Source organism: Pan paniscus, chromosome 4 (genome assembly GCF_029289425.2).
Source record: "Pan paniscus chromosome 4, NHGRI_mPanPan1-v2.0_pri, whole genome shotgun sequence".
NCBI classification, from domain to species: Eukaryota; Metazoa; Chordata; class Mammalia; order Primates; family Hominidae; genus Pan; species Pan paniscus.
This window is the reverse complement of record NC_073253.2, coordinates 14,817,368-15,394,083: the sequence shown is the minus strand read 5'-3', so window position 1 is coordinate 15,394,083 and position 576,716 is coordinate 14,817,368. Positions and strand designations below refer to the sequence as shown.

At 42.2% G+C, this 576,716-nt stretch overlaps 5 protein-coding genes, 2 long non-coding RNA genes, 1 other non-coding gene and 4 pseudogenes across 9 annotated transcripts; 8 read left to right on the top strand and 4 right to left on the bottom strand.

Annotated features, from left to right (window-relative positions):
• The first annotated feature begins 49,575 nt into the window (after window positions 1–49,575).
• LOC112439952 (U8 small nucleolar RNA) lies at window positions 49,576–49,710 on the top strand. The gene has a single exon (XR_003028170.1). It is a non-coding gene; the product is annotated as a U8 small nucleolar RNA (small nucleolar RNA).
• Window positions 49,711–199,265: 149,555 nt separating this feature from the next.
• Window positions 199,266–209,681, bottom strand: LOC100972283 (selenide, water dikinase 2-like; annotated as a pseudogene).
• Window positions 209,682–266,993: 57,312 nt separating this feature from the next.
• Window positions 266,994–271,823, bottom strand: LOC129397729 (uncharacterized). The gene is made up of 3 exons (XR_008625322.2): window positions 271,367–271,823; window positions 270,746–270,880; window positions 266,994–268,042 (listed from the first exon to the last, which is right to left on the bottom strand). It is a non-coding gene; the product is annotated as an uncharacterized LOC129397729 (long non-coding RNA).
• A 7,871-nt stretch (window positions 271,824–279,694) lies between these two features.
• LOC117980219 (cytochrome b-c1 complex subunit 7-like) lies at window positions 279,695–286,619 on the top strand (annotated as a pseudogene).
• A 2,261-nt stretch (window positions 286,620–288,880) lies between these two features.
• On the top strand, window positions 288,881–363,508 carry LOC117980218 (histone-binding protein RBBP4-like; annotated as a pseudogene).
• ANKH (ANKH inorganic pyrophosphate transport regulator) lies at window positions 288,885–449,568 on the top strand. Its single transcript, XM_003821942.5, has 12 exons — window positions 288,885–289,017; window positions 390,049–390,265; window positions 400,686–400,804; window positions 403,342–403,425; window positions 408,054–408,224; window positions 409,998–410,132; window positions 413,335–413,427; window positions 417,376–417,471; window positions 442,476–442,605; window positions 445,638–445,761; window positions 446,332–446,431; window positions 448,008–449,568. Exons 1-12 carry the CDS (start codon window positions 288,922–288,924, stop codon window positions 448,119–448,121), a joined length of 1,479 nt encoding a protein of 492 aa, XP_003821990.1. The 5' UTR covers window positions 288,885–288,921; the 3' UTR covers window positions 448,122–449,568.
• On the bottom strand, window positions 442,783–494,703 carry OTULIN (OTU deubiquitinase with linear linkage specificity). 2 transcript variants are annotated; one of them, XR_004671417.3, is made up of 8 exons: window positions 494,412–494,702; window positions 485,667–485,743; window positions 480,614–480,708; window positions 477,780–477,923; window positions 471,711–471,836; window positions 469,049–469,318; window positions 465,966–466,508; window positions 442,783–446,583 (listed from the first exon to the last, which is right to left on the bottom strand). XR_004671417.3 is itself a non-coding variant. In XM_034959752.3 (8 exons), the coding sequence occupies exons 1-7, from the start codon at window positions 494,561–494,563 to the stop codon at window positions 466,314–466,316; spliced, it is 1,059 nt and encodes a 352-aa protein (XP_034815643.2). In that variant the 5' UTR covers window positions 494,564–494,703; the 3' UTR covers window positions 442,783–446,583; window positions 466,268–466,313. The 2 variants fall into 2 exon arrangements, 1 of the variants encoding a protein (XP_034815643.2); XM_034959752.3 differs by having other exon boundaries at window positions 466,268–466,508; window positions 494,412–494,703.
• Window positions 494,704–494,902: 199 nt separating this feature from the next.
• Window positions 494,903–546,423, top strand: LOC129397728 (uncharacterized). The gene is made up of 2 exons (XR_008625320.2): window positions 494,903–495,490; window positions 529,721–546,423. It is a non-coding gene; the product is annotated as an uncharacterized LOC129397728 (long non-coding RNA).
• Window positions 506,029–506,430, top strand: LOC129397727 (elongation factor 1-alpha 1-like). Its single transcript, XM_055112174.1, has one exon. It carries the CDS (start codon window positions 506,029–506,031, stop codon window positions 506,428–506,430), a length of 402 nt encoding a protein of 133 aa, XP_054968149.1.
• LOC100974473 (elongation factor 1-alpha 1-like) lies at window positions 506,491–507,724 on the top strand. The gene has a single exon (XM_055112173.2). It carries the CDS (start codon window positions 506,491–506,493, stop codon window positions 507,415–507,417), a length of 927 nt encoding a protein of 308 aa, XP_054968148.1. The 3' UTR covers window positions 507,418–507,724.
• Window positions 514,893–529,713, top strand: LOC129397726 (T-complex protein 1 subunit zeta-like; annotated as a pseudogene).
• Window positions 546,424–547,280: 857 nt separating the features above from the next.
• Window positions 547,281–576,268, bottom strand: OTULINL (OTU deubiquitinase with linear linkage specificity like). Its single transcript, XM_008975441.6, has 8 exons — window positions 576,110–576,268; window positions 556,906–557,065; window positions 556,786–556,817; window positions 556,588–556,679; window positions 555,698–555,847; window positions 550,619–550,747; window positions 549,059–549,328; window positions 547,281–548,233 (listed from the first exon to the last, which is right to left on the bottom strand). Exons 1-8 carry the CDS (start codon window positions 576,171–576,173, stop codon window positions 548,060–548,062), a joined length of 1,071 nt encoding a protein of 356 aa, XP_008973689.1. The 5' UTR covers window positions 576,174–576,268; the 3' UTR covers window positions 547,281–548,059.
• Window positions 576,269–576,716: the final 448 nt, after the last annotated feature.

The following is a 576,716-nucleotide window of genomic DNA, read 5'->3' as shown; positions in this document are numbered from 1 at the left end:
AGATCAAGTTTGGTGCTCAGCAGCATCCCTCATCCCATTGCCACTTCCCCATTCCCTTTTTCCTCCCACCACCAAATTCAAAGAAACCAATTTGTTAGGTGGAATTACCAAAATATTACCCAAGGCCCATTAACATGCCTGGAAAAGTTAAATGTGAGCTACATCCCAGAAATTCCTGAGGAATGACAAGGATTTCTTTATATTTTGCTTTGGTGTTGACAACTGAAAGAAAATGCACACAAGACAGTCCTTACAATAATTCAACCTAAAGCTAGCAAGGGCTAGACAGTGCCATTTCATCTTAAAGGACAGAAACAAAAAGTCTTTTATGTAGGATTACTTCTCCAAAATCAACATTTTTGAAATGGTGCCCATTCTCATCGCCTCCTTCTCTGAAGCATAAACATTTTAACCACCTCTTTGAATCTCAACAGTAAGGCCACAGGGTCTGGGTACAAATGCTGTGTTCCAGTGTTAAATGTTAGATCAGATATCGGCTGTAATCCCTGGGGTCTTTTAGTGCAGTATAGCTGTCTGAGAAGGAAACAATTTTTTTCCAACATAGCAAATTCTGTAACTCTGAAACTCTGAGTTCTGGATCGAATTTGTTTTGATATTGCATACCTCAGCTTCTCCAGAGAAAGTTCCCTCTCAGTCGTGAAATGATGGCTTCAATTAGACTTGGCTACTCCAGTCAAAGCCTGCGATTGTGTTTCAATGGGCTGTCGATGTTTTATTCTGCCACCTTTGACAGAAATTGTTTTCTGTCTGTGGCTCAGCTCCAGCTTTGCTCCATGGAAGCCATCCATAAGGGAAAAATGTGCCCCCTTCACAATAGAACCATTGATGCCTTCTGAAAGGAATGGTGCCTGCATCCTACTTCTACCTGCAGAGTCTCCTCTCTTTAAACACAAAAGTAAATCCACGTGGCAATGCAGAGTGCTAGGATAAACCCGGTGACACAGAAATTCAAGGAAAAGGCAGACACAGGCTGACTTCTTGTAATGGTGCTTGAAATATTAGAAAAGTCCTAAAATAGGGGACAAGCTGAACCTAAAAAATGTAAGCAATGGGATCCTTTCCCTGCTATTCTTCCAGAAACAGAAAAGCCACTAACTTTGGGAACTATTTTAGATAAAAATATGTTTCAATTACAGGAAAGATTTTCCTACTCATTTCAAAAATCATCTGTCTAATTTCCTTCAAGTCTTTGCTCCAACATTATATTTTCAGTGAGGTCTACACTTACAATTGAGACCATTCGATTTAAAATTATAAAACCAATTCCTCCGCCTTGCCGTGTTCTCTCTTTTGCTATACTATTTCTCACCTTCAAATACTCTATATGATTTACTTATTTAATAGTATTTGTCCAAAGTTGACACTGACATTATTGAATGAATGTATAAATGAATTAGGGAATCAAGAAGTTAACAATGTAGCAGCCACTAATGGAGATCCCATAGATAGAAGGAAAATGTCATATTACATAATTCTGAATCAAGGATGTAAGTTCAAATGCCTTCAGGGGCTAGGGAAGTACAATAAGTAAGTGAGGTAGGCCAGGTATAAAACAATGGAAGGTAGTGGGATTTGGGGGAATTGGAGAATACCTACCCCTACTTAAGGCATAAAATTCCATTTTTAAAACTCTTGCCAACAAAGCACACCTGCAAAGTGTATGGGCTGCCGCACTGTGATCTCTATTATTCTGTGTATTTTCCAGCATACACACGTTTCTCTCTCTGATTTTGATTATTTCCAAACTTCCTAGCCCAGAAATTCAAAATGCCATAAAATCAGACTTGACTCTATAATAAAATTGATACTCAATTTTAAAGTTATCTCATTTCTTGTTCTTTTTTTTTTTTTAAGGGATCAATTCAACAAGAAGAGCTAACTGTCCTAAATATATATGCACCCAATACAGGAGCACCCAGATTCTGGTTCTAATTAAGAAGAGTTATGATTAAATATTATTCAAGAGATTTAAAATCTATTTCATGTGTAAGAAGCGTCACCTTACAATATCTGCAATACTGACAGTAGAGCTATATATTAAGACCCAGACTAGTCTGACTTACTTTTCCATTTGTTTCTAATTTTCTTTGTGATCTGGGACCCTTAATTTAACCTGACTAAATCCCAGTTTACTCATTTGTATAGGAAATACTGCAACCTTCTAATTTTGTGATCCTATCTGACTTTCACTTATCTTCCTTGCCCTTAAAATATACAACCTAACATTGTTTAGTTTATGTTGCTGAAGAATGCTATATGAAGCACTTTGCATTAAGTAGTTTTATCATTCAGCTATTTATGTGTAAGAAAAACACCCATGATTCAACAAGTTGGCAGGGGTGGGGTGGTCTCTGCTCCACATATCACATACTGGCTACCCAGGGTGATGGCAACGGTGAACACATCAAATAGCAATCCAACCAACCCAGCACTTTGCAAGCCTCTACCCACCTCACATCTAGTAACATCGCTCTGCCAGGGAATGCTTGAAAATGCACCACTCAGATATCCTGCAGCAAGATTAATCAACTGAAGACACCAATTGTTGCTGTTTTGAATTTACCTTGTATTCATGCCAATGCTGCACTTCCCTTAGGCTGTTCCCAGCCAATGACTGAAACTGGGGATGGAGGCTACTAATGCAGGTCTATTCCTGCAAGATGCAGGACTCAACTGGGCGACTTTGGCTTGAGGATTCCCCATGAATCTGACCCAAACTTTCCTCCAACTGCACTGCAGATTATCTTATCCCCAGTCTTCCTCCTTCCCCACTTCTGCACCTATTAATTCTTCACCTGGGTCTGAAAACTCTTTCCACCTTCTCATCCCCATCCCTTTAACCTTCATGAGCAAGTCACCTGGACAACCCCAAAACCAAGAGGTGGGAAATTATCCTCCCCCACCCTGAAGCCATGGCAGATATGCTGATGTGTAGTTGTAATGTTTCTACAGGATAGAGCAATGGAAACCAATTATTCAATTTACCACAGTAACAAAACATAAAATAATTTAGGAAGGTGCTATGTGGAAAAAAAGTTATGAAGTGCAGTAGGTAGAATCCTAAAATAACCCCAAGATTCCCACCGCCTCATGTACACATCTGTATAATTACCTCCCCTTGAGTTTTGCCAGGACTTTTGAATATGATGGGATTTTATTTCCATGATTAGGTTGCTAATCAGTTGATTCTGAGTTAATCAAAAGGGAGATTATCCTGAACAGGGCTGACTTAATTAGGTGAGTCTTGAAAATAAAAATTCAAGGAGCTTATCCTGCTGGCTTTGAAGGAGTACGCTGCCACCTGGGAAGGGGCCACGTGGCAATGACTTAAGGACAGCCCCTAACAACTGACAGTGGTCACACTCAACATGCAGCTAGAAACCAGGGACTTCAGTCCTACAACCTAAAGGAACTGAATTCTGCCAACAACACACAAACTCAACAGAGGAGCCTGCACTTCACATGACACTGCAGTGCCAGCCAGCACCTTAATTTCAGCCAGTTCAGATGCTAAGCAGAGGACGCAACTAACCTGTACCCAGACTCCAGACCCATGAAAACCAAGATAATAAATGGGTGTTGCTTTAAGCTGCTAAGCTTGAACTAATATGTAATGCAGAAATGGGAAATTAATACAAAACAGGATGAACTCAATGGGAATGGCATGGCAATACTTTGGATTTACCAAAATTAAAGAAGCTCTTTAAATTAGTAAATGCTTAGTATCTGAAATACATTGACACAAAAAAAATACAGTGCTTTTTATTTTACACCCTGGATTTTCTGCCTGCTCTAAGCCGTCTTATTCGCTGTGACTGTTTTTCCCTGGCTGGTTCTCTTTCCCAACTTTAGTAGTGTCCCCCATACATGGCCTTCTCAAATTTACAGTCTCTCCATTGTCTCCTTCATTCTCAGTTGACATCACCACCTAATTACAGCCATGAAGAACAATAAATTGCTTTTGTGTTTATGCACTTTGATTTAGGTTTTCTGTTTCTTGGAATAAAAGATTACTAGTGAACAAATCTCTTTCCAGCTATCATCTTTCATCTATTTCCCTTATCAGCCAAATGTCTTTAAAACTTTGGTCTATTTTCCTACCCATCATACATTCTTAACTCATGGGAACCTGGTGCCCTACCCACCATGCTGAAGGAACTGCTGATGCCATATTCTCTGATGACCTCTGTTGTTAGTGTAATACTTACTTCTCAAAGCTTATTTTACCTGGTGTTTCAGCAGCATTTAGCATTATCGACCACTCTCTCCTCTGGAAATATGCTCCCTGGGCTTTTATTTTTCCTTGCTTTCCTCCTAGATATCTGATAATTTCCTCTTAGTAAACTTTTTGGTCTCCCTCTCTCTCTCTTTCTCTCTCCCCTTTCCTGAAACAATAATATTATGGGTTGATATGGGGTGGGGTGGTGTCAGTAAGGAGCTGGGCCATAAACCAGGAAGGCATTTTTGACTCCACCTCTTCCTTGTTTTTTTAAAACTAATCATCTATCAAGTTGATGAAATCCGCTTCCAAAATATCTCCTGCACTTGTCCACTTCTCTTTATCTCAAATGCCAGCACTGCCATCCTGACCATCACGATCCAGGTGCATCTTCCCACATAGGTCCCTGTTGTGGTCTCACTGCCTCTGTTCTCACTTCATACTAATCCATGAACTTCTCCACAGATAGACTATTCTTTCTGAAATGAAAAGCTGGTTCCACCACTCCACTGCTTGAAACACTTCAGTGCTTCCTGAAGGCTCTCAAAAGAACCTTAATGCCACTGCCAGGGTCCCAGTGAGCCGACTTCCACCCTCACCCCTCACCTTTCAAGTTTCACTCCTCCCCTCACCCTTTCCACATCTGAAGCACCAGCCATCCTCAGGCTTGCAAAATGTGTCGTTCCCTCTCCTCCTTTTATTTCCTCTGGGAGAAACCACTTTCAACCTTCGCTGTCCACCACCTCCTTCCTCCAGGAATTCTTCCTGATCTCTATGTGCTGAGCAGATGCCCCACCTGTGTGCCCCTTAACATCTGAACAGCACTGTCCTAGCACTGTTCTGGCTGATTAATTGCTTGCCTGTTTGTCCTCCATGAAACCAGGCACCATGAGTGTGCTCCCCACCATCACATCCTCAGCACCCAGCACAGAGCCTGGCACCTAATAGGTGCTCAAGAAATCGTTGCTCATGAAACACTGAATGAATATGTGCTCTGTGAACTGGGCACACCCTTTGTTACTGGTTTTGCTCCTTCTGAAGTCCAAGATCTGCATCTCAGAGAGCATGCACTCCTTGTAGTGTGGTGAGGGATCATCTGTAGGCACTGGTAAGTACCACCAAGATCCTAAGGATGCCAAGACAGAGCCCCATCAGCAGAGGCTAGGCAGGCTCCAGATACCAGCTCCCCTTTCCCTGGTCCCCCTGCCTCAGGCCAGAGGCATCTGTCTCTCCACCCAGCCTCTGTTGTATACAAACTAACTTTAAGTCTGGCTCCATTAAAACTGCCTTTAGTTCAAGGGCTCTTAACTTGAGGTCTGTAGGCAATATGGTTAGACTTTGTGTCCTCAGCCAAATCTCATCTTGAATTGTAATCCCCATAATCCCCATGTGTCAAGGGAGAGACCAGGTGGAGGTAATTGAATCATAGGGGTGGTTTCCTCCATGCTGTTCTCGTGATAGTGAGTTCTCAGGAAATCTGACCATTTTATAATGGGCTCTTCCCCTTTTGCTCGGCACTTCTCCTTCCTGCCACCTTGTGAAGAAGGTGCCTTGCATTCCCTCCACCTTCCCCCATGATTATAAGTTTCCTGAGGCCTCCTCAGCCATGCTGAACTGTGAGTCAACTAAACTTCTTTCCTTTATAAATTACCCAGTCTCTGGCAGTTCTTTATAGTAGAATGAAAACGTACTAATATACTAAATCCATAGAATTCAGAGATTCTGGCTGGGCGCAGTGGCTCATGCCTGTAATCCCAGCACTTTGGGAGGCCGAGGCGGGTGGATCCCCTGAGGTCAGGAGTTCAAGACCAGCCTGGCCAATATGGTGAAACCCCGTCTCTACTAAAAATACAAAAAGTAGCCAGGCATGGTGGCGCATGTCTGTAATCCCAGCTACTCAGGAGGCTGAGGCAGGAGAATCGTTTGAACCCGGGAGGCGCAGGTTGCAGTGAACAGAGATCGCACCATTGCACTCCAGCCTGGGGGACAAGAGCAAGACTTGGTCTCAAAAAAAAAAAAAAAAAAAAGAATTAAGAGATTCTGTGAACTTAAATGAGGAAAAAATGTAGATCTTTATTTTCTTTAAATTCTAACTGAAAATTAACATTTCCTACAATATGAATGCAGACAACCAACCACAGTAATTAGAATTTGTGGCCTTGTTACCAAAAACTTCACATATATTTTCATATCACATTGCAGACGCAGACATCTCATAATATCATTTGCACTCATCACCACTTAATAATAACAAAGTCATTAGACCCACCACAAGATCTTGTCATCTGAGGCACTGAGGAACAAGCATACATATTATCCTATGAGACATTTGTCATTCCTTATGAGTTTGATGACTGTATTTCAAGAAAATCGCAATTTTGTAAACAATGTATTTCTTGCTTTTATAAACATTATTCTAAGTAGTCCATGAGCTTTACCAGACCACCAAAGGAGTCCATGGCATAAAAATGGTTAAATACCCCTGCTTAATTGTTGTACATGGGGAGAGATAGGGGTCTAGCTCCATTCTTCTGCATATGATTATCCAGTTTTCCCAGCACCATTTAGTGAAGCGACTGTTCTTTCCCTAGTGTATGTTCTTGGCACCTTTGTCAAAAATGAGTTGTCTGTAAACTGTGTGGATTTATCTCTGGGTTCTCAGTACTGTTCTATTGGTCGGTGTGTATGTGGTTATGCTTATCCCCTGCAGCTTTGGATGTGTAGTATATGTTGAAGTTAGGTAGTGTGATGCCTCTGGCTTTGTTCTTGTGCTCAAGAAGAATTTGGCTCTTCAGGATCTTTTGTGGTTCCCTATGAATTTTAGGACCATTTTTTTCCATCTCTGTAGAGATCTCATGAAGATAGAGAGTTAATTGGTGGCTACCACAGGCTAGAAGGGATAGGGGGGAGGAAGAAGAGAGGTTGGTTAAAAGGTACAAAAACACAGTTAGACATTGGGTACACATGAACATAAAGATGGCAAATATAGGCACTGGAGACTACCAGAAGTGGGAGGAGAGGAGGGAGTCAAAGGTTGGAAAACTATTGGGTATTATGCTCACTACCTGAGTGGTGGGATCATTCGTACCCCAAATCTCAGCATCACACAATATACCCAGATAGCAAACCTTCACATATACTCCCTAAAGATAAAATAAGAGTTGAAATTATTTTGTAAAACAAAGAAAATATACAATTTTACAGAAGGAATAAGATATAGGATTCTATAGTATGGCAGAGCAATGATAGTCAATAATAATTTGTCATATATTGCAAAATTGCTAGAGGAGAAGAATTTGAATGTTCCCAACATGTTTGGGGTGATTGACATCCCAGTTTCCCCAGTTTGATCATCATACATTGTATGCTTGTATCAAGGTATCACATGTACTCCCCAAAATATGTACAACTGTTATATATCAATTTTAAAACTGCTTTATTTTCTAAAAAATAAAATAAAAATAGACAAAACACTCAATACACCTCTAAAATAACTCTTGCAAATGCAAGCTTTGCCTTTTTCTTTCATAACTATGGCCCCTACAATAGACTTTTAAGTGCCTATTTTGGAATTTTAAAACTATTAACTCTCCCTGTCTTTGCATTTTTTTCTATAGCAATCCTAACTCTTCCCTGTCGAATGGAGGTCTCTGGTTGAATTGGAAGAAGGTCAGATATAATGAAATATGAAAAAGAAAAGCATCATTTGGCATTGCAAAATATTATTTGCCTAAAGGTGCTCAATAAAGAAGGACAAGAAAGACCTCTGGCATTCAAGATATATTTTTTAAAACTCTGGTTTTTCCTGTGACCTCTTCCTGTCCCTTCCCAGTCTGAGATAAAAAAAAAAAACCATAGTGACATTTAGTAGGAACAGGGAAGATTCCAGTGATTTTGGTGATGACACATTCATCAGTGATCAGGAGAGGACATCCACAGGTGTACCCCCATCCACCTTCACAGAGGAACTCATCTACAAATGCTCCAACTTCTGTAGTCAGCACTGCCCTGCAAACTCTACTTCCAATGAGCGATGTCCCTTTCCTGCCTCAGTGTTCAGCCTGGCACTTCTCAAAGCTCAGTCATCTCACTGATGGCCATGACCACATAGAGCAATGAGTGACTCTCTGGCATCAGATTCAATATGCCCCCCATGCCCCTGCCCTACTAAAGAGGAAGAATCAGTAGTTAATTCTGGCTTTAGTGGGAAACACCTGAGGAACCAAAGTGCTATGTACTTCAAATCCATTTTACTTCTTAGTTTTCTTTCTTTGTAGTATTTCCCATTCAGACATCTGCCATCATTCTAGAAACTCATGAATTTATGATACCATTAGTGTTTTGAAAAGCAAGTACATCTCTTCCCAGATGTTATTTTGTATAAAGATTTTTTCTTCCTCTGTACTAGTTCAAATAAACCAAGTCATGAATCTAATTTGAATGAAGGCACAGACTTCCCTGTCTGTCTCATACCAGATGTTGTGGATAAATATTATGACAGTCTGAACACACGATGTGTCTTGATGCTGGTAGGGACGAGGAGGCAGTCTTCCACCCACGCAGGCAGCACAAAGTGTAGGGGTGTCACATTGCCTCACACTTTTCCCCAGACCCATTTGAAAGAAACACCACAGTTTAATTTGTAATCTATCACATGACTCTAGAATCAAAGGGTCTATGTGCCCTATGATTGTACATAACTGTCTCATTCAAAACCCTACAAAGTGTGTAGAGCACACCCTGAGAATTAATATTTTACCTAGGAAGCCCTACAATGTTATCCTGGTCTCTAAAATCATAGGTAGGGTAACTTGACCATCGGGATTCATCTTAGAAGTAGGAAAACCTTAACATAAGGACATAAATTGACAGAAATAGAATGGAGGGGTCACAAGGGAGATATTTTCCCTAAGAAGTTTCCTGCCACTCCTATATTACAAAATGTAGTCTGAAAGTTACTTGTAATGTTTGAAGTGAGCTAATCCATCCTGTGACATAAATATGGTGAGCCAGTATGTGTCAATTGCTCAGCACCCATGAATTCGTTCTGTCCTGTTCAGACTGGGCCTCAGCATCCTTCTCAACACCATGCTCCTAGAAGCTACTACTTTTATTCAGAGTTGGAAAGGGGGTAAAACTTACCTTGCTTTCTCTGCGTTAGGATTTTGCAAGTCAGAGGAAACCGAAAGTAGGAAACAGTCAAAAAAAGAAGCATTTTCCCCATCTCTAGCTATCAAAGTCCTGATAGTCCACAGAGCACTTCGATATTTAACCTTTCTTTGAAATTATTCTTAATGTTCCCAACTTAAGAGCTCAGTCCCAGAATCTTTAATATTCAATAGTATTGAGCTCATACCACTCAATAGTCTGTATACAGCATACTGATTTGTAGAAAACTGTGTGTGCATTTCTATTATCTCTTTTACTGGTTTTATTCTCTAAGCCCATTTTTGTTAAAGTATTTGTTATGTGCCAGACTCTAGGGATACAAAAATTCAATGACAGAATCCCCACCCTCAAGTTGCTCACAGACATAACCAACTAGTAAAAATAAATTGGCTTAAGTGCAATAATGTGTGGCTTAAATAACCCATACCTTTATACTACATTAAAGTAGTTAGCTATAAATCGTAGCTGTGTTATAGTAACTACCTATAATAAAATCATAGAAGGAGATAAAAATTTAAAATCAGAAAGAGAGAAAATGGAGCAATCAAGACACAGAGGATGAGGAGGAAGAATTAAATGAAAAACGTATAACTCCACGGTAAAAGCACCCAGGTTAGGAGGAGCATAAAAACAGACTTGAACAGCAAGTTAATGTTTGGAGAGTATATTCTGTGCACAATGGGGTGCCACAGAAGTTTTGGAGTGCAGAATTAGTAGGATCATTTTATTTCCAAGACAATTTTGGGAGCATATGGTAGCAAATTCTGACCTACTAATTTCCCATCTATCTGCCACAGTGATTTGTGCTTAGTAGATATTCAATAAACACATAATGAAGTCACCTTAGTGTTAGATGAATGCAAAGGTTAGTGAGCAGCAATAGAAAGTAAGAATGTGAGTTCCAGGAACAAAAAAGCCCACTTCATAGTTTTAGTTCAGGTCAATCCTTTTGGGAATACTGTAAGACAAAAAGGTAGACATGTAAATCAGTTATTACAAACTTCTCAAATGCTGAGATTTGGAAAGCCTTCAGACAATTCTACTGTCTGCCAGTTTGTCTTTCAGACTACCTGTCCTCAAGAATAGCAACGTCTACCAGTTATGACATTTTTGAGTAAAGATGAAAGTTACATAAAGCCCATGAATACAAATTCATTCTTGATAAAAGTAGACTTGCAGCAAACCTCACGGAAAAGCAAGTGTCATAAAGTCATAAATATGCATCAAACCTCACGGAAAAGCAAAGTGTCATAAAGTCATAAATGTGCCAATATTAGAGTTTCACATAGAGAATAATGCAAGCAGTAAAATTCATCAGCATCATTAAAATTCATCTGCTTATGTGCCACTCTTAAGGATGACCTCATTTGTGACCTCAAGATAGAGAACCCTGGCCATCAAACTCTGAAAACACCCATGTTGAAGTAGTTAGGTTTGAGAAATGTAAGATCTCATGCAAGATTACAGTTGGAGAGCAAAGACATGAATGCACTCAAATTATTTATCAATATACTTTACAACCAAATACAGACACCAAAATAAGTGATCATTCTCTTGGTGTTTTATCATCCTTAACCCAATCGTAAGTATCATTTCCTGTTTAATCATATCTGGGTTTTTATCAATTTGGGGGATTCCCCTCTCTGATATTTCCAGATTTCTGCTAGCAAATTTGCCTGGCTTCATTGCAAAAAATGTGGATATTAAAGCATTATTTTCTCTTCAGTTTGCTCATGCAATGATAAAGCTTTTCTAGTTCCATAACTCTGTACTATCAGCATGGTTTTCTGTGTCCCATTATAGTCCCAGAGAAAACTTAGATATTTGAGATGGAAAAATAATTGAATGATGTCAGTCAGCCTAAAAAGCATTGTTGAGTAGGTTTTTCTTAAGTTCTCCCATACCATACACACAGCTTGAGTTCCTCTTAGGATGGCTACATTCCACAGCCCAGAGCATATGATGTAGGTGCTCTTACGCTAGCTTCAGCTCCCCACTCCCAGGATCACAGCCCTAAGCTTTCACCTTCAGATGGCTTTGTTCCAGAAGACAAATCTCTTCAGCTGCCTCCTCCCAGGAATACAACACAAGAGCCACAGCTCACTTCCCTTCACCTCCCCTTCTCATATGATATGTTGTCATGTGGTATGGTGAAATCTCAACTCTCCTTCTAACTTGGACTTTATTCATCTCTCCAATTTATCTAACCTCACTTTATCCTTTTACCACCTGCTTTTTGCCTCTATGTTGACCTTGTGGACTGTAGCAATATCACCCCTTGCCCTCAAGTTTCTGGATGGTTTGGCCAAGGCAAGGTATTAGCAGGAAATCAAGATTAGGAAGCCAGAGATATCGGTGCATTTATCTCTCCAACTCCCTCCCAAGTGATGACTTCTAAGAGTGTGCTCTTCTACCTAAAACCACTGCTCTCCTTCCAGGTGGAGCTCTCCTATGGATAAAGATCTGACCAATCTAATAACCTGCTCTTTTCCTTGCCTCTTCCTACCTGGGGAGGTGAAACTTCCCCTTCCTGCTAAACCTGGGGTGCTCTATTATCCCTTATTCATTTACTTTCACCTTTTCTGCTTCTTGCAAATACCCTTCTCATTGACCCCTCCTGAATCGCCTCTTTTGAGTGCATTGCCTGTTTCCTGCTGGGACACTGACAGAAGAACCAATATATGGGGGAAGCGTTCCCACACTCAAGCACATTTGTGCATTTTTCTCAAGTAGGAGCTCTACTCAACAGAGAAGCACACAATGGCCTCGTGAACAGAAGTTCAGCCTGGAGCATAAGACATGGTGTGCTTCCTCCTGACTAGGACCTTACTGGTTTAATTATACAATCTCAGAAATCATTTGTTTCAATTATAGCAAATGAAGGCATGTTCTATTTCAGCACTTGAATTTTAAACAAACCAAGAGTACACTATAATCTCTCTGTTTCTGATCCAACTTTAATTGGATTCCAGAATGGATATGCAAGCAGAACCATGATTCAAGAATATGTGAACAGTTCTTTGCTACAGATATTTGCTATAAATGTATATATAATTAAACCACCTGTACTTAATCTTATATATTTTTAAATATTTTCCTTCTAGTTTATAATCAGACATTTGAAGGCATTATGACAAAAAACGTTTTACTCTATTGCCTTTTTCTTACTGAAAGTTTGATTCAATTATTCAGTTACAATTTGAAACTCCTTGTGCACAAGATATGCTTCAAGTCTATTATTTTCAAACTTTTTGATAGGGGCTAACATCACAACCTAGACACACAAAATATATACACGCAAACATATACATAATTACCTGAAACCAAAGTTTCATTAAACAGTAACTTTACACCACACATCTTAATATTTTGTATTCTAGTCTGTTTAGGAAACTATGCTGGATACCACCCATTATAACGACTGGATGGCCCTCTAATGGTTTTGACATTTGTTTGAAACACATAGCCATAAGTCAAATGATAGATGAACAAAAAGATGAAAAAGACATCCAGTAAAGGCAAAAAAAGAGATCACAAGACTCTGGAGTTAGCCAAGTTAGAATTAGATCAAGTTAAAGTTTAATTAACCTTTTTAAAATGTATTTGAGGCAAATTCTATCAATGTTTTATACAGTAACATCTAATTATAAATAATTTTGTGGGGACTAGAATAGTATCCTTTAAAAAAATTTTAATTGACATCTAATAATTGTACATATGTATGGGGTACATAATGATGTGTTGACACATACAATGCCTAATGATCAGATCAGGGTAATTAATTGGCATACCCATCATCTCAAACATTTATAATTTCTTTTTTGGGAACATTCAATATCCTTCTGCTAGCCATTTGAAACTGTATAATATATTATAATGATAGTCATCCTACAGTGCTATAGAAGACTAGAATTTATTCCTCATATCTAGCTGTAATTTTGTATCCTTTAACAAATCTCTCCCTATCCTCTTCACTTCTTTCTACCTTTCTCAGCCTCTAGTATCCTCTATACTGCTTTTTACTTTGATGAGATCAACTTTTTTTTAGCTTCCACATACAATTGAGAACATGCTGTGTCTAATTTTCTGTTCTTGACTTATTTCACTTAACATAATGTCCTCCAGTTCTATTCATGTTGCCATGAATGACAAGATTTCATCTTTTTATGGCTGAATAGTATTTCACTGGGTACAAATGCCACATTTTCTTTCTCCATTCATCTGTTGTTTGACACTAAGTTAATTTCACATCTTGACTATTGTGAATGGTGCTGCAATAAACATGGGAGTGCAGATGTCTCTTCAATATATTATTTCCCTTCCTTTGGATAAATGCCCAGTAGTGGGACTGCTGGATCATATAATAGTTATAATAGTTTTACTTGCAGTTTTTTGAGGAACTTCCACACTGTTCTCCATAGTGGCTGTACTAGTTTACGTTCCCACAAACAGCACGTAAGAGTTTCCTTTTCTCCTCATCTTCACCAATATTTGTTATTTTTTGTTATCTTTTGATAATAGCCATCCTAACTGGGGTGAAACGATACCTCATTATGGTTTTTATTTGCATTTCCTTGATGATTAGTGATGTTGGGCATTTTTTCATATGTTTGTTGGACATTGTATGACTTCTTTTGAGAAATGTCTGTTTGGATAATTTGTCCATTTTATAACTGGATTGTTTGGTTTTTACTGTTGAGATGTTTGAGTTCCTTGTATATTCTGGATATTAATTCCCTGTCAGATGAATAGTTGGCAACTATTTTCTCCCATTCTATAGGTTATAGTTTTACTCTGTCAACTGTTTTTTTGTTGCACAGAAGCTTTTCACTTTGATATGATCCCATTTGTTCATTTTTCCTTTAGTTGCCTGGGCTTTTGAGGTGTTACTCAGAAAATCTTTTCCTAGACCAATGTCCTGAAGCATTTCCCCTATGTTTTCTTCCAGTAGTTTTACAGTTTGGGGATCTTACATTTATGTCGTTAATCCATTTTGAGTTGATTTTTGTGTAGGAGGAGAGGTGGGGGTCTAGCTTCATTCTTCTACATTTGAACACCCAGTTTTCCTAGCATCATTTATTGAAAAGGTGGTCCTTTCCCCAGTGAATGTTCTTGGAAACTTTGTCCAAATCAGTTGGCTGTAGATAAGTGGACTAATTTGAGTGTTCTTTTTTCTGTCCCATTTGTCTATGTGTTTGTTTTGTTGTCAGTACCACGTTATTTCAGTTACTACAGCTTTGTAGGATATTTTCAAGTCAGGTAGTATGATGTCTCCAGCTTTGTTCTTTTTGTTCAAGATTGCTTTGGCTGTTTGTGGTCTTTTGTAGTTTCATACAAAATTTTAATATTTGTTTCATATTTCTGTGAAGAATGGCATTGGTATTTTGGTAGGGATTGCACTGAATCTGTAGACTGCTTTGGATTGTATGGTGATTTGAACCACATTAATTCTACCAACCCATGAGCATACTTGAGCATAGGATGCCTTTCTGTTTGCATCCTCTTCAACTTCTTTCATCACTGTTTTGTAGTTTTCCTTGTATAGGTCTGTCTTTCATCTACTTGGTTAAATTTATTCCTAGATGTTTGTGTAGCTATAGAATAATACTCTCTTTTTTTAATTAAATTTTTTTGAGACGGGATCTCACTATGTTGCCCAAGCTGGTCTCAAACTCCTGAGCTCAAGCCTGCCTCGATCTCCCAAAGTTCCAGAATGACAGGCATGAGCCACCACACCTGGCTGATACTCTCTTCATTCACAAAAAAAACATTGTTATTATTACCTTTATTTCAACCCATGTAACAAAACATTTCAAGATGGATGTTATAATCTTGCCCACAGACTATTTTTCCTCTTTGAAAAAGAAGTATCAGCACATTCAGCCAAACTTCTAAGTATCTAAATGAAGTGAAAGCTTTTCCATTTATAGAATGGCTTCTTCTGGTCAATTAGTCTATTATTTGTGGCAAGCCATGATTCCCTACCTGTGATGTGGAGGGACAATGCTCACTCTCAAAGAGCCCCACATTACTCACTTTTCCCTAATATACAAATTCCATATCCAAAATGCTCCAAAATCTGAAACTTTTCTGAAACTTTTCAAGCACAGACATAAGACAGTGACATCTTTGCTTTCTAATTGTTCATTGCACGCAAATTTTGTTTCATGTATAAAATTATCAAAAATTATCGTCAGGCTATGTGTATAAGGTATATATGAAATGTAAGTAAATTTAATGTTTAGTCTTCGGCCCTATCTTCAAGATGTCTCATTATGTATATGCAAATATCCAAAATCTTAAAAAAATCAAAATCCAAAATACTTCTGGTCCCAAGCTTTTCAGATAACAGATAATCAACCTGTAATGCATTCTTGAGAGATAGACAAACGAATAAAATTTTTAGTGAAAATTAAATTGACTTTTATAAGTTGTAAGCATATGAAATTGTGTGATAGCCATTGGGGTGTTTTACCATTATCCCAGCTCTCCCCTTCCAGGCATATGTAGAACCGCACCAACTCCACATGAAGTAGGTGGCCTTGTGACAAGAATTCTGAGCAGAAGGGGCCAGATGCAGTGGCTGATGCCTGTAATCTCAGCACTTTGAGAAGCCAATGCAGGAGGACTGCTTGAGCCTAGGAGTTTGAGACCATCCTGGGCAACATAATAAGACCCTATCTCTACAAAAAAAAACAAATTTAATTAGCCAGGCATGGTGGCACATGTCTGTATTCCCAGCTATTCTGGAGGCTGAGGTGGGAGGATTGTTTGAGACTGGGAATTTGAGGCTGCAGTGAGCTGTGATCACTCCACTGCACTCCAGACTGCACAACAGAGCAAGACCCTGTCTGAAAAGAAAAGAAAAGAAAAAGAAGAGAAAAGAATTCTCAGCAGAAGAATCAGTGCATACGTCACCATTTTCTTCTTTCGTTCTGTTATGATGGCCTGCAAGTCCACCCAGGATTACAGAGTAAGATAATACTATGTGGGGGCAGAACCCTAAGACAGCATTCAATGTGGCTGTTTTAAGCCTCTGAAATATGGGATTTGCTTTTTATCTCAGCATAATCTGATTCACACAGTTATCTATAGAAATTGTCTGGAAACATTCTATGTGAAAACATCTCTTGTCTCTCAAGCTTCTCAAAATGATTTTTCCTTTTTTTTTAAATGTTCAAAGCTATAAGAATTTGATCAAGAGGCTTTAAAAAGAAGTGATTTTACCTAGCCTATCCCAAAACATACAGAAATTATCTTGAAGAGAACATATTTTATATTACAATTTGATTTCCATTGAGAACCTTCCATTTAGGTTTTATAAAGAAAGACTTTCTAACTCTTAACCCATTGAACTGATTACCTTTTAGCCCAACATTGAGGAAGAAAGAATAAACCATTCTGGTTCTCTTGGACAGAGTACACATTTCTGGGCCTCATCCACTGACCAACCAGAAGGCACCAGGCAGAGCTCACGCATTGTTTTTCTGATCAGGAAAGCTGGGATTCCTTGGTTTGCTTAGCATTCTATCAGATTAAGTGTGTACCATGCCATATCACGTTCAAAGAGGTCTTTTTTATGCAATCTTTAAATGATCCCACTCCAAACCAAATATCATCTTGCAAGCAAAGTTTATGGAGCCAAAACAACTGCAAATTACCACCACATTAAAAGTTTCATTTAAATACATGATCTCATCTTAAAGCTAGGAAGTGTAATTAGCATTTTCCTTTTCTTAGCAGTGAAGAAACCACCCTCCAGATTCCAAAGAACATAAAACCTCCAATGGCTATGAAAAAAAAAAAGTTGTCTATGCTAGACAACTCTTTCCATCAGTTCAAAGACATACTGTGAATGGCCATAAAAATGTAATCAATCCCATAAGCCACTCATCAAAATTTGTCTCAGTACCTTATATGTATACTATTGAGAAATCTGTCATTATAAACTCATAATCAAAGAACTAGGTGGTGCTTGGGCTCTGGGTAAACAGAAGACTTTATATACTCTTCCTCTTCAGGACAGAAAACTATAGATGGCATGGAAGCTCACATGTTGTCTAAACTCATGGTAGTTGTCACCCACATTAAATTTACTTACTAAGGGTCATAATTTTGCTCTACTTGTAACATTGAAGGTTAAGGTCTTTCACGTTGGAGATAAAAGACAATGAGTGATATATGTTAATGTTTTTACAAAAAGAAAACAGATTATCGTGATTACATAACATGCCACATGCCATCGGTCTTTACAAAGGCTTGTCCAACCTCCATGGGAACACTTCAAGCTACACACACGCATCGCTTGTGATTACAAGGAGCTCACTCCGAATTGGCAAACCTGATTGAATCTGAGGATACAGACAATCGTCTCAAGTGCTTTTCCGAAAGTCTTGGCTCCCACAAAACCCCAAGTACAATTGGCCAACCACTTTCACCCTTAACTTTCAAGCTCATGTGTATTTTAAGGGAAATTCAATCCGTATGTTTCTGAATCATGGATACTGAAGCCATTAAGATTTTTGTTTGGTAAGAGCTTTCTAAATCCCAAGATGACTTATGAGACTTTTTATAGCCTGTTTACTCTGAAGCAAAGAAGTCACGTCTTGTTGAAAGTAAACAAGATTTAAAAGTATGAAACTTTGAGGCTTAGAGAAAACTAAAGTTCAAGAAAGTTTATGCTCATCCAACCTGTGCAAAACTCCTTAGTTGATTTCTCTGATTTACTCTATCCAAAGCAGAAATAATGACAACTTGGGCCAATAAATAGTTATTTTTATGAACATTGTCTACAGTATGTTAGAACCACATAGCTCTTTTACTTGAGTCACCAGTCATTCAATGGAATTGCATACTTGTTCCTTTTTTAATAAAAATATTTTCAAAAGTGAGTGTAGCTGATTTTGAGTTATGATGTGCAACTTGATTTCAGTTTGTGTGTGTGTAAACTCTGAAGTGCTCCTGGCAAAATTCTTATTAATTCTTGTGCTGTTAATTTGGAATTTATGATTTGGAATAACGTTTACCTATAATTCAACTATGAAAACAGGCTTGGAAACAAACTGACATAATAAGCAAAAGTTGGGTGGAGACATTTTATAATTTCATTGTATCACCTATTTATAATAACAAACTAGTTTAAAGTGTTTAATTAGTGCCCTTTCAACAAACAATATATACTTATTATAAATAACTATCTTTATTGAAGAAAGTTATGAAAATTCCTTAGTTGTCAAATATTAATATGCCTAGTAGTTGTATGTATTTGGTAGTAACAAAATGTAATTTATTTAATCTGTTACTTTGGTTGGCTATTTCTTTCTTATTTCCCTGAATCAGTGATATGTATTTTCTGGTATCAGAAATTTCTTAATTCAAAACAGATTATCAGAGTCAAAGAGACACCACTTTGTGAGCCAGCCACATTAATTCCAACATATTCTAGCTTAGAACCCCTTAACAAATGCATAAGAAGCCATTTCAATCACAATAGTTCTCCAAATGGGTAGAGTTTTGAAAATATTTTCACACACAAACTTTATTAATTTATGCGTTTTGAAATAAGTTAAAAAAATTGCAACAATAAATATGTTTTAGGCATCTATTACGTGAAAGGCACCATCCTAGATACTACAGAATTATCAACATAAATAAAAACCACAGTTTTATAGCAGGAGAAGCTGATCAACAGGCAACAAAGCCAAACACAGGCTGAAGGGTAAATGCTTTATGACACACACTGAAATGTGCTGAGCAGAACTGGGAAGACAATGGAGAAAGCTTCCAAACATGTGAATTGGGCCCTGAAGAAAGAATCTACCTGTGTGGCAAGTGGAAGAAAAGGGGATGCTGGGAGCCATTACCAGCCAAGGAAGGAATAAGCAACATAAACAAAGGCAGAAGAGCGGTACACTGACCAGGTTTGGAGTGTCCCAAGTAATTGACATGACCCAAGCACCGGTGGTGAAAAAAGATTATCCTACAGCTAAACATGGAATGGATTAAATATAGTGGTATGCTGTAGGAAAATCCAGTGATAAATATGGGCTAGAGAAATACAAAATTACCCAATTGTCTATTTTTAACAGCTTTATTGAGGTATAATTGATATACCAAAAACTATACATATTTAAGGTATACAATTTGATGAGTTTGGACACAAGCATACACCCCTGACTCTATCATCACCATCAAGGTAATAAACTTGTCCATCACTTCCAGAGTTTCTTCATACCCCTTTGTTTTTTGTTGTTTTAGGTTTTTTTATGGTAAGAACACTTAGCATTATATCTACTCTCTTAAATTTTTAAGGGCACAATACAGTATTATTAATACTGTACTTTAGGAACTCTCTTGTACAGCAGATCTCTAGAACGTATTCATTGTGCATAACTGAAACTTTACACCCATTGAAGAGCTTCACATTCCCCCCTCCACTCAGCCCCTGACAACCACCATTCTAATCTCTGCTTCTTTACTTGTCCTCTGTTACTATCTTATTTTACTTAGTATAATGTCCTCCAGGTTCATTCATGCTGTGACAAATATTAGGATTTCCTTCTTTTTTAAGGCTGAATAATACTCCATCTTGTATGTGTACCATCTTTTCTTCATTCATTCGTCTGCCTATGGACATTTTGTGTTGTCTCCCTATACTGGCTCTTTTGAGCCAATGAACATAGGAATGCAGATACGTCTTTCAGGTCCTGATTTCAATTCTTTTGGATATATACCCAGAAGTGGGATTGCTGGATCATATGGTGGCTCTACTTTTACGTTTCCGAGGAGCCACCATACTGTTTTCCATTTTCCATTTTACTGCATCATTTTACATTCCCACCAAAGCATGCAAGAGTTCCAATTTCCCTACATCGTCTCCAACGGTTGTTATCTTTTGTTTTTTGATATTCTCAAACCTTTTCTATGGAGGTGCAGGCTCCGCTCCTCTCCCTCCCTCCTGAAGGAGAAGTCTCAGGGTTGTGTCTTCTTTTGATCTTGCAGAGGTGTGCTGGCTGCAGCACCTGCTCCTCTTCTCTAGGGCAGTGCACTGAAAGTGTAAGAAGTTGGATGCACACTCCACTCCTCTTCCTCCCTCCCTCCTGGGGGAAAGTCTCTGGGTTGTGTGCTTTCTCCTCATCTTGCAGAGCCCTCTTGACTGCAAGAAGCTGCCCTCACTCTTTTCTTTGTTCTTAACTCTCCCCAGGCATTCAAACCACACCAGTTCCCTCAGTGCTCTGGGTGAGGCAGGAGGGAAGCTAGTCCTTCAGACAGTGCCCTGATGGTCCAGGGACATGCGGTGCCTGCTCCACTCTCTCCTTCCCCTGAGGGAGAAGTCTCAGGCTGAGGCAAGCTTTCTTGGAACTGAGCTGTGCTGGCCTGGAGGAAGGTCTGACCTGGGGAAGGTGAAAATTTCCCTTCTTACTCATTTCCACATGGCTTTTCTCAGTTTTGTGCTCATCTGGGGTACTGTAACTTCTTGTCTGGCATTTTGAACTTCTCCTAAAGATATTTTGCTCTGCCTATCTTTGTTAAATCAGTGTTTCTGTGGGGACATGAGGGCTGGGACTATGTATTCCACCATCCTGCTGATGTCATTCTCACTCCCAATCTTCTACTTTTAAGGGATAAGACCAAAGAAAGGATTAAGTGTTCTAATGAGAGATAAACCCACTAGGTAGGTAGAAAAATGAGATTATTCTTCTTCCTTCAGTCAAGTGAAATTTAAAAAGGAAAAAAAAGGAGAGAGAAACAGAAAAGTGGGGGAAAGAGGATGGAGCAAGGGGAAAAAAGATTTTCTTATGAAGAATTTCGACCATGTATATAACGTGTTGTTTAATTTTATATGAAACATCCTTGACGTGGACATTGAGAGAATAAAATATCAAATTAATGTGTCATTGATCTCAAAAAAAGGGAAAATAGATTCTTTTGTCAACTTTAAATCTCTGGCAGAAATAAACTTTTGAATAATATTAAGGTTTGGTCCCTCCACGGATTTAAAGAAAACACATTTCTCCACTTAACATTTCAGAGACAACCTAACTGAAATATACAAGGAGGGGTGGACTCCAACAATGGGTGTGGTCCCATTTTAATCTGTTAAAACAACAAAGGCTTTAGCATCATCTGATCTATTATCTCTGCAATAACACTGAGGTCCCACAGATAACTGAAATATTCCATAAATATTAAATGTTCCACACAAAAATTTTCCATATTCCCAGGCAACAAATCAGTGGTCATACACAAAGAAAGTACTATAGATTTCTATAATATTAACACATTTATTTAGAATATTTTACTAATTCCTTAAATTTTTTGAAAAGTAACACCTGGGTGAATAGACTTTGTCTCTTGTACCTGCTTCTTCCCACTCACCCTCTGTTATAAAAAATAGTCAAAAGGTAGGAAGGGTGGGGAGACCAAAGGAGTCAAAATTAATCCCATAGTGAATTATCTTTAAGCTATTCAAGAAAATGTGAAAATAGTGTCCTTCCATCAAAAGACATATCTAGCACAAATGCTTGATTTTTTGTCACTTTTCACCATAGTATTATGTAGACGACACAGAGAACAAGTATTAAGCTCAATGAATTTTCATGGAAGAAACATACCCATAAAACCAGCACCTAAGAAAGAGAATGTTCTGGTTTTGCTTCCTAGTTACTACACTCTTGAGGTAACCCTATGCTGACAACAATTGGTCTATTTGGTACTTTATATAAATGGAATTACATCATACATACTTTTTGTGTCTGGCTTCTTTTAGTGAGGATCATATTTGTGAATTCATCGATATTGCATGATATAGTTGTAGATCATTCATTCTCATTGTTCCAAAGTATTCCATTGTGTGACTATACTACAATTTATTCATTCTACTGTAGATGGGCATTTGGGTAGTTTCCGGCTATTTTGAATAGTGTTGCTATAAATATTCTTGAACATTCCTGATATACATATATACACACACATATTAAATATTTATATATATTTATATATAATAATAAATAATATGTTAAAACTTTTTATATAATAAATAATATATACGTTTATATATATGTATATCAGGGAATGTTCAAGAATACATATATATATTTATCAGGGAATGTTCAAAAATATTTATAGCAGCACTATTAGTATGTACACACGTTTGTGTATACATACACACACACACACACAAAGGAGTCAAAATTAATCTCATACTGAATTATCTTTGAAGCTATTCAAGAAAATGTGAAAAAGTGCCTTCCATCCAGGACTATGTATATATTGCATATTATATATATATATATACACGTTTGTTGGGCATATATCTAGGAGTGGAATTACTACTCATAGCGTATGCATATGTGTGGATTTAATAGATACTGCCAAACAGCTCACCAGGGTGTTTTATCAGTGCACATCCTATCAGCTGCGTATGGCATTCTGATTGCACCACAGATTAGCCAATGCTTGGCATTTTTATTCTTTTCTCATTTTAACTATTTCAGTAACTGTGTTGTAGCATCCCATTGTGATTTTATTTTGCATTTCCTCAATGACTAATGAGGCTGAGCACCTTTGCATATGCTTATTGGCCATCCAGATATCCTCTTTCGTGGTATGTCTGTTTGAGTCTCTTACCCATTTTTCTACTGGTTGTTTCTGGTTTCTTTATTATTTGTTGCTTTTTAAATATATATTCTGGATATAGAACATTTTGGATATATGTCCTGCAAATATCTCGTCCCACACATGGGTTGAATATTTACCTTTTTGATATGGTTTGGATCTGTGTCCCCACCCAAATCGCATGTTCAATGTTGGAGGTGAAGCCTGGTGGTAGGCGATTGGATCTTGGGGTGGTTTCTCACAAATGGTTTCACACCATCCCCTTTGGTACTGTCATCTTGATAGTGAGTGAGTTCGGGTTGTTTAAAAGTCTGTAGCGCCTCTCCCACCCTCTCTGCTCCTGCTCCCACCATGTAGGATGCCTGCTCCCCCTTTGCCTTCCTGCATGAGTAAAAGCTTCCTGAGGCCTCCCCAGATGCAGATGCTGCTATGCTTCCTGTACAGCCTGCAGAAGCATGAGCCAATTAAACCTCTTTTCCTATTAATTACCCATTCTCAGGTATTTCTTTATAGCAATACAAGAATGAACTAATACACTTTCCAATGATGAACTTTGTAAACGTAAGTTTCTGATTTCAATATGGTCCAATTTATAGATTTTTCTTTGATAGTGGGTACATTTTCGATTTTTTTCAAAGAAATTTCTACCTCTCCCAAGGTCATGAAAATATTCTGATATGTTTTTCCTTTAAGGATTCTATCATTTTAACTTTCACACTTAGATCTACAATTCTTTCAGAATTTACTTTTTGAGTAGTGTGAGACAGGGTCCAGATATGTTTCTTTCTCACATGGACATCCAAGTGACTCACTCTTTCCTTGCTACACTGCAGTGTTATCTTTGCCATAAGTCAGATGAATGTATACATCAGGGTCTGCTTGTGAACTCCATTTTCTTCCATTGGTCAATATTTCTTTTCTTGCATGAATACCACGGCCTTAATTATCATAGTTTAGCTTCAGTGCTCCTGTTTTGCTTTTGTTCTTCAAGACTGAGTTGTGTGTTCTTGGTTCTTTGCATAAATTTTGTAATCAGACTGTCAATTTCCACAAAACAATCCTGCTTGGCGTTAAAATAAGATTGCACGGATTTAAGAATCAATTTGAAGATAATGATGTCTTAATAATATTGAGTCTTTGGGGTCATGACATTGACACACCCTTCCATTTATAACATCTTCTTTAATTTTTCTTAGTAATGTTTTGGAGTTTTCAGTGAAGAGACCTTGCACATATTTTGTCAGATTTACTCCATTCGCTTATTTTTGACACTGTTTTAAATTGCACAATATATTTTAAATTTGATTTTGTATTTTTGGTGGCTTATGTATAGAAATATAATTGATTTTTGTACCCACATTGTATTTACCTATGAGTCCTTATAGTTTGTCTATACACTCTTTAGGATTTTCTATATAACATATCATGTATGTAGAAATAATGGGAGCTTTGCTTTCTTGTTTTCAATTCTGGAATTAGAATAAATAAGAATTAAAGATAACAGAAAAAAGGTAAAAATTATTACAGAAAACCCCAAACACATTCAAAAATAGCTTGTCTTTATGTTCTTCATAACATTATCACCCTAGAGTAACAAACAGCACACTGCTTCCTGAAAGCGAAGTGTTTTCCTTGGCTAGTCCACCTGTGTTGTAATTTGGATGTCACCTCATATTGTCCTATCTTTCTGCCTGCTCATAGGACTGACACAGCAGATTTTGTCTGAGAAACTCTTGGTGTTAGTAAATCAGCTTGAATTAATGAAAGCAACCAACAGACCGAGATGTAAGTACAGGCAGAGCAGTGAGGACCTGCACAGTGAGATGTCAGGCACTCCAAGAGGAGCTCCAAGAGGTGCATGGAGGAGGAGAATAAACTTCTTTGAAACCCACATTTCCTGCATCTGTCCCTTTGTCTGTGCCCTGTGCCCTTCGTCCTTGAGGGGAATATCCTTCCCTACGGCAAACATCAATCCTAAGGAAGTAGGAAACCCAGAAATGAATAGTTTGAGCAGGCCGGGTGCGGTGGCTCACGCCTGTAATTCCAGCACTTTGGGAGGCCGAGGCGGGCGGATCACCTGAGGTCAGGAGTTCGAGACCAGCCTCAACACGGAGAAACCCCATCTCTACTAAAAATACAAAATTAGCCAGGTGTGGTGGTGCACGCCTGTAATCCCAGCTACTCGGGAGGCTGAGGCAGGAGAATTGCTTGAACCTGGGAGGCGGAGGTTGCGGTGAGCCAAGATCACGCCATTGCACTCCAGCCTGGGCAATAAGAACGAAACTCCGTCTCAAAAAAAAAAAAAAATAGTTCGAGCAAGGTAATATATCTTTCTTAACAAGTAGACTGTTCTTGTCTTTTGAAAAAGATCTTTCTTTGAATATGCAGTAGCCATTTCTATTTTATTTTGTTTTACTTCCTTTTAAGAGATGAATGTGACCTACAGCAAAAGCCCAAGGACATAGGTAATTTGATTTCTGTGTATTCCTGTGGTAATAAAACAAGAGTCAGAAGGAATAAAGAAAATTATTTCTTTTGTATTTTCTTTGTAGTGCACACCAGAGTGTCAGAAGGTGGCCTTTGAGAATGGAAGCAAACAGTTGAGGCCTGTTTCCACTCATCACAGCACCATAATGATGTCTACATTGTGCACAGAAAAGTCCCACGTTGACACCCTAGTACATTTAGACCCACTGGGAGGCAGGAATACAGAGGCAGAAGCACAGAAAAAGGGTCAGAGACACTAGGAGAGAGACAGAGCAGGACCAGAAAAGGCAGAACAAATGCTTCTTAGGTTGGGATCCCCTCAAACAGTCTCTGAGAAAAGAATTTCTAAGCCTGTCATTTACTTGGAGAGTAATTCCAGAAAGTACAGAGGGTTGAGGGAGTGAGGCAGGAAAGAGTAAAGCCAATGAGAGGTAGAGTAATAAGTGCGGGACAACAATGACGCTCAATCCTGCCAGAGACCTTCTGAGAGACTGTGTGTGTGCACTGTCTAACCCAGTAGCCACTCACTACATATGGCTATTTAAATTTCCATTTAAATTAACTAAAATTTAAATTTCAGTTCCTCATTCACACTAGCCACATTTCAAGTGCTCAATAGCCTCATGTGGCTAGTGGCTACCATTTTGGACAGGGTAGGTGGTGGAACATTTCCACTATTACATAAAGTTCTGTTGGACAGTGCTGGTGCAGATCCTGGCCCAGAATTGTCTCATCTGATGGGGAAGGAAACTAAGATAGCTATCCACCAACTCCTATCCTTTACTGGATAAGAGTCATCCATGAAGAATTAACTACCTTGTCTTTTGGCTTGCTCCCCCTGTCAGAGACCACCCTCAGGCAAAGAGATGCACAGAGCCGTGACAGTGTGCAGGTTTTGCTGGCAGATGACTCTGGAATGGCTTTAGGCATATGTATGGATCACCAGGCATCTGCTACAGTTGCATACAAAATAGAAGGGAGGGAGAAATCATGACACAAAGAAGATTAGAAAATAAAGCCTATTGGACAAAGAAGAAGTGAGGAGAGAAAGAAAGAAAGTAAGCAACCATCTCAGAAAATAATCATATGCAAAGTATAACACACTGCCTAGTCAAAACAACAAGGACTATCTCAAGACCAGAAAAAGAAAAATGATTGGCAAATATCTGCATTACACATTTTTGCTGCTGGGAAACCCAATCTTGCACCCACACACCCCAGCCTGTTCCTCTCTCAAATGGAAAGTTGACCTCACTTAGACCTAGCCCCTGGCCATGGTTTACTACTTTTTTTTTTAACAGTATTACAAATTGGATAGGGAGCCCAGGGCAGACCTTATTGCATGGAAGAGAAGGCAGCAGATGAAGTAGAATGATGTCAAAAGTTCTAGAAAAACTACACAGTCCTCCCAACTCCTCTTCCTCCCTGGGGCCTGCCTCATAGCCTAGGAAAAGATTAAACTCTCGCCAAACTTCCTGTCAGACTTTTTGATCGCTGAAATAATTTTAACAGGAGACAACGCCTTCTCTTCCATGGTTCTGTCATTAGAGATGAAGCTAGGAATCTAAATAATCTTGGAGAGAAAACAATATTTAAATGTTTTCCTGGTTGTGTATAATTGTCTCAAAAATTTTTCTGATTGTGAAGAGGCTTTTCAAAGCCATGCATGAGTGTTTTTTGGAATTGGTCCAAATGATTTGAAATATCAAGTTTCAATGTTCTTATCACATATTCCTTTAAAAAATACAGTTGAGTCTCAGCCACAGTGGCCAAGAAGTGCACCCAGGAGGAACATCTGAGACTGGGAGACTGGGATGTCAGGAAGACTGGCACACTTTCAGCAGACCTTCAGAGGAAAGGCATTCAGAGTGGACAGAGTGAGGACACATGCGGGCTGAAGGGGAAAAAAGCTGGATGCCCTGCACAGGTCTGCTGATCACTGGGACTCATTCCTAGCCCCCAGCGACTCCTGGGGAAGGGGTGGGTTGAACAGGTAAGGAGCAGCCCACTCCCACCATGGACCTCCAGACTCCAGGCAGCAGAAAACCCCATGACCCCCACGGACACTTGAGCTGGCAGGGAGAGCTGCTTAGAGAGGGGGTAGGAGCAGGACTCCAGCCTGTGTGGAGCCTGTGGAGTTTGGTGTGGGAGCAGCTGCAGTGGAGCTGGCCAGGGACACCAATCCCCTAAGGCTCGTCATGGTCCTCTAGGCGACTTTGGCCACAGAGGAACTGTCAGACCTGGACAGAGCAGGGTGGTCTTGTCTTTGAGATGGGGCAAGTCCACCCTGAGTTCTCTCCTGTCTGTTGGCCTCTGCTGGGGCCCCAGCTTGGCCACACCTGATGGCAGTGCAGCCTCACATGTTCAACCAGGGTGCTTCCAGGAACCCTCATCATAGCTCCTTTGTCGGCAGACCTTGCCTGACTATCAGAGAGCTCCAGTAGAGCGACCCCTGCTGATGCACACCAGCCCACACAGTCTCTTTTCATCACAGCTTCCCCTGTGCCACTTTTCTGGCATTCACTTGCCCACAGCCTTTCCCCTATCCCCAACTGCTTTGCTGGTGTGTGCACATGGGTGAGCCTCACACTCCCTCTCCTCCCAGTGCTGTGTGTGCAGACCCTGCTGCTGCTGCCAATATGAGCGCAACCCACCACCCCCACCCCCAGCTAACATGTGGGCACTCAACCACACCACCATTGCTGGTGCAAATATACAAACAAACACCAGCAATCTTGCCCCACCCATACTGATACCACAACTGTTGTGAATGCACCAATAAACACCAGTGGCTCCACACCCCCATGCCAAGACCACTGCTGGTGCAAACACACACAGACACTGGCAATCCCACCCCCCCTGCACCACCACTGCTGACAGTACGAACACATGCAGGCAACCCCACTTCTGCCCCACTGCTAGTGGAAGCACATGCAGGAATGCTGCAGCCCTGCTTCTGCCAGCTAGCACGCATGCACCCCACCACTGCCATGGCTACTGGCATGTGTAAGTGAGCATGGATCATGCTGCCACCACCCCAAGGAAGTGCTTTGGCCAACATCACCCTTCAAAGTGTGGTGGCCAGTGGACTGGGCACACTTTGGTCCCTCTGGAACAGCAGGTTCCTAACTTTGAGGGGCCAGAGAACAAAGCTGGAGACCCAGTACCAGCCTCCCAGAGTAAGAACATGCAGACAGGGAGCACTGAGCTGAGCCTCAGCCACCTAAAATCTTCCAGAAACAAACCCAGTCAACTGAACCCATCTTATACCACAATCAAACTGCCAAAGAATTCAAAGAAGATAAAAGGAAAGAAACTCATCCACAGGACAGCAGCTTCAAAGATTGAAGGAACATCATCCCACACAGATGAGAAAGAACCAGCACAAGGACTCTGGCAATTCAAAGACCCAGAGTGTCTTTTTATGTCCAAATGACAATAGTATCCCAGCAATGGTTCTTAACCAAGCTGAAATGGCTGAAATGACAGAAATTGAATTCAGAATATGGATAGGAATGAAGATCATTGACATCTGGTAGAAAGTTGAAACCCAATCCAAGGAATCTAAGGAATAAAATAAAGTTACATAGGAGATAAAAGACAAAATGGCCATTTAAAGAAGGAGCCAAACTCATCTGATAGAGCTAAGAAACTCACTTCAAGAATTTCAAATGTCAACTGCAAGTATTAACAGCAAAATTAACCAAGCTAAAGGAAGACTCACAGAGCTCAAAGACTAGTTCTCTAAAATACCACAGTCGAGCAAAACTAAGAAAAAATAATAAAGAAGAATGAACAAAATCTCCAAGAAATATGGGATTATGTAAAGAGACTAAATCTATGACTCATTGGCATCCCTGAAAGGGAGAGAAAAAGCAAGCAACTTAGAAAACATATTTGAGAATATCATCCATGAAATTTTTTTCAAGCTCACTATATAAGAAACATTCAAACCCGTGAAATGCAGAGAACCCTGCAAGATACTACACAAGATGACCATTCCTAAGAAACATAGTCATTAGATTCTCCAAGGTAAAAATGAAAGAAAAACTGTTAAAAGCAGCCAGAGAAAAGGGGCAGGTCACCTACAAAGGGAACTGCATTAGGCTAACATTGAACCCTTCAGTAGAAATCCTATAAGCCAGAAGAGATCCGGGCCTATATTCAGCATTCTGAAAGAAAAGAAATTCCAACAAAGAATTTCATATCCAGAAAAACTAAGCTTCATAAGTAAAGGAGAAGCAAGATCCTTTTCAGACAAGTAAATGCTAAGGGAACTCATTACCATCAGACTTGCCTTATGAGAGGTCCTTAAAAGAGTGCTAAATATGGAAAAGAAAGACCATTATCAGGGACCACAAAAACACACTTAAGTATGTAGATCACTGACACTATAAAGCAAAAACACAATCAAGTCTGCATAGTAATCAACTTACAATATAAGGACAGAACAAAATTCACACATATCAATATTAACCTTGAATGTAAATGGGCTAAATGCCCCAACTAAAAGGCACAGGGTGGCAAGTTGGATGTAGAAGCAAGAGGAAGACACAACTGTATGCTGTCTTCAAGAGACCCATCTCACATGCAATGACAGCCATAGGGCCAAAGTAAAGCGATGGAGAAAAATCTATCAAGAAAATGGAAAACAGAAAAAGGAAAAGGTTGCTGTTCTAATTTCACACAAAAAAACCTTAAGCCACTAATGATCAAAAAAGACAAGGGCATTACATAATGGTAAAGGGTTTGATTCAACAAGAGGATCTAACTATCCTAAATATATATGCACCCAAAACAAGGGCACCCAGATGCATAAACGAAGTTCTTAGAGACCTATGAAGAGACTGAGATAGCCACACAATAATAGTAGGGACTTCAATACCTCAGTGACTATAAGACAGATCATCATGGCAGAAAACAAATATTTTTGGACCTGAACTTGACCCTTGACCCAATGGGCCTAAAAGACATCTACAGAACTCTCCACCCAAAAGAAATATCATATATATTCTTCTCATATGCACATGGCACATACTCTAAAATCAACCATACAATCAGCCATAAAACAATCCTCAGCAAATTTTAAAAACCTGAAATTATACCAAACATTCTCAGATCACAGGCAAGAAAAATAGAAATCAATACTAAGAAGATCACTCAAAACCATAAAATTACATGGAAATTTTAAAACTTGCTCCTAAATAACTTTTGGATAAGCAATGAAATTAAGGCAGAAATTAAGAAATTCCTTGAAACTAATGAAAACAAAGATACAACATATCAGAATATCTGGGACACAGCTAAGGCAGTGTTAAGAGGGAAGTTTATAGCACTAACATTCACATCAAAAAGTTAGAAAGATTTCAAATTAACAACCTAACATCACACCTAGAGGAGCTAGAGAAACAAGAGCAAAGTAACCCCAAATGTAGCAGAAGATTAAAAATAACCAAAATCAGAACTGCACTAAAGGAAATTGAGATACAAAAAAAAAAAAAATACAAATCAACAATTCCAGGAGTGGATTCCTTAAAATGATAAATAAGACAGATAGACTGCTAGCTAGACTAAAAATATAGAAAAAAAAGACAGAGAAGATCCAAATAAACACAACTAGAAATGACAAAGGGGACATTACCACTGTCCCTTCAGAAATACAAAAAACCCTTAGAGACTGCTATGAACACCTCTACGTACACAAATTAGAAGAAAGGGATAAATTCCTAGGCACATGCAACCCCTCAAGATTGAACCAGAAAGAAATTGAATCCCTGAACAGACCAATAACAAGTTCTGAAATTGAGTCAATAATAAAAAGCCTACCAACCAGAAAAAAACCATGACCAGAAGAATTCATAGCTGAATTCTACTAAATGTATAAAGAAGAGCTGGTACCATTTCTACTGAAACTATTCCAAAAAATTGAAGAGGAGGGGCTCCTATGTAAATTATTCTATGAGGCCAGCATCATCCTGATACCAAAACCTGGTAGAGACACAGCAAAAAAAGAAAACTTCAAGTTAATATCTTTGATGAACATAGATGCGCAAATCTGCGATAAAATGCTAGCAAACTGAATTCAGCAGCACATCAAAAAGCTAATCCACAACAATTATGTAGACTTTATCCTTGGAATACAAGATTGGTTCAGTATACACAAATCAATAAATCTGATTTGACACATAAACAGAACTAAAAACAAAAACCACATGATTATCTCAATAGATGCAGAAAACACTTTTGATAAAATTCAACTTCCCTTCATGTTAAAAACTCTCAACAAACTAGGCACTGATGGAACATACCTCAAAATAATAAGAACCATCTATGACAAATTCACAGCCAACATCATACTGAATGGGCAAAAGCTGGGAGAATTTCCCTTGAGAGCTGGAACAAGACAAGGATGCCCACTGTCACTACTCTTATTCAACATAGCACTGAAAATGCTGGCCAGATCAATCGGGCAAGAGGAAGAAATAAAAGGCAACCAAATAGGAAGAGAAGAAGTCAAACTATCTCTACTTGCAGATGATACTATTCTATACCTAGAATACCCCGTAGTTTCTCTGGGCCCAAAAGCTCCTAGATCTGATAAACAGGTTCACCAAAGTTTCGGAATACAAAATCAATGTACAAAAATCAGTTGCATTTCTATACACCAATAATGTCCAAGCTGAGCGCCAAATCAAGAATGCAATCTTATTCATAATAGGCACAAAAAGAATAAGATATCTAGGAATACGGCTTACCAGGCAGGTGAAAGATCTCTACAACACTGTTCAAAAAAAATCAGAGATGACACAAACAAATGTAAAAACATTCCATGCTCATGGATAGGAAGAATCAATATTGTTAAAATGGCCATACTGCCCAAAGCAATGTACAGATTCAAATTACCTATCAAATTACCGATAATGTTCTTCACAAAATTAGAAAAAACTATTTTAAAATTCATATGGAACCAAAAAAAGAGCCTGAATAGCAAAGGCAGTCCTAAGTAAAAAGAATAAACCTGGAGGCATCACATTACCCAACTTTGAGCTATACTGCAAGGCAACAATAACCAAAACAGCATGGTACTGGTACAAAAACAAACACATAGACCAATGGAAAAGAAAATAAAGCCCAGAAATAATGCCACACACCTAGAACTATCTGAACTTCAACAATGTTGACAAAAACAAGCAATAGGGAAAGGACTACCTATCAATAAATGATGATTGGATAACAGGATAACCATATGAAGAAGACTGAAACTAGACTCCTTTATTACACCATATACAAAAATCAACTAAAGATGGACTAAGGAGTTAAATGTAAAACCCAAAACTATAAAAAAAAAACCTAGAATATAACTTAGGAAATATCATTCTGGACATAGGCCCTGGCAAAGATTTCATGATGAAGATGCCAAAAGCAATTGTAACAAAAACAAATATTGATAAGTGGTACCTAATTAAAGAGCTTCTGCAGAGCAAAAGAAACTATCAATAAAGTAAACAGACAACCTAAGGAATGGGAGAAAATATTTGCAAACTATGCTTCTGACCAAGCTCTAATATCCAGAATCTATAAGGAACTTAAAACAAATTTACAAGAAACAAACAAACAGTCTGATTTTTAAAAATGGGCAAAGGACATGAACACACTTTTCGAAAGAAGACATACATTCAGTCAACAAGCATATGAAAAAATGTTCAACATCACTAATCACTAGAGAAATTCAAATTAAAACCACAATGAGATAGCATCTCATACCAGTCAGAATGACTATTATTAAGAAGTCAAAAAATAACGGATCCTGGCAAGGTTGTCAAGAAAAGAGAAGGTTTATACGCTCCTGAGCAAAACGTAAATTAGTTCAGCCACTGTGGAAAGCAATGTGGCAATTTCTCAAACAACTCAAAATTACCAAGCAGCCCCATTTTGGGGTATATGCCCAAAGAAACATAAATTATTCTACCATAAAGACACATACACATGTATGCTCATCACAGCACTATTCACAACAGCAAAGACATATTCACTCATCACAGCACTATTCACAATAGCAAAGAACTAACCTAGATACCCATCAACAGAAGACTGAATAAAGAAAATACGGTACATATATACCATGGAATACTACACAGCCATAGAAGAAACAAGAATGTATCCTTTGCAGCAACATAGATGGAGCTAGAGGCCATTATCCTCATGCAGGAACAGAAAACCAAATTCTGCATGCTCTTGCTTATAAGTGGGAGCTAAACATTGAATACCATGGATGTAAAGAAGGGAACAATAGACACCAGGGCCTACTTGATGGTGGGGGGTGGGAGGAGAGGAAGGATCAAAAAGCTACCTATCAGGTACTATGCTTATTACCTGAGAGATGAAATAATCTATACACCAAACTCCCAAGACATGCAATTTACATATGTAACAAACCTGCACATGTACACTTGAACCTAAAATAAAAGTTAGAAAATAAATACGTGCAGAATACAAAAAAAATTCTGAGAGATTTATCTTAACAAAAGTAAGGGAATTATTATCCATTCTGGGTAAGCAGAAGGGGATATGGTATAGAAAGTAGGTTGTACGGCCAAAAATTATAAATGAAAGACTGCCTGCCAGATAAAACCTTAGGCATGTGGTCAAGGTTAGCTTCACCAATTATAATTCAAGTCAATGTCAGTTACTGCCATTTGCACACAATGACAAGGGCACGTCACCTCTGTAGTATTATTCTCAAAAATGTATAACCCGCATCTAAGCATGAGAACGGCATCAGACACACCCAAGTTGAGGGACATTCTACAAAATCCCTGAACTCACAGGGCCATGAAAAACAAGGAAAAACCCAGAAACTACCCAAGGTCAGAGGAGGCTAAGGAGGGATGACAACTAAATGCAATGGGGTATCCGGGATGGTATCCTGGAATAGAAAAGAGACATGCGTCGAAAAACTGGTGAAATCCAAATAAAATAGTTTGGTTACAGTAATATCTTAGTCCATTTTCAGTTGCTTATTACAGAATACCTTAAACTGCATTACTTGTAAGGAAAAAGAATTTATTTCTTACTACAGAGGCTGAGAAGTCTAAGGTGGAGAGGCCATATCTGATGTGGGCCTTCTTACTGGTGGGGACTCTCTGCAGGGTCCCAAGGTGTCACAGGACATGACATGGTGAGGGGGACGTGCATGTTAGCTCAGGTCTCTCTTCCTCTTCTTGCAAAACTACCAGTCCCATGCTGGTAGTAACCCATAAGCCCACTAATTCATTCATTCATACATGGATTAATCCATTCATGAGGGCAGAGTCCTCATGACTCAATCACTTCTTAAAGGTCCCACCTCTCAATACTACCATATTGAGGATTAAGTTTCAACGTGAGTTTTAGAGGAGATAAACATTCAAATCATAGCAAGTAAATAGACCAATGTCAATTTCCTAGATGTGATCACTAGACCACAATTATGTCACATGTTAATAGGAGAAACTGGGTAAATAGTACATGAGAAAGTTCTGCCACTGTTCTGTAGATATAAAATTATTCCAAAATTTAAAGCTTAAAAAAAAAAGCTGCATTACCAAAGACCAGCTGCATAATGTTGCTTCTGGCTAGCCCTGCAGTAAGAGGAGAGTGAGAGAAACAAAGTGAACATTATGATACTTAAATAGTAGAGACACAGAGTTGGGTAAGTGGGTGTCTAACAAAGAAATGTAAGAATGGAAGAAAAAGTCCTTGAGGTTTGTTTATCTTAAACGTCTTCAACTATTAAAAACTTCAATTGAAGATAAAAGTTTCATTTGCCAGAAAAAGAAGAAGAAGTTAATATATCAAAATATGTTTAACTTGACAAATTGTAATATAAATAGTTGCATTCAGAAGAGTGATGGGGAAATTAACTGTGCTCTATGTGCCTGAGCCAAACAGAATGGTCTAAAATCCAGTGGTAACAGATGGCGTGCAGAAATTAAGTCCAGCCCAAAGCTTTTCAGATAAGTCAGTTACAATTAAAGGAAACAAAAATGTTGAAATGTATATGTTTTTAATGTGTAAGTAGTGCATACTGGCCTACTGACAAAACAACAAATTGCAGTTTTATTTAGCCTCAATTTCTTTGTAATTATTTAAACTGACTCCCATTAAACACACACACACACACACACACACATACAAACGCCATATTTTTATGACAAATAACTGAATAGTTAACAGTCCCAAGACTCAACAACTTCAATAAGGGTTCTATAAATGGAAAAAATGTTCCAAACCCACTAACAATATAACTGGAAATATGGAAAAGTTTACCAAGTTTACAAAAAGAAATCTCTGAATCACATGAACTAAACAAATAAAGAACCCAAACTGCTGACTTAGCACAGTGGGGTTAGGAGGGCAAAGACTAAGACATGGCAGGAAAAGCAATTAACAAAAGATGGGGGGGGAAACATGCAACCAAGACTCAAAGTGAAAAATAAACTGAAAATAAATGGAAAATAAAACTTCTACAAGTACCAATGTGATGACATCAGATGAAACGCTTGCTAACCCTAAAATTTATTCCATCTGACCTAATTAGTGTTAAAAATTTGCCACCTCATCTTCTCTTTTCATTCCTTTCTATCCATGTCCTGACTCAATATTTTATTGTTTATAACCTTATGGTGTATGCGTATGTAACAGGGTGCTGAATATGACTTTTCCTGGCCTCAGCAGAGACTCCTAGGCACATTTTTAGGCACTATCCATTCCAAGTTCTTGATTAGTGCCTCTCAAATTTTAAAGTGTATAAGAATCACCTGGGGATTTGGTACAATGCAATGTTTGTGTATCTAACAAGCTCCCAGGTAAAGCCATTGCCCTTGGTCCAAAGACTACACTTTGAATAGCAAGAGTCTAAAGCAGCCATGAGTCCTAGCCAAGAAACTGTGAAACAGCTTTGCAGTTGTGGCCCTTTTATTTCCCTCTAGCTTGCATAACAGAAGACAGAATTCCTTGGGTTTTTGAAAAGTCCAGTCATAAGGACCTTCTCCGCAGACAGTGTTCTGATTTGCTGTTTTCCCTTTCCTGGAAGCCAGTCGAAGAAGGTTTTAATAGAACTCCATGGAAAGGCTGGCTGTATACCTTAGAATTTAGAAGACAAGAGGATGACTTCCTGATTCCCACCTATCTAAACGTGAAAAGAGTAAGGTGGGACTGGGCAGGTAATGACCTGAACTTCCAGAGTTTGCAGGGACAAGGATGCATGCAACGAGAGAAAAAAGTCAACATTTTGAAGATACCACACCACATGGAAACACGACCACATTACAACTTTACCAGGAAAATAACTACTTCCTTACCTTTCCTTCTAGTCTCTCTTCTCTCAGGGCTCCAAACAGCAGCTAGTGAGGAAGGAACAGGGTGGAACAGTTTATCTCATAGCGGGAGAAACAGTCCATGATGAGGACAACATTTCTGCCCACTACACGCACTACATGAATCTGATTTGGAGGCTGGTTGGAGCCAGAGTGGAAGAGAAGCCCCAAGTTAACTGTGAAACAGCTGTGCGAGTGTGGCATAAGGTGTCCCATGATTTTTCAATGGGGTGGACTTTTAATTTGCTTGCAGAGTTCAGATCTGCTGAGATGCTAAAGACTTTACCTAGGGTTGGAAAAACACTATTCCATAGATTAAGTTTAATGAGGAGCGATGAGGAAAAAAAATGTTGTTTGTTCTTTACATCTCGGAAGTCTGGTTGGTTCCATATCTGAGATGCTCACTTATACTCTTTACAAGGACATCAATAGATCATACATATATATATGCACATATATATGTACACACATATATATATTATATATATGCATGTAATATAGAGATCATTGCACATGTCATGATGAAAAAGTAGAAAGGTTTAACAAGAACAAAAACATTTATATTACATCAAAAGAAATAATTATTTGGCAAATATCTGAATGCTAATCTGCCTTATAAAGACTTAGACGTTGAGAGCCAAGAGAGACCCTAAGAATAATTTTGTCAAACTTTTATGCTTCATGAAGGGGAAAACTAAGAAGTTTATCAGGTTATGTGACTTATCTGATGACACAGTTGCTCACTGGTGGCAGACCTAGGCCTGGAAGTCGGGTTCCTAATGAAGTTTTCCAATAAGCCATGAGGATAGGCAAATAATTTCAAAGAATCAATGTACCTAAAATAGTTAACAGATTTGCAGTTATTTATTTTTTTTTAAAAAGCCATTTCAGTGGGAAATTTTGTTTGGTAAATAGAGTGGAAAAAAGTTCCATGATATAAACTTTATAAATTTAACATAAATTTGCTTAAAATAGTGTTAAGCCAAAACAATCTTGAAAAAGAACAGGCTGGAGGTCTCAAACTTCCTGATTTTAAAGCCTATTACAAAACTACAGTAATCAAAACAGTGTAGTTCTGGCATAAAGACAGACATATGGGCCAATGGAGAATATAGAAGCCAGAAATAAACCCTCACATATATGGTTAATTGATTTTGACAAGGGTGCCAAGACTATTCAATAATGAAAGGACAGTCTTTTCAATACATGGTGCTGGGAAAACTTAATATCAACATACAAAAGAGTAAAGTTGAACCCTCACTTTACACCATATACAAAAATTAACTCAAAATGTATTAAAGACACAGTAAGAGCTTAAACTATAAAGCTCTTTAAAAAAAATATAGAGGTAAAACTTTGTGACACTGGATTTGGCAATGATTTCTTGGACATGACACCAAAAGCACAGGCAACAAAGGCAAAAGTAGAAAAAATTCAATACATAAAACTGAAAAACTTTTGTGCATCAAAGAAAACAATCAACAGAGTGCAAATGCAACCCAGGGAATGAAAGAAAATATTTGCAAATTACATATCTGATAAGGAGTTAATATCTAGAACATAGAGGTAACTCCTACAACACACACACACACACACACACACACACACAAATACAAAAATGGGCAAAGAATTTGAATAGAAATTTCTTCAGATAAGATATACAAATGGCCAATAAACACATGAAAACACATCACTGATCATTAGGGAAATGGAAATCAAAGCCACAGTGACATGCCACCTGATATGATTCAGCTGTGACCCCACCCAAGTCTCATCTTGAATTGTAACTCCCACAATTCCCATGTGTCATGAGAGGAACCCAATGGGAGGTGATTGAATTATGGGGGCAGGTCTTTCCTGTCCTGTTCTTGTGATAGTGAATCAGTCTCAAGAGATCTGAAAATGGGAGTTTCCCTGCACAAGTTCTCTCTTTACCTGCTGCCATCCATGTAAGATGTGACTTGCTCCTCCTTGCCTTCTGCCATGATTGTGAGGCCTCCCCAGCCACGTGGAACTGTTAGTCCATTATAACTCTTTTTCTTTCAGTCTTGGTTGTGTCTTTATCAGCAGTGTGAAAGCAGACTAATATACTGCCTCATGACCATTGGGATGCCACAATCAAAAAAATAATAACAAGTGTCAGCCAGGATGTGGAGAAATTGGGACCTTTGTGCATTGTTTGTGGGAATGTAAAATGGTGCCACTGCTAAGAAAAACAGTATAACAGTTCCTCAAAATATTAAAAAAATAGAACTGCCTTGTGATCTACAATTCTGCATTTGAATACATATCTGAAAGAATTGAAAGCGGGCTCTCAAAGAGACACCTGCACACCCATATTAATGGCAGCATTATCTATAATAGCCAAAAGATGCAAGCAACCCAAGTGTCCATTCACAGATAAATAAATAAACAAAATGTGGAAAAATATATATATATATACACACACACACAATGGATTATTACCAATTCTTTAAAAGGAAGAAAATTCTGACACATGCTGCAATGTGGATAAACTTTGAGGACATTAAAGTGAAATAAGCTAGTTCCAGAAACAAAAACACTCTTTGATTCCAACTTCTATGACCTACCTAGAGTAGTCAAATTTTAGAGACAGAAAGTAGAGTAATAGTTGACAGGAGAGAATGGGGAGTTGTTTAATGGATATAGAGTTTCTATTTTGCAAGATGAAAATGGAGTCCTGAGATCGGTTGCCCAATAGCAATAATGCATTTCACACCACTGAACCGTACATTTTAAAATGTTTAAGATGGTGAATTTACATTATGTGTATTTACCACAACTAAATTTTTTTTAAGTTAAAGAGACAGAAGAGTATTAAAGTGATTCAAAAAACATCATCAAGGGCTTCTTCAGCCGTCTCTTCTTTCCAAAGCCAGTATATCCACAGTTTAAGGCAGGAACGGCAAACAGATTCCAATTCATGGACAGTCCCTGATCTCTGGTCACTGGCACATCCTACTGAGGATTCTCAGGGGCACGGAATGCAGCGAATCACTGCACATCTGCCCTGGCATTGGGAGGAGGGGGTGGTGGCCTGCATGCCAATTTTTTGCCATGCATGGTTTATGGTTTACAGTAACCACTTTCGCCACAGTGGTGTCCTTATAACCACTGTAAATACTAGGGCTGAGTTTACTGAAAAATTCCCACTATAGGAACAATGAGAATTATGCCAATACCATCAATCCTCACTTCTCTGCTTTAAAGAGGCAGTTGGGGAGGGCCCTAGTTGAGCAATGGAATAACATTTAGACCCACAATTTTGCTTTGTTGTGACCAGCATGGCCAAACCTTCCAAGAAACTACAAATACAAAACCCTCAAATCATTGTTTTGGTTGTGATGAATATGGTCAACCTTCGGAGTGTAAACAAGTGAGGAGCCTTTTACTGAGTCTCGCCTTCATCTCAGAAGTTACCTGGAATAGTTAGACCTGAAACAACCCTGACACCTGGAGAGGCCAACTCTCAGACCTGTAACTTCTGCTAGCCGAAATGCCAATGTTAGCACAGAAACAAAAAGACTGTTGGAGACTTTTATGTTTTGCTCTTGTGAAAACTTGAAATTAAAGTAATTGTATCAAAATTTTTGCAAGATATGACTGTGTAAATTAGTTTTCTATGAGCGTTTATGATCAGTGTAAATGATAATCACTTGTGCATTTATGTGTATGCACGCATGTCTCTTAGGCCAAGGGAATCCCACATCATTGAGAGTCACACAAGCAACATAAAAACCAGCGGCTTTTGGGATGAGCTTTTGAAAGGCATCTGGGTCAAAAGACTTGAATTATTCATCCCAGAGTCCAAAAGCTCAGAAAAATTAATGGTTAGTAATTACCAAGGGACCAAAAATTAGGCATACCTATTTGTCCTGTTACACTACAGCTAAGGAAATAAAGCTTTGATCAGAGGTTTGTATTCAAGGATGGTCATTGCAGCATTATTCACAACTTGAAACAATTTAAACATCAACCAAAATATAACTCCTAATAATGTATGAGAGGATAAGATACCTCGTTAATATTTTTCAAGAAGATATTGAAGAACCAAGAAAAATACTCATAATGAGGAGTGAGAAAACAGTATCCATAGAGAAAAGATGATATTGATGTTTAGACTAAGAAAACATGGAGAGATAAGAGCCAAATGGGGCCAAATATAGAGAAAGACAGTCAGAGGAAAGGCAGACACGAAGAAAACTGAAAGGAAATACATCAAATTACTAATAGCAGTTATCTCTGTTGATAACTTTTTGTCATATTTTTAAATATTTCACATCTTGCACCAAGCAGCTGTAACTTATATAATTAGAATATATATGTATGTGTGTGTGTGTATATATATATATGTTTAAGCAATGTAAAAGGACAGGTAGTAGAATTTGCAGGTAAAATAGTTACATCCAAGGAAAGGCAGCCATAGCAACAATTACTTGTCTCATTCAACTCAATTCAAGCTCCTAAACAATGAGAACTTACCTATATTCAGGAAAATACAAAGAAGAATAAGACATTGTCCCTAGCCATGTCCCCCACCAAAAAATTCCTGAGTTGGTTACAACTCAACATATCAATAACAAATTTTAAAGGCATCTTTATATTTTACCATTCTCCTCCAACCATAAAAATCTGAAAAGCAAAATGGATAGCAAGCCAACAATTTTGGCTAGGGGGAAAATTGCTTTGCTACAGTTTTGTGGGCATGGGGGTCGCATGGGGTGGGGTAGAGGGATAAGGAGGAGAGATGGGAGTTCTAGTAAAAATCAAGCACCATAACTTCTTGGACCAAATTATGAATTATGGAGTCTAAACACTGGATCTAACATAGATATCAAATTGTCAGCTTTAATACTGAGAAAAGACAACATGAGCATGTCCAGTTACTTCCCCCAAATTCATGACATACCTATAGTAAGGGTAAACGTATCAGGCCAGGAACGTTACTCTAACTTAGGTGCCTTCACATGAAAACAAAGTAAAGACAAAAGCAGTTTCCACCTCCACCTCAACATATGATTACCAATTCCTGATGAAATTTTAAATTCTAAAAATGGCAGCTGTGGTCAGGGGAGCAGAAAATGTTATATAAGATACTAGACTTAAGTAAGAGTTTTTTCAAACTCTGCTTCAGCTATTTAGAAACTCTACAACTATTAAGTGAAAGTCCAGCCTCCTAACCACTGAGAACTTTGCACATCGATGTAAAGAAAAAAAACACTGTTTGTCTCAGAGTCCCCACCCTACTTGCCTCACAGAGTCATTTTGAGGCTCCAAAAATTGCATGCACAAAAATGCTTTAAAAACACAACTGTGCTACGCAAATTGCATTTTCCCAAACCTGCTGAGCACATCATTTGAAAGAATATCATGACATTTCAGCTCCCTTATTCAGACAAAGTGAGTAAGCCACTAATTTGCTCGAAAATCTCTGTGCATGAAACTCCTCACATTACAGAATCTGCCTTTACAAAGACATTTCCTTCTGCAATAGAAGCCAGGAAACTTCCGAGCAAATTGGATGGTCCACATCCAGGCGACCTGCAAACCAAGACATAAAGAAACATGGGCGAGTCTGAGTCCCCCTCCACAGCCTGGACATGTCTTATGGGGAGTGCTACTGTAGCTTAAGTGATAAATCATCAACTAGAGAAATATAAACACTGGTTACACAAACAAATTCAATTTAAGAGTTTTTTAATGAACCTTTAACAAGTTACATGTGGGCTGTAAATGCCCTGGAGGCTGCCCCAAAGTGTTTGCTTTCAGGGAAAGAAAAACAAAAATGCATCAGTTCCCCTCATCTTATGATTCATCTCATCAGCAAAATGCAATAGAAACAAGTGATGTTTGAATCAAAACGCTATTTCCAAAGGAGGAGGAGGAATGCATCTGCCATTGATAAAGAAACGGACAACCTGAGAAAATGTAATTCTCTAGGTTAGGGCAGAAAGGAACAAAAGAACACTGATATATTTGTTATGAAGAGTGATGATTTACGAGAAATTCAGACCTTTTCATTTACCACACACGGTGGCATAATCAAAGTGACCCTTTTCCTTTCCTGACAGTTTGAACTTTAAAATTATAGTGTTTTCCTCCTCAAACTTTTTCTTTATTGGCTAAGATTTAAAACACACACACACACACACACAAAGCATTTGACTTGGGAGGAAAAAGATAACAATTTCAATTTGTATAATGAAAGGCTAGATAACAAAAGGGGTGCAACCTATGATTTTTCCACCGTGACCCAGACCTACCCACAATATTTCCATTTCCTGAGAATGGGAAGCACAGAGCCAAAATAGATAGGTCACAGGAGCAGTAAAACCAGCTTTACCAAAACATGTACCAGATGGAGCCTATTTCTATCACCTCAAGGTACTTTACACTGTCAAGATGAGACACAGGGATTCATTTATTTATGTCAATGTCTTTACACAGGACATACCAAGATTTGTCTTCACATACCAAGATTCTGACCTCAGAGAATGTAGCTAAGGGCCAGGTCCACCCAGCTGGCACCACACGGCCAGCAAATGGCCCGTGAATAAATCACAGTGGGTGGCCAGGATGGACACACTGGATGTTTCAGTGGACACAACCAGCCTTCAAGAAGCATGTGGACCTAGAGAAAGCTCTGCCACCTACATGCCAGCGCATGTTCATGCTGAGAACTGCAGGTAGCTCTGTTATTTGTTGGCTTGACTTCGCTTTCGGGAAAGCCTTAAATACGTGTATGAGGAAAGTCCTCCCTCCCCAAAATAGAAAACCTCTAAGAAGACACTTAGAACAAAGTCTCCCAGACTAGGTACGTCGAACAAAACCTTCCATCCATCCCATTGGCTGTTTTCTCTACACCCTGGTTTGAGTCTCCCCCAGGAAATGCTCCACTGTTAGTCAACATGGATATGTTGTCATTGGAAGATCAGGGTGAAAATATACCTGGTATAGGCAAGCATTACGGTACGGCAGAGGCCCTTCCTGGGGCAAAACTACTTGAGTCTTTGTTGCCCCAGTGTTCCCCTCTATCAAATGCTTTCATAATATTATCTGTATCGTTGTGTTATTAAGAAGATTGGATTTCATTCACAGAAGTTAAGCAGTTACAACAGTGCCTAGCACAAAGTGAACAAGACATCAGAGTTATATATTATGGTGCAGACACTAATTCATGCATCAGAAAGAAATTTTCAGCATATTTTATATGCTAGAGAATGCTTTTGATACAAAGACACAATAATTTCTGACATTTGTTAAGCACCTACTATGTGTCAGGTAGTGGGCTAAATGTTTTACATTTGTCTTATTTCATGTCACAGGGAAAAAAGAAATGGCTTATATTGACTGACTACTATCAATGTGCCAGAGAGGTCTTCCTATCTCATCTTAGAGGTGAGAGAACAAGTCAACCCGCTGGTAAATGGGCCAATCAGAAATGAAATCAGGTATAGAGTACCACCATATTTATGTTCTTTCCACTATGTTGCTCCATATACTCATTATATATGTATGAAGAATTGTTTTTCTACAGTATCAAACCAGAAGCAGGTCAATGATTTCCTGGACACACACACACACACACACACACACACACACACACGCCTAATATGAAATCTGTTGTTTTTTTTTTTGAAGGAGAAAACCTGCCTATGCACCTAAGGCAGAAGGGTCTGACTGTCATGTGTATCTGCTAAGAGGCTTTCTTTGGGTATTTTTAATACACCTACACAGTATTTTTAAGGGCAAAGCACCTAGGTTGCCATTGTTTGGTCAGTTCCAGAATCTTAGCATCTCAGGACAGGCCACTCTTAACATTTATATTACCCACAGACCTGTCCCAGAAATTTGGATTTAGTCCTTTGGGATTCTGAGAAAATCGATGGGGAAAGTTTCCAATTATGTTTGGGATTTTTTTCCATTGTTTTCAGATACAACCTAAATATCTCATAGGTTTCCAGAACAGTTTATGTAATTTTCTGGTGCGTTGTTTGTCTTTGTTTTTGGCACCACCCGAGCTTGAGAGATGAGTTGAAGTTTAAAACCATGGAAGCAAGCAACCTCATCTCCAGTCAACTCGATCTTTCTCATCTGGGAACCAGCATCCCCTCGGCCACCAGGCCTGGGATGGAAGTGAAATCATTACCGCTGTCTTTGATGATCAGGAAAAGGAACTTCATTAGCTACTTTCTGTCCTCATACATCTTTGGGGCACAGGGTTCAGAATTTATTGCAGCTGTAGCACAGAAGTTAGGGAGTATGAAAGGAAGCTAGGAAATATGATTTCATTTCCCTATCCATTTCTCATTGAAAGGATGATGGATTTCCCATTCACTCCCGAACAATTGCTCCTGCCTACCAGGCTGTACTCAACCAGGAAATGGTGCCTTTTCTAGGAATCCTCCATTCTCCTTGCCCTTTAGGGCCTTCCCGCTCTGTCTCCACCAAAACAAAGGTCACAGATTTCTGCAGAAATAAATGGTAAAGGTACCTGGCCAGCCTGGTAGCTCGCCAGAATATACCTTCCAACCCTAGTTGCACCTTAGCATCACCTGGAGAGCTTTGTAAAACTAGAAATGTCCAACCCATCTCGACAGATTCTGATTTCATGGGTCTGGGGAGATTCCTGGGGACGTATAGATTTTAAAGTTCCCCCAAGGGGTCCTAACACACAGCCAGTGGAAAGCCACTGCCTGATTTGAAGGTCACTGTTTCGCAGGATGAGTGCCTTGGTCAGTTTCTCTTCTTTACCTGAAGGTTAAACTCCATTTGGGGTTCTCTGCTGCTGCTCAGAAGTCACCCTGGGCTTTGCTTCTCTGCAGAGCCCCTTTGAGTAGGAGGTTGCTGGGATTGGGTATTTATTTCTTGTGATGGTTAATATTGAGTGTCAACCCGATTGGATTGAAGAATGCAAAGTATTGTTTCTGGGTGTGTCTGTGAAGGTGTTTGTTGCCTAAGGAGATTAACATTTGAGTCAGTGAACTGGGAAAGGAAGACCCACCCTCAGTCTAGGTGGGCACCATCTAATCAACCATGCCAAAGCAGCTGGAATAAAAGCAGGCAGAAAAACATGGAAAGACTAGACTGATTTTGTCTTCTGGCCTACATCTTTCTCCCATGCTGGCTGCTTCCTGCCCTCAAACATCGGACTCCAAGTTCTTCAGCTTTGGGGCTCGGACTGGCTTCCTTGCTCCTCAGCTTGCAGATGGCCTGTTGTGGGACCTCAGCTTGTGATCGTGCAAGTCAGTACTCCTTAAAAAACTCCCCTTTATATATACATCTATCCTATTAGTTCTGTCTCTTTAGAGAACCCTGACTAAAACATTTCTCGAAACCAACTTGGCCCATAGCTGTTTGCCACTTAGACCCCCAAATATGGAACCTATGCAGAGGAGGTAAGGGGCTAACGGGCCACTTGCCTCAGGCTCCAGAGAGCTGGAGGGTCTCAAATGCAGACTCCTGGCCTTAATCAATAAATGAGTGGGTGCATGCAGCCAGGAAGATATGCTAGCAGCTTTGAGAGAATATTTTTATCTGACAACTTTAAACATGACTCCCATTCATAAATTGTACCACCTAGAATGTACAATGAATTCACATTTTATCATAGAATTAATTTGTGAATGACACAATTATAAAACATTGTTGGAAGCATCAATGAGTTAAATTGCAGGCATTTTAAACTCATCGCAAATTTTGCAAATCTGCTTTAGCTTCTTTCCCTTTTAGTATCTTGGAGAGGTGACAGCACTACCATATCTAGCCTAGCTCACAGACTTTACCCATCTGCGGTATCACAGGCCTCCACTGTCCATGAGGGGACAGGAAACTAAGCCAGCAATTCCTCCACCTCTCACCCCTTCTATTAGAGAATGTGTGTGGTAAGAGACACCTAAGGCCAATATTTAAGGAGGTGCTCACTGGAAAATACAAATCTTGCACTTGTGCAAGACTGAGGGCCTCCTTAATAAATATTGCACCCTGGATGTTCAGGTACTGAGCCAGCACACTCATGCTCACCTATGCATACACATTCACACTTGCATGCACACACACACACACACACACACAGAGGTCCAGCCATCTCAAGATTAGTGTGAGGATGAAAATCCTGATATAAAGCACCTCATTGAAATGACTCTTACTCAAAAGCATGTTTTGCATTTAAAAGATATATTTGATCACCAATTTTCTAGCATAATAATGAAAAAAATTTAAACCTTTTTATTGGATAGTAGTAATCCTGAACTGGTTATAAGGTACATGGAGAACAAGTAAAAGAGGAAAAAATGTTGTTCCAGGGTTGTTGGTAGGCAGTGCCTGTCCTTGTAGATCTATAAGCAGGGAAGAGCCACAGGGACTCTTGGCAGCTAAGCTGCTGAGACTGTTAATTACTACTTTTGTCTTTATTAAGGGGAGTTTTCACAAAAGTGAAAATATATGATATTCTTTGAATGGTGGAGATGAGAAAACAGATCCAATCTAATCCGACCATGCTGGAAGCTATGTTTGTAAAGATAGGCCTGTGATTAATCCTGAGGCAGTTTTGGTGAAAAATATGAACTCCGAGAGAGTATCATTCTGTCCTTTCTTTAAAATGAAATATTGTTTACTTCAGTTTGCCTTTATCATTTCAGCTCATTACCAGTTCCAGTCACTTTTCCATTTTGAAAAGCCTCCTGCATCATTCTCTGCACATATGCTGCAGATATAGACACCCAAGCACACCCCTAAGGAGACAGCCCACTTGGACTCAAGGACATTCCCTGTGGCAGCTCTCTGAAGACAGAATTATTTCTTTGGCAGAGAAAAGCGTGCTGTTCCTTAAGAGGACATTAGAGGAGAACAACTTGTCTCCCTACTGAACCCTTTGCACAAATATCTTCTAGAAGGACTTGTTCCTCACCCATTGGCCCTTGATTCTGTCTCACTATTGAATGAGGCTTTTCCACCAGCTTTAAGGATGGATGTGTGCTCTGGAGAGAGCAAGAAACATGTGAGAGCCGGTCTGCTTTCTGTGGGTCAGCCAACGTCTCCACCAGTCCTATGACTGTCATTTCGCTGAGGATTGATATGCCTGAAGTCACTACAAAAACAAATGATGCTCTAAAGCTCATTCCGCCCTTGCACAAAGAAGCCAAAAAATAGGGCTCTAATTTATTTTAGAATTGGCATAATGAGACAAAAGAGTCCACTGTGGGAAATTTTTGCTTATGCAGTGAAATTTTTACTCTCTGGCTCTTTAACAATTAATTTTTTTTTTAATTTTTGACTTTTATGAATGAACAACCAATGGGATTACGGTTGGGAGGTAGTAGAGTTTTTAAACAGCTAATGAAGTCCACTACCAATAATGGCAGACTCCCCAAGCTCAGACCTCTGCTCTGCCAGTTGACTGCCTATATTTTCTGGGATGAGCTGTTTAGCCTCTCTGCTACACAAATTCTTCACCTGTAAAATGCAGACAATAAAAAGTCCTGCCTCAACTACTGTGGTAATGATTAAGTGTGTTAATATGGATGCCAAGTGGTTAGCACAGTCCCTAGCTTAAAGCAAGGGCTCAAAATCAAGCTTTAGTTATAAATAATATTGTTAAGATTTCTTAAATAATGTGTCAGAATCCAAGATCCCTTAAAGAAATCTTCTAAAGTATATTTAATTATTTGTCAGAGTGCAAGATCCTTTAAAGAAGTCTGTTTACCCGATCTTTTTTGAAACCATCAGCCTATCTGAGAAGGCCAACAGTCGCCCATTATGGAGAATTAACACAAAATTTATCAGCAGGAGTTATTTTTCATGCATATTATAACTTCCAATTACGCTAAAAGCTTGTCTATTTTAACTCACTTTGATGTTAACTGTGAAGTTTCATGTTTCCCTGTCAACTAATCAGCATTGTTACAATCAGGACGATGTGGGTCTATCCCTCAGGGCTTGGTGACAAAAGTCACTATTTTTAAAGGGAGTGTTGCCCTCAGAAAGAAGAATAAAAACAAATTCTTAATAAACAATGATGCTATTTTCATGTAAATATCTGTAAGGAAAATGGGCATCAAAGCTAAAGGGGAGATGACATGCAATGAATTTGTTCTGCATAATTAAGGTATTGGGTAAGCACAAGGAAGGTGAAGTCTCTGGATCTGAGCATTTTATTCTTGGCTCAATATTCCTTTCATGTGATGCTCTTGGATAAGCAACTTCTGTCTCTCTTTCCCCCTCAGGAAAGCCATAAATATAATCAACATTAACTTAAACTTCACCTTGTTCCTGAAGTAATATGAGACCTTGGTTGAGGAGGATACAAGGCATCGTGAAGGTGAACAAACCAAAAAGCATTTAAAATTGCTTCCTTTTGCACATAGAAATTTTTCTCTTCTCTGGCCAACCCCTCCCAATTTGAGAAAAAGCTAAATTAACTTTTTTAACTTACAAGAATGAAAAAGTACTACAATGGGATGAGGGTATTACTTGGAGAGGTACAGTATGGGAATACATTATTTGATACCCAATAGCGAACACATTAGCCGTTCCCATTTGCAAGAATCTGAAATCTATGATTCGAGATCCTGGTTCTAGCATCTCTGACTTTCCCTGCCCCTACATGGTTATTCTTACATTACTAACCTCACAATTAAGTACTGAATGTGTTGACATCACATTTCTGTACAGAATGTTATTTCATCATAAGGTGGGATCATCCTTACCTGTTTCTCCTTTTGGAGGGCAGATCAGAACATGATGATTGGAGAAGAATGAAACATGATTAGTAACTCTGTGTAATCAGGCCTTGCAGCACCCCGATTGAGCCTTTCTGATTCTTCCTGATAATCTCTATTTTTAAGAAAGAAAAAAAAAGAAGAATATTTCCCTTTGAGTTGTAGGTAGGAAGGTAGACGAGAAGTCTGAGAAGTATCAATTCATTGTCCTGATAATTACCATTGACCTCTAGCTTCCGTCAAAACCACTTCAGAACTCAGAGACATTTTCAGGATTCAGGGAGAATCCAAGCTGAATTGAGTTTGTTTCTGTATCACTGACCAGCAATGATGCTGAAATGATTGATACAGTCTATTCCGCAGATAAAGACCTTGTTATGCTACTAAAGGTGACTGCTACCTTCAGGCAAAGGGCTTGGTGACAGAGTCAGGCAGATCTGGGTGATAAGCTTCACCCTACCAAGTACTGGTTGTGTGAAACCATGGATGATTGCTCTGTCTCACTGAGCTGAAAAATATCTAGCTCCCAGGACATAGTTAAGCTTCACACCACTGGAACAGTCATGGCTGTCAATGGACATTCAATCAACTTAACTTTTCTTCCTACTAGAATCAGTCCCATGGAGGCCCCTCTAGTGTCATGTATCAACATACCCCAATTCTGTGGGTTTAAGTTTCAATGACAGGGAACTCATCCAGGGTTTCTTTGAACTGTTCTTCTTAGACTATTAGTTCTACATGCTTGGTAAACTACAGCTCTTTTTCAGCTCTTTACACAATAACTACATTAATATCATGGCACTTTCTATTTTTTCACATGGCTGCTTCAAAAAAGATATAAAAACTATTGGTGTCAAATTTACTTAAATTATTAGGTTTGTCAATCGAGAAAAAGGATGAGACAAGTCTCAATCATTTTAGGAGCTTTCTTTGCCCAAGTTAAGGACACGTGCCTGGGAGACAGGTCTATATGTTTCTCCGAAGATGATTTCGAGGGCTCCAAATTTAAAGGCGAAAGGGTGAAATATTGAGAAGTGCACAATTTTCATGTAAGAGGAGGGTAGGAAAAAAATAGTCATTCATGCTTTGTCTGGCTCAGTGGATCTGCATTTTTTATATGAGATAACATAGACAAATGGGGCAGAGGAAAAATGCAGGGAATCTGCAATTTTTTTTTTTTTTTTTTGAGACGGAGTCTCGCACTGTTGCCAGGGCTGGAGTACAACGGCACGATCTTAGCTCACTGCAACCTCCGCCTCCCAGGTTCAAGTGATTCTCCTGCTTCAGCCTCCCAAGTGGCTGGGAGGTGCCCACCACCACACCCAGCTAATTTTTTTGTATATTTAGTGGAGACAGGGTTTCACTATCTTGCCCAGGCTGGTCTCCAACTCCTGACCTTGTGATCCGCCCACCTCGGCCTCCCAAAGTGATGGGATTACAGGCGTGAGCCACCAGGCCCAGCTGGAATCTGCATTTTTACATAAGATGATATAGACCAAACGGGGCAGGGGAACAATCAGCTATGTATTTGTGTCTGATGAGCAGGGGGGTGACTGCACCTGTAAAGATAATCTATCAATTTACATTGACATGGTGAAATCTTAACAGAAACACCTTAGGGTAAAGATCTGGCAGCTCACTAGGAATTTCCTTGTGGGCAAAATACGGGGGAGGCATGTAGCTCTTCATCTTGTAGCTATCTCATTTAGGAACCAAAAGGGGGAGGCAGGTTTGCATGACCCAGTTTTAACTTTTCACTTTGACTTAATGAGTTTGGGGTCCCAAGATTTAATTTCCTTTCACAGGTTCTCTTTCGCCCTGATGGTTCCCAATGAGTCAACAGGTAGAAAAGTCCTTTGTAAATTCAGGATATGCCATCATCAATATTGTTATAATGATATTAATTCCCTTAATAAAGTAAATTTCATAAATTGAGACATCACATTAACATCATAATTCAATGCTCTTAGCAAGAGCTTCTGTCATAAAAATTTTTTAGCTTTCAAGATACCTTTTCCAGCCAGAGTATCTCATGAACATGATCTTTGGCAAACAAAAGAGCTGGGTGCTCTGGGTGATTAAGAAACCACATATTGACTGGGTGCAGTGATTCACACCTGTAATCCCAGCACTTTGGGAGGCCAAGGCAGGAGGATAGTTTGAGGCCAGGAGTTAGAGATCAGCCTGGGCAATATAAGGAGACGCTGTCTCTACAAAAAATAAAAAATTAGCTGGGCATGGTGGCACATATCTGTAGTCCCAGCTACTCAGGAGGCTGAGGTGGGAGGGTCACTTGAGCCAAGGAGGATGAGGCTGCAGCCAACTATGATTGTGTCACTGCACTCCAGCCTGGGCAACAGAGCAAGATCCTATCTCAAAAAACAAAAAAAGAAGAAGAAAACAGAAGACGACCTGTGGAGTTGCTCTGTGTGCTAAAAATCTAAAATATCGAACTTCCTGAAAAAAGAAAGAGATGAGAACCTATCAGGCAGTAGTGAGGACTCACGGCTCAGCCATTTGAAGGAAGCAGCAATCAGGTCAGAATCATTCAAATCTGCAACACTACTGAACTCATCTCAGTTGAGAGATTTAGTACTAAGTTTCCAATCAGATGAAAACAATTCTCTTTCATTCAATATTTACACCATCTTATATTTTACATTCTTTGAACCATAAAAGAGTATGTCTTCTTGCTTAATCTGTTGTTTTGAAATCTTTCTTCCTGGCAGCATAGCTACCATTAGCTATTGTTTAGTGTTGGAATCCTTACATCCTGGAGGACACTGGAACTACTTTAAAGGCAAAATGGGATGCCCTGGCCACTTCCTATCCTAACGACCTGAGATGCTGCAGTTTGCTAACATATTGAAAGAAACAGATGTTAGAAGCTGTGGTAACTTAATGCAACCAGTCGGGAAATAACTGCCTTAATGCATTTCTAAATTATTCCAGTCTTTTCCTAATTTTAAAGTTTTATAAACAATTGGAAAAGATAGAGGCTGTTATAAAAACTTTAGCTCTAGTCATTACTTTCCAGGGTGATAAAGTGTGTTCCACTTTGGGGGAAAAAACTTAATCAGTGATCAAATGCAAATCTTAAGAATGGAGTCTGTAAATATATAACAATAGTGTATCATGAAGTCAGAGGCAAAATACTGACTCTGGTGTTTATAGGCAGAACAATTAGGCTTCACAATAATTCATCCCAGTTCACAGCTAATCCGTGGAGCTTTCAAAAATCAGAAACAAAAGATAATCCATAATTGTAGGTCGGGTGCAGTAGCTCACTCCTGTAATCCCAGCACTTCGGGAGGCCTAGGTGGGCAGATCACTTGAGGTCATGAGTTTGAGACACACCTGACCAATATGGCAGAAACCCCATCTCTACTAAAAACACAAAAATTAGCCGGGCGTGGTGGCTTGCACCTGTGTTACCAGCTACTCAGGAGACTGAGGCAGGAGAATCGCTTGAACCCAGGATGTGGAGGTTGCAGTGAGCCGATATTGGCCACTGCACTCCAGCCTGAATGACAGAGCAAGACTCCATGTTAAAAAATAATAATAATCATCATCCATAATTGTGAAATAGCAGAACATACACTAACCACTAAGGCATACTAAGGCAGCCTATGACAATTTAGGTTCATAGGTTCCAGTCCAAGTATGAGCTTTTCTATGCACACCACTGCATCTTTACACAGTAGGAAGCCATTTTGCCGGTTGACCTGATAAATGAGCCAGGGATTAATTCTGCGGGTTTGCCAAGTGGAAGACAAACATTTGCACTTCATTCAGCCCTGAATAATCCAAAGATTATACTGTTCTAAAGAGATAATCCATTAAACACAGTTGCTCAAGTGGCTGTCCATTTGGGGAAGAATTTATCAGGAGGCTGTCAGAGAAAAAGGCCACAAATGATGTGTCACCAGACATCAAGCTCACCTTGCAGAAATGAAAAGAGTCCTGCCAAAGAGCCCACACTGGAGACAAGGACAAGCAGATTTATGGAATAAGGGACACATTTGCAAGAGGATCCCAGAGCAGCCTCCTAACCTCTTCTCAAGCTTTGGGTCTGGCTTCAGCAACACAGAACTCTCCTACACATTCACAATGATCTATAGCCTCAATTTGAAGCTCATCCAAAGAAAATTGCATAGTCATCAAGTTTTGTTTCTATTAGACTCCTGTGGAATTTACTGAGTCTCCACTGGACTTGAGACAAAGATGACTTTGGTTTGCTTTGTCACAGGGTCATCAAAATCATACATTTCAGTCATCTATTTCAGTCATCAGATCCTTGCAGAGTATAAAAGTCCAGCCTACATAATGGCTAGAACCTACACAATGGTTCTAAATGAGAAACATTTTCTTCTTTGATTTTTAAGGTTGATGGATGGATCATGGTAACATCCAAAAATCCATAATTCTATGGATACATATAGGAGGCAAGAATATTCATTGTTAATCGTATTTAGAATGTGTACCACAAATAGGTAGCATAATGTAGAATGCAGTTTGTATTTCTTACATAGTACATGTAGTGGGTCATGGATAACAAAGAAAAATGCCAAGTGAAGTCCTTGCATTAACACATAACAACAGAGACAGCTGGAGGAAAATTACAAACTCAGTGGTGGCACTGACAAGAAAATACTTCAAGTTCCATGGGAATATTGTTATATAAACTGGTTGAGCTCTAGGCGAGGGATATAACAAGGACAACTCATATTGTCTTTCCCCCAATCCACCTTCTAGGTCTTTGTTTCAAATCTTTTGGATGTCCAACACAGTATCCAATCTGCCAGCCTTCTGCCGTTGAAGCTTGCTTTGTCAATGGTTCAACTACACTCTCATGTCCGCCTTCCCAGTAGAACAATGTTCTGAAACAGTGCCATCTTGTGGTCACTCCCAGACAGAGCATGAGCTCTGGGCATCTTCAGAAACCAACCACCCAAGAAGAGAAACTTGGAGATGAAGTTTTCACAAATAGGAGTGTCAGAAATTGGGGAGATGATACACTCTCAAATGTGAAGTAAATTGTCCAAGGTGACTCATCTAGCAAGCAGCATTTATTTAAAATAGAATTTACTTTAAAAATTATAGCAGTACTTCCAAAGTGCTGAGTGTGTGCAAAGCCAAGTCACCATTCTGGGAAAGACAAAATAGAATTAAGGAAAACATAAAACATGTCTCAAGAAGACGACTGCACCTGGTGGACACTCAGAAGACAATTGCTGATCTGTGAGATGAGTTCTGCATGTGGCATTCCAGAAAAGAGACACAGTCTTAGGGATCGTGTTCTCCAACTTTTTATTTACAAAACTTTCAAACCTTCAAAAAAGCAGAATGAATAGTCTCATGAAGCACCTGTATTCTCTTTCCTTAGATTCACCAACTGTTAATATTTTGCTGTGTTTTCTATATCTCTCTAGTTTGATCTCCTTTTTTTTCTTCTGAATGGTTTGATAGCAACTTATAATCATTATAAGACCTCACCTTGAAATACTTATTGTCTCCAAAAATCTTTCACAACTTTTTTTTCCTAACCTAAAACCCATTCAAAGTTCACACATTGCACTAGGTATTATGGTTTTTATGTCTCTTCAGTCTCTTTAAATCTAGGACAGCCTTCTCCACCATCATTTTTGTTTTTCATCACATTCATGTGTCTGGAAAAACCCAGACAGGTGTCTCTCTCATCTCCCACATCCTGGATTTGTTCCTAAAGTTTGACTTCAAAAGACAATGTCAGCTGACACCCATATTTCCATTCATTTTCACTAAATATGAAACTATTTTTTCTGTAGGTTTTCAGGAAATGCACTGGAGTCCCTCTGCGAGGATCCAAGAGATATTTCTTTAAACAACTTCCTGTCTAGGTAAAATCTTCAGGGAGTGACACAGAGCTCCTGGGATCTTCTGGGGGAAGGTCCCAGCTGCTCACAGCTGGAAGTTACTATGCATGCTCCACTCTCTTCTGACCTACATCTACACGAACAGAAACTAAAAGCTTATTATCTCATTTTCAATCTTATGTTCACAGATATTTTGGTCAAAATTTTTCTTTAAGTAAAAGAACAATAAGATGACCCAAGATTTCAAATCTTCTGAAATCTATCAGACTCCAAAAATGAGCCCAGCCTGGTTTTATATCCTTTCCTACCTTCTCAGAAATGATTATTTGCACCTGACTGTGAGAGCTCTTTGCTGCAAAGCATGGTCATATTTTCCGTTATTTTTAAACTGTGCATCTTCCACCAGCCAGGTATACAATCCATCCAAATTGAGCTCTTTCAGGTTCTGTTTGTGCTGGTATGCATAAGTGTTTAAGGTATTACATGAAATGAGAATCTGATAGATTTTTTTCAGTTATTTTACTAGCACATTAATCTGGAATATAGAACTTATCAATGTAAAGAGATCCCAGATGCTGTTGCATTCCCAACACCCTATCTGCCCAATCCTCCTTGGACTGTCCAGCCAATATCTGATGCCCACAAGTAAAAGGCTGTGCTGGCCCCAGAGGCATCCTGATTAACCAGGGATAGTAGCACCTGCTTGTCCAGCGGGTGACCAAGGCCAAGAATTGGTCTCTTCTAGCTTCAGTGCTCAGTCAGTTCCTTTGTAATGTTTGATGACTAGATAATTACAACCTGGCCATTCCCAGTTGCCTCTTTTCCATGGAGCTAAATTTTACATTGGCACTAAACCATTTCCTGACACCAAGAGTAAGAGTACCTACAAACTCATCAGAAAAGCAAACAAGCGAAAATGATGAGCTATGATTCTGGAGTCAGATATACCTGAAATTCAAGTTCTGCCCATTTCTAGATGAGTAATCTTGGAAGAGTTATATATCTCTCTGTGTTGGTATTCTCATCTGTAAAATGAGGATATTATGTACCATTCAGGATGCTTATAAAGCTTAGTGAGATGATGCATATAAAATGTGTTACTTTGCAGGTTTCTTCAAATATCACAACATGCTTGATATGCTGACTTTAACACATAACAGCCATTTACAATGTGATTCATCAGACTCCACGAATGTCATTGATTAGTGAGTTACTGTGAGTGAAAACCAATAGTAGGATTATATAAGACTCTTTGAGAATTTGAAGATAGTGGTGAAGAAATTCTCCATGGATGATAAAAATTGTTACTTTGTAATTTTTTAAGTCCATTAGAAAGTGCATTGCAGACATTGTTCAGGAGCATTTAGCAGGGACCTTTGTCAAAGAAAGGGAAATTTTAGTAAACTGGTCCCACCTCACAGGATAAAGGACTATTTGGTCAGCAGCTGAAGAATTTCCTGACTGTGCTTAGCTGAACATCTGGCCTCAGCTGATAGAAGCAGGTAGAGCTATATCCTGGTCAAATTGATAGAGATGAGTGTTCTCTCTCTCTCTCTCTCTCTCTCTCTCTCTCTCTCTCTCTCAACTCTTTCACAAAAAGTGAATTTGGCTCAATCAGCAGGCCTGGGTGTGTGAACTTGCTCTAGGCAAGGGAAGGAAAATATGGGGTGAACTGCAACACCCACAGCTCCTGACACTTGGCAAACATCACGTGGCCGTAGCACACTCCTCCCCGAGGTCCACACCAGCCTTCCTGCCTCCTCAGCTCGTCATTTCACACTGTCACTAGCAACTGACTGGAGCAGATACACAAGTTGACGTTCAGTTTTCCTCTCTCAGGTCACTTTGCATCTGGGTGTTAGTTCTTTGGAATTGGAACCCTTTCAGCAGTTTAACCTTGTGTTGTGATGCTTGCATGTTTTTCATCATATCAAAGCAGATTAGTTCTGTTACTATTAGCTTCACCTTCATTTTATTCCTTTGAGAAGAATGAGAATGAAAAACAATCATATAACCAAAGCTTACACATACAAGGTTACTATGTGCCAGAGACTGTCAAAATGCCTTCTATATCAAGGCATTTAATCCTCATAACAATGTTATCATGAAGGTACCATTATTATCCATATCATACATATAAGGAAAAGCCCAGAGAAACCAAGTTGTTTGTCCCACATCACATCGCTAGGATGTGGCAAAGCTAGTGGCAGAATCCAGTTGGTGGAGCCTGTGTAATTAAACACTACCCTACGCTGTCTCTGAGATTCATTCACTCGCTCTGCAAGCACATATCATTTAAGACAGTATACATAGGGCTGTTACAGGTACATAAATTCTACTTCCACAACTTTATGGGTTTGATTTATAATGCTTGCCACAGCACTTTATTACAAGATGGTACATAAGCATATTTCACACAACCCCATATTTTAATATTATGAGAATTTCTCTACTATCCCTTGTCCTTTTGGTTTTAATGACCTGCATTCAGCTGTAATAGAATTTTCATTCTTCATCTATTTCCAAAACTACTAGACTGATGCCTCTTTTATTTTGTTGCTGCACATTTACCTAAATTACTACATATGGAGAATGTTTTATGGGGTTTTTTTCAATGAAAACTAAGAAAGCTGTTTCCCAAAATATAAAAACATTTATTTCAAATATCCTTAAAAATATCCAAATGTTACAACATTTGGCCTTATTGAAGAGAGGAGCCATTGATGTGTTTGTCATATTATTTAGAAATGATGAACATCAACACATTGGCAATAAATGAAGAGGAGAAGAAAAAAGAAAATTATGCTTGTCTTTTTAAAACAGAAAAAGGTGAGTTAAGATGTTGGGATGACATAATTGCTCACATATGTCTTAGAGCAGAAGCTCCAGACATTAAAATAAACAAAGTTTGTTTATGTCACTGATGACAGAATCAAATAATGAAAATGGAATATTTATTTAAAACTATTCCACATTTAAGGTCATTTGAAAATAAGGTATAGAACATGTGCGTGCAAGGGTTGTACCTCACTTTTTAAAAAAGAAAATGTAGAGAACATTCTTTCACATGCAGCTGGTGGGATAGAAATTAATCCAAATTAGCAGTAAATTCAGAGCAGCAGCTTCTGTAACTACCATGAGAGAAGCACAGCTCGCAGATTTTATTTTCTAATTGGTTTCTTAAAATACAGCTTTATCAATCCCTCTATATTATATATACACAAATGTAAACCCAAAAGCGCACTTGTCAAAGGACTCATTTCAGCTAAATGTTGATTTGTTGGATATTCTAAACATTTAAACTGATTGGCCAGTTTTTTTTAATAGTCAGTTCCATGTGTATGCCTTACATGCCTACCACTGTGATGATTTATGCTATTATAAGTTAACAAGCTATGCAATCATTCTCTAAAAGCAACACAGTCACCAAAATGTTTTCCAGAAACTGAAAATTCAATCTACTAGCTGTTTAATAAGAGTTCAGCTCTGCAGGGGAATTCAAAACCCACACCCACAAGTCATGTGACCTTGAGAAAGTTACTTAACCTTCCTGAGAGTCTCAGGGAACTGCTCTATGTAGTAGGGATAATAACAGAACCTGGTCTATATCTCTGTTTTGGTACCAGTACCATGCTGTTTTGGTTACTGTAGCCTTGTAGTATAGTTTGAAGTCAGGTAGCGTGATGCCTCCAGCTTTATTCTTTTGGCTTAGGATTGTCTTGGCAATGTGGGCTCCTTTTTGGTTCCATATGAACTTTAAAGTAGTTTTTTCCAATTCTGTGAAGAAAGTCATTGGTAGTTTGATGGGGATGGCATTGAATCTATAAATTACCTTGGGCAGTATGGCCATTTTCATGATATTGATTCTTCCTATCCATGAGCATGGAATGTTCCTCCATTTGTTTGTGTCCTCTTTTATTTCGTTGAGCAGTGTTTTGTAGTTCTCCTTGAAGAGGTCCTTCACATCCCTTGTAAGTTGGATTCCTAGGTATTTTATTCTCTTCGTAGCAATTGTGAATTGGAATTCACTCATGATTTGGCTCTCTGTCTGTTATTGGTGTGTAAGAATGCTTGTGATTTTTGCACATTGATTTTGTATCCTGAGACTTTGCTGAAGTGGCTTATCAGCTTAAGGAGATTTTGGCTGAGAAGATGGGGTTTTCTAAATATACAATCATGTCATCTGCAAAAAGGGACAATTCGATTTCCTCTTTTCCTAATTGAATACCCTTTATTTATTTCTCTTGCCTGATTGCCCTGGGCAGAACTTCCAACACTATGTTGAATAGGAGTGGTGAGAGAGGGCACCCCTGTCTTGTGCCAGTTTTCAAAGGGAATGCTTCCAGTTTTTGCCCATTCAGTATGATATTGGCTGTGGGTTTGTCATAAATAGCTCTTATTATTTTGAGATTCTTTCCATCAATAACTAGTTTACTTAGAGTTTTTACCATGAAGGTTGTTGAATTTTGTCGAAGGCCTTTTCTGCATCTATTGAGATAATCATGTGGTTCTTGTCTTTGGTTCTGTTTATGTGATGGATTACGTTTATTGATTTGCATATGTTGAACCAGCCTTGCATCCCAGGGATGAAGCCAACTTGATCATGGTGGATAAGCTTTTTGATGTGCTGCTGGATTCAGTTTGCCAGTATTTTATTGAGGATTTTCGCATCAATGTTCATCAGGGATATTGGTCTAAAATTCTCTTTTTTTGTTGTGTCTCTGCCAGGCTTTGGTATCAGGATGATGCTGGCCTCATAAAATGAGTTAGGGAGGATTCCCTCTTTTTCTATTGATTGGAATAGTTTCAGAAGGAACGGTACCAGCTCTTCTTTGTACCTGTGGTAGAATTCGGCTGCGAATCCGTCTGGTTCTGGACTTTTTTTGGTTGGTAGGCTATTGATTATTGCCTCAATTTCAGAGCCTGTTATTGGTCTATTCAGCGGTTCAACTTCTTCCTGGTTTAGTCTCAGGAAGGTGTATGTGTCCAGGAATTTATCCATTTCTTCTAGCTTTTCTAGTTTATTTGTGTAGAGGTGTTTATAGTATTCTCTGATGGTAGTTTGTATTTCTGTGGGATCGGTGGTGATATCCCCTTTATCATTTTTTATTGCGTCTATTGGAACCTTCTCTCTTTTCTTCTTTATTAGTCTTGCTAGCAGTCTATCAATTTTGTTGATCCTTTCAAAAAACCAGCTCCTGGATTCATTAATTTTTTGAAGGGTTTTTTGTGTCTCTATCTCCTTCAGTTCTGCTCTGATCTTAGTAATTTCTTGCCTTCTGCTAGCTTTTGAATTTGTTTGCTCTTGCTCCTCTAGTTCTTTTAATTGTGATGTTAGGGTGTCGATTTTAGATCTTTCCTGCTTTCTCTTGTGGGCATTTAGTTCTCTAAATTTCCCTCTACACACTGCTTTAAATGTGTCCCAGAGATTCTGGTACGTTGTGTCTTTGTTCTCATTGGTTTCAAATAACATCTTTATTTCTGCCTTCATTTTGTTATGTACCCAGTAGTCATTCAGGAGCAGGTTGTTCAGTTTCCATGTAGTTGTGCGGTTTTGAGTGAGTTTCTTAATCCTGAGTTCTAATTTGATTGCACTGTGGTCTGAGAGAGAGTTTGTTGTGATTTCTGTTCTTTTACATTTGCTAAGGAGTTCTTTACATCCAACTATGTGTTCTATTTTGGAATAAGTGTGATGTGGTGCTGAGAAGAATGTATAGTCTGTTGACTTAAAGTGGAGAGTTCTGTAGATGTCTATTAGGTCTGCTTGGAACAGAACAGAGGCCTCAGAAATAACACCATACATCTACAACCATCTGACCTTTGACAAACCTGACAAAAACAAGAAATGGGGAAAGGATTCCCTATTTAATAAATGGTGCTGGGAAAACTGGCTAGCCATATGTAGAAAACTGAAACTGGATCCCTTCCTTACACCTTATAGAAAAATTAATTCAAGATGGATTAAAGACTTAAATGTTAGACCTAAAACCATAAAAACCCTAGAATAAAACCTAGGCAATACCATTCAGGACATAGGCATGGGCAAGGACTTCATGACTAAAACACCAAAAGCAATGGCAACAAAAGCCAAAATAGACAAATGGGATCTAATTAAACTAAAGAGCTTCTGCACAGCAAAAGAAACTACCATCAGAGTGAACAGGCAACCTACAGAATGGGAGAAAATTTTTGCAATCTACTCATCTGACAAAGGGCTAATATCCAGAATCTACAAAGAACTTAAACAAATTTACAAGTAAAAATCAAACAACCCCATCAAAAAGTGGGCAAAGGATATGAACAGACACTTTTCAAAAGAAGACATTTATGCAGCCAACAGACACATGAAAAAATGCTCATCATCAATAGTCATCAGAGAAATGCAAATCAAAACCACAATGAGATATCATCTCACACCAGTTAGAATGGTGATCATTAAAAAGTCAGGATACAACAGGTGCTGGAGAGGATGTGGAGAAACAGGAACACTTTTACACTGTTGGTGGGTCTGTAAACTAGTTCAACCATTGTGGAAGACAGTGTGGTGATTCCTCAAGGATCTAGAACTAGAAATACCATTTGACCCAGCGATTCCATTACTAGGTATATACCCAAAGGATTATAAATCATGCTACTATCAAGACACATGCACATGTATTTATTGCAGCACTATTCACAATAGCAAAGACTTGGAACCAACCCAAATGTCCATCAATGATAGACTGGATTAAGAAAATGTGGCACATATATACCATGGAATACTATGCAGCCATAAAAAAAGATGAGTTCATGTCCTTTGCAGTGACATGGATGAAGCTGGAAAGAAACCATCATTCTGAGCAAACTATCGCAAGGACAGAAAACCAAACACTGCATGTTCTCACTAATAGGTGGGAATTGAACAATGAGAACACTTGGACACAGGGTGGGAAACATCACACACAAGGGCCTGTCATGGAGTGGGGGGAGGGGGGAGGGATAGCATTAGGAGAAATACCTAATGTAAATGACGAGTTAATGGGTGCAGCAAACCAACACGGCACATGTGTACATATGTAACAAACCTGCACGTTGTGCACATGTACCCTAGAACTTAAAGTATAATAATAATAATTTAAAAAACAGAACCTGCTTCATAGTATCAAGGTGAGGATAAAATAAGGTCATTCAAGTAAAGCACTTAGTACAGTGCCTGGCACATGAACAGCATTCAATATTGCTGGACATAACCAGCATCAACATCATAATCTTCATCATCACCATCATTATCATCATCACCAGCATCATCACATCACCATCAGCATCATCATCATCATCATCAACAGCATCATCATTACCATCATCAGAATCATCAGCAGCAGCAGCATGATAGTCATCATTAACATTATTGTCATTTTTATCATTATTACTGAATCATCATCAACATCATCCAAAGATAATATATACTCCTTTGCTGTAACCCCTGCTCTTGAGATATTTACACCATAATAGACAAAACAGATAAGCCAATAAACAGTTGTAATTCATCACGATAGATCCTGTGATGTGATAGATATAATGAATAAGAGGAACAGAGTCAGAGGGGTCTATCCCAGCCTTGGAGAACAAGATCTGACTTCCAGGAGGAGAGGATGACCAAGGTTGGTTGGAAAAATTCTTATCTAGCAGCTACGTGAAGATTTTCAATGCAAGGGGAGAAACGTTATATATATCAGGACTGATAGTGTGTGATATCTTTAGAGGTTGTACTGGCATGGTGTTCAGAGTAAGAAGTGAAGAAGACTGAGTTTCCAGCCCTTAGAAATGAAGACACTTAGGGAACATACAGAGACAGCAAGAAGAACTTACAAAACAAAGCAGGAATGCTCATTCAGCAGTACGTGAATGAAAATTGGAACAATACAGGGAAGACCAGCATGCAGGTGAGAGATGACAGCATGCTGGCAGTCCTTACAGCCCTCGCTCACTCTCGGTGACTCCTCTTCCTGGGCTCCCACTTTGGTGGCACTTGAGGAGCCCTTCAGCCCACCGCTGCACTGTGGGAGCCCCTTTCTGGGCTGGCCAAGGCCAGAGCCAGCTCCCGCAGCTTGCAGGGAGGTGTGGAGAGAGAGGCGCGAGCGGGAACTGGGGCTGCGGGGGGCGCTTGCGGGCCAGCTGGAGTTCCGGGTGGGCATGGGCTTGGCGGGACCCGCACTCGGAGCAGCCGGCCGGCCCTGCCGGCCCCAGGCAATGAGGGGCTTAGCACCCAGGCCAGCGGCTGCAGAGGGTGTACTGGGTCCCCCAGCAGTGCCAGCCCACCGGCACTGCGCTCGATTTCTCACCAGGCCTTAGCTGCCTCCCCACCGGGCAGGGCTCAGGACATGCAGCCCTCCATGCCTGAGCCTCCCACCGCCCCGCCCCCCCCCGCCCCCCCCGCCCCGTGGGCTCCTGTGCGGCCCGAGCCTCCCCGATGAGCACCGCCCCCTGCTCCAGGGCACCCAGTCCCATCGACTACCCAAGGGCTGAGGAGTGCGGGCACACGGCACGGGACTGGCAGGCAGCTCCACCTGCAGCCCTGGTGCGGGATCCACTGGGTGAAGCCAGCTGGGCTCCTGAGTCTGGTGGGCCTTGGAGAACGTTTATGTCTAGCTCAGGGATTGTAAATACACCAATCAGCACTCTGTCTCTAGCTCAAGGTTTGTAAACACACCAATCAGCACCCTGTGTCTAGCTCAGGGTTTGTGAGTGTACCAACGGACACTCTGTATCTAGCTACTCTGGTGGGGCCTTGGAGAACATTTACGTCTAGCTCAGGGTTTGTGAGTGCACCAATGGACACTCTGTATCTAGCTATTCTGGTGGGGACGTGGAGAACCTTTCTGTCTAGCTCAGGGATTGTAAATGCGCCAATTAGCGCCCTGTCAAAACAGACCACTGAGCTCTACCAATCAGCAGGACGTGGGTGGGGCCAGATAAGAGAATAAAAGCAGGCTGCCGGAGCCAACTTCACTCCTGAAGCCAGCGAGACCCCGAGCCCACCGGGAGGAATGAACAACTCCAGAGGCGCCACCTTAAGAGATGTAACACTCACCGCGAGGGTCCGCGGCTTCATTCTTGAAGTCTGTGAGACCAAGAACCCACCAATTCCGGACACACAGGGATGACATACACATTTGTGAAGTATATTTTTAATGTCTATCAACAGATGAATGGATAGAGTGTGGTATATGCATACAATGGGTTTTATTTGGCCTTAAAAAGGAATGAAATTCGATACCACATGCTACAACATGAATGAACCTTGAGGACATTATGCTAAGTGAAATAAGCCAGTCACAAAAGGACAAATACTGTATGATTCCACTTATATCTGGAACCTAGAATAAGTAAATTAATAGAAACGGAAAGTAGAATAGTGGTTTCCAGGGGGTGGGGGAAGGATGAGGAGTTATTGTTTAATGGGTACAGAGTTTCTGTTTGGGGTAATTAAAAAGGTCTGGAAATGGAAATAGAGATGATAGTTGTACAACATTGTGAATGTATGTAATCCCACTGAACTGTATACTTTAAAAGGGCTAAAATGGTATGTCATGTATATTTTATGACATGTATGTTTTACCACAATTTTTAAATTGAGCAGGAGAAGCCAAAGCAGTGGTTCTGCATATCAGAAGGGCACGCAGATCATGAATCCAGGGAGGGAGTACATCTGGCAGGGATTGGACAACAATGTTGGTTCTGCTGAGAAGTCAGGCAAGGAAGCCACTGGATGTAGACACTGTAGAGTCAGCTCAGTCATTGGGGAGAAGAGTCTCCAGGGGGCAGAGAGGCAGAGCCCAGATGGCAGTGGAGTGACGAAAAATTGAGAAATAAGCAGTAAACAGGAGAGATGGACAAAGGTTCACGATGTGTGTCTCTGTAAGGAGGTGGAGGAAAGAAAGCTGGAGGGAAGTGGGGATTTGAAAGCGTTTTCTTGGTAAAGGATAAGTTTAAATGCTGAAGGGAAAAGCCACGTTAGAGAGGAAGGTAGAAAAACCCGGAGTGAGAGGAGCAGGGTAGAACCCAATACACCTGAGGAGTTGGGGAGAATGAGGGCCTGAGCCCTAGGGACACGCTTTGTCCTGGGATGGAGACCCGAGTGACCACAGAGCAGTGCCAAGGGCCCTTTTGAAGCTGGACACCATGAATCTATAATGATAGCCAAGGTGAGAGGTGGTAACAGCAGAGGTAAATGCCATGGTTAAAAGTTAGTAGTGGCCAGGCACGGTGGCTCATGCCTGTAATCCCAGCACTTTGGGAGGCCAAGGCAGGCAGATCACTTGAGGTCAGGAGTTCAAGACCAGCCCAGCCAACATGGTGAAACTCCATCTCTACTAAAAATACAAAAATTAGCTAAGTGTGATGGCACATGCCTGTATTCCCAGCCACTCGGGAGGCTGAGGCACGAGAATCACTTGAACCTGGGAGGTGGAGATCATGCCACTGCAGTGAGCCAAGATCACGCCACTGCACTCCAGCCTGGTTGACAGAGTGAGACTCCATTTCAAAAAAACGAAAAAAGTTAGCAGTAAATACAGGTCTCAAGAACTTTAAACTTTCTCCAAAGAGAATAAAAATATTTTTAAAAGAAAGAAAAACAAATACCAAGGTGTAATTCTGTTACCCTTTTAAAGTACTTTCTCTGGATTGAAGGTAGCTACAAGCATTATCTTTGCTGAAGCAGCCAACTTGACATTCTTCTGTGTCTAGCATTATCCTGGATATTCCTCATTGCCAACAAGAGTTCAATTTGCAGAGACAGCTAAGAAATTTCAGTAAATTGATTCAGCAACCACCACTGTCCGATAATTTTTTTCTTTTTCAGTTGTCTTTACAATTAATAATATTTATTTCCAGTGTAACTGCTGAGTGGACAATGTTTATAAGAGTAATCTCTCTCTCTTTCTATGTCTTTCCTGCCCATGAAAATAGTTCATTCCTGGATTTTTTTATTTTTTTTGAGACGGAGTCTCGCTCTGTTGCCCAGGCTGGAGTACAGTGGCTCAATCACAGCTCACCACAACCTCCACCTCCCAGGTTCAAGCGATTCTCCTGCCTCAGCCTCCCAAGTAGCTGGGACTACAGGCATGCACCACCAAGCCTGGCTAATTTTTGTATTTTTAGTAGAGACGGGGTTTCACTATGTTGGCCAGTCTGGTCTCGAACTCCTGACCTCGTGATCGGCCCACCTCGGCCTCCCAAAGTCATTCCTGGATCTTGAGAACTGACTGACAAGTATCTACATTTACCACCCTCCAACCATATCAAGATTGTTTTCTCTCTAAGAAAGAATATACATATAAGCATATATATAGTCAGACACAGAGAGAGAAGAAAATAGATCTAAAAGGATATCGATATGCAAATATATAAAAGGATCTTTACATATATCCTTTTATATATAACCTTTTATGTGTACGTGTGTATATATACCATATATGTATATATGTGTGTATACATACACACACATAGAGTTTTTTATATATTAGGTCACTGGAACTTAGACTAAATTTTTAAAGGAAACTATATAAAATTTTTGAAACAGACATCAAAATAATAGCATACTTATGACGTAGATTCTAATCTAAGTGTTTTAACTTTCAAGTATCACCAGCCCATGTAGTTCTCCCATAGGCTCTTCACCTTATGTTAAATTATCATTTATGTAAGCGTGTGATAAGCACCTACCACCTCTCTCTCAAAAAAAAAAAAGTGGCTATTTCAGCTCATTCCCTCTGAATTGCTGTTCTAGATAGCACAGAAAATTGTAGAGTTGCATGACTGCTAATCAGATAGTTGTTTTTTGGTTTTGTTTGTTTGTTTGTTTGTTTGTTTTTCAGAGATTGCCAGTGGGGCTTTGGAAGAATAAGCTACACAAGTATGTGTTACATGAGGGTGAGGCCAGGCTGGTAGATTTCCTTCAAAATCTGAGCGCACACCAACGTGTTGCACATTTCTCAGCTTAGCAAAGAAGCGTGCCAAAGTTAATAGAATGGACCCTTTGTTGGATCTCAAAGGCTACAATGGTTGGCACTTTAAATATACCACGAAGCCATTGCATTTGAGACGGCACCCAGGAGAAGCAGTCTTCGACCGGGAACATGCCTCTTCCATAATTACTGCCCTAGAAATTCAAGTCATCCCCTATAGAGAATAATTTTAAAATTCCAACGTTATTCCTGACTTCAAGGAAACAGGGAGGTTGAAAGTGCTCGAGGCCAACAGTCATCAATGTTTAGTACAACTTAATAAAATCATGACCTGCTTTGATATAGCACTTGGCATATCCTTTCATTAAATCTCACACTCAGGGTTCTTCATTCTTCCTAGGGGTAGAAAATTTTTAGGTTAGACGGGAAAGCCAGCAACAACAGTCAAAATGGAAATACGATTAGTGAGGAAGTATTGGAATACTAATTGTATTATATCCATGTCGCGTAGAGTTTAAATATGTCACATATGCTATACACAAAGCCACCCACCTCCAAATCAGACTGTCTCTTTCAAGAGCTGAAAACCAAGTAAATACCACTCCTACTCATGACGCCCAAATTTCTTAATTCCGAAGTAATTGCAGTTTTTCACAGTGGTCCAGTGTTGCATCGATTTTGCAACCAGTGTAACTTGAAAATAAATTACTCAGAGGTTGTTATTTTATTCCTAACTGCAATGTAGGCTGTTCATTGGCCCCAGCTCCTTTGTTTCCTAGCCTCATTTCTGAGCAGCTAGGCTAATTTATTGCCCTTTTCATTACTGACAATCGTGTCTTTATGGATAAATTAGATTTATAGTTCTACTCAAAAGTTCCATGCCATACTTACACTGTTTGTCTCCTCCCCTCCACTTTATTTTTTTTTTTTTGAAACTGTAACATATTGTTTTGGTGAGTCCATGCAGCTTACCCTTTCTCACCAGCTAGGCTAATGATTGGCATGCTAAAACTCACCAAGAGGAGTTAAAATATCATGGTTTCCCCCAATAGCTTAAAAACAATTTTCCTGAGAGCCCATGACTGACACTGGTAAATGTCTAGGTCAGTATTGGCAGTGGAGGTATCTTACAAGCGGGTCTAAAACATAAAAGATAAGTTAAATTATATCATTAAACTTCTTTCATGTAGTTGAAATGTCCTTTGGGGGGACATCTGACTTAAAAGTAATAGGGATCCACTAGGCTCACAGAATCCCAGATGTTATTGGCCTCCCAGTGTCTGGAACACCTTGGGGAAAGACTGGGGCTCACCTTATGCCAGGATTAATGAAAAAAGAATGTCACAACAATTATATAGAGAAGATTATTTCTAGGCATGGTGGCTCACCCCTGTAACCCCAGCACTTTGGGAAACTGAGGCAGATGAATTGCTTGAGTCCAGGAATTTGAGACCAGCCTAGGCCACTTGGCAAAACCCCGTCTCTACAAAAAATACAAAAATTAGCTGGATGTGGTGGCATACATGTAGTCCCAGTTACTCAGGGTGCTGGGGTGGGAGGATTGCTTGAGCCCAGGAAGTCGAGGTTGCAGTAGCTGTGATCATGCAACTGTACTCCAGCCAGGGTGACAGAGTGAGAGAGAGAGAGTGAGAGAGAGAGAGAGAGAGAGAGAGAGAGAGAGAGAGAGTGAGAGAGTGGAGAGAGAGAGAGAGAGAGAGAGAGAGAGAGAGAGAGAGAGAGAGAGAGAGTTCATCCCAGCCCAATATTACAATATTTTCTCCTCCGGATTGTTTCTAATTCTATTCCTTCCTATAACCATTACAGTCCATATCCATGAGGAAAACAGCATGAAAGACTTTTGATATTTTTATTTTTGCAACCTTATCTTCTCTTTGCTTATGGTCTAAAATGCACCTGTTGAGTCCTGGCTTCAAACCATTCTGTATTTCCATGATTCAGCTTACATTTGTGTTTCGGAGATTTTGTATCTGAAACTCAACAAATTTCAGAGAGGGAAGAGAGAGACATTTTTAAATGATGTAGACATTTTTAAACTGCCCAAGAAACTCTCACTGTCTCTCTCTCTCTTTTTAATGTGCAAAAGCTTTTAAAAGTCTCAGTGCTCCAGGTGCACCTGAGACGAATCACATCACAATCAATCAGTGAGCTTGATATGCTAGCAGTATTAGTATTTTGTGAAGTCTCATGTGCAGGCAGGGTGGATAACTCCTGCTGGAAAGGAACTAGGAATTTCTTTGTCCTCCTTCATCCTCAGACACCCCCAACCATGAGTCACCCAAATCCTCCTGCCCCCAGACAGAGACAAGGGGACAAGCTCAATGATCACCCCAGAGAGCACAAAGGCTCCACCTCCACCCCAGGGTGTATGGAGTAGAGTTCCACTCTATGGAAAGGGGGCACTATATCAGTAGATATTGAGCTTTCGAAGTCTTCATTTATGCATCTTTTCTCTTGGGGCATGTGGAGTTAGGTTTTTCTTTGGGGGACAGGCTTGCCTTTGTACACCTCAGAAGTCCTTTTACAAAATTTGAGTTTAATGGCAGTAGTGGATACCATGCCTAAATTACCAGTTAATAGTTTTCAAAAAGGATAAACCTTGTGGGTGTGACTCTTTGAACAAAAGTTGGTGCAAAGGAAGAGAAGGAGATCCCTCCTGTTTCTAGCTAGACTCTGCAAGCATTTTGGTAACTAGGGTTCTGGTGCATCCCAGGAAGGCCCAAGGGCTTGCTCCCCAGCCTAGAGTTTGCAGAAGGGTGGCCCATGGCTGGGTATAACACTGTGGTCACTCTGGCTGCAGGAGTCCAGACAGCCAGGGAATTCAGAGAAAAAAATGGGATGGAATCCATGTGGTAGCAAAAAGGACCAGCTTCTGCACACTTCTCAGAACCCTCATGGGCTTTGTGAATGAAATGGGAGAAACTGGGGAGGCTGGGGATATTGTAATAGCCATGGGAGGAGAATCTGAAAGACACACTCAATGCTGTTTCCGCAGATTGATGTCTGGGAAGTAGAAATTACATCAGGAACCAACGTGTTTTGGACACAGACTTTTCCTATTTGGTCTAAGTGTTGAGGGAGAAGAAAAAAGACTTATTTTCCTCTTGGCTATCCAATTTTCCTGTTATTGCCATCACCTTCTTTCCTCTTTTCTCTATGCTTTTCCCTGGGTATCTAATTTTTTCTCATGGTTTCATCTATTGTGACAATATCCAAATATATACTTTTGGCTCAGAATCTGTCTTCTGAGCCTCAGTAACCTACCTGCATCTCTCAGGTCATGTCTCTGCTTGAAAGTCCCAGAGGTGGCCGGGTGTGATGGCTCACGCCTGTAATCCCAGCACTTTGGGAGGCCGAGGCACACAGATCACGAGGTCAGGAGATTGAGACCATCCTGGCCAACGTGGTGAAACCCCGTCTCTACTAAAAATACAAAAATTAGCTGGGCATGGTGGTGCATGCCTGTAGTCCCAGCTACTTGGGAGGCTGAGGCAGGAGAATTGCTTGAACCCGAGGTGGAGGTTGCAGTGAGCCAAGATGGCGTCATTGCACCCAGCCTGGCAACACAGCAAGACTCCGTCTCAAAAAAAAAAGAAAAAAAGAAAAAAGTCCCACAGGCATCTCTATCTCAATCTGCTTGGGTGCTGGGAGCATGGTTGTAGGACTCAGGAACAGCAAGAGGGTTACAACCCCTGCCTGCCTCATCCTGGTCTTACCCATTCACTGGATGGTAGAGGTGGAAACTTGCCATTTCGAGCTGCCGCTAAGCGGCATCCAAGATGTGGGGCGGGAACTTTAGTAGGGTGAGGTCGCGGGTAGAGGTGAGTGAAGACAGGGCAGGGCTGCTGAAGGGTAAGACTTGAGAATGGGATTTCCAGGATGGGAAGAAGGATGGGGACTCAGAGTGATGACAGGCTGAGCAGCAAGTTCAGAAGGTGTGGCATGAGGAGCACCTCGTGTGTCTGCAGGACAGGCTGAGGAGACACCCTTTAAACCAGGTCCTCTGTTTCTAGCTTGTCCCTCGCTGGCTCACTGTGGAAGAGAATAGGTTCACAAATTCCCCCTCATTTTTCTGATAATTTGCCCCCTAAATTAAGCCCAGTAGAAGTCTTCTTTCTTTTCTCTCAACACAGACCAAATAGGGAGAGTCTGTGTCCAAAACACATTTGTTTCTGATGAAATTTCTACTTCCCACACATTAATCTGGGGATTGAGATTTTCTAAGCTTTTGATATTTATTCACTTATTCAACAGAATAGTTGATCATGCATTTCTTATGTGCCAGGCACTATGCTGGGTGTCAAGGATATAAGGGTGAATATAATAGACACGAGCCATGCCTTCATGGTGCTTGCAGAATACTGTGAAGAGCCAAACAATGAAAATTCAAAGTAAAACACCCACACAAAATTATTACCATGGTCACAAACACTATGGTAAGGCACTAAGATGCCAGGATTGAAAATACTGGGGGAAATCTACGATATAGATATAGATATAGATATAGATATAGATATAGATATAGATATAGATATTATCCATCTATATCTATAATAGATAGATGGATAATATCTATATCTATATCTATATCTATATCTATATCTATGTGTGTATATATATAGTGATCATGAGGGGCTCCCAGAAATGTAAGCTGAGAATGTGAAGAGCTGATGAGAGGGGTGCAGGCAGAGAAAGGGCTTATGTGCCAAAAGTACTGAGCAAGGAAGATGCCGACGCTGGAGTAGATCACATAGAGCCATGCAAGTCACATTCTGTGACTTGGATTGTACTTAACCGCCACAGCAAGCCATTTGAGGATTTATGCAGGGACATGGAAAGATACAACTTACATGTTTAAACATGACTCTAGCTGATGAGTGCAGAATAGATAGGTGTCAGGAAAGAAGGTAGGGAGTCTGCGGAGAACGCATTGAAAGAGGTGGCGATACAGACAATAGAGATAGAGAAGACTAAGGGGAATCAAAGTACATTGTGGATGCAGAATCAATAGTATTTGTGGATGGATTAGTTCGTGGAGATTGCAGGAAGGAGAAATCAAAGTCGACTCTTGGATTTAGGCTACAGCAATGGGTGGATGGTGGAATCATTTCCCAAGATGGGAAAATAGGGGCACTCGAAATCAAATGTTAAGTCTCAAACATTAAGACTGCGATGCCTGTGGAACTTCTAGAAGTAGAGACGTGAGATAGACTTGCAGGTATATGTCTCTAAGGCTCGGGGGAAAGGTCCTGGCCAATGTTTACATATCTGGAAGGTGTCACAACAATGAGACAGAAAGTGACTGCTTGAGTTGCCTCACAGCATGGCGGTCTCAGAGTAGTTACCCTTCTTACCTGGTAGCTAGATTCCCCCAGATAATGGGCTCCAGAAGATTCAGGCAGACACTACAAGGTTTCTTACAACTTAGTCTCAGAAGTGACAACTTTTCCTTCCACATATTCCTCCAATTTCCCATTTTGCATAGTCCAGTCCTGTATACCATATGGTGCAAATTCACTTTCCTAAATGGAGGCAGGCTGGATAATGTGGTGGTAGTGATTGGGAGTGTGTCTGCAATAAACACACATCAAAAGCAGAAAAGGGATCCGTACCATCTCTTGCCACAGCCCATAGTGTTAGCTGTCACTATCTATTTACCCTGATCCAATAGGATGGAATTAATTAGTAAGAATTTTGCTGATTAAAACAAAATATTTTTTAACATCTTTAAAGCTAGATTTTACTATAAACCCCCTTAGATTTCACATTCAATTGGTCAAAGCACTCACTGAGATGTAGGATTAAAGGGAACGGAGGCTTGGTTACCCCTCTCAATGGAGGAATGACCTGTCCCTGCAGGAAGAGAAGGAATTAATGGCACCATGTTAGGGACAAGTTACCATGCAGGGCCTTGCCTTATTCCACTACATTTGCCTTGCAAACTTGAGTTTCTCTACAGTAAAATCTACACTTTGATTGAGTTTTTCACTCTGCAGACCACATAACAGTCTGAAATCTTTGAGACTCTAGATTGAAGCTGGGATTGTTTTCTTACTGGATCTATATTTAAACCTCATTCCGAAATATGAAATTTATATTTGAAAACATCTTAATAAACTAAAAACCAAAAGAAAGGACATAACTGCAGAGACCTCCTTTTTGGAAGGGCTGCAGAAAAGGGAACACTGAAATCATGAGTCAATGAATAAAAAAGGGAAAAGCCATTTTTCAAAACATATATGTTACCACCAAACAGAAATCTAACACGGACTCAGTTCCCAGTGTGCGTTACAGAATAATCACTAAAAGTGGTTTCACAGATATAACAGCCTCTAGCCACATTCTTTATCCCTCTCTTTTACCCAATATCTGGTTTCTGGAACTGACATTCTTTCTTTCTCTCTTCATAGGCTTGTTCTTCTCCAAACCACATCTTCACAAACAAGAACCAAAGCCATCCAGTATTTTAGCTCTTTTGAAAGTTTTAAAAAAATCTTTAATTAAATTCCAGCTCAAGATATCCTATGAGTCTGTCTAGACAGCACTGAATTTTGATTGAAATAGTTGTGCACATAATTACATCAGGAGCGTGTTAAGGTTATTGAGACTGTAGTATTTAATTATGTAAACTTTTTATAATTAACATTTTTTATAGTGAACTTCTGGCCCTGGTCCTAATAATGCCTTGGGAAATGGGTCACACCAATTTCTACACTGAGCTTTATTCCAAGGAATTTTTTAATGGTAAATTGCCTGAAGTTAAGTCATTTTTTTCTTTTCCTATAGTATCAAAGTGTGAAATGCAATGAAGTTAAATATTGGTGGAGAGATTGTGTTTCAGAGACCAGGAGAGAACACACAGTATGGACACTGAAGACCAATCTGAGGTGACTACCTCTGGATACCTTCTGCGGTTCTCCTCCAAGGGTGGCAACTTGGAGTTAGGAACAAATAGTAGATGAAACACCCTGAGAAAGAGCCAAATGCTACAAGACACATTTAGGGAGCTTTCAAGACATGTCACCATTTTTTTAAAACAAAGAGAAATTTTTTTAATTCAAAGAGGAACAATAAAACAACTTTGACAAACAACTTTGACATTCTTTCAGTTTGGGAGAGAAAAGATTTTAAGATCACCACAACGATTGAAATGTCAAAGTTTCGTGAGCGTCTGTATTGCTCAAAATTAGACATACTATGGATGTTTATTGAGTCTTCTAGCATTCTGTAGAAGATTGATAACACATGTCTGAAAAGCTTCCATGCTAAATTGTCATGGCCATACTCTTTGGCAGAAATCACAAATTAGATATCCACAAGCCAAATCCAGCCCTCAGATGTGTTTTGTTTGACCCACACTATGTTAAAAAATAATTGAGAGATTTCTTCCAAAATTATTCATTCATGTATTCAGCAAATATGTACTGAGGCAATTTACACATGCCAAGCTCAGTACCAAATGCTAGAAAGATACCATGAAAGAGACATGTGATCCCTGCTCTTATGAGACTTATACTCAAAAAGGGAAGACAGTGTGAAACAAAGGCAGTTAGATAAGCATGGTAAATATGATAAAGGCACCATTGTACGTGTACAACAACTGGTATATACTGACCATTTACTATGCACTAGAAATTGTATTATGTACTTTACTGCATTGTGATGACAAGAGAAGTAAGTACTGTTATTATCATTCCCATCTTTCAGATGAATATTCTGAACATACTGGATGGTTTTGGTATTGGTAATTTTTCCAATATCATAAAGCATTTACCCTTTTGAATTGAATATTTTGATTGGTCTATTCTGGATTATATTCCCAAATCATTTATTTTAGGAAGGGAACATGGGTAGTTTCATAGCATCAGCAATTATTCATATTCTATTGGGGATCCTAAACTATTTTCTAATGTTTTTCGTATTTTAACCCATGAATATTCATGGTGTGATGAATGAATACAGATTTGGAAGCTAGTTAGACCTTGATTAGGCTCTTGAAGCTGCTGCTTTCTAGCTTTATGGTTGTAGTGGGTAGAATTTTGGCCCACATGACTTCAGCCTCTATTGTTACACCCATACTTATGTTGTGCCACGTGGCAAAAAGGATTTTGCAGATGTTATTAAAGTCCCAAGCCAGTTGACCTTAAGGTTACCCAGAGGTTATCCAGGTAGGCTTTCTCTAATCAGATAAGGTTCCTTAAAAGAAGAGAACTTTCTCTGGCCAAAGAGAGTAGAGATGCTGCAGAAGGGGAAGCCAGAGAGATTAGAAGAATAACTCTGCCCTGTGCTGGCTTATTAGGTGCCTAATATATGTCACACGGTGTCGTAGGCATTCAGTAAACGGTGGGTTTTGTTGTGAAATATTAATGAGGAAACACTTTTATGTTGTAAAATTACTTACAAATATACTATCAGAATATGTCTTATAGTTATGATTCTCCGTTCACTGTCCACCACATAGATAGAACCATTCAGTCTTAACTCTTCATTCTCTATGCAACTGCTGGACACACATGTTCTCTCCCCATCCTAAGCCCACTTTATTTATTTATTCATTTATTTTGCTTGTAGAAAACTTTATTGCTTATTCTGCCTCTGAATTTATTCATTTGTGCATCTCTAATATGATGCATTATAACGTGGTAAACAGTGTTACAGAACAACATTATTATCACCAGAAAAGCACCATGTGGTTACTAGCCATGGAACGTTACATTTTGCATTATGACTTAGCAGTAAACAACTTCTAATCCTTTGGGAAAATGTAGAACATAAATCAAGCATCAATTAACTTTCCCTTCCCAGCCAAAAAAAAAAAAAAAGGTGCGTGTGGAAATAGACAATTAAAATATAATAGATTTGTTAAAACAAAACATCTGCCAAGCCAGAAAATGGTCTCTGCTTTAAATTATTTATGATAAAACTTTACCAATAGATCAATCACTGAAAAGTCGGCTATAAAATAAATTTTTGAAACTGAACTTTATGCTCTGGGCAACTTTTTTTTTTAACACAGGTCTCCCTCTGTCACCCAGGCTGTAGTACAACAGCACAATCACAGCTCACTACAACCTCAACCTCCTGGGCTCAAGAGACACTTCCACCTCAACCCCCGCCGCCCCAAGTAGCTGAGACTACAGGTGCACACCACCTTGCTTGGCTAATCTTTTAATTTTTTTTGGTAGATACAGGTTCTCACTATGTTGCTCAGGCTGGTTTTGAACTCCTGGACTCAAGGGATCCTCCCACTACCGCCTCCCAAAGTGCTAGTATTACACACGTGTCAGCCACCACACCAGGGCCACTTTTATTTAAAGTAAAATACCTATTTTGAGCTGACCTGTTTCGTACATTCAAAATACATAAAAGGTTTTGTTTTCTTATTCAATGCACATTAGCAAGGCACCATTAGTAGGAAAATGCAGTATGCTTCATAGTTCCATCATCTACCCTTGCTTCCATCTGTCCTTTTACTCTTATTGATCAATAGCATGAGTATATATTGAGCTATGCTCTAGGCAAGGCTCTGTTCCCATTTTTCTACCTCCAAGAGCTTCCAAGCCATTAGGGAGATAAGAAAGACCCAAATAACAGTGGCACAAGGAATATAAGATAGATGTTGTATTGGTCACCTCTCATTACTGAATAAAGAATTATCCTGCATCAAGTAAGACTTAGAAGCAAACTCTAGACTGAGCAGCAGAGGTGGAAGGCTAACCAGACTGGGAGGCCTTATCATTCATTCTTAGAGTGACTTCAAGCAGGTAGCTTGGAATTTTCCACGTAAAACCAGAGTGGTCACATGATGCCCAAGACCTTACAGCCAGTCCACCTGCCTCTCACCAACTAAGGGGTCAGAAAAAAGAAAGTAAGGAGAACTGAGAGACTTGGGAGGAGCCAACACAGACTCTTTCTCTCTCCAACTGCAGGGTAGAAAACTGAGAGGTTTGCAAATGGAAAGGAAAAACATAATGCAGAAATTTCACCAAGAAACCTCCGCAATGACACAGGAATTAAAACCTGGGGCTTTCTTGACTTTCAAATCAATGGCCACATGAATTCAGAGCAAAAGTTGTGTAATCAAGTCTGATCTTGACATCTAAAGAAATCCCCCAACCCTTGATCTAGCTAGAGCTATGCTTACCAGAAGTGATAATGCTGTATTCTTCTAATGTGTGACTCTGTTTCTCTGCATGCTTTCAATGAGTGGAAACCATGTATCTACATAGAAGTCCAATTCAAATCTCACCCTGTAAATGGAAGGTCAGTAACTTCCTTACTCCTTTCCTAAAACTATGAGCCACCTCTGACATCTCTATTCTGTGACACAAGATTCCAAAACATATCAATGTTAGATTACATATAAACATTATTTTAAACTGCAAATAAAATAATTTTAAAGGAGACTTTTAGACTCCCTATTAATCTCAATCCCTCTGAAATTATCCACCAATCTTGAAAATTGGGGCAATTTAAAAGGAAAGACTACAAATATGCTAGAGACTTCCAATAAGACTTGAGGACTTCAAATAAACGAAGCAGAAGCACAGAAGACCATCACATCATGTTTATAAACCACCGGGGTTCAGAATGTGAGCTCAGAAGTCAGATAGTGTGGGTCTGCCCTCCACCACTTCCCAGCCACGTGTCCAGGACAAGTGACTCTACCTTCCTCTGCTTTATCTGCTCATCTGTAATGAGGATAATAATAGTACTTGCCTGTATTCGTTCTCTATTGCTGTGTAACAAGCTACCCAAAGCTTCCCAGCTAACGAAAACAAATATTCATGATCTCACATAGTTCCTAAGAATCAGGAATCCCAGAGTGGCTCAGCTGGTTGGCTCTGCCTCAGGGTCCCACATGAGGTTGCAACTGAGCTGCCAACAGGGGCTGCTGTCATCCCTGTTTCTCCTGGTGCTGGGGAATCAGCCTCCAAGATGGCTCCTGCAGTTGTTAGCAGACTTCATGGCTATGGGCTGGAGATTTCAGTTCTTCACAAAGTGGGCCTTTCCACAGGACTGCTGCCTAAGTGTCCCCAGGACATGGCAGATAGTTTGTCCCAAGTGAGTGGGGAGGGAGGGAGAGAGAGAGAGAGAGAGAGAGAGAATGAACAATCAAGATGGAAGCCATAGTCTTTTTATGACCTAGGATCCAAAGGCACACATCATTTTAGCTTTTTTCTACTCACTAGAAACAAGTCAAGTCCAGCTCACATTCTAGATGAGGGGAATGACACCCCACCTCTGGAAGGGAAGCATCTCAAGAATTTGTGGACTTATTTTCAAAATTAACACACTGCCTCACAGGATTATGGTGGGGCCAATGAATCAATACATGTAAAGCACCTAGAACTTGCAATGAGAACTTGATAAATGCTGGTACTTCTCACGATTTTGATTACTCATTGTATGTTCACTGTGTTCCAAGCACTGCAATCTGTCAAGAAGACACGGAGCCAGAAGACAATGAGTGGTGGTGAGACAGACAGGTGGGAGGGGCTCCCTGGCAAAACTCCAGCCAACCTGGGCACTGGGGTGGAGCCTTGGGAACTTCACCCCATTTGCACCCAGAAGGAGCCTGGCCCCTCCTCTTCCTGTGTGGAACCTGGGATTCAAGCTGTGAGGTAGGAAACACACCAGCAGAAACTCTGGCCTTGTGGAACATCCCTGTTCCCTGTTTTCTTTCCCTTTTGCCCAATAAATCCCATAATTCTCATCCTTCAATCATCCGCGAGCCTAAATTTTCATGGCCGTGGGACAAGCATCCTGTCTTTAGCTGAACTAAGGAAAAGTCCTGCAACAGTGGTTTGACTCAGGAGCCAGGGACCAAACTGAGTATGGGATAAAACATGGAAGGGAAGAATGAATAAGGGGAAGCAAAGCTACAGATCTAGCTTACGTCAGCCCTGAATGCTGCTCTCCTTCTGGACTTCTTTCTTCGTTTAAATTTGTTCAAGTTTCTTATGGTGGTGGTGGTTGTTATTTACATCCCCAAAGCATCCTCACTGATAAATTCCTAAACATCTAAACATTCTCTGCTATACTTTACATGCTTGTTTATTCTGTGATCTAAACAACCATGACTGGGTGGTAACTTTGGTTATGGAAAGGACTGGGAAAAAATCTATTTCATTTGTCCAAGGTTTTAAGGTATACATTCCAAGTGTCCAATGGTTCACTTTCTTCTTGTAGATTAAATATAAAGTACAAATTGAGGATTAGCGTGTGGCAGTATGTTATTTTCACTTTGTAATATTAGTTTCATCATTTAAAGAGTTAGACAGTATTAGTAGGAAAATACAATCTAGTAGCTCCTAGCTAAGTATGCTCCTTAAGCATATTTTCATTTATTTGAGAATATTTAGTTTGGAAAAGGAAAGGAAACAGAATTTTTTAATAAATTAAGGAGGATTCCTATGCGGAGTTTTAGTTAATTGTGGGAACTCACACACTGCTAATTCTTAGCCATTTGTCTTCAGGCAGACTCTTTAAATTTCTTATTGGAGTCAGGATATTTTCTTTGGTTTGACATTAGTGATAGCTAAAAATTAATTTTTCACCCACAGGAAATATTAATCTCTCATTTGAGAGTCAATAATATTATTTTTCTCGGATAAATCTTCAATGAGTCAGCCAGCTCTGAAACTCAAGATTCATAAATCATAAAATCATGAAGTTGAAGGCATCATAGAATCTTTAATCCCCGTCCTAATATGGATAAGAAAACTGAGCCCTGGAGCGGTGAAAAGAACTGCCTACAGTCTTAAAAGTTGAAAGCAGGCAGGTCCAAACCCAGGTCTTCTGACTCCCAAGGCCCTGATTTTTCAGCTGTATTATTGCCAGAATTAGAAATTAATTCCAATTTTTATTTGAATCTAATTGTGAATTAAATTTTAATCATTAATCACTAATCAGAATAAAAAAGAAGCATAAACTGCCATGTTCTTTCCCTGTATTTCCTATATTTGATCTCCCCATATGACCTAGGGCCATCTTGACTTATCCTACGTTTGTATCCCTCAGAAAGGATCTGTCACTTTTTACCTTCCTGAGTTGCAAGTTCAAAGTTAGAAAAGTTCTATATTCTCAAGTAAATGTCCTTAGCTTATAAGTCAGCCATTTAATTAACGACCAGGTCTGCCTAAAAATGATTTGTGTTTTATAACTTCACCCACTCTCCTCAGTGGGTTTCCTCCCCGCAAAAGAGGATCAGGGTTCCTCCTATGGTCGGCTGCAGCTCAAACACATCCGAAGACAACAGGGGATTTTGTAGCCTTATTCCTGTGCTCTTCACTTTGTTGATCTACCCAGGGAATGCCATAAATAGCACTTATTAATCTTGTTGAAAGAATTTTGGCGTTGCATGTATAATGTGTACTTCAGGGAAAATCAGCTTTCACCTCTGTGCGTCCTTCTCAGCATTTCATCACTGCATCTTAAAAACAAGGTTTTCTTTTACAAAGAAGGGCAATTTTCTTGTTTTACATCAGCTTATTGAGTTTCTCTCTGGAAACTGTTGCCCAAGTGTTTCTCATTTGTTGCTTCCCATTTCTCAGTTAATCATCCAGTCAACAGAGCCTCAAGTATATTTTTTCATATTTCAGGGCATCTTGGACTTTCTAGAATAGAGACTCGTGTCTATACCTTGGAGATACTTCTTTTTTTTTTTTCTTTTTTTTAAGGTGGAGTCTCGCTCGGTTGCCCAGGCTGGAGTGCAGTGGCATGATCTCTGCTCACTGCAACCTCCGATCTCGGGTTCAAGTGATTATCCTGCCTCAGCCTCCCGAGTGGCTGGGATTACGGGCGCATGCCATCGCGCCCAGCTAATTTTTTGTATTTTTAGTAGAGACGGGGTTTCACCATGTCAGTCAGGATGTTCTCAATATCCTGACCTCGTGATCCACCTGCCTCAGCCTCCCAAAGTGCTGGGATTACAGGTGTGAGTCATCACGCCCAGCCTACACCTTGGAGATAATTATTGTAATTACAGAATGTTGCACTTTTATGAAACCATCACCAAATGGTGTTTATGCAGGCACAAGGCTATGTCTCTGCCCTATAGCTATTTAAATGTTAAATTGACCAAGACCTATTTTAGAATGTCACTGTGGAGTTAATAGGAAGCATACACTACATAAGTTCTTCAAGGAAGGGGTGAGAGGACATTCACAGAAAACAAATGTTGACTTGGAGAATGTAATAAATAAGGTTATTGGTAAAATAAAAGAAATGCCATAGTCTTAGTCTGTTCTGTGCTGCTATAACAGAATATCTGAGACTGGGTAATTTATAAAGAAAATAGCATATTTCTTAGAGTTCCGGAGGCTGGAAAGTCTGAGGTCAAGGGGCTTATATCTGGTGAGGATCGTTTTGATGCATCATCCCATAACAGAAGGCAGAAGAGCAAGAGAACGTGCACAAGAGAGAGAGGGGAAGGGAGCCAAATTCATCCTTGTATGAGGAGCCCACTCCTACAATAACTAACCAACTCCCGCATAATGGTATTAATCCATTCATGAAGGCAGAAAATGTTTATGACTTAATCACCTCTTAAAGGCCCCACCTCTCAACGCTATTGCGTTGGGGATTAGGTTTCCAACACATGAACTTTGGCAGACACATTCATACCATAGCATTCCACCGCTGGCCTGCAAAGTTTGTGTTCTTCTCCCATGCAAAATACATTCATTCCACCCAATAACCCCAAAAGTCTTAACTTGTTCTAGCATCCACTCAAAAATCCCAAGTCCAGAGTCTCACCAAATCAGATATAGGTGAGACTCAAGGCAAAATTTATCCTAAGGCAAATTTGTCTTTAGCTGTGAGCCTGTGAAATCAAACAAGTTTTCTGCTTCCAAAAATACAATGATAGACCATGAATAGGATAGACATCCTCACTCCAAAATGGAGAAACAGGTAAGAAGAAAGGGATAACTGGTCCCAAGTAAGTTCAAAACCCCACGCGGAAAACAATAGGAAGTCTTAAAGCTGGAGAATATTCTCCTTTGACTTCATGTTCTACATCCTGGACACACTGGAGTAGGGAGTGGGGCCCCAAGACCTCAGGCAAGCCTCACCCCTATAGCTTTGCTGGGCTTAGTCTATCCAGCAGCTCTCACGTGTTAGAGTCTTATTCCTGCAGCTCTCCCAGGCTGGCATTGCACAGCAGTAGCTCTACATTTCTGGGATCTTGATAGCAGCCTGATTCCCACAGCTCCACTAGCCATTGCCCTAGTGTGAACTCTCTGCCTCTTCGGTGCCACTGGGCAATGCCCTAGTGTGGGCTGTCTGCAGTGGCTCCACCCCTGCAATAAATCTCTACCTAGGCACTCAGGCTATCCATGGCATCCTCTGAAATCTAGGTGGCGGCCACCATGGCCACACAACTTGCGCACTCTGCATGTCAACGGAGTCAGCACCACATGGATGCCTCCAAGGCTTACTGCTTGCGCCCTGCGGAACTGTGGCATGAACTGCACCTGGGCCCACCCAAGCATGGCTGAGATGGCTGAGCGGCACTGCACCACCATGAGGAGTGCAGAGTCCCAAGACTATCCTAGGCAGTGAACACTGAGGTCTTCTGAGTGCCTCTCTGAAAATCCTTGTCCTCAAAGTCCTAGATTGCCTAGAAGATCTCTGAAATGCCTTTGGAGTCATTTCCCATTGTCTTGATGAATAGAACTTGGCTTCCTTCTATCCATATTCATCTCTTTGGCAAAAAAAATCACTTGGCCACACCCTTAATATTCTCTCCCAAACAGGTTTTTTAAATTCTTTACCTGGCCAGGCTGAGTTTTCTAAATCTTTCCATTCAGGTTCCCTTTTAATTACATAAATTATGTCTTTAAATAATTTCTTTCTTCTCTTGTTTTACTTTAAGTGACCAAAAGAAGCCTTGTAGCACTTTGGATGCCTTTCTGCTTAGATACTTCTTCTGCCAGATATCCCAGTTCATCACTCTTAAATTCTGCCTTCCATAAAGCCACAGGGCATGGACACAATTCAGCCAAGTTCTTTGCCACCTCATAACAAGGATGGCCTTTAATCCAGTTTCTAATAAGATATTCCTCTTTTCCATCTGAAATCTTATCAGAATGGTCTTTACCACTTATACTACTACCAACTTTCTGATCATGATCAGTTAAGTAATTGTTCAGAAGTTTCAGATTTTCCCTATAGCTCTCTTCTTCTTCTGAGCCCTCACTAAAGTCATCCTTAATGTTCTGTTTATGGCAATCTAGGCTTTTTCTAGCCTGCTCTTCCAAATTCTTCCAGCCTCTATTCATTACCCAGTTCAAAAGCCACTTGGACATTTTCAGATATTTCTTCTAACAATGACTCCATTCCTGGTACCAATTTTCTGTCTTAGTTTGTTTGTGTGTTATAACAGAATACCTGAGGCTGGGTAATCTATAAAGAAAATAGATTTATTTCTTACAATTCTGAAACTAGGAAGTCCAAGGTCAAGGGGCCCACGTCTGGTGAGGGCTTTTTTACTGCATCATCCCATGGCAATAGGTGAAACAGCAAGAGAGCATGCACAAGAGAAAGAGGGGAGAAAGGGAATGAACTCATTCTTTCATCAGGAGCTCACTCCCAAGATAACAAACTCACTCCCACAATGACAACATTAATCCATTCATGAGGGCAGAGCCTTCATGACCGAATCACTTCTTAAATGCCCACCTCTCAACACTGTTGCATCACGGATTAAGTTTCCAACAATGAACATTGGAGGACACATTCAAACCATAGCAGCCATTCACTTGCAGAACCCTTATATATGGAGGCATCATTCAAAAATGAAGTTGTGAGAGTTCTTCTTTTCTTCAAGCACCATCTACTCCATTGTGCTCAAACATAAAAACTTGGGGGAAAATTGGAATATGCCACTCCTAAACAAGGGTAACAGGGATATCCCCATGCCACACATGGGCATGGCAATTCTTCTCCAGGGTTCTTAAGGTGACTCTTACCAAGAAACTACCTCACTCAACACCCACATGTCATGCAGCAAATGCAACTCTGGGAGACCCTGGTGCCTACCATAATTTTGTAACACTTTTATTGAGATGCAATATACCATGCAGTTTACTCATTTAAAGTGTGAAAGTCAGTTAGTATGGTTTTTAGTATATTCAGGGTTGTGCAACCATTACCTCAATTAATTTTGGAACATGTTTATCATCCCAAAAAGAAACTCCATAATCATTAGCAGTTACTCACATTTCACATCCCCAGTCACCAACCTGCTTTCTTTCTCCATCAGTTTGCCTATTCTGGACATTTCACATAAATAAAATCATATAATATGTTGTCTTTTATAAATGAGTTTTTCACTATCCATACTGTTTTCAAAGTTCCAGAGCAAGAAAGAATATCCTAGAAATTCTAGCAAAAGTCCTCAAATTCATACTTATTGGCATTGCTCCAGATTAATGCCTGACTCCAAACTAATTCCTGAATGAAATATACAAATGGACCTTGTCCAGGTTATATGTTTCTTCCCTGGAATTGAGAATGGAGATGGCTTGTCCAGAAACCCCTGTATTCCTAATGAAAATTGGGAAAATAGAAGCTGAGGAGTTATCCACTCATATCTTGAAATATTTATGGATTCACTGTTAGCATGCAAACTATGAATAATTATCCTAGCACAAAATATGACTGCATTGCATATATGCAAAATAAAATTACCATTATGAATACACTTGTTCACGTGTACGAAAAAAGCTATTAAATGAAAGCTATTTTATTCTCTTTTTTTAGAGGAGTAAAAATGTTAAGCTTAATCTATTCTGTCCATTTCTATATTTCTTAAAAAATTAGCAAGAAATGTCTAAAAATGATTTTAGAAACAAAAACCTCAACCAAGTTTGGGAAGCATTAGTATTCTATTCCAACATCATTTGAAAACCATTGATTCAACTAAATTATATTAATCAGTTACAACCATAGTAATTCTGAGTCATAAATTACCCCTCAACTCATTGATATATTAAACTGAGCATGTATCCTCACATTCATAGGCCTGAGGTCAACTGCATTTCAATAGAGCTAAACAGAATGGCTCTATTCAGGCTGATAATGAGTAGGATTACTTCAGGCTGTAGTTTAGGTTCAAGTCTGTTGTACAAGTGTTCATTCTGGAGCCCATGTGTTAGGGGCAGAAGTACCTGGGCATGTACTTCTCATGGAAAATCACTAGGTTGCCAGAGCCAAGCCAAAAACACACAAATATTTTAGACCTCTGCAAGCATCATGTCAGCTAACATTCCATTAGCTACAGGTCACACAGCCAAGTCCAACATCAGAGTAGCAAGGAAGTGTACTCCTCCTACAGTGAGATGGACAGGGCAGTGAATATTTGCTGAACTCCAACCGTCACATGCATGAAGCTTCAATACAGTTTTAGAACTTAGAGAGTTCGTGACAGTCATCTAATGAAGTTATATTTGCTCATTTTGCAAATAAGAAGATTGAGGCATAAAGAAATGTCTTTCCCAACATTATACTGTAAGTGAGTGTATAGCTGTGTCTAGATTAGAAATCTACTTTTTTCTCTCACAAAAGCAGCCTCCTGCACACGAAAAAGTCTTGGTCTCTAGTTTCTTAAAAGATGGCAAACAAGCTTCGACTGCTGACATTCCCCCAAAATCAACACTGATGAAACCAGAGAAGTGAGAGGAAGTTATGGATTCCATGAACTTTTGGGAAAACTGAAGGCTGTGTCAAATGTGTGTAAATTGAGGGGTTGGAGAGTTGAAGGTAGGCATGTCTACAGCTTGGTTTCTTCAACTGATTAATAAGCTAGACAGACCTCTGACAAAACTCCTTAAGGAGGAGAAAGAGAAGATGAAAATAAACAAAATACAAAATAAAAATGTAGTAATATTTCCAAGCATTATGAAAAACTGCACATAAATAAATGTTTAAATCTAGTTGAAATGAGTGAGTTCCTAGAAAAAAAATTCCTGCCCAAATGGTTTTACAGGATTTTTCAGGGAATAGTTAATTTATATTTTATGCAAATTGCTCAAGAAAATGGAAAAAAAAATAACAGTGAGCATAATCGTGAGTCTAAAGTCAGATAAGGATAATACAAGAAAAAAAATCATGGATCTATTTTTAGCGTGAATGTGTATGCAGACAATCCCAACTGAAGCATTAGGTAATATTAGCAAATCCAATGGTGTATAAAAGCACAAAATGAGGAGGTGGGCTTTGTCCCAGGAACATTAAGCATCAGAAGATCTAATGAAGTAATTACCACCTCAATAGATTACAGCAGAAAACCATAATATAATATCAATGCAGAAAAGTATTTTGGTGAATGTCAGCACACACTTCTCATTTAAAACGAGGAACTGGTGGAAGCTTCCTTAACTTGGTGTGGTAACATTGCTAGTGTTCAACCCTAACTGGCTTTGTTTTTCTTACAGACACACAACCAACTGCACATCTCAGTCCCTATGTAGCTAGGCAGCATCACATGACCAGTTCTGACCAATGGACTGCCAGGGGACAATTACTTGTCACATATGTGCAGAAGCAGTGAAACACTATGCATAATTTTTTGGTCTCTCATTCTTCCTTCTCCATGGAGGAATCCTCTATTGAGGCAGCATGACCCAAATTTTCAAGCCATCAGCACATGGAGGACAAGTGCCCTTGAAGGTTTCCCAGTTCCACAGAGGACTATGTTGCTGGGATAAGTCACTGCTATTAGGGCGTTGCATTGTTTTTGTTTTTTTGTTTTTATAACTGCAGCATAGCCTAGCCTATCTTGATAAACATACTTGATAAAAGTTGTATTCAAAACACCTAGAACAAAGTTATTCTTAATGGGAAAACTTGATTTCATCAATGCCTTTGAGAACAGAATTATTTTTTAAATGCCCAATGTCTCCACCACTATTTCATATAAGGTTTTGGTCATGACAACAAGAAAGAAAGAAAAGATCTAAACATTGGAATGAAAGATAAAACTATCACTCTTTGACAATAATAGGTTACCGGATAAAAGATGAACTTATAAAAGTCACTATCTTTTCTCTCCTGAAATTTCTTAAATCTTGCTTTTGAAATATCTATCAGAATATAGATACAACAAAAAGTTTAGTTCCACAGAATACTCAAGATTTTGGTAGAAAAAACTTTTAAATATTCATTAAACACATAATAATGACCTGAGTAAATGGACAGACATTTTGTGCTCCACAATAAGACAAGATTTTTTTTGTAAAGTCACTTCTTCCCAAATTAGCCCATAAAATCAGTTAAATTTCAATCAGAGTTGCAGGATATGTTTTTTAATGCAAGAAATTTATTCCACATTAAACATGGAAGATTGAAGGCCTATGAAAACATAAGTCAAATTCGGGGAAAAAAACTGTAAAGAAGTAGGACTTCCTCTAGAACACGTAAACACAGACTATACAACTGTAGTGCTTTTTTTAAACTGAGTTTTGGCACACGCACAGACAAATATATACAATAGAATAATAGAATAGAAGACTCAAAAACATACCTGATGATGAAAATGATGTCATTGAACAATGGGGGGAAATAAAAAGAGTAAATAGTTTTGGAGAAACTGTTTTGCCCGTAAAAAAAAAGCAAAACAATATTTATCTAAAACATACAAATGTAGATTCCAGAAAGATTAAAGATCTAAACAAAAAAAATACAAAATCAACAGAAGAAAATGTAGAATGTTTTTTACCTGTGTCACAAAATCATAACTCACTAGCTAAAAATGTCATTCATCACACCAATATTAAGAAATTATATTAACTGAAGGTTACCCTGAGCAAAGATAACAAAGAGGAGTGACATTGGAATGTATGTGTAATACCTGAAATCAACAAGGGACTAATGGAAAGATGAGTTCTAGCAAATCAATAACAAAACGCCAGGAGCCCCATTTGGGGGGCAAAAAGGCCTAAGTGTGAAGAGGCAAATGATAGATAAGGAAACTTAAAAGTTATTCAGTCCTGTTAGTTACAAAATAAATGCAAGTTGGAAGAGTATGAGATACTCTTTACATTAGTCTGGCAAAACTTAGAAATCTAGCTAATGCCCAGTGTGGGTGGGGTATGGAGATGCCAGATCTCTGGGCCATGTGAATATAGCCATTCTGGAGAGCAGAAATAAGTATATGGCTCCAGAGAATCAGAATCAACAGGGCCGTGTGTGTGTGTGTGTGTGTGTGTGTGTGTGTGTGTGTGTGTGTGTGTGTGTGTGTGTGTGTGTTTAAAGAGAGAGAGAGAGAGAGATTTATTTTAAGGAATTGGCTTAAATAAATATGAAGGCTGGGAGTCCAAAATCTGACTGGGGAGGCCAGCAGGCTAGAGACCCAGGAAAGAGGGAAAGAGTTGCTGTTCAAGTCCAATGGTCCAATGGCCATCTGATAGCAAAATTCCTTCTTGCTCAGGGCAGGTCAGTCTTTATTCTGTGAAGGCCTTGAATAGGTTAGATGAGACCCATCCCCATTACAAATGACAATCTGCTTTACTCAAAGACCACAGATTTAAATGTTCCTCTCATCCAAAAACATCTTCACAGAAACATCCAGAATAATGTTCGACCAAGCATCTGGGCACCATGGCCCAGCCAAGTGGACACATAATATAAATCATCACACCACCCTAAAACCCAGAAGTTTCACTGCTAAATATAGATCCTATAGAAATGCTTACAGAGCTATGCACAAGTAAACATGCATGAGGATGCTCATTGTAGGGGTCTCGGTGGTAGCAGTAGCCCCCAAAAAGCCTCTCTCCTTCCTGTCATTTTCTCCTTAGACCCATTCTGCATACTGAACCTATTGAAATTGATTTAAAACACAAACATGTCCACATCATTTTTCTAACACAAACCCTTTAACACCTCCACACGTGTTGCACTAAGAACAAAACCACAAGTTTTTCAGCATAGTACTCTCCACGCTTGATACCTTTAGCCCAATCTACCCCTTATGCCTTGTTCCCTGAAATTCCCCACCTAATCTTTCACAGGTGGCTGGTAAGAAACTGATTGAGTTCTCAAACAGTGTGCTGTCACGCCCTCCTGGCATTCTCACCACACGCTCCCTCTGCCTGAAATGCACACCCTTCTCTTTGTCTTCACTTGACAACTCATTTCTCCTCTCTTTTCCTGAATCTCCTGGAATCTGACAGCAAGCCTGCGGATTCCACCTACAAAATATATCCTGCATCCAGCCATTTCTCAGCTCCTTCTACTGCAGATGCTTTCATCCAAGCCAGTACATCTCTTACATGAAGATGCAGAGCTTCCCTGCTCCCCGCCACAATCTAAGTCCCATGCAGCAGCCAGACAGACCCATGTAGAGCTGTGTTGTCCAATGTAGTTGCCACTAGCCCCATGTGACTGTTTAAATTAAAATTGAAAAGCAGGTTCTTTGTCGCACTAGCCACATTTTGTAAACTCAATAGCCACATATGGCTATTGGCTACCATATTGGACAGCATAGATATAGAACTTTTCCATCAGTGCAGAAAATTCTATTAGAGAGAAGTGATTTAGAGCATGTCACATTCTCTGCTCATACCCCTTCTTGTGTTTTCATTTTACTTGGAATAAAATCAAACGTTCTTACTATGGCCTACAAGACCATTCATGACCCAAACTCTGCTTATTTCTCTGCCCGAATATCCCACAACTGCCCCTAATGCTCTTTACTCTGGCCACACTGGCCTTCTTGCTTGTCCTTGAACATGCTATGCACATCCCCGCCTCAAGCCTTCTGCCTGCTGGTGCTTTACCCAGACCTCTTTTCTGAGATCACGAGATCTCTGCTCCTTTCTCTTCAGTCAGGTGTTGGTTCAAATGTCGCCTTCTGAAACTCTTAATCTTTTGAAAGTTGTTGGAATCAAAATGGAGTCACTTGCATTAAATCCTGACAAGTAAAGCCTGGGAAGGTCATGAAGGGACGGCTGTCACGTACAAATGCCTGATAAAGAAACTATCACAAAAGTGTCTGCCAAAACCATAACTTTGCACAAAGATCACCACAACATTACACAGAAAAATACTTCTTTGAGGACATTTGCCCAGCAACTTCCTGTCCAGCCTTGTTATTGATCCTTATATCCAATGGTTAATTGTCTCAAAACAACTTATGTAACCCTCCTCATTTTTCCTTTACAACCCCTTCTCTTCCTGTACCTCCCTTTACCCACCCACATGTATTCTCATTGCAATGCCCACTTCCAAATAGACATCATTTTTTTAAGAGTTTCCCTCTCTGTTATTTAGATTTGACATAATTTGATGTCAATCTAAAGAACTTCCTGCTTCCTGGCACTATCCCATTAAAGTATGTTATTTTCATCAAAGCATTTATTGTTGTCTGAATTTACATGACTTGCTTATTTGTCTATTGAGCACCATCACTGCTAGAATAAGAGATCAACATGAGCATAAAGCATCTCTGTCTTGTTTACTTTTTCATCCCCAGAGCCTAGAATAGTGCCTAACATTCAGTAAATGCTCACTAAGTGTTTGTTGACAGGGAGTGAAGGAAGTATTACTCATCTTTCAGGAGCCAGTTCAGACATCTCCTCCAGCAACTCAAGGGAAAATTCATGTAGATCTGGAGAAGTAAAAAGTATGCCTTCCTCCGACAGAGTTTTGAAACTTCCCTATACTGGATACAAGGGCACCCTCCCTTCCCCACCTCCCCACAGAAATCATTATAATATATTTGTTATGGGCTTAATTGTGTTGCCCCAAAATTCATGTTGAAGTCTTTCACTACCTTAGAATGAAGCCATATTTGGAGATAAGGTCTTTTAAAAAGTGATTAAGGTTAAGTAAGGTCATATGAGTGGGCCCTAATCCAACCTGACTGGTGTCCTTATAAGAAAAGAAAAGGACACACAGAGAGACACCAGGGATGCACGAACACTCAGAGGAAAGACCATGTGAGGACGCCGCAGGGAGGGGGTCATCTGCAGGCCAAGGAAAAAGGTCTCAGAAGAAACCAGCCCTGCCAATACCTTGTTCCTGGACTTCCAGCCTCCAGAATTGTGAAAAAATAAGTTTCTGTTGTTTAAGCCAACCAATCTGTGGTATTTTATTATGATAGTCAAATACAGTATACATGGTGTTTGTATTGGCATGCCACTTTAAAAGACAGTACTACAACAGACAGTATGTTGGTATTCACTGTGTTTATCTCTATAATGTTGCATTTTTTCAAAGTATGTAGTACAAAATTTTTATTAACTCTATATGTGATGGTTAATATTAAGTGTCAACTTGATTGGATTGAAGGATGCAAAGTACTATTCCTGGTTGTGTCTGTGAGGGTGTTGCCAAAGGAGATTAACATTTGAGTCAGTGAACTGGGAGGCGCTGACCCACCCTAAATCTGCATGGGCACCATCTAATCAGCTGCCAGCGTGGCTAGGATAAAGCAGCCAAAGGAACGTGGAAAGATTAGACTGGTGTAGTCTTCTGGCCTACATCTTTCTCCCGTACTGAATGCTTCCTGCCCTTGAACATCAGACTCCAAGTTCTTCAGCTTTTGGACTCTTGACCTTTGACCACAGATTGAAGGCTGCACTGTTGGCTTCCCTACTTTGGAAGTTTCGGGACTCATACTGCCTTCTTTGCTCCTCAGCTTGCAGACAGCCTACTGTGGGACTTCACCTTGTGATCGTGTGAGTCAATACTCCTTAATAAACTCCCTTTTATGTATACGTCTATCCTATTGGTTCTGTCTCTCTAGAGAATCCTGACTAATACACTGTGGCTGTTACTTTTTTCTTATTATAAATCGCCCATCATATCAATTCAACAGCTGTAGCTTTGACAACCAGGAATGACCATGGGCTGTTCTTGAAAGGCAAGCTTTTACCGCTCAGGGTGAATACAGTCAAAAAGCCTTTCCTTAAAGATCTTTTTCATTGAGTTCAATGCTGAGCTCCACATATTCAGATAAAAAGGCCGGACTCCTGAATTCTTTTTCAAGCTCTATAGTATTGAATAACCATTAAAATCTAAACTTTGTTCTTCACCTGTTGCTATCGGTTGGTTTCAAGGAGTTTTTTCCCCCAAGATCAGGTACTGGTGGAAAATCAATGCTGAGGGATCCATGAATGCAGTAGTAACGTGTCATTCAATAATAGGTTTTGTATTGAGCAATGAAATCATCAAATAACAAACAGATACATTTTCTACCACTTGTCATTACAAAGAAATTCCCTGTCCTTACTCCTCTCAAAAGGAGTATGTTTGTATGTGTTTGTTTCACCAGCTTTCACTATAAATTCACCGGAGAGAATGCCATGTAATAGAACTCAGTACATGATGGGACTATACGATGTCAACATCCAACAGAAACTGTGCGAAGTTCAGTCAGTTTTCCAATTTCTTCCTATTCCTTTTGCCTGATTCACCATTTCCTGCTCACAACATGGTCCTGCATTCCATTTTCCAACCTTCTGCTTTCTTCATGGTTATCCAAACCTATTGGCCACAATGAGCTCTCAGCACTTCACCTCCTTGGGTCTCAGCCCCATGTTTTGGTATCACTGTCCACCTGCATACCTCTTTACTAGTTTCCTCTTCTCCATTTGTGGAGTCCCTGGTCTAGCAATGACAAACTCTTCGCCCCTTTGTTTAAGCCCCCGCTATCTGGCCCAACATTCTCACTCTTTATAGGTGTCCTTGCCTCTTACTTCAATGAGAAGCATCAATGCTGCCTGAATCACAGCATTGTCTACCTCCTCTGAGTTCTTCTCCTCTATCTGTCCTTATATACCGTCCTGCACTGTTTCGTCTCAATCTGAAATGTATGCATATTAAATCAGATCATATCTTCAGCATTCCAAGCAGTTTTGTACCTAACTAAAAACTAAAAATTATTACTGAAGTGGAAGGATTATGGGGTCAACTGAGATTGGCCTGGATCAGAGTGCTGGCCCCATGATATGGTTTGGCTGTGTGCCCACCCAAATCGCGTCTTGAGTTGTAGTTCTCATAATCCCCACGTACCGTGGGAGGGACCCAGTGGGAGGTTATTTAATCATGGGGGCAGTTACCCCCACACACTGCTGTTCGTGTGGTAGGGAGTGAGTTCTCATGAGATCTGCTGGTTTCATAAGGGAATTTTCCCCTTTTGCTCTGCACGTCTCTTTCCTGCTGCTATGCGAAGAAGGATGTGTTTGCTTCCCCTTCTCCCATGACTGTAAGTTTCCTGAGGCCCCCCAGCCCTGCGGAGCTGTGAATCAATAAAACCTCCTTCCTTTATAAATTACCCAGTCTTGGGTATGTCTTTATTAGCAGCATGAGAATGGACTAATACACCCAGCCACCTACCAGCTATGAGACAATGAAGATGCAGATTGACCTCTCTGAACAAGTATTTTATACACATATGTATGTATATAAAATACTAAGATACTTAGTATATGAAATACTTACATACACACATGTATGTATGTAAAATACTTATATACACATATGTATGTATATAAAATACATGGTATTAGCATATCAATATACTTTTTAAAAAATTGTTATGATTTCTCTAGAGTTTTCAGTTAACATTAACAACTAACCTAAGTCTACATTCAAATAACACTATACCACTTCATGGATAGTTCAGGTACCTTATAACTGAGTATTCTCAATTCCTCCCATCTGTCCCTTATAACATTGCTATCATTCATTTTATTTATTTATAAGACAGAGTCAATCAATACATTGTTGCTATTATTATTTTGAATAGTTGTCCATTAGATCAATTAAGAATAAGGAAAATATTATATTTTATCTTCACTTACTCCTTCTCTAATGCTTGTCCTTTTTTATGTCCAAGTTTCTGACCTACATAATTTTCCTTCCCTCCTAGGAACACCAAGCACTGGTGAGGATGTGGAGCAATTGCCACTGGGAATGCAAAATGGTACAGCCACCTTGGAAGACAGTTTGGCAGTTTCTTAGAAAACTAACATAGGCTCACTATACAATGCAATAATCACACTTTTTGGTATTTACCCAAGTAAGCTGAAAATGTATGTCCACATAAAACCTGTATACAAATATGTAGTGCAGCCTTATTCATAATTGCCAAAAACTGGAAGCAACCAACATATTCCTCAAAAAATAGATATGTATCAAATGGATAACAAATTAACTTTAATGTCTCATAAGGGAAATCTGTTAGCAGTAAATACATGAAAGATTAATTTCAAAGCAATATTTAAATCAATCATTAAAAATTGTTAGAATGTAATCAGAATTGTCTGCATCTAAAAAGACAGAAATCTTTGCTAGGGTCTCTGCAAGGAAATGTACAATTTCAAAAAGCAAAAAAAATTTGTAGGACCTTTAAGCCAATGTTAGCAATCCATTAAAAGGTGAAACTCAAGTAAGAGGAGAGATTTGATACAACTCTTAGATGTCAATATTTTCAGAAGTGCTTTAAGTCAAAAAGAGAGGACAAATATAAAAGGTGTCCTTACCAAGCTAAACCTGCAAATGGCATAATTTAATGTGCCCAGAAGACATATTGAAAACCTGATTGAGAAACTGAGCTTCTCTCTTCACAGCTGGCTGAACATGTAAATGTTCAATATTTAATCATTTTAATGGTGGCCTTCTGTGAAAACATGTCAATTTTCAGCATATTTGAATGGAAAATAACTGATGAGGAAATTTTAAAAAAATCAGTGAGTGTTTTAGTGGATATGGGGTCAACTGGAAAAAATGACTAGAAAATCAAGTGTGGAGCCAAATCAATGAAGACAAAACTGCTGGAGTGGTGGTTGTCATACCCCAGGCCATTAAGAACAAGGAATGCATCAGTATTCATTTCATCATTCACTGAGAATGAAGTGCTTGCCTCTTGATTTTCTCACTGTGTTTGATGGGGTGGTAAAAGCAGGCAATTTGGTAGAATAAGCAAGATGACAAAAAATGAGTGCTTCAAGACATTTTCCATGGAATGGGAAGGAGCTTTGAAAACTTACTCTGGACAACGACAACCAAAAAAATGGATTGGGAAATGTCCATTGATTAGTATGAGCTGAGGAAGTCAAAGCCAGGAACACATACAGAGGAGTTTGCAGGAAAGAACGATAGGAGGTGATTAATGACTCCAGTCTTGGAGGAGAAGGGATAAGAATGAGTGACAGGGGTGAAAAAAGGAGCCTTAAAACAATGAAGGTCATTGACATTGTTAGGAGCAGCAGTCATTTTCTTTCTTCCCTTCTTGCTCCCAGCCAAAAAGAGAACAAAAGGATGGAGAATTCCAGAAGATAGTATCCAAGGAATGGGACATTTCAGACATTTGCAATATTTGATACAGTGTGTAGCAGTTGTCATTCTTCACAGTTTCCAGGTGTGTCATTTCACCACCCAGGAGCCTCTTATGTGAAAGGGTTTGAGAAATCTTTGAGAAACCTTTAAGGGAGACTCTGAAACCCCCTCCTCATAGCCGACCACCAAGGACTGCAATCATTTACCAGGATGAACTGCTCTGCAAATCATCTCCTTCCTTTGTTGGTCTATTTTTATCCAATGGACTCATGAACAAAGCAGCTATGACAGTGTAGTGGACATTGCGTGGCCTTGATAATAATGAGTCTCCCCTCAAAAGCCAACTCGGCTACAACCACTGCAGATTTCTGATATTCCAGCAACAGTGATTGTATTAGTCAGTGTTCTCTAGAGGGACAGAACTAATGGAATGTATATACATATCTATAGAGAGAAGTTTATTAATTATTAACTCACACGATCACAAAGTCCCACAATAGGCCTTCTCCAGACTAAGGTGCAAGGAGAGCCACTTCAAGTTCCAAAACTGAAGAACTTGGAGTCCAATGTTCAAGGGCAGGAAGCATCCAGCACGGGAGAAAGATGTAGGCTGGGAGGCTAGGCCAGTCTCTCTTTTCACATTTTTCTGCCTGCTTTTATCCTACCCATGCTGGCAGCTGATTAGATTGTGCCCACCCAGATTAAGGGTGGTTCTGCCTTTCCCAGCCCACTGACTCAAATATTAATCTCCCTTGGCAACACGCTCCCAGACACACCCAGGATCAATACTTTGTATCCTTCAATACAATCAAGTTGACACTCAGTATTAACCATCACAAGTCTACGCCTTGTCAACTTGAACCCATACACATTTCCTAAGATCATACATAATCTTCAAATAAAGACAATAATAAGGTCATAATTATACCTAACATAATACAACTATCCTTTGTTCAACCAGAAACATACCAATCCCCAACCCAAATACTATTACCTAAAGTTAACAATACTTAAATGCTGATGTGAAGTCAATAAATCTTAGGTCACATGATAAAGGAGAAAGGAAATAAAATGAAGATATTTTCTTAGCATAAGTGTATACATGCACAAACATATTTTTAACAAAAGAAGAAGGAAGTACTCATGACAGTTACAGTCCTTATTTCTGCAGCTGGTCAAGTGTTCATAGCTGGTATTGATGATTACCTTCTTCTACTACCCATTCTGTGTTCACTTTGCCTTCAGCAAGCACCCCAGCAGGTCGTGGTTTTTTCCTGGTGGAGTGACCCAAACCTTATTCCTAAAGGCTCTGGGTCATTTGTAGTCCTGCCTGGGTTGGGCTGTTGTAGTTTCCCATTGACCTTAATCACAGGGCATGGTAATACTAAAAGATGCCCTAATGAATCTCCTGTATTCCATGCATAATCTTCCTTACCTCCATTGTGGAGTAATAGACTGATTTCATCTTGATAGTCCAGGTCAAGCACCCCAGCCAACACTGTAACTCCCTTAGCCTGTTGACTTAAAGATAGAGAAGCCCAAAGTGTACAAGTAGCAATCTTAACTTCCAGTTTAATGGAATTGTGTCTCCTGGTGGCAGTGTTCCTCCCTCCGGAACTAGGACCTCTAGGCCAGCAGAACGTAATGTCGAGGGAAAAGGAAGCAAAAATTTTGCTAGTGGATAACTAGGGGTGATGGTGAGTGGTGCCACTTCCACTTCCACCCCATGATTCCTGGACCTGTGAATCCTTGCTATGGGAGAAATGGTACCATATATTGGACGCTGATTCAGGGCATACATGGCCTTCTGGAGAACTTTGCCCCAGCCCTGCCAAGTATGGTCACCTAGTTGGCATTGTAATTGTGACTTCAAAAGGCCATTCCACTGTTCTATCAATCCAGCTGCTTCAGGATGATGGGGAACATGATAAGACCAGTGAATTCCATGAACATGAGCCCACTGCCACTCTTTTTTAGCCATAAAGTGAGTGCCTTTGTCAGAGGCAATGCTGTGTGGATTAACATGACAGTGGATAAGGCATTCCATGAGTCCACAGATGGTAGTCTTGGCAGAAGCATTGTGTGCAGGATAGGCAAACCCATATCCAGAGTAAGTGTCTAGTCCAGTGAGGACAAACCTCTGCATGTCCATGATGGAAGAGGTCCAATATAATCAACCTGCCACCAGGTAGCTGGCTGATCACCCCAAGGAATGGTGCCATATAGAATGCTTTGTTGATCTCTGCTGCTGGCAAATTGGGCACCCAGCAGCTGTCATAGCTAGGTCAGCCTTGGTGAGTGGAAATCCTGTTGCTGAGCCCATGCATAACCTCCATCCCTGCCACCATGGCCACTTTGTTCATGGGCCCATTGGGAAATGATGGGGGTGGCTGGGGAAAGAGGCTGGGTGGAATCCACAGATTGGGTCATCCTATCCACTTGATTATTAAAATCCTCCTCTGCTGAGGTCACCCGCTGGTGAGTATTCACATGGGATACAAATATCTTCACAGTTTTTTGACTACTCAGAGAGGTCCATCCACATACCTCTTCCCTAGATTTCTTTGTCACTAATTTTCCAATCATGCTTCTTCCAAGTCCCTGACATCCAGCCAAACCATTGGCTACAGCCCATGAATCAGTATATAATTGCACATCTGGCCATTTCTCTTTCCACGCAAAGTGCACAACGAAATGCATTGCTCAAAGTTCTGCCCACTAGGAAGATTTTCCTTCATCACTGTACTTCAGGGATGTCCTAGAATGGGGATGCAGTGCTGCAGCTGACCACTTTTGGATGGTGCCTGCATATCATGCAGAACCATCTGTGAACCAGGCCCTAGTCTTATCTTTCTCTGTCAACTGGTCATAGGGAACTCCCCATGAGGCCATGGGTGCAGGGTCAGGGAGAGAAGGCAGGGTGCCAGGAGTGGAGACCATGGGCATTTGAGCTACTTCCTCATGTAACTTACTTGTGCCTTCAGGACTTGCTCGAGCCCAATCACGTGTATATCACTTCCATTTGATGATGGAAAGCTGCTGTACATGACTCACTTTATTCCCAGATGGGTCAGAAAGCACCCAGTTCTTGATAGGCAGTTCAGATCGCATGGTGACTTGATGACTCATAATCAAACGTTCAGTTTCCACCAAAGCCCAGTAACAGGCCAAGAGCTGTTTCTCAAAAGGGGAGTAGTTATCTGCAGAAGATGGCAGGGCCTTGCTCCAAAATCCTAGAGGCCTCTGCTGTGATTCACCTATGGGGGACTGCCAAAGGCTCCAAGCAGCATCCCTATCTGCCACTGACACCTCAAGCACCATTGGATCTGCTGGGTCGTATGGCCCAAGTGGCAGAGCAGCTTGCACAGCAGCCTGAACCTGTTGCAGAGCCTTCTCCTGTTCCGGACTCCACTCAAAACTGGCAGCCTTTCGGGTCATTCAATAAATGGGCCAGAGTAACACACCCAGATAAGGAATGTCTTGTCTCCAAAATCCAAATGGGCTCACTGTTGGCCTCTTTCTTAGTTGTAGGAGGAGCCAAATGCATCTTATCCTTCACCTTAGAAGGAATATCTCAACAGGCCACACCACTGGACTCCTAGAAATTTTACTGAGGTAGAAGGTCCCTGAATTTTAGTCAGATTTATTTCCCATCCTCTGGCACACAAATGTCTAACCAATAAGTCCAGTGTGTTTGCTACTTCTTGCTTACATAATGGATCAAATCAACATAATGTCATCAATGTAATGGACCAATGTGATATCTTGCAAAAGTGAAAAGCAATCAAGGTCTCTTCAAATAAGATTATGACACAAAGCCAGAGAGTTGATATGCCCCTGAGGTAGGACAGTAAAGGCGTATTGCTGGCCTTGCCAGCTGAAGGCAAATTGCTTCTGGTGGACCTTACGGACAGGAATGGAGAAAAAGGCATTTGCCAAGTCAATGGCTGCATACCAGGTACTAGGAGATGTGTTAATTTGCTCAAGCAATGAAACCACATCTGGTATAGCAGCTGCAAATGGAGTTACAACTTGGTTAAGCTTACAGTAATCCACTGTCATTTTCCAAGATGCATCTGTCTTCAGCACAGGCTGGATGGGAGAGTTGAATGGGGATGTGGTGGGAATCACCACCCCTGCGTCTTTCAATTCCTTGATGGTGGCATTAATCTCCACAATCCCTCCAGGGATGCAATGTTGTTTTTGATTTACTATTTTTCTAAGCAGAAGCAGCTCTAGTGGCTTCCATTTGGCCTTTCCTACCATAATATCCCTCACCCTACCAGTCAGGGAGCCAATGTGGGAGTTCTGCCAGCTGCTAAGTATGTCTATGCCAATTATGCATTCTGGCACTGGGGAAATACCACAGGATGAGTCCAGGGACCCACTGGACTCCCTGTAAGTCATAACTGAGCTAAAACTCCATTAATTACCTGACCTCCATAAGCCCCTACTTTAACTGGAGGAACACAATGATGTTTTGGGTCCCCTGGAATCAACATCAGCTCAGAGCCAGTGTCCAGTAGTCCCCAAATGTCTGATCATTTCCCTTTCCCCAGGGCACAGTTACCCTGGTAAAAGGCCAGAAGTCTCCTTGGGGAAGGATGGGAGAAAGATCCACTGCATAAATTGTCGGTAATGTAGTGGGGTCCTTCCTCAAGGGGACCAGTCCTCCCCTTCATTAAAGGGGTTCTGGGTCTGTAAACTGGCTCAAGTCTGGAAATTGACTGAGGGTCCGTGATTCTCTGTTTTTATAATTCAAATTAGTCTTTTATCCATTTGAACTAGAAGTTTTCTGCTTATACAAAGTAAGTGGGAATGCAATAGGCTTCCTATCAATTTCACTTCTAGGAACACCGTGACTAATTAGCCAGTGCCAGAGCTCTGCACGAGTCAGACTATGCTGATTGCCACTTTGCCTCTGCTGTCCATTACGGTCGCTACACCCACCTTGCCTTTGATGGTTGAGTGCTACCACTTGGTCCCTGACACCTCGGGATCCAATTATTCCCACTGTATTTAAATTTTGTAATTGAGTGACTGCAGTTCCCGCTGTTGCATCTGACATACAGAGAAGAGCAATTACAAGCCTCTTCAGAGATGCAGGTGCTGCCCTCACGAATCTATTTTGCAAGGCATTGGTCAAGGGTATATCTTCTGGACCCTTCCAGCTGGGATGAGTAGGTCTAAAGTGACTAATCCACTTCACCATCCCAATCTCTCTAAGCATTTTGATCCCTTCCTCTACATTAAACCAAGGGAGATCAGGCATTTCCAGCTTGTTCACAGTGGGCCATCTTTTAGTCCATATGTCTGCTAACCAAGCAAATAAACCTTTAACTCCCTGAGCTGCAACATTAAATATAGAGTTCCTATTTAGTGGGCCCAAATCAATAAATTCAGCCTGATCCTACTCTATGTTCCTTTCACCATTATCCCACACCCTTAATATCCATTCCCATGCCTGTTCTCCAGATTTCTGTTTATATAAATTAGAAAACTCAAGCAGTTCTTTTCAAGTGTAGTACACCTCTTCATGGGTCACACTCTTACCCTCATCTCTAGGGGCCCACCTGGACTTTAGTCTAGTTACAGGTCTAGAAGCAAATGGGGTGTTGGGGGTGGCTCCTGAGGAAAATCAACATTATCTTGCCTGGCAGCTGCCTGAGGGGAGGCCATCACTGTTGCCTCAGGCAGCGCAGGGTTTATTTCCTCAGACAAAGGTGGAAAGGCTGGTGGCAGCATGGGTCGAGGAGGGGATGTTGCCAATACTGGGGATGGGGAAGCTGTTCCTTCTGGCAAAAAAGGTTCGTCAGAGTTTATAAACTCAGTGTCTCCAACTTCATCAGAGTCCTCCCTCACATCCCTATTCCAAGTTTCAGGGTCCCCTTCTTTTCCAATCAATGCCCTCACTTTAACAGTAGACACCTGGTGAGGCTGTGCATGCACCTTTCATTGCAGGTCAGCCACTCGCATGATAAGAGCTTGTGTCTGTTTTTCCACAATTTCAGCTCTTTCTCTACGGGAGATAAGACTCTCACTCAGGGCAACATTAGCAGATTTGAGGCTCAGTATCTTCTTCTGAAGCCAGGAGATAGAATTCCTGAGTTCATCATTTTCTTTCCTCACTTTGTCCACTGAACTTAGGAGCAACTAACCAGCTTTATTATATTCCTTTGTTCTCCACATATGATCAAAGTAGTATTATAGAGTCACTAAACTCATTGCTTCTGGTGAGTGATGAATCAGGAGTGTCAAATGCATTTGTTTTGCATAACTCTCTAAACGTTCACGCCAAGGACTATCAATGTTCTCCACACCATTAGAAGTAGAGTCCTTAGCATTTTTTGGGTCCAGTCATATTAAGCAGCCAACTCTAGAAACCCCAAAACCAATGAAAGAACTCTATCCTTAATATTCTGTTCCTCTAGAACCACTCCTGCCAGTCCGAGTTTCAAAACTGAAGAACTTAGAGTCTGATGTTCGAGGGCAGGAAGCATCCAGCATGGGAGAAAGATGTAGGCCCGGAGGCTAGGCCAGTCTCTCTTTTCACATTTTTTTGCCTGCTCATATTCTAGCCACGCTGGCAGCTGATTAGACAGTGCCCACCCAGATTAAGGGTGGGTCTGCCTTTCCCAGCCCACTGACTCAAATGTTAATCTCCCTTGGCAACACCCTCACAGACATACCCAGGATCAATACCTTGTATCCTTCAATACAATCAAGTTGACACTCAGTATTAACAATGACAGTGACCTACCCAGACCTGAAATAGAGACCACACAGCTCAAGGGAACAAGTTCTCCTGGCATGTTAAATAACAGTTTTTCTGAAGTGGAGGGAGAGCCATTAATTGAGAGAGCCAAGCTCTGTGCTCCAAAAACCTCATCCCATCTTCATATAAAGTCACATTTCCAATGGACTTCTCCTAGCCAATGACTGAGCATGGCAGGGATGTTTTAATGGCATGCATGCATTGTCCTGATAGAAGTTATAAACTTTAAGAGGTGATGTCAGCAAGATGGCCAACTAGAAGCCCCTAGCACTCATCCCCCCAACAAAGGCAACCAAAACAATAAATAAACAACTGCACTTTAACAAAAATAACTAAAAGACAGTGCCGGAATACATCAAATGAGTAACACAAACCTAGGTGACCACAGAAACTTAGGATAACAACATGAAGAACAGAATAGAGAACACCTGACCTCCACCACCTCATCCCCCAGCCAAGATCAGCTGAGAACCAGGGGGAACTTCTTCCTGCAGGGAAAAGGTAAGGTAGGCAAGAGGATCTCAGTGCCCCTGGCAACACCTTGGGCTCTTCCAGTCTCACCATTGGAGTCCCCTGCAGTTCTCACAGGCATTAGGCCCAGCTGAAAGAACTGCCTAGAGTCCACAAAGCTGTGGTCCCCCAGAGAAGGACGCCACATGTGACTCACCCCATGGCCTGTGAGGCTACTGCACTATACAATCTGAGAACTGGAACTATGGCTGCGGTGTGTCTTGTTCCAGGATGAATGCCCAGAACCACCGCCTACCCGGTGGCCCAACATCCTCAAGCCCAGCTACAACCAGCTGTTACACCCATCCCTGTGAGGCCAAGTGGTACTGGAGCCACTCCACTTACCCGTCCTAGGCCCCAGGCCCCAGTGGCACCTTGCCCCCTCAGGTCCGAGCTGGAGCTGCACACTCGCTTCTGGGGAAACAGTGCTTTGGCAGAACCACTCCATCTACCTCTCCAGTCATACCTGCATCCTGCACCTAGGGGCCTGAGCTAAAGCTGTGTGCTGCCTCCTGGGAAAATGATGCCTTGGCAGAACTATTCTATTGACCCCTCCCATTGGCTACTATAGCACCCTGCAACTGGAGACCAGAACTAAAACAGAGCACTTCCTTCTGGGGAAACAGTGCTGAAAAAGAGCTGCTCATCCACCTCTCCTAGTACTGCAGAACCCTGTCCCTGGGCACAAGCTAAAGCTGTACACTCGCTCCTGGAAATAGTGCTTCAGTGGAGGTACTCCATTTGCCCTTCTCCAGGCATTGCTGCACCCTGCGCCTAAGGGCCTGAACTTAAGCTGCACTCTGCCTGCCAAGAAAATAGTGCCCTGGCAGAGATGCTCCAAAAACCCTTGCCAGTCACTGCTGTAGTTTGCTTCCTTGGGCTGGGGCAGAAACAATGCCAGGCATCCAAGGGAAATGGTGCTATGGCTGCCCAGGTCAGTCCCACCCCTCTGGGTCTGAGCTGAAGCAGTACCCTGTCTCCTGGGGAAACACTGCCTTGGCTGCCCAAAGCAGTCATGTACCCTACTACCTAAGCTCAAGTGGTGCCTTGCCTCCCAGGAAAATGACGTCTGGTCTGCCCAGAACAGCCACGCCCCTAGGCCTGAGCTGAAAAGGCACATTACCCCCTGGGGAGGTGGTACCTTGACCAGGCTGAGCAACAACACATCCTGGGGCTTAGTTGATGTGGTACTCCATATCTCAGGGAAACAGAGCAGTGGCTGAGCTGGGACATTCCACCTTACAGACCAAACACTCTAGTACCCTCCTCCCCTAGAGCTAGACTAGCCCTCTAGGGTCTGAGCTGCTAAGACACCCCTCTGTCTGGGTAGTAAAATCATCGCCGTGCCTGCTCCTTGCCCCTCAGGATGCAAATAACAGCAGTGCTCAACCATCCTGGAGTACTTGCTGCCACTGCACCTGGTCTCACAGAATCTGGGATACTGCTGAGCCCCATCATTCCAGGGTCTAGTCACCACTGCAAGGTGCCTCACACCCTGGGACCTGAGATTCCACTGAGTCCTATTGGCTGAGGTTCCCAAATTGCAACCATACCTTCTTGCTGTTTCCAAACCTCCAGAGCACCCCTTCTTCCCCAGAGTCAGGTCAGTGTTGTGCCCTGCCCCCATGGGTAGAATCACAGATACAACCTGGACCCCTGGGCCTGAGCTGCTAGGGGGTGGCTCAGAGTCACAGATCATAACTCTTTGGGCAACCTACATCCAACCATACCAGAGAGCAAACCTGCACCCAAGATCCAGGTGCCACAAGGTTCATGAGACCCTGAGCCTAGGAACCCAGCCCCACAGCCTCCCCAAGCACCTGCACCTGGAACCCAGTACCATTACAGCTGCTTGTTGGACATGTCAGAGCTCACAGCCAGAGGAGTCCCCTGAGCTAAGCCTGCCTATTATGGAGAAATTGAAAATAGGAGGACCCCAAAAGCCCTTGCCACCAAAGACCCTAACAACCTACAATCCCTTCACTGCTGCCACAAATGTCTTCTCCTGGAATTCCCATAATATAAACTTTTGTTCACTTACTGGTGGCCCATAATTCTTGAAGGCTTTCTTCACTCATTTTCATTCTTATTTCCTGTTTTATGAGGCACCCACAGTTATTGCTGACATTGAAGGCAGTTGAAAAGCTGCATGAAGACTATACCACTGCATCTACCCAGAAAAGAGACACCACACCCTTCCCAACCGGCAAACTTAGACCTAAATGCAGGTAAAAGTATTTCTCTATGAAAGGATCTCCGAATTTGAAGACACATTGTTGGAAATTACCCAAAGGATAAAAATCAAGAAATAAGAATGAAAAAGAGTGAAGAAAGCCTACAAGACTTATGAGACACCATTAAGTGAACAAAAGTTCATATTACGGGAATTCCAGAAAGAGAAGAGATGGAGAATGGCATAGGAAACCTATTAATTGAAATAACAGCTGAAACTCCCCAAGTTTTAAGAGAGATATGGACATCCAGACCCAAGAAGCTTAAAGGTTCCCAAATGGATTCAACTCAAAAAGGTCCTCTCTGAGGCACATTAAAGTCAAATTGTCAAGAGACTAAGAGGGAACTGAAAACAGCAAGAGAAAAGTGTCGAGCCACATATAATAGAACCTCCAGTAGGCTAACAGAAACTTTATAGGCCAAGAGAGAATGTGATAATACATTCAAAAGTGCTGAAAGAAAAAAATTTCCAGCCAAGAATAGCTGTTCTTTAGAAATGAAGGAAAAATAGTCTTTCCCAGACAAGCAAAACCTGAGGAAATTCATCATCACTAGGCCAGCCTTACAAGAAATGCTCAAGGGAGTCCTATATCTAGAAATGAATGACAGTAATAACTATCAGAAAATGCACAAAAGTAGAATGCTCACTAGTAGAGCAGATACACAAAGGAGAAAGACAAAAAAATCAAACTTTATCACCAAAGAAAACCAACAAACTGCAATGATAAACAAAAGAGAGGAAGAAGAAAACACAGGATACACAAAGCAACTAACAAAACCACAGAAGTAAGTACACACATATCAATAATAATCTTGAATATAAGTGAATTCAATTCCCCACTTAAAAATCATAGACTGGCTGAATGGATTTAAAAAAAGCATAACCCAACATATAGTGCCTAAAAGAAACTCACTTCACCTGCAAGGACACACACAGACAGAGTGAAGGGATGGAAAAAGATATTCCACACTAACAAAAAACAAGAAGCAGCAGGAGTAGCTATACTTATATCAGATAAAATAAGACTTCATATCAAAAAACATAAACAAAGAGATGTCATTATATAATGATGCAGGAATCAATTCAGCAAGAGGATGTAACAATTGTAAATATATATATACCCAACACTGGAGAACTCAGATATGCAAACTAAATATTATTAGATGTAAAGAGAGAGATAAACTCCAATGCAATGATATCTGGGACTTCAACACCCCACTCTCAGGACTGGAAAGATCATCTAAACGGGAAATCAACAGAGAAATGCTGGATTTAAAGTGCACTTTAGATAAAATGGACCTAACAGACATATACAAAACTTTTCATCCAAAAAGTACAAAATGCACATTCTTTTCATCAGCACATGGAACATTCTCTAGGAGAGACCACATGTTAGGCCACAAAATAAGTCTCAATGAATTTAAAAATTCATTTAATATAAAATATAATATTCACTTGATATAAAAAAATTTATATCAAGTATATTTTCTGACCACAATGGAATAAAACTAGATGTTAATAATAAGAGGAACTTTGAAAACTGTACAAATGCATGAAAATTGCAAAACACGCTCAGGAATGACTAAAGAGTCAATAAAGGTATTAAGAAGGAAATTTAAAAATTTCTTGAAACAAAAGAAAATAATAACACAACATACCACAACCTATAGGATACATCAAAAGAAGTACTAAGAAGGAAGCATATAGCAATAAATGCCTAAATTCCCAAAAGTAAAAAAGATTTCAAGTATACAATATAATGATGCTTCCCAAGGAACTAGAAAGTCAATAAAAAAACAAATCCAAAATTAGTACAAAGCAAAAAACAATAAAGATCAGAGTAGAATTTTTTAAAATAGAGGCTGAAAAAAATACAAAAGACCAAGAAAATGCAAAATTGGCTTTTGGAAAAGATAAACAAAATTAACAAACTATTAGCTACACTAACCAAGAAAAGAGAAAAGACCCAAATAAACTCAGAAACAAAAGGGAGACGTTTCAACTGATACCACAGAAACACAAACCCAGGATCATTAGAAACTACTACAAAAAAACTACATGCCAAAAAATTGTAAAGCTAAGTGGAAATGGATAAATGCCTGGACACATACAACCTATCAAGATTAAACCAAGAAAAAATAGAAAGCCTGAATAGACCAATTCAGAATAATAAGACTGGATCAGTAATAAAATGTCTCTCAACAAAGAAAAGCCTAGGACCTGATGACTTCGCTTCTTAACTCTACCAAACATTTAAAGATAATATCAATTCTTCTCAAACTCTCCCAGAAAACTGAAGACAAGGGAATTCTTTCAAATTCATCCTATGAGGTCAGCATTACCCAGACAAGGACACAACAACAAAAATTAAAAAAAAAAAAAAACACAGGCCAATATCCCTGATAAACATAGATGTGAAAATCCTCAACAAAATACTAGCAAACTGAATCCAGCAGCACATTAAAAAGATCATTCACAACAACCAAGTGGAACTTATCCCAGAGAGGCAAAAATGTTTTAACACATGCAAATCAATAAATGGGATATATCACATCAACAGAATGAAGGACAAAAGTCATATAATTAGCTAAATCGACACAGGAAAAAGCATTTGATAAAATTCAGCATTCCTACATGATAAATATTCTCAACAAGAAACATACTGCAACACAATAAAGGCCATATATGACAAACCCACAGCTAACATCACACTGAATGAGGGAAAGCTAAAAGTTTTTTCTCTATGAATTAGAACAAGATAAGGATGTCCACTCTCATCATTACTATTCAACATAGTTCTAGAAGTCCTATCCAGAAAAATTAAGTCAGAAAAACAAATAAACGACATCAGATTGGAAAGAAGGAAGTCAAATTGTCCCTGTTTGCAGAAAATATGATCTTATATATAAAAAGACCTAAAAGCTCCACCAAAAAACTCTTAGAACTGATATACAAATTAAGTAAATTTACAGGATACCAATTAACATACAAAAAATCAGCAGCATTTCTATACATGAATAACAAACTGCAAAAAAAGAAATCAAGAAATCAATCTCTTTACAATAGCTACCAAAAATAAAATAAAAATACCTAGAAGTAAATTTAACCAAGGAAGTGAAAGGTCTCCACAAGGAAAACTGTAAAACACTGATGAAAGAAACTGAAGAGGATAGAAACAAATGGAAAGACATCCCATGATCATGGATTGGAAAAATCAATACCATGAAAATGACCATAGTAAGAAAAACAATCTACAGATTCAATGCAATTCCTGCCAAAATAACAATGACAGAAATAGGCGAAAAACAATACTAAAATTCATATGAACCACAAGACCCCAAATAGACAAAACAATCCTGAGCAAAAAGAACAAAGGTAAAGACTTCACAGTACCCAACTTCAAAATATACTACAAAGTTATAGTAACCAAACAGCATGGCACTGGTATAAAAACAGATACATAGGCCCATGGGACAGAATAGATAAACCAGAAACAGATCCATATATTTACGACCAACTGATTTTTGACACAGGTGCTGAGAACATTCATCGGGGAAAGGGCAGTCTTTTCACTAAACGGTGCTGGGAAAACTGGATATCCATATGCAGAAGAATGAAACCAGACCCCCACCTCTCACCATACGCAAAAATCACTCAAAATGGATTAAAGATTAAATGTAAGACCCAAAAATATGAAATTACTAGAAGAAAACATAGGGGAAACACTTCAGGACATTGGTCTGGGAGAAGATTTTATGAATAAGACTTTAAACGCCCAGCCAACAAAAACAAAAATAGACAAATGAGATTACGTCAAATTAAAAAGTTTCTGCACAGTGAAGGAAACAACAGAGTGAAGAGAATGGTAGAACAACCAGTGGAATGGTAGAATATATTTACAAACTAGTCATCCACCAAGGATGAAAATATTTGCAAACTGTTCATCCACAAATAATTCATTATGGATTTATATCCAGAATACACAAGGAACTCAAACAATTCAACAGGAAAAAATAATAAATGCAATTTTTAAATCGACAAATGAACAGGTAGACATCTCTCAAAGAAGACACACAAATGGCCAAAAAGTATACAAGAAAATGCTCAACATCACTAATCATCAAAGAGATATCACTTTGTCCTAGTTAGAATAGCTGTTATCAAAAGATAAAAAATAACAAATACTGGTAAGGATGTGGAGAAGTGGAAATTCTTTTTTTTTTTTTTTTTTTTTTTTTTTTGAGACGGAGTTTTGCTCTTTCGCCCAGGCTGGACTGCAGTGGCCCGATCTCAGCTCACTGCAAGCTCTGACTCCTGGGTTCACGCCATTCTCCTGCCTCAGCCTCCCGAGTAGCTGGGACTACAGGCGCCCGCCACCACGCCCGGCTAATTTTTTCTATTTTTAGTAGAGACGGGGTTTCACCGTGTTCGCTAGGATGGTCTCGATCTCCTGACCTCGTGATCCGCCCGCCTCGGCCTCCCAAAGTGCTGGGATTACAGGCGTGAGAGAAGTGGAAATTCTTATACACTTTTGGTGGGAATGTAAACTAGCACAGCCAATATGGAGAAGAATATGGAGGTTCCTCAAAAAACTACAAATAGAATTATCATGTGATCCAGCATTCCCACTACTGGGCATTTATCCAAAGGAAAGGAAATCAGTACATTAAAGAGACATCTGCACCCCCGTGTTTATTGCAGCACTGTTCACAATACCTAAGCCATAGAATCAATCTAAATGTCCATAAATGGATTAATGGATAAAGAAAATGTTGTGTATGTGATATACATATTCAATAGATATACATATTCAACGGAATACTATTTATCCATAAAAAAGAACAAAGTCCTATAATTTGTGACAGCATGGATGAACTTAAGTGAAATAAGCCAGGCACAGAAAAACAAATACCACATTTTCTCACACATATGTGAAAGCTAAAAAAGTAAATCTCACAAAAGTAGCAAGTAGGATGGTAGCTACTAATGCCTGGGAATAAGGGAGAGGATAGCCAGAGGTTAGTTAGTGAATACAAAATTACAGTTATGAAGGAAAAATAACTTCTAGTGTTTTGTAGCACTGTAGGGGAGGCTATAATTTACAACAATTTGTTGTATATTTTCAAATAGCTAAAAGAGCAGATTTTGAATATTCCCAACACTAAAAGAAATGATAAATGTTTGAGTTGAGGATATGCTAATTACCCTGATTTGATCATTACACATTGTATCCATATATCAAAATACCACAATGTACCCCATCCCCATAAATATATACAATTATTATGTCAATTAAAATAATAATTTTAAAGTTATATATTTTAATATAAAATTTTTTAACAAAGAGAAAATTTAATTTGAGATTTAGATAAGGAAGTAGATCAAGGGAACTAAGAATTGAGACTATTGGTTCAATTTAATCTGATTAAAATTATCATTGATAAAATGCAAGATCAAAAACATTCACTTCTGAAAAAGTCTTCTGAGAAATGCTTTCTTGAGGCAATAAAAGAGATAGAAATCATAAATCAGAAATGTTTTCATCTGCACATTGTTCAACCCTTGTGCCTCTCAGGGAGGTACTCACCAAAATGCCTACCAATAGCAACTGAAATCCTTACTTGTCACCACCTCTCTGACAAAATATGGGCCTCTCTCTCCAGGGATTACACTGATGAAATTTCTACAGAATGAAAAGGGAAATGCTAATTATATTCATGTATCTTTTTAAGTCTAAGTTATTGAAATATTGTGACATCAAGAGGCAGCAAAGAAATAGCCTACTTGGCAAATATATTAATAATGCATCATTACATTGCTCTTGAATTCAGCACAATTTTCTAACATTGATAAATTCAGTACAATATTTTATACATAAACCAACCACTCAATGAAACAGGAATTCAGGCAGGAAAATTTTTTGTCAATGTCTGTTTTTTCCTGATAGTATTTTTAAATATTTGTAAAATCAGAGAAATACAGATTTAATACAGAGAAATACACATTGAATGTGACAACCATGTGAATTTTTAAGATTAAACACAAGACTTCTAAAGAGTGTCCCACTTGCTGCTGTCAGCTTCAAGCCACTCCCCAGATTTTCCAGGGTTCAAGTTCATGTCTCTACTATTGGGTATACTTCACTGGAAACTGAGAAGCAGATGTTTTTGGAAAGTGTCTTGATTTTGCAAGCAAAGAGGAGCCACTTAAAATTCAAAGTAGAAGAATTATATCAGCCTATGAGGAGAATCCACTGGAGGAGAGACATCCTGGAGTTGCAATGATTTCAGTTTATAATTAAGATTCCTTGTATAATGGCATGTTCAGTGGTGATAAAAGAAGAAATTAAACTTTTACTCTATGAAATTTTTTTAATAATCTTATTTCTACTGTATGCCCACTAAGCTAATACCATAGCCTCTTACAAGCTGTTACCAAACTGCAGTCTACCCGTCAATCCTTTCCTACTACTCTGTCTTTAAAAGCTCTCTTCCCTCAATTCAATGTCATTACAAAAAAAGAAAAGCATCAGAGTTATGAAAAGTGAACCCAGGACTCAGTTATCCCAAACATTGTTTTCTTACCTTTGTCTATATATTGCAAAGCACAGTGTTGGCAAAGATTGAAGGACCTAGAAATCATTATTTTGAAATCACAAATTTGAGAAAGCATAATTGCTTCTAGAGAGCATATGATTTCAATTTTCCAAATGCATGCTGAAGCACTATGGAAGCTAATTTGCCCTAATGAGGTGTCAAAAACTAAACAAGGTGGTTGCTCACACTTTTCTTATGTTCGCTTTTTTAAAATTTCTCTTTTTGGAAGAAATCATGATAATTCTATCTTTGAAATTCACACATGTAACTTTCATCATATTTTTTCTGTCCTACAATAGTTTGCATTTCCCCTCCCCCTACATGTTGCAAAATGTACTATTGAAAACATTCAATACATAGATGGACAGATAGATGGATAGAGAGAGAGAGAGAGAGAGAGAATAGATAGATGGATATACAAGTAGATAGGCAATAGATTGATAGGTAGATAGATGGATAGGCAGGTAGACAATAGGTAGATGGATAGATAGACAAATAATAGATAGATAGGTAGATAGATACAGAGGCAGACATAGCTAGAGATATATAAAATGTTTTTGTACATGCATCTATACATACCAGGATTGGAGATAAAACGTGGATAAATTACTATGGTTATTTGACTTAGGGTAAAATAGAAATGTTTACATTTTCAATCCTTCTGTATTATCTAATACTGAACAATTCAAGTTATCTTGGAACTGTACTGTCTGAAAGATTAGCCACCAGCCACAAATGGTTGTGTAAATTTAAATTTTAATTAATTAAAATTATATAAAAATTAAAATTAAATTCCTGTCACACCAGCCACATTTCAAATGCTAAGCACTCCTGTGTATCTAGCAACTACTGAATATAACAGCATGCATATAGAACATCTTTATCCTCACAGTTCTTTTAGACAGCTGCTGTCACGGAATTTTTTTCTCAAACACATTTTTTTCTATCATTAAATGAAGGTTTAGTTGGACATTCAAGGGCTGAAACATTCTTTTCCCAAGAGGAAAATTGCTTTCCTCAAACTCATATAGAAACCCTAAAAAGGTCCTACAGATCAATTTTGAATCACCAGATTAAATTACAGAAAGCAAAGCTCAAACCTCTGCACTTAAAATTCAAGATTCTCTCCTGTAATCATTGAACCTCGGGGTTGAAATGGACCTTAGAGGTTATCTCATTCAATCATTCTTTTCATATTTACAATTGCCCCTTCAAAAACTCTACAAAATTGCAATCCAGCTCATGCTTGAAAATCATTAATAAAACTAAGCCATGCCTCCAGGCTAAACCCAAACTCAAAGAAAATGCACAAGTTGTTAAATCAACAACAACTGATTATAGATCATAGATCCTAGTTGTTCATGGCTTTGCTGCTTGTGATTTTATTAAATTGCCCCCATGCTGGGGGCAGTGAGACTCTTCCTTTTGTATGTTACTTAAAGGAAAATTAACAGTTTCTGCCCAAAATGCCGTTTGGCAGCCCTTCTTTAAAAAGCATAGCTGGAGGGGAGAAAAAACATAGCTTGCTTTTCATAAAGCACTTCTGTTTTGACAAAGTGCTTGATTACTCAACAAAAAGCTCCTATCACTTTGCTAATTCTCCCAGCACGTGGTCAAGACCCAGTCTAGATCTTCAACCCTGAACCTAGCCATTTTTTATGTTGAACTAGAGTATATCCAGTTTGGGCAGATGCTGCAGAAGTCTTCCTTTCTCCTGGGTTCATTGTTGTCATTTTTTCACAACCTGCCAGGTGGACTATGGCTATGAGGAATAAGGAGGGCTGAACTTGACTTGCGTATAATGCCCTCAAAAGCAAGAGAAGCAATAAAGCATTCACAGATGGAATATGAACAGGGTTTGAGATATTATTAAGGGGATGTATTAGTCAGGGTTCTCTAGAGGGACAGAACTAATAGGATATACACATATATCGATATAGATATGTATATATATGTATCCATAGATATATATGTAGATAGATATATCATATATATCTATACATATATATACATATATTTGTATGTATATGGAAGTTTAATAAGGGGCATTAACTCACATGATCACAAGGTCCCACAATAGGCTGTCTGCAAGCTGAGGAGCAAGGCAGCCAGTCCAACTCCCAAAGGTGAAGAACTTGGAGTCTGATGTTCGAGGGCAGGAAGCATCCAGCACGGGAGAAAGATGTAGGCTGGGAGGCTAGGCCAGTCTAGTCTTTTCACGTTTTTCTGCCTGCTTTATATTCTAGCCGTGCTGGCAGCTGATTAGACAGTGCCCACCCAAATTAAGGGTGGGTCTGCCTTTCCCAGCCCACTGACTCAAATGTTAATCTCCTTTGGCAACACCCTCACAGACACACCTAGGATGAATATTTTGCATCCTTCAATCCGATCAAGTTGACACTCAGTATTAACCCTCACAAGGGGGTAATACCATTTTGTACTTTTGTATCTATAAAGTCCTAGCCATTAAAAAGATACTATTTGGTCTTCCTAGTGGGAATTGTCATGGTTTAGTTACTTTATGCCAATAAATCTGCCTCCACCTTGGCATAGCAATCTATAACATTTCTGGTTAAGAGAAAAATGGAACTAAGCCTATTTTGCAGTTCCTAGATCATGAGTAGTATTTGAAAGCCTATAAATACATAGGCTTACATATAATTTCTTCCAAAAACAGCAGTGATTCATTCAAAACTATAATCTGTTCTGCACAAGGTTGCCAATGTTGACTCTTTCACGATGTACATCAGATCATGTCACTCCTCTGCACAAAGCCACCTCACTAGAATAAAATCCAAGGTCTTTTCCATGGTGTGGGAGGCCCCGCATGCTCTGGTCCCAGGCTGTGTCTCCAGTTATTCTCCTTGCCTCTTCGCCCCTTCCTCTCTGTGCCTGACTCCTTGCCGGACCCCTTGCTATTCCTCAAACGTGCCAAGCGCACTCCTGACTCAGGATTTTGTACTTGTTAATCCCTCTTTCTGGAATGCTTCCCACCACGTATTCACAGAGTACCCTCCCTTGCTTCTACCAGGGCTTAGATCAATTGTCATCTCTTCAGAGAAGCCTGCCATGGCCACTGTATCGAAAGTAACGCCTCTTTTTCCATCACTTTCTTACCCCTTACCCTGCTTTCCTATATGGCTTATCCCACTGACAACACCTTCACATGTTATTGGTTTTCTTGTTTTAATAAAAACCTGTAGGGTATAGATTTTTTTTTCTTCATTGCTATGTTCTAGTAAGCAGATCAGTGCCTAGCACATAATAGGTGTTCAATTAATATGTTTTGATAAATGCACAAATGAGTAAATGAACGAGCAACACCTGTCAAAGGCACTGTCCCTCTCTCTCCCTCCCTCTCTCTCTCTGATGAGTACTTATATTTGCACTTTATACCACTTATTGCCCTTTTAATTGACATTTTTATTTGCTACTAGATTATGGCTGTTTCATTCACTGCTGTGAGCCCCAATGCCTTTCAAAGTGTTCTTTAAATATGTACTGAGTAAAAATAAATGACTGAACTTCCTACTTTGATAATCCATAAAACCTGTCCTGATGTTAGATTTGCCTCTCATCCTCAGGTAATAAAGGGAAGCAAGAAAAATCTCATAGGTTCATTGGTATTGTCATGAGCTCTAGCTCAGAAGAGTGAGAGTGTGGGAATCAATGGCCAGATCGAGTCAGGGAAAGCGGTGCTCTACCAGACCGGATAGCCTTTAGTACCCAGGAAAGGTGGTCACAGTGCCTGACAGGCCTGGAGACCAATGGCCCTACTGAGCACCAGGCTAGTGGACAGGCTCTGAAGGAATCGTTCATGCCACACACCAATGTGGAAAATATGCTTAATCCATAGACTTCATTTAGGGAATATGTGACCCTGGGAACATGTTGGGAAATAAGGCTATATAGCATGCCCCTTGTGATAGCCACCATACTTCTGTTCCCATTCTAGGTTAAACTGCCTAGGACAGGTGTGAGTCTCTGACCCACGGCACCCAGATACCAAAGCGGAGGCCTTGTATAAAAGGAACCAGGATAATGGTAATTAATCAAGTCAACTGACTGGTTTCCTCAAGATATTTCATTAGAGGTTAAGGAGAGGATTGGCTAGTTGGTGACAAATGGAAACAGAGTAGACTCACAGAACAAAACAGAGACTCCACCAGAAAGAGAGATCATGCGGACCATGAGAAAGATAAGGAGACCAGCAGGGGACCGAGAGGGTTACAGTTCCTGATGTCCTGATGAGTTTCATGTTCTAACCTGAGCCCACTTGCATCCTCAAAACAAACAACCGTTAGTGAAGCAGTCTGTGAGTATCATTTTCAATTCCCTAAGACAGAGAAGACTGCTAAGGTGCAGACTCTGAACAACAACTCCTCCAAAATGAGCATTACCATCTGAAGTAGATGAGGGTTGTGAGGTAGAGATCCTCCCCACTGCAACACTGAAAGCAAACAGTCCATGCCTTGCCATGCAAAGCAAATAATAGCTGTTGCTTCGGATCCTTTGAGGTAAAGGGCAACTCAAAAGGAATAAGAAGCACAAGTAAGGGTAGAAGAGAGTTTCTCATAGCATCAGGCTGTTTACACTGTGAAGAAGACAGCTGGTTCCAAGTTGCCCAGAGGGAAGCACATAAGGAGACAGGGCTGGCCATTGTGTGGTTCCGCTGCAGGGAAAACTTTCTGCTCAGTTAGACATCCAAGGAGGCAAACCAGAGCCACAGGCTAAGGACAAGCACTGCTGATTATCGCAGTCTTTTGGATTCACAGATGTTCAGGGTTTTGGTTAACATTAATATTCTAACTGGCAAAAAGTTTGATCTGAGAAGTCACAATGGAAGAACCCCAAACTATGGAATGCTCTAGACATTTCCCGTAAATCAGCAAGTGTGTCAGTCTGCCCAAGAGGGTAGGAACAGTAAGTGTGTCAGTCTGCCCAAGAGTCATATGGCTTAGGAATATGTGAAGAGATAGGATGGAGAAGAATTCTACTCAGAAGTTATAAGTATTGTGCCAGGAAGACTGTTGAAGACTAGGGAGAGGATATGTTGCTAAGAAATTTACAGGAGCTTATTGAAGGAGGACAAAATATAACTTCAGACCAACTGAAATCCATTGCAATGAAGACAGCTTACTTAAGATGCACATTTAGTGACTGGAGGTTGAATCAAACCCTGGATGATGATGACTGATGTTGATTCCTTTGATGCCTGCAGAAGACAGAAAGCAAATACCGAAACGAAGGAATGCCAACCAGCCCTACCTTTTCCATTAAGAGACTATGGATAACAGATACTCTCTGGACATGACTTGAAATATAAAAATAGCAGAGAGTAACCAAAACGAGATTATTAGCAGCAATGGAGATAGTTGTTACTGGAGCTGACTGATCCCAAGAGACAGTAATTAAAAGCAAAGAATGCTACCTTGTGAAGATATTTGCACTCCCATTCATTGCAGCATTATTCACTACAGCCAGGTATGAAAACAGGCCAGTGTCCACTGATGGATGAATGGATAAAGAAACTGTGAGATATGTATATATATATACAGTCATGTGCTGCATAATGACTTTGCAGTCAATGAAGGACCACATATAAAATGGTGGTCCATAACATTATAATGGAGCTGAAAAATTCCTGTCACCTAGTGATGTTGTAGTTGTCATAACATTGTAGCACATGCATTACTCATATGTTTGTAGTGCTGCTGGTGTAGGAAACTTACTGAACTGCCAGTTGCATAAAAGTTGAGCACATACAAATATGAATAGTACATAATGCTTGATAATGGAAAACTGTTACTGGTTTATGTATTTACAGTGCTATCCCTTTTAGAGTGTACTTCTTCTGCTTACTTTTTTAAGTTAGTTGTAAAGCTGATTCAGCCAGGTCCTTCAGCAGATATTGTTCCAGAAGGAACAGTGTTATCATGAGATGACAGCTCTATAGGTGTTATTGCCCCAGAAACTTCTGGTGGGACAAAGATATGAAGGTGAAAGACAGTGATATTGATAATTCCGACCCTATATAGGAAACTAATATGCATGTTTGTATCTTTGTTTTTAACAAAAAAAGGTTAAAAAGTAAAAATTTTAAAAAGCTTATAGAATAAGGATATGAAAATAATATTTTTGTATAGCTTTACAGTATGTTTGTGTTTTAAGCTGTTACCGCAAGAATCAAATGTTTAAAAAATTTAAAAGTTTATAAGGTAAAAAAGTTAAAGTAAGCTAAAGTTAATTTATTATTGAATAAATAATTTTTTTTTCCAAGACGGAGTCTCACTCTGTTGCCCAAGCTGGAGTGCAATAGTACAATCTCAGCTCACTACAACCTCCACTTCCCAGGTTCAAGTGATTCTCCTGCCTTAGCCTCCTGAGTAGCTGGGATTACAGGTGCCCGCCACCATGCCCAGCTAATTTTTGTATTTTTAGTAGAGACGTTGTTTCACCATGTTGGCCAGGCTGGTCTCAAACTCCTGACCTCATGATCCGCCCACCTCAGCTTCCCAAATTGCTGAGATTACAGGTGTGAGCCACCGCGCCTGGCCCAATTTTTAAAAATAAATTTAGTGTGCCCTCCTTGTACAGTGTTTATACAGAGAATGTGAATGTCCAGGACCTTCACGTTCACTCACCGTTCACTCACTGACTCACCCAGAGCAACTTCCAGTCCTGCAAGCTTCACTCATGGTAAGTGCTCTATACAGGTCTACCATTTTTTATCTTTTATACTGTACTTTTACTATATCTTTTTCATATTTATATACACAATACTTTCCCTTGTGTTACAGTTGCCTACAATCAGTACAGTAACAAGCTGTGCAGGTTTGTAGCCTAGCGACAATAGGTTATACCATATAGCCTAGGTGTACAGTAGGCTATGCCATCTAGGATTGTGTAAGTACACACTATGATGTTTGCACAATGACAAAATCACCTAACAGTGATTTCTCAGAACATATCCCTGCTGTTAAACAATGCAACTGTATGTACAATGGAATATTATTCAGCCTTAAAAAAGGAAAGAGATCCTGCCGTTTGCCACAACATGGATGAAGGAGAACATTATTCTGAGTGAAATAAGCCAAACACAGAAATAAAAATACTGTATGATCTCACTTTTATGTGGAATCTAAGAAAAAGAAAAAGCATGAAAAAAAGTTGAACACACAGAAGCAGAAAATAAAATGGTTATCAGGGTGGTGGAGGGAGAGGAAATAGGAAGATGTAGGTCAAAGGATACAAAGTTGCAGGTATGTAGGATGAGCAAGTCTAGATATCATAGGTACAACATGAGGACTACAGTTAATAATATTGCATTGCATTGTATTGGAGATTTTTGTTAAAAGAGTAGATTATAGGTCCTCTTGCCACGCAAAAAAAATAGGTTACTATGTGAGATAGTGGATGTTAATTTGCTTGACTGTTGTAACCATTTTACTATGTATATGCCTATCAAAACATCATGTTGTGCATCTTAAATATATACAATTTGTAAAAAGCAAAGGAGAAATAATAGAAGGCTTCAGCCTAAAGTAAATCCCTACATATATACATGTATTCATGCATACATGGAGGCAGTCAGGTGAGACGGGAATCCCTGTGATGATTGAAGAGGTCCCACTCAAGCACATGAGGTTTGTGAGAATAAAATAGAAATAATGCCCACTAAGAGTCTGATGAATTTTTGTTTGCTGTTTTTGTAAAACTCAGTGGTTTAAAACAACAGTCAATTGGTATCACTCATACATCTCCCTACCAGCTGGGAGTCTGCTGATCCAAGCTGCGATTGGCTGGGTGGCTCTGCTCCACGCATCTCTCACCCTCCTTGGGCCAGCAGACTAAATAAAAGGACTTAAGAAATCTTTGAGAAACCTGTGGGAGAGGCTAACCTAACATTCTCCCATTAGTCCACTGTAGGGAGACTGCCATCATTTACCAGGATGAACCAATTTGCAAATGGTAACCATTTGCCTTCTGCAGTCAGTCAGTTCCTGTCTAATGGACTCATGAATGAAGCAGCTATGTTGGCACAGTGGACTCTACATGATCTTGATAATAAAGAGTCTCCTCTCAAAGACTAATGTGGCTACAACCACTGCAAGTTCCTGTATTCCAGCAATGGTGACCTACCCAGCCCTAGGATAAGACCCAAGGGGACAAGACACCTCAAGGGGACAAGTCTTTGTGGCAGGTTAAACAAATAGAGGTTTTCCTGCCATGGAGAGGAGAGCTATTTGGATTTTCCTTTCTTACCTTCTCTGCCATGGCATCATTATCTGAAGGCTTATGAGGCTTTGTATATCACATGGTATTCTATGCAACACTGGTTCTGGCCAAGGAATTTACCTGGAAGCTAAAGAAACAAAGCTATCAACTGATACTTATGAGATCTGCTGACTTTACTCCCAATCTTCCAGAAATAGTGTCATTAAGTGCAACAACAAAGCAACCATGACTAAGACATGTTTCAAGTAATTGCAGGCTGAGTTATTTGGACAAATTCCCCTAATAAAAAAATAATCTGGATGAAAGATAAAAACACCAAATACACCAATTATCAGGCCAAAATCTGGAAGAAAGTCTGAATCCAACATGTGCTGAATCCTGGAGTGTGAAAGCAACTCTTGTCCTGAGGACATCAGTCAATACCACCCACTTGGTTCTCAATTCTAAAGACTCAGGAGGAGTAAGAAGAGGAAAAGTCAAAGCCCATAGTTTTCCCAAGGTGAGGAGTCTTACAGGATACCCTCCCCACATTAAGCTGAAACTCCAAGAGGGTTATGTTCTCAGAGTAGTAATGAACCAAGATTAAACCTGCCCCTACTATGCCCCAGGAGACTGCAGAGAATTCTGCCTTGGCACTGAGCACAACAGGAGAAGAAAAATAAGGAGGAAAAAAAAAATCTTCTTGAGAAATGGTGACCTCATAACTAGTCTTTCTGTGGTTTTACCTGGACAAGCCAGAGAACCTCAGACTATGAACTTAGTTTGAGGAGAGGCCTCAACTAAGGTTGGTAGCTGCTTCAGACACCTGGTCTCAAAGCAAAAAGCTCTTTGGAGGAGGACATTTTGTTCCTAGCCCTTGGGGAATCCCCAAAATTATCTTTTCAAGGAAAATGACCATAATACAGTCAAAAATAACCAGGCACACAAGGAAACATAAATAAGAATTAGCAGAGAAAATAAATGGTAACAGATTCTCACAAACTTCAAGTATTGAAATGATCAAACATAGATTGAAAAATAACTATTAAATGAATCATAGGTTTGAAAATATCTTCAGGGATTACAAACAGAAATAAGTCACATAAAAGACTTAAAAAGGACCAAATAGAAGTTGTAGAAATGAAAAAAACAATAGCCAAAATAAAAACACATCGTTAAAAATAAATAGATTTATGTAGCATCAGACTGGACATAATAGAAGAAAGAGTTAATGAATTGGATGATAGAGCAAAATAAATTATGCAGAATGCAGCACAAAGAGACTTAAAAATAGATAATTCAGAAAAGAGAGTAAGAGATATGGGATATTTACTAAGAATGTCTAGTAACATTTTATTGGAATCCCAGATGGAAGAGAGAGAGAGAATCAACATGGACCTATTGGAAGAAACAACAGCTGAGAATCAGAACTGATGAAAGGCACCAACCCCAAAATATAAGTCCTAACAAAGTTCAAACAGAATTTTTTTAAAAAAATCCACATCTAGACACATTAGAGTGAAAGTAAAAAACCAAAGACAAACAGAAAATCTTAAAAGCACCAAAGATAAAAGTAAATAGGGATTATAAAACAATACCATCCTATAGACAAGGTAACTAACATGTAAGCTAAAAGCCCATTGGACTTAGGCTACAAGTGGAAATGGAGCTTTTCAGATTGCCTGGTTGCTAAGATTTTGACCCTAGTTGACCCTAGTTACTAAGGTTTTGGGAGCCAGGAACAGTAAGGATGGAACTTAGCTTGTTCCAACCATTCACTACTTTCAGGATATTTTCTGATAAAACTGTGCACAGTGGCAAAGGTTAACAATAAACCTCTACAACCCTACACAAACAGAACTACCAGGATGTAGTCCACTCAGGAATGATGATCAGGATCATCTGCGACACAAAGAACTCAGGGAAAGCAGGGCTAGTGCATACCAACAGTATTTTCTTAATATGGTAGTTGTTTTTAGTGTATTACTTAATTTCTTCCCTGCTATCTATAAGAGGTTTTCTGGAGTTGGATGTATTTCTCATGTTGTCAATTAGTTGGATAATATCAAGAAGTTACGTAGTATGATAGGCCAAATAGTAGTTCCCTAAAGATGTTCACATTCTAATCCTTAGAACCTGTGAATATGCTAGTTTACATGGTAAAAGGGACTTTGAAGATGTGATTAAGTTAAAAATCTTCAGGTGGGAGATTATCCTGGCTTACCCCAGAAGGCCCAATGTAATTACAAGGGTCCTCATAAGAGGAAGGTAGGAGGATCAGAGTCAGAGAAGAACCTGTAACAATGGACATAGAGATAGGAGTGATGGGGCCATAAGCCAAGGAATGCAGGCAGCCTCTAGCAGCTGGAAAAGGCTAGGAAATGGACTCTTGCCTGGAGCTTCCAGAAAGAACACAGCTCTGCTGACACCTTGACTTCAGCCTGTAAGACTCATTTCAGACTTCAGACCTCCAGAGCTGTAAAATAATACATTTGTGTTGCTTTAAACCTCTAAATATTTTTGTAATTTATTATAGCAGCAATAGTAAACTAATACACATAAGAATGGAATTGATTTAGAAGACAGATATACGTGGAGATAACCTGGAGATCTAGACTCTTAAGGAAAACAAAAAGCCTTTAAAATAATCCTGTAACAGCACCTCTACCTGAGGGCAGAACAAACTGGGGAAAGGGTGGTGTTATACAGCTAGATGTATGATAGAATGTGTTTGAATGAGGCATCCTTACAACTGAATAAATAGGAACAGGGGCCACTGTGCATGGCAATCAAGGGGTAGAATGCACTAGACTTATGATGCTTTGAAGACTCCCTGTAAATCACCCCACATATAATCCCCTATACAGGGAAACTATGCTAGGCCTTTTTTATTTTTGGCAGAATTTCCTCTAATTAGTGCATTGATATATGTGACTGACACAAAAAGTAACTCACTTAAACTTGAAGCTAAACATCTACCCGTGCTATAGCCTAGTGCAAGGAGAAAACAAAGAAAGAAAAGAAGGAAAGCAATGCAGTAAACTCACATAGACTCACATAGTTACTCTCTTTCCCATGAATATTGTGGAACTATATCCTAAGTAGTGTGAAAAGTAAATATTTGCTTTGGATCGTTTCATAGACTACACCATAGTAAACACAAAGTAAAAAGTATAATACTTTTATCACTCCATGACTATCTTAAAAATTGTTTATAAAATGAAATCAGAGGTTATAGTTGCCCTCAAACAGGATTTTCTTTCTTCCTAATCATTACCTAAAAATCCCCCTAGAGAACTACTGCATTAAATGGCATTGAAATGGGCTACAAGCTGTACAATGGGGAAAGGTGCCAATCTTCACTCCACCACTTCCAACAATGTCCTCAAAGCTACTGAAAATTACAGAATAAGAGAGTAGTGCTCAACAAGTGGATTTTTCCATTAGTTTGAGCGCATTTCATGAGCTGACAATGTCTAACTTACAGATTTCAGTAATTTGAACATACAGTACAGTACATGGTCTTCTAGGAAAATACCACCTCCTAGAAAAATAATTGAGTAACCAAATAAAATTCTTCTTTGAAATGTATTCAATGAGTTCTCAACTGATGTGTGAACAGAGACCTAGAAGCTAAGAGGTTGGCCTTCACCTTTAGTGTGCAGTTGGGAATTTATTTGGCTTCACTCAAATACAAAAAAACAGATTCAATTTAGGAAAATTTCAGTGAGGTCCAAACATACACGTACATAGAGAGACAGAGAGCAACAAAGTGGTGGAAAAGACCCAAAAAATGGAACGGGGTTTAAAAGAAATTCTTTGGTGGGAATTTTGGGGGATCTCTATCACTCCCCTTATAAATTCCAATAGGCAGCTCATGCCGGGGGCTTTAATGCATTCTCTCATTCATTTTTCACTACAATTCTTGTGGCAGTAGCTGCTTTGGCCCTCTTCATGTGATGCACACATCTGACCATACCCTTTTTCCTCTTGCCCGTCACCCCAAGGAAGGAAGGATTTCCAGTGTGATCACTCAGAGCCTAGGATATTCACGGGGACACATTTCACTAATGGCCCTGTGCCTTTTTCTCTTTCTTAGACTTCCACTGCTTCATACCATGAACATAACAGGCTAAACCAAAGTCCAAGGTCTCTTTCCTCACATGCACATGTAGATGTGTGTATGCAGATCCCAGAACGTAGATTCTGGGGCTGTTTAAGACGACACTCTTCAGCCTAAAGCATTGCACGTGCCAATTCAGCTTTTTACCAGAGCTCTTTGTTGAACTGTCAGGATTACATATACAGGGCGGATGTGGTGGCTCATACATGTAATCCCAGCACTTTGGGAGGCCGAGGCAGGTGGATCACTTGAGGTCAGGAGTTTAAGACCAGCCTGGCCAACATGGTGAAACCCTGTCTCTACTAAAAATACAAAAATTAGCTGGGCATGGTGGCGCACACTTGTAGTCCCAGCTACTTGGGAGGCTGAGGTGGGAGAATAGCTTGAACCAGTAGGCAAAGGTTGCAGTGAGCCAGAGTGAGACTCCGTTTAAAAAAAAAAAAAGGAATTACATTTATAGTCACTAATTATGAGGGGAGCCCAGTCTGCCATTGCTCCAGATGTCACAAACCTCTTAGGAACATGTAAGCATGAGAAGAACCCAAGCAGGGTAAAAAATCAGCATCCTTAGTCCATGGCTCCAAGACCGTTAACTGCACCAAAATTCTCCCTTTAAATCCTAACAAGTATTGATATTATCCCCATGATACAGATGGAGAAACTGATGATTAGGTAAAATGTTTGAGAGTCATAGCTTTTTCCTCATAGTATAGCTGAACTTCAAGTTCGGTTCAGTCTCACTCCAAAGTCTATGCTGTAACCACTAGAAGATTTAATCATAAGTCCCTAGTTTCTTTGACCCAAAGGGGGTGAAATATCACTCTTTGGAAAACCCAAGTAAATATCTTGCTTCTATGACTTATTCTATACCAATGTGTAAGAAATTGTAAATCACTTATATTATCCATGCTGAAAATCTTAACACAATTCATAAAATACAGTCAGATCAATTTCCCACTGTTCTCAACTCAATGCATCTTTTACAACTGTTTATTTACAATGTGCTTATTGCAGGCCCTTGTGGTAAGATCCCTTTTTGATTTAAGCAGGAAATAAAGCAGCTTCTGCTCATAAAGGGTAAAATGTGTTATGGATGGATTGCCAACTCAAAATGTTGGCAGGCAAAGGGAGAAAAAGAAAATTTTCCCAACTCTGACTTTTTGAAAATTCACGAAGAACTCAAATCTAACATGGAAATAGGACTGAAGACATTCAGACTCAACATAAAATAAAGAAGCATCCTAAGACAGAGAGGAGCAGCATCTTTTGTTCAGAACTTGAGGCCCCACTCATCTGTTATCATGGCACTGTGGAAGTCTTAACCTTTCCAAAGATCAGATTTTCCATCAGGAAAAATGTCGTCGAAATCTTCAGTCTTACCAACCACAAGATAAAGCAATTATGAGACTCAAGAAAATCATGCAGATGAAAAGGTTTTAAACAGTACCTGCTATGGTCTGCATGTGTCTCCCAAGGCTCGTGTGTAGGAAACTTTTTTTCTTTCTTCCTTTCTTTCTTTATTTATTTTAGAGATGGAATCCCACTGTTTCCCAGGCTGGTCTCAAACTCCTGGTTTCCAGCAATCATCTGGCCTCAGTCTCCCAAAGTGCTGGAATTACAGGCATGAGCCACCGTGGCCTGCCATGTGTTAGAAACTGAATCCCCAGTGCAATGGTGTTGAGAGGTGGGACCTTTAAGAAGAGATTCAGTCATGAGGGCTCTACTGTCATCAATGAATTAATGCCATTATTGAGAGAGTGGTTTTGTCATACAAGTGAGTTCTGCCCCATTGGTCTCTTGCACTTTCTTACCCTTCTACCTTCCACCATGAGATGATGCTTTAAGAAGGCCCTCACCAGATGCTAGCCCCTCGGCCTTGGACTTCCCAGGCTCCAGAACTGTAAGAAATAAATCTCTGTTCTTTATAAATTACCCAGTCTCGGGTATTCTGTTATAGCAACAACAAACAGACTAAGACAGTAGCCATAATGAAAGAACCAAGGGATTGTATCAGTATTGACTGGAGGCTCTGAGAGAATGAGAAGCTGGGGAGATTAGGCAAGTGAAGGCAAAGTCTCCACAGCCCCCGCCCTCCTGTCCTGCTCACATCCAAGCTCCACAGAAAGCGCCCCTCCAGCCCTGCTGACCTCACACTCCAGGCTCCTCCACTCCTGCAGATCCAAGAGGAGAAATGGGAGCCAATTTTTGCTCTTGAACTGCATTTACTTTTCTGGAGACCCTTACAGTCCGAGTTTATAGTTGCCCTCAAATGGAGATTTTATTTCTTTCTGGTCATTACCTGAGAATATTTCCCCTCAGAGAATCGCTATATCCAAGCCTGCCAAATTTAGACTTCTACCCTCCAGAACTGAGAGAGAATAATTTCTGTGGTTTTAAATCACCAAATTTGTGGTAATTTGCTACTGTAGTACTGGGAAGCTAGTTCAATATCATTTAAAACATTAAGAGTGGATGAAATCACCAAAGGAGTGAATACTAATAGAAAAGAGAAGAGGATTTAGGACCGAGCCCTGCAGCTGTAAAAAGCTGAGAAAAAGAGGAGGATTCAGGAAAGGGCGGTGCTGTGGGAGGAAGCCAGGAAGGATGGTATCCTGGAAGTATATGAGGAAAGAGGGTGAGCCAATGGGTCAGACACTGCTGGGAGTCAATAGAATGAAGAACAAGAAATGACCAGTGGATTTAGCAACATGGAGGTCACTGGAGACCTTGACAAGAAATGTTTCAGTGAAGCAAAACCTGATTTGGGTTGATTTAAAACAGAACTGGGGAGAGAAATTGGAGACTGCAAGTATATAGGCAAGTCTCCCAAGGTCTTGAGAAGAATGCAGAGATGGGATGACAACTCTGCAGGAAATAAGGTCAAGACAAGTTTTGTAAGATGAGAAGATCTCCAACACCATGCTTATATGCTGATGGAAATGATCAAGATGACACAAAATATGTATTACAAAAGTGAAGAGGAAAACTGCCAAAATGATGTACAAAAATTTTTAAATTTTTTACATCTATGTCTGCCAAGATAGTAATTGTATAGTGAATTTCCATTAAGTTAATTTTTTTTTTTTTTTTTGAGATGGAGTCTCGCTCTGTGGCCAGGCTGGAGTGCAGTGACGTGATCTCAGCTCACTGCAACCTCTGACTCCCAGGTTCAAGTGATTCTCCTGCCTCAGCCTCCCAAGTAACTGGAACTACAGGAACGCATCATCACACCCAGCTAGTTTTTGTGTTTTTAGTAGACACGGAGTTTCACCATGTTGGCCAGGATGGTCTCGATTTCCTGACCTCGTGATCTGCCCGCCTCAGCCTCCCAAAGTGCTGGGATTGCAGGCGTGAGCCACCGTGCCCGGCCAAAGTTATTTTTTCAGTGCCTTTTTTACAGATATTATAGCTGATGAAATATATAGAGAGGTATAGATATACAGATATTCTTTTAATGATAGTTAACTGAGTAATATATACAGATCCAGAATGGAGTATTATTTGGACAAGCGTTCTGTAAGCAAAAATATCTGCTATTTGATGATTTTATAAGTAACTCAATCCATTTACTATAAGATATCAAAAATGGTTAAATTCCTTGGCAACTGAATGGCCATTGTGGAGCACTATGCAATTCTGCTTTTGTGAAAGCAAAAAAAAAAAAAAAAGCCTTTTTGTTTAACAATTATTCTTGCACTATGTTCTGCTGTATTCTTAGTTGTTGCATCCTTAGCAAATGCTGGAAACTGAAAAGTACAGTAATTTTATGTTGTTATTAGATATGTCAAGAAGTTAATTAGAACAGTGCATTGAAATACGTGCATTCAGTAACATGTTTTCTGATATAGAAAAAACAGAAAAAAGAGTTAAAGACAAAGGAAGAGAAGTTTTTAACTTCATCAATGGCCTCCTGAGTCAACCAGCCAACAAATAATAGAAAGAATTCCTGATTTAACATTTTCACTTACAACTCAGGAATATATGACATTCACATTCTCTGGTTCTTAATTTATATTCTGAAAACTTGCATTCTTAATAATATGTTTCTGTTGCCTTTCCCATGAAGGACATCTCTATGCATCAAATTCTTGGACCACACCAAGTTTTCCCTCCATACTCAGATTTTTCCCCATTGTGTTTTGGTCTTCAGAATCTGTGGAAGAAGAATATTTTTTGTTGAAATCTTGGGTAATTTTTTTTATCAGCCCATTTCAAAATTTTAACCAGCATTTCCCTAAGTATGTATTTCTCTTTGGTTTAAGAATAAGAATGTTTAAGAAGCATAATCAACTCTTCATTCTTCTCTCTTATATGGGAGCTTTGGTTACATTTATTCTAATTTACAACTATAATTTTTATGTTGGATGTCTCTCTCTACACTTTTTCATGTCACTGTTTTCTCAGCTTTGTTCTTTTCCTTAAGAGTTTCTCAAGTTTATTTTCCACAATGCCATTTTATGTCCATTTGAATTTTAATCTAATATTAAAGGTTTAATTTATTAAAACTCCTTCTTCTCACTCATTTCCACTTTCAGATTCTCCTATTGTTTTTCAGTCTCAGCCTGTTTTGTTTTGTTTTGTTTCTTTTTCCTTACAGTTACTGTTTCTGTTACATTAAGATAAATTCTTCTACCATCCTTTTGGAAAAAGAATATTCTAACATCTTTTTTCTGATTCTTTTAATAACTGATTTTAAGGTACTTATTTCTTCTTCCTTGAGTTTCTATTAGTTTAAAGATACTATTTTCTCTATTTCTCTATCCATTACTTCATAATAAATTAGACTTCATTAAAATTTAAAACTTCTGCTCATCATTCTGCCATCTATAATGCATCCATATAATAGACTGTTATAGTCTTTAGTAATTATTATGTATATATAATTTGGAAAAATTATTCAGTAATTGTTAGCTGAGAAGAGGAAGTTACTAAAGAGAGAGAATAGTGTAATCCCATCTTTGCTTTAAGTATAAATATACAATTTAATTATTTGTTGAATAAATATTTGTTTGGCACCTACTAATTGCCAATGATTTGTTTGCCAAATGAGACAAACTCCCTGCCCTCATGATGAGTACATTCTACTGGGGGAGAATGCTAAAAGCAAATAAATAATGTAAGTGTTTTAAATCATTAAACATGGGATGATTCATCTGAAAGAAACAAATAGGGTGGTAGAATCCAGAATATAGTGACCAGCTCAAATAGGGTAAGCAAGATGACCTTGCTGTGACTTTACCTTGGGAAAGATAGCTCAGTTGAGCTTGGCAGGAGGACAAAAAAATGTCCATTCTGTGCCCAAGGGAAGTCTCTCCACACAGAGGGAAAAACAAGTGCAAAGGCCAAAAGGTAGGGAGGGATTTGTTGTGTTTGGAAAGTAAATTAATAAATGGAGCTGTCTACCTGGAGTGTATTTATAGGGAGGAGCAGGGACATGAGAAGCAGATTGACATGCAAACCACATCCAGACTATGGAGGACCTTGAAGGCATTGCTAAGAAATTTAGATTTTTTCTCAGAGCTAGGAAATGAAAGGTTTTTGGTGAACCAAAATTAAAATTCAGAGTTTACTCCATTTTTAAATTAATATTGTATTTATTAAAGTTGCAAGTCATAAACTTAGCTCTACTATAAGCTTTTAAGAAAATTTATTCTTCAATTTCAAATATTAACACATTTTAATAAGCAAGGAGGCTGATTGATATTTGACCCCATTTAAAAACTCAATTAATTTATTGCCTTGAAGCACTTTACCCTGCATGTATAAATTTTTGATTTTATTTCCAATTTTACAACTGTTTGAACTTTCCTAAGTATATGCTTAAGTAATTATAATAAATATATTACAAATATAATGATTCTTGTAGTCTCTCAAATGTCCCAGTAATGTGTATAAACTTAGTATGCTTTCAAAGAAATGCAAATTTAAATTAATTGTACTGATTTTCATATTTTTAAGCTGAAATCACAAGGTTAACTTATTGACACAATAATATGTAAGGTATTCTTATACTCTACAGGTAATTAGCATAACAAATGTACACAAATTATGTCAAAACTATTATGTTTTTATTTTCTTTATATCTATACTTAATTCTAAAATCTCCCTGGAGTTAAAGGGGCTTACACAAAGCGAAAAATTATAATGCCTCAAACAACTTTGAGCATGCTTTTCCAAGGGAATATTTAGAGTTTCTTGGCATGCTGAAACTGCTTAATAATCAGACTTCATCTCTGGGTGTGATACTAGCTGCAGCTACACACATCCAAGGGCAATTCTTCTTCCCACTCTGACTGCCAAGCCAAATCGCATTTTGTAGTCCTTTTTGTAGCTAAGATCAAAGTCACAGCATTGACTAATTTGCATGTCAGTTTAGTCTCTACCTCCCACCCAGGTGGCTTCTCCACTTGATTGAAGTTAACAAATCTAGTTACTGTTTCCATTCATCCTCAATTTTTATCGTATTCTTTCTATCTTTTAGAACCACAATTTTTAGATATTAAGGTAACATCAGATTCAATTTGGGGATGCCCTGATGGCTTTATCTGACAACAACAGTAAGAAGTCATTGAAGCAGGGGTGTGATATGAAAAATATTACATTTTCAAAATACTACTCTGGCAACTCTGGGGAAAATAAGAGTCAGAGTGGCTTCAGAGAGACCAGCCAGAGGCTCTTGCAGCACTTCAGGTGAGAGACTGCCTTGTGATTCCAGTGGAGGACTGCATGGACCTCTCCATCCTCAACCCAGGTATGGCCCTCCTCTTCAGGAAACCATGTCTCCTTCCACAAACTCCTCGCAAACCTGGAGAGGAAGACATACGGGAACAAGAGAGGGAGCAGATCCCATCCAGCCAACCAGACCAGTCCAGTGATACCATCTCAATCACATCACCCTCCTTCCTACCTGTATTAAGGCGAAGAGATATAGGAACCCAGCAAAGAAAGAAGCCAAGAAGGAGAGAAACCATCATGGAGGTAGAGAGACCTGAACTGGACTGGAAATAGGATCCCAGAATTGCAAATGGTACATTCTTAAATCTAAGAAGAGTTGGCCACCCTGGAAATGCTCACAGGTATTGCCCTTTTCCAAGCTCTCCAGTTGGTGATGGGAGGAAGGGAGAGAAATAAAAATATCTTTTGCACCTACATTGCATCTACATTTCTTTTATTATTTCACTCAAATCTATGAGAAGAAGGAGACTTATTATTAATCACGCTTTGTACAAAGACATTGAAGTATACAGATGTTAAGCAGTTAGCCCAAGATAACATCCAAATGTGTACACACACACACACACACACACACACACACAGGACAGAGCTACTACTAGAGTTTCTGAATCCATTCCTTCCTTCAGGAATGAAACTTCTCAAAGCCACACTAGCCACCCCATTTCTAGCTGATTTTTCACAAGATAAAAATAGTATTAAGTGCTCACTAGTGCTAGAGGCACCACATGTAGGGAAAATAAAGTTTGTGAGATTACTGTTTGGTTCATTGGTTTGTCCCCTGTGCCAAGCACTGGGTCTGGCAAGTGTTAATTGTTTGACAAATATTTAACCAGATGTTTGTTGCTAGGTATGTCCCACTGATATGGTTTGGCTCTGTCCCCACCCAGAATCTCATCTGGAATTGCAATCTCCATAATCCCCATAAAGCCCATAATTCCTACATGTCAAGGGAGAGACCCGGTGGAGGTAACTGAATCATGGAGGTGGTTTCCCCCATGCTCTTCTTGTGATAGTGAGTGAGTTCTAATGAGATCTGATGGTTTTATAAGGGGCTTTTCCCCCTTCAGTGGGCACTTTTTCTTCCTGCTGCCTTGTGAAGAAGGTTCCTTGCTTCCTTCCTGAGGCCTCCCCAGTCATGCTGAACTGTGAGTCAATTAAACCTCTTTCCTTTATAAATTACCCAATCTTGGGCAGTTCTTTAGAGCAGTGTGAAAATGAACTAATACACCCAACTTTTCTCAAAGAGAAGCATTTTGTGGGTACAGTACATTCAAAATAAGAATGGACTGTTGGGCTCAGTTCCTGCAGCATTGTGCTAGACTGGCAGCCCTAAAGCCCTCTGCTAGGACCCAAGGGGCCCCTCGGTGCTTCCCATGAGAACCCAGGATCCCCTCCCTCTGCCCTGACCCTACAGGTAGATGGCACTCTGGCTGCTTCTCAGGCCTCCCCCAAATCCTGACTCTGTTGTTCCTCCTCTGGTACCTTTAATTAGCACATTGGATTGGTCAGAAAAGCCCTCTTCCTTCCAGTGGAAATAAACAAAGTCCAACCAAATGAGAACAAGCAAAGGCTACTTATCTGAGCTTGCTATAGCAAGGGAGTAACCACCGTCACTTGGGCTTTGACAGAGACTCAAAGGCAGGCAGAGGAGTGGAAAGCTTGATGGAAAAAGAAGGAAAGGCTCAGACATGTCCTGACTGGAGGCTGTTGTCATGGAAAGCCATAGGTGGAATTAACTAGAAGTGGGACATCCTATGTGATTGGTTAGGGGGGCATTTTTGGCTTTCTCTGGTTGGTCCTAAGTTAGAAGTGAAGACAAAACTGGGGACACTGTCTGTTATTAAGCCCTGGATACTTAGGGCTGATTGTAACAGAAGTTGTTTGGCTTCCTGAGTTGTTTCTGGAGATAGGAATCTGACTTCCTACAAGTCTGACATAGCAGACTGACTTCCTAAGTTGTGGATAATGGGTTGGTATCCTGGGCTAGTTGTGGCACATTGTAGGTTATAGTTCTATTTTCATCTCTGCTCTGGCCATAGTCTGTATACTCAGTCTCTCCCTCCTGTACTGAATTCTGCTCTTAAGCCAAAATCAGAAGTGCCTTTTATCTTCATTTTTTAATGAGGCTTAGAGCAATACAGCTCCTGCATGTGACTTGCTTCCTACTATAACCTCTTTCTTCCTTAGAATCTGATCAGATAAGAAAGCTGAGCTGAGAAATAATTTAGGTATCATGAGCTCACAATTGTCCTACCCTTAGGACCCCTTACTCAAAAAAAGCTACCTTCTTTCTTCCCAGGATAAATGTTCTCATCAGCTGCTCTACCTGAGGCAGGAACACACTCACCAGATTGCCCTCGGAGGAGGGACTTGCCCTCATTTGAGGGAGCCCCATCAGCAGACAGCCCCCAGCTGCAAGCTTTCTCTGCCTCCACCTCAGCTACCAGAGCCACCTGACCCTGGGTCCCAAACCACACCCAGCTACTGAGCAAGGCAGGAGCAAGAAGATGCCACCATTTTGGCCCAGGGAAGACAACTCTAGCCAGATTTCTTGGGCCTACAGCATCATTTCACAGCTTCCTCTGCTCAGATCTCACCCTTCCATTCACGGCTGCAGATTTCTGATAAAATCTTGCACCTCGAACTCCATGTTAACCGCTGCTTCTGGAGAATCCAACCTGTGACTCTAACTCAGAGTCTGCTGCCACAGGCTCCAGGTGCTTAGCCCTGCAGGTGAGCCTCATCAACATACATATGAATACACCCTCAGTTCACAGCTTCACGCCTCACTATGTAACTGAAGTTTAAGAGTAAACACACACAGCAGTGTACCAGTGTAATTGTTGTTCTCTGGCTAACTGTGTGTGTAAACAAGACCTGACGGAGATGAGCAAGTGGCAGCTCATAGTCTGCCCCTTGGTCCTTGATATGCAAGAATCTAATTTAAACCCAGAGAGGAGTCTCTCCAGCTCTTCTCTGTAGAAGTGATGGGGCAGCTGGGCATTCTCATAGCTCCCCTGTGCCCCATAATCTTAGGTATGAGTGTAACATTGAACCCACAATGTCCTGGTCAATAATCAAAGAATAGAAAAATAGAAGAATAGAAAAGTCAATTGAAAGAGGAAGATGATTGAATTTAGCAAAGTATTGCTTTCAGTCATTCCTGATTTATAGTTTAACCCCCAGGCTCAGAGTCTCAGGCCGGCGTAGGAATGTAGCACAAATCCTCTGAGCTCTGGGCTGGTTTGGGAGCAAGCTGTCTGGGTTTCAGTCAGTGCAAACACAAAACCATTGGCAAGCACAGACTGTGGCTCCAGAAAGCTACTGGATTAAGGAGCAAACTTTTTCATTGGTGTTAAATTAAACATGATCCAAATCCTCACATGACTAATATTTTGTACTTTTTTTCTCATCAAAGGTGATTTATTGAGTAGAGGAAATGGACATTAGGAGTAAATAGCAAAGCCAATGAGCATGAGTATGTAGAGGGAGAAAAATGCACTAATTTGGCCTCCATTTGCTGGTGAATCACCCCCTACAGAATTATCACCAGCAATGAGAAAATACATCCATCAAGCCGACAGAGTACTGCAGAGTCTGCGAACAAAAGCCAAGGAACCAGCCACTGCCTTCTGTTTTCCCAATGGGAAAGTATTCTGAAATTCAGAGAGCAAAGACAAGAGTCCCCAGTTGTTCATATTACCCTCAAATGAAACCTCATTACTATAAGTCATTATGTTCCAGTAGCTTTATCTCTAATGTCTTTAAGCTGCAAGACTGTGAATATTTCATCCGACATGAACAAGCCCAGGATAACTTGTGGTTTGAGTCATTATAGAATAACAGACGGCAACCTGAATCACTTGAAAAACGTCGAATCAAATTAGATCAAGGTGGCAGACTGAGAACATAGACCTCTTCTTCTGTCCCAAGTGCCCAGAAATACAGGAAGATGGGAAAGAGTGTAGGTGTGTGTGTGTGTACAGGACAATAGTTGTTCACCAGCATTATAAAAGAATTATCAGTGGGCCAGAAATCTGGCTAATTCTCCAAAAATTGAAGGCAAATGAGGTTGGTTTGGTAGAGTAAACAGCAGCCCCAAACTCGCCCCAGGTGAAGGGAACTATGAAAAATAGGAGCAAAGTTGGGTTTTGTACTCTCAGCCTGGATGTCCAGTTCTATGGAACTAGGAAAGTCATCAGGGCTATGGAAACACATTTAGAGGATTTAGAGCAGCCAGTGGGGTCCATTCTGCCCTCACCATTCCCTCACTCCCTATCTCACATCAGAAGGAAAGATTTTTCCCTAGACTCTAGCAGTTAGTTTGAATGCTTGGGTTGGAAAGACTGGTTTGTGCCAATAGTAACTTCTGACAAATAGGAGAAACAGGAAACTCAAAAACAAAGCACTCATATGCTCCACCTGAAAGCACATCCTATCCCTTTCTCCAAAGTCAGTAGAATCAGGTTGCAGTCAACAGGAACACAATCACACAAGTGCAAACTGAGACTCAGTTTGAAAATGAGTACATGGGCAAGAAATAGAAAATATTTCAGGAAAACTAACACTTAGACACAAAAGACAACAAATGGAAAAACTGATGCACAATGAAATTAAGCTAATGCAGCAAACAAAAGGGGATTTTAAAGGAAATATGGTAATAACCTTAGTGTTATAGGAGAAGCTATCTCATCTACAAAATAAAAATGAGTTGTCTGACAAATAGCCAATTAGAGACCTTGGAATAAAGGAGCATAACTTTCAAAAATCCTCAAATAAGCCAAATATCAAAATAGGCACCACTGAAGAATAAGTTACTAAATTGGAGGACAGAGTTGGAAAATTCCCTGGGAACTCTATACATAAGGGCAAAAAAAGTATGAAATGAAAGTCTATAAATATCAAAACATGCTATAAAGTTCTAGCAGCTAACACGCATATACTGGGTCCTGGTATATCAACAACCACAGGTAAGTTGAAAAAAATAAAAAGCCCATACCCAAAATGTTATAAATCATTCTACTATAAAGACACATGCACACGTATGTTTATTGCAGCACTATTAACAACAGCAAAGACTTAGAGCCAACCCAAATGTCCATCAATGATAGGCTGGATAAAGAAAATGTGGCACATATACACCACGGAATACTATGCAGCCATAAAAAAGAATGAATTCATGTTCTTTGCATGGACATAAATGAAGCTGGAAACCATCATCCTCAGCAAGCTAGCACAGGAACAGAAAACCAAACACCACATGTTCTCACTCATAAGTGGGAGGTGAACAATGAGAACACATGGACACAGGGAGGGGAACATCACATACCAGGGCCTGTTGTGGGGTGGGGGGTGAGGGGAGGGAGAGCATTAGGACAAATATCTAATGCATGCAGGGCTTAAAACCTAGATGACAGGTTGATAGGTGCAGCAAACCACCATGGCGCATGTATACCTATGTAACATATCTGCACATTCAGCATATGTATCCCAGAACTTAAAGTAAAATAAATAAATAAATTAATTAATTAAAAAGCCCATGATCCAATATATTACATATGGACATATGTGATAAATCTGGAGATTTAACTGCTCTCCTTTTGAAAAACAGCTTCTGCTTCCTACTGGGCCTGAGGAAAGACTGAAGACCACACCTTGGGTGTCAGGTGACCCAGCATCCTGAGTTTCCCACCATGAGCCAGGTGTTGTCTGACCCTCCCAGTCACAAGACTGTGCTAAGAAGCAATCTACCAACATATGGGAACGGTATCATGATGGCTTTGTAACATGTCACCTGGGTTAGACTGAACCACATTTCCCTGAAATCCCTCTCTCGTATGTTTCTGGTTATGGTGAGCCAAAGCGAGATTCTTGGGATTCTTGGAAGGCTGAAAAGAAGACGTAGCTATTTGCAGTGCATGTACAGTTGTTGCTCATCCATTGACTCACCTCGTTAGCATAAAGCGGCATCTGGACCTGCAAATACTCTACCTTATCCTACATCCTTCCTTAGCTTTTCTGAGTTTGGGGCCAGGAATATGTGTTTATAACCTCCATGATAAAGGGTCATCAAGACCAGAGGTTTTCATTCATCCTCATAGGGTTCCAGCTCATGCTCGCAAGGTTGCAATCTACTCATGATCTCCCCTTCCTGACACTCCTGCTCAGTGGACTTGCAAATGCAACAGCCTTACAGAGGCTGCTCAACCAGCTCCTACATCACATAAGCCAATTCCCTCTAACAAATCTCATATATGTTAAACTCCTACTGGTTCTTCTCTGGATGGATCCTGATGGACACAGATATATAAGAGACCAAGCTCAAGCAAATCCAGAAGGTACAAATAAGCAACGTGAGCAGGAGTCTCAGGCTCCTTCAACACCAACTCCAGTTAAAATTGCCTCCTGTCCCTCAATCCACACCAATGACCTCCTAGGGTGTTCCTTATGACCAACTGACTAAGGAAGAAAAACTTCAGCATGATATGCTGGTACCACTAGAAAGTGGAAAGCTGCAGCACTGCCACCCAATGAGGGATGACACAGAAAGACAAGGTGAAAAAATATTCTCCACTGGGCAGAGGGGGTCCACTCCACATTCAGCAGTACACGTCCACTATGATGGAAGTGAGTGACAGATGGCCAGAGGTATAGATCAACACTGATTCATGGGCAGTTACTAATTGTTTGGCTGGATGGTCAGGGACTTCCATGTTTAGAAGACAGGTGACAAGGATATCTGGGGAAAGGTATGTATATGAACCTCTCAGACTGTGAGATATTGTGTCTCCTGTAAATGCCTATCAAAGGGCATTCACTACAGAGGAGATCCTTAATAATCAGGTGGATAAAAAGACATGCTCTGCAGAAGCCAGTCACCTGCTTCAGATTCACAGTCATTTGTCTTTCTGTCTTTTCTTTTTTTCTTTTCTTTTTTTCTTTTTTTGAGACAGAGTGTCACTCTGTCACCCAGGCTGGAGTGCAATGGCGCGATCTCATCTCATGGTAACCTCTGCCTCCTGGGTTCAAGCGATTCTCCTGCCTCAACCTCCCAAGTAGCTGGGATTACAGGCGCGTGCTACCATACCCAGCTACTTTTTGTATTTTTAGTGGAAACGGCATTTTACCATGTTGGCCAGGCTCGTCTTGAACTCCTGACCTCAAGTGATCCGCCCTCTTTGACCTCCCAAAGTGCTGGGATGACAGGCATGAGCCACCATGCCCGGCATGTCTTTCTGTCTTTTTTTCTACTGCTTCTTCCCCTTATAATAGTGCTTCTCAAACTGAGATGATTTTACGCCCAGGAGTGCACATTAGCTGCTCAAAGCCCCAACATAAACAGGGCTCACCTTCCTTGAGCATCAGTTATTTTTTTCAATGATGAGCAGTGGAAATGTTATCTTTACATTGGGGAGTAAAATGCAATACTCATCCTAATGTTTTTAACTCACATAAGACTGGAAATAACATTTTCAACTGGTGCTATGCCTTGCCCTCACTCCCCTCACCACCCCAACTGCAGCCCAGCACTGCTCTGCACCAGCAAGGCATCTGTACACAACCAACAATGGCCTTAGCCACCAAATTATTCTTAGTTCCAGTATTTGCAATAATGAGCAACACAACAGAATTACCTTCAACCCCCTCTAGAATACTGGATAACCTGTTAGATAATATTTTATTGAGAATTTGTTCCATATGTATGTAATGATCATTAGGTTCATAAAAGAAATTTAAAATTAAATCTTCATTATTTCTGATTATAAGTTTTTAAAAACTAAGAAGAAAAGAAGAGCTATTAAGCAAATAGTATTGCATAACATTAACTTTAGGCAAACTGATAATAAATATTAAGCTCATTCCTGATGGCAAAACACAGCTGGCATCCCTCGTTTCCTTATGTAGTCACTGAGTCTGCTATCAGAGAAGGTGCATAGTGAATGGAAGAAAAAGCGCTGTAATAGAGCAGGGTTTCTCAACAGCAGCCCCATTGACATTGGGGCTGCATGTTTGGAGGGAGTGGAGCAATATTCTGTACATTGTAGGGCATTTAGCAGCATCCCTGACCCCTACCCACTAAATGCCAGCAATACCGCCCCTGCCCAGTGGTGACAACCAAACATGTCCCCTGGGAGGCAAAATAGAGACAATAGAACACAGATAACAAGAGACATGGAAGCTAATGTCTTTTTAAAGCAGACACACATTCTGCTTTGACTCTTGTGGCTTCTAAAAGAAAATTAATTCTACTGTAGAACAACCGCCTGCGTCCTGCCAGCAAGAAAGTGCAACCCATCCTCACTGTGGCAAGGGTTGTTTTAAACTGAAACAAAGAAAAGGTGTGGGAAAATCTGCTGTTCCAGGAGCCTCTCACTTTTCTTGGATATGAATCTTAATTCCATTCCTCTGAAAGAAGTCTCTTGGAAGGGCTGCTTACATTTCTTTCCACATACCAGAGATTGTTTGTGGTAGATAAAGCCCAGCTCACACTATTCATTTCAGAATGCCGCCAACGGCAGCCTGGTCCCCAGACATTACTGAGCTGGGAGCCATTTTCTTTGCTTTCGCAGCAGTGGCCAGAAGTGCTGACATCCTGAGAGTCTTAGATGGCATCTGAAACTGCTCAATAAAGAAATCAGGGCTGACCTATGGACATGTTAACCGTGCACCTGAATGTCAAGAGCTGACCTAATTTCATAAGGAGCTGGTGACATCATATCAATAATGCATTCATTTGATTCCAGTGGAATGCATTGTGTTGAAAATATGTGTGTCCCCAAAGTCCCAAAGTAAAACTGCAATCCAATTGTAAGAACAGCTGCCAAAGAGCCTCTGCCTGCTCCCCTGAAATCACTTTCACCTACATGATCTGCATTTTTTTTCATTGCTCAAGAGTGCACCCAGCCCTGGGTTGGCGGGGGTCCCCAGGTTCCTTTACATTCTGTTTCTACTGTTAGATCTTACTTCAAACCTGAGGAACCCAGCTCTCCTCAGGGAAGGATAGGAATTTGCCTTGTGGGTATGGGAAGGAGGGACAAAGGGATGATTTATGACAGAGGAAGTGTGAGCGCCTCACTCCACTACAGACCTTCCTCTCTCTGCTTCTCCTTCACCTTTGCATTTCCCATGAAAATGTTCTGTGCCTAGTAATCTAGAAAATGCAACAAACAATACATACATTTGGATATTTTTTTAAGGAGATCCTTTTTTAAGAAAGCTACCGAGCTCGTTTCATTAAATTCATCTGAAGATTACTCTTTTTTTTTTTTTTTTTTTTTTTGAGATGGAGTCTCACTCTGTCACCCAGGCTGGAGTGCAATGGGGCGATCTCAGCTCACTGCAACCTCTGCCTCCTGGGTTCAAGAGATTCTCCCTCCTCAGCCTCCCAAGTAGCTGGGATTACAGGTGCATGCTACCACACCTGACTAATTGTTGTATTTTTAGCAGATACGGGGTTTCACCATGTTGTCCAGGCTGATCTCAAACTCTGACCTCAAGTGATCCACCCGCCTCGGCCTCACAAAGTGCTAGAATTACTGGCGTGAGCTACCCCGCCTGACCGCCTTTTTTTCATAAAACTCAAACCATGTCTACCTTTTGTTTTACCTGTCCTTTCCATACACAGTCAGATGCTAGGAAGCTGGGATTGCTGTTAATTTTTCTGTTTTACAAAAAGGGAAACTATTAAATAAAAGGCCTCAATGGCATAATTCTAACTACATCTCAGTTCTTCCAACTGTTGCCCCCAGGGTTCTCATCACTGCACTTACGCAACCTCACTACTGCTCTCAATGTTGTCCAACCACTGTGAGCCATGGCATGGGTTTTCCGAATGGCTCTATTTTCAAAATAAAGAACATACATGTGAAACAAGAATTCAAGGATTATTCTTTGACAAAGCCAACAAAAGTTCCTCAAAGCAAATCTTTACCAAAAGAAATACGTAACATTGAGTAGATAAAAACTCAAGGTACAAATTACTGCCTGCAATCCTCTAAGTTGAATAAATGCATGACTCTTCCGTTAAAATATGTGATTATATGCAGGAGAGTGGTAAAATCTAAATATATTTTTTCCATAAAAATCTTATAAAATCTATTTAAGGAAAATGGGTCTTCAGTGGAAGATTAAGACCTCAGGAAAAAAGCAGGTTGAAACTGTCCTAATTTATAGCCCATTTGAAGGGTCTGGTTTTTGTGAGGGAGTTTATTGGTACATTAGGAACGCTGCAGAGATGTAAAGTATGCATGCAATCAGCAGTGAACTGAATAGTAGAAAACTAGGCAAAGGCTTCGGATCTGGCTGAGGAGGGGGGACTCCTTCTGAGCAAAAATATTAGCCACTTGGGTCATCCTGAAGCCAGGCAAATAGTTGATAGAGACTGAACTGACATTAGATCTTCAACTTCAATAGAGAACTTCGAACTGACATTAGATCTTCAACTCAGTTTACAGGTACAATTATTCCACTGATGAAAAAAATGCTCAGATTATCACACTGTCTTTCAGAAAATGGGGGGAAAGCTGCTTTTATGCTTTTATTGTTATTACTGTTTTCTTCAGAGTTTGGGAACTCACAACAGAGCCTCAAATATTCAACACACTTGGAATCTCAAAAGTTAGATAGAGTAAGACATTAAAGGCAAGTCACTGACCTCGAAAATAAAAAAGTCACTGGGTGCCAGGCATGGTGGGTCACACCTGTAATCCCAACACTTTGGGAGGCCAAGGCAGGAGGATCACTTAAGCCCAGGAGTTCAAGACCCGCCTTGGCAACATGGTGAGACCCCTTCTCTACAAAAAAAATTAATTAATTAAAAATTTAAAAATAAGCAAAAAGAGAAAAGTCACTAGGTCACCACATTATTTGTCTGGAACTCAGGGTTGTCAAGGGATGAAAATGCTGGCACCAAATGGAGAAATTATTTTCCGATACAACCTTCATTCCTAAAGTCCAGACTCAAGCATGATGAGTAAGATGTTAAACTAAACACTGATAAAAATGTCTTTCCCAAGACCAAGTCAAACAAGGTTACAGGAGAGGCAAGGAAAACACCACATGACATTTTTGAAAACCTGTAGGAAATAGAAAATAGAAACTAAATGACTCAGCAATATAGTCTAGAGAACATGCGCAAAGCCCTTATGAGCAGACAAAGTGAAATGCCCATAAAAAAGAAGTGTGAGGCCGGGCGCGGTGCCTCACGATCCCAGCACTGTGATCCCAGCACTTCGGGAGGCCGAGGCAGGCAGACCACGAGGTCAGGAGATCAAGACCATCCTGGCTAACACAGTGAAACCCTATCTCTACTAAAAATACAAAAAAAATTAGCTGGGCGTAGTGGTACGCGCCTGTAGTCCCAGCTACTTGGGAGGCTGAGGCAAGAGAACCGGTTGAACTCAGTAGGTGGAGGTTGCAGTGAGCTGATATCATGCCACTGCACTCCAGCGTGGTGACAGAGTGAGACTCCATCTCAAAAAAAAAAAAAAATACAAAGAAAATAAGTGTGAAAATGTCATTTCCCTCTTGCCTCATGGAATGAACTAGATTCTGAGCATTTGAAGGCAAAGGGGCATATTTTAAACCCTGCTGGTAATTTCTTCTCAGCTCACTTGATCAAGACCCCAGACAACAATTCTATCTTAATAATGTTTTCTTATGAGAGGATGGCTGGGTCTTTCTTCTGTAGCTTCTGAGGGACAACCAGCACATGGTAAGGTCAAAGTCATGGTTTTCATGAAAATGACATGAATTCCCTCAGCAAAGTCTGAGTCCAACAGAGGAAGAGATCTAGAAACAGCTCAAGCATGAGCAGAACCAGCTGCCCTGGCAGACGTGGGTCTTTGTCCTCTGGCGACGACTGAGTGTAAAGAGCCCTTTGTAGGTGTAGAACAGGAAGGCCTAGATGAAAGGAAGAAAATTTGGAAAAACACAAACCCAGGCCCTGGGCCAGCTTTAGGGGTACAGAACCGGTACCGTCACAGAGGACTCCTTTTCAGAAGGACTGCACACTTGGGGTTTTATGCTCTGTGGTCACCATCTTAAAATTCTTAAAAACTTTATCTCTGCATTTGCACTTTGTAAGTCCAGTGGGTCAATGGAGCAAGCTTGAGGGCTTGGAGCCTCAGCTCCCCTGCAGTCCCACCTCCTGGCCTGCCCTGGCCGGATCTCAGTAGGCCACTCCTGCTGATCCCGGCTTCCTGCCCCCCAGTGGACCCCCACCAGACTCCCACCTCCCAGGTCCCAACCAGTGACTGCTGCTGCTCTCTGCCCACAGCAGGAGCATGGGCCCAGATGTGGGAGAGTGCCCTGCAGCATCTCAGAGGACCATGGCTGCAGCTGTCTTCACACCGGGTGGCAGCACAATAACACCTTAGGCAATCTCTCTTACTCTCTCTCTCTCTTTGTCTCTCCCACTTACCCTCATCAAGGTATGAGGCACCTGGCATTGAGGTTATTAACCCTTAGAAGTTGCCCATTGATAGGATTTGGCTGTGTCTCCACCCAAATCTCACCTTAAATTGTAATAATCCCCACATGTCAAGGGCAGGGCCAGGTGGAGATAATTCAGTCATGGGGGTGGTTTCCCCATACTGTTCTTGTGGTAGTGGATAAGTCTCACGAGATCTGATGGTTTTATAAATGGGAGTTCCCCTGCACACACTCTCTTGCCTGCTGCCATGTAAGATGTGCCTTTGCTTCTCCTCTGCCTTCCACCGTGATTGTGAGGCTTCCCCAGGCATGCGAGACTGCGAATCCATTAAACCTCTTTCCTTTATAAATTACCAAGTTTTGGATATGTCTTTATTAGCATCATGAGAACAGACTAATATACCCATTCATGGTGGACTGGGGCCAAGGGCTGTGGAAAAAAAGGAGATTGACTTACCTGCTCCTCCTACCAGTGCTGGGGCATGGCATCTGGTCCAGAAGCTGGCAAATGGTTAGACAGGGAATTTGCAAGTCACAGAAATGGACACCTGGGTGCCTGTGAAGGTCTAGCCTTGCCTGGCCAGTATCCCCATGCCCAAGGGAGCATGCCATTAAATACAAAATAAAAAACACCATGAATTGTGGACAAAGATACCACGAATTAAGAAAATGAAAGGTTTTATATATATATATATATTATGAAAGGTTATATTTTAGTATCTTTTTTTTTTTTTTGAAATGGAGTTTTGCTCTTGTTGCCTAGGCTGGAGTGCAATGGCATGATCTCGGCTCACTGCAACCTCCGCCTCCCAGGTTCAAGTAATTCTCCTGCCTCAGCCCCCCAAGTAGCTGGGATTACAGGCATGATATTTTAGTATCTTTAATGGCATTCATTTTTCTTGCTTTTTGAAAGCAAGGAGTCCTGCATTTTCATTTTGCACTGAGCCCTATGAATGATGTGGCCAGCCTTGTCTAGCACATTCAAAAGCCAAAGATGTCCCATAGGCAGTGAGCAGCATTCAAGAAATGTCTGGGAGATGAACTCTTCATTCACAAAGCTGGAAGAGACCCAATATTAGATACATTGCTCTTCTGGAGACTGAATCTTAAAACATAACAATGAAGACAAAATTATAACTGTGTATGCCATACAATGGACACGGGAACTCCTGCCAAACCCCAGATAGAATCCTGATAGTATTGTTTGAGCACTTAGATCAAGATATCCCTAAAGTGATTTTACTATAGACACAAGTCTCTGGAACCCAAAGATTCCCTTAGCTACTCAAGCTAATTGGAGGTGGGCTCCTGTAACATTCAACTGGAAGAGTCTTAAGTGGTGCAGAGTCACTAAGATCAGTGGTTGCTGGAAAGGATGATTTCCAATCTCATTCCTCAGCACACTAAAGTTTCCATAAGCTCCCAGAAAGAGGCTTGGTAGAAAAGATGCATGTTACATCATATCAGGCTGATAGACTGATACACCTCCCCAACCCCCAGCCCCCATTGATTCAAGACTATATTCGAAGAAAAAATTAAGTTACTTGAAAGTTTGTTCTGGCCGGGCACGCTGGCTCATGCCTGTAATCCCAGCACTTTGGGAGGTCAAGGCGGGCAGATCACTTGAGGTCAGGAGTTCGAGACCAGCCTGGGAACATGGCAAAACCCTGTCTCTACTAAAAAAAGTGCAAAAATTAGCTGGGCTTGGTGACGGGAGCCTGTAATCCCAGCTACTCAGGAGGCTGAGGCAGGAGAATCGCTTGAACCCGGGAGGTGGGGGTTGCAGTGAGCCGAGATCGTGCCACTGCACTCCAGCCTGGGAGACAAGAGTGAGACTTTGTCTCAAAAAAAAAAAAAAAAAGAGAGAGAGAGAGAAAATTTGTTCCAACATCCATGGAAAATAATAAAGATAGGCAAGACATCATGAGCCAACTTTGATGGGAAGATAATCCTGAACAATGGATCAGCTGGAAATTAAAAGGCAAAGAAGTTTCTAGAGTCAGGAAATGTAATCATATTCATGAAAAAGGGGAGATCTACTCCTATAAAAGGGTTAACTCTGGATTGCATATATGGTTCATAAGTTTTAGCAATAGTGGCAATTTTGGAAGGAACAGAAAAGAGTAAGTTGCTCAGTGCAGAGAACAAAAATCATGGCTGTTTTGCTCACAAGAGACAGAATAAGGGGTTTACAGTTTGGGTTATAGAGTTTGCTTTAGGATCTAGAATGTATATTGATATCGTTGCTGACAATAATTTCAAAGGCAAAAAATGATTCTTATTTTATTCTGGAGTCCCCTTTTACTTGTTAGCAAAACTCGCTATTGCAAACAATTCATTATGTGTCATGTTCTCCTTCGTTAATGGTTAAAGGATACTGAGCTAAATGCTTTACATACTTTACATACTTCATCGTGTTTAGTCCTCACATCTCTAGAAGATAAATTCGATTACTGTTTCCATTTTCCAGAAACTGAGACTTGGAGGGTTTACATATCTTGCCCAATAGCTCAGCGAAAACTAGCAAATCCAGGGCTCATCCAGGTATGTCTGGCTGCCCATGCTGTGAGCTTTTATATGTTACACAATTACACAGTTTTTCATGAGCCAGAGAGGCCTGGGATGTTCACAGCTTCTACAGGAAAATTTCAAGAGGGGGAGGGGAGAGTACACACTGCAGACTCTGCCTTTCTGTCACCAGTTTTGTTATTGTGGTGGTTGTTACTGTAGAGATGGAAGTCCTGCAATGTTGCCCAGGCTGGCCTCAAACTCCTGGGCTCAAGTGATCCACCGGCTTCAGCCTCCCAAGTAACTGGGACTACAGGTGTGTGCCACAGCACATGACATATACTGCCAGATTTTTATTCATATAGCCCTTTTGCTCTAATGATTAACAAAGAATAGTATTACCATCTTGACTTCTACTTCTCAAAAGACAATCTCCTTATAAGTTTAAAATAAAAATTTATTTGATCATACTCATAGCAAGATGAGAAAAAAATTACAGTTAAAAATTATTTTATTTCAAAAAATTATTTTGAAAGAATGACTTTAATAAAAATCCAAATTATATATAGTCAGTATAAAGTTTTGCCACATATATGTCAGGTACCTAGCACTTGATGCTAAGGGAAACCTGAACATTTTACAAACACCCAAAAACAGTGTAAACTGTGTTTAGCTGTCACTGGACATTGGGTTGGCTCTGACCCCATGTCAAAGATCTGCTAGGTACGCAAGCTTTCTGCCATTGATCAAAATGGTTTCTTTCATGGTCTCTCCCAATTATTGGAATATTTATCGTAACCAAAAGAAAGCACTAGTAATATTTTCACTTCTGTGAAAATGGAAAACCTCACTTATAAAAGTGTCACTAGGACCAGAAATAAGAAGGCAGACTTGACTTTGCCTGGACTCCTCTCTACCCTTCCCAGCATGGAATAAAAACATAGAGATGAACACTAGAGGGCAACATCGTTCCTCAAATATATACTCTAGAGCAAAACTAGGGATGTCTGAAATTCCTCAATATTTTTTCTTCCCTTAAAGAAGACTCCCTTTTGGAAGAATAGTTGTATTTTCCAGTGGCAGGAAATAATGCATCACATTCGGTATATTTCACCCTCAACCTAACAAATCCAAAACCAGGCTGGTTCTCTTCTGTCTTCTGGGCTTTCTAACTTTGGTGGTCTCAGCAGATGCCAAGACAGAAATCTGGAAGGCATTCCACCATCTCATCTCTCACTCCACTGTATTTGGGTGTTTGGTCACCGTCCATCCTCACTTGACTTCAGTCCTGTGATAACAGGAACCTGATTTATCTCACCTACCATTGTGTTCTCAAAGTCTGATGCCATAACTGTCACAGGGTGGAAGTTCACTAAATCCTGGTTAGATAAATGTCACTGAATACTGTACATTCTAGACTCTTTTCTTTCTCTAATTCTTCACTTCCCAACAGTCATCAAGCTTCTGAGTCTATTTCTTTGTTTTTTGGCTTTTTTTTTTTTCTGAGACGGAGTTGTTTCGCTCTGTCTCCCGGCTGGAGTGCAGTGGCTCAATCTCGGCTCACTGCAACCTCTGCCTCCTGGATTCAAGCGATTCTCATGCCTCAGCCTCCCGAGTAGCTGGGACTACAGGCACACACCACTACACCCAGCTAATTTTTTTTTGTATTTTTAGCAGAAATGGGGTTTTACCATGTTGGCCAGGATGGTCTCCATCTCCTGACCTCGTGATCTGCCCACCTTGGCCTTCCCAAAGTGCTGGGATTACAGGCGTGAGCCACCGTACCCGGCCCTGATTCTATTTCTAAATGTCTCTCTGATTTACCCCCTCTCTCGGTGGACAGTGATTCTTTCCTTGACCAAACTTTAGTCAGACTCCTGAACCTTCTCCTGGGCCCATCTGTACATTTCCTTTTAAAATCCAGTTTTAACAAGAACCCTACTAAGTCACTTTAGCAAGAATCCCCCACCTTCAATATATGATCAGGTTCCTCATCCCCCACCATTCCCCAAGTGGTGTCTGATCACCCTGGCCTGTCTTCAGCAAGAATCCTATATGGTCAGTTTTGCCAGAATTCCTCTCTTACTCCTGATGTTACCTCTCAGTACTTTTCCATCCACTGACCTGGACCCCAATCCTTTGCTCTAAATTGCCACTTGCCTGTGCCATATTTGGAATTGAGTCCTATCTCTCTCTGCCACTGCAAAATCCCATTGCCATGGTCCCTATACCTATGGTGACAGTCCAGACTGAAGTCTTCCATATTGTGCTTTAACAAGTACCAGCGAATAGCTTTTTCTTTAACACCATCTTCAATAATTTGTCCAAGCCTTCCTCATGATTCTCCTTAACTCTTGCAAGAACCTATTAGATAGACTCTGTGTCCTCACTTACCAGCTCCTGTCCCCGTCCTGCACACCAGTACCTCTTTCTGAGCACCTGCTTTCAATCTTTAAAGGATTCATCCCATCTGCAGCACAGTCTAACATCCTTTGCAAGGTCTGAGGCCCACCTCTCCCCTCCATCCTCCACTTCCCCAACTAGGCCAAAGTATTCCCAGTTTCCAAACTTCAGCAGGCCCTGTTCTGCCTCTGCCTATCCCATGGCCTCCACCTGGAACACTCCTGTCCACCTGTCCATGCCTGTCAGGAGGTACCTCTAGGACAGCCCTCATCCCACAGCCCTGGAACTCTGTTCATCTTCCTTCTCCACCTGTGCCTTGAGGGCAAGGATTCTGTCTGATTCCTCTTTGCATCCCAAGAGCCTCATCTGCTGCCTTCATGCTGGCAGGCCCTTGAAAAATATCTGTGGAACCATAGTTTGTGAGTACATCTTCCTTCAACTCTGCAACCTCCACCCCATTTTTGTTTATTACACTGCTTTTAGTGCTTTTTGAAGGAGTTGAATTTTTGTTTTCATAATGACCTTCAAGAAGTCTTTCTTTTCAAGAGTACATATCAAAAAGTTATTGTAACTGGGTTAAGAAATCTGAAATCCAAGAATTAACTGAATTTTCAGACAGTTAACCAAGACATGGAGTCTTCCAATTTCCTTGACTGGGGTGGGAGGTGGACCCAGTGAGTCCTCCTTGCCCAGAGTGCACTGCCCTGCAGACAGCACTGCCTGCTTGCCCCAGCAAAGTGAGGGCTGGCACCCTGGCTCTGCATCCAGATGCTTGCTGTGGACTGATGATACCTCCAGATATTCATATCTTGAAGACCTAACCCCTAGTTCCTCAGAATGCAATCCTATTTGGAGATATTACAGAGGTATTTCGTGAAAATGAGATAATTAGGGAGAACCCAAATCAGATATGACTGATGTCCTTACAAGAAGAAGACATTTTTGGTCTGGAACAGTGGCTCATGCCTGGAATTCCAGCACTTTGGGAGGCCAAGGCAAGCAGATCACTTGAGGTCAGGAGTTCAAAACCAGCCTGGCCAAAATGGTGAAACCCCATCTCTACCAAAGATACAAAAAATTAGCTGAGCCTGATGGCATGCACCTGTAGTCCCAGCTACTTGGGAGGCTAAGGCGGGATAATCCCTGGAACCCAGGGGGTGGAGGTTGCAGTGAGCCGAGATCGCACCACTGCACTTCAGCCTGGGTGACAGAGCAAGACTCTGTCTCAAAAAAAAGAAGAAGAAGAAATTTTTGGACACAGATCTGTATAAAGGGAAGACCATATGAAGGCAAAGGGAAGAGGTGTCCATCTCTTATGGGCCTCAGAAAAAAGCAACCCTGCTGACACCTTGATCTCAAACTTCTAACCTCTAGGATTATTATCTAAGTCACCCAGGCTGTGGTGCTTTGTCGTGGCAGCCCTAGCAAACCACTACAGTAACATTCATGTGTCTGTCCCGCCCTCTGGATGCGTTTCCCAATAGTGGGATCTTACTGTTTCATGATGGGCTGTTTCATCTACCAATAAGTGAATATCTTTCCAAGCCAAGTGCTTTTAATGGCCAGTAGCCATTATGAATGTAAAAAAAAAACTATGTAGTTTTTCTTTAAGGAGCCATGCTTTCTTTTCAGGACATTTTTTAACACCCATGGGAATGCAGCAGAATCATTTTGAAAGGTGCTCAGTGGGTGCCTCATGCCCATCAAACTATTTCTTCTCCACTTTCACTTTTGGGGTTAGGAAAGAAGGGAGGAAAAAAGGACCAGACCCTCAACCTTCAAACTCCTCCTGCATAATCCTCCTCTGCCCATTATCTTTCACCCCTCCCCAATCTGTGTCAATTATGGAGCATTAACAATTTCCCATCCTCATAAGAAACACAAAAATCTGAATCTTTCAAATGTCATAGGCCTTTTGAGAAGCGATTCTATTTTTAAATATTCTAGAAAGAAATGACACCATCCAAAAAGTAGCTTCAAATTCACTTTGCATTGGCTTGCAAATAAAGATGTGTAAGCTAAGATATGAGATACAGCATGGCTTCCCATGTTATTATTATTACACCTGAGATAGATACAGCACGGCTTCCTGTATCATTATCATTATTATTATTATTATATACAGCACAGCTTATTATGTTGATGCTGCTTTCCTGTGTACTCATTGTTTTGTTTGGGTTTGTTTCCTAAATTACAGTGCAAATGTCTTATAAACATCTTTTGTGCCTCATGTAGGGCTTTGTTTATGAGAAACACTCTATTGAAGTGGGTAAGAACTCAAGCTGAGGCGGATGCTGGATCTCCATTCAAATCTCAGCTCCGCTACCAACAAACCATGGCACCTGGGGCAGGTCTCTCACCCTCTTTGGATCTGTTTTCACATGTAGACATCTGTTGCATGTCCAACTAGCAATACCTCTTTGTTGGGCTGTTGGGAAGAATAAATGAAATATAAAGTATTTAGTGTGGCACCTGACACATAGTGGATTATATATATATATATATGTATATAAATATATTATATATAATATATAATATATATCATATATAGAGAGTGTATATATATATATAGAGAGAGAGAGAGAGAAGATTATATATATATAGCCACCGCCCCTATAACTCTTCTATAAGGGAACCTCCCATTCAGTATAAAAGCCTCATATCTTAGGTGTATAAAATATGCTGGCGCTGGCTTGGGTAATATTTTGTCCTACTATTCACTGGTTGATTGGTAAGAACATGACCTAAAAACCAAAGTTTATATAAAATAAGCTACAGTATAAATTTAAGAAAAAGAAAACAAGCTACAGTATGAGCACAGAAATTATTAACTTATTCTTTATTGTTGCAGCAACAACATGTCAATTAATACGTTTTAAAATTCCTTTTCTACTCAAAACAATGTCTTTTTATGGACAAGCAGTTTAGCTGCTGCTATTGAGTTTCATTTACCCCCTTGGCAAATGTCACAGTTTTAGAGAGTAAATACAAAGGGGCAGAGAGTTACAAAGGTTGATGTTTCTTGGGTCTGAGCCAAAGGAACTGAATCATCACAGATAAAGCTGGGCAAAAGTCAGCCTTCCATGAATACTGACAGGTCTATTCTTTTATGTGAAATGAACATGTCTACCATGGTTATATAAAGTCATCGATGTAATTTGCAACAGTTTTAAATAAAGGCACTCTCCTCACATAAAAGTTTATCTTAATATTTTAAGAATTGAAGTAATTTAAATACACCATAGTTATGTAAATCATGCATATTTTCCAGTGAATTTGAGCTTTCCTTGGGAAAACAATTATACCCCACACTTCTTTAGTTTAAGAAACCAAGACATCTTTGTTGATTCTTTTATTTTAATTTTCATCCCCTTTCCCAAGTCCACTATCATGGCTTTGAAGGATTCCATCTTTTTCCTCTGCCCTTCCTCAAACCACCTTTGATAACGATGCCGAAAGCCTCACTGTGACGCAGCATCCTTAGCCCACCAGCTGATATGCCTTGGCCTAAACATTCCACCCTTAACTCTGAGACCTCTACCGTGCATCTTCCACAGAAAACCAAAGACCACCTGGGCTTTGGACCAAGACAGCTTTCCCCTGGAATCACACTGAAACAGAATAACTCTTGACCATCTTTTTAAAGTGATTGTCAATGTTTCTTTCCTCTTAGAAAAGAATTTAAAGAATGATGTGTTAAGGCAGTATTTTCTTTTAAAGGTAAAGAAGCCCTTAAAGAGGACAGGCTGTGATTATTTGGAAGTGGCTCTGGGCTTCACTGTGTGCCTCCTCCCACCTTCCCACATCACTGCAGCAGGCCACTACAAGAATCCAGCAGGGCCAGAACACACCGCCTGCAGGGAACCACAGCGCTTCCTGGCACGCCAGACACTCAGCCTCTGGATGACGCAACCGAGCGGGACACATTAGTCATGCACAAACAAGAGCAGCCCTTGCCTGACTTTATTTGCTTGGATTCCAAATATCCCCACCTACACTCTGCCAAGTGCAGAATGGCCATGGCAGTCCTCTTTCCTCTCTTCACTTATATAGCAATCACTTACTAAACAACACTTTGCTGGGTACAGCAGGAGCATGAATGAAGTTGTATGCACGACTGTTAGTGACGCAATCTAATGGAGAAGAGGACAATTTTACCAGTGATAGGTATGCAGTGTAAAAGAACTTCTAACCCAGAGGGCACAGGAGAGGAGTTATTAACAAAGACTTTCTGAAAAAGGCAAAGCCTGAGCCGACCCTATACTTAAGATCTCAGAAATCTAGAGAGATCAAAATATGTTTGCATGCTTAGGACAATCCCTGTGTTTTAAGGAGATTACTTCCCAAGACAATGTGTTCAACAAATAACCCTCAATTCCCATTGGAAAATGGGCAGGAGAGCTGTGATTTCTTTATGGAATTAATTTTTGTCCATTTGCTCTCACTTCTTCTTCTTGTAGGGATGAAATCATAAATCCTGTTCACAAAATAGGTATTTCTTGACTTTTAAAACTCTGGTACGGAAAACATCCATTTCCTGCTCAGTTGAATAAGGTTTTTGCAGATGCTGGTTCTCACCCTTCTGCCAAAGCCATTATAGACGTGGGCTGTAGTGTTTGGACAGACTTTAAATAGGAGCATTGAATCCCAGTGGGTGTGTCCTGATGTGATAATTGCTTTTGGGACAGGTTATTGTGCGTGTCGCCCGGTCCGAGACATTTGGCTTAAAATACATTTTGCATATCGTGCAAATCACTTGGAAAAAAAATCTTTGGTGAGCTGCCTATAAAACTCTTAGCACAGACTAAGTCATATCCTCAAGTATTTCATTTTTCCATTGGACCTAACTTCCCTGGAGCCTTAAAAAAAATAATAGAGACTTTAATTAAAGGCCAATTTTATTACTCTTGTTCTAGGGGTGGAGAAACTGAGACACCAGCATAAAATGAATCATCCACAGTTGCAGAAAGGGTCTGAAACAGTATCTACTGGCAAATGATGTTCTGACGTCTATTCATTAGATATTATGACTTTTTAGATTCCCTTTCAGTAAGATATTTTCCATGTTTGTAATATCATGCAACAAATCTGTAGAAGGGGATGCAAAAAAGAAAATACACACAATTGAAATGGACTTCAGGATTGTCTTGCTGTGCACCTAATGTGCTTTAATTGTACAGTGTACTATACATTAAAACCATGTCTTTAATTTTTTTATCCTTCTGAGCACATATCTATGCTATCCTTCAAGATGGCACGTTGAAGGCATAAACTAAACCTATTTCTGCTCTCTGTAAAGCACATTCTAAGGTTATATTGATGTTACAAGACTACTTTCCAGCAAATGCATTGGCCTATTAACTTACTCTTAATTCATTGTCTTCAGCAGGGAATATACACCAAGAAATACACTGTCAATATTCAGCAGTCAAATGGGAATATTCTTTGGCTGTTGAGTGTTGAAAATATATTTCTTGGTAAATATTCTCTGCTAAAGACAAATTAAAAATAAGGTAATAGACCAATACAGTTGTGGGAGGGCAGCCCAGCGGTCACATGTAACACTTGATACTTCTAGTCCTTGCCATGATCTAGAATAGACGCATTCCCAGAGGCAGGAAAATGTTCTTCCCATGGAATTGTGGTCATCTCCCCAATGGGGAGGTCCCCCTCTTCATATTGACCTGTCATAGACTCACCATGTGGATGAACAAGCCTGAGCCAGATAACCAAACTACAGCTCCCCATCCTCTGGAGAGAACCATCAGCAATCCACACTAGAGCTTTCATTCTTTTCACAGTTATTTCTTGAGCACCTCCTAAGTGCTGGGCTCTGTGCTACAAACTAGGAATAAAGAAGTGAACACAGTAGATACAGCCTCGTGGAGCTTACAGTCTAGTGGGAGAGACACTGAACAAACACAGAGTGTTTGTTGAAAACATACAGAGTACTACTATGAAAACATTTAATGAGGGAATCCAAGCTAGACAGGGAAATGAGGACAAGAGCTATCCGTAAGAAGAAAACAGTTAAGCTAAGAACTGGTTCTCAAAGTTGCCTACACAATGAAATTGCCTGGAAAGCCTTTAAAAAAATGCTTTTGCCTGGCTGTTTCCTCCAGAGATTGTGATTGAACTGGCATGGGGTGAAGCCTGGGTATAGGGATACTTTTAAGCTCCCTAGGCAATGCTAATATGCAACAAGGTTTGGGAAGTCACGTGTCCAAGGATAAGTACCAGAGAATCTAGTAAAGATTGTCCAAGTGGTGGAAACAGCATATACAAAGGCCCTGCAGTGAGAAGGAGCTTGGGGCATTCTGGGAACAAGGTATCTGGAGTATAAGGAGGAAGCTGAGAGGGCCAGATGAAGCTGAAGATGAGTGTGGAGAAGTAGGCAGGAGTTACATCACACATGGCCCTGCTAAGTCAAGTTACAGAGTTTTCACATTTTAGTAAGATCTAGTAAGATTTAGATTAGGTGTAGTAAAATCACATTTTAGTAAGCAATGGGAAATCACCATATGGGTCCAGGCAAGAAAGTGACTTTATTAGACTCCTGTTTGCAGCAGGCATCTCTGACTACTGGGTAGAGAGTGCATTACAGGTGATATGACATCATGATATTCACCTGAGGCACACTCTGTATTCAAAGAGCTTGGGCTACAGAAGCAGCAGGATCAGGCCAGTCGTGGTGGCTCACACCTGTAATCCCAGCACTTTGGGAGGCTGAGGCAGGCAGATCACTTGAGGCCAGGAGTTCATGACCTGCCTGACCAACATTGAGAAACCCTGTCTCTTCTAAAAATACAAAAATTAGCCTGGCATGGTGACGTGTGCCTGTAGTCCCAGCTACTTGGGAGGCTGAGGCAGGAGAATCCTGTGAACCTGAAAGGCGGAGATTGCAGTGAACCAAGATCACGCCACTGCACTCCAGCCTGGGTGACAGAGAGACTCCATCTCGGAAAAAAAAAAAAAGATGAAGAAGATAGAGAAGGAGGAGAAGGAGAAGGAAGGAAGGAAGGAAGGCAGGCAGGCAGGCAGGAAGGAAGGAAAGAAGGAAGGAAGGAGAAAGAAATGAAGGAAGGAAGGAAGGGGGGAGGGGGGAAGGGAGGGAGGGGAAGAAAGAAGGAAGGAAAGAAAGAAAGAGAAAGAAGAAAACAAGAAAGAAAGAAGAAAGGAAAGGAAAGGAAAGGGAAGGGAAGGGAAGGGAAGGAAGGAAGGAAGGAAGGAAGGAAGGAAGGAAGGAAGGAAAGAAAGAAAGAAAGAAGGAAAGAAGGAAAGAAGGAAGGAAGGAAGGAAGGAAGGAAGGAAGGAAGGAAGGAAGGAAAGAAAGAAAGAAAGAAAGAAAGAAAGAAAGAAAGAAAGAAAGAAAGAAAGAAAGAAAGAAAGAAAGGATAGAGCAGGAATGGAGCTATGGTCACGCCAAGCGAAACAGAAAGGGGTCTGGCTCTCCTGGCTTTCCTGAGCAGTGGTAAGGCTCTGATTTTCTTTTAGATAAGCCACACTGAGACCAGCTCCCCCCACACATGTTACACTCACACCCTGACTTTCACCTCCAGATTTAAATTCCCCCTGAACTCACCCCATGCTCTCAGCCCCTCCAGCAGCAAACCCAGGCTTTGCTGAATGAGCACAGACAAGAGCACAAAGAAAGAAGGAAGAAATCCAAGGAAAGAGATTTCTCTGCTGAACCATGGTGGTCACTACCTGCAGTGCTCTGAGAATGGAAAATATAAGCCAGGTGCCTCCTGCAAGGGTGTAGCCTCAAGAGGAAACAGGGGTCATTCCCACATCTCCACCCCTGCACAGTCCAGAAGAGCCACGTGACCACTGTGTGAACCTTCTCTGGACTCTGCATGTGAGCAAGACTTGCCAATGGCAGCAACACTGTCTATTGATGAACAAGTTACTCCTTCATTCCATAAAAAGCTACAGATTAAGGTATGCAGTTACATTACTTTCCTCTCCACATCAATTTGCTATTGTACACTAAAACAAATCCTTCTTGTTCCATTTCTTTCCATACACAGAATGAGTGTTTTGAGACCTTAGGAGAGAGATAGACGACTCTGATCACTGTTTGATTTTTGCATTCAAATAAATTAAAAGAGAAATATACAAAATCTAAAAAAATTAAAATAGAAATATAATAATAGCCCCTCAATGGCTCCTATGAACCACACCCTATGCATGCATATCTCAACTAATACTCCCAACTCCTCCCCCATGAATAATGTATTATTATCTCCATTTTACAGAAGAAGAAACTGAGGTTCTAAGAAGATATTGTAATTTTACCGAGGACACAGAATTAATAACTGGTTAAGTCATGACTCGAACCCCGTTCTAGTTGGACCCTGGAGTGCGTATCCTTAATTAGTGTGCTCCATTGCTTCCCTTTCTGCAGGCACTTTCTCAGTTTGTGGAAGCTCCCGAGCTCCTCCTACTCCATAGCATCCTAGTGATGGTGCGTCTCATGGTACCAACCTGAAGAGTCAGTGAGCCAAGGAAGGTTTTTGTCTTCTAAATACTGAATGTGTAACCTAGGTAAGTAAAACTCTCTGGACCTCAGTTTCCTAACCTGTAAAATAGGCATAATTATGATAACAGATGCCAAACAGATTCTCGTGCCGATGGAGTAAGATGATTATGAAAAGCATTGTGTACGACATTGATCATGTATGTAGTGCTCAATAAACACAAGCGATCATTATAATGCAAGTAGTATTATCATTACAATTAGGTTCACACTTCTCCTTCATCTTTTTAATCCAGTTGTGCAGCACCTTTAATTTTCAGAGTGAACAGTGGCAATAAATTTAGGTCAAAGTCTATAAATAGAGCACAATCAGCTCTGCTTTGGCTGTGACTTGTTTGAGAGGTAGGGCGGGGCTGGTGAAGAGAGACAGCTTTGCCCATCACCACTAGATGGTGCTAATATATTATGACCCACCCACAAGGGTTTTCATACAAATTATACCCTTAAAACATGTGCATGAGGGCTGGCAGGCGCCAGAGCATTGTTTTCTAAATGTTGCCCATTATTCTACTTTTGGCACGAGAGCTCTGCAATTCTTCTTACATTGGGCCATGCACTATCCCAAGAAAAAGACAGGGATTGTATTCCAATTCCTTTATTTTAGATAGAAGATAACTTAGTCTTTTGATATCATTATAAAGGTGGCAAAGTCAATGTAAAAAAATCTGTTTTTTGTTAAATATAAAGTGTAATGAATTACTATTATACAAAAAGTGACAATGTAAGCAGAGATTAGTCAAAGAATCTTAAAAGTTTTAATGTTAGTTGTTTTCTCCAGTAAGAAAAATCTTAATGATCTTCTAAAATTAAAATGTCCTGGCAGTTTATAAACTAAGGATAACTGTGGTAAGTTGTCCCTGTCTAATTGCAAAAGTAAAATTGTTTAAGTTAATGTTAAAAGTAACTTTAAAAGTTTTAAAGTAAATTCCTGCCTTTTCTCAAGTTTCCCATATCAACAATACCCATCTTTATCCACAGATGGAAGCCCAGAACATAGCTTCAGGCTTGTTTCCATGAAAAGGTCATTCCAGGATTCTTGTTGCTTGCCACATAGCCTCTGTGATGAAGTACTGTTGTCGTTGCTTCCTGGGAACCACAGGTGGGAGGGCTTTTTGGCATTCTCTGTCACAGTCTAAGGACTCAGTTTCCCCAAATTGCATGCCTTGCTCTTCCAAATGGAAAAGTCCTGTCTTCACACTCATTATCAGAAGATTTCACATGAGGTGTTCAGATACCTCTCACTCACACATATTCCAAGTGATGAGACAAGGAACTATTTGCCAAAGGGAAAATATCGTGTGGTTTTCTGTTCTCATCGCCAAAAATAATTTCCAGAGGAGACTGTTTTTAATTTCTTGTTTTAATTTCCATTTGGGCATGATGAACAGTCTTCAAAAGCTATGTCATTGGAGATTCTAAACCCAAAGGGAGAAGGCTTGCCTGGGCAACCTTAATACGATTTGGATACCACCCGTATTTCATCTTCCAGCTCACTGCCCTTTTTACATGCATTTTCTCATGCTGGCTTCCACACCAACGCTGTGGGCAGACAAAGCCAGCAATTGCTATCGCTGTCTGTTGATGCATAGGATCTGAGATCTGATTCAGCTACGATGAAGAGTTAGCTGGTGGTACAGTTGGGACATAAACCGAAATCTTTGTACATGTCGCTTTGGTGTTCACCATTGCACGTCACAGGCTGCTTCCTTATCACTCCTCCTTAGTTGCTATTCATCGTCAGCTGTCTTCAGCTCTTCATGGGTATGTGTATTCTCTGTCCAACTATTAGGTTGGTGCGAAAGTAATTGCCATTTTGCCATTGAAATAAAAATAGACTAAAATAAAATTTGAGTCTAAAGACAATAACTATGTCTAATATACCTGCTGTTCCCACAAAGCCTTAAATACTCAATAAATATTTGTTGGTTAGGCTTTTATTGTGCAAAGAATGAGACTCATAAAGGTATTTTATTTGTATACCGTAAAATCTATATCAAACTGAATATTTAGATCCTTCTTTCATATAAAGGAAAAACATATCAGGACTGAAATTTTTTCAAATTTATTTTAAATGGAAAAATGTCAATTCAGGGCAGACTCATTTCCTATTCTATATCCATTGTGGGTTTAGATTATAATTTTGGATGACATCGAAAAGACTGGGGTGTTTTGCTGTTTTCCTTTGCTAAATGACATGATTTGGGTACAAGTAAAATTGTGTTTCTGTGGGTTCGCCTCCATATTTACTCGCTGCCTGAGTCCCATTTTCCAGTGTTTCATAGTCTGGAGGGGAAGTGTGGTCTAGTGGTCAGAAAAACAGTTTAGAAGGCTAGCATCGTGGTTTCTATTCCTGTCTCACTCCCTGACTCATTGTAAGATCTTCAGGGAGTTAGTTAAGCATTTTGAGCCTCAGTTTATCCATTTTTTTCCTACCTAGAGATGTTGCTCAGAAATAATCACATAATCAAACAGTGTAAAATAAAAAATGAGGTTGGCTATAAAAAGAAATAATGCTACATACATACAAAGCTTCATGTAATGAGTAGTAAGGGCTACAGGAGGAAAACAGGATCCTCTAATTAGTTTGCCAGCTGAAAGGAGGCATCAAAGGCCCTTCCAGTAAGCACTGATTCCACTGGTTATGGGCACTAACTGGGATAGTACCTGGAAAACAATGTGTAATGGGAAGCAAATCAAGGAACTGGGAATCTAGGGAAGAGGAGTGTTGGGAATTGGGGGTCTTTCTCCTGACCTCCAAGGGAAAATGTAAGTGAGCAGAAACACTCAAATTTCGCTTGGGGTTCACACTCTTAGGCATAGCAATAGACCTTCATAGAAGATTCCATTTGATCAGGCTACAAATTCAAGATCAACTTGAAATCTTGGCTTCTCTTCACCCATCACTCTTTCCATGTTATCCATCCTCTAGAAGAAAAGCTACAGTGGATGTTATTTCTTGTTGAGTTAAAAAGGGAAGCATATGCAAAACAAAAATTAAAGCCGCTCCAGGGGCTGGGCACGAATTACAGGTGGCTCACACCTGTAATCCCAGCACTTTGGGAGGCCAAGGCGGGTGGATCACTTGAGGTCAGGAGTTCCAGACCAGCCTGGCCAACATGGCAAAACCCCATCTCTACTAAAAATACAAAAATTAGCTGGGTGTGGTGGTGCATGCCTGTAATCCCAGCTACTAGGGAGGCTGAGGCAGGAGAATCACTTGAACCCAGAAGACGAAGGATGGGCAACAGAGTGAGACTCCATCTCAAAAAAAAAAAAAAAAAGCCACTCCAATTACTCACACATAGAGAATCATTTTTATCATCATTATTTTTAATTGATACATAATTATACATATTTATGGGGTGCAGTGTGATATTTCAATACATGTATACAATGTGTAATGATCAAATCAGGGTAATTAGCATAACCGTCACCTTAAACATTTATTATTTCTTTCTGTTGAGAACATTCAAAATCTGTTCTTCTTGCTATTTGAAAATGTACAATAAATAGCTATTTGAAAACGTACAATAAATTGTTGTTTATTATAGTCATCCCGTAATACTACAGGATACTAGAACTTATTCCTCCTGGAGGATCATTTTTATTTCATCACTTGGTCTATCAGCTGGTTGATTGACTGGCATTCTCAGCCACTGATAGCCACCCAGGAGAACAGAACAAAGGTGCTCTTCAAACCTCACTGTTGGCCATGTGATTCGTGTCATTGTGTTAGAGGTTGCTGTCACCTTCATGAGATAGAATCTGATGAATCAATAGTTCATTATAATTCTGACACTAAAACTAATAATAGTAATTATAAGAATAACAAATATTTACTAAGCATACATTAATTGCCAGGTACGATACTCAGCATATTCTAGGTATGATCTCATTTAACTCTTTCTCAAATCCGATCATGTAAGAATTGTTATCCCCATTTTGCAAGCAAGGAGGCTTCAGCTCAGAAATCAAGTAACTATGTGAGGCCAACAGTGAGGAATGAAACCCAAAGTTTTCTGACTTTGAGGCTATGGTCTTGACCACCGACCTGTGCTGCCTCCCTCCCCCTGGAACAGGTCAAAGAGGGACTTGCTCCAGGAGTTGTCAGGGGAGAAGCCATGAACTTGACATTCAATAAACCTTATATTTCAAGAAGTAGAGAAGCAGAGAGGACTGTTTCTATGGACTGTGGCATTGAGTTTCTTTTCCTGCTTAGAGGCAGCCAGTCAGCCAAGCTGGTCTCACTGCTTGAAGAGCAAATGAAAAGGTGGAGACAATTCTTACATGCATGCCTGCTTGTTACATGCAACAAAGCACTCCAGGACAAAACAAAGAAAATAATTCAGAATATCCAAGATTCTAAGAAAACAGACTGATGAAAAAGAGAGAAAGACAAGAAGACATTCAGAGCTAGTTCACCTGTACAACAGATGTAGCCCATCCTGCTACTGTGAATTGAGACCTGTAAAAATCAGCCGTGAGCACACACCCCACATGAAACAACCAGGGAATCAGCATGTTGAAACAGAGATCAAAGAACCCAAGAGGAAAAGGACACATCAGGACAGATGGCACCCTCCAGCTCTACAAGGACTTCACGTAGCCAGGAGCATGCAGCTATTAAATATCAAAAAAACAAAACAAAACAAAACAAAACAAAAACCCGAGAGCTGGAAGTGCTGGTCAGGAAATTAAAGAGCCAGGGGACGCAGGCATTTTTTTTTTTTCTCTATTTCCAATTTAGGATTCAGACTCTGAGACAGGACACAGAATGTAGAATGGAAGTTTTGATAGGATGATTGTTTAATTTATCACCCAAACCAGCACACTTTTGATAACAAAAGAGAAATGTATTAATTGTTAATTACTCCCAGAACAACAAGTAAAGTAAGACCATCCCAGGCAAACTAGAACATATGGTTACTCAAACCTTTGGGAAAATCTGTTAATACAAGAATAAAATTATAGAAGAAAAATCTAGATAAGGGTAAAAATATATATGTGTGTTCATGTATGCATAAACATAAATATGGGTGTATAACACATATATGTGTGTGTGATATAGATAGAGGAATAAAGGAAGTAGTGTAGTGGGGGTATGCTGGAGAATTTGGTTAAAGCACTGGACATTGATTATAAAATTGGCACATTAGCAAGTTATGGAAAATAAGGAGAGGCTCCAATTACCCCCAAATTCTGGAAATTTCCATCTGAAAATCAGGTCATCTGATAAGTGTCTAGATTTACTTGTTTGGCTTACAATTTCACTTCTCAGAAAATAAAGGAAGTGGCAAAGGAACTGCTACTTTGGGTGTATTTCTCCTTAATAATGAGGAACTTCCAGGAGATGTGAGATTTGACACATGCTCAGACTGACGCCAAGTTTCCAAGGAAAGAGAGATAGGATCACTCAGACTGAGATGGCTCAAGACAGAAGAGAAGCCCATGAGAATGAAAATCAGACAGCAAAGTCACAATCTATGCAAAGGCGAGGGCATAACACTAAACACACCTATAGAAATAGAGCCAGAGATGCTAAAACCAGGATAATGTAAGGCTGAAGCAAAGGTCTAAAGTTTCGAGATTTTCTTTGGAGCAAGATGGAAGACCTTCTGGGACATGTCCCCACCCCCGTCTTAGAGAATCCCTGTTATGTTGAATGAGCACAGTAAGTGGAAGAATTGAGGATGGCAGAGGATAATAGAGCACAATTTCTGCTTTGCTTCCATGTTCTCTCCAAATAGAGGCTTTGCGTTGGTAACTGGAAAAAGTGATAATCCTGAAGTGCTTTAAGCTAGACCAAACTATCAAGTTTAAACTGAGAAAAGAAAACGACAGACTGAATGTTGTCTGGAGGAAAGCAGCAAGGATGATAAAGGATTCCTCAACTGAGGCTATTTAAGCTGGAGAAGAAAAGCCTCTTCTCTTTGAGGGAGAAGATCCCTGCTTTCCAAAGTTGGGTGAGCCATTCTAAGGGAACAGAATTACTTTGTAGGCATCAGAGCACATAATTAAAAGGTCTGATTTTTCACTTTATAAACATTCATGCATTCTGAGGGTTAGCATTGCCCCAAAGAGACATCAGGGCAGGGTCTAGTCCCCTTCCTGGCATGGTGCAAACAGGCTGAAAAAACCATTTAGTGGAGATGATGGTTGCTTCAAATCCTCTTCTAGAAGAAGATAGACTGTGGGCATGGACTAAGGAAAAGTGAAGAGACTTTTGAAGACATCAAAGCATTTATTAAGTGGCTTAAAATTGTCCTTTCAGCCCTCAACTTCTATACTCTTGACTTTAAATGGTCAGTCCACCTCAGTGGCTCACTCTGCCTGGCACGGGCCCTATCTTTCTTGCTTTATGGGAAGTAGAAAAGGATAGTGGTGACACAGTGGACACTAGAGTCCATCTGCCTGATGGTGAGTCTCAGCCTTATACTCTCACTAGCTTTGTGACCTTGGAAAAGTTTCTTACCCTCTCCAAACTTCAGTATTCTCATCTCTATAAAGCACAGGAGATAATAGTAGTACCCACCTCCTAATGTTGCTATGAGAATTAAATGAGATAGTGTGTGTAAAATGTGTCAATGCTTATTATGTAATAAGTACTCAATCAATTTTAACTGTTAGTATTGGTTAAATCCAAAACCAAATTTGGAAAGGGTCTATAACTGATCAATTTTACTTTTTATGCTTTGTCTGTAAGTTGAAAATCATTCTAAAGTGCAATCAGTTTACATTCCAAGATGTGCATTTATGCTATTACTGGTTTTGATTGTAAGTTTCTAGAGAACTGAAACCTCAAGCAACTTCTAAGTTTCTTGTTGGCATGGCAACAATAAGTCCATGATGACAGAGAAACGTTCCGCTCTCAGGGTTGATTGCTAAGCTCCTGGACTAGCTATTACAGTCAATTTTTGTGTGATTGTGCTAAGGGGATACTAAAGAATGGAACAGTAACCATCAATTTCTCAACTTGTTAACATCACACGGATTTAGTGAATTACTTCAACTACATCTTATTAAACGGACTATATATAGAAAAAGCTAAAGAAAATTATTAACCTAGATCCTAGACATTTTGACCCTCTTCAAACCTCAGGTTCCTTTTAAAAGAGTCTCTGATACATTGAATGAATACAGTAAATAGAATTATATAATGTTGGCTGGGTGTAGTGGCTCACTCCTGTAATCCCAGCACTTTGGGGGTCTGAGGCAGAAGGATTACTTGAGACCAAGAGTTTGAGGCCAGCCTGGACAACACAGTGAGACTCTATCGCTATTAAAAAATGAAATAATTAGCTGGATGTGGTGACATGCACCTGTAGCCTCAGCTACTTGGAAGACTGAAGCTGGAGGATGGCTTGAGCCCAGGAGTTGAAGGCTGCAGTGAGCCATGATCATGCCACTGCACTCCAGCCTGGGCGACAGACAGAGACCCTGTCTCTAAAACAAAAACAAAAATAAATAAATTAATTAATTAAATTAAAAAATAAAGAATTACATAATGCTATACGGTAAGGAAAATGAAAGATAACCTTAAAAGCCATTTTAAGGGTATCAAATTGAGGAATGATGTCTCCTTGTTAAGATGTTTATGTGGAGACTTCCCAGAACTTTCCACATGCGTATATATCTGGCATTGCTGTGGTTATTCAAAGCTCATCTTTGCACATCTTATTATCTACAGGGGGACAAAAGGGAATGTGATGTTCCTATCAGATGGCTCACTACAGCGCCTGATTTTGGATAAAATGGGAATAGTTCAAAGAAAGAAGAGACCTGAAGGGAGATGCATCCATAATGGAGGCCACACAAGTTTAGTCCCATCTCAAGTATAAACAGAAAGACCTGGGGTAAAGAGATTTAAGTTCCAGGTATTGTTTACTAATGCAACAATAACTAAGAGTGCAAATATTCATGCAGCAAAAATATTTGAAATGTGTTGTAAAGGTGTTTGACCTGTCATAACTTCATCATTCTATGGGTCATTGACTCCCTTCTGATTTAGCTGCCGTGCTGGATTTGATATTTGTGTTTATTTCTATATCCCCTGCTGCTATTTTCATATACAATATTTCTTTTATTTATGTATTTTTTTATGATGGAGTCTCGCTCTGTCGCCCAGGCTGGAGTGCAGTGGCACAATCTTGGCTCACTGCAACCTCCGCCTCCCAGGTTCAGGTGATTCTCCTGCCTCAGCCTGCTGAGTAGCTGGATTACAGGCATGTGCCACCATGCCTGGCTAATTTTTTATTTTTAGTAGAGAGTTTCACCATGTTGGCCAGGCTGGTCTCGAACTCATGACCTTAGGTGATCTGCCCACCTCGGTCTCCCAAAGTGCTGGGATTACAAACATGAGCCACCACATCCGGACCCAATTTTTCTTTGATAGATGTATTATTCTTCATCAATATCATTCCAATGAGAGAATTATTTAGTGGTGTTATGGAGTTGACTCTCACCGGCTTGCATCAGCTAAGGAAGGGCAATTGTATACATCTCTGGCACCAACACATTCACTGACATCATGTTGATAGCTTGATGACAGCCATAAAGGGAGTGTTTATAACAAGAAACCAGCAAAGGCTACAAATCAGTGGTTAAATATTTACAAGCACACCAATGATTTTATGTCCTGTCCTAGTGGTCTCAGGCATGGTCACATGACTAATTTGGGCCAATGATACGAGAACAAGTGGCATATGTCATTTCTGGTTAGTTTTAAAAGCTAGTGTGTGTTTCACCGTGATATTCCTCCTGTCATTGCTACTGGCAATCCTCCAGTTAGTACCTGTCCCATCAGGATGGGTCCTATAGTGATAACGGGATGGTGGTAGAACTTGAGACCCTAGGTCAATCCATGTAAACATATAACATGAGTGGAAGCACGAGTAGTTTTGTTGTTTAAAACCACTGAGGTGGCCAGGTGTGGTGGCTCATGCCTGTAATCCCAGCACTTTGGGAGGCCAAGGCAGGTGGATCACCTGAGGCCAGGAATTCAAGACCAGCCTGGCCAACGTGGTGAAACCCCGTCTCTAATAAAAATATTTTTTAAATTGCCGGGCGTGGTGGCACATGCCTGTAATCCCAGCTATTCGGGAGGCTGAGGCAAGAAAATCGCTTGAACCTGGGAGGTAGAGGTTGCAGTGAGCTGAGATCATGCCACTGGACTCCAGCCTGGGCAACAGAGCAAGACTCTGCCTCAAAAAATAAAACAAAATAAAATAAAAAAATAAAACCACTGAGGTTTTAGTGTTTGTTACATAGCATCATTTTGCCTGTCCTTACTAATTATATCTACTCTATTTTCTTAAATAAGTTTTACTTCACCTTTCCAGATCTCATTTTTCTCATCTGCAAAATAACATTGTTGAGTGCTAATGCCCTGCCAATTTTAAAGTCTATGAAAACTTTATTTGAATTAACACTGGGAATATGGAGAGACAATTCTAACAGGAAAAAAACATCCATAGCAGTAATGAGTCCCCATATCTAAGCCCAGCATGACAATGGGGAAGTCATTTAATCTTGAATTCCAGTTTTGTTTCCTCTATGAAATGAGAAAATCAGACCAGATAACTTCTAAGCCTCCTCCAAGCTGTAAAATTATTTTATTTTATTTTGTTAAAGGACTTCAAGTGAAACAAACACAGTGAGAGGTGACAGCGTGCTGGCAGTCCTCACAGCCCTCGCTCGCTCTCGGCCCCTCCTCTGCCTGGGCTCCCACTTTGGTGGCACTTGAGGAGCCCTTCAGCCCACCGCTGCACTGTGGGAGCCCCTTTCTGGGCTGGCCAAGGCCAGAGCCAGCTCCCTCAGCTTGCAGGGAGGTGTGGAGGGAGAGGCGCGAGCGGGAACCGGGGCTGCGCGCGTCGCTTGCAGGCCAGCTGGAGTTCCGGGTGGGCGTGGGCTTGGAGGGCCCCGCACTCGGAGCAGCCGGCCGGCCCTGCCGGCCCCGGGCAATGAGGGGATTAGCACCCGGGCCAGCGGCTGCGGAGGGTGTACTGGGTCCCCCAGCAGTGCCAGCCCGCCAGCGCTGTGCTCGATTTCTCGCCAGGCCTTAGCTGCCTTCCCGCGGGGCAGGGCTCGGGACCTGCAACCCGCCATGCCTGAGCCTCCCACCCGCTCCGTGTGCTGCTGTGCGCCCGAGCCTCCCCGATGAGCGCCGCCCCCTGCTCCACGGCGCGCCCAGTCCCATCGACCACCCAAGGGCTGAGGAGTGCAGGCGCACGGCGCGGGACTGGCAGGCAGCTCCACCTGCAGCCCCGGTGTGGGATCCACTGGGTGAAGCCAGCTGGGCTCCTGAGTCTGGTGGGGACATGGAGAACCTTTATGTCTAGCTCAAGGTTTGTAAACACACCAATCAGCACCCTGTGTCTACCTCAGGGTTTGTGAATGCACCAATCGACACTCTGTATCTAGCTACTCTGGTGGGGCCTTGGAGAACCTTTGTGTCCACACTCTGTATCTAGCTAATCTGATGGGGACGTGGAGAACCTTTGTGTCTAGCTCAGGGATTGTAAACGCACCAATCAGCGCCCTGTCAAAACAGACCACTCGGCTCTAGCAATCAGCAGGATGTGAGTGGGGCCAGACACGAGAATGAAAGCAGGCTGCCCGAGCCAGCAGTGGCAGCCCGCTCGGGTCCCCTTCCACACTGTGGAAGCTTAGTTCTTTCGCTCTTTGCAATAAATCTTGCTACTGCTCACTCTTTGGGTCCACACTGCCTTTATGAGCTGTAACACTCACCGCAAGGGTCTGCAGCTTCACTCCTGAAGCCAGCGAGCCCACCGGGAGGAACAAACAACTCCAGACGCGCCGCCTTAAGAGCTGTAACACTCACCGCGAAGGTCCGCAGCTTCACTCCTGAGCCAGCGAGACCACGAACCCCACCAGAAGGAAGAAACTCCGAACACATCCAAACATCAGAAGGAACAAACTCCAGACACGCCGCCTTTAAGAACTGTAACACTCACCGCGAGGGTCCGCGGCTTCATTCTTGAAGTCGGTGAGACCAAGAGCCCACCAATTCCGGACACAACAGGACACGTGGATCCTTTAAATCAATGCTTCTGAAACTTTATTGTGGGGATTAATCACCTGGGGAGCTTCTTAAAATGCAGACTCGGATTTAGTAGGTCTGAGGTGAGGCTTGAAAAGTCCCAGGTGATGCTAATGCTGCCTGATGACGTCAAGCCTTCACTGAAGTGAATGTAGCTTCCTGTATTCAAGAAATACAACTCATGTATTGCCAGTGAGATGATGTTGCTAAATTTAAAGCAATCCTGCAGAACAAATAAGATGAAAATGGCCTTTATGAGGAGTTTAAACTTAAATGTTTAATTTCTAATTTCTCAAAAAAGCAATTAACGTATAATAACTTAGAAAATAGTTGCTCAGCTGGGCATGATGACTCACACCTGTCATCCCAGCATTTTGGAAGGCCAAAGCGGGCAGATAACTTGAGGCCAGGAGTTCAAGACCAGTCTGACCAACATGGTAAAACCCCATCTCTACTAAAAATACAAAAATTAGCTGGGCATGGTGGTGGGTGACCGTAAACCCACCTAGTCGGGAGGCTGAGGCAGGAGAGTCACTTGAACCCGGGAGGTGGAGGTTGCAGTAAGCCAAGCTCATGCCTGACATTTAGGACATTTAGGCCCCAAAAAGGACTGGCCTGCCTCTATACCCATCACTCAACAGCTGCCCCAAACCACTTAGGTGGACCTGAGACAAAAGTCAGAATGTCACCTAAAAAGTAAAAATGTACTAGTGGAAAAATAGACAAATGAAAATATTTACTCAACTTTAATTCATAATAACCCATGCAGATTGTATTTTATACTCACTATGAGTATCAAATTATTTCTATAACAAAAAGGATTTGAACAGAAAATACAATTGATCTCAATAAATGAGTCTCTGTCTTAGGCTTCTCCAGAGAAACAGAACCAGTAAAATAGATGATTCTATCTATGTAGAAAGATTTACCATAAGGAATTGGCTCACACAATTATAGAGACAAACAAGTCTGAAGACCCACAGTCTGCAAGTTGGATTCCCAGGAGGGCCCATGGGGTAGTTAGTTCCATTTTAAGAGCCAGCAAGCTCAAGACCCAGGAATAGCCAGTGCTTCCATTCAAGTCCAAAGGCAGGAAAAAGCCAGCGTCCTAGTTCAGAGGCAGTCAGGTAGGAGGAATTTTCTCTTCCTCAGGGGAGAGTTGGTCTTTTTGTTTAATTCAGGCCTTCTACTGTTTGGATGAGGCTCCCCCACATTAGGGAGGGCAACCTGCTTTACTAAGTCTACCAATTTAAAGGTCAGTCTCTTCTAGAAACATTCAGAATAACACTTAACCAAATATCTGGGCACCCCATGAGCCAAGCAAGTTGACACATAAAATTCACCATCATAGTCCCTTTTAAATTTACTATCTATGAAGTACTGGTATTTCTCATTAAAAAAAAATGTTAGTACAACTCAATAACAACCATAAAATTTTTAAATGGACAAAGGAATTTAGTAGATATTTCTCCAGACAAGATACACAAATAGTCAATAGGCACATGCAACAATTTTCACCGTCATCAGTTACAGGGAAATGTAAATCAAAACCACAATAAGATATCTTCACACCCATTAGAATGACTATTATCAAAAAATGGAAAATAAGAATTGGCAAAGGTGTGAAAACATTGGAACCCTTGTGCATTTTTGGTGGGGAAGTAAAATTATACAGCCACTGTGGAAAAGGATATGTCAGTTCCTCAAAAAGTTAAACATAGAATCACATGTGATCTAGCATTTCTACTCGTAGGTATACACCCAAAAGAATTGAAAGCATTTACTTGAACAGATTCTTGTACACCATTGTTCATAGCAGCATTATTCACAATAGCTGAAAGGTAGAAACAGTCCCATCCGTGTCCATCAACAGATGAATGGATACACAAAATGTGGTGTATACATACAATGAACTACTATTCAGCCTTAGACAAGCATGAGATTCTGATACATGCAGCAACATGGATGAACCCTAAAGATATCATGCTAAGTGAAAAAGACACAAAAGGACAAACACTATATGATTCCACATATATGAATGCAACAGTCTGAATGTTTGTGTTCCCCAAAATTTATATGTTGAAAACTAATCACCAATGGGATGATCAAAAGAGGCAGGACCTTTGGGAAGTGATTAGGTCACGAGAGTGAAGTGTTCTTCAATGGCACCGCTGCCCTTATGAAAAAGACCAAGTGCGCTTGTGTGCCCCTTCCACCATGTGAGGTTACAGCAAGAAGGCACCATCTACGAACCAGGAAACAAGATCTCACCAGACGCTGAATCTTGATTTTGAAACTCCAGCCTCCAGAACTGTGAGAATTACATTTCTGTTGTTTATAAGCTACCGGGTCTATGGTATTTTGTTGCAGCAGCCAGCATGGACTAGGACAATAAGGTGCCTAGAATAGGCAAATTCATAGAAACAGAAGGTAGAAGAGAAGTTACCAAAGGCTGGAGATATTATAGAAAACCAGAGGCTGACCATAGTTTTAAAAGGATTTGATTCAGGAATTATCGCAAGAGGGAAAAAGAAACCTCAGTATAGAACTGAGCTCAATTCTGACGACACCAAGGATACACAGGGGCCTGTGGATAGAAAATTAGTAGAAAATTAGTAAAATGAGTCAAGAGTAGGGAGGGATTCTTGCTAAACTGATCTAACAGAATTCTTGCTGAAGGCAGGCCAGATTGATCCAATATTATCTGGAGGATAATGGGGGATGAAGAATTTGATCAGCTATGAAGAGGGATCAGATATCAAGAGTGGAGAGTTCCTGATAAGCTGACTTAGCAGGATTCTTTTTAAAACCGGGCAAGGCCATCCTGACAAGGATGGAGGCCAAGGTCAAGGCCTGGTTGAGAAGATGGCTTAGAGGAGCCCAACTAAAGTTTAGTCAAGGAGAGAGTCATTGTCAGGGGCAGCTAGATGGGAGTTAGTGTTTAATGGGTACAGAGCTTCTGGCAGTTGGGATAATGAAAAAGCTCTGGAAATAGATAGCAGTGATGGCTGTAAAACATTGTGAATGTACTTAATTCCACTCAACTATACACTTAAAAATGGTCAAAATGGAAAATTTTGTGTATATTTTATCACAATAAAAAAACTTCAAAGAAAGTATTGAGGTTCATCCACACCATTCCTTCAATTTCCATTAATTTCCCATGCACAAAGTGGTAGTCAATAAATACTTGCTAAATAAATGAAGAATCATACTCCAGAATCAACAAACATCAATTTAGTACATCAATATCTGTGGTACAATCCCCAAAAACTGTACTTCATTAGCAACCCAAGGAAGACACAAAACGAGAATGAGAACATACAGCTCCCATCAAGCAAACAATATTTTTAAAAGACTCAAGTTACCTGCCTATAAAATGGAAATCCAAGTGTACCATGTAAACATAAAATAATTAATATGAAATAGGCAAAACACACAGAATATCTGAAAATAAATTTGTTATCTCACTTGGAACAAAACCCATGTCCTAAAAATGGCCCCATGAGATGAGATCCGGGTCTCTCTCAGATCTCTGTCTGCATCTCCTTTTTCTCCTCCTCTCCCTCCACTCCAGCCACACTGATGAAAGGGTCTTTGCCTCTGCCATTTTCCCCCCTGCCTAGAAGGCTTTCCCTCCAGTTATCTGCATGACTACTACTATCTCCCTTTCTCGAAACTTTGATCAAGTGCACCTTCTCAGTGATCCCTCATATTTATTTTTAAGTTTATTTTATTTATTTATTTTGAGATGGAGTCTCGCTCTGTCACCCAGGCTGGAGTGCAGTGGCATGATCTCGGCTGATTGCAGTCTCTGCCTCCCAGCATCAAGTGATTCTCCTGCCTCAGCTCCAAAATAGGTGGGATTACAGGCACACACCACCCCACCAGGCTAATTTCTTTTTTTTTTTTTTTTTTTTGCATTTTTAGTAGAGATGGGGTTTCACCAATGTTGGCCAGACTGGTCTCGAACTCCTGACCTCAAAAGATCCTCCTTGACCCGGCTTCCCAAAGTGCTGGGATTGCAGGCGTGAGCCATCACGCCTGGCCTGATCCCTCATATTTATATGTGCAACATCATCCCAACCACTGCATTCCCCATCTTGGTCTAGTGTCCACCACAGCAGAGCCTGGGTGAAGGCTTGCATGCAGGGGTTGATTTGAAAAGGAGATCACAGGGAGTAGGGGCAGGCCTGGACCAGTGAAAGAGGAAAGACGGGAAGGGCCATCACAGATGTGCAATCCAGCTGGCTGTCTGCACACAATGATCGATCCTTCCAGGCACCTTCTGAGGGACCCTATGAAATGTATCTCAGAGCTGTCCCTCCGGGAGAAGAAAGCAAGAAGCATTTACTTCCTGCCCTCCATTGTTCAAGGGGGCTCCTAGGTGACTGCCTGCACTTTGGGGTTGTGCGTATCTGAGTACAGAGCCAGTTCCCGTGAATGTGCCAGGCTCAGCACAGATAAGTCCCAGGGCAGGAAGCAAGAAGGACAAGGCCTAGGGCAAGGCACTGTCCAGATTGCCCTGGTGGATAGCTGGTCAAAGTCTACAAGGAACTGGTCTCAGTAGCAGTGGCTCGAGTCAAAGGGAGGACATCCCCGTCAAAGGGAGACTTCTGAAGGGGTAGGAAAAAGATGTCCCATCTCCCTTCCCTGCTCTATGTTTTCTATTGCTCTTACCAGCAACTGATATACCATGTTTTATATATATTTGTTCATTATCTGTCTCTTCCTGCTACTGCATAAGCTCAATGAGGGCAGGGATTATTACAGGTTTAGTTCACTTCTGTATCCTCAGTACCCAGCAGCTGTTTGGCACAAAGTGGGTGCTCAGTATATGATTGATGGATGGATGAAATGAATGAATGAATGCAAGTATTGATTTTGAAATACTATGGAAGATTGTATCTTAGTGAGATTTTATGAAAAGAAACTCATGGGTGATGTTTATTGTCACTTATTATCATCATAGAATAATTGTTATTATATTACCCTCAAAATTTATCCAGAAATAAATCTTCAGTTTTCCTATATGTAACCAAGCACCAGCTAAAATTATACGAAGAAAGACATTAGACAAAAGCAACGAAAATCCTTCACAAGAAAATGGAAACGAAATGTTTTTAACACTTTATCTAATTTCCTTTTTTGTTTGTTTGTTTGTTTGTTTTTGAGACGGGGTCTCACTCCACCGCCCAGGCTGGAGTGAGTGAGTGCAGTGGCGCAATCTTGGCTCACTGCAACCCCTGCCTCCTGGGTTCAAGTGATTCTCATGCTTTAGCCTGCCGAGTAGCTGGGACTACAGCCACGCACCACCATGCCCGGCTAATTTTTCTATTTTTAGTAGAGACAGGGTTTCTTCATGTTGGGTGGTCTCGAACTGCTGACCTCAGTTGATCCACCCACCTTGGCCTCTTAAAGTTTTGGGATTATAGGCGTGAGCCACCACATTTGGCCCATTTCTCTAACTTTCTAACCAACTTTACCTGACCACATACCATTTAGAGATGGCCAAGGTCAGTCACAAAAGCTATTCCCTTTACCCAAAACTTCCCATTGCTTCCACCAAACATAGCATTCAGCCTTAATTGGCTTAGCTTACATTTTAAAGAAAAAAAAAATTTTTTTTTGAGGCCCAGTTTCACTCTTGTCTGCCAGGCTGGAGCACAGTGGCACAATCTCGGCTCGCTGCAACCTCCACCTCCCGGGTTCAAGTGATTCTCCTGCCTCAGCCTCCCGAGTAGCTGGGATTACAAGTGCCCGCCACCACACCTGGCTAATTTTTGTATTTTTAGTAGAGACGGCATTTCCCCATGTTGGCCAGGCTTGTCTCGAACTCCTGACCTCAGGTGCTCCACCTGCACATTTAGAATGTATGTGTCTAATACCTGTTTCTATAACAATTTTTATTTTTACGTGTAAAGATAGTGATACACAGGAAATATATCTTATTTTCTCTCTTACTTATACAAATTAACATCTCTTGTTTCAGCTTTTTATCCCCAAACCAGGTCATATTTCTAATGTCCTTTCTCCATGTACAACACATTTAAAAAGTAACTAAAAATATGTTTAGTTCAATACTCCTATGAATATTCATCTAATTCAGTTGCTGACCTCTATATGTCTATGTAAATAAAGAAAATCCAAATTTGCCAGAGCCAAATTATTCTGATTCAAAAGATTTCTTTGTTAAGTAGCATAACCTACAGGTGTTTTAAATGACTGTTTATGGACTGATGACTCTTGGACAGACTTCTGGCTGATTGCACAGGCCTGCCTTAATCACCTTTTTAGCCTCATGGTAACGCAAGGCCATATTTCACATGCCCGAGTTTTCTAGACTCCACCTAGCACTGTGGTAGCTTTTACCATATTTGTCATAAGGTGAAATAAAGCTGCCCGGGCGCAGTGGCTCATGCCTGTAATCCCAGCACTTTGGGAGACCAAGGCGGGTGGATCACCTGAGGTCAGGAGTTTGAGACCAGCCTGGCCAACATGGTGAAACCCCGTCTCTACTAATAATACAAAAATTAGCCAGGCATGGTGGTGCATGCCTGTAGTCCCAGCTACTCAAGAGGCTGAGGCAGGAGAATCGCTGAACCTGGGAGGTGGAGGTTGCAGTGAGCTGAGATCGCGCCACTGCACTCCAGCCTAGGCGACAAGAGCAAAATTCTGTCTCAAAAAAAAATTAAAAAAAAAAAAATTCAGTTGAGCTTCATTATTCACAGATTTCATATTTTTCTAAGTAGGGAACTTCTCCCTAAAATGTATTTGCAACTCCAAAACCAGTCCTTGAGTCACCTTCATGATCATTTGCAGACATGCACAGACCAGCAAAATATTTGAGCAGCCCAATGCACATGTCCAGCTAAGGTCCAACCAGGTGCCACTGTGCCTTCTGGTTTCAGCTGTCCTACTGTATACAAGTCTCGTTTTCATGGCCGCTTTAGTGTCACATTTTTCTTATTTCTGAGCATTTTGTTGGTGATTTTGTTGTCTGAAATGCCACACAGGCACAGTGTTCACGTGCTGTCTAGTATTCCTAAGCACAAAAAGTCTGCAATGTGCCTTGAGAAAATGCATGTGTTAGATGAGCTTCGTTCAGACATGAGTTGTAGAGCAGTTGGCGCGAGGCCAATGTTAATGAATTAATACTGCATACTAAATAAACTGTCTTTCAACAGAAACCTATAAAACAATGTGATCTATTGATCAGTTAACTAAATGTGACCACAAGCTCGCAAATACCTAACCCTGTACATCTTCTGGAAGCAGTGGTTCAGTATTTGCTAATTTGGTGTTCATAGTGACTTTATAGAAAGCTAACTATTGCAAATAACGAGAATCAACTGTACAGGGTGCTCTATAAGCACTAAACAGGGATCTTTCTTGCCATAACGTATCTATCAATCCTTGGCCATATTCTCATAGCCCTCAGCCCTGTGTGTGAAAGGCTGCTGAGTGCAAATATCAGTAATGCCACCTGAAGTCTTTTATCTGACTTTCAACATGCAGGCAAGCTGGACATCCAAGAGCACCCTGACCCATGGAACTCTCCCCAACCAGGACAGTCTGGGGATGTGTCAGATGATGCCCAGCCTCCTGGAGCCTCAAATGGGATAATTCGGAGGCATGTTCCCCACTGCTTCCCAGAGCTCTCCAGAGAAATTGACTTCCTGTTGCTTGTGGTGGTAACTGGTTTGATAACACATCCTCTGGTGGCTTCGATCACTTCCTGTCTCACTTCTTCACTCACTTAACATGGGAACATATCCTAGATAAACTACTGGCACTCAAATCCTTGTCTCAAGGTCTGCTATATAGGAACCCAAACCAAGACACATGCTGATCCCAAAGCTGTCACACATACCTCAATTGAGGTGATGCCATTGCAAAGTCACAACCAACATGATGATACCCACCCCCAACCAAGTATAATAATACATGACTTAGAGGCACACTGACTGCCCATAACACAAGGTGGTCCCAGTCACAGAGTTTAGAACCCCACACTAGGGACCCATCTGTGGTTCAACCCTTTGGTGACTCCCTGGAGCTGCTAGAACATCTATGACAAGACAGCTCCTAACAGCCCAGAGTATGTGACATGTGCTCAAAATTCGCAGCAAATGAAACTGTAGTAGACTTGTAACCCCATTTTGCAAGTAACACAAAACCATTATGGTAGAAATGTACACCGTGGGTTTTTTAATTTTTAAAATTAAAACATCATGGTTGTACATGTTTGGGGGTACGTGTGATATTTTGAGGCATGTATACAATGTGTAATGATCAGATCAAGGTAATTGGGATTTTTAAGCAAGGAAATGGCAATACAAATTGTATTGACAAAGTGGATGGGTAGGAAGGAAGATAAACTCCTGTTCTCTAGTTAAATGAGAGAATAAAACATTTATTGAGCTATTTTAATTTAAATATATTCAAAATCAAAAACCAAATTCTAAATGGAGGGGGCAGGGAGACAGAAAGGGAGAGAAAGACAGGGACAGAGAGAAGAAAGTCCTACATGAACAGAACAAAGGCATTCACCCCCACCAAGAACCTGTCACCCTGAGACCCAAGCCCTATGGATAACACTATGGAGTAAAGGTCTGGTCAGAGCAGGGCTGGTGGGAACTGCGAGCTCAGCCTTCCCCAGGCTGTTGATGGCATACACGGTAGCAGGCAGATCCTGCGCAAGGGGGAAACCACAGGCAGGAAGCAGCCTCTGTCTTTATGCCTTTCTAAGATATTTATACACTCCACTGTGGCCAGCAAACATAACTGGTATAACTTGGATGAAATTTTAATTATACGGGATTTTAATGATTTAAGTTGCTGTGGGCGGAGAGGGGAGGATAATAAGGAGGGAGTGAAGGTTCACCCAAGTCCAGCTGTCTGTTTCCCCTCAGCCCCCTAGAAAAACCAGCATTCCAGAGGAAGGTCTCAAGGTTCACTGTTGAAGGTAGGAGACAGCCACATAATTCTAGCTACTGGCTATGGGCACTGGCTGTGTCAATATCCAGTCTCGCCACAACATGTCAACAAGTTTACAGATCTGGAGTTGATAATCTTGCTATAAAAAGGGTTATGGGGAACATTGGCATCTCCATACTGCGCACTTCCACCTGTCATTTCTCCTATTCTTCCTTGTCTCTCTTTCTGCTTTACTCCTCTGGACTGGCACTTGCACTGTCGACAAAAAAAAAAAAAAAAGCAAAACTCTCCAAAATATTTGAAGAGGTTTATTTTGAGCCAAATATAAGGGCCATGGCCTGTGACACAGCCTGAAAAGTTTCTGAGAACATGTGCCCAAGATGGTTTGGTTATAGGTTGATTTTATACATTTTATGGAGACAGAAGGCAAAGACATAAATCAATACATGGAAGGTGTAGATTGGTTGGGCCCAAAACAGAGGTACATCTCCAAGAGTAGAGGGGCTTCCTGCTCATAGAAAGATTCGAAGATGTCCTGATTGGTAATTTGTTGAAAGGGGTAAGCTTTTCCTGAAGAGGTAAAGTCAGCATAAAGAAATGTTTGAGTTAAGATAAAGGGGATGTGGAAGCCAAGGTTCTTGTTAGGTGCATGAAGCCTCTAAGTCATAGGATTCAGAGAGAATAGATGATAAATGTCTCTTTTGGACCTTAAACAGTGTCAGACTCTCTGAAAAAGGCCTAGTAAGGGAAGGAAATTCTCTATAGAACGCAAATTTCCCCCAGAAATTTCCTGGCTTTGCAGGGCCATTCCAAAACCTGTCAAAGAAATATATTTCAGGATGAAATAGTTTGATTTCCTTCTTGGCAACTATCTGTCTGGTGATGCTGTACCAGAGCCAGGTTGGAGTTGGGTATCTTATTGCTACAAATAGTCTGTTTAGTCAGTCTTAAGATCTGTTTTAATGTGAATCCTGGTCAGTTTTGCCTAAACTCCAAAGGGAGGCATTTTCAACACCCCCTGCTTCCTGTCATGGCCCAAACTAGTTTTTCGGGTTTCTTTGGGACCCCTTGGCCAAGAGAGGGGGTCCATTCAGTCAGTTGGGGAGGTTAGAATTTTATTTTTGGTTTACACCATCTCCTGTCATTGTCAAGAGCTGTGTCAGAGGGAGACCACTGTGTTCCATTCAGAATACGCCATCATTATCTTGCAAACACTAAGGAGAAGGCCACCCTTGATTGGTCTCAATGTGGAGCAGTGTGGAACCATAGAAGGGACCTCCATAACACTTTCACCCAACACCGACTTTGCTGACACACACCTTGCAAAGGCAGGAATGGGGTCATACTTGGGCCAGTGGGGTCATACTTGGGCCATGGAGCTCATGTAAACCAAAAGTAAAATTCTAAGCCCTCTAATGGACTGAATGGACACCCTCTTGGCCAAGGGGCTCCCAAAGAAACCTGAAAAACTGGTTGAGGCCATGACAGGAAGCAGGGGGTGTTGGACATGCCTCCCGTTGGAGTTTAGGCACAACTGACCACCATTCACATTGAAAGGGATCATAAGACTGATCAAACAGATTCTTTGTAGCAATAAGACATCCAATTCCAACCTGACTCCGGTATAGCATCACATGACAGATAGTCAGCCCTAAAGGAAATCAAACTATTTTATCCCAAAATATATTTAACAAGAACCTTGGCTTCCACATTCCCCTTATCTTTTTTTTTTTTTTTTTTTTTTTTTTTTTTTTTTTTTTGAGATGAAGTCTCACTCTTTTGCCCAAGCTGGAGTACAGTGGTGTGATCTCCACTCACTGCAACCTCCCCCTCCTGGGCTCAAATGTTTCTTCTGCTCAGCTTCCCCAGTAGCTGGGATTACAGGCGCCTGCCACCATGCCCAGCAATTTTTTTGTATTTTCCATACAGACGGGGTTTCACCATGTTGGCCAGGCTGGTCTCGAACTCCTGACCTCAAGGGATCCACCCCCTTATCTTAATCCAAGCATTTCTTTATGCTGATTTTACTTCTTCAGGCAAAGCTTACTTCTTTCAACCAACTGCCAGTCAGGAAATATTTGAATCATCCTGTGAGCAGGAAGCCTCCCTACCCTTGGAGATGTCCCACCTTTCTGGCCAAACAAATGTACACCTTCCATGTATTGATTTATGTCTTTGCCTGTAACTTCTGTCCCCCTAAAATGTATAAAAGCAACCTATAATAAAACCATTTTGAGCACATGTTCTCAGAGCCCCTTGAGGCTGTGTCACAGGCCATGGCCTTTAACTTTGGCAAAATAAACCTCTAAATTGAGACCTGTCTCAGATACTTTGGTTTACACTCAAAAGGCCCTTTTTAAACTATCACATAATTCTATTCAGCAGAACTACAACATCTGATTTTGCAGTCACATGCTTTGGGAGGATCTGCAGGATGGCTGAGTGGACCAGCAAGAAAGTTTGTGTTTTCATTCACTCAGTCATTTACTGAGAACTAGCTACTCGGCTAGATGCCTTGAGGGCTGCCTCAATGAGTATGATGGAAGTTTGATCCTCAAGCCCTTGACAATATGGCAGGAGGCAGGACACATGCACAAACAATGAAACAAAGCAAAGTGCCCTGACCAAGAACATGGGTAAGAGGCTCTCAACTGAGAGTTCAAGAAAGCCTCACAGATGGCATTTGAACTTGGCCTTCAAGGACAGATAGGCTTTCCGTAGGAAAAGACAAATGATTCCAGGTAAAATGAACAGAAGTAGGAAGGTACAAGGTGAGGGCATTCAGGCACGAGAAGTATTTCATTTTAGGTGAGTTATATGTATGCTAAAGGAGGTAAGGCTAAAAGAGTTAGGTTAGGGCTAGAATTTTATGTTAGAGGCAATGGGGAGGCAATGAATGTCAGAGCTTGGTTCAACCCTTCCTTCAAAGATTAGATTCCCACACCTAGAGAGGATCAGAATCTTTTCCAAGATCCCATAGCCTGTCAGAGCTGGTGCTGGGTTCCCCATCCAGGGACTCCACTGTGTGTGGCTATTTCACAATCAGAACTGAGCCTTAGGACAAATAATCTGGCAGCAGAATAAAGAATGGATGACAGAGGTGGAGGGACAACAGGCACGGGAGGTGCAAAGAGGCCAGGTTCCAGGAAAGGAACACTAGGCACCTGGAGCCAGCTCATGGCGTGGAAATGTGAAGGAAGGTAGGAGTCCAACAGCAATCGTGGAGGGAGAATTTATAGGCCAAGATGACTGTTTGGTTGTGTGGGCTGTGGCAGAGTGAGGAGGAAGAGTTGATTCCAAGGTTTCAAGTTTGAGTGACTACGAGGCCCTTTTATGGGCAAAGGAAACTGCCCACTCTTTCCTTAGCTCCTGGCAGGACACCTTCCTTTCTTCCACCCTGCTGCCAAGAGCACTCCCTCACAGGTGTCCTGGCCCCCAAGTCAACACTCTCTACGGAGCCCTTGCTCCCTGACATGTGACAATGTCAACACTGTTATTCCTTTTTGTTAAGTCTCCATCTTCTTGGATTTCTTAGTTCCATGAGCTTTTATTACTTACTCTAACTTTCCTTCAGCCCCGCAAAATGCAATTGTCTTCTAAGTTTATATTCTTTTCTCTTTTCATGTTAGCAACATATGACAGAAACCCAATTCAAACCAGCTCAAGTAAAAAAGAAAATGTATTGGTTCCTAAAATTGAAAAGTTTGTAAGGAGATATGTCTTTAGGTATAGCTGGATTCAGGGATCTAAACTGCATCTGTCTCTCTCTCTCTCTCTCTCTCTCTCTCTCTCTCTGCTATACTTTTGTTTCTGTTGGCTTCCCTCCTAGGCAGACTCTACTGCTCTACTGATAATACAACCTCCAGCAGTTCTATGGCCCTCCAGCTTAGTTGCTCTTGTAGAAGGAAAAGAAAGTTCCAATGTATTCAACAAAAGTGCCAGGATTTCATTTTATTAGAACCAAGTTGGTCCGATGCCATTCCTAAACCAATCCCAATGACCAAAGGGCTGGAATGTGCTGATTGGCCAGGCCTGAATGGCAGATGGCCAGGGTTGGGCTCATTCGAATCACATGAACTAACAGTTGGAAAGAGTGTGTCCACTAAGAGGAGACTCAAAAGTAAACCACGTAATTCTCTAACCACATGTTGGCTAGGAAAACAACATGTAGTTGTTGTTGTTTACATCTATTTACATCTGTTCACATCCTAAATATCTTATCTGTAGGCCTGGTTTCTCTGTGGATTTCTGGACCCCTTACTGGATACTTTCCGTTAAACATGTCATTTCTGTTTTAAACTCTATACATTCAAAGGTAAATGCTTCTCCTGCTATATTTCCTATTTGCACGGGAGGTGCAAATAGGAAATCCTAAGTCACCTGAAATCATGACTCTGGAGTCATTTGTATTCTTTCCTCATCCACAAAAGGCATGTACTTGTACATATAGATGAATACACAAATGCACATCCCAGTCCTCTAATTCCTTCTCCACTTCATCTCTCACAGCAGCCACTGATGTGGCAGAGTGTAAAGATGGCCATATCCTTCACTCTTTTCTATCCACTCATTTTCCACCGTGATTTTGCAATAGGTAGAGTTTATTTCCCCACCCAGTGAATCTGGGTTGGACTTGGAGTTTTCTTTGGCCAATCTAAGCCTGTCTTTGTGACTTGCTCTCCTGGCTTCACCATGACATCATGCTCAAGCTAACCTGTGAAGCAAAGACAAGCCATCCCCCTGAGCCCATCCTAGACTAGTCAGACACCAGGTGACCTGGCCACTGACCAAAGATGTTTATGCTTATACTGACCAGAGATGTTTATGTTAAGCACAGCCAAAAGCACAAAAACTGCCAACCTGAGCCCAGTCCAACTTGATGATCCACAGACCCATGAGCTAAATACATGGTTGCTATTTTTAAACCATTGCATTTAATATTTCCGTGTTAGATAGCTAATGTTAACTGATACACTTTCTTTCCTAAGCCATGCTTCCATTTCCATCTCACCTGGCTGATGAGTTAAGGTTGGAGTTGGCCTTGGAATAACTAGTAACAATTATTTCTAACACTTACATAATACTTATTCTGTGCCAGACAGCATTCTAAGCACCTACATATAATAACTCATTAGAAGTTTCACAGCAATAAAATGTATCACTGTCTAGGGTATGGGAACACTGGAGTGCACATGATAGAGAATCACTGGGAGACATTATAGATATAGTTTGGATGTTAGTCCCCTCCAAATCTCATGTTGGAACGTGATCCCCAACGTTGGAGGTGAGGCCTAGCGAGAGGTGTTTGGGTCATAGAGGAGGATCCTCCTGAATGACTTGGTGCTCTCCCAGCAGTAATGAGTTCACATGAGATCTGCTTGTTAAAAAGTCAGGGAACTGCCTGCTCTCTCTCTTGCTCCCTCTCACCATATGACATGCCTGCTCCCCTTTCATCTTCCACCATGATGAAAAGCTTCTTGAGGCCTCACCAGGAGCTGAGCAGATATGGTTGCCATGCTTGTACAGCCTGCAGAAATGTGAGCCGAATAAACCTCTTTTCTTTATAAATTACCCAGTAGCAGGTATTTTTTTATAGCAACACAAAACAGATTAATACAGTTATTAAGCCTCAAAACAGAAGCCAAGCATTCAGTGATATTTGGTCCCCTAAATATCACGAAGCATCAGGGACTTCCATGAGACCAGTTTCATCCATTATATACCATCTCTCTCCAGCATGGAGTCTCCAGCCCAAGAATAAAATTTTATTTTTAAACAGCCACACTAAACCATCCATCACTCTAAAAAGAATCCAAGGATTTCATACAAATCAATGGGAATTGCCCATGCATCTCTGAGAACTAAATTGCTCTTTATTGATTAAAAACCCATTCAAATAAAATATTTTGTATTAAAAGGGGATTGCATTACTTTATCCTCTTGCAATGTTTATCAAAGCTACTGTGTTTAACAGACAAATTTAATCAGAGCAATTATCTACTAAGTATTTAAAGATAGCAGTACCAAATAGTAAAGATTACCCCAACCACCCATCAATTAATCTGTCATTGTTCCAAAAAATAACCCATATCAAAAGTGAATCCTACGAACATTCTACAAGGGAAAGTTATCTATTGCAAAAGACCCCCAGGGTGGTGGTAGAGGGGATGTGAAAGAGAGAGAAGTGGTTTAAGAAAACACAGCATTTTAAAAATTAAATTAAGGATTATATTTAAGGACTATTTGAGAATCTTACACATTGTAAGACTAACCTCAATACCTTTTTTTTTCAGTTAGTCTAAAATTTCCAGTAACTATTTTGTTTATTGTTTTTACTCTATTTTTCCCAAGCATACAGGAGAAGGAAGAGCTGGTTCCCTTTATTAACAGGTGAAGTTGAAAGGGAGGTTTTATAGTCAGTCATAAAAATGAGCCCAGTTAAGAATTTTATTTTTGTTGAAAAAGCACCGCAAGATAGGTAAAGGTCCACCTTAGCAAGATTGTAAAACGGGGAAGTAGTAGAATAAGCCTGGGCCTGCTTCCCACAACAAAAGAGCTCATTGTGCTGGAGACCTTATCACCTAGGCACAGGTAGGCATTCTGTGCCCTGGAAAACATCGGTTTTATTCTTGAAGCCTGAAAAATAATGCTTCCCTAAACCTCAGACTATTTTCATTCCTGTCACTGCTAAATACACACAAATGTTCAATAAACATGTATGAGCACAAACAGCAATAAAGAAATAGGGCAAAGATGACCTTACTTTGATGGTATAAGATTAAACACTAGACATTAGACCATTTCAGGTCACAAAACCACCAAATATATGCCACACAATATACCATGTATTTAATCATTTGCTATCCTGTTAAGATGTTCCTTTTACATGGCTTGCAAACAAATTGGCATTGCATTTCCTAATATTAGTAACTGCAAAATGTAAGAGGTGGAAAAACTTTTGTAACGGGTGAAGTATTAAAAAATGACAAAAAGAAAAATCTCTTAGATCAGGTGAGAGAAAATGATGTTGGTAATGTTATGTTTCATTGACTGCCCAGAAAAATTGAAAAATGTCATAAATAGACAAGTTCCATTCTGTTTTACTACAGAAGATCTTCAAAGAAAAAACCCACACAATCCTGCTTGCCACTTGTTACGTCCGTCATATTGCTGGGTACTCTTGCTGTCTCAAAATGGAAGCCTGGGCTAGCCTTTTAGCCTTTTCTCAATCTCTCTTCAGCACAAACCTGAAATGAGTTTAGCTTTAAAGTGGTCGTAGAAATGTTTTTCTTATAGTGCAGTGAATCCGCACAGCTGGAGGAGTTCAATATGGCAGATCAAAGGCTTGCTCCGCTAGCTCCGCTGGAATTTCCTCTTCACAACAGTGTCACTCCAGAACCATTTCATAGTAGTTAAATGGATTGTTGTAATCTACAAAAATAACAGATGATGAACAGGTTAGTCTTGTGCAGCTGTTGAGAGGATAGTCAGAATTTCAAAATCCTAATATTCCCTACATCACCAACATTTTTCTACAGATCAAAAAGCTTGGCTGGGTGCAGTGGCTCATGCCTATAATCCCAGCACTTTGGGAGGTCAAGGTGGGTGGATCATTTGAGGTCACGAGTTCGAGACCAGCCTGACTAACATGGTGAAACCCCATCTCTACTAAAAAAATACAAAATTAGCCTGGCACGGTGATGCATGCCTGTAATCCCAGCTACCTGGGAGGCTGAGGCAGGAGAATCACTTGAAGTAGGGTGGCGAATGTTGCAGTGAACCAAGTTTGCGCCATTGCACTCCAGCCTGGACAAGAGGAAAACTCTGTCTCAAAAAAAAAAAAAAAAGTTCATAGCTCACTTTGAGTTTCCACCTACACATCTACAAAGATGTTGCTATCATTTTGCTCATGGAATGGTGGAGCTAGAGTTGGACAAAACCCCGAAGGCCATCATTCCTCATTTCATAAATGTGGAAATGAGAAAATGGGAGAAAAAAAACAAAGGACTTGTCCAAGATCACACAGCCAGCCAATGGCAGAGCAGGGATGAGAAACTGAGTCTCTGGACATTCAGCTAAGTAATCTTTCCATTCATGATAAATAAGTAACCTTGAAGCTTTTAAAATATATACAAGTTTGCTTATAGCAAAGCTGCTAATCATAGAGCTTAAAAAACACATATGCAGAAGGAGAATTTTGCTTTCTAAGTGTATCAGAACATTTTGCGGCACAGTTTTATTGATCTAGTTAAAAAGACCATCATTTAGACCGGGCACAGTGGCTCACACCTGTAATCCCAGCACTCTAGGAGGCCAAGGTGGGTGGATCACTTGAGGTCAGGAGTTCAAGACCAGCCTGGCCAACATGGTGAAACCCCATCTCTACTAAAAATACAAAAATTAGCCAGGCGCAGTGGCATGGGCCTGTAATCCCAGTTACTCAGGAGGCTGAGGCAGGAGATCGCTTGAACCCAGGAGGCAGAGGTTGCAGTGAGCCGAGATCGCGCCACTGCACTCCAGCCTGAGCAACAGAGCAAGGCTCCGTCTCAAAAAAAAAAAAAAAAAAAAGCATCATTTAAAGCCATGAGAACTTATAAAAATGTTAAGACCTCTTTCTACAAACTACAAAGGATATTCTGATAAAGGTAATCAGGGCTATGTAACGTTTAGCTTCTCTGGAAGCAATGATCAAGTTTTACAGCTGCTTTACAGAACACCAGGAATGACAGGTAAATGCTGCTTAATGAGTGCTAGACATTCATGAAGAATGACATTCTTTCAAGTCTTTCAATTGGCTTTCCCTTCTACTCTCATTACAAACTCTGGGACGGTCATCACCATCCTTGAGCTTCCTGTGACTTACCCGTGTTCCAGATGCCATTTCACAAGAGAAGTTAATACAGAGTGGAAATTTCTGTCTCTGGCATAACAGCTCTGACAAAGAAAGGCAAAATAAACTCAAGTGTCCTTTAATCAACACTTGCTCAGTACCTGCGCTATACCAGGTACTGAGTTAAATGCTACAGGTGATACAAAAAAGAATAAGCTTTGATGTTTGCCCTCGAAGACTTCACAGACTTCTAAGTCCTAGCAAAATAAATAAAATGCTAAGGGACCACAGAGAAAAGCTTTTAGTCCTGAGGAAGCAGGAAAGCCAAGAGGTCATAAGGATGGCTTCACAGAGGAGGTGTTCTGCTATTTATCGCTGTTTCATAGACCACCCCCAAATTTAGTAGCTTAGGATTATGACGACATTTAGTTTTCTCCTGAACCTACAATTTGGTTTTTTTAACTTTTCCAAATATTTATTATTTCTAGTTGACATTTTTAGATTTTTTTGTTGATGCATAATGCACATGTAGAAAAGTATGGAAGTTCCAAGTGTACAGCTCCCGGAATGATCACAAAGCAAGCTCACCTGAGCAACCACAACCCAGGTCAAAACTAGAACACTGAAGGGTCTCAAGAGACCTGCTATGCCTCCTACCAATCATTCTGTCCTCCCTCCTCTCTGGAGGTAATCACATTATTGACTTCTAAGACAATAATTGTTTTGCCTGTTTTTAAACTTTATGAAACTTTTTTATAAAACTAGTTTATTAAGTTTATTAAACTATATCAATAACTTCAAATTCACATATTGAAGTTTATTAGACTATATTAATAACTTCAAATTTATACATTTATATTTTATATTAACATTATGTTAATACAATAGGGCCCTTTCATGTCTGGCATTGTTCACTTAATACCATTTTTGAGATTTATTTATATGGTTGCAATAGTTGTAGGTTTTTTTTGCTGTACAGCATTTCAGTGTGGAACTATACTATGAGTTTTTAATCCATTCTGCTATTGACGGACATTTGGATACATTCTAGTTTGAGGATATTTATGTCTTTGGTGTGCAGATATACACAATTCTGTTGAATATGTACTAGGAAAGGAAACGCTGGGCTAGAAAATATGTATATGTTAATCTTTAGCAGATACTGCCAAACAGTCTTCAAAAGTGGTTGTATGAATTCAGACTCCCAACTCTACAGTCTAAAAACTGTGGCACGGGTGAGAGTTCCAGTTGTTTCACATCCTTATCAGCACTTAGTATTGTTGGCCCTAAAATTTTAGCCATTCTGGTGGACCTGTAGTAGTATCTCATTGTAAATTTCATTTGTATTTCCCTGACAATCAATGAGATTGAGCATTGTGAATCTGCGATTTGGTCAGAGCTCACTGGGGCTGGTTTGTCTCTGCTCCACTCAGCATCAGCTGGGGCTGCTCGAAGTCTTGGTCACTAGAATCATCTGAAGGCTCCTTCACCCATATTTCTGGAGATTGATGCTCATAACTTGGGACTGTTAGCTAGAACACCTATACACAGCATCTTCCTGTTACCTGGGCTCCCTCAGAACATGGCTGGATGTTAATTAAGTTTCGTGTAGGGGGAGAAAGCAGAAAAGAGAGGGGATGTCTAGGAGCAGTGGCTTATATTTGTAATTCCAGCACTTTGGGAGGCCAAGGCAGTAGGATCTATTGAGCCCAGGAGTTCGAGGCTGCAGAAAGCTATGACTGCACCACTGCATGTTGGCCTGGGTGACAGAGCCAGACGCTGTCTCTAAATAAAAAAATTAAATTAGACCAGGCACGATGCTCATGCCTATAATCCCAGCACTTTGGAAGGCTGAGGCTGGAGAATTGCTTGAGCTCAGGAATTCAAGACCAGCCTGGGCAATACAGTGAGACTCCAGCTCTACAAAAAATAAAAATAGAAATTAGTCAGGAATGGTGGCATGTGCCTATAGTTCTAGCTACTCTGGAGACTTAGGCAAGAGGATTGCTTGAGCCCAGAATTCAAGGTTACAGTAAGTTATGATCGTACCATGGCACCCCAGCCTGGGCAACAGAGTGAGATCTTGTCTCTAAAAACAGTTAATTAATTAATTTAAAAAGGAGGAAGAGAGAATATTAGTGGCAGCCACATTGGCTTTTATGACCTAGCCTCAGAAGTCACACAACATCAATTCTGCCACATGAGATTCACATGGTCACAAAATCCTGTCAACCACTGAGAGGAGAAATTATAAGGCTCTAGAAGAGATGGGAAATATCACTGTTGTATTTTGGGAAACTAAAATCTACCACAGGTGATAATTTTTTAGAACCTGAAGGATGAATTTTTTTCCAAGTGAAGAGTGGAATGTTTAGACAAAGAAGAAGAAAATAATCAAGTAGATGGAAATGTATAGCACATTACCTGACAATAAAAAAAAGTGAAATCATAGGGAAAATAATTAAAATACACTAATTCAGAATCATTTTTATTAATGTGAGAAGGATAAAAATAAAATAAAATTTCTATCCCATCACTGATCATTTATTATGTGCCAGGCACTGTGAAAAATATTCCTATTTAATTCTCACAACAATCCTAACTAGAAGATTTTTCTATCCCCATTTTATGGATGAAGGAACTGAGTTTCTGAAAATTTAAGAGATTTATGTAACTAGTAAGAGGATCCCATGCAAACTCTGTCTAGTTCCAAAGCTCATGGTCTTAACGACGGTGCTAGTCTGGAAACGGAAAATAAGAACTAAATCTAAGCAAAAAACCTAGAACTGTTGTATTAACTATGAGATTACCAGTGATGAGTGGATAAACCCCCAAATCTCAGTAGAGTAATATAACCAAGGTTTATTTTTGTTCATGTAAATTCTGAATGTTTCTGATCAACAAGACTCTCTTTCAAGCAATAATTTAGGGACCTATGCCTCTTCTTTCTTGTGGCCCCACTGTCTTCCGTATTTTCTCTCTGAGGTTGCCCTTGAAGGAGAAACACCTGGGAGATTTTTATGGCTCAGGCCTGGAAGTGACATCACTCACTTCCACTCACATTCTATTGGCTGAACTCAGTCACATGGCCATACCTAACAGCAAAGGAGATTGGGAAATGTGTCTCCACCACAGCACTTAGTGATCGAAGTCCCTCTTTCATAGAACTGTGGCATTTGCTTAAAGCATTGAGAAATACTATAGAAATAAATTAGCACTTCACTTGCATTATTTAAATCAATAGATTTTTACTTATTTCTCCTCATATCAAGATGTGGAATTCTACAAATCATTAGCACATAACCTAAAGGCAAACTCATCAGTAATAATTTCCTTTGGGGTTTGTTTTAGTTTGTGTTGTGTGTTGTTCTGTTTTTTGTTTTTTGGTTTTTTGGGGGTTTTTTTGAGACAGGGTCTTCTTCTGTCCCTAGACTAGAGTGCAGTGGTGTATCATAGCTCACTGCAGCCTCAAACTGCTGGGTTCAGATGATCCTCCCATCTCAGCCTCCCGAGGAGCTGGGACTACAGGTGCTTGCCACCACACCTGGCTATTTTTTTGTTTTTAGTACATATGGGGTCTCCCTATGTTGCTCAGGCTGGTCTCAAACTCCTGGCCTCAAGCAATCCTCCTGCCTCAGCCTCCCAAAATGCTGAGATTACAAGCATGAGCCACTGTGTCTGGCCTCCTGTGTTTGTTTATAAATGAGGCAATAAAAATTATATTATGAATACCAGACTAAAGGGGAGAGTTATAGGTTGAGTTAGCCATTGCCAAACATATAAGTTAATAAAGATTTTGGAGTTTTCAGTAAATGAGATAACCTGTAATTAAGAATTAGTAAGGAGAGAAGACACAATCCACATGTAAATGATATTAAATGTGCCCACATTTTGGATTTTGATGACTTAAACTTGTATACTATCTACAACTGCCCCTTGTTGTTCTTTGAAAGCCAGGCATGCTCCTGTGTCCAGGTCTTTACTGTGGGGAAAGAGCTTTACAGGCAGAGGAAACAGCTAGCAAAGAAAAGATAATCTGCCCACAATAGCATGTACAGTTGGAAAGCGGCTGTTCACGCTATGGAGCTGATTTCCAAACCTGATCTGGAAAGCAGAGATCCAAAGCACTGCACAAGGCCAAACAGTAGGCCCCACAGGGGAGGTGCAGACCCAGAGGTGGCTCTGAAACTGAAATCCTGTTGATGGGTGGACCAAGCTTGAGTTTAGTTACCTTGGAGACAACAGAATCCCTTCAAAGTAATTATCTTTGCCAGGCATAATGGCTCACACCTATAATCCCAGCACTTTAAGAGGCTGAAGTCAGGAGTTCGAAACCATCCTGGCCAACATGGTGAAACCCCATCTCTACTTAAAATACAAAAATTAGCCGGGCATGGTGGCACATGCCTGTAATCCCAGCTACTCCAGAAGCTAAGGCACGAGAACCCAGGAGGCAGAGGTTGCAATGAGCTGAGATTGTGCCACTGCACTGCAACCTGAGCAACAGAGCAAGACTTTGTCTCAAAAAATAATTATTATTATTATCTTCATATAAGGAAAGAGTATATTAAGGTAACTTTTAAAGCTGAAAATCATTCATCTTCATCCTCAACCCATCCCACTCTAACAAGGACATGAAGCGAAAGCACTAAATTACAATATAATAGATTTTTGTTAGGCATGAAAAACTTTGAGGGATTATTCATGAATAAGAATAGGAAACAATGAGAAAGGCTTCACTCTGCTTAATAAGAAACATGCTTATTGATTAGTCCTTGAAACTCCAATTGTAAATATAACATGCTTTGGGGATAGGAGCTGAAATCAGGTGGTGTAGTCCTAACACTGCAATCGTCTTGGGAGGCAACATTTCCAGAGATCTTCCAGAAAATTCCCTATCTCTGGAGAGTGATGGCGGGGTGAGGGTTGAAAAATTACCTATTCAGCACAATGTTCACTGTTGGGGTGATGGTTACGCTAAAAGCCCAGACCTCACTGCTACGTGATATAGCCATGTAACAAAGCTGCCCTTGTACATCCAAACATATAAAAATAATAAGTTTTTTAAAACCTACCTACCTCCCTCTCCTGAAGGAGACTATGGACTGAATGTTTATTTCCCCTAACAAGAAATTCATCAAGCCCTGATACTCAATGTGATGTTATTTGGAGGAGAGGTTTTGGGGAGGTTTGCTGTGTAACTTATGATGGGGTTACATCCTGATCAACCCATCATGAGTTTAAAATATTGTTAAGTCTCCTGTAATCCCAGCACTTTGGGATGCCTGTAATCCCAGCACTTTGGGAGGCCAAGGTAGATGGGTCACTTGAGGCCAGGAGTTTGAGACCAGCCTAGCCAACATGGCAAAACTTCGTCTCTACTAAAAATACAAAAAAATTAGACAGGTGTGGTGGTACGCGCCTGTAATCCCAGCTACTCGGGAGGCTGAGGTATGGGAAGCGCTTGAACCCAGGAGGCAGAGGTTACAGCGAGCTGAGATTGCACCACTGCACTCCAGCCTGGGTGATAGAGCAAGATTTTATCGCAGAAAAAAATATATATATATATGCACAATTAATCCTCCTAACCTACTCAGTATGATAGCTTAGCTGACCCTAGCTTCTATGCTCAGAACACTTACATTAGCCTACAGTTGGGCAAAATCATCTAACACAAAGCCTACTTTATTATTGAATATCTCATGTAATTTATTGAATACAGTACCAAAAAGTAAAAAACATATGGTTGTATGGATACTCAAAGTACAGTATAATTTTCACACCACTGTAAAGTCAAAAAGTCATTAGTCAAACCATCATAAGCTGGGAACCATCTGTAATTAGGTCTTGAGTGTGGAGCCCTCATGAATGGGATTAGTGCCCTTATAAAAAGAAACAGAGTGATAATTTTTCTGTCTACCATGTGAGAATACATCAAGAAGGCATTAGTCTACAAACCAAGATGAAGGTCCCCATGAGGAACTGAATCAGCCAGCACCTTGATTTTGGACTTCCCAACTTCCATGACCCTGAAAAATAAATGTTGGTTAAGCCTCCCCATCTATGGTATTTGTTATAGCAGCCTGAAATGAGTAAGAGGCTAAAACCAGTATCACTTTAATAATGAAAGTAGAGTCCCAACTCCTCAAATGAGCTTTCCCTTAGCACAGAGGAAATTTGTACCTTTCACTTAATTTGTGTTTACAAACCCAGCTATTTGGGGTAGAGATAGGTATAGAAGAAACAAGGTCAGGGAGTTCTTCAAAACCTCAAGTATACTCATCTGAGAGCAGAAAAATCCAAATACAGAAACTGAATTATAATGCATTCACACTACCCATTGCTCAAGTACAAATTCACTTGTCATGTGCTTCCTTTGGGATTTTTCTCTTCCAGTAGCTAGGCGGGAGAGAAAAATTTAATTAATCTTAAAAGCTCCAATGTGCTTTGCAGCGTGGAAGAGGTCACAAAGAATACCAAAATTTTTCAGCAACCACTTCAAACATAGATAGAAAATTAAGTTGATTTTGTCAACTTCAGATACAAAGGCATAGAAGTAATCCCAATTCTAGTCATCTCTTGTGTTTTGATTTTTACATTTTCTACCAGGGTTAGCTATGATAGGAAAAAAAAATAGAAGCAATGCAAATATTCCACAGTGGGAGAATAGTTTGGTAAATTACAGCAAAGTAAGTCATCATCATAACTAACAACTATTAAGAGCTTATTTTGTGACAGGCACTGTTTTATGCAATTTCGATGTATTACCTCATTCAGTCATCACAATAATCTCCATTTCACATGTAACTAAATTTGAGACACAAAGACATTCCGTAAATTCCCTGAGACCATAGAACGAATAAGCAGGAGTCTGAATATAAACTCAGGACTCCGGTGTCCTTGTTTTTAAGCACGACACGATGCCACTCTGTGGTCAGACATGTCCCCTCTATGAAGGGAATTAATAGTCTCCAGGAGAGTTAGATGTGTAAATAAACATAACTATAATACCTTGTCTAAGTGCAATGACAGAAGTACAGTACCTAGGAAATCTTCCCAAATAAAGTAACATATGCTTACATTTTGAGGATCAGATTGGAAAAAAAAAAAGGAAAGAGTAAGTGAGGGCATTCACAACAGAAGAAAAACTGTGTACAAAGGTCCAGGGGAAGGCTTTGGGGATGTGATTGATAGCTGGCCACCAGCGACACTGTGCGGGAATATTCTAGAAGGTTGTGGCTGAGGGTGAGGCTAGAGATGGAGGCCTAATCCCAAGTTCTCTGCCCCCTGGCTAAAAGGTCTTGGGGAGACCCAGAGCCAGACTTGAAGGGTCGAAAAAGTTCATGTTAGAAAGATGCATTTCAGAACCGTGGGTGAGTGGCTCAGAGGGGACAAAGCGGATACAAACAGATGTGTTAAGAAGTTATGGCAACAGTGCAGGCGAGAGATGATAATGGCTCAAATAAAGCAAGGGAATATAGGCAGGACATGGTTAGCTCAAAAGGCGCTCAGAGAGTAACGTCGGTTAGACGTGGGGAATAATTGCCTGTGTGAGGAAGGGTCTATCTAAATGGCCTTCCAAGGTGCAGCCTCAGATGACAGCACTGATAGTTAGGATCTCTGGTTGAAATAGTGGAAACAGAGGAAGGGACCTGAGGCTGATCTCTCAGCTTAAGTGCCTGTAGGACATGCAGGAATAGACGCTTGGGAAGGCCTGGGGCCTTTAGAAGCAGTACGTACACTTTAGCACTCACAGACCATCAGTATGCAGCTTTTCCGGAACATTCCTAGGAAAGCACGACTGCCTTTTATCTAAACAAATGAAGTTAAAGTACACCTGAAAACCCCAGATGTTATGCATAAAACAAACATAACAAGCCTCTGAAAGGTGACGAAATGAAGGCAAACTGACAAGGGCCTGGAACCCCGAGGACCACACTGTGACAAGTTCCCTGGGTTTTCTTTTTGCCTCACTCATCCCAGACATGGTGCCAGAAAAGCCAGCAACTGAAAAACAGTAACAGGGGCAGACTAAAAACGCCCCCAGGAGAAGCTACTGCTTCTAGCCGAAGAACAAAGAAAGGTATGGCCGGGCACGGTGGCTCATGCCTGTAATCCCAGCACTTTGGGAGGCTGAGGTGCATGGATCACTTCGGGTCAGGAGTTCGAGACCAGCCTGGCCAACATGGTGAAACCCCATCTCTACTAAAAATACAAAAATTAGCTGGGCGCGTGGTGGCACACGCCTGTAATCCCAGCAACTCAAGAGGCTGAGGCAGGACAGCCACTTGAACCTGGGAGGTGGAGGTTGCAGTGAGGCGAGACTGTGCCACTACACTCCAGCCTGGGCAACAGAGCAAAACTCCATCTCAAAAGAAAAGAAAAGAAAAAAGAACAAGGAAAGTTACGACATAGCAAGACAGAAAACTTTTGGACAATAGCCACTCTACCCCAGCCACATACCATCAGCAAAGGCCAAGAGGGGATCCTGGAATTCCACCCTCTCCCAGCGGTAACAATAACACCTCACTCTGTCTCCTCCATCCCATTATTATGAAAGACGATTGAGTGAGGAGCCAGGATTGTCACCCACGCCAGCAACGTGAAACCCCCTTCATGGTGTCAATGGAGGCCATATGAGGATCTTGGGCTTCCACTTCCACCCAGAGGTAATAAGGCATTCCTCCTCCTCCCTAGCTTATCGAAAGGGTTTGGGAGGCCAGAAATCTCACCACTATCTGGTGGTAAGCACCCCTCAAACAGTGTCAGTGGAGGCAGCATGGGGAGCAATAGTGAGACGTTCCTCTCCTTCCCAGCCAGAGTGGTTGTCAGCTGAGGTCTACAAGGAGCCTGCAATCCACCTCCACCCAGCAGTAATGGGGGTCCTGCCCCTGGAGGCATAAAGGAAACTAAGTGGGGAAACTAGATTTTCACCCCCACCTGGCAGTAACAAGGGGGAGCACTTCTTTCCCTGCAGCACATGTCAGAGGAAGCTGCTAAACAGATTTAAGTAAGAACTAGAGTCTCATGACGTAATACCCAAAATATCCAGGGTAAAATACAAAATCACTAATCACACCAAGAACCAGGAAAATCTCATATTAAATAAGAAAAGACAGTCCAGAGATGCCATCACCAAGATAATAATGTTGGAATTGTCTGATAAAGATTTTAAAGCAGCCATCATAAAAAGCCTTCAATGAACAATTACAAAAACTTTCTTGAAACAAATGAAAAAAGAGAAAATCTGAGCAAATAGAAGATGTAAAGAAGAACCAAATAAAAATTTTAGAACTAAAATATACAAAAAAAAAAAATCTCAATAGATGAGCTTCACAGCAGAAGGGAAAGGACAGAGAAAAGAATCAGTGAACTTGAGACTAGAACACTAGAAATTGGCCAGGCACTGTGGCTCACACCTGTAATCCCAACACTTTGGAAGGCCAAGGCAGGCCAATAACTTGAGGTCAGGAGTTCAAGACCAGCCTGGCCAACATGGCAAAAACCCGTCTCTACTAAAAATACAAAAATTAGCCAGGCATGGTGGTACACACCTGTAGTCCAAGCTACTCAGGAGGCTGAGGCAGCAGAATAGAAATTACTCAATCTGAACAACAGAAAAAAAAAAAAAAAACTAACTGGAAAAAAAAATGAACAAACTCAGGAACCTATACGACTATAACAAAGAAATCAAACACTCATGTCATTTGAGTCCCAGAAGGAGAAGAGAAAGAAGGTGGGCTAAAAAGGTATTAAAAAATACAATAACTAAAATTTTCCCAAGTTTGGTAAAAGACACAACTTAAAGAAAGAAGAAGCTATGTGAATTCTGAACAGAATAAACCTAAAGAAATCCATGTCAAGACACATATTAGTTAATCTTGTAAAAACTAAAGGTGGCCGGGCGTGGTGGCTCATGCTTGTAATCCCAGCACTCTGGGAGGCCAAGGCGGGTGGATCATTGGAGGTCAGGAGCTCAAGACCAGCCTGGGCAACATGGTGAAACTCCGTCTCCAGCAAAAAATACAAAAATTAGCCAGGCGTGGTGGCACATGCCTATAGTCCCCAGCTACTCGGGAGGCTGAGGCAGGAGAATAGCTTGAACCTGGGAGCCAGAGATTGCAGTGAGCCGAGATCATGCCACTGCACTCCAGCCTAGGCAACACAGCGAGACTCTGTCTCAAATAAAATACGTACGTACATACATACATACATACTAAAAGTAAATAAATAAATCTTGAAATCAGTGAGAGAGAGACAACTAAAAGACAGATATTGGCAAAGAGGATTTTAAAAACATTACCCAACTATACGCAAGGACATTATGGAGTGGAAAAAAAGTCAGTCCCAAGAGGTCACATACCATATAATTCCATTTATACAACATTCTTAAAATGACAAATTATAGAGATGGAGAACAGATTAGTAGTAGCTGGGGATTAGGAATGGTGAAGGGAAGAGGAAATGATTATAAAGAGGTAGCATGAGGAAGATCTTTGTGGTGACAGAGTAGTGCTATATCTTGATTATGGTGGTGGTCACATAAATCTATGGCTGTGACAAAATGGCATGGAACTATACATAACTTATATAGTATCAATGTCAATTTGCTGGCTTTAATATTATACTATAGTTCTATAGGATGTAACCACTGGATAAAGAGGACCCAGGGCCTCTCTGTACTATCTTTGCAAGTTCCTAAAAATCTACAATTATTTCCAAATAAAAGTTTTCAAATTTTCATAAAACTACATATACACACCCATGCATATACACACATACAGAGAGAGAGAGAGAGAGAGAGAGAGAGAAATGGGTCACCAGATCATATTTGGCTTTAGTACATTTTTCACTTTACTATATGAATGTGCTTTATTACAGAAATATATGTATTTATTAAAACTTAATGCACTTCAACAAAATAATGGAACTATACTCTGCAATTCTACATGGAAGGAGCTAGACATTTTTCATTTTACAAAACTTTCTTTTTGCAGACCTTGTTTGTATCTTTGGCTCCACTTTTTTCTAACTCTATTACCTTCTCAGAGCCTCAGTTTCCTCATCTGAAATGGAGCTAAGAATGCAAGCCTCCCGCATTACTTTTATTAGTAGTAAAATTCTTCTTGGCCAGGTGTGGTGGCTCACACTTGTAATCACACCACTTTGGGAGGCTGAGGTGGGAGGATTGCCTGAGCCCAGGAGTTCTAACCTGCCTGGGCAACAGAGAGAGATCCCTATCTCTGCAAAACAATTTTTCAAAAAAATTAGCTGGGTGTGGTGGTGTGTGCCTGCAGTCCCAGCTACTCTGGAGGCCGAGGCAGAAGGATCACTTGAGCCCCAGAGATTCAGGCTGCAGTGAGCTGTGATGGCACCACTGCACTCTAGCCTGGGTGACACAGTGAGACTTTGTCTCAAAAAAATAATAAAATAAAATGTCTTATTGTATAAAATGATATAGCATCAAATGGCAAAACCAGAATTTATGGAATAGCAAAATGTTACCTGATTTGAGGGACTCCTATATGTTGCCAGTATTTAAAAAGTGCCAGCCAGGCGTGGTGGCTCATGCCTGTAATCCCAGCACTTTGGGAGGCCGAGGTGGGCAGATCACAAGGTCAGGAGATCGAGACCATCCTGGCTAACACGGTGAAACCCCGTCTCTACTGAAAAAAAAAAAAGCAAAAAAATTAGCCAGGCGAGGTGGCGGGCGCCTGTAGTCCCAGCTACGTGGGAGGCTGAGGCAGGAGAATGGCGTGAACCCAGGGGGTGGAGCCTGCAGTGAGCCAAGATTGCACCACTGCGCTCCAGCCTGGGCGACAGCAAGACTCCATCTCAAAAAAAAAAAAAAGAACTGCCTGGAAACACTGGAAAGCTAATACCCAGGAAGTACCCCATCCTGCCCCAGCCTGCAGAATTAAGTTTGGGAGATTATCTCAGTAACATCAGCAAACAGTAGGAAACTGAGGCATTAGCAATGAAAAATGAAAGGAGGGCAATTTGAGAGAGATCTTGATGATGAATTGAATGTCAGGAATAAAAGTGAGGGAGAAAAAAGTAAGAATGACATACAGACTTCTGGCTCAGGGTAAAATAGTTGCCCTTCCTGAAGATAAGTCAAACAAGTAGGTTGTTTGAGGGCAAATATAATAAGCCCACCTGGGGACATGTCTAACTTTATGAGTCTGGATGTGCAGATAGAGAGCTAGAAGAGAGCCTTGCGGTAGAGAAGTTGATCTGAGGGTTACTGGCATGCCAGTCAAAGCTGTACCGTGGGTGAGGCAACCAGGAAGAATACAGAGTGAAAAATGCAGAGGACAAGAGCAGCACCTGGAAGAAGACTGAAACACACCATGGGCAGGAGAAGACGTTCCTGAAAAGGCAACTCAAAAAGAGCAGCCAGAAAGGAAGGAGACAATTGGGAAGGAGTGATGTCAGGGAAGCCAAAGGAAGAAAGAGAGCTGTGTGGCCAGGGAACCAACGTTGCAGAGGGCTCAAGTAAGATGGGATACAAAGCTCCACTGGATTTGACCTTTGGAGGTCAGTGGTGTGGGGCAGCAGACAGGTGACAGCAGGTTGGGTAGTGAATGGAAAAAGAGCAAGCAAAGCCAATGAATGCAGAGGGTGCTCTTTAGAGTGGTGTTTCTCAAAGTGGGTCCCCAACCGTCAGCATCACCTGGGAACTTGTTAGAAATGCACGTTCTTGGACCCGACCCCAAACCTACCAGATCAGAAACTCTGAGGATGAGGCTCAGGAATGTGTGCTTTAACAAGTTCTGTAGCTGATTCTGATGTACACCAAAGGTTGAGACATACAGATCTAGAAAAAGAAAGAGAAGCCACTGTTGGGAGGAAAAGGAGAATAGTCAAAGGAGGGTTTTGTGTTATAAAATGGAATAAATTTTGGTTTTGTAGCTAGAAATTACTCTTTATTGATTAAATCACCAGAAATTTTCAGCACAAGATTTAACATCTTAATGACCACCAAGGCCTGGGCTCTAGGGCTCTTTCTGCCTCTTCCAGTCCTTAATGGGGTTTAGAGGGAGAGACATCATTAACAGAGACCAAGTCAGATGATTGCAGGTCCTCCTTTCCCAGTCTTTAAACAAGCTGCTCAATTCTTGTCCAGAGCAGGAAAGAGCCAGTACTTCAGAAAAATCTAATAAAGAATTTGACATTGCACTATAAGATCTCTCATAACAATTTAGATTTATCAATAGTATTGGTCCAAACTCATCTGCTTCAGATCTAAATTTTTTTCATTGTGCAATTTACTTTTTGTGTGTGTATGCAGTTTTAATAAATAATCTCACTCCCTGTGCAGAAATTAATCAACCCAATGCAAAAAACATCCCTCAAACTGGAATAGCCTCATCTTACTTTGGAGAGAGGAAACAAGTTTTTCTGCTCCTCTTCTACCCGGGAGATGAACAAATGTCCCCACAAAGTTCAAAATGTTACTTCTGACCTTGGGATGCACATACAGGCAGCTTTTGATGGGCTAATTCAGATCACCTAGAAAGGGCAGCTGCAACCACTATGCAGGTAGTCTTCTTTGGGAATTTCTTAAATCAACTCTTGAGAATTCTCCATGATTGTTTACAAAGGCCCTAAGCTCTAAACAACTTGTGCCATTTCATTTCATGAGCTAGGCTCTGAGGACACATTGGAATGTGCAGGAGCAAGAGCAGGGGCAGTGGCCCCACGAGGAAGGACCTCATAACTCGAGGCTTGTCAATGATCCAGGCTGTCCGATTTCCCTTTTCCACAATGCCAACAATCCATGCTTGGTGACCCTCTCTGTACTTGGAAGATCTGATTTCAGAAAAAAAGTGAGCCACCTGTTCTCTTGGAAGACAAATCAGTAATCTCCTGAGGTTTCAGCTGAGGTTCCTTGAAGAAGCCCAAACTGCCCCCTGGCCTTGCTGATGGCAGCCATCTTGGCAATGACTGGCAGATTGCAAATGACAAAGGGCACATCATTTCTTTGTTGCTTCACGAGGTTCTGAGAGTGTCCTAGAATGCCAAAGCCTGTGATATCTGTGGCCACATGGGCATTAAATTTGTGCATTAATCCAGCAGCAGTTCTGTTGATGGTAGCCACATTGAGCATGGCTTTCTAATAGGCCAGATCTACTTCTTCTCCGAAGGCCACCATCTTCACCTGATTCCATCTTTCAGTATCCTCCAGCCATTGGTGGGCATTGACAGCACCTTGGGTTCCTAAGGGTTTGGTTAACACCAGCACATCCCCAATAGCGGCATTATCAGGCATAATGAATGCACTTGGCCGACACACCACAGTGGCAACTCCACCGATGATAAGCCAAGAGTTGACCACCGTTTGTCCACCTGTCACTGCAGTTCCTCCCTCCTCAGTAGCGTCCCGAAAGCCTTTGATCATGAGTGGCATTATCTTTTCGCATTCCTCCTCACTCATACTCTGGCTAAGGCTGAGTAACGTCAACACGTTGTCACACTCAGCACGTCCTGGAGGTCACTCAGCACATTGGCACAAGCTATGAACCCCTTCATGTAGGGATCCTCCACCAAGGGGTAAAAGAAGTCCGTGGTCTGCACCAGTGACAGGCCTCCATGCCTCAGTGAGATGATGCAAGAGTCTATCCCAATGCCCAGGGCTGGAAGGGCATTGGCAGGGGTGCTTCCTGGCAGGGGTGCTTCCTGGGCAGCCTCGTCCCAGCTGGGTGTGGGCCGTGTCAGTCTGGCCAGGAGTTTGGGCAGTGCCTCTTGCGGGAGCTTGCAGCCTCAGCCCTTCCTGCCGGAGAAGCCGGTCAGTCGCCAGCTCAGGCTGAGACCCCACAACTGGGGCTAGAAGGGCCAGTAGCTCGAGAAGGCCCAGCCCAGAGACAAGGCCGCCGGGCTTGATGAGACTTCCGCCGCCGCCATGGCCACCGTTACGGGGCTTCCGCCATCGCGCCTGCTGGAAAGGCCTGAGGAGAGGGGAGAAGAGGAGAGGGCCGTTTTAGTTTCCACTCAAGTTAATATGAAGTAACAGTCAAATATCTCCCACAGAGATTCTCCCGGGCACCATTCTGGACACCCTTCTCGCCCAAGCCACCCCTCCTTGGCCTTCTTCCAAAATGGGAGAGGTTTATCACATGCTTGCACGGTACGAAGAGCCAGTATTTGAAGAGACTGGATCTATAGAAAAGGGGAGATAAGTGTTGGAGCCAACTTTTGGGAAACCCAGAAATCGATGTTGAGTATTTTGAGATACAAAGTCATAGGAGCAGCTTAGGAATTATGTCCCAGCCTCTGTACCCGCCTGTTTATGAGGCAAAGCAAGGATGACAGGATACTCCTGTTCTGACATGTCTGCTTCTAATACTTCAACCACTGCCTCCTCCCAGAATCTCTGTATTTTTGTTTACTGTGTGACTAATATCTTCAAACACTGAGGAGCATTTCATGTCATCTGACCTTTGAAGGCTAGGCAGGCCCACTGCAGGTTAACAGTTCACCTTTCCCAGGTCCCCGGGCGGGCTATTTGGAGCATGTGCTGAACTCCTATCTATTCAGGTGCCGGAGAATAGGGATTGAATTTCATGCTGGTGACTGTGTGGGCTCCAAAGCCTGAGCTAGGGAAGCCAGGAAGGGCAGTGCCTCCAGGCCAAGGGCACATGAGAAGGGGATATCTGGGGCTTTTTCCAGACAAGGTAGGTAGGAGACACTTATCCAGTAGCTGCAACAAAAACAGTATTCCACATTCTAGGGTGATTCAAATGTCAAACCCAGACAAAATTTTAATGGAGGAAAAAAAAAGAGGTTTGTCTGGTAGGAAAAAGAAAAAAGAGGTTGCCAGTTATGACAGCCACCATTGGTAATGTTTATTTTGTTTTTCCTCTGGTCGAGCTGGTCCGCAAAGACCTGGCGCACCCAGGCAAGAGACAGTTGCAAAACAAGTGTCTGTACAAGAGACCTACAAGGAGTCTCAAAGATTTTTAATTTTCATTAACCCCAATTTTGATTTTCTTTTTCTTAAAAACATGGTGCTAAATCTTTGTGGTCAAAGCCTTAGGTTGACAGCCTTTAATAAAGAAGTCCAAACTCTGGAAAAACAAAAATAAACAGAACTATGCAACAAATCACATTCTCCTTTGAAAGTTGCTTTTGAAGGCCCAAGGGAGTACTATTAACATCACAGGAAAAGCTAGGCAATTAATTTCCATTCTAAGGGCTTTTAGAATGTCTCCCAGAATTGACAGGGAAGGAAAATTAATGCCATATCAAGACATTAATTCAGATCACCAATTAGTTTACTCAAGGTCTTCTCTGATAGTAACTTCTGTTTACTACTAGCTTTGATGAAATGTGAGAATTGAAAAAAGAGTTTCTATCCCCAGCACCAATCCATGCACTATGCAGATTCAACTGATAATTGATTTCTTCTTTCCTATCCCACTTCAGGGAAAGGAAAGTCAAGTTTGGGGACTATTTATGGTAAGTATACAGACACACACACACACACACACACACCTGTGTATATATGTATCATACAGAAGGAGTGTACTTTACCTCTTCTCTTTATCCTTCTCACTTGGGAGGAAAAGGGCTGCGCACATTGTCAGAAATCAGTATATCTGTGGGCGGCAGATTGTTTCATACAGAAGAGTGCCTTTTTCTGCCAGTGCTCATGAAGTTGCACCATTGCTGGTTTTATTTGCTGGAAGTAGATCCATCAGATATTAAAGTGTCGTAATATAAATGTAGTGAGTCATGACTAGCACTTGGGATACAGATAGAATAGGATAGGGTGGGATGGGATGGGATGATGTAAGATGGGATAGGATAGAATAAGGAGGGGAGGGGAGGAGAGGGAGGGGAGGAGAGGGAAGGGGAGAAGAGGAGAGGAGAGAAGGAGAAGATGGATTGGATAGGAGAAGATGCATAGGATAGGGTAGGATGGGATGGATTGAATAGGATAGGATAAGAAATACCAGAGCAAATCACAGGTAAGCAGGAGAGAGCTGGTCTGTGAAACTTTAAGTTTGATGTGCAAGCATGTGTGCACACACACAACTGCGGTTGTGTTCTAAATCACAATGTGAAATGAATCTTTCATAACCAAAAAGGTTGATTCTAATTTGATAATAGAAATGAGGGCTGGGCACAGTGGTTTACGCCTATAATCCCAGCACTTTGGGAGGCCGAGGCGGGAGGATCATGAGATCAGGAGTTCGAGACCAGCCTGGGCAACATGGTGAAATTCTGTCTCTACTAAAATACAAAAATTAGCCAGGTGTGGTGGTATATGACTGTAACCCCAGCTACTCGGGAGGTTGAGGCAAGAGAATTGCTTTAACTCGGGAGGCGGAGTTTGCAGTGAGCCGAGATCGTGCCACTGCACTCCAGCCTGGGCGACAGTCAGACTCTGTCTCAAAAAAAAAAAAAAAAAGAAGAAGAAGAAATGAGGTTGACAATAGAAATGAGACTTCTCCACCTAATCGCCAGTGATTGGCAGTTTTTCACCCATAAATAAAGAGCTGCTCACATTGGCTGGGCGTGTCAGCAAAATGCTAATTGTATAGTGTTCAGAGGTGAGAGTGAGCCCATCTTTGCTGAACAGGGGCTTCTCTAGCTTGTGAATCTGTGCAGTGTGGCCTCACTGGGACACTGTGTAGCTAATAGGGTTTGGATGTTTGTCCCTTCCAAATCTCATATTGAAATGTGAATCCCAAAGTTGGAGATGGAGCCTGGTGGGAGGTGTTTGGGTCAGGAGGGTGGATCTCTCATAAATGGCTTGGTGCCCTCCCCATGGTAATAAGTGATTTCTCACTCTGTTAGTTCATGCAAGAGCTGGTTGTTTAAAAGAGCCTGGCATCTCTCTTGCTCTCTCATCATGTGACACGCCTGCTCCCCCTTCACCTTCTACCATGATTGTAAGCTTCCTAAGGCCCTCACCAGAAGTAGATGCCAGCATTAGGTTTCTTATAAAGCCTCTGAACCGTGAACCAAAATAAAACTCTTTTCTTTATAAATTACCAAGCCTCAGATATTCCTGTATAACAATGCAAAACAGACTAACACCAGAGCCAAATGTTCTAGGGTTGAACGGAGGTGAAAGCAGACAAATCATGGGACTTACTTATTTTTAAGTTTCCCCAAAAACAATGTGTCTAGGCCTTCCCATACCTCAGTCAGCTCACACAGGCCAACACCCAAACACCCAGCCTTGGTCCAGCCTCTGAAGACCACCCATGGACAAACTAATGAGCCCTACGGTTTGCATTTTCAATTGCAAATGATGTTTTAAGAAAACACTTAACTATTACTTTCCAAGAAACTGGTTTCAAGAGGTTCGAGCACAAACACTCCCGTTTATGTTTCCACCCTCAATCAAGATGAAAGAGGCTAGTTTAAAATTTTTCCTTTCCATGCAGCAGATCCCAAACCCTGAGTTTTACCACCACAGGTTTAAAGGTTGCTGTGGTCGGCCAGCATGACGCCCTCACTGCTCCCAGGCAAATTCCTTATGGGTCCTGCTCTGGTCAGCTCACTGGATATGTACTGTGAATACGTGGACTCACTTCCCATTTGCACAAAATGTGGACAATGTTGCTTTTTATTCAGGCAGTAATATTGCAAAGTTGCTTTATGCTTCTTAGAACCCAAGATAATTTTATTGTGAAAATAAAGATCAAAATATTTCAACTTTCCTTTTCCCTTTCCTCTTCATGTACAATGATAGAGTTGGGAGACATAAAAACAAGCCAAGTGTTTTACAAGGCATATCTATCATAGGGAATATCAGCATCTTAATGGGTGCTGAATGTATTCATAACAACAGAACTTGTATTTTAAAGTTACATTTGATAAAATGGAGCTTACACACCAGAAGAGAAGTTCAAAGTGGCTTTTGGTGGAAGAAGAAGAAGAATTTCTCTAATACCAACTATATTTAACAAACAAATTAAATAAAAATGTTTTTCCTTCATATTTCACTTTTGCTGAGTCAAAAGTGACCAAGGAATAGTATCTAAGCTTAAATTCAAATCTATTTTCTTCCTTATTGACTGTGTATTACACTTATTCTCATGCATTCATTTTGTACATTCTAATGTATACTTATAAAATAACTAAACAAACTAAAGAAGTTACATTGAGTCATATTTAAAATTGTTCCAGCTATAAAAAATGGAACTTTCTATAAAATAAATATCAGGGCCAGACACGGTGGCTCATACCTGTGATTCCGGCACTTTGGGAAGCCAGGGTGGGAGGATAGTTTGAGGCCAAGAGTTCAAGACCAGCCTAGGAAACATAGTAAGACCACCATCTCTACAAAACAACAACAACAAATTAGCTGGGAGTGGTGGCACACACCTGCAGTGCTAGCTACTTGGGAGGCTAAGGCAAGAGGATCACTTTAGCCCAGGAGTTTGAGGTTGCAGTGAGTTATCATCATGCCACTGCACTCCAGCCTGGGTGACAGTGTGAGACCCCCCCCTCTCTAAAATAATTAATAATAAATAAATTAAATATTCGTTGGCCAAATGCACATTTTACAGTTTTATGACCATATTCTTTTTTCACATTCTCTTTGTTCTATAAGGAAACATACTTGTAAGTAAAGAATCCATACTTACAGAAATTGTATTCATTTTGATATATTTTTAAAATAAGCATTCTTTAGAACTGAACACAGACTGCAAATTCTTAAAGGCCATTCCCCACATGACATTCTCCAGAGCAGAGACAAAGAATGAAGTGGTTGGTTGATGCAGATGTTCATTCTGTGCAGCCTTCATGAAAAATAGGAAAGTTGTGCGCTAGAGTCTAGCACCCTGAGCTCATGCCCCTGTCAAAGTATTAGGAACAAAGAGAACAAGGACAGCCTGACCTGGGCTTCTCTCACTCCACAAGAAGGACTCCATTTAGGAGTTGGAGGCCAGACCATGCAGTCCAGGCCTTCAGGACTGATGCCATTTGTAGTGGATACACCGAGCAACACTTTCAGATAATTCTGTTCAAACCGAGGAGGAGTTTTCACCACCAGCGGTAATGGTTAGTCTTATAGGTCAACATGGCAAGGCTACAGTATCCAGTACTTGATCAAACACTAGCCTAGGTGTTGCTGCCAAGGTATTTTGTGGATGTGGTTAGCATCTACAGTCAGTTGATGTTAAAGAAAGGAGATTATCCTCAATAATCTGGTTGAGCCTCATCCAATCTGTTGAAGGCCTTCAGAGCAAAACTGAGGTTTCCCAGAGGAAGGAAAATTCCGCCTGTAGACAGCAGCATCAGCTCTGGCCTGACAGACTCCAGATGGCTCTTCCTGACGGCCTGCTCTAGGGACGTCAGACTTGCCAGACCCCACAATCACTGATTCTGTTTCTCTGGCAGAATCTTGACTGATACGCCAGTCTACTGGGCTTGGATGAAATCAACCTAAATTTATCTAGAAATAAAGGGCCTCATTATACCCTAAATTTTAGTCAATTGCCAAATCTCAAAACATTGGTTTTATAAACTTTAGAACACAGAGTAGCAGACATTTAAGATTATTTGCTACTATATCCTTAAATGCCATCTAGATGGGAGTTAGTAAAAATATACTCTATTGTACGACTAGTTCATTCCAATTTCTATCTAGTGTAAAAGACATTTGAAATGAACATTTGTACCAGTTGGGTTTCCATTGTTGTGAATTGGCTGCAGCCTTTCAAGGCAGAAAGGAACATATAAGGAATATGGTTTCTGAAACTCCTCCAAAACCAAAGTCATCTAAAATAAGTATGACTTGATGAATGCTAAAATGAAGTTGAAATTGGTTTCAGCCCATTTCCTAAATTGCAGCTGTTCTGATAATTCCACCTTACCTTCCTTATTTCAGTAGTTTCCTGGAGGATTTTCCCCCCACATCTAAGAAGGAAATTTTACTCTAAATTTTTTACACAAACTATCACTGATGAGTCTTTCCCCACCATAACTACAACTTTTCTTCCTGTTACATTCCACTTTAGCCAAAATAGGCCCCTGTAACTGGGTGGTTTTATTTGGTTCCATCATAAGAGAGTTTAATATACGCTTGTCAAGAAAAGAGACAGCACTGACAGTTAAATTAAAAGTGGTACCAATTAATGTATTTATAGAACACCATACACACGCAACAGACGAGGGAAGAATTTACAGTACACGAAAAGCACACCACGCTTCAGCAACAGTCGATTTGTCAAAAGGGCTGTGCTCCTGACAAATGATTAGTAAGAGAAAACCCCAAAGATCAGAGGAGGATGAAACGGGGTTCACTCCTGCAGCTTGCGGGGGCAGTGGCAGAGGAATAAAGATAATCAGAGAATGCATTGGCAACACCTTCTCAGTTTCCTATTGACGGTGGGACTGTGGAGCCACATAGGAGACACAGGGCGTCAAAGCCACCTGGTCCCCCTGGTTATTGTGACAATGGAAAGATCACCTGCCTCTGCCCCCAGGACACTGCTGAGGCATGATCATAATGTTGGCAGACTGTTTTTCTCTTTTCTGCCTCTTTTCCTCTGTCATAACGCGCCTCCCCGCTTCCCATTCCTGCTCTTACAGAAGAATCTCCTATCTGTCATTCAGCAAAGCCTGTGTGTTGCCCTGGGCTCTCAGAGTTCTGGAAAGTTTAAAGCTCTGCTAAGGAAGTAATGCGGAGGTTGCCTTGTTCCGGTGAACTCATTGCCAACCCCAGGCCCTCTTTCTCCTGAGTCCTCTTATAGTGCAGAGACTGTTCTTTCTCGAAGGGATTGCTGGCATCTGTGGCCAGCTGGGGTGGGGAGGATATGAAGATATTTTAAGGCTAGAGGGCCCTCGCAGGTTCAGAAACAGCACACTCAGGCAGTCACCCTGCATGATTCGTGAAACTCTGGAGCCACAGCAGACGTGAGAGATGAGGGAGATGCTCTCTCCATACTATAAGGGGACTCAGGAGAAAGAGGGCCTGGAGTTGGCAGTGGGTTAACTGGGAAAAGGCAATCTCCCTGTTACTTCTCTCCATAGACTCCTTAAGCAACACATGCTAATTGGTTTCTTAAACAATCAAAGGCTTCTCACATGCCAGAGAATATATGTACAAAAAATGTAATTACAGGACTTTTTGTTCTGGCTATGATAGAGTAGTTTAAAGAAAACTAAAGAAAAACCTAAAGAACAGATGAATCATATTTTTAAAAATCATTTAGGCCAGGCATGGTGGCTCATGCCTGTAATCCCAGCACTTTGGGAGGCCAAGGTGGGTGGATCACCTGAGGTCAGGGGTTCGAGACCAGCCTGGCCAACATAGTGAAATGCCATCTTACTAAAAATATAAAAATTAGCTGGGCGTGGTGGCACACGCCTATAATCCCAACTACTTGGGAGGCTGAGGCAGGAGAATAGCTTCAACCTGGGAGGCAGAGGTTACAGTGAACTAAGATTGCACCACTACACTCCAGCTTGGGTGACAGAGTGAGACTGTGTCTCAGAAAAAAAAAAAAAAAAAACTGTTTAAAGGCATAGAGGAACCACCAAGACAACCAGACACAATTTGGGCACCAGATCCACAAAAGACAGGAAGCCTCCAGAGGTGAGCCCAGCTCTCCACATTCCAGTTTCACCTGTGGGGCAATTCTTGGTCTGATTGCACCTTCGGGGCAATTCTTGGTCAATTCTTGGTACTGGGCTAGGGACTAAGAAACTGGGCGGGGGGCAGATGCTAAGAGGCAGAGAAGCCAGCAGAGCTTCAAACAATTTTACAGGACTGGGAGGACAAATTGGGATCTGAAGCTGCAGAAGTGTCCTTGAAAGGCCAAGATACCAAAGGGAAGGAGGACACCAACAATGGATCCAACACGCAGCAATGGTTTCCTCCAATGGGTCAGACAGAAGACTGCATGCAACACAGAATACATATAGAAATAATGAGCAATGTAAATGTATTTAAATCTAAATGAATATTAATTGTACAAAACAGTAATAATATGGAGATTTAAATATGTATAGGATTAAACAGCATGACAAAAAATAACAAAAAAGAAGGAGATACATGGAGTTAAAGTCCTTTGAGAAACGTAAAGAACTCATTTATATTAAACTGGAATAAATCAAAAGTGATTGTTTTAATCTCTAGGATAACTTACAAAAGAATAGCAGAGGGATATCTTTATTTTAAAAAAATATTTAATAGAGGGGAAAATGAAATAATAATCTTAAAAATAATTAGTCCAAAAGAGGCAAAAAAAAGACATAAGAAGAACAGAAGTGAGCACTATGAAAGGTCAGCATATGGAGAATTCCTTAGGGAGACATCAGGGGTGGAGGGCAGGGGTTCTTGCTACACGAACATGTCAGGATTCTGGTTGAAGGCAGGCCAGGGTGATTGGATATTGAGGGTAGGAGCTGAGCAATTTGATCTGATATTAAGGGGGATCAGATATCAAGTGTGGGGGATTCTCTCTGAACAGAATTAGCATGATTCTTGCTGTGACTGGACTATGCAGGCCAAACAAGAACAGGGACCAAGGTCAAGCCCTAGTCAAAAGGGATTCTACAGAAAAAGCACACCAAGATTTTCAGGATTCAGAGGAGCTTAACTAAAGTCCGATCAAGGAGAGAGTCTTTGTCAAGGCTAAAACAACTTCACCAGGAGGATTTTCTCCCACTGAAAGCAGTGGTGCCCAACCTTTTTGGCACCAGGGACTGGTTCTATGGAAGACAATTTTTCCACTGACATGTGTGTGAGATGGTTTCGGGATAAAACTGTTCCATGTCAGATCATCAGGCATTAGATTCTGATAAGGAGCTCCCAACCTAGATCCCTCACATACCCAGTTCACAATAGCAGTTTAGGCTCCTATGAGAATTTAATGCCACTGCTGATCTGACAGGAGGCCGAGCTCAGGCAGTAATGCTCACTCGCCTTCCATTTACCTCCTGCTCTGTGGCCCCATTCCTAACAGGCCTCGGACCAGTACCGGTGGGTCCATGGCCTGGCTCCCACAGGTAGGCCTTGGTGTCCTCCTGTTCAACATAAACCATTTCATAGAACACCAACAGCAGGTAAGGGTACTCCGTAACCATGAAGGATCAAGACAAACTAAGACCATTCATAATCATGTCTTAACACAGACAAAATCAAGACCATTGTTCAAACCATAAAAATGCCTGGACATCCTCTCATCCTGGCTACTATAAGGGACTATTGCCTCTTTACTGATCACACCTTTAGCCTCAATGCATTCTTCCAGCCTCAGAGATAAGATTTATTAAGACACTCAACTATAGAATTGTCCCTGTTTCCTGACAGCATGATTGGAGCAAAGCTCTACTTCCTTAAACCCTCCCTGAAAACACCACATCCTATACTAAATCCTTCCTAATTCTCTCTGACTGAGATACCCCCGTGGTTCCTGTTGTGTGCAGTCTCATTCTTTGCAATGAGCAATAAACCCACTTGTTCAACTTCAAATGTATTTCTTTGGCTGTAGGCTATTGACAGATGCTTAAGTCTCATCAAACATTCACATATCAAATCCAACAGTATGTAAAAATAACAATATATCACAACCAAGTTGGTTTGATTCCAGAAATGAAATTCAAGATTACTTTAATATTTTAAAATCTGTCAGCATACTCTTATGAAAGAGGCCCTAGACAGGGCCCATCCCCCTGCAACCATGTGAGGACACAGGGAAAAGACAGGCATCTACAAAAACCACATCTACAAACCAGGAGGCAAAGCCCTCACCAGACACCAAATCTGCCAGCACCTTGATCTTGAACTTCTCAGACTCCAGAACCGTGGGAAATAAGTTTCTGTTGTTTATAAGCGAAAAATAATAATAATAATAATGTAATTCATCACATAAGGAAAAAGAGATGTCATATGATCATATTAACAAATGCGCAAATTGCGCTGGATAAAATGCTGCAGTTACTCATGTTAACGAAAATTTAAACTTTTAGCAAAATTAGAATAGAGGAAAACTTCCTTTGTCCTAATATAGAGTACATAGAAAAACCATATAGCGAAGATCATACTTAATGGTGAAGGATGAAAAGATCTTCTCCTGAGATAGAAAATATGCCTCTATGATCACTTTTATTCAAACAACTGGAGGTTGTAGCCTGTATAATAAAGCAAGAAAATAGCCAGTAATAAACCTGACAAAGATTCACAAGAACTTTACACTGAAAGTTATACATATTGAGAAAAATCTTTAAAATCTAATTTAGCGGAAAGCTTATTGAGAGAAATCTTTAAAATCTATTCAGTGGAAAGCTATGCAATGATCATGAATTGAAAAACTCAATATTATAAAGGTCTAAGTAAGTTATTCCCAAACAAATCTATATTCCAGCAGGACTGAGAAAATCTAGAAGAAAAAACTTTAGGATTTACATGAGCAGATACCAAGATACATTATAAAGCTACAGCAATTAAGAGGGTCATAGTATAAGTTCCTGATACACCAATAGGCCTATGGAATAGAAAAGAGAGTGCAGAAACTGTCACTTGATTTTTGACAAAGGTGACACATCAGTCCAACGAGGGGGAAAATTGCCTTTTCAATAAAATGCACATGAGTAATTAGAATCTATATGAAAAGAACACTCTTAAATCTCTGTTTCACATCATGCATAATAAACTACAGGAATTGTAGCTGTAAAAGTAGGCATAACTACAACAAAGATTCTAGGGGGGAAAAGGAGACTATCTTCATGACCTTATGGCAGGCAAAAAAAAAGAAGTTTAAGAAGACACAAGAGCAATAACCATAAATTAAATGATGGATAAATTCTACTGCATTAAAAGTAAGAATTTCAGTTCATCAAAAAGACACCATTAAGAAAGTGAAGGCTGGGCATGGTGGCTCACATCCACAATCCCAGCACTTTGGGAGGCCAAGGCAGGTGGATCACTGGAGCTCAGGAGTTCAAGACCAGCCTGAGCAACATGGCAAAACCCTGTCTCTACTAAAAATACAAAAATTAGCTGGGCATGGTGGCACACCTGTAGTCCCAGGTACTTGGGAGGCTGAGGAAATAAGATGGCTTGAGCCTGAGAGATGGAGGCTGCGGTGAGCTGAGATGATGCCACTGCACTCCAGCCTAGGCTACAAAGCCAGACCCTGTCTGAAAGAAAGAAAAGAAAGGAAGAAGGAAGGAAAGAAAAAAGAGAAAAGAGAGAGAGAAGGGGAGGAGAGGGGAGGAGAGGGGAGGGGAGGGAAGGGAAGGGAAGGGAGAAAAGGCAAACAATGGATTGGGAGAAAATATTTGTTATGCACATATTCAACAAAGGACTTATATCTAGAATATATAAAAACCCCTAAAAGTTAATAAAAACAAGACAGGCCATCCAATAGAAAAACAGGCATAGAACTTGAACAAGCTCTTCACACAAAAAAAATCCCAATGTTTAGCCGCTAAACATACGAAAAGATGTTCAACAACATTAGTCATCAGGAAAATGCAAATTAAAACCACAATAAAATGCCATTATAGCCTCACCAGAACACCAACTTCAAGTGAGGCTATCCAGCAAATGGATTTTCCATAGACTGCTGTTGGTAATGTAAATTAGCACAACCAATTGAAAACAGCTTGGCTGTATCCACTAAAGCTGAACCTGTGCTTCCCCTATGACTGGCAATTCTACTCCTAAGTATATGCCCAAAGCAAATGAGTACATATACGTACCAAAATGCATGTACCCAGACACTCATAGAAGCACTCTTCATAGTAACCAAAAACTACAAACGACTCAAAAGGCCATCAAAAGTAAATGGATAAATTGTGTTTTATCTATGTACTAAAATGCTGTATAAAAATGAAAATAAACAAGGCTGCTACATGTAACAGCATAAATGAATCTCACAGACAAAATGTTGAATGAAAGAAACTGAACACCAAATAATACCTACTATATGATTTCATTTATATAAAATTCAGAAACTTACAAAACTAAATTGCTGACTGAAGGCAGGATATTGGTACCTTTGTGAGCAGGGGGGTAGGACTGTGGGGAGTAAATGGAAGGGGTCTTGGGGAAGGCTTCTGCCTGGACAGCAATGTTCTATATCTTGGCCTGGATGACATTTATCATTTGTGTTCCCCTTGTGAAAATTTATTACACGCTTTTCTCTATTTTTGTTATGTTTTAATAAAAAGTTTATTTTTAACGTACCAAAAATGTACGCTTACTGTTGTATAAGAATAACAATAGACATGTAGGGAGAACAGTTATTTCTTCAAAAATATGTAGATGTAGGACTATGGAAGGTGTTGATTTTGCCTGAGATTTGAATTGGGAGCTTTGGAAGACTAGAGGACTTTACAGAAAATTACTTCCAATGACATTATTCAAATGTTCCAAAGACTTTGAGCATTCATAGTGACCTTTTGTTGTTTTATTTTTCATTCCGTTGTTTCCACTCCATTTCCAAATGCCCTAATGAAATCTACATAGTACAATAAACAAAAGGTGCTGTTTGTTCCTGGCCCATTGACACTTCATCAAGTCTTGAGCAAAACTAATTAAAATCTTAAGCCCAAATCTTCTCCCAACTATCTCAGTGCCACCCGAGGCACCACAACGGCCCAGAAATGGAAATGAGTGTCTTGGCCATTTCCCTGAGGAATGCCACAAAGGCTCATTGTGGTATTTCAAAGGGCAAGGCTTCCAGAGCAAAATCCCTCAACAGGAAGAATGTTGCCTCACCCTGGCTGTTCCAATGTAGCCTGTGTAGATCCCACTGCAGAAACCAGTCCTTCCTAGTTAGGGTCTGGGTCAATCATGTTCAGAGGAGAAGCAAGAAAGGAACAGGTAGTAGTATGGTGAGGAAATGCTCCTGACTGTGAGTTCTGGCTCTGTTCCTAACTAATTATTTGGTGCTGACCAGCTCAAGGACCTCTCAGCACTTACCGTCTTTGTCCATAAAATGGACATCTGGCTGGATGGTCACTAAGCCCCTTGAGAGTGCAAATGTTCTTTGATACTCTGGTGACTCCCTTAAGGTAATTTTTTTGGTCTTGTTTTAAACTCGACCTTGATACAGGCATGGGCTGTAAAACCAAACTAAGTACTGGTGCCCTCCACTGGATGACATATGCCAATGCTTTGTCACATATGCTGGAATGTTGCCTAGACATGTTGAAAAGCCATCATTCTTCATTCGTTCTCTGCAGGTAAGTTGCGTTTCAAGAAACTAAGACTGTGTCCCTTCTTCTAGAGCCTCAGCTAGGCAACTGTGCTGTTTAAGCCCATGACTTTTGGTTATTTGGTTTCCACACATCACTGAATGTGCATAGCAACAAACAGAATGCTTAAATGGAGTAAAAAATCAGCACAACTCTTAATCCAATTGGTCAGATAGTCGTTAAACAGGAGGGAAATTTTTACTTCTGTTTTCCCAAATGTGTGGACAGGATGTGACTTCCAATCAGAGGTATTTTAAAGTGTTCTGGGCAAAATTAAAAATCTGTATCCAATCAACATGTGATAGAAATGGAATTCTCCCTGTACAAATACATTAGACAGCTTCCAACCTTAATCACTCCAAGCAAGCTATGCCCAACATGATTATAAGTTCCCCATTATTGAGGACAAGGTATGGAATGCCCACTCTCTCATATTCTTGTTCACAAACAGGCACTGTCAATAGTAGCTTTAAACTTCTCAGAGCAGCCCAAGGGCAGACTACACAGTCCTTGAGAGCTTACTAGGTGCCAAACACTGCTCTAAGCATGAGATCCACAATGGTGAGCACAAACAGACACAACAACTGTTGACTTCATGGAAATAACACTCCAGGACCATCTTTAAAAAGTATAGAATAACTGTAAGTTTCCTTTGAGCAAGTAAAAGCCCTGCATACACTTTCAGTTTTTAAAAGATCTCATTAATTTTATATACAAAGGAACAGGACTTGGGAGGTAGGGAAAGAAAGGTAATTCCAAGGCTTCCAAATATTAGTGTTATCATTTAAGGTTGCTTGTATGTTAATGGTACCCACCATACAGTATTTGAAGGATGTCAATGCAAAAGCATTATATGCAGCAGAAAAGCAGTCAGATAAAAATAATGAGTACTCTCAGTGTGGCTGTTAACTAAGTAATGACTATTGAGATCTGGGGACTCTAATATTTTTCCTGGAGTAGACATGAAGAGATGCAAATTGAAGTACAAGACTGCATCACCTCCTTGGGTGGGTAAAGCATGGGAGGTGGGGATGCAGGGAAGAAACCGGTGACGTTTAAGACATCTAAGATATTCAGGAAAACGGAGGTCAGAAGATGTTCTGATTAATGGAGGAGAAAAATCGTTCTCTTGGATGTTTGGTTTAGGCTGAGTTGTAGGAAAAGATTGACTTAGTTCCCAGGAAGCTTTTTTTGTGGTTGTAGATTCCAGAGTTCACAGAAAGGATCGGCTTGCTCACAGACTCAACAACAGTCAACTCAAGTGCCAAGAAAGTGGGGCAAGGCTGGATGAAGCCCAGGTGAGTGACATGGGAGGGGGTGAGACAACCAGAAACCAGAACCTTCAATAGGAAATGATGAGCCATCATACCCTTGAGTGGGCAATAAGCCCTCTGAGGAGAATTCCAAAAACGTTCCATTATTTGAACAAGTACAATGCCTACTTTGAGGATGGGTGCATATATTGCTATGCTTGTTTAAAATAAATCCAATGACTTATGTCATCTATTTCTCTAATAATAAACAACAAAAGGAAAAACAGCTGAAAACAGCCCAGAAAAAAATACCAGGTTTTGAGTTGAGCAGAAAGACTTGCTTTGGAATTGCAGCATCGCCTGCAGGGCTGTGCACCTTAAAGCCGGCCATCACTTATGTCCAGTAGGAGTTTTGACTTTTGGAAGAAACAACTTCCTTGTGAGAGATGAAAAGATAAACAATTCTGTGTAAATAATAGATATGCTTTGTATAACGTCAGAGGAAAGCTCCCAGGAGTGGCAGCTTGGGTAATCAGATACCTAAGAAATTTGCTTCAAGAAAACCTTTCTTCATTCTGTGATCTGGACATATCTGTTTATTCATTTGATGCATTGTTATAGTAAAACTAGGCAGAACTGGGGAAGATGACAATTTTGAACAATGCATGATACTATATAATTCTAAATGCAACTTTACATGATCGGTTATACAGCCACAGCATTTACTTACTGCATGTGTTTTTAAGGCTATAATATTTCTCTTCAGTTACATTTTTTATGGTTAACAAAATAGGGGGTCTTGTCATTTCTATGAAAAATTGAGCATCGTCACAATTCCCCCGTACACCAATATTTTGAAGTACAGATCACTACAGGTAATACCCCTTTGCTGAATTACAAACCCCCCAATTGATATGCGTATGTTGCCGAACACTCATTTGAGCCCTAAATGAAAAAAAAAAATCTAAAGTTAAATTTCATTATTTTTAATAGATTTTAGGAGTGTATTAAATAATGTGATCTTGTCATTCTTTCCAACCTACGCCTTTGTGTGAGGATTTGATAAATGCCACATCAGTGAGTAAGGTGAAGAAACAGAACTATATTTAATGTGACAGATGTAAGGAGATGTCAGGTTGGGGATTTGAAGTCAGGTAATCCTTTAGCGCCTGCCTATGTGAATACCAATCGAGCAGGCAATTCTCTTGAGACCGCAAAATTGGGAAGCTAGAACTCTGTGAATATTGGGGTTTTGATTTGTACTGTCAAGTAGATTTTAGGCTTTCAGCTCATCTTAACTACTGTTTATTTCTATTTCTATTTGGTTCTTAATAGAAGTAAGACATAAAATTAAAAAAAAATCAAATGACCTTTTTCTCAAATTCTACTTGTTAAACAGAAACAAAATAATGAACTCAGAAGGTTATTTTTGAACCAAGATGATGTCATAGTTTCTAACCTGCTGAGCCATCATTTATGCTGAGAAGTAAAAAAGATAACCCAGAAATAGCCAGGCACAGTGGCTCATGCTTGTAATCCCAGCACTTTGTGAGGCCGAGGCAGGCGGATCATTTGAGGCCAGGAGTTCCAGACCAGCCTGGCCAACATGGAAACCCCGTCTCTACTAAAAATACAAAAAATTAGCCCGGCATAGTGGCACATACCTGTAATCCCAGCTACTCAGGAGGCTGAGGCAAGAGAATTGCTTGAACCTGGGAGGCAGAGGCTGCAGTGAGCTGAGATCGCGCCACTACACTCCAGCCTGGGCGACGGGATGAGACTCTGTCTCAAAAAAAAAAAAAAATCTACAATTAGATAACCCAGAAATAAAGATAAAAAGTACATTTGATTGGATATGTTAGGTTAGTTTTCCACAGAAAATGAAGAAAATGGTCTCTATAGCTCTGGGTGCCCTGGGTCTGTAAGCACAGGAATGAGTTTTTCAGACACATATCCATTTATCCACAGAGGTGCTGAGCAGAAGCGGACGATCCAGGCACCTGTTTCAGGATATTATGCCCAGTACTTCACTTCCTTGTACCTTCAAGGCAAAATGTACTCTGTGAGGAATTAATTTTCCTTTGACTCTAAATATAAAGCTCAAAAGGTGACTTCAGTGAAAGAAGTATCTGCCACTCTCATCTTTTTTAATTCCAAAGCACAGTGGAAGAATAGTGTCTATCAGAGATCTCTGCCTTCCCTAACTATATTAAAAACAAAATTAAAAGGCAAGAAACGTGCTCTGAACTTGAACAGTTAGAAAATATTTTTACAAACGCATATGAAGCAACTGCTGTTCCCAACAGACGGGAGAAAAGTTAATGCCATTAATGACTTGAGTTAGGAGTATTTAAAAATCATCTCAGCGGGGTGCGGTGGCTCATGCCTGTAATCCCAGCACTTTGGGAGGCCGAGGCAGGTGGATCATGAGGTCAGGAGATCGAGACCATCCTGGCTAACACGATGAAACCCCGTCTCTACTAAAAATACAAAAAATTAGCCTGGCATGCTGGTGCGTGCCTGTAGTTCCAGCTACTTGGGAGGCTGAGGCAGGAGAATGGCGTGAACCCGGAAGGCGGAGCTTGCAGTGAGCCGAGATCGCGCCACTGCACTCCAGCCCGGGCAACAGAGAGAGACTCCATCTCAAAAAAAAAAAAAAAAAAAAAAAAAAAGATCATCTCAAGTCGGCAAATTACAAAGATTACCACAACATGAGCTCCTCTCGTGCAGGATGGAGAATCTGTGACAGTGGAGAACTCTGTTCTGTTTCCTGTTATCTGGATGTGTGAGTTTAATGGTAAATCCTATAGGTGGGGACTTGGCAACTCCCAGATATGCTCAAGTAGGATTAAGTGTTTATGAAATGATTTGTTATCATGGAAATAATAATTAAGTGACATGTTTACTGTCGAAAATTTTTTTAATTAAAAAATAAAAATCTCTATTTACTAATTTGGTCAACCTCAAGTTTTATTATTCTGATTTCTCTTTATCATGTTTCTGAGGACGTTATTATCAAGCTTTTTAGAAGGACATACTCCATGGAATATAAAACAACTCTTACTAGGCATTTGGAGCTTAAGGGGTAAAAGTTTCTATAAAAGAAAGAGGAAAAAACTACTCAATTGTTACTGCTAGGAAACGGCACTTTTTTCCTATGAACCTCTTGGAGTCATTACCCTTAATTCCATTTAGATAACTGTTAGTCATGGTTCATGGTTAAATGATCAGTAGATATTTTCCTAGACAGTTTTTGTGCTTTTTCATGAGCATAGTGAGTTGTTCCTGCTGCAACATCAAATGTTCATTCATTTGTAGGAAAAGGGCCAGAAGTTAGTAAAAGAGAAAGGCAGAGTCTGAGCACTTACCTCTCAGCTGAGTTGCACATGGCGTTTTAAACAGATTGCAATCATTCAGAAAAACGAATTACTAAACAGTTTAGGTAGGCTGTTCAGACCAAGAAGTTTTTTTTTTTATTATTATTTTTGGACAGAGTCTTACTCTGTCACCCAGGCTGGAGTGCAGTGGCACAATCTCAGCTCACTGCAACCTCTGCCTCCCAGGTTCAAGTAATTCTCATGCCTCAGCCTCCTGAGTAGCTGGGATTACAGGTGCGTGCCACCACACCTGGCTAATTTTTGTATTTTTAGTAGAGACGGGGTTTCGCCATGTTGGCCAGGCTGGTCTCAAACTCCTGACCTCGAGTAATCTGCTGGGATTACAGGCATGAGCCACCCTGCCCGGCCCAGACCAGGAATTTACCAGAAGATTATCCCAATTAATAGTGGCAGCTTTGAGTTCTCACATATTTCCTTCAGGAAACTGAACGATAGAAATGTTTCTTCTTTCTGGTGTGGCTCTGATTATAAGCACCTAAGCAGCTGATGTCATGGATTTGTAGATGAAGACACAAAATAAACAGGTTTGTCTTAATTCAACAAACTTTCATCAGGAAGAACACTTTTCATTGCCTCAAAACATACATAACATCTTGCTGATTATTTCTTCTCTTATCAGATGAGAATTATTTCCTTAATCAAGGAACAGATTGGGATGCCCCCTAATTAGTTATTTGTCCTTTTAACACTGGTATTTGTATTCCAGTCTGAATTAACTACAGGCTGATACAAGGGTGGCAGCTAAAACAAAGTCAACAAATTGCCCAGGAAAGAGATTCATCAGAGGCACCATTTTTTTAAAACCAAGATCTGGAGGCTCATTGTTTTCTGCAATAGTCATTATAAGATACAACCTGTAGCTTTCTGCGAATCAAAATGAGTAGAGATTTTCTTTCATCTCAATGTCTTCCATTGCAACTGTAGACTCAGTCTCTTCAAAATAACAAAAAGAAAGAAAAAGAGAGAAAAGCTACATAGGAATCTCAAGCCAATTACAGTGGCCACAGAACAGGAACTATAAAATGGTCATGATCCGCCTTGTAACAAGAAGTACAAAATGGCAGATGTGCTGCTATCTCCATCAACCAAGCAGCCTTACAAAGAGTCCACTCTGCAGAGTTTGAATGGAGGTTACATAGTGTCAGGTGGCTCCATCCTTCCTTCCAATCTGCCTTATTGCAGTGGTCTCGGTGGTTGACTCCCAAACATACACTCTACTCCAAATGGTCAGCCACGATGATCTTTTCCCCTTGCTTGTAATTGGCTTAGATGTGACATGCCATCCAATCCTGGCCAAAAAAGGTGGGGAAAATTTTTCTTTCTTCCCTGAGATGATGCCCTGTATGCTTCAATACCCAGAACTACAACCATGATGTCAACACGTAGTGAAGGTCAAAGTAGATAGAATTGCCAGAAAACAAATTAGGACCCTGAGATGCCACAGCAAGAGCTGCCATGCCTGTGAAATTCTGGTTCAGTGAGATGAAATGGTTCCTGATGTCTCCTAATGTTTAAATCATTTTGAGTCAGAAATTTCTGTTACTTAAAACCAAAGTGATCCTTATGCCTCACTTAATATTTAAAATCTCAGGGATCTTTAATAATCACTAAGGATGGTAGGATGCATTCAGAATCCCGCTGATCCACCTAGCAATTAGTACCTGCAAACAATGGATAAAGTAGTCAGCCATGGCCAGGCATGGTGGCTCATGCCTGTAACCCCAGTAGTTTAGGAAGCAGAGGCGGGTGGATCACCTGAGGTCAGGAGTTCGAGACCAGACTGGCCAACATGGTGAAACCCTGTCTCTATTTAAAACACAAAATTATCTGGGCATGGTGGCATGCACCTATAATCCCAGCTACTCGGGAGGCTGAAGCAGGAGAATCACTTGAACCCCGGAGGCGGAGGTTGCAGTGAGCCGAGATCGCGCCATCGCACTCCAGCCTGGGCAACAAGAGCGAAAATCCCTCTCAAAAAAAAAAAAAAAAGGAGTTAGCCATAGAAACCACTTGGAAAAGTGTTTATGAAGACTGACTGGGATGAGTGAGGGGGAAAGATCTCTTTTTTCCCCGTCTTTTGCACATCTAAAACTAGAGAAGAGAATTTTTAAAGGCTGAATGACTTTTTTTCCCTACAGGTCATAATACAAGTGTGATTGAGACAGAATCTTCCGAATAACTTTTCACAGTGCTTTATGCCATGAAAAGTATTTTCAAAATACTGTCATATATATCACATTTGATTTTTACTACCATTCTGAGATTCAGTTAGGACCTATATAACCTTCCTTTAACAAATGAAGAAACTGATTCAAAAAGATCATAGGACTTGCCATTATGGAAGACACATCCATGGCTAGGACCTAGGTCCCTGCTTTGCATCTCAATGTATTTTCCATTATCTACAATATCTGTGAATCAAGCGTCACTGAAACAGAGTGGGAAGGGCATGAACTGTTAATTCCAGCTCTGCTCCAAACTGCTACTAACTAACCACGTTACTTTAAACCAACTACTTTTGCCTGGTAGACAATAGATGCTCCTAGGTGGTTTTCATTACTTTTATCGTTGCTCCAATAGCCATCGTTGTCCACTATGTCTTCATTATAGGGATCCACAAACTCATAATCCTATATTGAAGACTAATTATTAAATGTAAGGTCCCGCTGATGCCAGACAAGTAAGCTTTAGAACACTTGCCTAAACTAAATTGTTTCTGATTTTTAACCATCATTACCTTTAGCCTTTGGAATCATAAATCACATTCACATGATTAAGTATGTTCATGGAATAGCTTTTATTATTTTGGTTATTGCTTTGCTGTGAAATTTACTTATCGACAAAGTGTGAGGAAGTAAATGTATTCCTAATGAAAAGAATTATCCCGCTCAGTTCCTAATTCCTGGAAACAAGTCCAGTTACAGCCGAATCTTAGGACTTTCCCACACTTGGTGGGCCCTGGTAAAAGTGAGAGGGTCCCAGGCTGCCTCATTGGTAGGAAGTCTGGAGTGGAGACGGTGCACAAGAATGGCCCTAAAGCTCTGGACTGAAACCAGCTCCTCTTCACCCTGGCCTTTGTGTGAATCTAACCCACTAGGCAGCTCTGTCTTGGCCACACTCAGTATCAAATTGATTTGGATTGACTTCAGTCCAGTCTCACATCACCCAAATAGGCCACTCTAAAAAACTGTAGAAGAACTGGAAAGGGCAACTATTACAATAGTGGATTGTTACCTCATTTTCCTTTCCACTGAAAATCTGGTTTATCACTTTAAAGAATAAAAGTTTCTCTTGCTACTAATTTTTTTTCCACAATGAAGCAGTGGTAACAATGAGAATAAAAACTTAACCAGGCACAGTGGCTCACACCTGTAATCCCAGCAGTTTGGGAGGCCGAGGCAGGCAGATCAGCTGAGGTCAGGAGTTCGAGACCAGCCTGGCCAACATGTGAAAATCCATCTTTACTAAAAATACAAAAATTAGTCGGGAGTGGTGGCGGGTGCCTGTAATCCCAGCTACTCAGGAGGCTGAGGCATGAGAATCGCTAGAACCCAGGAGGCAGAGTTTGCAGTGAGCCAAGATCACACCACTGCACTCCAGCCTGGCCAACAAAGCAAAACTCCATCTCAAAAAAAAACTCAAGTGATCCTAATGGTTTTAGTTAGAATGACCATCCATCTCAGTTTGCCCAAGACAGTACTGGTTTATGCCTGTCATCCTGGCATAATAAATAGTGCACTACTCCTTTCTCAAAAGTTTCCTGGTTTGGACAACAAATTATGTGATCCCCAACATTGAGTTGCTTAGGAAATGAACTTTTATTCACTGGTCTAAATTTTTACTGGTGAAACTTACTCAGATCACCCCCCATGAAGCCTGTCGTAGAAGAAAATCATCAATCCATCTTTACAGAGACAAGTTACTGAGAAGTTTCACATTCTTTCTCTAACCTTTTCATCAGAAATGAGTTAGAAGAACTTTTTTTGTTTTTGTTTTTGAGGCAGGGTCTTACTCTGTCACCTAGACTGGAGTGCAGTGGTGCGATCTCAGCTCACTGCAACCTCTGCTTCCCAGGTTCAAGTGATTCTTCTGCCTCAGCCTCCTGAGTAGCTGGGACTACAGGCATGTGCCACCACGCCCGGCTAATTTTTGTATTTTTAGTAGAGATGGGATTTTACCATGTTGGCCACGCTGGTCTTGGACTCCTGACCTCAAGTGATTCTCCCGCCTCAGCCTCCCAAAGTGCTGGAATTACAGGCGTGAGCCACCACACCTGGCCAGAAGAACTCTATTTTAAAAGATTGTTTCATCATTTCATATAATAATTAATTTCCCTGGCATTGGTAAGAAATGGAATATATGCTATAAATATAAAATCCATGAAATTGAACACTTCCCTTCCGAGAACTTTTAAATTTTATGTTTATGGGACTTTTTGTTAAATGTATTAAATGATTTATACTAAATATAATTTAGTCTTTCATCTAACTCAAGGTCATATGAAAGTTATTGACTGTGCTCTCATGGCCCCCAGCAGCACCCTGTGTCCCAGTCCCCATTGCCCTCCTCTGCACTGGCCAGGGGACTGCAGAGAGGATACTCAAGAGTGTCCAGAAATGGGGCTAGAAAATGAACTCAGGGAAAAAAAAAAAAGTGATTCATTGCATTGTGGAGTGACATGGTGACACCACAAAGACCATTGCAGTAATTAGCATTTAGCTTGCCCTTTCCCTGAACTCCTTCTCACTCGACTTTTCTTCCACATTGTCCCTTGTTGCCAACGGTCATTTCTCCCACTGTCAGCTGCTGGCAGTTCTGTATTCTCAATCCTCCCTTTGAATGCATTATACATTATAAGACAGAACCAGAAGTGTCTAAGGAAAACGCCCTGAGTAAATCAATAGCCCTAATTTAAGGAACAACTCTGAGTCAACACGCTTTTTTCAGAAAGTAGAGCTAGTCTTCTTTTAGAGTGAGACATATAGCTTTGAGATATTCATTGTCTTCCTCCTAAGAGGACTATTCCAATATTTCTGTGTTCCAAATATGTATATTCTGTACCATAAATTTGCCAAAAAAAAAATCTAATCTCAGAAAAGGTGGGGCATTATTGAACAACTGGCTTTATTTCGTGAACTGTAATACATGGAAGATGTCCTGCAAAATCCATTACTTTCAGTGGGATATTGATAGCCGTGGTGAAAGCAAGCATCCTTATCTCATTCCCATCTTCACCATTGCTATTCAATATTGTACCAGAAGTCCTAGCCAGGGCAATTTGGCAAGAATAAATAAATAAAAGGCATCCAGATATCCAGATTGAAAAGGAATAATTAAAACAATACATATTTCCAGATGACATGATTTTATATATTACAAGAAAATCCCAAAGAATCCACCAAAAAATGACAAGAACTAATGAACAAATTCAGCAAAGTTACAGGGTACAAGATCACATGCAAAAATAAGCTGGGATTTTATACATTAGCAACAATAATTCAAAGAGGAAATTAAGAGAACGTTTCCTTCCTGTCAACCCCTGCTAATATTAGAAAAAAAAAAAATGAAAGAAAACAATTCCATTTACAATTGCATCCAAAAGAATAAAACCCTTGCAATAAAATTAACCAGGGAGGTAAAAGACTTGTACACTGAAGACTACAAAATATTACTGGAGGAAATTTTAAGAGACCTAAATAAATGAAAAGACATCAGTGATAATGAATAGAAAGACTTAATATTGTGATGAAGATGTCAATAGTCCCCAAAGCAATCCATAGATTAAATGTAATCCCTACCGAATTCCAATTTTGCATTTTTTTTGCAAAAATGGAAAAGTCAATCCTCAAATCCATATGGAATTACAAATAGCCAAAATAATGTTGAAAGAAGAAAAAATAAAGTTGGAAGACTCACACTGATTGATTTCAAACTTACGACAAAGCTGCAGTAATCCAAACAGTGTCGTGCTGGCATCAACATAGATACAGAACAATGGAATGGAATTAACGGTCCAGAAATAAACCAAACATCTATGGCCAATTGCTTTTTGTCAAGGGTGCCAAGATCATTAAATGAGGAAAAAACAGCCTCTTCAACAAATGGTTCTGGGAAAACTGTGTGAAAACATGTAAAAAATTAAAGTTGATCTCCCACCTCACTCCATAATCAAAAATTAACTGAAAGAAAATCAATGACCTAAACAAAACAAAAAAAAAGCTTAAGGAGTAAAACACAGGAATAAATCTTCATGAAGTCAGATTTGGCAATGGATTCTTATATTTAACACCAAAAGCATGAGCAACAAAAGAAAAAAAATAAATACACTGGACTTCATAAACTTTAGAACATTTTGTACATCAAAAGATATTATCAAGAAAGGAAACAGTCAACTTACAGAATGAGAAAATATTTTTGAATCATATATATAAACCACTGTTATTACTCAAGAACAAAAAGACAAAAAATCCAATTTAAAAATGGACAAAGAATTTGGATAGACACGCCTCTAAAGAAAGTACATGTATAGCCAACAATCACACAAAAAGACTTTTAATATACTACTTTGCCACTACTAGGATGGCTATAATCAAAAAAAACCAAAAGAATCAGTATAACGTGAAGAAATGGGAACCCTCGTACATTGCTGGTGGAAATTTAAAATTTTGCAGCCACTGTGGAAAACAGTTTGGTGGTTCCTCAAAATGTTACACATAGAACATTGTTTGACCCAGCAATTCCATTCCTAGGTATTACCCAAGACAATCAAAAACAGATGTTCAAACAAAAACTTGCACAGTAATGTTTATAGCAACACTATTTACAATAGCCAAAAGGTGAAAACCTCTCAAATCATCCATCGGGAAATTAATGGATAACAAATTGTGGCATATTCATACAATGAAATATTATTCAGCCATAAAAAGGAATAATATTACTGACACTTGCTACAACATAGATGAACCTTGAAAATACGCTAAGTGAGAGAAGAAGTCAGACACAAAACGTCACACATTGTATGATTCCTTTCATATGAAATATCAAAAGCAGGTAAACCCATAGAGGCAGAAAGCAGATTAATGGTTCCCAGGGGATGCAGGAGGAGAGAAGGAGAGAGTGATTACTTAATGGGTGCAGGCTGTTCTGGAGTGATGAAAAAGTCTCCAAATAACAGAGAGGTGGTGGTTGCCCCATGTTGTGAATGCACAAAATGCTACTGAATTGTGTGCTCTGAAATCGTTAGTTGTGTGTTTGTGAGTTTCACTTCAATAAAAAAATCCTTTACTTGGTAAGTCATAGTATATTTTTAAAATTCTAATCCAATAGTCCCAGTTCTCATATTCTCTCACGTGAAATATCAGTCACATTATCAGTCACATTGGCCTTTTAAAAATCACTTTCAGGGAAAACTTTAAAAAGCAATAAACATCATGTTATCTTTTCTTTTTTTTTTTTTTTTTTTGAAACAGGGTCTCATTGTGTCAGCCAGGCTGGAGTGCAGTGGCATCATCATAGCTCACTGTAGCCTCAACCTCTCGGGATCCTGAGTAGCTGGGACTACAGGTACGTGCCACCACATGCAGCTGTATTTTTTGTAGAGACGGGGTTTCGTCATGTGGCCCAGGCTGGTTTTGAATTTCTGGCCTCAAGCGATCCACTTGCCTCGGCCTCCCAAACTGTGGGATTACGGGCGTGAGCCACCATGCCCTGCTAACATGTTTCTTTTAATGCTACCTGACAGTAAATTGTGAAAAGAATTGACCAGTAATAGAGACATTTCCCTGCTATTGTTTTAAAAAGAAAGTTGTGTTCATAATACACATATTGACATGAATCCGAACACAGAAAATTCTTTATCAGAGCCCAATTTGTCTACTGAGTGTTTTTAAGGACTGGATTGTCTCAATCTAAGAGGCAAGAATACCATCCACTCCAAATTCTTGGTGCCACCAAAGCAATGTTCTTGCATATTCCTGGACAGCCTTAAATATAAGCAACAACTGAGGGGAAAATGCAAAGAGGGAGAGGGAAAAGAAAAGATTAAGAGAAGGAATAAAAAGAGGAGTATAAACAAGAGGTGTCTATTGGGAAATGCATTTCTATGACAACACCTCATCTAAACTATAGATTTCTTATTTTGATCAAAATCCCTTTCAGTTAACTCCAGTTCAGGAGATTGGGGCAAAAATGCCTAACACCATTCCCTGAAGAAGGGACCCTCAGAGTTTAGCAGGAAATAATTCAGACAAAAGCAATCTGAGTGAGACGGCCACTGGATCACGAGAACAAATTACTTGAAAATACAACTCCAGCTGAATTCAGGTTTTTCACATATTGGTATTTTGGGGGTACCATGAAGCCATTTTCTGGTTTTTTTATGGTGGTAAATACACATGAAAATATACCATTTTAACCATTCTAAAGTATACAACTCAGTATTATTTTGTACATTTACAATGGTGTACAACCATTACCACTATCAAGTTCCCAAACATTTGTATCACTGAAAAAGGAAACCTGTGTTCATCAAGGAGCTACTCTCCTCTGCTTCCCTTCAGTCCACACAACCACTAATCTGTTTTCTGCCTCCATGGATTTACCTATTTTGGATATTTCTTATAAAAGGAAGCAAACAACGTGTGACCTTTTGTGCCTGGCTTCTTTAACTGAGCACGTTTACATTGTAACAAGCGTCAGTACTTCATTCCTTTTTATGGATGAATAATATTTCATTGTATGAATAACATTTCATTGTATGAATATATGACAATTTGTTATCCATTAGTTTCTTGATGGATAATTTGAGGGTTTTCCACCTTTTGGCTATTATAAATGGGGCTGCTCTAAACGTTCCTGTACAACTTTTTGTTTGAACAACTGTTTTTGATTGTCTTGGGTATACGCCTAGGAATGGAACTGCTGATTCAAACGATATTCTATGTTTAACATTTTGAGGAGTCACCAAACTGTTTTCCACAGTGGTTGCACTATTTCATATTCCCACTAGCAACAAATGAGTCATATGTCTTTAAGCTTTGAGGCCCATTTTGCAATCATTCGAAAAGAGTTTTCAACTGATACGATTTTTTATTTCATTTTCTATCAACTATGCATGTTCTGCACTATTCATGGTGACAAAAAATGACAAACAACTTGCATGTTCATCTATAGGAGATTGTTTAAATCAAATATGGTATATAAGGGCATAGAAAAGTCATTTCAGTCTTCTTCTTACTGTGTTTAGTATTTCTTTCTCTTGATATAGATAAATAAAAGTGTATCTCAGGGCTGGGTGCAGTGGCTCATGCCTGTAATCCTAGCACTTTGGGAGGCCGAGGTGGGTGGATCATGAGGTCAGGAGTTCAAGACCAGCCTGGCCAAGATGGTGAAACCCCATCTCTACTAAACATACAAAAATTAGCTGGGCGTGGTGGTGGGTGCCTGTAATCCCAGTTACTCAGGAGGCTGAGGCAGAGAATTGCTTGAACCCTGGAGGTAGAGGTTGCAGTGAGCCGAGATCGCTCCACTACACTCCAGCCTGGGCAACAGAGTAAGACTCCGCCTCAAAAGAAAAAAAAAGAAAAAAGCTTATCTCATTACTTCCCAAGCTCATTTGACCGAGAAATACTCTTGGCTTTTTAAAAATTTTCTTTCAGAGATAGGGTCTCAGCCTCTCAACCAGGCTAGAGTACAGTGGAGTGGTCATAGCACACTGCAGCCTGGAATGCCTGGGCTCAAGTGATCCTTCTGCCTCAGCCTCCCAAGTAGTTAGTTAAGACTACAGGCACGAACCACCACGCTCAGCTAATTTTTTTTTTTTTTTTCAGAGATGGAGGTCTCACTTTTGTTGCCCAGGCTAGTCTCAAACTCCTGGCCTCAAGCAATCCTCCCACCTTGACCTCCCAAAGCACTGGGATTAGAGCCACTGCACCCAAACCAAGAAAAACACTTAAAAGCTAACAGGTGTTTAGATAAAATACTAACCTGTGTTGCTACAAGAAATGACCCCCAATTGGCTGGGCACTGTGGCTCACGCCTATAATCCCAGCACTTTGGGAGGCTGAGGCGGGCAGATTGCCTAAGGTCAGGAGTTCGAGACCAGCCTGGCCAACATGGTGAAACCTCATCTCTACTAAAAATACAAAAATTAGCCAGGCGTGGTGGCGGGCACCTGTAATCCCAGCCTCCCGAGTACCTAGGACTACAGTGGCCCGCCACCACGCCTGGCTAATTTTTTTGTATTTTTAGTAGAGACAGGGTTTCACCGTGTTAGCCAGGATGGTCTCGATCTCCTGACCTCGTGATCTGCTCGCCTCGGCCTCCCAAAGTGCTGGGATTACAGGCATGAGCCACCGCGCCTGGCCTGTAAACTTTTTAATAGAGCAAAAAATAAAGTGGGAATTTAAAATTTTGTATCTTTTAATATGCTTCTAGAAGGAAACATGAACCAATCTTCATATATGATGCAGCATAAATAATAACTAATAAAAATAGCTAATCCGCATTGACTATTTATTACATACCAGACACTGCACTAAACGGTTTACATCTCACCTTCAAAATAATCCTTTGGGGTATCTCTTGCTGATTTTTTTTAACTTTATAAATAAAAACATGCACCAGGCATGGTAGCTCACGCCTGTAATCCTAGCACTTTGGGAGGCTGAGGTGGGTAGATCACCTGAGGTCTGGAGTTCAGGACCAGCCTGGCCAACATGGCGAAACCCTGTCTCTACTAAAAATACAAAAATTAGCCTGGCAGGGTGGCACATGGCTGTAATCCCAGCTAGCAACTCCAGAGGCTGAGGCAAGAGAATCCCTTGAACCCAAGAGGCAGAGGTTGCAGTGAGCCAAGATCGTGCTGCTGCACTTCAGTCTGGGCAACAGAGCAAGACTCCATCTCACAAAAAAAAAAAAAGAAAAAAGCTCTATAAATAAAGTTTAGTAAGATTGGATAACTTGTTCAAAGTGAGAGTAAGTAGCTATGTTACCGGTGGAGGGTGTCCAGGTTCTTGGCATCTTGAACAAAGAATTGGACAAAATGCACAAACAAAACAAGGAAAGAATGAAGCAACAAAAGCAGAAATTTACTGAAAGTACACTCCAGAGTGTGGGAGCAGGCCAAGCATAGGGGCCCCAGGAGCTGGTTACAGAATTGTGAGGGGTTCAAATACCCTCTAGAGGTTCTCATTGGTGACTTGGTGTATGCCTTATGTAAATGGAGAGGATATTTCTTATCATAGCTGAAGTGTGAATCAGCCTTATGTTCCCTGACTCCAGACCCTATTTTCCTGCCTCAGCTACCGTCTGACTATAAACTCATTTCGTTATACTAAACCCAAGGATCTCAACAACACTAAAGAACATTATGAAAAATCCTATTTCCTACACATACACGGTAGCAAAGGGAGAGATGTGACCTTCTGGTGTTATAATAATTGGGTAGTCATGAATTAGGCTGCTTTTAAATGTATTGTTTATGTTGAGTAATTTCTATAGAAATCAAAGAGCATGACTATTAATATTCTCTTTAAAATATTCCTATTTTGGCCGGGCCCGGTAGCTCACGCCTGTAATCCCAGCATTTTGGGAGGCCAAGGCAAGTGGATCACTTGAGGTCAGGAGTTCGAGACCAGCCTGGACAACATGGTGAAGCCCCATCTCTACTAAAAATACAAAAATTAGCCAGGTGTGGTGGCACACGCCTGTAATCCCAGCTACTCAGGAGGCTGAGGCAGGACAATCACTTGAACCCAGGAGGCAGAGGGTTGCAGTGAGCCAAGATTGTGCCAGTGCACTCCAGCCTGGGCAACAGAGTGAGACTCCGTCTCAAGAAACAAACAGCAACAACAAAAATTCAAATACCTATTGTGGCTCATTTATATCTGATATAGTGAGTTTCACAATACCTTACTTTCCATTTAATCTTCCTCTGTCAGCCATAGATCTTGGGAAGGAGGTTTGCATATGTGTATGAAAAACTCACACCCAAAGTATTTTTTCCTCTATTCTCACTCAACAACAACACAGACTTCTGTGACCAAATGTGGGGGAGGTCTCTTCACACACCAAGCAACCAACCAATTCTGCAGCAGGCGCCAGCTGGGTGTCCTCCAAGTCAATTCAATTCTGATGCTATCTGCCTGGAGATAGCCTTGGAACCCACAGATTAAGGGCTCAGTCCCTCAAGGCCACCCCCTCTTTCCCACCAATCCAAAGTCCGGGCCTCTGGAACTTAGGACTTCAAGTTGGGGTTCCCCTTTTTGGGGTTTAATTTGTTAGAGTGGCTCACAACTCAGGGAAACACTTACTTAAGTTTACCAGTTTATTACAAAGTGTATCTTAAAGGATACAAATAAATAGCCAGATGGAGACAAACAAGATGAGGTCTGGACCGGTCCCGAGCACAGGAGCTTCTGTCCCCGTGGAGCTGAGAGGCATCACCCTCCTGGCACACAGATCAGTTCTTGGTCGGCACCCGTGTGTTCAGCAGTCCTCTTGGGCCTTCTATGGAGACTTCACTGGATAAGCATGGCTGACCATTGTGCAGAAATAGCATTGGACAAAAAGGGTAAGGTCTAATATGAATAGGCAGAGTAGGAAAAGCCCGCAAGTCCTGTCTGTTCACATTCTTCCTGGACTCTCTGTGCAGCAGTTCATCCTCCAGGGCATGGGGTAGAACCCTCTTTAGAAGGAGGGTCTTAGGACCTACAATCAAATAAGGTAGGTCAGGGAATTTCTTTATGGCCAGCTCCAAGACAAAAAGGTGGGAGAAGATTTCTGCCTTGGGAAGAAAAATAAAGCAGGTGAAAGGAGGACAGGAGAAGGTCAGAGAGAGAAAGATTCTGTTTTCTGGGGTCTACTGAGTCCTAAAGTGCCCCAACATTATAACAAAAACTATGGGAGTAGCAAGCCAGGAACCGTTGATTAAAAACATATATATATATATATATATATATATATATATATATATATATATATATATATAAATAATAACACAGTGTAATATAATTGTTTAGCATCCTAAGTGCATGAAATAGCATGACTAATATATATTGAAGTTGAGGAATGCAATACACAGCATAGATCATTGGTCTTCTGAGACAGTACTCATGTCCATTTGATAGTATGCCAAAAGGCTGTCTCAGTGTCATTGATGGATGGAACATTCTATGTGTTAAGTAGGTTTCTTACATCTTTTTTTTTTTTTTTTTTTTGGAGACAGGGTCTCATTCTGTCACCCCAAGCTGGAGGGCAGTAGCATGAACACGACTCACTGCAGTCTCAATCCCTGGGGTTCTCTCTGGCAATCCTCCTGCCTCAGCCTCCCAAGTAGCTGGGACCACAGGCACACAGCACTATACCCAGGTCACTTTTTTACATGTTTTGCAGAGATGAGGTCCTGCCATATTGCCCAGGCTGATCTTGAACTCCTGGGCTCAAGTGATCCTCCCACCTCAGTCTCCCAAAGTGCTGGGATTATGGGTATGAGCCACCACACCCGGCCTCATCTACTTTTAAAATACAATTTATATTGTTTTGTTTTTCTTTCTTTTTGAGATGGAGTCCCACTGTGTTGCCAGGCTGGAGTGCAGTGATGCGCTCTCGGCTCACTGCAACCTCTGCCTCCCGGGTTCAAGCGATTCTCCTGCCTCAGCCTCCCGAGTAGCTGGGACTACAGGCGCGCCACCACTATGCCCAGCTAATTTTTGTATTTTTAGTAGAGACAAGGTTTCACCATGTTGGCTCAATCTCTTGACCTCATGATCTGCCTGCCTTGGCCTTCCAAAGTGCTGGAATTACAGGCGTGAGCCACTGCGCCTGGCCTAAAACACAATTTAAAGGGCAAAAAAAATCATGACTAGTATTTTTTTTTTTTTTTTTTACAAAATAACCTGTGGTATCTCATAAAACCCATTTGGGAAAATGTTTAAGTAACTTGAATTAAGATTCACTTAGGTGGGGCATGGTGGCTTATGCCTGTAATTCCAGCACTTTGGGAGGCCAAGGCGGGCAGATCACCTGAAATCAGGAGTTCCAGACCAGCCTGGCCAACGTGGCAAAAACACATCTCTACTAAAAATACAAGAAAATTAGCTAGGCATGTTGGGGTGCACCTGTAGTCCCAGCTACTTGAGAGGCTGAGGCAGGAGAATCGCTTGAGCCCGGGAGGCAGAGGTTGCAGTGAGCCGAGATCACGCCACTGCACTCCAGCCTGGGCAACAGAGACAGACTTCGTTTAAAAGGAAAAAAGGACTCACTTGGAATCCTGGTCATGAGTCTCTCCAGCCTGAGGGACAATCAGTGAAAGACATTGCAGAAAGAAGAGCTCAGATGCTGTCTACAGCTGAGGTGTGCTTACATCTTTTACTTAACATAGTCATTAGTTCTATTGTAAAGGTTCTGTGTTTCCAAAAGTTCCTTTATTTCATTCACCACCTGTACCTGGCAGTCCACACTAGTAGAGTTTTCTTTGGAAAGTTCGAAGAGAACACGGTAAAATGTCGCTTGCTTTCTGATGTTTTGAAGTAAGGAAAAAAATATAAGGAAGTTATTTAGGTCCATTATTTAGGTTCATTTAAACTATGTATGCTATTTATAAGGAAATGTAATCCTACCTAAACCCTGATGGAGTTGTCACAAATGACATCATCCAGAATTAGAAATCAATTTTCCTTCATTTTAGGTAACAAAAATATTTTGGGACAATAGAGGCTAAAAGGAGTTGAGCAGCGAACGCAGCTGGAAGTCTTCATGATCCAAAGGCTTCTCCATGGAGGAACTCTCAGCCAAGAAGCTCAAAGATGGACATAGTCAGAGACACAACGGTCCCCTACACATCCTTGAGATGCACAGATTAGCACTCCACGTTGTGAAAGCTGCTGGTAAGTGCTGGTAGTAGGGCAGCCTTGGATGGAAGAAAGCCACAGAGGAGGCCATGATGTAGACAAAAGGACAGTTTCCATTTTGCCCCTTCTCTCTTCTCAGCCAGTCACCTGCAGCAGCAGTCCAGGTCAGAGCCTCCTGCCCCAGAGGAAATCTTGTCATTTCGCTCGACAAAGGTTCCATACCCTCAGCACCCTGACTTATCGCCATCTTCTCTAATAAGATAAGTGTCTGACAATTTCACACTCAGGTTGGCCTCTCTCCCAAAGGATATTGGACTCAGGACTCTAGTAAATCCAAAGGGATGAGTCTGTATTAGGAAGAATTGTAAACAAGCATAATGAGCCTAGTGGAGTAGAAGTGACATATCTGGTAGGCCAGGTGCGGTGGCTCACATCTGTAATCCCAGAACTTTGGGAGGCCAAGACAGGTGGATCACTTGAGATCAGGAGTTCGAGACCAGCCTGGCCAACATGGTGAAACCCTGTCTGTCTCTACTAAAAATGCAAAAATTAGCCAGGCATGGTGGTGCAAACCTTGTGGTTCCAGCTACTTGAGAGGCTGAGGCAGGAGAATCTCTTGAACCCAGGAGGCAGAGGTTGCAGTGAGCCAAGGTTGTGCCACCGCACTCCAGCCTGGGCGACAGAGTGAGACTCAGAAAAATGACATATTTGGAGGTAGGAAATCTGAACCTTAGACTTGACCACAAAACCTTCTCTCTGGGCCTCAACTCCATCATCAGCAAAGCCAGGGGGCTGAGGGGATGTGCGAAGATCTCTTCCAGTTCTAGCACTAGAAGACCCTAAGAAGGCTATGATGCCTTCCCGGTACTGGTAAGCCAGGGGGCCAGCCCTGCCTGTGGGACAAATAAGGCAGAGACAGAGGCTATGACGAGGTTACAAGCACAGAGTGAGTCAGTCTGGAGGTTAGGAAAAGCAGCCAGCCGGAACTCAGCCCACACTGGGTAAGGATGTGTGGGTGGTGGAGAACGCTCCCTCACACCAGATCTTTCACCACAGCTGCCTGCATTTCACCTTCTCTGTCATCCTCAGAGACGAGATGCAATGAGAAGCAAAACATTCAGAAGGCAAAGGTGGTGATTAGGCCTTGTAATCAAAAGGGACCCTACCGCTCTCGACAAGCCATTAGCTTTCCCAGCAATTCAGTGCCCCCTATTTAAGTCTCTTGACTGTCTGTTAAAGATGCTGTGACTTCTGTCCACTGTCGAATGACTGATATAGTCAAGAGACCATGGGACAGATTCTCGGGTAATTCTGATTTTATTTCCTGAAAAGAAAAAAGTAGAATCTTTTAAAAAATATATCAACCTCATCCATCACACACTACAAATTTTCCCTGTGATTGAAGACCTGTGTTCAACATAGCAAACCTCTTTGCCCTCACACCTGGTTTTAAAATTAAGCTTGAGAGTAAAAGGTTTTATTATGTACTTGTTTTTAATAGTCAAAAGTTCATGACAGTGGATGAGTGTGTTTCATAATTTTTGTTTGTAATGGAAGCCACAGTTAGACATTTAAAGCAAGTATAGCAGGCTAACAACCTCTCCTTCCTGTGGTTAAAATGATAGGAAGTGATTTATAAACTGTCATTAGAGTTAGCTCAGCTAAGCAATATTGGCTTTTGTTAGCATGATCTAAAACTCTTGGCAAACTAAAATGAAAAGCGTAATCTTCATCTGTTGTCAAACGATGAGATTCATTACCCAAAAAAGTCATAAGACTTAAATAAGGATATAGATGTGTAAGATCTTTTTAAAATTTAGACTTACATGCATAACCAGGAGTTATCTTAATTCAGTATTGGTGGTCTATAGCTCAGATCTTTAGAAAATAAGCTAATCGCTAGAGAGATTAAAGAGAGATTAACAATAGGAAGCTGTTCTTTTACTAACCTCTAAAAACCAGATATGGGCTACACCTGAATGCAAAACACTATCTGTAATAATTGCAATGAAAATTTTAACAAAATCATAAAAACCTTATTGCCTTCTGAAGATCAAGCCCATTTTCCAATAATTGGTTAATTCAAATGAAAGTCTCCACCTTCTTAATTTGGGCCCATTGTTAATCTCTCCACAGAAAACCGCACAAGACCTATTAAAGACTTTTGTGAAAAACCACCAATTAAAGAGAAGTTTGTATCTGACATAATAGAGATTCTCAAATATTTGTTGATTAATTGTCCTGCATTGTTACTCTCTAGTGCTTGTATTAACCAAAGAGTATTGTCTTGGCCCTGGAATAGAAAAACATATTTGAGGCTGGATGCAGTGGCTCTCAACTGTGATCCCTGCAGAGCTTTGGGAGGCCGAAGTGGGAGGATTGCTGGAGACCAGGAGTTCAAGATTAGCCTGGGCAACAAAGCGAGATCCTGTCTCTACAAATGTTTTTTTAAAAATTAGCCAGGTGTGTGTCTCATACCTGTAGCCCTAGCTACTCAGGAGGCTGGAGTGGGAGGATCAACTTGAGCCCAGGAGGTCAAGGCTGCAGTGAGCTCTGATTGCGCCACTGCACCCCAGCTTGGGATAGAGAGCAAGAACTTGTCTCAAAAAGAAGAAAGAAGAAAGAAAGAAAGAAAGAAAGAAAGAAAGAAAGAAAGAAAGAAAGAAAGAAAGAAAGAAAGAGGAAGAAAGAAAGGAAGGAAGAAAAGCATATTTGAATGTCTCTAGAAATAAGCGGATAAAAATCTAGGTGTATCGAGAAGACTAATAAACTAAAAACTTTCAAAAAGTAAAAAAAAGAAAGCCTGGCTGTCATCCACAGTATATTTACATTTTGTTCAATCCTAGCATACACATAAAGTAATTTCACATTTGCAAACTCATACCCTTGTGAAAACACATTTGTAAACTATAGTAAAGTATTTGTGCATAGTTCTTTTTGTCTTTAGCCTTAAAGATACAGTCAAAAACTCTTGCTTTTTTTAAATTAATTTGTTTAGCTCTTTCGTGCCCCAATTCTGTGTGGTTCTAATTATAATTTGTAAAAGAGTTGAGTTCATTTGTTACTGTTTGTACTCCATTCCCCCACATCTGGTAAATTTAAATTATTTGTTTGTCTGAAAAAAAAATCTAGGTGTATTAACATCATCAAATTAGTAAAACAATGTTATACTTATTTAAAATATAGAACATATCATAAGCTTTCAAATCATAGTGGCCAAACAGCCACCATCTTCAAGAATCAATAATAAAAGAAGTGCTAGTAACTCTTACAGATGGATGAATGACAACATCATAGAGTATTACAGAGCCATTCAAAAAAAAATGAATAGGATTTATGCCAGTTGACTTGGAGAATTTCTAGGAGGTGATAGTGAGTACAAAAGATAAGATGCAGAGATAAGTTCATAGTATGATCCCATCTTTGTAATGTAACAAAATACCCACTTATAAATGTGTTTACATATGTGTGAATCTAAATGTTTTTATACAAGTATATGATGTATGCAAGTCTGTATGCATAGTCATATATGGTCATAAGGCATATGGTTAGATAGAAAAAAGTACTAAAGAATACACCAGGTGGCTAATACTTTTCCTGGGGAACTGGAGGGTGGGGACAATACAGGACAAAGGCAAAGGAAAAAGGAGACTGAACCAAAAAATATGATTGTACTTGTGTAAAAGTATATGTATGCTTTTTAGAAAAAAAAAAGTCCGGAAACATTGGCTCATACCTGTAATCCCAGCACTTTGGGAGGCCAAGACAGGCAGATCACTTGAAGTCAGGAGCTCGAGACCAGCCTGGCCAACATAGCAAAACCCCGTCTCTACTAAAAACACAAAAATTAGCCGGGCATAGTGGCACATATCTGTAACCCCAGCTACTCAAGAGGCTGAGATATGAGAATTGCTTGAGCCCGGGAGGCAGAGGTTGCAGTGAGCTGAGATTGCGCCACTGCACTCCAGCCTGGATGACAGAGTTAGACTCTGTTTCCAAAAAAATGAAAATGAAAAAAGAGAGATGTCTACAAATTTATAGGGATGGCTTTGGAATATTAAAAAGTTACAGAGTAATGTGTCTAGTCTGATTCTTTTTTTTTAAGATAGCTTTACTTTTTCTTTTTACAAAATTAACACTTTGTCATTACAATATATATCAGAAAAATAGAAAAGCAGAAGGAAGAAAGTCAAGATTATCTATAATCCTAAGAACAACTGCAACCACCACCGAGTTCTCGAAGCCTGTCCTTCTGGGTTCTGCTGTTGAGGAAATCGCGATCACACAGGTACTATGCTACAATCCTCCTTTATCGGGTAAAAATAAATGATTACTGTCACCTGGCCAGGTGCTCCTTTCTCACACAGCTGGCCTCCCTGTCTCTGGGAGGCACAGGAGACCCCGCCCATCCTCTGTTAGCTCTTAGCCTGAGTGTTCCCCTTGGCCTCTGGCTCCTCTCCATAGTGGGCCCCGGGCCAAGACCTGCTGTCCGGAAACAGTCACCTTCTGTGTCTCCCTCCCCACCTCCAATCCCATGAGAGGGAGAGAAATTCTAGGTCACTTCCATGACCCTCTGGAAGCAAGAACAACTCAGGCAAATTAGATCCTGGCCCACTCTCTGTTCCCTAGTCTACTTCAAAGTGGCTTTCCCCCAGGTTCACAAGGGAGCAACTCTTAAGGTGATCTCCTCCCAGGGCTACAAACATTAAAATGGACCAAAAGCCCCAAGCTCTCAGCATTCCCCTCAGCTCCAGTAGCACCCCTCCTTTCTCTGGATTCTGTTCTGGAAATATGTGATCAAGACAATGTGTCTTCTTCCTTACCTTTTCTGTTGTTCTGTCCTATGTGCTAATTTGGGGAATCTTCTCTAGGCAAACCTGGTTTCAAATCTATTGTTTGGCAGCAAAAACCTATTTTGAACGTCAGGGGCTATTAACCTTTGTTTCCCTTGGTATTTCTGTTGTAATGTCAACAAATCCCCATTAACTTACCCCAGAACTGTACCTTACCTTGGGCTGACCAGGGATAAAGTTACATACCCAAAGTACAAACAGAAAGCACATTAAAGTGTTTTCTAATAGTACCTCTGTTTCACAAAGAAACAACTTTCTTTTTTTTGTTGTTTTTTGTTTGTTTGTTTGTTTGTTTTTGAGACAGAGTCTCGCTCTGTCGCCCAGGTTGGAGTGCAGTGCATGATCTCGGCTCACTGCAACCTCTGCCCCCCGGGTTCAAGCGATTCTCCTGCCACAGCCTCCTGAGTATCTGGGATTATAGGCACATGCCACCATGCCTGGCTAATTTTTTATTTTTAGTAGAGACAGGGTTTCTCCATGTTGGGCAGGCTGGTCTCGAACTCCTGACCTCAGGTGATCCTCCCACCTTGGCCTCCCAAAGTGCTGGGATTACAAGCATGAGCCACTTTTCAATAATCATCAATAGCATTAATTTTCTCCAAATGTATTCTTGGTTGCATTAGACCATACTTGAGTGCATTGATTATGATGGGGATAAGAGAAAAAGTCCCCTTTGCCCTCTGACGATTCACTGAAAACCAAAACTGACAAAATGCAGAAAATGGGGAAAATAAGGCATACAAATATGTTTGATCATAGTTTTCCATGACACAAGAACCTTCAGAATGAAGACCTAAAGATACAGGGGCAATTAATTGCTTTTTTTTAATGCTTAGGTTCAACAATGTGGGAACAGCCACGCAGAAATATAAGTGAACAAAAAGGTTATGATCCAAGGCCAATAGAGTAAAGGGAAGCCAGCAAGTCCTGTCTGCTTAGATTTTTTTTTTGCCTGTCTGTGTAACATTCCTTTTTCTTTTTCTTTTTCTTTTTTTTTTTCATTTGAGACAGAGTCTCGTTCTGTCACCCAGAATGGAGTGCAGTGGCCCGATCTCAGCCCATTGCAACCTCCACCTCCTGGGTTCAAGTGATTATCCTGCCTCAGCCTCCTAAGTAACTGGGACTACAGGCATGTGCCACCATGCCCAGCTAATTTTTATATTTTTAGTGGAGATAGGGTTTTGCCATGTTGGCCAGGCTGGCCTTGAACTCCTGCCTCATGTGATCTGCCCGCCTCGGTCTCCCAAAGTGCTGGGATTACAGACGTGAGCCCTGCGCCTGGCCAGCATTCCTTTTTTCTGAGTACAGGGCAGGACCCTCTCTGGAATGGGGGTCTTATGACCTACAATCAACCAAGGCAGGTCAGATAATTTCTTTGTGGCCAATTTTTACACAGGGATGTGGGGGATCCTACAGTAATATTTTCAGGTTTTATGGCTGACTTTGGGGAAGGGGATTCTGGTTTTGATAACCCGCCTTGGGGAAAAGGGATTCTAGTTTCTGTGGCTGGTCTTGTGGGAGAATGGGACTGAGAGACAGGAAAAAGGAGGTCAGAGAAAAACTTTTGCTTCTGAAGCTGCTTCTGGGGCTTTCATTTCAGGGCATCATTTTCTGAGGCCCAACAGTTACACTATAAAGTAATTCAAGCAGAAAAGTAATTCCTGCCCTACAAAGGAAAATGGCAGTTACCTACAGGGAGCATCTTTCTTTCCCATCACTAGGTTCATGGCTGAGCCCCCCATAACTAAAGGCAGATTATCAAGAGAAAAGCATACAGATTTACTTAATATAACTTTTACATGGCAGGAGAGCCTTCAGAAATGCAGACCCAAGACACGAGTGCTTCTCTGAGAAATTGATAGGAGGCCATTGGTTTAGACTGAGCTCCCGCACCAGGCCCAACAAACCAAACCACAATGGGGTTACCCATGCTAAAGTTTCATGCCACCTAGTTAAGTTGTTTATCTGACCTTTCAGGAAATCCGAAGACAGAGAGAAAAGAGCCAAATCCCCAAACAGGCCAGTTTTAGCTGGCATAATAAGGAAGCCCTCTTCCCTTTAACTTTACAAGAAAAGTTACTTTAAAAATGACCAATTTACTTTTTGTTCTATTTTTGCTTTCCTCAGCCCTTTTTTGTCTGTAAAGCCAATCTCCCCTGCTCATCTCTGTCTTATAGAATGAGATGTTGCCTGATTCTGGGATTGCAAATAAAAGCCAGTTAAGATTTTTAAACTAAATTTGTTATAATTTTGTCTTTCAATGCAGGTAAACTTGTGTACCTTTTTACCCTAGGTTTGATGAAGAATTGGGTAGTTGTGGAGAAGTGTAATTGGACAAAGGGTTATAATCCAGTAGTAATAAACTGGGGGGAACTTAGCAAGGCCTGTTTGTTCAGATTCTTCTCTGTGTCACTGTGTTTTCAGATATAAGAATGTTCCTTTCCTCCCAAAATAATGAGGGCCCCTCCCAAACCAGAGTCTTTTGATCCACTTTGGAGGAGAAAGATAGGGAAAGGTCAGAGTGGCCTTCTTGCTTCTACTGTTTTCTCTAATGCCAAGGTGCCATATTTTGGGGTAGCATATCCTAAGCCCCATCAAACCCAAGTAACAGATATACTCCTTAAACACAAACTAGTGAGCACAGCTCAAATCTAAAAGGTGTAATCAAAGTAGTTAGGCTCATCAAATAAAATTTCCAGATAAATTGTTGAGGGCCAGGCATGGTATGACACTCTTGTGTTCCTGGCTACTTGGGAGGCTGAGGTGGGAGAATTGCCTGAGCCCAGGAAGCCAAGTCTGCAGTGAGCTACGATTGCACCACCGCACTCCAGCCTGAGTGACAGAGCAAGATCCTGTCTCTGAAAGATAGATAGATAGATGATAGATAGATAGAAAGATAGATAGATAGATAGATAGATAGATAGATAGATAGATAGATAGATAGATGAAAGTAGATAAATAGATGGATAGTAGACAGATGACAAGTCATAGATAGATAGAAGATAAATAGATAATAGGTAGATAGATAGATAGATAGATAGATAGATAGATAGATAGATAGTTGGGTTTCAAAATTTGATGAATGATAAAAGAGGTTGAACTTAGAAATCTCAGGTCCAAATGTGAAATGACTGAATGGTGCCCAGAGGAGATGTCCTACATAATGATTCAGGGAATGAGAGCGTATCTTCTCTTTTAGCCAAACAGGTTTATTTGGTGACAGTCAGGCCAAATGGCTTCCGTTGTCATGCAGGGGCATGAAGCACCACTGGAAAGGACCATGGAAAAGGCAGTGGCAAAGTCAGAGCCCAGTTTCCCAAACCTAACCAGAGGGCACAGAGAAGTTTCTAAGTCCCGGTGGATAAATTAGAATATGGCACTCATAGGTCCGGACTGGGCAGGGAGGTGCAGGTTGGAAATCGGGCAGAGCTGAGACCAGCTGGGCTTTGGAAGACAGCACCAAAGCCCAGGTAAAGCAGAAAGGCCCAGATCAGACAGCCTGAGGCCTGAACTGAGCACAGAAAACTGGTAATAGCAAGAAGGCAAGTCCCTAGGGGAAAGCGTGAAGCAAAATCTCGGAGTGGACTGATAACGGCCTGCTCTCCGCCTTGTTTTAAGCAACCTTCCTGGTGTGGGTAAATGGTGGCTGGCAATCAGGTGTTACTACCAGAACAAGGACAGGTCTGGAAGCTGTCAGCAATTGCAGCAAATCTCTGGGGAAGCTTCCTGGTTCTAGACAAGAACTAGAGACTTCAAAGGAGGAGCATAGGATGAGGGATAACCTGCTTTTAGAATGATAGGGTTCCCTGACACCAGACATACCTGTCTTTACCAGAGCCAAAGTCTCCTTCTACCCTATGAATGAAGGTCAAGGGAATCATGAATGAATTTTAAGATGCTTCTGAGCTACAAAGGTTTTCCATTCCTTGCATCGGAATCAAAGTTATAGGGCAAGGTGCTCCTGAAATGTATGGAGCCATTCATAACTAAAGGAGATGGGGTGGGATGTGGAGAGAGAGAGGGACAGAGAGAGAGAAGTTTGGGGGAGGGGAAGAGATCCAATATTAAGTTAATGGGAAAAGGTACAGTGACTTCATAGGTGCAAAAATCCTGAGTTAAATGCCATTTCAATAGATCTCTATTAAGTATGGAAAGAAACACACTGTAGAACCAAACAAATGGTACTCAGAAATTCAAAAACAATGACTATAGTGGCCATTCTAAAAAAGCCAGTTCCTAGCAATAGCTGGTAGCTGGCCAAAATTCTCAGCTGGAAACTATAAACTCACTTTATTTGGGGACATCTAAGGCTTCAGGGCAGGATGTGATGAATCCAATCAGTGCTGACAATCCACCCTACAAAGATGTCCAGAACACATCCCCTCCAGGCCATTCTCACCACCTGTGTTTGAATGCAAGCCCTCTTCAGTTCTCACCTGAATTCCTGAAACAGCCTTCCAACCGATATATCTAGGCCAAACTCTCTCTGCCACCCCCATCTCCGGATGGAGGCCACAATGCATTTTTTGGTTATGTCCCAGGAGCCACTCTGACCCATGGAACTGAAAAATGGATCTACCAGGGATTCTCTTTGCATGTCCTGAAAGCCCTTCTGTGGGTCCCGTGTGGGTGGGTCCACTGTCCACACACTGAGCACCCACCCCAGGAGTGGAGAAGAAGGGGAGTATGCAGTCTTTGAGGAGAACATGCCATTCACACACCCTGCTTTTGTCTCTCAGCCAGCTCCCCTGGGGCCATACTTGGACCCAGCCTAGGGAACACTGAGTTGTGATCATTAAGCTCCTGTCTGCTCTCCCCTGGTACGCAAAACTTTGATTCAAAAAGTCATCTCTCCCTCCCTTCATCCATTCTTTCACTCATTTAATAAGTATTCATTTAATAAACATCAGTGAATACTAATACATGCCAGGCAATGTTCTAGGAGCTGGAGGTTCCACACTGAACAGACACTGGAAAGACTGTGAATACCTTTATTCTTGATGGCTTAATGCCATCACCCACAACCTTTCTCAGCAGAGAAAATTCTCTCAGCAGAAGAATCAGGAAGCAGAAAGGAAGAATATTTCAAAATTGGCGTACACGAAACCACAGGTCTGCAGAATTCTCTTCACGGGGAATCTCACATGGAACTGGTTTTCAATATTGACTCTTGCCTTTGGCACCACGAACTTGTCTCTGGTTTCCCCTGGTCTAACTTCAGGGTCCCCTAGACAGTCTCAGGATAGGGGACATTTACACCCTCCACCTATTCTGGGCAGCACAAGTCCCAATGCACGCACTTACAAGCTGTAGGACCTTAGACAGGTTGTATTAATCCATTCTCCTGCTGCTGATAAAGACATACCCAAGACTGGGTAATTTATAAAGAAAAAGTGGCTTAATGACATCACAGTTCCACATGGCTGGGGAGGCCTCACAGTCATAGCAGAAGGCAAAAGGCACATCTTACATGATGGCAGACAAGAGAGAATAAGAGCCAAGAGAAAAGAGTTTTCCCTTACAAAAGCATCAGATCTCATAAGACTTATTCACTACCAGGAGAACAGTATGGGGGAAACCACCACCATTATTCAATTATCTCACACGGGGTCCCTCCCACAACACATGGGAATTATGGGAGTTACAATTCAAGATGAGACTTGGGTGGGGACACGGCCAAACCATACCACAGGTTGATTCACATTTCTGAGCCTCTGAAAAAATGAAAATCACAAGAATTGTCACTAACACATAGATGGCTTACCCTGTGCAAAGCCCCATTCTCCATGCTTCACATGTGTTACCTGAGCAAGGCTCAGGACAACCCCTTGAGGTGCATGTGCTTGTTATTGCCATTTTACAGGGGAGGAAACTGAGGCTCAGAGAGGTGAGTGGCGGCGTCAGGATAGGAACCCAGGCAGTCTCTCTCCAGAGCCCATGCTCTCAACTGCTTCTCTGGTCTTGCTGTCTGGTCAGCTGCAAGCTCCACGCAAAGCACACATGGAAATCCAGCAACTCGCCTCCTTCTCGTGTGCTGTCCTGCTTGATCGCTGCTCACCACAGCCCCCAGACCAGCTGGGATTAATTCTCCAGGTCTGGGCCACCCTTCAGGATTTAAGACATACTCAGATGTACATCTGAGGAACATAAAACCCTGAAAAACTAAGCCTTTATTTTACCTCCTCACACAAGAGTTTGTTGCCTTGTTTATGGGACATGAAAAATCAAGATTACCTTTTTGCCTGCCAAGCGTAATCTACTATTTTGAGACAGGTCTTTGCGAGTAAGTAAAAATTATTGCTTTCATTATAGGCATTCCCCTCCGGCTCTAAAACTCCATGATCCAAGGCACAGCACTGTAAGTGACTGCCCGACAGGACAGCTTCCTGCATTTCTTTGGGTGAAAAGTTCAGTTCGAGGATCTCACAGTGTGGCGCCTGCCGGCCATCACAGTGAAGGATTGTCTTGCAAGCTAATCTCAGTGCGTTATGCTATTACAGTGGGTAATGACACATAGCGATGCCTAAATCATAAGACTCGGCTTCTGTAGAAGAAAAGAACAGAAAGAGAAGCACTCGCTTCCACAGCCTGCTGGGATTCACCTATTCAGGATCACTCAAAACCATGAAAGCTCAGAAAAGCCAAAAAGTTCTGAGTTCTAGAATTCCCTTTTGACAATCCTCGAAATGGCAGTTGGTCTCATGAAAGGGAATGAAATTTGGAACCAAACAGGCCCGGCCTCTAATCCAGGCTTTGCCCCTTACTGGGTGTGTGACCTTGAACCTGTGACTTCTCTGAGCCCGTTCCTTCATCTACAAAAGACGGATGATAAAACCCACTTTGTTGGGTTGTCCTGAAGATGAAAGGAAATATGGTAAGCAAACTATAATAGTGTCTGGAATGTAGGAGACATTTGATAATATTTCTGATTTTATTTTAAAAGTACAGAACTTTTTATGGGGTCATTTTGCTGGGTCCCGGTTTTATTATAATTTAACAGTGTTCATAAGGGATTTTTACAGTAGACATGCAGGATTCGCACACCCAAAATATAGAAAATTCTGCTCTCTATATCCCATGAACCAGACTTTCCACACATCTTTAGTACAATTAGTCATCACCATGACTCCTGAGACACTGCGGGCTACTATCATATCTTCTGAATCATCGAAAAACAGATTGACTTATGTTTTAAGTGGCACTTTTTCAAATGCATTTTATAATGTTATTTTATGGATACACATTTGCCAAGGAAGAGATACTCTTTACTGTTTTTTGAAGACAGAGTGAAATATCTCCCATTTCCCCAGTTATTAATTTCTAACTACATGCTTCCTGTACAGAGAATGAATATGACAAGGGTTATTGAAGTTGCCTCACTCATTCATCTGCTGAAGGTTAGGAAATACACAAACCTTCAGAGAAAGGTGTTTAGTAGTCAGGGTCCTAGCGTTACCAGTGGAGGGTGTCCAGGTTCTCAGCAACTTGAACAAAGAATTGGACAAAACGCACAAACAAAGCAAGGAAAGCATGAAGCAACAAAAGCAGAGATTTATTGAAAATAATAGTACACTCCTCAGTGTGGGGGCGGCCCGAGCATAGGGGTTCAAGGGACCCTTTACAGAATTTTCTGGTGTTTAAATACCCTCTAAAAGTTTCCCATTCATTACTTGGTGTACACCCTGTATAGATGAAGTAATGGCCCCAATCATCTGACTGGTTGCAGAAAGCAACTAATCAGAGGCTGAAGTGAGGTTACAAAGGTTACACCCTATGCAAGCATCTGATTGGTTGTGGAAAGCAACCAATCAGAGGCTAAAGTGAAGTTACAAAGTTACACTTCTAGGCAAAGAAGACTTGGCCGGCTGTCAGTCTGATTGGTTGCAGAAACCAGCCAATCAGAGATACTTTCAATTTTCCGTCTGCCACCCAAAAAATGGGCGGGCAGCAGTTGGCGGTGAGTAGCAAGGTGTTTTTTTGTTACTTAGGTGTGGAAAGTTGGGGTCTTCCTTTTGATTTAGTTCTAGGAAGTCAGCGTGAATCGGCCTTAGGTTTCCTGCCTGCAGACCCTATTCTCCTGCCTCACCAGCAGGAAATAGGTGACACAGACAGACCAGGAGTTTTAACAAAGGAGTGGGCAGGCCGGGCACGGTGGCTCACGCCTGTAATCCCAGCACTTTGGGTGGCCAAGGCGGGCCGATCACCTGAGGTCGGGAGTTCAAGACCAGCCTGACCAACATGGAGAAACCCCGTCTCTAAGAAAAAGACAGAATTAGCCGGGCGTGGTGGCGCATGCCTGTAATCCCAGCTACTTGGGACGTTGAGGCATGAGAATTGCTTGAACCTGGGAGGCGGAGGTTGCGGTGAGCAGAAATTGCGCCGTTGCACTCCAGCCTGGGCAACAAGAGCAAAACTCTGTCTCAAAAAAAACAAACAACAACAACAACAAAAAAAAAAAAAAAAAAAAGGAGTGAGCCCACCTCGCTCTTCTCCCACCTCCGTATTCCCTGCTTTGTCTGGCATTGGCTGGACCGAACAGAAGCCCTACAGCAAGAGAGTCGTCCCTGATGTAGTCAGCCTTCCAGTTCCAGCCTTCCAGGGTACAGGACACACTGAAAAAGAGAGAAGAGTGGATTCAGAGGGGCTACAGAAAGATGTTCATCATAGTATTCTTATCTCATCCAGTGGTACGCCGCTGCAATGGGGAAATGTTTGTTTTTTAAAAATAGCTACAATGAAAGGGCTTAAAATCCTCTCTAAACAAAAAGTTTTAAAAATATTCATACTATCATGTGAATGTCACTTTCCATATCCCTAGGAATAATTTTTAAAGCATTTTATTCATTCCACAAGTCTTTTTTTATCTGCTCGAGAAACCAACATTTCTGCTAGATTGCAACATAGGCATACCTGAATATACCTCAACATTCTCAAAAATCACACACTTATTACTGCCTTTCCGAGAAAAATAGGATTAGGCAGACCACTTCAAACCTATGCAGCTTTGTAACCAGAGTACTCACAAAAACGGTAATTGGTTCCTGGGGAGACAACTGGAAACCATCATGCAGGCAGCTCAGCCTGGCTGGAGGCTGCCACTGGGCGGTTAAAAATGCACAGAAACATTGGCTGGGTGCGGTGGCTCATGCCTGTAGTCCCAGAACTTTGGGAGGCTGAGGCAGGCTGATCCCTTGAGGCCAGGAGTTCGAGAACAGCCTAGCCAACATGGTGAAACCTTGTCTCCACTAAAAATACAAAAATTAGCCGGGCTTGGTGGCGGGCGCCTATAATCCCAGCTACTTGGGAGGCTGAGGCTGAGAATTGCTTGAACCTGGGAGGCTGAGGTCAGTGAGCCAAGATCGTGCCACTGCACTCCAGCCTGGGCGACAAAGCAAGACTCCATCTCCAAAAAAAGCACAGAAACAACACAGTAAACATGTTAGCCACACTTCAGTTAGAGCAGAGCTGGGAGTGCTGAGGAACGCAAGTGTGGGGGTGGCTCGTAGCCGGTGGGGCTGTGGCAAATCTGGGCCCAGAGGCAGCCCCATCTAACCTAGCCGAGAGTTGTGTCTCTCAAGGCGGGACTCCAGAAACAGGCCCTCGTTTTAATTTTCTCAAAATTCAGCCAAAAGGCCTTGGCTGCTTGGGCAGCCACTGAGTTGGAGGCTTACCCCCTTCCTGATGAAGGTTATAATTCCACTCCCATGATCTATTCTGGCTTCCCTTGTGTAAGAAAAATCATGTATGAACCGAAACGACTTCCACGTTCTTACGCTGACATCATCTTCACCTGCTTCTCTGGAAATCAGCCCTGAGGCAAAACTTTCAGGTTATTAGGGGTGGGTGTTTGGAGGAGTGACAGGGGAAGAGGAATGAATCAGGGAAGAGGGAAGGAATTTAAAGTTCTGTTACCAAGATGGCCACAGTTTTATGAAAACAGCCCCAGCTCCCTGGGTCGTGTGGGCCATCTCCAGAAAGGTCACAGGGAATTACTACATCTCAGGAAATATGGCGGAAGGGAGGCCGGCAATTGACCTGCCAGTTTCTTCTTGCCTCCTGTCCCACATTGCTAAGGTTTACCTCACAGTGCAAGAATTCTGCTAACGTCCAGGTGGCATCCCACCCCAGATAGCCGCCAGGGAAACCGGAGCCCCTGAGGGTCCAGCTGCACAGAATGCCATTGCTGTCATAGCCTCTAGAACCTGACCATGGCCTCACACCCAGGGGAGGATGAGAGGATGAGACAAGCGGCTCTACTGGAAGACCAGGTAGCTGCATGAGCTGTCTGGAAGCCTCTCTGGCCAGGAAGAGGGGGGTGCAGGTGCTGAGAACATTTGGAAGGGCACAAAACTGGGTTCAGTACTGACATTATTCCCTTATTTACAAATTGCACGTGAGCAAAATTTTGCCCTAAAAGCTCACATTGTAGCAAAACAGACTGCACTGTGTTTAATCAAGTTTAGCCTAAAGCTTCCTCCTTACATATTTTAAGCTCAACCTGAAATATTTGAAGTTCTGGACATTGTGAACTATAGCCAATGGAGGTGTAAACAGACTGTAGCCTACACTTGTGCCAATTCACCAAGTTTTGGTCAATCAAATGTAGTCAACTGTTTGAACCATATTTAAATAAGGCACATGCCAACTGGTAACCGGCTGTTTTGTACCTCACTTCCATTTTCTGGACATCACTTTCCTTTTTCTGTCCATAAGTCTTCTACCACGTGGCTGCGCTGGAGTCTCTGAGCCTACTCTGGCTTAGGAGGCTGCCCGATTCACGAATTGTTCGTTGCTCAATTCAACTCCTTTAAATTTATTTATTTATTTATTTTGACAGGGTCTTACTCTGTTGCCCAGGCTGGAGTGCAGTGGCGTGATCTCGGCTCTCTGCAGCCTATACCTCCCAGGCTCAAGAGATTCTCCAGCCTCAGCCTCTCAAGTAGCTGGGACTATAGGCACATGCCACCACTCCTGGCTAATTTTTGTATTTTTCTGTAGAGACAGGGCTTCACCATGTTGCCCAGGCTGGTCTTGAACCCGTGAGCTCAGAGATGCTCCTGCCTCAGCCTCCCAAAGTGCTGGGATTACAGGTTTGAGCCACTGTGCCCAGCCCAACTCCTTTAAATTTAATTCAGCTGAAGTTTTTCTTTTATCAGCCATAAATAAACACATGTACCTGTGCTCGAGAAGCCATGTTCTTATTAAATATGTAAGATAGGTAAGATAGGTACCCCAAAAAGCATACTAAGACTTACTCTCTCCCAAATTCCCATAACCCCCACTCACTAACCTATGTTTCAGTGGATATCAGAATGATTCTAATGCCTGTCTATTCGCATCTCTCCTGGCTGAAATGCCTTCAGTGCTTCTACAGGTGTTCGTGGTGGGTAAAATCTATGTTTCATTATTTAGCACACAGGTCACCTTTTCAGTGAGTGTCCCTTCCACGGGCATCTTTTCCAAATCAAGACCTGGCTGCCCTTGATCGTCCACTCCCCACCTTTCTCTGCTCCACTGGACTCTTTCCAATGCCCTCTTCTGCTGCTACGTGCCAGAGTTAATGACTGGGGATGGATAAAGGAGAAAGGGACAAAAAGGAGTCATTAGGCTGATGCAAAAGTAATTGTGGTTTTTGCCATTACTTTCAAATGGCAAAAAACACAATTACTTTTGCACCAACCTAGTAACATTCATGGTGAGATGATTACTATCTCAACGTGATAGTCATCTAAGAATTAACTGTACAAATTTACCATTTGTTTTCATATAAAATTATACAGCTTGAGAGTTTCAGTGATTCACCTAGGATTGTCACATACTTGAATGTAGGCTTCAGAAAATTTTATCAAAGGCGGGCGGATCACGAGGTCAGGAGATCGAGACCATCCTGGCTAACATGGTGAAACCCTGTCTCTACTAAAAATACAAAAAATTAGCTGGGTGTGCTGGCAGGCACCTGTAATCCCAGCTACTCAGGAGGCTGAGGCAGGAGAATGGCATGAATCCGGGAGGCGGAGTTTGCAGTGAGCCAAGATCATGCCACTGCACTCTAGCCTGGGCAAGAGAGCGAGACTCCATCTCAAAAAATAAAAATAAAAAAAGATATTTTCATGCCTTTCTGCATTGAGATACTCAAGTTTTCCAGGACGATAGGATTAAAGATGCTTTGTTTTTCCCTGAGTTAAAAAATGTATACATCATAAGCCTATGAATATGCAAGTGGCGATGTTGTTTTTCTTTACTTATGATTCTCTTTATTTTGGCATCTTTCTCAGATGCTTATTTTGTGTTAGTGGTGATGATACTTGTAAGTGCACTTGTGTTTCACACGTTACCCATCGCGTATGGAATCTCATGCAGGAGACCCTCTATATACACTTGAGTATATAGCCAATACATTAAATGGATAAATGCCCATCTAGGCTACTAGGTTCAGTTAATGAAGCTGATATTATCAATTTATCTCCAAATGATCCAGTTGCCAGAACAGATAGTGTCCCATAGACCAGTTTTTTTTAAACTGTGTTCCCCTGAACATTAGTAATCTAGCACAATGGTAATACATTTTCACAGAAAAAAACACTGGGGGCAGGGGGAGTTTCCATGAGCAAATAAATTTGGGAAAGATGGGGTCATACAAATATAAAAAGACATCTTCACTGCAGGACTTCTCAGGGCCTTTATGTTCATGTGTATTGTGATTCTCCCTCCAGGAGGAGACTGTAACATGCATAACATGCCGTGTTTCTCTCCCTCCCACTCCCACCACCCCTTGTTTTTTGCCAGTGTGCCAGTGTGGTTAATTTTATGTGCCAACTTGAAGAGTGTTTTTGGAGGAGATTAACATTTAAGTCAGTGAACTTTGAGTAAAGCGCTGGCTCTCCATAATGTGGTGGGTCTCATTCAAGCAGCCTGAACAGAACAAAAAGACTGGCCTCCCAAAGCAAGAGGGAATTCTTCAATAAATTGCCTCCGAACTTCATCTGCACCATTGGCTCTCCTGGGTCTTGAACCTGCCAGCTCATATCACAAATGTGGGACTTGCTAGCCTCCATAATCACACAAGCCAATTCCTTATAATAAGTCTTTTTGTGAGATATATATATACACACACACACACACGCACGTATACCTATATATATACACACACACACACATATACATATATATACACAGAGAGAGAGAGAGATGCTCTTGAAGTGATGATGGGGTTATGTCCTATTAAGCCAATCATAAATTAAGCCAATCATAAATTGAAAATAACATTGAGTCAAAAATGCATTTAATACCTTCATAAACCCACTGTAAAGTACAAAAATTAAGTCAAACCATCAAAAGTCAGAGATCGTCTGCATGCATGCATATCTCCTTTTTTCGTGAAATAACTATTAACATATCATTTCATGAGACACTAGAGTTCTGAGAAGAATAATCCATTGGGGAAGTGCAACCATAGACCACAGCCTTATAGAAGATCTGGTGTCTCACAGACAGAGCATATTGGTAGGAAGGGAATCTGAGAAAAAAAAAAAAAAACTGAAGAAGCCTAGAGCAATTATTTATCACCGCTCGTTGTCAAGTTACATGTCATATTACCGGGTTCATTCACAGGATAATTTTTATATTACTACATAATTGTTAATTCCTTCACGCACATTTCAAAAAAAGAAATAGTAACAAAAGTATAAATATGATCTCCAGAATCCTTAAATCTTTGTTTTCATTTGGCCCACCTACATTCCATTATATACACGCCACAGTTTTTCTTCGAGCATTAATGTACGGGTGTGGCAAGGGCATTGTCTATGACACAATCAAATGCTGACAGATGTTTCATTTCAGTGCCAGACATCTGGCTTATCTCCTACGGTAAGTATGGGCTGCACTCCCACCTCTCCATGTGCTGAAAGACAACTTGCAAAGGAATTTTAAGTTGTTTTCCTTACCCACTAGCAACTAATAATCTAGTCCTTGGGTAAAAATATACCAGGCCGGGCACGGTGGCTCACGCCTCTAATACCAGCACTTTGGGAGGCCAAGGCGGGCAGATCACAAAGTCAGGAGTTCAAGACCAACCTGACCAACATGGTGAAACCTCATCTATACTAAAAATACAAAAATTAGCCGGGCGTGGTGGCGCACGCCTGTAGTCCCCGCTACTCAGGAGACTGAGGCAAGAGAATCACTTGAACCTGGGAGGCAGAGGTTGCAGTAAGCCAAGATCACACCACTGTACTGCAGCCTGGGCAACAAGTGAGACTCTTCTCTAAATAAATAAATAAATAATAACTAACTAAATATATATATATATATATATATATGCACCAGTTGGACAATACTAAGACCAATATAAATCCTTTGTTAAAATGCATGATGAAAAACATAAAAGACGCTAGGTATTTCAGCCACACAATTATCATCAACTTGATTTCAATCTTAAGTAAAAATCACAATTTTCTGCTAAAGTTGAAGCGAAACATTCTTTCTCTATTGGAATGAATTATTTCAGGCACTGACATCCTAAGAATAAAATAACTATGTAATTACAAAATATTCCTAATGCCCAGGAAGTCCTTCCATGGGGGGAAGGGTGGGTGGAATTAAACATTGACTTATCAACTATTTTTAAGTAAAAAATATTGGTTCTAGAAGAGCCCATTTTGCTAGAGCAAGTTCTTGTGGAGTTTCCTTTTCTCGTGATATAGTGTAGTAGTATACACTCACATAGAGCAAATAGTTACCTGTATTTACATGTAATACTAAAAAATGACTTGCTATAACACAATTTTTTTTTTTCTGGAGACGGAGTTTCACTCTTGTTGCCCAGGCTGGAGTGCAATGGTGCAATCTCAACTTGCTGCAACCTCCATCTCCTGGGTTCAAGCGATTCTCCTGCCTCAGCCTCCCAAGTAGCTGGGATTACAGGCACCCATCACCATGCCCAGCTAATTTTTTGTATTTTTAGTAGAGACAGGGTTTCACCATATTGGCCAGGATGGTCTTGAACTCCTGACCTCAGGTGATCCACCCACCTCAGCCTCCCAAAGTGCTGGGATTACAGGTGTCACAATTTTCAATATATTAAAGAAAAGGTGCTTGTATCAGTCCATTCCTGCATCGCTATAAAGAAATACCTGAGACTGGGTAATTTATAATAAAAAAGAAGTTTAAGTGGCTCTTAATTCTGCAGCCTGTACAGGAAGGATGATGTTGGCATCTGCTTAGCTTCTGGGGAGGCCTCAGAAAACTTACAATCATGGCAGAAGGTGAAGTGGGACCAGGCACATCACATGGCCAGAGCAGGAGTAAGACAGCGGGTGAGGAGGTGCTACACAATTTTAAATGAGCTGATCTCATGAGAACTCAGTCACTATCCTGAGGGCAGTACCAAGAGGATGCTATTAAACCATTCATGAGAAATCTGCCCCCATGATCCAATCACCTCCCACCAAGCCCCACCACCAACACTGGGGATTATGACTCAACATGAGGTTTGGGTGGCGACACGTATCCAAACCATACCAGTGCTGAAATTTTACAAAGTATTATTTTAAAGGATGGTAGCATTTTTGGCGAGGCTAGAGTGATAAAGCATTGGGCTAGATTAGCCCTCATATCACACCCCCTGCAAGGTTGGCAGCTCCAATGGATTAAGCAGACCTATGGGTTGATAAGGTTGGAACCCTTCAAAGATGGGCTTTGCAGTGTAGGAGGAAGGGGTTGAGAGGCAATACTTCACCAGTGATTATATGAGATCTACCCTAAGCTGGCATCCCTTATGTAAGTGTAAGAAAAAGGCAAATGAGAAAATGTGGCATTCAGCAGAATTGTCCCCACAAACCCAATCAGAAGGAAAGGTGTTTTTCCAATTAGATAGAAAGCTTGGTCATACTTTCTCTTGGTCATTAGGCATCATATAATGCTCTTCAGATAATGCCTTTGCTGCTCCAATTCCAGCCAGAGTGATTATTCAGCATTTCTAAGTGAGCACTGCACTATTATTGAGATATAGAATCTTTGTTGTCTTATTATATCTAGATTTTATTAATATGGCTGTAAGCTATTAAAATAGTTGCTATATATCACCATATGTAAATTTTACAGTGGTAAAAATAGTCCTTGAAGAGGAGTTTAAAAGATTTTTCAAGTATTTTTGAGTCTCCAGCAATGAAAGTAACTACATAACGAGAAGTGTATTATTTCAATTGAGGATATTTTATAGGAAAGTAATGGGTTTGGAAAAGTCCTTAAGGCAAATAACTTTACTGTGATAAAAATCGCAAGACTCAGAAAGAACTACAGAATGACATTTCTCATCAAATAGCTTCTATCTAGGAAACCAGGTAGGCATTTCCCAAAGGTGGATAAGAGGTTACTCACCTGTTGGTTTCTATTAGTATCCAGTTGAAATAATGCAAGAAAAATTAGACGAGAGAGTGTCTTGCCCTAAAACCTCTTTGCCTTGGAGAAATTCCAGGGCTTACCATGACCCGGGAGGCCAGCACTGAGAAGAGAAAACCACGTCTCCAGCAGTGGGGACCCACTCACGGCTACCAGCAGGTAGGGGTGACATGGAACACACACAGACAGGATGACCACTCTGCTAACACCTGCCATTGAAAATGAGGGCACTTTTGCAGTGCCTGAAAAATAAAGGCAATAATGCAGAGAAGGATGGAAAGGTAAATGATTTTTACAGAACAGTTTTTGACAGGTGAGCTCTTGTCATCTGTCACTGAGAAAGGAATTTTTTATAAGGGATCTATGCAGAAAGAACATTACCTAAGACAACTTAGGATCATGACTTAATTCAAACCTAGACGTGATCGTTGGTCTAAGGATATGTTTCCACGCATTATTGTATTACTTCACATCCTTTCAGTGTGTAGAGGCTGTCTGTCACCTCTGTTTCTGTCTTATATCTGCAGAGGCAGATACTGAGAGGAGAAAAGACGCTCAAGACCATGAAGTTCAATCCACTCCACACTGAGGTTGACACCCACATTCATTAGCCCCTGAGCCTATTCAAATATTTACAAAGGCTTTTCCACATTTTTTAAAATTTTAAATTGCTATTTTGACTTTTTGATAATTTTCAAAAATCTGAAAATCATCTATCAGGCAGTAAAACCATATTGTTTTTTGTTAGGTGACCATTTGCACTTGGAAACACATGTCTGCCACAAGATAAAGATGGCAATCTAATTTGGTCTACTGAAAAAAAGAAGAGGTTGGATTTAGAAATTACATCCATACATACATAAGTTTTAAATGTGCCAAAAATTATTATTTTCAAAAAATCACCTAAAATTTGAGGAATCCATAAAATGTAATATGGAAACCCCAATAGGCTATGTTGCTTACCGAGTTATTTTGTTAGCGCACCCTGAAACACTGTGAATTTCTGCTTCCAAATGCCGCAAGGTCATTGGCTTAGAGCCATTCTCTGCGCTACCCATTTCCTTGAAAGCTGGTAGTTCTTAAGGGTGAAGCTGTTTAGCATTCTCATTCTGTGCCCCGGGAACCACCGCTGAGAAGAAGGCAGCAAGGCTTGGCCTCACCCATCTGGGACCTAAGTCCAGGTCACCAAGCTAGAGCTGATCCTGCCTTTGGCTCCTTGCGCCTACATCTGAATTCAACCCACCCTTCATAAAGCACCAGTGTTGGTTTTAAAATATATACTGGCTGCATTCTGAGCACTGGATACATGCATGAATGGACACATTGCTAAAATAGCATAATCTGACAGTATATACATCCCTCCTCTGCCCATCAGAGAAAAGAAAGACCCCTTTGCACCATTAAATTAATTCAAAGGAAGAACACACAAAAAAAGAAATGATTGTTGCAAAAGAAAGATCCCTTCACTGTGTAGGGATAGTTTTTTCCCCTAGATTTAATTTATGGGACACATAAGAAATACTTTGTTACAGCTGGGCGCGGTGGCTCACGGCTGTAATCCTAGCACTTTGGGAGGCAGAGGCGGATGGATCACCTGAAGTCGGGAGTTTGAGACCAGCCTGACCAACATGAAGAAACCCCATCTCTACTAAAAAGACAAAATTAGCCGGGCATGGTAGTGCATGCCTGTAATCCCAGCTACTCAGGAGGCTGAGGCAGGAGAATTGCTTGAACCCGGGGGGCGGAGGTTGCAGTGAGCCAAGATCACGCCATTGCACTCCAGCCTGGGCAACAAGAGGGAAAATCCATCTCAAAAAAAAAAAATCAAGAAAAAGAAGAAAAAGAAATACCCTGTTACTGCTTTTTAGCACCTGAGTCGAAACCCTATAATAAATTCCTTTTGATGTTTCAGTCACCATTAAGCAACTTACTCATTTTATGCATGCTACCTGTAAAAACTACAATATAAAGATAAATGAGATGGAGCTCCTGCTCTCAAGGAGTTTATAGTCTAGAAAAGAAATCAGCTTTGTGCCTGTCTGAGTATATTCCAAAATAGGAAAATGTAATCATGTGCTGTGTGAAAAGCCTAGACAGTGTGCTGAGTGAGGTAAAAGCAAAGGAGATTTTTCCAGAAATCAGAGGCAACTGAGGCTTGACCAAATCAAGACCCTGAGGCTGGACAGGAAGTCAGGAACAAATCAAGGCTGAGAAGAGAAGGAACGCAAGGATGTTGGAATGAGACTCAACTTCAGAAAGCAAAGCGTTGCTCACCAGACCATACTTTATTCTCTACATGTTCATGAGAATAATGCTTTCTGTGGCTACTAGCCTTTGCAGCTTAACCAGTCTCTGCAGGAGACCAGGGGAGTGAGATGAGCATCTTCACAACTTGGATGATGAGCCCAGCAACACTACCTTGCTCATTTGTATGGAATTGAATTAAATTGGGTCAGTCTACCGCCGTATCACCCGGAACATGCCCGATCTCGTCTGAATTAAATTGGGCCAGCTGCAGAGAGGAATGTCTACCAGCGGGAAATTCTTTGGGAGGCAACTGCATGGGACAAGCAAGAAGTCATGAAGGCCTGGGCCAGGCGGTGGCAGTGGGACTGGAAACAGCCAACAAAGATCTCTGAGAATAAACATGCTGTAATGTTATTCCGTGAAAACACAGAAAAGACAACAATAACATCCTGACCACAACAGAGAATGCAGTCCCACCAAACAGGGGGCTTTTCTTCCCTTGATTGTTTAGCAAAGGAGCCAGATCCTGAGCACAGATGGTCTGAGAAAGGCCAGTTCCCCACTTTTTGGCTTCATTCCCTTCACTCCTCCCAAGCAGGAAGCAGGGTCCAAAACAGCCTTGCTCTTCATGGCACGGATGCCTCCATCAGTCTCCAATACTGATATCTATGGTGTGTTCATCATAGCTTACCAAATACTGGGCGGGGGGAAGGGGAGATGGAATTTATAAAGAAATAGAAGACATGAGTCCTTTAATGTCCTTAGGAATATACAACCCACAGACTGAAAACAAGTGAACCCTTTCAAAGGAAAAGATAGTATTCACAGTAATAAATGCTTCAGGTATACCAGGCACGTGGCAAAACAATGAACATGCGTCATCTCTTTGAACAGTCATCCTTTTTGGTAGGCATTGCCACATTTTGTCTAAATTCTAAACATGTTCATTTTTTTTTTAACATGTTAACATGCCTGGAAATTGGGTATGTTTTACAATCAATATGTGTTTTAAAACCAACATGCAGGAGCTATAGTGAGGTGTTTTATCTTATTTATTTGTTTATTTGGTCTAGTTTGGATTTTTTCACTGAAAAGTTGTTATTAAATGATGATCATCTTAAAGTCAGTGGTGTCTTAGGATGAAGAAAATGTAAGATATTATCCTCATTTTAAAATCAGACTGAAGCCAAGGTAGTAAGAAAGTCTCATCACTAGTAAGTTAAGAAAATCCACCCAGAATCTGGCCAGGCACAGTGGTTCACGCCTGTAATCCCAGCACTTTGGGAGGCCAAGGTGGGTGGATCACGAGGTCAGGAGTTCAAAACCAGCCTGGCCAAGATGGTGAAACCCCATCTCTACTAAAATACAAAAATTAGCTGGGCATGGTGGCATGCTCCTGTAATCCCAGCTACTCAGGAGGCTGAGGCAGAGAATTGCTTGAACCCGGGAGGCAGAGGTTGCAGTGAGCCGAGATTGCACCACTGCATTCCAGCTTGGGTGACAGAACGAGACTCCGTCTCAAAAAAAAAAACCTCCACCCTGAGAGGCACTTTTATATGGCATGAGAAATAATGTATCCCCCTGCAAAAAATAAAAATAAAATAAAATAAACACTGCGTGCCAGGACACTCAGTCACTGCACTAACCCCACCCCAGCCATCAGCTGCAGCATGTCAGTATCCATTTACTCGTTTGCAAGCATGAATTCAGCACCTATCTGGCCGGCATTGTGCTGGTGGCCACGTGCTTTTGGTGATAAGAAAAAGCTGTCCCTTCCCGCCTAGACCTCACACACTAATGAGAGAGACAGATATTCAACTCTGATGACACAGATAAACATAGAATTACAAACTGCAAAGCATCACAAGCAAAACCACCAGATGCTGTGATAATATAAACCAGAGTCCAGACCTCGTCTGGGGCATCAGGGCAGCCTTGCCTGCAGATGGGGTTTTGGAGTTCCTCTAAAGGATTCTAATAGGACTGGGCAAAGGAGGGTGCTGGAGTGGAATCTGCTGAGTCAGGAGCAATTTCTAGGAGGAAGGAGACCATTCTAGGCAAAGGAGGTAGCACATGCAAAGGCCCCGAGGCTGGGGGAATGTGCTGTGTTTGAGAGCCAGAAAGAAAGTCAAGGAGGCTCGAGAGTTCTCATGAGAGGAAACCAGACAGGCTTGTTGGTCTTGGTGAGGTTGTAGCTACGTATCCTCAGAACAGTGGGAGGCAGCTACTTTTTTACTTTAAATGTTGAATGGATGGAAATCTTACCATCGAATGTGAAATAATTCCTGCCTTATATAGACACAAGTTTAAAAGCAGTACAGTATCCCAAGGTGGAATGCTCTTTCAAAATAGTTGGGGCTTATGTCAACAAATTCCCTGGAATGTGGGTGATAACAAATATCTGTAAATGTTAACAGGCCAGGACGAAGCCATTCGTTCTCCTACTGAGCCAGATGATACTCATCAGTGGCCCCTTAACTAGAATCAGTTTCAGATAGGGAGCAGAGTTCCCATTTGGAAAGGATTTTTGGCAGTGACGGTGAACATCAGGGCTGGATTATGACAGTTAGAAAGGCACAGCCACTTAGGGTGAATCTGTGTTTTTGCTGAGTATTGTCCCTAGCTTCCTATAAGACAGCAAACTACCAAATAACGGGTTGTCCTTCCTCTCTGAAGGGCTCCAGTACATGTGTCAGCCGCAGCGTAGGAGGTGGTGAGCAGTAACAAGACAGGCCTTCAACCTAATGACTGGAAGTGACTGAAATCATCGGAGGGAGGGGGTTGGCTCTGAGGTTCCCACAGGAGCAAATATTAGGGAAATCGCCCACCAAGCCTGTTCTCCAGCCAGAAGCCACTCCCTTCCTGAGGTCTGAACCACTGCTAGAGGAAATCCAAAAGAAAATAAGCCCAGAGGCCCAGGAAAAACAAATTTGCTATAGAGGTGGGGTGAGTTCAGGCGACTTGATACCCAATTAAAGAGGCTTAAATTGATTCAACCTTTTGGGAAACCAGTTTGATAATGCGTATCAATTGCCTTAAAAATGCCCATACATTTTGAACCTGTCTGGCCGGCATTTCTTCCTAGAAATATATCTTAAGGATATATTTCTTAAGAAATATAGAAATATAGAGAGAAATATATATTAAATATAAATATAATATTAAATATAAATATATCTATAGAGAGAGAGAGAGAAATGTATCTTAAGGAAATATATCTTAAGGAAATAATCAGACATGTACAATGTTCACAGCCCATTATTTACAGTGACAAAAAGGTTGGAAACAGTTTGTATATCTACCTATAGAAAAATGATAGAATAAATTTTGGTGTGTACAGAAGATGAAATATTTTGTAGCTGCTGATAAGCATGTGTTAACAGAACATTTAACATAGGAAAATATAAAACATTACATTTTAAAAGTATTTTACAAAACTATATATACACTACAATTTCAAATGCACATCTACACACATCACAGCAGAAAAAAGTGTTGATGGTGATTACATCTGAATGCTAGTTACTTATTTTTTATGCTTTTTTCTTTTCTTTTCTTTTTTTCTTTTTTTTTTTTTGAGACAGAGCCTTGCTCTTGTTGCCCAGGCTGGAGTGCAATGGTGCGATCTTGGCTCACTGCTACCTCTGCCTCCCGAGTTCAAGCGATTCTCCTGCCCCAGCCTCCTGAGTAGCTGGGATAACAGGTTCCTGCCACCATGCCCAGATAAATTTTTTTTGTTGTTGTATTTTTAGTAGAGACGGGGTTTCACCATGTTGGCCAGGCTGGTCTCAAACTCCTGACCTCAGGTGATCCACCCACCTCAGCCTCCCAAAGTGTGGGGATTACAGGCATGAGCCACTTCGCCCAGCCCCTTTTTTTTATTGCAGCACTGTTCACGATAGCAAAGACTTGGAACCAACCTAAATGCCCATCAATGATAGACTGGATAAGGGAAATGTGGCATATATACACCATGGAACACTATGCAGCCATAAAAAAGGATCAGTTCATGTCCTTTGCAGGGACTTGGATGAAGCTGGAAACTATCATTCTCAGCAAACTAACACAGGAAGAGAAAACCAAAAAACACCGCATGTTCTCACTCATAAGTGAGAGATGAACAATGAGAACACATGGATACAGGGAGGGGAACATCCCACACCAGGGCCTGTTGGGATGTGGGGGGCTAGGGGAGGGATAGCATTAAGAGAAATACCGAATGTAGATGACGGATTGATGGGTGCAGCAAACCACCATGGCACGTGTATACCCATGTAACAAACCTGTACTTTCTGCACATGTATTCTAGAACTTAAAGTATAATAAAAAATAAAAATAGGCAGGGTGGTGGCTCACACCTGTAATCCCAGCACTTTGAGAGGCCGAGGCAGGTGGATCACAAAGTCAGGAGATCAAGACCATCCTGGCTAACATGGTAAAACCCCGTCTCTACTAAAAAAAAAAATACAAAAATTAGCTGGGCATGGTGGTGTGCACCTGTAGTCCCAGCTACTCAGGAGGCTGAGACAGGAGAATGGCATGAATCCAGGGGCGGAGCTTGCAGTGAGCCAACATCGCACCACTGCACTCCAGCCTAGGCGACAGAGCGAAACTCCGTCTCAAAAAATAAATAAATAAATAAATAAATGTATTTTCTAAATTTTCTAAAGTGGGCATGAACAAATTTTTAATAGGGGAAAGTTTTCAACAGGAAAATAATGACTCTCCTACCCAGAATTAACTTTTGTTTTCACTTCAGATATCTAATAAAGGAATAGAATATCATCGATGGAGTTTCAGTCTTCTTTGTTCCCCATCCCAGACCCCTCTCTCTCTTCCTGAGCATGCAGCCTTCTAGTCTGTGTTTGCACACTTTTCTTTTTTTGAGACAGAGTCTCGCTGTGGCGCCCAGGCTGTGCAGTGGCATGATCTTGGCTCACTGCAACCTCTACCTTCCAGGTGCAAGCAATTCTCCTGCCTCAGCCTCTCAAGTAGCTGGGACTACAGGCACGCGCCAGCATGCCCAGCTAATTTTTGTATTTTTGTACAGATGGAGTTTCACCATGCTGGCCAGGCTGGTCTCAAACTCCTGGCCTCAAGTGATCTGTCCGCCGCAGCCTCCCAGAGTGCTGGGATTACAGGCATGAGCCACGGTACCCGGACTGTTTGCACACTTTCCTAGAAGTTTCTGCCTTCATAAACATCCCATAGTGTTCCTCTTGGTGTTCTTCAAAATTTACACAAATTTTATCACACTGTGACTTACTTTTTTCACTAAACATTAGATTTTTGAGAGCCACTCAGGATGCTTGTATTGAACCAATTCATTTATTTTAACTGCTGTGGAGTATTTCTCAAACAAATATCCCATCATTAGCTTGTTCATTCCCTTATGGGGAATGAACATTTATGGGAATGATTCTTTTAGATTGCATCCAATTTTTAGCTATTACAAATAATGCTGCAGTTACTCCGGACCTTCATAATCAGGAAAAACGTCTTTACATTTAAAACACCAACAATACAAACCATAGAGAAAATGAGGGAGGATACTGCTAAGCCTGGTGAAAAGGACGCTTCCCCTCCCCAGACTTGGGTTTCTTGCTCATTGTCGGGAGGGCCCTCCAGAGGCCACCTGCCTCGGGCCCTCTATGATGCTGTGAAGGTGGTACAAGGACCCAGAGATCCCTGACCAGGTGATACAGGAGCTAGAAAGAAATTACTTAAGCAGATAGTAAGGGCAACAGAGTCCTCGGCGGAATTCCTTTTTTTTTTTCGAGACAGAGTCTCACTCTCTCTCCCAGGGTGGAGTGCAGCGGCGCGATCTCGGCTCACTGCAACCTCCGCCTCCCGAGTTCAAGTTCTCCTGTCTCAGCCTCCCCAGCAACTGGGATTACAGGTGCCCGCCACCACGCCTGGCTATTTTTTTTTTTTTTTTTTTTTTTTCCTTTTTAGTAGAAACCAGGTTTCGCCATGTTTCCCAGGCTGGTTTCAAACTCCTGAGCTCAGGCAATCCGCCGGCCTCGGCCTCCCAAAGTGCTGGGATTACAGGCGTGAGCCACCTCGCCCGGCCGGAATTTCCCTTTTAACAAAAACAGCCCCAAAATTATTTCTTTTCTAACAAAGGGTAACCTGAAAAATCGAGCTGTTAACATAGATAAGCAAGCTGGAAGCTTGCACCGGTGAACACCGCCTGCTGTGCCAATAGAAAAGGGCTACCTGGGGTCCAGGTATGTTCAACATGGAGGCTCCATCTTCCTTTTGTCACCAGGTGTACAGTAAAGAAACAGGCAGCCGGGCGCGGTGGCAAAGGCCTGTAATCCCAGCACTTTGGGAGGCCGAAGCAGGTGGATCACCTGAGGTCAGGAATTCAAGACCAGCCTGGCCAACAAGGCGAAACCCCATCTCTACTAAAAAATACAAACATTAGCCGGGCGCGGTGGTGGGCGCGTGTGATCCCAGCTACTCAGGAGGCTGAGGTAGGAGAATAGCTTGAACCCGGGAGGTGGAGCTTGCAGTGAGCCGAGATCACACCACTGAACTCCAGCCTGGGCGACAGAGCGAGACTCCGTCTCAAAAAAAAAAAAAAACATGGCTCCAACAAGGTGGAGAATCCATCTGCATAATAAAATATTAGGGTGAGGGTGGCCAGGTTTTCATGCCCTATGCAAATGACATACTTAGCCCTAACCAGTTTTTCACACCTATGCAAGTGGAACACCTGGTCCAACCAATCTTTTGTGCCCTATGTAAATCAGACACCACCTCCTCAAGCTCATCTATAAAATCCTCTGTATTTCACTGCGGAAGCAGCAACCCATTTCTCTGGGACCTCTTCTGCCCCAACGAGCTCTTCTCTTTCACCTATTAGACTTCTGCTCTGAACCTCACTCTTTGTGTGTCTGCATCCTAGTTTTCTATGGCCATGAGACAACAAATCTCGGGTATTTAGTCCAGACAAGACACCGCTTCCCAGGCACCTTCCAATCTGCCCTCCACCTTTGCACCAACAGCTTCAACTGCTGGCTGCTACATCCATCTAGAGCAGTTTTCCTGCTGTGCCTCCTTCAGAAGTAGCAAACATTCATTTGCGTAGTATGCTGAACACAACCACCTTATAAACTTGTTTAATTCTCACAACAACCTTATGACTTAGTACCATGGTTATTCCCATTTTTCACTTGGGGGAATGAGGCGTGGAGAGGTTAGGTAACTTGCTCAAGGTCACACAGCTGGTAAGAGGCCAAGCTGGACCCAAACCCAGACAGTGCGACTCTAAAGTCCACACCCTGAACTCCTCTGCTGCCTCCTATTCTTATCTCATTGCCCTCTTTATGGCCTCGCCTCTCCCCTGCCTCAATGGAGAAAAGCGAGACTGTCCTGGGTCAGGACTGTGACTCCGTCTCAAAAAAAAAAAAAAAAAGGCTGGGAGCGGTGGCTCATGCCTGTAATCCCGGCACTTTGGGAGGCCCAGGTGGGTGGATCATGAGGTCAGGAGTTCGAGACCATCCTGACCAATATGTTGAAACACCGTCTCTACTAAAAATACAAAAATTAGCCAGACGTGGTGGCGTGCACCTCTAGTCACAGCTACTCGGGAAGCTGAGACAGAAGAATTGCTTGAACCCAGGAGGCGGAGGTTGCAGTGAGCCAAGATCACACCAGCCTGGGCAACAGAACAAGTCTCAGTTAAAAAAAAAAAAAAAATATATATATATATATATATATATATATATATATATATATATGTTCCTGGGCCATTCTTTCCTTTGACAGCCAGAGTCCTTGTCTCCTTTTAATTACTGAAACATTTACAGTTGTGAAATGCCAGCAGATTTGATACTTGACCATTGCTAATTTCAACTTTATATGGCTCAGAAAAAAAGCCACTATACAACAGACATCATAAGCCCATTACACGGCAAGATCATTTCAGTTGCTATAATCACATACAATCTGCTGTTGCTCTAAAGCTTGTTACCTCATAAAGGCGGCTGTTTCTTTTTTAATTTTTGCACTACTTAGCAGTGAATGGTAGTTATACTATAGTGATGGTGAATACTACTTGCTAGAAAGTGTGTCAGAGTTTCTTGGGTGCAATGATTCATGACTCACCCAGGGGGCAATAAAGATGAGATCAGCCACACACCAATCCCTTTCTGGGGTCACGGTACATGGATAACTACATTATATTCTGTGATCTACTGCATTATACAAGGAATTTTTTTTTTTTTTGAGGTGGCGTTTCATTCTTGTGATCCAGGCTGGAGTGCAATGGCTCGATCTTTGCTCACTGCAACCTCCGCTTCCTGGGTTCAAGCAATTCTGCCTCAGCCACTCGAGTAGCTGGGATTACAGGTGCCCACCACCATGCCCAGCTACTTTTTGTATTTTTAGTAGGGACATTGTTTCACCATGTTGGCCAGGCTGGTCTCAAACTCCTGACCTCAGGCGATCCATCCACCTCAGCCTCCCAAAGTGCTGGGATTACAGGTGTGAGGCACCGCACCCAGCCATACAAGGATTTTTTTTTTGCAGTCGTGAGTACAAGATCAATTCTCTTGTGTAGGGCTGAATGTTGTGAAATGTGCGTAAGAAAAGGATTGTAATCACCTGCATTTATCATGTCAGTCATTCTACTCATCAGACAATGATATGAACACAGTGAGAAAGACACCCCTCATTACTCTATTCTTCCTGAAATAGAGAAACTAAGAATTCCATCAGCTCATCTGCCACTCCATGTGGAAATGCCCCATTTCTGATGATATCGTGGAAGTTTTGCTTTTTGGTTTCTGTGTTTATTTTGGTTTGGGTTTTTGCTTCAAGGGAGATCAACAGGTAAAATCTGGTTTCCCCATCCTTTTATTGTCTCTCTTTGCACTTGTTCAATATCCCTCTGGGCATCCCCTTCGTAAGACTTTCTCTCACTACCCCTGTTCTCTCAGCTAAATACCCTTGGCGTTCCTAGGAAGTGCTCCAGTCTCCCCTCACCCAACCCCCTCCTCACTTCCTATCCATCCCCCTACCCAGAAATTTTGGCTGCCTTGCTCAAATCCTTTAGAAATGTACACTCCCCAAGCAAGAGTTCCTATCATTTCCAAGAAAATTAAGTCGCCTGTGTGCTGTGGTCTGAATGTTTATGTCCCCACAGAATTCATATGTTGAAACCAAATCCCCAAGCTGATGGCATTAGGAGGTAAGGTCTTTGGGAGATGATGATGTCATGAGGGCTCCACCCTCAGAAATAAGATTGAGGCCCTTATAAAAAAAGGTCTTGACCAGGCACGGTGGTTCACACCTGTAATCCCAGCACTTTGGGAGGCCAAGGCAGGTGGATCACCTGAGATCAGAAGTTCCAGACAAGCCTGACCAACATGGTGAAACCCTATCTCTACTAAAAATACAAAATTAGCCAGGCATGGTGGCACATGCCTGTAATCCCAGCTACTTGGGAGGCTGAGGCAGGAGAATCACTTGAACCCGGGAGGCAGAGGTTGTAATGAGCTGAGATCGCGCCACTGCACTCCAGCCTGGGCAACAAGAGGGAAACACCATCTCAGAAAAAAAAAGAAAAAAGCCTGAGGGAAGCTGTTCACCCCTCCTGCCATGTGGACACCGCAAGAAGGCACCACCTTGGAGGAAGAGATCCAGCCCTCACCAAACACCCAAACTATCGGCACTTTGATCTTGAACTTCCTCGCCTCCAGAACTATGGGAAATAAATTTCTGTTGTGTCAAAGCACTCAGTCTATGTATCTTGTTAGAGCAGCCCAAAAGGACTGAGACAATGTGCTAGTGGGAGAAAGGCGCATAACACCCACATCCTCTTCCCATCCAAGTCACCCTAGCAGGGTGCCCATTTGAACAGAATTTTTTCAAAGACAAAGCCCCCAGTCATTTTGTTCAAATAAAAGGGGAGGTCCTTTCATGAATTTTAGGTCCTATTTTCAAGGGCTACTCAAAGTAAGCTGGGCACAGTGGAAAAGGTGATATTTATGAACAGGAATTTTTATTGCAGTCTCCACTAAAATCATCCATTAAAGGCACCTCCCTATTTGCTCTCAGATGCCCAGGACTTTATTACTTCCTCCTTTCTCCATAGCAATCATTCTCAGGCATTGGGATTCCACAGCAATCTTTAAAAAGTGGGATTTCAACTCAGTATGATAAGTTTATTTTGCCAAGTAAGAGCACTTAAAAACAAAAATAACAACAACAACAAAACTACGAATTCCTATCACCATTATTTCATTTATTTATTTATTTATTTATTTTTGAGATGGAGTTTCGCTCTGTTGCCTAGGCTGGAGTGCAGTGGTGTGATCTTGGCTCACTGCAACACCCCCTCTCCCAGGTTCAAGAGATTCTCCTGCCTCAGCCTCCCGAGTAGCTGCGATTACAGGCACCTGCCACCACACACGGCTAATTTCTGTATTTTTAGTAGAGACAGGGTTTCACCATGTTGGCCAGGCTGGTCTTGAACTCCTGACCTCAGGGTATCACCATTATTTCATGAAAGGAAGGGTCACTTGACTCTCAAAAATGAATGAACATGATCTCCTAGTTAAGGCAGTTCTTTAATTTAATACATTTAATTTTATGGGTTTTTTGTTTGTTGTTTGTTTGTTTGTTTTGAGATGGAGTCTCGCTCTGTCACCCAGGCTGGAGTGCAGTGGTGTGATCTCAGCTCACTGCAACCTCCATCTCCCGGGTTCAAGTGATTCTCCTGCCTCAGCCTCCTAAGTAGCTGGGATTACAGGCATGCGCGACCATGCCCAGCTAATTTTTGTATTTTTAGTAGAGATGGGGTTTCACCATGTTGGTCAGGCTGGTCTTGAATTCCCGACCTCAGGTGATCTGCCCGCCTCGGCCTCCCAAATTGTTGGGATTACAGCCATGAGCCACCACGCTTGGCCAATTTTATGTTCTTATTTTCCTCACATCAAAGACTGGTGATTCCTTGGTCCTAAGCTGGCACTGGACCATGGACCAAAATTTAGGAACCATTGCTCTGGATATCAGGACAGTCAGCCAAAGCTGGGATTAGCCACCGACATTTTGCAGGTAATGGTGAACGCAAAATTCCCGTTGGGTGCATTTCCTCATTCTGTTATTCCAAAGCAGTTAGGAAGAGTTCAGACAGTAGAAACGGATACTCCTGCATCCAAGGTTCAGCTCCTCCACCTGACAAGGGTGTGACTCAAGTAGCTTAACCTCGCTAAGCTGCCATTGCCGTGTCTGCAAAATGGAGAGACAGCAAAAATTCATCACGATGTTAGGATTAAATGAGGATTAGCAAAGGGTCTTTGCTTCAACAAATTTATAACTATTGATATAACTGTTACTAGACCTGGAGTGTCTATGAATATGCCAGACATTCTCTAAGACCCCTGACTACAGGGTCTAGAGTCTCCTTTCTGCCTTCAAGGAGATTATGCTCTGAAGGAGACCCACAAAAGGGTGGCCAGATACAGGGAAGCCAGAGTTAGGATACAGGCAGATACTGGAGGCCAAGGAGATTATAGATCAGCGGTCCCCAACCTTTTTGGCACCGGGGACCGGTTTCATGGAAGACAATTTTTCCACAGATGGAGTAGGGGAGGTTGGTTTCAGGATAAAACTGTCCCACCTTGGATCATCAGGCATTAGTTAGATTCTCATAAGAAGCATGCAACCTGTGTCTCTTGCATCTGCAGTTCACAATAGGGTTTTCACTCCTATGAGAATCTAGTGCCACCACTATGTGAAGGAGGCAGAGCTCAGGCGGTCATGCTCACTTGCCTGCCACTCACCTCCTGCTAACAGGCCACAGACCAGTACAGGTCCACAACCCTGGGCACTGGGGGTCCCTGTTATAGAGGATTGAGAGTTAGGAAGAAAAAATAGAAAAGGAGAGGCCTCTCAGAGGAGGTGGAATCTAAGGAAAATCTTACAGGACATAAGACTAAAACAAAACAAAATTATCAATTAGGCTTTCAGATGAGAATCAGACGAAGTTATACTGCCATACCTAAAACATGTGGATGAAAGTCTGGCAGACTAAACTTCCTTCTGTAATCCTGGGTCACTGTGTTAACTGCTTGAAGAAATGGCTTTCCTCAAAGCAGTAATTTTCCTTTGCCTCCCTGGCTCCCTTCTATATGAGTTGCCCTAAGAAAATTCTTCTCTGTCAATTCTGACCTGAAGAAGATGAGGCCAGGAGATGTGGCTCATGCCTATAATCCCAGCACGTTGGGAGGCTGAGGTAGATGGATCACTTGAGGTCAGGAGTTTGAGACCAGCCTGGCCAACATGGTGAAACCCCGTCTTTACTAAAAATACAAAAGTTAACTGTGGTGGCGCATGTCTGTAGTCCTAGCTACTCAGGAGGCTGAGGCAGGAGAATCACTTGAACTTGGGAGGCAGAGGTTGCAGTGAGCTGAGATTGTGTCACTGCACTCCAGCCTGGGTGACACAGCGAGACTCTGTCTCAAAAAAAAAAAAAAAAAAAAAAGAAGAAGAAGATGAGCTTTCAGTGAAAAAGGAGAGAGAAGTTTCAGCTGATAGCTTTCAAGAAATCCTGGGGGCGTAGAGTATTTGAATGACTGAATCCCGGGTGCTACCTCGCTCCTGCCACTCACAGTGTGGTCCTCTGAGCTGCAATGTTGGCATCACCTGGGAATTTGCTAGAAATGCAGAATTTTGGGCCCTGGCCAACAATGGCTGAATTCAAGTCTGAATTTTAACAAGATCCCCAGGGGATTGGGAAATCCATTAGGGTTTGGGAAGCGCTGCCCCAGCCCAATTCTTGTGAAAAAAGTCAACAACTGGACTGGATATGATGGGCGTCAGAGCCTTGGTACTGATTTGAAATTACTTTACCTTCATTTAATCACATTCATTGCTCCTCTACATGTCTTAAAGGATAATGATGGTGGAACTGAGAGAAGGGCTCTCTGCCCTAGAGGTGTCTAACTTAAAATTGCCCTACATTATGTTACAAAGAACAATGGAGTTTAATAACATTTACTTGGACCTATGCCCATGATCTTAGTTATATTTCCAAACAACCTATAATTTCTGGGGCTTTGTGTTTGTTTGTTTTATTTATTTATTTATTTATTATTTTACAGAGGAGCTCAGAGACATTAGGGGACCTGCTGGGCCCACACACAGTAGTCCAGGGCTCCTTCCTCAAGCCGAATAGCCCGCCATTCACCACAGCTGAGAAGATGCTACCACCTGCACCACTTGGATGGCCCGTGGCCCAGCACCAATCAACCACATAACCTGTGGCTCCTATCTCCAGACCCTTCTTTTTCATTCCCGTTACCAGCAGCCTCGTTCAGTCCACAGTTCCTAAACTGCCAGACAGGCCTACTCCTTGCTGCTTCCAATTCTTTGCCCCTTAAATCTCCTTCACACACAGCCTCCTGAAGCCCAGCTTGGGATCCCCTCATGAACTAGCTCAGAGACATCAGAAGCCATCAACAGGTTCCCATCCCTCAGGCAAGGACTATGGGACTCATCCTTGTATTCCTCACAAGACTACTGGATGCCTTACGGAGGAGATAGGCTGAATACCAGGGGGTCTCAATGAACAGATGAGAAAAGCTACTACAGTCTCTGGGCAAGAGACAGAGGCAGCCAAAGAGGAAGGACTGCATATGTGGACTGGAAGCATCCTGGTGGAACAGAGGGCTCGAGCAGACTCACTGGCCGAAGATACGAGGAACCAGACCAGGGCTCCTGCTTCTTCCTGTAGCTGGGGAGCTCCAAGGATGAAAAACTGAATGCTGAAATGGCACCAGGAGGGAAGACAGGCATCCTGGCTCAGCACGGAAAGAAGGGAGACACTGACATTTGTGGAATCGTGTAGGCATTGTGCAAGGGGTTCCACATTTGGCACCTCTAATTTCCCAGGGACAGGACATTCTGAGGTCAGGATTAGGACTCAGTTACCACAGGTTGAGACTGAGGCTAGGTTAAGGATAATCGCCAAGGTCTTGCAGCCAGCCAGTCGTTGGTAAAGTCAGTTTCCACCCAGGTATGTCTGATCCACACATTCTCTTTCCACTCTGCTGTTGCACCAGACACCTGCAAGGAGGGACGACAAAGTGAACCACCTCATTCTCTATCTCTCATTTGTTTTGCTAGACTACTTACACATGTGTATGATATTCTCTTGAATGTGGCATTGTGTGCAAACCTTTAGGAAGTGGACATCAGAGGAAGACCACACCCAAACCTCTAATTCCTTCCCACCGCCTTCAGGGGTAACATGGTACAGCGGGTGGAATGGTGATCCACTATGGGTCAACCCAATAGTGATCCATAAATATATGTCCCCAAAATACGGTGACCCCAAAACATATATTCAAATCCTAAGCATCAAAACTTGTGAATGCGATCTTATTTGGAAAATGGTGTTTGCAGACATAACTAATGATCTCACAATGAGACCATCCGGGATTTAGAGTGGGCCCTAAATCCAATCACAGTGTCCTCATCAAAGAAAGGCAGAGACAGATTTAACACACAGAGAAGAAACCATATAAAGACAGAAGCAGAAAAGGGATTTACTTTGCCACAAGCCAGGGAATGCCTGCAGCCACCGGATGCTGGAAGAAGCAAAGAAAGGTTCTCTCCTGGAGCCTTCGGAGGGAGCAGAGCCGTGCTGATTCCTTGACTCCAGACTTCAGACCTCCAGATGACGAGAACCTGAAATCCTGTTGTTTTAAGCCACCCAGGGTTTGGTAACTTGTTGTGGAAGCCCTAGGAAACGAATTTACACTGAAATTAAGAATCTTGGCAGGTGCAGTGGCTCACGCCTGTAATCCCAGCATTTTAGGAGGCAGAGGTGGGTGGTTCATTTGAGCTTAGGTGAGACCAGCCTGGGCAACAAGGCAAAACCCCATCTCTACCAAAAATACAAAAATTAGCCGGGTGTGGTGGCATGTGCCTGTGGTCCCAGCTACTTGGGAGGGTGAGGTGGGAGGGCCACTTAAGCCCAGTAGGCAGAGGTTTCAGTGAGCCAAGATCACACCACTGCACTCCAGCCCAGGCAACAGAGGGAGACTCTGCTTCAAAAAAATTTTTTAAAAAAATTTTGTTTTATAACTATCATCTAGAAATATGTATTGGCGCCAATGGCCTATAAAACCTATTCTCAATCCATTTGGCTTCGGATTAGAAAACCCAGATTTGAAAATCTATGTTCAGATTATTGAGACATTTTAAGAACATACAGTCAGAAACTAAAATATAAAGTAGGGCGGTTCATTCGCTACCTTTTTTTTCCCTCAAAATAAGAAAATACCTTTTCATGCAAAATATTTTGCAGTGAATAGATAGCATTGTTTAGGAATGAGGATTATTTGTGCTTTTCCTATCATAGCCTAATTAGCTTTTCTTTAATGTGCATTAAGCATACAAGAGACGAAATGAGAAAGAACAAACACGAAGAGCTTAGGTTTTACCCACAAATCTGTCTTGTAGCCTGCAGTCTGGCAGAAAAGCCTACAAATCTCCCACTACATTTTTTGGTGTAAAAAATGTTTATTTTCAGTCTTCTTTTCCTCTCTCTCTCTCTCTCATGCTAATAAGAAATTGTTTAAGCAATCATGAGCTAAAACCAAAGATAAGTAGTAAGGCAGGCTTCTGAATGCTCTCCATTATCCTCTCTCTGGCCTCATTTCGAATCATTCTCTGAAAATTCGGCAGGAATCTATCATCCTGCAAACAGAGGTGAAGTGGGCTAGGCTTCTTCCCTGGAGCACTACTGCTGTTTACCTGGTAGAGGTGAGGTAAAAAGCCCAGGACTCTACAACTGGTAGTAAGAAGGGAAATGTGTGTCTCCAGAGTAGCCCTGGGCATGGAGCTGGCAGCCTCTGACGTTAGAGAGCCTGGGTGTGAATCCTGGCTGTGTCACTTGACGATGTGAGCTCAGGCAAGTTGCTGCATATTTTTTTTTCTTAATTGACTAGTAAAAATTGTATATATTTGGCCGGGTGCGATGGCTCATGCCTGTAATCCCAGCACTTTGGGAGGCTGAGGCCGGCGGATCACGAGGTCAGGAGATCGAGACCATCCTGGCTAACACAGTGAAACCCTGTCTCTACTAAAAATACAAAAAAATTAGCCAGGTGTGGTGGTAGGTGCCTGTAGTCACAGCTACTCTGGAGGCTGAGGCAGGAGAATGGCGTGAACCTGGGAGGCGGAGCTTGCCGTGAGCCGAGATCGCATCACTGCACTCCAGCCTGGGTGACAGAGCAAGACTTCATCTCAAAAAAAAAAAGCAAATTGTATATATTTATGATGTACATTGATAAATGCATACATTGTGGAATGCTAAATCACACTGTTTAACATATGCATTACCGGGCCGGGCGCAGTGGCTTGCGCCTGTAATCTCAGCACTTTGGGAGGCCAAGGCGGGCAGATCACTTGAGGCCAGGAGTTCAAGACCAGCCTGGACAACATAGTAAAACCCGGTTTCTACTAAAAATACAAAAATTAGCCGGGCATGGTGGTGCAAGCCTTTGGTCCCAGCTACTTGGGAGGCTGAAGCAGAAGTGCTTGAACCCAGGAGGTCAAGGTTGCAGTGAGCCAAGATCATGCCACTGTACTCCAGCCTGGGCAACAGAGTGAGACTCTATCTCAAGTAAAAATATATATAGGCATTACCTCACATACTTACCTTTTCTGTGGAAAGAACATTTAAAATCTCTCTCTTTTTTTTTTTTTTTTTTTGAGACAGAGTCTCACTCTGTTGCCCAGGCTGGAGTGCAGTGGTGCAATTTCGGCTCACTGCAACTTCTGCCTCCTGAGTTCAAGCAATTCTCCTGCCTCAGCCTCCCGAGTAGCTGGGACTACAGGCACACACCACCATGCCCAGCTGATTTTTTTGTATTTTTAGTAGAGATGGGTGTTTCACCATGCTAGCCAGGATGGTGTCGATCTCCTGACCTCATGATCCGCCCACCTTGGCCTCCCAAAGTGCTGGGATTACAGGCGTGAGCCACTGTGCCTGGCCCTAAAATCTACTCTCTTACATACTATATATGTTATTAACTGTAGTTACCATGATGTACAATGGATTTGTTGAACTTACTCTTCCCATCCAAGTGAAGCTTTATGTCCTTTGACCAACATCTCCCTAGTCTTCCCCAAAATAGTAACCACCATTCTACTCTCTAGTTCTATGACTTTGACTTGTTTACATTTCACATATAAGTGAGACCATGTGGTATTTGTCTTTCTATGCTGGACTTATTTTACTTAACATAATATTCTCCATGTTCATCTATGTTGTAGCAAATGACAAGACTTTCTTCTTTTTTAAGGCTGAATGGTATTCCACAGTGTTTGTATACCATACCTCCCTTATTCATTCATCCATTGATGGACACTTTGGTTGATTTCATATCTCAGCTATTGTAAACAGTGCTGCAATGAACATGGGAGTGCAGACATCTCTTTGATATACTGATTATATTTCCTCTGGATAGATACCCGGTAGTGGGGATGCTGGATCATATGGTAGTTCTATTTTTAATTTTTTGAGGCGCCTCCATACTGTTTTCCATCCAGGCAAGTTACTTAAGTCTCTCTGAGTCTTGGCTTTCTACTCTGAAAAATGAGGAAAATGGCCAGGTGCGGTGGCTCATGCCTGTAATCCTAGCACTTTGGGAGGCCGAGGTGGGCAGATCACTTGAGGTCAGGAGTTCGAAACCAGCCTAGCCAACACGGTGAAACCCCGTCTCTACTAAAAATACAAAAAAAAAAAAATTAGCCAGGCGTGCTGGTAGGCACTTGTAATCCCAGCTACTTGGGAGCCTGAGGCAGGAGAATTTGAACCCAGGAAGCGGAGGTTGCAGGGAGCTGAGATCACGCCACTATACTCCAGCCTAGGCAACAGAGAGAGACTCCATCTCAAAAAAAAAAAAAAGAAAAGAAAAAGAAAAAGAAAGAAAGAAAAATGAGGAAAATAACAGTGTCTACCACATAAGGTTTTGAGACTAATGAAATCCACATTGCTAAACCCTGTGGTCAATTCTCAGCACTCATCATACTGAGTTTATTAGTGCACTTGCTCCATTTGCTGTCAAAATAAGCATTCTCTTCTGGTTTCCTTCCCTCCTTCAACTCCCCTCAGCATCTGTCCCTTTCCTATGTGTGAAGCTTGAAGTACTGAGAAGTTGGTTCTTGGACCTCACATCTTCTCCCTCCTTTGTTGGTCATCCAGGCCTCTGACCTCAGGGACCACATTTCTGCTGATGGCTCCTAAATCTCAATCTCGAGCCTTGCCTCTGAGCTCCAGACTAGTTTAGGCACTCAGCTCTGTCTATGACATCTCTACCTGATGTCTACAGAGCAGCACAAAGGCAGTACATCCACTCCAAACGCTTGATTTCCATTTCCAGACCAGCTCCTCCCTCGGGCACTCATGTTAGGAAATGGTACCCCTAGTTTGAGCTCCAGCCAAAAACTTAGATGACATCCCTGACTCTTCTCTTGCTCTCACACCACATTCAAGTCCATCAGCTATTTTGCCACCACTGTAACTTCAGAGAAGATCCCAAACCCACCATTTCTCACCTCCCCCAGTTTTAGCTCAAGCTTCATGCCATCACCATCTCTTCCTCAACTATTGGAGTAGCCTGTGAAGCAGTCTCCCTGCCTCCTCCCATCCCTTCCCCAGCCTCTTCTCCACCAAGCAGGCAGAGTGATTCCTTCAAAGACAATCTCAAAATATGTCCCTGCTCGACAATCTCTAGTGGCTTCTCCATTTCACTGGGATCCCTAGCTACCCCATGGCCTTCATCCCCTACCATGCATTGTGAAGCCCTTCCCAGGCTCAGGGCCTGTTGTTGACTGCCTGCAAAGCAGACAGATACCTACTCAACAGAGCGACCTCCCCTGGGACTCTCCGACCCCCTCTTTCCCATGCTCAGATTTATTTTCCCTCTTAGCACTCATCTCCTTGGCATTATGTATGTATTTGTTTGTTGTCTATCTCCCTACTAGAGTGCAAACTCCAAGAGCAAGGACTTTGTTTTACTCATTGCTGTGCCCTTGGTACCTGGAATGTTGCTTGACACATTAGTAACTGCTGAACAATTGGATGAATGAATGAGGTAACCCACGTCAAGCACCCAGCATAGTATGGCACATAGCATATAAGTGATAAGTACTACCTGTTGCTGTGCTTGTTCTTATTTTTATTACTAATTATTATTTGTCCAGGAACTTTACACATCCTGCCTTTCATCCTGGCCCTTCACCTGTTTTAGCTCTTTCACTGCCAAGCCCAATCTTCTCCACTGGGACTCTAAGAAAAATAAGAAGAAAGAAATAGAGATTACTATGGCAAGAAAGAATGTCACTGGCTAGGCCTGCTACATTGTTACTGAGTCTGCTTCTGCCAGATACACATAAAACGTGGGGTGAATGTTGGACTCAATGGACGCCAGGATCTCCATCAAATGACCTGAATGTACTTTTGGGGCAGCCACAGTTCAAATAATGTGTTCTGTGATCTTTTAATAGACCAGCCCAAACTTAAATATTTCTGCCTCCAATTACACCTCCCAGACTGACTCTAAAAAGTAGCAAAAATTGTACTTTTTGTTCAGAAAACACAATCAACCTTCTCTGTAATGACTATTATGCTGTTTTGGAGACTGAACGCATTTAAATATATGAAATTTTGTGGGAAAAAGATAAGCCCTGGGGAAATCAAGCCAAATCAACTTGCGCTGTTATTTGAATTGGAAACTGGGATACCAATAACTTGTTCTTGATCTACACAATTGTTGAGATTTGTGCTAAATATTCTTCATGGATTCACCAAAGAGAGGTGGGCACACACTGAAAACATCATTGCAAACATGTTTGAAAGGCACTGTATTAGTCTGTTCTCACGCTGCTGATAAAGATATACCTGAGACTGGGCAGTTTACAAAAGAAAGAGGTTCAATGGACTTACAGTTCCTCATGGCTGGGGAGGCCTCACAATCATGGTGGAAGGCAAGGAGGAGCACGTCATCTCTTATATAAATAGGAGCAAGCAAAGAGAGAGAACTTGTGCAGGGGAACTCCTCTTTACAAAACCATCAGATCTCGTGAGACTTATTCACTATCACAAGAACAGCATGGGAAAGACTTGTCCCCATGATTCAACTACCTCCCACCGGGTCCCTCCCACAACATGTGGGAATTCAAGATGAGATTTGAGTGGGGACACAGCCAAACCATATCAGGCACTTACTAGAGTCCTTGGAAAACACTAGAGCAAGGACACGATGCTTTTCTTTGCTTCTGAGATGAGGCCTCCAGCAATCAGCTCCCCTGGCCTGGTTGACAGCCAAGCCACCCCAAGATAAGAGCTGTTGGTTGGCAACATGCATGGATACCTGTTATGTGCAGACAGCTCTGGTGACTGGAGCCAATGGGGTTAGTTTCAGGTTTAAGCCAAACGCCCACCTATGGCCCCAGTGCTGTGGGAGGGCATTGGAAAGTTACTGAATAAAAGCCTAAGAGGACTGAGTCTCAGTCCAGAGCCGGCTGAGCCCCCATCCGCCCCAAGGGCAAACACTCTTTTGGAGACAAACTGGCAGGATTCTTAGACAGAAGGCGACAAAATCACTGACTCAGGGAAACCAGACCCTCTCTGGAGGGGCTAAGCCTTTTAAGACATGACTGGAACATTCTTGGGTGGGGCAGTTCACTGAAAAACAAACAACTTAACAGTTCATCTCCATCCAAAACAGGTCTCCCTGTGAGCAGCCCGGCCATGGCTTCCAGCTCAGGTCTGGCCACACCCGAAGGCTCTTCCTGAAGCTCCTGTCTTTACCTTGGCCATGTGGACCACATCCTGGTTTGTCCGGATTCCTGACCTGCCCCTGATCCTGCCCCTGCCTGCCTGCTGTCCTACCTCAGTCCAAGTGGGGGCTGCCTTCCAAAGCAATCCCTGTCTCAGTGCACCATAGGTGGTGATAGGGTCACCACCTATCAAGCCAGTAGTCATGATGGCAATATGACCCCATCCCCTGATTCATCTGACTGCCTCAGGGTGGGCACCTGACCCAAGCTAGACTACTGAGGCCCTCTTTTGCTGACATATAGACCTGGGAGGAAAGGACCTAATATCTAAGCTCAGATGCTATGGGATGGGCATTTTCTACCCCCTGTCTGGACCAGACTAACAAAGGCACCCTGCACTAGATGCCAGATGTTCAGAGGTAAGGTGCCCGCCCCGGCTCAATCAGTTGGGAAAGGCCCTCTGTCTGGCACCCGGAGATGCTGGCTGTGCCTTTTCCCATGGGAAGGAGCAGAAGAATATGTAGCTGAGAGAAGTGGCTTTGGAATTAGACCTAACATCCTATTTCTACAATTTTCAGCTGTGCAGAAGTCCAGGCCTGCCCAATGGGCGACTATGAGTACTTTTCCGTGTTTCCATTTCCTGGCAACAGGAAGTGAGGTGCAAGAACTCAGCCCTGCCAGGCCACCCTCTCCACACACACAACTGCCAGAGAAAAGGGTTGCGCCTGGATTCAACTTCCCATGGGAAAAGGCACGGCCAGGGTCCCCAGGTGCCAGACAGAGGGCCTTTGCCAACTGATTGAGCCAGGGCAGGCACGTGGCCTCTGAATATCTGGCACCTAGTCGCAGGGTGCCAGGCAACCGAACGCAAGGTGCTTATTCTCCTGGGCAAAGCCACCCTTCCCTATGAAAGCAGAGATCCTGGGTGAGTCCCTCTAGCAGAACACGACCCCATGGTGTGTGCAGCTGTGCCCCAGTCGAAGAACAACTCACCACAAGATGCAGACAGAAGAGAAAGCCTCTGCAGACACACAGGGTTTTGAAGACCTAGTCGGAAAAAAGAATGTAAGATATCGCACTGATATTTTTATATTGATTACGTGTTGTAATAATAACAATGCCTTGGATACATTAGGTTAAACAAAATATATTAAAAATCAATTTCATCTGTTTTGTTTTACTTTTTTTTTTGAGATGGAGTCTCGCTCTGTCACCCAGGGTGGAGTGCAGTGGTGCAATCTTGGCTCACTGCAACCTCTGCCTCACAGGTTCAAGTGATTCTCCTGCCTCAGCCTCCCAATTAGTTGGGACTACAGGTGCTCACTACCAAGCCCAGCTAATTTTTGTATTTTTAGTAGAGACGGGGTTTCACCATGTTGGCCAGGCTGGTCTTGAACTCCTGACCTCGTCATCCGCCTGCCTCGGCCTCCCAAAGTGCTAGGATTACAGGCATGAACCACCGTGCCCGGCCTGCTTTACCTTTTTAATGAAGCTACTTGTGATAGGTTAAACAATGGTATCCAAATAGATCCACTTCCTAAGCCCTGGACCCTGAGACCATCATGTTATATGTCAAAGGGGTCAATATTCCCTTATATGGAAAAAGATGGCACTGTCTATGAACCCTGGTGCCAGGACCCCAGTATTGCCTACAGTGGCTGGATATGAGTTATTGGGTTGAATTGTCTTCTGTTGGGGAAAGAGAGTACATTTGGGATTGTCACTGGAGTAGTTGAGCCTTGTTAGGCAGAGGCATCTTTGAAAATTTGTACATATGGGATAATGTATACTTGTGTTACACAGCAGGCTGCCATGGGTAAGACACCTGTTGAGTTGTCTGCTTGGCCACTTCTCCCTGGGGCACCCAGTAGTCATGATGGACAATATGACCCCATCCCCTGACTCATCTTGATTGCATCAGGATGGGAACCTGATCCAAGCTGGACCACTCAGTCTCTTTTGTTGACATATAGACCTGAGGGAAAAAGGGACCTAATATCTAAGCTCAGAAGCTATGGGTTGGGCATTTTCTACCCCCATCTGGACCAGAAAAGCAAAAGGTAACAGGCAGGAGGTCAGGGGGAATAGTAATTAGAGAGGCAGGGCAAGTTCTAACAATAGCTGAGTCTCTAGTACCGGTTCCTTCCTGAGGCCACTTTGCCTTTGAATTGGGTTCTGTGGAACATACTATATCTTCATAATAAATCCCTCTTTTCAGCTTAGGCTAGTTTAAGCTGATTTTCCTTAGATTCTACCAAAAGAATTCAACTGAAAGACCTTCTCACAGATGAGTTGTGAGGAACTACTATACTTGATATGAAAAGTAGGTTGGAAATAATGCAGTGCCCTAGAGGGGCTAGTTGCGCAATTATGATCAAGGCAGCCCCCATCACTGCTCTAGTGGTGACTTTGCTCCAGCTTTGAGGAGCCCTGACCCCACTGTCTCTTCTCTGAAGCCTGTGGCACAGACCCCTGCCCCAAACTATCCCGTTTCCTCATTTTTGAGAAACCACCCACATAGCTGCTGTCCTTCCAGGAAAGCTTTGCCTTTTCTTCTCTCTCTCTCCTTTTTTTTTTTTAGACAGAGTCTCATTCTTTTGCTCAGGCTACAGTACAGTGATGCAATCATAGCTCACTGTAACCACGAACTCCTGGGCTCAAGGGATCCCCCTGCTTAGGCCTCCTGAAGTGCTGGGATTACAGATGTGAGCCACGGCACCCAGCCCTTTCTGTCTCTTTTTAAACTAAAGCACAGGATAGACCCTTGGACTAAATCATCTCTAAAATTCCTTGCAGCTTTGCTATTTTGTGATCCTGAGTCTCTTTCATGGTCCGCTCAACTCCTCTGCTCAGATTCATTACCAGGTGATAATGAACAGTCCCTCCCTCAGGGAGTTGCTCTGAAGATTGCACGTCACAGCGCATGTGAGGTGCCTAACAACATTCCTGGCACATGGAAAATGCTCAATCCAGGAATAGCTAATAATTATGATGAAAAAATAAAATAAAATGGGCAATGCACACTCCAATCCCTCCCTCATCTTTTTGTTTAATACCTTTTTTTATTTTTAAAAATAGAGATAGGGTTTCACTATATTGCCCAGGCTGATCTCAAACTCCTGAGCTCAAGCGATCCTCCCAGCTTGGCCTCCCAAACTGCTGAGATTATAGCCATGAGTCACTGCACCCGGCCCCTCCCTCATCCTGATGGAGCCTTCACTAGCTGTCTGAGCTCTAAATGTACAGTTCCATAGTCTTATCCCCCAGTACCCTTGCTTTACCCCTGAACTCACTCTTCAAGTTTCCCTCTCTCTAGAGCACCAGTGTTTTGGCTTCTGCTGGGATGCCCCTCCACTGCAGTGGGCTATGAAATTCTCTGCAAGGTTCTCTGCATAGAACTTGCACTCAATTAGCAGGGCATGGTGGTGGCCGCCTGTAATCCTAGCTACTTGGGAGGCTGAGGCCAGAGCATCGTTTGAACCTGGGAGGCGGAGGTTGCAGTGAGCAGAGATGGCGCCACTGCATTCCAGCCTGGGCGACGGAGCGAGAACAAAACAAAGAAACAAACAAAAAAACACAGACACACACAACACATAAAACACTCAACTCAAAACATATTATTTAGTGTCTATTACTGCCTTAGGGATACAGGAGAAGGAGGGTGAAAGGAGATGCAACAGTACTCTAAATCAGCTGTCCCCAATCTTTTTGGCACCAGGGACCAGTTTCATGGAAGACAATTTTTCCACAGACTGGGGGCAGGGTGGTTTCAAGATGATCCCAGCTCATTACATTTAGTGTGCACTTTATTTCTATTATTATTACAATACACAATGAAATAATTATATAACTCACCATAATGTAGAGTCAGTGGGAGCCCTGAGCTTGTTTTCCTGCAACTAGACGGTCCCATCTAGGAGTGATGGGAGATAGCGACAGATCATCAGGCATTAGATTCTCAAAAGGAGACCACAACACAGATTCCTCACATGCACAGTTCACAGTAGGGTTCATACTCCTACGAAAATCTAATACCAGCTGGGTGCAGTGGCTCACACCTGTAATCCCAGCACTTTGGGAGGCCGAGGTGGGCAGATCATGAGGTCAAGAGATTGAGACCATGCTGGCCAACATGGTGAAACCCTGTCTCTACTACAAATACAAAAATTAGCTGGACATGGTAGCACGTGCCTATAGTCCCTGCTACTCGGGAGGCTGAGGCAGGAGAATCACTTGAATCCGGGAGGCAGAGGTTGCAGTGAGCGGAGATCATGCCACTGCACTCCAGCCTGGTGACAGAGCGAGAATCCGTCTCAAAAAAAAAAAAAAAATCTAATGCCACCACTGATCTGACAGGAGGCAGGGCCCAGGTGGTAATGTGAGCGATGGGGAGTGGCTGTAAATCCAGATGAAATTTTGCTTGCTTACCCACCACTCACCTCCCACTGTGCGGCCCAGTTCCTAACATGCCACAAACCTGTACCTATCCATGGCCCAGGGGTTGGGAATCCCTTCTCTAAATAGTTTCAACCTCAGGAAATGTAATATTCTGTGGTAGATATCAGACTTATACACTCGAAATAGAAACGAATACAGCCCTGACTCTGACTGCCAAAATATTAAATGGAAGAGAAGTGACCAAAGTGAGCTAGAATTACCCAGGAAATCTTTATGGAAGAAATTATATTCCAAAAGAGCTTTAACAAATTTCAAAAGAGCTTTAATAAATTTAAAAAGAGAGTCAGAGTCTTTTTTTTTTTTTTTTTTTTTTTTACAGCTTGCTTTCTAATAAGCCAAATGTACCAGCTTCTTTGTTTTTCAACGGATTGGTGTGTCCATTTAATACAAGAAAATGGAAACTGAACAGCCAGAGGAAACCTTCCCTAACACCGAAATCAACAGTGACTCTGGTAAACATCCTGCAGAAGACATGAAAGAGGAAAAAGCGTTTAAAGATCTAGAAACACTGATGAGATGGTTGAATTAGGCATTCTGCTTCAGAGCAGAATGCTGGGGCAGTGACTGGAAAAGGAAGCAAGAATATGAAGTTTCTCCGTACAGACCACAATGCCAATGTTTTAGTCCCAGACAGCAGTGGCCCCGAGCAGCATGCCCCAACAGTTTATGCCTCACTGCCTGATTAGAAAAAGAGAAATGTATTTTATTACCTACCTTTTATATAATTAAGTAGTATCTCCTTTAGATGGTGGAAAAAATTTTTAGAAGATTTTGAATAGGTGGCAAGGATAATAACGTAAGCTTTATTAAATATTTTTAATTACAGGCATTCTCTCTTATTCTGGTCATTTAAACAAAACAATCAGAAGTTGAAGAAAGAGGGAAAAAAGAGAACAAAAAGTAGTTTTAGTTTAGTCTTAGTTGCAGCTCTTCATTCCACTCTCCTCATTAAGCCTTGCCAGACCTGCGGTTTGCAGAGCCAGGATGAATTACATATATGCTCACCTTTTATGTTGCATCATTATGAGCCAAATATAAGCAGCAAATCATCAAATGCTTACCTATATAAAGTACATTACTTCAAGAATCCTGAAAGTCAGCTCGTGGTGGTGTCATTTCTGAGGGGCAGAGGCAGAATCTATCCCAAAACTTACTCTTGTTTTTTAGGTCACTTTTCAGAGGAAGGAGTGAGTTAGTAGTTACCAATACACAGTGCCACCAGATTACACAGTTGCCCTGGCAAGAGTCTCTCCAAATGGTTTTATTCTCTAGTAGTTATAGAAAAATCAAAATTTATCAAAGTGCATACAGTATATATCTGTGCTCTGATTTAAGCTGCCTCAAATTCTTTCCTCAGAATAAAAGGGTACTAAGTAAGAAAAACACTTGTGTGAAATATATCTGCTGTCAATTTTTATTTTGATTTAATTTTATTTTTTCAACATGTAAAACATGAATGTTTCCAAAGCCAAAATTAGATTCTAAGGTACATTCAGAGAAATCATTCTTCCATCCCAACTCCAACCTGTTCTCTTCCTTCTCTCATAAACATTTAATTAATTTTTGGCTTATCCTACTAGTGTGTCTTTTCACAAATATAACCAAATTCACACACACACACACACACACACACACCCATATTCATATTTCTCTCCCTTTTTGCCCCCAAAATAGCATAATACCATTTTATGGTTTGGCACCTTGCTTTTCTCACTTAACAAAATATTCTACAGATTATTCCATATCAGTATATAGAATTCTTCCCCATTCCTTTTTACAGCACACATTTTGAAGCATCTGTGTGGTCCCTTTAAAAATATTATTAAGGAAGTCATTAAAAGTGATAACTATAAATCTTGGCAGAATTTAGCTAGCTAATTCTAGCTTATCTACAGCAAATGACAGTTTCAGGATCATTTACCCATTCCCCTCACCTCCTAACTCCACTTCTGGCATGTGCTGAGAGTACAGAAACTGACTAATAATTAGCCCAGGCAAATTACACCTAGGCTTTGGGCTGGAATAGCAAAAGTAAAACTTAACAACCGGGACGAAGCAAATAACTTCTCTTTTTGCTCTCTTGGAATCTGGCAACTGGGCAGAAATCATGACTTTATCAATAGGATGATGTTTACATGAACACAATTAAATAGGCTGAAATCGTAGACTTCCCCTTATCACATTCCCAACGAGCCATGGAGCAAAATTACTCGTGGCCCAAATATAGAACTGTGAGGCTTAAATCTACACCTCGTCTACCCTGTATTGGAGATTTGTGACTCAAAACTAGACACCAATCTCTAGGACTAAGCCTTCCATCAAAGTTGTTAAATAAGTTGGCTATACTAAATATATGACATAGGATAACTGCATGGAATCAATGAAGATAACCCTGTTGGGTCAAGCTTACACAAATCAATATGGCATCTGCTCCCAAACCATGTTCACTGCTACAATCCCAACTTGACATCATTGGGTTCCTCAAGTCAAGGAGGTCTGAGTTGCAGAGTTCTAGAACTGGATAAGCTTAAACGTGATCTTTTATTTTGCCCTTTGCTGCAGATGTTCCTTGGTGAGGGGTTGATGGGGGGTTACTTGAATCCATTCATTTAAGATCAATTTCAGAAAAAAAGGTAAATTAGACATGTATGTAACTTTTAGTCTTTCTTTCTGCATTAGCTCCTTTAAAAAATTAGAGTTAATAATTTTAGGCACCAAAATGATATTGCTGGTCATTTAAGAAATTGTTTTGCAAAGAGTAACTTTTTCCATGCTCTGAAATCAGTGCTACCTTGCACTTCCAATAAAGTTTTATAATTTTTTTAAACTTTTAAAAAATAAACTTATATATGCCCATTGCATTAAACACAGAAAAGTATACCCAGGAAGGAATAATCAGCCATATTCATACCACTCAGCAATAACTATCCACTGTGAATAGTTGAGCATATTTTCTTCCAGCATGGTTTTTCTACATGTATTTTTTTCTTACACTATTGAGTGTAGTTTGTAAATCTTATAATGATTTTTGACCAAAAGTCGTCAAGTCTAAGACTTTATAAATAGAAGATAAAGCTGTACCTTCCAAAAGAAAACACCCAATGACTTGGGGATGTCTTTTTGGCTTCTGGGTAATTAAAAAAAAATTTCCTACTCATTCTCATCACTTACATTCTGAAGTTATCTTTTCAAACAACAAAGTTTAAAAAGAGAGCCTGGGTGCAGTGGCTCACACCTGTAATCCCAGAATTTTGGGAGGCCAAGGTGGGTGGCTCACCTAAGGTCAGGAGTTCAAGACCAGCCTGGCCAACATGGTGAAACCCCGTCTGTACTAAAAATACAAAAAACTAGCCAGGTGTGGTAGTGCACACCTGTAATCCCAGCTACCTGGGAGGCTGAGGCAGGAGAATCGCTTGAATCTGGGAGGTGGAGGTTGCAGCGAGCTCAGATCACGCCATTGCACTCCAGCCTGGGTCCAGTGACAAGAGCGAAACTCCACCTCAAAAATAAAATAAAATAAATTAGATAAATAAATAAAAAGAGAGAGGGAGAAGGCAACATTTCGCGTTTGGGTCAAGATGGCTGGCAGGCTGGCTACCGCAGCATCAGACAGGTAGCTGGATGGTATTTGAAAATGGTATGACAATGCTGCAGGATTCGAGAAACTAAAGTAAACGTGAGATGAGACGATATATGAGGATGAAGATGTAAAGGAAGCCATAAGACGGCTTTCTAACGGCAGGATGTTTCGCATTAGAACACTGGACCTATGAGACAGCAGATCTTGCCTTAACAGCAGCGGACCAAACATGAAGAGGATAAATTCTACCATGAGCCATATCTGAAAGCGCCTATTTGGGAAAGAAAAGAATGAGAAGAATGGTCAAAAAAGTCATCATATATTTGAAGTCCGTGGATGCAGCTGTCCTCCAAGTATTTTTATGAAAATGGTTAAACCTGAAACATATAATTTAAGAATTATTTGGTCTGCCAATGTTTCACTTTAAATAAGTCTATTGTAATCATTAAAAATAAAAATAAAAAATAAAGAGGAGCCCAAAACTCTCTTTGAAATCTGTTTCAGATTTTGACTGTGACAGAAAAAATAATGAAATGCCTCATTAGTTTCCATGTTGCCACAGTGTTACTGAAATTCATAGGCCTCTAAAATCTAAAAAGGGCTCTTTGCCATAATCAGAGATGACACTTCCAAATCACTCATTTAAAAAACGCACTTTTAGAACACTCAAACAAGGATGATGACCTTTCATTGATCCACTGGAATTTTCTCATCATTCCCCTAAAGACCAAAGGTGTGCATTCACATCAGGCAGCCGGGGCTGTGGCGGTCCTTGTCCCGAGACCAATAAAAGCAAACTGGACTTGATGGAGATCGATCTAGGACCTCATCAATCCCACATTCTAGACAAAGGTCAGTGTAATTAGATTGCTCTAAGTAAAATGAGCCCATGAAACCTAGAATAACAGAATGATAAACCATGAGGTGATATTTGTTTTGGGAAAAAAGAAACCTCTTTCCCAGAGAATTCCTTTAAATAACAAGCTCCCTTTTTGTATATTTAAGTTAAATTCAAATATATTAAAACACACCTTTCAGGAACTTGCTCCTGAAGACAGTCCTGTCCACATGAACCTCCTGTTTTGCTGGGAAATCTTTTAAATACAGTATTGCTATTTGACACATTTAACAATAAATACTTACCAAAGTTTAATTTTAATCATAGGGAATGTAATTTGAGGTTACATCAGAGCTACAAGGTAAATTAGCTTCCTATTTTTCAAAGCCTGCTCAAATTGTGTGGAATTTCAAAAAAGTATTTTAAAAGGATGTAAAATATGGAAATATTTATTTATTTATTTATTATTTTTTGAGAGGGAGTCTCACTCTGTCACCCAGGCTGGAGTGCCATGGGTGACGCTGCAACCTCCGTCTTCCGGGTTCAAACCATTCTCCTGCCTTAGCCTCTTGAGTAGCTGGGGCTACCGGTGCCCACCACTCACGCCCGGCCTATGGAAACATTTAACACTTTCAAAGTAGTTGGGAAATACCTGAACCCAGGATATTGAGGTCTCAAGCTCACTATTTACAAAAGCTTTACAAAGCTAAATTGTGAGTTAATCGGTTCATTCTAGGTACAAGATACTTTACTTTTAATAATAAATTACTTTACTTCGTTATACTTATTAAATGCAGAGATGTGTGTGAGAGTTGGTACAAAATAGTAAGACCACGATAGGCTACATACTATGCCAGGCCCACTACAAAATGAAAACGCAGAGACCCTTGTTCAAATTCAAGAGTGCAACAGCAGCGCGTTAGTCCTTTTAAGTGCGGGCCCTCTGTGACTGCACAGATGGCACGCCCGTGAAGCCAGCCCTGCCCAGAGTCCCTTTTCATTCACTGGGTCCTCCTCCCTCGCGTCACAGTCCTGGGGTGCGGGGATGGATGCTGGCGTTGCTGTCACACTGCCGAGCTTTAGGTCAAACTCTCAGTACCGCGACTAGTTACCCTGAAATCACTGGGGCCCGGTATTACAAAACAGAACACACTTTCCTCTTTCTTCCCCTTTATTTAAAAGAGATGATAGGCTTTACGAGTTATTTTTAATAGCAATTTTTTACAATGAAAAGAATTCGGGCGTACTGTTTGCAAATTGCAGCAGACAGGTCTGAGCGCCCCAGAAGGCGACCGGCCCCAGCCTGGGAGCCTGCGGGGACCACTCCCTGCTGCCCTGGCGCATGTCCTCCAGGGACACGGGCCACTGTTGCCCCTGGAAACCCTGGGGGACAGGCTCCCTCCTGGACGACCTTTCCACGTTTCTTTCGCCACCCCGGAGCGGCACCTCCATACCTCCCGGGCCGCTAGTCCCCCGAAGCAGGCCCCAGCCCCGGCGCAAGCTGCCTCCTCCGCAGTCCCCGCCTGCCGCCAGCCCGGCCACCGCCGGACTGCGCCCTTCCCAGCCCCGCGCCCGGCTCCCCAGCCCTCCTCGCGCGTCCGAGCCCACGTCGCTTGCCCCGGCTGGCAAGTCTTCCAGACGGCCGGGCCCTCCCGGCACAGCGCGGGAACCCCGGCCCCCGGCCCCACGGGACGCGGGCTACAGGGCCCGGCCGGCGAGCCAGGGCACCCCGGGGTCTCCAGGCGGCCCACCGCCCTCGCCCCCCACCGGCGTCCCCAAGCCCCCAGACCGTCCCCGCCGCGCCCTCAGCGCCGCCGCCCCCGGGCCGGCCGAGGCTCCGCGGCGAGTCCCGCCCAGCGCCCCGGAGGCGCCAGCCCCACGGCCCGAGCGTGCGCAGCGCCCCCGGCGGCCGCGCCTAGCGCAGGCGACGGCACAGGAAAGGAGGCCGCGGCGCGCCCGGCCCGGCCCCCTCCCCAGCCCGCCCCCGGGGCCGCTGGCGGTGTCCGCGCCTCCGCTCCCGCCCCTGATTTCCTCCGGGCGGCGGCGGCGGCGGCGGCGGCGGCGGCGCCTCGTGCGCGCGGTTATTTATTTCCGGGCCCCAGAGCGCTTATAATGGAGCCGCTGTCAGCAGAACCTTCTGCCGCCGCCGCCGCCGCCGTCCCTCCTCTTTTTTTTCCCGGCAGATCTTTGTTGTGTGGGAGGGCAGCAGGGATGGACTTGAGCTTGCGGATCCCCTGCTAGAGCAGCCGCTCTCGGAGAAGGCGCCGCAGCCGCGAGGAGGAGCCGCCGCCGCCGCGCCCGAGGCCCCGCCGCCCGCGGCCTCTGTCGGCCCGCGCCCCGCTCGCCCCGTCGCCCCGTCGCCCCGTCGCCCCTCGCCTCCCCGCAGAGTCCCCTCGCGGCAGCAGATGTGTGTGGGGTCAGCCCACGGCGGGGACTATGGTGAAATTCCCGGCGCTCACGCACTACTGGCCCCTGATCCGGTTCTTGGTGCCCCTGGGCATCACCAACATAGCCATCGACTTCGGGGAGCAGGTAAGCCCCGGCCCCGCGCCCCACGCCCGCTCGCCCTGCCTTGGCCTTACACGCCCGGACACGGGGGCGGAGGGGAGTCACCTGCTCCTAGTCCCTCTTTATCCTGAAACATTTGGTCGGGTGTGCAGCTTGTCAAGGGTGACTTTTCCAGCACCCCATTCCCTCCCTCCCTCCCCTCAATTATTCAGCAGACTTTTCCAGCCCTCTCTGGAAAATGTTAAAAAGACTGGATGGTGTGAAGCTTCACCTATGGAAGGGTTTTTAGTGCACGGCAGTATTATGTAATTTGCGATTATGTAAACCTCAGCTCTAATTAAAATGTAGTTTCTAGTAGCTTAAGTGCTGGGTTTTTATTTACCCATGGCTGGTGGTAATGGTGACGGTGGGGAGATCTGTTTTATAATGCGTCCAAGTTGATTTCCCAGGTACTTCCATTTTTAAACATTTGTTTCGTAGTCCAGGTAAGGATTAGGGGTATCCCGAATGTGTCCTGATAAGCCGGTCTTGACCATTTATTTCTAGTTTGGGATTTCTTTTTTTTTCCTTTTCCTTTTCTTTTTTTCTTTCTTTCTTTCTTTCTCTTTTTTTTTTTTTTTTTTTTCATGGACCACTAAAGAAGGGGAGCACATTTTTGTTTGGGGTCGCCTTCTCGTCCTTGTTTCTTTTCACGTTTTCTCCATGTGGCGTCATTGAAAATCTAGCGCTGCAAGCTCTCCAGCGATGGGGCATTGGCACCCTGCACTTTGCATGTGGGGACCGTTTTGGCAGGGCCACCAGCGGGATGCAGCTGCGTTCTAAGGCCGGGGAGAGGATTTGGTGATGGGGAGGCAGTGACATGCCACCCTGATGGGCAGGTGTCCCAAGTGGCCAGAGCGTGTGACGAGCGGCACTCCTGTATGGTGGTACTGTCTTTCTTCTTTCCTTTTAAGTCAAGAGACTTAAACGGATATTTATCTAGAATATGCACCTATTTTGATGCAGTACTCATTGTAAAAGTAAAACAGCTTTCAGGAGGCAGTTACAAATCGGAGATTTGTGTGACTCCTTCGTTTGACGAATATCTGTTTGGATTTGTCTTTCTGTGCTCAAAACTTTTGAATAATTGCAACTCTGTAAGCTCTCTAATATGTAGCCCACATTGTAAGCTACTTTTTACTTTGAATTTTGTTGGTGATAGGTGTTCACAATATGGCATATTCTCTAGAGACCTTTGTTTACCGCGCCAACCAATGTCCTTTGATAAAAATCTTGTCTCTTCCGTTGCCACTGTGCCCTGCCAGTGCCTCACAAGGGTACCCCAAGGGCTTCTTCTTCCCTGCTCCACCCTGTACCCTCCCACCTTCCCTTCTTTCTATAGTAACTGGTGACTTTGAACACTTCCTACAATCCGTAGAAAAGCTTTTAGACACGAATTTACTACATTGCCCATTTTAGATGAGTCAAATGCTGTATATTCACTCGAGCCTTTCCTATTTTAAGGCTTACCTTCTTGGAGCTGCCCCAAAGGTTGTCAGAAAGCCCAGGCTGCTCATCTGAACTGGTGTGTGTTTGTGTGCATGTAAGAATCATATCGAGATAACTAGTGGAAATAAGAGTAGTCTGTGTCATCATTAAACCACCTGACGCATACCACAATATTGCCTCCCTTTTGCCTTGATTTAATGAAAGGCTGACATAACTAGGTTTGATTTTAGTATAAGAAAAAGAATCTCCTGAAGTCACAAAAGGGAGGTTAAACATAAGAGATAACTATCCAGATGGTTTATCCTCGCAGGTCTAGTAATTCTAACTCATCCTTAAAACATTGCTAACCTGATTATCATGGCTGATGTAAGCAAAGTACTTAATGGAGTTGTGTTTTTGCAGAGAAGCAAAATGTTATCAACAAGTGTCATTTGAGGTCCTTTTCCCAAAAACACCAGAGTATGAGGTTATAGGCTGCCTGGAGGGCGGAGATATTTTATCACAGAGTTAAGGGTGGAGAAATGGGGGGAAGAAATTGATAGGTTTTCCAAACCTTGCTTTGCCTTCTGGTGTCAGATGATAATTGTTTTTGCAAAATGCTGCAGGGTGAGAGAGAGTGAGACTGACTTACTCTTTCTCAGCATTAAACTGGAGGGAAAGAATTACAGTGGGAGCTGAAGAGTGGCCTGGTATGTGTGGGTGATGAATAGAAGAACATTTTACCCCAATTCTTCTGAAGCACAGTAAAGAGGAGGAGAAATGAACCAGTTTGCAAAAGTGGGTCTACGTTAGCTGAAAATATGCAGCCCTTGAGTTTATATGGAGTTCTAGACAGATGGACACATGTAGGTACTGCCGCTGAGTAGGCAGGTGTATTACACCTTGCTGGGAGTGAATGATGGCTTATTTGTCAGCGATTTACAAATCCTAAGATGGAGAGGTAGCATGGGAGTACAAAGGCCAATGCAGCCTCAGGTTCACGTGCTTTTGAGATGATTAAGAAATGCAAAGTTAGGCTGGGCAAGGTGGCTCATGCCTATGATCGTAGCACTTGGGGAGGACAATCCTAGCACTTTGGGAGGCTTAGGCTAGAGGATTGCTTAGGCTACGGTGGGAGGATCGCTTGAGCTCAGGAGTTCAAAACCAGCCTGGGCAACATAGTGAAACCTCGTCTCTATTAAAAAAAAAAAAAAAAAAAAAAAAGGCCAGGCGCTATAGCTCACACCTGTAATCCCGGCACTTTGGGAGGTGAGGTGGATGGATCACTTGAGGTCAGCAGTTCGAGACCAGCCTGGCCAACATGATGAAATTCTATCTCTACTAAAAAATACAAACAAACAAAAAATTAGCCAGGCATGATATTGCATGCCTGTAATCCTAGCTACTCAGGAGGCTGAGGTGGGAGAATTGCATTGAACCCCAGGAGGCAGGGGTTGCAGTAAGCCAAGACTGTACCACTGCACCGTCTAGCCTGGGCGACAGAGCAAGACTCCGTCTAAAAGAAAAAAAAAAAAAAGAAATGCAAAATTAAAAAATAAAACCTCTCATGAGCTTTTAAGTTCCTGGCTTGTCAAGAACAAAACAATAGCAAAATTATGTTAAATGTTTCTTAGATGAGGTGTTTTATGATGATAAATATCACAGTTTATGGTTTCTTCAAAAAACATGGACAGATCTTTTGAAATGGAAATCCAGCTATGTATAAGATTCCACTGAAAGTTAAATAAGCTGCACATACGTGACCATGTAAAGGAACTACCTGTTAATGACCCCAGAGCCAGTGTGTGTGGAGGGGCTAGGAAAGAGCCTGTAACAGTCTCTCCAGAAACTTCTGATATTCTCCATGAACATTACCTGTTGTATATAGATTTCTTAGTCATTTTATAGCTCAGTCAGGGAGGAAACCAAATCTTATGGACTATTTCCTCTAACAAAACTAGCAAAACCTATTATCACGTTTTTTCAATTTTGGTAGTGGCAGTAATTTGAGGTGGTGGGGGGAGAGTTTGAATTTTATACTAAAAAAAGCTCTATAGAATAAAATGATCTGCTTTTAATATTAAACACAGGCACCATAGAAAATGGGAACGCATCTCCTTTTGCAGAAACTGAAGAAACATTTATATTATAGAGCCCTATAGGTATATAAAATACTTTACAATCATTGTATATCTAGAATTATTTTATCTCAATTTTTAGAGATTGAGAATCAAAAGTATTAATCACGTGCATTGATTGAGCACCTAGTATGTGCCTGTATCTCAGCATATGATATATATGAGGAAACAATGAGAGGCCTACGCTTGTTAAGGTACTTGTTCAAGATGACACGGGTAGTAAATGGCAGAGCTAAGGTTCAAGCCCATACCCACCTGGCCCTTATAAATTTAGGAATAAGTTCTAGCTTTTCTGATTCCCAGACTAGGTCTAAATTTAATCTTAGCTGTCGTATATTGAATTTTTTTTTTTTTTTTTTTTTTTTTTTTTGAGACTGAGTCTCACTTGTTGCCCAGGCTAGAGTACAGTGGTGTGATCTTGGCTCAATGTAGCCACCATTTCCCAGGCTCAAGCGATTCTCCTGCCTCAGTCCCCCGAGTAGCGGGGACGACAGGCGTGCACCACCACCCCCGGCTAATTTTTGTATATTTTGTAGAGATGGGGTTTCACCATGTTGCCCAGGCTGGTCTTGAACTCCTGAGCTCATGTGATCCACCTACCTTGGCCTTCCAAAACGTGAGCCACCACATCTGGCCTGTATATTGAATTTTAAAAACTCAACAGATGTAGGATGATTAAAAGGAGGGCTTCCAGGAAAGGGATATTATGACCAAGAAGTTCATTTTAAGAAAAGCTTAATTACCCAGATAATTAAGTCAACACTGTATCTTATTTTAACAAGGTTGGCATAGCTTTTGGTCAAGGGGGGGATAAAAGAAACAACTGATACCTCACAATAAAGTTATTTAGAAGTCACTTGGTCTTTGTCATTAGAACAATACAGATTGCTAAGGAAAGGAGCATGTTGAGATAGTTTTTTAAAAATATATTTCTTTTAAAGTAACTGCAAATGTCCATTTGATCTCACCATGTCCAAAGAATTGTTATTCTGTTTAAATTTGGTTCAAAGTCCCCAATTTCCTTAAAAGCCAAATTCACCAAATGACATAGAACAAATTAGTGAGCTTTTTAAAAAGGTGCTCAGTATTACTTAAAATATTAAGGGCAACGTTGCTGTGAAGACCTTGAAGGAGAAAAGAAAGTTGAAATTGTTCTCACTTAAGAAATGTGTTCTGCCTAGGGCCAGGTGATCTACTCTTTCATGCTCAAAGGAGAAATGGTGCCAGGTGCGGTGGCTCACGCCTGTAATCCCAGCACTTTGGGAGGCCAAGGCAGGTGGATCACCTGAGGTCAGGAGTTCAAGAGCAGCCTGGCCAACATGAAGAAACCCCGTCTCTACTAAAAATACAAAATTAGCAGGGCATGGTGTCAGGCACCTGTAATCCCAGCTACTTGGGAGGCTGAGGCAGGAGAATCTTTTGAACCTGGGAGGCAGAGCTGAGACCGCACTGAATACCTCAATACCTTTCAAATACTTTAGCTATTTCAAATTGCCTTGTATGATTCACTGAATTTGGTTGGGTCTAATATGATAATTCAAAGACCAGAGCTGTTTATCTGTGAATGGAGAGTTTTGCACATGAATTGTGACAATTCCTGGAGTAAGATGTGTAATAGGAGTGTTCATATATCTTCAGCCCTTTCTATTTAGGAAACCTAGAGTTAGGCTTCCACAGTATAAGAGGGTTCCAAATTATTAATATCACAAGATGGACAAAAAGAGAAGCCCAGGAAAAATAGCCTGGAGAAGTGCACCCTCTCCACACCTCCTCCCGAAGTATAACAAAAGTATTTCATTCGATTAGGAGGAATAGGAATAAAAAGGACAGATGTAGTATATGGCACTGGCTCCAACAGGGAAGAGACTCTTCATCAAAAGTCACTGAGCAATGGAGAGGACCTCCTTTGACAGTGCTTAAGAGCTTGCCTTAAGGAACATGACAGGGATCTGTTGAAAGATCCACTTCCCAAAGTGCTTAAAGAAAGAAATGGAAATCTCAAGCTAAGGCTCCGAGTCACTGTGAGGGAGACTTTCCCCCTCCAGTCTATTCTATAGTAGCAGAATAAATTTCAAAATAATTATTTTTCCTAATTATAAATAGAAGTAATATCAGCTAATTGTTTAAAGTTTGGTAAATATTTTTTAAATGTGAAAAAATACCTCTAATTTCACTCCTAAAACTCCTTTAACAATTTGGGTATCTCCTGCCAATTTATTATTTTATTTAATTTATTATCATTATTATTATTTTTTGAGACGGAGTTTTGTTCTTGTTTCCAGGCTGGAGTGCAATGGTGTGATCTCAGCTCACCACAACCTCTGCCTCCCGGGTTCAAGTGATTCTCCTGCCTCAGCCTCCCAAGTAGCTGGGATTACAGGCATTCGTCACCATGCCTGGCTAATTTTATATTTTTAGTAGTGACGGGGTTTCTCCATGTTGGTCAGGCTGGTGTCGAATTCCTGACCTCAGGTCGTTCCCCTGCCTCGGCCTCCCAAAGTGCTGGGATTACAGGCGTGAGCCACCACGCCTGGCCGCCGATTTATTTTTATAACATAATTGAGGAAATACATGTGTATGTGGGGTATGTGTGTGTGTGGGGTAAGTGTGTGTGTGTATACATTATATATACACACATATAAAAAATGGTGTGTATGTGTGTATGTTTCACAAAACACAGAAGCATTTTCCCTAAACTATTTAAAAGTATTTAAGTATGATTTTAAATCGCAGCATAATATGTGGTTATGAGAGCATGCTGTAATTCCTTTTGCATGTATTACCTTATTGTTAAACACAGGTTTGTTTGTTTTTGCAATATAAAGTTTCAATGAACATCTTTGTGTATTAAGTAGATAATGTGTTTTCTCTGACTGCCTTGGGCTTTATGCCTGGCATAATTTGGTGCCTATTTCAGTTTCCAATTCATACATAGAAAATGAGGTCATGCCTTTCTTACAGTCCATATTTAGTCAAGGACACTGTGACCTCCTTAGTCCACTTGGTACTTACTTCCCTGCTGTGTTTCCCAGTTTTCTTTAGATGTCCATCTGCATTTAAAATACCTCTCTTAGGATGACTTAGGTAAGCGGGTTGTTTCTAGAGCCACAGAGGTATAATCCTGAGGTTGGTTTGTTTACTCATTTACTCATTCATTTATTTATTGAGGTGGTTTGATGACCAGCCTAGATACTACTCTATCTACATACTTCCAAGCATATCCATCATACAGAAACAATATTTAAATCTCTTCCTAGTAATAGATCAAATTCTTTAAAAGCAGTTTTTATTTTGTTTTGTTTTGAGACAAGTCTCACTGTGTGGCCCAGGCTGGAGAACAATGGTGCAAACACAGCTTACTGCAGCCTCAAATTCCGGGGCTAAAGCCATCCTCCAGCCTCAACCTCTGAGTAGCTGGGATTCCAGGCATATGGAACCATGCCTGCCTACTTTTTTTATTTTTGTAGAGGTTGGGTCTTGTGATGTTGCCCAGGCTGGTCTCGAACTCCTGGGCTTAAGCAATCCTCCCATCTCAGCCTCCCAAACTGTTGGGATTACAGGCACGAGCCACCACATCCAGCCTAAAAACAGTTTTTAAAGGGTACAGTGTGATACCGTTTATGGCAACCACTTTTTAGATGAGACAAGCCCAGTTGTAAATTAATGGTGAATAATTTGGTTTTCATATTTGGTTTGGGACAATGGAGCAGGTTATGTTGGGTGGGAGGGGGAGAGAGCATGGGTGGAGAACCATTCCTTTACTGTCTTGTGTGAGTAAATAAACCTCTTTAAGCTCCTGATATAGCATACCAGAGTGACTTGGGTGGTGTCTACATTAAAAAAAGAAAAAATCAGGTATTTTTTGAACACCTGTGACTCTATTAGTTTCTGCAGAGATGCAATAGAGAAAAATCCAGTTTTCTACAGCCTTACCTGGGTCTGAGCAATCCACATGAGTGAATTTGCTTCATAACTGAAGCTAATACTTCAAAGTGGAAGTCACTGGGTTTTTCCTTTTTTTAGTATGAGAACTAGGGTTGTTGGAAGTCTAGCCTATACTGCACATTTATCTACCTTATTAAATGAGTATCACATGGCAAATCATAACGTAGCATCTTTGGAGGCTGTGAATGTCCATTGTGCCAGGCAGTCACATGAGATTCAAAGTACTTAACCGAGGGATTGGCACCAACCAGTGGGAGCTGACCTTGGCCAGTCCTGAGCCCTGCATGACCAGTAGTGTTGTGGCCTTCTTGAGACTCTTAGGTGTGTGGTAGGGTTTAAAAAAAATTTTTTTATAGGCCATGTGCCTGCTTTTATCATTTTAATACTAACCAGTTGCCAGTCAACTGGTTAGTGGTAATCAGTTGCTACTGGTTTCAGTAACTGGTTACTAAGGACTCAGTTTCCTCTTCTTGCTGTGCAGTATGCCCGTGTAACCACTTAATGATAACACAAACACCATAAACATAGCTAATATTTATTGAGTTCTTGCTTTTTGATGTTCTGCTGTGGACTTGCTCTGGGCCCAGGCAACTAAAATTCACTAGAATGCCAGGAAAAATGAAGGAGTAACTTTGGTGGCTTCCCTTGGGAAAAGCATTTGTACTTCATGACACTCGTTTTCCTGCTGTCATTTTGCGTCTGTTCTAGAGAGATTCTAGGGCCAGTGGCAGTGATTTTTGAAAAGTCAAGGAAGCATGGCCGTATTCGACCCAGCCCCTGCCCTCAAATTGTTTAGATCCTGGTTAAGAAAACATACGTGAAACACCTTTGCAAACAGAGCAGCACAGAGCAAAATGTCTAATTATACAGCAGAGTTTATTATGACACACAACGAGGTGCTCACTAATTGCAGCAGAGCAGTAAGTCTGTGGACATGAAACAGCAAGATGTTTGGACATAGTTCTCATCTGGATGTTCTCACCTCCTGCCTTACCTCTCTAAATGCTCTGCTGGGGAACGTGGAAAGCTCTGGTCTGCAGAAGATGAAGATGGAATTGCAAGATAGGTCAATTAGCAGGCTTCATATCAAGCCGTATCAGCCCAGGTGTTGTTTTTCTTTGTTGGTTGATTAGTTTTCCCTGGCTTTGGGATCATTCAGTTCCTGTTCCAACAACCAAATACCAGTCATGATGCTATGAGAACAAATGAGCTTAAAATTACAATGAAAACATTTAGGAGGGATTTCAGTCAACTAGAAGGTTTATTCATCAGAATTTACTGTTTCTCCTATGTAGTTGCTTCTTCATAGCAAAAATGCTCTTTTTTTGTTTGTTTGTTTGAGACAGAGTTTCGCTCTTGTTGCCCAGGCTGGAGTGCAGTGGCGTGGTCTCAGCTCACTGCAACGTCCGCCTCCCGGGTTCAAGCGATTCCCCTGCCTCAGCCTCCTGAGTAGCTGGGGTTAGAGGCATGTGCCACCATGCCCAGCTGATTTCCATATTTTTTGTAGAGACGGGGTTTCACCATGTTGGCCAGGCTGGTCTCAAACTCCTGACCTCAAGTGATCCACCTGCCTTGGCCTCCCAAAGTGCTGGGATTACAGGTGTGAGCTACCATGCTCAGCCCCAAAAGTACTCTTAAAGTCCATCCAGGGAAGGAAAGTAACTTGGTTATTTGTCAGGGCAAAGGTTGGGGACAATATTTATTCCTCTAGATAAAATGTTATCAAAAGACAGTCTACATCTGGTTCAGGGTCCCTAGGGACAGACTGACCAGCTTTGTCTCCAGTTAGGGGGAGGATGTTTTGGTTTAAGTTAGTTTGCAGGTCCTAGCTGGTTTTTAGATCAGTAATGACATTTTTCGGAGGCACTGAAAGGTAGGCTGTCGATAAGAATCTACAGTCTCCTCAATAAGATGGGCTGACGTCACTGTCCCCAGCCTGGGGGACAGAGGAGGGACTGTACGTGTGTGGCTGTGTGCTCTGGAGCATGAGGAGGTGACAGGCACTGCCACACACCACGCCCACCAGGCTGTCTCACCCAGGCAGAAATATGCCAGTGAGGACCTCTGGCTCCAGGCTGGGGAGAAATCCAAAAACAGAGCAGAGTCCTCAGATAGGGAGTTTCAAAGATGGCTTCAAAAGTGAGGTTGAGGCTTCTTAGGACATTTTGTCATCCTGATTCAATGGCTGGAAAGCAGAATGTCTGCTGACAGGTTAATGAGGATTTTCCTAGTGAGCCACATGAACCAGGAACCAGGAGGGGCAGAGGTCAGCTTTGTGGTTATCAGCTTCCGAGAATGTGAGAAGGAAAGGTGGCTTATTCTGTGCGTGACCCAAAGACGAATATTATGTGCTTGGAGTCTTGGAGGTTCAGTCATCCTGTGCGAGCATTTATGTTGTGAGAACTAGTTGCTTCAGGTTACTGCCTTTCATTCAAATTATAGTGAGTCCACATCAGTAAGCTTTTCAGAACCCTTGCTTCACTTAAAAAATATATGTAGGCCGGGCATGGTGGCTCATGCCTGCCAGCACTTTGGGAGGCCTAGGTGGGCAGATCACTTGAGCTCAGGAGTTCAAGGCCAGCCTGACCAACATGGTGAAACTCCGTCTCCACTAAAAATACAAAAATTAGCCGGGTGTGGTGGTGGGCGCCTGTAGTCCTAGCTACTTGGGAGGCTGAGGCAGGAGAATCACTTGAACCCAGGAGGTGGAGGTTGCAGTGAGCCAAGATCATGCCACTGCACTCCAGCCTGGGCATGGCAGCACTCCAGCCTGGGCGTCACAGCAGGACTCCATCTCAAAATAAATTAATAATAAAATAAAAATATATATAACGTTTAAGTGGAGGAGAGTATTTGAGTTTCTGCCTGCCGTTTTCTAATTTGCCATTTGACTTAGCTGGGGCTGCTTTGTGTTTCCAAAACTGTTTTTAAGGTGATAAGAAGTTTGCATGCTTTTTTGTCTGTGAACCACCCGGAGATCGACTGGCCACTGGGTCTTGCATTTTAATAGAGGGGAATAGTAGTGTGGAGAATATAAAATAGTAAATAACAACAACAAAAAAAAATTCTCTGACTTCTTAGTGCTTTAAATGGTTTAGAGGAAATTCACCGTGGCTGGGACGCTGAGGCCTCCCACCATGTGTGGCCTAAACTTGACATTTTATAAAGGCAAACTGCACAGAGGAGAGTAACAAATAACCACACTTAATAAGGAGGCAGTAACTTTCAGCTCTTCGTGATTCTAGCCAAGTCCAAGGCCACAGTGACTGGAAAGACAGCTTGCAGCCAGCCTGACAAGGGTGTTAAGACAACACCCTCCTCCTCTGCAGGTTTCTGTGTTCGAATGTCCCTCCCTCACCGCCTTCTGGAGAGAGACCTTGTTTCTTTGGGATGGTTTTGGATGCAGCCTTGCATCACCTGAGAAGACACCTGGCCTGGAGCCTGGCGTGCAGCTGGTTGTACCTCATTTGTACCCCCACACAGAGGCATTCCACCACCTGCGGCTCACGCCTATTGGGCTGTCTCCTAAACGTGGGCAGATTTCCTGGCATTGTAGGTAGTTAGTCCACCACATGTTTCCCAGCCTCTCCTAGACAAACCAGTGTTTCAGCACCAAATAGCAAGGAGCTTGGGCTTAATTCCAGGTATAGTAGAGACCTGCCAAAGGGCCCTAAAGTGGTGGATGGCAGTAAGTCTCACTAGCTGAACTGTAGAATCTCCTTTGTTTTTGTAAAATTCATATTTTACTCTGATTTCCTTTAGGCTCTAAGTGAAGTGTACAGATCTTAAGTGTATAGGTCTGTGAGTTTTGTCAAATGATGGATGCATACCTGTGTGTAATCCACACCATGAGGATATGGGACATTTCCATCAGCCCAGATATATCCACAGTGCCCCTTTGCAGTCTTCCTAGTCAACCACTGTTCTGATTCCTGAGCCAGCCATTGTAACTGCTCATGAAAATGACACATGTGCATTGTTATTACAGTGTCTAGCACCTTATTCTTTCTTATTGCAAAATATAGCTTAATATTCAGTATTTTAGTGGCTTTTCAGCAGGTGGAGAGAGAGTTTGTAAAATAATTGTTTCCAATGGTACACATCTTAAATTATGTGTACTGTTGATCATTTTGATGTTCAGACATGGTTTTAAAAGCCTGCATTAAAAAACTAATGTCCTACAACAAAATGGGGCATATACAGGCAATGGACTATTGTACAGCCTTAAAAAGGAATTACGATGTATGCTACAATATAGGCAAACCTTGAAGACATTATGCTAAGTAAAATAAGACAGACGCAAAAAGACAACTGTCTTATGGTTGATTGCATTTATATGAGGTATGCAGAACAGTCAAGTCTGTAGAGATGGAAGGTAGAATAGTAGTTACCAGAGGCCAGGGGAGAGGAGAATAGGGAGCTGTTGTTTAATGGGCATAGTTTCAATTTGGGGTGATGAAAAAGCTCTAGAGATGGATGGCAATGATGTGCAGATACTTAATGCCACTGAATTGTACACTTAAAAATTATTAAAATGATACATTTTTATGTATATTTTATCAAAATGAAAAACTTTCAGTTAACATCATAAGCTACTGGAAAAGCCTGTGGTATTTGAAGAGGAACTCCCTTTTAAAAAAAAGACTAAATTTATTAATTGTATTGTAGTTATAGATACCATTCATTTTCATTTTAAAAAGAAGGAAAAGTATCAAAAAGAAAGTAAGAATATCTTATGCAAGCCCACCACCTAGAAATCTGTATCTTATTTTAGTGCATAATCTTCTTATCTCTTTTCTGTGCATATATTTTATTTTATTTATTTATTTATTTATTTTTTGAGATGGAGTCTCACTCTGTTGCCCAGGCTGGAGTGCAGTGGCCCGATCTCGGCTCACTGCAACCTCCGCCTCCCGGATTTAAGCGATTTTCCTGCCTCAGCCTCCCGAGTAGCTGGGACTACAGGCATTACCCACCATGCCTGGCTAATTTTTGTATTTTTAGTAGAGACGGGGTTTCGCCATGCTGGCCAGGCTTGTCTCAAACTCCTGACCCTGTGATCCGCACCCCCTTGGCCTCCCAAAGTGTTAGGATTACAGGCGAGAGCCACCACGTCTGGCACTATGCGTATATTTTAAAACAATATTGTAACCTTTCCCTACTTTTTATCATAGGCAGTTTTTCTTGATTTTAAATATTCATCTAAAATTTGATGAATTGGGAGCTACGCTGTAAGTATATAAAGACATAAGAATGATACAAGGACTTTGGGGGCTCTGGGGGAAGGGTGGGAGGCGGGTGAGGGATAAAAGACTACACATTGGGTACAGTGTACACTGCTTAGGTGACAGGTGCACCAAACCATGTAAGCAAAAACCACCTGTACTCCAAAAATTATTGAAATAAAAATTAAAATTAGAAAAAAGTAAAATAAAATGGGATGATTAATGCTCCTAGCTTCCATCACATGGCTATTCCATCATTTATTTAACCAATTATCTGTAGTTAATGTTCAAACTATTTTATTCCTATTATAAATAATGCTATGCAACATATTTTGTACAGAAATCTTTGTACACATCTGATTATTTCTTTGGATTAATATTACCGGTCACAATGCTCCCCTTTTCCAGGCTTCTGCAGAGCGGCCCCACACCTCTGTATAGACAGTTGTTCCAGCTTTCCTTAGAGATGCTGGGTCTGGATATGCCTGTGTTCCTGATCCTGACACATGGTGGGTGTTCCCTCCCTTGAAGCTATTTTATTGTCCTGTGACTTTGAGAATCTGCATTTTAGTTCTCTCCAGCCACACCATGTTGAACTCCTTCACATTATTTGTTTTATTAAAAGTATTGTTTAATGCTGAGAGATCTATCAAGTTTTTTTTTCTTTTTCTTTTTTTTTGAGATGGAGTCTCTGTTGCCCAGGCTGGAGTGCAGTGGGGCAATCTCCACTCACTGCAACCTCCACCTCCCAGGTTCAAGCAATTCTCCTGCCTTAGCCTCCCAAGTAGCTGGAATCACAGGCACCCACCACCACTCCTGGCTAATTTTTGTATTTTTTTAAGTAGAGATGGGGTTTCACTATATTGGCCAGGTTGGTCTTGAACTCCTGACCTCAAATGATCCACCTGCCTTGGCCTCCCAGAGTGCTGGGATTACAGGCATAAGGCACTGCACCCAGCAGTTTTTCTTAATGTAATACTTTTAAACTGCCTCTGGACTTTCATTTTTTAAAATAAATACCTTTTGGGCCAAATATATACTGCATGTGTGGCTAGGCATACTTGTGGGGAGGGCAGGGGCTGTATTGGTTTTACTTCCCTGTATATCTGGGAAGATCTCACCTCCTGCAGGGAACTGCTTTGTCTCTAGTTAGTGGGAGGATGTTTGGAGGTACCAGGCAAAATGCCTAGTACCTTTTGGACCCAATATGTACTGCACATGTGTTTAGACATACGCATAGGGTGGGCAGGGACTGTGTTGGTTTTACTCCCCTGTATATTTGGGAAGATCTCAGTTCCTGCAGGGTTCCAGACAGAGAAAAGCGCTTTCTTTCAATGAGTTCACTGGTGCTCAGGAAGTTTTGCTTCCCTGTGAACATATGGGTGGGAAAGGAGAAAAAAACATCCACACCTTCCTACATGCCAGACCCTAGGTATGGGGCATGCACTGTGGAGAGTCACCTTCCCCACTTCGAAGATGAATAGGTGAATAGCTTCTGGCATGTGGAGCCAGGCTTGTCTGACTTGTGGCTGGTGCTTAGAGTCTCATAGGTGAATTTTGGTATTGACAGCCTGCGAGAGAAAAGCAGAGCTGGTGATATTTAGGGAAAATCAAAGAGAAAACGTTCTTTTTCCTTTTCTACCAGGCTGACCATGATTTTATCCATTTCATCTGGTTTTGCTATTTCGAGTCTGTATCGGAGAAAAGGAGCCAAAGAGGAAGGAGAGGGGAAATGGTTCATCTTCATCCAGAAGTGAACTGAGTACCTGGGGCCTGTCCTCTGCTCTCCCAGTATCAATGGGGCAAGCTGATCACAGCATGGTGGATCGAAAAATCATGGGCATCTGATGGTCAGGACCTCTGCACCCACTGGCTCTGTGACATTGAGCAGAGAACATGACCTCTGTAGGCTTCAACTTTTTCAACTGTAAATAGGGATAAAGATTGATATGCCTTCTTTTGGAGATCTGGACCAAACAGACTGGATGCAAACGTGCTTTGAAAAGTATGAAATGGTACATGTATGTATGATAGTATTGCAAAGACTTTGAGCATGTTGTGTAGCTGCTATACCTGTTTTATTTTTATGTTTTCTTTCTTTTTTTTTTTTGTTTTTGAGACAGGGTCAGACTCTGTCTCCCAGGCTGGAGTGCAGTGACATGATCACGGCTCACTGCAGCCTCCGCCTCCTCTATTTTTTGTAGAGATCGGGCTTTGCCATGTTACCCAGGCTGGTCTCAAACTCCTGGGCTCAAGCGATTCGCCTGCCCACTTTGGCTTCCGAAAGTGCTGGGATTACAGGCTTGAGCCACCACACCCTGCCTGTTTTTATGCTTTCTTGACTAACTGACTTTTCTTGCTTTGTATTTGTTCAATGAATTGCATTAAGGGGATATCTTTAAGCCAGAGCCAACTGGTTAGGGGCAAGCAGAAGCAAGCAAATGACAGATGATTGGGGCACTTAGATTTTACAGCATGTGTATCAGCATGCCGCCTTTTTTTTTTTTTCTTTTTTTTTTTTTCCCCACCTTAGGGAAAAGGCCTTTAAGGCTGGATTTTCTCAGTAGTGTGCCTTTTTAAAACTGAGTTACTAATATTTAAGTAACATATGCTTTTTGAAATAATAGATTAAATTTAATCTTCATTTAATTATAGGCTGCTATTTGACACGGGCTTAGGGGGAGGGTGGCTACCATGTACCATGGACCCCTTCTGTAATCAGGTCATTCAAGTGGGACCAAGTCTTTCTCAATTTTGTTGACAGTTATGATAATAACACACCATGGTGTTTTGACACAATGTATGATGGTTACTCAATGAGATAAAAGTTGTAACTCACTTCCCCAAGTGCTTAGTATACTGTTTCGGAGTGTTTTCATTATTAAATAATGGGGAGTATGGAACACAGAGGGCAAGAGTATATTCATGAATTTGTTCATTCAACAAATGTTTCTTGGACATTTATGATGTGCTAGTCACTGAATGGAGTCAGCAAAAGGACGAATGCAGTGCTTGCCTTCAGGTGAGTCTATCTATTAATAGGAGGGCAAATAAACAAGGAGGCACTTAGCAAGAAATAGGATCAAGGCTGGGAGGAAGAGACCAGGGGCTTTGCTCTGGGATCCTATAGAAGGAATCCTTAGCCCATCCCCAGAATCAGGGAAGGTTTTAGTGCCAGCTGAGGCCTAAAGAGAATACTGTGTCCCCATTCTGGAAAGCAAGACAGATCCAGTAGAGGAATGAAAGATGCTTAGTATAATTGGAGCAGGTAATAAGATCAGGGAACGGCAGGAGGAGAGGATAGTTGGGTAAGTGAACCCGGACTGGGAAGGGCCCAGTCATTCAGGGTAAGGAGCGTGGACTTGGTCCTGCTCACATTGGAGAGCTTTCTTAGTAGGGTGTGGTGTGCTCAGATTTGAAAGATAATTTGGTTTCAAAATAGCTACTGAATTAGAGGGAGGTGAGACCAAAGGCACGGAGACCAGTTAAGAGGCTATTAAGGCAACTATCAGAGAGACAGCTGTGGCCTGGTTCAGGGTTGGGGTGGGAAGGGAGGGCTGGAAGAGAAAATAACCTACAATCAAATGGACCTGGCTCTGATCAGATGGGGTGGGAGAGGCTGGGGCAGGTGATGATGCCACCAAGTTTTATTTTTTATTTATTTATTTTAGAAACAGGGTCTTACTGTGTCACTCAGGCTGGAGTGCAGTGGCACCATCATGGCTCACTCCTGGGCTCAAGTGATCCACCTCAGCCTCCAGAGTAGCTGGGACCACAGGTGCATGCCACCATGCCTGGCTAATTTTTAAAGTTGTTTGTTGTTTTTGTTTTTGTTTTTGTAGAGACTGGGTCCTGGTATGTTGTCCAGGCCAGTCTCAAACTCTTAGGCCCAAGAGATCCTTCTGCCTCGACCACCCAAAGTGCTGGGATTACAGGCGTGAGCCACCATGCCCGGCTACCACCAAGCTTTAAAAGAGCTAGGTTGTGGCAAAGAGAATCAGTTCTGTTTCAGTCATGTTAATTTGTTAGTAGATTTAGTGAAATGTTTTAAATTGCTTGCCTGAGAGAATACAAGTTATGAATAAACAGTGGGAACGGCAGTGAATACTTAGTGTTGGATCTCTCTCTTCAGGACATTCTCTGTCAGTGGGAGCCGTACTAGAGTTCATTTTTCCTACCTGCAAATGCTATGAATATTCATTTATCCCTTTAAAATATAAAAATGTTCTATTATAATACAGTTAGTTCTCAGCCATTTGCCTTAATGAAATAGTGATATAGAAAATTCAAAACTATTTATGAATATTTGGCACTGGAATACATTAGGATTTTGGAGGATGCAAATTTCTCTGCATCATCGTTGTGTTCTGCTAAGGATAACATTACAGAGGGACCAGGTGCCTGGTGACAGTGGAGAGAACCATCTGGAATTGAATTTGATGAGGGTCCTGGGTTTGCTCTATCTTTGTGTATAGTAAATGTTTACCATGTAAACAGTAGGGAGTAGACTCACCTTAGAGGGCTTCCTTGTATGGCTTTATGTTTGCTTGCATGTTTGCTTGTTTTTAGTATATAGTTTACCATCTAGTTGTGATTCATAAAATTCATTTAAAATACACCTTTCTATCGCGCCACTGCACTCCAGCCTGGGTGAAAAGAGCAAAACTCCATCTCAAAAAAACAAACAAACAAAAAAAACCCACACATCTTTCTACAGAAATAATATATAAATCATGTTTAGGTTTCCAGGCCCCTCCACCTAAATTATTTTATTTTATTGAGACAGAGTCTTGTTCTGTCGCCCAGGCTGGAGTGCAGTGGCACTATCTCGGCTCACTGCGACCTCAACCTCCTGGGCTCAAGCGATCCTCTCACCTCAGCCACCCGAGTAGCTGTGACCATAGGTGCATGCTGCCACACCCGGCTCATTTTTTTATTTTTCTATGGAGACAAGGTCTCACTGTGTTACCCAGGTTGGTCTCAAGCCCCAGGGCTCAAGTGATTCTCCTGCCTTGGCCTCTCAAAATGTTGGGATTACAGGCGTGAGCCACCACACCTGACCACCTAAGTTATATAACTCCTAATGTTATTTAGATATTCTGTATATGCAAGGAGGAGTAGACAACTATACTGTTAAAATAGTAGTAATTGGGAAAAGCGTATGATTGAAATTTATTATTTGTCTTGATTAATTGCACCTTAAGAACTGTTGATTTAATTGCATTGTAAGGCATGTGGTGGTAGTTTGCGGGGAGGTTGGTGCCAAGGGCTTAGTTTTAAACTAAAACATCCTCTGGATGCACGTAGCTCATCAGCATGATTGTGATTATCTGAAAACTCACCGATGAGAGATGAGTGATGCACACTCCCGGGGGTACCTTGACACGGTTTGGCAGACAGGAGGGTGGGTGTGAAACAGATCTGCTTGGGTGGAATTAATGGGTGTGATGGGAATGAATTCTCCTGGGTGAGGCTACATCTTCTGCAGGATCCCACAGGATACCTATTCTCTGCTGGCATCATGAACCCAGGACAGCTTGAGTGGGCTGGGATGGTAAGGTAAAAGGAAGATACTGTGCATTCTTCCAATTGCACGTGAAAGACATTTTTGGGGGGACGGGCAATAGAAAGTTGTGCCTGTAACTTGATATAATTTAAAGTATAGTAGTGGCCAGTTGTCTGCTGCTAGGGACACACGTAAGGCAGTTTAAAATGTTTTTGAACTAATTTACACTCCGGGTGACAAAATAATCTGTACCACAAACCCCCACGACACAAGCTTACCTATGTAACAAACCAGCACATGTACCCCTGAACTTAAAAGTTAAATTTTAAAAAATTAATGTTTTTGCATCGAAAATAACTCATTTCTGTATGGTTAGAGAAAGGCTTGTTCTGATTGTCACTATCAGTAGCTGCTTGGACTTTAAAATTTCTGTTCTCTGCCCTGTAATTTGTTGTGACCTAATCATGTGCTGTGCACCAGGCTAATTTCTAGGGGCCTTGCTGCTTCCATATCATGTTTCCTTTTCCTTAATTAGCCCTTAAGGAGCATTCCATTTCTTTCTTTTTTTGAGAGACAAGATCTCACTGTCACCCAGGCTGGAGTGCAGTGGCACAATCACTGCTCACTGCAGCCTTGAACTCCTGGGCTCAAGTGATCCTCCTGCCTTGGCCTCCCAGGTAGCTGGGACTACAGGCATGTGTCACCACTCATGGATAATTTTTAAAGTTTTTGTAGAGACAGGGTTCTGCTATGTTGTCCAGGCTAGTTTCAAACTCCTGGGCTCAAGCAGTCCTCCCACCTTAGCCTCCGAAAGTGCTGGAATTATAGGTGTGCGCCACTGCACCCAGCCCCAAATTCTATTTTTAAGTATGTTATTGCTATGTTTTCTAGTGAGGATAAAATTTTAAAACACCTAACTGTATCCATTGATTTAGGCCTACCTGTACCTTCATTCAATTGAAATAATCTTAGAAAATAATGTAAAAAGCAATGTTTGCATTTACATTACTAAGAGACCCATAAGCTGCTAGGAAGCTCAGCATTTAAATGAGAATTTGGGGAAGTGAAAATACTTTTCATGATTGGACCATATCAATTTTGTATGTCACATCCAATGCTTACTTACATTCCTTTTTTGGTTTTTTTTTTGAGAATTGTTCAAGTCATCTCCAATGTAAGACAAATGCTTTAGATTGAGGGAGTGGAAAGTAGTGCTTAATCTACTTTTTCTTCTTCCAGATGTGGCCTGAGAGGAGCTGTCCCGCTGCCTGGGTGGGGAAGGTGGGCCAAGGCTGCACATTCACGCATTGTGGGCTTCCCTGCTGCTGGCCCTGAGCTAAATGTGTGTACCAAGGTATTGTGTCTAGGAAGTAATCTAATAAATTCAGCTTGTTGTCCTTCCATTTAGAGGGAAAAATGCACTCTGGATGATAGAAGATGGGGACATCTGTACTAACCTTAAGCAAACTGCATTTGAAAGCTTATATTTTCAGGCATTCAGCCGCTGATTTCCTTTTTAGTTCAGCAGAAATGGACAATCTTATTTCAGGATGCAACAAAATGAACATTGCCTTTCCCTTGCCTGGTGCACAATTCACATTTGTAGAGCACTTCACAGTTTGTAAAATATATTTTCATTAAATGCAATAGTTCCACAATCCACAGGCACTGGGGATGACCCCAGCCATAAAAAGAGTGGGGCTGTCCTCAGGGGATATGAGATCCCACTGGCCACTTTTCTTTCCCTCCTCTGAGGTGAACCCATCTTCCTTCTGAGCCCCAAATGGCACTTCTGTGCAGAGCTTCTCTTGGAGCACAGAGGAAGGCGGAGTCCAGTCTTGGTGTTACAGAGAACTGCACACACAGGCAGTGAGAGGCAGAGCCGCAGATAGCCTGGGATCAAAGGCCCCAGCCTGCAGCCAGCCTTCCTTTTCTCTGGGTGTTGGTGTCCTAAACCTCCTGCTTGTCCCCTTTGAGAATCATGCACAGTTGGAACAGAGAGTGAGGCTTCCTGGCAGCATTGTGTGGGTCGTAGCACAGCCTCAGTAGGATTCCATGTCATAGGCAGGTTCCGCAGTCCTCCTGGAATTCTCTTCTTATATACACTGCTCTTTTCCTCCTTAAACCTTCATAACATCACCACGCCTTTGCCTGCCCCCACTGCCCTCTCCTAAACTAATGGGAGCACCTCACAGTTCCTTATCTGTACTGCAGAGCAAGACTTTCTTCTAATCTAATCATCAGGAGAAAAAAAAAAAAACTCGAGGGCTCTCTGGGCTTTAATCGTTTGTGCCTTCTGGCAGACGTCGCAGTTTCTCTGCTTTTCAGCACCTTTTCGTAAATCAGGTCTGTTTCAAAGATTTTTCCTGCTTCCAAGCATTCATTAGTTTCAGATTAGATTGCTCAGCTTGCCTTTGTAAAGGGTTCCTTTCCTCTCCACAGCAGCCAGCTCCAGGAGAGGGAGAGAGTGCATCACGGCATTCACCCTGCCCTTCCAGGAGGTGCCATAGTAGGACTGTTGGCACTGCCACACTCTGTCCCCATCTTACCGTGAACCCTGGAGCGGGGCTGCGGTGTGATTCCAGCCTACTGTCCTGGCTTCTGGCTTCCAGACTCAGCACACAGTAGGGACTTCAGAGGGCTTGAAGGAAATCAGCGGCTGAATGCCTGAAAATATAAGCTTTCAAATGCAGTTTGCTTTAAGGTTAGTACAGATGTCCCCATGTTCTATCATCCAGAGTGCATTTTTCCCTCTAAATGGAAGGACAACAAGCTGAATTTATTAGATTACTTCCTAGACACAATACCTTGGTACACACATTTAGCTCAGGGCCAGCAGCAGGGAAGCCCACAATGCGTGAATGTGCAGCCTTGGCCCACCTTCCCCACCCAGGCAGCGGGACAGCTCCTCTCAGGCCACATCTGGAAGCCGGTGGGAGTGGTGGGGGGCAGGGTTAGCCTTGGCTTGGACTTGATATGCGGGTTCCTTGTCAAGCCAGTGAGACCAGCTACTTTGAAAGACAATTATTCTTGGGTTTGTTGAGAAATCCTTTTGTGGTGAAAGGAAATGTGCAAAAACATACCTTTTGTGTGAGGCGATTTTGCCTGAAGGAACGACGTCAGGGTGATTTGAGTACTGAAGCGGTGCTGGTTAGGAGCAGGTTTAACCTGGAGGGTGCGTCCTAGGGAGGTGAGATGTAAGGCAGGAAAGGGTGCAGAGGAAGGCTCCTGACCACCCTAGTTCACGCCCCCAGCCCTGAAAGTCCACATGGAAGACCACCTTCTTTTGAGGATGCACATCCGAGTGACCGTGACAAGCAGCGTCTGCTTGGATGACAATGTGACTTAACAAGTGTGTATTCTCATCCAGGGCAGAGGGATCGTCCGGCACAGCTATGGTTAGAATGAGCTGAATAGACCCAGATGTGAAGAGCAACATTCGTGAGAAGACTTTGTGATTTTATAGCTAGTAAAGAGCATTCTGGGCTGACTGCACTTCTGATCATCAGAGTGGGCTGTGGCCAAACCCAAAACCTTTTTATGTGTCTATTGTATATCATGGCAATGAGACCCGAACAGAGAATAACATGGAAGTGATAATGATCTAAGAGCTAGCAAACAGTATTGTCTGTTGAGCTCACCTTCCCGCCCTCCCTGCATCTATCTAATAAATAGTTTAAGAACCCGTAATAATTTTCTCTGCAAATAATGTGAACAGCCAGTTTATGGAATGCATGTATACAGCTAACATTAGGAGGAGAAAACCCCTTTGCTTTAAGGGATCCTGAGTTTGTTACATTACTTACCATTACCCAAAGGGAAAGAATGTGGTCAAAAAATAGGCTGCTTTCCCTCTCCCCAATAGATGAGAAGATGGAAGAGAAAAGACTTTTGGGACTTACCTGCCATACAAATCTGACAAAGAAGAAATCTGATCTCTAGTATGTACTAGTTCCTTAGCGACTGAGGTTGAGGCGAAGTCCAAAGGGAAAAGGATGGAAGTAAGCATGGCACTGGGAGACAGGACTAGCTGGATTTCCTAGGCCGACTAAGAATTCCTAAGCCTAGCTGGGGAAGGTGACCGCACCCACCTTTAAACACGGGGCTTGTAACTCAGCTCACACCCGACCAATCAGGTAGTAAAGAGAGTTCACTAAAATACCAATTAGGCTAAAAGCTGGAGGGAGAAGGGGGACAGGGTTTTAGTTTATAAAACAATGTTGTTTTAAAAACATTGCTGTTACCGGTGGGTCTTTGTTCTTAGAGCTCCCAAGATGGTGGCAAGCCTTTTCTTCTCTGACCTGGGGTTCTTGGCCTCACGGATTCCAAGGAACGGAACCTTGGGCCATGTGGTGAGTGTTATAGCTCTGTTAGCTCTATTAGAAGCCGTGGGTCACGGAAGAGAACCGTGGAACCCAGCGACTAGTGTTCAGCTCGATTAAGATGAACCAGGCACTTAGCTGCGCAGGAACAATGGCGAGCCCCTAGCCCGATCGGGAGCGGCAGTGGGCGCCTCGCTGGATCAGAGGCGCAGCGGACACCCTGCCGAATCTGGAGGGGTGGAAGTCAGCGGCGGGTCTGCGATGGCGGTGATCAGCAGTGCCGGACGGCGAGCAAAAGCTCAGCTCGAGCCGGAACAAACATGGAGCAGAAGAGTGTGCAGTTGCAAGATTTAATAGAGTGAAAACAGAGCTCCCATACAATGAGAGGGGACCCAAAGAGGATTGCCACTGCCAGCTCCAACACCTGGGTTTATATCCCTATCATTGTCCCTGTCTGTGTGCTCTCAGGCGATAGATGATTGACAATTTCTTTACCTCCTGCTTTTAGCCTAATTGGTATTTTAGTGAGCTCTCTTCACTACTCTCTTCACTACCTGATTGGTTGGGTGTGAGCTGAGTTACAAGCCCCATGTTTAAAGGTGGGTGCAGTCACCTTCCTCAGCTAGGCTTAGGAATTCTTAGTCAGCCTAGGAAATCCAGCTAGTCCTGTCTCTCAACAGAATCTCGGTCCATCGCCAGGCTGGAGTGTAGTGGCACAGTCTCAGCTCACTCCAACCTCTGCCTCCTGGGTTCAGGTTATTCTCCTGCCTCAGCCTCCCGAGTAGCTGGAATTACAGGTGCAAGCCACCACACCCGGCTAGTTTTATTTTTAGTAGAGCTGGGGTTTCACCACGTTGGCCAGGCTGGTCTCAAACTCCTGACCTCAAGTTATCCACCCGCCTCAGCTTCCCAAAGTGTTGGGATTACAGGCGTGAGCCACTGCACCTGGCCCAGAGTATAAAACTTTGAAAACAAATTTAAAATTCTAATCTTTTCCTGTCATTTTCCTAGTGTCTCGTAAGAAGCCATGGTTATTTGAAAGCATATGGTCTTCCCATATTGAGTAGGAGAAAATCTCTTTATCCTAAGATTCTCAGAGAGACTGGGTCCATATCTATAGGCACAAAATAAATAGATCTTTACTGTGCCAATCCATATGCTTTGTGCTTTGGCAGCCTGAGCAGTAGATTGTCATTCAGCTGACGTGGCCCCATGCAGTTTTTACTAATCCAGAGGACAGCTAGAAGGACCAGGCCTGCCCAGACCAGGCTCACAGGAATCCTGATGGAAGCCTGGATGTGCCCTCCTTCTCGACGGCGACACTTTGTCTGCTGGGCAGCCCTGGGACCTTGCTGCTTGTCTTTGCTGCAACATGCAGGTTCCGGCGATTTCCGAGTGGAACCTTTCTCCCACAGTCAGGACTCAATATAGTCAGGATGCACTAGCACAGCTGTTTTTCAGAGCCACATCCTCAGCCTCCAGAGCAAAGGAGACTTTATTTCCAAACCAGTAACAGCCCCTTTTTCCCCCTTAGTAATCTCCGTGTTTTTACTGGCTACATAAGCATTCACTTTGAGGTGCCAACTTTTTTCTCTTTCTTTTCCCCAATATGGATGAAAATAATAAATGAAAAATTTTGCTCTCATTAACCAGCCACTGTGTCTTTAGTAGTTTACTGGCTCCCTTCCTGGCCTAAGAGCAACGCTTTTTGCCTTTGATGCAGCACCCTTCATCCCATAAGGCAACCTGTAAGATGGTCGTTTTAAAATCAAAATCTCGAGGTTCATTTTTTTTTTTTTTTTTTTTTGAGGCAGTCTTACACTGTTTCCCAGGCTGGACTGCAGTGGCACGATCTTGGCTCACTGCGACATCCGTCTCCTGAGTTCAAGCAATTCTCCTGCCTCAGCCTCCCGAGTAGCTGGGACTACAGGTGCATAACACCATGCCTGGCTAGTTTTTTTTTGTTTTTTTGTGTGTGTGTTTTTAGTAGAGACGCAGTTTTACCATGTTGGCCAGGCTGGGCTCGAACTCCTGATCCCAAGTAATCCATCCGCCTCAGCCTCCCAAAATATTGGGATTACAGGCGTGAGCCACCACCCTTGGCCCTTGAGGTTCATTCTTAACCATGCTCTTCCCTGCATGTCAAATGTATGTGCACTCTACTAAATTAATTGTGTTGGGTGATGTAAAATAGATCTCTAGTAGAAACAGCCCAAGAGACAGTACTCAGTTGCTTCTCTGGGACTTTGTCACTTGCTCTTGAACCATTCCATTGCTTATATATGAAACAATTCAGAAGAACATCCTTTGAAAAGCTGAGAGACTAAAAATCATGATATTAATTACTAAATAAGTCTTGTCATCCATTTCTTATCCTAGTCCAAACTCTACTAGCTGTTAAGGTGGATACAAGTAAATGTCATTGTAAATATGGCTGTTTTCCCACTGCTCTATAATGAGGAATAGCACGGCATTGCCTGTATGGAAAAGTAAAGGAAAGCAGCGGGAATCCTTGTATCATGGAAACAGTAGACACTTAGGTAACAGTCTTTAATCTTTAAAGATTATGGCCTCCTCGCAGTTTGACACACTGCCTTATGCATATTTACCAAAAGATGCTCAGAGATTAGAATTTGGCTGCATCAAAATAAGTTTTACGGCCGGGCGCGGTGGCTCATGCTTGTAATCCCAGCACTTTGGGAGGCCGAGGCAGGCGGATCACTTGAGGCCAGGAGTTCGAGACCAGCCTGGCCAACACGGTGAAACCCTGTCTCTACTAAAAATACAAAAAATTAGCCGGGCGTGGTGGCAGGTGCCTGTAATCCCAGCTATTTGGGAGGCTAAGGCAGGAGAATCACTTGAACCTGGGAGATGGAGGTTGTGGTGAGCTGAGATTCCGCCATTGTACTCTCCAGCCTGGGCAACAAGAGTGAAATTCCATCACCAAAAAAAAAAAAAAAAAAAAGTGTGCGTAGGGATTTTCTCTGACCAGTTTGCAGTACTGACGTAGTGATCTGTTACCTTTGGCTCATAGCTAATTAGACATGTCCTTGGTTGCCCAGCACCTGTGGTAATTGACCAGGGTTGTAGGACATTAAAGGCACCCCACAGAGCCCAAGGTGGAGAGAGTCAAATTAGGCACCGCCTAGCACCCTGGGTGGATTGAAACCCAAGAGAAACACCAGCACTCTCTATGTTTCTTCTGCAAGAACTGGACCCAGAACAACTTCCTCTCAAGTCCCTGTCAACCCAAGTCCTCTTGTAGGGACTCAGAAGTCCCTGTCAGAGAATGACACTATATGGTAAGGTCACAAAAATCTTATAAGAAGATCCCAAGATAGCTCCTCCAGGACATGTACTTCTAAACACACTTACCATTTTCTTTAATTTATTTTATACTGTCTTTTTTTCTTAATAAAACCAGAAAGGTAAAATATATATATATATATATGAAACTAGCAGGGTTTCTTCTGCCAACAGTGATGTCTTCAAATCTCAGCATGGTGGTTTCAGGCACAGGACAGATGGAAGAAAGACAGTTCTGGACTCGTTATTCATCCAAGCTAGACTCTTAACATATATACTCGTTAAATAGATCAAACAATATCCATTTTTGTTTTTTGCCAGAATAACAAAATAGAGGCCTTATTGGAAAGCGTGTTTCTGTCAACACCATTAATCTGGATGTGGAAGGGTCGGATACCTTATTAAAGTCCTCTTTGAAAGTTCGGTTGTAGGAAAAGGGCCTTTTTTTTTTTTTCTTGCACGCTTAGGTAAACAGGAATAAAAGAGCAGGAAGAAGTTGATAATGTGATAGCTTGGTAAGTAATTTCTCCCCCGAGGGAAACATTTTTAAGTAGAAAGTTGATACCAACCCTATGGCTCCAATCCTCCCTGAAAGATGCTCCCAGAAAGTTGGGAGTTCTCTGAGACCAAGACAATGAGCTTGTTATACACAAAGAAAAGAGGGGTGGGGAGAAACAGGAAAGGCAGAAATAACTCTCAAACTCAAAACAAACATGAAAAATCCTTCATGTCTGAGGAGTGTGTCGCCAAGCAAATACTGAATCTACAGCTCGTCTTGTACCACTGCAGAGCAGACAGTCACAGACAGTGAAAGGGGCCCGTCTTTAAATAGCCACCTGTGACCACCTTCCAGTTGCAATTACAGATCAAGAAAATAGAAGGTTCTCCCTGACCGCTGTTGTTTCTCCAGATCTCTGACTTGTAGCTAAAACACCCTAATAAAAATCTGAAGAGCCACCATCAGTACTTAGCGAAGTGAGAGCAAGGCTGAAGCCTCAGAAGGCTGCAGTTTAGATAGAAACAGCATTCATGTCTTTCTTTAGGTGAAGGACCTCTTCTGAGTGACAGTTTGCTTCTTTTGAGCCAGTAGCCAAGAAATTTGGCAAAAGCACTAAAACACTGCATTTTGCTAGAAACACCTTAGGCCAAAAGTAAGGTCAGAGAAACTTGGCAAGTGAAACAATTGTGCTTTTAGAAAATAAGCATGCCTATTCACTTATTGTGCAGAGAAAGATAGGTCTATAGGAGAGGTACATAAGACATCAGAACTGTCCCAAGACTTGCAACCTTGGGGATATATCTATTTTAAAGGCTTTATGTTACACCACACTTGGGGAGTACTAAGCATGAGGCAGAGTGAAACAAATCACTGCCACTCAGAGAATGAAGTTTTTCTCTCTGCAACCAAGTGTCTTATTTGCTGTACGGTGAATGGGAACTTGACTCCAGGTCAAATCTTGTGGATGATGCAGGAACACGGTTTTTCCCTTTTATCCCTCTCGCCTTGGAGGAAGAGAAAAATGTGGTGTCCACTAAAAAAATATGATATCCTGGTTTCTACAGTAGTTCATGCTTATATTTACATACCTTATATGCAAAATGTGTGCCCACTGTGTATGAATGGTACTGTCTGGGCTCTGTCGTTTAAGGAAGTCGAGATTTCTTTATTGTAACCCTTAAGTTATCCTTACTGCTTCTTTTCCATCCTCCCTCACCCAGAGAATAACTCAGGAGCGAGCACACACTGAGGAGGTAAGTGGAAGGTTGTTAGGGCGAGGCAATGGGAGAGAAACGCATGTTAAGCTTGAGTCTTCTCCCTTCTTGCTCAGGTTCTGTCTTCTGACCAGGGTCTGTTAGTCTGCCCTGGTTTCGGCATTGCCTAGTTCACTTTTTCTGCTACTTTCAGATAGGCTCTTTTTTTTTTTTTTTTTTCGCTAATCCCCTGATAGTTGTTTGGGAGAAGGGCTCATTAGTTGGGGTCTGGTGCATTATAAAAAATGAGAGCCGGCCAGGCGTGGTGGCTCACACCTGTAATCCCAGCGCTTTGGGAGGCCGAGGCGGGCAGATTGCCTGAGGTCAAGAGTTCAAGATCAGCCTGACCAACATGGCGAAGTGCCATCTCTACTAGAAATGCAAAAATTAGCCAGGCGTGGTGGCATACGCCTGTAGTCCCAGCTACTCAGGAGGCTGATGCAGGAGACCCACTTGAATCCATGAGGCGGACGTTGCAGTGAGCCAAAATTGTGCCATTGCACTCTGGCCTGGGCAACAGAACGAGTCTCTTCTCAAAAAAAAAAAAAAGAGAACCCTGGTGGCTCTGCAAAGGTCTCGTTTGTTAGGGAGCTGAGTGGCCCAGGAGATGGGCTGCTGCTCCTGAGTTGTAGGCAATTAGCAATGTCTGAATGTTCTAATTGCTTAATCACTCCTGGGCATCTAGCCACAACTTGAGACCCTCTTACCTTGAAGCTCTCAAAACAGACTTTGCTATCCAACAGCAGAACCACAGTGGGAACACAGCATGCCGAATGGAGGAGAGGGGTGGATAGAACAGATCTTCTCTTTAGGAATTTTCATGTGTTCTGCCTTATAATGTTCAGAACATTCTGTTCTCAGTGCCATTACTGAGAGAAGAAAGGAAAGAAAATCACCACCCATGGGTGATATGATTGCTCCTGCATGGCTCGTGAGCACGCAGTAAATGGAAGAGACACTTGAGTGTGTCGTTCATACTTGGGCTTGATAGAAGAAAAACCCCACTCCCTGTCTCTGCAGCCTTCATCTGTTCCAAGTCCAGCCCAAGAAACTTGGGTGAGTGTTTTCTCAGGACACTGTAAACTAAGGGCTTTGATACTCTGTGGTCTGGAATGATCAGTCCATTTCAGTTTTCCCAGGTCTTATGCAGATTGAGACACAGCTGGTCCCTAAGGAAGGCTATAGAAGAGAGTCTGTGTCCTATAGGCCAAACCCAGATCGGTGTGTCCCATAGGCCAAACCATGCTCTCCAAAACTGAGTAACCAGGACTATCCTAGGACTCCATAAGACATTGCCGAACTGGCTTGGATCCTCCAGGCCAGTCTCATTGGGGTATTCCTTGGTCAGAGCAGGTCTCTGTCCTTGACCGTCAGGTATGCCAGTGAGCTGAGCCTTTGATGTGGTTTGCTCATGCCTGAAGCACATCAGCAATCTCCAGGCCCGGCAGGTGCAGAAATGATTGGCAAGGCACTCAGCCAAGTAAGAAACCACACCCCCATCATCAGTCAGTATTATAGAGAGGACCCTAATTAGCTGTCTACCATCTCCACCTTACAGCAGGCTGAAATGGTGTTATAAATTTCCTCCCAGGAAATAGCCTCCTATATATCTCTTTCCTAGGAATTCATCTAATTTTAGTGAAAGCATTTATCTGTTTAGCTTTTTTTATCTTTTTGTGGTACAAATTGCTCAAGGTTTATTATCCCTTTGTAAAGAATGAATCCTTTTTATTTTTCTTAAGACTAACTCCCTAGAACTTTGGAATTGACACCTAATTCTGGAATTCTAGGATTTTGGTGAACTAAATAATCACATATTGACACATGCCACAATATAGACCACCCTTCAAGACTATGATAGGTGAAATAAGCCGGTCACAAATAGACAAATACTGTCTAATTTTATTCATATGTGGTACTTAGAGTAGTCAAATCCATAAAGACAAAGTAGAATGGGGGTTGCTGGGGGCTTGGTGAAAAGATAATTGGGAGTTAGTGTTTAATGGGGACACAGTTTCAGTTTTGCAAGGCAGAAAGGGTTCTGGAGATGAATGGTGTGGATGGTTGCCCAACAATGTGAATGGATTTGGTGCCTCTGAACTTCACACTTAAAAATGATAAATTTTGGCCTGATGCAGTGGCTCACACTTGTAATCCTAGCACTTTGGGAGGCTAAAGTGCATGGATCACCTGAGGTCAGGAGTTTGAGACCAGCCTGGCCAACATGGCAAAATCCCATCTCTACCAAAAATGCAAAAATTAGCCAGGCGTTGGGGCACATGCCTGTAATCCCAGCTACTTGGGAGGCTGAGGCAGGAGAGTCACTTGAACCTGGGAGGCGGAGGTTGCAGTGAGCCGAGGTCGCACCATTGCACTTTAGCCTGGGTGACAGAGCGAGACTTCATCTAAAAAAAAACAAAATAAATGTTATATTTTATGTTATGTCTATTTTATCATGATTTAAAAAATAAGTGTAAAATATCACATATTTTATGCATTAATTATTTTCCCTTGGAGCTCTTAAGAGGCCTAAGTTTTTTCTTTTGTTTTTTAAATAAAACTTTGTCAGCTCTTCATTCCTCTACCCATTTTTTTGCTCAGTTCTACCTAATGATTGTAAAATCTGTCCTCTCAGTAGTGACAATTAGTATCCTCATACATATTAGTCATATATATCCCCACTCAAAACTTTCAGACATGTGTTGTAGGCTGAAGGAGAAAAGACCATGATTAAGGTGTTAGCCTGTCAAGTTATAAAAAACCAAATGGCATAGTATAGTAGAGCAGCTGTGATTTTTTTTGTCCGAGGCTCCACTCAGAAATATCCTGTTTTCCCGTTCATTTTCCCTTTCCATAGATGCCCTTGCAGTCGCCTTCCAGGATGCCCCTTGGCTGTCTTTAGGTGTCAGAACCTTCCACTTTCCTACTGACTGTGAAGGGCATGTAAATGCCTGGGCATCATTAGAAAGCCAGGGAGAGCTCATTTAACCTGATGTGTCAGTAGAATTTTGAAGCAGATAATTTGAAAATGTGTAATAATACTCGCTAAATCAGATCATTTGTCATTTCTAGAAACCACCTTATGAAGCAAATTCATAAGCATCCACTTTTGCTTGAAACAGGCAGCTAAGTAAACCATTAGAACAACTGTCACAAATCAAGAAAATGCACAACTCAATATACTTTGGATCCCAAATCTCATATGGTAAAATCCAGATTCTAAACATCAGAATTTGGTAGAGCTCTGAATCCAGAAAAGAATAATGTGTGTTTTTTTATTTTTCCATGTTCAACAGTCACCTTCCTCCTAGAAAAATGCAGCACAAACAACTTAATTTGGTTTTGTCCTAGGGCAAAATAGAAAATGGTGGACACTTCTACCCTGCTGGAATACTATAGCTTTCCTTCTTAAAAATCTTTAAACTATATATTGAATACAGAAAGAGGAAAAAATAAACTATTCTTAAAAAGTGCTATGGAAATTCCTTGCCCTGGCCAGACACTTCACTTGTTGAGGATAGAAGAGCATTGGATCTCTTCATGAGCAAACCCAGCATGTTCAGAGAGGCGTGGTAAGGATGAGAGCAAATGTTATCTTCCATCCTTTATAAGGCAAGAGCTCCCTTTTTAAAGGACTTCTTGTATATTTAAGAACTTCTTGTATATTCCTTTGCTTATTATCGGATGATTTCTGTGATGTTCACAGTGGGGTCTTGGATAAGTGTCTTGGACAAGGTCAGCCTGAACATTTATTGGGTTTGATCACAAAAATCAGACATTGGTAATTTTCTATGATTTGAGCTGCTGTTGGTGAGATGGTACTTGCCAGTCAGGGTCATGTTTCTACCTCTGATGGGGTACGTGCTTGCATCTTTACATCTCTTCCCACATCACAATAAATACTGTGTCCCACAGACACCCTCAAATGCACAAAGTATCTTATTTACAGTGCAAAATTAGAATATTGAAGATGAAAGGCTAAAAATGAGTGCCATTAGGACTTTCATTCTGTTTTCCAGTGTCTTGAAGTTTCTTCTAGGAAAGACAAAGTTGACGGCTTGAGCTTTGGTAGTCTTGATTTCAGCCTGAAGGTAACATGAGTTTGGAGACTGATCAAAATCTAGCCAGCCATGAAAACAAAATCAAACAAAAACCCTTTCTTATACTGAAGACGAAAGAAAGGAATCTCTGTGGGTTTTTTTTTTTTTTAACTGATAAGACTTTGAGTTGAGGCTAGAAGCATCTAGCCTCAGCTTGGCAGAATATATTATGATACCACTTCTTTGAAGAGATCAAGTAAGACATTGAGCCAAAACTCTGTCTGTGCGTGTGTGTCTGTATGTATTCAAGTTATGAAGTTTTAACTTATCGATGTTAGCATTTTTACTTGTCTTCACTACTCTTGATATTAAAGATTATAATGAAAGAACATAATCTTTCCGGAAATAAAAAATTAGTTTACATATTCTGAATTTGGCACTTAGGTTTAAATCCAAGGATTCAAGTCGGGATGTGAAGATTATGAGTGCTGTGGTCGCTATGGCTGCATACATACATCACTACCTCGTATGTCCCATGTTTTACTTTGAAGACTCTTCCCGCCATTAAGCTAACATGGCACAAGGCTCAGTTTGCTAAAAGTGAGGTAAGGGTCTATTGGATAACTGGGTCAAAATCACTTTCAGGATCTTTGCTGAGATTTTTACGAATAGTTTTTCACTTGGGTTGTTGTTCGAAGGGAGTGTAATGTCATTTAACATTAACAAATAATCAAGTCTTCAGGTCTTTGCCTTCACGTGGATAGCGAGTCGGTTCCTTGGCCAACATACGCACACCTTAGGGGCTGGGAGGGACTTGGCTGGGTTTTTGCCTGGGCACACCTGCAGTTTGTATACACTGGCAGAAAAATTCACACCACGGAGTGTTTTGTTATGCTCATTAAGTGATTTATAGAAAAAAATAAACCATTTCTAAACCCTCCTTTATCAGAAAGTGTGCAGAGTCATCTGCCAAACAAAATAATCCAGTTGGAATTAAGCAAAGCTCCCCTCAGGACTGGGTATTTGTGTTGCAGCTTGTCCCATCCTCTGCCTCCTCTCTGGCCCCCCCAAGCAGGCGTGGGGTCCCCCAGGGGCTGCCACTCACGTGTGCCCCAGCAGGGCTTTGCCGCTTCAGGCCCACACTGAGAAGGACATACATACCCCTTGAGTCCAAGAGACTTGTGGTTTTCTGGAGTTGGAGAGCACTGCTCCAGGCTGTGATTTTTTTTTCTTTTTCTTGTTTGTTTATTTATTTAATTATACTTTTTTAATATATATAATTTTATTATTATTATTATTTTTATTATACTTTAAGTTTTAGGGTACATGTGCACAATGTGCAGGTTTATTACATATGTATACATGCGCCATGTTGGTGTGCTGCACCCATTAACTCATCACTTACATTAGGTATTTCTCCTAATGCTATCCCTCCCCCCCTTCCCCCACCCCACGTCAGGCCCTGGTGTGTGATGTTTCCCACCCTGTGTCCAAGTGTTCTCATTGTTCAGTTCCCACCTATGAGTGATAACATGCAGTGTTTGGTTTTCTATCCTTATGATAGTTTGCTCAGAATGATGGTTTCCAGTCTTATCCATGTCCCTACAAAGGACATGAACTCATCATTTTTTATGGCTGCATAGTATTCCATGGTGTATATGTGCCACATTTTCTTAATCCAGTCTATCATTGATGGACATTTGGGTTGGTTGCAAGTCTTTGCTATTGTGAATAGTGCCGCAGTAAACATACGTGTCCATGTGTCTTTATAGCAGCATGATTTATAATCCTTTGGGTATGTACCCAGTAATGGGATGGCTGGGTCAAATGGTATTTCTAGTTCTAGATCCCTGAGGAATCGCCACACTGACTTCCACAATGGTTGAACTAGTTTACAGTCCCACCAACAGTGTAAAAGTGTTTCTGTTTCTCCACATCTTCTCCAGCACCTGTTGTTTCCTGACTTTTTAATGATTGCCATTCTAACTGGTGTGAGATGGTATCTCGTTGTGGTTTTGATTTGCATTTCTCTGATGGCCAGTGATGATGAGCATTTTTTCATGTGTCTCTTGGCTGCATAAATGTCTTCTTTTGAGAAGTGTTTGTTCATATCCTTCGTCCACTTTTTGATGGGGTTGTTTGATTTTTTTCTTGTAAATTTGTTTAAGTTCTTTGTAGATTCTGGATATTAGCCCTTTATCAGATGGGTAGATTATAAAAATTTTCTCCCATTCTATAGGTTGCCTGTTCACTCTGATGGTAGTTTCTTTTGCTGTGCAGAAGCTCTTTAGTTGAATTAGATCCCATTTGTCTATTTTGGCTTTTGTTGCCATTGCTTTTGTTTTGTTTTTTAGTAATGAAGTCCTTGCCCATGCCTGTGTCCTGAATGGTATTGCCTAGGTTTTCTTCCAGAGTTTTTATGGTTTTAGGTCTAAGATTTAAGTCTTTAATCCATCTTGAATTAATTTTTGTATAAGGTGTAAGGAAGGGATCCAGTTTCAGCTTTCTACATATGGCTAGCCAGTTTTCCCAGCACCATTTATTAAATAGGGAATCCTTTTCCCATTTCTTGTTTTTGTCAGGTTTGTCAAAGATCAGATGGTTGTAGATGTGTGGTATTATTTCTGAGGGCTCTGTTCTGTTCCATTGGTCTATATCTCTGTTTTGGTACCAGTATCATGCTGTTTTGGTTACTGTAGCCTTTTAGTATAGTTTGAAGTCAGGTAGCATGATGCCTCCAGCTTTGTTCTTTTGGCTTAGGATTGTCTTGGCAATGCAGGCTCTTTTTTGGTTCCATATGAACTTTAAAGTAGTTTTTTCCAATTCTGTGAAGAAAGTCATTGGTAGCTTGATGGGGATGGCATTGAATCTATGAATTACCTTGGGCAGTATGGCCATTTTCACAATATTGATTCTTCCTATCCATGAGCATGGAATGTTCTTCCATTTGTTTGTGTCCTCTTTTATTTCATTGAGCAGTGGTTTGTAGTCCTCCTTGAAGAGGTCCTTCACATCCCTTGTAAGTTGGATTCCTAGGTATTTTATTCTCTTTGAAGCAATTGTGAATGGGAGTTCACTCATGATTTGACTCTCTGTTTGTCTGTTATTGGTGTATAAGAATGCTTGTGATTTTTGTACATTGATTTTGTATCCTGAGACTTTGCTGAAGTTGCTTATCAGCTTAAGCAGATTTGGGGCTGAGATGATGGGGTTTTCTAAATATACAATCATGTCATCTGCAAACAGGGACAATTTGACTTCCTCTTTTCCTAATTGAATACCCTTTATTTCTTTCTCCTGCCTGATTGCTCTGGCCAGAACTTCCAACACTATGTTGAATAGGAGTGGTGAGAGAGGGCATCCCTGTCTTGTGCCAGTTTTCAAAGGGAGTGCTTCCAGTTTTTGCCCATTCAGTATGATATTGGCTGTGGGTTTGTCATAAATAGCTCTTATTATTTTGAGATACGTCCCATCAATACCTAGTTTATTGAGAGTTTTTAGCATGAAGGGCTGTTGAATTTTGTCAAAGGCCTTTTCTGCAGCTATGGAGATAATCATGTGGTTTTTGTCTTTGGTTCTGTTTATGTGATGGATTACGTTTATTGATTTGCATATGTTGAACCAGCCTTGCATCCCAGGGATGAAGCCCAACTTGATCGTGGTGAATAAGCTTTTTGATGTGCTGCTGGATTCGATTTGCCAGTATTTTATTGAGGATTTTTGCATTGATGTTCATCAGGGATATTGGTCTAAAATTCTCTTTTTTTGTTGTGTCTCTGCCAGGCTTTGGTATCAGGATGATGCTGGCCTCATAAAATGAGTTAGGGAGGATTCCATCTTTTTCTATTGATTGGAATAGTTTCAGAAGGAATGGTACCAGTTCCTCTTTGTACTTCTGGGCTGTGATTTTGTCAGAAGACAAAGAGCATGACTAGTTAAGCAGAAAGACAAACAGGAAAAGTGATTAGTAGCCAGCAGGAGCATCTGCCAGAATCTCACCAGCCAGAAACGCGTAGTAACCCAGCATCAGAGTTTCTGGGTGGGAAACAGGACCCTCAGTCTCTTAGGGAAGAGTGTAGGATTCATGCGGCTTTTCACCACTGAACGCACTGAGATGTCTGGAAAGATGAAGGGCCTGATTACAAAAATGGTTTCAAGTCAGTAGTGCTGAACTCGGGAAGCATTTCAACCTGTCTGTGGGCACGGACTGCAGGTTTTTCAAAGGGCTCCTTTTACAAAGGAACAGACTCTTCCAAGAGGCAGGTTATTCCTGTGACTAACCAGAGGGACAGCAGTCATCTCACTGAGCAACACTCATCTCTTTCAGTCTCAACAGAATTAAAAATATATGTGGTTTCCAGTTAAGTCTGGTCATAAAATATACATATGTGAAGCACTTTAAAATTTAACGAGCTCTGCACTAATCCAGAATTATTTTTTAAAAAACTTGTAAAGATTACATCACCATAAAAATGTAAATGAGTTGTACTAGTATCAGAAGTAATGGTTAATCTTGCTTGATTAAAGTAATGTTACTGAAGTAAATAACCTTTTCTTTCCTACTTTGGCTGTTTTACTTGAGAACCGTGCTTTTGTCTTAATGATGGTACTAAAACAAGCAGTTATGTAGCCCTGACAGTGTTCCAGGTGACTGCTCAGAGTGCTTTATAAGTCTATTAATTCACGAATCTTCTAAATAATCCTATGAAGCAGCCACTGTTATTATCTTCTTTCTCCAGATGAGGAAACTAAGGCACATGTCCAAGATGACACAATAGATATTTATTTATTTATTTTGAGACACGGTCTCACTCTGTCACCCAGGCTGGAGTGTAGTGGCGTGATCTCTGCTCACTGCAACCTCAGCCTCCTGGGTTCAAGTGATTCTCCTGCCTCAGCCTCCTGAGTAGCTGGGATTACAGGTGTGTACCACCACACCTGGCTAATTTTTACGTATTTTTTAGAGACAGAGTTTCACCATGTTGGCCAGGCTGGTCTTGAACTCCTGGCTTCATGTGATCTGCCCATCTCAGCCTCCCAAAGTGCTAGGATTACAGGCATGAGCCACTGCGCCCGGCCAGATCTTTATATTTTTAAAATAATCTTAAGAAATTCCCTAGTAAATCCCCAGTATTTATGGGTTTTTCCTCTAACGTTACAGTGTCCTTTCTCCTGTAGTCTTTGGGGCATGCTTACCTTGAATGTAATTAGCAATAGTAATCATAACAGGCATTGCCTTCTGTGGAGGCCTCATCACTCCAGACCATTCAGAGACTGAGCATTTACCAATGCTTTCCCCTGTGACGCAGGTCCTGTCATTGTCTCCATTTTACACATGGGGAAACTGAGGTCAAAGATGTGAGATCACTTGTCTAGGGTCAGACAGCAGAGCTCTTGTCTGTGCCCAGACAGTCTAAGGGTAGAGCTCTTGTTCTTTACCACTTCATTAGTCCTCCTTTCCTTGTACCTTTCAATTTTATATAAAATAACTGAAGTCTGCCCCTGTACTTTAAAGATGCCAGTGGATTTTGTGGAAGGTGAGCCGTGCTCTGCATTTAGGTCAGGTTTGTATGTGGGTGAATGCAGGTCAGCACGAGCCCCACGTAAGCCCCGTGCAATTCTGTTTGGTTTCCTGATTCTTTCGTGCTGCCAACTCTGAGGCAGTTGCATTACTGAAAAGGGTCTTAATATGAGAGAGAAGGTAGATTGCTGTTGGAGGACTGCAGGGCCCCAACAGTTCCTTTGCACGTAGGTAGGTAAGCTTCTTGAGTAAAGAAATGGTCCACAAGGGGATGTAACTATGCATGAGGTACTTTTCTGCTTTGCATTATACTATAAGCAAGGCAGGGCCTACAGGTCAGTTTGGCTCACTTCCCTCAGGCCCAGCATCGGCCAGTCCACAGAGTGACATCTTGGCTATTTTGAAAGGTCTCTGGCAGATATCACTACTTGTCTTTGAGGTGGTGCAGCAGCCTTTTTCACCCTGAATACTTAAGGTAGTCCTCATCCTTTTCTCTTGTAGCTTTGGGAGCCCACCCTGGACCATATACCCAGACTGGGGGAGGAGCAGGGGAGAATCTTGTTTTGGCCTCCTGTGCTCTAAATGCCATAAAGATTGATATGTCTGAGAGCCTAACAAGCTCTGCAGGGTAGGAGACTAAACCTTTTACTAGTCTATTACCCATTCCCATGAATAGCAAACACCCTTGTGTGTGAATGAATGAAACCTCCTCAAGACCTGAGCTTTAGCAAGCAGGCGTGTTGGAATATCAAGACAGTCAGCTCATTTTTAATGAGCATACCAAGCTAGTTCTTTTAGTCTTAATTCCTCTGATAGAACTTCCAAAATATATGGCAATGCTATAACTTAAGAATGGAATGAATATTTACCTGCCTCTGAACATCTGAAGACATAATCCATTGCAAGCCTTAATGTGAGTAGAAGGGAAGCCATCATGCCTAGAGCGGTTCTGTTTGTTGCCAACTGATCCATCTGAGACAATAGGAATAATAGTGCAGGTTGTGGGGCCAAGCTTGGGGCCCATCAAAGCAGCACTGTGATTTCATCAAGAAATTGAAAACATTCAGCACCAGAAATTGTTAGGCATTCAGTTGTGACTAGCTACTTTTTAGTTGTCCACGGGAAGGTCAGCTAGTAATAATTTTTGCAAACAAATTTCTCCTTTTCAGAAAGCTTAGGTGTTGGTATGTTTTTCAGTATCTCGATAGCTGTATTCTTTCCAGATGTTTCATTGCTCTCACAGTGGAACAGATATTTTCTCCCCATTGTGAATCTTGTTTCTGCTTTCCTTGCTTCAAATGTTACAAAGATCGTTATTTGTAACAGCCCAACAAACTCTACAGGCAAATAAATGGTAACTTGAAAACTAGAAAATAAAAGCATGAATAGTAATTAAAATTTAATTTATCCGTTCTTGGAAACTTACTTCCTCCAACTCCTTCTTCAGCACTTCTAAATAAATCTATTAGAATTTGTTTTAAATTCTCATACTGTGTTTTCTAGGTGACTTGAATGGTTCTGTAACTCTGTTACTTACTGAATGTAATCTGTTTATTTTGACTTCCCCTCTACCCTTAGGACCATGAACTAGCAATTTAATAATTGACTTTGGTTATTGAGTTTTTTGAAAAGGATGCTGCTTGTTTATAATCCAGAAATGTTTTTTAACCCTCACTGCAGCTATTTTGGGAGCTTATAAAAAATCGCAGTGGTGGAAAGCATATTTATTTGCACATGGAGAACTGTCAGAATTCCCAGAGACAATAAAATTTTTGTCTGTGGCAGCAACTTTTTAATAGCTTTTAAGTATTTTTGTTATGTTTTTAGTTTTTAAATTATGTCCTACTTTGTAAAGATAACTGCTTAAGGACTGATTTCTTACTATGACTTTTCAGACCAGAAAAAAAAAAAAAATATATATATATATATATATATATATAAACCATCTGTATTTGGAGGTTATTGATTAAAAATTGCTTTTCTTAGAAGGGGGCTGCCAGGAAATTTCACTGTAATTTTGAGTAGAGCTGTGTGCACTGCTGGTATTATGAGCTGTAGAGAAATACCATCAAGAATTGAATATTTTGCTGGGCCAGAACATTTTCCCAAAAAATTTTAGGGTAAAAGCAAAGTATGTCTTGTAATTTATTAATCTTTGTTCCTGAAAGTTCATTCATCTTCCTTATCTTTCTTAATAATTTAATTTGGTGATGAAAAAGATTCATATATGGGAAATACTCCATGGTTTGGTAACTGCTTTTCCTTAATTAGCACGGTGAATATGTAGGTTGAGGAAAACACTGTTTTCAATTCTGTGCCTTAGTTGAGCAAGTGTTTCAAAATTTGCTGCAGGATAATAAGTTTTGAGTGAAAATTGGACCCTGTGATCAAGTAAATCTGAACAGTGCTAAGCTGACTACATTGAAGATGGTTTCCTGTCCCACAGGATTTCTCTGGTGTGGATGGTGTGCAGGGCCCCCCTTGAGCATTTGACCATGGATCCCTTTGGCACCATGGCAATCACAGCTATAAATACTGTAAAGGCCCCCCCGTCGTCCCCCAGGGGGATCATGGAACTGTGGATGATATCAGTTTCAGCAAATGTCATTCTTGTGCCTTGAGTCACCAGTGAACTCAACTACAGCAAGGTGCGGAGATATGAGAAACACAGAAAAGTTGCTTTGTATTAGGCATTTAATGACTTAGCTAAGAGAGGCAAAATAATAATAAAAATGCCAAATAGGGGCATCTTTAGGCAGTTTTTCACCTAAGTAGCTCCTCATACAAACATTCATGATGGGATATATATTGAAACTTTAGAATTCCTCCAATAGGAATGCAGAGAGTTGGCTGGCTGTCCGATTCCGGTTCTGTGAAGTTTTCACACCCTTCATTTTAGGGCTCCCTGTCACTCTCCAAGGTCTCCTGAGTTGGACACCACAGTCCCACTCAGTAGAAAGCTGCATTTGTGGCCCAGCCAGGAGCTGTTCAGCAGGAACTATCCTTGTACTCATTCTGATCAACTCCAGAGGAAGTACCTGGTGCTGAAATTCAAAAAATTCTTTTTTTGCCCTTAAAAAAAATGAATGATTTAACTTTCTATGAAGGCATAGTGAGGAAGGGATTCCACATGGGGCACCTTGTAGAGTGACCAACTGACCCAGTTTGTCCGGGACCGAGGGTTTCCTGGGCTGTGACCCTCAGTCCTGAAGCCAGGCGAGTCCCAGGCAAAGCAGGACTGTTGGTGCCTTCTGGATGCCAAAAACCAGACTAGATGTTGGGGGTAAAGTGGTGAATCAGATTTAGTGTTTCACCAGTAGGGCCAGTGACATTCCTTTCTGGGCAGTGCTTGGGAAAATGGTCAGTGGAGAGGCAGTTTGGGAAAATGGACCTACAAAATAGGGCTGCAGCCTGGAGCTCTCAAGCAGCTCTGTGCTATCTTAGTCGGACTTGCTGTTATTCTCTTTCAGTTATGACCAAATTATTTTTCTAACTTTCTAAGTTAGCAGTGTTGTTTTTTATTCCTAAGTCTGCACACACTCACACACACACACACACACACTCCCCCTACCTCACAATATTTAAATATCCAAGCCATCAGGGAATAACTTTCCAGCCACTTCCTTCCCCCACTGCAGCCTAGGACTGTGTTTGGTTTGGACTCTTGCCGGCACTGGACACGTTTTCATTACCTCCTGCTCATGCTGTCGCCACCTTCGGTTATTCCGGCCTGTGTGGGTGCGTGTACTGGGCAGGAGGTAAGTTCAACACGGGGCAAGCCGCAGCAGTGTCTTCTCGATCTGATATGGCTGCCCAGTGAACCCAGGAATAAAAGAGGATGATTTTGAAAGGCAGCCTCAAATACACAGAAGGACGTCTATGTAACAATTTTGCTTACTACCTTCACATAAAAATTCTTGCTTCGTAGTCGTCCATAGGTGTGTGTTCAGTCTGTTGTGCTGATTTTAGTATATCCTCTAGTGAGGTGCTTTCCAAGGTAAAACAATGGACTTTCTTCATATTAATTCATGCCTCCATCTCTCGTACAGACAAAAGATAAGTGACTCTTCCTCTTGCCCAATCCAGAAATTGCAAAACCAGAATCAGAAATAGAATATTGATAATTCCCTGGGTTTATATGAAATGGTTAATTTGCTAATATTGAGAATGGTCATTTTAGAGGCTAGGTGGATGTTTTGCTTGCTGAAATTATTATTCAGTTATGAGATTATAAACTGATGAAAACACAGAAGGTATTCATGTTTTATATCTTCTATTTATCCTGAGGATGGGGAGGACAGATTATATTGGTCTCAGGTACCTGTCTAAATAAAACGCAGGAAATGTGCAACAAATCTTTTTATGTAATGATTTTGTGAGGAGGTTTTCTCAAAGACTGATTCTTAAGACACTCAAGATGTGTTGTGGTTGGGCAGCACTAGCCTGGCAGAAGTGAATTCTAGATCATATGTCAGGCATTTCTGTTGGTTTGCTGCACGAGAACAGGCAACTCGCCCAAATGCATTCTTCCTAAGCATTTGGTAGTTTATTTATAAAGTAAAGATTTGACACTTTTTTCTTTCATATCTCAGAACCTGTATTATTTGTAGAACTTTGACATTTTTCAGTAGAAGCTGAATCTTAATTGTGTAGCACATTCAGCTTTTGATTGTTTGATGAATTATTCTAGAAATTTGACCATCAAGCTTGAAGAAGGAGAACAGAGGGACTTTGGGCATCTGTATAGCAAAATAAGTATTTCTGGGTAAGCCTTTCTGGATTCTCTTGTACTCCTCATTACAATGGACAATAAGAGTCATAAATTAACAAAAACTGCAGTAGAGGTCCATGCTTTGAAATTGCTTCTTTTTTTTTTTTTTTTTTTTTTGAGACGGAGTCTCTCTCTGTCGCCCAGGCTGGAGTGCAAAGGTGCAGTCTTGGGCTTACTGCAAGCTCTACCTCCCGGGTTCAAGCGATTCTCCTGCCTCAGCCTCCCAAGTAGCTGGGATTACAGGTGCCCACCACCACGCCTGGCTAATTTTTGTATTTTTAATAGAGACGGGTTTCACCATGTTGGCCAGGCTGTTCTCGATCTGCTGAGCTCGTGATCTGCCTGCCTTAGCCTCCCAAAGTGCTGGGATTACAGGCGTGAGCCACTGCAGCCAGCGAGAAATTGCTTCTTCTGAATGTTACCATGTAAGAAATTCTCTTGAGTAATTCAGACCTTAAAGATATGTACCTATGACTTGGGCAAAGTTGTTTTCTAGCTTGTTCTTCTCCCTCTGATTTGGATATAGTGCAAGGGGATGAGCTTTATTTTAATAAGCTGATATTTTCCAATTGTATGTCTAGAGTCCAGGCCATTAAATATATTTTCACAAGTAAATTTTCCATGTGGTGAGATTCTTATTAGAAGACATATTGCTGATGGTTTCATTCCATGGTATAGGCGTAAAGAACTGCATTATGGTATTTAAAAAAGAAGAAGAAAGAAAAGAAAAGAAGAAGAAACTTTTTGTTGTTGTTTGTTTGTTTGTTTTTTTGTTTGTTTGTTTTTGAGACGGAGTCTCTGTTGCCCAGGTGGGAGTGCAGTGGTGCAATCTCAGCTCACTGCAACCTCCACCTCTTGAGTTCAAGTAATTCTCCTGCCTCAGCCTCCTGAGTAGCTGGGATTACAGGCGCCAGGCACCCGCCACCATGCCTGGCTAATTTTTATAGTTGTTTTTGTTGTTTGTTTGTTTTTGTTTTTAAGTAGAGACGTGGTTTCACCATGTTGGCCAGGCTGGTCTCAAACTCCTGACTTTAAGTGATATGCCCGCCTCGGCCTCCCAAAGTGCTGGGATTACAGGCATGAGCCACCACTCCCAGCCAGAAGCTTGTTTATAATGTTAGGAGATACCCTTGCCTGGCATCCAAGCTGACCTGTCACACACTCCTCATCATGTGGTGAGATTACCATGGTTTCTTTTTCTGAATGGCATAAAGCAGATGGTAGTGCTTAACATAAGAGTGTTGTAGCCACAGCCTAGAAACAAAGCAACATATTTTAGTTTGTCTGTAATTGATGTGATTTATCTTATGCCGGAACAGGTGCCCACGTGGTAGGATCTGAGATATGCAAATACTCTTCTTTATCCAAACAGATATGGCTCCTACACCTACCTGGGAATGTTGCAAACTGTTGGCAATCAAGTTACCATTTCAGATTATGGCATTGTCCCTGAAGGCCTCTGAAATAAAAGATAATCTGAGAGAAAGAGAACATTGATACAATGTATCAGATCACTGAGTTATCAGCACTCAGTGAGTAGGATCTCCCAAAAAAAATAGGTCTTAGGACAACAGTTTTGATATAAGGAGAAATACAACAAAGGTCCGAAAACCTTAGTGATGCCCAGAGAGGATCCTTTAAGTTGGAAGCCCTAGGAAGCCAAAGGAGATGATGAGACACCCAGTTATCTGCTACCTGATGAGATACCTGGTTAACAAAGGAAATGGGATGTGCCCACAGCAGGGGCTTTGGGGATCCCTTATTGACAGCCACAGCCTTCTTCTCAACTATGCCTGGACTGACCCTGCGTAACACTCAGGTGAATAATGCCACAGCGGCGTGTCTCGTATGTGTGCATTTATCTTTAAAAGGCCTAGACTAGCAGCTGAGAATATGGACTCTAGGGCTGGCTGGACTGCTATTTGCATCCAGCCCCAGTTCATCAGCTTACCTTGGCTGTGCACCTGAGACAGATCACTTAAAATGTTTGTTTTACCTTCCTCAGCTGTAAGAAATACCTGGCTCAGAGGATTGTTGAGAAAATTAAAAGAGCTAAGATGTATATGCAGTACTTAGAGCAGTGGCCCATGGTAAAAGTCTTAGGTGTTACTGTTAACAGGAGTATGTCAGAGTCACGCGTAAAGAAGAAGCCATGGACTGGAGTGTGCGAACTGCCAGAGCGCACAGTGGTGACCGCTCAGCTGCTTAGCCCAGGTCGGTGAGGTTCCTTGGAGACAGTGGTTCTGCTGTATTCTAGGCCCTCTGAGTTCTTCACTGACTTTCAGCCTGTAGCTGGCAGGTGAGGGAAGAGGTTTGGTCAGGAGTTTTTGGAGACCAGACTTCCAACATTCTCACACTCTCAAAACTCCCACATTCCATTGGCCAGAAATGGTCACATGGCCCCACCTAACTGCAGAGGGACGTGGGAAACGCAGGTTAGCTAGGGGCCCAGGAAGCAGAAAAGAACATGGATGTTAGTCAGAACATATGGAGAGCAAATCGATGGTTTTGACTTTGGTTTATGGTTTCACTCTAAAGCAGAAACATTTTTCATTTTAATTTTAAGAATTAATATGAAAATCTGCTCTCTTACTTGGCATGCAACAGTCAAATTCCAGTGTTCATGCCGAAATTCAGCTGTGTTATTGTTTCTGAATAAAATAATGAAAGCTAACATGTAGGGAGCATTTGCTGTGTACTAAAATACCAAGGACTTGACATACTTATTTGATCTTATTTAATAAGATGGAATTAATTTATTAATTCCCACCACAGCCTTTATGAAGTAGGTACCAGAATTATCCCCATTTGACAGATGAAGAAATGGAATTACCAAAAAGGCATGAATCCAAATGACAAATGTGAGTTGATGAAGAAGCACACACAGGATGAACAAAGCTGCTAGTTGGTCTTTTTCGCTGTCCCTTTAATCTGTAATCTGACAAGATTTGGTAGAGAGATAACTTAGTCACCAACTCTGTTTTCTTTTTTGGGAGACCAAATCCAGATATACAGCTTGAGACTTAATCCCATATGAGGTGTGCATTCTACCTAATACAGCACCCGTTAATTTGTCATGAGCTGGGTGGTTTGTCAAGAAAACCTAATACACATGTGCATGGAAAAACACACATCAATGTGTACTTTATCCTTTGGTTTACTGTAACTTATTTGCTTAGAGAAACATACTATGGTTATTAGGTTAACCATGCATACATTGCATTAGTCTGGAAAAGAGGTTTTAATGTCTTAACCACTGATATCTGTTTAGTTCGTCCTGGAAAAATTAGTTAGGACCCTTACTTGGTCTGCAATTAGTATTTTAATCATAGATTGTATTTAGTTAGTTTTTAATACTAACTGCAGATTCAAGTGAGGGTTCTAACCCTAACCTCTAGATTTTAATTATGGAGGTTACATAACGTGATGTCACTGGTACTTGTGTTTTAATTTTTTGAGTATAGCACTGTAGAAAGAAAAGATGAAGGCACAATTCTGTGAGCCCCTGTACACGGACAATGTTAAGATTAGGCACTTATTTTCTTAAGAGATTCTGCACGATCAGTTCAGATGAGTCAGCTCATTGCCATCTTTATCAATTCGATAGATTTCAGGTTCCTCTAAGGCACTAAGATATGTTTATTAAAAGGCTTGAGGCTGGGCATGGTGGCTCACATCTTAAATCCCAGCACTTTGAGAGGCTGATGCAGGAGGATCAATTGAGCCCAGGAGTTTGAGACCAACCTGGGCAACATAGTGAGATCCTGTCTCTACAAAAAAATACAAAAATTAATCAGGCATGGTGGTGCACACCTGTAGTCTCAGCTACTCGGGAGGCTGAGATGGGAGGATTGCTTGAGCCCAAGAGGTCAAGGCTGCAGTGAGCCAAGATTGTGCCACTGCACTCCAGCCTGGGCAACAGAGGGAGATCCTGTCTCAAAAAAATAAAAAAGAAAGAAAATCACCAAGAAGTAGATATTTAAACAGATGTCAGATAGAAGCAGTAGATGTATAGTAGTAGAAAGAGTTTTGATAGGCCATGGAATAGCTGAGTAGTTAGAATTTCTGTGTACCAGCGTACCTTAAAGACTTTTGGCCAAGCCACAAGGCAGTTGGGTATTTGCCCAGTTGTTTTTGTGAGTCCTCATGTGTCTTTTAAAAATCTTGGTAATGGTAGCTGAATGAGGAAAGCACCTATTCCTCAATATTTGTTCTAAGCCAAATGAGGAAAGTACCTATTTTTCAATATTTGTTTTTTCTTTCCACACTGTTTTGTTTCAGTTTTATAAAAACATAGGGAACAATTAGACCATCCGTCTGTCTGTTGCTAACAGGTGATAATCTCTTGCCTTTTACCTCTAGATCTCAAAGCATTTTCCACTGTGCAAAGTTAGAATATTCTTTATCACATTTGTTCTTCAAAGTTATTTTCACTGAGTTGAGAAAGTGATATTGCTCACCTTTTGGGGCGTGTAACCAGAGCTGTTGGAGGTGGGAGGCCACTGATATGCCCCCTGACAGGCCAAGCAGAAGTCAGGGGCAAGGCAGAAAATAGAAGTATCAGGGCTGATTCCTTGGGCTGTTACAGTGGTAATTTAATAGGGACTTTGGGCTTGGGACCTCAACACCACCTTGGGAACCAGGAGTGTTGGCAGTCGCTCCTGTCAGCTGATGAAATGATCTCACAAACTGCAGAACTGTTCATTGTATTTATTACTGGTACTGTTTGGAAATTACTTCTTATTTTGTATTATGATTAACATACAGCTATTCGCATTCTATGAACCAATATTGAGGGTACCCTTTGATTCTATGGGACATTGAGCTGTTGTGTTTTAGAATTCGTGACCATGAACATTCCTTCCTAATTTAAATGCAACTTAATTTTAACATTAAAAAAGAAACCGCTTTTTTATATCTCTATTATTGGAAAAAATCACCCAGCCATTGTTGCCCTTTACACTTCTAGTCCAGTTTTGGTTTTTATTTTCAAACGAGAATACATCGTATGCAGCAGACATGTCATTTCTAGGCTAGATCTGCTTGATTAACTTGACTAATTTTTTTTTCAAAAAAATCTGAAAAATAAATCACTTTTAATTTTTTCCTATTTACATTTCATCAGAGACTATTTTTTTTCCTTCTTTCAAGGAAGGATGGCCCTGCTGGGAACAGATTGTTTCAGCCTCTATGGCTGTGGAGATAAAATGTCATGGAGATGGGTTTTTGTCTGCAGTCACAGCTATCTGAGGGCTCTGCAGACTCTTGGTTGGGGTAAGGTATTCTTACATACCACAGTGGGTTTCTGTCTGCTGCCTGTTTATCTGGGCAGCAGAACCACAGGGAGAAAGAAAGATTTGTTTGTTTGTTTGTTTTTTGAGATGGAGTCTCTCTTTGTCACCCAGGCTGGAATGCAGTGGCGTGATCTCTACTCACTGCAACCTCCGCCTCCTAGGTTCAAGCCTCAATCCTCCTGCCTCAGCCTTCCAAGCAGCTGAGATTACAGGCATGTGCCGCTACGCCTGGCTAATTTTTATATTTTTAGTGGAGACAGGATTTCACCATGTTGGCCAGGCTGGTCTCGAACTCCTGACCTCAGGTGATCCACCCGCCTTGGCCTCCCAAAATGCTGGGATTACAGGCATCAGCAACCGCGCCCTGCCAAAGAAAGATTTAAATGTGGAAATGACTTCTCATGCGTAAGAGGCTGTGAACTTGAAAGTCATTTGTGAGTTTTGATCTCCAGTTTGCTTGAAAATACTCACTTTTTCTCTCTCAGTCTCTCAATTCCTGAATTATTTCTAGAAGGATCACCCACTCACACACCATGCTATGATTGCCTTCTTGCTATACAATGTTGTAAATTGTTCATTTCCACTGCAAATTGTTCATTTTATAAACAGGATCTCTCCTTTTTAAAAGTTCTTTTTATTTTAAAATTGTTGTTGTTATTCCTGATATTCTGAGAGATAGAGACATTGATATTTAAGTGAATCACAGTTCAAAGCAGTTATGACTAATAAAATAAATGAACTAAACTTATTTTCTTGTAATATAGGTATAAAATAGTATCTATTAGGCTTTCTGACTACTCATGGAACTGTTACAAGTAAACACTGAAGTTCACACTTTTCCCATTGCAACAAATATAGTAAATGTCAGAAGTGTAGTTGAATGTTTGGTTTTATTGAGTGTTATAAAATTACATAATAGTGTATTTTATATTACCAAGTCCAGATAACGTTAAATTAATTACAGTATTTTTTTTTTTTTTTTTTTGAGACGGAGTCTGGCTCTGTCGCCCAGGCTGAAGTGCAGTGGCGTGATCTCGGCTCACTGCAAGCTCCGCCTTCTGGGTTCACGCCATTCTCCTGCCTCAGCCTCCTGAGTAGCTGGGACTACAGGCGCGCACCACTGCGCCCAGCTAATTTTTTCTGTTTTTAGTAGAGACAGGGTTTCACCGTGGTCTCGATCTCCTGACCTCGTGATCCACCCGCCTCGGCCTCCCAAAGTGCTGGGATTACAGGCGTGAGCCACCGCGCTCAGCCAATTACGGTATTAGTAATGTTTAATGGCAGGTTCTTAGAGCACAAGAAAAGGACAAATGTTTTCGTGTATTTCTGGGATTTGAATATCTGTGGTCGTGAAATTTCTGTTGTTTATTGGCAGAGTTTTTACTATTGTGGTTAACATTGCTTCTGAATGTGTGCTGTATGTCATGAAAAATGAAGGCCACTACCATTTTATATATAAAATGATTACATAACAGAATTGAATCCTTATTTGAGCAGATGGGCCCAATGTAGGGTCATTATGTGATTCTGCTGGTAGTGCTATTTCTGAAGTGTGAAATATTCATTCTGTTCAGATGGCTAGGAAAAACAGCCTCCTCCAAAGAAGTGTCTCATGTAGCTGTCCAACAGAAGTAATGTGAGCCACATATATAACTTTAAATTTTCTAGTAGCCTTATTTAAAAATTAAAAATAAATAGTTGAAATTTTTAGTGCTATATTTAACTCAATATATCCAAATACTATTATTCCTGTATGTCATCAAAATAAAATTATTATTGAGATATTCCTTCTTTTTCTGTACTAAGTCATGGAAATCCAGTGTGTATTTACACATACAGCACATCACAGTTCAGACTAGCACTTTTCAAATGCTCCTAGCTGCATGTTATCCAGGTCGCTGTATTGGACAGCAGGGTCCATCAATGGCTTGACTGCAGCTTCAGATAGGAGAAAGAAAGGGATCATGTGAAATGTCTGTTCCTTTGCAGAAAACTAAATGTCAGATCTTGAAAAGGAAAATGTTGACAGAACTGTCTGGAAAATATAACCTTCTGATGTTTATTTGCACAGATCAAATGCTGTTCCATAGCAGGGTTTAACTTTATTTTTATGGAAAAAAAAAAGGAAAAACCCAAACACTGATCTAATGTTAGTCATTTCCTAAAGGAAATTAAAAATCCACATCAGAGGGCCTTAATGTAAAGGATTCCTTTTTTTCACTCATTTATCTGGTTCTACTGTTGCCATAGCCACATGGATGGGATGCGGCAGAAATTAAAGACTCCAGTTATAGTCACAGTGCTTTCTTTAGTTAGCAGGCTACTTTTCAGCCAAAGGCTGTTTTTACTGTATCAAGCTTTTTCCCCTGAAAATGTGGAAGTTTTGCTTAGTGAATGTTTATGTTTTGGTTTAGTATGGGCAGTGAAGATGGTACATTAATGCCATTTCAAATGCTTCAAAGCCCTTACAGCAAGTATAAACCATAATTACCAAAAACGGTCAGTGTTAATTCATAACCGGAACATGTCACAGAGTCTTTGTCTGATCGGATTTTCCTCCCTCCGATCTGGAATACGAACTATTTTATGTCATTCCATTTTCAGAGTAAAAGAGCTGTTACTGTAATTCTAAGTGAGATGATAACATACTATGTCTTCCTGGCCAATTTAAACGGTTGTTGTCAACCAGATGGCCCTCATTTTGAAGAAGCTATGACCTTTGGGTTTATTAGTGTTGATTGGAGAGGGAAGTTTTGCTAGATTATTACCCTCAAGGGATTGGTAATAGAGGCATGTTCTCAGAATTAACTTGGAATGTATCTACAAACTCACACATCTATCATTTATATGATGTCGGGCTTTAATAAGGTCTTGGCATGTTTTGAAGTTTAATAACTGAATTTTTTTTTTTTTTTTTAAGACAGGGTCTCATTCTGTCACCCAGGCTGGAGTACAGTGGTATGATCAGGTCTCACTGCAGCCTCCATCTCCCAAGCTCAAGCAATCCTCCCACCTGAGCCCCCGTGAGGTGCTGGGACTACAGTGTCACCACCACCCCCAGCTAATTTTTTTGTATTTCTGGTAGAGACAGGTTTTATCATGTTGCCCAGGCTGGTCTCGAATTCCTGGGCTTAAGAGATCCGCCTGCCTTGGCCTCCCAGAGTGCTGGGATTACAGGCATAAGCCACTGCACCTGGCTGTAATAACTTAAATTTTTCTTATGGTAGAAACTGACAAAAATTCTCTCCTTTACCAAACTTTAGTTAAGCTCCCCTGAGCCTTCTTCTTAACCTTCTGTGCCTCTCCCTCCTGGTCTGCCTTTAGCAAGAATTCTTCCAAGTCAGTTTAGTGGGAATCCTCCTACCCTTGGTATCTGATCACCCTTAATATTGATCAAGTTCCTCATTTCCCCACCCTTGATGTTGGGCCGTTGGCCTGCCCTCAGCAAGAAGCCTGTTAGGTGAGTTTTGTAAGAATCTCCCTAATTGTGGTGTCTCCTCTTAGTAGTTTTCCATCCAGCAATCCCCTCACTCTGCTTGTTGGCTGTCATTCTCCCTTGTTCTTATATTCAGAGTTGAGCTCCGTCTCTTTCCCCTATTGCAATAGTCCCAAATAAAGTCTTCCTTACCATTTTAACAAGTGTCAGAGTAACTTTTTTTCTATGGCAAAATAATAAGTTGCATAGAAAGCCCCTGTATTAGCACTTTAGGACAATTTTATTGTAAAATGGTACAGCGTAAGTTCTTATTTCATCTCATTCATGAAACTAAAAAACACTATATTAGGCAGGCTAAAGTAAACTCTATGGTTAGAACTGAAGTTTATATTTACTTAGAAAATTCATTGTTTATTACTGTTATGTGGACATTTTATTATGCTTACAACCAAAGTACAAAATCTGGCCTAAAATTTTATAAAATACTTTCTTATAAAATACTGGTTTCTCTAGTCTGAATTATTTCTACAGGAGTGAGATCTTAATTTACACCATAGTATTTGGTCCAAAATATATGGGCATGTGTCTCCCATTGGCATTATATAATGAGTTGCAAAGGTTGTTAGAGATTAGGCTTAGTGTGTGTGTGTGTGTGTGTGTGTGTGTGTGTGTGTGTGTGTGTATATTTTTGTTGTTGTTGTTGTTGTTGTTATTGTTGAGACGAGCTTTCGCTCTGTCATTCAGACTGTAGTGCAGTGGTGCCATCTCATCTCACTATAGCCTCGACCTTCCAGGTTCTAGGGATCCTCCCACCTCAGCCTCCCAAGTAGTTGGGACTATAGACGCACACTACCATGCCTGGCTAATTTTTGAATTTTTGGTAGAGACGGGGTTTTGCCTTGTTGCCCAGGCTGGTCTTGAATTCCTGGGCTCAAGAGATCTGCCGTTCTTGGCCTCCCAAAGTGCTGGGATTACAGGCATGAGTCACCGTGCCCAGCCAAGGCTTCACGTATTTTAATCCACTTGTAAGAAGTCAGTGGGAGCTTGCACCAAAAGTAGCTCTCTCTGTGGCAGACTGAAATAAAGTTGATACAGAATTACACTGTAACATTATCGAACCACTTTTACTGCAGAGAGGACCTCCTTGTAGAAATGTTAGCCCCTACCCAGAAGGCTTATTGAGTTAAGAAAGTCCAGGCCCTCGCCGCAGATTTTCATGACTGCATTACAGCAATATAGTCCCACATAGATATGGGTGCCTGGACTTGTGTATCGGCCTATTTCCTGCCCATATGTCTTTCCTGAATGCTTAGTTATTTTATGAGTTATGCAAAAGAAATAGGTTGAGACAGCAGAATAAAAGGTAGTTTCAGTGTTTCATTTTTTCTGAAGACAATTATGGAAACTCCCCAGAGAGTTACTTTCCAGGAAGACATCAGCTCTTTCTGGACAGTGGACCACAGTGCCATTCATGCCAGACGAGGGGTAGCTCATGCTGGCAACCTGGTCATTAACTCCATATTCACAGTTGAGCCTTTGGTGCTTTATGGTGAAGCCACTGTCGGTCTCTGTGTCAAAACCTCAGTAGATTTCTGTTTAATTGTTTTTAGGATACAGTATTGTATGATTTAAGAAAATTAGCTTTTTTCAAAAGTAGCTCTTCAGCAGCGATTCAGTATAAATTCTAGGTTAAGGCATTTGCTGAAGGTATCCTCTACTAAGTGTCCATTGTGTGCACATTTCAAAGAGTCGGCGACCAGAACGATGAGGTTTCAGTGAGGCTTTTTATTTCTTTGTAAAAGAATCAAGGGCAGAATTGCTGTTTCCATTGGAAGTGGCAACCTTGAGACTAGGGGTGGTGTGGAAGCCCAGTGTGCACACAGGGGTCTAATTCTTTTTTCTGCTTCTGCCTCTTTTTTTTTTTTTTTTTTTTGAGATGGAGTTTTGCTCTTGTCACCCAGGCTGGAGTGCAATGGTGCGATGTCGGCTCACTTGCAACCTCCACCTCCCGGGGTTCAAGCGATTCTCCTGCCTTAGCCTCGCGAGTAGCTAAGACTACAGGTGCCCGCCACCATGCCTGGATAATTTTTGTATTTTTAGTAGAGATGGGGGTTAACCATGTTGGCCAGGCTGGTCTCGAACTCCTGACCTCAGGTGATCCACACCTGCCTCAGCCCCCCAAAGTGTTGGGATTACAGGCGTGAGCCACTGTGCCCAGCCGCTTCTGCCTTATTTAAAAAAGAAAAAAAAGATGGAATAGCACCAAGAGGGAGAGGAGGAGAAGGGAGGGTAGGACTTTCTCCTCCTACTGATCCTGCTGGAGAGTTTAAAACTGAAATATGGAGTATGAGCAAATCCTGGGCTTCCACATGGAATAAGGCAGGTGAGAGAAAAGAGCTAAAGGTTTCATCAGGATGCGTGGTGAATTATAACCGGTATGGGTAGACTAATGAGATAAGCGACAAATACTCCTAGCCATTGGGTTTTTTTTTTCCTTTTTTTTTTTTTTTTTTGAGACAAAGTCTTGCACTGTCACCCAGGCTGGAGTGCAGTGGTGAGATCTCAGCTCACTGCAATCTCCACCTCCCCGGTTCAAGCAGTTCTCATTGCCTCAGCCTCCCGAGTAGCTGGGACTACAGGCCCACACTATCATGCCTGGATAATTTTTGTATTTTTAGTAGAGATGGGGTTTTGCCATGTTGACCAAGGCCATTGGTTACTTTAAATCTTGCTTTTTCCTTTTTGCATTAGCTTTTACATTAAAATTGTTAACCCCCTCTTATAGTGAACCCTTTATTCTTTACAGTGAAAGAGGGGGTTGACACACCTCTCTCCAGGTGAAGCCTATATCTGTAGGTTATGTAGCCATGTCAGAGGGAACATTCTCTAGACAGAATACCCTGGGGAAATTCACAGCCTTTTACTTCTTCACACTTGTGAACCTAAACATCAGAAGTGATGGCAGATGTCACTCTGTATCAGGTCAAGTCTGTCTTCTTGACTAGTTCTGTATACAGCAGGAGGATTGAGGAGTAAGGAGAAAGCTGGTCTCTGGGGAGCACAGAGTATATGACTGGGAGAAGATTCATTTAACATGACAATTGTACTCCATCTCATCCATCTCATGGGAGTTCAGAAATGCCTATATTCCTTCTTAAATTCACCAGGATTTTTGTTTTTTCTTTCACCCCCTTTTTGCCTTTCTTATTTTCATCCTTCCATTTCACTTATTTCCACCCATGTTTAGCAGTTTCTATCCTTTTCTTTCCTGGCGTTTTAGCGTCACACATAGAAACCTATCACCATCAACGAGCCTCACGCGTGGTCAGACAGCCTCTGACACATCCACACAGGGCTGCCAAAATGCACCACAGAAAGCCAAACAGAATCAGTAAGCTTTGATTCATCATTTCTACCCTGTGGTGCCCAATCCTAGACTCTTGCACGATACATCCTTTCCATCTGTCTATTTGGCAAAAACAACAGAAAAATGGGAGCTTATGTCTAAAAGAATTGAAGCACTTTATTCAGTGAAATATTTGAACTTAGAAAACACCATGGTATGGGATCATCAAAGCAGATTATGTTATTTTTTAATTTAAAAATTGTATCCAACAGCAACTCACGGCAATCCATCTAAAAAGGCTGAGATCTGTGCAACGAGGTAAAAGCTCGAGCTCTCAGTCCCTGGTCCTTCCTTTGGTCACATCCCAAATGAGTGTTTTTCTTTTCCCCGTGGGAGAGTTTGTTTGCCATCGTGTTCATCCTGGCCAAAGCTCGTGGCTTGCAGTGTTGACTGTCCTGCCTCTTGGTTGGGTGAATTTTTGAGAAGCTTTTCTTGGTGCCAGACCAACCTGTTACAGAGACTCTACTGAAGAACAGTCAGATGTACTTGACATGAACATTCCAAGAAAGTCGACTGAAACCCTTGGGCCTCCTGAAAATATTGATGCCCAAATAAAACCTTTTGTGAGAGAATAGAGCCAGAAACAAGAGTCATCTCCGAGGCTTTTACGTCGCTTTTATAAGATGATCGTGATTTATTTTCCCTTCTGAGTTTGACAAGTTCAAATGAATCATCCCCTTCCTCTCATGCTGGGTCCTGTTCCTCTCTGACACCCCAAGTCACTCTCTGATGCTACATCAGGTTGTTCAAATAAAAGGATTGTGAGGAAAAAAAAATCATCCACACAACAATTTGAAGTTTAGAAGAAATTACAATTAGACCCATTCGAAGTGGCTTCTCTCTCTTTTCTTAAAGCTTCTAAACCAATCTTCTTTGATTTTGCATGTGAGGATACTGAGTCCTGCAGAGGTCACTCGCTGAAGGTGATGCTCAGGTGTCCTGTCCTAAGACAATGACCTCTGTCCTCTGCCCTTCAACCTCTTTAGATCAACAAATTAAAGAAAAATGTTTTTGGGTTTGGAAAAGAAAGGAATTTAGCATAATGTCCTCTCCCCATTAGAATGGCAACTGGGATGTTTTGTGGGTCAGGAATACTTATTCTTCAGCTTATCCCCAGTGCTTAGTCAAACTGATATGCCAAAAAATGTCTTTAGCTGGAAACCAGGATCGGACAATCTAGTAAACAAGGATGAGCAAACAGAAAAATAGGGGCTGGAATTCAGAATTGGTCATTCACAACAATAACCTGCCCACCTTGGCCTGGTCTGGCTTACTAGCCAGTGCCCTCGATCTGTGCCTCAAGAGTCACTAGACTCTGCCATGCAAAATTCCCGATCGTGTTTGACTTGTGTTTGGCAGTATTAAGTCTCTGCATTGGCCAATGCCTCTGTGCTCCTGGACACTTGTGGTCGTGTCTGTGTGGCTCGTGGCCCCTGTCTTTGTATGTATACATTGTCATTCCTTTTTCTATTTGTCTGGGGTGCCCTGGGAGTGGTTATTATTGCATAAAGAATACTCCTTAGTAGGGGCGAACGAGTACTTTGTCATCCATGAGAACTGACTTAGGCACAAGAAGCAAATAACTAGCACAGCACTGGGGAAGTGTAGAAACCATGGGGTTCCCTGGAAACCCTGGTGGACCTCCACATCATCCATATTTTTAGAATGATTGATGGGAGAAAGTAAGTGGTAAAATAGCAAAAATTGCAGGTGACAAGAATGACTATGAATGAACAATTTCAAGGCAGTGGCAGTGTTCTTGTTATTCAAACACAAGTATATATCCATACACACTCACATGCATACAGACAGATGAGCTGCAGCCCAGACACCTGTTAATTAGTGGGGTTTTGGGGGGAAATCTCTCTCATTGCCGCACAGTGGGCATTAATTTTTAAATCCTCATATGCAGAAAAATCGGGAGACTTGCCTGTGGTCTCTTGAAGACATCAGCCCAGAGGTTCTGCTACAGCCCAGTAGGTATTATTAGGTGGAGGATATGGAAAGTGAACCAAAATGTTCACTTACTTTTCTAGAAAGCCACAGACCTAGAATATTCTACACAGTTTACAGAATTACAGAATTTTCAGAGAGGGACAGGTGACATGTTCAAAAGCACAGAGACACAATGCTGGTGGGTGAGAACCAGCTTCAAGGCTCAGGATTCCTCAGACTGGAAGGGCAAACGCTCTGTTAAACATTCCAACTCTGTTTTGAAGTACGGATAAAGTAAAAGGGCCTTGTTTAGTAAAATATCGGCTTTCTGAAACTAGCAGCCCTGCTCCCAAACTCGTGAAATTTGAAAGAAGTAAACTTTTATTTAGAGAGAGGAGGAAGGGAGATAAAGCCAGATTGACGCCAAGAGGTGCTATAGGTTGAAAGTGTGCCCTCCTCAGATAGAAGATGGACTGATCCAAGGTATGTCCTTGAGTCTGAGTCGAGGAATGCCATAAGACACACCTTAGTGCTGGAAACAGACTATTGAATTGCAGAAATAAAAAGCATCTGACTTAATTTATCCACTCCGGGTCCATTTAGTTACATTTTAATTTTAATTTTTTGAGACAAGGTCTCACTGCATTGCCCAGGCTGGAGTGCAGTGGCACAGTCATGGCTCACTGCAGCCTCAACCTCCCAGGCTCAAGCCATCCTACCACCTCAGCCTCCTGAGTAGCTGGGACCACAGATGTGCACCACCATGCATCGCTAATTAAAAAAACATTTTTTCTGTAGAGACAAGGTCTTGGTATGTTGCCCAGGCTGGTCTCAAGCTCCTGGGCTCAAACAGTCCTCCTGCCTCAGCCTCCCAAAGTGCTGGGATTACAGGCGTGTGTCACCACACCCAGCCTATTTACATTTTTAAATACCTGCTATTCGCTAGAAGCTGAACTGATATATTGATGACACACACCAGTCTCCTGCCCTCACGTTGTTTATGTGGAGGAGACAAAGATAAATAACTAATGACAAAGCTATATGGGAATGAAATAAGTGTCAAAATGTCATGCAGAGAATAGCAATTGCCTATGAAAACATTGGGAAAGGGATCATTGATTCTGGTGTGAGAGATGGAACGCTGTCTCGAGGATGTTAGCATCTGAACTTGACCTTGAAGAATAAGAAGAACTGGGATAAGGTGGAAATTAGGAGGGAGGAGTGTCTGGCCTGAGGAATCTGTCTGAGCCGGGAGAGGGGAAGTGGCAGGTGTGATGCTTGGGGGCTGGCAAGTTGTTAGGGGAAGCCAGAACGTGGGATGTGGGAGCATCGGTGGGAGAGGAAGCTGGAAGAATATGGCACAGATCATCTGTGGCATGAGTTTAGCCTCATGTTGTAGGGTTAAGAGTCCTTAATGGGTTCTGAAGATGGAGGTGGCTTGGTCTTGTCCATGTTTTAAGAAGATGATGCTGGAGCAATGGCAAGAAGCAACGGAGAGCTGAGAGGTAGAGCTGGAGCTGGATTGATGGCTGTGGCAGACACAGATTAGGTGCCAGGTCCCATTGAAGCTCAGCCTCTGATAGACGCCGTGGGCAGGGGCTACAGTAAGGATCCAGGCATTGAAGGTCACTGTGGCACACGTCAGTACAGATCATCTTCACATTGGGGGTTTCCAGGATCACCTTCGCACTACAAAGCTGAGGACACTGTTGCATATTTTAATTTGTTTTTCTCCTCCTCTTTTTTTGTGACTCTTCTGTATTTATGTTTTGGTCAAAATAACTCTTTAAGAGCCATTGGAACTTAACATTTCTTTGTGGCATTCAGATGACAATTCACATTACTAATCTGCAAGTACTTTTGCTGATACCCTGTGAGTATCTATGGGCCTGTCTTTAACACCATCCTGTATCATTCCAAAACCTTTACTGCATTGAGAAATAGGTTCTGCTAATAATGGTTGCCCATTCAACCATGCTTTTTTTTTTAAATAGCCATTTCTCTCTATTGCCCAGGCTGAGGTGCAGTGGCCTGATCATAGCTCACTGTAACCTTGAACTCTTGGACCCAAGTGATCCTCCTGCTTTAGCCTCCTGAGTAGCTAGGACTACAGGTATGTGCCACCATGCCCAGTTTATTTTTTAATTTTTTGTAGAGGTAGGGTTTCACTATGTTGCCCAGGCTGGTCTCAAATGTCTGGCTTCAAGTGATCCTCCCACCTTAACCTCCCGAAGTGCTTCAACCATATGTTAATATGACCAGGATGATTACATTGAATACAAAGAAAATGTAGTACTCTGCTTATTTTATTACTGTAGGTAGCACTCATTTGAGTCTGCCTTGTATTTATGTTGGTTTACTGAATGTCTGTTTCTAGATAGACAGTCAATTACTTGAGTACAAAGATTGTACTTTGTCTTTCGATCGTTTCCTGTGTTAAAGAAAAAAATTATTCTGACACTTACTAAAACTGTAAGGAAGACTTTATTAACAGGATTCTTGCTGAAGGCAGGCCAAGGACATAGACATCAAGGGTGGAAGGTAAGGAACTTGATCAGTTATCAAGGGTGATCAGATATCAGGGGTGCAGGGACTCTGGCTAAACTGACTTAGTAGGATTATTGCTACAAATAAACAGGCTGAAGACAGGGCTCAAGGGCAAGGAAGAGGGCTCAGAGGAGCCCATTAAGATTTGCTCAAGGAAGAGAGTCTTTGTCACCCCCAAACCCTAGAACTGTTTGTTACATGTATTAAAACTGGAAAACATGTAGTTACGGGATGAAGTGTTCTGTAATGCCCATGCAAAACCTGTTTCCAGATCAGGAAGCCTCACGAGAGACTGTTTCGTCACAGTCAGGGGGAACGCTCAGTGAAGGAGGCAGCCAGTGCGTTAACAGGTGGCAGAAGAAAGGGGGTTTTGAGAGCATGGTCCCCATCAGACACATCTGCTCCAAACTTGACTACTCAATTTACTTATATTTTGGTAAAAAAAAAAATAATAAGTTTGGGGTTTTGGTTTTAATTTGAGAAAGCATTAACCCTTAAAGGGAAATCTGTTTTCCCTTGGTAGTTTTTCAAACTTATTAGGATCCTTTTATTCTTTTTTTTTTTAAAGATAAATACAGAAACAACTACCTTCAGGATCCAGTGATTGAAAGTAGCTCAGCAAGAATTTTATAAAGGAAAATAAATAGAGAGAGAAGAATGGACTATGATAGTACCATGAATTGAAGTAGGACGATAGATTATTTTCTACATTCAGACTTTTAAAAGGTGCTTCTAATGAGCCACAGTGGTGTTATTTATTTGTCCTGTGGTCTTCAGACCTTGAAGGCTTAAGAGTAGAAGAACTGAATAAAGGTGGATAATATCAAGCATGGAATCTTTATGAAAAGGTAAATGAGACATCCTTGCCCCCATGGCTAATTTCATTGTTTTACTTGGAAAAGGATTAACTGCTCAGAAATTTTTTTAGTAGAAAACAGAAACTTAAGAGAAAGCGGTAAAGTTCCTCTTTGAGTTAGACCCTAGAGACTACAAGGAAAGTATGTTTTGAGGTTTCATCTGAAATTGAAATATGTTAAAATGTTAGGAAACTAAAAATCAAGTGGATTGAACATCAGAGTTTCGATATTCTTTTTGTTATTTTCATATCACACAAGGTTGTTTGTACTTGGGGACAGGGTGTACCATAATCAGAATGCTCTTCAGTGGTTAGTTCCAATAGTACGCACCCACCAGGCAATTCAAAAGGACCTACAGTATACTGGGATTTTTATTAGCTGATACCAGCAATCCTGCCTCCCACTGATGTCATACAGTTGCACATGGAGGCTTCGTGTGGAAAGTGTGTGTCTGAGTGGCCAGTGGAGAGGTCAGAGAACAGTCCTGGTGCCTATTAAGACCGCACAGGTTTCTCTTCTTTTCCCCCTTCCCTGTCGCTGTGCTGTGGTTATTGGTCAGCACTGTCTTTTTATCGTGTATGAATAAGGAATATGAAGGAATATGAAGTGGCTGAGCTTGTTTCACTGGCACAGCCGAGACTCTTGAAAGCCAAGTGACTGTTTTGTTACCAGCCAAAGTAACGTGTTCAGAATGCATTATGCTGCTTGGGGCAATGAGGTTAACTTAGTGAGGAGGCTGTGCGGTCTACTGGAGGGATCATGATCTGCACTTGCAGGAACATGATTTATCTTTTGCTTTTTATGGTCCATTTATTCCCCCCCTTCCTTCTTCACCCCACAGCACCCTGTAGAAATCATAATTCTTCATAAAGTAGCATTTGTCATGATGGAAATGAGAGCATTGAATCTGGAATTTTATGAATGCACTATCGCACCCAGTAGTCTAGGTATAGAAGAGGTAAAAAACGACCTTGACAATGATTCGTAAGGTTTGATCTCATACTGAGTCTGCTTTTTTTGTTTGTTTTTTAAATTTATTTTGCAGACTTTTAAACATAGAAACAGAAAGTTCATCCTGAGGGAAGCAAGATGAGTAGTGGCTTCTCAGGGGACAGAAGGTAGAAGTTAAACATATAGTTGTCTGGTTTCTTAATGCTGCAAGAGATTCCTGAGACTTGAAATTGCTAGGATAAATGGCCAGGCACTGAATTCATGGTTACTGTAATTAGTCATGTCACTTGGGTACTTTAAACTCCAAATCAATGAAAGTTAATTGTGAACTGACTTATCAGTGCAGGCATGTACAAACATGCTCATTGTTATTCTACTTTAAAAGTCAATCAATTTTTGGCCAGGTGCTGTGGCTCACTCCTGTAATCCCAGCACTTTGGGAGGCTGAGGCAGGCGGATCACCTGAGGTTAGGAGTTTGAGACCATCCTGCCCAACATGGTGAAACCGCGCCTCTACTAAAAATACAGAAAAATTAGCTGGCCTGGTGGCGGGCGCCTATAATCCCAGCTATTTGGTAGGCTGAGGCCGGAGAATCTCTTGAGCCCAAGAGGAGGAGGTTGCAGTGAGCCAAGATTATGCCACTGCACTCCAGCCTGGGTGACAAGAGTGAAACTCTGTCTCAAAAAAAAAAAAAAAGTCAATCGTTTTTATGCTTTCATAGTAGTTATTCTCCTCCCTCATGAAGCTCAGAATTGCAAATTGCTTCTTCCCTCCTGTAGAGAAACGCAGAAGCTATCTGTGGTGCCGAGACCCAGGAAGTCAGAGTCAGGAAAACAGGCACTAGTGCCACCAGGGAACGCAAACAGAGTCCGTGTCTGTGGCTTGAATTCAGCTGGCACCCAGAAGCTAACCTCCTGTGTAGGCTCCTTTGTGAGCAAAATCTGGGTTTCAGATCTTCATTCTGTTGTGGCTTTGAGAGCCCAGTGCACGCTCTAGGGTCACACCGAGACGGGGCTGACTCAGAGGAAGGATCCCGCCTATTGAGTCATCACCCCACTTCCTGTGGGTCCAGAGTTTTCTTTGGAGGCTTCTCATTCAAGTGGTCCCTGGCCTTAGCCTGAAAGGTCTGGGAAATGCAGAAAGGTGAGAATTGAACATTTTCAGGTCATATTTGCTTCTACATTTCATACCTGCAGAAAGGCATCATTTCATCCCATGAACAGTTTATGTCAAGGAGAAATAGAAAGCTGTGGTGGAAAAAACTCAGAGCTTTCTGTTATGACACTTATTGATTGACTGATTGAGACAGAGTCTCACTATGTCTCCCAAGTTGGAGTGCAGTGGCACGATCACGGCTCACTGCAGCAACTTCCTGGGCTCAAGTCATCCTCCCTTCTGAGACTTTCAAGTAGCTGGGATTACAGCACACATGAGCACACCCAGCTAATTTTTGTATTTTTAGTAGAGACAGGGTTTCACCATGTTGGCCAGGCTGGTCTTGAACTCCTGGGCTCAAGTGATCCACCCGCCTCAGCCTCCCAAAGTGCTGGGATTACAGGTGTGAGCCACTGCACCTAGCCTTTCTTTTTGAACTTTGTTGTTTGAAAAGATAATTTCAGAATGTAAGTGATGAGAATGAGTAGGAAATTTTTTAATTACCCAGAAGCCAAAAGACATCCCCAAATCATTGGGTGTTTTCTTTTGGAAGGTACAGCTTTATCTTCTGTTTATAAAGTCTTAGACTTGATGGCTTTTGGTCAAAGATCACTATAAGATTTACAAACTCTACACTCAATAGTGTAAAAAAAAATGTACATGTAGAAAAAAATGCTGGAAGAAAATATGCTCAACTATTCACAGTGGATAGTTATTGCTGAGAGGTATGAATATGGCTGATTTTTCCTTCCTTTGTATACTTTTCTGTGTTTAACACACTGGGCATATATAAGTTTATTAAAAAAACAGTTTTCAAAAAAAATTAATAAAACTTTATTGGAAGTGCAAGGTAGCACTGATTTCAGAGCATGGAAAAAGTTACTCTTTGCAAAACAATTTCGTAAATGACCAGCAATATCATTTTGGTGCCTAAAATTATTAACTCCAATTTTTTAAAGGAGCTAATGCAGAAAGAAAGACTAAAAGTTACATACATGTCTAATTTACCTTTTTTTCCTGAAATTGATCTTAAATGAGTGGATTCAAGTAACCCCCCCGACCTCTCACCAAGGAACATCTGCTGCAAAGGGCAAAATAAAAGATCATGTTTAAGGTTATCTAGTTCTAGAACTCTGTGACTCAGACCTCCTTGACTTGAACCCAGTGATGTCAGGTTGGGATTGTAGCCCTGTGATATTTACACATCTCCTCAAATCACTCCCCTTGTATTTGCCACTTTGCTGACATATAGACTTACTATAGGGGTCAGTGTCTGCCTCTCAGAGATTTATAATCTAAGACAGGTGTCAGTAGTGCAGGTGCTTGTAAAATGATGCATACAAACATTGTATTTTAATAGGTTTACCGTTCTCACAGCAGTTCAGGTTAAGGATCGGTACCTAGGAAGACATGCTCAAGAAGTATCAGAATTCTTAAGCCCTTACAAACTCACTGTGCTGACTCCGCAACACTGTAAGGAATATCATGGCAGGCTGGGTGCCGTGGCTCATGCCTATAATCCCAGCACTTTGGGAGGCCAAGGCGGGCAGATCATCTGAGCTCAGGAGTTCAAGACCAGCCTGGCCAACGTGGTGAAACCCCCTCTCTACCAAAAATGCAAAAATTAGCCAGACATGGTGGCGTGTGCCTATAGTCCCAGCTACTCGGGAGGCGGAGGTGGGAGGATCACTTGAGCCCAGGAGGCGGAGGTTTCAGTGAGCTGAGATCATGCCACTGCGCTCCAGCCTGGGAGACAGAGCGAGGCCCTACCTCGAAAAAAAAAAAAAAAAAGAAAAGAAATATCATGGTAGACCACACAGGACAATCTGTAACTATAACTGATTAGCTAGGACTCTTTGTGGCAGTTGGTTTAATGCTTGGTCAGGAAGAAGGAGACACAAGAAACATTTGATCATGTGAGATTAAAACTTTAAAAATGAGTTTAAAAATTAGAACTGTATTTTCTGAATTTTTGACAACCACTATTGTTCAGAATGTGGATAATTCATTTTATACCTAAAATGAAGTGGGCTTTCTGAAGCAGAGATTCTCCAGGGCAGACACTGCATGCCGTGTTTCTCCTTTGTGACTGCATAGGCATCAGTTCAGAGATTCATTGTGTCTTTCCCAGCATCTCCTTTTTATATTTACAAGAGGTCACAAGAGGACAGTTAAAACTGATGACGCCTAAGGACTGATCACACGTAATAGAAGAGCCGCTGCAGCCGGTTCCCATTAGAAGGGCCTCCAAGAACAACACACACAGGAACTCGCCTGCTCTTCTCCTGATGGTCCACAGTCACCCCTGCCCTTTGAGCAGGAGGAGCGTGACCTCCTGTCACAGCTACAGCCACAGCCACAGCCACTCCCCTGACCACCTAGAAAAAGGGTTTGTAGTGTGAATGGGGATAAAATAGCAAACACTCATCAGAGACTGCCATGCAGGGAGGGTTCTGTTGGACTCCGAGATAATTATTAAGTGGCAATTATTGAACTTGTGGTCAACATTCCATTTAAAGCATTAAAGTCTGTTGTTTTAGCCCTGACTAAGCAGTAGGCTTCTATGGATTGGGTATTTTTTTTTTTTTACCCACCCAAATGTGTTTTATGTTGAGATGTTTCGAGTCTTTTGGGGGGTTGGGGGTGGTGCAGGTCGTGAGGGGCAAGAGCTGCTGCATAGGAGATAATTCTCTTTAATTGATTAATGTTTTTGCTTTATTCAACAGCTATTGAATTAGGCAGTCTGTACCTTTAGTGTTTTCCAGAACAAATGTGTCGAAGTGGCAGAAGGGTGGAAGAATTGAAAATTATTCTTGCACAGTTGCACCTGAGTTGTATTATTGCTCCATGTCTCCTTATGTGCACAAGTTTTACACAGTTATCTTGTCTTCCTATCTCAATTGTGAATAAGTCAGAAGTTCCCTGTTAATGTTGTATGTATCGCCTCAAAACACCTCCTTCGTTGCTAAGCAGAGGAGTTAGAAGCACAGACTTCGAAGCACAGTCGAAATGGCCCTTTGAGTGACACCTGGTGAGGCCAGGAGTCCGGCTTTATCGAGGCAGCAGCAGTGCATGCTCTCCAGTGTGAGACTGGTCATACCCTCGAGTGGCAAGGGAAGGTGAATGTCTCTGCAGTGGGTTGGAACCATCTGCAGGGCCGTTAGGCATCCAACTTTAATAACATTGTGTCAGGTAATCAGTGTGAGCTACTGTCTAACGGGGAAAGAAATGTATGGATTGGGTCTGTGGACAACAACAAGGTAACTAAGAAAAATAAGGCAAGTTTCATATAAAAAAGATACCTTAGAATAAACACCTGAAGCAAGTGTATTAGTCAGGGTTCTCTTAGAGGGACAGAACTGATAGAAGAGATATATATATGTGTGTATGTGTATATATACGTGTGTGTGTATGTGTGTGTGTGTATATCCTATAAACATATATGTGTGTGTGTATATATATGTACACACACACATATATGTTTATAGGATATATATACACACACATACACACACACACACACATATACATAGGGGAGTTTATTAAGTATTAACTTACACGATCACAAAGTTCTGCAATAGGCCATCTGCCAGCTGAGGAGCAAGGAGAGCCAGTCCGAGTCCCAAAACTGAAGAACTTGGAGTCTGATGTTCGAGGGCAGGAAGCATCCAGCATGGGAGAAAGGTGTAGGCTGGGAGGCTAGGCCGGTCTCTCCTTTTCATATTTTTCTGCCTGCTTTATATTCGCTGGCAGCTGATTAGATTGTGCCCACCAGATTAAGGGTGGGTCTGCCTTCCCCAGCCCACTGACTCAAATGTTCATCTCTTTCAGCAACACCCTCACAGACACATCAAAAATCAGCACTTTGTATCCTTCAATCCAATTAAGTTGACACTCAGTATTAACTGTCACAGCAAGAAAAGGTAGAGTCAAACCTTGGTCATCTCCAGCTACCTCAAGCTGCCATACAAATACATTGAGAATCACGTCGTTGGAGGACCTTAGAGGCCATCAGACTCACACAAGGCGTCCCAGTGATTACTCTAATATCCCAAAGCCAGATGTGCCAGAGAAAGAACCAAATCCTATGCCTGGGGATTCCCCATCCAGTCTCACCCTGTTTGAAATGCCAGTGAGCGCTGATAGAGTCTTTATTTATCTGTTCAAAAAACATAGAAAGTATCCATTTCCTCAACTCTAGGTGTAAACCTAGCAAGAGTATACCTTAATTAGAGAAGTCAGCAGGGGTTTCACAACATTTTATTCTATTTTCAACCTCTGTGAGACTCCAACAACAATTTTCAGTCCATCACTGACAATCACATTATTTTTACAGAAGAAACAAAGTAAGCATAAAGTAGACACAGACTCTCCCAGCCTATTACCTGCCAATCAGTCATAGACTTTGACACAGTCATTCATTCTGCCGTTCAACACTACTTATTTGGGGCCTAGAATTGTTCTGGGTGCAGTGAGCACAAAGGAAAGAGGATGCCTGCATACCTGGAACTTTCAGTTGTCAACTGAGGGACACAAGCGACCCATTATGGTGTGGTAGGAGGGCTGCTCTGATGGCGGAGGCGCAGAGCTGGGGACATACATTGCAGACCAGGTTTCAGATGGGCACTCACTGTGTGACCTGGGGTGAGTAATGAAATTCTCTCTGCCTCCGTTCCTTCGTCTCTGTAGAAAAGGGGAACTAGCTGGGCATGGTGGCTCACATCTATAATCCCAGCACTTTGGGAGGCTGAAGAGGGTGGATCACCTGAGGTCAGAAGTTCGAGACCAGCCTGGCCAACATGGTGAAACCCCGTCTCTACTAACAATACAAAAATTAGCCAGGCATGGTGGCACGCACCTGTAATCCCAGCTACTTGGGAGGCTGAGGCAGGAGAATCACTTGAACCCAGGAGGCGGAGGTTGCAGTGAGCTGATACCGCGCCATTGCACTCCAGCCTGGGCAACAAGAGTGAAACTCTGTCTAAAAAAACAAAGTAGGGGGTAGAGAACTAATAGAATCTGCTATGTAAGGTGATCACAGGACCAAATGATAAAGCTGTTCCCACATTCCTTGCCAGTAACACATGATAGTTATGGTTGCTGTTGTTGGTTTTAGACATGTAGAATGAGAGATGTCATGTGAGGAGCTCAGGAAGGAGCACTTGGCTGGAGAGGGGCTAGATCTGCATATCGCCAAGATCACGGAGTGAACTGAGACCTTGATTTTGCTAAGATCAAGGGAGTATAGAAGAAGAAGAAGTGTAAAATGTAAAAATGTAAGGCAAAAGAGGAAAATAAAAATTAAAAAAGAGATAGCAGCCGGGCATGGTGGCTTATGCCTGTAATCCCAGTACTTTGGGAGGCTGAGGCAGGTGGATCACTTGAGATCAGGAGTTTGAGACCAGCCTGGCCAAGATGGCGAAACCCCATGTCTACCAAAAACATAAAAATTAGTTGGGCATGGTGGTGCGTGCCTGTAGTCCCAGCTACTCAGGAGGCTGAAGCAAAAGAATTGCTTGAACCCAGGAGGTGGAGATTGTAGTGAGCTGAGATCACACCACTGCACTCCAGCCCGGGCAACAGAGCAACACTTTTTCTCAAAAAATAAATAAACAAATAAAAATAAAATAAAAAAGAGATAGAGACTAAAAGACCTTTAGAGAAGTCCATGGCCTTCAGCCCATATCTAAGGAAACAGATTTGCAGGAGGGGCTTTCAAGCTTTTCCACCACCTGACACAGTAATAGTTCTTTCATTGCAGCCCAGTGTGCACACACCAACATTTAAACAACTAAAATATACTTACATGCTGGATGTGACCTGTCAAACTGATTTCATGACCCACCGTGGATAGCAATTCACGGTATGGAAGACGCCAAGCTAGAGGATTACAGTATTTATCAGACATCACTCTGCAAGTTGGTTCCAGAGCCAACAAGTTGGTTATTTAACATCCCTGCTTGAAGATGGGTGAGAGTCATGCTCCCATTCAACAAGTCTTTATTGAGCACCTACTCTGCCAAGTAATTCAGTAAGCCATGATTGGATCATGATGGGCAGCTTACAGGCTATGGGAGAAGGAACGGGGGTGGGGAGCTAACCCAGCCCAGGGATCAGAGAAAGGCTTCAGAGGAGCTGACATTGAGACGAGGGATGTGTAGGAGCAGCCAGGGGGAGGCAGGTGGGAGGGAGAATGGGATGGCTGAGGGGGAGGGAAGAATCTGTAGCTCTCAAGGAGACGCCTTGTGTCTGGAATCTAGAATGGAGAAGAGGAGGTGAGGGACCAGACCATGGAGGGCCTTTAAAGAAAAACTAAGGAGACAGGGATTTGGCCAAGGGATGATGGGAAGCTGTGGAGGAGAGACAGGGTCAGAGCCGCATCTTCAGAGGTCCCTCCATCTGTGAAGCAAAATGGACTCGAGGGGACAACGATAAGGTCAAGAGAGATCAAGTAGTAATAGGGATTCAGCAAACTCCATGAGAAGTAATACTGGTCTGCACTAGGCGGTGGGTCTGGGAAGTGATAGATGGATATAATTGATACATAGGAGACAGAATCAGCTGGACAAGGTGATTGATTGAAAATAGAGGAATAGGGGAGAGAGAAGCATCAGAGATAATGCCAAGTCTCGGTGAGAAGAGCCATTAAGAAATGGAGCATTGAAGGAACAGCCTTGTGGAGTGTCAGGGACTAAATGATGAATTCATTTCTGAACGCACTGAGATTGAAGCACCTGCCAGCCACCCAACGAGCACTAGCTGGTGGGCAGTTGACTTTGCCTATTTCAGGCCAAGGAGAGAAGTCTCAGGTAGGAACATTGACCCGGTGTTGGCACTGTCGACAGGAAGAAAGGAATTGAAACTGCAGGAGTAGATGAGAGATCTCCAGAGGAAACGGCTGCCAGCAGTGCACAGTAGGAAATGCATCCTGTCCTGCAGCCCAGTCTACAGACATGTTAGTGCACACACACTCCTACAACAGATGTATCCCCACTGCATGCATGATGGCATTTTTCTATTCTGTTTATAAAAATTGTTGGTTGTAATGTTCTAAATTGTTTTCATGACACACTGATGTCTTAGGGAATATGTAGAATGAGAAGACAGGTGAAAGTCAAGAGCTGAGCTTTCAAGGACTACACAGACATTCTGTTTTCTTGTTTTCCTGTTGGATCCACTTACCCACACCCCGCTTCATGTCACAGTAGAGGTGATGTCATGGCAGCATTTCTCAAAATGTCCTATGGAGGACTTTGTAACATGAACCTCAAAAGCAAGGTTCTGTAGGCAAAAACATTTGTTAAGTTCTGTAATGCCACTGTCCCTTTGGAGATTTTTAGCATACATTGACAAAGTCTTTGAGAAATTCTATAGCTAAAAAAGAGAGAGAGTTTAATTTTGTTTTCTAGAGTCATTTCAATATAAAGAGTTTTTTATACACAGCACTTATTAACATCTGGAAGAAATAGTGTTCCTTAGAGTATACTTTCAGTAACATAGCATTAGCTTGTCCATTTCCAAACCTACACTGTTTTAGAATGAGTGTTGGTAATCATCAGGATAGGCACTGGGAAAGGATTGGAAGCAGTGGGATTTGTTTTTAGGGAGGTCATAGGGAATTTAAGGACTTAAAGATCAAGAAGGCATCTAATAGGGTTCTATGTAAAGATAAGAGACAACTAAAACAATCAGGTAAGAAACCTTTTGATCCAATAATTCTGTTAAATCTTCCAAGATATGTACATCAAATTATATAGGCATCCCTTGGAGCTATTGCGGCTTCGGTTCCAGACCACCACAATGAAGCAAATTCCACATGAAAGCAAGTGACACACACTTTTTGGTTTTCCAATGCATATAAAAGTTACGTTTGGGCTGGGTGTGGTAGCTCACGCCTATAAGCCTACCCCTTTGGGAGGCTGAGGCAGGAGGATTGCTTGAGCCCAGGAGTTTGAGATCAGCCTGGGCATCATGCCAAGACCTCATCTTTACAAAAAATAAAATAACTAGCCAGGTGTGGTGGTAGCATGTCTGTGGTCCCAGCTACCCAAGGCTGAGGTGGGAGGATTGCTTGAGCCCAGGAGGTCAAGGCTGCAGTGAGCCATGTTCACATCACTGTACTCCAACCTGGGCAAAGGAGCAAGACCCTGTCTCAAAAAAAAAAAAAAAAAAGAAAAAAAGAAAAAAAATGTTATATTTGCTCTATACTATAGTCAATTAAGTGTGCAATATATTATGACTTAAAAAACAGTGTATATACCTTAATTAAAAGATACTCCATTGCTAAAAAATGCTAATGATCATCTGAGCTTTCAAAGAGTTGTAATCATTTTGTGGATACAGGATCTTGCTTCTGTATTGATGGCTGCTGGCTGATCAGGGTGGTGGTTCCTGAAGGTTGGGCAGGTTGCAGCAATTTCTTAAAATAAGACAGGAATGAAGTTTGCCACATCAGTTGACTCTTCCTTTCATGAAAGATTTGTCTGTAGCATGAGATGCTGTTTGATAGCATTTTACTCACAGTAGAACTACTTTCAAAACTGAAATCAATCCTCTCAAACTCTGCTTTTGCTTTATCCACTAAGCTTATGTAATATTCTAAGTCATTTGTTGTCACTTCAACAATGTTCACAGCATCTTCACCAGGTATAGATTTCATCTCAAACACTTTATTTGCTTATCCATAAGAAGCAGCTCCTCATCTATTGAAGTTTGATCATGAGATTACAGCAATTCAGTCCTGTCTTCATGCTCTACTTCTAACTCTAGTTCTCTTGCTATTTCTACCACATCTGCAGTTACCTTCCCCACTAAGGTCTTGAACCCCTCAAAGTCATCCATGAGGGTTGAAATCAACTTCTTCCAAACGACTGTTAATGTGGATAGTTTTACCTCCTCCCATGAATCAGGAATGTTCTCTTAATGGCATCTAGAATGGTGACTTCTTTCCAGAAGGTTTTCACTATCCTTTGCCCAGATCCATCAGTGGAATCACTGTCTATGGCAGCTATAGCCTTATGAAATGTATTTCTTAAATAGTAAGACTTGAAAGTAGAAATTACTCCTTGATCCATGGACCGCAGAATGGATATTGTGTTAGCAGTCATGAAAACAACATAAATCTCCTCGTACCTCTCCATCAGAGCTCTTCGGCGACCAGGTGCATTGTCAATGAGCAGTAATATTTGAAAGAAATCTTTTTTCTGAGCAGTAGGTCTCAGCAGTGGGCTTAAAATATTTTCAGTAAGCCATGCTGTATACAGATGTGCTGTCATCCAGGCTTTGTTGTAACACAGGCAGAGTAAACTCAGCATAATTCTTAAGGACCTGAGGACTTTCTGAATGGTAAACGAGCATTGGCGTCAGCTTAAGTTCGCCACCTGCATTAGCCCCTAACAAGAGAATCAGCCTGTCCTTTGCAACTTTGAAGCCAGACATTTACCTCTCTTTTCTAGCTGTGAAAGTCCTAGATGGCACCTTCTTCCAATAAAAGACTATTTTGTCTACCTTGAAAATCTGTTGTATAATGTAGCCACCTTCATTAGTGATCTTAGCTAGATCTTCTGGATAAGTTGCTGCAGCTCCTACATAAGCACTTGCTGCTTTACCTTGTACTTTTATATTTTGGAGACAGATTCTTTCCTGAAACCCCATGAATCAACCTCTGTTAGCTTCCAGCTTTTCTTCTGCAACTTCCTTACCTCTCCCAGCATTCATGGAATTCAAGAGTGAGAGCCTTGCCCTGGATTAGGCTTTTGCTTAAGGGAATGTTGTGGGTGGTTTGATCTTCTTTCCAGACCACTCAAACTTTCTCCGTATCAGCAATAAGGCTGTTGCACTTTCTTATTATTCTTGTATCCACTCAAGTAACATTTTTTAATTTCCTTTAAGAACTTTTCCTCTACATGCACAACTTGGCTAACTGATAGAGGAAGCCTAGCTTTCTTGGCCTGAGCTGGTAGCAAGCCTTCCTCACTAAGCAATGCTGTTGATTTACCAAGAGAGAGGTGTGACTGTTCCTTTCACTTGAATAGTTAGAGGCCATTGTAGGGTTATTAATTGGCCCAATTTCAGTATTGTTTTGTTTCAGGTAACAGGGAGGCCTGGAGGCAAGGGAGAAAGGAAAGACCAGTGGATAGAGCAGTCAGGACACACACATTTATTGAGTTTGCCATCTAATATGAGTGCAGTTTGTGGTGTCCCAAAACAATTAAAATAGTCACATTAAAGATCACCTATCACACATCACCATACCAGATATAATAATAATGAAAAAGTTTGAAATATTGCGAGAGTTACCAAAATGTGACAGAGACAGAGAGTGAGCATGTGCTTTTGGAAAAATGGTGCCAATAGACTTGCTTGACACAGGGTTGCCACAAACCTTCAATTTGTTAAAAAAAAAAAGAGGCTGCGCACGCAGAGCGAGCGCCTGCAGCCTCCCTGCCCCTCCCGCAACGCTCGACCCCAGGATTCCCCCGGCTCACCTGCCCGCCATGGCCGACAAGGAAGCAGCCTTCGACAACACAGTGGAAGAATGAGTGATCAACAAGGAATACAAAATATGGAAAAAGAACACCCCTTTTCTTTATGATCTGGTGATGACCCATGCTCTGGAGTGGCCCAGCCTAACTGCCCAGTGGCTTCCAGATGTAACCAGACCAGAAGGGAAAGATTTCAGCCTTCATCGACTTGTCCTGGGGACACACACATCGGATGAACAAAACCATCTTGTTACAGCCAGTGTGCGACTCCCTGATGATGATGCTCAGTTTGATGCATCACACTACGACAGTGAGAAATAAGAATTTGGAGGTTTTGGTTCAGTTAGTGGAAAAATTGAAATAGAAATCAAGATCAACCATGAAGGAAAAGTAAACAGGGCCCGTTATATGCCCCAGAACCCTTGTATCATCACAACAAAGACTCCTTCCAGTGATATTCTTGTCTTTGACTATACAAAACATCCTTCTAAACCAGATCCTTCTGGAGAATGCAACCCAGACTTGCGTCTCCATGGACATCAGAAGGAAGGCTATGGGCTTTCTTGGAACCTAAATCTCAGTGGGCACTTACTTAGTGCTTCAGATGACCACACCATCTGCCTGTGGGACATCAGTGCCATTCCAAAGGAGGGAAAAGTGGTAGATGCAAAGACCATCTTTACAGGGCATACGGCAGTAGTAGAAGATGTTTCCTGGCATCTACTCCGTGAGTCTCTGTTTGGGTCAGTTGCTGATGATCAGAAACTTATGATTTGGGATACTCGTTCAAACAATACTTCCAAACCAAGCCACTAAGTTGACACTCACACTGCTGAAGTGAACTGCCTTTCTTTCAGTCCTTATAGTGAGTTCATTCTTGCCACAGGATCAGCTGACAAGACTGTTGCCTTGTGGGATCTGAGAAATCTGAAACTTAAGTTGCATTCCTTTGAGTCACGTAAGGATGAAATATTCCAGGTTCAGTGGTCACCTCACAATGAGACTATTTTAGCTTCCAGTGGTACTGATCACAGACTGAATGTCTAGGATTTAAGTAAAATTGGAGAGGAACAATCTCCAGAAGATGCAGAAGACGGGCCACCAGAGTTGTTTATTCATGGTGGTCACACTGCCAAGATACCTGATTTCTCCTGGAATCCCAATGAACCTTGGGTGATTTGTTCTGTATCGGAAGACAATATCATGCAAGTGTGGCAAATGGCAGAGAACATTTATAATGATGAAGACCCTGAAGGAAGCATGGATCCAGAAGGACAAGGGTCCTAGATATGTCTTTACTTCTTGTGATTTTAGACTCCCCTTTTTTCTTCTCAACCCTGAGAGTGATTTAACACTGGTTTTGGGACAGATTTTATTCAGCTATCCCTCTATATAATAGGTACCACCGATAATGCTATTAGCCCAAACAGTGGGTGTTTTCTAAATATTAATGGGGGGGGGGCTTGATTCAACAAAGCTACAGAGTTACATTGAAATTTTCTTCAGGAATTTTCTAGTAACCCAGGTCTAAAGTAGCTACAGAAAGGGGAATATTATGTGTGATTATTTTTCTTCTTATGCTATATCCCCAAGTTTTTCAGACTCATTTAAGTAAAGGCTAGAGTGAGTAAGGAATAGAGCCAAATGAGGTAGGTGTCTGAGCCATGAAGTATAAATACTGAAAGATGTCACTTTTATTCAGGAAATAGGGGAGATTCAAGTCATATAGATTCCTACTCAAAAATCTCGACACCTGACTTTCCAAGATGCACATTTTCATACGTAGACCAGTTTCCTCTTGGTTTCTTCAGTTAAGTCAAAACAGCACGTTCCTCTTTCCCCATATATTCATATATTTTTGCTTGTTAGTGTGTTTCTTGAGCTGTTTTCACGTTGTTTATTTCCTGTCTGTGAAATGGTGTTTTTTTTTTGTTGGTGTTTTTTTTTTTTTTTTAACTTGGGACCGCCAAGTTGTAAAGATGTATGTTTTTACCTGACAGGTATACCACAGGTAGATTGTCAAGTTGAGAAGAGTGAATCAATAAATTGTATTTGTTTTAAAAATTAAATTAATCCTTGATAAGAGTTGCTTTTTTTTTAGGAGTTAGTCCTTGACCACTAGTTTGATGCCATCTCCATTTTGGGTGACCTGTTTCACCAGCAGGCCTGTAACTCTCCATGACTAACTGTGTAAGTGCTTAAAATGGAATAAATTGCTTTTCTACATTAAAAAAAACACATTTGCAATGCACAAGAAAATGAAGCTCAATAAAACAAGGTCTGAATATGCCTGTACCCAAAAGGCACAGATACAAATTTCTTTGTAAAAATATCACGTCGAAAAGAATTTTTTCAGCTAAGATCTACTCCGACAATTGGGAAGGAAAATATGTTCAAAATAATTATAACTGTCAAAGGCTCCAAACAGGACACTAATAAGGTGTCACATTGCAAAAGGAATAATTAACCAGCCTCACGGTCTCAGGGCTTATCTTAGGATATTTGCTTTTATATATGTTGGGCTATAATCTGCTTTTTTTTTTTTTTTTTGAGACACAGTCTCACTCTGTCACCCAGGATGGAGTGCAGTGGTGTATTCTTGGCTCACTGCAACTTCCACCTCCCAGGTTCAACTGATCCTTGTGCCTCAGCCTCCCGAGTAGCTGGGATTACAGATATGTGCCACCACGCCAACTAATTGTTTTGTGTTTTTAGTAGAGACTAAAAATGGGGTTTCGCCATGTTGGCCAGGCTGGTCTCAAACTCCTGGCCTCAAGTGATCCACCTGCCTCTGCCTCCCAAAGTGCTGGGATTACAGGCGTGAGCCAGCACACCCAGCTTTTAATCTGCTTTTGCAGCATCCTTTATATAGTTCTCATTTGAAAAGGGTGAAGGTTTGCTGAAGGAGTCCAGAATTTTTTCTTCTTGGTTTTTTACATCCTATCAATCAATTGCACACGATTTGGGGATTATTTTAACTTAAGATGAGTTTAAGAACCACAACGTATTATTGTAGGGATCTCTCTAGTTCAGAATAAAAGCTGCATCTATTTTTTTTCCAAATGCAGAAAATGTTCACTGTTCAAGTAATAAACACCATTGTTTAGTAGGTCACAATTGGATTTTACCACCATTGTTGAAGATAAATTTTTTCCACTCTCTTTTTGCTGACTACCTTTTCATGGCTGGTGGTAATGGCTCCAAGTCAGCAACTAGATTTTGCTTTGCCATTAGCATGCCACCAAGAAAATGGAAAATGTTTCTGTGCACACACGTGAAGGATCAGCTTCTGAAAAGAGCAGCTGCCTGCAGTGATGTGTGATGAGTGAGATGCTGTGGGTGGATGCACGTTGGACCAGACTTGCATCCAGGCATTTTTCTGTCACTCAGACAAGTAGTGCCAGGCACACATTGTTTCTGTGTACCACCTCCTCCTACTTCCATTATCTCAGAACATACACAGTACAGCAAAGGAAAACACAAGACCATGCCTTCCAAAGCACCAACGGAATTCCGTTTTCCTTGCCTCACCTTGTGCAGAGACAAATGCTGTATATATTTCTTCGAAGGGCAATGCAGCACTCAGTGCAACCCTAACATCATTCAGGAAGCAAAACAACTAGTCAGTTCCACATGTTGGTTTACCAATCTCAAGGCCCCATCTGTTCAGGAGCAAGCTTCTTATATGACTTGCAGCAAGCTCTCTCATCTGCTTCTGAAGTTTGTCACCTCTGTGGGAAAAATAATTGAACAGTACTGGAAGAAATGATCTGCCTTTGGGATTCAGCTTTTCACCACAGCACATTTCCAAATTAGAGAAGTTAGTAAACCTGGGGACATTTATCTTAAGACTGTGATCCAACAGTAAGCAAAAGGATTTTCTGTGGTAGTAGAACTATTAGATAATTAGGATACAAAAGAAGAAAGGAGAGGGAGAGAAGAGGCATTCAATGGAACATCCCCAGAGCCTCTTACACATGCCCCCTGTGCTCCCCGAGCTGTCTTTAGCCCACGTTCATGGCCAGGGGCCCTCTCTGCACTTCACCTGCCTCCTTTCTGTGGTCCCCACTATAGTTACATCATGGATTCACAGTCAGTGCTGGGCACACAGGAAGCTGCAGGGTATAGTTCCAGCATGAGAAATTCAGCTTTTTCCAGGTCTCCTCTGTGGCTAAAATAAGTGTCCTTTGAAAATAGGCTCTGCTGCTCTAGAATAGGCTGGCTTTCCCAGTACACTTCCCAACAATGCCTTATTGCCCAAAGCTGTTAGGACTTCCTGGAGAATAAAGCCATGCAGTTAGTTGCATTGACTCTGTCTACATCCTACGAGGTTTGGTTCTCACCAGTGTAAAGAGATCTTAGTGATATTTCTGTTTATCCCAACAGAAGTTCACCATCAGATAAGTGTTGGCTTAGCAAACACATTTGCTTTGCAGGCCAGAATGGATCAGTGGATAGCATTACTTCTTCTACTTAGAGAAAAACATTTTTCTCCCAGTGGGCGGTCGCCCCATTCATTGTTCAGCAGTCAGCCACACAGAAATGCAGTGATAGCAAATGAAGAGGGAGAGGATTTACTGCCCCACGAGAGAGCAAACAAGGCAGAGAAATGCTCCTGCCAGGGCCTCGCTTACTGCCCCCGCAAGGCCACACAGCTGGCTGGGCCATTAGGTGTCACTTGCAAACTTCCAGGACAAACTCACTTGGGACTGGGTTTCTCCAAGGCAAGAGGAGCTGCAGCAGTGAAGGCGAGAACAGCACCATTGAGATTTGCAGCCACCATTCCTGCAAGACTCCCGGCCTGGCTGCTTGTCCTTTGCCTGTTTATTCTGCCTCTTCACCCTGGTTCATCTCCCGTTACTCAGCCTCTTACCACTTACCTTGCTGCTCCGCCAGAGAACCGGCCACCGGGTGTCCGGTGGTCTCACTGCCTCTGATGCCCTGCAGTCCTCACCACACTGCCAGTTTAACATGGGCACAGCTCCTGGGAATTAGAGAAATACCCAAGAGCTACTGGGCAAAGCCACCATGGCTGAGGGACATTTAGGGGTTAGGTCTTTGGCTATGACTGAGTGGCAGAGGTGAGTCCTTGCTGGGTCTTCAGCAGCCCAGAGTGTCTCCGTGGGCCTCTTTCCAGCCCCAGAACCCTTAGATGTCAGAGTCAAAGCAGACCAAGTCCAAGGCAGCCTGGCTCTGCTGACGCATCCCTCCCTCCTTAAACTTTGGTAAGAGTGTCCACCTCTCTTTTATTTTAGGCTTTGTTGTAACTAAGTGTTGTTTTATTTATATATATAATATATAAATAAATAAATATTATTTTATATATATATATATATATGATGGAGTTTCTCTCTTGTTGCCCAGGCTGGAGTGTGGTGGCATAATCTCGGCTCACTGCAACCTGCAACTCCCAGGTTCAAGCGATTCTCCTGCCTCAGCCTCCCGAGTAGCTGGGATTACAGGTGTCTGCCACCACATCTGGCTAATTTTTTTGTATTTTTAGTAGAGGCAGGGTTTTACCATGTTGGCCAGGCTGGTCTCGAACTCCTGAACTCAGGTGATCCACCTGTCTCGGCCTCCCAAAGTGCTAGGATTACAGGCGTGAGCCACCGTGCCCAGCCCTGTTTTATTTTTATTTCGCGTAACTTCAAGGATGAGTAGTCAGTTCTGGGTAGTGTTTTAGCTGTGTTCACCAGCACCCAGCTGCCTCCTCAGCTAGAAACCCCCAAATCGTTCTTTCCTTTCATCAGTGTTCATCAGCCTAGATAGAGCGGTGAAGGAGGTCCATTCCCCACTGTGAGGGAGATTCACCTGGGGAGGAGGGCCACTGGCAGCAGACAAGAAACAGATCTTAGTTCTCACATCCAAATAAATGTTGGCTTTCACCCTCCTGTCCCATCATCACCAGTCTGGGTCCCAGACCAAGCACCTCTTCCCTACCACTCTGGCAAGAGTTGGTTTCCTGACTGTTTTTTGCCACTCTAGTCCACTATGCACATTCTTCCCAGATTGTTCTTCATAAATCCTCCACTCACAAGCTTGCAGCCTTTCCTATCACAGTCATATCCAATCTCAATTCCCCCGCCCAGTATAATGGGACTCGACTCTAGACACCTGACCTAATTTCTCTCCACTCCATGCACGCTTCCTTGAGCCAGCCTCTGTTCCTTTCTGAGCCCAGAGCAGGCTGAGCTCTGGCACTCCCTGTACCCCCTCAGAGCCCTCCACCCTCGTCCCAAAGGATCCAAGACCCTCACCATCTTCAGCACAGGCAGCTTGCTCTTGCTGATCGAATCAGTGCCACCATTTTTGTCCTGTGCCTGTTCCATATTCTCATCATGACTTCCTTGAAGGCAGGGACCAGCTTTTAAACCTCTTGTGTGTGGTCCATGGTTCTTGCCTAGTAGAGTACCAGGCACATAACAGGTACTGAACAAATCCTTCTTAGCCAAGCAATTGCTGGATGAGCCCCTTCAAGTAGCACCTGCGTGGCAGAGGTTTGCTGGAGTAGAAGGTAAAAGTTGGGAGGGCTCCCCAGGGAGAGGCTGGGGTAGACTTTTGACTTCATGAGCTATCACTGGAAGCTGCTTTTGAAAATGCAAAACTGGCATTCTTTGCACACACTGGGTGCTTTCCTTCCAAAGCTGTCAAATTCAATGAGGATAAATATTGAGTAGTAAGTGGGCTTGATTTTGCTTAGCTTTTGACTAGGCAAAAGTCAAAAGCTGACTTTGGGGTGGCTGATTTATTCAAAACCAATTTTTATGCATTTTTTTTACAACAAGGGAACCATTTGTATAAAAAGAAAACGAAGCTAAGAAAAGGCTCATTACAGCCGTAGGAGCTTGGGTAGGCAGCAGACAGACTTGGTATAGAAGGTGCTTTTGAAACTACTTCATTGAGTCTAGATCTTTGCATTTTTTATGGAAATCACCAAGCAACTACCACAGTTCTTCATTTTGCTGTTCCTCACCTCCCTGCTGAATGAGGAGTCATGACATCTCAGGCAGTTTGGGTCAACATGGCCACCTCTTTCAGACTGAGCTCATGCGCCCACCCCAGAGTTAAGGTTCTTCACGTCCCTCTCCAGGCACCCGAAGGGGCCTAAGATAACACAGCTGGTAGGGGGAAACTCAGATATCAGCCTGATGGTCCACGTGATTTCCAGCTTACGTGGCTGGGTTTAGAGGCCACAGCACAGGAGGGTGCGTGAAAAGAGTTGGATCTTGGCCGGGCGTAGTGGCTTATACCTGTGATTCTAGTGCTTTGGGAGGCCAAGGCAGGTGGATCTCTTGAGGTAAGGAGTTCAAGACCAGCCTGGCCAACATGGCAAAACCCTGTCTCTACTAAAAATACAAAAAATTAACTGGGCATGGTGATGCTCGCCTATAGTCCCCACTACTCAGGGAGGCTGAGACAAGAGAATCGCTTGAACCCCGGAAGCGAAGGTTGCAGTGAGCCGAGATCGCACCACTGCACTCCAGCCTGGGCGACAGAGTGAGACTCAGGGATGAATATGAAAATAATTTTAGGTTTCCACGGAGCAGTTTCTTTAAAATATATTTTACAAAAAGAAAGAAAAAGAAAAGAACCAGTGAATAAGTGATTTGAGTCTCACTCCAGATATATTTTAATGTTCTCTCCCTTTTCAAAATTTACAGCCAATGTCAACAAATACTTAGTTTGTCTAATCTTTTTGTGGTTTGCATAGAAGGTGGATTGAGTGTTTTTCAAAGTTGGGACTTCCTGTTTTTCCCTGATCTGTGTTTATCTCTTTTAATTCTTCATTTTTGGCATCAGCCAAGAACACATTCATATGGGACTAGTCTTAAGTTCCACGTGTGTTTGAGGGGTTTAAAAATTAGGTGATATAGTAGTCTATGTCGTGTTTTATCTGTTTAGTGTACTTTTATCTTCATATGGAAGTAAGTAATTATGGAGAAAGGTTTTTGTTCTGTACTTTTAGAATGATGTGAGGAGGGAGGCGGAGTAGAAATCTTAATGCATTTTAACTTGTGAAGAAGCATCATATTCTATATTGGGGAATTGGAAGGTATCATAAGACTTACTTTAAAGCAGACTAAACTGTATTGTCAGAGCTGTTAATTTTACACAAAATGAAAATGTGAGCTGGGCCTGGTGGCTCACGCCTGTAATCCCAGCACTTTGGGAGGCCGAGGCGGGTAGATCGCTTGAGCCCAGGAGTTCGAGACCAGCCTGGACAACATGGTGAAACCCAATCTCTACTAAAAATACAAAATTAGCCATGCATGGTGACACGCAACTATAATCCCAACTACTAGGGAGACTGAGGCTAGATAATCACTTGAGCCCGGGAATCGGAGGTTGCAGTGAGCTGAGATCGCACCACTGCACTCCAGCCAGGCAGCAGAGTGAGATCCTGTCGAGAGAGAGAGAGAGACAGAATGTGTACTGCTAAAAGTCCAAAATTATCATTGTTTTATTCTTAAAGTACAATTTTAAAAATCTGCACTTTGCCATCTTGAAAGTTAACAAACAATTTTAGGAGATTCCCCTTTATTCTCAGTAAAATAGAAAGAAATATTTACTGTGGTTTATTCCTTAGTGTTAAAGAGAGGTTACCAAGCCAAACACTGAATACTTTAGAAAATTTCTATTATTTTTTTTATTTTTTTTATTTTTTTTTTTTTTTTGAGACGGAGTCTTGCTCTTTCGCCCAGGCTTAGAAATGGAGCTTAGCTTTTTTTTTTTTTTTTTTTTTTTTTTTTTTTTAATCACCACCATTCTGAGAGCACAACATGAATTTAGGATAGTTGAATGGGACCTAAATGTGATGCAAGGATATTAAATTTGCTTTTAAAAAATGCATTTAACTCATACGGAAGCTCAAAAGTCAGACTTTGTAAAACGATTCTAACATTGAGGTTGGAACCATTCTTACGTTCTTAAATAAATACTATGGTATATATGCTAACTGAGTTGTTGTTGTTGTTGTTTTTGGAGACAGGGTTTCATTCATGTCGCCCAGGCTGGAGTGCAGTGGCGCAATCTCGGCTCATTATAACCTCTGCCTCCAAGGTTCAAGCGATTCTCCTGCCTCAGCCTCCCGAGTAGCTGGGACTACAGGCACGTACCACCATGCCTGGCTAATTTTTGTATTTTTGTAGAGATGGGATTTCACTATGTTAGCCAGGCTGGTCTCAAACTCCTGGGCTCAGGTGATCCACCCGCCTCGGCCTCCCAAAGTGCTGGGATTACAGGCGTGAGCCACCGCGCCCGGCCCAAATAAGTTTAGATGTAGTTATGTCCAAAGAATCCAAGTGGCACTAAGGCATGTGAAGCACCTTTTTCTTTCCCCCTTTTTGCACAGTTGCTCAGGGAGCATTCCACATACCTTCATTCTAAAGTTCCCTTTCCACTCATTTTGGTCAGTTAGTATTATTAACCTGTGTGACTTGTGTAGCTATCCCCCTGTGTTTCTGTCTTAGCCTTTGTTACAGTGACAGTCCTTCTCTGTGTATTTCTCTCTGCCTTTCTACTGCCTTCTCCACCACTTTTTCCATCTTCAACTCCTGAGTTCATCCTCCTTCTTGTCATACGAAAGTGCCTAATCCTTACGGCAATTAATTAGTCACTGATGATCAGATACAAGCCCCTAATTCTAAGGCTTTGGGGGATATAAAGAAATGTTCAAATATACTTAGTGTGTGTGGCGTATTTGCCTGGCACCATGCTCTTTCATGAACAATGTGCATGATGTGATGGCCATAAAAAGTTAACAGTTTGGCCACCACGTCATGCACATTCCTCAACCAAGAGATGGTGCCAGGCAGATACACCACAATCATGAAGTATATTTGCATATATGAAATAGTTCTTTGAGTAAATACATGACAGTGATAATGCCTGGGACAGGAGCAATCCTGTGGCTTAGGCAGGTTAAGGAGGTTTCCTGAGGGAGGAAGGAATTGACCTTGTTCTCAGAGGATGGGCAGAAGACAAGAGGAAGCCGTTCTGCTGGCATTTCGTCGGGATGAAGACAACACAGCCAGGAAATCCAGAGGTTGGCCGTGATAACTTAGAGTTCTAACAAGGGCAGCACTGATAGTCCTGGTAAGCTAGGGCTCCAAGAAGCCTTCTTGGACCCAGCAGACTGGACTCAATGCCTTCATGCTCTAATCAGACTGTTAGAATTGTTTCACCTATTTGTAAACCAATCATGATTTAGGTGCTGAAGTCCAAAAAACGGAAGTAGGTCATGAAGGGCTTAAACCAGCACTAATAGGAAAGTGAGTCCAACAGGGAGAAGATTCCTCTTTTCTCATGGCCGAAGGTGTGGGTTTGGGAGCGTCATGGCTGTCTTTTGACCAGCACATAACTCCTAGTATGTAGCCTTGTGTTTCAAACTGTTGGAATTCACAGTGTTTTTCAAGTGAGATGAGCAGGGAGGCATCTGCTTACAGATACTATCACAGGTGATCACTCAAAGCACGCCAGTGACCTGTCAACCTTTGCTTTGCCGGGTGCTTCCTTGGCTTTGCACCCTAGAAAATTAGGCATTTCATTTATTTTGTCTGCCTTGATAAAGTTGCTTTCATTTTTTTTCATTTTAAATTAATAAAAGTAGCATCTGCTCTGCTCTTTATCATAAGTAAAACAATACAGAAGTGTATCAAGTTAATAATTGTCCCATTCCTGCCCCTGTTAATCCCACTTCTCCTAAAATAACCAGGATGAACAGCTTGCTGTATGTCAGTCTCTAGCTATATCTCTGCTCATACAAATATACTCACACATTTTTTAGGGTCTTTTTTTATGTTTTTAACAGAATGGGAATATTCTATATTGCTTGACTTGCAACTTATTTCTACTTAACACTGTTTCTTGGGCCTCTTTCTTTTTTTCTTTTTTTGAGATGGAGTCTTGCTCTGTTGCCCAGGCTGGAGTGCAATGGTGCTATCTTGGCTCACTGCAACCTCCACCTCCCAGGTTCAAGCAATTCTCCTGCCTCAGCTTCCCAAGTAGCTGGGATTACAGGCACATGCAACCATGCCAGGCTAATCTTTGTATTTTTAGTAGAGACGGGGTTTCACCATGTTGGTTAGGCTGGTCTTGAACTCCTGACCTCAGGTGATCCACCTGCCTCAGCCTTCCAAAGTGCTGGAATTACAGGCGTGAGCCACCGCACCCGGCCTGTTTCTTGGGCCTCTTTCTACTTCAGTACATTGACTTTCACTTCATGTTTGGTGGATGATCTTCTGCCCTCTGGATGAACCATAATTATTTAACCTTTCCTATGTTGGTGGACACATGGATTATTATCAGCTGTGTGTCATGACAAAGAACGCTTTCATGAACATCTATTTGTACATGTCATTATGTACTGGGGCTTTTGTTTAGATCGATTTCTGAAGGGGGAATTACTGGGTCAAGGAGTTGTCACACTTTTAATTATAATACCTCTTGATATATTCCTTTTCCACACAATTATAGCAGTTTACACACCCACCAATACTATCTGACATTTCCCATTATTCGTCTTTGCTAGCGCTAGGTTTTACCAGTTATTTTAATTTTTAAAATTTGACAACCATCTTGTTTCAGTTTTTCCTTCTCTGACTTTGGCTGAGGCAGAGCATCTTTTCATGTGTCTGTGCCCTGTGAGCATTGCTTCTTCTGGGAGCCGGCTTCTCTGTAGTTAAATATCTGCTAAGGCAAGTGCCCCTCACTAGTCTCCTCTATCACATTTCTCTTGTTTTTTCTCCTATGTGGAGTTAAAACTCATTTTGCCCAGGTCCAAATAAAAATGCAAATCACTAGAATTCTGACTGGAACGCCATCAAATTTACAAATGAGTTCAGAAAGAGCTCTGACATATTTATGACATTATGTCTTCTCATCAAGGAAAATAGTTTGCCTCTCCATTTATTCAGGTCTCATTTTATGAACTTTAATAAAATGCTGTGGTTTTCTTTATTTAGGAACTACTTCTTTAATTTATTTCCAGGAAGTTTATAGTTTTGTCTCTTTTATACTGGGAGTGACACAGTTTATGAGTCTGCTATCAGTCTAATAAGACCCAAGAATGTGCCATCAAAGACAAAGAAAATAGACGTTATTTTTTTACTTTTTCTCCCTGATACAGAATACTTTTTTTTTTTTTTTTTTTTGAGGCAGAGTCTCACTTTCTCACCCAGGCTAGAATACAGTGGCGTGATCTCGGCTCACTGCAACCTGTGCCTCCTGGGTTCAAGCGATTCTCCTGCCTCAGCCTCCCAAGTAGCTGGGATTACAGGCGCCTGCCACCATGCCTGGCTAATTTTTTTTTATTTTTAGTAGAGATGGGGTTTCACCATCTTGGTCTCAAACTCCTGACCTCGTAATCCACCCACCTCAGCCTCCCAAAGTGCTGGGATTACAGGCGTGAGCCACCGCGCCCTGCCAATACAGATTACTTTTAAATAATAAACATATACTAAGGAGTTTTATTAGAATGAAAAGAGAGTTTTTCTCTTAACATTTATATTAAAATTTTCCTACATGATGTTTTAAAATAACAGTTTCAATTTCAGTTTAAACTGGCGTATTAGTTTTTGCATTGCTGTAAGAAAATACCTGAGACTGGGTAACTTATAATGAGAAGAGGTGAGGTTTAATTGACATACGGTGCTGCAGGCTGTACAAGAAGCATAGTGCTGGCATCCGTTTGGCTTCTGCAGAGGCCTCAGGAAGCTTCCAATCATGGCAGAAGGTGAACGGGGAGTAGGCAAACCACATGGTGAGAGCAAGAGAGGGAGGAGTGGAAGGTCCCAGACTTTTAAACAATCAGATCTTGCATGAATTCAGCAAGAACTCACTCATCACCATGGTGCTGAACCATTCCTGAGGGATCCACCCCCAAGATCCTCTCACCTCCCTCCAGGCCTCAGCTCCCACACTGGGAATCACATTTCAGTGTGAGATTTGGAGGGGACAAACATCCAAACCATATCACCTGGTAGGATTTAGTACTTGTACCTATGGATATTCGTCTTTTTTGTTTTGAGGTCTCTGAGTAGAAATCTCACAGATCTCAAAAAGGCTTAAATAACTGTGTTTGGGCAGTGGATATTTTGGGGGAGAGCTTCACTGTCTGCTCTCAGACCTCAGCTGTCAGAAAAATGAGCAGAAATGAAGGAAAAGTCCAAGCCACCGCACGCGGCAGATTGAAGGTGGTATCCAGAGTCACTGGAAGAGTGCTGACCAGTGGAGCTTTCCTCAGTCCACTGTCCTGCTATTGGTGGGCACATCTCAAATATTCCTCTGTCCAGAGTTGTTGGAGCCTTGATTGGGGGTTGTACTAACTTCAGCAAGTGCCTTTTCTAGGGCCTCACTTGCTCATTTTAGGTGAGAATTAGAAGGCAGAGAAGAGTGATCCATCACTGAGTTACCTTCCTTTTCTTTGGGGAGCTCCTTGGAAGCTTCAGTCCTGGCAGTTCTTGCACTGCTTGTCCTGTAGGATTTCTTTACCCAGACTTCCAGGTAGAGGTTGGCCAGGCCAACACTCTGTCACTAGATACCATGACCCTGCTCCTTACTCTGTTTAGAGGGAAATGCCTCCAACCACATGACTTACGTTCTTTATGAGGGCACTACAGTTCCCCAAACTAGGTAGCCATGACTTTAAAATAACCACTTCTTTTAATGATAATTATTTTTCCTACTTAATTGCCTGGGTAGGTAATAAAGCATTTCTGTGTGAGGCCGTGCACCGCCACTCACCAGCTTTGCTAGTCTGATGATGGTAGAGACGTGTTTATCCTGCCCCTGCCGCCCCACCCTCTTCAGTCCAGTGTTGAGGCGCAGAGGAAGGAGCACCAGGCAGGCTGGCAGTCTCACTGGTTCTATTTGGTAACACCGTATATTAACCAGGAACCTAGGGCAGGGCATGGAATCTTTTTGAGCCTCAATTTCCTTATCCACATCATGGGAATTTTTAGTTGTTACCCTATTATGTTGTTAGATAAAACTTACCTTGTTACCTTGTTAGATAAAACCAATAAGGTAACATGTGAAGTCATGTTCAAGAATGTGCAGTACCGCCTATGTAAGAGGTTGTTATTCTTCATGGGTTCTGTAAATGTTTCTTGGATGAATTCATGTACTCCACCAACAAATACGCCTTCTGATGCTGCAGCCTCTACCAGGGCCCTGAGGGCAAGGTGGAGGACAAAGCTGCCTCCTTTCACTGGGTCTCCTTGGTCCCCTTACCCGTGTAGGTGAAAGGGCTGGAGCAAGACAACTCTTCAGCTGCTCTAATTTTCAGAAACAAGGTCTGAGTCACAGTGAATCTGGATTTACAGAGTGAAAACACAGCATGGGCACTTACTACCTCCTGTATCACGTATGCATGAAATAGCAAGTGATAAAAATGAATTCGTTTTCCCATCTTTAGCAATTTTCAAAGCACTTTAATTTTATTCACATTATTCTCTAGCTTATTACATTATCATGTCACTATTTAAGGTGAAAAACCTTAGGTATAAACCATGGATATCATTGTAAAGACAAAATAAATTCAGGACATATAATTCTATTAAATTGCTGTTACAACCAGTGAAACTGTTGACTCTGCAAATTTTTGGGGTGCCATGATCATATCCTTTGTCCTTTCTTGTATTGTGTTCTAAACAGCTTAATTCCTTGAGACAATTTTACTTCAGCTAGAATACTGTGCATCAATAGAATACTGTGCATCAATAATTTAAACCAGTAACAGTAGCATGGGATGGCAAGGTAATGACATTCCTACTTGCACACAGCAAAGCAAATGTTGAAGACAGCCTTGTCACAATTAAGTAAAATAGTGCTATTTTAATTTTGCTGAGATTCCTATCTCCATGTGGTGTGTGTGTGTGTGTGTGTGTGTGTAGAATGGTGGTGACCCTCTTCTGTGCCACAGTGTCCTCTCTTGTCCTGATAGTTATAGGCAGTGTTACTGATTCCTAACAAATGGCTCAGTGAGACTGGTCATGGGCTGAGCAGACTAACTTGTTTAATGACTGCTTTTAACTCTCTCTCACCTCCTAAAAACAACCAGATCAAGTGCCCCAGACCCTTAGAACTCATTCACAAAACTTGATGCGTGCCAGTTACATAAATACCAATAGTGAGTTCTAACGGATCCCTCATGCAGAAGTAAATGAACCCCACAGCTGAGAAGTGAAGAAAACTTTGGAAGAGTTAAAGATCCTTGTATAATACACTCTGCCATGTACAAAAGGAGCCCCTAGAGGTTCTTGTCCTCATCTTCAGTAGGCCGCTGTAGAGGTTCTCTTGGCATCCCCACTGCACTGGTGACAATGAGAAGGTGCATGAGCTTTGCAAGATGGCCTGCGTGGTGCTGGATTTACAGGTTTCAAACTCTTCACCAAGCTTCACAGTCATGATTGCACAATATAATTGACCTGATTTCTTTTATTCTCATTTTCTTGGCATGGCTCAGATATATTAAATACGTCTTTAGTCACACTCAGTTCAGCCTTTGCATCTGCGCCGTAATGCTTGTTGTATAGTACTGTTTAAAAAATAATCTTTAGGATCTGTGGAATTTTTTGTAAAGATAGTCTTTAGTCAAAAGTCCTCTTTGATCTGATAGCTAGTCCTCTCTGTTTAAAGTATTGCTAGTAGACAGAATTTAGCATCAACTATAATCTCTAATTCAACGTAAAGGGTTTTACTTTACTTTGGTTTTAGTATAATAGAATGAGGGTTAGGATCGCTAGCTGTGAAGCCAAGCTCTCTGGATTTTTCTCTGAGCTTTGTGTCCACCCTGGATGAGTGATTTAGCCTCTCCATACATCAGTTTCCTCCCCAGTAAACTGGGGAATAAAAATATCTCCCTCACAGTGTTGTCAGGGGAAGGTAAGATCTTAGAATACTGTCTGCCACAGGGTGAGCACTCAGTCAGTGCTAGTTGCTGAGATCATCATCATCATTATCATGGTCACTGGATTTCTTAAGGTCCAAATGCAAATTGGCCTTCACTCTTTTTTTGCTTAGTGTAAACACACTTATAAACATCCATGGAAGGCGGTAGACGACACAGCTTGAAGTTGCACTTAAGTCAGAAGAAGGGATGGAGATTCTGAGCTGCTTAGGGTCCACAGCCACAGTTAAGGCACTGGGGTCATCAAGAAAAAAATCTACTACCAAGCAGGGAGACAGTAGGTAGGGAGAGTTGGTTAAAAGACTCCCAGGATCCCAGACATAAACCTGTATTCCAGATTGTGGTTTATGGAGTTGGTGGTGCTGTTTCAAAATCTGGGCAGAATCTTGAGATGTTAACTAAGCAATATCATTTGAGAACCATCTCTCTTTGTAAGTATAAAAAATTAGGAAATGTAGTAAAGCTGTGAGATTGAGGTGGGGAATAAGCATTCTTAAATGGCACAGGAAGATTTGGGGTTTAAATACACTACAACTTTCATGGTAGCAATCCTTTCTTGTCAGGCCTTCTACCATCTTGAATTGAGGTTAAATTTAGCTGGGTGAATAAGCTTCATGTTTCATGAGAGATCAGGAGGATTCAAAGAGGGTCTTATGACACTAAGTCTACCCTTTCATGATGGAGCATATTTTCATATTAAGAGGTCATACAGGAAAATGCTTTTTGTTTTCTCCTGACATATTGAAGACACCAACAGGAGAAAGGTGAGTTAGCCAAACATCGTTGTACCGTGCTTGGTTGTTTGTCCCTATTCTTAATGGAAGCTCCTCTCCAGGTGTGGGAGGTGACTGAAAACACCACTGTTGTATTTTGGACTTGCCCAATGTTGTCTTGGGGTTTTCAGGAAGCACTAAATATGGACAGCACCACACAGAGCAGTCACTTTGACTCCTGAAGGGACCAGGTTCCGTTTGACTGCTGCTCCCCCTGAACCACAACCTCATGTGTGGGCGTGAAGTTCTTGGCTGAAGCTCTAGCTAAACAGAGTGAGGGAGTCTCATTTAGAGCTGTATAGATCCCTGGGAAAATAAAGCATGGCTGGAAAACTACCGGGAAGACAAATGATCCAATTTAACCCAAGCCACTTTTCAAAACTCAGACCAACAGAACAATAACAGTGGAAAATTACAGGAACCCAGGCTCCTTGAGAGGACCAAAATCCGAAATTGCTGATTCTCCATGTCTTTGGAAGAAGCTCTTCCCACAGGTAACTGTGCCTGCACATGTACGTCTGACTTTTCCACGGGTCCACACATGTACATTTTCTGACGACTGAGGGTGTAAGGCAGGTTTTAAAACTAGATTTCGTCTACTACAATGGTCAGTTTCCTTGATGTCATCGTAAGTATAATGAGATCACTGAAGCTGTAGACAGAGGAGTTGTCTTTTATCAAAAGGATTACATAGATGGCAGCCCAGGCTGGTTCTGAACGAGACAAAATAATTACCTGGCTCTTAGGTATCATTGTTTTTTCTAGTCCAGGATGAGGCAAGTAAAGGAACTATTCATCTTACTGAAAGTCAAAAATGCAACTTTCAACATGTCACATAATAATCTCTTGCTATTTTAGGGAACAGTATCAGCTTTCAACTGGACACCCTTTTTTGTGGAAGAATTTGAAAAGCTGTTTCATATGAGAAACATGATTTTGTTTTGTTTTGTTCTGTTTTTTTTGATACAGTCTAACTCTGTTGGCTAGACTGGAGTGCAGTGGCACAATCTCAGCTCACTGCAACCTCCGCCTCCTGGGTTCAAGTGATTCTCCTGCCTCAGCCTGCCAAGTAGCTGGGACTACAGGCATGTGCCACCACGCCCAGCTAATTTTTGTATTTTTAGTAGAGACGAGGTTTTGCCACCTTGGCCAGGCTGGTCTTGAACTCCTGACCTCAGGTAATCCACCCAGCTCAGCCTCCCAAAGTGCTGGAATTACAGATGTGAGCCACCACGTCTGGCCCATGATTTCATTTTCTAACCATGTGGTCATGAATGTGTATAACAAGGTCAGGGCCCAGCAGCCCTTGGCAGGTCCTGACTTGCACAGCCACTTCTCCTGAATGCCCTGTCGCCCATCCAGGCACCCTTCATTCACAGTGAAACGTGGTTCTCTGTCAGCAGCACACTGAGCTTCTCCAGGGTCTGGTCAGAAAAAATAAAAAAAAAAAAAAAGCTGTTATCCTTTGAATGTGAACTTCTGATTTCTTCCTCATGGCAACTAACTTCTGTTACAAGATTTGACTCCATAATGGAACAGCTTGTCCTCTATCCCAATTGACATCCAAAAAGAGTTGAAAAAAAATCTTTACTTTCGCTTTACACCAAGGAGGCTAATTACGTGGCCCATTGCTGCATTCTGTTCATGTCCGTGTGTCTACAGTTAAGCAGCCAACTGGGTGCTCAGTGTGGCTTGGTGGAAGTAGTCATGGAAGACCTACCCATCTATTGAGAAACGATCAGAACTACATGAATAGATACAGTGACATTGTCAGCACTTTGCATATTTTAAGTTCATAGATTCTACCCAAAAAAGTATGGGTTTTTCATCCAGAAGTCTAAACCTACAGTTAGAAGATTTTATTTATGAATGACCAGACATAAGTTTTGTATCACAGTTAATACACATTCATTTGTGCATGTATTGGGTTTCAAGCATTGTGCTAAGTAAATGCAGAAAAACTGGTGACAAATACGCCCAGTCCCTGCCTCAAGGAGGTAACAGACTGGTGATATGGGCAGTCAGGTAAGCAGGTAACTGCTGTACACCTTGACGAGGGCGATAACAGAGTCTCGGATCTGCACAGGGGGCTGCAGAGCACAGAGGAGGGAAGACAAGAAAGAGGGTGGGAACTAGAGGACGTTGGGAGTCGAGAGGGTTTCTTTTTTAGGATGGAGGAGACTTTTGCCTGTGTAAACATTGATGGGAAGGCCAGTCAAGTAGCAAAGATCAGACAAAAATGAGAGGAAGATGGTGGATTTGAACAGGGCTCCTGAAATGGTCAGAGGAACATAAAGGTAGAGCCCCAGATGGATGGCCCCACACTCACCCTGGTCAGGCCCGCCTTTCCTTTGTGACAGGAGGGAGGAGGTGAGGAAGAGCTTAGGTCAGATGTGTTTTGTTGAGTTTTGTAGTTTCAGAGAGAGAAGCAATAAGAAATTTAGTTTCTACCTGATGGGTTCCACATTCCAGATGAATAAGAGGTGAGGTTATCTGCTGAGTAAGAAGGAATGCATCTCAAAGTCTTCCCAGCCTAGGAGTACTGAGAGCAGGGAATGGGAAAGACTAGAGGGGTAACTGGGCAGCTGACAGCATGCAGGGGGCGTTGGAGACCATGATTGTACAGTGGCAGCAGACCGTGTGGCTGTGTATTCGTTTCCAGCAGCTCTCAAAGCCCAAGTAGAATTCTACAAATACAGTTAAGGGTGGAATAGGTCAGTCAGGTGAATCCAAGGCTAGAGATTTGCAGGCAGCGAGTTGTGGTTTTTGGCAAGAGTGGGGTTAAGTGATGACCCTGAAGTGTAGGCTGCAGTAGTAAGGAAGGGAAGACAGGAGGAGCGATGAGAGGGAAAGTGGGGAGTCGAGAGAGTGACAAGCTTAATGAAGTTTAGAATCGAGGGAGTGGGAGAAATAGAGCTGAAAGGGCAGAAATTGCAGCCGGAGATTTTAACTGAAATTTGAGAAGGGGAGCAACTCTGGATGGTGGAGGCAAAGGTGTGGCCACAAGAGTGGGCACTTGAAGCAGAGTAGAGGTCACTGGCGTGGAGGAGGTCAAAGAACTCAGAGGGCATTGGGTGGGTTGACCAGATGGATATTGACATGCCTTCCCTGCAGAGTTGAGATGCAGAGGAGACTCTGAGCCAAGTGGCAGGGTCCCCAGTGAAAATCTAAGGGACTAGAAGGGATCAACTTCTCCATTTGGAACTCTAAGATGAGAGAGGAATATGGCTAGGGGTGTGAATCTCAAAAAAGCAGGGAGTTTACAGGAGAGCAGAGATGCATTGGCTGGAATGGTGTGGACAGCAAGAATGCACAGCTACCTCCAGGACTGCGAGGATCAGGATGACCCCAGGCCGGGTGCTGCAGGTGCCCTCATCTTCCTGTTGCCCAGCTCTGGGGTTGCCAGGAATTTCAGCTGCTGGGTGACAGCAGCAGTCAAAGGCCACGCAGTGCCATCTCAGGTGGAGGTAACACAAGTGGCAGAGGCAGGGAGGTGCTGTTCACTGGAGCGGGACTGCAGGGCTTTTGCCCAGGGCCTTATAACCATGATGGAACCTGCAGGAAGCATGGAAAGGGACATTCTCCTCCAAAGGCCCAGAGGAATCAGACTAGGGGACCACTCTGTTACTGTGGCCGGGGTGGGCTCATGGGCCCAACTTATGTACTGAACCCCAAAAGATAATCTGTCTACACATCAGTGCTTCATAGGTTTCCCAGACAGGAGATGAGCTGAGCAGCTTGTACACCAGAACTCCTCTCAGCGAGGATGGGTTACCACCTGGACCCGTGCCCCAGGGGCACAGCACTCCTTCCCACTTGCAAGGAATGCTTGTTGCTAGCATTAGCATAAAATGACTGGCAGGATTGGGGTGAATTGGTGCCTCCTGTCCTGAGGAATCTCAGATACAGTATAAAGATATTTCTGGTCTCTAGATCTGAAGTTTACAATGTTGGCGTCTCTTTTAGGATTTAATGATCTAGACAGCTCATACCAGGGAGATCAGTTCATGTCTGTGGGATTTGGTAAACATTTCCGTGGAGGTTATATTTTTTACTTTTTAATATCCTGTGGTTTTGTTAACTTACTGTGGAAAAAAAATCAGGCAACAGAACACAGTGAACCTGGTAGATACTGGGAGATAGAAGGGCTTGCATGACTCACTCAATACTTTCTGGACCCAGATATGTTTGGGTTTTTTTTTGTTTGTTTTTTGTTTTTGTGATGGAGTTTTGCTCTTGTCGCCCAGACTGGAGTGCAATGGCGCAATCTCGGCTCACTGCAACCTCCACCTCCCGTGTTCAAGCGATTTTTCTGCCTCAGCCTCCAGAGTAGCTGGAATTACAGGTGCCCCCCACCATGCCCAGCTAACTTTTTTTATATTTTTGGTAGAGACAGGGTTTTGCCATGTTTGCCAGGCTGGTCTCAAACTCCTGACTTCAGGTGATCCACCTGCCTCGGCCTCCTAAAGTGCTGGTATTACAGGCGTGAGCCACTGCACCCGACCCCAGATATGTTTTTAAGTCAGCCATTCCACATCGCTAAGTGCCCATTGTGTAGAGAAGACTGATCTGAAATGCCTTGTGCCGTGCACCTGGGGCCAGACCCAGGCTGTGATTAAAGGGCGGCTTCATATTTACAATTGTTGGAGTGCTGTTAAATCCGGCTCTAATCTAAAGCAAAGTGTCTTTACTTTGGAAACCCCATGAATGTTTAGAGACTCGCCTTTAAACAGTGAACCTCTGCCCTGGTGAATGTCTTGGCCGTCTGCCTCAAGGCCTAATTCATGCTGGAGACATCCTAGACACTTTCTTTGCTGAATTTCGTGACCATAGCTATTCCTCTTTACCAGACACAGCACCTTCTTCCTTTACCAGACCTGCATCTTCTTGGCTAGAGATGCAGCAGTATTTGGGACTGACATTACCTGAAGAGCACTTCCTATCTAAGTAACTGAACTACAGCACTGTCACAACGCTGGCATGACATAGAAGGCTCGCCACATCCTTCATGTGTTTAGATTTACTCCTAGTGTGCTGTGGGGCCAAATCGTGGACTCTTTTTTCCTATCTCTGTTCTTTCTAGATGATCTTGTTCAGTCCCCTAGCTTTAAATTCTATCTGTAGGCCAATGACCTCCAAATGTATATCCATAGCCCAGACCGACCCTCTGGACTCCAGACTCACAGAGCTGACTCTCTCATACAACTTCTCTATTTGGAATCCTAATGGGCATCTCAAATCCAATATGAGGCTGCCAATGGCGCTCTTGCTTTTTCCTCTCAAACCTTCCCTCTCTCATTTCCTCAACCCAGAAAATTGCTGCAGCACTTGATCAGTGACTCAAGCCAGAAAGCTCAGCAGTCATCATCAGGTTCTCCCTCTTTCTCATGCCCAGGAGGATGTGGGGGGCGGCCCCCTGCCCACACTCTGCTCCCTGGGAAGAAACGTGGGAAGCATGAGCCAGGCATCGGGACCCAAGCCAAGTGTAGTCCCTGCCACACCCATTTGCTTTCCTTCCCACAAGCTCTCCAGTCAGGCCACTCTCCCTCTCCACTACTCGCCCTCGGCCAAGCCGCACCTTGTCTGGCCTGGGTTACCACAGGGCCCTTGGCCTCTGTGTCTCGCATCCCTCTCCAGCCCACTTCTATCACAAAGGCCAGTGGCAGCCCCTGTCCTTCCTCTGCCCAGACCTTTAATGGCTTCCCACTGCTCTTGCAGCAAAATACATGTTCTTCACTGCCACCTAGAATCATCTCAGCATTGCCTGCTTGTCCAAACCCACCTTCTACACCTCTCTATTTCTCTTACTGGCCTCCCTTCTGTTCCTTAAATATACTAAGCCCTCCTGCAGGCCTGTACCTGCCTCCAGCTCTTTATGCACCTGGCTCACTCTTGGTCTTTGGGTCCCAGCTCAAACGTCACCTCTCTAGAGGGGCTGCCTTGTCTACCTAAATAAGCTCCTGCAAAAAATGTCCAGCCATTGGCACATAGTAGGCCCCCTTATCCATGGGTTCACGTCTGCAGGTTCAGCTACCTGCAGTCAATCACAGTCTGAAAATTGTGCAGTATTTTGAGAGAGAGACCACATTGACATAACTTTTATTACAGTATATTGTTATAATTGTCCTATTTTATTGTTATTGTTGTTACTCTTACTGTGCCTAATTTATAAATTAGACTTTATCATGCTTTGGGAGGCAGAGGCAGAAGGATCACTTGAGCCCGGGAGTTCAGCCAAGACCAGCCTGGGCCACACAGCAAGACCCCATCTCTACAAAAAAATTAATAAAAGTAAAAAATTAACCAAATGTGATGGTGCACACCTGTAGTCCCAGCTACTCAGGAGGCTGAGGCAGGAGGATCACTTGAGCTCAGGAGGTTGAGGCTGCAGGGTGAGCTGTGATTTTGCCACAGTTCTACAGCTTGGGTGACAGAGGAAGACCCCATCTCAAAAAAAGAAAAAAAAAGGGGACTTATGTGTGTGTATGTATAGGAAAAAACATAGTATATATAGAGTTGGGTACTATCCGAGGTTTCAGGCATCCACTGGGGGTCTTGAATCATACTTTCTGTGAATAAGGGGCACCTATGTATTTTTTTTGTCTTCAGTACATATCACAGTAAATGTTTATTCTATTTGTGTACATTTTACTTCATTCTTCCAAATATTTATTGATCATCTATCTTGAGATGCCCTACCACCCCCCATGTTGTAGGTCTGGGGATGTAGCAGTGAAACAAAGGTCTCTGCTTCCTGGAGCTTACATTCAGGTAGGGCAGTCAGGCAAGAAAATAAATAACAAGTAAAGATGTGATACAATGTTAGGAAGTGAACATGCAATGAAGAAAAACAGGGTGAGCAAACAGAGACAGATAAAGCAAACAGTAGGTGACTGAAGGACGTATAGTAACTTAATGATTAGCCAGGCGTTGTGGTGGGCGCCTGTAATCCTAGCTACTCGGGAGGCTGAGGCAGGAGAATTGCTTGAGCCTGGGAGGCGGAGGTTGCAGTGAGCCGAGATCACGCCACTGCACTCCAGACTGGGCGACAGAGCGCGACTGTGTCTCGAGGAAAAAATAATAATAATAATAATGAATGGGAACAAATCACAAATAAATGGGCAACAGATGGTTTATTCAATAAGTGATTTTGAAGTAATACACTAGTTGGAGACAATTAGTTTTAATCCATAACTCACTTCATAAGTTTCAGGAAGATTAAAAAGTGTGCAAGTGAAGCCATAAATTAGAACAAATTTATCCTATCTATGGCGGAGTAAGAATGGCAAATCCAAAAGCATAGAAACAAACTCCATAAAATGATTGACAGACTGCATGATAACTGAATGTTTCTGGTATCAAAAGAAAACATGGAACTAAGCAGCGAACACACTGGGGGAAACATTTGCTCCAGATGGGGATAACAAAGTGCTAGTAATATGAATGTAGCTCATGTCCTCAATTCTGCAGCTTTTTTCATACTTTTGAATGTTTCTTGAAATTGGGATGATTTTCAAATAATGTGTATATTTAATGTGGTCATTAAAAATACGAAATCAATGGCATTTCTTACAAGCAATAACATCTTGCAGGTAAAATGTGATTTTAAGAAGTGTTTCTTTAAAAATTAGTTCATGCAATTAGTATGGACACTTAAGTTCGTGGTAGAAAATAGCCAATTCATTCGTTCATTCAACAAATAATGGAGTGTTTACAATGTCGCCTTGGCAACAAGGGGGTAGGTGAACAGCAGTAAACAAAAGCGGCAAAAATCCTTGCTTTCAAGCGCCTGTCAGCCAGCCACTGCTTCGTGCCCTGTGCACTACCTACCTTGCTTCTCAAATCAGTTGGGTTATTTTAGGGAGAATAAGTATTTTAGCCAAGGCCACTCAGCGCTTAAGTGATAGAAGCAGATTCCAACTCAAGCTTGCATGGCTTTAAACCCTGTGTTCTTTCCTCAAATTACCATAATTGTTGGGCTAAATGAAACTTTCTCACTTTGTCTCACTGACAGAGCTATCATTACCTGGGCCCTCTCTCTTCCCACCTGCCTCAGCACTGGCTTGAGGACTCAAGTCCGGGAACTGTTGGTGGAAATAGAAGGCATTTCAGTGGATGCCTCAGCCCAGGCTGGTGTGTTTTTAGCAAAAAAAAAAAAAAAAAGAATGCTTTGCCAAGAAGACACATAAAATGTCTAGTCCTCCATTATTTAGGTGCCCTATGAGATGCTTTTAAATTTTTGCTAAATAATAGATACCATCCAAGATTAACACATTCGAGCAATAAGCACAAGTAAACAATTGACAATCCTAGATTTTGGGAAGGTTGGGAAAGAGAAAGAACAAACCACATGCTATTGTTGATGTCTGAGAAATAGATGATTAGAAGCTGTCCTAAATGGAGTTCTCTAGAAACAAAACCTGTGTGTGTAGGAGGAAGCAGGATAGGTGGTGGGGAAAAGTGCATAGAGGATGTGGTCTCCACTGGAGACTGGCTTCACCCTGATCCCAGGGAGAACTCTGGAGCATGAATTGTACCACAGTGGTCCCACTTGGAGGCAGGGACACTGATCTTACACACCCCAGTGTATAAAATCAGCCAGTGGCTTTGTGCTGACTGGAACTATGGTGGATGCATCAGATGAGTTTCACCGATGCATAATGGCTGGGAGTAGGTCTCCCTGACAAGAAGACAGCTGTGAGCCATTAGTGGCCAATTCCCAACATCTGGGGATGGGTCCACTGCCAGGTAAAGGATAGGGGATCTGGGTGAGACACCAATAGTGTCCCCTACAGAAGGCCAAAGGGAATTAATTGGGTAAATTGTCAAGTGGTGAGTTTCGCACATAGATAGGAGGAGGCCTTAGACTAGAGATGTTTGTTGAGCACAGGCACTTTATAAAGGAGCTTTTTGATTTTTATTGTGTTTTAGGGTGTTAATGTATTCCATCAGGGAAAATTTGTTTCTAAGAAAGGCATCATGGCAGGTGTGCTCTGCAGAGGCTAAGAAGGTTCTTATGGAAGTTTTCACCGTTATTAGTAGAAAAAAGGAAAACAATTAGAGATAAAATTGGAAACAATTATCAGAAGCTAGCTTATATAATACCGAGTCAGAAAAATGATAATGAGTTCCTACGGCTAGCATACATTTTTATTCTAGATTTTTCTAAAAATTATATTTCACATTGATATTTTCCTGTAAATACATTTTTTCCTAACAGTGCTTTGCAGAGAATGTCAATTCTTAAGTTTTCATTCTGCCAGCCAGCTGTGTCTCCTGGTAAAGGAATGAAACAAAGGCACAGAATGTGAAGCCGTCGGGTTTTGCCGAGTAGCTCTGCCTGTGCTTCTGCCAGAGTCTGTGACACTGGATTACATGTAGGGACCACAGCCTAGATCAGCCCTTGAAACCAAGGAATAACTTGAAGTGTAACATGAAATACCTCCTTTCATAGATTCTGAGGCACACTCCTTCCACCTCCATATTTTAGTAACTCTGAAATCTGGTTACATCTTACAATCAATGACATCCAATTATAATTGGGAACGGTTTTTTGTTTTGTTTTGGTTTGGTTTGGTTTTTTTTTTTTTTTTTTTTTTTTTTTTGAGACACAGTCTCACTCTTGCCCAGACTGGAGTGCAGTGACATGATCTCAGCTCATCGCAACCTCCACCTCCCGGGTTCAGTGACTCTCAGCCTCCCGAGTAGCTGGGATTATAGGTGCACGCCATCGTGTCCAGCTAATTTTTGTATTTTTAGTAGAGACGGGGTTTCACCATGTTGGCCAGGCTTGTCTTGAACTCCTGTCCTCAAGGGATCTGCCCATCTCAGCCTCCACAAGTGCTGGGATTACAGAAGTGAGCCAACGCACCCAGCTGGAACACTTTTTCTTTCTTAGTGGTATAACTAATAATGTACCTTACTGTCGTGTCAGACCCATATTGACTTCAGTAGGGATGGCACCGTGTTCAAGAGGCCAAAGAAGTGACCCAGAGCCCGTGAATGAGACCTAAACCCTGTTTACTGAGGGGACTTACATACAGAGAAGTCCAGCGGTGGCAGGCCGGACAGGAGAGCTGCTACCATTTGTAAAAAGCATGCAGTTTATGTAGATCAGCTGCGTCAGCATTCTTGGAGTATGTTTAAGTTGTTATTCTTATCAGGTGCATCTACCATGCAGGGTCATTCTCAGGGTATGCTGAAGTTATTGCTATCAGATGTGTCTGCCATACACTTACAGTCTATAGTATCAGATTCAGTGAAACACAATGGTGGATTGAGTTTACTTTGTTTTGTCATAATGTAGTATGATTCTTATATATGTTTGAAGATTAGTTCTTGAATCTTTTGTTGTATTCAGTCTTTCCTCTTTCAAGCACCCGTTGGCTCCTTTGGTATTGTTGAGATTAGCTCTACCCAGTATAGCAAGGCAGCTCTCAGACTATGGCTATAACCATATATTTGTAGGGAAAATTATCAACAGCTATCTTGATTAATAGAAATAGGAAATAGACAGGAAAAGTGCATTTCTTTCATTTCTTCTTTCAGTTTACATAGCAGAGACTGACTATGAATTCTATGAATGTGATTGTGTCTCTATTGGATGAGTGACAAATGGCAGGGCCAAGAGTTTAGCATATCTTTTTTCTTAAAAATATGTTGTGGATATATGTCATTCTGCATTTGTCAGAATCCACAGAATGTACAATATACCAAGAGTAAGCCCTAATGTAAACTACATTACACTAGTCACCCCTATCCACAGTTTTACTATCCATGGTTACAGTTACCCGTGGTTGACCAAGGTTCAGAAATATTAAATGGAAAGTTCCAGAAATAAACAATTCATAAGTTTTAAATTGCATGCCATTCCGAGTACTGTAATGAAATCTCTCACCGTCTTGCTTCATCTCTTCCTCATCACAAGGAGTACAGTAAGATATTTTGAGAGAAAGACCACATTGATAAAACTTTTATTATAGTATATTGTTAATAATTATTGTTTGATTATTATTGTTAATCTCTTACTGTGCCTAATTTATAAATTAAACTTTCTCATAGGTATGTATATATAGGAAAAAACATAGTATATATAGGAAAAAACATAGGTACTTTCCATGGTTTCAGGCATTCACTGGGGGTCTTAGAATGTATCCCCTAAGGATAAGGGGGGACTACTGTCTGGTCTTTGAGTAATAATGATGTGTCCATGTAGATTCATTGATTGTAAGGCATGTACCACTCTGGCATGGGATGTTGATAGCAGGGGAGGCTCCGTGTTTGTGGGGGGCAAAGGATATATGGGAATGCTCTGTACTTTCTGCTCAATTTTACTGTGAACCTAAAACTGCCTTAAAAACAGTCTATTTTTTAAAAATATATAACTATACAGAAAGCTGACTCTTCTGCTTAGTTTCCTGTTCCTAATGACAGATGCAATGTTCTAGAGGCATTTTAGTCGGAAAGCTCTCTCTACCTGGACATCCATTCCCACTGGTCTGCTGTTACTGATTTGTCTTCGGGGTGGGAAATTTAGTTTGGAAGTACCATCCCACCAAGGCCTGCAGTGCCTAAGAGCGTCTCTCTTGGAGGATGGTTAAAGTAGTCAGGGTATTTTACAACTGCATCTTCCTGCACAACCATTATCCAAAAACATTTGTTTTTTAGTCTAAAGGTGTTCTTTTCATATTTGTCTGTGTAGAGCTCAGGAATGTATTTCAGGTTAAAATATAGTAGGAATCAGGTAAACAACATGCATGAATGAAGAATATAATAAATTCTTTCAGTACCTTTTTTCATAGCATAGAGCTCTGCTATGAAGAATACATAACATATACACAGTATTTAAGATTACATGTGCACACATGCACACACACACACACCACCCCTTCTTTAAAGAAAAAAGAACCCATCCCCTTGATATAAACTGTTAGACTCATTTTCAGAATGTCTCTTGCCATTATGTCAATTCAGCCTGCAAACAAAATTTAACATTTTTATTTTTTTTTTAAAATCAACTTAACCAAAACTTCTTAGAATTATTTTTCAATATTAGCATAAAATATTTGTTGGTGTTTTGCTATTATTTTAACTGCAGTGGTCAGGTATCTCCTTCACAAAAAGAAACTCAAACTGAAGCTGATGTAGATGAAAATGAAAACCAATCACCTTTATCCAATTACATGAGATGCACCCTATAAGCTGCTTAGTGTTTCTATAGAAACGTGATCTGCTGAGTTTCATCTTAGAGGTATGATTCCCCAGAGAAGAGATGACATTTCTAATGCTTGTGGGTTTTTCCCCCCCTTCCCAGGCCTTGAACCGGGGCATTGCTGCTGTCAAGGAGGATGCAGTCGAGATGCTGGCCAGCTACGGGCTGGCGTACTCCCTCATGAAGTTCTTCACGGGTCCCATGAGTGACTTCAAAAATGTGGGCCTGGTGTTTGTGAACAGCAAGAGAGACAGGACCAAAGCCGTCCTGTGTATGGTGGTGGCAGGGGCCATCGCTGCCGTCTTTCACACACTGATAGGTGAGGCCGCCGACCGCCACTGACGAATCTAGCCTTGGCAATTTCTTATTCCTTTTCATTAATATAAATGTATTTATTGAGATAAGTGGTTTCTTCACTAATTATCAAATGTTTCTTATGAAATTTTCAGGGGATAGAAGGAAAGCGCTTGTGCTCCTAGCTTAAGACAATAATGTGTTTTTTCTGGGGAGCTATAGTTTTGTGTCTCTGATTCCCAAAGTGAAAAGCAGTGATTTCATTAGTAGGCGATTACATCTAGGAATAACATTTGGTAAGGCCAATAAAATAGCAGGTGCTTTCGTTAGAGATATGTGTGCATCATTGTACTGGGTCATTAAATCTTAAGAATAAAAATAGAATGACTTATTTAGAATTAATGCTTATTAGCAGTGAGAACAAATGACAGATTGTTCTATTTATTAATTTGTTCTAGGATCTTATTCTATTTTATTCAAAGACAAGACTAAATGCTCTTGTGATAGCATTCTTTCCATGAAACAACAGGAAAGCCGTATCATACATACAGTGACTGGCCTCCAGTTTAACCAAGACCCTGGAAAAGCAGCTCTCCTTCAGGGCTGGAGTTCTGCTGCTGCTTTCTTGGTGGGGATAAAGCCTTCAGGGCATGATTTCTGAATGTCGTGGCTTTAAAACAGCTTTGCTTACCTGGCATAAAAATTGAGTGGTACCTCTATTGAAACCAGTTACATAAAACACTGTGAATGACACTTCATAAACCCATTGTGTACCTTAAAATTGTTACTGATTGTTTAAGACGCATGACTGTCAGTGGTGAATAAAGGAACCAAAAGATTAACCCAGACCGTTTACAGTGTGTTTGCATGGCAGCTAATGCTTACTCACATAACTGCGAATCTGAAAGTAAATAAGGTAAGGCCTTTGTGGTTTTCCTTTTTAATGTGACATAAAATTTTGTGCTAAGAACATTGTGGAAGAGAGCGCATCTGCTGATGGACCAGACATTCAGCCAAAGCGTTGATATTGATCCTTTAATTTGTGCTCAGAGCTTCAGGGCATGGAGTAAAGAGGAGCTGCCTCTCATTTCCTCAGTTTATGCCCTGAAGGCTAACTGTGGACTGAGTATTTGCACATGTACTTGTATTTGAAGTAAATTTCTGCTGCATTTGACCTGAGCCATTTTCAAAGAATACATGTACAGTATTTGGGGGAAAAAAAAGCCATATATTTTGTAAAATAAGGGGCTTCCTTAAATAAGCAAATGAGTTCCCTTTGTTACTAGCTCTTTTTTTACTTGGACTTATAAATAATCCAATATTCCCTATTTAGCCATGGTTGGATGAAACTTTGGGACTAAACAGCTAATTATCAGTTGTCAGTAATTCTGGAAGAGAAAAGCTAAGCATCCCGTGTTATTGCAATTGTCGGGAAGAAAATGTGGTCATTAAAATAAAAATCAATGTCATTTTAGTTTTTCAATTTTAAAATAGAATTATAAAATTTTAAATTTAAACCAAAATGGTTTTCTGTATCTCATATATATTTAATAATCATTATTAGTTTTTATACTTTTGCAATCACAGCATTTTTCCATCCACCAAACAAATGTTTTCCACAGTTGCTACGAAAGCACATATGAATTTCTTTTGAACATCTGAAAATCAGATCTTAATGATGTACCCTTTTCTAGAGTGTTGGCCTCCTTACCATTTTCTGCCTAAGTCTTTAGCCGCTCTCTTGCCTTTGCCATCTGCTACGTCGGGCATCTTTGTTCACCTTTCTGCCTCTGTTTTTAGTAATCCTGTAAGCTTTTCTATATCCAGATCCTGCCCATTTTGTTTCCCATAATCGTGGCCACAAGCTCCATGATGGGATGTTGCTCTCTCTCCACCCCCCAGCCATTCTTCCCACCACTTTCCTATGTCACTGAACGTTGCCCTTCCAATGGCAGTCTCTATGCATCACCTATATTTGACGCTTACACCCATTTTCATTTCCTAGTAATGCTGAAAACAGCTACTTACATTTCTACTTCAGCAGTCAGCTCCTGGATAACTATGTGTGTGACAGGGGAACACTGACATAGATAAAACAGAAAAGGAAATACTCCAAGTATATTTGACTCGAAAAGCCATTGTATGATTTCAAGCAGTCTTCCTGATTATATTTGCTTGGGCTGATATTGAAATGAGCATATATTCCCTACATGTACAGCTCCTGGGTGGGGCCTACAGTAAGTACAGGAAGCTTTGTATTATAAATTCAACATGCTGAATTCACAGAGTGGGAATATAAATCAGATACATCTAGGTTTAAACTAATTTCTTTCTATTCTTTTGTCCAGGCAAAAGTAGTTGAATTGCCTTCAACATTTCTTTAAGTGCTAGTTTCCCATCACCTTAATGAATTTATTTCCTTTTAGCAAGTTCTTCTAATTTTTCAAAGGCATTTATTTTCGACATGTGAGAGCATAGAGCAGGAAGAGATTCTTTCTTTTTGGGGTTGGGACAGGCCTCATGGATTGAGTCATTTCTTAACCGCCTCTGAAGGATGAATTGCATTTCAGCACTTTTCTTCAGTTTGTTTGTTTGTTTGTTTGTTTTTGAGGCAGAGTCTTGCTCTGCTGCCCAGCCAGGAGTGCAGTGGTGTGATCACAACTAACCGCAACCTTGAACTCGTGGGCTCAATCAATTCTCCCACCTCAGCCTCTTGAGTAGCTGGGACTACAGATGCATGCCACCACATCTGGCTAATTTTTATATTTTTTTTTTTGTAGAGATAGGGTTTTGCCATGTTGCCCAGGCTGGTCTTGAATTCCTGAGTTCAAGCGATCTGCCTACCTGAGCCTCCCAAAGTGCTGGGATTACAGGCATGAGCCACCACACCTGGCCAGCACAACACTGTCTAATTTTTCCTTATCTTTGATACAAAATGGAGTCAAGAATTTGCCCTGTGCACTATAATGAATATTTTGCTATAGCCATCTAAAATCATCCCAACGTGATGTTCTCTATCTTAGACTTTTTTCCCCCAGTCTGGATGAACTTCGACACTTCATACTTTTCACTATTTACTAATAATTTACCAATCCCTGGAGGGTCTTCTTCACTTAGAAGGGATTTCAAATGTGGACATTGCCAGCTCTGAAAAATCAGTTGCAGATGTAGCTTCTCACTTTCACTAACGCAGTGTCCCCTCTGTGCATCAGTTAATGGGTCACAGCAGGATGATTGAGATAGGCTCAGGTCAAAGAGCACTAAAAGCTTTTGTAGTGTCATCCCTCATTCATTGGGTTTGCCCCAATAAAGGAAAGAACCTTCTACTAGGTCCTTTTCATTAGATTTACTGTAGTTAAGGAATTCTTTTTCCTTACGTTTCTTTTCTTTTTTTTTTTTCTTGACCCCACTATTGAGCTAGGCATTCTCCCATCTTTGAGAACTTTGTGCTTGGTAATGGATTTCCCCAGACAAGGCTGGGTTAGATACCACTGACCACTCAGACACTTCCCTGGGAATGCTTGGTGGAGATTGTGCGGGAAAGATGGCCCCAGAGAATGTGCCCAGCAACTCTTCCCACCCAGGCAAACTTTGTGCAATGAGCCAATAGAGCAGACACTTGGAATTGTGTTGGACTGAGAGATTTGAAGTCTAGAAGATCCACTGGACAAGAGTTACTGTCCATACTATGCACACCCATAGCCTGGCTCTAGATACCCAAATTGTACAAGCCTTGGGAGTATTTCTTGGCCCTTGTTGAACAGCTGCAAGTATCTCTTTTTTAGCATAACCATAGCCACGACTTCTGTCATGGACCCATGTATGAGACACCATTTTTTAAAACTGCATTGTCCTGCTAGATTAAGTTACAAAACAAAAACGAAGAGTACAGAGCCCGGGGTTTGCCATCACCACACCTTCATTTAGGCCAGTGGTTGTGCTGCATGGAGGAAAGCGTGCTGACCTTGCATTTGGTTCCATTTGGGTCCAAATTAATTTCACATGCGTGGAAATTAGTATTGCCTAACCTCCTAATTCACGAAGATGTCGAAACCGCTGCTGTGGATTTTAACTTTCTTTACACGTTTATTCTTGACAGTAACCTGTAAGGCCCTTGCCATGTTATGAAGCTTCCTGGGTAGTCAGCAGAATTCAGGGGAACAAAACTGCAGGTTCCTGTGCTCTTCCAGTGAGCCATTGGAATAATTTCTGGACCAGTTCTGTTTGCCAGACTTCTCTTTTCAAACTTTCCCATTATTCATGGATTATTAACCAGCTCTATAAAGGGTGAATTAGTATAATTTGCCATAATTTAAACCAACGAGGGTGCTGGGAGTGAACAGACAGTGTCAGTATAGTCTCACAATTTATTGTCATGTAAAAAACCACCCCGATCCTCAGTGGCTCAAAACACAAGCATTTATTTTTGTTTGCAAGACTGCAGGTTGGCTGGGTGGATCTTTGGAACTTGACTAGGCTCAGGCCTCTATGGTCAGCTGAGGGCCAGGAGGTCGCTCTGCTGACCTTGGTGGGCTCCTTGTTGGCGAACATCTGGCCAGCCTAGATGGCCTCTGTTGGGACAGCTGAACTCTCCTCCACATAGTCTCTCATCCTCCACTAGCATTGCCTGGGCTTTTTTAGATGGCTGTGGTGACACTCCAAGTGAAGGGACAGAAGCACACATGACGGCTCCCTGAGGCCAGGAATCAGAACGGCCCACCATCACTCCCACCGCACACTGCTGACCAAAACAGATCACTGGCCAGCCCAGATTCAAGGCGAGGGGAATAGAGCCTAACTTTTGGTGTGAGGAACTGCCAAATCATGTGACAAAGAGTGGGGATATAAGTAGGAGGGAAGACTCAAGGGATGTTTTTGCTACCAGTATATCCCAGTCACTTTTTTTATTTTTATTTATTTATTTATTTATTTATTTATTTATTTATTTATTTTCCGCTCTGTCACCCAGGCTAGAGTTCATTAGTGTGATCTCGGGTTATTGCAACCTCCGCCTCCCAGGCTCAGGCATTCTCCTGCCTCAGCCTCCCAAGTAGCTGGGATTACAGGCACCTGCCACCTCACCCAGCTAATTTTTGTATTTTTAGTAGAGACGAGGTTTCACTATGTTGGCCAGGCTGGTCTCGAACTCCAGACCTCAGGTGATCCACCCGCCTCAGCCTCCCAAAGTGCTGGGATTACAGGCATGAGCCACTGTGCCCAGCCTCCCAGTCACTTCCTTTGGGGGTTATGGATTTCAACATTTATTCAATCAGCACACTGGGCTAGATCCTGAGAATTCAAACATGAATAAGAAATGTTCTCTAGAAAGAAGCAGATCTCCTGCAATAAATTATTCTGAACCCCACTCCACCAAGTCTTGATGCCAGTGAGATAGAATTCTTGTACTTGGGTTAAAATTTCACAATTACTTTACTTACATTGTGCATGGGTTTATGGTATCTCTTCAAGACCTAGGTGATATTTATGCCCCCCATCCCCCACACTGGACAAGTGTTGCCTAGTGTAGATTATAGATGGGTGATATTAAATGTCTGTGTCCCAGCCCATATGCAGGAAACTGTCCTCTTCACAGCTGTGTTAGTGTGTGCAGTACCTGATGCATACAAGTCACTCAACGTGTATTTATCGAAGTGATTTAAATATGGCCTATCAGCCATGTAAACACACATACCTTGGAAATGATACCCTAGAAGCACAGGGGTGAAATTACCTGCTCCCGTGAAAAGCCTCGCAAGCTGGTCACAGTGGGTCAACAACAGTACCTGTGAGACTTTTAAACATTGAGGACTTGGGAATTTGAATTAGATTAATGGTTCTCAGATTTGCCTATTGGATATGGAAAAATGTATGTAGACTTATTTCGGTTCATATTAACATTTTATGGTTTGTAACAGCTCCTGGATGAACAGGTTTGAGAACCACTGATTCAGAAAGAGCCCATGGCCCTGGCTGGCTGAGGTCAGTGGACCCGTGGATCTGAAGGGCACTTTCTGTGTCCCTTGTTTAGGAGGGTCAAAGCTGTCCACCTGTAAACAGGTCAAGTCAGTGTCTTCTTGCTGTTGCAATATCATAAAATTTGTTTACATCTGTTCAAAAACCTTGTTTAATTTTTTTTGTAATGTTCTGCTCTTCATAAGGAATACAAGCTGTTTTAGAACAGTCTTGGTAAGGCGGTTTATAGAAGCTGAAGGTTGCTAAATATTGCTAAGGCAGCTAGCCTGGTAATTATGGACTCTATGCAAATCACTTTAAACAAATTACCCCCCCACCCCCCCCCAATAGCTCTAGCTGGAAATAGCTCAGGGGCATGGGAGGGAGGGAGTCGCCCCAACAGAGTGGGTGAAAACAGTTGTTGGGATTTTATACTCACAGCTCCCAGGGTAGAATTAACCTCTATAGCTATAATCAGACTCCTCTATCATGTAGGGGAAGAGTAGATGGAAGTTAGAAAATCTGGGAGGAAAAGCTTCTTCCCTTGGCCTCCAAATATCTCCCGGAGTAGCTGAAAGAGGAAGAGACTGAAATAAAAAGAAGTTAAAAGAAGCAAAGGCAGCCTCAAGCCTCATAGGTCCCACAGTACTCTGAAACCAAGGGAGCTAGGACAAGCCCTGGATGCTGAAGGAGGCAAGAGTTGGGGACACCTTCTCACCCAACCAGAAAGCTGGGCTGGGCTCATCCCCAGGAGAATGGATGGCGAACGCCCCAGCAGTCCCTTAGACCCCATAAATATTACATGTTTACCCCAGTTACTCTGCATGAAGGCACTGTTTTTGATGTTTCTGTTAAACTATTGTAATAAGTAGCTATATTTAAGAAACTGAGGTTAAATTATATAGAGAGTTTATTTGGGCCAGGATTGAGGATTGTCACCTGGGACACGCTTCCCAGTGGCCTTGGGGAGTGCTCCTTTCGGCCTTTGTTACAAGCAGGTTTTTAAAGGCAAAAGGGGCTGGGTGCGGTGACTAACGCCTGTAATCCCAGCACTTTGGGAGGCTGAGGCGGGTGGATCACCTGAGGACAGGAGTTCAAGACCAGCCTGGCCAACATGGTGAAACCCCATCTCTACTAAAAATACAAAATTAGCTAGGTGTGGTGGCACACGTCTGTAGTCCCAGCTACTTGGGAGGCTGAGACAGGAGAATTGCTTGAACCCAGGAGGTGGAGGTTGCAGTGAGCTGAGATTGCACCACTGCATTCCACCCTGGGCGACACAGAGCGAGACTCTGTCTCAAAGGAAAAAAAAAAAGGCAAAAGGGGACAAGGAATGGTCTGACACGAAGTTGCTTGACGGGAATACTCATTGATTTACGGTATAGGGTATGAATTGTGGTGTCCAGCATATGGCATTTTATGGCTACTTGGCATCAGTTCATCTGGAGCGCACATAGCAAGTGGCTTCAAGGTCATTATTCACTCAAGGTGGGAGTGAGATGTGACTGCTGTCACACATTGTCACATTTCAGTGCATCCCTAGGTCTGATAATTAAAGGGGATGCCCTTACTCAGATGAGTTTCTTTTCCTTCTCAACAGGGAGAAGCTTATGTGTATTGATCTCTATTTCTGGGCGCTACATGCAGACTGCATGCCCTGCTCTCAGCTGCTGAAACTCACATGTCCCATCTGATCTTCCTGCCACCCAAGAGTTTAACATGAAAATAAGCCTGTCTCCCTCTCTCAGAAGCCACTTGTACCTGTGTTCCAGGGCTGCCGTAACAAAGTATCACAAACCGGGTGGTTTAAGCAACAGAAATTGAGCATTTCACAGTTATGGATGCTGGAAGTCCGAGGTCAAGGTGTTGCAGGGGCGGTTCCTTCTGAGAGATATGAGGAAGACTGTCATCTAGGCCTCTCCCCTAGCTTCTGGGGGTTTGCTGGCAATCTTTGGCATTCCTGGGCTTGTAGAGGAGTCACCCCGGTTTCTGCCTTCATCTTCACACTGCGTTCTCCCTGTGTGCATCTACCTCTGTATCTGAATATCCGTTTCATAAGAACAGCAGTCATTGGATTGAGAGCCCACTCTACTCCAGTATGACCTCAACTTAACCAGTTATATCTGCAATGACCTTATTGCTAGATAAGGTCACATCCTGAGATGCCAGGGGTTAGGATTTCAACATCTGAATTTTGAAGGGACATAGTTCAGCTTACAACACTGCCCTTTCACCAATTCCATAGTCCCCAGCTTCAACCATGGCAGTCAAGTCCCCTCAGCTGGTGTTTTATAGTGACTGTAACCTTCACCAGGGGATTTTAGCTCATGAGCTATTCCTAGCCAGCCCTGTGCTCTTGCACTTGGCATTGTGTTCGTTGCTCTACTCGCCTGGCACAGCTGCCTTTACCATTGCCAGTGGCCTCAGCTGAGAGGTGGGTGTGGGGACAGTGATGTGGGCAAGGTCAGGATGGTCTCCTTGCACATCCCTGAGCAGTGAACATTTGTTGACTGAATGAAAACACGTGTACAAATAAACAGCAGCAGCAACAATAAACTTTGAACAAAATTTCCACAGTTCAGCACCCAAAGTAGATCATTTGTATGATTAAGTAACATCTTCATTCTGGCTTTGTGTTTCAGCCAGCTTAGCTCATGTCTAAATGCAATTCTCACCTGGCTGCAAAATCAGGCAGGAGCTCTCCCTCCCTGCCTTCCCAGGTCAAACCTCTACTAATCCCCTTTTCATCTCTGCACAGCTTCTGATCCAAACGACAGGGACATCACGGCTGCCTCCTTCCATCCATGTCCCTTGCTATAACTAATCCCATCTTCCCAGGTCTCTCTTCTTTCTGCCACGTGACATGCCCTCTCTTGGATTTCTCTTCTTGATGCCTCAGTGGTTCTGATGGCCCAGCTACCACCACACCTGGCACCTTTCTTACCTGGCAGCTGACCTTCTGGTTGTTCACCTCTACCCTGCCTGGAAGGACTAGGAGCTTTCCTCCTGCACTCTCCCCGACCTGCCCCACCTCACTCTCTGAAGATCGTAGTCATTCCAGCTTCCCACCCCTTGAAACCACTTACTCCCACCTCTAATATCCATAGTTGTAAGAGAATGAAAATAGTAGGCACACCTACTGTTAAAACACTCGTAAGACACTGTGAAAAACCTGAAGATTATTATTTTCTTGTCTTTCTTTTCCTTCTCTTTCCTTCCCTTTCCTTCCCTTCCCTTCCCTTTTTCCTTTCCTTTCCTTTCCTTTTCTTTTTTTCCCTCCCCTTCCCTCCCCTCCCCTCCCCTCCCCTCTCCTCTTCTTTTTTCTTTTCTTTCTTATAAAGACAGGGTCTCACTCTGTCACCTAGGGTGACGTACAGTGGCACGATCATAGCTCACTGCACCCTTGAACTCCTGGGCTCAAGCAATCCTCCTGCCTCCACCTCCCAAGTAGCTGGGACTACAGGCATGTACCACCATGCCAGGCTAATTTTTAAATTTTTTTTTTTTTGCTAGAAACAGAGTCTCACTATGTTGCCCAGGCTAGTCTCAAACTCTTAGGCTAAGCAATCTTTCTGCCTCAGCCTCCTGAAGTACTGGGATTACAGGCATGAGCCATCATGCCTGGCCTGTTATTTTTATATATAATCTAAACTTCTATCAATGAGGTGAAAAAATAGCTCAATATTTTATTTAACCTTTGCTAATAATATCTGTCAGGATTCCTTATACATTAGGAGACCTTTCTCCTTCTTCCCTATTCCTATTTGACACATATGCATTCATTCAGCCCGTACTGGCTGAGTGCCTATGTTCTAGTCACTGGTAACAAATTCTGATATTGGAAGGACTACAAAAGCAGCTCCGCAATGTCATTTTCCAGCGGTGCAGGACTATACCCTAAGTTGCCACCCTCTTCCCAAAAAGTGAAATAAAAGAACTGGCAAGTGTGAAAAAGCTAGCTTTAAAGTTTTATGGAAAGGCATATTAACATCTAGAAATTTTCTCTTAGTAAATAATTAAGAATATGTGTAAACATTTAGCTTCAAACCTAGCCACCAAGCATTCTTTTGTAGTATCAAAATGATGGAAACCACCTCACTGTGTAGCAATAGGAGACTGGGCAAGCTGATACCAAGCAAACTCTCAAAAAGAAATTCAGTTCATTGAAGGGAATTCAAAGAAATAAAATGTAGAAGTATATCATGGAAAGATGTTCATGGTTTACAAAAGAGTATGTGGAATACAATCTCGTTTTTACGTTAAAACACAGAACAATAAAAGAACTTGGTGATTAGAACCCAGAGCATTCATTGGCTGTGACCCACTCTGGGTAGAGGGATGAGATTGTAGATGATTTTTTTCTATTTGCTTATCTAATTTTTCTATGACGAACAAATACTACATTTAAAATTGTTTTTAAGCTTTTGAAACAAAAAGAATATAAAGATATCCTTTTCTAAATATTTCCACATATGCCTTTCGACACTTTGCAGCTTATAGTGATTTAGGATACTACATTATCAATAAACTGCACCATGTGGACGAGTCGGTGGGGAGCAAGACGAGAAGGGCCTTCCTGTACCTCGCTGCCTTTCCTTTCATGGACGCAATGGTGAGTAGAGAAGATCGTTGGCTTTCTTTCTTTTTCTTTAACTGGTGGTACAATATACATAATATAAAATCTACCATTTTAGCTATTTTTGTGTGTACAGCTTAATGGCAGGAAGTACATTCACATTATTGTGTAACCAATCTTCAGAACTCTTCATCTTGCAAAACTGAGATTCTATCCTAATTCAACAGTAACCCTCCTCGGCCCCCTCCCCAGCTCTGGGCAACCTCCATTCTACTTTGTAACTCTACAAATTGGACTACTTGAGATACCTCAAAAGAGTGGAATCATACAGCGTTTGTCCTTTTGTAATTGGCTTATTTCACTGAGCGTGTCTTCAGAGTTTAACAATGTAGTAGCAGGTGTCAGAATTTCCTTCCTTTTTAAGGCTGAGTCACTTTCCAGTGAATGTCTAGGCCACATCTTGTGTATCCGTTCGTCAGCTGATGGACACTTGCGTTGCTTCCACCTTTGGGTTCTTGTGACTAACACTGCTATGAACGTGAGTGTGCAAATATCTGAGTCCTTGTTTTTGGTTATTTGGGGTATATACCCAGAAGTGGAATTGCTGGATCATACAGAAATTTGATTTTTGATTTTTTGAGGAATTAGCAGACTGATTTTCGTAGCAGCTATACCACCATCAGAGTACTCAGGTTCCAATTGTCTGTTGACTTTTAACCAGTCCATCTTGTCAATTTATTTAATTTTGCCACAAGTTCTGGTAGGTGGCAGGAAAGCCCATTTGAAAATTTTGATGCAGATAAACAGTTCTTTTCTGATATACTCAGGATCAAAGGATCAGAATCACTTTCTGATAAACTTACCACTTGTGTGGCACAGACACCCACAGTTTTAGAGTAAGAATCTGTTGAACATACTGGTAGGGTTTCATTATTTTAATAACCAGCTTCACCCCATTAGCTCAGGGCTGCCCACTTCCATAAATTCTTTGTCATGATTCTGAGGAGTGCTTAAACAGTGCTTTTCATTCTCTTCTGCTGTCTTATAAATATAAAAAAGACTTAGCAAAAAAAAAAAAATATATATATATATATATATATATATATTCCAATAAGGTCCAATGCTGGAAAGTAAACCCTTTCCTTTGGCTCCATTTTGAATTATTCTTGGAAGGAGACTTAAAAATATGTTAGTCTGTATAGTTTTTTTTACCACCCCCACCTCAAGTTTATATGCAGTTAGATGCATGATGTAAGTGCATAACTGGCTTCCCTGCGGTGCCTGAACTAGCCCATGGTGGTAGCCCAGTTAGAGAACTGAAGGAGGTGGCCTTTCTGACGTCCCTAAAGAGTCGAAGCCCAGCTTCCTGGACAGGTCCGTGCCATTGCTCTGAGGTCTGTCCTCCCATCTGTGTTGAAGTGGGAATCTACACACATAGAAGAATTACAGTTATATGGTGAATTCCAGGAACTCAGGACTGTTAGTAAAAGTGAATTGCAGATTCTTAAGGACCTGGTATTCCATGTCCCTTTAGCTATATTTATTTGCCATAAGAGAGTTTCTGAAATCAAATAGAACACCAGAACATTTGTAATTGGTACTCTTTTCTTCCATGTTTCTTCTGTAAGTTCCCCCAGAGACCCTGGTATAACAGCAAGAGATGGCTTATAAAAATGAAAATAATGAACATTTATAAGGACCAGATCAACTCCTCCCTCCCCACCCCTTCACCCCTGGCAGCATGGCGCTGATATATTGGTTGGAGAGAGAATATTTAAAGCCAGCAAGCTTATTGTACGGTGGCTTTCAGACAACAAAGCCAGCCCACAGCTGTGTTTGCAGATGGGCAGGGAATTGGCTGTTGCTCTACAAAATCTTGACATGGACCTGGGGAATATACCCTGCTTGCCTCATTGTGTGTAGCTCAGATGAAATGTCATTTCTGTGTCAGTCCAAATCAACCTTGAAGGTAAGAAGGATGATCCTTAAACAGAGCCCGTCATGAACTTGAAACCTTCTCCAGACCTGCTGTTCCTCGGGCTTTTCGTCTGCTCCCCTCATAGCACCTTCCTCCTCATCTCCCAAAGTGTCAGGTCAGATCCTGCCCAAACTTGAAGGCAAGAAAACAGTAGACCCTAATCAGTCAGTGAGCACCGGTAATGACTGTAATAACTCAGACCCAAATGAGAGCCCTCATTATGATCTGCATCACATGGGAAGGATGCTACTTTGGGACTGAGACGCTTGAGAGAGAGAGATTGTGTTTCCTCCATTCTTGGTATTCCTTCAGCTTTCCCTCCAGGCATACAAACCTAATAGCGCACTAGTCTACATACAATTGGTACTAAATAAATACCTGCGTGCAGTCCTTCACTCCACTGTAAACTCTAACATGGAGCCAGCCACCAGATCAAGTTACAGTAATTTTACCAACCAAAGATTTATCAGACCTGGGCTGCTAAGGCTTTGAGGGGGTATAAAGTGTATTTCAGGAATGCCCAGTAAATCTCAACAACCAGAAACAGCATAATCCTGAAGGTGTATCTCATGCCAAATTCTTTTCTTTCTGGCAGGCATGGACCCATGCTGGCATTCTCTTAAAACACAAATACAGTTTCCTGGTGGGATGTGCCTCAATCTCAGATGTCATAGCTCAGGTAAATATGGTCTGTGTGTCAATCAGAGCTCCTCAGAGTCCCCTTCTGGTGTGTGTAACTGATGTGTGATTTATATTCATTCACTGTGCAGTACACTCTGCATTCGACCTGGTTTTGCCAGCACCGTTACATCACATAGAGACCTCAATAAATATTTGCTAAATGAATGAGAAAAGGGAACGCCCTGTAATAACAGTATGTATAATCTTGCTAGAATATGGGTTGTAAGAATTTAAATTTAAATAAAGGGGTTTTGACCTTTATTTTTAAAGAGCATGCACGTGAGATGAGCATAAAGTCATACCTAGTACCTTTCGGCATGTCTTAGGGTCACTGTGCACTTGCCTGGGTGCCCTCTGCGTGGCCTATCACTATGAAGTCTGTCACTCTGTCCTAGAGGGAGGGCTCTTAGGAATTATTCTTCAATGTTCTTATAATCCTCTGTTGTTACCATGCAGGGCTGCCATTCACAGGTCACTTCCCCACATTTAGAAGGAACCAGGAAGTGGATTCAGCTACCTTTCCACGCGGTCTGAGAAGAAGGCCTACATCCCACTTTCTGTTGGGTCCAATTCTCTGAGCCCTGGCACTCAGCCCTGGCTTTCTGTCCTTTCTTCTTCTACCAAGGATAGTGCATGAACAATTTTAGTGGAAAAATAGATTGAATTCTTATGATTTATAAATTAGACTAAGTTCCTACAGTCAGGGATTTGGGAGAATGATTTCTTCATAGAGGAATAGAGGAAGAGGTTAGACTATATCTCTAAATGCCTTTCCAAATTCTCATGTCTTTTTTTTTTTTTTTTTTTGAGACAGAGTTTCGCTCTTGTCGAATGGCACAATCTCGGCTCACTGCAACCTCCACTACCCAGGTTCAAATGATTCTCCTGCCTCAGCCTCCTGAGTAGCTGGGATTATAGGCATCTGCCACCATGCCTGGCTAATTTTTGTATTTTTAGTAGAGATGGGGCTTCTTCATATTGGCGAGGTTGGTCTCAAACTCCTGACCTCAGGTGATCTGCCCACCTCAGCCTCCCAAAGTGCTGGGATTACAGGCATGAGCCACCACGCCCAGTCTCATTTCTATTCTATGAATATTTCCATACATTTTTCCTTTCTTGCACACCCTGCTCTCTTAGCCACCTTCTTGAAATAATCGACTGTTGAACTGTTAGTACTTCCCTGAAGACCAAAAATTTCCAGATTAATCGTGTTTACTCCGTGGATCACTATTATAAGTAATTTAAATGGATTTCTACTAACTGTGTGTGTGTGTGTAAATACTAGCAATACTAGCAACCACCATTCTTTGGTATGTCTTTGTTAATTTTCTTAAGAGTTAGTAGAGAATTTTGTCCCAGTCTTACTTTCTGTATCCTATGGGAGATGAACTATACTGCCTTATTCACTCTAATCACTTCATTTGAAATTCAGTAAGCCTCTCTAATTTCAAACACTGGCATCAGCAAGTCGGTGAGCATTTGTGAGCACACATTTGTAGATGTGTGTTTTTTTAAAGGCAAAAAAAAAAAAAAAAACCTCTTAACTTTGCCTAAAATAAACATAGTACCCATCCAAGGACAGAAGAAGAAAAGCCTATCTCTGAAAAAGACTTTGCCAATACACCTACAGCCATTTTCCTTCTCTATTTTAAACCTGATCCTGGCCCTTGCCTGTTGAGGGAAGGCCTGCAAGTTTAGAATAAACAGATCTGGTTAGTGGGAGCGTGGAAGCCGAGTTCAGATGCCATCTGGCTTCAGGCTGTGCCTGGTGGAGTAGTTATTTTAAACCTTGTTACTTGAGTTCCTGCCACAATTTGGCTGGGGGAATAAATTCTCTTTTTAAGTCTTCTACCCTCAGGCCTCCTCTCATTACCTGAAAACGTTTGTTAGGTATGAAAACATACCTAAGTTGGTAGTGAGCAAATGGATTCCATGCAAAGTACTTTGAAATATCACCTTGGCATAAATAGCACATAATCACCAATCACCAATGATAAAATGGAAATCATTTATAATGCCTCAAATTTCAATGGCAATTCTCGAGGGGGGTTTTTTGTTTTGTTTTGTTTTCAGATTTTACTAAGTTAATGGGCTTCACACAATAATACAAAAAAACCTCTTGGTTTGTTGCAACCATGCAGTGCTTTTCTGTGCCGTCATTATTTTAACAGTGATATGTTCCAGTCAATCATTGCCAAGGGATTCGTGGAAACATATTGCTGTTTTTGTTTTGTTCCCTGGTCATCTGGACCTTCTTAGCTTGCTTGATATCAAGGTGAGAATTGTCAAGGTTGTTTGCTGTCTTTGGACTTTCCATCCTGTCACTCCTCTGCTATCATCAGCCCTTGCCTTTCAAGGTCAGCTGACATTCCAAGGCTGGTCAGATCACAATGTGTACATCCCCCGCATTCCTGTAAATTCCCTTATCTCCTGCCTTTTCATCTCAGCCTTCTGAGAAAATTCCTCTGAACCAACCTTATGTTACACATCTTCCTCCACTTGCGCGGTGCTTCTGCAAAAGTTTACACAACAGAATAAACTAATCAAACTGTAAATGCACAATCTTATCCTTCACCTCTGCTAACTCTGTAGCAACTATTTCAGAGAGTTTCTCTACCTCTCACCTCCCAACATAAGACCTCATTTCCCACCTCACAGAGTCAATTGCAGCAACCAAATTCGTCACCTTCCAGCCAACAAACCTACACACTTACTTTCCAACCCTGCATCCTCCCCATTCTCTTCTCATTGTAGGGGGGGAGGTGTCCCTCCTCCCACCAAGGGCCACTCCTCTGGGTCCTGGCCTATGCTGCTTCCTCAGGAACCTGTTCCCTGCTTTCTCGTGCATCGTTTCCCTTGTCCTGTCACACTCACATCTCTGCCATGTTAACACAGCAACGAGAAGCTTCCTGTGTATTTCACCTAACTCTTTAGCTACAGTTCTATCACTTTATAGCCAAACTTCTTGGGAGGGTGGCTTCTACTCACTGTCTTTTTCACTTCTCTTTCATTCTCTACCTACTTGAGGCTGACTTCCACCCCCGTCAGTCCACCCAGATGATTCTTACTAATGACTTTCCTGCCATTAAACGCAGCGGGCAGCTTTCCTGATCTTTACTCTGTTGACTACCCGCTCCTCAGTCACACACTCTTTCCCACCAGCCCTCTCACCGCTGCAGTCCTGGTTTTTACATGTTTCAGCTTGTTTTTCCATTGGTATTTGGCCATTAAGGTTGATGTAGCTCAGGAATATGCATTGTCCTGCTTTTGTTCTCAGTATGCTTCTGAGGTCTTTGGAATGAGTGGATCCCAGGAGGACTCTAGACAAAGGCTGGGCTGATTCTCTGATTTCTGCAGTACAGGGAGGTTAATACAGTTAAGCTTGATTTAGAGACTGTACCACTGAATAGAGATATAAACATTATTGTAATTTCATTCTCTCCTTACTCTGGTTATTTCAACCTATTCTAGTTTTATAGGTTAGTATTTTAAATGTTAATGTAAGTTGTTTTATAATTATTACTGTTGGTGTTTTTTGGCAGCATTTTTAGTGACTTTTTTTTGAGATAGGGTCTCACTGTCACCCAGGCTGGAGTGCAGTGGCACGATCAAAACTCACTGTAACCTCAAACTCCTGAGCTCAAGTGAACCTCCCACCTCAGCTACCAAAGTAGCTAGGACTACGGGTGTGCACCACCACACCTGGCTCATTTTTAAAAATCTTTTACAGAGATGGGGTCTCACTAAGTTGCCCAGGTTGGTCTGGAACTGCTGGCCTCCAACAGTCCTCCAGCCTCAGCCTCCCAAAGCACTGAGATCACAGGTGTGAACCATGGCACCCAGCCCATTTTTAGTGCCTTCTATCCTATAAACATTAATGTCTATTTTCCTGTATATGTTATCACTACTGTTTTTTTCTTTGTTAAATGTAGCCTAGTCCTCAGATGTGTGTTACCTACACACCTGAGTGTCCAGCCTCGAGAGGGAAAGGCTACATTAAGTTGGTAATGAGTAAATAGATTCCATGCAAAGTACTTTGAAATGCCACCTTGGCATAAATAGCAAGTAATCACCAAGCACCAATGGTAAAATGGAAATTATTTATAATGCCTCCAATGTCAGTGGCAATTCTTGAGGGGTGTTTTTTTGTTTGTTTGTTTTTGTTGTTTTGTTTTTCAAATTTTACTAAGTTAATGGGTTTCACACAATGGTACAAAAAATCTCTCGGTTTGGTGCAAACATGCAGTGCTTCTCTGTGCCGTCATTATTTGAATAGTTATATGTTCCAGTCAATCATTGCCAAGGGATTCCTGAAAACATATTGCATAAATTTTTTTAAAGTAATAACCTTAAAAAAGATGCCTTGAAAGATTTTTGTAGTTGCTTAAAAGAATTTTCATGGTGGGTATAACAAAATGATCCATGTTCCTCCAGTGAATCCCAAACATCTGCACATGAATTACATGAGAGCGACATTGGGTCATCATCCAATTTTTGGTTCTGTTTGCATAAAAGTCAAGATCTTTGCTCAGAGGTCTGTCTCAGGTTCAAGAGCGTGCCCCTGTGCTTCTGTCGATCGGTTCCCGCTTCTCCCCTCTGACCTGTTCCCGTTCTCCCTTCTCTCAGGTTGTTTTTGTAGCCATTTTGCTTCACAGTCACCTGGAATGCCGGGAGCCCCTGCTCATCCCGATCCTCTCCTTGTACATGGGCGCGCTTGTGCGCTGCACCACCCTGTGCCTGGGCTACTACAAGAACATTCACGACATCATCCCTGACAGAAGTGGCCCGGAGCTGGGGGTACGTCTACCAACCCAACAGCAGTCTGTCTGAGACTCAGAGTAGAATAAAACTGTATTCCGCCTCTATGTAAAATGAGAAATCAGTGACATCAAAACATGAAGTTGGCCAGGATGTCATACCCAGAGGCCAAGTGCTAGGTGTCTGCAGGGAAAGACAGTTGGAGGATTAATGAACTCTAACGGATGGATGTGATCTGAGATGTCACTGTCCAGCCTCCTTATCCCATAGGAGGAGACAGAGGCACAGAGAATCTGTGGCCAAGGAATAGATACGACATTCACGGTTTTTCTTGCTCTTATAAGTTATTCTGCAGTCAGCAAAGGTTTTAGGACCCACGATACCTTTGAGTTTATATTTCATTGTGTTTAATTTTACAGCAGGGATCCAGGCTTTGTTTTTGCTTTCTTCAATGGCCAATCCCAGTCCCTTATTCAGGTGCCTCCTGGGGACCAAGCACAACGTTAGGTACCATAGGGCAACACAGAATATTTTAAGATATGGTCTCTACCCTCAAGCAGCATCATATCCCATCTGGCAGATCAGAACAATACAGAAGCAACAATTAAACAGTCATCTGAGACAGCACATCACCTGCATGAGGATATAGGAGCCCCTAACACTGGGAGAAGGAACATAGTGATGTAGTGTAAGATGCTTCCTTGGAGGAGGTAGATCTTGCTGTGCCCTGAAAGTCGAATAAGAAACAAGTAGGAATGAGATAGAGAACCTTGTAGAGATGACCAAAGCAATCTGTTTGTTGTAAGTATAAACATTATGTGATTTCTGTGTGTGCTAATTTTCCCTACCCATAGGTATGAGACATCATTAGGTTTCTCTGCATTTAGCTGTAAGGCATCTATAGCCCTGAATTCATCCCCTCACCTCACCCTGATCCCTACTTGGGCCGCACATTACTTTGTCGTGTCAAGCAGTAATTGTTTTGACCACTTACCTCCATCTGAGGTCAGACTGTCAGTAAAATCCTATCTAGTTATCCCATCACTAGGCCAACCACAAATTGGTCTTGACAGTAACAATCCATCTCTTAACATTTAGCCACCAGCAAATGGAAATAAAGTGACCAAGATGGTTCCATGATGTAACTCTCACCCTTGTGAACAATCAAAACCAAAATTGCATAATGAAAGCCAGGCTTTAAAGATATTCCACACCTTTGCCGCAGAAGTCTTAGGAATCCCTTGTTCTTTACATGCCTTTATTTTGATTATGCTTTTGAACAGTTTACATGATGTCTGTGAGAGCTCCGAGAATAAGAACCTCTGTAGTCAGTTTCTACACTGCCAGAATAATTAGGCACATTTTGGTGAGCTGACTGATTCCAAAATAAATTATAATAACTTTTTTATTTCTAAGAGTTACCTCTTCCTGACGTGGCTTCCAGCCAGTCCATTTGATGAGATTAACAAAGACTTAATTTCAAACCTGTTTCTCAGGCCTGAGATGTGGGTTCTACCTTGGTTAGAGATTCCCCGAGTCTCAGTATGGAAAAGAGTGGTTGGGATCCATTAAATTTCAGTGTGTGTTTTAATTTCACAGCAGCTTGCCAGCTGTCTCGGTTAATTTCTATTAGGACTGAACATTTTATTTTAATTCAACTTGGCTTGTCTACAGACGCTTTTCCTTATATTACTTTCAAGTATAGTGAATTGGCTTGTGATTAACATACGAAGGAAAAGCTTTGATTCTGAATCGTTTTTTCCATTCTACTTCTAGAGTTCAGGTAACTTTTATCTTCGTTTCTTAACGCAGGGAGATGCAACAATAAGAAAGATGCTGAGCTTCTGGTGGCCTTTGGCTCTAATTCTGGCCACACAGAGAATCAGTCGGCCTATTGTCAACCTCTTTGTTTCCCGGGACCTTGGTGGCAGTTCTGCAGCCACAGAGGTAGGCCATGCTTTGGGGATGTGGGGCTTATGATCACCTTGGTGGGGCAGGGGGGTGCTGAAACTGATTTCCAGTTCTTCTCGAGAGCTCAAGTAATTCCCCAATATTAAATTACATGACAGTCACACTAGGAAGCCATAAAGATCTCGTTCAGTGACTTATAGTCATGTAATTGTATATTTTTATGATTATGGGAGAAAACCTGTCATGCATGTCGTACATCCTTCTTGTTTATCATATGAGGAACTGAGGCACAGAAAGAAAAGGTTAAAGACACAGAACTAGCTGGAAGCTGGGCTAGTGTTAGAATCCAGGTTTTCTGACTCCCACTCAGTTTTCCATGTCCACGGAATCAGCACTGGCCTCTTCACCGTGGTGGCAGAGGATGATGGAGCATGCATGCCACGTGGCAGCAGAGTGGGACACACCCAGTGGCTGCAGGGGCGCTGCCTCCGTGTTGACCCAGCCTGCCCTCACCTGCCCTTCACCGTCCTGCATGTGCCACCTGACCCGTCACCACCACACCCGCGCCTGGCATGCCCGCCTCAGATGGGGAGCTCCTTGATTGAACAAACTTTATCTGGAAACTGGCAGCCACTCCAAAGAAAGACTTGACTCATTTTTCCCTCTTTCAAGTTGGGTTTGAACAAATAGAATTACTTCATTGGCTTCCTCCTCCACTTCCCTCTGGAGAATTAATTCCATCTCTGGAACTGCTGGTCCCGAGGAAGGCTCATGGCTGCCCACGAGGGCCCCCTGTCCAGGCACTGCCTTGAGGGGAGCGGCCCAGAGCCCTTACTGCGCTGTCAGCATGTCTCCAGCCAGAGTGCCTGCCAGTTTCCATGTCCTGGGAAGCTGCTCATGTTCTCCTGGAAAAAGCAGCACATAAATCAAAAGCAGAACGCTTTCTCTTGCTTCATGTGTTCCTGGATTTTGTTTTTTGAATCATGAACATCATCTTGGGTGGCTACTGTAACACACAGGTTTTGTTCTTGAATACTTCAGTTCAAGTTTCTCACAAAAAGTATGGGACCCCCACCACCTGTGTGCTAGAATTCCATCCACCCCTTTAAAAAAAAAAAGGACAAATTATACATTAGAGCCATTTGAAAATTGCTCTCGATGGCATATAGGAACAGCACGTGGGGTACAGCACTGGCATTTATTGGTCATCTGCTCATGTGCCAGGCATTTATGTACATTTCCTTGACTCCCCAGTAACCCTATGGGATGGATATTATTGTTCTTACTGTTCCACCAGAGCAGCAAGAAGGGGAGCCATGGGAGAGGTGGTGCTTCGCACAGCTGGGGAGCGATGAGGTGAAGCTTTGGATCCAGGTCCGCCCGATCCCAATGCTCCTTTTTGTTCTAGCACACCACGCCACACCACACTTTCTTCACACTGCTGGGGACTTGCCTCATGTTCCTGGAACCTCTGGACATTGCCGTTTTGTTAATTAAAACAGATGAAGCTCGTTCTCCTCCTTCGCAGGCTAGGTAGAGGGTTGAACACTGCCAGGATGTAGGTTTAGATGCTTTGTTTTCGCTTTTCTTCCTTTTCATTCACATAGGGAAGAAACTGTCATTTTATTTTTTCTTCTTTAATTGGTGGGGTCTTGCTTTGTCACCCAGGTAGGAGAGCAGTGGTGGCACGATCACAGCTCACTGCAGCCTCAATCTCCTGGGCTCAAGCGATCCTCCTGCCTCAGCCTCCTAAGCCACCATGCCCAACTAATATTTGAATTTCTTTTGTAGAGACGGTGTCTCGCTTTGTTGTCCAGGCTGGTCTCGAACTCCCGGGCTCAAGCAATTCTCCAACCTCGGCCTCCCAAAGTGCTGGGATTATAGGCTTGAGCTACCATGGCTGGTCAGAAACTCATGTTTTCATGGAAACACATTGATAGCTTTCTGCACAAAATATGTATTTAATTTTCTTAAATTAAAAATCTAAATTGGGCCATACTGACCAAATTATGGTCAGAAATCCCATACAGACTGGGAGTGAGTTGGGTTGTAAGGAGAGTAGCACAGAGCCATCAACAACCACGCAAAATGTCAGCATCCCTGAAGGACGGAGTGGAGGCTTAGAGGTGGATCCCAAGGAAGAGACCCTCCAGAGAGCAGGGAGGGCTCGCAGTTGCATTTTGAGAATCCAAAATAAATAGAGCTAGACTAGAGGGTTCTGTGTGGCTCAATGGAATGAGCAAAGATTCTGGAGTCAGGTGGACCTGGGTTGAAATCTTGGCTTCTCAGAGCAATGGATGGTCTTTTCCCATCTTCATAGCCTACACTTGATTAAGGTGTAAGAAAACCCAAAGGGAGCGATTGAAACCGTCTTTGCAAAAATATGACTGAGACAGTGAAAGAGATCTAACTTAACTGACTCCATCTTGCTTCCAACCTCCAAGCTGTCCTTGTTCATTCCTGGGTGTAGGCTGAACTGACTTTGGGAGAAACTTACAGTTTATAGTTTAAACAAAGATGGTAACAGCACTTTCCCAAAGCAGACCTCCTTCTTGCCTGGGGACTAGATTGCCTTTGTAGGACTAACATTAGCCACAAGATTAGAAATTATGTTTTAGGAATCATGCAGCTGGGGGCTACAACATTCTGATCCTCCCTAAACTGCTCCAAAGATCAGTGCTTATTTTGCAGACCCTGCACTTGATGGATCAGCTGGCCCCACGCAGATCAATAAACTGGCTCACCTGATCTTGTTGTGGCCCCTACCCAGGAACTGACTGAGCACAAGAAGACAGCTCCGACTTCCTATAATTTCATCTCTGACCCCAATGCTCGGGGAGACTGATATGAGTAATAATAAACTCTGGTCTCCCTCAAAAATTAAAAGAAAGAGAGAAGGAAAAAAAAACAGGAATCTTGGCTTCCCAGCCAGTGGTCTGCACCTGTTTCTCATTGGATCCGCGTAAAATGTGACGCATCCCCCTCGTTTCACGTCCACGTTGTTGGCTGGCTCATTGCACTCCCAGGGATGCGGCAGAGTGCCTGCCCCTAGGAGCCCAATTTGCTCTCAGTTCCCCCCGTCCTGGGCCGTCCTGTGCCTGCCTGATGTTTGTCACCCAGTGTAGCGGGCTCTGTCCTCAGTGGCTGCACCTGAGTCGGCGTGCTTCGTCACCTACTGTAGCTCCTGGAGGACTTCCTGCTGGTACCCTGCTAACTCTGCCACCTCTTCCTGTTGCAGGCAGTGGCGATTTTGACAGCCACATACCCTGTGGGTCACATGCCATACGGCTGGTTGACGGAAATCCGTGCTGTGTATCCTGCTTTCGACAAGGTGAGAACCCGTGCGGTGTCGTGTCTGAAACATGCTTTTGAAATGACTTCTTGATAGACAGGGCTCTCTGATGAGGGACACTTTGTTGCTTCTCAGTCCTGCTTCCCTTTGTAAGGTTAATGTGACGTTGGGGGCATTGAAGGAATATTTTCCTCAGAAAATAACAGGGGCAAGTTGAAGCTTACCTTTGACGCTGATCCCAGGATGCTTTTCCAAAGTGATCAGCCTGTGGTTACTTTCAGGTTATTCCCATTGAGAAATGATTTGTTTGCGAAAGGGAAAATAAACTTCCCCCAAAATCAATTTATGGGATTTTATTTCTGTGGTTTGTTTCTTTAAACGAATGCTTTGCTGACCCCATACCAGATGGCTAAGGTGTAGGCAGGAAGCCGTGCGTGGCTGTCTTTCTGTGGGCTGGCCTACCTGCATGCTCAAGTTGGCCACAGGCAAGACCTGGGTCCAGTGTTTTGATATGGCAGACGTATTCCAGTGGAAAGCCTCTGTTGACAGCTGCTCTGTCTCCCCAGCCATGGGAGTCACATAACCCTTCTGTCCTGTAACTTGTGACCCAGTCAGCACTGTCCTGCTGTCATTCAATTAAAGTCTATTTTATAGCATTATCATTTAAACCTAGAGAATTTTTTTAATACTCTAAAACAAATGGCTGGTGAAACATACTCCAAAAATAGTCTACAGTGTTTTAAAATGATACACAGGAAGGAAGCAAACAGACTGCTACTTCTTACCGTGAAGGGCACCTGTTGTGCCTTGAATGTCTGCAGAACTAGCAGCCACTGCCAGCATCACACTGTCTTATCCCAGCCAGAGCCTGTGAAGTGAGGAGAGGAAGCCTCCTGGCCAGGGGTGTCCACAGCGCTCAGCTCTGGCAGAATGGGCAGCTTGGCCTTGGACCCTGGGTAATGCTGGCCCCTCCCTCTTTCCCCCACCGCCGGCCTGACCTCTCCTGGGCACGGGAAGCCCTGGGAAGCCACACAACAAGGCTAGGCCACAGGCTGCAGGCCTCTCTCCTTCCTTCACGTGGCCACCAGCTTCCAAAATGCCCCCCTGAGACCGTTTGTGGGTTCTGAGAGGGGCGAGGCCTGCGGAGCAGGGACCTGGGGACCCCCTCTCCCCCACCACACCTTACAGCCTGGCCCAAGGGCATCCCCCCAGGCATCTCTGAAAGTGTGAGGTGGAGACGGAGGATCAAGCCTGGAGTGATCACCCACATCTGCCCTCCTCCTCCTCTGCTCCTGCAGTTCCTGAGCAGTTTCTCTGTGAATGCGTGCTTGTGCAAACACACACCCACGTCCACCTCCACACACAGCCTGCTCCCACTTCCCCATCAGGGCATTCTTCCACTGCCAGCCCCCAGGCCACTCTTCCCTGTCTCTATCACCTGTCTCCTCTATTTCCCTACCCATGGTCACCTGGGAAAGGGTAAACCACCTGAAAACCAGTGAGGGATTCCCCTGCCTAAGCTAATGGGCGATAGACCCAGAACCCTGTACTGAGTGTAGAACTTCCTCAGTGGACCATTAGTTAGGACCCACCACCTACTGGACTGTGAGTTAGGACCCACCACCTACTGGGAATATTCAGTTGCAGCATCAGGATGCAGAGCATCTCCTAAGAAATGCTTTTGGTTCCTGCTTCACAGGCCTTTGAGAGTGGACTCAGAAGGCATGAGTCACTTGCTGGAGAGAGCAGACACTGTGTTTGAGTGGGTTTAATTCAGTCTATAGATAGAAATCATTGTTTTCATTTCAAGGCACGTGTGTATAGAAGTAAATCCTAGAAAACCAGCATGAATGTATGTCTTCTTGCTAAATTTCAGTTCTAGCTCCTGATGAATAAGGTGATCATCTGATGAAACTGATGAGAAGGGCAAGTGCTGAAGTGTTAGAACCTCCTGGCTGCTTAGGTCTCATCTGAGATTATTTTTGGCCACCTTGAAATCATAAAATTTAACAATACAACACTGTATGGTTTCAGTAAGAGCATCCAAGAAAAACATTGTTTTATTCTTGATCACAGAGGCTAGGAGCTATAAAAAAATTCCTTTAACGAGCATACCTCTCACCAGAACTTCGAGTTACTCCAAATCCTTTTAAAACTTCGCCCATTGTTTCCAAGCATTCCAGCGAGCTACACCAGCCATTTATATGAATGCCGTCTATTCACCAAAATCTTAGGCACCTCCATATGGACTTCCAGAATTTGCTGCATTGACAGTTGAAATCCTGAGCTTCTTTGTGGGCTCCAGAATCAGATTTAAAATTTCTCACATACCTTCCGGGAGTTCTAGCTAAGCATGAGCTGAGAAAGGTTTCCACTAGTGCAGATTCTCTCTAATGTTCAGTTACCTGCAAAAAAGGATGCTTCTGAGCCAACTGGGCAAACAAACTGAAACTCCAGTGCTAATCTAATGATACCTGCTGGTTTATTTTCACGATCTTCACGTGAATATGTGCCATTTTGCAAATCACAGTGCCCCTGAAGGAGCTGTGGTGCGTTGCTGTCCCCATGGCAGTATGTGTGTTTTGCTGAGGCTCCCTGATTCTTTCCAACATAGGCCTCCTCATCGTACCCAGCAGGGCAGTGCTCTTACAGAATGCGGTCCTCTAACACATCCAGGGTGAATGGAGACGGAGGTCTCCAACCACTGGGACTTGTACTTTGCCATAGAGCAGTCTAGAAAACAGATATGTTTTAGAGACTAGAATTAAGAAAACGTATACTCATTCAGAGGTTGGTGCTGGTAGTGGAAGGGATTTGAGAAATGACCTTTGCCTCCCAGTAAAGGAAAAGCACAAGCTCTTTTCCAGGTGGATCCTGTAGTAGCTGTGGGTGTGTGTTTCACGCGGCTGGATGCGGAGCCAGGTGTTCAGGGTTTGTTTTTGTGAGTCGACTCTGGGACTAATTGGGTCCATAATGAGGTCAGGGTTATTTTTCTCTGCCAGTTTTCGTGGTCCGGGGGCCAGGCCCTCGTTTTGCAGGGGTGAGGAGCACGCTTAGCAGTGCAGCTGGAGTGCCTCGGCAGGCCCCTTTGACTGTCAAGCTGGGTGACATCTGAGCCCCCTGCAGTCCTGCTTGAAATGCAGTGCAGCAGGTGTTCTTGGGGCATCTTTTCTACGCAGATGTTGTGCTGAGTGATTCAAGGGGAGACACGCAGGGCGTTATCTCAGCAAGCACAGCCTCACCGGGGTTGGACGCATGACAGGACATGATGCCTGCCCTCAGAGAGCTCCAGGGTCATCAGGCTTTACAGGAGGTGGGGCCCAGCTTGGAGGTCAAAGGTCAGAGAGGCTTTAGGGAACAGATGGGCTGTGAAGATGATGGGCCTTAGAAAGAGGGATGTTTTTGAAAATCAGGATTCAATGGCAGGAGGAACAAAAGCACCAGGTGTGTCAGGGGAAGAGCAGGAAGTCCCATTTGGGCTAGAAGTGGAGAAGTCATGGCTGGAAAGTGAGTCTGTGTCAGATTGCACAAGGCCTTGAATGCCCAGTGGAATTTATAGTCCATTTGGTAGAGAGGAGAGGAGCCCTGGAGGCCACTGAGCAGGGCCATGGCATTTAGGGAGACGCCGATGGTGGCCAGGCACAGGGTGTGCTGGGACCAGGAGCGGGGTGCATGGGGCAGAAGCAGGCTTCAGAGCCAAAGCCCCAGGACTGGGCGAGATGGGCTGCCCAGGCAGAGGGGAGGTGACTGAGTTGGAAGAGCTGCAGGGCATTGAGTCGAGAATTCACTCAGGTTAATGATCCTGTACAGGGACCTGACAGCTGCCCGAGAGACACTCAACATGACAGCCGCCTGGCAAACTGTCACTTGAAACCTCTAATTCAGACACATCAGATAAAACAAAAGCAAGATGCTCTTCAAGATCCCCCGGTGGGTTCAGCCAAGGATAAGCCGGGCCCATTCATGACTGTGGTTTTCTTTCCCCAGAATAACCCCAGCAACAAACTGGTGAGCACGAGCAACACAGTCACGGCGGCCCACATCAAGAAGTTCACCTTCGTCTGCATGGCTCTGTCACTCACGGTAAGGACAGAGGCTCTCTCTGTCTCTTCTCTCTGTTTGGTTTTTGTAAAGGGGCAAGTTGCTATTTTAAAGGGGGAAATCTTATTTTTCCACAATGTAATGTGATGCTAGATTAATTAGCAACCTCTTCAATACACTTTCTTCTTCAAATGTGAACGATTGTTATTCAAGGAGGCCCTTGAGTCTAGGAATAAAGGACCCACTTCAGGCATTTCTTGGGACTTCTCAAATGCTACAGAAAGGAAGAGGTTGCCTTTAATTGGAATAATACACTTGTCTTGCTGAAAAATTTCTAGCCCACTTTTTAAACATCGAAAGTCAACTTTACAACCATCCCTGTCTCTTTTCCAAATTTAATCAGCATTACTTCAGTTTTCCCCAGTAAAATTTCCTTTCCAGTTATGTTTGTGCTGACATAGCTTACTTACGTGGCCATCACGTGCCCATAGGCATTGAGCCCCTGCGGGATCCCAGGCCCATCTGTCTGCTGAGGATACAGCTGTGAGCAAGCGTGTGTGACACTGTCAGCAGCAAAGCCTGTCTGTATTTCTATGCGCAACCTTAAATAAACAACACACATCCTTCATTATCAAGCCCATGTGTGTAATTCGGATGTGTTCGAACACTGATAATGTTCAAAAAACATGGATAAAATAGGTACATGCTTTATAGTCCAAAGGACGTGGTATATAATTTAAGGTTTTTTTTAGAGCGTTTATCAACAGTGGCAAAAAACTTACCGTTTATAAACAGCCTTCCGTTGGAGACTGTGCCCTTTGGGTTTTAAAGATGGAGATGAAAAAGACGATAAGAAGAAATAAGGGTCTTTTGAACTCGGTTCTGTTTTCCTTGTTTATTGTTGTCACAACACATGTCCTATTAAATCCGGTAGAAACTTACTTTCGCATATACAATAGAAATATTTGCAGAAATGTCGAGATGTGTGCAGTTGTCATTGTCAATAACTAATAAAGAGGACCGGAGGCCATGAAGGTGTTGGATTATGCCAATAGCGGGAGCACAGGGGCTGGGTCCTTCTTACCGTCATCACAAGAACCGTGGAGCTTGATGAGCGCTGTTAGTGGGCCATTAAACTCAAGGCCTGCGTACATTTTAAACCTTTAATGGACATTTTGAAAGCCTGCAGCTTAATATTTGATCCGTTGATCCAACACCTAATTAGATTGTCACAAGGGCAGTGCCCATCACAGAAGACCTCTGACACTGCCGAGTCATGACCTCGTGTCCTCAGCTGCCCTTGTCACCACCAACACAGCCCCTTTTGCCAGCCTGTCCCTGTGGAACACGGGGGCGTTGGGAACCTATTCCAGCACTGCCTCACTGCAGAAGAATTGCTGATAGCAATGCCTGTTTGAGCGGGGCCGGTTCCCCAGGCAGCCATGCTCCCCTGTTAGCATGATTTCTCTCTGTGGTGCCCAAGCTTTTCCATAGTTCCCTAAAACATTAGCAAAACACTGAGCAACTTTGAAACCATTTAAGAGCATTTTAGGCAGAACAGAGCAGGTTTCTTTTCCAGGAAAAGACCTCAGCATTTGGAGACTGTGTTAAATGGCTGGAAATCCAAGGTTGAATTAACTCTGCTGTGAGGCCCTGTGACTTGGACCTCATCTGCATATAAAGCTGACAACGCCTGGCTGCCGCTGGCTCTGCGGTCCAGAAACTCACCTCCTCTGTCTTCTTTCATACTGTTTAACATCTTTCCGCTGCTAGAGTTGAATCTGATGGAGAGCTTTACCGGATTGGGCTTAAGGACATTCACCTCTCTTTCAGTTCACAGGCAATAATTTATACTTCTAAAAAAAAATTCTGCAAGTTTATTTTGAAATGATAATGACTTATAATCTGGGAAAATGCTTACAGTTCCCAGGTAGAGGCTTTATTTATTATTCTAATCCTCTATCTAAAAACCATCTGTGACTTGAAGTTTCTCAGGGTAAATTTTCACCTTCTAGAAATAGAGATTTAGAACCCTTTGTCAGAAAGGAACTTGGAGATGAACTAGTCAAAACCCATAATTTTTCAGAAAAGGAAATGATTCACACCGGACAAGTGACTTGTCCAAGTATCCAGTAATAGAACCAGCTACAGCCCAGCCTTCAGGGCATGCTCTCCAGGGCCCTGTGCTCTGAACCACACTGTTCCCAGAGAGTAGGAACAAATACTGGCCCTTAGGCCTCCAGATTGGGGCGCTTGCCACCATGCCTGAAACGGTGGTTTCTTGCCCATTAAAAACCATAGTATTTGAGTTTGTGGCTTAGGAAGGGTCTCATGTACACCATCCTTATGATGATTCAATCGATTGATCCAACATCTTGGCTAAAGGAGTTTTCACTGAAAGACACATAGAAAAAAATATAAAGGGAGATTTTTCTCTTTTTTTTCTTTTTTGAGACAAAGTCTCACTCCGTCGCCCAGGCTGGAGTGCAGGCGCATGATCTCGGCTCACTGCAACCTCTGCTTCCCAGGTTCAAGTGATTCTTCTGCCTCAGCCTACCAAGTAGCTGGGATTACAAGCGCCCACCACCACACCCGGCTGATTTTTGTGTTTTTAGTAGAGATGGGGTTTCACTATATCGGCCAGGCTGGTCTCGAACTCCTGACCTCAAGTGATCTGCCCGCCTCGGCCTCCCAAAGTGCTGGGATTACAGGCATGAGCCACCGCGCCCAGCCGGAGATTTTTCTTTCTAAATTAAACATTAAACTGTCCCTGTAATGAGTACTCACCTTATTCTGTCTCTTACTGTATTTATTCTTGTACATCTTTTGCTGCTCTTGGGCCCCAAACTTCATGAGGCAGGGTCTGCAATGTCATCTTTTATCCCCAGGGCTTAGCATCCTGCTTGACACTGAGAAAGGTCACAGTAACAAGTTAACAAACACAGGAATCAACTAATCCTTAATTATGAGACACCGGTCAGTAAGGTACCAACAGCATTCACCCTTGTGAATGGCAATCTTCTCGTTTATGCTCAGTTTGTATTATCGTAAAAGCTTTTAAAAGGCTCTTGATTTTCTAGTCTATTTTCTTTTTCCTTGGTTTTGGGTTTTTTTTTTTAACTGTTTGTATAGAAGGGGTCTCACTGTGTTGCTCAGGCTGATGTCGAATTCCTGGCCTCCTAAAATGCTGGGATTAGAGGCATGAGCCACTGCCCCTGGCCTGTTTCTGTTTTTTGAATTTTGAAACTTCTTAATATCAGGAAATTAATGTAGCAGAGGTCATTGAAACGCTTGAGAGCAGCACACTTGGTGTTTATTTCAGCGGATGATTCTATGTATACAGTAGGAGCTGCGTGATGATGCCACAGCCCTCCACACATTGGCCAACGTTAGCACGCTTTCCCACACTCCGCTGCTTTGGGAAAATCAACTTTTATCCCTGAGTCTTTTGAGAAGAGCTGACCCCCAGGATCCTGTAGACACCCAATGACTCAGTGATTCAAAGGAAAACGTATACTGTCCAGAATCAAAATGCATCCTTCCCTCAGAACAGCCCCCTCTCCAGGCCCTGACATTTGGAGTTCAACACCTGCCTTTGACTGGGAAAAATACCGCGGTGTCACTGCTGACAGTTAGTAAGAGGCTCATTTCAGCATGTTACAATGACGTGTTTGTTTATTCCCTATTACACATTTTCTATTTAAATTTAGAGTATCTGTCCTACTCCAGAAGTTGGTTCTGCCCTTGTACTCTTATCTAGCAGTTTTGTTGATCACTGGGTTTTAAGAAAAGCGTAGATGTCTTCTGCCCAGTGTGGAAGAGGGGCTGAAGTCAGAGGGGTGTAGAGTAGGAAAATGGAAATGTTCGCGATTTCCGTTAGCATCTTGCTTTCAGTCCTTCAGAGCTGCGGTTAGGCATGCTCAGCCAGAGGTTGATTGATTGATCTCTCTAAACCATCTGATGGGCATGAGGATGAGAAAGGGGGTACCTTTAGTTGATCCAAAAGATTGGCTTCAAAACAGTAGAACTGTCAGATGAAACGGAATCCCCTTGATAGCAACGAGGGAGCAGACACAGTGCAAACCCAGGTTAGCAAGGCGCCTGCTGACTGACAAGCAGCTGTTTGGGGTGAAGGGAAGCACATTTCAAAAATATATGTGGCATAAAGCCATTTGGAAGAACAGCTTCAGAGGGTCTGCTTTCATGTGGAAGCGTGCAGGGTTGCAGCCACGCAGAGGAGACTGCATCGCAGCCTCGCCATGCAAGGTGTCTCCACTGGTGCTGGAGTCAGAGCCAGTGGTCGCCTTGCCCTGAGCCTTCCTGGACAGCTGCGGCCTCTGTCGCTCATGTGACTGGCTGTAGAACACAGTGACAGTGAGTGTGCCCTAAAAGGCTGTGCTTCTCTAGGTAGACACTCCTGGAGCCACAGGCTGAGGCAGCAGTGAGCTCACAAGAGAGGAGCAGGCACCGCAGTCCTTCCTCTTATGTGGGGAAGGCAGCTGCAGTGCTGAACTTACAGAAACCCAGCCTCCTACAAACCCCTGGGGTCTATCATGGTGCCCTCCTGGACTCTAGATGTGGGGATAAGATAGAAACCACTCACCGGCATGGGCTGTATCTTCCAACAGTCCTTTTGGTGGGGAAGAAATGTCCCAAAAGAGTGACGGACCTCCCTATTCCTGCATGCCAGGCCAAGTGGTGAAAGCCAGCCCATCGGGCTGCTAAGTTTACCAAATTTGCCAATTTACCCAAAACATGACTTTTTAAAACTGTTTCTGAAGTCCATAGCCAATCATATTTTAATAAACAGAAGTTTTTAACACCTTTGGATGCTTTTAGTTGACTAGTTTCCATTTTGATTTCACAATGGCATTTTCAGAACATCTGCTGTTTATCTTCTCAAGCTCCCTGCTCTGCTGTACTTTGGGGAGTTAGTGCCAAGAGAGGGGGACCCTCTGCTTCAGGAGACATAGAGAAGAATCCATGCAAAGCACAGGCTTGGACTCTGCTAAGCCTCCCCAAACCGTTAGCACACAATAGAAATGGGATCTCTCCAGATGGATCTTGGCAAGCAGAGCCAGCCAGGCACTTTTGTGCAGTGCACGAACTACACGACCATACCCAGCACCCCTGGGATGCCACATTCAGAGAAAGTCAGAGAAGGGGGAGAACAAGGATCAGGGAAAGGAGAGTGACTGAATGTCAGAGAGGTGGAGTAGCGTGAAGGTCAGAAGGAGAAGGGAGAGAGACTGGTCAGAAAAAGAGGGGAGGTGACGACTCAGAGAAAACTGGAGCAGAATGGTAGAGGTGGGGTTACAGACAGGGAAAATGGAGGCCCTAGAGACCCTGGGGCCCTCCCAGCCCTTGGGACCCTGCCAATCCTTCCTGTAAAAAATGGCTGTAAACTTTAGAAGAGTTTAAAAGAGACAAGATCTTAAAACTCAGAAAATTTGACAAATTGTTGGTTGGCCAAATTGGTTATCCACCAGTTGATTTTTGGCGAGCTGACCTGTTTCAAGATGGCAGGTGAGGATGGGACTCTGTCCAGGGCTGGCCCCACACACCCACATTCTGATGACGCAGAGGTCATGGGACTGTGCCAGGGCCCCCAGACTACCTCCACTGGTCCCCAAATAACTGGTTTCACTGGCTTCAACACATGGAGGCTGCTTGATGTGGTGGGGGTAGGGAGGTGTTGCTGTCACTTGAGGCAGAGAGAGAAGGAAGCCTGGCCACGCTGGCACAGTGTGCCAATCAAACCACGTGGCCTCATGCAATAGAGTGCAAGGGTATCTGAGGTCAGTGGCTGTTTGTATTTAAGGATCTGATTCTTTAAAAAAAAAAAAAAAAAGTTAGGTTTTTACTCCGGATCTTTCTGAGCCTTGCTTTTTGCAGTCAGTGGGGGGTTAAAGGGAGACCGTGAAACTGCATTCAACCCAGAACCTTCTATTTTATTGTTATGGGTTGAATAGGATTCGCCAAACATTCTTATGTTAAAGTCCTAACCCCCAGTACCTCAGAATGTGACCTTACTTGGAAATAGGGTTAAGATGAGGTTCTGGTAGGTGAGTAGGGTGGGCCCATAATCCCCTATGACTGGTGCCTTTTTAGAGGAAGAAATTTGGGCACAGACATGCACACAGGGGAAGCACCACGTGTAGGCTGGAGTTTTGCTGCCTCAGCCCAGGAGCTACCAGAAGCCAGGAAAGGCCTGGAACAGACCCTTCCCTAGCACCTTCAGAGGGCATGTGCCTCTGCTCACACCTTGATTTCAGTCTCCAGAACTGTGGGGCAGTAATTTTCTGTTGCTCAGAGTCACCCAGTTTGTGTTATTTTGTTTTGGGTGCCTGGCAAGCTAACAACTATGATTTCTGAAAGGAGGGAATCTTCTCGTCACTTAAGGCTGCATGGATTGATGAACCAGACTTCTAACTATTCGACTCACTTGTTTTTGTTTTTTGTTAGATTCTATCTCCCTTTAGTTTCATGAGACATCTCTATTATTTTATTTCCAGATTCTCCATGTGAGTAGGGGATTTGCTTAGAAATATAGTACTTTATGCAGTGTGGCCCTGTGTCTGCATTTTTTAGTTTAACTTTTATTTTTTGTGGGTACCTAGTAGGTGTACATATTTATGGGGAACATGAGCCATTTTGATACAGGTAACCTGTGCCAGTACTTACATGCTTAATGATATTTTTGCCAAAGGTTTCTCTGGGGACAGGGGATATTGACATCGTAGCTACTGATAGAAGTACTAGGACTAGATTTAAGTTACTTTGCTTCTTGTTTTTTTTTTCTGCTTTTTATTCATTGAATAATGCAGTGCCCCTCAACAAGGTCTTTGCAGAGCCCAGGACTAACCTGTGCCACTACAAACATTCAAAAACTGAAATATTTTTCCAATTTTCAGGAAACAAAATAAGTTGCTAGAATTTTATTCATTTGTATTTATTCCCCCCCAGATTGCCTCAAAATCTTGATCTCTTCTACTATTTACCACTTGAACCTTATAAAGGGTAATCTGATTTGGCACAAAATTATAAAAATTACTCATTTTTCAGTTTAACGTATCAATACACACCCGTGTTCTGCCAAGAACCCACGTGGGGCCCACCACCTGAATGAGTTTGAAAGCAACAGGGAAGACACGTTGTTTATACCCTGGGCCTGCAGACACGCACTGCTCACCAGCCCCTCTGAGCCCTTAAGGAAGTAAAGCCTGGGCCCCACAGATCCCTGCACCTGCCGAGTGCTGCCTGACCCGAATCCCACCTCAAAGAGGCAGGTGCCCAGCCCGGCTCTTTCGGTTTTCACTGCTGTGGAAGCAGAGCTATCATAGTGTTATAAGGTTTCAGTGCCACAAAAGACATAGCACTCGAATATAAAATTTTCTTTTTAATTCTCAGCAAGGCAATGTACTTCTATAGAAGGATGCGCTCTTACAGATGGAGCAATGGTGAGCGCACACATGGACAAGGGAGGCGAAGGGGTTCTTATCCCTGACGCACGTGGCCCCTGCTGCTGTGTTGTTTCCCTATTGGCTAGGGTTAGACTGCACGGGCTAAACTAATTCCGATTGGCTAATTTAAAGAGAGTGACAGGGGTGAGTGGTTTGGGGGGAAAAATGATTATGGCAGAGCAGGAAATCGGAATGAGTCAGGGTGGAGCAGGTAATCAGAAAAGGTTGCTTTACGAGGAAGTTAAGTTTAAAAGTAGAAGGCAAAGAATTGAACATATTGACATACTGATTCTTTGAAGAGAAATTTAGAACGCATATCTAGCAATAGGGAGAGGTCAGTCAGGAACTGCCATCCCACACAAATGGTGAAGTCACTCAGTAGGGCTTCATTGATCGACTTCCATGATTAATACCTTATGATTCCCTACAGGTTTTTTAAAAATTGGTTTTCTTAGTCTCAGCTTAAAGACAGTGTACAGAAACCAGACATCAGCCTGACGGGGTGCCTAGTCCAGACACTCCCGACACGCATGCGCCATCAACGTGGAGAAAGCAAAGATGTGGCGCCTCTGGCCTCTTGGCTTTCCGAGCCCAGCACCAGCTCGGAGGCTGTGAGGCACACGGGGCACCGCACACGAGCACTTTCCCCGTGGCCTGAAACTCCCGATGACCTGCCATTCACTTAGGTGCAGCAGGCAGGGAGCCCAGCAAAGCCCATGTAAACGATCTCAAAATACCTCAAAAATTACCAAATAGAGGTAATTACATGAAGCAGTGTGTGAAATGAGCACAGTGAGGATCTAAAACAGCTGATTAGCATGCTAAATGGCCATTTTGTAAGTTTAATGAAGTAACATATCATTTGACACAGGAACAAAAGAAAACAATCAAAAAACACTCTGGGCACAGGAGAGACTTCACTGGCTTCCCTCTCCCAGGCCTGGGTGTCTCCTGCACCTACGGGCAGTGCTTGTGAAGTGCTTTTAGCTAGTCTGTGGTCTTTGCTCAAAAGGGTCTTCATTTTCTCTTAAAGGCTGACTACTGTGTCCCCAGCTCTGGGTCGGATGTCCCACTTGCTCGGGCACAGTAAGGTAAATGGGTTTTAATGGTGCCATGAAATTCTTCTGGGGTCTTTTTGTATCTTCTGAGCCCAGTACAAGGCTAAAAGAACCACAAAGCGCTGCCAAGAAACAGCACATATGGCAAACAACAGTGCCTCGAAACCTGCTCACTATGAATCTGGTGCCAGACAGTTTTCAGTGGCCTGTAGTCCTCCCTGGAGATGGCTCTTAACTGATGTGGCTTGAAGAATGAACTGATTGTTACCAAAAAAGAAGTTTCCAGAGGGCCAGGGTGCACAAACTGGAGCTGACACCACTGATCTCTTACAAGTTCCCTCCTTTGAAACTGGAGATGGGTTCAGCTGGGGGGGCTGTCTGTCACGCCTGTGGCTGTCATGACATCTGACTGCCCTGTATGTGTCTGTTGATTTAATGAGGGAAGAGGGATGGAGGCAGAGGGATTTAGGTCAAGCTGGAATTGGCTACATAGCTTGGTGCTTATAGCTGTGGGCCCTGGAGCCACAGGGCTTGGGTTCAAATCCAGGCTCCACCACTCACTAGCCAAGTGGCTTCAGGAAAGTCACTCAAAACTGCCATCTTCAGTTTCCCCAGATGCCACACAGAGGCAACAAGAATTGCTCACCTTTTAAGACTTTAAAAGGGGTAAAAGCTTAGTGAAATACCTGGCATGTGCTATATGCAAAGAATGCCAGCTCTCCTCAGCCACCAGCTCCACCACCAGGACACTCAGTGGTCCTTAACATAGGGAAAGAGGGCTGCACATGTACATAAGTAGCTAGGGGTATATTTTATGCCAAGGAATAATTTTATGAATTATATATATGTATCTATATCTTATAGATAAATATAAAGTTTATAGTCTTCAAATTTGTGTGGGTTTTGGTGGGGGGGGGGGTTGTTGTTTTTTTAAAAGCCAGTCTCTTGATCAGTAGATTTACACACACCTTCAGTAGACAAACCCTGCCACAGACGTGACCCCTGTATGAACCATTTTTCTCCTCGGGGAAGCTCTTTAGTTGACCCATCACCCCCTGCTATTTACAGCCTCCCAGTCCCAGGCACAGATGGTGCTACCAGAGCCCCATCTTCTTGCTAACACAGAGATGCCAGTTCTCCATCAAGCTGCAGTGAACACAAAAAGAGGGGAATGAATAGGTTGAGTCCTCTGACTAGACATCTGATAGAACCACAGACACAACCACATAGTAGAAAATGCCAGTAAGGACCAATTTTAAGTTGCACCTGGGCCCAGGAAGCATGTTAACATTTTGAAGTCCTCAGGTGAGAAAGAACACCCGCATGTCCACAGAAACCTGGGTCCTGTGGGGCACGCGTGATGCTTCCTAGGGACCCGTCACGACCCCTGTTCACGTGACACTCGCGCAGCTCCCTGGGCCTCCCGTGTGTCTCGTCTCTCCCCACGTTGCCCTGTCCCACACAGCTGTGGCCGTATGCATTGCTGAAATCATCAAACGCCTAGGCAGTGGAGCAGAACATGTCAGCCCATCACTTTCCCTAGTGCAGCCTAAGGCTATACCTGCTTTTTAAATTAGCCGCTTGGCACTGTTCTCAGGATAAACACGAGACCCATAAGCTCCAGTCAAGGACTGGGCCCTTCTAGGATTTCCAACCTCGAGGCTCCCAGCCTCTCCCTGATTCTCTAAGCTTTCTTTCCACCACAGATGAGTTCATGCTGGGAACCTTGCACAGTTTTATGGTTATCAACAGAATGCTTTGCTCCCTCTTGTCAGTGTTGGTCTTCAGATCCCACTTGGCTGGGTTTGCTCTTCCTGGCTAGTTTTGAGGTGACCCTCCTTGGTGGAGAAGGCAGAGAGAGAGAGCCGGGGTTTGGAAGGTACCCCTGGCCCCTGGCAGCTCTTTCCCTTTTCCCTTCTGTCTCGTGGCACATTTTTTACAGCTCTTTTTCTTGATCTGAGCACTTTTACTCTGAGCACTTGGGCTTTCACCTCCCGACCTTGTTCTTATGGGGGTTCTTATGTTCTTATGGACACATTGTTTGGTACCACCATAGAGCCTGCCATAGACATGACACTTGTGTGCACCAGGCTGCCCCTTCAGCCCGCCTCTCCCTCCTAGCCATGGCCGACTTGGAAATGATAAAGATCCTCAGGAAATGAGCCCTCTCAGTAGCCACCCATCCGCCAACAGCCTTCCAGATAGTCCTTCACCAGTGGCCGCTGCCCCCGGAGGATGACATGGCCTTTCACGCCCGTGTTGGGCCGCCTCTCCAGCTTCCCATGCAGCAGTGTCCCCTCGCTCTGTTCTTTGCCTCGGTGGCTGCTGCCTTGGCCTCGAGGGCCCCGTCGGGCTTCTTGGCAGGCAGGTGCTTCCTTATCAACCTCTCCCTGGCACAGACAGGCACCGCCCCTTTTCCCCCCGCCAGAGCCTACCCCACCATTGCAAAGTGGCAGGTCACAGACAGTTTCAGTATTTACAGTGCCCCTCATCCCAGTGGAACCTGGGCTCTGGCCACGTCTTCTTGGAAGGCGCAGCTGGCAGATAGAGGCGGAGGCACAGGGAAAGGAAACGCCTCCTAGAAGTCAGAGGTTTGGGGTCCTTCTCCTGCACTCCTGGCGCTCGCTTCTTGCTGGCAAGTACCCTGGGCACATCCACATACACGTCGGCCCCATCCTCCAGGCTGCAAGCCCTTAAAGGTCGACTCTGCATGGGGCGTCCCAGGACCTGGGTAAGGGAGACCTGCAAGAGACTGGCTTCCAAACCCCTGCTCTCAGGTGAAGGCATGGATGCATGTTTTGCTGTCCCCAGTACCCACTTCCACACCTGGGGACCATGAGGCCTTCAGATGCCTTCTGTTTTCCTCCTCGTGGCCTGTTTTCTGGTTGTTGGGAGATAATTTGTCTTCTGAGAGTTTTTCAGCCTCTTTTAGAATCTCTGGTGCTATTAGATCATATTCGCCTCTTTTCCATAAGTTTTGAAATCTGTTTCCCTTAATTTCTTTAAAAAAAATAATTTTCCCTGATTCCTGTGAATGTGAAGAAACCATGGCCACTCTCTTTGTCAGCAGCCCAGGATCATCCCCTCTGGCAAGGCTGAGAGCCCCCCTGCTCCAGCTTCTGGGGAGAAACTTTGTCTGGGAGAAGGGATTAGGTTGGAGGCTGCCGGAGAGGAGAGGGGCTTAGCGGCCTGGTCAGGTCCCCTCCTTGTGTGCTGTTTCTGTAGAACCCAGCATGGTCAGGTCTCCACCTTGCGTGCTGTTTCTGTAGAACCCAGCATGGATCACAGCACAGCGGGCTGCTTCTGTTGGGCTTCACTGCCTGCCGGAGGGAAGTAGGTGCCATCTTAGAGCAGGCGCCCCTGCAGAACTGAGGATAAAGGTGTTTAGTATTTAAAACGTCTTGATCCTAAAGCTTCAGAACTTCAGGCCGCAGAGAGAGCAACTCAGGAGGGAAAGAAAACAAAGAGCAGCGGCATCAGAGAAGGAAGCAGCCTGAAGAATCCACTCTGTCCGGGTCTTTCTCTTGGACACACTGAGCTAACCCCTGTCTGTGCACTTGCTGGGAAGCGCCATTCCCAAAGCTAGAAACCAGAATTCTGGCTCCACCCCTTTTCTCCCCGCCAGAGCCTACCCCACCATTGCAAGGTGGCAGGTCACAGATGGTTTCAGTATTTACAGTGCCCCTCATCCCAGTGGAACCCAGGCTCTGGCCACCTCTTCTTGGAAGGCACAGCTGGCAGGTAGAGGCGGAGGCACAGGGAAAGGAAATGCCTCCTAGAAGTCAGAGGTTTGGGGTCCTGTCTGGCACTGCCTCTCGCATCCTCAATTTCCTCAATTAGAAGACTTTTTTTTTTTTTGGTCAGGCGCGGTGGCACAACCTGTAATCCCAGCACTTTGGGAGGCCGAGGCGGGCAGATTACCTGAGGTCAGGAGTTCGAGACCAACCTGGCCAACATGGTGAAACCCCGTCTCTACTAAATAAAAAAAAAGTAGTGGGGCGTGGTGGCACACAGCTGTAATCCCAGCACTTTGGGAGGCCAAGGCGGGCGAATCACCTGAGGTCGGGAGTTCGAGACCAGCCTGCCCAACATGGAGAAACCCCATCTCTACTAAAAATACAAAATTAGCCAGGCATGGTGGCACGTGCCTGTAATCCCTGCCTCGGGAGGCTGAGGCAGGAGAATTACTTGAGCCTGGAAGGCGGAGGTTGCAGCGAGCCAAGATCATGCCACTGCACTCCAGCCTGGCTGACAGAGCGAGACTGTCTCAAAAAAAAAGAAAAAAAAAGGCTTTTTTTCCATCATTTCAGGGCCAGTTTTGGACGCACCTTGCAGGTCAGGATGGGCTCCTCCACTCCCATTTCTACCTACTGTCCATGTGTAATGGAGAGGGCCTTCCGTGCCCTGGTGAGCTTGTGCTGCTCCTGTCTTGCCGCTGCTTGGGCTAGCACCCCAAGGATTCCATCGTCTTGGTTGCACACCATTATTTGCAGCTGCGTCTCAGTAAGGCATGTCAGTTCTGAGTCCTTCTGTCATGTGCTAGAAGGTAGCAGAATCTGAGCTTGTAGTAAAACTTGCCATCCAACAGGACTTTGCCCGGCTGGCCCTGTGTTCCATGTTAGAAATTCCGTTCATCAGAATGACCCTGTCTCACCTTCCTGTGGCAACCTTCCCCCAAGCCATAGCTGTCACTCAGCCCTCTTGGGCGGATGCTAAAGGCCATATTCCAGCGGTGGTACCATGCTGACCCTTTGTCTGGAACAAAGACGGCCTGTTTGAGGCTTTGTTAATGCTGGGCCACCCCACCCCCACGCCATGAGGTGGAGACTGCCGCCCCATTGTTCCCGGCTCCACTGGAAGAAAATGCCTCTCTTGTGTATGGGGTATGAAAAAAGAACCAAAGGTGAATTAATGGAATTCAACACTTTCTCATTTGGTGCCCCTCACAGTACCCTTGGGCCTGAACAGTTTAGCAGCTTAGGGCATCTTGGAAACAGGGAGAAAGCAGGGCTTCTGTGGCCCCAAGGCCTGGATTGAACTCTGGCCCCTGCCTCTTTACCAGCCGGTGACCTGGGGCAAGTCACACAGTCCCTGTAGGCCCTGTGTCCTCCTCAGCTAATAAGGCATCTATCTGGGGAGTGTATGAAGATGAAATGGAATCACATATGGAGCGCTGTTGGCGCATAGTGAGTGACTTCCTTCCCTCTGCCTTCCCTCCGCACTTCTCTCTGGAAGCTTCAGGAATCCAGCATTTGCTCAAATCCAGCACGTATAGCAGATCTGAGTGGTTGATTGGTTTGTTTTGGGGGAATTTAGGTAAGATGAAGACAATAAAGGCTAGTCCCTAAAACTCTACCTAAGCCCTCATAATAAGACACCAGGGCAGATGCACATGTGTCATTTAAACAACGAGCAAATGAACAGAGTGTGCTGTTATAAGCAGGTTCCAAATGTTTTTAAGATTTTTTTAATTGTAGAAAAATACACATACAATGTACCAACCTCACCATTTTTAAAGGGACAGTGAAGTCCATTCACATTGCTGCTTGTCATCACCATCTGCCCATAACTGGATTGCAAAACTGAAACCCTATACCCACTAAACAGTCACTCCCCATGTCCCCTTCCCCCAGTCCCAAACAAGTTCCAAGTTGACTATTAATAGTCAAGGAGAAGGAAAGGCTAAACAGAAGCTGGAGTGTGGAACTTTATCAATAGTCCTCAGATCCTGTGAGAAAAACCAGGAAAGGATTAAAGCTACAGAGAAAAGGAATAGGAGTTGGACAACCCTCTGCGGGCTTGGCGCATGGCGCCCCCTGCTGTTTGAGGTATGTCATGTCTTTCCACCAACACGGCATTACTAGATTAGTAAGTTGTTGGGATCTGAAAGACACTTTGCTTTCATGTAGTGTGTGCATTTGGCAATTTCATTAAACCTAGATGATAGTAGGGATGATTTAGTTTTCATATTCTTCAAAAAGCTGGTTATAAAACTATATCTGAAAGTGTTGATTTTTTACCATGAATATGCTGTAACAGTTGATGATTGCTTCAACTCCTTTATGAAAATATTCGATTTATAATAATTATTATGATTATCAACAAGCCAGATGGAAGGTATCAAATTCTACATAAACACTTTGTAATACGCTTTTCCAAGCTCCTTAGCTTAGAAAACCAAGCTCTGTTTCTCTCAGTAATAGATGTCATTTTTCATCTATTGTTTGCTACCCCTATGTTAGCCAACTAGAATTTTTCTAGCCTGACCTTAAGTAAAAACTCCTTCCCGTGTCCCCACTGCCTGTGATGGTAATCATCATCATCCCTCCTGTGAGGTTCCCTACTTTCTCCCACTGAGCAAGACGTGGATGTGGAAGCGTCCCTCTCTCCCATCATCCCCTCACGTGCTGTATCGGGAACACGTGGCTTTTCACCCTTCTGAGGACAGGTCAGTCAATCCCAAGAGCCCATTCCTTCTGGCAGTTGCTACAGGTATGCACACCTTAAGCACCGTTCCCCAGAAATGGGAGTCATTTGCTACTTTCACATATTGCCTGCTTTCGGCAATTCACCCTGGTGAAATGGCATTGTTTTTCCTTCTAAATTGGGAATCTGAGAGTGTGTCCTGATGGAATTCCATGTCATTCCATTTGGGGTGTACTGAGTCATGCAAACATTAGGAACACTCCTAGAGAGGCCCCATCCAGCTCATGCGACAGCTTACAAGTGAGCAGGAAACCACCGTGAGGACAGGGCAGCCACGCCTCCAGCCTCCCTCCCGTCACTCTTCCCCAGCTCCTGTCTTTCATATTGTACATTGGTTCTTCTCCCTTCCCCACCAGTCCAAACCCTTGCCAGCTCTCACCTGGATGGTCACAGTAGCCGTGACGAGGATCCTTGATTCAGCCCTTCCCCCGCTTGCCCTGCCTCTCCTCCACCCACAACCTGCCATGGCTCTCACGTCCCTCCGAGTGAAAGCCAGAGTCGTGACCATGACCTGTGAAACCCTTCGTGAACTGTCCTCCTTCCTTACGTGCATGCAGCTGGTGCAGTCTGGCACTAAGAAACAAAAGGCCAAACAGCATTCCTTATGGCTGCGTCAGCTCTCTCTGGAAAGTCGAGCAAGACAGCATATGTGTTATCTAATAGTGTCCTGCCCTGTGCTGGCCCCTCCACCCCTAAGTATATCAAATCAGTGTGCCTTCCTCATGAGGTGATGTGGGACATGGTTTCCCAAGACGCTGGCTGTGAAAACCAACCTGACAGCCACTTTCTGAAAGCTGCCCCTCCCCCAAGACAAGACTTCTCACATTCCTGTCCCAATCACATTTGAAGTTTGATGATATCCGTGAAGACATCTACAGGGGTCTGTTTTATTTAAAAATGTTTTTCTGCATGGTGAAACCCCATCTCTACTAAAAATACAAAAATTAGCTGGGCGTGGTGGCACGTACCTGTAGTCCCAGCTACTCAGGAGGCTGAGGCGGGAGAATCTCTTGAACCCGGGAAGCGGAGATTGCAGTGAGCCAAGATCGTGCCACTGCACTCCAGCCTGGCAACAGAGCAAGACTGCATCTCAAAAGAAAAAAAAATGTTTTTCTGATAAAAAGAATACATGTTCTTTGTGGAAGCCACGGAAAAATACAAAGAGGAAAATTCAATCAGTCCTAATCTCACCACCTCCAGAGGACTCCCCTGCTAGCGTTTTGTTAGAATACGGTCCCAGGAAACCTTCTGGAATACTCACAGGTGACATCCGTGGGTCACATTTGGTGTGCCGGTGCTGGAAAAGCGGTTTATGCAAACCGCAGTGCTCGCAGGCTCGGGGTTTGCAGATGAGTGCCAGAGGTCTGGCCATCCGTGACGGGATAAGAAGCTAGCACCGGAATGTGAATCAACTTGATCACCAGGTATGATGTCCAGTTCAGCTGGCGTTGTTTGGATGGCAAGACTTTCTTAAGGAAGGCAGGCATCGATTTACTTTATGGAGTCAACTGCTTATCTCAGTGTGGACCAGTCCACAGTTGGCAGACCAGCACTCTGGGCAGCCCAGTCCACACAGCATCCCTGTGAGGGAGACACCATCCCCGTTTGAAAGAAGAGAGCTGAGGCTGGAGTGCTCAGGGAACTCACCTAGAGACAACAGACAGAGACACAGCTGGGTTGGAGTGCCAGCCCGGCAGTCAGGCGCCAGTGCCAAGCCCTAACCTCCTCTTCACACTTTGTGTTGCCGAGGGCTAACCACTGGCTTGCCCGGTGGGGACTTCAACCCAATTAAAAAGGTATATTGAACCTTTTTTTCAAGCAAAAGCGCCAAATAAAAATGATGTCCAGGGCCAGCGATTTTTATTCAAAACAGCTGCATATGTTTGACTTTTTCTAACTGCAGGGATAAGAGTCTCATGTACTGCTAATTCTGGTTATTCAGGGCAATGGGGAAGCCTTTGTGAGTTCCTCAAAATGTGGTTAAGAGCTTATGGAAATTAAATAAGACCCGAGCACTTGGCAGTGCCCTCGTAGGGTGGAGTTCTCCGAGGACACACAGAAACGGCCGTCCCACTGTGGCCTGGTTGGCATGTTTCTAAGTTCACGTGCTGATGAAGACAACTGGCTGCTTCATATCCCAGTTCCAAATGCTTTGAAAAGAGACTCAGATTGTCCCCAGGGGAGCTCGGGGACCATGCATGGCCCACTCTGCCCGTGAGGAAGCAGGTCTTGGTTCAAATCCCCCTTCCGTGGTTCTTAGCTCAGAAAACCAAGCTCTGTTTCGGACTGTGGCATAGTAAGACCCAGGGGTCTTCTGTCTGTAAAGTTGGCGATTTCCTTCATCACTGCACTGATCCTTCTGATCCTATTGGGGGACCTTAATATGTGGTCAAAGTTTTTCATGACTTAGCCCATTGATACACAGATTTAGAAATAAAAGTCAAGTACTGCCCCAACACAGAATGACGACATACAGTTAAGGCCTGCTTGAAAATGTTTTGGGGTTTTTTTATGTGATTTTGTTGTTGTTGTTGTTGTTGTTGTTTTGAGACAGAGTTTCACTCTTGTTAACCAGGCTGGAGTACAATGGCACAATCTCAGCTCACTGCAACCTCTGCCTCCCAGGTTCAAGTGATTCTCCTGCCTCTGCCTCCCGAGTAGCCAGGATTACAGGCGCACACCACCACGCCTGGCTACTTTTGTATTTTTAGTAGAGATGGGGCTTCTCCATGTTGGTTAGGCTGGTCTCGAACTCTTGACCTCAAGTGATCCATCCACCTCGGCCTCCCAGAGTGCTGGGATTACAGGTGTGAGCCACCACTCCTGGACAAAAATGTTAAATTACTCATTGATCTGAGTCATCATCAACGTTAGGCTCAACCAAATCATCCCTGGAAACTGACTGGCTCACATGCTGACTGGAAACTGTATTTTAAGTTTGTGAATAAAAAAGCTGCAGCCCAGTGGTGGTTAGTTTCTAAAGAGGTTAATATGATTCAAGAAATGAGGAAGTCTACCCCTTGATCATGCAGAATAAGAGACTGAGAGGGGACTACACTCTACTAGAAATGAATGTGTCTTGGGCCGCATGTAAGCACCTCAGAGTTCAGACACTTCACGGTCAATGGCTGGTCTCAAAAGATGAATCACAGTCTGTCAAATAACAGAGAAGTGAATTATGAATCGTCATCTTCTTCTTCCTTCTTTTTTTCTCCTTTAATTTTTGGAGACAGGATCTTGTCACTCAGGCTGGAGTACAGTGGCGCAATCTTGGCTCACTGCAGCCTGGACCTCCCAGGCTCAAGCAATCCTCCCGCCTTAGCCTCCCAAGTAGCTGGGATTAAGGGCATGCTAAATTTTTTTTGTAGAGATGGGGTCTTGTGTTGTCCAGGCTGGTCTCGAACTCCTGGCCTCAAGCAGTCCTCCCACCTTGACTTCCCAAAGTGCTGGAATTACAGGCATCCACCATGCCCAGCCCTTCTTTTTGTAATTGACCTTTTTTTTAAAAAAAAAAAAAAAAAAAAGAATAACTTCTGATTTACAGAAACATTGTGGAGATGGTGCAGAGTTCCCATAGACTCCTCACCCTCACTCACATTACTTTACTGCAGCGCGCATGTTACAACCGAGGAGCCAGCCCTGGTGTGTGACTGTGAACTAAACTCCATGGTGCATTAGGATTTCACTGGTTTGTTTTCTCATGAGCTCTTTCTGTTCCAGGATCTCATCCAAGACACCACATTATGTCTAGTCATCATGCTTCCGTAGCCTCCTCTGGTCTCTGAGAGTTTTCGACTTTCCTTGTTTTTAAGGCCTCAACGGTTTTGAGGAGTTCTGGTCGGGTATTTGGTAGAAGGTCCCTCAATGTGCATTTGTCTGGGGTTTGTCTTATGATTAAGACTGGGCTTAGGGATTTTGGGGAGGAAGACCACAGAGACAAAGTGCCACTGTCATCACATCTTATCGAGGGTATGTGCGTGGCTGTTGACCATGATTGCATGGCTGGGGTCATGTCTGCCGTGTTCCTCTGCTGTCAGGACGCGTTTCCTTTCTCCCCACTGTGCTCTTCAGAAGGAAGTTCCTCAGAAGGAGCAGGAAGGTCTGCTCCACCCATCTTAGAGGGGAGCAGCTAATGAATTATTTAGAGTTCTGTGCAGGACATTTGTCCCTTCTCTGCCATTTTTAAATTTCTATCCCTAGGGACTCATGGATATTTATTTGCTATTTTGGGATATAATTCAATACTGTACTTATTTTGTTGCCCAAATTGTTTTTGCTTTGGCCATTCGGAAGCTCCTTCTGCCTGGCTTCTGTGTCCCTTTGCCGTGTTCCCATTCTTTTATTTTGGGGCACAGCCTTCCTTCTTGTACCATAGATGCTCCAAGCGAATCATCTTGCATATTCTCTGCCTTGGTCCTAGAATGAGTCATTTCTCTAAGGAATCCTGGTTCCTTTTATTGAAGAATAAATAGAAAAACCAAGATCTGGGCACTGGGTGGACTATTCGATTTTGAAGGCTGTGTCCTGACAGAATATTGACAGCAAACTCGACAGCAGAAAACCCACCTCTGCAGCTGCTCAGAGGAACGACTCTTGTTCATTGGTGGGAGATTATTAAGGGTGTGTGCTGGTTTGGAAAAGTCAATGTCATTAGGCTCTGCAAATATTTGAGGAACACAGCACATCATGGTCAACTGGGAGGCATGTTCTGAGTTGAGACTACTCTGGGTGAACTCATTAAAATGACACTGTTCCTGATACTCTTTGTCAAGGGAACTTCTAAAGCGTCCTGTTTTTTCAAATGGACTTGTTAAATGTAGTCTGATTATTAGGCTAGGGCTCAGTACTTTGCCTAGGGGAAGCTAGGGAAACCTCACCTGCAGATAGGTATTGTAGCTTTTAATACATACCATACCACCATACCCACTTCTTTTTTTTTTTTTTTTTTTGAGACGGAGTCTCGCTCTGTCGCCCAGGCTGGAGTGCAGTGGCATGATCTCAGCTCACTGCAAGCTCCGCCTCCCCGATTCACGCCATTCTCCTGCCTCAGCCTCACGAGTAGCTGGGACTACAGGCGCCTGTCACCATGCCTGGCTAATTTTTTGTATTTTTAGTAGAGATGGGGTTTCACCGTGTTAGCCAGGATGGTCTCGATCTCCTGACCTTGTGATCCTCCCGCCTTGGCCTCCCAAAGTGCTGGATTACAGGCATGAGCCACCACGCCCAGCTCACCATATCCACTTATAAGTTAAATGTATTCCTTTCTAAGTTATATGTATACCTAAGTTATATATGCAAGAAATATCCACTCGTTGAAAAACTTGCTGAAAAGTGAAGCGCCATTTTCCTAATGGAAGCATAGCAAGAGCTTCAGAGACTTCAGGGAGGAAGAAAAAGGAGATTTTGATAAATGTGGCGTTCCTTTCCTTTAGTTACCTGTGATTGTTCAAACCCCAGATCAGACTAACCGCTTCCAGTTCCGATACCCCGCGAAGACCCAGTCTGGGCTGTAGGTGTGTGTGGTTGAAAACTGAAGAAGCACCTCTGTTGGCACATGGCCTTGATAAGGGGCATTTAGGGTGTGCTCAGCACAGACAGACCAAGATAAAAAACAGAGTGACTGAGTGGTGCCAGGTTGGATCATACCGTGGAATTTTAGAAATGGACTATTGAGCCACCATCTCAGGAAGCTCCTACTGGAAATCCATCAAACCTTACTTAACTTCGTGGTTGTGTTCAAGGTACCATAACTGTGCTCACCTACACAGCTTGGCTGATACTGATGTCAATGTGTCAAGTGATGTGGGCACACTCACTATCGTGTCCTCAAGCTGACCCCCCACCCACTGCTCCAAAGGTTTTCTGATCTTCTACAAGATGGGAAAACGCCTCTGGGTGAACATGACCCGATTGTGGATCCCAGAGCAGGGATTACCTGGCTCATCTGCCACAGAGGCTCATTTCCGCCATCTTTCTCTCTGACGTGCAATTACACCCTCCTTTTTCCTTGGTTCTTGTAACTGAAGAGCCACTTTACAATGATTTTGCAAAGCCTAGAGAATTGCAACATTTGTGTGAGGCATTATCTCACATTCAGATCATTGCTGGCTGCAAAAGAAGTAAAGCATGCTAATGGTTCCCTGGAAGCTCAAGGTTTTTAGTAGTATGTGGCCTAGGTCTCTCTCTAACCCTTAGATAAACACAGAATGGCTTACTTCCTGTAGGTTCTAAGGCACAGAGCCAGCCCAGACTGTAAGGCAGTCATCCCTTAGCTCAATTCTTTACAGTTTTACTGCTATGGGACATATTGGGGGCCCAATATAAAGCAAAGCTGGAAGCAGGGATGATCCATGTATTTGTGGGGATGGGATACGGACAGGGAAATAGTGTTCCAACTCCATGCTCAGTGTTGTTTTGAATTGTAACGTGAAGTTGCCACCATACCAGGGCTATGACTGTGTACGATGTCTCACCCTTGTAGGCTAGTAGCTTTGCAGTGGGAAAAGATGACAGGGCCACTTGTCCAGGGCATTCAGGTAATAAAGTCCCTGAGCTCCAAGTTGCTAGATCTAAGGAAGTATTTTTTCCTTCATGTCAAAGATGGGGTGTGAGTACTGTCATCAAGCAGTAGGATTAAATGAGATAGTACCTCTGCCATTTTTGAAAACCAGTGGAATATACTTTGCCAGATGCAGAAAATACGTAGGGGAATGGCTCTATTGCACTTACAAAGCAAAACATATTTATAGTAGATCTCCAGTGTATTTTTTTAAATATTTCAACATGACATAGTAAATAGAGCTTGGCTAATTCCATGAAACTTAATGCACTCAGAGCCTAAAAGAATGTTATATTCTAAAATTTTAATGTTCTGTTCTTAATTCATTTTAGAATGTATTCAGTTTTATTGTAGAGAAGAATCACTTGCATTTTAAGAAAAGGAGATAAATATTTGATGAAACTGGCAAGTTTTTAACAGGATCTTCCAAAGTTATGTTGTTGGATTTTAAAATTCAGGTTTTTAAAGTTAGCACCAAGTTTTCCAAGTCAGCTCTGTAAGGATTGTAACTCACAGTAGCCATGTCCCCAGCCCACCTCTTCAGTGCTGCTCACTTCCACCCTGTCCCTTTCCTACTCCGAGGCACCCCCAACTCTTGATGGATTGTGACTACGATAAACTCTGACGCTGAGCCCTGATTCCCTTCCTTTCTCAAACAACTTTAATTTTTCCTGGACTTAATAATTGTCAATTATCATCTTTCTTAGCCTTCTGTGTATTTCACACTAAGTTATTCCCACATTTTCCCTTCGTGGTGTAAATCGCTTTTCAAGTATTCAAGCACATTAGGTAGTTAGCATCTCTCGGAGCCTTTTTCTCCCTGCTCCAGGGAAGATCAGCTGACCTGTGGGCCTATCGCAGCCTTCACCTCCACCCCAGAGATTTCCCTGGCTTTTGTCTTGTGCTTCACCCATGCCTTGCTCTTTTCCACTCCATGGCTCACTTGCCTTGGCAAAGCAACCCTCACCAATAGCTTCTTGAAAAAGTGTGCATGGGAGGTAAAACTTTTGAGGCCTTGAATATTGAAAATATTTTTCTTTTAAACACACTTGAGTGATAGTTTGGTTTAGAGTTCTAGGGTAGAAATCATCCGCCTTCAAAACTTATTGCTACTTGTCTTCTAGCTTTCAGTGCTATTGAGAAGCCTGAGGCCAGAAGCTCATAGGAAGCTGTGTCCCCAGTTATGTTCAGTGACGTGCCCTGATGGGGCTTTTCCCATGCACTGCACCACCTCCCCCGGATGGGCCCTTTCAGTCCTGAAACTGGTATCTTTCAGTCTGAGACGTCCGCTGTCCCCTCTTTCCAGAACTCCTATTATTTGGGTGTTGGACTTTGTTTCTTTAACTCTCTTCTCCTGTGCTTCATTTGCATGCCTTCGTCCTTCTGCTCTGTCTCTGTGGTAAGCCTCCCTAAACTTATCTTACTGCTAACTTGTGAATTTTCCTTTCTGCTTTTATCTTTTTCTATGTCTTTTTTTTTGGGGGGGGGGTGTTGGGAGGATGGAGTTTCGCTTTTGTTGCCCAGGCTGGAGTGCATGGAGTGCAGTGGCACCATCTCAGCTCACCACAACCTCCGTCTCCCGGGTTCAAGCGATTCTCCTGCCTCAGCCTCCCAAGTAGCTGAGATTACAGAGATGTACCACCATGCCCGGTTAATTTTGTATTTTTAGTAGAAACAGGGTTTCTCCATGTTGGCCAGGCTGGTCTCGAACTCCTGACATCAGGTGATCCACCCGCCTCAGCCTCCCAAACTGCTGGGATTACAGCCATGAGCCAAAGCGTCTGGCGTGAATGTCTTTTTTATAACATTCTCCTTCTGTTCTTGTTTCATGGGTGCAGCATCTTCTCCCATTTCTCTGGGGATATCAGTGGAGAAAAGGTTTTTTTTTTCCCTTCTCTCTCTCTGTATTATCTTTGTTTCCTCTTAAGTTGTAGTTTTTTCCATAGTTTTGACCTCCTCACATTGGAGGCCTTTGACGAAGTCTGGTTTCCTGGTTGCCTGCTCATTTTGGTAAGTGGGGCACTAGTTACTAGTTGTAGTAACTTTGCCCTCAACCAGGTACCCCCCACCCCACCCCATTTTACCTTATCTGGAGACTAGTAGTTGGTTGGAAGCTGTAAACACCAGGATGGGGTTTCTCACCTGCAAGGGCCTCACTGATGGCTGCTCAAGTGCAGCTGCTTCATTGGGAGACTCTAATTTTCAGGAACTTTACGTCTTTCCTCTTGGGCTGGTCAGATTCCTCAGAGACCATTTCCAGTCTCCTACCTGGGAAGGACTCAACCAGTTTCCCATGTTCTGGGAGCGTAGAAGAGGAAAGAAGCCCGAACATGCAAATGTCATCCTTCTGTTAATTCCCCCATTTTCCATGTACAGATTGAGTATGCCTAATCCAAACATCGAAAATCCAAAATGCTCCAAAATCTGAAACTTTTGAGCGCTGACATGACTCTCAAAGTAAATGTTTATCAGAGCATTCTGGACTTTGTATTTTGGGATTAGGGATGTGTAACCTGTAAGTATAATGCAAAAATTCTAAAATCTGAAAAATTCAGAATCTAAAACACTTTTGGTCCCAAGCATTTCAGATAAGGGTTACTCACCTGTAGTAACTCTGCCCTGGGCCATGCCAGGTACCCCTCTGTTTTACCTCATCCAGAGACTAACCTCCTGTTTCCTGTCAAATTTGGGGAGATGTAGTCACCAGCTGCGCAAGGGGAGCTGTCGATGGATTGCTTACTAACTTGACTTCCAGCCATCCTGCTCTGGACCCTGCCTTCACCCTGTCTCTGGAAGGACCTGTGCCGCACTTTCTGATCTGTGGGGAAGGGAGGTGGGGAGAGAGCTCCACTTTCCCCATCGGGTTCAAGATTCCCTTTTCCTGTGTCTGTTACATCAGTTTACCATCTGCCCATCTGCTTTCCAGAGTTCCACATTCTGTTGCTGTTTCATCTTTTATTCTCTTAACTAGACTTTGAAAGGTTCATAGGCTGATCCTTACTCTAAATACTACTATTTCCCTTTTCATTATGTGTGCTGATTCTGCGTGGTTCTGTACACATCCAAGTACTTTCAGGTCTTTTTTTATTGCTTGTTAAAGCTGTAAAAATTATATGAATAAACATGTCCACGTGGAACTGGCTGAGCTGTTTGGCACTCTCCTTAACCCTTGCCCCAAAGCACACTGGTTCTGAACGGGTCTGCTCACCCACTCAGAAATAAATGACCCACTCTTGGAGGAGCCACATCTGCTCTGCCGTGGGGGTCCCCTGGGTACAGACATGGCTAATGGACCAGGGCCTCTGTGGTCAGAAGAGAGTCAAGCAAGCAGGTGGCAGATCTGGGAGCAGCATGCCCACCACCCAGTCAGGCCGGTTGTCCCTCTTTCGTAACTCTCCAAGGATTGTGCCACACCTCATCTGCTCATTTCACCTGCTTACACTTTCTCCTCACAACCCTGTTGGATGTCTTTCTCCCCAGCTCTGTTTCGTGATGTTTTGGACACCCAATGTGTCTGAGAAAATCCTGATAGACATCATCGGAGTGGACTTTGCCTTTGCAGAACTCTGTGTTGTTCCTTTGCGGATCTTCTCCTTCTTCCCAGTTCCAGGTAAAGAAAAACAGAATGAAGGAAGCATTCCTGTTTATCCTCATGCCTAATTAAATCTTTCTTTGGAAATGTTTGCAATTATGTCACCAACACAAATGTAAAATTTCACTGTGGCTTAGAAAGATGCAAAAACATTAGCCAGTAGGTTAAAAGTTCAAGAAATGAATCAAACAGGTATAACTTGTTTTATTTATTTATTTATTTATTTATTGGAGACAGAGTTTCATTCCATCACCCAGGCTGGAATGCAGTAGCACAATGTCAGCTCACTGCAACCTCTGCCTCCCGGGTTCAAGCACTTCTCCTGTTCAGCCTCCCAAGTAGCTGGGACTACAGGCACCCACCACCACACCCAACTAATTTCTGTATTTTTAGTAGACACGGGGTTTCACCATGTTGTCCAGGCTGGTCTCGAACTCCTGGCCTCAAGTGCTCCTCCTCGGCAAAGTGCTGGGATTACAGGCGTGAGCCACTGCACCTGGCGTATAACTTGTTTTTAAAAGTACAGTGATTACAAAAACAGTAAAAAGAAAGTAGACCTGAAAGGATAGCATGTGGAGCTTTGGGGACAATAAAACTGCCCTCTGTCTTGATTGTGGTGGTGGGAACACAAATGTGTTCATGTACTGAAATTCTCAAAACTGTGCACCAAAAAGCCAGTTTTACAATACATTAATTTAAAAAGTGAAATCAAAAAAAGAAAAATAGAGTGAGCATATTGCTAAAGCCTGGAGATATACAAAGACAGAGTAGGACTGCTGGAGAAAGGAAGACTCCAGGGGAACCTGAGGCCAGATGGATGGTCAGAAAAGAAACTGCCCATGGCTGAGACAAAAGCCAGTTGGAAAGTTATTATACCAAGCCAATATAGTGGTGTGAGGTGTACTATACACAAGAATGAGGTTGTTCTAGATTAAATCAGAAAAGCAGGTTGCAGAATGGTTGATTAGTATACAACCACTTCCATAGCAAATATGTAGCACGTGTATGTCTGTATCGTCATATGGATGTGCTAACTGCTTGCATAGCTACATTCTTTTTGTATAAGTAACTCACCAAGCTGCTAACAGTGGTTGCCTGTGGGAAGCAGGACAAGGGCCTGGGAAGTCACCACTGGGAAGACCTTTGTATTCTATTCCCTTTTGTATCTTTTAAATTCTGTACCAGGTGTGTCACCTAGTCAAAAATCAGTTTCCCCAAAAGATCCACCTAAATCATTAAACTGGAAAGCCAGAATCTACAAAGCCACAATGTTAAGAAAGGAGCCATGGGCCGGGCGCAGTGGCTTATGCCTGTAATTCCAGCACTTTGGTAGTCCGAGGCAGGTGGATCATCTGAGGTCAGGAGTTCGAGACCAGCCTCACCAACATGGTGAAACCCCGTCTCTACTAAATACAAAAAATTAGCCAGGCGTGGTGGCGCATGCCTGTAATCCCAGCTACTCAGGAGGCTAAGGCAGGAGAATCGCTTGAACCCAGGAGGCAGAGATTGCAGTGAGTCGAGATTGCACCACTGCACTCCAGCCTCTGCAATAAGAGTGAAACTCCGTCTCAAAACGAAAAGAAAAAGAAAGGAGCCATGGAGCCCCAGGTAGGCCAGGGCTGATGGAACGGCCCTTGCTCTAAGGCCTTGCGGCATCACTTTCTGGGCTGTGGCAGAAATGGAGAAATGGCTGGAAGATCACAGCACCGGGATGGCATCTGTACTTGTTGGGTAGACACAGGGCGAACCAAGCTCTGGAAGGTGCCACCATCTAGAAGCAGCTGCACTCGCAGATTGAGACACATGCAGTTAATTTCTACAGTAGTGACCAGAGGAGGGGCCTGGAGTGCCCCAGCTGGGAGCAGGCTATAGCTGAGTATGTGATTCACCTTTACTGTCCATTTGACTCCACTTCCTTGTCTGTAAGATGAAGGGCTTCCAGACAGCTGCCAGGCCCTGCCACTCTTTGCAATCTGTTGGATTTGGGCCAACCAGTTTAGCATATGCCTGGGACCCTGACTCTCTCCTTTGGTCAAAAACCTCAGTGGGTCTGTCTGCCTGCCTAAGAGAAGAAAATTAGCCTCATTAGTATTAATATAAGGCTTCCACCCAGAGGAAGGCAGGACACACTGTTAGACCAAGAAGACGGCAAAGACTTCCTTCCAAACCAGCATATCCCAGAAAGGAATTTTTATCCCAGGAATAAGCACTTCCTCCTCCAAGAGCCCTTGCCTGGTGCTGTCCACAGGGAGGTTAACAGGCCCCTCTCTTCAAGGCCCAGGCCCTGCCCTGCGCGTCCTCAAGCCTTTCCAGTTTCAGATGGAATCTAGATGCTCAGGGCCTTCCTACTGACAAGGGCAAGCCCCGTGCTCTCCACAGTTCCCCGCTGTCCACCCACGGCCCTCCTGCAGCTCAGAGATCCAGTGAAGAGGCAGGCATGGGCAGGCCATGCAGCCCTTGGTGAAATGGCAGCACACCAACAAGGGCCCACACCATGAGGAGGGAGAAAGGGAAGTGACCTCGGTGGAAGTGGTCAGGACCAGTCCAGGGAAAGAACAGAGGGAAGTGGGGACGAGCAGCTTCCTCCTCCTACCCCACTGCTTGGTCCCCACACCTCTGACCGCAGGCAGGGAAGATGGCTTCTGATGCCAGCTTTTCTGCTCACGCAGCATCACACTAGAGTGCCACTTTTCTCTGAGTGTTCTCTTCTAGAGGTAGATGATCAGAGGGCGAGGCTGGCCAAGTGTGGGGACAGGACTGGACAGGAGCAGCTAGGCTGCCTGGAAGATGCTGTCCCAGTGGAGAAAGGAGCCTGCCTGGCCCCAGCCATTTAGATCCAAAGGGCTGTGAGGAGGCGGGGAGCCGAGGCGGGCCCAGGCTCAGGAGCAGGGATGGGGAACTGGCAGGAAGATGAGGTGGCCAGCGGCTCAACAGCAAGGCCAGGGTCCTAGGCAGCCCCTGGCTCTCGGATGTGCTGCCCTGGTCCAGAGGCAGCAGGATGGGGAGTGGATGGCGGGCACGGCTGACGAGTCCTTTGCTCCTCCCAACAGTCACAGTGAGGGCGCATCTCACCGGGTGGCTGATGACACTGAAGAAAACCTTCGTCCTTGCCCCCAGCTCTGTGCTGCGGATCATCGTCCTCATCGCCAGCCTCGTGGTCCTACCCTACCTGGGGTATGTTGTCAGGGAGTTTGGGGCTGTGGGTCCTTCTGCCACTTCAATACTGTGTCCAGAGGTTTAACAGCTACATTTTCACGGGAAATCCCCAGGCACGTCTAGAATCGGAAATTCAGAATGATGTTTTGTGTGTCTGCCCAGGCACCAGGTGGAGGCTCTTGGGATCCATTTTAGAAAAGTGCTTTTGAAATCAGGCCCAGACACGAATAATAGCCACTGAGCTCCTGTCAGGGCATGGCCGGCCCTGCACGGGCTTGAACGTATGCTGGACATGAAAACCAGAAGAGAAGGACATGGTCCCTGCGCTCAGGGAGCTCCCAGCGTCCTGGGGAGGGTGGGAAGGGCTGTGGGATCCATGTGCTGTGGGAGGGAGGTGGCCCAGCCCCGAGTTCCCGGTTCCCCTCACACATTAGGTTATTAGCTGCGGCCCTTACGAAGCCAGCAGATGGAGAATGCCGCTGGTCTCAGCCGTCTCGAGGCTACACTTACTTTCCTGGGTTTTGGCATCCACGGTTGTGCCTTGACTTGGCCTTAACAGACAAATTGCCTTTGTGTTCTCATCTGCAGGGTGCATGGTGCGACCCTGGGCGTGGGCTCCCTCCTGGCGGGCTTTGTGGGAGAATCCACCATGGTTGCCATCGCTGCGTGCTATGTCTACCGGAAGCAGGTGAGACAGCCGCGCCGGGAGCCTCCTCCCGGGTGCATCCTCCTGGGTGCAGGAGAACCTGAGCAGCCACTGACCAGGTTGGATGGTGGCGTTCGTCAGTGGGGGATCCTTGGTGACACTGCCCAGTCTCGTGGCTTAGGGTGGCTGGAAGCCTAATGGGAGTGGGGTAAGAAAAAAGGGGAAAAGCTGAAGGCAGCAAGTACAGACAGTCCCTTTGAAGAGTTTTGCGCCAAAGGGGAGAGAGGTGTGGACATGGATTTCAGAAAGCCAGCGAAGATGGGGCGAAATTCAGCCTATGGCTTGCTTTGGGGAATGACCCGCAGACATGCGATGCTGCCGATGGGAGAGGGGACAGTGATACCAATGTGGCTGTGCACACAAGGACTGGGCAGTCCAAGACAGGAGCTCGGGCAGCCTCTCTGGTCATGGGCGGAGCAGAGATGCAGTCCGAGAGCTTGTGCAAGGGCCTTTCTGATCACTTTTGTTTTTCTCAGTGAAGTAGGAAGCCACATCATCGTCTGAGAAAAGGGAGGTATATGAGGGTGGAAGAACGAGGACACATGGGTGGGGAAACAGTTGGTCAGGAGAACAGTTGGTCAGGAGAGTGGCAGAGTGAACAGGCCGGGGCAGCAGGGTGACGGCCAGGCCACTCAGAGGGCCTGCTCACGGTGCGTGACGTGCATCTCAGGACACTGGCTGTCCCCTGCGGTTGGGCTTCCCCAGCCATGGCAGCTGAGGGGTGTGGGCTGAGATGGTAGAGATCTGAACCTCAGCACAGCTGGGGCTTTGCCTGGCAAATATGATGAAAGAAAAGCAGGGTAGGGAAATGATGGTCATTACTGAGCATGTCATGTAAGCTGAGGAAAGAGGGGAGATAGGACATCGAAAAGGTGGCCACAGTGAAGGGTTGGTGGGATCCGTGGATGGGGGACCAGCGGGGTTGGCAGACAGAAGACAATGTCCTTGTCTTGGCCTGTTGGTGGTGCCCAATGTGTCGATAATGGCAAGGTCTGCAGTGACCCAGCAGTGGCTGAGGTGGGGCTGGGGCTGAGAACCTGATCCCTGAGAGGCCATTTATTGTAAGAACAGGCAACATGGCAGGGAAGTGACCAGGAACTAGGACAGGCAGTAAGTGGGAGAGAATGACGGCAAGCCTGGAGCTGTCCCAGAGGTGACTGACGGATGCTGTACAAGGTGGAATATTTTGATAATGTGAGATTCCAAGCTTGAGGCTTTAGGGAGGAGGAAGGAGAAGCAGTCTACAGGTGACTGAGGAGTCGGGGAGAGCACAGCCCTCATTGGAAAGGGCAGCAGGGAGCGGGTTGTCTGGGGCGGGGCGGTGGGACACGGTGTCCTCTGAAGTGCCTGCCTAGCTCAGTGCCAGGCACACAGACAACCAAACTGCAAGGAACACACTGAACTAAGATGCAAAAGAGGTGACGAGACCCCAACCATAAGAAGGTTTAAGCCTACAGCAAGGGGTCCCCCAAGACCCCGGTGTTGTCTCCCTGCTCGTGGTTCTGCTGTGCAGTGTCCCCGTCCACAGCCCCACACTGATGAGTCTTCTTTGGTCTAGAAAAAGAAGATGGAGAATGAGTCGGCCACGGAGGGGGAAGACTCCGCCATGACAGACATGCCTCCGACAGAGGAGGTGACAGACATCGTGGAAATGAGAGAGGAGAATGAATAAGGCACGGGACACCATGGGCACTGCAGGGACAGTCAGGATGACACTTCGGCATCATCTCTTCCCTCTCCCATCGTATTTTGTTCCCTTTTTTTTGTTTGTTTTGGTAATGAAAGAGGCCTTGATTTAAAGGTTTCGTGTCAATTCTCTAGCATACTGGGTATGCTCACACTGACGGGGGGACCTAGTGAATGGTCTTTACTGTTGCTATGTAAAAACAAACGAAACAGCTGACTTCATACCCCTGCCTCACGAAAACCCAAAAGATACAGCTGCCTCACGGTTGACGTTGTGTCCTCCTCCCCTGGACAATCTCCTCTTGGAACCAAAGGACTGCAGCTGTGCCATCGCCTCTCGGTCACCCTGCACAGCAGGCCACAGACTCTCCTGTCCCCCTTCATCGCTCTTAAGAATCAACAGGTTAAAACTCGGCTTCCTTTGATTTGCTTCCCAGTCACATGGCCGTACAAAGAGATGGAGCCCCGGTGGCCTCTTAAATTTCCCTTCCGCCACAGAGTTCGAAACCATCTACTCCACACATGCAGGAGGCGGGCGGCACGCTGCAGCCCGGAGTCCCCGTTCACACTGAGGAACGGAGACCTGTGACCACAGCAGGCTGACAGATGGACAGAATCTCCCGTAGAAAGGTTTGGTTTGAAATGCCCCAGGGGCAGCAAACTGACATGAATGATGATAGCATTTCACTCTGCATTCTCCTAGATCTGAGCAAGCTGTCAGTTCTCACCCCCACCGTGTATATACATGAGCTAACTTTTTTAAGTTGTCACAAAAGCGCATCTCCAGATTCCAGACCCTGCCGCATGACTTTTCCTGAAGGCTTGCTTTTCCCTCGCCTTTCCTGAAGGTCGCACTAGAGCGAGTCACATGGAGCATTCTAACTTTGCATTTTAGTTTTTACAGTGAACTGAAGCTTTAAGTCTCATCCAGCATTCTAATGCCAGGTTGCTGTAGGGTAACTTTTGAAGTAGATATATTACCTGGTTCTGCTATCCTTAGTCATAACTCTGCGGTACAGGTAATTGAGAATGTACTACGGTACTTCCCTCCCACACCATACGATAAAGCAAGACATTTTATAACGATACCAGAGTCACTATGTGGTCCTCCCTGAAATAACGCATTCGAAATCCATGCAGTGCAGTATATTTTTCTAAGTTTTGGAAAGCAGGTTTTTTCCTTTAAAAAAATTATAGACACGGTTCACTAAATTGTTGATTTAGTCAGAATTCCTAGACTGAAAGAACCTAAACAAAAAAATATTTTAAAGATATAAATATATGCTGTATATGTTATGTAATTTATTTTAGGCTATAATACATTTCCTATTTTCGCATTTTCAATAAAATGTCTCTAATACAATACGGTGATTGCTTGTGTGCTCAACATACCTGCAGTTGAAACGTATTGTATCAATGAACATTGTACCTTATTTGCAGCAGTTTTATAAAGTCCGTCATTTGCATTTGAATGTAAGGCTCAGTAAATGACAGAACTATTTTTCATTATGGGTAACTGGGGAATAAATGGGTCACTGGAGTAGGAATAGAAGTGCAAGCTGGAAAGGCAAAAATGAGAAAGAAAAAGGCAGGCCCTTTGTGTCTACCGTTTTCAGTGCTGTGTGATCATATTGTTCCTCACAGCAAAAAAGAATGCAAGGGCATAATGTTAGCTGTGAACATGCCAGGGTTGCATTCACATTCCTGGGTACCCAGTGCCGATGGGGTGTGCCCACGTGGGGACATGTCCTTGGCGTGCTTCCTCAGAGTGGCTTTTCCTCCATTAATACATATATGAGTACTGAAAAATTAAGTTGCATAGCTGCTTTGCAGTGGTTTCAGAGGCAGATCTGAGAAGATTTTTAAAAAATCTCAATGTATCAGCTTTTTTTAAAGGACATTACTAGAAAATTAAACAGTATTTTTTAACATGTGTGACTTTCATGCTTCTGGGGTTGGAGCTTAAAGATCCAAACTGAGAAAGCAGGCCGGGCATGGTGGCTCATGCCTGTAATCCCAACACTTTGGGAGGCCAAGGAGGGTGGATCACTTAAGGTCAGGAGTTTGAAACCAGCCTGGCCAACATGGCGAAACCCTGTCTCTACTAAAAACATAAAAATTAGCTGGGGGTGGTAGCACATACCTGTAATCCCAGCTACTCAGGAGGCTGAGGCAGGAGAATTTGCTTGATCCTGGGAGGCAAAGGTTGTAGTGAGCCGAGATCGCGCCATCGCACTCCAGCCTGGGTGACAAGAGCAAAACTCCACCTCAAAAAAAAAAAAAAATCCTTTCCCTCTAAATCCAGGAAGGATCAGCAAGGGCCTCCTCATTATGAGATGAGGAAATATAACTCCAGAGATTCCTTCAGTGATCAAGATCAGTGGGCCATAATATTTGGTTAGAGTTTCTGAGAACACAGGAAGCAATGCCACACTCAGGCCACCACAATGGAGCTGATTTGGCAGGACTTGTTCAAACCTTTCACCTTAAAGCACGTGATCCTTCTTCATACATTTTCTTCACTTGGGCTGCTTAAGTCACAGCCTAACAACTTCTGAGGCAAAACTGAGAACCGGCATATTCTCCTGCGTTTCTTCTAATCAAGTCCCATCATCCAGCTAGACATGAGGGATCAAACCAGGGAGGGTGACCTTTCTCCTTCCCACTTTTCAGAGTCATTGGGGCAACCTTTTGACTTTTGTGACCAAAGAAACATTCCCCAAAAACATTTATTTTTCATTGTAGGGCATTCAGCTGACAGCTGCATTTTAGAAAGGTACCATGCCTGTGAGATTCTCATGTCAAAGACCAGGGAAAGACCAGGTGTGACTTTCTCCAAAACTGAGTGATTGCTTGTGGACGAATACAATCTAAAAATACAAGGCCATGAAGTAGTTTTTCATTTAGATGCTGAGAAATAATAGGTTTGGGCAGCTCAAAGCATAGGAAATAGTAAGGGTTTTCTAGAGCTCCTCCTTTGGTGGCCTGTTTTGAGTAGCACAAGGGACGTCATCCTAAATGTGCAGTTGCCATTTGTTCTGTAGTGACTCACAGGGATCTCAGTGGCAAAGGGCGTCAGTGAGACAACAACTGAGCAAAAAGAACTAGACGAGGCTTGCGCTTGGAAAGTCACGGTAGGATTGGACCTGCCGGCCACATGGCTCAGGGAGTATTGACGGATTTGCACATTGGCAGGAAACTCTCCCGTTTGGGATTCTTTAAATGGGGCACAGAAGGCCACTTGTTTGCATTTCTGGGTAAAAAACAGTCATCCCCCATGACTGTCTGCATCGGGTTTGTCTTGTGCCAAAGTTACTCTTCCTTTGTTTTTACTTTGCCTTGATTTTTAGCATTAGCTGGTAGTTTGGCTTGGAAATGTCCTGGATAGCCGATTCCCTAAGAAACTGAAACATTTAATATTGGCTTAGGATGTATCAGATGGGGCCAAATAAAGCTTCTTTACAATAGTAAAAGCACTTTATACTTCACTCTGTGAGTCTTCCCAATAAATAGCCTTGGGAGGTGCAGGGGGTGGGGGGCCCAGGATGGGGAGGCCTGGGAGCTCCCAGGGTAGTGACAGAGTTGGGCTGAGTTCTCCAGACGCCAGGATGCGTCGCAGCAGGGCCAGCTCAGGAGTGCTCACTCCCAGCCCTCTGGATCTCTCTCCTGGTTGGAATAATCATTACATATCATAACTCTCAAAATTTATTCACTTATATCTTCAGAATAAGAAGTGTGAAATGTTAACAGCTCCCTGCTCTCTTACTTGTTCCCCATTTGGGGATCTTCTGGAGGGAAGGGGCAGGGGGAGAGTAACTTTTCTATATCCTTGGTTTCTAGGAACACATTGATTTGAAGACTCAGTAGCTGACTGGTTTTTTTTTTTCCCCCTTCAAACTGAAGTGCAAGTGTGTGTGTGTGTGTGTGTGTGTGTGTGTGTGTGTGTGTGTGTTCCACAAAATAGCAAGTATTTATAGTGTTGTAATTACATTTCCTTGAGAAATATTTTCTTGTATTTAAAAATCTTTCTACTTCAGTAACTCCCAGCAGAACAGTGCCCAGGACAGCATGTGCCGGTTAGTACCAGCTTTGCAGGTGAGCTGACTTCTAAACTTAGGACGACGTCTTCATCAATCAAACTAGTGCACAGTCCAGAAAAAGGGGTCCTTTATCTTCTAAGTTCTGCTCCTCACCTTTCTTTGGAACCAAAATTGCAGTGGAGTGTGAGGAAGAGCTTTGAAAGACGTGGAGTGTTGAGATGTCTGCATTGCACATTCAGCCAGTTCAAAGCCAGCAGCTCCTGCCTGCATTCTGTAGACATCGCCCTCACACACAGTCCTCTGATGGCTCTCATATAAAGCACTCAAACCGTAGGAAAGCATGTTTTTGAGCAACGTGTTTGGGATACTCCTCTGTGTGGTTATTTTGAATCTCTATTTCTGTCACTGAAGCAGCAAAAAACATCATGTGACTCATCAACTGATCTAACCACACTTAAAACAGGATGTAGAGAAAAATCTGATGAGAAACGTAAAAGGGCCTGTTGCCTGCCCTTTTAAAGGCAAAATGTCTAAAATCATGCAAATGTTCAAAATGAGAGAAATTGCATTGTGGAATCAAAATAACCCAAACTCCACTCAGAAGTCAGAAAAGTCACAAATATATAGTATACTATCTGATCTCAAAAGGGAAAAACGAGATGATGAGACCTTAAGTTTAGACTTTATTTTCTTCTCAAGAGGGGACATTAAATCTATTAACTTGCAACTTTCTGCTGGGAAGAGCATCAAAGGTGGGCCTCCTAAATCATTTTTGAAAAACCTTTGTCAAGTCCAAGTGGTTCCCAGGAGAATTATAGCCAGTATCTTTTAAAATATTTCATTTTAGTGATAATGTTTTTCTCTGCTTCATTTGCAATCAACCAGGATCTCTAAAAGACTGCATAAGATACATGCACTTTTATAGGTGGCTGTCAGCTACACATAGATTCAGCAAATTTTTTTTATATAGTACCTGTTTTTAAGTTAGGCTACATAACTTAAAGTGCACTTTACTAACAAGACTTGACATTAGCGTCTACAATATGTATATGTAAACAAAAGCACACAAGAACTAGGCACCCTTTCTCTCTCCAAGAGTTTAAGTGGTTTCCTTAGGTTAAAGAAGGGGACAGACCAGCTAAAAATGGTTGTACCACTCACTGTACAACCTCATGGAAATTCTCACTATAAGATTTAGGGGCAACGTTCCCTAGCTATAAGCCAGGGCAAGAAATGGCGCCTTTGGAGTTGGGGAACATTAGGGGAACATTACAACTGGGTAGATGCTGGTTCCCTGAAGTGTGGGGCCATGAACATGCAGGGACCCACGGTTTGAATGAACCAGCTACTGAAAGCTAAGTTCAAACCACCCTTGTGTAACAAAGGAGTACAGGGTACACATCAACACCAATCACCCAGCACCCCACAGCAATGGTCATGTCACCGTGCGGCAGGTCCCTTACCCCAGGGCTGCCACATCCACAAGCCTTGCAGTGGCAAATACGCTGCTCCTTGGATTTAATGAGATATTTTGGTTGCTTAATGATGTACTGATCAGGGAACTGTCTAAAGCTAGTAGGGCCAAGGAGTTAATCAAAGGGCTTCAGGAAAGTGGACAAGAGCCACACACGTGATTCTGTTCCATGCTGACACTCATTCATTTAAGGAGTGTATTCAAGCTGGAGGCTTCCGTATCACTCACGCTTCTTGGCCTCACCTTGCTCATCTGTCCAATGGGAGGCTTGAGCCATTATTGCTAAGGCCCCTTCCTGATCTAACATTCTGTGTATGATCTAGGATTTAGAACGTGGTATGAGATCCTACAATGGAAGAATAAAATCACCTCATTCTTCATTTCAGATCTGAACATTAGCAGTGATCTAGATTTTTTTTTTTTTTTTAAACAAAATTAAGTGTGCTTAGAGTCATTCCTCTACATGGGCTGTGGCTGTCAGCTCATAGGTTTGTCAGTTTCACATCAAAACTGTGGGTATAAACTGTTGAAACCAATCACATTAAAATATTTAGCTGGGCACAGTGGTGTGCATCTGTAGTCCCAGCTACTTGGGAGGCTGAGGCAGGAGGATCGCTTAAGCACAGGAGTTGGAATCCAGCCTGAGCAACAGAGCAAAACCCCGTCTCTAAAATACAAATAAAATATTTGTGTAGTTTTTGATTAAAATTGACTACAGCGGTCAGTATAAAATACATGTCGCTTTTAAGGAAGTGCTGTTTATGTATCTAACAGATGGAAGTTTTTGCATTGGTAAGAGCATTTATATATGCTTTGTTTCAGGGTTTATGGATTTGTATTCATATATTGTCAAATAGGTTTCATACTCTAATTTTACTTTAAGTAAAGCTTAAACACTTGGCATACAACTGAGATTGCTTTTAGTTTCTTGATTTTTTTTATTCTAACCATGCATCTGTTTACTCACCGCAAAGTTACTTAGTTTCCTAATCCTGATTACAGTTTCCCTTTTAATCAAATTTACCTGAGAGATTAACATTTTGCCCTTTCCCTTGGTTGCTAAAACTTCTAACCACTGGGAAATTTCTCTAAACTCCCTGTCTTACTTAAATATAACCTATTTCTTCAGATTTTATTCTGCATTAAAATTACTTTTACTTCCCAAAACTTCAGTAATGAAAATGCTTCTCTGAACCCTCTCCAACTTCTCTATACACCTTCTCAAATGGGAATGCCAAAATGAAGCAAGTGTTTGGTGAGCCTGAGAAGGACAGAGCCCGACAATCCTCCTGCCCACATCTAAGAGATTCTTACTCTTCTTAGTCTTTATGGGGAAAGCATTACTCTTTTATCACTTTTTTTTTTTTTTTTGAGACGGAGTCTCCCTCTATTGCCCAGGCTGGAGTGCAGTGGCGCAATCTCGGCTCATTGCAACCTCTGCCTCCCGGGTTCAAGCGATTCTCCTCCCTCAGCCTCCCGAGTAGCTGGGACTACAGGCACACGTCACCACGCCCAGCTAATTTTTGTATGTTTAGTAGAGACGGGGTTTCACCATGTTGGCTAGGATGGTCTTGATCTCCTGACCTTGTGATCCGCCAACCTCTGCCTCCCAAAGTGCTGGGATTACAGGCGTGAGCCACCACGCCCGGCCAGCATCACTCTTTTCTTAAAGCATCATGTTTTAACCTCAAAGAAAGATGGCTCTAATTTTTTTTAGCTCCTCATAAGACATTGTAGAAAGTGTTTCATTACATACCTGTAGTCAGTAAGATTCTAGGCATCCTACAGACTCGCTTGGGATTGCCTATTTCCTTCCTTACTGCTCCTTTTGTTAAAATCCCAGATCTCAGTCCTACCTCCACTGTGCTTCTCTCTTACTGCCTCTAACACCAACCATGTTTTTGAAGGCTTCAGAGCTGTGCTCCCGGCCACAGTGCATGGGCTATGCCATGTCCATGGCATAGGGTCAGGCCTAGCTATCGGGTCAAGTGTGTTCAGTTCCTGGTTGCCTTAAAGACAATACAGAGCTGCGCTGGCCCCAGCATCATTCACTGTCCCTGTGGGGAGTGGTACTCTTAATAGCACAAGGGGCAAATCTATGTCCCCAACCCATGCTTTCCCCTGACATCTCCATCTAGAGGAGGCACATTTACCTCCCACCTGGAAACCTCCTCCTCAACCCCCCACCGCCAGTGGAGTCCCACCAAGCCCTGCCCCCTGGTATCTCTGCCTTCCACACCTTCCTCTTTATCCTCTGTGGTCTCACTGGCTTAGCTCAGGAGAAAAATCGTGGAGAATTTCTCAAAAACTGTGGAGAAAACTATGCCTCCTTCTAAGTTTTTTTTTTTTTTTTTTTTTTTTGACACTATTAAAGGCAATGCTAAGGTGCAAGGAAGGTTGGCATTGCTTATATTTGTAATTCTGCTCCCAATAAGCTCCAGGTTTCTTACCTGGACAATATAAAACAGTAAATACCATGCTGACTGCCCAGTTCAATACACGGGGCTTTAAACAAAAGGAAAAAATAAATCAGGAGCTGTGAGTCCTCATTCTGTCTGCTGCTTTTTAGCTGTGATTCAGGCAAGTGACTAGACGCCTCTGGATCAGCCTCCTGTCCTCTAGAACCAGATCTTTTCTACACAGTTCTAAACTACTGCACCACCAGGATTTGCAGAGTGGCCAATGACAGTTCACAAAGGCGGAGGTGCCGTGTCTGCTAAGCTTCTAAGCCACATGGAAGTGCTTCAGCCAACAAATCTATGAACATTACTGTGGTCCACTTTCAACACAGAAAAATGACTAGAGCTTTTATGAAACAAAAAAGCTGCTTATCTCAGGTTCAGAAACCCTTGATTCCAAAGACCAATACAGAATTAACAAGTACAATCATTATTTCCAAACTTTACATTATACTATACACCTCAAATTCTCATCGGGTCTTTCATCTGCTACACAATAAAAGCTCTCTTGGTCTAAAGGAAATGGCTGAGGAGAGCGGCCTGTATCTCCACTGCCCCTGATGGCACCATCAGGGCAGATGCTTGCAATTCACGTGTGGTCTGAGGTAAAAAGCGTTTCCTCATGCTTTTTATCATGCCAGCAAGGCCACGTCCTAACCTCGCCCGGTTCTTCTTTCCCCCAGTGCCAACCTGCCCAATGCTATTTAATTCCATGCTCTTCAGAAAAGTATACAAATGGCTGGCAGGCCCACTTCCACCTTCGCTGGGAATCCAGTCCTCACAAGCCCAGGTTCCTAATCTGGGCCTATTTCCAGCTCCAAATACAGCGGTGATGCCCAAGTCTGTTTTTCCAGCCCTAACTTGTTCCCAAGCTTCAGACCAGTCACTGGGTGTATCCAGTCACCTCCCAACATCTCCTCAGGGGCCGAGAAGGGCCGTGGCCTTCAGCCCATCCCTGTACACTCTTTCCTTACCCCTTCCACATTTTCTCCTGTCTCCCCCATCTAGAGGAGTCACAGGGGCACCCACCCGGAAACCCACTCCATGTCCCACTCCTCTCAGTCAAGTCCCCAAGCGCCATCAGCGCTGCCTCCTAGCATCTCACTCCCACTCTCTCCTTTTCCTCTTCAGTCCCAGCAGCTCGGCTCAGGGGGCTCCTGCTCACCTTGGGCTTGGATGCTACAGAAGCCTCCCTCCAGAACCATCTCCCTCCACCAGGCTCGAGTGTTTCCCTAGACTATGATGGAAATGACATCTCCTAGAATTCTGCATCACACAACCCACACACCCATTCTCAGCAGCCTGGGATATGGTTCTAGAAACCCTGGCCTGATGAGCGCCCTGCTTTGCCCGGCAGGTCCTTCCTCACTGTAGGCACTGGGCTGCTTCAGGACCAGCCTGACACTTAACACGGGTGGGCACCAGCTTATGCCTGAGCTACGTGTAGAAAATAAGAACCCAGCCAGAGAGGACGACACTCACACCAAAGAGAAGGCGGCCACACCAAACGGGGACTCCTGATGGCACCCGGCCTCCTTCTGCAGGAGTCTGAACTCCCTGACTCTGCCATCCCTCAACACGAGGAGGGCAAAAAAGTACCAAGAGTAGATATTTGAAAAGAATTTGTAGAGATGGTTTCTTTGCAGAGAGCGACACTGAGTCCCACTCCTTCTGGGGCAGGGGGTTGTAATACTCAAAGCTTGAAATGGGGTCCTGAGTCCTGGGGACTCAGTGGGCTGGTGTCTGACTCACCCATCAAATCTAATGGAAGGGCATTGGGGCTGGCTGGCAAATCCCGAGTTTGACAGGGCAGGGGGTCCAAAAGTCTTTCCCTTGGCCCAGACCCTGGCCTCATAGATCAACAAGCTTGCCTGGGGTCATCTTAAGGCCTGCCCCACAAGGCCACCTAGGGGTGTGGACAGGGCTCAGTAGAAAGAAGCTGGAGCTATCACTGGCTTCCTACGAGCTGCAAAGGAGGAAGTTGTGGTGGGAGGCGACAGCATTAGCACATCCCAGGAGCTGCCTTGGTCAAGGTACATGGGAAGGCCCTGAGCCGGGGACAAGAAGTGGGGAGACAGAGGGGGCCTCAAAGATTCCTGAAAGTACCCCATGAGAGAATGAGAACAAAGCCCTGGCTGGGCCCAGGAAGGGCGGCCGACAGGACAATTCCTATGGAGGGCTGAGATCTCTGCTCCCTCCCTGTCTTCGCTCCCTCCTCCTGTTCTAACTCTGGAGGGCCAAACAGGGCAGTGAGCAACTGTCACAGCTTTCACTCTCACACAGATGCGATATTCCAATTTCTGAGTTAGGAAAGCATTTGGCAACCTAAGAGGACTATAAAGTCTATTACCCCAGAGTGCTCAAAAAGGTGATGGGTCGCCCTGAGTTGAGTTTTCACCAGGGGTAGGAGAAGGTCTCCGATTGAATTATGGCTTAAACAGCCAAAGACAAAAATAGTTACTTTGTGATTCCATCCCTGGAGTCATGCCAGTTCTGCTCACCAGTGACAAATGCACAAGAGCTCCGTGAAAGGTGGGGAGGGCTGCAGAGGGGAGGGCTGGGGAGGGTAGGCACAGCGGGAGGTACAGATGGGGAGGGTGGGCAAAGGGGGAGGTGCAGATGCGGAGGGTGAGCACACAGGGTATGGATGGGGAGGGTTGGGGAGGGTGGGCATGGGGTTGGGGTGAGGATGGAGAGGGCTGGGAGGACTGTGCCTTGGCCGGCTCACCCCTACATCCCCAAGTTTGGAAACATGCCTGGCCCCAGGGCTGGCACTCTTTGGTGAATGGATGCAGGCATTCCCATATTCCTACCCTGAACATGCCAACTCTAGGACACCAGCAAGACAGCCCTCCCTCCCGTAACCTTCTGGTCTTCAATGCTCTCTTCTTGTCCCTGAAGAAGGCCAAACCCTTTTTGAACTAAAATACTCTGAGTGAGTTATTGTTACTTGCAACCAAAGGGCCTGACATGGAATCTCTAACACCCCTTGGTCCGCCTTTCCTTCCTACTGCTCCCACCCTACATCTATCTCGTTTCTGTGAAATTCAGATAGAAAACTCAAAAGTGGTTACAGAAGACATGAACAGACGGCTCCCAGGAAAGGACCTGAAAATGGTTTACGCAAATGAAAACATGCTCAGCCTTTCTCAAGAAACGCAAGTCAGACTTCCAACCATCAGCTCAGCAAAGATCAAAATGTTTGATAAAGCCAGTGTTGTAAGAGCCTAAGGAAACATACTCGTGCTCTCCAATGGGACTGTACATCAATGGCACCACTTAGAGGACAACTTGTTAAGACGTCTCAAGCACACAGGCAACTAGGGAGAGTTTAATGTCAGAGGCAAAGAACATGAACAGGCAACCGAGCCCAGACAAAAGGCAAGGGTAGGGGTGAGGAGGTGAGACAGAAAATTCAGAGAAACTACAGAAAGAATGCCCAGGTTTCAGGCAAGACGGAAGTGGTCAATAGAAAAATACTGTACAAACAACCTCTCGTTCTAAACACACATAATGCAGCTGGTGTTCTTTATTTAATGGTTGTAAAGGGCTTCCACAAGACCCACAGCCTGCATCCCTGTTTTTCTCTCCACTTTCTTGAGTGGGAAAAGGCGGTGGAAAAGGAAATTCAAGAAACATTGTCCACAGAGTTGAGCAGAGCATCGTAATTCAGACAAGTAGAGGGAGAAAGTCCATTTCTGACACTGAAAAAGTGTATCAATCCAAATGAATGGGCCACTGGAGGAGGAAAGTGGTTTGTTGTTCACAATGGGGAGGTCTTTCTGCTGCACATGACCGACTTAGCACTGCCGTCTAATGGATGCCCAGTACCTACCCACTGGGTTCTTCAGAAGCCCAGCTCCATCTTGCAAGACTCCCAGACTCTAGTTCTTTGACAAACAGGAAGGCAGAGCTCTACTGACTCAAACTTCATTCTCTATCCCCAACATACTTCTGAAAGTCCAGTCTTCCCCCTCTTCAGAGGATTAACTTCTTCCAATGAGAGCCTGATTCATAAGCAATTTGTTGAAGTTCTTGCCATCACATTGCTGGGTACATTTCCAGCAGTGTAAATGGTTCATAAAGAAATGTCTCGCACACACCAAACCTCTTTGCGGCAAACACACAGCAGGGCTGGGTCAGAATTGGGGCTGCAGCTCTGCTTTGCAGGTCTGGAGGATCTTCCCCTAATAAGTGCTAGCACCTCACTTAATCCACACCACCACTGAGACAGATTGTGTGTGGTAAAGATGAAGAAACAGATTTAGGGAGGTTCAGGAACTGTCCAAGCCCACCCTTTTAGTGGGCAGTGGGAATGCTGTTGAACCCAGACCCAAGCTGAAAACTATGCACCTAATTTGGCTGGCAGGGTTGGGGGCACTTAGTATGGGTTAAGCACTGTGCTAACTGCTTCATCTCATCTAACTCTTCCACACTGCCCAATACTGCCTCCCTAAACCCTTGATTCCTCTGCTCACAATGGCCAGGGGTCAAGAGTCAGCCATGTGGACATCATAGGTCTGCCTTGCGGGTGCCAGAAAGTTAGAGCCCAATGCAATAGCACAATCTGCCAAAGTTCTCAAAGGCAAGCATTTGACCACAGCAACAGAGCCAGGCTTCTGAGTTGTATTTTCTAAGTTTATTTTTAGTTATTTGTTTTTACAGTCCTCTGCAGCAGGGTTTGCTAAAGTGGATCAACAGCAAAGCCCCCAAGTCCGTTCAGCTTCTGACAGTGAAGACAAGAGACTCAACAAGTAACAGAGGAAACTCTGGCCCCAGGAGCCAGGCAACTGACCGCATCTGCAGGTGGGAACCAAGGCCCCAAACTGCACAGAGCCTCGGGGGCATGTTTTTCAGAGCAGGCGAAATTTTGGACACATGCGGAACATCTTATGGTGTAAACAGAGGCACTGCTAAACAAGCCAAGATGAGCGCTGCCAGGTTCACACAGTGTGCTGCTCCACCAGCCTCCATTCACAATGGCTTACCCATGGAAGAAAAACACCATCGCCACTGGCAGAGGGTCTAAAGTTGGCTTGTTATCCTCTCCAAATTCGTAATACAAAAAGTTAGAAGTGGCTAAAATGCAGGCAACAATACCAAAATATTTTTATAAAAACAATGGAAATGAGAAAGAAGCTTATTAAATACATTCATTTTGACTTTGTTCCTTTATAAAAATACTCAGAAGTAACCAACATTACTGTGGATTGCTGCAGTTCTTATAAGGGGTACAATCTTTTAGCACCATTTATGTGAATACAGTCAAGGCATTTTTCAATAAGTAAATGAAAACTCCTAAAATTAAGTATAAAATATTACTTTGAAGTTCAGAATTAAGCTCAAGTACTTCTGCTTACTGGGAGAACTGCCAAGTCCACTGCCAAGACTGTGGACATTTTAAGCCCTGTGTCCCTTCCTTGTACTGATCGATGTTTTGGCAGTTTCATTTCTGACCCAAACTTATACCAAACAAATCAATGAGATTAATTTGAGAAAACACAGTGTCCTCCTCCATTAATGCTAATGAATGCTATTAAAAAGCATTCACAATGCTTAAACAAACTGGTGGCCATGAGGTCTGGGACCACACACACATCATAAATGATGTATTGATATAACATTTCAATACAATTAATGTATGTGTTTCTAGACTTAATAACCACTCTATCTATTTCCATTATACATACCAAAACCCATTCCGACATTCCTGGTAGTAGATTTCAATATACCCTGAAAAAAATACAATACATGGGGCCAGGCGCGGTAGTTCACGCCTGTAATCTCAGCACTTTGGGAGGCCAAAGCAGGTGGATCACCTGAGGCCAGGAGCTCGAGACCAGCCTGGCCAACATGGTAAAACCCCATCTCTATTAAAAATACAAAAATTAGCTGGGAGTGGTGGTACACGCCTGTAATCCCAGCTATTTGGCAGGCTGAGGCAGGAGAACTGCTTGAACCAGGAGGCAAAAGTTGCAGTGAGCTGAGATCGCACCACTGCACTCCAGCCTGGGCAACAGAGCAAGACCCCATCTCAAAAAATATATAATACAATACATGGGACAGTTCACCTCCACCCTCCCAGAATACTGCTGAGTCCCAAGCTGCGAGGACACATGCACATAAAGGTATGCTGTGACTGCAGACCAACACGCATATACACACATACATGCACACACACACACACACACCCCTCCTGGTCATGGGCAAGCCCACCTCACACCTACTGCTAGTGACTTACAGGAAATGCCAGAAGTGGCAGGCTGTCAAACCAGTTTAGTTTTGTTGCTTTTCATGGCTCCAAGTTATAAACTGAATTACAAAAACATTAATAATCAGTTGCCCGTGTCTTTCCTCACACATTCACTAAACCAGTGTTCTGTTCAACGTGGCACTGGCTCCCTAGTCTTCCCATCCTCTTAGATGATGTCACAAATGAGGTTTCCCGAGACAGTTAAGCATTAAAATACATACTTCTGTTAAATAAGGGACTTAAATTTTAGAAATAGGAATTTGTAAACTGTATACACGTAAGGCCTTCCATTCATTCAGATTTTTATTCTTCTATAACTTAAGCACAGGAGGTCTGTATGGCATCTGTGGTTTTGTTCTTGAATGGCATTTTAACATTTATTCTAGAATTAGTTCCTCCTTCTTACAGTTCCTTGGACCATTTTTAAATTACTTGATATTGCGCCCTGCCAGTAAACTATTTGGGAATTCTATGTATTTCACACACATTTCACATTCACTTCACACACACTGAGGGCTTTCTTTTTAAGTACTCACAGATCTTACATAAATGCATTTCTTTTACTGCATGTCTACAAGTTAAGATTCCCCAATGGTTTATGCTTCTGGCTTTCAAAGGGGAGTACCTGCAAAGTACTGCTTAAGAAAAGGAGATAAGAAAATGATCCCACTGTACTTTAGTATCTGAAGAAGACACATTCAGGAAGTCTGTGTAAGTCCTATGTAGATGCTGAGATGGCAGAAGTGCTGTATCATTAAAGGTGATTCAGCACTTCACAGCCTCTCTCTAAAAGATCCTCAGAAAGTAGACTAACTCCTAGGTAAAACAGCACATCGGGAAGAGGGAGGACACAATGAATAACAACACAGGATGAATAACAAAAACAAAGACCAAGTACATAAAAATTCACAAAGGCTTTTCCCAACAGAGGTGTTAACAATTCATGTGGCTTGAGATTTTTACCTGATAAGCTCCAAAAGTGGAGGGGGAAAAAAAAAAAAAAACCATACCAAGGCAATGTCCGTTCTCCTTAAGCAAAGAAAATCTTATCAGACACTAACTGAATATATAATAGAGTAACAAAAGTGTAAATCGCTAAATAAAGAAAAAAGGATTCATCCTGTTCTGTGCATTGAAAACATTTTCATCCACTCTGTATTCTACGGAAGAGGAACTGCAAACACTTTCAATCAAATCCAGGCCCGAATCATCAGTTAGAGACCATGTATTACTGGTTTCTTGTTCTCTAATGTGACTATCATTGTTCCTTGTGGATGGATAAAATCAACAGATGTATATACAGAAGGAGCTCAGGATGTAAGGAGGGGAATCTGAAAATGTTCTGGAAAAGCAGTGTTAATCCCATGAAGCATAATACAGGGAAATTATTTTAGGTTTAAATGCACCTTAAATGAGCTCACAGGTATAAAAGTCATGCCTGCTTAAGATGGAGATAACTTTTCTGCCAATACACAGGGTCCAAAACTCCTAAACTCTTGCAAGACACTCTGGGATAGAAAGTTAGGCATAGTATAGTTCCTACTACATTCCTTTCTTCTAGAACACCTTATCATTTTGAAGACTGCTCTAAGTGGAACATCCTCCTGAATCCACTTAATCTCCATTCAACTTCTAATCTGCTGATGTCACCTGACCAGCTCAAGACCAAGAATGAGAAACGGAACTAAGATTCTGGGCAACTGAAGCTGCATATTGCAATAAAAAAAAATTATTTTTAAAGTTGGTCAATCATTTCTATTTCCTGAAGTACTATTTATTTGAAAGCTTTGCTTCTCTGACGCCATGATCACACTAAACCTAAACAAGAGTCTGACAGATTCTGACAAGGCCTTCGGACAGAAGCAACATAAAAGAAACACATTCTTTTACCCAGAAATCCAATTCAAGTTCACTAAGATTAGAACAGTTTCAAAATGCAAGGATAGATGACTATTATTAACATGAGTATTCTTAAAATTCAATGACATATATAAACTGATGGTCAGACTCAATGTACCTGAAGGGCACAGATCTCTACTGCTATGTATGTATGATCGAAATGTTTCGAGTTGTGCTTTAAAAAACATCAGAAATGAATGGTAAGCATTTCCTGCTGTACAATCCCATATACTGCAATGAAAAATCAAAGCCAATAAGAAGTCATTATTACTTTAATTTGGCTTCTAGGTACCTTCTTATTCAAGGCACAATTGCATTTCACAGTGAAAAACACAAAGCCTCTCCAACGTATTCACACACATTTAGAGCAGAATTTGATTTCAACACTCTAATCAATAAATATTTAGCAAAATGTGGTGAATATCACTGATGAGGTAATGGGAGAAAGCTAAAGTAACAGTCTGAATAGTTTTGTGCATCCTGAGTTTTCTTAACTAAGACTTTATTTTTAATTAAAAACAAAATTTACATTTTCAAAAAAGGTTTGCCTCAAAAAAAATATAGCTTCTAAACTATATTAAATTGGACCAAATAAGGATTTTAATTATTATAAAACAAAGCTCAGTACTTCAGGGAACCACCTCCACAAACGTTGAGCCAATTCAGGGGCTGCCAGTAGAATCCTAAAGAGTGATGTCTCCGGTTCATGTGAACACCATCTGCAGTCCACACACACCCCTTGAGGACAATTCAGGCCATAAGGCAGACCATGCTCAGCAGAGCTGCCCCTTCACCACCCCAGTCACCACCCTTAGCCTGACTGGGCAGGCGATGGCTCATAGCCAGGAAGGCTGTCTCCCTCAGGCTTCCCAAAACCAATCAAGGGCATACGCGGCTCAGCCACACTTTTGCACTCATATTCCCGTATGCTTCCGCTTAAATGTACTCATGAAAAATTTTAAGATGGTTTGCTGTCACTCATCCCCTGACCCAGACGGGTTACACAGATCTGGCAGTGGACACACCCTCCAACACAGCATGAAAAGAGCATAGGAAAACCCAGGTCCAGCTAAGCCCTACCTCAAAGTAATTTGGCCTTTGGTTCCTCCTCTGAAAGCAGGTGGATACAAACTGTTTGGCTATAAAATTGTGAATCTATGGAACTGTAGAATAATTAAAGCTTCCAACACTAAACCACAAAGGCAAGTAGTGTCTGTCCACACTGATGGGGCACCACCTGCACCAAGCCCCAGACTCCAGTGCGCTGGGGGCATCAGACATCTGTCATAGTCACAAGGAGCAAGAAGTTCTAGGTTCCCTCACCACTCCCTCCTACGCTCCTCCAGTCTTCAAAAATGCCTTGAAATAACCCACTTTGGGACCCAATTCTTAATCTGTTGCAAAACAATCTGCTTAAAATAGCCTTAATTAAGATGTAAGTCCAAACCATTGCTCTTCCCTTCATAAAAAGGAGAAGATAAGATTACCAGAGGTTGTCATGACTATGCCAGTAACAGATCTATCCCAGAATTATACCACTTAAAGCAGACTGTTAGAAGCCCCCTCAGTGCAGTGGGCAGCACGTCAGTCTCATAATCTCAAGGTCCTGAGTTAAAGCAGACTGTATAGGAACATCTATAGAAACCCGTTACTACTAAAGGGGAAAAAAAAATACTGTACTTAAAAAAATTAGAAGCCAGTTTACCATTAGAGAGAGTTTTGATTTGAGATATAAAGAACATATTCCTCTCCAAAACTGAGTTTCCTCTGATACAAAAGTATTTGCCTTCTGGAGAAGATATGGTTTGCACCGTCCAACAGGTGTGCTCTGAAGGCCCCCACTGAAATATATTGCATCATAGATGAGGGGAAAGACTTGGTTAATTTCTCTTATCAAAAGCTAGTCTTCAGGACATCCTGTCCAACTTGGCTCCCAGGGGCCCAAGGGTTCTTCTCAGAGATTGTTCTTAGAGACCCCCAAACCTGCAGCCCAAGCCCAGGAGCCACCTGTGCATCTTCGCCACGTCGCCAGGCTGTCAGGAGCATGCGTCTCTCATAGACTGGTCTCCTCACACACTCTGACGGGGATGTTATAGTGCCGATCGTCCTCAGCAATGAGCGTTACCACTGGCCAGTCCTTGGGTGGGTCGGTGGGGTAGACTGTGATGAATTCTTCCGTGTTGTACTTGGAGAGCCGGTACACCTGGATGGTGTGGCGCACAGCATAGGCAAGAAGGAACATTTCAACCTGGGAAGAAGAGCAAACGGGTATTCTGAGGAAGATCACACTGAAAAACGTGGCTTAACACCATGTTCCATCCATTATCCCACAGTGCACAGCAATGGTGAAGCCACAACCTTTTTTCTTCCTGCTTTGGGCCCAGCCCCAATCCTTTTCGATTTAAATAAAAAAAAAAAAAAGCCGATAATCAAGAATGGATCATATGTCTGATAAGGATCCTGTATCCAGAATAAAGAACTTTTACAACAATTAACAAAACAAAAAACCAAATAACCAGCTTAAAAATTAGGCAAAGGATCTGAACAGACACCTCTCTCCAAAGAAGATATACAAGTGACCAAGAAAGCACATGAAAAGATGCTCAACGTTGTGAGTCATTAGGGAAATCCAAATCCAACTACAATGAGATAGTACTTCACACCCACTAGAATGACTATAACCAAAAAGATGATAATGGGGAATGGCTGCTTAATGAGCACAGGATTTTCTTTGGGGGTGACATGTTTTAGAACTTCATATAGGTGGTGGTCACCAGCAGTGTACTAAATGTCAATGAGATGTACACTTTAAAATGGTCAATTTTAAATTATATGAACTTCACCCCAATACAAAAAGTCAGAAGTGTTGGTGAAGATATGGTGAAACAGGACACTGATACATTGCTGGTGAGAATGTAAAATGGTGCAGCTGCTTTGCAAATAGTCTGGCAGTTCCTCAAAATGTTAAAGCAATTCCACTCCTCGGTGTATACCCAAGAGAACTACAAACATATGTTCACATAAAAAAAATTATACATGAATGTTCATAGCAGGGTTATTCACAGAACTAAAAAGTGGAAACAATCCAAATACCCATCAAACTATTGAACAGATGAATAAAATGTGATCCATCCATACAATGGGATATTACTTATCAATAAAAAGGAATGAAGTACTAATACATGGTGCAATATGGATGAAATCTTAAAAACATTATGCTAAATCAAATAAGCCATAAACAAAAGACCACATATTATATGATTCCATTCATATGAAATGTCCAGCATAGGCAAATCCATTGAGACAGAAAGTAGATTAGTGGCTGCCTAGGGTTAGAAAAAAGACAAAGTGGTTACTAATGGGCATGAGGTTTCTTTTGACAAAATGCTCTAAAATTAGACTGTAGTGATGGCTGCAAAACTTTAAAAGAGTGAACTTTATGGTATATGTATTTCAAAAAAGAAACTGAAAATTTCTTATTGAAAAAAAAAAAAAAGAATGGACTCACCATCACAGCAGACCTTATAGGGTCTCGGAAAAGACTAACTTTAGTCTAATATGCAAACCATCCTCTATAAGCCTTTTGACTGCAAGGTACTTGCTATGGTTCAGGAGACATAAGTAACCCACATTATGAGTACAGGTAATTTTTGAAAATAACTATCATCAGCCCTGCCTGACCCAGCAGTGACCATCAGTCTACACTCCTTCCTACGCACTTGGCAATAACAGAAGAAGAGACCTCACATTCCAGGACAGCTCAGAATGGAACCTAACTCAGCTCTCTAATCCTTGCAGTATATCTGTCATGGCACTTGGGCCTTTTTAGAAAAAAGCAGGCACAAGAGTCAATTATGTAAGTAGGAGGGTGGCACTTTGATGAACAGCCTTAATGCTACTTTAGCGGTTGGCTATTCCACTAAAAAAAACCTCATTAAGACTTTTTAGGAAAATGAACACATCAAAGATAGCACAAGGTGTGGTGACTCAACTATACTGGCTTAGAGATAGTACTGCACTGGGTTTCTGTGTAAAACTCCACACTTAACAAATCTGTAAAAGATCCAAAAGCAGGCTGAACTCTACTGGCTAAGGTGACTCCATTTCTCTTTTTAATGCAGCTACAGCTGCCAAGATTAAACAAGACCCTTTGAATGGCTCTTCCAGGTACTTCACTTATTTGTAGCCTCCCAGAGCCAAGAGTACTAATCCCATCCACCCCTCTGAAGAATAAAGCCCAGGCTGAGATAACGGTGGTGACTGTAAAGTATGTCCACAATTCTTTGGTACCCCTCATTCAAAAAGGTGGAGCCAAATTCCCCTCCTCTTGAGAGTGGAATGCATCAAGTAACTTGTTTCTAAAAAGTAGAAAACAATCTAACAGTGTGTGACATCCTAGATTAGGTCATAAAAGGCATTTTGGCTTCTTTCTTGCTCTCTGCTTAGATCACTCTGAGAAGCCACCTGCCATGTTGTAAGGACACTCAAGCAGCCCTGTGGAGGCCTATGTGTGAAGAACTGAACCCTCCTACTAACTACCAGTAAGGAACTGAAGCCTCCTGCCCACAGCCACATGAGTGAACAACACTGGAAGTAGATCTTCCAGCCCCAGTCAAGCCTTCAGATGACTGCAGCCCTGAACATACAACTGCAGCCTCATGAGATCCTGAGCCAGAACCATCCAACTAAGCTGTCCCTGAATTTCTGACCTACAAAAACTGTGACATCAAGTTTGATCAGTAAAGCTGCTTTATTTTGGGGTAATACATGCTCAAAAGCACAACTTACCTGTTCAAGACCACCAGTGTGTCCCACCTGGTTGAGGTGGTTCCTCAGAAGCTGTCCTGGGTCATTTGATGTGTCCCGAGCAAACAGAAGCACAGAGAAAAATGGTACTTCCTTTCCTTTCTCTTTATCATTATATAGTTCAATGGCTCTGTTTAGCATTAGAAATTTTACAGCTTCATAGAGGCTATATTCCTCCGCCTCGTTTGTGAATAGTTCATCACAAGCTATCTGTCTTGCTTCAGCAGTTCTCATTTCAGCCAAGCCTGCCCACTACAATAAGAAAGTTATGTAATAATTAGAATTTTTGTTCTAAAAATCCCTGGTATAGTATCATACTATGAGCACAAAATTATTTTTTAAAAGTGACCATGGGTCACTTACCAATGCTCACAACATTCAGGTTTCCAGATTAACAAATGGTACACTTTAAAGCACACAAACTCCTTATTCAGCTTTTTCTCCCATTAATTTGAAAGAAAAATACAATGCAATAAGAAGCACCAAGGCTGTGGAAATTTTGACTCCCTTAACTTCCCAGGCAATGAGATTGAACCAGCCAATCAGAGACACTTATGGAAGAGCTAACACATGTGTGTGAAGCCTGTGTGTGAAGCTGTGAAGGGCAGCTACAATTACAAGGGGCTTACAGGAGGGTTAGCACCCAGAAACACAAAGCCAACCCTCCTAAATGGAAGAGAGGCAAGGAAGGGCGTAGGGGCTCCTGAATAATAATTTACTAAACTTATCCCTCTAACCTCAAAAATATATATGAACTTCAAATGAATAAATCCATTCAGGAAACTCTTGACTCCGGATTAAGAATAAAGTAATGTGTTAGGTATTCAGTGAATATAGACAAACTCTTTAAAAAAGAAAACCTATAAATATATGTGCTTTTAAGTTACAGTGAATGAGAATAAGAGACGCCAACATAAATACCATTCCTTATGAATCAACAATAACTAGTGCCCCTCTCAAACACCATTATGGATTTTAAATACAAGAGTGAATTCAATGGTAATGACTGCATACAATTCCCTCTAATATTTGGGCTGAAGGCTGGTACATGCTTGTCTGTATCTCATATTTTCCAAACTAGACCAAGTTGCCAATCATGGACATGGCTCTAGAGTCAGTCGGGATGGAATCAAGGCTTCTCCACAGAGCAGCTGTGGTGGTTTTTGCAGGGCATTTAACTGAGCTCCTGGCCTTAGTTTCCTCACCTAAAAAACAGTGATGACCACAGCGACACCACCTTCATAGTTGTGAGAATTAAATAACACATGAAATTTTAGTGTGGAGCCTGGCATAGAAGTGTTAGTAATGCCGGCTCAGATTATTAGTAATTTTAACCTTATTGCAAATTGGCACCACTCAAGCATTCCCAAAAATGAGGGTCTAATTATAGTAGAAAAAACTAATAAAGCAGAAATAGCAATTTCACAAGACCTTAAAAAAATGAAAACGAAATTGTGACCTGTGGTTGCACTGAAGGGCCCTCTCGTTCACTCCCACAGGGCTACAGCCCTGCCGTCAGCCTTCCACTAACCCAAGGACTGGGGAACACAAAAATCCTGCATTCTAGTCCAACAGGTAACAAGAATGGAATTTCCCTCTTCCCTTCTTTTGCTCCCATTTCTTTATAGTAGAAGAAAGATAAAACTACTGGACTTCCTTTGACAGTATATTTTCCAGTAAACATTTCTTATCTTTCTAAGCAAAAACTAGGTTCCAAGAAGTCAGGGCCCTCAGTTCACTAATTCAATAAAGCACTAAATGAACACCTATTATGTGCCAGACCTGCTGCTAGACACAGGGTGTCAAGGAATGCACAGGACAGTCTCTCGTGGAGCTGAAAGTCTAATGGGAGCAGCAGACCATATGTGAGTACAGAAATCACTGCTTGAAGTACGTGCTAGGAAGGACCTTGAAAAGTCCATGTTTGACCCCTCTCTACTTGACCACCCTCCACCGACACCCTGGCGCAAGTGACAGGCCCTCAATCAGGGTTCTTGGTGAGAAGGGCTCCAAGCTGCTCAATGAAAGCAAGCTAGGGGTCATGTAAGCCAGTGTGCAGGCAGGACATCCAACCCAGAGGAGACAGTGGAAAGCCACAGAAAGGTAGAATTTCAAAGACCAAATCAATAGGAATCAGAAGACCAAGTTCTCCCTACAATTCTGTTTCAGAAAAACTCTCAGGACAGTTTTCTAAAGACAAGTTACTAAATCTACTAACTGGAAAATCACGGAGAAAGAAAATAAGTCTGATAAATATGGGCAGAATCTTAAAACATGAGCATAATTGGAAAGAATTTAATAAATTACTAATGATATAAGAAATAGGAACCAAATTATATTCTTGAAACATAAATATGACTTGGAACAAAGACTATATTTGTTAAGGTTTCCTTTTAAGAAAGTCAAACACTTCATTATTTGATACCCTAGTACATGGCATCTGCTCTAAGAATATATAATGTTGGTACTTCTCATTTTACTAAAGCCCTCGTGGGAAGAGTTGGAATTCATTTAAAACCATTTTGCCTAAAAATCAGCCAAGAGCATTTGAAAATCCACTGAGTGAAGACTAAAAACTGGTCTTCTGGGGCAAGCAAGAACGAGAGCTTCACCCTTATCAGACAGGACACTACAGGTTCCAAACCTTCTTCCTCAGCAGAGTAAGGGACTCTTTAATTTTATCAACCAGGTCCTCATTCTTCCCATCAAATTTCAGTCCAAGTTTCCATTGCTTGATCCAGTTGTATTTGCTTATGAGTTTTTCTGGTAACTACAACATCGAGAAACAAAGAGATAAAGAAGTGTTAACATTCCAAGAAATCCACCACACAATCCAAGCTGTAAGAAACCACAAAGTCTATAAAACCTACCTTTGTTTCCAGAATTAATTCTGCAAATCTGTGATGTGGGCTTAGGATGGAGGACCTAAATCTAGAAGTCAGGAACTTAGAAAGTACCACCCTGAGGAGGGCTGCTGGAGTGAAATGGTGCTTTTGGTTGAGCCAAAGCACAATCTGCCTTGCAGGACTCCAACCACGGTCAGGACATTCCACAGCAGGCCATGCCCACAGCACGTCCTCACACCAACCACCTTCAGGCTATGGGACTCACTGCAGCCTCTCAACCACCACCTAACACATGGCTCGGGACAGTGCTTCTGAGCATGTGAGAAGGTCCAGGGTGAAGCCAAACCTGCTCCTTTCCCAATAAGAAAAATAAAACCTAGTTTCTGTCATTTAAAAAATCCACCAAAAAAAGGTAGAAAAAGTTTGGTTAAATAATGTTAACACATATACTCAAGTTTTAACATTCAGAGAAATGATACTATGTCTAGTTTAACTATCTAATCGATATATTAGGATAAAACATACAATTGAAAATCAGAGGCAGGGGTTAAGGGAGCTGTGCTCACTTAGTTCATGAAAGAAGTGACAGCTGAACTACATTGCTAGTTTCCATTTTTTTTTATTCCTGGAGTATTTGTTACTTTGTTTCCTTCTAGTTATCAACAGAATCTGCAGTTTGAAAGGCAAGCTGAGGCACAGCCTGACTGATGACAGCATGGGAAGTAAGACTCTTCCAACAGTCTTGGGTGTGTCAGGAGAAAAATCCTAGAATTAGGCTGGGCACAGGTGTGTCACTTCACTGCTATAAAATTTAGAAAGGAAAAAAAGTTCACCTCCAAGTCAACAGATCATTAAAGAATAATTAAATCCTACAATATCCTATGAGGAACCTGACCTTGTTTAGCAGTTATTAATACAGTTCTGCCAGTACAGGCGACATAGCAAGACCCCATTTCTATTAAAAAAAAAAAGTTTAAAAATTCACTGGGCACAGTGGCATGTGCCTGTATTCCCAGCTACTCAGGAGGCTGAGGCAGGAGGATCACTTGAGCCCAGGAGTTTGAGGTTACAGTTAGCTATAACTGCACCACTGCACTTCAGCCTGAGCAACAGAGCAAGACCTCATCCCCAAAAAATTAAAAACTTTATATAGTAAGAAAGAAATGAATAAAAATAAATACATAAAATAAAATAAATACAGTTTTAAATGAGGCCAAATCTTCCATTCAACTGGAATGTAAGACTAAAAGACCCTTTCATAAATAGTAATTCTGGTTGTACCTTCTCAACCTAGAGCAATCGTGTGAACTAAGGTGGTTTCTACAAAACACAGAACCACGATTGGGATGTAAATTACTTTTCACTGTGACCACAGTGATGGCGAACTACATCACTCACTAAGGGTGGAGAGGGACTTCTCCTCCTCATCTTACTAGAATAACAAATGACCACCCACCTAAAGGCTGCACCAGCCCACTCCGTGCCCACACTGCCCTGCGTTTCGGCAACATGTGGCAGTTCTGCAGCAAAACCTTCAATTCAGTCTCTCAGATTTATCACAAGAACCTCACATGCCCTCAAGTGGCAACAAGCTAAAATTACAATTGGGCACAAAGAACTACAAATGTGCAGAAAATAGTGGCTACACAGATGTGAGCTGGGAAATGAGGTGAAGGGAAGCCCAGAAGACCGGCTGAGCATCTGGGGACATGATACAGTTATCTAAAAAGTAGGTACAGTACTCAACTGAATTACTCAGGAGACCCTGAAGACCTAACTACACAGAGAGAAACAATTGTTTCTGATTCCCTTCACACACTGGTCAAACAGTTCAGGGTTGTAGACTTCCAGGAAATGCAGAAATCCTTAAGACAATTTTAAAAAATGAAGCATGAAAAAAGCCATCAGGAAAGAATGAAGTCAAATTTATTCAGAAGAAAAAAGTGAATACAACTTCAAACGCTTTCAGAGGTCACAGCACATGGAACACACGTAAATAACCTTTGTTTTCCACTAAGCACAAACTGGACTTCTATTAGAATAAAGAAAATTTAAGCAAGAAACCAGATTTAAACAAGAAACAGTGATTGGAAATATTCAAGAATAAAGTAGGTAATTAGCTTAGGTGTCATTTTGTTTGTGACTAAACTATAAAACAGCCTGTTTTCTTTAGCATATGCCGGTAATTCTTGATACCACAACAGAAAGCAAATAATAAAAATGTGTCATCCCCAAAACTTACAAAAAAATTTTGATACACAGTCTATCTCACTCTAAGCAAACACTGTCATAGTCTAACCAGTTCAGAGACATTATAAAATGTAACGAACTTGGAAACCAAAGGACCCCTGCTCTAAAGGGTACCCCCCTCAGGAACCAAAGTGTTGTCCCACATTTGAGAGCCAGGCTAGGCCATCTCCATAGCTGGGGTGAGGGTCAGATGATCTGGCTGCAGCCAAACACGGAGACTGGGATCTGGGCAGAAATGGGAACAACAAACAGGACACCTGGGCAGGATGACAGGAGGTGAGGGACAGCCGAACTGTCAGAGGGGCAAATAAGGACAAAGCTCTGCCTCACAGGCAGGGAACAGAGCAAGGCCAGCAAAGCTGAGCAGCAGCAGAAAGGAAGCCCGGGTCTTCTTCACCGAGCATAGATTAAGGGGAGGGTCACTCAGTCTAGCTTTCCCAGCTCCCTTTAATACCCTAAAACCAAATGATGTTCTAAAAGACAGAGAAGACAGCAACATGCCACAGAGAACATCTCTCAATCTGCAAACAGAAGCAGATAAAGCTAGCTAAAGGTTCCACCCCTGATTTATTTCAGTCACACTGCAAGAAACGCTCACTCAACAAAGCCCTTGTCAGAGTGGACCTTCCAAGGGAAGGGCTGTGGGGCCAGGGGGGCCAGAGTGAGAACAGGAAGGGAAAGGCATCCACAGGAGGGTCTGCGGGCCACCTGGTAGATTTGCACAACCAGAGTAAGCTTATGGGTCCCTTCCTTCCTTCACTGGCCCCTCAAACACAAAGCATGTGCTGAATTTGAATTTGTCATCCAATCATGTCTCAGACGTGATACCACAAAACGAACTGGGTAAAGCAAGTTTTCAAACTATGTTAAATTGCTGAGGGCTGGAACAGCAACACAAGGACAAGTCCTCTGGCTGGATGACAGCAAGGAAAGAACAAAGACGTTCTTCAGCTAACATTCAGATCCAACGTTTAATAAACATAAATATCAAACCCACAGGTAGGTACACTGTGTTTTCCCTCTCTGACAGAGGCCTCTTGGCATTCAATTAAAGTTAGATGACAAAAACCAAACCAAGTGACCAACTAATTAAATTATGCTCCCAGAAAAATATAATAGCTGATACACATAGAAAAGGAAAGAAACTGGAAAGAACACTTAAGAATTTTAAAACTATTTTCACATTACTCAAATTAAGTCAGAAAAACCACCTTAAAACCCCATCACTCACACATGCAACATATTGTAACAGTGATTAGAGTTTGAATGTAATCTACCCAGACTATTTTTAATATGGCAGATAATCTTACCCAATATATCCTGCTAGCAAAAAAAAAGGGGGAGGGAGACATTGTACTTAACTTTTTTAAAAGCAATTTTATACTTTAATTAATTAATTAGGACACTATTTACCCCAGATTCTCAGAAAGTATAAAAATACAAATTTAGTGTCAAGTAAGTCCATAAATCCAAATAGCTCCTTAAAGGTAAAGCCTCAAAAGGAAAATTTTGCCTAAAATTGAGGAAGATATTATGTCACTATCCAGAAATACAGATTTGTAGATTAATATAATATAGCCACAGTTGCCAGCGCAGCCTCCTGAGTAGCTAAGAACATAGGTATACACCACCAAATTCTAGAAATTGTGTCATATATATCTACAGTTGTCAAGCACAGAAGTTAAAATAAGGCGAAGCAAAAACAGTGAAATCATTGTTTGCTTCTCTAGTTGGGTCTTATATCCAACCATAGGAATGCTTTCGCCAACTGACAATTCTGAAATACTTTACTAATAAATGGCATCATTTACAAAAGAAAAAACAGCTTAGTATATCCATTTCTCTTGCCTCTATATGAAAGAAATAAGCTAATACTGAAAAATCGGCTTAAGATGGCATGCATCTTTGCTTAGAAGAAAATATCTTTCCCAGATGTTGGTTTTGGTTTTTTTTTTTTTTTTAATAAACTCCCCAATACAAGGGGTCTCCTTATGTTGCCCAGGCTGGACTTGAACTCCTGGCTCAAGTGATCCTCCCACCCCAGCCTCCTGAGTAGCTAACACTACAGGCGCCACCACACTTGGCTCCAGATGTCATTTTGACAGCTGATATAGGTGTGCTGATTTTATGCTGGTGTATTAAACAATCATGGAACAGATGGGGAGTATCCTTCACCCATCAATCCTGGTTTTGCCCTTCTGAGCGTGTGATCTCTCATCCACCTAAAAGACCTCTAGCTTAGTCAACAACAAGTTCCTCTAAAAGTCTTCTTTATTCTAGGAAAACACCCCAGTTCCTTCAATGGCTCCCAGAATGTGAAGAAGCATCCTGGCCACATTTCCATCTGCTGAGGATACTTTATCAGGCACCGAGCTTGAGATGGCCTCTGACCAGCCCAGTTCAAGGTGGGGCTGTCACTGCCTAATTCTTAGAATCATTCCTTTTAAAACGCAGCCAGGTTGGTCTTTTTGCTTAATATCAAAAAAAATAAAAATAAAAATAATAAAAATAAAATGCAGCTAGGGCTTTGTGATCATTGCTAGCCATCGCATTTCATGCAGGCTCACAGTGGGCTTGCATAATTAAAATCCTAACATCTTTTTCTTTCTTTTCATAAATTGCTATAAGGTCAATCTCCCACAGCTAGCATTTCTGGGTTTTGGATTTTTTAAATTTAAGCACAAGACTTTCAATTTTCTTCCAGTTAATGTCATATTGTCATTTTTTTTTTAATTTAAAAATATTTTGTTGGTAAAAAAATGCTAATGATCATCTGGGCCTTCAGCAAGTTGTAATCTTTTTGCTGGTGGAGGGTCTTGCTTTGATGTTGATGGCTGCTAAATGAACAGGGTGGTGGCTGTTGAAGATTGGGTGGCTGTGGCCATTTCTTTTTTTGCAATTCAACTTTTATTTTAGATACAGAAGGTACATGTGCAGATTTGTTATATGGGTATATTGCTGTCTCTGACCAATCATTCCTGACCAAAAAATCTTTCAGGATAGTCTATCACCCACCTGACTATATGACTTTATCCGTGTCAGGACATGCAGACACATGACTTTCCAGTGCATGTCTGCCATGTTGTACATTTAAAACGCTAAAGAGGGCCAGGCCTGGGACAGGCTGAATCTCAGCTCCTCAGGAAGCCCCTCTCCATGTGACAGTAATCATCTCTCTTCTAGTGTTGCTGTTCTGCCACCTACTAAGCCAATCCTCACACTTAGCCAAAAGTACTAATTTATTGAATTATAGCTAAAAACTAAAGAAATGTGTATTCTAAAACCCTAGCAGGTTCTCAAATAGTAACATATACAGCCTACTTAAAATAAACACCAAAATTGAAATCGAACTGTTCCTAAGTGCTTTATACAAACATCTGCTCTCTAATTCAACTAAATTGTTCATATAAATTTTATCATTTTTCTCTTCTAGGAAACACCAATTATTTTTGGTCATTTAACTATGTGAAATCACCCCAGCCGCACAAAACTGAATAAACGCACATGCTGACATCATACTGCAGACGACACTAGAAGGTAGCATGGACAGAAAGGGAAAGTTTTCTCACAAAAATTGTTTGAAACATTTTGAACTCAAACCTGCAGCAGCAGCGTACCAGCATGAGCTCCGGGTCCTGCAGCCAGGGCGGCAGCCCCACAGCCTGGCTCATAGCCTGGAACAGCGTGGCCCTCAGTGCACAGTAATTATCACCACGGACTCGCCGTATGGAGGTGAACTTCTGAGAAACCTCTTCATAGCCCTGGGAAAAGGTATGAAAGAATTCAAAATGGTCGTTACTGACTTGAGATAGCAGAGAAAGTTTCATTCCTGTGGAAAAAGCTTGGCCTGGGATCACTGGGAGGATGCCCAAAGTTGGAGTTTTATGTCCCTTTCTAAGCAATTGTTTTAACACTTACTCACTGGCAAACAACATTTTGAAGGGTTTACTCTGTTTCAAATGACCCTAAACTCTTTAAAAAAAAAAAAAAAGGCAAGAAAAAAGAGAGCTAAACTAAGTTTATATTTTCCTACTAAAAAAATATAGAAAAACCCCAAGTTTCCAAAACACAAAGGGGGGCGGGGGTGCTTTGTGTATGTGCATGTATATATAAAAGTCTATATGCCAGGAGATGGCTGAATAATTCTGTTAGGCTTCTTTTTTTGAGATGCAGTTTCGCTCTCGTTGCCCAGGCTGGAGTGCAGTGGCGCAATCTCGGCTCACTGCAACCTCGGCCTCCCGGGTTCAAGCAATTCTCCTGCCTCAGCCTCCTGAGTAACTGGGATTACAGGTATGTGCCACCAAGCCCAGCTAATTTTTTGTATTTTTAGTAGTGACAGGATTTCATCATGTTGGTCAGGCTGGTCTTGAACTCCTGACCTCAGATGATCCACCTGCTTCTGCCTCCCAAAGTGCAGGGATTACAGGCGTGAGCCACCGTGCCCCGCCTTCTTTTCTTAAGTGAAGTGTCACTCTTGCTCAGTCTGGAAGTGAAACAAGGAAATGAAAATATTCAATGACATGCTTAGGCACTCAAAAACAGCCATCCAATGGACCATTCTGAAACGTACCCTGAAAAGACACCAAAAAATCCTAGTGAGTCTGGTCCCCCAGCAGGCATGATGATGCCTGGCTTCTCCAGCTAGACACATGCACAGTCCTTGAGACTGACTGAACTGCCCACCATCTCCCTGACCCTGGGTCGAGTCAGCCCCTTAACTCATCCAACTTTTCCTTGACAGTCACTCAAGACCCACTTCCTACCCTGCACTCACACAAAGAAAGAAGTGTTACCCTCATCGTGGAGTGGACGCAATGCAGACCACCTCTGTCCTGTGTGTCCAGGTACTAGAACCTCATTACTAGCTGTTTTCAAGGTTCAAGTCATAGGATGATGTTTTAAGTGAATATAAAAGTACTTTTTTCCCCCAATAACAACATTTTGAGGGTTGCATTTTTATTTAGTGGTCCAACCACTGTAACACATAAGGTTCCATCAGGCAGAATCACACCTACTAATAATTATGTACTTCTTGCCTATGGTAAACCTCAATTACCCCAGAATACTTATGCAAATCCAACTGCAGTTGTACCTTTCCAAATCCATAAATTACTCAGGCTATTTCAGAATAAAATTAAATCTGAATTTGTAGAAACTTACTTCCAAAAGAATATTCGAAAACAAAAACAGACAATTAGGCCAATAAGGACTAAAATAGAATGGAGGTGAAAGCTGTTTTCAGGCATCTGAGATACTCTAATTACTGCCATGGGTCCTGATGGGCTAGAGGTTGGAAAATCTGCAAGTGACCAACAGCATATTTAGCAAAAATATAAATGTTCTTAACCTCTGGCAGGAACTAAGAATTCCAGGTTTTTCATAATTGAGTTCTCTAACCAACGCCTAAAACACAAAGCATCTACATATCGGACTTGCAGAGAACTATCATCTGCTCTCAGAGCTTTACAAGTGGCAGCTAGATTTTTCTAAGGTCAGCCCATGGGCAGCTGAGGTACATGCTGAAAGATGAGCAATCATTTTCTATAAAAACGAGCTCTGAGGAAAAGACTAAATATTCAAATATTTAAAAATTTAAAATCCTAACCAAAAAAATGTTAAAGATATTTCTATTAAATATGACAGTCAGTATCTCTAATATATACGAAGTGCATTCAAATTCATAATGTAAATAATCCCAAGAGAAAAATGAGCAAAAGATAAACCCAGAGGTTTCAAGAGGTCATGGAAGTCTTAGGTTAAATCTGCTATTTGACTGTTTTTGAGCAATTCACATGGTTCACCCTACTGATAATACTGGATTTGGTATACATCTGAGGGTAGAGCCCACAGGGTCTGCTGCTTGATCAGCTGTGTGGTGTATGTAGGCCATGGTGTCTGAGCTGAGTAATGAACCGGACCAAACAGTCACAGCAGGACCACATCATATGAATCTCCAATGTCATCCCACAGCCTTGGAGACTATCTTGAAGGGAGCAGTTCCTGATTCCCCTGTGTAGGGAGTCCAAGAAGGTTCTAGGCCCCAGGACCAGAGGGTGTGTAAGCAAACCCAATGTGCTGTGGAAAGCAGAAGTGTGGAATCGGCCTGAGGCATCCCTGAGGCTTTTATTTTAAAACACCAGACCAAAAAGGACATTCCCAAATGGCCCCAAGAGGACAACCAACAGCTGGCCCAACTCTGAACAGCAGTCATTTACGTGTTTTTCAAAGAAATTGCGTCACTGAATAACTGATGCTGATTCTATATTAATACTGTGACTTAAAACAAAACCCTTATCTTTGGAGTCTATTTCCTTATCTCTAAAATTAGAACACCAATAATAACGTCTATAGCAGTCATTTTAACTAATGTCTAAAAATATCAAATGACATATTAAACAACTTATGATAGACTATTTGAAAGACCTGAAATATGTGCACCTCTGTGTCATACCATTTTCATACACGTTGCTTTCTGTGTATTTCCTCTCCATTCTTTTTTGCAGTAGTCCATGATATCCATTTCAGGAGCTACGCTTAATCTCGGTTCTGTTAAAGAATTTAAAAAAAAAAAAAGCAAATAATAAATCAAAGCATAATCAGAATACTGCTTCAGTTGGGGGTTACCCTTCACTCTTCATTTTCATTCTTCACATCAAAAAACCCAGAATTCAACCACTGCCTACCCGCTGGTCCAGACCACCATCACCTCACCCCTAGATAACCATGGGGGTCTCCCAATGGGTGTCACTTGTCACCACACTCTCCAGACCATTATCCACATGATAGCTAGCCAGGATGATCTAAACGTGAATCAGATGGTATCAATTACTCCTGGGCTCAGAGAGCTCCAGGGGCTCCTGCCTCATGGCCTTATTCCTCATATAGTCCCCCTCTCTGCCTCTCTGGTCTCTGCTCCTACCATTCCCCACACTGAGTGGGCTCCAGCCCCAGCTACAGCCTCCCAATACTCTCCAAAACACCTGGCTTGCTCTTCCCCGCACCTGCAGAGCTGCTCCCTCCCTCCATGCAGGCCTCTGCTCCAGGGTCAGCTGGCACCTTGTATCACAGTATCACGTACACTTTTGCTCTCTATTCCTCTTATACCATTTGGTTTTTCTTCTTAGCACTCATCAACACCTGAAATATTTTTCTGTACCACTCACCCACCACCCCCCACACACACCCATACAAAAATACAGTAAAACACGAGCTCCTTGAGGGCAGGGACTTTGTTTTGTTTCTCAGTTGTGTTGTGTCCTCAGCATCTGGAGCTGCACTGACACACAGGTGCTCATGAATACTTTTCTAATCAAATTACAGACGCGACAGTCTGAACTATGAGAAAACACTTCTAACAATGAGTAATCAGTTTTTTATAACCATTATACAAAGAAATAACATCTACTATAACAAAAATTACATTTAATTATCTTAATGTATTTATGTCCTACCCTGATCCCAAAAAGCTAAAAGTAGTCGATAATAAACCAGAAACTAACAGAACTCTCCATGTTTGTTAATCCACAGACCTCACCTGACTCTAACAACACATCCCCCAAAATTAAAAATAAAACTCACCATCAGACAAATGTTATAGTGAAAAAAAAATGGCCTTTATATTTTCCCTAGTTTAATATATATGGTTTGGGGTTTGATTTTGTGGTATGTGCATATACACGCACATGCACATATTAGCGTGAGTGTTTTAGGAAGAAAAGGAGGTAAATTCTCAGGCACATCTTGACTTCCTTTTTAAATTACTGAAGACGTAGATGCTAGCAATGATTTTAGAATGCAGAAGTACCTTACAACATATTTACTCCTGAGCAAGTTGTACATAAAATAAAAATGTTTTATTAAACTAAATTCAACAAATATTTACTGAGTGTCTAAAATGTACCAAATATTGAGCTAGGAACTGGGGATAAAAGGTGATGAAGACAGGATTCTATCCTCAAGGGGCTTATGGACTGCTGGAGGAGAAAAGACAACAAGCACTTATAAACCAGGGTGTGATGGGTGCCAGGACGATTAGGAGCACAAAAGAGGCCCTAAATCCTCCTTGCAGTTTAGGTAAATTTAAAAAAAAAAATTGTTTAAGTAAACTCTTAAGAACTGCTGATTTTTAATAATCTCACTGTGAATTCTTTTACAAAGAAAAGTAACTTTTTACATACAAGAGAAAATAATACATATACAGATAACATAGACATATTTATCTGTGGCACACATCAGGATTCACTTAAAAGTGAAGCAGACTCCTGAGGTATAATATACAGGGACCACAAAGACCAATGCTGCACAGCCAATCCTTAAAGAATCTTCATTTTTTTTAATTCGAGAAATATTTTTTTGCGTGTCTACTTAGTGGATGGAAGCATTCTCATGTAGCTGTCTTTCCATTCCCCTGCCCAAAAGGGAAGAAATGCGAATGTCCAGAGTCAGGACACTTATTGGTCCACATTTTTCCTCCAGGTAGGGTTACGAGCCTGAACAGAAAGCACATGTCCAGCTCAGAAAGGGACTCCTGGGAAGGAAATCTACCTTCCTGCTCTCCTCCCTGCAGTCCTCATTCCTGTGCACACCAAGACAAGACCTGGACAGGGTGGGGCAAGCCCAGCACCCCATGACTGAGGGGAGGAGGCACAAGCCTCACACAGGCCAAGAGATCAAGCCACAGGCCACAGCCAAGTGCTGAATCAGAGGCCTACGTAGCGTAGTGAGGGTTGGGAAAATGGGTACTGGCACAGCTGGCAGCATCAAATACCTGAATTCCCATTCTGCTGTGGTCCTCTGAGGAGGACTCCAATGGCTACTACATGCCAGGTACCAGGCTAGGAGCTGGAGATGCAGGACAAGGCAGTACCTGACCTCGAGCAGCTTACGGAGTTCAAAAGCAACTTTCTTTAGTTGCAAACTACACAGACGCTGCTGTTTTCAAAAAAGGACATTTCTAATGGCAAAAAAATAAAAAATAGAAAAATAGGGAAGTTGAAAACCAGAGTGGTAAGCCGCAAGTTGAAATAACCAAGAGGCTTCATCTTTAACCACCACATGGGTGACAAAGACAAGAATCAGACCCTCAGAAGGCGGGAAGTTAAAACTGAAACCCCTCCGGAAAGCAGGGACTCTCAAACAGGGTGGAATAGGACAGGAATCTCAATCTTTGTCTGTAACGGGCCAGACAGGAAATAAGTTAAGGCTTGGAGAGCCATAAGGTTTCTGTCACAGCTACTCAACTTTACTATGCACGAAAGCCACCACAGACAATATGTAAACTAATATGTTTCAAAAAATCTTTATCAACAAAACCAGGTGGCAAGTCAGATTTGGCCTGGAAACCATAGTTTGCTGACTCTCAGGCAAGGTGGAAAAAAATCTTTTCACTAACAGAGAGGATAAGAAAACTTTTTGCCTCAGCCTGGGCTCTGAGAGGGTAACAAATGTTATTTCAAGAAGGACAATGAACCCAGAAGGTCTGAGATGATGTGAGAAGTGTAAAGGGATCCATTTCACTCTCAGACTAAAGCTAGGAGTTACAAGACCCACCATAAAGCTTGATTGCCCGTGTGGGGTACAATGCCAGACAGAAGAGAATCACAACCGAGAGCCTACAGGGTGAAGGACTGTCAGCGGTAACAAACACCAGCTGAATACACACTTTCTTCTTAGGAATCTGACTAATGAGGACACTGCACCCTACATGAAATTTTGAACAACCACAGAGTAGAGGCTGAGCATTCTTGAAGTTTCATGGAAGACTGGAATGGTGCGGCCCCGCAACACATCACTACAAAGAATATCTCCTGTGGCTACCACAGTGAAGAGTTCACCAATTGCTTGAGGGGGGCTCAAGAAGTATTATAAAAACCACACTGTGTGTCATTTGTTCCTAATCACACATGACAATGCTTTTGTTCACCAAAAACAGAAGCCAGTTCTCAAAACAAAAGAGCACAGACAAGGGTCTTCTAAGGTTCATGGAAAATGAGTTTTATGAAAAAGCTATGGACGGATTTCAGTTTTTTTGGCACCATAATGAACTCATACTAACTTGCTATAACATGTATGAACAGGATCTAGTCTAAGGCACTAAGAAGGATAAGACATCAGCTTGAAAAGAGCCCCTATTAGAGTAACATGAGTTCTGCTAAAATTAAAGCAAGAAAAAACATCAAACAACGGCAAGAATTTCAATGAGAAATCATTAGGCATCCACCTTACAGTCCTGATCTGGCTCCTTCTGACTTCCTTTTGTTTCCTAATCTTAAGAAGCCTTTAAAGGACACACATTTTTCTTCAGCTAATAATGCAAAAAAGACTGCTGCATTCACATTGTTAAATTCCCAGGCCTGTCAGTTCTTTAGGGATGAGTCCAACAAATGGCTGGTATCATCATTTAAAAGTGGCTTGAAACTGATGGAGCTTATGTTGAGAAATAAGGTTTATATTTTTTTTTTTTTTTTTTTTGAGACAAGGTCTCACTGTTACCCAGGTTGGAGTGCAGTAATGCGATCACGGCTCACTACATCCTCAAACTCCCAGGCTCAAGCGATCCTCCCACCTCCGCCTCCTGAGTAGCTGGCACCACAAACGTACACCACCACGCCCGATTAATTTTTGTGTTTTTTGTAGACACAAGGTCTCCTTGTTTGCCCAGGCCGGTCTCGAACTCCTGGACTCAAGCAATCCGCCCGCCTCGGCCTCCCCAAGTGCTGGGATTACGGGCATGATCCACCACACCCAGCCTTCTATCTTTCAATTCCATTTTTCCACAACCTTTTTGAAGTCTCCTTATACATTACACAGGTAATGAAAGAGAAAATGCCACTTGTGATTATTCACGGGATATCCCAAAATCAGAGTAACCCTATGCAGCTCCTGCATGAGGCCACTCAGGGAACTAAGGATGTACGTCACATGCAACTTTGCCAGCCAAGTCTCCACGGACCAGCAGAGGGGTCCAGGAGTAACACCTCACTCCGGCAGCAGCGGGTCCTGGTTGGGGTAAGATCAGGCAAGACAAGAAAAACACAGACATGAAATCACAAAACGATGAGACTCTGTGCTACTGATCCCATCACTGTCTTTCTTATTACTTAATCACATTCATATGGCCATCTGCATGCAAAGATGTGCACAGCCAGTTTCTCAGTTAAGTCTTTCCATTTGAAATGAAAAATGCACTTCAAATCTGAACTCTCCCTCTAAGAATATAAGGAAATCAAGAACTGAGAGAGGACGGTGTCAAGAGATTAAACAAAACAATCCTCATAGGTGTGAAAAACGATATGAATGTAAAGAATGCAGAGAGAATGCTTGCATCAAAATTTAAAAACCTCAGGAAACAGTCTCTAACATACTTCAGCAAAACAATCAATGTAGATAAGACCATATACATAAGAATATTTTATTGATATTTTATGAAAATGGATATATGGATTTAACTGCATTTTCTGCTATAAACAATAAGAACTCTATAAATAAAACAATTCCAAACATACCTGATGCCCCTCTTTCATGTATAAGCAATTCTTTCTCCTTTTCTATTTCATCTGCAGCACGGTACATGTCCTCCTCACTGAAATTACACCAAAGCAGACATTTTCAAACACTTGTTGCACTGACATTTTCCGTCCTATTATACAGCTGCTTACAAATGCATAATATACTAAGGGTTTAACTTTTTTCACTTTACATGATGATAATCTAATAAAATATGAGTCTTCTATCTTAAGAATAAAGATGCTTATGTTTCTATCTCACCACTTTCTTCTACTTCAGAATTTCTTACTTAAATAAGACAAGTTACATCACTTCATTTGCTAGGTAGCTTTGAAGGCATTTTAATTGTAATGCCTATTAGTGCCTCAACTATATATCTAGACAGCATAGCATGCATCTTATTAGTGAAGCTCCTGAACTGATTCTGTCAAGTTCCAAGAATGGAGATAGTGCTGATAAAAATATTTATATAGGAATGCAGGCCCCATTGCCGACCTTTGTAACGTGTCACAAGCAAACCTGACAATAGCTACCTTAAAAACAAGAAGAGACCATCAGTCATTACAAATCGCCAAAGCTAAAAAACCTCCTCGAAATCCTCCTGCTTCCTGACCCCACAATCAACCAGCCACCCATGCAGCTGTTACATAGGTTCCCACTGTCCGCTACTACCGACTTCTTACTCAGAGCTTCCTAGTCTCTAGTACTTTAGTTAACTAGCAAGAGCCCACTAAGTACTACAAAGGGAAAAAATCCACTAGATGCTAGACAAAGATGAAGAATGGGACTTCTGGTTTGAAGATGCACCCCTTTTCCCCCAAGATTCACCCCAAAATGACAATAAAGGGAAACAGAAACCCAAATTCTATCTTTCATGAAACCAGAAGACAGGTGAAAGTCCAAAGAGCTGGAAAGCAGATGGAGTGGTAAATGACACAGGACAGGGAAGCCAAGGCTGGTAGATGGGCATCCGTGGCAGGCAAGCCAGAAAACCTGGCAGAACCCCAGAAAGGCTCAGGAACTGGAGGCATCAAGTCCTTCAGGAGGCATGAGTAACACACTGAGCAGAAAACAAGGAGACTAGCTGACCTTCACATAAGCAATGATCAGACCCCCGATTCCCCATACTCCTGCCTCATGAGCGCATACCCCATCCTCACACAAGGCTGCAGACCCAATGGAACACAGGAAGGAGGAGGTGCCAGGCTAAAAAAAAAAAATATTCAGTGAATGACTGAGATACCCTTACCCCCAATTCCCTCATCACCCCAGCTCCTGGTATATGGCCTAGTACAGCTGGGGGAAAGAGGAAGGAGTCAGACGGCAAGAGACAGATGAAGAAGGGGTACTGGGAGGGCCAGACTGAGGAAGGAAGTCTCACATGTCCCCACTAAAACCTTTCAATGGTTCCCAAACACTCAGGGAACCAATGTCAAAATTAGGACCTCACCCACCACTCCAGCCTGCATCCCATTATTTCCCTATGCATTACTCACACTTCAGTCCAAACGCCTGACCAACATTATCGTGTGCCCATACATCTGTGATTTGCTCAGATGTTCCCTCTTCCTGAACGGCCCGCAACTCCTGACCTGCCCCCTGCCAAACACATCACGATACACACCATGTGGGTAAGCCCTCTGCATGCAGAGTGCAATGATTGGAGTGGGGACCCAGGAATTAGACTGCCAGGGTTTATTTAACTAGTCCTCATTCTGATCCTCATTAGCTGTATGTATAACTATGACTAGAGTAACTACACCTCTCGGCATCTAGATTTAACCACCTGTCAAAAGGGCAGTAAGAGTATTCACCTTAAAGGGCTTTTTTAAGAAACAGATACATGGAAAATAATTAGCACTCAAAATTAAGTAAGCTATTCTTATTCTCATTTTATATCCACTGTTGCAAAGTATTAATGAACAATCTGACCAATTATCAATTTTTATTTCTTTCTCTCTAAATGTGTAACTGTGTGTATTTTAACGTTGTGAGGGTAAGGGAACAAGTATCAGAAAAAGGTACTTTCCATGTGCTTTTGCTTCCAGTGAGATTTCAAGTAAAAAGTGTGATGTCATCCTTAGAGCCCATGCCAGAGGTAAAAACAAACAGAAACCTGATTCATGGGGACCATACATCAAAGGCCTAAAATCAAAAGTGACCAAATGTGTTCATTCTTCTCTCAATAATTTAACAACATCTTTCAGCCTCTTTCCTGGCTTTATAAAATAAGGGACAAATCCAATCCTGTAAAACAGACATTTAAGCAAAGCACTTTCATAGTATCATTATCAGAGGCATATATCTTTGGGCAAGCCACTTCCCCACGGCCTCAGTTTTCTCATCTTCAAAATGAGAAGACTGGAAGAGGCCGTGTAAGCTACATGGTTCCTCTTCCAGTTCTTTAGTCTAAGTCTACGAAAACTGTACTTCGAGCAAAATCTGTGGCTATACTACATGCACATTTGGCTCCACTTTTGTTCTCTTTTTAATCTACAAAATAACCAAAATCCAACATCAATGCCCAGAGGAGGTTCTCTAAACAAGCAACTCTCCATCCCACAAGTACAAATTCCTACAAAGGCCAACAGGAAAGGAAAGGAAACAAACAGCAGAACAAACAGGAGAACTAAATGCAAAGGGAAGCTGAACGGGAAATTACTGGAAATAAAGAGCAGAGATTCAGGATATATGAAAAAAGCAAAGCAGAAATGGAAGAATAAGAGAAACAGAGTATAATCAAATTGCTTTAACCACAACTGAATTTCACTCAGATCCTGTGCTCAAACATCTGCTAACTTCATGGCCACCAAGGACATTCAGAAAATGTAATACAGCCTTTACTAAAGTCCATCATTAAAATAAAAATAATCCTGCTTAAAGCCAGGAGTTCAATACCAGCCTGGGCATAAAGCAAGACCCCGCCTCTACAAAAAAAAAAAAAAAAAATTAATTGGACATGCTGGCACTCACCTGTAATCCCTCCTAGAGAGGAGGCTGAGGAGAGAGGATCACTTAAGCCTAGGAGTTGGAGGCTGCAGTGAGCTATGATCACACCACTGCACTCCTGCCCAGGCAATAGAGTGAGACCCTGTCACTAAAAAAAATTAGTTAATTAATTTTTAAAAAATAATCCCGAAGAATAAGTTTTAGGTTTGAGCAATGAAGCGCAATCAATATATTCAGGAAGGAGGACATTTCGCAGGCAGAATGAAATAGTTACCCGTCTAATAGAAAGATAAGCAAACAGAAAGAGAAGAAGAAACAGAGCCAAAAAATAATTATTTTATTTTAAAAATACTTCACTCAATAAACTTTTGCTTTAATTTTTTAAATATTAAAATAATAAAGCTGAAAACAATGACACAATGAAATGATACTAAAGGCCAGGAATCTGGAACAGGTAGAGGTTAAGTTTACGTTTTTGTTATGGGATGGGAAGATAATAAAACAATGAGGAAAAGGGATTTGGCAACCTTTTGTGTGTCAAGTTGGGGTGGCGGTGGAGAGGTATCCACTCTGACACAAAAGAAACCACTGAAGCTCAATGACTCAGGTCATCACCAGATGACACATTCTTTGTGTGGTAAAGAAAAGTTAAGCCAAAGTCTAAATGACTTGATTTTCTGGCAGTCAACCTCAATTCCACAGTTAAAATTTGTTAAAGGATACAAATAAAGGATAAAACTACAGCTGGATAGAAGGAGTAAGTTCTAGTGTTCTATACCATTGTAGGATAACTACAGTTAATAATCTACTATATAGATTCAAATAGCTAGAAGGATATTAGGTGTTCCCAAAACAAAGAAATGATAAATGTTTGAGATGATGGACATGCTAATTACCCTGATGACTATAGTTATGTGTACCAAAACATCACTATGTGCCCCATAAATATGTACAACTTAAAAATAATTAAGCCGATTTAAAAAATTATATATGTTTGTTTTTTGAGAAAGGGTCTCACTCTGTTGCCCAGACTAGACTACAGCTGTGCAACCACAGCTCACTGCAGCTTCGACCTCCTGGGCTCAAGCAGTCTTCCCACCTCAGGCTCAAGTAGCTGAGACCACAGGCATGCACCACCACATCTGGCTAATTTTTAAAATTTGTTATAGAGTCAGGGTCTCACTATGTTGTCCAGGATGGTCTCAAAGTCCTGGGCTCAAGAGATCCTCCCACCTTGATCTCCCAAAGAGCTGGGATTACAAGTGTGAGCCACCGTGCTCAGCCTAAATTTTAAAACCAAATGCTAACAATTCCTAGTTAGAAAATACTTAGTTTTGCACTATGGCATTATTTTAAAGTGTATATTTTCAAGTTCCTATTAAACAATATTTACCTATTTTCTTTTTTTGAGACAGAGTTTCGCTCTTATTGCATAGGCTGGAGTGCAACGGCGCAGTCTCGGCTCACTGCAACCTCTGCCTCCCAGGTTCAAGCAATTCTCCTGCCTCAGACTCCTGAGTAACTGGGATTACAGGCATCTGCCACCACACCCAGCTAATATTTTTATTTTTAGTGGAGACAGGGTTTCACCACATTGGCCAGGCTGGTCGTGAACTCCTGACTCTGAGGTGATCTGCCTGCCTCAGCCTCCAAAAGTGCTGGGATTACAGGTGTGAGCCACCGCGCCCGGCCTATTTACCTATTTTCTCTTAACCTAGAGATAAAATATTTTATTTTTGATATTAAGGCAACATATCCAACTAAGCTATATAACGTTGCATACTAAATTATAACTGGTACCACTTGTTCTGTTCAAAGACCTGCATACCAACCAATTTTTGAAAACTTATTTTAAACATGCTTACTGTACAGACACAAAATTATACTATTCCCAAGAGCAAAAGCTGTGAGTTAAAAGCAGAGCTTAGTGAAGCCGAAGGCATTTCTGTGAAGCCAGTTTTTCAATTTTTGATTCAAATAAATACGTACAGAAAAAAAATCAATTCTAATGTATATGCAAAGCTAACAAGACAGAATTTTAATCACTCACCATTATGAACCTTTTAAAAGTTGTTCCCCTTAGTCGTCTATAAGAACTAAGTATGGCTTTTTTTAATTCAACTCTCTGGACTTGAACCCTGCAGTTCATACTTAACTTAGCCTCTCCTATGAGACTAATGGCAACACTAAGGCAATGTTGGTGAGACAGTGTCAACCAATATTACACTAACACACCTTCCCACACAGGCACAGGAAAAGCAAAGACCACTCAACCCAGCCTTTCTTCACCACTTTGCGGTTCAGAGATGGGTGAACAACACATCAAATACAGGAAAGTACCGGCACCCAGGCCAAAATTCCACCCCTCTTCTGCAAGTGGACTTTCCACGACTGGCTCATGCTACTCCATGTGACTCCCAGAGGTATCCGGGGTCAATGCAGCCACTCTCAATAAGGTTTGATTCTTAGAGACATCCCAGCTCTGGGCCTCAAAGCAGGCTCTTCATGAGGTTGGGAGAAAGTGGACTTTATCCCTACTCCGAACTGTAGCAGCATCTGGGGGTGGGGTGGGGCAGAAAATACATCCACAAGAACAACAGTGTGCCACTTTTTTTGTTCACAGCCCCTCTGAGAATTCAGATTTCATCAGAACCTAAGCCCAGAAACATACATAAAATTGCTTTCAATTTCAGAGGGGTTCACCGACAGTATGCCTCCACAGATTCAAACCCTGTCTCACCCTCGGACAGGCAGAGAAGGGCCATGGAGTAGTCTCCTCTCAATTCCCTAAGCATTTCTGGCCTAGCCAGCAACCATGTGCCAGGACCAGATCAGCAGGAGTCAGATATTGGGGGTGGAGTGAGCAGGGGATAGAGCATAGGAGAGCAGCAGAGGGAGCTTGAAGGTAAACTAATCTGGTCTGACAAAAGAGTTCTTCAAATATGACCTTAAGTTATGTTTCAAACCATCCTTAGGACTTGTCCAGGAGATGTGAGCCAACCACAGCTCTCAAATGAGCTGATGGGTGTATGGAAAAAAGGAAGGAAGGGAGGGAGGGAAAGAAAAACTGCAATGAGATATACAAAGTAGTTCATCACTGGGCACTGTGGCTCACGCCTGTAATCCCAGGACTTCAGGAAGCTGCGGCAAGAGGATTGCTTGAGCCCAAGAGGTAGAGACCGGCCTGGGCCACATAGTGAGACTCTGTCTCTACAAAAAGTAAAAAAAAATTAGCTGGGTATGGTGGCGTGCACCTGTTGCCCCAGCTACTTAGGAGGCTGAGGTGGGAGGATCGCTTGAGCCCAGAAGGTTGAGGCTACAGTGAGCCATGATTGTCACCGCACTCCAAACTGGGCAACAGAGAGCGACCCTGTCTCACAAAACAAGAAAACAAAGTAGCTTATCCATGTGGTTAATGTTTCTTTTCCCCCACTTCTCTCACGTGTGAAATGCGATGAGCTTAGTGGAAAGGAATCAAGAGTAACCTAGTGTGCTACCTAGGAAATAAGCCATCTCTTTCTCTACTCGTCACCACAGCCTTCAGAGTCACATCCCGAATGTCTAATTCAGCTGCAGAAGTTGGGCTATGATTTGTATTTATAATTACTGTCCACTGAATGTATTAAAAATGACTCTATAGGATATCTCAAAACTTCTACAGTCTTACAGTGCTCACACTTCCAAGTGTAAACATTTTAAATAATTCCTCTGCATAGCAAACCCAACTATCTGGGCGGAAAGAAAGGCCTTGGCTCCAATGACAAAAAAACACAGACTAAAAATGCACATTACACTATTTAAGTTGATACTCAACTATTAAGCTGTATATATCATCATGCAGGAATTGACATGAATACCTTATATTGGAAGCTTTGTTTATATGACAACTGTAGTAGTTTCTCTAGCCCGTGAGAAAATACCATAGAGAAACAGCCCACTACCCAGATACTGCCGAGTCAGAAAGATGGAAAAAGGCTAGAAAGTCCAAAACTTGAGACATGATGTTTAAAAGGTGACATCTTAAACTCACCTCTCTTGTTCTGCCCCATCTTATGAGAGGTGAAAGAGAATGAGATAATCAAACACAACAAAAATAAGGAAAAAACAAAATTAAGCTGCTAAAAACCACACACACAAACCGGAACATCTACTGGGAAACAAACTTGGGAAGCAAACCAAGGGGGGAAAAAAAAGTGAAGTTGGCTGTCACTATAAATCATGTCTCTCTGCCTGGTTTTGCTGAGGAAGCCCAGAAGAGGTAGGGGGAGGTTCCCATTGATGCATCAGGGTCTCTCCAGCCAAGCTACACTTTAAAAATCTGTGAATGTGTAAAATGACGAACCTAGGCTAGTTTTTTTTTTTACATTCCTTTCAGCTGTAAGTCTATATAGTTCTACTAGCAGCAGACAGAAGACGCACCTGTGCCACAAAAACTTTTCAAGAAAGAGCACTCTTCCTATCATTGTCTGTTTTCACAGGTGTTCTGAATGAGAATCATATCCACCAGAAAACTTGCCAAATAACTACATATACTTCTGAGAACATGGTCTGGCTTCAAAGTTTCTGCATTGCTCAGGAGGCATGACACAGCTGGGGCTGAGGGGCAGCACGTGAGACAGGGCATTAAATTAAGCGCACTGTTCTCACCACCAGGGTAGAAGGCAGGCAAAGCAGCGATTAGGAACCAGCACGGGCCCGTGGAGCAGGGCTTGGGGGCAAGAGACCCTCTATTTAACCCTCCGCAGAGTCTGAGGTTAAGTCTCTGATATGATTTGGATATTTCTCCCCTCCAATCTCATGCTAAAAGGTAATCCCGCTGACTTTCAATCTTATTTTCCAGTGGCCATTAACCCATTAAGTGTGAATAACACCATCCCAAGGGGGTTCTCAACAAATGAGAATGTCTAAGTACTATGCAAATATGTTATTATAACACAATATCTACCTAACAGGCCTCCAAAGGACCCCTTTTTAGGAATTTTTTTTTCAAAAGTTCTAGCAGTGCTTTTTGCATTTAAACACATCTTAAACTTAACTTTCCAGCCAGTTAAAATATCTGTCAAACTGGCTGTGTGTGCTTTCATAATTTCTTAAATTCCAAGGGCATTTATAGGTGCCTAAAACTTGAAAGTGTAGAAAAGTTTCACTCGAGTTTCTATTCTGCTTCCACGCGTACCCCCAGACCCTTGCAGAAATTAGGAACTCTTCCCAAATCGTCTTCTTCACAGTACAGTAAGAAATTGCTCTAACCAGCACTGACTTTCCTTTTCAAAAGGAAAAGCGGGAAGGCATACTAGTCAGGCCGTTAAAGGGTCAGAGAGAATGGGTCAGATTCTCTTCGGGTCCAAAGTCTGTCCAACAGGTGGGACGTCGCCTCCAAGAACAAGTCGCGCAGCTCCGTTCTCCGGCGGCTGCAGCAGGGACGACCTCACTTCCTCCCTGTGCCAGGGTGAAGGAAAGATCTAGCGGGAACCAGTAATAAAATACATCACTTCTCGGGTTTGCTTCCCAAGTTTCTGGAACTTTCTTTAACTTCAGACATACAGATATCAGAAATGAGACGGGAGGGGAGTCACTGTGTGACCAGAATTGTGAGGGGCCCTGGGGTTAAAAATCTGCACTCGGACACTGGGAAAACTGTCTGCCAATTCCTCCTTGTCGCCAACGGCCTCACTCAGAATTGGAGACGCCCAGGGACCCTCCGCTGACGACTCCCCACCCCAGCCCGGCTTCCGGAGGGGACCGAGCCCGCCGCCCATGGCCCGCGCCCCGCACCCCGCGCCCCGCGGACTCACTGCTCGGCCGGGCACTGCATCTCGGGCCGCGGCTGCCCGCTGGCCGCCGCCTTCCCGCCCTCCCGCGCCGCGGCCGCCGCCTCCCGCGCCGGCGTCTCGGCGCAGCTCGCGCCTGGCCACGCTTCGGGCTGGGGCATAGTCCCCCGACTCATGCGGTCGCTCGCGGCCGAAGGGGTTCAGCCGGCTCCGAACGATCCGGAGCCCCTCCCGTCGGGGTGCCAGGCAGTGGCCGCAGCCTCTCAGCCGCCGGGGCGGTTTCCGAGGGTCCGCAGAGCGCTTCCGCGCGCGTCACCGTGGCCCGCCCCACGGCCTCTGACCCTGCGCGAGGAGGTGCGGCCGGAGGCTGAGGGGCCCGGACGCGGCGCATGCGCATACACGTGTGCGGGCTGAGGCGCCGGGGCCTGGAGAGGGAACCGGGCGCTGTGGCTGCTGCGCTTGCTCTGTCCCCGGACGCCGCTGGCTTGCTTCCCTTGTCAGCTGTGTGGGGACTGGCAGAGGGTGTGAGAGCGGGAAACGGCCGGACGAGCGGCGGGGAGCGTCCTGGGTGAGGAGGAGGAAGTCTGGTCTTAGGTGTGAAGGATGCTGACGCGTTCCGGCGCCTCGCGGTGTCACTCTCGGCTTCTGAGCGTTGCCCTACGCCGCAGCGGGTTTTCCTCAGCTGTGAAGCGCGGCTGCGTCCTGCCCGGGCTTCCCCCCGCCGGGACGGTTCCAACGCCCGAGCCCAGCGGGCCAGGCTAGTTGTTCCGGGGCTGGGAGTTACGGCACCGGGGTTGGGGCGGAGAAGACGAACTAGTTCAACTCGACCCGGTTAAGCAAGCGCAGCAGTGTGTGTTCTTGGATCATAGTATTTCATGTAAACATTTTGATTTAAGAGAAACAAAAGGGAAAATATTAACCGTTTTCAAGCATCCAAAGGCGAAATGCTTCATCTCTGGGATGGAGTAGAGGAGTAGCATCTGCGGTTGAGTTGCAGTCGTGGGTGCAAGAAGCAGCGCTGAAGCAGAGTGCAGCCCCGGAATAGGGCGGGATGGAATGGCCTGGGCAGTTCAGAAACCCGCGAGGAGTCCAGGGCGGAACAGGTAGGGAGCAGGGGATTGTATTGAAAGATGAAACTGAAAGAGTGGTAGTGGAGACCAGATCATGAAAAGCCGTATTAGGCTAACTGTGGCGCTTATGCTTAATCCTCATTGACAGATCTTGAGATCATTTTGAAAAATCACTTTGTCTTCAGTTTGGTAAAAGTTTGGAGAAGGGCAGGACTTGGAAGACCAGCTTAGGGAGACTAAATAGTAGTGACCTCCAAGGGAGAAACTGGACAGAAAGAATATTTATATTTAGTGCCACAGAACTCCGGGGGTATTGTTTTCTCCTTTAATTTTACTTGAAAAAGTAACAAATGCACATGCTAAAAAATTCAGAGTGTACAAAAGAATATACAAAGACTATTAAGGTGTGGGATTGTAGAGGGTTGAATAGGGTCCCCCAAAATTCACGTCCACCTAGACCCTCACGATATTAACTGACTTGGAAATAGGGTTTTTGCAGATGTAATTGGTTAAGATGAGGTCATGCTGGTATAGAATGAGCCCTAAATCGAATGGTTGGCGCCCTTAGAAGAGGACACATAGATAAATGAGCACAGAGGGAAGAAGGCCATTTGGAGATAGAAGCAGGGATTGGAGTGATGCAACTGGAAGCCAAGAAACGCCGCAGAATGTCAGGAGCCAGCAGAACCTAAGAAAAGGCAAAGGATTATTCCAAAGTGCCTTCCGAAGAAGCTTGGCCCTGCCAAAAACCTGATTTCAGACTTCTAGCCCCCAAAACTGCAAGAGAATAAATTTTGTTGTTTCAAGACACACAGTTTGTGGTCCTTTGTCATGACCACCCCAGGAAACTCATATAGGGATCAAGGTGGAAAGGTTATAAATTCTGTCAGGCCAAATTTATTGATATGGACCCACCAGAGATTCTGGATTCAATGTTTTATCTCAGAGGCTTAGAAAAAGCTCTAATGCTATGTTTAATCGCTGAGTATGTCTTTTCCAATTATGCATGTCAAACTAGGAAAATAACCACAGGATGGGTTTGGGGACCCACTGAGCCCACCGTGAGAAGGATCTGAGTGAAAACTCCATTGATCGTTTAACCTCCATCCACCCAGAAGGGCCTATGCTAAATGAAGTTGAAGCGACAGAACTGCCTAGGTATCTGTAGAGAAAGGTATCCACAGGCTTGGGGAGATTGGAATATTAGAGTGGATTTATCATTTAAGACCTGCTTACCCACCCCAGGAGGGTCCAGAGGACATACCTTTCACCATGACTAAGAAGTAAATTTGTGAGGAGAATCCTAGCATCCTTGAAGAGATCTGTGGCTGCTCTTCTCTTTAGTCATACATATCTTACAGTGGAAACTGCTACCATCAAACTAGGATTCCTAAGTGTCCCCCCAGGGTGGCACTTAATTGCCAAAAAGTAGGTGGGCATGATTACTATAATTACCAGCAGAGCTAAAACAATATTGTCTTACTTACGGAGATATGTGCTGTTGGCTAGTTATTCGTTGTGTCTTTAGGAAACATATCCTAACTTGCATCACCAAAACAGTCACAATCTCTCAATCAATTCCCAGACTTGAGCCGGTTTACACTCTCAGAACTCTGAATGAAGGAGAGGCTGGATCCTCTTGAGGAAGGACTCTGCTACATTGCCAGAAATGTAGATTGTTATTTCCCCCGAAGAGACCAATAGCCATCTACCAGGGTAACTGTGCATTGGGGGAAGAGAAATAATCAGATTTGTCAGGGATTACTACACAGTGGCTCTGACCTGATACTAATCTGGGGAAACCAAAAGCTTTACTCGGCCTACCAGTCAGAGTAGAGGCTTAATGGAGGTCGAGTGATCAATGGAGTTTCAGCTCAGGTTCATCTCTCATTAGACCCGTTGAGTCCCTGGACCCATCCTGTGCTTCTATTTCCCCAGTTCCAGAATGCATAATTAAAAGGTACATACTTGGCCGGGCACGGTGGCTCATACCTGTATTACCAGCACTTTGGGAGGCCGAGGAGGGCAGATCACAAGGTCAGTAGTTCAAGACCAGCCTGGCCAACATGGTGAAACCCCGTTTCTACTAAAAATACAACAACAACAACAACAACAAATAGCTGGGCGTGGTGGCAGACACCTGTAATCCCAGCTACTCGGGAGGCTGAGGCAGGAAAATCGTTTGAACCTGGGAGGCAGAGGTTGCGGTGAGCCGAGATCTCACCATTGCGCTCCAGCCTGGGCGACAGAGCAAGACTCTGTCTCAAAAACAAACAAACAGAGATAGGCTCAACAGCTGGAAGAATCCCCATGTTGGTTCCCTGACCTGTAAAGACTTGTAACGGGAAGGGCCAAGTGGAAGCCACTAGAACTGCTTATACCTATGAGAATAGCAAACTAAAAGCAATGCCACATTCTTGGAGAGATAGTAAAGATAAGTGCCACTGTCAAAGACTTGAAAGTTGCAGAGGTGGTGATAACCACTACATTTCTTTTCCCCTCGCCTATTTGGCATGTGCAAAACAGAAATAGATCTTGGAAAATGACAATAGATTCTTATAAACCTAATTACGTGGTGACTCCAGTTGCACTGCCATTTAGATGCTTCATTACTTGAGAAAATCAACACATCTCCTAGTACTTGGTATGCAGCTGTTAATCAGGCACATGCTTTTTCCCTCTATACCTATTAGAAAATACCATCAGAAGGAATTTACCTTCAACTGGCAAGACCACTATACAACTTCCTGTCCCACTACAGGGCTATATCAACCTTTTAGCCCTATGTCATAATTTAGTCTTCCCCTTCCAAAGAACTTCGTACTGGTCCATTACATTGATGATATTATGCCGATTACTCATGGTGAGCAGGAAGTAGCAATTACTCTAGACATATTGGTAAAATATTTACATGTCTGAAGACAGGAAATAAGTGTCACAAAACATCTGGGGCCCTCCACCTCATGAAATTCCTAGGAGACCAGTATAGGACATGTCAAGATATCACTTGTAAGCTGAAGAATAAGTTGTTGCATTTGGCCCCTTATACAACCAAAAAAAAAAAAAACACACACACACACCACAATACCTAGTAGGAGAAGAGAAGGCTCTACAACAGGTCCAGGCTATTGGGCAAGTTGCTCTGCCATTTGGGCCATATGATCCAGCAGATCTGATGGTACTTAAAGTGTCAATGGCCGACTTAAATTGAGAGGCCACGCACAGTGGCTCACATCTGTAATCCCAGCACTTTAGGAGGCCAAGGGGGGAGGATCACTTTAGCCCAGGAGTTTGAGACCAGCTCCACCTCCACAAAAAAAAAAAAAATGTAATTAGCCAGGTGTGGTAGTGCATACCTGTAGTTGTAGTCTGTCCTAACTGCTTGCAAGGCTGAGGCGGGATCCCTTGAGCCCAGGAATTCAAGTTAGAGTGAGCTATGATCATGCCTCTGCACGCCAGCTTAGGCAACAGAGCAAGGCCCTTTCTCCCAAAAGATAAGTAAACACTGTTTAGAATTTTGGCAAGCAACCATAGGTGAATCACAGTACAAACCCTTAGGATTTTGGAGCAAATCTCTGTCATTGTGGGTAACTACTTTTAAGGAACAACTTTTGGTTTGCTACTGGATCTTAGAAACTGAAAACTTAAAAACAGGCCACCAAGTTAATACGTGACCTGAGCTCAGTGATAAATCATGTTGATGGCATGTAACCTTCATATGATCAGATGAAAATGGCATTGTACTTCTGTGGTTTTCCTCCCCCAAACCCACAACCCCAGTCCAATTAGAAAAAAAAAAAAATTAGACAATTCCATTAGAGGGGCATCCTACAAAATACTTTACCAGTACTCTTAAAACTGTCAAGGTCATCAAAAACAAGAAATGTATGAGAAACTCACAGCGAAGAGGAGAGATGGCAACTAAATGTAATTATGGTATCCTGGGTGGGATCCTGTAACAACAACAAAAAAAAGACATTAGGTTAAACAAGGAAATCTGAATAAACCATGGACTTTAGTTAATATATCAGTACTAGTTCATTAATTGTAACAAATGAAGTGGTTCACTTTGGGTGTAATCCCAGCACTTTGGGTGGCTGAGGCAGGAGGACTGCTTGAGCCCAGGAGTTCAAGATCAGCCTAGGCAACATGGTGAAACCCTATCTCTACAAAGACAAAAATTAGCCAGGTGTGGTGGTGTGCACCTGTGGTCCCAGCTACTCAGGAGGCTGAGGTGGGAAGACTTCTTGAGCCTGGGAGGTTGAGGCAGCAGTGAGCCATGATCGCACCACTGCACTCCAGCCTGGGTGACAGAATGAGACCCTGTCTCACACACACAAAAAAAAAAGTAACAAACTTACCATAATAACGTAAGATGTTAGTAATACAGGAAGTTGGATGCAGAGTATACAGGAACTCTGCACTATCTTCTCAATTTTTCTGTAAATCTAAAACTGTTCTAAAAAATAAGGTCTCTATTTTTTTTAATCAAAAATAAAACCCAGGTGGGGTGCGGTGGCTCACGCCTATAATCCCAGCACTTTGGGAGGCCTAGGCGGGTGGATCACGTGAGATCAGGAGTGCGAGACCAGTCTAGCCAACATGGTAAAAACCCATCTCTACCAAAAAATACAAAAATTAGCCCGGTGTGGTGGCATAAACCTGTAGTCCCAGCTACTCAGGAGACTGAGGTAGCAGAATCACTTGAACCTCGGAGGTAGAGGCTTCACTGAGCTGAGATCGTGCCACTGTACTCCATCCTGAGCGACAGAGTGACACCCTGTCTCCAAATAAATAAATAAATAAACTCAAACCATCATATCATAAAGTGTTAAACCAAGACCTTCCAAAATAAGAATATCCAGTCATTGTTCTAACTTTGTACTTTAATTTAAAAAATTCAGTGTTGTCCATGCATGGTGGCTCATGCCTGTAATCCCAGCACTTTGGGAGGCCAAGGCAGGTGGATCACTTGAGGTCAGGAGTTTGAAACCAGCCTGGGCAACATGGTAAAACCCTGTCGCTACTGAAAATACAAAAACTAGCTGGGCATTGTCGTGATCACCTGTAATCCCAGCTACTCGAGAGGCTGAGGCAGGTGAATCGCATGAACCTGGGAGGTGGAGGTTGCAGTGAGCCGAGATTGCTCCACTGTACTCCAACCTGAGCAACAGAGTGACACTCCGTCTCAAAAAAAAAAAATTAAAAATTAAATGTTAAATCATTCTGTCTTTATCTTTTAAAATTTCTATTGTGTGTATGTTTCTGGTGTACATAATAAATACAGAGATGCAGCGTGAGTTTTTAATATATTCATATTTGGGATATGCTAATTTTTACTGATATTACAGAACAAAATGCTTAGAGGGATGTATATGTGTATTAAATAAATAAGTCAAAGACTAGGGTTTCTTTTTTTTTCCTTTTTTCTTTTTTCTTTTTTGAAATAGCGTCTCACTCTGTCTCCCAGGCCGGAGTGCGGTGGCTTGATCTCAGCTCACTGCAACCTCTGCCTCCCCGGTTCAAGCAATTCTCCTGCCTCAGCCTCCCAAGTAGCTGGGACTACAGGCGCCCGACACCACGCCCAACTAATTTTTTTTTTTTTTTTTTTTTGTATTTTTAGTAGAGACAGGGTTTCACCATGTTGGTCAGGCTTGTCTCCAACTCCTGACCTCAAGTGATCTGTCCGCTACGGCCTCCCAAAGTGTTGAGATTACAAGCATGAGCCGCCACGCCCGGCCAAACACTAGGGTTTCTTAGAGACAGTCATGAGAATAAAGCCCATGAACTGTGATATAACAGCCTATGCTTATGTCAAGATAAATAAATAACATAAAAACCCATAAGCTTAAGTAAAAGTCTATGTAATCACTTACAGACAATGCGTCAGTTTTCAGTTTCTTCTTAGAATCAAACATTAGATAAATACGGTATTGTAATTTGCAAATATTTGGTAACTTACATTTTCAATCAATCACCTTGAATTTATATATCTGCTTCAGTGGCCATGCCTAGAATATTTAATATGTGAAAGATTCCACATTCCTTTTCACTGAATGCTGTAGTCCTTACTTGTAATAACTGTTCCCAAAGAACAATGCTAAGCCATTACAGTGTTCTTATTTTTAAAAATTTTCTTTAAGGAGCTTAACACAAGTTGGATGCATATTCCCCCTTTTCAATACCATAAACTCATAATTTACAGTCAGGTTAAAATACCCTATATTTTTATACTCTCTGGAATTTCCCAGTGCCACAGCAATAAAAATTAGATTTGAAGTGTATTCTGTACATCAATCTCTAAAGTACAGGAAAGGTACTTTTTAGTTTATTCTAGTTTTATAGGTTCATGGACTGTAACCAAGCTTTGGAAGAAACTATTGTCAGTTTCACTTAGAAATTAACTACTCTAGGAATACTCAAGTATTAATTTTAAAGACTCATTCAAAATGCCTCTTGATTATTGAATGCCCATTTCTGTATTTTTTATTTTTTTCATTTTACTTTAAGTTCTGGGATACATGTGCAGAGCATGCAGGTTTGTTACATAGGTATACATGTGCCATGGTGGTTTCCTGCACCTGTCAACCCGTCATCTGTGTTTTAATTGAATGCCCCTTTTTAAAAAACAGAATTAGAGGGGGAAAAAAATCCTACTATGCTTTTGTAGTTTTGAAGCTAAAGGAAATAACTTTATAGAGAAAAAATAGAGGAAATCGCTCAATAGAAAAAATATCTTGCTGTAAAATTAGTTTACCTGGAAACCCCCAAAACTTTCCCCAGGAGTTTTTATTGGGAGAAGTATGGGTCATAATGAAATTTATTTTATCATGAAAATGAAACCATTTTATATATAAGGAGGAGAGAGAATGATGCCATTATAATTCACAGACTTGGAGTTCTGGAAAATATTAAATCAGTCATTTGCCTCTAGCTAAACAGAATTTCACCCTTAAGAATCATCCAGGCAGATGATAATCTTAATTTTTTTGGAGAGCTTCTGAAATGGAATTCCATACTCTTGGTAGCTTAGTTTCTGCTATAGATTGAATTACTGAATTGTGTCTCCCCAAAATTCATATGTTGAAGTCCTAACCCCCAATGTGACTATATTTGGAGATAGGGCCTACAAGGATTAAAGGTTAAATGAGGTCAAAATAAAGATTAAATGAGGTCAAAAGGGTTGGGCCCTAATATGAAGGGGCTGGTGTCCTTGTAAGAAGAAGAGACACCAGAGCTCACTGTGTGAGGACACAGCAAGAAGACAGCCATCTGAAAACCAGGAAGAAAGCCATTACCAGAAACTGAATCAGCTGGCACCTCAATCTTACTTTCCAGCCTCCGGTACTGTGAGAAAATATCTGTTATTTAAGCCATCTAGTCTTGGTATCTTGGTCTGCTAGGGCCAGGTAATTCCCTACAGAGTAATTCCCTACACTTACCTTTTAGGACAAGCATATGGGTTTCTTTGGAAAGGAAGCCCATCATTCATGTCACATAGTGGAACTTAAAAAGAGCTAGAGGGACAAATCATAGATGTTTCCTAAGAAAATAAAGGTAAGGAAGAGACCCTTTGTCACTTACAGGAAACCTTCACCTCCTCAAGTAGTCTGATGTTAGGTTGATGATTCTCTCACAGCCTGACCTTGTCTCCATGGTAGTCACAAGGAAAAGCATCACCCTACTGTGATGGTTAATATTTAGTGTTAACTTGATTGGATTGAAGGATGCAAAGTATTGTTCCTGGGTGTGTCTGTGAGGGTGTTTGTTGCCAAAGGAGATTAACATTTGAGTCAGTGGACTGGGAAAGGCAGAGCCACCCTCAAATCTAGGTGGCTAGAATAAAAAAAGCTAGAATAAAAGCAGGCAGAAGAACATGAAAAAAAGCTAAAATAAAAGCAGGCAGAAGAACGTGAAAAGACTAGACTGGTTTAGTCTTCTGACCTACATCTTTCTCCTGTGCTGGATGCTTCCTGCCCTCAAACATTGGACTCCAAGTTCTTCAGCTTTGGGACTCAGACTGGCTTCCTTGCTCCTCAGCTTGCAGACAGCCTATTGTGGGACGTCACCTTGTGATCATGTGGGTCAATACTCCTTAATAAACTCCCCTTTATATATACATCAATCCTATTAGTTTTGTCTCTTTAGAGAACCATAACTAATATACCTACTATTACCAAAAACTCTACTTGTGAGAAGGTAGGCTGTCAACCTTATCTTTAAAAATCATACCAGGATATTACTGGCAAAGTCACAAGGGCTTTCTGGATCTTCTGCTAATATTTTGTCTCACACATTTTTCTTTTGTCTTGGTCCAGAACTTAGGAATAAGAATGTATAGAATTTCATCACTATTGCATCATTCCTATAGACCTTGGCAGCCAGAATCCATCTTAAAATAGTGGTCTTCAAACTGAGGCACCTGTATCTCCTGAGGTGCAGCAACACCAATTTTATACAGCTGTGCAGCAAAGGCCCTGGAGTAGAAGATACTCTTTACAGGTGCGTGAGGGCGTAAATAGGCCTGTGCTCCCTTCTAACCACTTCCTTCATGTTTACCATATCCCTGCTTAACGAAATAACAAAAATAAAAGGTTCTCAGCCATACCAAACCTTTCTACAGTGTGTGCCTCAAGAGCTACATTGTCCAATACAGTAGCCAGTAGGCAAGAGTGCCTCCTGAGCACTTGAAATGTAGCTGGTCAGAATTAAGATTTGCTGTTTGTGAAAAACACAGGATTTTAAGGACTTAGTACACCCCCTAAAAAGAACGTAAAATAATCACATAATTTTTTTTGAGACAGGGTCTCACTCTGTTGCCCAAGCTGGAGTGCAATGGAATGATCATAGCTCACTGCAGTCTCGACCTCCCAGACTTAAGTGATCCTCCCATCTCAGCCTCCCAAGTAGCTGGGACTACAGGTGCACAGCACCATGCCCAGCTAATTTTTTATATTTGTAGAGAGAGGGTTTCACTATGTTGTCCAGGATGGTCTCAAACTCCTGGGCTCAAGCGATCCTCCTGCCTCGGCCTCACAAAGTACTGGGATTACAGGCATGAACCACCACACCCAGCCTATAATTTTAAAATATTGATTAGATGTTGGCAAAATTTTGGAAATACTGCATTATATAAGATACTAATTTCAACTGTTGCTTTTAGCTTTTTTAATATGGCTACTAGAAAATCTTAAGTTACGTATGATGCAGCTCACATTATATTTCTATTGCATGGTGGTGTTCTAGAGCTTCAAATCAGATGGACAACTTAAATACTTCTTTCAGAGAAGCCTACAATAAGGCACCGGAAACTTGCATTTGGTTTCTTTCTTTCATGTCTTTCCTTTTCTTCCCTTAAGAGTGGGTATTTTGATATTTAAGTGGAGTATTTTTGCCAGTATGTTAACTCAGATGTATCATAGAGTGGGTTAGTAAGGGTGATGCAGTGTAGCAAACAGAAAACTAGCTATGTGACCTTGGGCAAGTATTTAACTTCTCTGAGACTCAACTTTTAAGCTTTTAGTTTCCCTAAAAGATGACTTGCTCCTGAGGGAGTCTTGGAAGAACAAAGCAGAGAGTATTGGTAAAAAGTATTGGTGGCATCTTATGTCATCAAGGTGACAGACTCATGGCAAAGCTCTCTGCCTTACCTAATGTTCACCTTAGAATGAAGATTTAAAGTGGGATGGCTGCCTTACTGTACATCCCAGAAATGGAAAAGGAGATCTACTCTTAATAATTAGATAATCATTCCTTTGAAATTCAGGTGATTTCTAATTCCTTGCTTTGAACAAATTTGAGGGACAGCCTAAAGTTATTAGCTGATGATTAAAAATAATATTTCATGAGATTACTATGATATTTTTGCCATGCAATTCAGAAGCTCAAGGATTTGATTTTGTGATAACAAAACTATTTCCACCTATTTATAAGGACAGTGTTTCATAGTGTTTATAAAATCCAAAAATAGGAATAGAATTGAAATTAAATCCTATGTCTTTCTAACAGTAAATCGTATTCATCAATAGATCTGGAGTACAGTGGTGCAGTCATAGCTCACTGCAGCCTCAAACTCCTGGGCTCAAGCAATCCTCCCGCCTCAGCCTCCTGAGTAGCTGAGGCTACAGGCACATGCTACCACACCCAGCTAATTTTTTTTATAAAGACAGAGTCTCACCATGTTGTCCAAGCTGGTCTTGAATTCCTGGTTTCAAGTAATTCCCCTGCCTTGGCTTCCCAAAGTGCTGGGATGGCAGGCATGAGCAACCATGCCCAGCTTTCATCAATAGATTTTGAAAGAGATGTTTATAATCAAATTTTACTAAGTATATGTAACAATTGCCAACAATTAAATATGCTGTTTTGATCAGATTTTTATGGCTGTTACAATGAAACTTTCAAGTAAATTTAAGTAATAAAAGACCTTCAAACATAAAAATATATGGCATTAAGTAGAATTCTGCGAATGGGAAACAGAAAGGAAATTCAATAAGAAAAAGGAATGATGGCTTTTTCGCAACGGGTTTGCCACCAGAACACAGGTGTCATGAAAACTACCCCTAAAAGCCAAAATGGGAAAGGAAAAGACTCATATCAACATTGTCGTCATTGGACACGTAGATTCAGGCAAGTCCACCACTACTGGCCATCTGATCTATAAATGCAGTAGCATCGACAAAAGAACCATTGAAAAATTTGAGAAGGAGGCTGCTGAGATGGGAAAGGGCTCCTTCAAGTATGCCTGGGTCTTGGATAAACTGAAAGCTGAGCGTGAACATGGTATCACCATTGATATCTCCTTGTGGAAATTTGAGACCAGCAAGTACTATGTGACTATCATTGATGCTCCAGGACACAGAGACTTCATCAAAAACATGGTTACAGGGACATCTCAGGCTGACTGTGCTGTCCTGATTGTTGCTGCTGGTGTTGGTGAATTTGAAGCTGGTATCTCTAAGAATGGGCAGACCTGAGAGCATGCCCTTCTGGCTTACACACTGGGTGTGAAACAACTAATTGTTGGTGTTAACAAAATGGATTCCACTGAGCCACCCTACAGCCAGAAGAGATATGAGGAAATTGTTAAGGAAGTCAGCACTTACATTAAGAAAATTGGCTACAACCCCGACACAGTAGCATTTGTGCCAATTTCTGGTTGGAATGGTAACAACATGCTGGAGCCAAGTGCTAACATGCCTTGGTTCAAGGGATGGAAAGTCACCCGTAAGGATGGCAATGCCAGTGGAACCATGCTGCTTGAGGCTCTGGACTGCATCCTACCACCAACTCGTCCAACTGACAAGCCCTTGCGCCTGCCTCTCCAGGATGTCTACAAAATTGGTGGTATTGGTAGTGTTCCTGTTGGCCAAGTGGAGACTGGTGTTCTCAAACCCGGTATGGTGGTCACCTTTGCTCCAGTCAATGTTACAACAGAAGAAAAATCTGTCAAAATGCACCATGAAGCTTTGGGTGAAGCTCTTCCTGGGGACAATGTGGGCTTCAATGTCAAGAATGTGTCTGTCAAGGATGTTCGTCGTGGCAACGTTGCTGGTGACAGCAAAAATGACCCACCAATGGAAGCAGCTGGCTTCACTGCTCAGGTGATTATCCTGAACCATCCAGGCCGAATAAGCGCTGGCTATGCCCCTGTATTGGATTGCCACACGGCTCATATTGCATGCAAGTTTGCTGAGCTGAAGGAAAAGATTGATCGCCGTTCTGGTAAAAAGCTGGAAGATGGCCCTAAATTCTTGAAGTCTGGTGATGCTGCCATTGTTGATATGGTTCCTGGCAAGCCCATGTGTGTTGAGAGCTTCTCAGACTATCCACCTTTGGGTCGCTTTGCTGTTCGTGATATGAGACACACAGTTGCAGTGGGTGTCATCAAAGCAGTGGACAAGAAGGCTGCTGGAGCTGGCAAGGTCACCAACTCTGCCCAGAAAGCTCAGAAGGCTAAATGAATATTATCCCTAATACCTGCCACCCCACTCTTAATCAGTGGTGATAGAACGGTCTCAGAACTGTTTGTTTCAATTGGCCATTTAAGTTTAGTAGTAAAAGACTGGTCAATGATAACAATGCATCGTAAAACCTTCAGAAGGAAAGGAGAATGTTTTGTGGACCACTTTGGTTTTCTTTTTTGCATGTGGCAGTTTTAAGTTATTAGTTTTTAAAATCAGTACTTTTTAATGGAAACAACTTGACCAAAAATTTGTCACAGAATTTTGAGACCCATTAAAAAAGTTTAATGAGAAAAAAAAAGAAAAAGGAATGATGTAAAATTATAGTTTTTTATGAATGATAATGAATTTCTAATGTGTTAGATTCTATCGGAAATAAGTCATGATTATTTTAAAATATCTATAATACAATGGAAATTATATCCTTTAAAACTAAGTTTCTAATAGAAAATTTTATTTTATTTTATATATAATGTACATATTTTGGGGGACATGTGATAATACATTCATATAGTAAAGATCAACTTAGTGTAATTGGGATGTCCATCACCTTAAATATTTGTCTTTTTTAATGCTAGAAACATTCAAATTCTCTTTTAGCTATTTTGGACTGTACAATATAGATTATTGTAACTACTGATCTATCAAACACTATGTCTTATTTCTTCCATCAAACTATATATTTTTACCCATTAATCAACATTTCTTCATCCCTCCTCCTCCCTACTCTTCTCAACCTCTAGTAATCACCAGTCTACTCTCATGAGATCCACTTTTTTTGGTCTCCCACATATGATTGAGAACATGAAATGTGTGGCTTTCTGTGCTTGACTTATTTCAGTTAGCATAATGACCTCCAGTTTTTTTTCATGTTGCTGCAAATGACAGGATTTCATTCTTTTTTGTGGCTGAATAACATTCTATTGTGTATATATATCACTTTCTTTCTTTTTTCTTTCTTTCTTTTTTTCTGTCTGTCTCTCTGTCTCTCATTCTCTCTTTCTTTCTTTCTTTTGACAGGGTCTCATTTATGTTACCCAGGCTGCTGGTCTTGAACTCCTGGCCTCAAGTGATTTTCCTCCCTCAGCCTCCAGAGTAGCTGGGAACACAGGCACGCACCACCACGCCCAGCTAATTTTTTATGTTTTGTAGAGACGAGGTCTCCTTGTGTTGCCCAGGCTGGTCTCGAACTCTTCACTTTGTTGATTGTTTCCTTTGCCGTGCAGAAGCTTTTTAGTTTTATGTAATCCCATTCTGTTTTTGCTTTGGTTGCCTGTGCTTTTGAGGTCTTACACAAAAAAATCTTTGTCCAGACCAATGTCCTGGAGCATTTCCCCATTTTTTTCTTCTAGTAGTTTTCATAGTTTCAGGTCTTAGATGTAAGTCTTTACTCTATTTTGATTTTATTTCTGTATGTGGTAAGAGGGATCTAGTTTTATTCTTCTGCATATGGTTATTCCGTTTTCCCATTACCATTTATTGAAGAGACACTCCTTTCCCAATTGTACATTCTTAGCACCTGTACCAAAAATGAGTTGACTGTAAATGTATGCATTTATATCTGGGTTCTCTCTTCTGTTTCACTGGTCTATGTGTCTGTTTTCATGCCAGTAGCATGCTGATTTTGATTACTGTCATTCTGTAGCATATTTTGAAATCAAGCAATGTGATGCCTCCAGCTTTGTTCAGCTTTGTTCTTCCTTTTTTTTTTTTTTTTTTTTCTTAAGTGTCTTGTTCTGCTACCCAGGCTGGAGTGCGGTGGCATAGTTTACTACAGCCTTAAAGTCCAGGGCTCAGACGATCCTCTTGGCTTAGCCTCCTGAGTAGTTAGGACTACAGGCACATGCTACCATGCCCAGCTAATTTTCTTTTTAATTTCTTGTAGTGACAGAGTCTCACTGTGTTGCCCAGGCTGGTCTCAGACTACTAGCCTCAAGCAAATCCTACTGTCTTGGCCTCTCAAAGCACTAGGATTACAGGCATGAACCACTGTGCTTGGCCAGCTTTTCTTCTTATAAGGACATACAGTTGTCCCTCAGTATCCATGGGGGATTGATTCCAGGACCCCTCATGAATACCAAAATCTAAGGATGTTCAGTTCCTCATATAAAGTGGTGTAGCATTTGCATATAACCTATGCATATCCTCCCATATAGTTTAAATCATCTCTAGATTACTTATAATACCTAATGTAGTGTAAATGTTATGTAAATAGTTGTTAAGCTTTTTATTTGTATTTCTTTTTATTGTATTTTTTTAATTATTTTTTTCTGAATTAAAAAAAAATCTTCAGTTGGTTGAATCCACAGATGTAGAACCGGCAGATACAGAGAGCTGACTGTAATCCCACTGGATTAGTGTCCTACCCTTATGATCTCATTTAACCTTAACTGCTTTTCCTTAGAGGCCTAATCTCCAAATACAGTCACATTGGGGGTTAGAGCTTCAACATATGAATGGTGGGGGAGGGGCACAAACATTCAGTCCATAATATTTATTGATCTGTATATACCTTATTCTTAACCCAGTGTATAGTATACACTGCTCCTTAATAAATTTTTGTTACATGATTTAATATTAATTCCTTATGTCAGTATTATAATGACCATATAGTATGGCAGAGAAAAAAATAGCTATGTAACCTTAGCCAAGTTATTTAACATTTCTGAGCCTCAGTTTCTTTGATGCAAAATCTGGATAGTACCTGCTGTCTTATAAATATGAGGATTAGAAGGGAGGTGTGTCAAAGGTCCAGAACAGTGCTTGTGAAATTATCACTATATCTAACACTTGCTTAGCACTTTATAGTTTATGAAGCACTTTCCATACACCATCCCACTGAGTTAAGACCTGAACTGGTCAGAGCACCAAGCCTAGTGTTATTTCCACTGTACAGAATGATCTAAGACCTCATGGAACATGTTAATTTTAAGTAACCTTAGACTTCACTAGGTCATAATTTCTGTTTTATCCAACAAAGTAACTTACTGAATTGGTCTGGTCCTTGGGGTAGTCAAGAGGCCAGAATAAGAAATCTTCCTGGTAGAGAGAGAAAACTGTTAGGTGTTTTAATAGCTATTCTCCTGCAAAATTAATCAGCTACTTGCAATTTCCTTACATTATTTTTCATATAATTTAGTCAAAGCTTTGTGGATAAACCCAATCATGGACACTAGGTGGTACCACAAGACCTTGCCCTGAGCCAGTTCCTGTCAGCCCGATAGCTCTTCCCCACCATTACAGCCTAGTTTTTTAGCAGTCTGGAATGAAGAAAACATAGAGAAATCTTCCTTTTCTGTGTAGAAAGAATCTATAAAGAAGTTTTCTTTCTAAGGGATTGATTTCCTACTGTGAATAGTATGTAGAGGAATAAGGCTCTCACAACAAACTACAGCCAGGAGAGTTGAACTGAGTCCAAATGCTGCTACTTAACAGCTGGCTTTCTTGGAGAAAGTATATTTCCTGTCCTGTGTGCATCTCTCTGGATTACTGGGAGGACCAAATGAAGTTGCATGTGAGAACTGCCAAGTACTACAGTTAAAAACACTGATTCGGGCCGGGCGCGGTGGCTCACGCCTGTAATCCCAGCACTTTGGGAGGCCGAGGCAGGCGGATCACGAGGTCAGGAGATCAAGACCATCCTGGCTAACACGGTGAAAACCCGTCTCTACTAAAAATACAAAAAATCAGCCGGGCGTGGTGGTGGGCGCCTGTAGTCCCAGCTACTTGGGAGGCTGAGGCAGGAGAATGGTGTGAACCCAGAAGGTGGAGCTTGCAGTGAGCCGAGATTGCGCCACTGCACTCCAGCCTGGGCGACAGAGCGAGACTCCGTCTCAAAAAAAAAAAAAAAAATTCAAATTAAAAAAACAAACAAAAACACTGATTCAGCTGGGCACAGTGGCTCATGCTTGTAATCCCAGCACTTTGGGAGGCCGAGGTGGGCGGATCACGAGGTCAGGAGTTCAAGACCAGCCTGGCCAATATGGTGAAACCCCGTCTCTACTAAAATATATATATATATATATATATATATATATATATATATATATATATATATATATGAAAAAACTAGCTGGGTATGGTTCCAAACCAGCCTGGCCAATATGGTGAAACCCCATCTCTACTAAAAATATATATATATATACAAAAAAAACTAGCTGGGCATGGTTCCAGACCAGCCTGGCCAATATGATGAAACCCTGTCTCTACTAAAAAATGTATATATATACAAAAAAACTAGCTGGGCATTGGACTACTAGCGCGCGCCTGTAGTCCCAGCTACTCGGGAGGGTGAGGCAGGAAAAACTCTTGAACCCGGGAGGAGGAGGTTGCAGTAAGCCGAGATTGCACCACTGCACGGCACTCCAGCCTGGGCAATACAGGGAGACTCCGCCTCAGAAAACAACAACAACAACAACAAAAAACACTGATTCTTCCTGCCTCCAAAACTCTCCTCTTTGTGGGAGGCCCCACCCTTGGACCATCTGTGGGCCCCTCTGCTGCCTTGGTCCCTGCCTACTTTTCAAGATCACTCTCAAACATTTATAAAGGACTTCAGCAACAGATCTATTAATTTCAACATTCACTCAAACAACTGAAACAATCCGTAACGTCCACACCACTAGCTTTAACTTCTCTTCATCAGCTTAGTCCAGTGGCTACACTCTAGAGCTTGTCATCATCCAGAAGTGGACCAATACCCTTAAAATAGTCAACTTTGGATTCCACTCTCCGTCAGGTCACCTCTCCTTTCATCTCTCCCATTTGTTCATCAATTGCATTGTGACTTGCAGCTCCTTTGCTCCTTCCCTTTCTCCCTGTTTGTCAGCCCCCCTCTCTGCACACACCCCTGTACCCTCTTGCCTTTGCTGGTTACGGTAAGCAGCTACTCTCGTGAACACCTACAACTCTCTCACCTCTTTGTCCTAAGTGCCACCATCCCTCTATCCCTCAACCCTGGACTAGTTCGGCCGTTTGTTTGAGGGAATGTGGATTATTGAACTGTAAGTGCACGGCATAGAATTGAATTGCTACTCTGCAGCAACTGGCTGTGCAATTCTGAGCAGGTTATTAATCCTCTGAGCATCAGTCTTGGGTATGTAGAAGGAAGAGAACATCTACCTATAGGAGAATTAAGAGAGGTAACAAGTAAAAAGAGATTTTTTGAAGTGTATGTTTATGCTTTTACCTTTTACATCATCCATATGTGACCTTTTCTCAGTGATCCAGAGGTCTCTGGAGAGCCAGGAGGTGAATGTGTAGGCTAGGATTATTAAAGTAAAAATATACAAAAAGTTAGTATAGTTTACTTCTAATATAGGTAAGAAACAATGCGAAAGGAAGAAAAGACTTTGAGACTCAAAAGTAAAGTTCTGATCTGTAAGGCTTACAGATTATGCCAGAAAATAGTTTGGAAAGAGAATAGGGGAAAACCCACCACAATCAGAGAGGATAATGAGGACCAAGGATGAGGAGACTGAGCAGGGCACACCACAAAGAAAATGGGCAGGGAGAGGAGAGGAACTGGGCTTGTCCCTTTTCAAGAGTCCATCATGAATAGAAGCCCAAGAAACCAAGGTAGATCCCTTGACCCCCCAACAGTGAGGATGTGGAAGGACAATCCACAGCAGATATTTGTGTCATCCTCAAACCAACTACTGTCCTCATTAAAACACCACAAGACTATTATTAGCCCCATTTTACTGAATAGGAAAGTAAGTGGCAGAGAGGATTTTAACCCAGGCAGCTGGCTTCAACAGCCATGTTCTTAAGCGCCATACCACGCTACCTCTTGATAAGCATCAATTCTCTATCCCCACCTCCAACTCCTCCTCTATTAAAAGCCAGGATGAAGGAGCACAGTTAGAAAAATTAGGCTACTGTGTGCTTCATGCTATTACTATTTAAAGCCTAAACTCAGCTGGGCTTTCGGTTCTGCGCCATCATCTTATGTTCTTGCCCTGCTCCCTTCCGCAAGTCCTGCAGTGGGTCTCTGAAGCCCTCATCGTTCAATGCCCTCTTGACTTTATGCAGTGAATTTGCCTGTGAGTCATAGAGAAAATCAGTGCCATTGAGGGCGAACTCTTAGCTTTTCTCTTTCCCCCAACTAAATTATCTTCAAGGGCGCTGTCTTAACCTCCTTTCCAGCCAGTTTCTGAGGAAGAGCTGTCTTTCCTATTTCAGACCATCCCCCCTCTTTCCCTTTTACATCCTCCAGGGTTTCCACTGAGTGCCTCTTTTTCCAGTATCTTCAGCCTCTCTCTCTCTCTGCTAAATTCTCCCAGCATAAACAAAGTCTTTTCTTCCTTTCACATTGTTTCTATCCGTAATTGTCCTAGACGTCAGAAACTGCCAAGCACCAGTCCCTGAACCCGTCCTAAGTAGTGCTGAAATTTCACTAATTTATGAAGAAAAAAGAGAAAAATCATAATGGAATTTTTCATTAAGCTAAAGTAATTAAAATGATTTTCCTTTGTTCTGACATTATGGCCTTTTTTTTTTCACTTTTAAAATATTTTTTATACTGCCTTTTGGAAGTGTGAAGACTTTGCAGAGAAAAGAAAAAAACCTCTTTGCCATGTTAAGCCATTGGGATTTGGGGCTTCTCTGTTACCGTGTATGACCTAGCCCAGAAGCTCACAAGCATTTTAGTCTCAGAACATCCCTACATTATTTATACTCTTAAAATTATTAAGGACTTGTAGTAACTGTATGTTTTACATTTCTGTATCCTTTGTATGCTTTGGTGTCTGGGGCCTTGCTGACCAGGCAGAGGCTACCCCTCCCAGAGGTAGCTAATTATTCCTAGAGATGGAAAACAATTATCCTGTGACCACACTTGTATATGCAAACCATCCAATCAAAAGCCAATACCCCCAGCTGTTCCCTTTCTCAGACTCTCACAGGGCTACTCAACTTCAGAGCACTATTCCCCTGTCTTAATCACCTGAGGGCAAGGTACCAGACCACTCTGAGACAACCCTGGAGCCCGCTGAAATTATTCAAATTAGCTGATTCTAAGCCTGCTTACCCTTTCTCACCCATTCCTGAATGCACACATCACAATCAAGGCTCTTGCCCATGTTTTCCCCTCATTCCTGCCTCCCAGGTGACCCTGGTGCTTCCTTGTGTGGCCCTGAATGCTGTGGTGTGTGCTCCTTCCTTTTGGGAACTGTGAGTAACAAACTATCATCTCCTGATCTATTGGCCTCACTATACCTGAATGATAATAAAACCTGCATTTTAAAACAGGACCTTAATGTGTTTTTGTTTATGTGGGTTCTACATATTGATATTTATTGGATTATTATTAAAATTGGGGAAATTTTTAATAGATACTAATTTTTAAAAAAATAACTCATGTCACGTTACCATAAGTAACTTTTTTATATTGAAAACCTGTATTTTCCAAAACTGAAAAGTGGTGAGAAAAGTAACATTGTTTCAACTTCTGCAAATCTCTTTAATATCTGCCTTAATAGAATGAAGCTAGATTTTTCAGGTCTGCTTCTGTATTCAAACAGCTGCAATATCACACTCTGGAAAACTCCACAATATATTCATGAGAGATTGAGAGTGAATAAGACAAATAACATTTAGTATTATTAAGAAATTGGTTTTGACCTCATAGATCCACTGAAGGATTGCCAGACCACATTTAAGATTTTCTTGGCCAGGTGTGGTAGCTCACGCCTGTAATCCTAGCACTTTGGGAGGCTGAGACGGGCAGATCACCTGAGGCCAGGAGTTCGAGACCAGCCTGGATAACATGGTGAAACCCCATTTCTACTAAAAATACAAAAAATTAGCCAGGCGTGGTGGCGCACACCTATAATCCCAGCTACTCAGGAGGCTGAGGCAGGAGAATGACTTGAACCCGGGAGGCGGAGGTTGCAGTGAATCAAGATTGCGCCATTGCACTCTACCTTGGGCAACAAAAGCAAAACTCCGTCTCAAAAAAAAAAAAAATTATTTTCCAGTGGTTAAATTCCTGGAAACAAGCAACCTCCCAAGATTGAACTAGGAAGAAATTAAATCCCGGAATATTAAAATAACTTAAAGAGTGTAATTGGATTGCTTGTAACTCAAAGAATAAATGCTTGAGGGGATGGATATCCCATTCCCCATGATGTACTTATTTCACATTGCATGCCTGTATCAAAACATCTCATGTATCCCATAAATATAGACACCTACTATGTACCCACACAAATTTTAAAAATAAAGACGGAAAAAAAACCCCCAAACATACCAATAATGAGTAACAAGATTGAATCAGTAATAAAAAATCTCCCCCAACCCCAGAAAAGCCCAAAACCAGATGGATTCACCATCTGGTTTTGGGCTTTTTTTGTGGGGGTAAGATTTTTATTAACTGAGCCAAATTCTACCAAACACACAAAGATAGATACCAAGAGGAGTTAATACCAATCTTCATGAAACTATTCCATAAAAGGAGGAAAGAATTCTCCCTAACTCATTCTATGAGGCCAGTATCACTCTGATATGAAGAAACGGACAAGGACACAATAAGAAAAAGAACTATAGACCAATATCCCTGATGAAATTAGATGCAAAAAAAAAAAAAAACCCCTCAACAAAATACCAGCAAATCGAATCCAACAGCACAGCAAAAAGATAATACACCAGGATTACATAGAATTTATCCCAGGGATGCAGGGATGGTTCAAACATATGCAAATCAATAAATGTGATACATCACATATACAAATGGACAAATACCAAATGATCATCTCAATAGATACAGAAAAAGCATTTGATAAAATTCAACATCCCTTCATGATAAAAATCCTCAACAAACTAGGCATAGAAGGAGCATACCTCACCTTAATAAAGGCAGTATATAACAAACCTACAGCCAGCATCGTACTTAACAGGGAAAACTTGAAAGCATTCCCTCCAAGAACTGGAACAAGACAGGGATATCCTCTTTCACCAAATCTTATTCAATATAGTACTGTAAGTCGTTGCCAGAGCAGTCAGGCAAGAGAAACAAAAGGCATCCAATTTGGAAAAGAGGAAGTCAAATTATTCCTATTGGCTGATGATATGGTTTTTGTTTTGTTTTGTTTTTTCTTTTTGAGATGGAGTCTCACCTGTCACCCACGCTGGAGTGCAGTGGTGCGATCTCGACTCACTGCAACCTCCGCCTCCCAGGCTCAAGCGATTCTCCTGCCTCAGCCTCTCAAGTAGCTGGGATTACAGGCACCAGCCACAATGCCTGGCTAATTTTTGTATATTTAGGAGAGACAGGATTTCACCATGTTGGCCAGGCTGGTCTCAAACTCCTGACCTCAGGTGATCCACTGGTCTCAGCCTCCCAAAGTGCTGGGATTACAGGTGTAAGCCACCACATCTGGCCTGATGATATGATTTTATATCTGGAAAACCCTAAAGACTTCACCAAAAAACCTCTTAGATTTGATAAATGAATTCAGTAAAGCTTCAGGGTACAAAATTAATGTACAGAAATCAGTAGTGTTTGTCTACATCAGTGATTTAGCTGAGGACCAAGTTAAGGAGGCAATTCTATTTACAACAGCTACAAACAAAATAAAATACCTAGGAATATGTTTAACAAGTGAGGTGAATAATTTCTATAAGGAGAACTACAAAATACTGATAAATGAAATTGTAGATGACACAAACAAATGGAAAAATATCCCATGCTCATGGATTAGAAGAATCAATATCATTAAAATGACTGTACCACCTAGCTAGCATGGTGAAACCCTTTCTCTACAAAAAATACAAAAAATTAGCCAGGTGTGGTGGTGGGCACCTGTAGTCCCAGCTACTTGGAGGCTGAGGCAGGAGAATAGTGTGAACCCAGGAGGCGGAGCTTGCAGTGATCCCAGATTGCGCCACTGCACTCTGGCCTGGGCGACAGAGCGAGACTCTGTCTCAGAAAAAAAAAAAAAAAAAAAGACTGTATTGCCCAATGCAATCTATAGATTCACTGCAATCCCTATCAAAAACATACATTTTTCACAGAATTAGAAAAAACTAAAAAAAATAAAATAAATAAAAAACTATCCTAAAATTCATATGGAATCTAAAAAGAGCCTGAACAGCCAAGGCAATCCTAAGCAAAAAGAACAAAGCTGGTCCAGGTGTGGTGGTTCACTCCTATAATCCCAGCACTTTGGAAGGCCAAGGTGGGCAGATCACCTGACGTCAGGAGTTCAAGACCAGCCTGGCCAACTAACATGGTGAAACCCCGTCTCCACTAAAAATACAAAAACTAGCTGAGTGTGGCCAAACGTGGTGGCTCACAGCTGTAATCCCAGGACTTTTTGGGAGGCCGAGGCAAGAGGATCACCTGAGGTCAGGAGTTTGAGATCAACCTGGCCAACATGGTGAAACCTCGTCTCTACTAAAAATAAAAAAAAAATAAAATAAATAAAAAAAAAAAAATTAGCCAGCTGTGACAGCAGCCCTGGCAACGAGTGAGACTCCATCTCAAAAAAAAAAGCTGGAGGCATGACATTACCTGACTTCAAATTATATAACAAGGCTATAGTAACAAAAACAGCATGGTGTGGTATAAAAAATAAACACATAGATCAATGGAGCAGAATAGATAACCCAGAAATAAAGCCACATACTTACAAGCAACTGATCTTTGACAAAGTCAACAAAAATATACGCTGGGGAAAGGACACGCTATTCACTAACTGGTGCTGAGAAAACTGGATAGCCATATATAGAAGAATGAAACTGGAGCCATACATCTCACCATATGCAAAAATTAGTAACTCAAGTTGGATTCAAGACCCAAACACAAGAGCAGAAACTAAAAATCCTAGAAGAAAGTAACCCCATTAAAAAATAGGCAAAGGGCCGCACCGGCTCTAGGCTGTCCGTGCCGCATTGCTTCCTTTTCCTCTACTGCAGCAGCTATGGCAGTGGTGAAGACCCTAAACCCCAAGGCTGAGGTGGCCCGAATGGAGGTGGCGCTAGCGGTCAACATCAGCATAATGCAGGGTCTGCAGGACGTGCTGGGAACCAACCTGGGGCCCAAGGGCACAATGAATATGCTTGTTTCTGGCGCTGGAGACATCAAGCTTACTAAAAAGATGGCAATGTGCTGCTTCACGAAATGCAAATTCAACACACAACAGCTTCCTTAATAGCAAAGGTAGCAACAGCCCAGGATGATATAACTGGTGATAGTACAACTTCCAATGTCCTAATCATTGAAAAGCTACTGAAACAGGCGGATCTCTACATTTCTGAAGGCCTTCATCTCAGAATAATTACTGAAGGATTTGAAGCTGCAAAGGAAAAGGCCCTTCGGTTGTTGGAAGAAGTCAAAGTAAGGAAAGAGATGGACAGGGAAACACTTATAAATGTGGCCAGAACATCTCTTCATACTAAAGTTCATGCTGAACTTGCAGATGCCTTAACAGAGGCTGTAGTGGACTCCATTTTGGCCATTAAAAGACAAGATGAACCTATTGATCTCTTCATGGTTGTGATCATGGAGATGAAACATAAATCTGAAACTGATACAAGCTTAATCAGAGGGCTTGTTTTGGACCACGGAGCATGGCATCCTGATATGAAGAAAAGGGTGGAGGATGTATACATTCTCAAGCGTAACGTGTCATTAGAATATGAAAAAACATAAGTGAATTCTGGCTTTTTTTTTTACAAGACTGCAGAAATGAGAGAAAAACTCATAAAAGCTGAAAGAAAATTCACTGAAGATAAGAGTTAAAAAATAGAACTGAAAAGGAAAGTCTGTGGTGATTCAGATAAAGGATTTGTTGCTATTAATCAAGAGGGAATTGACCCCCTTTCCTTAGATGCTCTTGCAAAAGAACACATAGTCACTCTTCACAGAGCTAAAAGGAGAAATATCGAGGGGCTGACTCTTGCTTCTGGTGAGGTAGCCCTGAATTCTTTTGAAAACCTAAATCCTGACTGCTTGGGACATGCAGGACTTGTATATAAATATATATTGGGAGAAGAGAAGTTCACCTTTATTGAGAAATGTAACAATACTCGCTCTGTCACATTATTAAACAAAGGACCAAATAAGTACACACTCACTCAGCTCAAAAGATGCAGTAAGGGATGGCTTGAGGGCTGTCAAAAATCCTATTGATGAGGGCTGTGTGTTTCCAGGTGCTGGTGCTGTGGAAGTAGCAATGGCAGAAGCCCTGATTAAATATAAGCCCAGTGTAAAGGGCAGGGCACAGCTTGGAGTCCAAGCATTTGCTGATGTATTGCTCATTATTCCAAAGGTTCTTGATCAGAACTCTGGTTTTGACCTTCAGGAAACATTAGTTAAAATTCAAGCAGAATGTTCAGAATCAGGTCAGCTTGTGGGTGTGGACCTGGACACAGGTGAGCCAATGGTAGCAGCAGAAGTAGGCATATGGGATAACTATTGTGTAAAGAAACAGCTTCTTCACTCCTGCACTGTGATTGCCACCAACATTCTCTTGGTTGATGAGATCATGCAAGCTGGAATGTTTTCTCTGAAAGGTTGAATTGAAGCTTCCCCTCTATCTGAATCCTGAAGACTCTGCAAAGTGATCGGGAGGAATACAGCTGTGGAATTTTTGTCCAAGCTTCAGATGATTTTCAGAGGAATTTTCCCATATGAAAAAAGGAGAGAACACTGGCATCAGTTGAAATTCAGAAGTTCTGAAATTATAATTACAGTATATTTTTTAATTGCACTGAAGTGTACACACATAAAGCAGGTCTTTTACCCAGTGAACAGGATATTTTGATTTAGTGGCAGTGACATAAAATTCCTGTTAGATAAACATGTTACCTACCTTGTTATGAAATATTCCTTGAAAAAAAAATGGGCAAAGGACAGGAACAGACATTTCTCAAAAGCAGACATGCAAGTGACCAACAAGCATATGAAAAAATGCTCAACATCACTAATCATCAGAGAAATGCAAATTAAAATCATAATGAGATACCATCTTATGCCACCCAGAATGGCTATCATTAAAATGTCAGAAAACGAAAGATGTTGGCAAAGATGTGGAGAAAAGGGAATGTTTTACGCATTGTTGGTGGGAATGTAAATTAGCACAACCTTTATGGAAAACAATATGGAGATTTCTCAAAGAACTAAAATAGAACTACCATTTCACCCAGCAATCTCACCAGTAGGTATATACCTGAAGGGACAGAAATCAACATATCAAAAAGATACTTGCACTCACATGTTTATCACAGCATTATTCACAATAGCAAAGATATATACTTAAACTAAGTGTCCATCAGCCGAAGATTGGATCAAGAATATGTGATGTTTGTATATATATACACACACACACTCATCATGGAATACTACTCTGCCATAAAAAAGAATGAAGTCATATCTTTTGCAGCAACATGGATAGAACTGGAGGACATTATCCTAACTGAAATAACTCAGAAAGTCAAATATTGCATGTTCTCACTTATAAGTGGGAGCTAAACAGTAGGAACATATGGACACACAGAGTAGAATAATAGACACTGAAGACTGCACGAGGTGGGAGTGTGGGAGGCGAATGAGGGTTGTTAAATCACCTATTGAGCACAGTGTTCACTATTCAGATGATGGGTACACTAAAAACCCAGACTTCACTACTATGCAAAATCTGTACTTTTGTCCCCTAAATATATTTTTAAAAATTTTTTAAAGATTGTCTTCTTTGGCTGGGCATGGTGGCTCACGCCTGTAATCCCAGCACTTTGGGAGGCCAAGGCAGGTGGATCACCTGAGGTCGGGAGTTCGAGACCAGCCTTACCAACATGGAGAAACCCCGTCTCTAATAAAAATACAAAGTTAGCCAGGCGTGGTGGCACATGCCTGTAATCCCAGCTACTCGGGAGGCTGAGACAGGAGAATTGCTTGAACCTGGGAGGCAGAGGTTGCAGTGAGCCGAGATCGTGCCATTGCACTCCAGCCTGGGCAACAAGAGTGAAACTCTGTCTCAAAAAAAAAAAAAAAATAGTCTTCTTCATTTTTTGAATGGTCATAATCTTAATGCAGGTCCTCTAGAAAACAGAGCATTATACTTTGAGAGGTGAAAACCCAGAACAAAGAGTGAGAGAAAAGAGATTTGAGGCAAGGAAAAGAGCTGGAGCAAAGTGACACAATGTGCTACTGTGTTGGCTATCACTTCATACAAAACTTCAAAAAACACACAGATATGGCAGGTCATTCAGCCACGTGCTGCCTAGCACATGAGAATTCTCCAGAAGGGCTGCAAGGAAGAACTGCATCTCAGAGTTTCCATGGGAGGGAGAATCTTGCTGCCTGCCTCCCTCTGTTTCCTAGTTCCTATTAATCAAGGATCTCCCCACAGAAAGCTAACTCATCGACATTTTTGAGTAGTTTCATCAAGCCCTTCAGCAGCCACTCAGGAGGCCAAACTCAATTCTGCATGGTGTATGCAGTGTTTCATCCAAGCCCAGAGTTGGGGCGTGATGCAGTACATAGGGCATATGAATTGGAAAAGAAGTCAGATTATCCCTTTTCAAGCCTGGGCATTCTACTCGGATTTCAGCCAGCCTGACAAAGATGGTAGAGAAGGCTCGGTCTGGGAAGTGGGTGAAACCTTCAGAAGGAAAGAGAGGCTGGGCACAGTGGTTCATGCCTATAATCCTAGCACTTTGGGAAGCCAAGGCAGGAGGATTGCTTGAGCCCAGGAGTTTCAGATCCGCCTGGGCAACATGGCAAGACCCTGACTCTACCAAAAATTTAAAAACTTTAAAAGGCTGCAAGGCGGTGGAGGGAAACAGTCTGAAAGTGTCTAACACTGTAACTGACATTTGTATAATGCTCAGAACTACTGCTCTAAGTACAGAGGTGGCTCTCCTAAAGTGGTAACATTTCTTGAAAGGAATATAATCTACGAAGATCATTGGGAGAGTACATTTTAATAGTCATATAAATAATCACATTTTACATGAAATATAATGAACATATGTAGTAACTGAATAACATAATTTATCCAACTTGAACCTTGACAGATGAGTCTTAGCCTATCGCAACTAGTCTTAGCCTATAACAAATATGATGCAACGGATAGTATGCTTGATATTCATTGTATCCATCTCTCAATGCTATTTAATACACTGTATTATTCAGACTCCAGTTTGCTTAAAAATCAGTTGGAGTGAATTATACTACAGTTTGTTTTGCTAATGAAATATGTAAAAGCTTTCAAATCACTGTGAAAAGAATGAAAACTCGAGATACATTCATAATGGCAGTCAATTGAGAGATAGCTCTTCCAGATAATGTTTCACTAAAGTTAACACTGGAAAATGGCTTGAGATGGAAGCTGGCATGGGTTTTGCTTATTACAAGACCATTTTGTACTTGTTATTTTGAAGAACAAAAAGTATGAGCTCTACTAGTTAATACTCAAAAACAAGGAAAATCATTGCTTCCTGCTAACGGTCTTAAATATTGAACTATGGAACATCTTTGTTTCCATTGAATCTCTCTTGAGATTTCAAATTACTTATTCCTGTTGTATTCATTGTGACTTTCAAGGTTTATCACATGACTTGCCATGGGTGTGTGTATGTGTGTGTTTAAAGAGTAGTTATTTCAAGTGGCTTGTGGAAGAGCAGAAATCCTCAGCAAACAATATCAAAACGGTGTCAACAATTGAGAATGTATATATAAGTTGTCACCTTTAAAGCAAACTGGAGTCTTTCAGCTGAACAAGACAAAATATATTAGGCATGGCTGCAGGAATAGCATTCCCCAAGGCCTTACCAGAGGTAAAGCATTACCTACAAATCCCATGAAGTGGAGGCAGATAATGGAGAATGTACTTCTAATGGCCAGAAGTCACACCAAACTCTTTCTCATGCAGCTCTCTAAGATCCACACAGTTTATCATGTCCCCTTGATTCAAAATTCATTCTTTTGCTGATACCTAAACACCCATGACTTTCAAATATTAATCTCCAACCCCAGCGTCTCTACAAGTTCCAGACCATATATTCACAGTGGGACCTCAAAATCATCATGACTCAAAAAGAATCTATCACCTATCCTTGCAAGTCTACCTTCCTTTCTATATTTTCTATTTTAGTTGATCATACTGCAAACCACTCTCTTAAGCTAGTCATTTCATGCATCCCTTCAAAAATATTTTTTCATATAGTAGGCCCTGAGGATACAACAGTAAACAAAGCAAAATCCCTTTCCTCAGGGACCTTACATTCCAGTGAAATAGACAATAAATTGTGTGTGTGTGTATGTGTGTGTCAAGTTCAGTGGAAAAAAATGAAGGAGAATAAAGGGGTAGTGACTGACAGATATTCTGTTTGTTGTTGTTGTTTTTACTTTGAGTTCCGGGATACATGTGCAGAACTCACAGGTTTGTTACATAGGTGTGTATGTGTGCTGTGGCGGTTTGTCACATGGGGTGTGTGTGCTGTGGTGGTTTGTCACATAGGTGTGTGTGTGTGCTGTGGTGGTTTGTCACATAGGTGTGTGTGTGTGCTGTGGTGGTTTGTCACATAGGGGTGTGTGTGTGCTGTGGCGGTTTGTCACATAGGGGTATGTGCACTGTGGCAGTTTGTCACATAGGTGTGTGTGTGTGCTGTGGTGGTTTGTCACATAGGTGTGTGTGTGCTGTGGTGGTTTATTACATAGGGGTGTGTGCACTGTGGTGGTTTATTACATAGGTGTGTGTGTGCGCTGTGGTGGTTTATTACATAGGTGTGTGTGCTGTGGCGGTTTGTTACATAGGTGTGTGTGCTGTAGTGGTTTATTACATAGGTGTGTGTGTGTGCTGTGGTGGTTTATTACATAGGGGTGTGTGTGCTGTGGTGGTTTGCTGCACCTACTGACCTATCCTCTAAGTTCTCTCCCCTCCCTGCCCCCCAGATTTTCTGTTTTACATAGATTATCAGAGAAGGCCTCAGACATTCCAGATTTGTATTTCATTCTTCTTTCTTCTTTGCCTCCCATGTCCAACTGATCACTCAACCCTCTCATTTTATCTCATTCTATCTCTCATAATTCCAACTGAAGTCATTCTTTTAAATTCAAATGACTATTCCCCATTCACTGTCAGTAATGCTCTTCACAATTTGGTCCAGACTATCTTTTTTTATTTTTATTATGATTATTATTATTTTTTTGAGACAGAGTCTTGCTCTGTCAGCCAGGCCAGGTTGGAGTAGAGTGGCACGATCTCAGTTCACTGCAACCTCCACCTCCAGTCTCAAGCAATTCTCCTGCCTCAGCCTCCCAAGTAGCTGGGACTACAGGTGTGTGCCATCATGCCTGGCTAATTTTTGTATTTTTAGTAGAGACAAGGTTTCACCATGTTGGCCAGGCTGATCTCGAACTCCTGACCTCAGGTAATCCTCCTGCCTCGGCCTCCCAAAATGCCAGGCTACATTTTAAACTCTTAACTTCTACCACTCCCCAGTTGCCTATGATGATTTTTTTTTTACATCTCCATTGGTTCCCAATGCAGATTGGTGTAAAACTGCTTTATTAGTATTTGTTTTTCATTAGGCTCCTATTATAATGTGATCTCCTCTTGAGTAGACTGTATCATTCATCTTTACATCCCCACATCTAGCCCAGTCCCTCGCATGCAGTAAGTAACAAGTAAATGTTTGCTTGCTTCATTTGAAATTAATAAAAATTTATTGAAGTTTATTTCCTCCTTGTTCTTTGCGGTTTTTTGTTTTTGTTTTTGTTTGAGACAGAGTCTCGCTCTGTTGCCAGCCTGGAGTGCAGTGGCATAATCTCAGCTCACTGCAGTCTCTGCCCCTCAGGTTCAAACGGTTCTCCTGCCTCAGCCTCCTGAGTAACTGGGACTACAGGCACGCGCTACCAAGCCCAACTAATTTTTGTATTTTTAGTAGAGACGGGGTTTCACCATGTTGGCCAGGATGGTCTCCATCTCTTGACCTCGTGATCTGCCCGCCTCCGTGTCCCAAAGTGCTGATTACAGGTGTGAGCCACCATGCCTGGCCTATGTCCTCCTTTTTCTTTCAATGAAAGTTAGCTCTGTAAAAATTTCAGAGTGTCTTTATGACTATTTCCCTTGGAGACATCCTAGCAGTGTGAAGTTATGGAGACCACTCAGCTGATAGGAATTTTTTTCCCCAGGTGTCATCATAATTGCTAGTGAGTTTCCCAAAAGCTTTGTGAAGTCCAGGTAAACATGGTCAGCTGTGTGCCTGCTCTAAGATCTTTGACAAATAAGAGACGAAGGCTGGCAGAGCCCATGTTTCTGAAATGCTCTCATATCTGAAATAATGTATGGCAGGGTAATGACAAAGGTAGCAACTAAAGAAACCTTTTAAACCTGCCTTTCTCTTACCCCGTTATATAAAGGTTTTTGTAGAAGACTGTCAATTCTCATAACCCAGCAGTTAATAATGGTTAAACTAACAAAACACATAAAGCAAAACAAAAGCAAAAACTGTCATTCTGGTGATACCACCAGAGAAAAGCTCAAGGCCAGCTTTATTTAATCCTTCATGTAGCATCCTCAAGAGACAGAAAATTAGACCAGGTGCAGTGGCTCACGCCTGTAATCCCAGCACTTTGGGAGGCTGAGGCGGGTGGATCATTTGAGGTCAGGAGTTTGAGACCAGCCTGGCCAACATGGTGAAACCCCATCTCTACTAAACTACAAAAATTAGCCAGGCATGGTGGCGGGCACCTGTAGTCCCAGCTACTCAGGAGGCTAAGGCAGGAGAATCGCTTGAACCTGGGAGGTGGAGGTTGCAGTGAGCCGAGATTGTGCTACTGCATTCCAGTCTGGGCGACAGAGCAAGACTCTGTCTCAAAAAAAAAAAAGAAAAGAAAAGAAAAAAAGAGAGAAAATTAGAGCAGCAGTTCAATTATCTTCTAGTGATATCAAAAATAGAACTCAGGTATTCTGACTTCCACTATGTATTTATTTTAAAAAATAAACCTACCCAGAATTATTTGGATAAAATATAAAAAGTACTTCAGATGATGCTGTTTTGACTGTAATAAACTAGGGCAAAATAATTTAAAGTTTTAAATACTGAATGGGAATTTCAGATCTTTGTAAATGAAATGGTCCATGAACTATTATATCACTATCATTTCTGTCTAATAAAGTAACCATTTGAAAATCATTTCTGTCTAATAACCATTTGGAAAATATTACCCTTTTGAACAAATTAAAATCTTAATTTTAAATGTTTAAGGCTGGGCACGGTGGCTTATGCCTGTAATCCCAGCACTTTGGGAGGCTGAGGAAGGTGGATCACTTGAGGTCAGGAGTTCAAGACCAGCCTGGCCAACAAGGTGAAACCCCGTCTCCACTAAAAATACAAAAATTAGCCAGGTGTGGTGCTGTGTACCTGTAGTCCCAGCTACTTGGGAGGCTGAGGTAGGAGGATCACCTAAGCCTGGGACGTCGAGACTGCAGTGAGCTGTGATCATGCCACTGCACTGTATAACCTGGGCAACAGAGGGAGACTCCATCAAAAAACAAAACAAAAAAAAGAAGTTTAAATAATTCTTCAATTACATTGATACCAATTTTTGTTTTTAACAGGAAGAACATTCCCTTAAGCCCATAGTAGAGAACAGCCAGTATAGGGGAGATATATTTTCAACTCAGCACTACGAGAATTAGAAGATATTTTTCAATTTAATGTAGGTGCTGGGTAAATACTGTATGGGAACGTTTTAAGAGAATAAATCTGACCTTGGTTAACTCACTAGTGTTTTTTTAATTCTGCTTTTCACTAAGGGGGAAAAGCTTTTGCAGAAGGTAATAGTTTACATTTTAAAAATAATTTAATTTCTATCTGTGTGAAAGGAATACATTTTCTTACCAAGTAACAGATTTTGAAAACAGGAGCTTAATACCTGTTAGGATAGGAAACAGTTCTGTGCTTCCATTTACTTTTTTTCTGGCTATCATTTCCAAGCAGAGTTTGTTTTATTGAGAAGAAAGTAGGCTCAAGATAATAAGACAGGTGCAGCACTGGGGGCATGGCTCTTCTGCAGGTACAGATGTCACTTATGCTGTGTCATCCAGTTTCATAAACAAGTATTTTGCCAGAGAGAAACTAAGAGTTTTATTTCATATGGTATTTCCCAATGATTATGTAGTGAAATGACTTCCCTGTTTCATAATGAGCTACTCAGAGCATAGATATTGAAATTCTCACTATGTTAATATTAATGAACCCTTGAAGAGTTGCTGAGGAAAGGATTGGGAAGAATCAGAGAAAGATTGCCTTTGAAAATAGTCCTTTACACAATGAAGAAAGTGAAAAGACGACCCACAGAACGGGAGAAAACATTTGCAAATCATATACTAATAAAGGACTTGTATCAGAATACATAAATAACTCTTTTACCTCAACAGTAAAAAGAAAAATAACCCAACTTTTAAAACATGGGCAAAGAGGCTGGGCATGGTGGCTCATGCCTGTAATCCCAGCACTTTGGGAGGCTGAGGCAGGCTGATCATCTGAGGTCAGGATTTCAAGAACAGCCTGGCTAACATGGTGAAACCCCATCTCTACTTAAAATACAAAAATTAGCTGGGTAGTGGCACATGCCTGTAATCCCAGCTACTCAAGAGGCTGAGGCAGGAAAATCACTTGAACCCAGGAGGCGGGGTGGTTGCAGTGAGCTGAGATCGTGCCACTGAACTACAACCTGGGTAACAAAGTGAGACTCCATCTGATATGGTTTGGCTGTGTCCCCACCCAAGTGTCATCTCAAATTGTAGCTCTCGTAATTCCCACATGTTGTGGGAGGGACCTGGTGGGAGATAATTGAATCATGGGGGTGGTCTCTCTCATACTGTTCTCGTGGTAGTGAATAAATCTCACAAGATCTGATGGTTTTATAAGAGTTGCGCCTTTCACTTGGCTCTCATTTTTCCTTTTGCCTGCCGCCATGTAAGATGTGCCTTTCACCTTCTGCCATAATTGTGAGGCCCACCCCAGCCAAGTGGAACTGAGTCCATTAAACCTCTTTTTCTCTATAAATTACCCAGTCTTGGGGATGTCTTTACCAGCAGCATGAAAATGGACAAATATACTGTCTCAAAAAGGTGGGCAAATAATTCAAATAGACATTTCTCCAAAGAAGATAACAAGTGGCCAATAACTATATGAAAAAACACTCAACATTATTAGTTATCAGGAATATGTAACTGCAAATCAAAACCATAATGAGATACAACTTCACACCCACTAGAATGACTACAATTAAGAACACAGACAATAACAAATGTTGGAGAGGATGGAGAGAAATTAGAAGCCTTATACATGTGAGAATGTAAAATAATGCCACTGCTTTGGAAAAGTATCTGCAGTTCCTCAAAATGTTAAACAAAGAAATGCTATAGCCCAGCAATTCCACTCCTAGATGTATACCCAAGAGACCTGAAAACATCCCCATACAAAAAACTTATACATGGATGCTCACAGCAACATTATTTGTAATAGCCAAAAATAGAAACAACTGAATATCCATCAACTGATGAATAGATAAATAAAATGTAGTATATCAGTTGGACATGGTGGCTCATGCCTCTAATCCCATCACTTTGGGAGCCTGAGGCAGGTGGATCACTTCAGTCCAGGAGTTCAATTCCAGACTGACCCACATGGCAAAACCTCATTGCTACAAAAAATTAGCCGGGTGTGGTGGTGCATGCCTGTAGTCCCAGCTACCTGGGAGGCTGAAGTGAGAGGATCATTTGAGCGCAAAGGTGAGGCTGCAGTGAGCCATGATTGCACCACTGTACTCCAGCCTGGGTGGTGGAGTGAGATCCTGTCTCAAAACAAACAAAACAGGTCCAAACAATGTACTATTATTTGTCAATAAAAAGAAATGAAGTACTGATGCATATTACTACATGGATAATCCTTGGAAACATTATGCTACCTGAAAGAAGCCAGTCATGAAGGACCGTATAGTGTATGATTCCCATCTATATGAAGTGTTCAGAATAGGCAAATCTATAAAGACAAAGTAAATTTGTGGTTGCTGGAGGCTGAGGGTTTGGGGAATGGGGAGCAACTGCTAGTGGATACAGAGCTTTATTTGATGGTAATAAAAATGTTCCAAATTTAGATCGTGGTGAAGGTTCCACAACTTTGTGAATATATTACAATCCACTGAATTATACATTTTAAAAGGTGAATTTAATGATATGTAAATAACTCAATAAAGCTATTTTTAAAATCAATCTTTGAATGCTTAAAAAGGAGAACTTGATAACATTACATTAATTTTTATTAATATTGTTGTCGTTGGTAACAGAGGCCCAGGAGAAAATATGAACAAAAATTGGTGAAGGCCATCATCAGACCTAGCAGTTGCATCCTGTTCAGCACCACAGACAGCTCCCTCGCAAATGCCATCCTTTCAAAAGGTACCATACAGAAGACAGCTACTGAGATTCTGCAGATTTTCTAAAAGTGACATTTCTATTACACATTTCTTCTTTTCAGCACTGTCATATGTAATGGTATGCATTATTGCATTCATGTGTACATTTTGTGATATATCATCAATCTGCTACACTACCCCATTAATCCATTCATTCAATAAAATACATTGTTATGTGCCAGATACTCTTAGACAAGTCACTTACCCCATTAGCTTCATTTCCTTACCCAAAACTTGTGGATCATTATACATGTTTGATAAACTAGGAAAGTATTTGTGAAATAATCCATATCGTTTGTATTCATTTGAACACATTATCCCATTGCATTATTACGAAATTTATTTTATTCTGGGAACACAGAACATCCTGTTACATTAGAAGCCTAGATGAGTGTTCTGGATATACTCAGGCTTAGGATTCATTCATTTAAGTTTTCATAGTAAGAATGGCCTTTTAAAGAATAAATTTTATTGCATATATTTAAGGTGTACAACATGTTCTAAGATACATATAGTACAATAGTTACTATAGTCAAGCAAATTAACATATGAATCATCTCATATAGTTACCCCCCACCCCACCCCCCATTTTTTCTGGCAAGAGTTCCTGAAATCTACACTTTAAGAAAAATCCTAATTACAGTATTATTAACTATGGTCCTATTGTACATCCTACATATCTGGTACTTTTTAGCCTGTGACCTACATCTCCCCATTTGTACTCCACCACACCCCTGATAACTGCCACTTTATTTACTGTGTATTTGACTGGTTTTTTTAGATTTCACGTATGAGATCATGCAGTATTTTTCTGTGTCTGGCTTATTTCACTTAGCATAATGTCCTCCAGATTCATCCATGTTGTGGCAAATGCCAGGATTTCCTTTTTTAAGGCTGAATAATCTCTCTGTGTGTGTGTGTGTGTGTGTGTGTGTGTGTCTGTGTGTGTGATTTATTTGCTCACCTATCAATGGACACCTTGGTTGTTTCCTTATCTTGGCTATTGTGACTAATGCTGCAATGAACACAACAGTGCAGATATATAAACTTAACTGAACTCCTGCCAGAAAAAATGGGGGATGGGGTTGGGGTAACTATATGAAATGATTCATATGTTAATTTGCTTGACTGCAGTAACTATTTTACTGTATTTGTCTCAGAACATGTTGTACACCTTAAATATATGCAATAAAATTTATTTTTTAGAAGGCCATTCTTACCATGAAAACTAAACTAATGCTGCAATGAACACAACAGTGCAGATATATTTATGAGGTGGTGAGTTCATCTCCTTTGGGTATATATCCAGAAGAGGAATTGTTCGGTTATATGATAGTTCTATTTTTAATTTAGGAACCTCCATACTATTTTCCACAGTGGCTTCATCAATCTATATTCCCACCACCATTGTACCAGGGGTCCCTTCTCTCTGCATTTTCTCCAACATTTATCTCTTGCCTTTTTGATAATAGCCATCCTAATAAGTATGAGGTGATATTTCACAGTGATTTGATTTGCATTTCCCTGATGATTGGTGATGCTGAGCATCTTTTCGTATACCTGCCCTTCTTGAGCATGCTTCAGATGGGTGCAAATTCCCGAGACAGCTGTGGATCTGGCCTGGAAATGGGCCCATTTTTAAGGATGATGAAAGAATTGCAAGCTATGTATCTAATCCATCACCTTCCTAAATTCAGTCCAATGTTGAAGTTCAACACAAAATTGCAGATACATGTCCCTACATATATTTCTATATGATCAGTCTTGTCATAACAGGATTTGTCTGTAAGGAGGATTCCCCACATAACACTGTTGTAAAATAATTCTGTATTTCTTCAAAACAAGAAATTGTATAGAAAAGTCCCAGAAGTGTTTGAACAGTGAAATTGTGTCAAATCATGTAGTCTCTTCGATCCTCACATTCTCCTCCATATGACTGGGGTAGGCAGGTCGACAAGACAATCTACAAAGATCTAACTCAATGCGTGTGGTTCAGTTTCGTTGTTTTTATTACTCTCATTCTTCCTCAGATGGCTCAGATTTAGTTGCCATTTACCTATCTTGCTCATATTTAAATATCAAAAGAACTAGCACAGGATGCCCACTTCTGCCAAATTCCATACAACCAGATGCTGCTTCTTCAGGAAGAAAAACAATAATTATTGATATTTAAAGGGCACAGGGTGAAAGGCACACACTTGACCTCTCAATGTCCATTATTTCCTTTGCTGTGGCTTAAGAAAGAACACTGTGTAAGAAGTCAGAGCATACGTCCGTGGGAGTCCTGGGATTCAGTATCACAAAAGCTGTAAACAGTAGTAAATAGCACTTGTCTTCCTGAAGAAGGAAAGCACATCATTCTGAGAAGGTGCAAACAGGAGCCCTTAACATTTTGGAAGGCTGGAAGATGGATCTTGAGTCCAAATGTTTCAAAAAGCAAGGCTTTCCATTTCCACTCCATAACCAATTTTTTAATCCTTACCTTTTATTTCAGTGATGAATTTATTATTTTCTTAAACTCTAAGCCTATCTGAAAGATCGCTGTTCTCCTTTTGCAGTGCACAGAATCTCAGCAGTCTGCACATCTTTCCTTTAATGACTTCCCCCAACTTGCCCATTTGCTATATCTTCCTCTGAGGCTCAAACATGCCATTTCATCTCACATCACTCAGCAACATTTATTATATGTTAGTAAAATTTCCCAATTTTACTAATGTATTAATTTTTTTTTCTGGTTTGAGGCCCACATCAGAAAACAATTATTTTATACTATAGTAACACTTGAGAGATGGAAAATGAAATGAGAATTTATTTAAAAAGTACCTAATACCTAAAACTATCTATATATAAGCCATCAACACAAATTACTATATCAACTTCCTTCAAGATAAAAACAAACCATAATATGTCTATTACATTGGACTTAGGACCATAAATTCAATTCCCACAGATTCATAGCATGAAAGCATTTGCAAGCCATGCCTTCTTCAATTTGGGAACCAGACTCAGGAATGCAACTGGATCGTGTGCTACAGGTAGACACTCAGCACTGTGCACGTTTTTCTCTGTGGTTTCTCTTCTGCTTTGCAGTACTAAGAAAGGTGTATCTTGGGCACACCCAGATTTTTCTTCTCGGGAAATAACCTTCCCCCTCTGCAATCTTGGTGGGACTGTACTTACAGGTAGCAGCCCTCCTGCTACTGAAACCCTAAGGGGTCCTGAGCACCTCCCAGTAGGTCCTGCCCTATCTACAGAACAAACGTGATGAGTCCAGTGCCGTCTTCCAGAGCTTTGACATCTGAGCCATTGTAAATTTGGAAGACTGGAATTCATTCATGTCAGTGGCAGCAACCTGCCCAGAATTCTCCAGCAATAGGTCATTCCTGGAGTTGCTGCTTCCCTGCTGGAGTTGCCTGAATTCATCTTCCCAATAATTTTTTTTTTCAGTCAGTCAAAGTCAGTTCCTGCTGCTTACAACCAAAGAGCCCTGACCAATTCATTTCTCACTTCCAGTGGAGTATCTCGCCATGTTTAATGACTACTTACAGGAGCCAGTGTTGTGTGCCAATAGCAGCTAAAATGCTAAAGCATTTTTAACAGGCCAGAGAATTATTACACAAAGAGTCTCTGCCTTCTCTCCAGAAAACTAAGAGATTCAAAGAACACTATAAAACACTACATAAAAGGAATTTGGGTCATAATTTTCTGTATCTTCAAACCTCATATTTTTAGTTTTAATTTTAATAAAATATAATATTATTGAAACTATTCTGAAGTTCTAGAATATAAGACTAAAATTAGCCACAACCCCATCCTAAGTCAATTCAATGTTTTCACATGTTCATGTCAAGTTCTACTCCTGGTCTATGTTCTGAACTCATTTTTAGTATTAGCCATATTGTCACAGAGATATTATAGTTAACACTTTTGGGTAACATTTTCTCATGCATGTTTCCATTTTGCCGGTCTCCTTTATTTTTTCCTTCCCCTCCCTATCCCACCACCCATAGATAATGCTAGCAGTCCAATGTTTCTCCTCCTACACTTTCTCCATTCTCAAGCTATTGTGTATGTATATATGTACATATGTATATATATGTACACACATACATATATACAGAGATATATAGGTATGCTTAAGTTTTAGTTGTTGCTTTCTAAACATTGAATCAAAATGGAATCATACTCTATACATAACTGCATATTGCTTTTTTCACTTCACAATACATTATAAAATTCTCGCCGGTCAGCTGGATCAAATTCATTCATTTTAATTTGAGGATTTATATAATTTACACTTAACGATATGGTTGAGATTAGATCTACCATCTTGCTATTTGTTCTCTATTCACCTCATCTGTTCTTTGTTCATTTCTTCCCTTATTTCCTGCTATTTGTTAGCTATACGTCTACATTTTAGTTTTCAGTGGTTGTGCCAATGTTTATAATACATATCCCTAACTTACCAAGCCTACTTTAAATAATAATATTTAAATGTTATAATTTTATAACAGTAGACTTCCATTTTTCCCTATTCATCTTTTTTTTTTTTTTTTTTTTTTTTTAGATGAAGTCTCACTCCATTGCCAGGCTGGAGTGCAGTGGCGCGATCTTGGCTCTCGGCTCACTGCAACCTCCACCTCCCAAGTTCAACTGATTCTCCTGCTTCAGCCTCCCAAGTAGCTGGGACTACAGGCATGTACCACCACGCCCAGCTAATTTTTGTATTTTTAATACAGACAGGGTTTCACCATGTTGGCCAGGATGGTCTCTATCTCTTGATCTCATGATCCGCCCACCTCAGCCTCCCAAAGTGCTGGGATTACAGGCATGAGCTACCATGCTTGGCCTCATCTTTTGTGCTATTGTTATCCCACATTTTATTTCAGCATAAGTAATGAACCCCATTATGCATTTGTTAATTTTGCTTTATATAGTCAATTACTTTTTTATTTTTTGAGATGGAGTCTTGCTCTCTCGCCCAGGCTGGAGTGCAATGGCATGATCTTGGCTCACTGCAACCTCCGCCTCCCGGGTTCAAGCCATTCTCCTGCCTCGGCCTCCCGAGCAGCTGGGATTACAGGCATGCGCCATCACACCCGGCTACTTTTTGTATTTTTGGCAGAGACAGGGTTTCAGCATGTTGGCCAGGCTGGTCTTGAACTCCTGACCTCAGGTGATCTGCCCGCCTCAGCCTCCCAAAGTGCTGGGGTTACAGGCATGAGCCACCAAACCTAGCCAGTCAATTACTTTTAAAATACATTTTTAAATAAGAATGAAATACATTTATACTTAGCATTCCTTATGCTCTCCATCCCTTTGCATAGATCTAAGTTTCCATCTGGTTTTATTTTTCTTCTGCCTAAAGAACTTTCCTTAATATTACATATAGTGCAGATCTGGTGGTAACAAAGTCTCTCAGCTTTTGTCTTTAAAAGTCTTTTTTTTAATTTATTTATTATTATTATTTTGAGACAGAGTTCTACTCTCTTGCCCAAACTGGAGTGCAGTGGTGTGATCTCGGCTTACTGCAACCTCCACCTCCTGGGTTCAAGTGATTCTCCTGCCTCAGCCTTCTGAGTAGCTGCGAGTACAGCCATGCACCACCAGGCCTGGCTAATTCTTGTATTTTTAGTAGAGATGGGGTTTGGCCATGTTGGCCGCTGGTCTCAAACTCATGACCTCCGGTGATCTGCCCACCTCGGACTCCCAAAGTGCTAGGATTACAAGCATGAGCCACCGCGCCCAGCCTAAAAGCCTTTATTTTATCTTAAGGTGAAATTTTATTTTAATAGATGGGGTCTCACTATGTTGCCCAGGCTGAAATGCAATGGCTATTCACAGGCACAATCATAGCACACTATAACCCTGAACTTCTAGACTTAAGTGATCCTCCTGCTTCAGCCACCACCATGCCCAGCCTAGGGTAAACATTTTAAAGGATGTTTTGCTAGATGTGGAATTCTACATTGACCCCAAAAAATGTTTTATTCAGTAAAGGTGTCATACCATTATCTTCTGATTTGCATCATTTCTAAAAAGAAATCTGTCTCATTCTTATCTTTGTTCTTCTGTATCTCATATGCTTTTTTTCCTCTGGCTGATTTTAAGATTTATCACTGTTTCTCAGCGATTTGGGTATGATGTGGTTCAATGTGATGTTTTTGTGTTTATCCTACTTGAGTTTTATGAAAGTTCTTGAATCTGTGTGTTCATCATAGTTTTCATCAAATTTGAATTTTTTTCAGCCATTATTTCTTCAATGTTTTTGTGTTTTGTTTTTGTTTTTGAGACAGGATCTTACCCTGTCATGTAGGCTGGAGTGCAGTGATGCAATCACGGCTCGCTGTAGCCTCAAACTCCAGGGCTCAAGTATTCCTCCTGCCTCAGCCTCCCGAGTAGCTGGGACTACAGGCATAAGCCATCATGCTCAGCTATTTTTTTTTTTTCAGTAGAGATGAGGTCCCGGTATGTTACCCAGGCTAGTCTCAAACTCCTGAGCTCAAGGTATACTCCCACCTCAGCCTCCCAAAGTGTTGGGATTACAGGCATGAGCCATGGCACCCGGCCTCCTTCCTGCCCCCGACCCCCCGGCCAAACAAACACTTTACTGGGACTGCAATTACATGAATAATTACCCCCAAGTAACTGACGCCCCATTTTTTTCCATTGCTTTTCTGTTTCACTTTGAATAGTTTCTATTGCTACAACTTCAAGTTCATTGAGCTTTTGTTTTTCCATAAAGAAGATGCAGTTAATCCCATCCAATGTATTTTTCATTTCAGATATTGTATTTTTCACCTCTAGAATTTCCATTTGGTTTTTAAATATCTTCACTATCTCTCCTGATTATATTTTAACGATATTTAAACACATCGAGCATATATGTAATAGCCATTTCAAAGTCCTTGCCTACTAATTCCATTGTCTGCCATTGTTGGGTCTTTTCCTATTGACTGTTTTTGTTTTTTTGTTTTTTTTTTACTCTAGGTTATGGGTCACATTTTCCTGCTTCTTGGCATGTCTAGTAATTTTTTATTGGCTGGTGGACATTGAGTTAAGTATCTGAACTTTGCCATGTTCCCTTAAAGAATGGCTTCGTTAGAAGACAGTTAAGTTACTGGAAAATCAGATTTGTTTGATCCTTTCATGGCTTCTTTTTAAACGTGTTTAGGGTAGGTTTGAAGTAGCCTCTATTCTGGGATAGTTTAGCTCTACTACTAAGGCATGGGATGACCCTTCTGGTTCTCTTGAAAAGTCACTTTGGAAGCCAATTCTCTTGAAAGGATAATATGGAAGTTCCCTGGCTCGATCTTGACAAAATACTCATAAAAGTCTACCTCCACTATAATAAAGCTCAAAACAAAGAGTTGTTGTAAAGGACTGTGGATATAAGATTGGCTGCAGTTACACAGAATGAACAAAAGTGTGATGAGATGAATACTGAGAAATGTTTAGGATGCTCCTGTAAAGTAGCTATCAGAGGGTCACTCATTAATCACAAAGTTTGTATTTTAGTATGATACTTAATTCTCTCTATATACAAATATTTAACAGCCTTTTAGTCTGCCACATAGATGATGATGATCTTCCTGGTCCCTGTTGGGATACAGTGATACCAAAGATCAGATTAATCTAACTATGTACCTCCATAGGACCATCAGCCTACACAGAGGAGCTGTGGGAAACAATGAACAGTTTGTTAGAATTTTTAAGAGGTTGTCCCTCATCATTATGTGTCTTTGCTTACATTCTGGGACTTTATAAACCTCTTTAAGTGCATTATGTGGAGAGGTCCCTTTCCAGTTCATATTTGAAAATGCCTACTTTGTCTCATCCATCTGAAAATGTCTGGTTACAATATTTCATCACTGCCCCTTGTTTAACACAATAACTGACTTTGGAAGTCCAATTATCTACAGATAGTTTAGGAGTAAGGTAAGGAAATGGCTTTGGAACCATTTGAAATTACTTCACCATATTTATTTACTTCCTCTTTCCTGAGCTAGAGTAACTATGGGTACAGCACCAACAGTATCTGTCCTATAAGGTACTTGCTCCTTCCCACAGTTATTTAATGTGGAGACTGAGGTTATTAGAATGAAACTGCAAGTCCGTCTGCTTTTGATACTGTCTTTCCATAGCACTGTTCAACATTACTCGTTCTACTAGGTATTGCTGATCATTAGCTTGTAAGAAATATTTTCTCTTTTCTGAATTTATTTTTAAAACAAAGCAAAACAAAAAAACTAGAACTCTCCCCTTGGCTTGGTTTAGTTCCATTGTTAACCTCTGGAATGTAGATAAATTTAATGTCTCCAACACACATTGATCCAGAAATATATTTTGTGGCATTATCCATTTATAATACCAAACTACCTTTTCTGATATTCACTATGAAGCCCTACTAAGATTTCTTGTTTTTATTTACTTCAATGTCTAGAAAGCCACAAATGCAACTCTGACTAGTAAGAACAGCCACCAGGTTTACCTTTTTAAGGGTCTGGGCACTCTGTTCTGTTCCCTGGCCCCAGGATGTACCTTAACAAATATAATATCCTGTAGAAGTCATAATAGGATTGGGGGGAAATATTTCATTACAGTAAACATAAAACTAGCCGTGATAGAGCTGCTGGGAATTCTGTGCATGTAGCTTCAGACCATGAGATTTGACCTTCGTGCTTATGCTTAAGAGCGGAGGAGCTAATTTCTCACTGCCAGTAAGAATTTACTACTCATGGCACAAAGAGAACAACAAATTAAGGAAGTCATCATGGAACTCAAAGGAAGCTAACAATGACAGATCCAGCATCTGCACCATTAAGTTCAGGTACTGGAGCCAGAATGCTTTGCAAACAGAGCTAACCAGCTGCCGCTAAAAGTGGGGCTGAAAACGTACCTAGTTTCAGGTTTAGAGGACAAAAGGAACTTAAACCATTTCCATCAAAATACTGGAGTAATGCTCACAGAGCTTTTTTTTTCTGAATTTTAAAAACAGCACAGGAACGAGTATGTTTTCAGCTATTTAAACAAACCAAAAACAACAAACCTGCCCATGAAGGGAATTATTCTGGGCATCTGTAACTTTTTGTTCTATCTTCTACTACTTCATACGAGCAACCTTGCATGACTGCTACCCTAAGATTTGTGTCACCAAGCAGTTGTCTTTGTTCCTCTCAAATGAACTGATTAAGATTTTTATGAGTGAGGATTCTAGTTGGATAACTGCCAATTTTAGTTATGCACTGATCTGAACAGGCTTCATCTGCCATCATGAAAGGGGAAAGGTGAGAAGCCTAACATGTATTAGATGTGGTCCTGCTCGGGCATTTTCCAGAAACTGTGGTTCTGCTCTGGGGGCTCCCTTTCCCCACACTGTGGCTACAGACGATTGTCTAGAGATGGGCAGGTAGTTCAAGGGCCATAGTGCCATAGAATCTTAGCCAATCAGATTTTGCTTCTCAGGAATCTGAACTAGTGAACTAAGGTGCAGTTCTGCTCAGTAGTAGAAGCAACTTCACATTCCAGGGATGAGGAGTGGGGACAGAGGTAGAGAAAGACAGAGAAAGACAAAGAAACACAAAGTGAGGCGAAAGAAGAGATAAATGTACAGCATAAGGCATAGCAATCTTCAGATGTGAGACCTCATGGATCAGCAGAAATGCAGCTGGTAACCTTAATTCTTGACTTTACAGGTTTCAGGCAACTTCCAGTGAGGACTGGCTATACTTCCTGCCCTGGTGGTGTGTGGGATTCTCCCTATCCAACTCACTTAAGAAGTTTTCTACCCTCACAACCTAAAGTGCTTCAACAGAACCCAAAGAATATTAGAAGTTATTTCTTGCTTTTTTTTAGACGGAGTCTCACTCTGTTGACCAGGCTGGAGTGCAGTGGTGCAATCTCAGCTCACTGCAACCTCTGCCTCCTGGGTTCAAGCAATTCTCCTGCCTCAGCCTCCTGAGTAGCTGGGACTACAGGAATGCACTAGCTAAATTTCTTGCATTTCTAACAAGATAGACTTAGGCTTAGGCAATATTTCCTACTAATTGTGTGTGTGTGTGTGTGTGTGTGTGTGTGTGTGTGTGTGTGTGTGTGTGCGTATTTTTTTTTTTTTTTTTGAGATGGAGTTTCGTTCTTGTAACCCAGGCTGGAGTGCAGTGGCGCGATCTTGGCTCACTGCAACCTCCGCCTCCGGGGATCAAGTGATTCTCCTGCCTCAGCCTTCCAAGTAGCTGGGATTACAGGCACTCGCCACACACCATGCCTGGCTAATTTTTGTATTTTTAGTAGAGACATAGTTTCACCATGTTGGCCAGGCTTGTCTCGATCTCCTGACCTCAGGTGATCCGGCCACCTCGGCCTCCCAGAGTGTTGGGATTACAGGCGTGAGCCACCATGTCCGGACTAATTACATTAATAAAACAAACTTAAGATCATAAACATTTGTCATTCACAATAAAAATACACACAGAATTGGAATTCATGAATTTGCTCAAAGCTCTTCTTAGTGTAGACATTTAACCTGGGCCTCCTCTTCAGCCACACCATACTTGAGGCCTGCAAATGCCAAGCAAGCTGTTTGTCTTTTAGAGAGTGTCAAAACTGTTAGGAAACCAACAACCTGGTTATGTCCAGGTTAATACAGAGTTTGGTGGAGAAGAGACCATCCAATGCCTCCTGCTGTTTAAGAACTCCCTCCAATCCCACTTGGCATCAAAAGGAAGTTTCCTCTCTGTTAGTGGTATGCCCCTAGGGCCCTCAATTTTTTCTGGTTTCAGTTGTGCATGTTGGCCGCGTGCCTGTGTTTCCAATATGATAATTATTTGAATGGACTTGAGTGTCCCTGCCATGGCTCTGCTAATCCAGGCCACCCATGCCTCTGCTCTTGCTTCCTATTTGCTACACCAGCTCAACTGTACATTGCGCCTCCAACCTGGAATCTGCATGGAGGCTCCACTGAGCCCAGAAAGGGCAGCTGGCAGGTCAGGGTGAGGCCTCTTCCACAGGCAGTGGAACACGGTGTGTGCATTCCCAGGACATCTTTTTTTTTTTTTTTTTTTTCTTCAGTTGAGACGGAGTCTCACTCTGTTGGCAGGCTGGAGTGCAGTGGCGTAATCTCAGCTCACTGCAACCTCCGCCTCCGGGGTCAAGCAATTCTTCTGCCTCAGCCTCCCAAGTAGCTGTGATTACAAGCACCTGCCACCATGCCCGGCTAATTTTCTGTATTTTTAGTAGAGATGAGGTTTCACCATGTTGGCCAGGCTGGTTTCAAACACCTCACCTCAAGTGATCTGCCCGCCTCGGCCTCCCAGTGTGCTGGGATTACAAGTGTGAGCCACCACGCCCAGGCCCCAGGACATCTCAAGGTTCTCCATTCTTAGGATCTGTGATCCCACTAAATAACATTCTTTCACAGGCATATCAGTCCAACAACCTGTTTCTAGGTGAACTTGATGGCCCTGGTTAATTTCAACCTCACTAGGGATACACTGTTAGCAAAACTTGGTTTGACTCGTGTCCATTCTATAGGCCACCCTGACTTGATGAATATGTCAGCATATGCTTCTGTCCCCTGACTACATCTAAAAATTCCTGGATCAATAAAAAGAAATTTCCAGGGAACATAATCACAGTTAGATTCTTTGCCTCTTTGAGAAATAACAGCTGAGCTTGGCTCTCATCATCAACTTGCAATTTGGAATTCCTCTGACATTTATACGAGCAATGTTCTGGTCATAATGATATGATACCCACATCTGTTCCCACAAGGAACTTGAAATCCAGTAAAGAAATAAAATGTGATGCTTTTTCTGAAGCACAAAGAAATGTGAACTCAGGTAGGTTCTTGCCAATTTTTTCTGAGGGACTGGAGAAATCCATGAATGTCTTCTCAAAACAGTATCCTCTTCCTGCAATGTGCACCTCGGCAGTGGGACTATCTGGCTGATCCAGGGACCTCCTGCCAATACAGCCCTTTATGAAAATCAGGAAAAGGCATCCCCACTGGCGCAGGGCTTGGCCAGTAGGCTAAGCCTTATTGGTAGAAAAAGACAATCCTTCCCTTGGGGCAGTTGATACCTCAAGCCCTCCATGGCTTGGAGAGAAGATCGCAGCTTCATTCACCTCCTCAGTCGAGGATCACTAAGCAAGATGCGTGTGCAGAAGCCCACATGGTGGCCCTAGTTCCAACAGTAATAGCGAAAACCCAAAATCACTGCCCTCCTGCTCTAGGCAAAATCTCAGCCACCAAATAACAGAATCTGTTGAATCTTGCCTGAAACTCGTATTTTAGTGCTACTAAAGTGTAGAAGTCTTTATTACCACACTGCAAGATTAAGTACAGAAATTGAAAGTGTTTAGAAACTTTTATAACAATCTAATCTTGGTGCTATATTTTTATCGTATTTATAAAACTACCAATCTGCAAAGGATTAGAATTTTTAAAACTCATCCTTTCCCATGGATAGTTTAAAAAGCACTGTTTTATAATGTTTCAAAAGGAAAAAGCTACTTTATTACCTGCTTTAAAAAGAGGATCTGTGGTGTGTCCTTCTGTATAGTACAAAGAAGAGCACGTCGTTTCAGTTTGCTTGTAAAGACATACAGGAGGAATGGTCTCAACTGCCACTACTAATCTAACTGGTCTCACAAGCAGATTGGAGCACTTCATTGTTACCCTGTGAAATACACACCAAATGGAAAAATTAATTTTACTTACTTAACCATTTGCTGATAGATGAGTTAACCATAGATCAAATATACTCTGGGGCTGAGTCTTCCTTTTAATGTTTATCTACGGCTAAAGGTAGCTTTTCATAACAGATGTAAATATTTGTTCTACTTACCCACAATGATACCAAGATGTTACAACAAACGCCACTTTCACCAGGCGTCCCCTCATCTCTGGCCCTTTTTATTTAAGGGAGTCACAGATGTGCCTACTAGGAATCACATTACACTGAAACTTCCACCACACTCAAGCAGCTTTTCTGGTCCTCTCCTTCGTCATCAGTCTGTACCAGCTGCTTCTCCTCACCTTGCCCTGGGGTTCTTTCCATGAATCTCTTAGTCCAGCAGAAAAGCCGGCACCCAAAGGAAGTCCAGGTACATGCTGGGAGGCGGACGAAGCCATGACCTGGCATGGACTTGAAGCAGTTCCCAAGTTGTTTCCCAGAGTCTGTCTTTGGGGATGGCAGCGATGACAAGAAATGGGGCCAGGAGTGTCTCAGCCATTTTTGTTTGGCCCAGTAAGTTTGCTGACAAATGATAAGGCACAATGGGGTAAAGTCACAAACCATCCTTAAAGCATTCCATTGTCACTGATTGGTGCCTCATGCACCTTTTCAAACTTGTGAACAAGCAAAACAAACTCATGATTGCTGACACCTTGATGTTTCTGTTTTAAATTTATACTCGTGTGGAAATGGGTTTTACAGCCCATCTAGACTACGATGAAAATACTTAAAACATGTACTTCTTTATTCAAGGATATTCTCTTGACTAAACTTCCCAAGAATCATTACACATAAATGAGTGACTCTCACTGGTCTGGTGGCAGCAAAATGACTTAACAATCTAAGACCTGATGGTACTGACTATAAGGACCAATATGTCAATTACATACAGAAATTTGATTTTTTTAAACAGAACGAGACACCAGCTAGGATTATAACTTTAGCATTCTATAGCAGTCTGCTCACACAGCCCTTCTCCATGCTGGCTCTTGGGCCACACTGTTCCCACATGGAGCTTGAGTCTCCTCCAACACATTCCATGAGCTTCAAGTGCAGAGACATGGTGTACACTTCGGGCTGTTCTACAGAGCACTCCAGAACATAGGTGGCTGAATACCTGAGTGAGTGTTTTTCTGTCCACTTATAAACCATGTTGATATTAAGCATAAATATAATCCAAATGAGCTTTCATTTTCTTGGCCTAAAGGAATATGATGGGATTAAAACAAAAGTGAATTAAGCAAAGATCCACTATTCTGAACAAATAACATAGAAGTGATTGAACAATTTGGACCCACTAAATTTTGTGTCTAGCTGTAAAATGGACATTGTGATAAAAACAGGATTTGAAGGAAAATGAATAGCTAATTTGTCAATTAAATAATTAAAACTTTTAAAAAGTGAATGGCTATAGAGAAAAGTATACCCATATATAGTCAATAAGTTAATTAAATAATGTTCAACTACGACAAGCAACCCTATAGACAGTTAAAGTTTCAGATCCATGAAAAGACATATGATATATATATACTTTTTTCTGTTTTACACATTAACTGGTCTTATTAAGCAGTGTGAAAAACATTCTTGCAAACAGAATCATACAGCTTTAGAAATTTGCTATTTAAGAGAAAATTATTGCTAATTCTGAAAATTACTGTCAACCCTTTATTCATGCTTGCATATATTTTCACATATTGGGTTAGTTATCAGTTTAAAACAGTTACGTACTTTGATGTGGAATTCCAACATTTCCAGAGCATTCAAAAAAGTCAGCTTGGACAGAATTAAAATTGTCTTTCCTTGGTCTCACTAAAATAGGAGAAACTCATCTGATTGAGAACAAATATTTCCATCCAATACCCATTTGCAGAAAAGTCCTGGGAAAATTAACGTTAATGCCCCCTGATCCGGGCTGCTCTTCTCTCATGGAGGTTGAGCCCATCCTCCACCAGCTTAGTCTGGAGGTCTCCGGTCCCCTAGAGAGGGCCCTGGGGACTTTCACCTGACTCTCCCTTGGGTGGAAATGACTTTGGTTCAAGACCATGAAGACATTCAAGAAATTCAAGTCACCAGGGTGGCTCTGAATTAATAGTTTCTTGGGGACTTTTCAATGATAATATTCTAAATTGAGCCCAGAAGCCACCCATAGTTATCATTTTACTTTGGAGATAAAACACGATTTTCCTGATCCATTTAACTCCCTCTTAGGTTGTACTAACTAACCTAACTCTCTCCTCCTGACTCCCTCTTAGGTTGTACTTCTCCACTGAGGCTCTTTTAAGCCCAGAGGAAATACTCAGATTAGAAGAGGTATGATGAAAAGATAGCATGAAAAGGAAAAGGAATCCAGATACCAGGTAGGGAATTAAAGTTGCCTGCTTTGAAAAAAAGTCAGTCTTGGAGATTTTAAAAAGTTCTGAGGGTGGATGGTGGTGAGGGTTGCACAACAATGTGAATATGCTTAATGTCACTGTCACTTAAAAATTGTTAAGGCCGGGCGCAGTGGCTCACGCCCGTAATCCCAGCACTTTGGGACGCCGAGGCGGGCGGATCGCCCAAGGTCAGGAGTTCAGATCAGCCTGGCTAAATGGTGAAACTCCATTTCTACTAAAAACACAAAAAATTAGTCGAGCGTAGTGGTGGGCACCTGTAATCCCGGCTACTCGGGAGGCTGAGGCAGGAGAATCGCTTGAACCCGGGAGGTAAAGGTTGCAGTGAGCCGAGATTGTGCCACTGCACTCCAGCCTGAGCAAAAAGAGTGAAACTCTGTCTCAAAAAAAAAATTGTTAAAATATAAACTATATGTTATGTGTATTTTACCACAGTAAAAGTCAGCCTTGTACTAATATTCATACAACCCCTCAGTATGGACACGTAAGGCCAAAATTTGAGAGAGAAACTTATCCTAAAATCAAAAAACGACGAGGGCATTATGTTTCCATTTTTGCTACAGTTCTCTCACCATTTAAAACACATACGGTTAGAAAGACATTTAAATGTTGGCATCACCCAGGAAGCTCACCTCAAATTTATTGTTGACATTTAAAAGTGGTGCTAATTTACATGCAGCTCCTTCTGGCTACTTAATTTGTTATATTCATTATACAACTGAATAAAAACAAACAAAACAACACAACACCTCATACCTCCTCCCTAAAAACCTGTTTTGACATCTTCCCAAAATATAGCAACTATCTAAATGTCTTACTTTTTACTTTCACCGGATTGAAATCTTTTTCGCAACTTGGTTCTCCAAAGAATTCTTGCCCCCCGCCCACAACACAACATGATGGGTTGACTGAGGTCACAGAGCTACAGGCTGCCAATCCTGGTGAAAAAATTTTTCCTTTCAGTCCTGGATTGATGTGGAAATAATTACACTGGTAAGGAGATCCAAGGTGAGTGGTAATACACAAATGTCAGGTACGCTTCTGGACAGCTCAAGTGGAGCCAAAATTTTGGAGCAACAATTCTATAAGTATCAGCCACAGCAGCCCATGGCAGGCTGTCACCAGAAAGGGTAATGTTCACGCTTTCTTGGTTACAGTAACACATCAGGGGGATATCTTCTAACACTGTCAGTTAAATGACAGGGGTTATACAAAACCATAGATGTTTCCAAACAGGCAGGGACTGTAGAGGTCAATGAAGAACTCTTATTTGTGTGGCTGAGCTCATTAATCTTCAACCAGAAAACAAAATGACTGTGGGAACAAAGTACCATCAGACATGGTTCATGTAGTACACACGACTGATCATCCCCATTGCAAAAGAATATGAATGTTAATTTCAGACATGACAGCATTTGACACACTCCCTTTTAATTTATTGCAGAAATAATATGAACATCTGGGAAAATGTTAGTGCTAAATATCTCGTGAAGTAAGTCATTCTTAGAAAGGGATTTGTGACTTTGAAGTAATATATGAACATCTGGGAAAATGTTAGTGCTAAATATCTCGTGAAGTAAGTCATTCTTAGAAAGGGATTTGTGACTTTGAAGTAATATATAATTAACAAGATTTTAAAAATTATTCTTATGTACTGAAACTCAAAACAGACTAGCAAAGTACCTCCAAAAAAAAAACTATCAAATTAAACTAGAAAAGTATTTCCAAAATAAAGATGACCAAAAACTAGCCTGAGAATACTAGTTTTCTGTTGCTACAACACATTACCACAAACTTAGTGGCTTAAACACAAATCTATTATCTTACAGTTCTGCAGATTAGAGGTCCAACACAGGCTTCACTGGGCTAAAATCAAGGTGTTGGCAGGGCTGTGCTCCTTCTGGAGGCTATGGGGAAGTTTCTGTTTCCTTTCCAGTCTCAATTCTACAGGCTGCCTGCAACTCCCTGGCTTATGGCCCCTTCCTCCATCTTCAAAGCCAGCAATGGTGCATCTCTCTCTAACCGTTCTTCCATATTTCACATTCCCCTCTGACTCTGACACTCTTCCAATTCTCTCTTCCACTTTTAAGAACCATTCTGATTACACTGCGTCCACCTGGAGAATCCAGAAAAATCTCCCTATTTCAGCATCAGTGGATTAGCATCTCAGTTCCACCTGCAACCTTAATTCTCCTTTCCCATTTAACCCATTTAGCCCTTTACGGCTCTGAGGATTCAGACACAGACATCTTTGGGGAGCACAGGGCATTATTCTGCCTACCATAATGAGATTCCACACATTAAATACACATTAAATGTACCACAGTTTAATATTTTTGTGATAGTTCAATAACTGTCATTGGCTTTAATCTACAGAATTTTTAAAAATCTAAATAAAACTATTAAGCTGGCCAGATAAAATAGTAACAAAAAAAGTAAAGAGATATAAAACAAACTGTACAGTATTACAAAGTAGTGGTTCTCTGTATATGTGTATATATGTATATATAAAACTATACACAGATACATGTGTGTATATAAACATACATATGTATATATACACACATATACTTAATTTCAAAGTTAACCAAATGGTTATCAAAAATTAATATACAACAAAGATTCCTGGGAAGGTAATGCTTATATAAAATAAGGCCATGTTTCTAAAAATCCCCCAAACTAGTCCAAGGTAAGATTTTTAATGAAGAACATAAAGGTTAAAGAAATTCTTTCTCTCCAGGTTAGCTGTTTTTCCCTACTTGTTTTCTTCTTGCTTTTTCCTGTTGTTGTCCATATTAAACTTCTTTGTGCTCTTAAAGGCCTGCCATCATGTGAAGTGGCCACGCCCCTTATGGACAAAGTCAAGCCACCAACTCCCAAATGTATCAGTGCAGCTGCTTCAGAGGAAATCACTGAAAAATAAAGAAAAACCATCCATGCATGGCTGCATCCAGTGTACCTGTAATCCTGAAGAAAAGGTCCTAATTCCTTCCATGCTGAAATGCTAGCTTTGGTTTCAGAGAGAGACTTTATTGCAACTGTGACCACCGTCACTGGTGAGCACTGCTGTTCGGCCCCCAGCGGACTTAAAAGACTGGAATGTGGTAGTGGCGGTCGTTCTCGGTCAGCAGGGAGATCTCCGGCCAGTCCCTGAGAGGCTCCTCTGGGTAGCAGACTTCAAAGTCTCTGGAGTTAAACTTGAACAGTCTGAACACTTTTATCTTTACTTCAAGGGAGTATCCAAGTATAAACATATCAATCTGTGGATGAGATGAAAGACAGGTCACAGATCCACACTTGCAAATTCCTGCCTCCCACCACGGTGGGGGGAAGTGTTCCTCTGCAGTTTATGAAATAATCTGCTTGTTGACAGACCCACCCATACACCACTGAGTGGGCACAGAGTTCAGAACAAATGCTCATTGTGTGGAAGGAAGGGGACGAGCATAGGAACAACTCTGTAGACTAGCATGTAAAAATCACAGGAAAAAGCTACTTGAAAAAAAATTAGTGAAAAAAGAAAACAACACTCATGATAAAAACTACATTATTTTCCAATCAGTTTTATATCATTCAATCAGTTTTATATCATTTTATATCCATTTGTTTAAAAATGTCAGATAATTTTGTTCGCCCTCTAGGAAAGCAAAACAAAAAAGAAACTCTTTTCTAGAGGGATAAAAGCATTTTCATTTTCTGGCTTTAGAAAGTTTCAATTAATTTCTATTTATCTGCAATAGGTAACCAAATGCTTTCCCAAAATTATCTCATTTTCCACCTGGACTTTTTCCTGGTGAACATCTACGTGAGAGAACCTGTTGGCATCTGGGAAGCAGCGTGAGAGGTCAGAAAGGCCCCCAGAATTGGTGCTCTCTGGCTAGAGGTCTGAGGAGACACAAAGCAGCCAGCACAGAATAATGCATTTATTAGTCTTCTTTTCCTCATTTGAGGGGCGATAATATCAATCAACCACCTCTGTGCAATTGCTTATATCACCACTGAAAAGTCAACCCCAGACACCTCTGTGTTCAAATAGTGCCATAGCATCCTTGATCAAATACAAGCAGTTCTTCCGCCCCGGTTACCTGCTCTAGTCCACATGTGTCGCCTACAGAATTCAGGTGATTCATCATGAAGCTCAAAGGATCAGAGGATGTCTCCCTGGAAAACAGGAGTCTAAAAAGACTGGGAATGACCTTTTTAGTCTTCATTTGTTCATAAACTTCAGTGACTTGATACAGCATGATGAACTTTAAAGCTTCATAAAGTTTATATTCCAGAATGGCATCTGAAAAAAGCGTGTTGCACATACTTCCTCTCTTGTGATAATCTCTAATTCCATTAAATTCAGTCCACTAAAAACAGATGTAAAAGTGAAATTCAGAAGGATAAAGGTGAAGACATATACCATTCCATAATTTTTAATGTGTTTATAAAATAAACCAAAGATTAATAGAAAAAAGTGGAACTTTAACTCTTCACTTTATATCTTTCGGCACTGTTTGATTTTTTTTAACCATAAAAGTATACTGCAGTAGACTGAACATGTCTCCACCAACTTCCTATGTTGAAACCCTAATCCCAAGGTGATGGTATTAGAGGGTGTGTCCTTTGGGAGGTGATTAGGTCCTGACGGTGGAGCCCTCATGAATGGACCTGGTACTCTTATAAGAAGAGGCCAAAGAGCTAGCTAGTTCTCCTTCCACTATGTGAAGACACACCAAGAAGACAGCTGTCTATAAAACAGGAAGAGGGCTCTCACCAAAAACCCCACTGTGCTGGCACCCTGATCTCTGACTTCCAATCTCCAGAACTGTGAAAAATCAATCTTTATGGGTTAAGCCACCCAATTTATGGTATTTTGTTATAGAAGCCTAAGCTGACCATAAAACGTTTACAATAAGAAATTAGTTTAGATAAAATATTTTTTTCAAAAAGTATCACCTACTAGTTAAATACAAAGCAAGTCAGTTTTCCAAAACTGCTTAGGACGGATGGGTTACACAAAGGATATTCCACAGAATAGTGCTAGCGTGCTTTAACATTCACCGTGTATTCTGCACAGTTTAAAGCTCTCTGTGTATTACGTCATTGAATCCTCACAATAATGGTACAGGATATACACTATTGATGTTTCTCTTTAATACATAAGAAAACTATGGACCAGAAAGGTTATTTCCCAAGGTAACCCAGCTAGTGGTAGGCTCAGGATTCATTTCGATCATCCAAAATCTGTGTCATTATTGAAAGACAGGAAGAAGTCTTAGTCAAATTATTACATCTGTGCCATTACCAAGTTATGAATGGGGTGCATTCCAGGAGAGCACTTCTGAGCACCTTGCCTGGAACTTGCACCACATTTTTCTGGGGAAACAAAGGTACATGATTGGTAAGGTTTGCAGGCCGGCCCATAGAAGCCCCCGACCCTATAGGGCCTAATTATCGTGTAGAACAATGTTGCTCTCATTCACTTCTTGAAGGAGAAGGAAGGATAAGGAGGGAAATCATCAGTTACTAGAAGCATTTCTGCTTGCACTTCTTACTTTCCTAACATGAAGCAATGTCCCTGACATCAGAGAAAACTGGCTCTATCTGGGATATGTGCTTTTATTCCTAGTCTTTTTATTTCCCCCACAAACACTTACCTGTGTTTTCAATAATTCCACATATTTCCGTAGTTTTCCAAACACATTCGAGCCTGTATACTTCTCAGGACCAAAACTGTATTGCTGAATCCAATTACAACCTTGTGAAAACAGCAGTTTTTCAGGAAGCTTGAAAAGGAAGTAGATGCCAACTATGATTAGCATATGAACGTTTATTACACACAATTTGCTGTATAGCACAGCACACAACATTATCTTTTTTTTTTTTCGAGATGGAATCTCACTCTGTTGCCCAGGCTGGAGTGCAGTGGCGTGATCTCGGCTTACTGCAACCTCCACCTCCCAGGTCCAAGCGTTTCTGCTGCCTCAGCCTCCTGAGTAGCTAGGACTACAGGCATGAGCCACCACGCCCAGCTAATTTTTTGTATTTTTAGTAGAGAGGGGGTTGCACCATGTTGGTCAGGCTGGTCTCAAACTCCTGACCTCAAGCAATCTGCCCACCTTGGCCTCCCAAAGTGCTGGGATTACAGGTGTGAGCCACAGCACCCGGCCCAAACTTACCTCATTTAGCAATCTTTATTTTAAAAGACTATAGCAACAGTTAAGTATATTGCCTTCTTTTAGATTTGTGCCTTAGGTTATTTTTACATCATATTCTTACAATTTCACAAGTGATGAAAACATAGAATTGTGTCCATAGAAACAATCTTTTTTGTTAAAATAGTTACCAAATTTACTATATGTAGCCCTTTAGAAATTATTTTTAACCAAATGATGTTAGGGCAGTATATTACATCAGGGAACAGGTGGATTTTAGAATGATGCACTCTGTGGCTCACACCTGGCTGTCACTCACCAGCTGAGAGATTACTTAACCGGCATGGATTACTTAACTTCTTAGCCTCATCCTCCATTGTAACATACCAATAATACTGTGCATTTTATAGGACTCTTGTTAGGATTAAATAAGATTATGGTGTATGTAAGAGTCTAATCCATCATAGGTATCCAATACATTTTCCCATCCTACTCAGTTTGCTGAGCCTGGGAATCTCCGTTGTGGTTGTTTTGTTTTGTTTTCTTTTTTAAAGACAAGGTCTCACTTAATATAGTTTGTCTGTGTCCCCACCCAAATCTCATCTTGAATTCCCATGTGTTGTGGGAGGGACCTGGTGGGAGGTAACTGAATCGTGGGGGCAAGTCTTTTTCCTGTGCTGGTCTCATGATAGTCAATAAGTCTCACAAGATCTGATGGTTTTAAAAAGAAGCGTTCCCATGCACAGGCTTTCTCTTTTTGCCTGCCACCAACCACATAAAATGTGACTTGCTCCTCTGACTTCCGTCATGATTGTGAGGCTTCCCCAGCCACATGGATCTGTCCCTAAGTCCAGTTAAACCTCTTTCTTTTGTAAATTGCTCAGTCTCAGTTATGTCTTTATCAGCAGTGTGAAAACAGACTTATACAGTAAACTGGTACCAGGACTGGGGTGCTGCTGAAAAGATACCCAAAAACGTGAAAGCGACTTTGGAATTGGGTAACAAGCAGAGGTTGGAACAATTTGGAGTGCTCAGAAGAGGACAGGAAAACGTGGAAAAGTTTGGAACTCCCTAGAGACTTGTTGAATGGCTTTGACCAAAATGCTGATAATGATATGGATAATGAAATCCAGGCTGAGGTAGTCTCAGGTGGAGATGAGGAACTTGGAAACTGGAGCAAAGATGACTCTTGTTATGTTTTAATGAAGAGACTGGTGGCATTTTGCCCCTGCTCTAGAGATTTACGGAACTCTGAACTTGAGAGAGATGATTTAGAGTATCTGGTGAAAGAAATTTCTAAGCAGCAAAGCATTCAGAAGTGATTTGGATGCTGTTAAAGGCATTCAGTTTTGAAAGAGAAACAGAGCGTAAAAGTTCAGAAAATGTGCAGCCTCACAATGCTATAGGAAAGAAAATCTCATTTTCTGAGGAGAAATACAAGCTGGCTGCAGATATTTGCGTAACTAATGAGAAGCCAAATGTTAATCACCAAGACAATGAGGAAAATGTCTCCAGGACATGTCAGAAACCTTTACAGCAGCACCCGCACCGCCCCCCACCCACCCGCCCCATTACAGGCCCAGAGACCTAGGAGCAAAAAGCAGTTCCATGGGCCAGGCACAGGGTCCCTCTGCTGTGTACAGTCTGGGGACTTGGTGCTCTGCATCCCAGCCACTCCAGCCATGACTAAAAGGGGCCAAGCAAGGTATAGCTAGGGCCATGCCTTCAGAGGGTGCAAGCCCCAAGCCTTACCAGCTTCCACGTGGTGTTGGGCCTGTGGGTACACAGAAGTCAAGAACTGAGGGTTGGGAACCTCCACCCAGGTTTCAGAGGATATACAGAAATGCCTTGATGTCCAGGCAGAAGTTTGCTGCAGGGGCAGGGCACTCATAGAGAACCTCTGCTAGGGCAGCGTGAAAGGGAAATGTGGGGTGGGAGCCCCCACACTGAGACCCCATCCCCACTGGGGTGCTGCCTAGTGGAGCTGTGAGAAGAGGGCCACCGTTCCCCAGTCCCCAGAATGGTAGATCCACCAACACCTTGCACCATGCACCTGGGAAAGCCACAGGCACTTGACACTAGCCTGTGAAAGCAGCCAGGAGGGAGGCTGTACCCTGCAAAGCCACAGGGGCGGAGCTGCCCAAGACCATGGGAACCCACCTCTTGCATCAGTGTGACCTGGATATGAGACAGAATCAAAGGAGATCATTTTGGAGCTTTAAGATTTGACTGCCCTGCTGGATTTTGGACTTGCATGGCCTGTAGTCCCTTTGTTTAGGCCAATTTCTCCCATTTGGAATGGCTGTATTTACCCAGTATCCCCACTGCATCTAGGTAGTAACTAAACTGCTTTTGATTACAGGCTCATAGGTAGAAGGGACTTGCCTTGTTTTGGATGAGACTGTACTGTGAACTTTTGAGTTAATGCTGAAATGAGTTAAGACTTTGGGGGACTGCTGGGAAGGCATGATTGGTTTTGAAATGTGAAGATGTGAGATTTGGGAGGGGCCAGGGGTGGAATAATATGGTTTGGCCGTGTCCCCACCCAAGTATCATCTTGATTGTCTTTATCAGCAGCATGAAAACAGACTAATACACACTCTATCACCCAGGCTGGAGTACAGTGGTGCAATCATAGCTCAGTGTAACCTTAAACTCCTAGGGTCAAGCAATCCTCCCATCATAGTCTCCCAAGTAACTATGACCATAGGCATGACCACCATGTCTGGCTACATTTTTTTATTTTTTGGCAAGATGGAGTCTTGCTCTGTTGCCCAGGCTGGTCTTAAACTACTGGCCTCCAGAGATACTCCCAACTTGGCCTCCCAAAGTGCTGGGATTACAGGCATAAGCCACGGCTCCTGGCCTCTGTTGTATTTTTATATCTTTGTCCTCAGCAATTAGCAACCGGGCTAGCACATTGCATATATTTGACAAGCATTTGCTAGATGAAATGGAACTAACAGAAACAAGTTTAAATAAAAGATATTAAGAAAATTGAACACACACACACATACACACACATATATTTTATATTTCTTTGCACCTCTATCCTTAAATGTAGTTCCTATATTAGACATACTGCATTTAAAATAAAAACTCAGGTTACTTATCAAGAATGCACTGCCTTACATTGTTAAGAAAATCGGAAGCCACAGACTGGAGAAAATATCTGTAAATCATATATCTGACAAAGCACTGTATTCAGAATAAAGAACTCTCAAGACTCAATAATTTAAAAAAAAAAACATAAAAAATGAGCAAAAGATTTGAATAGCCATTTCTCCAAGAAGATAACAGGGATGACAAATAAGCACATGAAAAATGCTCAACATCATTACTCATTGGGGAATGCACACTAAAAGCACAATGATACCAATTCACAACTATTAGAATGGCTAAAAACAAAAACCTGACAATATCAAGTGCTGATGAGAATGTGGAACAACTGAAACATTGCTTATACATTGTTGGTGGGAATACAAAATGGCTGGGCCACTTTGGAACGCAGCTTGGCAGTTTCTTATGAAGTTAAACATGCACCTAGCATACAAGCAGGCAGTCTCACTCCTAGCTACTTACCCCCTCAATATGAAACCTATTGTTCATACAAAATCCTGTATGAGACTATTTATAACCACTTTATTTATAGTTGCCCCAAACTAAAAACAATCCAGATGGCCTTCAACTGGTGAATGGATAAACAAACTGTAGTACATTCATGTAAAGGAATACCACTCAACAATAAAAAAGGATGAAATACAAATTCACAGACACATTCAATTGGACATGCATTATGCTAAGTGAAAGAAACCAGATTCAAAAAGCTACATACTGAATGATTCCATTTATATGACATTCTGGAAAAAGCAAAACTATAGGGACAGAAAATAGATCAGTGGTTTCCAGGGGCTGGGGTAGGAGGAGGATGGACTACCAAAGTATACAAGAGAATCTTTGGGGTGGTCACAAACTATGCACTTATTAAAACTCTCATTAACTATAGAGTAAAAAAGTGAATTTTGCTTGATCACCTTACTTATCAAAGAACAGATGCCCCTCAAGAAAAGATGGTGGCATTAAAAACAAACACAGATAATGACTATCTTCTGAGATGGTTTATTTGCAACTGACATGAGAGACAGAGGACTGGATTAAATGGCCTCTTAAAATTCCTCTGGCCAGACATGATGGCTCACACCTATAATCCCAGCACTCTAGGAGGAGGAAGTGGACAGATTGCTTGAGCCCAGAAGTTCAAGACCAGCCTGGGCAACACGGAAAACCCTGTCTCTACAAAAAAATACAGAAATTACATGGGCGTGGTGGCATGCACCTGTGGTCCCAGCTACTCAGGAGGCTGAGATAGGAGAATCACTTGAGCCCAGAAGGTCAAGGCTGCACTGAGCCATGATCACCCCACTGCACTCAATCCTGGGTGACAGTGAGATCTTGTCTCAAAAAAACAAAAAAACTCTTCAATCTCATGGTCATCTGAGTACAAAGCCCCCAAAGACTAGGAGCCTGAGTTGCAGTTATTGTCAACATGACATTTCCCACATTTCCAGGGGGAAGACATACCTTAACAATGTCCTTTTCTTTCATCCATGATGGAAAAGAGATGCCCTGGCTGAATATCTGAAATAACACTGATCTGAGAGCATCATAGTTATCTCTTCTTACTTGTCGAACACATTTAATGTGATGCCGCCAAAATAGCTCCTCATAAGCCTAATACAATAAAAAGAGAAAGTTGTTTATTAATTCCACTGGACAAGAAAATAAAGTGAATTCACTGTATTTTCAGTGAGGTGTTCCCCCCAACTAAAGTGGACAACAGAAACAATGACAAATTACGAATATGACTGCATGTAATTTTAAAGTGACTCTCATTTGTACAGGTGTATTTTAGATGATAAATCCTGGAAGCAGAGCCAGGGAAGGTCACCTTGCGCAGATAAGGGATGCGACCTAATCACAGTGAAAAACTCTGTATACTTTTAGGACCATGCTAAGTACTTTATATGTACTCCCTCCACCCTTTTTTGCTTTTGCTAGTGGCAAGATTGGGCAGCACTGCTGGGGATATTTACCAAGATTGGTCCAATAAAAATTCTAAAAATCCTCAAAATATTTTACATCAGGGTGCCTGATCTTTTCAAAGACAGTCTCCACTGCACATGCGGATGTTTAATAGGCCTGGCCAGGAGGGTGATGAAAAGGCACAATGCCTGAGTTTCCTGCAATTACAGACCTCATCGACCTGAGCCCTTGAGGGCACGAGCTCCAGGTAAAAGCCCAAAGCCAAGGTCTAACAGCCATTTGGCTTTTGAGTTAGAGCCACAGTTGTTACTTGACTCACATTTTGGTACTGATGGATCTCTGGATTTAGTAAAGCAGAAGGGAATGTTTGTTTCCTGATTTTGACAGACAAATTCTATTTCTCCCATACCCTCTAAAAACAGACACACCTTCCTCATCAGCTTGTTACGGGGTGTCTCTCCTTTCCATTCTCTTGCACAATAACTGAGTAAATCAACCTCTGCCTCCACACTGAGGTTCCCTGGACCAAATAAAAAATAAAAAGCTGTTAATTTTCCCTTTCTTCTCCCTTCTTGAACCCTCTCTGCACCTTAAAAATAAAGAAATAAATGAATGAAAATATTTACTTTTGAATTTTCTCTGCAGATATCCAATCCACCTGAAAGATAAAAGGGAACAATAATATCAGAATTCTGCTTTGAATAGTAAAGATATATTTGAAATTTAAGGATGATACAGTGACCTACCATTTCAGCTTGTGCCCTGAATATAAATGTAGCCTCCGGAAGTAGCAGATGGCAGCCACCAGAAATGAAACTGCCAACATCACAAAGCCTTTTGCCATTCTCCAGACAGTGTCTAAGGCTTGGCTTGTAGCTAGCATCCAGGAGTGAACTTGGTCACTTCCTATGAAAATTACAAAAAAAAAAAAAAAAAAGCACATCACAATTACACAAGTTTGCTTTAAGAGAAAAAAAATGCAGAGAGAGATTGCATAATTTTACCTGCAAAGTATCTATCACTGATTTACATAAATATTTTTAAAGTATTTAAAAATTCAATCCAAAAATTAAAGAAATTTTTAATTTCTTTATGGTTCTCCCATAATCAGCATCATATACAAGACCATCTTTGTTCCACAAAATTAAGAAGAATAAAGAGTATGGGCTTCAGAATCTCTCAGACTTGAACTCAAAACCTGCCTCTACTATTTGATGTGTGACTATGGCAACATAACTCCTCTTCTGAATTTTCTTGACTGTACAATGAGTGTGAAAACACTGACTTGGCTAGGGAAAGATGGAACAAAATTTTTAAGCACTAGCACAATGCCTGCCACACACTTGGTTCTTGCTGAATATCTGAATTGGATCCCATACACAATTACAGGGATTCAATCCAGACCCAAATACACTGCAGGCAGTCAAACCAGGTGACGTCTAGCGATGCCTCCAGAGACGCCTCTGTATTCGTCCATTCTCATGCTGCTAATAAAGACATACCCGAGACTGGGTAATTTATAAAGGAAAGAGGTTTAATTGACTCACAGTTCAGCATGGCTGAGGATGTCTCAGGAAACTTACAATCATGGCAGAAGGGGAAGCAAACACATCCTTCTTCATATGGCAGCAGGTAGGAGAAGTGCCAAGCAAAAGGGGGGAAAGCCCCTTATAAAACCCATCAGATCTCGTGAGAACTCACTAGCATGAGAACAACATGAGGGTAACCAGCCCCATGATTCAATTACCTCCCACTGGGTCCCTCCTATGACACTTGGGGATTATATAATTCAAGATGAGATTTGTGTAGGGACAGAGCCAAACCATATCAGTCTCCAATATCCACTTCTGCCCATTTATATATTTTTGAAACATTACAGGCCATAACATATGGCATCACTTTAGCAGCACAGAGCAAGTAACTCAGACAGCAGGCACATAGATATCATTTCCAGAAAGTAGACCACTTAAAAGGAGTCATGAGATCTATTTAGTGATGCTGCATATGATATACACTGTGATTCCTGATTTGACAAAAGAGAAAACTAACAGGCCTAGAGAGTTCAAACAGTGCACTTGTAATATTTTGCTATGTTCAGTAGATTCCTTATGTTTGAGCACATAAAATGCTGAAGTACAAATGAGAAAGAGGACTTTGAATAATGACCAAACTTCTGGGGTTCATTGCAAAATAATTTCCTCCACAGTACATAATTTAGTAAAATTCCAGTGATTAACTACAGTAAAAGACTCATCAATGTAGAATCTAAAATTTTGACATTTTTTATCATCTGGATATTTGATGTGATATTTACACTTATAAAGAAATAATTTGCCAGCAAATAAAGAAAAAAACACTAGCAATTTTTTTTTTTTTTTTTGAGATGAAATCTCGTTCTTGTTGCCCAGGATGGAGTAGCAATGGCGTGATCTTGGCTCACCGTAACCTCTGCCTCCCGGGTTCAAGTGCTTCTCCTGTCTCAGCCTCCCCAGTTGCTGGGATTACAGGCATGCACCACCATGCCCGACTAGTTTTTTACTTTTAGTAGAGATGGGGTTTCTCCATGCTGGTCAGGCTGGTCTCGAGCTCCCAACCACAGGCAACCTGCCCACCTCAGCCTCCCAAAGTGCTGGGATTACAGGCGTGAGCCATGGCGCCCGGCCAACACTAGCAAATTTTAAAGATACATTTACAATTACTTAAAAGGATATTTTCAAAAACAAGTGCTTATCTGTTTAGAACAGTTAATTAGCTATTCAAATCATTATATATTTATTCTTACCTAGACATTTAGTAAAACTTTTTATGAAAGCTTAAAAATGTAATGCTATATGGCCTTTTACGTCTATAATTTAGATTTTTATTAATTCAGCTTGATTTTTCAACTTTAAAAATTCTGACACATGCAAATATTTTTAGTGAAGCTTTAAATTCATGGAAGAACTAGAATTTTACACACGTGATACATACTTTCTTTTACTGTAGGTACAAATGTTTTTTAGAAAAATGGACTATAACATGATTTTAGTTTTTTCCTCATTATAAAAGTTGGACATCTTCTCATATCAGCACACATAAATCTACATTATTCTTTTTAATAATGCATAATATTTCAGTATAAACTGTCCTAAATGTAAGCATTGCCTTTTTTTGAGACAGGGTCTTGTGCCGTTGCCCAGGCTGGAGCATGGAGCACAGTGGCATGATCACAGCTCACTGCAACCTCAAACTCTTAGATTCAAGCCATCCTCCCGCCTCAGCCTAACACTGCCTTATTGATAAACACTTGGATCATTTCCCATTTCTCACTTTTACAAACAATGCTGTGGCAAATATGCTTTTCTAACAGTCCTTGTGGTAGATTTTTAATAGGATAATTTCAAGAAAAGAAAATTCTAGGTCACAGGGTGTGCACATTTTCAGTTTTGACAGACACTGCCACAGACTCTCATCACATACACGAGAGCACCTACTTCCCTAAACCCCAGTACTGGTGTGATTTCTCACTTTAGGCTCCATTTACGAGGAAAGCTCTCCTGTATACCGGCTGTTCATATCTCTTCTTCTCTGAAGGCCTTTTGAAAGCATCTGCCTATTTCCCACAGGGTGGTGCTCACTTGTGGGTGGACGTGAAGGGCTTGCAGTCACTGAAGTGGGGATGGCTGCTGCCCCCTCCACGGACACATGCTCTCGTTTGTCGCAGGCTCCACCTAACCTGCTGCAGTTACAACCCAGGAACCTACCAGTTGGCAGTTACCAACTAGCCCCTGTGGAATTTGAGGTGAGACCCTGAAGCTGGGCCATCTCTCTTGAGCACAGGGCCTCTCTTGTAGCTCCCAGGCCTCCATGGGGACCCGCTACAGACCATGGCTCTCCCCACTCACATATACTCTTCCTACCACATGCCCTTACCCTCAAATCTCAACCCCACCTACAATCCAAGAGATTGTGATATGATCAACTCGTCAGAAAAAAAACCTAGAACACATGCCTGTACTCCTGGTCTCCCTCTACCCAATGTGTCCACATTGTTTTGTCAAGTAACTCCAGCCAAGAAGGGCCAGGGAGCCTATTCACGGGGGTGCTGGTGAGGGTACCAGAGAACCATCTGGAGGTGGATGGGAGGGTACTCTGTAGGACTTGTGAAGTCACATGGAAGCAGGCCATGGCCATATAGCCATGTATAGGATCTATACGAGCTGCTCACTGATGACATTAGGAGTGGGGCTTCTGTATCAAAGGAGAAATGCGTTTTAGTAGGAAAGAGTATGACTTCACCAATAGCTACAATAGCTACAGTTTAAGCTTTTATTATGTGCCAGCCCCTATGTTAAGTGTTCTACAGGAATTAATTCATTTACTCCTGTGACCATGCCATGGAGCAGGCAGTAAGAAGTCTCTAGAGTCTAACAACATGGTCCCCATGCTGGCCCTGCATACTGCAGCATGTGATATGGCGCAAGTGATTTCCCCTCCCTAAGCCTCAGTTTCTGAATCTAGGAATGAAGACAGCACACAGTAGAGCCTGGTGCACAGTGAGTGCTCAGTGCATGGTCACTCTTACTATCATCACTGCATCACAACACAGGAGGCACAGCAGGATCCACCTCTCAGGGCTGCTGTGAGACTGAAAGTAAATGTTGGGAAAGCACCTGGCACCATACCTGACACACACCATAAGTACCCAATAAACACGAATTATTGTTTTTATTGTTATTACTCTAGTAACCCTTATTTTGCAGAGAAAACTTTGAGGGGGAAAAAATTAAATAATTGCCCAGTGGGACTCGGCCAGTAAGTAGAAGAGCCAGAATTCAAAAACAGGAGCAATGTGATATACTATGGTATGAATGTGTCTCCAATGTGTCCCACATGTTAGTTTTATGTGTTGGAAACTTAATCACAAAATTCATATGATGATTGGAGGTGGGGCCTTTGGGAAATAATTAGGATTAGATAAGGCCATCAGCATGGGGCCCCCATGACAGGACTGGTGGCTGACCTGCATGCTAATACCCTCTCACCACGTGACACCCTCCACCACATTACAATGCAGCAAGAAGGCCCTCACCAGATCTGGTGCCTGCCGTGCTCTTGGACTCCCCAGTCCCCAGAACTGCAGGAAATAAACTTGTTTTCCTTATAAATCACCCAGTCTGTGGTATTCTGTTATAACAACAGAAAATGAACAAAAACATGATGCCAGAAGTTGCCTCCTTTACCACTTGGCTGTCCTGCTTCTGAATTAGGGAACCGAGGAAATCTTCAAATTAATATTGCTATAGCAAGTAAATTAAGACTCTTTAAAATGAAAATTTTTAAAAATTTATCCTTCCTGGGCTAATAACTGAATTACAACTAAAAAATGATACAGAAGAAAACACCGTAATGAGACATCTTGCAAAACAGTGTCATAATGACAGTTCTGATGACCTCCAGCATCAAATCTCATTTCCCCGAATACAACTGAGATAAAATTGTGGATATCAGAAGGTTCATAGGGGTCCCCCTTCCACCAGCCTGCCAAGGAGAATTCTGCAGTCCCTGGCCCAGCTTTCCCGCCTCATCCCTGGAGAGGGATGCCTGTGGAAGGCTTGGTGATTGGGACTCAGAGAAACAGGAAGGGAGAAAAGGTTTCACCTCCACGAATTCAGTCATTCTACATAAAAAAAGAACAAAAAGGAGTGTGTTGGGAGGGGAGCAAGTTTTGGCAAAAAGAATCTCCAGAAAGCCCACAAGGGGACTTCCAGGACAGTAGGAGCCTCAGGTCCACAGTGAAGTTTCACAAGTCCACAAGGAAGTTGCAAGGGGAAGCGGAAAAGAGCAGTGTTGCCAGAAATTATGGATTTGATCCTCTTTAATGCCTGTGAAGATACACAAAAACATGAAATTTCTTTTCAATATTTTTGGGCTGAACCACTTGGGTGGTGGCTGAAATGAGACCATACATACAGCACAATGCATGTCTGTTATATTGCAAAGTGTATTACCTAGGTCTCATACATCCCCCTAGTCATCAGCATTAATGCATGTTGGGACCCCGACCCACACAAGCAGAAGTAATGCTTCAGCAGTGAACATGTCCTAGAGGAATTACACCAGGACCTCCTGAAATCAACAATGTGAATATCAGAAACTAAAATCTGATCTGTGATCACTCAAACTATATATGGCAGATGAGACTGTTGGTCAGAACTACAAAAAAAAAAAAAAAAAAAAAAAAAAAAGCACCGTTTTTGGTGGTAAAATTCTACTTACTGTTTTTTTTTTCCATTCTCTACAATATACCAAAGCTGAAGTAATTCAAACATTAAAACAGGAAACCAAATACACACACACACATACCCCAAAACCCTGAAAACAAAACTAAAAGACACTGAAGAGCCGGAAACCAAGTGATCGTGCAAACAGCAGTTCTACCCCAGGAGCCTGAGGCTCCTACTGTCCTGGACATCACAGTCTCTCTATCTCATGGAAACTCAGCAGCGTCTGGTTTGCCTCAAACTTCCAGAATCTGTACTATCTCTACTTCCTCATGGGCCAGCTGCATAGTCCTCAACCTTGTCTACTTCCTCTCCTGATCTTATTCATGGTATATACAATATCAGTACCTCCACACTTTCTCTCTACACACAGACTCTGTCACCTGCATCTAGCCCACTGACTTTCTCCTGAAGCAGAGGTGGTCTTTCCAGGGCTACTGAGCAGGCCAGGGAGCGGGGACATCAACTCTGAGCTGGGAGGACATAAAGGCAATTTAATTTAGATGTCTGAGGTAGCAGAGAAAGTGAAGAAATATACATACAGTGAAATCATCTGGCTAAAAGAACTTAAGGTAGAAGTACTACATTTAATAAACACAACAGGTATTTCTATCTGCTTCAATGTCCTATTATGGTTAGTTAGCAGACGATGGAAGACAGAGTGGTGAAGAGAGGCTGATGGAATAGGAAGGAACTCAAGGGAGGGGTGAGAAAGGACACTCTGTGGCAAGAGAGGTAGGAAGATGGGGGTGGGTGAGCAAGCAGAGGACACAGACTCCTGAGGTGCTGGGGAAACTTCACACTTTTCTGAGCTGTGCCATGGAACCCTGCTCCCTTTGAAAAGGTGAATATGGCTTTTAGGTCATTTGTAATCAAGGGCAGGAAGTGCTGCACAGAGGAATAAACTGAAGCCAATGGAACAGTCAGATAGGGACGGGCTGGGAAGAGCTGCCCGCTCCCTTCCCCAGACCCCTCACCAGTTCCTCACACTTCTTCCCCCCTGGGCTGGATGCCAGGCAGGGAGGCAGTGAAGTGCAAGACACGCTCCCTGCCCACAGGGACCCCCTGGCCTGGGGACACAGTGTCCTCCTGTCAGCTGGTTGGGTGAGCACCTCCATTCCCCAGTAGGTCACCTCTCTCACAGGCTTTTAGTTTCTCCTTAGGCCTCAGTGTGACTGCAGGGAAAGGCTGGGAGCCTTCAGTGTGGGAACTGATTGTTTAATTCTGAGAAACTCAGCTCAAGAATAAAGCAAAATATTGTACATTAGTCTAAACAAATAAATTAAGCACTACACAAACAGAAGGAAAAACACACAGAACAAATCCTGTTAGGCCATCAAGTTTTCTAAATAATTTGGAGCACATGGAGATTCAAGAGATTTCTAGAAGTTAGCACAGCAGTGTGAAAGAGTAAGTTTAAATTGTGTTGGTTCTTGCAAAATCATAGATTAGTTGGTTGTTTTTCTACCAGTTACGGGGGAGATATTCAGAAAAAAAACACCCTCTTAATAAATCCTTAAACTCAAAGGACCATCTGAACTTTTGTATTTCAGGTATTAATTCTGCTCAATACGAAATGACAGTCTTCCACTTAGTAGAATACAATAACCAACAACTACGAGATCAATATCACTGAGAAAGAGAACCACCAAGTGGGAGGATTTTATCTTGAAAGTCATGACCACTAAGACATTCAACTGTAGGCTGTCATGCAACCCACTTATGCTGTCAGCACCATCCCCCCAGGATGGGGCACACTGCCCCCAAGGCGCCCACTAAACTGAAAGTATCAATAAATATGACAGGAAGCTGCTCCTGGCCAAACACTGAGAGGATTGTGTGTGTGTTTTCTTTAATAACATCACAGCTGAGAGTCGGGCACATCTCTTGACTGGGCACATCTTCTAGAGATGTTGAATGCAACCCATCATTTTAAAGGTAAGTTTCATTTTCTCATCACTGCATTTTAAAAATCCACCCAACTATAAAACCACAAAAGCTATAGATGAGATAGGCTACTACTAAAGAGGAAGTTGTAATTCCTTCCCCGTGGAGTCACAGAACTCCAGCACTGCCACTGCTTTATCCAACCACACAGGCCTCCTCAGCCTGGGAGAGACAACTCATTCGACAAAAATGAGCAAAGGACTCTTGTCTTCATTCTGTCATTTTCTAGCTAGAGGACTAATCACTTAGCCTTGATGACCCCAAGAAGGTACTCCAATGGCCGAAAAGTGGTGATAGCACAGGGTTGGAACAAAATTAAACAAAAAAGCACTATCTGAATATAAACCATTTGGCTACCATCTCCCACCATCTGTCATCCAACCACTGCTTACATACCTCTCAGCTGGCAACTCGCTCCATCCTGTGGGAGTCCATTTCCTTTTTCCCTTTTTTGGACTGTTTCTCTCTTTATTGATCAACTTTGATCATTATTCTACGAACACAGATTAAGCTCCTCCCGCAGGCCAGGCACAGTGTCAAGAGCTGATGCTACAATTATAAATGCAACCGACTGGATTCTCCTGGCAGGGACTAACAGACAGACTCCTAGTGGGAACAGAGCACCACTGAGGCAACGCTCCAGAGGAAAGGAATGCAGGTCCACAAGCACTGTAAGAAGGGAATCCGAGCTAAATGAGGTTGGAGAATGCTTCCCTAGGACATGAGACTGAGCTGAGATCCAAGGCTGGACAGGAGCTTGCAAGGCAAGGAAAGTGAGGGGAGGCTGGAGAAGCCTGAAGGTCCCGTTCAAGAGGCTGATGTTTAACTGAAGAGCAAGGGAAGGCTCTGAGAGTTTTAAGCAAGAGACTGAGGTGTTCAGATCTGTAACCACTCTGGAATCTATTGCTTGGGGTTATGAAGAACAAGTCTGATTCCTCTTCCATATGACGACCTTTTACATTTCTCATGGGATTGCAGAATGCTTTGGGCTAAAGGCAGAATTCTACTTGTTTTTTAGGCTTCCCAGAGTGCTCCCTCAGCAATATGTCCACACTGCAGGCTAGTTCAGTGTATTCATGACTGTTTCCCACTAACACCTCTAAGGCAAATGCTGAATCTTAATTCACTGTGGATCTGGTCATCTGATGAGCTCTAACAGGAATGCTTCATTTTTTGAGGTGAAGAAACTGAAGCACAGAAAACAAGTAGAAGTCTGAACTTGAACGCCCAGGTTTTGATGTAGAGCTGTGCCCTCTGAACTAACCACTGTACATTACTGCCTTCCCCTGAGTAATTCTCTTCGAAGTTCTATCATTTCCATCATTTCCACTCTGCATCTTTCTCTCTTATAGTTTAGACAGCTCCTGTTTTCTCAACCAGTCCCTACATGATATCTTTGGGGAGTCTCTTCGTGGTCCTGGTCAGTCTTCTCTAAACTCATTCCACAGTTAATGTGAGACCCCAGGTCAAACACAATGTCCTGGGTGTGATCCCCAGGACAGAATTCAACAAGGTGACCACCTTCTTCATTCTACATCAGGGGTAAGTCTTCTGAAAAGGGTCAGAGAGTACATATTTTAGGTCTCATCGGCCATGTGGTCTCTGTCTCAACTACTCAGCTCTGCCCTTACACAGGGAAAGCAGCCGCAGACAATACACACAGGGCTCCGATCCAATAAAGCTTTATATATGGACACTGAAATTTATATTCCATCTAATTTTCACATGTCAGGAAGTAGTATTCTTTTTATTTTTTTCCCAACCATTTAAAAATGGGAAAACCACTCTGAGGTCATAGGCCATGTAAAAACAAACAGCAGGCCAGATATGACCCATGGGCTGTGGCTTGCTGACCCTGTTTTAGATGATACATTCACAGCAATGCAGCCTGTGATTGTACTGCACAGCTACAAACAAACAACCCAAAAGCTACTGACTCACATTCAACCTGCTGTCAGCTTAAAGCCCTTTGGACCTGTGCTGGGGTGTGTCTCCCCATCTTCTGAAGGGAAGAGAGGGCCAGGGGTTTCACTCACTCTCAAGTTTCCCGGTGGAGAGGCCTTCCTGGAGGTGGGGTTCTGGCTCCCCTACTACCGCCTTTACTCCTTCCTGAAGGTGAGAGATTGATCTGAGTGGCAGATTTTTTTAAAACGGCATGCCCAGCTCAGCCCCTTTCACCCCACAGACCTGCCCGCACAGAAGGAATCCTTGGGCCTGCCCTCTCCTTGGGAGGGAGGCCTAGAACTTTAGGACAGAGTTCAGCTTGGGCACTGCTAGCAAGCCCAACTGGCCACACAACTAAGACACATGGATTTTATGTCACTGAGCTGACTTAGAAAAATATATTTTTAATCTCTGACATCTGTATCTACCTTTCAGTCCAGAACATGGGAAGGGAAACAAAGGGTTATCCAGATCATGTGGGCCAGTTCTGGGATCTTTAGACCCAGGCAGGACCTGACATTTATCTCTGCTAGATTTCATTACTGATTTGGCTCACTGCTTTGACCTGCCAGGGCTTTGGTGGCATGTGGTCTGGTTCAACTCTCAGGCCTTTTGCCCTGGGGGTGACTTTTCCATTACTCATAATCATTTGGGCAGGCACCATCACTAATAGTTACTAATCCTTTTGATTGGTCTCCCTTCCCCAGTTCTGTTTTCTACTCCACAGCCAGTGTGGGTTTGTTTTTTAAACATTCGATGGATGTATCATCTCCTGTGCAAAACTCTTTACAGTGCAAAACTCTTTACAATGTAAAACTCTTTCCATGGCTTTTCTCATTTGTAGGAAAGACCCACATCCTGCTAGCCACTGATGTCAGCTGGAAAGGACCCTAACAAATTGTCAGAAAGGTAAAAAATGGTCATTACCTATGGTAGCATCCTAGCCAGAGACCTCAGGAGCTGGTTCTTCTGTAACCAAGAATACTAGTGACAGTCAGTGGCTTATAAAGCCACAATTCACCCCATAACCTCTCACCCATCCCCTGGGAACAACTGAGAAGTCAAGATTTGCCCCCCTGGGTTCAGTGTGATCTTGCTGATGGGACCACACTGCCGAAGCCTCCTTGGCCACCTCCCCGCCCTAAGTCTTTAACCCCTGTCTCCTATCATGGACTCATATACCTTTACATGGGCCTATAGATCTGCTCTCCTAAACGGAGACCAGTGGCTTCAAAAATAACCTCATCAAACTTTATAGAACATTGCTACTCAAAGTCCACAGGACAGCAACATCAATACCATCTGGGACTTCTTAGAACTATAGTTTCTCAAACCCCTTGGAAACATAATCTGCATTCCATCAAGACCCCCAGGACCCTGGCCCTGGCTCCAGTGGATTTTCAGATTTATTAGGCTGGGGCCCAGGTATCTTTTTTAAGCTCCCCAGTAATTCCAACATTGCCAGTGTTGAGAAATCCTGCTATAGAGTAATAGCATCCCCTACCCTTAGCTGCTTCTGTTATCTCAAATACATCATCAGATGCCAATCAATTTCCAAAGTTACCATTAGGAGAAATCAGGCCAGATAAAGAAAAATCTTACTGGTCAAGTAATCCAACTAAAAGTAAGTGGTGTGTCTGTTTTGTGCCCGTTTCCCTTTGGCCAAAGTAAGCGGTTACTTTTACTAGTCACAGCTGTTGTTTTTCTATGGCTGGAAGCTATGCCTATCTAAAAAGGAACTTTTCTGAAAAAAAAAATTTTTTTTTCAGATTGAGTCTCACTCTGTCGCCCAGGCTGGAGTGCAGTGGCATGATCCGCAACCTCTGCCTCCAAAGTTCAAGTGAGTCTCCTGCCTCAGCCTCCCAATAGTTGGGATTGCAGGCACCTGCCACCACACCTGGCTAATTTTTGTATTTTCAGTAGAAATGGGGGTTTTACCATGTTGGCCAGGCTGGTCTCGAACCCCTGACTTCAAGTGATCCACCCACCTCGGCCTCCCAAAGTGCTGGGATTACAGGCATGAGCCACCGTGCTTGGTCAACTTCTCTGAAATTAATAAAGAAAGGAACCTGACCATTACCCTGGCCTCCAGGGAAGGTGGCCAACTCCTCCTGGTTTGCCTGGGACTCTCCCAGTTTTAGCACTGAAAGCCCCACATACTGGCACATCTCTCAGTCCAGGCAAGCTGGGACAGTTGGTTACCCATGCCCAGTCCCCACCATGGTCTGACCCTGACCCCTCCCTCTTCTTTCACCTCCTCCCCTTGCTCCAATATGAGGAGTGCCTTCACTTCCTCCTAGAGCTCACGCCTGCCTCCCTACCTTGCTTTGCCTGTACTCTTCCCTCTGTCTGAAACATTCTTCCTTCTAACCATGCCCTAGTTCATTCCACTCATCCTCCAGCTCTCAGCTCAAACATCACTTCTCTGTTTCCAACCCCCAGGCTTGAGCAAATCCCTGTTTTCCTCTCTCATAGCACACGGTGTCCTTTTCACAGCACTTGTCACAGTTTACACAATTGTGTTTGTGTTTGATTAGCGTCTGTCTCCCTGCGTAGACAGTAAATGCCTTAAGGACTGGGACTGACTCTGTTTTCACTCTGCTTTCTGAGTGCCTAAGTACACAATAGAGAGTTAATATATATTTCTTGAATGAACGAAATGAATCATGTAATCAGGATCCCGTCCATGTGTCTCCATGAGAGAGACTGCCAGCTTCCCCCAGGGTCCGTTCTCTCCTCCCATCGAGATTAAGCCCTGAGTTTGGGCTGGGCACATGGCTACTCAGATAAAGGCTCATTCCATCGTCCCTGGGTGCTGGGTACTGCTGTGTGAGTGAATTCTGGCCAAGAAGTTGTTGAATGTGCAACTTTCAAAAGGGCTTATTAAGAGGGGTGTGTTCCTTGCCCTTTTTCCTCCCTATTAGCTGGAATGTAAATGTGATGGCTGATGCTCCAGCAGCCATCTTGTACCCAAAAGTGACAGTAAGCATTGAAGCCAGGCATAGTGGAGAAACAAAGTGGAAGGAGCCTGGGGCCCTGACACCGTGGAGATCATCCCAGCCCTGGGGAGCTACCTCTCTTTGATGTGAGAGAAATAAATGTATTCACCTATTTGGGGCTGTTCTGTTACTCCACCACACTTACGCTAACTAAGAGCCTCTATCCTGGTGGTCTCTTCTGACTTTTAATATGTATGTCAGAAATAATGAACCACCAGTGTGTTTTCTCTTCCCTTAATTACACCATGTAAATATAAAGCAGGAAGTGAGAATGTGAAGTGGTCATCTAGTAGGATGGTTTCAAGGTAGTGAAATGAGGAGGGAACTGAGGGAGTCAGGAACTCAGGGTCCAGTCCTAGACAGCTGAGCCATCTGGACCTCAGCTTCCTCCCCTGTGAGCAAACATAAGGAAGCCAGGCCATTAACTGCCATTTCCCTTCATTCTCCAAAGGCCTCCTTATTTTAATATGTTTCAGAGTTATGTTGGAGGAATAGTCACGTTGGGGCCAGGATTGGAAATAGTTGTGAAATAACTGACATTCAACTAAACTCAAAACATTACTCAAAGCTTGCACCACAGAAAAGATGCCCTAAGTGTGTATGGAAGATACATAAGATCTTGACAAACGCCAGCAAATACCCCGACCCTTGGAAGTTCATGCTGGGTCCTACAGATCTATTAAACCCGTCGACCCAAAGGCTAGTTCTAATAAAGAGCCTTATCCACAAGGGCCTCCATGGTGGTAATCAGCTTCAAAAAGGCTGCTAAATGGGGAGGAAAAAGGAATATCAAGGAGACTGGGAGGGAAAGGGAGATGTAATAGGCTCCAAAATTCAAAATTCAAACAAATGAATCAATTACATATGGGAGAAGATGCAGCAAAGTGTGAAGAACAAGACAGTACAAGGTAGGTCACCAAGCACAGACTCTGCAAGTCCTCTATCATGACAGTCAACGAACCAAAATTGAGTCTAACAAATATTTAATACTTAAAAAACAAAAATAGAGGGATATACCATGGATAAAACTGATCTAATAAGCTCTCTCTTGATTCAACGGATTTTTCTTTAGATCTCCTAGGAAGGAATCAATATGCCCAAGCCTTGCACTGCTTCAGGTACAAAACTGTGGGACCCAACATGTATATTAATCATTTCATTGGCTATGTTTCCATTTCAAGCTGAGCAGCCAACCTAACCTTAGCTACAAACCAAACTCCAAGTTCATTTTGTAAACGCCAAGTAAAATGACAAATTGCTGATCTCATCCACTGACATGAGTGCCACCAGCCCTTCCTATCTAGACGGTGACTGGTTACATTCAGCCCATGCTGGCACTGGCTTGCCATCTCTTCCACTTCCCCTTCCTATCAGCCATTCTGCTTGCTCCGCAGCATTTCGACCTGTCCACGTGGTGCATTCGGAAGACACACAGCACCCAGTCTTTCTTAACTCTAGAGAGTTCACAAGCAAGTTGAGGCCTTCTCGTCACAGGTCAAAAAATACAACCCCAAAGTATCAGGTGTTATTTTAAGACCTAGGGACAGATTCTCTCATTACCAGGCAAGAAGGAATTTAGTTCACTTCTCTTAAACTTGGAGACTAAATGCTACAGAGAACAGCCTATGCCCTGGCTTAGAGGACAGACACAGACTGTTCAAAGTACACGCTCCGATGAGCTTCCACCATCATCAGCTCCACTGCCCACCTCCATTCCTGAGTCATTTGGAACTGGTTTGTACCCACCGAGGCTGTCCCAAGCCTAGAAAGAGATGAGAGCTCATCTCCACCGTGGTGGGTACAGGACAGGGAGGTATGCTTTTTTTTTTTTTTTTGAAACAGTGAACGCTTGATGTTTAATGAGATTTTCACTTCTGATTTGAGGGAAGAGTCTCTTGAGAATGACTTCCAACTACATTATCATTCCCTCTCCTAGAAGACTAACCCTAATATTCATTAACAACCAATAATATGGCAAGAGGAGAAAGAGCTGAGGTATTTATCACTCCCACTGTTAGAAGACTCACCCTAATATTCATTAATAACCAATAATATGGCAAGAGGAGAAAGAGCTGAGGTATTTTAGGTAACTTTGTGTCTATCCAGGAATTCTACAGACTTGATGTCATAGTAACATGGTTAAATCAACAACAAAAGATTTACTATTAAATTCTTAATTTAGAGATTCATCAAGCATAGCATTTTATGTGCTACAGTTTCTGGGATTTTTGTTTATTACCTAGGAATCCCAGCAACAGTACTAACAGGCAACAGGCTTTTGTCTCCTAGAAATGAACATAAACATTTTATCATCCTCTTAATTTAAACATGAGGCCACCTGTCTATTCTGGCTCCAATTAAATGGGAAAGTAGAAAAATGGACTATTACTAGCATAAAAGGTTACTGGAAAAATGAGAACATATACAAAAACTTTCTGTTGATTTATTTAGAAGCACCATTTAAATCTTCTTCCAATAAATTAATTACAAATCAGATAAATGTGTATGCAACCTCATTTTGAAAACAGATTGTCTTACCAAGTAGCTGAACATGTACCAGAGGACGCACATGGACAGAAGAGAATGGAAGGATTTACTAACCAAACATATTAATCCAATAATTCCTCTAAAAATTAAGTAGAGACTTTAATAGCCACGTATGGGGAACCACTAAGCTAGGAAGTTTTAGCCCAGTAATAAAAACTTTTTCATAATCTCTCTCCTCCTGTACCCAGACCTGCAAGAGTTGTCTCAAACAATAACAACAGTATACAAATGTTAACCCAATCTTAATTCAGAACAGCTTAAATGTAATAAGGTAACCTTGGAAACTATGGAGAGCTCTCAGGTAGAAGCTAGAACTCTGTTTCACGTGACAGAAGCAGACAGATTGTTAAGAATCTGTTATGAGTGGAGTCCCATGCCAGGGCTTACCCTGGCCACCACTTACTAGCGGAAGCCTTGAGCAAATTCTGTAGCCGTTGTGAGCATCACAGAGTGGTGATTGTAAAGATTATATAACACTATCTATGGTCAGTGTCTCCGCATCTAGCACCCTAAAGAAAATCCAAATGCCAACTGTTTTTGTGACAGGGACAAGCACTGGGTGCTACAGGCACATAGGAGAGCACACCACTCCAGGCCAGGGAGCCAGCCAAGGCCTCCCAGATGAAGCTAAGTCTACCCTGAGACCCGAGCCAGAGAAAAGGTCATTTTCAAGTTAATAATTATGCCCAGTCAAGACTTTCTACTGAGATAAAATACTTGGAACCAAAAAAGTTACATTCTATTTGATATTTATTCATCTCATAGAAATGTAACAGTAGAAGTATAATAGGACAAATGGGTGGCAAAACAACAACAACAACAAAATCAACTATGGACCATTTGGTTTTAAGCATTCTATTGTGGGTGCCTTTAACTGCAATGCTTTTTTTCCCCCACAGCCCTCAAACTATTTTTTAAAGAAGGGAAATATTTCTCTCGACAGTTACAACTAGCAGCTGCTAGTTGTAACTAGCAGCTCTCAGGCCTCTTTTCCTTGGCACACACTTTCTACCACCAGCGCCCCCTCTACTCCTCCTTCTCCTCCTAGAGAGTAAAGACCTTGAAGGCACTTGTTCTAGAATAAGGTCACAATTCTCAGCACACTTTCGGCAGTCCATGCGGAGGGAATGTTTGCGCCCACACTTCTCATCGCTCCTTTTGCCACCCGACCAATCACTGGGTTATTAACAGTTCCATCTGCCTACTCACCTTTTGATCACAGAAGTTCCACCAGGTAAATTCACCTGCCTGTCTAGTGATTACCTGCCACTGCCCATGGGAACACGCCAAAGCCTGCTTATGGTGGCTCAGAAACATCTGCTTCATACATACAGTTGTGCCTACTTGAATGGCTTTGGATTAACAAAATCCAGGATATCGAGGAATGTATCTTTCATTTAGCAGACACATCTACATAGGAGGTGGGTAACCTTGTACAAGTTTGTGTGTGACTTGGTTTCTTCAAATAAGGTTAAAAAATAACAGCTACTTCATAGTAGAAGGTAATATTAATAATAGTAGTGGCAGCTAACATTTGAGTGCTTACTCAGAACCACAACCAACCAGTTCTAAGCATTTTCCATGTAATAAATGAACTAAGACACAAGAAGCACCAAAAAACATTAGCCATTACCATTATTTTTACATTTTTGATTTAGCATTAAACTCTTTCCTCCAAACAAAACCTTACCTAGAACAGCAAAAAACAACAAAACAAACATAAAAGTATACAGAAACAAAAAAGCAGAGCAACTCCAAGTATAGCTGGAGTGGGTGCGCCGTTCCACACTGGGCATTCCTATTCCCCCAACACCAGCCCCTAAGAACCTCCAATGAGTCCTGTGGTTCCTGAAATCATGGCTGAAATGTGAATGTTACCACTGAACAGATGGACAGTGGTGGAGAGAACCACAGCAGAGCTGAGCCAATCAAGACAGTTAATGGCCCGAGTCTGGACAGATGTGGGAAGAGCAAGGAAGAGTGTGGGGTGCACACATTCTTCCTGCAAACACAGTGGTTTGCCTAAGGTGTGCTGGCGACTGTGAGCTTATTCCACTCTATGACCACTTCTCCCTGCCTTCCTAATAGATGACAGCATCTTCTCTGGGCACTCCACTAAGTGATCTTCCAATGTTTCTTCGATGCATCTAACATTCTGATTCAGACAGTCTTTCCGATAATATTATGCAGAGATGCTTAGTCCATGATTTTCAATATCCTAACATACCCTAACACTTTAAAGAAGAAATAGTAAAAATCAAACAAAAAAACCCTCTTCTATGGGTTTTCTTCTGTTGTCTGGTTTTACTGTCAAGTGTTACTTGCTGTTATTTCGAATGCTAAAAAAGTTGTCCCTATACTAGCTTTGACAACTGATTTTAAAACTGGTTTTATTTTTGTTTTGCCAAACACCACTGGCAAAGAAGGGAAACTATGCTTGTAAGTCATCAGAAGTTATGTTTTGGAGAAAAAAGTTTTCCATAATCTGATCCTTGAATCACATTCTTCCTCTGCTGCACACCAACTGCAGATCCCACAATTGGAGCAGAGGAAAGAATCTCTCCCTGGGCTCGCAGCGCTGGCATGCATTGAATTTGGTGCAAAGAAAGGAAAAATTCCGGGTGATGATGTTAAGCCTGGAGAAGGCACCTTTCTGCCTCCTAAACCAGCCTTTCCAGCTGTGCTCCTGCCTCTATTTCCAATTTTTGTTTCTCTGCCAAACTAAGGCAGGGAGGAGAAAAGAAAATAACATAACAAAAAGTTCAAATGAATACACCCATAGGAAATATGTGGCTAATTTTATAATAACCCAAGGTGCAGAAAGGTTGAAAAAAATGAGTTCATTCTCCAAACTTTTGAGAGTGGGAGGTAGGACAGAGTTCTTCTCCACTGGGAGGGGCTGCCTGGATCAGCTAACTGGAGGCTCTCATTTTATGGATGAGGACACATCAGAATGATGTCCTCTGACTCCCAGAAAGGTGGTGTTTCCACTGCACCCAACAGTTTGCTCTGTGAATTAAAAGCTCATGCTGGGACCAAAAACAGCAATTCATAAACAATCCCCGCACCTGCCAATTTGCCATAATCACTGCAGTTCCTGCAGCCCAAACTGTGTGTTTGGGAAACGGAATCCTCCCAAAATCCACTAGTGGGCTCCAGACAAATATAGACACAGGAATGTGTTCCTTCAAAACCAAGCAGCAGCTATGCTCATCTTTCTCGGGGCTGGTTAGGAAGACATCCTTTGTGGACTTCAGAGGGGGAGAGGACCCCGCTACCGAGCCAGCGGGTGGAGACGTCGAGACCCAGCACCTGACTGAACTCCCAGGCTGTGCTGCTGCCCTTGTTGGGTGATTTTTTTTTTTTTTTTTTTTTTTTTTTTTGGACAGAGCCTTGCTCTGTCGCCCTGGCTGAGAGCGCAGTGGTGCAATCTCGGCTCACTGCAACCTCCGCCCGCCGGGTTCAAGCAATTCTCCGGCCTCAGCCTTCCGAGTAGCTGGGACTACAGCTACTCGCCACTATGCCCGGATAATTTTTTGTATTTTTAGTAGAGACAGGGTTTCACTATGCTGGCCAGGGTTTCGCTATGCTGGCTAGGCTGGTCTCGAACTCCTGACCTCGTGATCCGCCAGCCTCGGCCTCCCAAAGTGTTGGGATTACAGGCGTGAACCACCGCGCCCGGCCCCGTCTGGGTGAATTTTTTTTCAGCCAGAGTATTCTGTGTTGTTAGCAAGTCTCGACTGCCGCGAAGGTGTGCGCCACATCCTCTGCCAGCAGGGCGCGAAACGCAACTCCCTCCGTCAGCGAGTCGAGCTCCCCGAGAGGACACGGGGCCCCGCGGGTCCACGCGCCCCGGGCTCGCTCCCAGGCGCAGGGCGCGACCTCCGCCGCTGCCTGGGCTCCCCGCGCGGCTCTGAGGGGACCCCGACCCCAAAGACCGGCATTCTTCCAGGAACCTGCGTTTCCTGCCCGGGCAGGCGACCTAAGCAGCTTGGCCTCCCTTATTCAAATGCTACCCCGTCCCCGACAGCGGCTCGACCCCCGAGAGGGGGTGCAGCCCCGCCCCACTCCCGCCCGGCTCAGGGGCGCGCTCCAGCTCCCGGGCTCCAGGATTCCCAGCCCCCACCAGGCAGCGAAGGTGGCCGCCGAGGAGGGCGCGTCCCTGGCTGCCTGCGACCCCGCCCGCCCTGACGGTCCCTGCTCGCGCCCCCCGCCCCGCCCCGCCCGGCCCCGCCCGGCCCCAGGCTCACCTGCGGCGGGAGCGCCAGACCGCTCCCGCTCCCTTGCCCGCGTGGGGCTCCTTGGCGCCGCCATGGCGGCGGCGCTGCGGACGGGCGCTGGGCCTCGGCCCGTGGTCTGCGGTGGTCTGTCAGACGCGACGGCCGCCCGCCGGCGCCCGGGCTCGCTTCCCTGAGGCGGGCTGGGGAGGGCGGGGGAGGCGTAGGGCGGGGATGGGCACCGACTGACGCGCCGGGCAGCCAATCAGAGGCCGGGGAGGGGGAGGAGCGGGCCCTAGAGGGGCGGGGCCTCCGCACGCTGTCGGGGCCGCGGGCCCCAGAAGTGCGGAGGCGTCCGAGGCTCGGCAGCGGTGCGGGAAGCTACTCCTGGGGTCCAGGCGCGTTCCTGAGGCTGCTCCCCGGGAAACATCTTGGGAATTCCACTTGGGCGGATCCGGCGACCTCCTTGGCACTTTTCATCGAAGGCCCGTTGATTGGGAAGCACAATCGCGGAGGGCCGGCTGATGAGGGCGAGGAGCCAGTGCGGTTTCCCCACCGCGGGCAGGTTGCTGCGCGATGCTGCTCTGTTACTGCCGGGGTGGGCGAGCCTGGAGTCCAGATGCAGCTGTCGGCCCAGGGC

Bases quoted from the DNA above. Each gene is read 5' to 3' on its own strand.
- ANKH (XM_003821942.5), top strand. From the start codon at position 288,922: ATGGTGAAATTCCCGGCGCTCACGCACTACTGGCCCCTGATCCGGTTC. The intron at 390,266-400,685 runs GTGAGGCCGCCG...GACACTTTGCAG, and splicing joins CGTCTTTCACACACTGATAG to CTTATAGTGATTTAGGATAC. The intron at 442,606-445,637 runs GTAAAGAAAAAC...TCCTCCCAACAG, and splicing joins CTCCTTCTTCCCAGTTCCAG to TCACAGTGAGGGCGCATCTC.
- OTULIN (XM_034959752.3), bottom strand. From the start codon at position 494,563: ATGAGTCGGGGGACTATGCCCCAGCCCGAAGCGTGGCCAGGCGCGAGC. The intron at 477,924-480,613 runs GTATGACACAGA...ACCTTTTCCCAG, and splicing joins AAGCAACGTGTATGAAAATG to GGCTATGAAGAGGTTTCTCA. The intron at 471,837-477,779 runs GTACGCTGCTGC...TCGATGTTGTAG, and splicing joins AGGACCCGGAGCTCATGCTG to TTACCAGAAAAACTCATAAG.
- LOC129397727 (XM_055112174.1), top strand. From the start codon at position 506,029: ATGGGAAAGGAAAAGACTCATATCAACATTGTCGTCATTGGACACGTA.
- LOC100974473 (XM_055112173.2), top strand. From the start codon at position 506,491: ATGGATTCCACTGAGCCACCCTACAGCCAGAAGAGATATGAGGAAATT.
- OTULINL (XM_008975441.6), bottom strand. From the start codon at position 576,173: ATGGCGGCGCCAAGGAGCCCCACGCGGGCAAGGGAGCGGGAGCGGTCT. The intron at 557,066-576,109 runs GTGAGCCTGGGG...TAATTTTCATAG, and splicing joins GTCTGGCGCTCCCGCCGCAG to GAAGTGACCAAGTTCACTCC. The intron at 556,680-556,785 runs GTAAATATTTTC...TATTTGGTCCAG, and splicing joins TCTGCAGAGAAAATTCAAAA to GGAACCTCAGTGTGGAGGCA.